This window comes from Panthera pardus, unplaced genomic scaffold (genome assembly GCF_024362965.1).
Source record: "Panthera pardus isolate Hobbes unplaced genomic scaffold, ASM2436296v1 HiC_scaffold_12, whole genome shotgun sequence".
Lineage (NCBI taxonomy): Eukaryota > Metazoa > Chordata > Mammalia > Carnivora > Felidae > Panthera > Panthera pardus.
Window position 1 is genome coordinate 48,448,169 of NW_026526677.1, and position 483,264 is coordinate 48,931,432.

General features: G+C 36.4%; 2 protein-coding genes and 1 pseudogene across 6 annotated transcripts; 1 reads left to right on the forward strand and 2 right to left on the reverse strand.

The window, feature by feature from the left end:
• Positions 1 to 1,171: 1,171 nt before the first annotated feature.
• SBF2 (SET binding factor 2) lies at positions 1,172 to 480,453 on the forward strand. Of its 5 annotated transcripts, XM_019456278.2 has the most exons (42): positions 1,173 to 1,404; positions 99,681 to 99,766; positions 211,907 to 212,044; positions 228,657 to 228,779; positions 230,524 to 230,634; positions 232,906 to 233,011; positions 265,699 to 265,831; positions 267,098 to 267,206; positions 269,339 to 269,452; positions 272,281 to 272,358; positions 273,479 to 273,592; positions 274,052 to 274,180; positions 277,525 to 277,623; positions 289,332 to 289,536; positions 296,727 to 296,836; positions 298,520 to 298,669; positions 352,388 to 352,456; positions 394,704 to 394,874; positions 402,812 to 403,074; positions 405,500 to 405,672; positions 406,499 to 406,572; positions 408,029 to 408,224; positions 417,903 to 418,030; positions 419,710 to 419,885; positions 421,851 to 421,996; positions 424,528 to 424,726; positions 432,312 to 432,508; positions 434,831 to 434,971; positions 435,855 to 435,950; positions 442,927 to 443,001; positions 444,343 to 444,527; positions 448,097 to 448,273; positions 450,314 to 450,415; positions 451,113 to 451,298; positions 465,925 to 466,051; positions 469,003 to 469,130; positions 470,366 to 470,599; positions 471,668 to 471,772; positions 473,946 to 474,139; positions 474,834 to 474,921; positions 477,574 to 477,705; positions 478,709 to 480,453. In XM_019456278.2, the coding sequence occupies exons 1-42, from the start codon at positions 1,350 to 1,352 to the stop codon at positions 478,805 to 478,807; spliced, it is 5,721 nt and encodes a 1,906-aa protein (XP_019311823.2). In that variant the 5' UTR covers positions 1,173 to 1,349; the 3' UTR covers positions 478,808 to 480,453. The 5 variants fall into 5 exon arrangements, with proteins under 5 accessions (XP_053755970.1, XP_019311823.2, XP_019311826.2 ...); XM_053899995.1 differs by lacking the exon at positions 211,907 to 212,044 and having other exon boundaries at positions 1,172 to 1,404; XM_019456281.2 differs by lacking the exon at positions 451,113 to 451,298.
• LOC109271125 (10 kDa heat shock protein, mitochondrial-like) lies at positions 42,877 to 43,349 on the reverse strand. Its single transcript, XM_019456282.2, is given in 2 exon segments — positions 42,877 to 43,123; positions 43,126 to 43,349. Coding segments are annotated over 2 exon segments (306 nt in total). The 5' UTR covers positions 43,301 to 43,349; the 3' UTR covers positions 42,877 to 42,992.
• On the reverse strand, positions 145,654 to 145,803 carry LOC128776368 (U2 spliceosomal RNA; annotated as a pseudogene).
• Positions 480,454 to 483,264: the final 2,811 nt, after the last annotated feature.

Sequence of the window (483,264 nt, forward strand, 5' to 3'; positions counted from 1 at the left end):
AATGATCAATTATACTTTCAGAAATTGAAACTCCAACTCTCTGGACTCTGAGTTCAGAGTTCAAGCTATAGCAACTTCCTGTTGGTAGTTGAGGGGAAATTGTACATTCACTCTTTAAATATATTTGTTAAGCACCAACTGTATACCAAACAGATGTAAATGGTATGGGTCAAGTCCTCAATTAGTAAAGAGTAGCGATAAGCAACCACGAAGATGATCACATTTGCAAACCATGGAGATTCCCAAAACTTCAGCCTACCCCCTGTAACTTATCCGACTACTAAAACTTCCTCAGATACTAACAAATGACAACACAAACTCATCTGGGTGTTTCACCAGCCAAATTTGAAATGATCAATACTAGCAGCCAAAAAGAAAGCGTCCTAGAGAATCTCTAGTGACACCCACTAATTCTTTGTATTGCGTGCTTGAGTTGGTTATGTTGGAAGCCACCACCTGCTCCTGCTACAAGAGCCCTGGGACCGCGGCAAGGGCAGAAAACCTAGGCGGGAGGGGCTCCCTTGGGAGAGACAAAGCCTCCTCCCTCACACTCTATTGGACCCGGCCAGTTCAGGAGGATCCCGGGGATGCCGCGTTCTTTGGTGGAATCCAGCCACCCCCACCGGGCACTCCGGGGGAAGCCCAAGCCAACCGCCCCCAGCCCACCCAGCACTGAAGCACGAGGCGCCTCAAGATTGCGCAAAAGCCTCTCCCTCCCCCGCCTGCTCGGTGGCATGTTCCTAAAATTCCCATCTGCACAACATAAACAGGAAACGTGCAGCAAAAGCCCTGGCAGTGCAAATTCCGTGCTGCAGTCGAGGGCGGGAGAATCTCGTCTTTGGTAGGGGAGTAGTGGGGGGAGGGGAAGAGCCAAACTTTTCAGGAGACCCCTCAACGATCCTTGTCTCTTCTTCCCAGATCCAGAAAGAAAGAATAGAGAAGGCGGAAGGAAAGGACTCCCCGCTTAGGAAAAAAGGGGAGGGGGCGGGGGGTGGTGGGCCACGAAAGGGCAACCAGGCTTCCAAGCGAACCACCAGGAGCGGCTGCGGTGGCGGGAATACGTCCAGCAGCCCACTCTACTAAGCCAGCAGTCCGAGCGACCCGGGGAGCTGCGGGGTGGGCTCACCCTTGGCCACGGGTCCTGGAGTCTGCGCGGGTGGGGGCGGGGGAGGAGCAGGCGCTCGGCTTAGCGCAGGCGCACAGCGCGCCTTGGTTGTCAAACATGGCTGAAGTGCCGCCGCTGCCGCTACTGCTGCTGCAGGGAAAATGCTGAGCCCTCCCGGGCCCGGTGGGCGGCGGCGGCAAGGGCGGCGACGGGCACCTGCTTCCCGGGCGCTGCGGCGGCGGCCATGGCCCGGCTGGCCGACTACTTCATCGTAGTAGGCTACGACCACGAGAAGCCAGGTAAGGGTGTGGGGCGGGCGCCGCCCCCGGGCCTCCCCGCCCCCGTCCCCCCCCCCCCCCCCGCCCCCACTCCCCGGCTGCTGTCCAGTGGGCTCTGCGGGGCTGGGCGTCGCAGCAGGGAGGCGGGGAGGGCCGGGCCGGCCGCGGCGGAGCGGGAGGTCGGTGTCCGGCCTTCGTGGCTGGGCTGAGCCTCGCGGTGGGCGTGAGGGACCGGCACGAGGGGAGGGGGAGGGGAGAAGAAGGGGAAGAGGCCGCGTCCGCGGGGGCCCAGGGAGGCCCAGCTGGGCCAGCTGGGGGCGAGTCCGGGTGTTGCGACCCTCGCTCCGGAGGAGGCCGGGTACCAGGGGCAGCGCCCTGGTGCCCGCGGGATTGGGCCAGGATCTTAGGGCTAGGAGGGCAGGAGCCAACTGTGTTAAGTTCCTCGGGGATAAACTTCTGCCCTGCATCCTGAGTGAGTAACGAGTGACGCAGGGGGCTGTCCTCTCCAAAAGGAAATGCTGAGAGAGTCCAGTGCTACCTCACCCCTTCCTTGTCGGAGGCCTGTCTAGTCACCGCCCCAGTGAACCCATGGTACTGGGGAAGGGGGTCCTTGCAGTTTTAAACGTTTCTAGGAAATGCTCCCTGTTCTTTCAGGACAAGATATGGTAGTCATTTCAGAGTGTCTGAGCACTATCTTTTAAGTAAGGACAGTCATCCAGCCGCTGAAGGTCTTAATGTTAATGTGTGACTAAAAAACCTTTTTTTGGATTAAAAAAGTTTTTTTGAGTATAATTGACACACAGTGTTTAATGCATGTTCTAATCTTCTAATTCATCGCAAAATTTTCTTCATAAGGAACAGTTTGGCAAATGCATTGTATTTTAATTTCATCATTGGACTTCTGCAACTTAAGAAAATTCAGGGTTCATGCACGTTTATTTTTGTATTTGCATTTCTTTGTATTCTGTAGCTAAGCATAATGTAATAAATTGAACTAGAGCTTTCTAGTTCATGTATTTCAGGTTAATTCCACTTGCACATTTGCAAGGAATTTTATACAGCAGCTGGTAGTCCCTACATCTTTCAGAGGAGATGCTGAGATTGTGTTTTGCTGATGGTTACAGTCATCTGTAGCGTCAGAATGTCATTGTGCTACCCATTCTCTGTCAACTCCTCCTTTCACTATTACTCTTCTAATTTCCTTCAGTGGGAAATTTTTATTTAAAAACATTTTTTTTTTTTTAATGTTTACTCGTATTTGAGAGAGAGAAAGAGCGTGAGCAGGGGCGGGGCAGAGAGAGAGGGAGACACAGAATCCAAAGCAGGCTCCAGGCTCTGAGCTTTCAACACAGACCCCAATGCAGGGTTCAAACTCACAAGCCTCAAGAGCATGACCTGAGCAGAAGTTGTCGCTTAACCGACTGAGCCACCCAGGTGCCCTAGTGGGAAACTTACATTTTTTAATCTGTCACTACTCATGACCTAATGGAGGTCAATTGTTAAGAGAAGGGGTTGGGCTGTATTTAAAGTATCTTCTGGCTCCAACATTTTCTTATTTCCTAGTAATTTTGCATTCTGCAGTCTCTTACCAACAATATGGAGAATCACAGTTTATTTATTTTTTTTAATATTTATTTTTGAGAGAGAGCACGCAAGTCGGTAGGGACAAAGAGAGGGGGACAGAGGATCCGAAGCAAGCTCCACACTAACAGTAGAGAGTCCGATGTGGGACTCAAAGTTACAAACCCTGAGATCATGACCTGAGCCAAAGTGGGTGGCTTCTCGGCTGAGCCACCCAGGTGCCCCAAAATCAGTTTATTTTTAACATTATTTCATTTTTAGCAACATTGTTTTTTCTCACTTAAGAAAATTGAAACAATCACAAACTTGCAGAAACTTGCAAATAAGGTAGGAAGAACTTTTTTCCCTGAACCATTTGAGAGGAAGCTGCTGACCTGATGCCCTGTCATTCCAGAATGCTTTAGTGTGCATGTTTTTACAAAAAAGGATATTCTCCTTTAATCACAATACAATTATCAAAATCAGGAAATTTATGTTGATATAGTACTCCATCTAGTTTTAAGCGTTGTTGATAGTGCTATTAATCTTTCTACTGGCAAAAGGATCCCATTCAGAATTATTTGTTGCTTTTATTAGTCATGTCTCTTTATTCTTCAGTCTGGAACAATTCCTTCATCTTCTCTTGCTTTTCATAACCTTGACACTTAGGAAGATTACAGGGCAGTTATTTTGTAGAATGCCCCTCAGTTTGGGGTTATCTGTTCTCCAGTGATTAGATACATACAGATTATGTACTTTGTGTAGAAATATCACAAAAAGTGATGCTCATTGCAGCCTATCAGGTGGTACACAATTTCAGTTTATCCCATTATTGATGATTTTCACTTTGATTACTTGATATAAGCAATCCCTGCCAGGCTTCTTCGATATAAAGTTAATATGTAATTGTTAATAAATCATTTTGTGAGGAGTACTTTGAAGCTCTGTAAATATCTTGTTCCTCATCAAGCTTTTCTTTTTAAATGTTTATTTATTTTTGAGAGACAGAGAGAGAGAGCTGGGGAGGGGCAGAGAGAGGGGGAGATACAGAATCCAAAGCAGGCTGCAGGCTCTGAGCTGTTAGCACAGAGCCCCACATGGGGCTTAAACTGCAAGATCATGACCTGAGCTGAAGTCAGATGTCAGACTCTTAAACTGACTGAGCCACCCAGGAACCCCTGTATGATTTTTTTTTTTTTTTTTTTTTTAGTGGATTATATTCTGTTACTATTTATTTTGATGTTTAGATTGTTTCTTATTTGGCCAATGAGAGCCCATTCAATCTGGCTTCTGTGTCTTTATGACATATCCCCCTCATTCTTTGAGCATGTCTTTACTTTTTGGCATGAGAAAGTTTATCCTATACTATATCTGCCTTAGTCCTGCAATTGGCCATTTCTCTAGGGTCCCTGAATCCTTTTAGTGGAGAATGATTTTTTTTTTTAAGTTTGTTTATTTTTGAGGGAGAGAGAGAGTGGGGGAGGGGCAGAGAGAGAGAGAGGAAAAGAAAGAATCCCAAGCAAGCTCCACACTGTCAGTGCAGAGCTGGATGCCAGGCTCGATCTTATGACTATGCGACCATGACCTGAGCCTAAGAGTCAGACACTCAACCGACTGAGCAACCCAGGAGCCCTAAGAATGATGTTTTGAATTGTTTTCAATGTTTATTTATTTTTGAGAGAGAGAGAGAAAGAAACAGACAGACAGACAAAGCATGAGTTGGGAAGGGTCAGAGAGAGAGGGAGACACAGAATCTGAAGCAGGCTCCAGGCTCCAGGCTCTGAGCTGTCAGTGCAGAGCCTGACGTGGGGCTTGAACTCACAAACTGTGAGATCATGACCTGAGCTGAAGTTGGATGCTTAACTGACTGAGCCACCCAAGGGCCCCTGAGAATGACATTTTGAAGCTAAGATCTCAGTGCTAGTATTTTTATTGCTGTTCGGTTGTTAGTGCTCTCAGACCCTCTTAATGGATGAAGTTGGGGAATACATAGATGTATGTACGCAAACACATTTACATATATTTTTATTTATCTGTATATAGTGAAAATGATGAGTTTACACTAATCCCTCCAATTTCAGTATGACACTCCAGGGTCCATTCTAGTTTTTTTTTTTTTTTTTTTTTTTTTCTTTTTCATATTTGTAATACTCTTCTTTGATAGTGAGAAATCTGGTTTCCATTATCCTTAATATATTTATTCAATCCTCCTGTATTTGACCAATCTTTCATATTTGCTACCTCCTCCTCCTCTCCTGGATGCCTTTCTTTCTCTGCTGATCCTTCCTTCTATCCCTCCCACTCCACTACCCTTCTCAGGATCTAACAGCCTATACCAGGATATTCTGATAAAGGGACACTTTCCTCAACCTACTCTGACTCCCCATATCAGCTTCCCCATTGTTTGTGGATAGATTTCTCACTCCACTTAGGCTCTGATACCCCACACTGGGCTACTTTCATGTGAATACATCCTCTTCACTCTGTACACCCTAGTGCCCCATGCCAGGTTGCCCTTCTGCATTGACACCCTTCTTCCAATACTTGAGCTGAGAACATTTTTGAACGACCCTTCCCACATGGACTCCTTCCTTGGTTCACTTGGGCTCTGACAACCCGCACCCCACCCAGGGCTGTCATGACTACTCACCATCCCACAGCAGAGAGAAGGAAGATTATTTTTTATTTTTTGTTTTTTTTTTAAGTAAACTCTCTGCCACATGTGGGGCTGGAACTCACAACCTCGAGGTCAAGAGTCTCATGCTTTATAGGCTGAACCAGCCAGGCACCCTAGGGAAGATTATTTTTTTAATTAACAGAATCCAGAAGCTTTTATAAACTATAGAATTTGGATAGTAAAATGTATGACTTTATTATAATTTCTTTACTTGGGATAATTTTTCTTTAGTCATGTTTATCAAAGTGTAATTTACATATAATAAAATCACTTTTTTAACTGAACAGTTTAAAGAGTTTTGACAGGTGTATACATAAATGTAGCCACTACCACAATCACGGTACAGATATCGAACATTTCTGTCCCTACAGAAAATTCTCTCTGCCCCTGTGCTGTCAGTTCCCTCCCTAGCCTCTGGCAATCATTGGGTTTGTTTTCTGTCCTTTTTTGTCTTTTCTTAGAATAACATCTAAATGGAATTATATAGTGTTTAAAAAAAATTTTTTTAAGGTTTATTTTTGAGAGAGAGAGAGAGCGCTATCATGAGTGGGGAAGGGGCAGAGAGAGAGGGAGACACAGAATCTGAAGCAGGCTCCAGGCTCTGAGCCCATTGTGGGACTTGTTGAACCCTGAGATCATGACCTGAGCCGAAGTTGGGTGTTTAACTTACTGAGCCACCCAGGAGCCCCTGGAATTATATAGTGTTTTTAATGTCTGACTTTTTTTCACTTAAAAAAAACATGTTTGAGATTTATCCATTTTGTATGTATTGTCAGTTGCTCCTTTTTATTGCTGAATATGATAGAATTTATTCATTCACCATTTGGCGGACATTTGAGTTTCCAGTTTTTGGCTATTATGAACAAAGTTATTCTGAATGTTTGCATACAGATCTTTGAGTGTTCATATGGTTTCATTTCTTTTGGATAAATACATGGGAGAAGAATTGCTGGGTCATATAGTAAGTGTCTGTTTAACTTTGTGTGAAACTGCCAAACTATTTTCCAAATTGGCTGTGCCATTTTGCATTCTTTCCAGAAATGTATAGAAGTTCCAGCTGATATTTTATTTATTTTTACTTTCTAAAATTGAAACTTTTTTTAGCGATTCTAGTGGATATGTAATCATATTTCATTGTGGTTTCAATTTGCATTTTCCTGGTGACTAATGATGTTAATCACCTTTTCATGTGCTTACTGTATTTGAATATTTTTTTGTAAAGTTTCAGATCAAATTTTTGTTCTTTTCTATTGAATTGTTTGGCTTATTTTAAAGGTTTTTTGTCTGTTTGTTTTTCACTTTCCAATACAAGTCCTTATCAGGTGTTTTGTAAATAGTTTCTTTCAATCTGTGGTTTGCCTTTTCATTTTTTTACAGTGTCTTTTGAAGAGCAGATGTTTTAGTTTGGGATCACTTTGAAGACATTTGAACACTCTTATGTCTTGAGTGGTATCCTTTGAATAGTCCTTTTTATGTGAAGCCCTCTGTTGAAACTTATTGGAAGAAAATCCACTAAATCTGTGTACTTGTTTGAATTGTAAGTGAAAAACAAACCTAGTTCATTCTGTAAATCTTTATTATGAAGTTTTCTTTGGGAATTACTATGATTTTATTACCTGTCTCTAAAAGCTAATCAAATTATGATAATATGATACTGAAATATTGTATACTTAATACCACAGTTTTCCTGCATTTAATCCGTGCCCTCTATATATGTTCCTAAAGTTACTTTTCATTTAGTAACACTTTTTTTTAGTAATACTTCTTAGTTAAATTTTTTCATATATCTGCATTAAAATTGGGTTGGAAGACAACCTTGTCTTTTGAAAAATTGCTTTTACAAACTGTTAAAAATAATTAATGCAATTTGAATTGTATCCAAAACAATGGTAGCAGACACATAGTAGATGTTTGGTAATGATGTACTGAATGAACACACAATTGCTGAAAATATGGAAAATACAAAAAGCTATAAAGAAAGAGTGTGGTTATAAAAGAGTAACAGGAAGGGAGTGCTTGGGTGGCGCAGTTGGGTAAGTATCTGATTCTTGACTTTGGCTCAGGGCATGATCTCACAGTTGTGACATTCCAGACCTGCATCAGGTTCCGAGTTGAGCATGGAGTCTGCTTAAGATTCTATCTCTCTGCCCCCCTGCCCCTCTCTCTCCCCACCCACATGCTCTCTCTCAAAATAATAAAAAATAAATGAATTTTTAAAAGGGTAACAAGAGGAATTTTTATGTTGGTAGAACTATTTTGTTTCTTGGGGTTTTTTTCTTTCCTTTTTTTTTTTTTTAAATTTAAATTATAGTTAGCATACAGTGCAATATTAGTTTTAGGAGTAGAATTCCATGGTTTTTATCACTTATATATAGTACCCAATGCTCATCACAAGTGCCCTCCTTAGTACCCATCATTCATCTAGCCCATCTCCTACCCACCTCCCTCTGTCAACCTATGGTTTGTTCTCTATCATTGAGAGTCTCTTATGGTTTGTTTCCCTTTCTTTTCCCTACCCCATATGTTCATCTGTTTTGTTTCTTATATTCCATATATGAGTGAAGTCATACAGTATTTGTCTTTCTCTGAATGACTTATATCACTTAACATAATACATTCTAGCTCCATCCACGTCATTGTAAGTGGCAAGATTTCATTCTTCTTGGTTGCTGAGTAATGTTCCATTATATATATGTATATGTATATATATGTACATATACATCACATCTTTATCCATTCATCAATTGATGGACATTTGGGCTCTCTCCATAGTTTGGCTATTGTCCATGCAATAGAACTATTTTGTATCTTGACTAGGTGGTGGATACATGAACCTACATATATGATAAATCATATGGAAGTGAAACACACACACACACCAATGTGAATAAATATAGTAAAACTGGGGACTCTGAATAAGAAATTGGATTGTATTAGTGTCAGTTTGCTGGTGTTGATATTGTTCTATGATTTTATAGGGTGTTACCATTGGGAGAAACTGGGTAAGGAGAAATGGGGTTTCTGTGTTATTTATTATTACAACTATCTCAAAATTAAAAAAAAAATAATTCAAAAAAGTTATAAAATAAAGCTATTTTATTTAATAAAATAAAGTTATAAAATAAAGTAGATACAAATATACTCATAGTATTCTTACTTTTTCCTTAATGTTGATGACATAAGGAAAGATTATTCTATAAAATTCCAGGAAAACATCTTCAGTAGATGTTGTTATTATATCTTATGGGTATATCAATTTGACTTCATCATTTCACTTTATTATTGGATATTTAATATGTTTCCAGTTTTGTGCTCTTATAATATACTGTCACGCTAAGGAGAATATAACTTGAAAACCACTGATTTTTATGACAGATTGATTTTGATAATTTGAAATTAAGACTTTATTTTCCTGACTTTGCATATGACTCTGGCACAATATTTAGGAAATTAGGAAATACCATGTTTCTAACAGGTGAGCTTATTTAACCAAGACTGTTTATTTTTCTTATTGTTTCTTCTACTTTACTGAAATTTGTGCAAGAAAAATTGATAATGACCACATGGGTTAAATCCCTTAATGACTTTTTTTGTTGTTTACTTTTCTTTTTAAGTTAATTTTTTTTTTTTTTTTTAAGTAGGCTTCATACCCAACATGGAACTTGAACTCATGACCCTGAGATTAAGAGTTGCTTGCTATACTGACTGAACCAGCTGGGCACTCCTCTTTTTGTTTGCTTTTGCTGTCCATTAATACATTTAGAATTTAACCGATTTATCTAGATATATTTAACCTGGAGTCAAGTATCATAATTATTTGAGGTTCTTGTATTCTTTCATATCAACTCACCTAAGTATATTAGCAAAAGATTTGAAATACTTCTTAGGTGTTTCATCAGTTTTATTTAGGCAGTATAAGTGAGATAAGCTAAGAGGTAAACTTATGCACAATACCTGTCCATATAGGTTGAGACACTTTAAAAACTGATTATTGGTTATTATGGAACCATTGTAATTCATAGTCAGCCTGGGTTCCTTCCCCCATTCCCCATTCTTTCTTTCATCCTTTCTTTCTTTTCTTTCACAAGCTGGGGAGAGGGGAAAGAGAGAATTCCATGCTCAGTGCAGGGCCTGATCCCACGACCCTGGGATCATGACCTGAGCCAAAATCAAGAGACAAGTTATGTAAGATGAATAAGCATTGCCATGGGGATAAGAGGGTAAAGGAGATTATAGCCAGGGAGAAAAAAATGTAAATATGTGACTGTCTTGTTCCAGGAGTGGAGAAAAGTATAGTGTAGATGGGAATTGACGTGAGCTTTGCTGGAGTGGGTTCAGATAAAATTATGAAAAGTTCTGTATAGGCTATGGAATTTAGCCTTGACTCTGTAGACAGTGGGGTCTGTTGAAAAATGGGGGTCTTGAAAAACAAGAAACAACATAGAAATATGACTCAAATGGCAATGGACTAGAGGAAGAAAGACCAGTGTGAGAAAACTCAGGAACTTTTACAGGGAACGGAAAGGAAGGTATGGAGTCCAGAGAAATTTGAAAGCTCAAATTAGCAAAATTTAGTAGTGAAATGGATGTGAGGGGTAAAGGAGAAAGAGTAGTTGATGGTAACAAAGTCTCTAGCTAGTTAATTGGGCAGGTAATGATGCTATGAATGCAAATAGGGAATTCAGGAGAAGAAATAAATTTGGATGCAGGAAAGAAATACTGAGCTTAGTTTTGGATATGTTAAATTAAAGGTGCTTGCCTATAATCAAGGTAGAGATGTCATTTAGGTGTTGTTAGATATATGGATCAGGATGTAAGAAGATAAGTGAAAATTAATTTGGCAATTACCAATAACCAACTGATTGTCAGATATAACAAAAAAAAAATGAGATTGTTGAGGAAATGTGTATAGGGTGAAAAAATAAGTAGCCTAAGAAATGAACCCAGAGAAAATTCAATATTTAAGAAGTAGATGGAGCAGTAATAATTAGGAGTGGTCAGAGGTATTGCAAGAGAACCAAGATTGTGTGATATCATGGAAACCTTGGGTGTAGAGAATTTTGAGGAGGAGGAAATGATGAATAAATATCAAAAGCTCTGAAGATGTAATGTATAATGAGGACTATCAGTAGTGTCTTAGTCCATTTGAGCTGCTGTTACAACTGTAACACTCATTGCTGTCTCATTGACTGAGTGGCTTAAACAACAAACATTTATTTCTCACAGTTCTGGAGGCTGTGAATTCCAAAATCAAAGCCCAAGCTGATTCAGGGTCTTGTGAGGCCTGGCTTCCTGGTTCATGGGTAGTGGTCCTCTCATCATGTCTTTGCATGGTGGAAGGGACAAGAGAAGTCTCTGGAGCCTCTTTTATAAGGGCACTCATCTCATTCATGAGGACAGAGCCCTCATGGCCTAGTCACCTCCAAATATCATCACTTTGGCACCACCTTCAAATGCTATCACATTGGGAGTTAGGTCTCAACATATGAGTTTTGGGGTGACACAAATAGTCTTACTATAGGCTCATGGACTTGATAATAAGGACAAATAGGCTCATGGACTTGGTAATATGGATAGTGACTTTAGAACATTACAGTAGAGTTGTGGGGGGCCAAAGCCAATTTGATAAATGCACGTCCTAAGTCGTGTGCTGTATAAGCCTCACCGAATCCAACTTATTTTCTCTTTAGAGCTCATGATGGTGTGAACTTCCCATAGCTGTGGGAAGTGAAAGAGGAGTTAGAAGTGATGTAAAATTCCAAACATGAAACTCTGGGATACTTGTGATGTCATGACTTAAATAGGTGGTTGAAAATATTTTTCTGTTAAAATTTGTCTTTGTGGACTTGGAAGATGGTGGGTTTTACTTCATAGCCATCCAAATCGAGACTTCAGAAAAGGGGACAAGTAGAGGCTGGACACAGAGACTTGACAGTCATTAGGATAGAGCTATGGCCATGTAGATAAGGACTTAAACCCTAGAAAGAACCTGGGTCCTAATGATTTATAGTGAGATTGTCATAACTGCCCTCTGAATTTTTATTTTTTACATGAAAGATTATAACCTCATATGGTTAAACCATTATAAATTAGAGTTTTCTGTGTAGGAAATCAAGAGTCATGAAAAGTGAGTCATAGAAAGTGAGGGAATATTTCTCAGTGTCAGGTATGGCAGAACGATCAGTGACACGTGGAGTTAATCAAGATCTTTCCATTTCATAAAATGTTAGAGTTATAAGTTAACTGTACAGATTGTTTAATTCAGTCCACTTTGTGGATATGAAACCAATGCACTGGGGTGCCTGGGTGGCTCAGTCTGTTAAGCATCCAACTCTTGATCTCAGTTCAGGTCTAGATATTGGGGTTGTAAGTTTAAGCCCCGTGTTGGGTTCCATGTTGGGTTTCATGCTGGATGTGGAGTCTACTTTCTTCTTTTCAGAAAGAAACTGATGCACCTGGTTGCACCACCCACCCACCTCCTCTTGTGAATGGTTACACCACTGTTGGGTGGCAAATACTGGGCTAGAAGTTACCTAAGCCTGTACTCCTGTATACCATGCTCTGATTTGAGAATTTATTCAAGGATAGTCTTACCCCAGAATTGTTACAGCTGGAATCTTGTGTTGTAAACCAAATTGCAAAACTTAAAGCAGGAGAAAGGATAGTAAGTTGAAACAGCAGATTAAGACCATTTGTTGGAGTCATCTGATTTTGAGAGGTAAGAATATCTGGTTGGAGGGCTGCCTGGATGGTTCAGTCAGAGGAGCATATTAATATCTCTTGATATTGGTGTTGTGAGTTTGAGCCCCACATTGGGTGTAGAGATTACTTAAAAAAAAAAAAAAAGAGTATCTGGTTGGAAAACTTTGAACACTTTATCTTAAGGATAAAGGCTTTATTATTGTTACTGTTTTTAAGGATGTCATTTTTTTTATCTGAGTTGTCTGGTTGATTAGTACTTAGTTAGATATGTTTGAATTAAATTGCAGAAATAGGTCCAGTGAGAGTTTAAAAAAATGTATAGGACAGATTTGAATGTAAATGAAGGCAGAACAATGAGTAGAAATGGATGGAGTTAGAGCAATTGATGCTGGAGAGGGTGGGTGGATAAGTATGGGAAGAAAGTTCCTTAGGACTTGGGGTCTCAAACACATTCTGTGTACAGAATACAAGTGTATCAGTGGGCTCTGACTCCTCCCTTCTAAAGAGTGTGTATTTTGGAAAATAAAATTGCCATTTGATTAGTCTTGGAGATATTTTATAATGGTGTACATAAAAACATGTCACTGATCACCTGTGGGGATTTTGTGGGAGGTGACAAGTACCATAGGCATTTGATAGAACCAGAAATATACAGGTAAACTTAGCATTAGTGGATAGGGAAATACAGTTTTGGGTATTGGGAAAAGATAGTGGTACAGTGTGTTGAGAAAGGTTTCAGGGTAAGCTTTTAAATTTTAGATACAACTATCAAAATAATGAATTCCTAAGAAACCTAACCTCTCAAAATAATTTTTTGAGCAGCAATTTTATTTTCCAGTTGTAGGTTAATTTATGTTATATATTATGTGCCTGACATGATGATCATCTTCATTAAAAACTGTTATAAAAATGAAGACACTGACTAAGTCACTGTGTTGGTAGTAGACTAGTGTTTATTTATTTTAAATATTTATTTATTTTGAGAGAAAGAGAGTGGGAACTGGGGAGGGCAGAGAGACAAGGAGAGAGAGAATCCCAAGTAGGCTCCTTGCTGTCAGCGCAGAGCCCAGTGTGGAGCTCGATGCCATGAACTGTGAGATCATGACCTGAACTGAAATCAAGAATCGGATGCTTAACTGACTGAACCACCCAGGCGCCCCTAGTATTTCTTAATTTTAAAACATTGGTATTGTCAAAACTGAGATCATTAGGTATTACAAGATTTAATGCCCAGTTACTTAATTATTGCTGAACTTGAGTAATGACTTGGGTTATGAAATTATTTACAAAGTAAAGGCTGTTCATTTAAAATTCTCATTTCTGTAATCTACCTTTTAAAGGAAAGGATAACTTATAGTTTCATAATTATTTAACTTTTTCTTATACTTATGTCTTCATTTTAGAATTTTTCATTAGAGCTTTTATTTATTTTTATTTTTTAGTTATATCTGTGTTTCATTGTTTACTGAAAAAATGAATGAAAGTTTTGCCTATGGAAATATTTCATACAACTGCTGCTTAAGTTTAAATGAATTTGAGACAGGCTAGGTTTAAAACAAAATTTATGTACAGTTTTACAGATATCGATTATTCTAGAGTATAGGAACAAAAAGAAAAAAAAAAAAAGCTTGTATTTTAAGGGGACCTTCACATTATTATAGGAAAATGCCAGAGAAATAATCTTTACTTTTCAGGATGTTTTAACAATACTACAGTGTATTGTATGATAGCTGCAGTTTAGCTCTCTAGCACTTATGAGCTCTCCAGCACTGCCATAACACATCTTGCAAATTTGGTGGCTTATAAAAACACTTATTTTCTCACAGTTCTGGAGACTGTAAGTCTGAAATCAAGGTGCTGGGAGGGCACTGCTCCCTCTGAATACTCTAAGGAAGGATCCTTCCTTCTTTTAGTTTCTGGTGGTTCTAGGCTTCCTTGGTTTGTGACAGCAATCACTCTGATCTCTGCCTCATTTTTACATGGCTTTCTTTTGTGTCTGTGTCCAAATCTCCTCCTTTCTCTTATGAAGACAATAATCATTGGATTTAGGGGACACCCTAAATCTAGGATGATTTCATCTTGAGATCCTTAGCTAATTACGTCAACAAAGACCCTATTTCCAAATAAGGTCACATTCTGGAGTTCTGGTGGAATTTTGGGGGTGACACTATTCAACTTACTATAAACATAGTGGCTCATGAAGTTTTTATAATGCTTGCTGTTTGTACGTATTAGGAAATTTATCTGGACAGGATAGTACAAAATACAAGACTTAATTAAAAAATAATTTTGTAATAATTTTGTAATAGGTTGTACTTTCAAAAAGCAAATATATTTAAAAAAAAACCATTCTCATAACATTACAAGTTAAAACAACACTCAGTGTAAATATTTGGGTGAATAATATACTATGGAAAAGTCAGAATTCCTTGGAATACACACACACACACACAGAGTTTTGCACATAGTTTTTAAAAAGGTTTAGATCTATGTGTGTTCTTTTTTAAAAGTTTTTTAAAAGTTTATTTATTTTGAGAGAGACAGCGTGAGTGGGGGAGGGGGAGAGAGAGAGAATCCCAAGCAGGCTCCACACTGCCAGCGCAAATCCCAATGCAGGGCTTGAAATGATGAAGCTGTGAGATCATGACCTGAGCTGAAACCAAGAGTCAGATGCTTCACTGACTGAGCCACCCAGGTGCTCCTAGATCTATGTATGTTCTTTGTTGTAAATTTTACTTGTGCTGGGGTGTCTGGCGGGCTCAGTTGGTAGAGCATGTGACTCTTGATCTCAGGGTACTTAGTTCAAGCCTCACGGTGGGCATGGAGGCTACTTTAAATTTTTTTTTTTTTTTTTTTACTTGTGCCACCGGTTCTCTCCATATTGTTGTGTTGGGAAAGCCAATCGATATTTTCTTTAGATGTGTCACACAGCTTACATTTATTTAGGCATTTTCTTTATAGGAGAGACTATCAGATTGGATCTTCAGTTCATTTAAAAATACTGAGCATTTTCATGTATATTATCTCACGGACTCTTGATAGAAATACAGTGAGTTACCCTGTGGGGTCTATCAAAGTTAAATAATTTGCCCACTTTCATACTGATTTTAAATTGAATTAAGTGGGATTAAATGGTACTCAGATGATTTTCTAACTTTAAATCAAAACTTTTCTTAATAAATACATTGTAGGGACTGGGGAGTGGAGAAGATTGAGGGAGAGGAATAGGGAGGGTTTTTTAGGTTAGGGGACAGTTGTAGTAGCAGATGTACTGAAGTGATAAACAATGAGTAGATTCTCAATTTGGCTGAAATATTAGGACTGGAAGAGAACTGATAAGTTATAATATTGGGACTTGAACAGAGAACTTGTAAGTAATAAATGAAGATTATATTAGAGTAGTAGGACTTTTTCCCCCCAACTGTTTTCATAGGCCAGTTACTTTTCATTGCATTTTTTTCTCATTCTTCTGCACTTTATCTCTTGAGTTGAAATTCTTGATACTTTGGAAAACAAAATTTAAAAACCTGTTACATAAGAATGTTCAAAAGTATTTCTATAGGAGAACTTGCTTTCATAAGAAGCAGAGTAATTGCCTTTGATTTTAAACTGGTGGTCTGCTCTCCTTTCTTTACAATCTGTGCATCTTGTTTTACTCTTCTTGACTTTTCCTACTTGGGAGATCTAGTTTCTGACTGATCTTTTTCTGCTTGGCTCTTAAATTCTTTTTTTGTCCAGATGATTAGAAATTCTGCTCATCTATTTTTCTACCCAGTTTTGACTTATACTGTCATGGTTCTAGTATATCAGCACCTTCCTTCTTTCACTTACCTGTCTATTGCTAAAATTGTTTTATATTTTATTTATTGTAGTAATACATTCTCGTTATAAACATTTCAAACATTACAGAGGTTGCTGAATCTTGGCTGTAGTACCCATCTCATCAGATCTTGTCACAGTTAGATTCTAGGTACTTTTACAGAAATTTTCTAGTTCTTTTTTATTTACTATTATTTTTTTTAATTGAAGTATAGTTAAAATACAGTGTTATGTTAGTTTCAGTTGTACAATATAATGATTCAACAATTCTCTACATTAGTGCTCATCACGATAAGTATACTCTTAATCCTTTTTGTCTAGTTCACCAGTCTGGCCCCCTCACCTCCCCTCTGGCAACCACCACTTTGTTAACCTGCATTTAAGAGTCCATTCTTTGTCTCTTTTTTTCCTTTGTTCATTTGTTTTATTTCTTAAATTATATATATGAGTGAAATCATATGGTATTCATCTTTCTCTGAGTAACTTGCTTATCATTATACTCTCTAATTCCATCTATATTTTTGTAAATGACAGATCTCATTCTTTTTTATGGCTAAGTAATATTCCATTATATATACACACACACACACACACACACACACACATATATACATATTTTTTTTTTTTAATAGAACCCCAGTCTTCCAATGTTGGCAATGGAAGGAAAGCCACCACATGGGACAGGTTGACTTGACCTCAGAGCTCCCCACCTCTTCTGTTTCTCTAGTGTTTTTATAGAATGCTGCTGCTTTTTTCTTAACATTCTGGCCTAAATAACTCTCTCCCCGCCCAGTCATTTCCCTTTTATTTGTTGAGATACAGCTGAAATAAGACTTTTTTTTTTTTTTTAAGATTTTTTTTTTTTTGAGGAGGTGTGACTGGCTGGCTCAGTTGGTAAAATGTGCCACTCTAGTGGCACTCTTATGGCCACTCTGGTGGCACACTCTACCGAGTGAGTCAACCAGACAACCCTGAAATAAGACTTTTCTAAAGGCTGAAAACAAAACAAGGATAATGAAGCTAGAGAGTAACTTTCAAGTCAGTCATCTGGTTTGCAAGGTATAGTTTAGGCCTGTTTGATCTGTGGTCTCTGAAAGAGATACTGTCCTAGCTAGCTTATGGCCTCCTGTCATATGATGGAGGTCATTTTTCCTGTCAACATGTTTCCTTAAGTCTAGGCCTTCGATGGGGGTCAAACAGTCCATTCCTGTTAGATCTATCTAAGGTACACTTTCCTGGTTCTAGTTTCCTGTCCAGGGATCTGTCTCTTCTGGATGATTATACCAAGACTGTGCTTCAGGAGATATTTCATTCCTTAACCATGGTCCTTAAACTATGGGATAAGCTGGACTGCTATATTAGAATTCAGATAGGAAAAGAAGAATGTACCACATACAGAAATGTGGGAAGAGGACATCTTTTTGTACCTGTTTTCCACCCATGGTCTCAGCATTGACAAAACTTTGATGTTACCTGGAAACACGGTCATAATATTCATGTACAAATCAAAGTGCAGCTAAACAAGCATCACATTCTCAGTTACTTTTAAAAGAAAAATAAATTCTGTAGAACTATGTGTTCATATTTGTTTTTAATTAATGCTTTGTAATCTTTCCTGTTTGATTTTAATCTGAACAAATAATGATACCATTTTCATTACTCAGTAAGCATGAATGTTAGTTGAAGCAGTTTTTAAAAAACAATAGTTTGAGTCTCCAAACATCTAAATCCTGGGCTGATTTAATTTGTACATTCAAATTGAAATAATGTTTTCTGAAAGCTGTCCTACCACTTTTGTTTTTGACCAAAAAAAATTTTTTTTGTACATTTACCTACCACTGGATTTGACTTAGATCCTATGGAGAGTGCTATCTACCTTCTTGATTTATTTTCAGCCCTTCAAGGCATCATGTAGATTAACGCGAAGGCCCTCAGGAAGGTGACATATTCCTGGGAATTGACCACATAGTCCTCATCCTGGTCCAGGTCCTCCATCACCTTTGCAGTGTTGGCATCCTACAGCTTTGGGCCAGTGGTGAGCTCTTTCTGGATTGGCTCCTTTGGCTCTTTCTTGGTCAGGGTGTTCTTGTCACCTTCCCTCCCTGAGTACTTATGGAAGATGGCCACGAGGAGACCAAAGCCCTGATCAGGTGACATGCCATGGCTGGGCGCTGGGCTCAGAACAGGTGGTTAGGAGAGCATTGAGGGACTGTTGAGGGACCTCTTACCACTTTTTTTTTACTCTTTTGTAGAATGAGTCTAGTTTTTCTACTAATGATTAAACAATAACTAGTTACCAAAGCATCCGATTAAAATATCAAACTAAAACAGCATAACTGGTGTTTTATGCACATGTTATGGCTCACTAGAGATTATGTATTTTTAATGGACAATTTTGGAGAAATGGTATGGTGAAATCACCATTTTGCCAAGATGCCATCCTACTGGGTGTGAAGTGATGTACTGCTGACATTTTAACATGTTTTTCTGGAAGTTTTTGTGTGCATTTATAGGTATCATTTTTTTTTCCAGTATGATTTCTTTTGTTTTTTTTTAATGTTTGTTTATTTATTTTGAGAAAGAGAGAGAGGGAGAGGTAGAATTCCAAGCAGGCTCCATGCTGTCATCATAGAGCCTGACATAGGGCTCGATGTCATGAACTGTGAGATCATGACCTGAGCTGAAATCAAGAGTTGGATGTTTAACCAACTGAGCCACCCAGGTACTCCATCTTTTTTTCCTTTAATTGAAGTATAATTGACATACAGTATCTTACTAGTTTCAGATATAGTGATTTGATATTTTTATACATTATGAAATGATCCCCACTGTAAGTCTAGATATAGACACTGCTCACTCTCTCTGTCAAAATAAATGAACAAACATTACAGTATTATTGACTATGTTCCCTATGGTATATGTTATCATTTTTATTTTACTTGTTACAAAAGAAGTTTGTAGCATCTATTTTCTTATGCAATCCGTATTTTTAAAACTTAACTGCTTATTACTGGCAGCTTTCCATATTCTAAATATGTATTATATGATAGCACTAATTTTTATTAGCTAAAAATTCTGTTTATTATTTTAACATGTAATTTATTGTCCATATAGTCATTTTACCAATTAATCTCTTATGATTAGACATTTTGGTTATTTGTAAATTTTTGCTGTTAAAAATAGTTGCCTGTGAAGAATCCTCCTAGCTAAATCTTTGCATTCATCTTTAATTTCTTGGGATAAAAAAGAGGCCAGTAAAGTTTAGTAGTTAAAAGCAAGGGATTGAGCCAGATGATCTGAGTTTGATTCCTGGTTGATTCCTCTTAGTAGTTCTGGCCTTAGACAAGCTATGTAATTTTTCTGTGTGTGAGTTTCTGTATCTATAAAATGGTATAATAATAAATAGTATCACCTCATAGAGTTGTTTTGAAGATTAAATGAGTCAGGTGCCTGGGTGGCTCAGTCAGCTAAGCATCTGACTTCGGCTCAGGTCATGATCTAACAGTTCATGAGTTTGAGCCCCATGTTGGTCTCTGTGCTGACAGCTCAGAGCCTGGAGTCTGCTTCAGATTCTGTCTGTGTCTCCCTCTCTCTCTGCCCTTCCCCTGCTCATGCTCTGTCTCTCTCAAAAATAAATAAAAATTAAAAAAAAAGATTTTATGAGTTAATTTCTACAAATTATTTAAACAGTGTCTGGCACACAGTGTTAAGTTTTAATTTCTAACAGTAGAATTGCTAGGTCAAAGGATAGGTATATTTATGTTTATACTTATAAGTATATTTATGTGTTAATTTTCTCCTCAGCATCCTTTCCTGTGGGAAGCTGTTGTCTGTTTCCTGTAGTCCCAGAGAAAATGCTAGTCCTAGTTACTCCCACCCCCTATCTTAAACTAGGCTAAATAGAGCCATCTCTGGGTCTTTTCTTCTGGAAGAAACAAGGAAATCTCTTTCTACAAGGATAACTAAGGTTGGAGACCATGACCAAGTTGGGGGTGCCAATGTGTTTTTTCCCTCCTGTGTTTAGAGAGTCTGGCTGAATACTGAACAGAGTCAAAGATAGCCAAAACATGAGGGAGAGAGTGCGAGCTTTGAAAAGATCATTTAAACTTCTGGTTCCAGCCATTCTTGAAAGCCAAAAGAACATTAAAAAAATAGTTTTGAGGTGTATTGTTCAATTCTCTTCCAGAAGGATTGTGTTAATTTTTACTCTCATTTCCTTCAGGTGGATTTTAATTAGAAAAAAATCACTTAATAAGATTCATTGCTTAAGCAACAACAGAGGAAACTGCAAAGTCTCATGAAGGTGAGAAAGCTAAGGAACTGGAGCAGGGATATGAGACCTTATACCTAATTCAAATTATGTCTCTGCAGTGTTACAAGTTGTTACTTGTCTTTGGCCTTTATCATGTCCTAAACATATTTAAAACCAGTGATCTGAGTTCTGAAAATTACAAGGTCTTCCCTTGAGGGCAATATCCTATGAACAGAAAAATCTTTAAAACTGGAAAAAAGTCCTTTCAGCAGAGATACTTCTATTATTTTAGCAGACTGCTATCTAATGGATGGTGAATAATTATTTACTTAGTATTTATCAAGTAGACAGAGTTGTAGAACTTTCTTTTTTGGTGATTTCCCTAATAGACTGAGTTTGGAGAAAGAATTTTTATCTTCCTTGGAAAGGCTCATTTTCCATTGGTGAGACCCTTCTGTAGATAACTTCTTTTCCCTTGAGCCTTTGTTTGTAGCTCTTTTATATATTTTATTAATTTATAAGGTCAGTACCATGATTTGAAGAAAACAGCTTGTTTGGGAACTTGACATCTCAAGGTATTTTCTCCTTTAAGCAAATATTCTGTCATTATATTTTATGTAAAATATAAGACATGAAAACTTGAAATTGAAGATTTTTTTTATGTTTTGAGAGACTGAGTGTGCACATTCTTACAGCAGGGGTATGTACCCAACAAGTGGCTCAATCTCACCGTGAGATCATGACCTGAGCTGAAATCAGGAGTGGGATGTTTAACAGACTGAATCACCCAGGCGCCTCAAAGATTCTTGTTTAAAGAAAATGACTAGTTTTGGGACAAGTTTTTAAGTGAAAAATATCTGTTTATAGTTAAGGACATCTGCTTGTAGGTAAAAATACGTGCTTTGTTTTTTCCAGATTAAGCTAAGTCTAGTTACATTTAGAGAAAGAAATCAAGTATCAGAACAAGCTTGGCAAATAATAGTATGAAAATTAATTTGCAATGGAAAGTGGCAGTTGGGACTGGAGTGAATTTTACAAATGCTTTATATAATTGTCCCACGCGGTTGTATGGAATTTGAAAAGAATGTTACTTGTTTTTCTTTTGAGACAGATGTTTTACCAAATAATTTTAGCCTGAGTAAACCAAGATCCACACAGGATTAGATTAATAATATCATTTTTTTAAAATTTTTTTTTTTTAACGTTTATTTATTTTTGAGACAGAGAGAGACAGAGCATGAATGGGGGAGGGGCAGCGAGAGAGGGAGATACAGAATCGGAAGCAGGCTCCAGGCTCTGAGCCATCAGCCCAGAGCCCGACGCGGGGCTCGAACTCACGGACCGCGAGATCGTGACCTGAGCCGAAGTCGGACACTTAACCGACTGCGCCACCCAGGCGCCCCAATATCATTTTTTTTAAAGGAGGAAAGAAATGAGAGGGAACAACAATAAAGATTGATTTAGGATGGTGAAAAACTGAAGGTTTTTGAAAATACAAGTTAACTATATTACCCTTCTACCTCTCCCAAATTTTCTTTTACTGCTGTTGTTAAGATTGTGTGTTTGAAGAATGTGATTGTAGAAGAATGAAGGATATTTGAAAACACTATAGCATTTGATGAAGTCACCACAATGTGTTTCAGGAGATTATAGGATAATATTCTCTGGCCTTTTTAAATTTTTTGAAAGATGGGATGTGCAGTTTCTATTAATATGACTGCCACTTATCAAATACCATATGTCAAACTTTATCTGGTTTCGTTAATTTCTCTTAAATATATAAGGTAGATGAAGTTACCGAGATTTGGAGACATTAAGTAATTTGCTCAGGGTTACATAGCTGGAACTTGAGGCATCAGTATCTGAATCCTGGTGTGTGTGTTTGTTTGAGTTCAAGGCTCTTGTTCATACACAGTGAACAAATCCTCTGTTGAAATTGGGGTATCCCCAGGTAAATACATTATTTAGTTATTTGTTTATTTGAAAAGTCTTTATTGGCTATTATGTGCCAGGCATCACGCTGCAACAAAAAACAAGCCAGATACTGAAGGTTCCCTTTTACAGGTTCTATTAATAGGAGTAGAGAATTTAGGAAAAAGCTAGACTCTTCTTTAGAAAAAGATTAGCAGCCTTTCATAAGTGAAGTGCCAAATGGATTTAAGCCATTCAGTCAAGTGTCAATAATTGAGTGATTGGTTGGTATTCGGGGAGGGGGATATTGACTTTGTTCTTAAGGAATTTATAATTTTGTTAAGCTTGATCAGTCTCATTAGCAAAGAAATGGAAAATTCTTCCTTTAAAAGACTTATATCCTTATCAGTATGAAAACTAAATTTGTAATCATTGGGTAGTTTTAGACAGCCACAAGGCATCAAGAGGATACTAGCAAGGGTATATAGATGGGGACTAGGAGGTGGAACTGCCTACAGAAAAAAAAATCCACCTAAATGTCTTCTAGGACTTGGAAATTCAGTATTGTCAAATGAACATACCTGGCTCTTCCAAACTTTTTCACCTTGGTCATTCACCCAAGTCAGAAACTTGCTACACTTTTTCTTTTCTCCCTCATTTTCACTTGAAAGTGTTTAATTTTTCTTCTTAAATTTTTCTTACATTCTTCTTTCTGTCTGTTCCTATAGTCAATGCCTTTCTTTTCCTGGAAGGGAAAATGGAAGGGTCTTTTTCCATTAGTATAAAGAGCACTCTGTTTGGACATAGGTTTGGCTGCCTATAGTAGAGACCTAACATAAATGTCTTCAACAATATAGAAATTTATTTCTCTTTCACATAAAGGTCTGGGTCTAGACAGTTTTGGGTTTGTATAGGCTGCTTCCAGCTTTATTTATTTATTTTTTTTACTTTTTATGCTGATTATTTTGCTGACTTGTCTATCTCTCTATGAGCTCTTTTAAGATAGGAATTGTATCCTACTCATTTTTTAAAAATTCCTAGTCCCTAGTAAAGTACCTGGCACCTAAAAGATCCCTAGTAAATATGTGTGAAATGAATTTTGAATGAACAATTTACTTATGTGGGATGGCAACCTAAATGCTATCCTTTTCTGCTCCCTCCATGTCTTTAAATAGGTACTTTACCTAAAAAGAGAATTTTTAGTATAAATAGATCAGGTCTTTATACAACCGCTAAATCATTTATGCTCAGCTTTTTTTTCTGATAGGCTAAGTTTAATTTTTCTGAAGTACTTTGATTATTAGAGTTAGAGATAAGGGAGACTGAGTCACTGTACAAATTATCGATGGGGGGAAGGGTAAATTATGGCTGCTGGCCATCCCTTCCTCATTATAAGGACTACTCTGGAGCCACGAAGAGAGGAGTGTGGCAACAGAACTGTTTTGGAATCTATTGACTGTTATGATCTTCAAGCTGTCTGCTATTTACAAACGTCCCTTAGTAGGCTTTACCTAAGATGGAAGCACAGTTATATAAGCACCTTGAATTATCTTGTAGTTATTATTTTTTATATTAATTTCATAAATTAATATAAAGACTTATTTGGGCATCTTTTCTCACATAGTGCTTGAGTTATATTTTTATTTATTTTTTAATGTTTATTTGTGTTAGAGAGAGGGAGATAGAGTGTGAGTGCGGGAGGGGCAGAGGGAGAGGAAGACACGGAATCTGAAGCAGGCTCCAGACTCTGAGCTGTCTGCACAGAGTCTGATGTAGGCTCAAGCTTACGAACCACGAGATCATGACCTGAGCCGAAGTCTGACACTTAACCGACTGAGCCACCCAGGTGCCTCAGAGTTATATTATTTTTTAATGTTAACTACGTTTTTGCTTTTTAGGGATAACAGAGTGTTCAAGTATTCCCTTACATATCCTATAAGAATTTTTGAATATGTTGAATGTGTTCCAGATACTTTAATTTCAGCCAGGATAAGTTTTCCATTTGATATGGCATATTCCTCTTTTTTACGTAGTTAAGGTAGTTTAACAAAATGAAAGAGAAAAATAGTATCAACTCAATAGGTGCAGAAAAAAAGATTTGACAAAACTCAACATCCATTTATGATAAAAACTCTCAACAAAGTGTGTATAGAGAAGTGTACCTCAACATACTAAAGCCCACGTATGACAAACTCAGAGCTAACATCATACTCAGTGGTGACAAACTGAAGGCTTGGGGTGCCTGACTGGCTCAGTTGGTAAAGCATGTGACTGTTGATCTTGGGTTGGGAGTGTAAGCCCCATTTTGGGAACAGAGCTTATATTTTGAAAGGAACCCTGAGGAGAGCTTGGCTGTCTCAGTCAGTAGAACATGCAACTCTTGATCTTGAGATTGCAAGTTTGAGCCCCACATTGGGTGTAGAGATTACTTAAAAATAAAATCTTAAAAAACAAACAAACCCTGAAAGCTTTTTCTCTAAGATCAGGAACAAGACGGGAATGCCAGTTTTATTCAGCACATTATTGGAAGTCCTAGCCATAGCAATAAAGCAAGAAAAAGAAATAAAAGGCATTGACATTAGAAAGTAAGAATTAAACCTGTCAGTATTTGCAGATGACATGATACCCATTTATAAAAAATCCTAAACTCTCCACCAAAAAAAGTGTTAGAATAAACGAATTCAGTAAAGTTGCAAGATACAAAATCAGTATACAGAAGTCTATTGCTTTTCTCTATACTAATAACAAACTATCAAAAAGAAATAAGAAAGCAATCCCATTTACAATTGCATCAAAAAGAATAAAATACCTAGGAGTAAATTTAACCAAGGAGGTAAAACATCTGTATACTGAAAACTATGACACTGATGAAAGAAAATGGAAAAGACACAAATAAATGGAAAGACATTTTGTGCCCATGGTTTGGAAGAGTTAGTATTGTTAAAACTGTCCATACTATCCAAAGCAATCTATAGATTCAATGCAATCTTTATCAAAATTTCCTTGGCATTTTTCACAGAACTAGAACAAATAATTCTAAAATTTGTTCAGAACCATAAAAGATCCCAAATAGCCAAAGCTGTCTTGAGAAGGAAGAACAAAGCTGGAGGTATCACACTTCTTGATTTCAAACTCTACTACAAAGCTATAGTAATCAAACAGTATGATATTGGCTTTATAATAATGTCACACAGGGGCGCCTGGGTGGCTCAGTCGGTTAAGTGTCCAACTTTGGCTCAGGTTATGATCTTGTGGTTCATGAGTTCAAACCCTGCATTGGGCTCTGTGCTGACAGCTCAGAGCGTGGAGCCTACTTCAGATTCTGTGTCTCCCTCTGTGTCTGCACCCCCACCTTCAAAAATAAATAAAAATTGAAAAAATTTTTAAAAATAGACACAGATCAGTGGAACAGAATTGAGAACCCAGAAATAAGCCCACACATATATGGACAATTAATTATGACAAGGGAGAGATGCTTGGGTACCTCAGTCAGTTGAGCATCTGACTCCTGATCTTGGCTCAGGTTGTGATCTCATGGTTTGTGAGTTTGAGCCCCATGTGACGTTCCGCTTTGGGCTCTGCACTGACAGTGTGGGATTCTCTCTCTCGCCCTCTTTCTCTCTGCCCTTCCCCTGCTCTCGCACATGCACTCTCAAAATAAACAAACTTAAAAAAAATTTATGACAAGGGAGCCAAAAACATACAATGGAAGGAGGACAGTTTCTTCAATAAAATGTGTTGGAAAACTAGTCAACTGAATGCAAAAGAATGAAACTAAACCATTATCTTACACCATACATAAAAATTAACTCAGAATGGATTAAAGACTTGAATGTAAGACCTGAAATCATAAAATTCCTTGAAGAAAACATAGGCGGCAGTCTCGACATAAGTTTTAGTGATATGTTGTGGATCTGATGCCAAAGGCAAGGGTAAGGAAAGCAAAAATAAACAAATGGTACTACATCAAACCAAAAAGCTTCTGCGTATTAAAGGAAACCATCAAAATGAGAGGACATCCCAATGAATGGGAGAAGTTATTTGCAAATCATATATCTGCAAAGAGCTTAGTATCCAAAATATGTAAAGAACTCCTACAAGTCCCTGGTTGGCTCAGTCAGTGGAGCATATGACTCTTGATCTCAGGGTCATAAATTTTAGCTCCACATTGGGTGCAGAGATTGCTTTAAAAAAAAAAAAGAACTCATACAACTCAACAATAAAAAACAAATCTGATTAGAGAAGGTCAGTGGAAGAATGCCTGGGTGGCTCAGTTGGTTAAGTGTCCGACTCTTGATCTTGGCTCAGGTCTTGGTCTTGGAGTCATGGGTTCAGGCCTCGTGTTGGGCTCTGTGCTGGGCATGAAGCCTATTTAAAAAAAAAAAAAAATGGGGGCAGAGGATCTGAATTGATGTGTTTCCAAAGAAGACATATAGATAGCCAGTAGGCACATGAAAAGATGTTTAATGTCACTAATTACTAGGGAAATGCAAATCAAAGCCACAATGAGATATCACCTCTCACCTGTTAGAATGGCTATTGTGAAAAAGCTAAGAGATAAGTGATAGAGAGGATATGGAAAAAGAGAGCCTGTGTACACTGTTGGGAAACAGTGTGGAAGTTCCTCAAAAAGTTAATTATAAATACATCAGGGGCACCTGGGTGGCTTAGTTGGTTGAGCATCCAACTCTTGATTTTGGTTCAGGTCATGATCCTGGGGTCATGGTATCGAGCCCTGTGTCATGCTCTGTGCTAAGCATGAAGCCTGCTTGAGATTCTCTCTCTTTCTTCCTCTGCCCTCTCCCTCACTCATGTGCTTTATCTCTAAAAAAATAATAAAAAATAAAATTTATAAAAATAACCAACTTGTTTGAGTACTAGCTTCATATCTTTTGGGGATAAAAATGTGGAATCATTAAAATTACTATAAAATATGAATGATATATGTGCTTATTACCTTTTGTCCATACCTAAATGTTGATTTCTTATGGTGGTATTTTTTGTTTACAGGAGGATTACAGAAGAGTCTTATATGTTTTATTATTGGCCTTTAACAGATGTAGACAGAAGGTATCTATAAAGTGATAGGAGATTTTAAGATCCTAAATGTTTATTGTGTATAATTTTTGCAGCAGGAAAGTAGTAACCCTTCTTTAGGATTAATTAAATGTTGTATTGAACAATGAGAAGATGTTGATCAGTTTTAAAGAATGTCATCACTTTTTATGTGATTTTTCTGACTTACGTGGTCATAAAATTAGTTTACACATAACTTCCCAGGGAAACCTTTGTCCTAAGATAAAGATCTGAGACCTCTGGTGTCAGAGGTCTTCACAGAATATTTTGAGAAAGCATCAACAGTTCATTTTGCACTGGTGAATTCAGTAGCCAAGAACTCAGAACAAAACAACAAAACCAAGGGCAACTTGGTTAAAAGTTATCATGGTTTTTACTTTAGTTTTCAGTATGTGTGTGTGTTGTGTATGCTGATAAATATATGTATTTATATTTTAGTTGAGTGACAGGTTAGCTGTCTTTTGGAAATTATGTCTCATAAAAGAATTTATACTTACATAGAAAGTATGATCAACATCACTACTGTCTTTTCTGTTCTATCAAGAGGCAGCTCCCAAGAGGCTTACACTCTGTTTTATAAATACAAGGCAGTATGTGAAAAGATAACTAACATAAAATTGCCAGGTGAGTGCTACAGCAGGAAGACTGAGGGTTCAGAAGGCTGAGGGTGACAAGAAAGGGTAGTGGAAATAATTGATTTTAAATTGAACATTGAGGGTGGGGCGCCTGGCTGGCTCAGGTGTTGGAGCATGCAACTCTTGATCTTGGGGTGGTATGTTTGAGCCCCACGTTAGGTGCAGAGATTACTTAAATAAAGAAACTTAATTTTAAGTAATTTCTGCACCCAATGTGGGGCTTGAACTCATGACCCCCTGAGATCAAGAGTCTCATGCTCTTCTGACTGAGCCAGCCAGGGGCCCCCAAAATAAAATCTTAAATAAAAACTTGAAACTTGAGGGATTAGATATATATTTTTTCTCTACATATGATTATGAAAAATTTCAAAGCTGTGAAGTTGAAGGAAGTTTACAGTGAACACTGCATGCATACTATCTATTTTGTACAATTTACATTTTACTATATTTTATTACATATTAATCCATCTGTTTAATTCCTCTGTCATCCATTTATTCATCTGCTTTTGGATGCATTTCAAAGTAAATTGTTGATATCATTATGCTTAATTATTAAACTTAGCATGCATATTATCAACATTCTAAAATGAAATATTCTTTTTTTTTTCTTTTGATGTAAAATTTACATATAATGAGATACACAAATCTTAAGTTTACGTTTCTGGGAATTTTATGCACTGCATAACCCAGCCTCTTATCAAGATATAGTAGGGGCACAGTCAGTAAGCGTCTGACTTCAGCTCAGGTCATGATCTCATGATTCAAGGGTTTGAGCCCTGTGTTGGGCTCTGCACTGACAGCTTGGAGCCTGGAGCCTTGTTCAGATTCTGTGTCTCCCTCTCTCTCTGCCTCTCCCCAACTCACGTTCTCTTTCTCTCTCTCTCTCAAAAATAAATAAACATTAAGAAAAAGATACAGTATAGTACCATTACCTCAAAATGTTCCTTTATGCCTGTTCCCAGTCCATTTTTGCCCCTAACCTCCTAGAGGCAATCACTGTCACTGTTCTTTTTTTTCACCATAGATTAATTTTTCCATGCTAGAACTTTATGTAAATGGAATCATACAGCATGTATACTCTTTTATGTAAGTCTTCTTTCACTCAGCATGGTTTTTAAAATTTATTTTTATTTTTAAAGTTTATTTTTGAAAGAAAGAGAGAGAGCGTGAGACCATAAGCGGGGGAGGGGCATAGAGAGAGGGAGACACAGAATCCGAAGCAGGCTCCAGGCTCTGAGCTGTCAGCACAGAGCCCAGTGCAGGGCTTTGACTCTTGGACTGTGAGATCATGATCTGAGCCAGTCAGAGGCTTAACTGACTGAGCCACCCAGGCGCCCCTCACTCAGCATGTTTTTGAGATGCATCCACATTGTTATATCTATCAAAAGTTTCTTCCTTTTTTTTTTTTTTAAGTTTATTTATTTTTGAGAAAGAGCACATGCTTGTGAGCACGCAAGCAGGGGAGGGGCAGAGAAAGAAGCAGGTGCCCCTCTTCTGTTTTTTTTTTTTTTTAATTTTTTTTTTTTTTTAACGTTTATTTATTTTTGAGACAGAGAGACAGAGCATGAACGGGGGAGGGGCAGAGAGAGAGGGAGACACAGAACTGGAGCAGGCTCCAGGCTCTGAGCCATCAGCCCAGAGCCTGACGCGGGGCTCGAACTCACGGTCCGTGAGATCGTGACCTGAGCTGAAGTCGGACGCTCAACCGACTGAGCCACCCAGGTGCCCCCTTTTTTTTTTTTTTTTTAATTTTTTTTTTTTTTAACATTTATTTATTTTTGAGACAGAGAGACAGAGCATGAATGGGGGAGGGGCAGAGAGAGAGGGTGTTTTTTTTTTTAACTGTTAGTAATACATAGCAGTATATCCCTTCTTTTGATGGATACCTGGACTATTTAGTTTTTGGCCATAATGAATAAAACTGCTATGAATACTCTTATGAGTCTTTTCGTGAAAATATATGTTCATTTCTCTTGGGTAAATATTTAGCAGTTGAATTTTTGGGTCATAGGTGGGCATGTGTTTCATTTTATAAGAAAGTGCCCCAACCTGGTTGGCTCAGTTGATTAAGCGTCTGACTCTTGATTTTGGCTCAGGTTATGATCTCACATTTCATGAGATTGAGCCCCATGCAGGGCTCTGCACTGACTATGCAAAGCCTGCTTGGGATTTTCTCTCTCCCTCTCTTTCTGCCCCTCCCCTGCTTGCTCTCTCCCTTTCTCTCTCAAAAAATAAAAAATAAACTAAACTAAAAAATAAAATAAAATTTTGATATAATTTTTAAGGTTGATCTAACCAATTTCCTTGCTATCAAACAGAACCCAACTATCCAAATCAGAGGAGAATGATAAATACTTATTAAAATAACTATGAGTTATTCCTAGAAAGTATATAACTATTTTAATATATGAAGTTTATCTAATATGATCCAGGCATTAGTATGGTTAAAAACACAGTAAATGGTAATGAGATCACTTGTCTTTGGATTTGGCATTTTTTGTTATTAAAAGTCCTGAATAGGAGCTACTGTGTATTTGTTCTCTTTGTGTTTCTTGTTATTTTAGTAAGTCTGCAAATTGATTCCAGATATGATAACCTTAGAATAAAAGAAATAATTTATCATTTTATAAAATGGGTTTCTTTTGTTGTCAACTTTAAAAGTTGTTACGTTTTGGAATATTTTTTAAAATGTTGATCCTTTAGATAAGGCATATTTCATATTGATGTAACATTTTTACCCTGTTATGGAAAAATCATTTCATTAAGATCAAAGGTATTTTCAGAGTATTTGGTATTATATGCAAATTGTACGAAGGGTGAGAGATTCCCTAGAGTTAAGGCATTTTGTGGCTACAGTGGTCTAGTAAATTTAAAAAAACACTGTTTACCAGATTTTTACATCCAGTAATAAGATTTATTTCTTCCTTCTTAGTTATGGTCTAAGGACAAGATTTTTATGTTGAGTGAAAGAAAAGAAGTGCATGCAGATTAATAGTATTAGCTAACATTTATTTAGCGCTTGCTATATACACAAAACACGTTACAAACATCTCATTTAATCCTCATAGCCTTACTCTATTTCCATTTTACAGATGGGAATTGGAGGCTGTAGGTAACCAGTCTAGAGTTATGCATCTTAGAGTAGAGGACCTGGGATTCAGTCCCAAGCATTCTTTCTATAGTCCATTCTCTTTTAACACCTGAACTGTACAGTTTCATTTCAGTAAAATAAATTAAAATTTCCTCATTTGAATTTAAATAAGATTGGTTGCAAGGAAAAGAGTTACTCAAGCTAGTTTAGTCAAAAGAGAGGTTATTATAAAGGGTACAGAAACGATCTAGAAATCCAAAGGCTCAGTTCATAAGAGCTAGCAATAACTCTCAAATGCAGGCATGTAGCTTGTCTGTTGCTCATCTCTACAGGACTTCTCTGTTCAACTCCCCTTTTTTTTCCCTGTTGGTCAGTTCCTTTGCTCCCTAGGGTTTCCTGTTCCTTTTCTAATTTCCTCTAGCTGTCCTACTGCCCCTCTATGACTCTGCCGGCCTGTCTGCTTTGTTTATCCCATTTCTTGGGATAAATCATATTGGCCTTTCTCACCTTTTTGAGGCAGACCACATAAGTGAATGGGCTGTCCTCTGGGTACCTATTCTATCCAGTCATTTCTGAATAGAGGTAAAGTCACATGATCCCAAACCTGGTCATTGACCCTCAACATGGCCATGACATTTTCACTAAGAAGTGGAGTATGAGTCAGCAGGTATCTTAAGATTTACCGATTAGACCTAGTTTAGGTGATTTATCAAAGAAAAGGATGGTCATGTGAAATTTTTTACTCGAAAATTTTCTTTTTTCATTTTAGTTTTATTAAGTATTTATTTTTGTAATAGAGAGAGAGAGAGAGAGAGAGAGAGAGAGAGAGAGAGAAAGAAAAAACGTGAATGGGGGAGGGACAGAGAGACAGGGAGACACAGAATCCGAAGCAGGCTCCAGGCTCTGAGCTGTGTGGGGGCTTGAACCAACAGACTACGAGGTCAGAACCTGAGCCGAAGTCGGATGCCCAATCAACTGAGCCACCCAGGTGTCCCTAAATAAATATTTTCTAAGGTGCATTCCACAAAACAGTTCTAGGCAATGGCCTATGAAGAGTGGTAACTTTGGCTAAATATATATGGAAAATTCTGCTTAATGTATTTACTTCTTGGAGATTCACAGTGTGGATTAGCATATTAAAAATTCTTAGAATACCTGCAATATGGAAATTTGATGATGTCTTTTTAATATAACATTTCCCACACATATTTGGTCACAGAGCTGTTAATGTATGATAGTTACCTCACTGAGCAGTGCTTTGGGAAGCTCTGCATTAGAGTAACGTAAGAGTTTTTGTTTATTTTGTTTTGTGTGTGTGTGTGTGTTTAAGGATTAGTGTTATAGAATACTATTGGTAATTCTACTTGGCAGTCATTGACAGTAGAGGATGGTTGCTAAAAACATGGGCTTTGGCTTACATAGACAGGATTTTAATTTCAGCACTATCATTATATGTGATTTTGTATAAGAACTTAATCTTTTTGGGCCTCAGTTTGTTAATCTGTGGTATTTCCTGTTGGGTGCTTAGTGCAGTGTCTGACATGGTAAATACTTTATAAGTTGTGACATGTAAAACTACCTGTGTTTCTACTAGAAAATGTTTGGGTGCACCAGTTAGGGCAATCATTCTTCTATAGTAGGAAATTATCTTATATCCGAATAGTTTTATCTAGCGTAATTCATGTGTTAGACTTCATTTTAGATAAATATGGAATATATGTGGGTTCAAAAGAGAATCTCAATTCAGAGAAAAGATATTGTTGGGAGAGAGGCTATTAAATCTTCCACACCTGGGAGTAGAAAATATTGGGGTGGGTTAAGGGGGGAGGGTTACTGTTTAATATCAGCTCTATAGAAGTGTGAAGGTGTAGGGGGTGACAGTATGGTAGGAGATCATGGCCTACATATATACCACTGATACCAATCTGTTGTCCAATTAATTGTGGCAAAATGGAGGGGACTCATGACACAAAGTTTCATGGCTTCACACAAAGATCATGGCTTATAAACTAGCCTGATCCAAGAGCTGTACAGTAGTTCTTTCTTACAAAGTGGTGAATTAACTCAATGTAATCCTCTTCCTTACAGAATTTGACTATGAGGTAGCAAAGAAAGCAGTAAGCAGAAGCTTAGGACATTAGAAACACTGTAGTAGAGAAAGTAGTTATAGTGGAGAGTAAAACATAACCACTGTCATAGTAGAGGCAGAATCAGAATGACAACGTTTAGAGTTCTTATTGGATACTAGTCTTACTTTATGCTGACTAGTGTTTCAGTTTTCAGTGAAGCCTAATTGTGGAGACTTTTCTTGTGCTTCCGTACTACGTCACATATTCTTGCACTAAACTTGCATTTGTGAAGTAACTTAAGTGAACTTGCATATAGTTTTGGCAATTGGAAAGAGCCCATCTTGCTTACTACTACCAGCTACATCCTTTAAAGCACAATAATTCACTTAGTTGATGTAAATGGGATTAATTGATTAGCTGGGTGGGAGTAATAGGGACTTTGCCTGTGGCATTACTGACCAGGGAAGGTAATAGAGGTTGTGCTTCCCTTTTTTGACATAGTTGCCCCAGTATTAGAGTGAAGAAACCTGGGTTAATGGCTCTGCCACCTATTAGCTGTGTATGATCTTTTTTTTTTTTTAATGTTTATTTATTTTTGAGAGAGAGTGAGTGAGAGCACACAAGCTGGAGAGGGGCAGAGAGAGAGGGAGACTGAGGATCTGAAGCAGGCTCCATGCTGTCAGCACCTGATGTGGCCCATCACAGCCTGATGTGGGGCTTGAGCTCACAAACCGCAAGATCATGACCTGAGCCGAAATGGGATGCTTAACTGACTAAGCCATCCAGGGGCCCCTAACTATGTATGATCTTACATAACACTCTTAATTTCATGGGCCAGAGTTTTCTTTCTACAATTTGAATTAGTCAAATTGTTTTTCCCCCCAGAAAAGAAGCTTTTTAGCAAAAAGCATTGTTCACAGCATTTAGAAATGGTTAGAGATAGCAATAGATATGAAAAATGAGAGGAAATAGTATCCATCTGAACATTAAAATATTGGTGCAGCTTAACTAGTAAAGTCTAATAGTACTCAACATTATTCTATTTTATTTGTGAAAAAGGAATGATGGGGGGGTAATATATCTTCATAAGTGCGACATTAACTTGTCTACTTTTGTTACAGTGTGTTTGTTTTTGCTTTTTATTATATTTCAAATATTTATAACCATTTCCTCTAAGAATTTGACAAACAGATTTGCTTTTAATGCAGTGCTTTCCTAAGCTTTTTATCCAGAATCAACCTGATAAGTGGGGCAAAAGACCAAATGCTTTTTTTTTGTTTGAGAATCTTGATTTTAAAGTTTGCCAAACTAAATTATACTATGATTCACCATTAGTAATATTAGGTCAGGAGTCTTTCTTACCTCTTATGAGAAAAAGTGCCCTTTAGCAAAAACAATTGAAGACTACCCCCAAAGTAGTCATTGTACTCTTAATATTGATAGATTAATATTTAAGTATTGGTAGATGCTGTAATTTAGAGATTCTTTGTTATAATTTTCTGTTTCTCCATAGAATTGGGAACATAGCCAGGAACAAAAAGAAGCTTTGTAAAAAGAAGTATATATTTTTTGACAGTTTGCCTTCTTTATGCTTCTATGTATAATTTATAGAATCAGAAAACATTTGTTGCAAAGGTGTATAATCCAGTCTCTTATGGCAGGCCTCTATTCCTAAACATAGAGGTGTAGTCTGGATTTGTGTTAAGAAATGGGAAATTCTAGGGATGCCTGGGTGGCTCAGTAAGTTAAGCGTCCCAGTCTTTTGTGTGGTGTTCAATTTTGCCTCCCACAGAACTTTTGGGATCTTATATATATATATTCCTATTTTTTGAAGCTTCACTTCTTTAAATTGTTTTAATGATCATTTATTTTTGAAAGAGCATGAGTGAGGAAGAGAGGTAGAGAGAAAGGGAGACACAGAATCCGAAGTAGGGTCCAGACTCTGAGCTGTTAGCACAGAGTCCAACACGGGGCTCGAACTCATAAGCCATGAGATCATGACCTGAGCTGAGGTTGGACGCTTAACTGACTGAGCCACCCACATGCCCAAAAACTTCATGTCTTGTAGTGGGTCTTTTTGTATTCATTATTATAGATGTTCAGTAGCTCTTCCAAATTGGTAACTTGTGAATTTAAGTCCTTCCATTCTCCACTGTTTCTGTTCTCTTTTTGGAGCCCCAATTTTCATCTCTTTGGTTTTTGTTTTCTTTTTTGCTGTTCTGTTTCTTCCCTTTTTCTTCCATCTCCTTTTCATTTATACTGTCATTAAAAATATTTCAACAGCTTTTTTTGTTGCTGAATACTCCTTTTCATAACATTTTCTTCTTGGTTTTTTTTAATGGTTGCAATATCTTCTCTTATGTCTCTAAAGGTATTACTGACTTTATTTATTTATTTATTTAAATGTTTATTTTATTTTTGAGAGAGAGAGAGAGCATGAGCAGGGTAGGGGCAGAGAGAGAGGGAGACAGAGACTCTATCAGTGCAGAGCCTGATGTGGGGGCTCCATGCCATGATCTGTGATAGCATGATCTGAACTGAAATCAAGAGGCAGATTCTTAACTGACTGAGCCGCCCAGGCACCCCAAGATAGTACTGATTTGAAAAAATGTTTTTGTTTTCTTGAATATGTCTTTTTCTTCTAAGCCTCTGTGCCCTCCCTCCCCCTCCCCTTGCTTTGATCTTCCATGTTAGAGGCTTTCCTTAGCTTTCTCCTAATCTTGTACTCATTGTGAGGTTTTGGACTATTGGCTTCACTATTGGGTGATCATGCTGGGATTGGGTTTGATAACCTCCCCAGTTTTTTTTTTTAATTTTTAAAAAATATTTTATTTATTTTTGATAGAGAGAGACAGAGCACAAGTTGGGGAGGGGCAGAGGGAGAAGGAGACACAGAATCCAAAGCAGCCTCCAGGCTCCGAGCTGTCAGCACAGAGCCTGACGCGGGGCTCGAACTCACAAATTGCGAGCGAGATCATGACCTGAACCGAAGTTGGATGTTCAACGGACTGAGCTACCCAGCGCCCTGTGTTTTTTTTTTTTTTTTAAACCTTTTATTTGTCAGATTTTCCAGAGTAGGATCTTTCCATTTCCTGCCTGGGAAGTATAGATTTGGTTGCCAGAATTCGGTGAGGCAGGTAGGGGAATATTTGAGATTGCAGAATTCACTATGTAAACTTTTATAAAATAAATATTCCCATAGGTGAGTTTCTGTCTTTTAAATCTTTTCCTGATGGTAAATCTCCACTCTTCTGCTGGGATGGAACAAGGACAGTCACCCATGTACATAGAGACTATTTGGGGATCTACCAGTTTCTTAACTATGCTTTTAAATAGTTCTACTCACATTTCACTTCTAGAAGTATTTGGTACTGCCAACTACAGAGCTTGTTGGGGGTTTTGAAGTATAAATCAGGTAGCTTCTTGTCATCCCTTGTGATGGCATAAGATTTAATGTTCTGAGGTGAGCTAATTCAGCTAAATTTATCTGGCTGCTTTTTAACTTTTATTTATTTTTTAGTAGGCTCCATCCCCAAGATGCTTGAACTCAGGCCCCTGAGATTGAGAGTTGCATGCTCTACAGATAAGCCAGCGAGGTGCCCCCTGCTTTTCAACTTTTCAGCTTGCATTTTATCCTCTCTTGTTTTTTCCTTTTTCTTTGTGGTTGCATTGCTAATTATTGTTTCTTTGCTAGCACTCTCCTTTATTTTAAAACCTCTGAAACACCAGAAAAAAACTTCTAGTAATTTTATTTGCTTATTGACTAATACCCAGTCAGGTTTCTGCAAAATCATTTTAAATTTTCAGAATTTCCTGGATGTTAATTATTTTGCAAGATTTTGTTTGTGTTTTTACAATGAGATGTCAACTCTTAAAAAAGTGTTTTCAGATTAAGATAACATTTCTGACAAAAAGAATACAACTGAAAAATATGTACATGTGTCTGCTTTATTGGCTAGGGCTTATTCTGTTTTTCTTCCTTTTCCATTATAGTCATAAAAAATGATATGCTGTGAATCTTTCCTCTGTAAGCTCTCAGCTCTACTTGTTGGCTAAGACAGATATTAAACCAGAAGAGAAGGGGGTTCTGGTAAAAATAGTAAGAGAAAATGTAGCAATAATCATAAATGTGAGACTTTTTTTTTTTCATGTGGCAAATATTTATTGAATACCTATTATGTGCCAGTAATGCATAAAATGAATGTGGTCCCTGCTCTTACGGAGTTGATAGTCAGTTGGAGAGACATTAAAAAACAGTCTTAAATGACTGTTATCCACAATGTCAAACTATGTTAATGTTTACAAATACTCCAAAACAGTGTGCATCTCAATTTTAATGTGCATATGAATTTACTGGAGATTTGTTACAAATGTAGATTGTGATTCAGTAAGTCTGAGTTGAGGCCTGAGATACTGCATTTCTTTCTTAAAAAAATATCCTTTTTAAGGTTTGAGTTACATGTGATAAAATTCACACATTTTAGGTATATATGTTAACAACTTTTGACATATCTATCTCTATCTCTATCTCTATCTCTATCTCTATCTCTGTCTCTGTCTCTGTCTCTATCTATCCTATTGTTACAACCACCCTAAAGACAGCAGTTTTAACAAGTTCCAGGTAATGCAAATACTGCTGGTTTGAGGGACCACACTTTTGAGTGTCAAGGTTATAATCATCAATTCAGACTTTAATCACTGAAACTGAGATAGCTCAATATCAACAAGAAGTTTTGGGTTGATTTTTATTTTAAAACTGGTCATGACTATATATGTACATTTTTAAATTGTTTTGAATTGAAAACGAAGTGTCATGAATTAAAAAGATACCAAAAACTGACCTGTTCTTGCCTCCTGGCTACAGTTTCCCTTTGGACAACCATTTCTTGCATATCCCTCCTTAGATATTCTGTACATATAGAAGTAATTATATATTTAAATTCTCCACTTACCTCCTCCTTTTTTACACACATGGCTGCTGTTCTAAAGACCTGTTTCTCTGATGCTTTTATTTCATTTCATTTCATTTCATTTCATTTCATTTCATTTCATTTGGGGGTGGGTGGGTGGAGAAAGAGTGAAAGAGAGGATTCCAAACAGGCTCTGTACTGTTAGCATGGAGCCCGATGCGGTGCTCTATCTCACTACTGTGAGATCATGACATGAGCCCAAATCAAAAGTTGGATGCTTAACTGTCTGAGCCACCAAAGTGCCCCTGATGCTTTTTATTTTTAAAATTAGATTTTATCTTTTATTTTGTAATTTAAAAAAAATTGAAGTGAAATTTATATAGCATAAAATGCATAGATCATCAGCATGCAATTTGAGCTTTAACAAATGAATACACTCTTGTAATGTAAATCCTAATCAAGACCTGATGCTTAACTTGGACAGGCTTCTGTCATGCTTATTTTGATGTTTCTAATTCTGTGATCATGATAGGATTTAATAAAGCATTAATGAACCACTGCTTTATTGGATATAGGACTCATAGGTGCTTTGAGATATCAACTACTTTAAAAGAAACTTTATTTTTTAGAGACGTTTTAGGTTCATAGCAAAATTAAAGGGAAAGTACAGAGTTCCCATACACCCTCTACTCCCACATGCATAGCCTCCCTCACTATCAACATCTTGCACCAGAGCAGGACATTTGTTACAGTTGATGAACCTAAATTCACACATCATAATCACTCAAAGTCCATACAAAATATAGAATAGTTTCACTGTCCTAAAAATCCTCTGTGTTCTATGTATTCATCTCTCCCTTTTTTCCTAACCCCTGGCAAACAATGATCTTTTTACGGTCTCCATAGTTCTACCTTTTCCAGAATGTCATATAGTTGATATCATGCCATATGTGGCCTTTTTCAGATCGGTGTCTTTCACTTAGTAATATGTATTTAGGGTCCCTGTATGTCTCTCCATGGCTTGATAGCTCATTTCTTTTTAGCTATGAATAATATTTCATTGTCTGCATGTTTATTAATCAAGTCACCTACAAGGACATCTTGGTTGCTTCCAAATTTTGGCAATTATGAATCAAGCCACTCTAAACATCCATGTGCAGGTTTTTGTGTGGACATACGTTTTCAACTCCTTTGAGTAAATTCCATGGAGCACAGTTGCTGGATTGTATAGGAAGATTGTGTTTAGTTTTGTGAGAAACTACCGAAGTGTTTTCCAAAGTGGCTGTACCATTTTGCATTCCCTCCATCAATGAGTGAGAGTTCTTGTTTCATATTCTTAGCTACATTTGATGTTGTCAGTGTTTTGGATTTTGGCCATTCTAATAGATGTATAGTAGTATCTTATTGCTTTAATTTGCACTTTTCTAATGAAATATGGTGTTGAACATGCTTATTGCTGCATCTGCATATCATCTTTGGTGAGGTATCTCTTCAAGTCTTTTGCCCATTTAAAAATTATTGGGTTGTCCATTTTCTTATTGTTGAGTTTTAAGAGTTCTTTGTGTATCTATCTATATCTATATATATGTATACACACACACACATATATATATATATATTTAAGTTTATTTATTTTGGAGGGGGAGAGCACAAGCAGGGGAGGGGCAGGAAGAGAGGGAGAGAGAGGATCCCAAGCAGGCTCCACGCTGTCAGCTCAGAGCCTGATGCTGGGGCTCGATTCCATGAACTGAGCTCAATTCCAGAGCCTGAGGCTGGGGCTCCATCTTCCATGTGAGATCATGACCTGAGCTGAAACCAAGAATTGGACACTTAGCCAACTCAGCCATCCAGGCTGCCTTTGCATATTTTGGGTAACAGTCATTTATCAGATATATTGCTTATGGATATTTATTTCCCAGTCTGTGGCTTGTCTTCTCATTCTCTTGAATTAACTCACTTTTTAGAAGGGGATTCTGAAAAAGATTGAAGGGTAACGAAAGTTCTGATACAGAGAATGGTTTATAATTTTGTGATTAAAATTTTTTTAAATGTTTATTTTTTGAGAGAGAGAGAGAGAGACAGAGCACGAGCAGGGGAAGGGCAGAGAGAGTGAGGGAGACCCAGAATCCAAAGCAGGCTCCAGGCTCTGAGCTGTCAGCACAGAGCCTGACACAGTGCTCCAACCCACAAACTGTGAGATCATGTCCTGAGCCAAAATCAGATGCTTAGCCAACTGAGCCACCCAGGCAGCCCTATAATTTTATGATTTAAGATAGATCTCTAGGGACACCTGGCTGATTCAGTTGGTTTAGCATCTGACTCAATTTCCCCGTAGGTCATGATCCCAGGTCTTGGGATTGAGCCCCATGTTGGGCTCCACACTGGGCTTGGAGCCTGCTTGGAATTCTCTCTTTCTCCTTTTGTTCCTCTCCTCCACTCTCTCTCTCTCTCTCGCTCTCTCTCTCTCTCTCTCGCTCTCTCTCTCTCTCTCTAAAACAAAACCAAAAACAAAAACAAAAGAGAGTCTTCAGATAAAAAATTTGGAAGTACTACTTACACATTCAGAATCACTTAAGATTTTTATTAATTTTGTGAAATACATATCAGTTGCATTAACCTGTATATTATTTTAAAAAGAAAAACACTTTAGTTACTCTCCATTGTCAACTTTTTTTTTTTTTTTTTTTTTAAGATTTTAATCTCTATATTCAACATGGGGCTCAAACTCACAACCTTAAGATCAAGAGTAGCATGCTTTATTGGCTGAGCCAGCCAGGCATCCCCCACTCTGTTGTCTACTTAATAAAATTCTTTCATTATCTTTCTTGAACACATTTCCAATTTTTATTGTTATTGTTTTCCTTTATAGATGATATATAATACATCAGCCAAACTGAACCATTCTGTATTTCCCACAGGGCCTTTGTTCTGTCTTTCTCCTCTCTATTCAAAAATCTTCTATCCTTTAATTCAAGTACTACCTTTTCATGATACCTTAAGGAAGACTTTGAATCTAACCTAAGAGTATGGTACAAAATATGCAAAACTTAGTATCTAATGATGTTTGTTGTAGCATTATTTATAGTAGCCAAGTAGTGGAGACCACCATGATGTTTAGCAACAGTGGAACAATTATAATGAAAAATGATGTATAGTAGGGCCATATAGAAACATGGAGAGATGATTATGGTATAGTTGGGGGTAAAAAGCCAAATACCAAAATCATGCATGCAAAGTAATTACAGTTCTGAAACAAAAAACAAATGAAAATAGATGAAATGAGGAAGTACACCAAAATAAGTTTTATTAGAGTGGTAGAATGACATGTGCATTTTTTTCTCATTTTATAAATTTTATGTAATACATGTAAAATTAAATAATAATGAATTTTTATGGTAAATATTTGTGCATTTTATTTTACTGTTTAAACGTTTGGTCAAAGCACTGTTAGGAAAACCCCAAAATGAAGCACATAAAGTGTTGAATATTGGGTAACTGCATTGTAAGAGTTTGCAGTGTTTTATAGTTAGCTATAAAAGTTATATCTTTTAGTGATCAGGAGAGCTAGGAGACATCTGAATGTGATGTTTGGATATGGCAGAATTGGTGAAATTTTAATCTTCTAGTTTCTGGCTCTTTGAAGAAAAAAACATTCTTAAAAAATCATGGGGTATTGCCTGTGAGAAGAAAAGAAGGTAAAATAAGATGAGAGTGCATCTTTTTTTTTTTTCCTTTTTCTTTTTTTAAGTAGGCTCCATGTCCAATGTGGGGCCCAAAGTCACGACCCTGAGATCAAGAGTTGCAGGCTACCAAATGAGCCAGTCAGGTGCCCCAAGATGCGAGGGCTGATGAATGAAGATATTGAAAGGACATAGGAAAGGGAAGGGCAGCCATATAAATAGAGATGGCTATAAAAGAGAGACACCAGAGTGTAAAAATAGTGTGGAGAAGGCCAAAGCTTGGAATGAAGCTTGTGACAAATGCTTAAGTCCATAAAAAGCTTTTAAAATTATTTTAATAGCAATAACAACAAAGACAGAAAGAATAGTCCTGCTGTTTGGACTGTAGTGTTATGTTAGTAAATTGTCAGAGAAAGCAGAGCATTTCTGTTCCCATTTGGCTTTGATCTTTTATTTAAAGGAGAATTATCTCTATTTTTATTTTTATTTGAATATAGTTGACATACAATGTTACATTAGTTTCAGATGTACAATGTAGTGATTCAACACGTTTATAGTTATGCTGTGCCCACCACAAGTGTAGCTACCATCTGTCACCATACAATGCTATTACAGTCCAAGTGAGTATATTCCCTAAACCGTACCTTTTATTTTCATGACCTGTTAATTCCATTACTGGAAGCCTCTACCTCTTTCTCCTCTTCACTCATTTTGCCCATAACCCCACCTGCTTTTCCTCTGGCAATCATCGGTTTGAAGGAGAATTATTTTTATTTTATTTTTTTGTAATTTTTAAAATGTATTTATTTTGAGAGCGGGAGTGAGAGCAGAGAGGGGCAGAGAGAGAGGGAGAGAGAGAGAATTCCAAGCAGACTCTGTACTGTCAGCACAAAGCCCAATTCAGGGCTTGAACCTACAAACCACAAGATCATGACCTGAGCTGAAATCAAGAGTCAGACGCTTAACTGACTGAGCCACCCTGGCACCCTGAAGGAGAATTATTTTTATAATAAAGAGGATAAAAGGGCTATTGTTCTTTTATAGTTACTTATCAAATATATTTATTATGTAAGATTTCCATGTTTATTGTAAATTTATTAAAATTTTTTGGGGATACCATTAGTTTATTATAAAAGAGAGACATGAGAATTATTTACATGATGAAAGATTTCACAACTTCACTGGAATGGTCAGCTTCACTTCATGCCATTTCAATAATGATTTATTTCAGTCTACATACCTTCCAAGAATGTCACCATCTCTAAATAAGAAATAATCCTTGTCATCTAGAACTACTTTGGTGCCTCCGTATTCTGGGAGAAGAACTTTATCTCCAGCTTTCACACTGACTGGTTGATCTCTCCACCCTTTCCTCTAGAGCCTGATCCAACAGCTACTACTGTTGCTTGCAAAACTTTTCCTTGAGATTTTTCTGGAAGCATAATGCCTCCTTTGGTTACAGTTTCAGCTGCACTCCTTTCAACTAAAACTCTGTCAAAGAGGGGAAGAAACTTCATAAACGCTTGTCCTGCCATGACTCTGGCCGCTGCAGTTCCTACTCTGCTCTGGAGTTGCCGCGGCTGCAGTGAGACCCACAGTCCGACCCCCGGGCCACGTGAACGTGGGAAAAGCTCCATGTTTATTGTAAATTTAAAAGACAGACTTGTATGGGAAGAAACACACCACCCATATTTATGCCACTCAGGTATAACTATTACTGATATTTTCTTGTGCACCCTCCCAGAATTCTTTTGAGCATAATGTATATATGTATGCAGCATATTTTTTATAAAAAAGGGATGAAACTGCTATTCAGTAGTTTCTTCTTTTTCTCAGAAGTTAATTTCCTCAGAATATGTTCCAAAGTTTTCCATGTTGGTAAATGGAGACTGCACCATCTTTTAAAAAGCATTTATTAAATTACAGCATGTATGCACGAGAGTATGCAAACTGCACAGCTCAGTAAATAATCTTCAAAATAAATATACTCATATAAACACCACTCAATTTAAGAATTAGACCATTATTAGTACCCTAGAAGCCCTAATTATGCTCTTTTCCAATCATTAACCCTTCCTCCTCTCCAGAGATACACTGTTCTGATTTCTAATTCCATAGATTACTCTAGCCTGTGTTTGTACTTCATATGAATATGAATATAGTAAATATGAATATGGTAAATATTCTTTTGTTTCTTCTGTCACTCAACATTATATTTTGAGGTTCATCTATGTTGTATGCAGTTGTGGTTTTTTATTGTTGTGTAGTATTCCAGTTTATGAACAAACCACAATGCATTTATCCATTCTACTATTGATAGACTTTGAGTTATTTGTAGTTTATTCTGTTTACCACTATACATACATAGTACACATAGTTTTGTGCCTGGGAGATAACAGGCATTCAATAAGTGTTTATTGAATTTAAGAATGAAATGTCTCACATTTCTTTATGATTACTACTGAATGTTCTCCAAGTTATAAAATGTTAGTAATATACTTTTATCTTCTTCCTGCTAGTGCAAAGACCTTGGAATACTTTAACACCATTTATCCCTCCTGACTTGTATGCTGCTACTATAGTTTAGTTTTGTTTAAAATTTAAATCCTGTAGGGGTGCCTGGGTGGCTCAGTCGGTTGAGTATCTGACTCTTGATTTTGGCTCAGGTCACAGTCCCAGGGTTGTGGGATTGAGCCCTGCATCAGGCTCTGCTCTGAGCTTGGGGAATGCTTTAGATTCTTTCTCTCTCTCCCTCTACCCCCTTCCCTCCCCACTCCAAAATAAAATAAAATTTTAAAAGATTAAAAAAAGATTTAAGCCATATAGAACAGTCAGTATTCATTTAGGTTTACTTACAATTTATTCTTTCTGTTACTCCTTTTTTTCCCCCCCTTCCTGCTTCTCGAAAGACTTCATCTGGCATAAATTTTCTTCTGCTTGAAGCAAACTTTACTTGTAATAGTGCCAAAGTAGGAGCAAGCCAAATGTCTTTAATCAGATGAATGTATAAACAAATTGAGGTATATCCATGTATACAGTCGAATACTACTCAGCAATAAAAAGGAACAAACTATTTTTATTATTTTTATTAAAAATTTTTTTCAAAACTTTACTTTCGGGGGGGGAGGGGGTGAGAACGAGTGGGGGAGGAGCAGAGAGAGAGAGAGAGCGAGAGAGAGAATCCCAAACAGGCTCTGCACTGTCAGCACAGAGCCCAGTGTCGGGCTTGATCTCATGAAACATGAGATCATGACCTAGTGATGAGCCGAAATTAAAAGTCAGACACTTAACCAACTGAGCCACCCAGGTGCCCCACAAACATTTTATTTTATTTTATTTTATTTTATTTTATTTTATTTTATTTTATTTTATTTTATTTTATTTTATTTTTTAACTTCTATTTGTTTTTAATGTTTATTATTTTTTTTTAAATTTTTTTTTTAACGTTTATTTATTTTTGAGATAGAGAGCATGAACGGGGGAGGGTCAGAGAGAGAGAGAGGGAGACACAGAATCCGAAACAGGCTCCAGGCTCTGAGCTGTCAGCACAGAGCCCGACGCGGGGCTTGAACTCACGAACCGCGAGATCATGACCTGAGCCGAAGTCGGACGCTTAACCGACTGAGCCACCCAGGTGCCCCTTAATGTTTATTATTGAGAGAGAGAGAGAGAGAATGCATGCATGCATGAGTAGGGGAGGGGGAGAAAGAGAGGGAGACTGAGGATCTGAAGTGGGCTCTGTGCTGACAGTAGAGAGCCCGAAGCAGCGCTCAAACCCAAGAACCATGAGATCATGACCTGAGCTGAAGTTGGATGCTTAAGCAACTGAGCCTCTTAGTTGCCCCCAAAAGGAACAAACTATTGTTATACACAATCACATAAAAGAGTCTCAAAATAATTATACTGAGTTTTCTTTGTGGGAATTTTTTTTTTTTTTTTTATGTTTTTATTTATTTTTGAGACAGAGACAGAGCATGAGCAGCGGAGGGGCAGAGAGAGAGGGAGACACAGAATCTGAAGCAGGCTCCAGGCTCCTAGCGGTCTGCACAGAGCCCGACACGGGGCTCGAACTCACGGAGTGTGAGATCATGACCTGAACTGAAGTTGGATGCTTAACCAACTGAGCCACCCAGGCGCCCCTCTTTGTGGGAATTCTAAGAATGCTCTGTTCTTGTTTGAAAGTGTTTATTTCACACTATGCTTGAAAGATATTTTTTCAGGGAATAGAATTCTATTAGTTATTATCATTCAGCAGTTTGAGGATGTGTTTCTGTTGTGTTTTGGTTTCTATTATTTTTATTGAAGGTAGCAGACAGTCTAATGTTTTTTCCATGAAGGTAATCTGTTTCCTTCCTCTAGTTGCTTTAAGCATTTTTTCCCTTTGTTTTTGTCTTTGAACGTAGTATGATTTTCTTTGTACTTATTTGCTTGAATTTCATTGGGCTTCTTGTATCTCTATCATGATGATTAAAATCATTTTTTAAGAATTTTAAGCCATTATCACTTTGCATGTTCTTCTGTCCCATTTTCTTCCTCCTTTTGGAATTTTTGATTTTCCCACTATACCCTCCTCTGTCTCTTGCACCCTTCCTTTTGTTTTTGTTATATTTTATCCTTTTGTCTCTTTGTGTTTTATTCTGCATATTTTCTTTTGATCTATATTCTGAGCTGCTGTTAATCCCACCCATGGAATTCTTAATTTTGGTTAATTGTATGCTCCAATATTAGATTATTTATTTGGTTCTTTGATGATTTTGTCACTTATGCCTTTTATTTCCTTGAACACATTTAGCATGTTTTTTTTCAGGTTTATTGAGATACAATTGATGTAAAATAAACTGCACATCTTTAAAATGTGCAGTGTGATGAGTTTTGATATGTATGATCATCACCACAATCAACATAATCATAATCATTACTCCTGTAAGTTTCTTCATGTGTCTTTATAATTCTTGCCTCCTATTGCTTTCACCCCTGCTATTCCCTGTCCCTAAGTAACCACTGATCTGCTTTCTGTTGCTACAAATTACTTGTATTTTTGGAAATGTACAGTATGTACTTTTTGGGGAACTTCTTTCACTTTGAATAATTATTTTGAGATTCATCCATGTGGCTGTGTGTATTAAATAGTTTCTTTTTATTGCTGAGTAGTATCCTGTTGTATGTATATATCTAAGTTTGTTGATCCATTTATCTATTGAAGGACATTTCGGTTGTTTCTGGTTTTTGGCTATTACAATAAATAAAGGTGCTAAGGAACATTCTTATATAGGTCTATGCATGGACATAAGGCATGGATATTTTTTAGTCTGTTTCTGATAACTGTATTTTCTGGATCCCTGTCAGGGAATCTATTGTTGCTTTAAAAAAAGATCTTTCTGGATCTTTCTCAGATCTTTCTGAGCCTGGGTGGCTCAATTGGTTAAGCATCTGACTTCGGCTTAGGTCATAATCTCACGGTTTGTGAGTCTGAGCCCCACATCGGTCTCTGTTTTGACAGTTCAGAGCCTAGAGTCTGCTTCGGATTCTGTCTCCTTGTCTCTTTGCCCTTTCCCCGCTCCCTGCTCGCACTGTCTCTCTCTCTCTCTCAAAAATAAAAAATAAACATCAAAAAAACAACTAAAAACTCTTTCCTTTTATGCCTAGTCATATTTGATTTATATTGGATGTTATGAATAGAAGAGTTATAGAGATAACTTGAGGTTTAAGTGTAAACATTTATGGTTGCTTCTAGCAGGCGACTAGAGACACTAGTGATTCTGTATCACCTTAATTCAATTTTAAGTACTGAGATGATTACAGGATGATACAAGAGAAACTGCATAAGTCTGCCAGTTGATTTTTCAGCAGAAACTTTTCAGGCCAGAAGGGAGTGGCATGATATATTCAGAGTGCTGAAAGGGAAAAAACCTACAAGCAAGAACACTCTGCTCAGCAAGATTATCCTTCAGAATAGAAGGAGAGATAAAGAATTTCCCAAACAAAAGTTAAAGAAATTTATCATCACTAAATCAGCCTTTCAGGAAATGTTAAAGGGAATTCTTTAAGTGTAAAGAAAAGGCCATAAGAAGGAAGAAAATTACAAAAGGAAAAAATGTCACAGGTAAAAGCAATTGTATTAAAGGTAGTAAATTAATTACTTATAAAGCCAGTATGATGGTTAAAACACAAAAGTAGTAAAATCAGTTATGTCCACAAAAATTACCCAAGGGATACACAAAATAAAAAGATGTAAAATATGACATCATCTACATAAAACATTGGAGAAGAGAGTAATAATTTAGTGCTTTTAGGATGTGTTCAAATGTAAGTGACAGTCAACTAAATAGAGACCACTGTGCACTTAAGATGTTATATACTAATCAAGTGGTAACCAAAATCAAAAACTTGTAATGCATACACAAAAAATAAAGAGAATGGAAGGGCGCTTGGCTGGCTTAGTTAGTGGAGCATGACTCTTGATCTCAGGGTTGTGAGTTTGGAGTCACAAGTTCAAGCCCTACTTTGGGGAGAGTTTAATTAAAAAAAAAGAGAGAGAGAGAGAGAGAAAATGGAATCCAAGCATAACACTAGAGAAAGCCATAAAACCACAAGGTGAGAGAGCAAGAGAAGAAGAAAGGAATACGGAAGAACTACAAAAACAACCAAAGAACAACTAATAAAATGGTAGTAAGTACATACCTATAAATAATTACTTTAAATGTAAATGGATTAGTGTTACACTCAAAAGACATAGGGTGACAAAATGGATAAAAAAACAAGACCCATCTAGATGTTGCCTACAAGAGACTAATTTCAGACTGAAAGATACATACAGAATGAAAGTAAAGGGATGGAAAAACATATACCATGCAAATGGAAGTGGGGGGGGGGAAAAGGCCAGGGTAGCAGTGCTTATCAGACAAAATAGGCTTCCTGCCTTCCTGCCTTCCTGCCTTCCTGCCTTCCTGCCTTCCTGCCTTCCTGCCTTCCTGCCTTCCTGCCTTCCTGCCTTCCTGCCTTCCTGCCTTCCTGCCTTCCTGCCTTCCTGCCTTCCTGCCTTCCTGCCTTCCTTTTAAATGTTTGTTTTTGAGAGGGGAGAGCTTGAGTGGGAGAGGTGCAGAGAGAGGGACAGAGGATCTGAAGCAGACTCCATGCTGACAGCAGATAGCCTGATGCAGAGCTTGAACTCATGAACTGTCAGATGCTGAACCCACTGAACCCCCTTATTTATTTGGTTTTAATTTAAATCCCAGTTAATGTATAGTGTAGTAATTGTTTCAGGAGTGGAATTTAGTGATTTATCACTTACATAAAACACCCAGTGCTCATCCCAACTTAATTCCTGTCACTCACTTAGCCCATCCCCCCCCCCCAACTCCCCTCCAGCAACTTTCAGTTTGTTCTGATTTAAGAGCCTCTTATGGTTTGCCTCCCTCTCTGTTTTTATCTTATTTTTCCTTCCCTCCCTCTATGCTCATCTGTTTTGTTTCTTAAATTCCACATATGAGTGAAACCATATTATTTGTGTTTCTTTCACTGACTTTGTTTAGTATAATACACTCTAGTTTCATCTACATTGTTGCAAATGGCAAGATTTCTTTTTTTGATTGCCAGGTAATATTCAGTGTGTGTGTGTGTGTGTGTGTGTGTGTATACACACCCCACATCTTCTTTATCCATTCATCAGTCAGTGGACATTTGGGCTCTTTCCATACTTTGGCTGTTGTCAATAGTGCTGCTATAAACATTGGGGTGCACGTTCCCCTTCGAATCAGCATTTTTGTATCATTTGGATAAATACCTAAAAGTGCAATGGCTGGGTCGTAGGGCCATTCTGCTTTTAATTTTTTGAGGAACCTTCATATTTTCCAGAGTGGCGGCACCAGTTTGCATTCCTACCAACAGTGCAAAAGTGTTCCCTTTTCTCTGTATCCTCACCAACATCTGTTGTTTCCTGAGTTGTTAATTTTAGTCATTCTGACAGGTGTGAGGTGATATCTCATTGTGGTTTTGATTTATATTTCCCTGATGATGGGTAGTCAGACAAAATAGACTTTAAAACAAAGACTGTAGCAAGAGACAAAGACACTACATAATGATAAAAGGACCAATCAAACAAGAGGATATAGTAATTGTAAATATCTATGCACTCAACATAGGAGCACCTGAATTCATAAAGCAGTATTAAATAGGCATAAGGGAAGAAATTGACAGTAATACAGTGATAGAAGGGGAGCTTAACACCTCACTTACATCAATGGATAGATCATCCAGACAGAAAATTAATGAAAACAGTGGCTTTGAATGACACATTTGACCAATAGACCTAACATATCTATATATACAGAACATTCTATGTCCAAACAGCAAAATACACATTCTTTTCAAGTGCATGTGCAACATTCTTCAGGATAGATCACATGTTAGGCCACAAAACAAATCTCAGTAAATTTAAGAAGATTGAAATTATGTCAGGCATCTTTTTGACAACAATAGCATGAAATTAGAAATCAATTAAAAGAAAATCGTAAAAAAACATGTATAGGTCAAATAATATGCTGCTAAACAGCAAATGGGTCAACAAAGAAGTCAAAGAGGAAATTAAAAATACATGGAGACAAATGAAAATGAAAACAAATGGTTCAAAATCTTTGGGATGCAGCAAAAGCAGTTCTAAAATGTGTTTATAGTGATATAGGCCTACCTCAAGAAAAAGAAAAAATCTCTAACAACCTAAAGGAGCTAGAAAAAAGAACAAACAGAGCTCAAAAATAGTAGAGGGAAGGAAATAATAAAGATTAGAGTGGAAATAAATAAATAAATAGATAGATAAATAAATAAAAAGAAAAGCTCAATGACACCAATCTTGTCTTTGAGACAAGTTGGTAAACCTTTGGTCAGACTCATGAAGAAAAAAAGATAAATAAAATCAGAATTGAAGGTGGAGAAATGACAATTGACACCACAGAAATACAAAGAATTATGAGAGTATTATGAAAAGTTATGTGTCAACAAATTGGACAACCTAGAATAAATGGATAAATTCCTAGCATACAATCTTCTAAAACGGAATCAGGAAGAGGGAGAAAATCTGAACAGATTGATTACTAGTAATGAAATTGAATCAGTAATAAAAGAACTTCCAACAGAGGAAAGTCCAGGATCAGATTGCTTTACAGGCAAACTCTACCAAACATTTAAAGATGACTTAATACCTGTTCTCCTCAACGTGTTCCAAAAAATAGAAGAGAAAGGAAAACTTCCCAATTCATTCTATGAGGCCAGCATTACCCTAATAGCAAAACTGGTCAAAGAAACTACAAAAAAAGAGAGGCCAATATTTCTGATGAACACAGATGCAAAAATCCTCAAAAAATTATTAACAAACCAAATTCATGGATACATTTAAAAATTCATTCATGGGGCGCCTGGGTGGCTTGGTCGGTTAATCGTCCGACTTCGGCTCAGGTCACGATCTCATGGTCCGTGAGTTCGAGCCCCGTGTCGGGCTCTGTGCTGACAGCTCAGAGCCTGGAGCCTGTTTCAGATTCTGTGTCTCCCTCTCTCTCTGCTCCTCCCCTGTTCATCCTCTGTCTCTCTCTGTCTCAAAAATAAATAAACGTTAAAAAAATATTAAAAAAAAAATAAATAAATAAAAAAAATAAAAATTCATTCATGATCAAGTGGAATTTATTCCAGAGGTACAGTGGGTGGTTCAGTATTCACAAATTAATCCAATATTTCACATTAACAAGAGGAAAAACCATACGCTTATTTCAATAGATGCAGAAAAAGCATTTGACAAAATACAGTATTTGTTCATGATAACAGCTTACAACAAAGTGGGTTTTAGAGGGAACATCTCAAGGGTGAAAAACTGAAAGCTTCTAGTCTAAGATCAGGGACAAGACAAGGATGACCTCTCACCACTTTTATTCAGCCTAGTACTGGAAGTCGTAACTGCAGCAATTAGACAAGAAAAAGAAAGAAAACACATCCAGACTGGTAAGGAAGAAGTAAAACTCATTATTTGCAGATGACATGATACTTAATGTAGAAAACCCTAAAGACTTCATGAAAAAACTATTAGAACTGATAAATGAATTAAGTAAAGTTGTGGATACAAGATTAATACAAGATATTTGTTGCATCTCTATACACTAATAAATAATGAAAGAGAAATTAAAACACTCCCACTTACAGTTGCACCATAAATAGTAAAATACATAAGAATATATTTAATTAAGGAGGTGAAAGACCTATACTCTGAAACCTGTAAGACATTGATGAACAAAATTGAAGATAACACAAAGTAATAGAAAGATATACCATCTTCTTGGGTTCAGATAATATTCTTAAAATACTTATACTACCCAAAGCAACCTACAGATTCAGTGCAATCCCTATCAAAATGCCAATAGCATTTTTCACATAATGAGAACAAATAATACTAAAATTTGCATGGAACTATGAAAGACATCAAATATACAAAACAGTCTTGAGAATGAAGAACAAAACTGGAGGTATCATTCCAGATTTCAAGTTATACTACAAAGCTGTAGTAATTAAAACAGTATGGTACTGGTGCAAAAATAGAAACATAGATCATTGGAACAGGATAGAGAGCTCAGAAGTAAACCCATACATGTATGGTAAATTAATCTATGATAAATGAGGTAAGACTATACAATGGGGAAAAGATAGTCTCTTCGATAAATGGCATTGGGAAAACTGGGCAGCTACACGCAAAAGAATCAAACTGGACCACTTTCTTACACCTTACATAAAAATAAACTCAAAATGGATTAAAGACCTAAATGTGAGACCTGAAACTATAAAACTCCAAAAAGAAAACATAAGCAATATTCTTTTGGACATTGGCCTTAGCAACATATTTATGGATCTGTCTCCTCAGGCAAGACAAACAAAAGTGACAATACACTATTGGATTACACCAAAATAAAAAGCTTTTGTATAGCAAAGGAAACTATCAACAAAACAAAAAGGCAAGGTAGTGAATGGAGGGAGATATTTGCAAATAATATATCCAATAAAGTTTAGTATCAAAAAAATACACAAAAATTTATACAACTCAACACCAAAAAAACAAAAAATCCAATTAAAAAATGGGCAGAGGACCTCAATAGACATTTTTTTAAAAAGAAGACATACAGATTATCAACAGACACATGAAAAGATGCTCAATATCATTAATCATCAGGGAAATGCAAATCAAAACCACAATGAAATATCACCTCATACCAGTCAGAATGGCTGGTATCAAAAGGACAAGAAATAACAGATGTTGAAGATATGGAGAAAAGGGAATCGTTGTGCACTGTTGGTGGGTGCTAACATTTGAGAAAAAGTATGGAGGTCTTTCAAAAAGTTAGAAATACCACACAACAAGGATGTCCACTGTCACCACTGTTAATTCATCATAGCACTGGAAGTCCTAGCCTCAGCAGTCAGACAACACAAAGAAATAAAAAGCATCCACATTGGCCGGGAGGAAGTCAAACTTTCACTCTTCACAGATGACATGATACTCTGTGTGGAAACCCCAAAAGATTCTACCAGAAAACTGCTAGAACTGATCCATGAATTCAGCAAAGTTGCAGTATAAAATCAATGCACAGAAATCGGTTGCATTTTTATACACCAATAATGAAGCAGCAAAAAGAGAAATCAAGGAGTTGATCCTATTTACAATTGCATCAAAACCAATAAAATACCTAGGAATAAACCTAACCAAAGAGGTGTAAAATCTGTACACTGAAAACTATAGAAAGTTTATGAAAGAAATTGAAGATACAAAAAAATAGAAATATAATCCAGGCTCATGGATTGGAAGAACAAATATCGTTAAAATGTTGATACTACCCAAAGCAATCATACATATTCAATGCAATTCCAATCAAAATAACAACAGCATTCTTCACAGAGGTAGAACAAACAATCCTAAAATTTGTATGGAACCACAAAAGACCTCAAATAGTCAAAGCAATCCTGAAAAAGAAAACCAAAGCTGGAGGCATCAAAATTCCAGACTTCAAAATGTGTTATAAAGCTATAATCATCAAGACAGTATGGTATTGGCACAAAAACAGACACTCAGATCAGTGGAACAGAATAGAGAACCCCGAAATGGACCCACAAACATATGGCCAACTAGTCTTTGACAAAGCAGGAAAGAATATCCAATGGAATAAAGACAGTCTCTTCAGCAAATGGTGTTAGGAAAACTGGACAGCAACATGCAGAAGAATGAACCTGGGCCAGTTTCTTACACCATACACAAAAATAAACTCAAAATGGATGAAATATTTAAGCATAAGACAGGAAGCCATCAAAATCGTCAAGGAGAAAGCAGGCAAAAACCTCTTTGACCTTGGTCGCAGCAACTTCCTACTCAACATGTCTCTGGAGTCAAGGGAAACAAAGGCAAAAATGAACTCTTGGGACCTCATCAAGATAAAAAACTTCTGCATGGTGAAGGAAACAATCAGCAAAACTAAAAAGCAACCAATGGAATGGGAGAAGATCATAATCCAGTGAAGAAATGGGCAAAAGACATGAATAGGCACTTTTCTAAAGAAGACATCCAGATAGCCAACAGACACATGAAAAAATTCTCAACATCACTCATCATCAGGGAAATACAAGTCAAAACCACAATGAGATGGCACCTCACAGCAGTCAAATGGCTAAAATTAACAACTCAGGTAATGACAGATGTTGGCGAGGATGTGGAGAAAGAGGAACCCTCTTGCACTGCTGGTGGGAATGCAAACTGGTACAGCCACTCTGGAAAACAGTATGGAGGTTCCTCAAAAACTTAAAAATGGAACTACTCTACAACCCAGCAATTGTACTACTAAGTATTTATCCAGGGGAAACAGGTATGCTGTTTTGAAGGGGCACATGCACCCCAATGTTTATAGCAATGCTGTCAACAATAGCCAAAGTACAGAAAGATCCCAAATGTCCATCGATGGATGAATGGATAAAGAAGATGTGATATATATAGAATGGAGTATTACTTGACAATGAAAAATAATGAAACCATACCATTTACAACAATGTGGATGGAACTAGAGTATATAATGCTAAGTGAAATTAGTCTGTCAGAGAAAGACAAATATGATATGACTTAACTCATGTGGAATTTAAGATACAAAACAGGTGAACATAAGGGAGGGGAAGCAAAAATAATATAAAAACAGGGAGGAGGTCAAAACACAAGAGACTCTTAAATACAGAGAACAAACTAAGGGTTGCTGGAGGGATTGTGGGTGGGGAGATGGGCTAAATGGGTAAGGGGCATTAAGGAAGATACTTGTGGGATGAGTGCTGGGGGTTAATATGTAGGATGAATCACTGGATTTTACTCCTGACATCATTACTGCACTATGTGCTAACTAACTTGGATGTAAATTTAAAAAAAAAATAATAATAAAAAAATAGAAATACCATAGAGGGGTGCCTAGCTGGCCCAGTAGGTGGAGAGTGTGACTCTTGATCTTGGGGTTTTGATTTCGAGCTCTGCATTGGGTATAGAGGTTACTTTAAAATAAAATCTTAAAAAATATACCATATGGGGGCGTCTGGGTGGCTTAGTTAAGCATCCAACTTCAAGTCAGGTCATGATCTCACAGTTTGTGGGTTTGAACCCTGTGGTGAGCTCTGTGCTGACAGCTTAGAGCCTGGAGCCTGCTTTGGATTCTGTGTCTCCCTCTCTCTCTCCCCGTCCCCCATGCTCTGTCTGTCTGTCTGTCTCTCTCTCAAAAATAAACATTAAAAAAAATTTTTTTAAATAACAGATCTTCTTGGGGGGGGCCTGGGTGACTCAGTCCATTGAGCATCTGACTCTTGATTTTGGGTCAGGCCATGATCTCACCATTTCTGAGTTTGAGCCCCACATTGGGCTCTGCACTAACAGTGCAGATCCTGCTTAGAATTCTCTCTCTCCTTTCTCTCTGTGCCTCCCCTCCTCGAGAAAGTCAAGATAGAAGGAACATACTTAAATATGCCAACAAACATATGCCAACAAAGAGGACAACCTGGAAGAAGTGGACAAATTCCTAAGCACCCACACACTTCCAAAACTTGAACAGGAAGAAATAGAAAACTTGAACAGACCCATAACCAGCGAAGAAATTGAATCAGTTATCAAAAATCTCCCAACAAATAAGAGTCCAGGACCAGATACCTTCCCAGGGGAATTCTACCAGACGTTTAAAGCAGAGATAATACCTATCCTTCTTAGGCTGTTCCAAAAAATAGAAAGGGAAGGAAAACTTCCAGACTCATTCTATGAAGCCAGCATTACTTTGATTCCCAAACCAGACAGAGACCCAGCAAAAAAACAGAACTACAGGCCAATATCCCTGATGAATATGGATGCAGAAATTCTCAGTAAGATACTAGCAAATCAAATTCAACAGCATATAAAAAGAATTATTCACCATGATCAAGTGGGATTCATTCCTGGGCTGCAGGGCTGGTTCAACATTTGCAAATCAATCGATGTGATACATCACATTAATGAAAGAAAAGATAAGAACCATATGATCCTGCCAATCGATGCAGAAAAAGCATTTGACAAAATTCAGCATTCTTTCTTAATAAAAACCCTCGAGAAAGTTGGGATAGAAGGAACATACTTAAACATCATAAAGGCCATTTATGAGAAGCCCACAGCTAATATCATCCTCAATGGGGAAAAATTGAGAGCTTTCTCCCTGAGATCAGGAAGACGACAGGGATGTCCACTCACAGCTGTTGTTTAACATAGTGTTGGAAGTACTGGCACCAGCAATCAAACAACAAAAGGAAATCAAAGGCATCACAATTGGCAAAGATGAAGTCAAGCTTTCACTTTTTCCAGATGACATGATATTATACATGGAAAATCCGATAGACTCCACCAAAAGTCTGCTAGAACTGATACATGAATTCAGCAAAGTTGCAGGATACAAAATTAATGTACAGAAATCAGTTGCATTCTAATACACTAATAATGAAGCAACAGAAAGACAAATAAAGAAACTGATCCCATTCACAATTGCACCAAGAAGCATAAAATACCTAGGAATACACGTAACCAAAGATGTAAAAGATCTGTATGCTGATTACTATAGAAAGCTTATGAAGGAAATTGAAGAAGATATAAAGAAATGGAAAAACATTCCGTGCTCATGGATTGTAAGAATAAATATTGTTAAAATATCAATACTACCCAAAGCAATCTACACGTTCAATGCATTCCCAATGAAAATTGCACCAGCATTCTTCTTGAAGCTAGAACAAGCAATCCTAAAATTTGTATGGAACCACAAAAGACCCTGAATAGCCAAAGTAATTTTGAAGAAGAAGACCAAAGCCAGAGGCATCACAATCCCAGACTTTAGCCTCTACTTCAAAGTTGTAATCATCAAGACAGCATGGTATTGGCACAAAAACAGACACATAGACCAATGGAATAGAATAGAAACCCCAGAATTAGATCCACAAAAGTATGGCCAACTAATCTTTGACAAAGCAGGAAAGAATATCCAATGGAAAAAAGTGTCTTTAACAAATGGTACTGGGAGGACTGGACAGCAACATGCAGAAGAATGAAACTAGACCACTTTCTTACATCATTCACAAATATAAACTCAAAATGGATAAAGGACCTGAATGTGAGACAGGAAACCATCAAAACCCTAGAGGAGAAAGCAGGAAAAAACCACTCTGACCTCAGCCGCAGCAATTTCTTACTCAACACATCCCCAAAGGCACGGGAATTAAAAGCAAAAATGAATTATTGGGACCTCATGAAGATAAAAAGTTTCTGCACTGCCAAGGAAACAATCAACAAAACTAAAAGGCAACCAACGGAATGGGAAAAGATATTTGCAAATGACATACCAGACAAAGGGCTAGTATCCAGAATCTATAAAGAACTCACCAAACTCCACACCCGAAAAACAAATAATCCAGTGAAGAAATGGGCAGAAAACACGAATAGACACTTCTCTAAAGAAGACATCCAGATGGCCAACAGGCACATGAAAAGATGCTGAACGTCACTCCTCATCAGGGAAATACAAATCAAAACCACACTCAGATACCACCTCACATTAATTAGAGTGGCCAAAATGAACGAATCAGGAGACTATAGCTGCTGGTGAGGATGTGAAGAAACGGAACCCTCTTGCACTGTTGGTGGGAATGCAAACTGGTGCAGCCGCTCTGGAAAACAGTGTGGAGATTCCTCAAAAAATTAAAAATAGATCTACCCTACGACCCAGCAATAGCACTGCTAGGAATTTACCCAAGGGATACAGGAGTGCTGATACATAGGGGCACTTGTACCCCAATGTTTATAGCAGCACTTTCAACAATAGCCAAAGTATGGAAAGAGCCTAAGTGTCCATCAACTGACGAATGGATAAAGAAACTGTGGTTTATATACACAATGGAATACTACTTGGCAATGAGAAAGAATGAAATATGGCCTTTTGTAGCAATGTGGATGGAACTGGAGAGTGTTATGCTAAGTGAAATAAGTTATACAGAGAAAGACAGATGCCATATGTTTTCATTCCTATGTGGATCCTGAGAAACTTAACAGAAGACCATGGTGGGGAAGGGAAGGGGAAGGGGGAAAAAAAAAGGTTAGAGAGAGAGGGAGCCAAAACATAAGAGACTTTTAAAAACTGAGAACAAACTGAGGGTTGATGGGGGGGATGGGAGGGAAGGGAGGGTGGGTGAGTGGTATTGAGGAGGGCACCTGTTGGGATGAGCACTGGGTGTTGTATGGAAACCAATTTGACAATAAATTTCATATTAAAAAAAAACAGACAAAATAAAAAGTTGTAATTTTGTTAATAGTTTGGTTTATGTACTGCTTAAAAATGCGTGTGAACTGTACACACAAAATATGTTTCGTTTCTTAAATATTGGCTCATACTATCATGCTGTTTTGTAAGTTTTACCCCCATTTACTATGTTCTGGTATCTTTCTGTACTAATAAATAAAGGTATATGTTATTTTGAATAGTTATATACTGTTACTTGAAAAAATGGATTGTGCTTATTATGACTGGACTGTGATATGTGACTGTATTATAATTCACTTAACCCATTACCCATTTCAGATATCCAAACGATACAGAAGTCATTTAAATTTTTTCAGTATTACCCAGCAGTGTTGTAGTAAATAGGCTTATGTATCTCACCTGACTACTTATTTCTGTTGAATAAAATTTTTGGAATGAAAATCTTGTTTTAAAAACATGCACATTTAAAAAATTTCTGAAACATATTACTAATTGACCTCTAAATTTGATCAATTTACTCTTCTACCAGTAAGGTATATGAGTGCTGTTTTTTGTTTTTGTTTTAAATCCCATTATCAGCTCTTGGTATTATCAGTTTAACTTTTGCCTATCTGATAGATAATAAATGGCATCATATTTTAATTTACTACAACTGCTACAAATGTTTGAGACTAGAATGATGCAATGTTCCTGGGTACTACTAAAAATAGTTTCCCTTGGGATAGTTTGAAGAAAACTGCACAGAATGTTATTTTAAGAACTTCCATGCCAGAATGGATGAATTGAAGATTGCTGTTAATAGAATTAAAGAAATGAAAGCAAACAAAAAGAAAAGCAAAAAACAGCTCCCTCTCACTTTTTAAAAAAACTGATGTCATCATTATCATCTTGTTCTCCTGTAGAGATAATAAAGGAAATAAATATAGAACAATTATTAGGAAATAAACTTCTATTTTTAATAGCACAAATACAGCCTCCACAACTAGTTTTTAGAGACAGAGAGTACTCTTTGTCTAGGATTTAGATGTTTACTATTTTTTAAAGAACATTCTTATACCACTTAGACAACTGCTTTCTTGATAGGAAATTGAGTTTTCAAAATGCTGTGTCTGTTTAAAAGATCCTTTTCATGTTTCTGGTAGAATTTAATGTTCCATTCAAGTCTTTTTTTAATGAAAGTAGGAATGTTTTTATTTCTGTTAATTGAAATAGTTAAATATTTTCGATAATATTTTCAAGTTGTATTTTAAGACATACTTCTGATGTGGGTCAGATTAGAAGATTGCCAGTGATTTGTTTTTGTTTTTGTTTTTTATTTATATAACTTAAGTAATTCTGAGTAACACAGATTCTCAGGGACAGTAAAAGAAATATTTTATGTTCTCTTTATTTTTAATAAAATTTTTGCATGAACATTTATTTGTCAAGTCAGTCTCCTCACACCTTCCTACTCCCGGTATGGTAAACTGAGATGTCAAATAAACCATTAAAAACGAAACAGTATTTGAGGTGTGTGACTATTTAAGACTATTTTTGGTTTTTACTTAATAAGATTAATAAAAATTATTAAGCACTCTCAGTATTTTTGTTGCATTGGCTACTGGGCATCCTGGTAAATCGTGCAGACATAGTCTTTATTTTCATAGATTTATAGTCTTATAGGGGTCTCAGAGAATAAAAAAGCAAAAGAAAACAAAAACACCATACTTAGAATTCATGACAGGTGTTATAAAGGGGAAAATAGTGGAACATTAGAGAATAATGAGGAGACCAACTTTTGACAAGATGGTCAGGATAAGCACTCTGAAGCAGTGACATAGAAACAAACATGTAAAGGATTAGAAGGAGTCAGCTGTGAGAATAGCTAGGTGTCTTAGTTCAGGCCACTTTAATAAAGTTCCACAGGCTGGATGGCTTATAAACAACAGAAATTTATGTCTCACTGTTTTGGGGGCAGTAAGTCTGAGATTAGGAAGTCAGCATTGTTGGGTTCTGGTGTGAGGCCTTCTTCTAAGTTGCAGATTGCCATCTTCTTGTTGTATCCTTACATGGTGCAAATAGGGCAAGAGAGCTTTCTGGCAACTTCTTTATAAGGACATTAATCCCATTTGTGAGTACTCTACCTTCATGACCTTCTGAAAACCCTGGCTCCTATCTATCCCTACCTCCAATGCTATCACATTGTGGGTTAGGATTTCAACGTATGAATTTGTGGGGGAATCATTCAGTCCACTGTACTAGGGGATGGACAGGGTAGGAGAATTAAGGCAGTTTGAGGAAACAGTCTATAAAAAGAACTTTAGGTATAAAACATCTTGGCATGTTCAAGGAATTGAAAAGAGGGACTCTATAGTTGAAATATAATGGGTGAAGTTGAGACTAGACTGGGTTTTATGAGGTTGTGGAAGTAGGGGCCTGATCACACACATCTTGTAAGCTTAGTAAGTAATTTATTTTTTATTCATAGTGCAAGGGATTTTTATTCAAAGTGCAATGAGTAGGCAGTTAGGAACAGTGACATGATCCAATTTTTTAAAATGTTTATTCATTTATTTTGAGAGAGAGCATGTGCACATGCGTTAGTGGGGGAGGGACAGGGAGAGAGTGGGAGAGAGAATCCCAAGCAGCCTCTGCACTGTCAGCGCAGAGCCCGATGTGGAGCTGGATCCCATGAACTGTGAGATCATGACCTGAGCATAAACCAAGAGTCAGACTGTTAACCCACTGGGCCACCCAGGCACCCTGAGATGATCCAATTTTTGTCTGTTGTGTGAATAATGTATGGGGAGAGAGGAAATAGTAATCTAGGTAAGAAATGATGATGTCTTGAGTAGAGGCAATAAAGATTGGATGGATTCAAGATATATTTAGGAGACAGAGATGACAGGACATATTGAGGAACTGAACATGGGACAGAGAGGAAACATAATTGATGTCCATATTTCTAACTTGTTAGGTTTTACAGTCAGCAAGTAAAGCAGTGTGTGCCTACCATGTTACTTTTTATTTGTATTCTTGGTTTCATAAAATGAATAAGACTTTCAAATACACAATTTAGGAGAGGTGTTTTAGTCCATTTGGTTTCCTATAACAAAAATACCATAGACTGGGAAGCTTATAAATGGCAGTCATTTGTTTCTTATCATTATGAAGGCTAGAAAGTTCAAAATCAAGGTGCTGGCAGATTCAATGTCTGATGAGGACTTGTTTCCTTGTTTATAGACAGCCATCTTCTTGCTGTGTGCTCACAAGTCAGAAGGGCCAAAGGAGCTCTCTGTGGTCTCTTTTATAAGGGCAGTAACTCTTCATGAGTACTCCATCCCCATGACCTAATCACCTCTCAAAGGTTCACCTCCTAATACCAATCACATTGGGGGTTAGGATTTGAACCTATACATTTTGTGAAGTACGAACATTCAGTCTGTAGGAAAATGTATAGAGACTTATGGCTGGAATGTAGAGAACTGATAAAACATCCCTGAAAATATGGCATAAATTAATAAAAATGCTTTATTCTAAAGTTTATTTTGAGAGAGCACATGCACACACGCAAGTTGGGGAGGGTCAGAGAGAGAGGGGGACAGAAGATCCAAAGTGGGCTCCACACTGACAGTAGAGAGCCCAGTGTGGGGTTTGAACTCACGAACCCATGAAATCATGACCTGAGCCAAAGTCAGATGCTTAACTGACAGAGCCATCCAGGCACCCTCAAAATGATCTACTTACAAGGTTAATGAAACACATTTGTTGCTTAAAAGACATTGTTTATCCTAGGTACTTATTAAGTATTTGTTGAATTAATGAATATATTTCCAGACATTCCCAATGCTCTTTATTCTTTCTGAAAATCTGAGTTTCCCTTTAGTATCATTTTTCGTCAGCCCAAAGAAATTCTTTTAGCATTTTGTGTGCAGGTCTGCTGGCCCTAAGGCTTTGTTCCTTTTGTTGTTTTTGTTGTTACCCTTCCCCCCCCCCCGAATCTTTTTTTTTTTTTTCCTTTCGTCCAGATTCCATAATTTTATTGGTCTATTTTCAAGGGCACTGAATTTTTTTACTCATTCATCTTCATTTGCTGTTAAGCCCATCCATTGAATTTTAAATTTTAGATATTTTATTTTTCAGGCTAAGATTTCTATTTGGTTATTTTTAAAGTTTCCATTGCTCTATTAAGGTTTCTTTTTATTTGTTATGTTTTTATATTTTTCTGTATCATTGAGCAGAGTCCTAATACTTGCTTGAAAGTCTTTATCTACTAATTTTAACATATGAGCAATATGTACTTAGTCCTCCTTTCTGGATTTTTTTTTTGTCTGTTAAAGAATTTTGGATTGCATCCTGGACATTGTGAATATGAAGTTGTGGGGTCTCTGAATTCTGTTATATTCCTTCAAAAAGTATTGATACATGTGTTTAGCAGGCAATTAATTAACCTGATTGAACTCAAATTCTAAGCTCTGTCTCTTGGGTGGTAGTCTTAATTCAGTTCTTTTATCCTTAGTTAGGCTTCTTACAGTTTACTCCTTGCGTATGTGCTTCAGAAGTGAGCCAGAAAATTGTAGAGTTTGTACCTGGATTTTATGTTTTTCCTTCTCTAGCTGTCTTCTTTCTGAGATTCCTCTTTTCAACATCTGTGGTCTCCCTGAACTCTGTGTTCTAGTTCTTGAAGACAATGAGGTTGTGAGGTTTTTATATGAAGTTTTAGGTACCCCCTATGGTGCTAACTGGACCTGCCCTTAGGAAAAAGCTCTAAATGAGAAATTCACCCAATACTACTCTCTTCCAGCTATTGACTTGCCTCCAGTATTTGCCTTCTTTTGGTCACTCTTCAGTGTCTTTAGGTAGTTGACTTTTGTATTTTGTTTACAATTTATGGTTATTTGTGTGAGGATTGATCTGGTAGGTGCTTACCTAGCTGTACCAGAAGCTGAACTTTGCCTTGTTCCTTTTTGTATTGGGAAAGTCCTTTCAGTATTAAGTTCCCTACTGTAGATATCAGGTTTTGGACATATCATGTGCTAATTAATTAGTTAAGTCATTGCCATTTTGAATATTGTTTTTATAAATTTCCTGATTCAAAGAGAAAAGTCACACTTCCTGATCTTAAAATGGAAATCTTAAAATTCTAATGGAGAAGATAATCAGGTAAACAGAAAATAAGTGAAAGGAGACATGATAGAGGCATAAACAAGATACTAGGAAGAGCACAGAGAAAGGGAACCCTAACCTGATCCGGTAGTGAGGAGAGGAGACACAGAAGACTTTTTAGAGGATAGGATTTCTGTGTTGTATCTATAAGAAATCAGGGTGTTCTAGTTGAAAAATGGAATAAGTGACTTCCTAGGAAGAAGAAAGAGCATAGGTAAATATGTGGGGGCCTAAAATGAATAACTTTTAGAAGAATTGCAGGTGGTTTTGGTATGGCCTCAGTTATGGAGTAATATAAGGATGTGGGAAAATACAAAGCCAGTGAGATTGGGCTGGAGCCAGATCTTGAAGGGCCTTGAATGTCATGCCAAGGACTTTGGACTTTATAGGTAGTGGGAGGCCATTGACATGTTTTAAATGTGGATGTGACATCATCAAATTTACATGTTTTATAATGATTATTTTGGCATTTGTGCACAGAAGGGGGAAAATTGGGGGTACGGATACAACTTAAGGCAAGAAATTATGAAAGCTAAGAGAGTGGTAGTAAAGAGGAGGGAATGAATTCAAGTGAGAACTTAGGAGAAGAAACAGTGGGTTTTGGTAACAGATGTGTTGTGTGTGTTGTGTTAAAGGATAAGGAGAAGTCTGGAATGATTACCAGTTATCTTTACTCTTAGAGAATATTATAAAATATGGTAACATCTCTCTTGGCTCAGTTTTTTCCCCTTATAAATATTATCAGGAAGCAGTGATATATGTTGGCCTCTGGTAGAGGCATCACTGTTTCTGACTTGTAGCAGTGAGCATTTTGTTGTTTTACAGTGATGTTACTTTCAGAGTTATAAATAGAAGAAACCATATAAACTTGTCAGTAGTTGTTTCATTTGCTTGTTATTTTAAGTATATAATCACGAATTTTACTAATTTTTTCTCATATGTATTAATAACTTATTGTTAGTTGTTTTTTTAATTAAAAGGTTTTTAAAATATTTATTTTGAGAGAGAAAGTGCTGAGCAGGGTAAAGGCAGAGAGAGAGAGAGTGAGAAAGAGAGAGAGTGAGAAAGAGAGAATCCCAAGCAGGCTCCGTGCTGTCAGCACAGAGCCTGATGTGGGGCTCGATCTTACGAACTGTGAGATCATGACTTGAGCTGATATCAAGAGTCTGACGCTCAACCGATTGAGCCATGTAGTGCCCCTTGTTTTTTTTTTTGTAAAGAAAACATTTAGGAAATAGAAGAATATAAAGCGAAAAGTCTCTTTTACCATGCCCACTCTCATTCCTGTTTTCTTAAACTGAAATGTCTTTTAGTTTTGTTTTGTTTTTGTTTTGTTGGTGGACACATAATGGAGGAATGAATATATTGAATAAATTTAGATAGCATCGATTGGTTCTCCAATATGGAAAATGGGCAATTTAGTAAACTTAATAACTAACTTCTTCCTTTACTTCCTGATATGTTTGCTATGTTAATATTCTTAATCTAATTTATTTACATAATGTTATTAAACTTCAGTTTTTTGAATTATCAAAAGTATAGTGTCTGCTGATTACTTACTATGGAAGAATCTAAGAAATTAGAGTAAGTTGTACCTATCTTTAACTCCTGAACTATCTGTTGTGACTTTTAGACTACTCATTTAGACATTAGTTTGCTTACAAATTTAAATGTTAGCTTTTTCCTAAGATAAATTTTATTTCTTATCTCTTAGCTTTCTACTTTTTAATCCTTTAAAAAGTTCTTATTTTGGGGTGCCTGGGTGGTTCAGTCAGTTAAGTGGCCAACTTTGGCTCAGGTCATGATCTCATGGTTCATGGGTTCAAGTCCTGCTGTCGGGCTCTGTGTTGACAGCTCAGAGCTTGGAGCCTGCTTTGGATTCTGTGTCTCCCTCTCTCTCTGCTCCTCCCCCACTTGCTTTCTGTTTCTGTCTCTCAAAAATAAATAAACATTAAAAAAATTTTTTTAAGTTCTTATTTTGAGCCTATTTTTCCACATTCCTTAAGTTGTATAACTCTAATCAGACACTATGTAATAAGGATTAGAACAATCTATAATGGGAAGATTTCTCAGTTCCATTAGAAGAAATAGGAGGGGAGGATGGGAGAATCATGATTATGGTCTTCATACAGCTTTTTATATATTAAGGAAGGAATAGACTTATTCTTTGTAATTAGAGGTGACATCAACTGGTGAGAATACTTGGAGAAGATTTTGACTCATTGTAATGAAAAACAAAGTTTTAAGATAATTTGGATATTTTCAACAATAGAATGAAATCTCTCAACCCCTTTTAACATCTTTTTTCCCTTTTCTAGTTAGAATTCCATAGCTATTTATTGTAACTTTTGTTCTTATCTACCCTCAGGTGCCTTATTCTCCTTATTGTCTCAATCGAATACTCCCAGCATTGAATGAACCTAACAATTCTTTGGTTCTCTTATGTTTTAAAACAGCCAAATACTGCTGGAGATTACACCAACTGTTGGACTTTTCTCCCTTAAAAATTTGGAATAAGATATTATGGAAGTACAGAAAAGGAACACTTAGTCTTGGGACACAAGTGTCAGGAAACATTTCTAAAGAGATGACACTTGAAGTTAATCTTGTAAAATATGTAAGAACTAGGGGCACCTGGGTGGCTCAGTTGGTTGAGTGTCCAACTTCGGCGCAGGTCATGATCTCGCAGTTTGTGAGTTCAAGTCCTGCATTGGGCTCTGTGCTGACAGCTCGGAGCCTGGAGCCTGCTTTGGATTCTGTGTCTCCCTCTCTCTGCCCCTCCCCTGCTCATGCTCTGTCTCTCCCTGTCTCTCAAAGATGAATAAATGTTAAAAAATAAAAATAAAAAAAAGAATTAACTTGATGATGTGAGAAAAGGAGATAGAATTGAAGAGGCATTTCTGGCAGAAGGGATAATATATTCAAAGGCAGATAGATGAATTTGAATGGACCTACTCATTTGGGGTGCTATACATAGGTTGTTGAAACTAGAGTGCTCGTAAGGAAGGGTATGGATGAGAGTTAAGTGAGATTCAGATCATTAGGAATTTGATCGTTATCCTGACTGTGATGAGAAGTCAGTTAACTGGACAAATTCTGGCAGGATTGAGGAAAATAATTTGGAATGAAGTCAGGGAGAACAGCTAAGAAGTTATTACAGTAGTCCATGCAAGAAACAAGGAGGACCCAAAACAAAACCATTGTAGTAGGCATGGGAGAATATTGAATTTCAAAATCCTAAGAGGTACATGGTTTTGTTACTGATGCAGTTAACAATGATGCCTTCTTTTTTATTGCAGGCCAGATGATACATAAAGAGATTCCTACAAGACGGTATTTACCTTAGTTTGGAATCTACTTTTCAGTAAGGCAGGTGCAGGAAACTGCATTATTAATAGGTCAAAACTCAGTATGTCTCTTGGAAAATATATTTTTAAAATGATAGTGAGAAATGTGACTTTCAGAGTGAGAGTATTTAATAGTCTTCCTGACCAGTATAGTCTTTGTCTATTGGCTACTTTGTTTCTAGACATGATTTAGGTTCTACCCTTCAGATACATTTTGATTTGGAACTGAACCAAGCTGAGATAGAGGTAGGAGTGGGTTTGAATTTTGTTGGCATGGATTGTGAGATAGAATGGTTCCGAGCTAACAGTTTGTGTAGTAGCTTTATAATTAAGTGGGTGGCTTTCTATTTCTGCAGCAGCTTCCTTGTTTGCCAGCTTCCTCCTCCAGTGATGGTGACAGCTTTCCTGATTGTGGCTGAGGTAGAATAGTTCTGTAGGCTAGGAGTTGTTTCTGGGAGCTCATTCATTCTAGATAGAACCTGCCTTTCCATTTTTCCAGTGATTTTGTTCTCCATATGATTCATGTATTAAATCCCTTTTTGCTTAAACTACTTAGAATGGGATTCTGATCCTTGACCAATACAGTAATTGGTACCAAAAATGTTACAGGCAACAGATCCTCAAGAAATATGGGGTGACGGGGGAGGATCATTTGTAATTACTCCTTGGTGCGTAGTGGTAAAAATTACTTGTTTTCACCAGCAGTCACCTGAATGAAGGCAGAGCTTTGGTGGACTGAGTGGTGATGTATTCTAGGAGACAAAGAAATATAAAGATTTTGGGAGGATTGGCTATTTTTAACTCCTCTACAGACTTTAAAGCAGTGGTTCTCAACCTATGGTGATTTTGCCCTCCAGGGACTATTTAGCAATGTGTGGAGACATTTTGGATTATTACAACTGGGGGAGGAGGGTGCTGTTGGTATTTAGTGGGTGGAGACTAGGGATGCTGCTGTCCAGGACTTCCTCCTCTCCACCAAAGCAACAAAGTTATCTGGCCCACAATGTCAATAGTGCTGAGCTCAAGAAACTCTGATTTAAGGCAAATGGCATGGGTGGCAGAGTTTTAAAGTCTTGGCTGAAGTTATGGTTAGAGAACAAAAGAGTTTTGTGATTGGCTTAAAAGAACCTTTTACATCTTATGACTCCAGGGCTGTCAGAGCCAAAATCAGGTGGAGGGTCTGATCCAACAGGCTGTTGAACTTACAGTATAGGTTGAATCCACAGCTTAATCAGGCTTCTTAGGTGTAAATTGGGGGCATTGTTTGGGATAGAGTGAGATTCCAAGAATTGGAATGGTGACACTTTGAGTATTTGGATTGACTTCAGGTTTTTTGTTTTGTTTTGTTTAGGTATTCTTAATCTGTAATATTTACTGAGCCTCCCTTGCCAGCAGAAGCAACCTCTCTTTCCTTGACTATACCTTGTAGAGCCAAGGCTGTTCTCATTCCTATCCCAACCATCTCACAGTCTCTGGACCTATTGCTAGAGTCAGATCCCAGAAAGTCCAAGGGGCCAATTTCAAACTTAAAGACAAATTTTATGCATCAAAAGAATTGCCAATATTTTACTCATTTATATTAGCAAAAACCTAGGAAATAGATGTAAATTTGGATTTTGAGGGTGCTAGACGAGGAAAGGAGGAATGTAATTTTAGTTTGAGTTGAATTTATTAATGTAGGTTCACTTAATGAGAGATTTCAGATTTGGTGATTGCTCAGGCAGCGAGGACTGATTCTAATTGCTTGTTTGGCTGACTAAAACCTTGATTCAGTAGCAACCTACACTGAATAGAGTTGAGATGCCAGAGTTGGGGAATCAGGAATGTGGGGTGAATTTATTATGTTTAGCTGTCTTCCTTAATCTCTAATTTTGTCCCCCAAGGTGGATATTGTCTACTATCTTTAAGAAATTAAAGTGATGAAGGGAATGTCACATCCTTAGAAAGTGCTATAGTGGCTATTTTGTCTAGCCTTGGTATGAACATGAGAGATGCTGTTATAAGATGGGCCCTCTGAATTCAGTGGGATCCTGGAATGGCAGAGGCAAGTGACAACTTAACCATCATAGGCAAGGTGGGCATGGTTATCATTGTAGACAAATTGATCAAGGAGTCCCTAAGACTGCCATGTAGAGGTGGCTCACTGAAGTACCTTCCATTGAGGCAGAACTTTTCTTTTTTTGGGGTGGGGGGAGTGATATCACAAGTAGGTATAGTTAATTTTCTTCATAGCTTTCCCTAAAAAAAGAGACTTTTGGCCATTTATAACTGTGGACCAGGAAGGGGAAAATACTCAAACCTTTCAGGGGTTATTGGAACCTGAGCTAAAGCTAATTCCTAGTGATTCAGGATACCACCCTGTCTCACCAGGCAGAGTGGGAGCTTTATGGAAATCAGAAATGGAATGAAGCTTTGGTGTGAAACTATTTCATAGTAGGCCTGGTGAGTCTTATGAATTCATCCTGTGGTTATATCTTGTTTCTTAGTACATATCTGGAATAAATGTGTTTGACAGCTGGGAGGATTCCCAAATTGGCTTCCATGTCTACGGGTTAAGAGCCTACCCATTGTAGGAAGAGCCAACTTTAACCCCCTGGAGCTCTCTCTTTCTACCAAGATAATAAGCCAAAAGCAGTCTCACATCCCGAATTACAGAGATTGTGCCACATTAAAGACTTGAAAGATTCAGGAGTGGAAAGGTTCAGGCTGCATTTAATACTTGTTTTGCCTGTGTGGAAGACAGATCCTGGAGAATGATGGTGTGTGATCATAAGCTGCTTCCACCACTCTAGTGGTATTTGGTTCTCCATATGTGATCTGTTTATTAGAAACAGACCCTGACACCTGGTGATTAAGTATTGCTCTGTCAAAGGCCTTTCATCATATACACACGCACACACACACTGTCTTTTTCTCTCTCATAACAGAAAATATTAGAAATAGCCAACAATGTAGTACAGTGTCACCATATTACCTCCATGGTTACATCAGCTTTTTAGTTCTGTGCCATAGTTTAGTGTATAGGGATTTTGTTCATCTCACAATCTCAGAGTACGCTCCACTGGTACTATACAGTGATAATATCATGCTATTTGACAATACTCTGTGATAGAAAACCAGCAGACACCCTAGATCCTTTGTAAAGGACCCAGATGATGGGTATATGAAATACATAGAAATTTTTAGGATCTGACACCTTCATGAAGTTTCTGAGATTATAGTGTTTTGGGATATGTTGAGATGTCCCTTCTGAAATAGAAGAAAAGCTACTACATCTTATATTCCCTGATACCAAAAGGATTGCAGTAACTGGTGGGTCTCTTTGGATTTGGAGTCAGAATGTACTACATATAAGTATACTGTTATAACCCCTTTATTGAGTAATTTGTAAAGCTGTCGTTTGGTTTCTGTATGGAGCTTGTTGTAAGCTCTGAAAGGAGAATCACAGTAAGGGCCCTTTGATTTTGGAGCTAAGCTACATCTCCTTTGGCAAGCAAATATTCTACTTTGGAAAAAAACTTGCTGTTATTTCTGACAGGGAATGAATATCCAAATACTGGTTATCAGTGACATGAACTACATATACGCAGGGCATGTCTAGCAAGCAGCATTCCATCATCAAAAGAAGTGGTATATCTAGGATTGGGCAAGATGCGGGTATTGAAAGCACATGTATGTCACACAAGCAAAAGGCTCTTTATGTACTGCAACCTCTCATAACCCTACACCCATAGTTTCATCCCTGGGGAGTTCCCCATATGCCTGGTTGACAGATGGTTCTGTATAATGTGTTGGCACTTTGTCTGACTGACTCATGGGCAGACTGGTAGAAACTACCAGTTGCTTCCTATTTTTTTCTCTTTCTTCAGAAACAAAACTGTGTTTTTTCATTTTCATTTTTATTTTTTTTAGCAGTATAATTACTTAACTAAGTATAATAACTAAGACTCCCTTTTGGTTGGGCATGACTATGCGGCTAGGGTTTAGCCAGTGATAATATAAGTGATATTATTCTTCTAGGAATTCTCCTTAATCTGTGCCTTTCTTTCTTCTCAATTTCTACTTGAAGCATGGATGTGTTATTTGGAGCTCTAACAGACATACTAAACTATGGCAGTGAAGGGCAAACCCTGTAGACGGTAGAGTGGTGAACCAAAAGAAGCTGGATTCCTGAGATCATAGATCTGTCAGTCCTGGATTCCTACTTCTAGAGTTTTTTTTTTTTTTTTTTAATGTTTATTTATTTATTTTGAGGGAGAGAGTGCGAGTAGAGGAGGGGCAGAGAGAGAGGGAGAGAGAGAATCTGAAGCAGGCTCTGAGCTGTCAGCACAGAGCCCAATGCAGGGCTTGATCTCACAACCACAAGATCGTGACCTGAGCTGAAATCAAGTGTCGGATGCTTAACTGACTGAGCCACCCAGTTGCCCCTTTTAGAGTTCTTTTATATGAAATGAAGGAGGCCTCTATCTTATTTAAATCGCTGATATTGTATTTTTTCTGTCATGTGCTAGTGAACCTAATTGTAACTGAGACACTGAATGCCTGGATGGATAAGGTGCCGCTCTTTGAGACAGGGAATGGAGGAGAAGATACAGGTTTTACAGAAAAGATAGAAAATCCCATTTGGGTCTTAATTAATTCACTCTGCCTGTAGAAGTGCTCAGTAAGGAGTATAGATGGATGACACTGGGAGCTTGAGAAAGGTGCTCTTTTATTGTAGGAGAAGGCAGTGTTTGTTTTCAGGAGAGTCTCAAGCAAAACAACCTGCAGTAAAGTATATTGTATCCAGTCTTAGAATTTGGTTTTTGTTTTGCAGGATGGGAAGTCTGATTTTTAAGAAGAGTTGAGCAGAAAATATAAGGCTTGAATTATCTATGCTGTAGTTCTGCTCAAAGGTGAGCTTTGAGTTGGAAGTTAAGAGATGCAAAAGAATATGGATTTGTGAAGGGGAGACCATTGTAGGTGAGGGACATGTTTAATATATTTGGGAAGAAGATATCTGGTATCTGTATTTGTTGAAAGGCCTGGTTGATTTGTAAGGCACAGGTGGCTAGAGATAATTTAAAACATGGAGATTTTTCTGCCTTCTCTTTTGTTGACTTAGGGTCAGGGAAGCCATTGATAGGGACATGTTGAAAGAGTTGTAATCAGAAAGGTGTATCATGCTTGGTTGCATTGTGCAACAAATAGGAATATCTATTTTGAGAATGATGAACACGGTGACCTTTGCTGTTGTTCGATCAGTAACTTTTCTCCCTAGTTTAAAAATGTTCTATTTAAAAATTCTTATACTAAAACTAAGTACCTGTCATATAGTAATCTTGTTTTCAATAGGAGGGAAATTTAAAAAGCACAAAGTGGTACAGCAAGTCATAGTAGAGAAGAATTGTGTTAAATTTGCTATTCTCTTTTCATTCTAAAAGGGTTAATATGTTTTAGATTCTGCTAACTAATATGTGTTGTTAAGCTGTTTCTAAGAAATTTGGAATTCTCATGTGGGAGTATTTTTTTCTGCTGTACTATGAACAGAGGCTAAATATTCTGTATATAATGGTAATACATTTCTAAAATACTTTGAAAGGCACAGATATACAATTATACTGCAGAATTTTTTTTAAAAGTTGCTTCTTTTTCTCTTCCCCCTATTTCCCTCTACAGAAGAAAGAAGTTCTTTCTTCTTCTACCTCTCTTTCATTTGCCAGGTTGCTATTTTTTCAGTATTACGAAATAAGCATGTCTTTGTAATCTTGAGTTTGGTTTAAGATAACTTTAACCAGTGCAGAAAGGTCTTTTATTCTATATCATACAAAATAACAATAGGCAGTAGCCTGGAGTTCTTTGCCAGAAGACAAATTATTGAGGTTTAGTTTAAATTCATATAGTTGAAATGAGTATAGTTTTCCTAGGAAGGTAATCTATCTGGAAGAGACTTTTTTGTCTACAAGCATGGTTTTATGCCCTCTAGTGGTAACATGTGTATATTTCACATTTTCTGATATTTGTTCATCATGTATAGAATTTTAGAGCCAGAAGAGACCTAAGATCATTTTTTGGTGGTAGACCAAGGTTCAGAGAAATTAGAGAGTTTGCTTAAGGTTGCTAGTTAGAGATAAAGCTAAGACAGGCCTGAGATCTCTTGATAATCTTTTTTTTTTTTTTTTTTTTTTTTTGTAACAAAACTTAATGGTGTAATCTGTGAGGACTTTCTAAGATTATTTATTGGAAGATATTTATATTTTGGGTTTTTTCCTGTTTATTCATATTACTGTTGATATCTTTAATGTACTAGTGTTTTGAGATAAGAGTGTTTTGGACTTAAAAGAGTGACACAGAAAGGAAATGGAAAACATATTTACCTTTGAGAAGACACAGTAGTTGAAGGATTACTTGTGGGAGATGGTTGAACTTATATTTATCTTGTTACATTTAGTACAGAAAATATTAATGATTGTGTCTCTGGGCTAACCCTGGGATAGGCTAGTTCTTTCAGTAGGGAACAGGAGAGAGCCAGTGCCCTAGAACTGCATAGATTTACTAGGGTCATATACTAGGCTCAACATCTATGTTCTATGTTGAAAGAAGAGTTGGTTCTGGCAGTTCCCATTCATCCACCCTGTCAGGCAAGCAGTAAGCTTCAAGGACAGAGAAATTTTAAGTGATCCCAACGTTTGTTAGAAGAAGGCTACAGAGTGGATGATAGTGCCCTGAGAAGAGGTTTGGAGCCAGTTGATATCAGGACACCAGCCATTGATTGAGAAGCATTTGAGTATTAGATTTAGGATGACTGGGATTCACATTTGTAGTCTGCCACTCATTTATACAGTGTGACTTTGGAAATACTACCTGAAATGTAAGTTTATTTCATTATGTGTAAAGTGGAGATTAGTATTTTGATTTCATAGGTAGTTAGGATTAAACGCCTCATGTGTAGTAACTGCACTTAAATGTTAGTTGGATCTGGATCTGAGGGTGACTGACCTGAGCAAAAACAAAACCACTGTTCTAGGGAGACTGGGATTTTGAACAACTATTTCCACATAAGAAAGAACTTTCTAATAATGTGGGAAGTAGTGATTTTGTTTTCACTTAGAGATGTTTAAGGCAGAGGATTAACAACTATTCGGGATTATTATAGAAAGTATTCAAACATTGAATTGTTATAATTTAATTTAATCATATGATTTATGAAACTCATAAGGAGAATGACAGTTTACTAGGGGCACTTGGGTGGCTCAGTCGGTTAAGGGTCCAACTTCGGCTCAGGTCACAATCTCATGGTTCATGGGTTCGAGCCCTGCATGGGGCTCTGTGCTGACAGCTCAGAGCCTGGAGCCTACTTCAGATTCTGTGTCTCCCTCTCTCTCTGCCCCTCCCCTGCTCTCTGTCTCTCAAAAATGAATAAAATGTTAAAAAAATTTAAAAAAAAGAAAATGACAGTTTACTGCAGGTACTTATATTTTTACTCTATTATTCTTTCAGCCTGATGCCTCAGTATTGCTTCTTTTAGCCCTTCCTTTCTCTTTGAATAACTTCCTTTTGCTGGTATTTAAGGTTAAGTCTGCTAGTGCCAAACTGTTTTAGTTTTTTTTTATGTGAAAACATCAGGATTTTCCCTTCATTCCTGAAGGATAGTTTTGCTGGAAATTGAATTCATAGTTGACAGTTTTTTCTTTCAGCTCTTGAAAAGTATTATGCCACTTCCTTCTGACCTCCATGATTTCTGGTGAAAAATTTGCTGTCATTCTTTTATTGTTATTGGTGTTATTCTAGTGGCAATGTAGTCTTTCTCTCCTGGCTTCTTTTAAGAACTTTTTCTTTTTAGTTTCCAGAAGTTTAATTATGAGGTGTCTTGGTGCAAATTTCTTTTGAGTTTATCCTGTTTGAGGTTCACTCATCTCCTTGAATTTTTTGTTGGCTTTGCCAGATTTGGGCATGTTTCAGCCATTATTATCTCTGAATACACTTTGTTCCACCCTCTCTTCTCCTTCCAACACTCCAGTGTTGTGAACACTAAATATTTTGTTATGGTCCCATGGGTCCTCTGAGACTCTGTTCTTTATGTTTTAGTTTATTTTCTCTAGTTCAGATTGGGTAAAGTCTACTGATTTATCCTAAATTTCAATAATTCTAACCTGTACAGTATCTAGTGTACTATTGACCCCATCCCCATCCATTGAGATTTTTATTTTGGTTATTTAGGTTTTTTTTTTTTTTGAAGATTATTTATTTATTTTGGTGGGGTATTTTATTTTTTGGTTTTAGAATTTCCTTTTGATTTATGACTTCTCTTTCTTTGCTGATATTTTCTAATTTTTCATATTCCAAGAGAATTTGTGATTGATTGTTGATGAATTTTTTGACAGTGCTTTAAAATCCTTAGATATTCTAGTGTCTGATTCATGTCTGTGTTGACATCAGTTGATTGTCTTTTGTCATTCAGGTTTTGATTTTCCTGGTTCCTTATATGATGGGTGATTTTTTAAAATTATATCCTGGACATTTTGGCCGTTTAATTAGTCATTCTATTTGGATTTAGCACATGGAACATAGTCTAATTTTGTCAGTTGTTATTCTAGTGGCAGTTTAATTTTCAGAGCTTTTGCAGTGTTATTTTGGGCTTTTTGGTTTATGTGGTTCTCCATACTGGTTCATACTGGTGCTGCCTGCCATGGCAAAAGTGTTTCACAGGCTAGGATGTTTGATGTTTCTTGGTTGGGGAGATTAATCTCCCCACAGGGCCTAAAATGTTGAGTTGATTTTTTTTTCTTCTTTCAGTATCTTAAAGATGTGATTCTACTGTCTTCTGGCTTGCATTGTTTATAAGAAGTCTGCTGTCATTCTTATTTTTGTTACTCTGTATAGAATGTGTCTTTTTTATTTGGTTTTTAAGATTTTTGCTTTATATCTTTTTAAAGTAATTTAACTTTAAAGTAATTTGACATGCCTTGGTATAATTTTATTTATTATTATTATTATTATTATTATTATTGTATTTGGAGTTTGTTAAGCTTTGGTCACTGGATTTATAGTTTTCATCAAATTTAGAAAAATAAAATTTCATCAAATTAGGCTGTTATTACCTCAAATCTTTTTCATTTCCTTTCCCCTTTGGGGACTCCTGTTACATGCATATTAGGCCAATGAAAATTATTCCACAGCTCATTGATGCTCTGTTCATATTTTTTTTTCAGTCTGTCTCTGTGTTTCATTTTGGAGAGTTTCTATTGCTGTAACTTGTTCACTGATCTTTTTTTTCTGTAGTGTCTAATTTATTAATTTTATCCAGGGTATTCTTCATATCTATTCCTAAAAATATGCATCATAGTCATAATAACTTTGAATGTCCTTTTCTACTAATTTCATCTGTGTTGATTTGAAGTTTGTTTTGGTTGATTTTTCTTTTCATTATGGCTCATATTTTTCTGCTTCTTTTCATGCCTGGTGGTCTTTGGCTAGATGTTAGACATTGTGAATTTTACTCTGTTGAGTGGTGAATATTTTTATGTTCTTGTACATAATCTTGAATTTTTCTGAGATGTAATTAAATTACTTGGAAATGGCTGATCGTTTTAAGTCTTGTTTTTCATTTTTTTTAAATTTTTTTTTTTAACGTTTATTTATTTTTGAGACAGAGAGAGACAGAGCATGAACGGGGGAGGGGCAGAGAGAGAGGGGGACACAGAATCGGAAGCAGGCTCCAGGCTCTGAGCCATCAGCCCAGAGCCCGACGCAGGGCTCAAACTCACGGACCGACTCCCTCCCCCCCCCCCCCCCCCAACCCTTGGCTGTTGAGAACACACATTGTTCCTGCCTTTTGTGAGCTCTGGAGAATCACTCTCTCTGTTCCTTTTATGTGGGTTGTTCCCTGGCCTCAGGTGGTACTAATCAAGTATTTAGGGGAAGACTCAGGGAGGTCCTCTGTGGATCTCTGGACTTCTCTCTTCCTAGTAGTCTCTCTTCTCCTTGGTACTGTGCCCTGTGAACTCCAACCTTCTTGTCTTTTCTTGGCTTTCAACTCTCTATTGCTTCAGCTCAGGGAGACCACTGGACTCTGCTTGGATTCCTCCTTCCTGCAGTCTGGAAATGCTCACTAAGGAATAAGGTATAGCAATTGTCGGGTCCACTTAATTTGTTTACTTTCTCTCAGGGTTCAGTGTCCTTTACTGCCTAATGTCAGTGTCTAAAAACCATTGTTTCACATATTTTTGTCTGGTTTTTAGTTGTTGCAGGTTGGTGGGTTAATTCAGTCTTTGTTATTCACATTTTGGATGATGTGGAAATCCCTAAATCAGTGATTTAGACAATTTTATTATGTAGCCAGTGGGAGAATCATTTAATGATTTTGATCAAGAGGGTTAGCATGATGACCTTTGACTTTGCAGAGCCTATTTCCATACTGCCAGATGCTTGAACATGTTGGAGTGAAGAGAAACAGGAATCAGGGAGGTGATGAGGCTGCTGCTGTCATCCAGATGAAAGATGGTGAGAGTGTGAACTCCTAGGGTGATTGTGAGTGATGCTGGTGAGAGGGCACATTTGGTAGGTATTTGGAGATACAGACTTGAGAAGACTTTCTTTTAAAAATAGTGCTTTGCACCCATATAGTTTGTACAGTATTTCAGACTGCCTGTAGTTCTTTATTCATTGCTATTAGAGAAGACATTTTATTCAGTAAGAAGATGCAATCTCAAGAGCTTTACAAAATGCAAATCATATGTTTAGTTTTGATTTCAGTTTGTACTCTTCTATCTTTGATTTTTATTTTTTAAAAATTTACACCCAAGTTAGTTGGCATATAGTGCAATAATGATTTCAGGAATAGAATCCAGTGATTCATCTCCTACATATAACACCCAATGCTCATCCCAACAAGTGTCCTCCCTAATGCCCCTTGCCCATTTAGCCCACCGCCACTCACAACCCCTCCAGCAGTCCTCAGTTTGTTCTCTGTATTTAAGAATCTCTTATGTTTTGTCCCCCCTCCCTGTTTTTATTTATTTTAAAAAAATTTTTTTAATGTTTATTTCTGAGACAGAGAGAGACAGAGCATGAGTGGGGAGGAGCAGAGAGAGAGAGGGAGACACAGAATGCGAAGCAGGCTCCAGGCTCTGAGCTGTCAGCACAGCGCCCGATGCGGGGCTCGAACTCACAAACTGTGAGATCATGACCTGAGCCAAAGTCGGTTGCTCAACTGACTGAGCCACCCGGGCGCCCTGCCCTCCCTGTTTTTATATTATTTTTGCTTCCCTTCCCTTATGTTCATTTGTTTTGTGTCTTAAATTCCACATATGAGTGAAATCATATGATATTTGTCTTTCTCTGACTAAATCTATTTTTCTTAATCTTGACATTTATTCTCTAAATCATTGAATTTATACATTATCAATGAATTTTGAGTTTAATGGAGACTGAGGTTGTGTGGCTATTGTCGATTTATTATTTTTAATGGTATACTTTGTTCTCTATGTATTCTGTTCAGTTTTAAATGCATTCTTTTTCACTTCTGTAAAAGCCCCAGGGCTCTTGGCTAAGTTTAACTCTGGAAAAAAAATAGTTTGTGTGTTCTAAATAAACCTATTGAATAATAGGAGATTATTCTGGAAAAATCAGAAAATCACATTACATTCCTACCTAAATTTTTGAATAACCACAAAAGGCTTGTTTCAGTTGAAATAAACAGACTTCTTTGATTAAATACTAAATGGATCAAATATGAAAGCTTTTTGTGGAATGATTTCCTGCATGCTTTCATTTCAGTTAATGAACAGTATTCCTTTTCCTTATCCTTTGAAAATTGGTCTTTACTGACACAACTAGATCTACTTATTTTGATGAGTTTCAATTTTCTAGTTGATTATTTTAGCATTATAACACAAGTCTTCTGGGGAATAAGTAAATAATATTTAACAATTTTCATTTGCTAAAAAGCATATTTTGTAATTCAGGGATGGGAAGTTTGAGACCTACAAGTTGAATATGACCCTCATATTAATTTTACCTATTAACAGGTAAATTAAGTTTCTGTTGGTTAGCTTCTACCCTATTAAAGATGAATAAGTCAATTATATATACTTGGAAGGTCAGAATTTCTGATTTTCTGGCATTGTGCTTATGCTTTTGTCATTTACCCTGAGATGATATTCTCAGTGAAGGAGAGAATAGGTGGTGGCACAGTGCTGAAGTTCCAGGCAGATTGTTTTGGGATAGAATGCATTACAACTGTTACCAATGTCAGTAATGTGTATATAGTATGTTTTGACTGAGATGTTTTCCAAGTAGAAATTTTGACTCCAGTTGGTAGATTAAAACCTACTCCATAGGTAGATTAATCAGACCTATGCCAATATTAATGAAGTTTTTTGGAAAATATTTTCTGAAGAAACTTCTTGAACAATTTTTTAGTATAACACAAATAATTTCCATTTTTCAATTTTTGGTGTTTTTTTACTGAGATTGTTTTTATTGAGAATTTGTTAATACCCATTAAATTAAGTTAAGATAGTCACATTTTATGATATGTATATATATGATTTGATAGTTATATTTTATGATATGACATAATATATCCTAACTAAAATACAAAAACAAAAAAAGTGATATACAGTGGGTAATAGAGGTAGGATGTAGAAAGTGAATGTGCTGTGCTGACTAAAGAAATTTCACAGAGATGAAGCTTGAGTCTGAAATACCTTTGTACAGATACGTGCTAGTATCAAACATTGTTTTAAAAAAAGATTTATGTATTTTGGGGCACCTGGATGGCTCAGTATCTGACTTTTGATTTTGGCTCAGGTCATGATCTCGTGGTTTGTGAGTCTGAGCCCCACATCGGGCTCTGCACTGATGGTGCAGAACCTGCTTGGGATTCTCTTTCCCTCTCTTTCTCACCCTCCCCCCTCTCCCACAAATAAATAAATAAGCTTAAAAAATTAAAAAAAAAGATTTACATGTTTTATTCAAAAGTAACTTCAATAAATCAAGAGTCCTGCGGTCACCAGAAGACCAATACGAAGCTTCACTGTTAGTGGTCCAGTTATCAAGAGCAGCCATTCTCTACAATGTATCAGTTAGATAAGCCCAATCTCAAATATTATATTCAGCTTGGAGTACTACTCAGACAAACTGGCACATACTCATTTTGTTATAATCATCATGGTTATCATCATCATCAACAACATTTACATATAGCGTTTACCATCTGCCAAACACTTGTTGACATACATTACATATTTATTAATTTCTTTTTTTTTTTTTTCCACAAGAACTCTAAGACATAGGTAATAGTATCACTTTTTAATGATGGGGAAAAAATGAAGCACGGAGAGGTAATGTGATTTTCCCAGGGCCACATAGCAAGTAAATATGGAACTAGATTAGGATGCAGGTAGTGTAGATCCTGAGTCCGTGTTCTTTTCTTTTTTTTTTTTTAAAGTTTATTTATTTTGAGAGGGAGAGAGAGAGAGAGAATATGAGCATGTGTGAGACAGGGAGGGGCAGAGGGAGAGGGAGATAGAGAATCTTAAGCAGGCTCCATGTCCAGCATGGAACCCAACGTTGGGTTTGATCGCATGACCCTGGGATCATGACCTGAGCTGAAATCAAGAGTTAGATGCTTAACTGACTAAGCCATCCAGGTGCCCCCTGAATCCATGTTCTTAACCATGTAAAATAATATCAAATTGGGATCCATGGGATAAATTGGAAATATTTAGAGTTGATAAGATTGGGCCAATGGAGAGAGGCATAGAGAAGGAGGCAGGGGACAAGATTTTTGTTAGCTCTATTCAAAGATTTGAAAGACTGTCAAGTAGAAATGGGACTGAATTTATCCTGTATCCCAAGAATGTTGACTGTGACCAACAGGTAGCTATTCTAGCAAAACAGATTTTTTCTCAAGTTTTCTTTCATGTCAGCAAATCAAATACCTGTTAATATAATGAAGTATTTATTACCAAATGTTTCAGTTTTCTAGGGGTGCTATAACAAAGTATTACAAATTAGAGGTACCTTAAAACAACAGAAATTTATTCTTTTACTGTTCTTGAGACGAGAAGACTGAAATGAAGGTGTAGGCAAGGTTGGTGGTTGCCTGCAATCCTTGGCATTCTTTGACTAACACCTGCAACTCTATAGTCTCTGCTTGTGTCTTCACATGGTGTTTTCCCTGTGTGTTTATCTATGTCTCTGTTTATTATTACCAGGACACTTGTCATTGGATTAGGGCCTACCCTAATCCAGTATGACCTCATCTTAACTAATTATATCGTCTAAGACTGTATTTCCAAATAAGGTTTCATCCTCAGGTTTCAGGTAGACATGAATCTTTGGGATACAGTATTTAACCTAGTAAACCTAAAAACTCAATACATTTCCTGTCTTCTGGGGGTTTAGAAGAGTTTTATTTTATTTTATTTTATTTATTTATTTTTTTTGGCATTTCAAAATATTATTTATTTATTTATTTATTTAATTTTTTTTAATATGTGAAATTTATTGTCAAATTGGTTTCCATATAACACCCAGTGCTCATCCCAAAAGATGCCCTCTTTAATGCCCATCACCTACCCTCCCTTCTCTCCCACCCCCCATCAACCCTCAGTTTGTTCTCAGTTTTTAAGAGTCTCTTATGCTTTGGCTCTCTCCCACTCTAACCTCTTTTTTTTTTTTTTTCCTTCCCCTCCCCCATGGGTTTCTGTTAAGTTTCTCAGGATCCACATAAGAGTGAAAACATATGGTATCTGTCTTTCTCTGTATGGCTTATTTCACTTAGCATCACACTCTCCAGTTCCATCCACATTGCTACAAAGGACCATATTTCATTCTTAGAAAGAGTTTTAAATTATTCAAATTCATCTAAAGATATATATTTTGTGTTGAAAACCAAAAAGTTACATATAGAGAGAACCAGAAAAGAGAGAGAAAAATAACTATTCTTAGATTTAAACAGACACAATTATCTTCTCAGTTTTAATTCACGTATTATATTTAGTGTCATTTTTGAAATAAAAGAATGTGATAGATTGATTATGATAATATAAATAGCATAATTAAATATTTTATATCTCAGTTTCTCAGAAAGATCTTCTGCTATGATAATCATCCAAAGATAAGATAGGCTGCCTTGAGATATTGCATATTTGTGTCACAATACCTATACAAACACAGACTAGAAGGGCAAATAGAGAAATATAGTGGAAATATAGAGAAAACTATTACAGGAGAAATGTATACACTATAGAAGAGTTATGCTAGGACTCTTTCATCCTTCCATAGATTATGATAGATTCCATTCAGTATAAGCAAAAAAATTTTTTTTAATTGTCAAGTTAGCTAACATACAGTGTAGTCTTGGCTTCAGGAGTAGATTCTGGTGATTCATCACTTACATACAACATCCAGTGCTCATCCCAACAAGTGCCCTCCTCAGTGCTCATTACCCATTTTCCCCATTCCCTAAACTCCCACCACCATCACTGCTCAACTGAATCTCTTATGATTTACCTCCCTCTCTGATTGTATCTTATTTTTCCTTCCCTTCTCCTATGGTCTTCCATTAAGTTTCTCAAATTCCACATATGAGTGGAATCATATGATATCTGTCTTTCTCTGACTTATTTCACTTAGTGTAATACCCTCCAATTCCATCATCCACGTTGCTGGAAATGGCAAGATTTCATTCTTTTTCATTGCAGAGTAGTATTCCATTGTGTGTGTTTGTGTGTGTGTGTGTGTGTGTGTGTGTGTGTTTGTGTACATATATATGTACATGTCTGCCTTTGGAGACAGGTCAAGAAGAAGTTGCTGTGGCTGAGGTCGAAGAGGTTGCTGCCTGTTTCTCCTTTAGGATTTTGATGGTTTCCTGTCTCACATTTAGGTCTTTTATCCCTTTTGAATTTATTTTTATGTATGGTATAAGACAGTGGTCCAGTTTCATTCTCCTGCATGTTGCTGTCCAGTTCTCCCAGCACCATTTGCTAAAGAGACCCTTTTTTTCTGTTGGATACTCTTTCTTGCTTTGTTGAAGATTATTTGGCAGTATTTTTGTGGGTCCATTTTTGGGTTCTCTATTCAATTCCATTGGTCTATGTGTCTGTTTTTGTGCCAATACCATACTGTCTTCGTGATTACAGCCTTGTAATACAGGCTTAAGTCTGGGATGGTATGCCTCCAGCTTTGGTTTTCTTTTTCAAGATAACTTTGGCTATTTGGAGTCTTTTGTGGTTCCATACAAATTTTAGGATTGTCCTAGCCCTATGAAGAATGTTGGTGCTAGTTTGATTGGGATTTCATTGAATGTGTAGACTGCTTTGGGTGTATTGACATTTTAACAATATTTGTTCTTCCAGTCCATGAATATGGGATGTGTTTCCATTTCTTTGTGTCTTCTTCAAATTTCTTTCATAAGCTTTCTATAGTTTTCAGTGTCTAGATTTTTCACCTCTTTGGTTAGATTTATTCCTAGGTATTTTATGGTTCTTGGTACAGTTGTAAATGGGATCGATTCCTTGATATCTCTTTCTGTTGTTTCATTATTGGTGTATAGGAACACAACCGATTTTTGTACATTGATTTTACATCCTGCGACTTTGCTGAATTCATGTGTCAATTCTAGCAGGTTTTTGGTGGAGTCTGTCAGGTTTTCCATGTAGAGTATCATGTCATCTGCATAGAGTAAGGGTTTGACTTCTTTGCCAGTTTGGGTGTCTTTTATTTCATTTTGTTGTCTGATTGCTGAGGCTAGGGCTTCCAACACTATGCCAAACAACAGTGGTGAGAGGGGACGTCTCTGTTGTGTTCCTGATCTCAGGTGGAAAGCTCTCAGTTTTTCCCCATTAAGGATGATATTAACTGTGATCCTTTCACGGGTGGCTTTTATGATGTTAAGGTATGTTCCTTCTATGCAGACTTTCTTGAGGGTTTTTATTAAGAAATATACTGTATTTTGTCAAATGCTTTTTCTGCATCTATTGACAGGAGCATATAGTTCTTCTCCTTTCTTCAATTAATGCAGTGTATCACATTGATTGATTGTGAATATTAAACCAGCTCGGTAGCCCAGGAATGATCATGGTGAATAATTCTTTTAATATACTGTTGAATTCGATTTGCTAGTATCTTGTTGAGAATTTTTGCATCCATGTTCATCAGGGATATTGGCCTGTAATTCTTTTTAGTGGGGCTTTTGTCTGGTTTGGGAATCAAGGTAATGCTGGCTTCATAGAATGATTCTGGAAGCTTTTCTTCTGTTTCTACTTTTTGGAACAGCTTGAGAAGAATAGGTATTAACTTTGCTTTAAATGTCTGGTAGAATTCCCCTAGGAAGCCATCTAGCCCAGGACTCCTATTTGTTGGGAGATTTTTGATAACTGATTCAGTTTCTTCTCTGGTTATGGATTTGTTCAAATTTTCTGTTTCTTCTCTTTCAAATTTTGGTAGTGTGTGATGTCTCTAGGAATTTGTCCATTTCTTCTAGGTTGTCCATTTTGTTGGCATATAATTTTTCATAGTATTCTCTAATAATTGTTTGTATTTCCATGGTATTGGTTGTGATCTCTTCTTTTTTCATTTGTGATTTTATCAATTGGGTCCTCTCTCTTTCCTTTTTGAGAAGTCTGGCTAGGGGTTTATCAATTTGTTTATTCTTTCAAAAAACCAGCTCTTACATTCATTGATCTGTTCTACTGTTTGTTTTGGATTCTATATTGTTTAATTCTGCTGTAATCTTTATTTTTTCTCTTCTTCTACTGGCTTTGGGCTTTCTTTGCTACTGCCTTTATAATTCTTTTAGGTGTGAGGTTAAGTTGTGTATTTGGGACCTTTCTTGCTTCTTGTGATAGGCCTGAATTGCAATGTATTTTCCTCTTAGGACTGCTTTTGCTGTATCCCAAAGGGTTTGGACTGTCGTGGTTTCATTTTCATTTGCTTCCGTATATTTTTTAAATTTTTTTAAATTTCCTGGTTGACCCATTCATTCTTTAGCAGGATGTTCTTTAACCTCCATGTATTTGGGGGCTTTCCAAATGTTTTCTTGTGTTTGATTTCAAGTTTAATAGCGTTGTGATCTGAAAATATGCATGGTATGATCTCAATCCTTTTATATTTGTTGAGGGCTGTTTTGTGACCCAGTATATAATCTGTTTTGGAGAATGTTCCATGTGTACTCCAGAAGAATGTATATTTTGCTTTAGGATGAAAAGTTCTGAATATAGCTGTTAGGTCCATCTGGTCCAAAGTGTCATTCAGAACTGTTGTTTCCTTGTTGATTTTCTGACTGTGCTGGTGAGGAGGAGAGGCCATCTGGTTCACTCAGTGTCAGTCCTCCTCTAATAGATAAGCAGTTGCCAGGCACAGTGGGTGGGGTTTGGTGTAAGTGGGTCCCACCTTCACTGGGGGCCGCTGTCCTGTTCTCTGAAGCCCTACCATGTTGGTGATGGGCAGAAAAAAGGCCACACCCCAATATCTCCTCCCCTGACCAGTGTCTCAAACCATGGTGTTCAAGCAGCCCTCACAGAGTAGCGGGTATGGTAGGCTTGTCCTGCCCCATAGTCTCCCGTGCATCCCAGGCACTTGGCTGGGATTCAAACCCCAATGCCTTAAAGTATCCTGCTCCAGGCGACCCAGTTCAGGGGTAGCTCCACTCTGCCCAGCTGACAACGGGCCTCTGGCTGGCACCTGCAAGGTCTTTTGTCCTTGAGGTGGGGGGCAATAAGCTCTCTTCCCATAGTACTCAGGGAAGGGACTGTTGTCTCTCAGTGTGCCCTGAGATGCCTACCATCTCCCTCCCCCCAAGTAGGCACACATGGCAGTGGCTCCATTCTGGAGAAAGTCACGCACTTTTGAAATCTCTGAGCTTTAGCTCTAAGGCTGTTTGCAAAATAGCAACTGGCACTCTCTGTATTTCTCGTTCCCCAGTTTGTGGTCCAGAGATGTTTTCCTCTTGTGCTAACTCAATAGTGCAATTTCACAGCTCCTCTGTCTTTCTCTCCCTTTTGTCTCTCCCTTCCAAAGGGAAGGTTCCCTCCCTTCCCTGCCTTGCAGTTTTATCTGCCCCACTTCACATACACACACCTTGATCCTGCCAAGCTGTCTCCATCTATCTGTGGAGATTTTTCTGTCACTCTGCAGACTAATTTCCTGGGTGTTCTAAGTCCCCAACTCAATATAGCGATGTTTGAGGGATGAGGGAAATCCCGGTCTCCCTGCTTCTCCACCGTCTTAACTCCTCCCTCTGGGCAGAATTTAAAGAAGATATAGTTCTCCTGATTGTCTTAACTCTGATAACAGAAGGATATAAACACCATGGCGATAAAAATAAAATTTTCATCACTCTAAAAAGGTCTCTAGCATGCTTTTCATTCAAATCAACCCTTGATACCCATTCCTAGCCCTGCACAAGCACTGATCTCCTTTCTATCACTATAGATTAGTCTTCTGCAATTTCATAGGAATGGAATCCTGTGATATATAGTTATTTGTGTTTGCTTATTTTTTAATTTTTCATGGTTATTTATTTATTTTGAGAGTGAGTGTGCAAGCAGGGAGGGACAGAGAGTGACAGGGACAGAGAATCCTAAGCAGGCTCTGCTCTGTCAGCACAGAGCCCAGTGTGGGGCTCCAACTCATGAATTGTGAGTTCATGACCTGAGCTGAAATGAAGAGTCAGATGCTTAACTGACTGAGCCACCCAGGTACTTCTGTGTTTGCTTCTTTTGCTCAAAATAATAGAGATTTGTCCATGCTCTTGCATATATCAGCAATTTTTTTCCCATTTAGTGCTGAATAATATTCCATTGTCTGGATATACTGTAGTTTATTCATTTACCTGTTAATGACCCTAAATATTCACGGTTTTTGATGCTATGGCATATGGTATTTTTATTTTAATTTTTATTCCTAGCATATAGAAATATAATCAATATTTTATACTACTACTTTTTGACATCTTGCTAAACTCATTTATTCTAGTGCCTTTTTAAAAAATTTCTGAGGATTCTTTATGAGTTGTTTACAAATAAAGATAGTATTCTACTTTCATTGCACTACTTAGAACTTCAGTACAATATTGAATAGCAGCCATGGTAATGGACATCCTTTTTTTGAATTTTAGTAGGTAAACATCGAGGCTTTAATCATTAAGTATGATGTTAGCCATAGGCTTTTTATAAATATTATTTATCATAGAAGAAGTTGTATTTGTGCTTCACTGAGTTTTTTTTTAATCATGAATGCATATTCTATCTTATCCAGTCCTTTTCTGCATTTATTGAGACAGTTATAAAGCTTTCCTTTTATTATCTGTTAATATGATTTGTTTATTTATTTTAATAATAGTACCACATTTTCTTGATGTCTATAGCTTTTTTATGTCTTTGAGCCAGGAAGTATAAGTCCTCTTCTGCTCAATTTGATTCCACTCCCTGCAGCTTCTTCAGTGTGGGGCCTAGATTACTCCAGCAATTTTAGTCTTTGTTGCAGAAGTATTGTCCTTGCTCTTCCATCTTCAGCTGCTCTTTTCAAATTGGCCATTCAGCTTGTGAGCTATGTTGGGTTTCTCTTGTTTTCGTGTCTGCTGTTCTTAAACCGTTTATTGTTGCTTCCTTCTGACTTCTGCACAGATGCTGATACTTTGCAGACTTTGCGGATGTCAGTAGTTTTCCTCCAAATGCACTATTTTTGGAGACACCTTTTCACCTAGTTTTGTTATAAATGTTGTCCATGAGATTGGGTTGTGCTATCTTTTTTTTTTTTTTAATTGTGATTAAAAACATAACATAAAATTTACCAACCAAAATATTTTTAAGTGTATGGTACGGTAGTGTTAACTACTATATGTATACTATAGCACATTATTTTGCAACATATCCCTATAACTTTTTCATCTTGCCAAACTGAATCTCTTTACCAACTGAACAACAACTCTCCTTATCACGCCTGCCCCCAGCCCCTGGCCACTACCTTTTACTTTCTGTTTCTAAGAGCTTGACTACTATACATACGGCATTATAAATGGTATCATGCAGTATTTGTGGTTTTGTAACTGACTTATATTACTTAGACTAATGTCCTCAAAGCTCATCCATGTTGTAGCATATGACAAGATTTCCTTCTTTTTTAAGGCTGAATAATATTCCATTGCATGTATATACCACATTTTCTGTATCCATTCATCTATTAATGGTTATTTTGGTTGCTTCCACCTCTTGGCAATTGTGAATAATGCTGCAGTGAACATGGATGTGCAAATATCTCTTTGAGATCCTGTATTCAATTCTTTTGAATGCATACCTGGGTGTAGGATTTCTGAATCATATGGTAGTTCTATTTTGTTTGTTTGTTTGTTTTTGTGGAACTTCCATAAGGGCTGTACAATTTTACGTTCTAGCCAACAATGCCCAAGGGTTCCATTTTCTCTGCATCCTCACTAACGCTTTTTATGTTCTGGAATTTTGATAGTGGCCGTCCTAATTTGTGTGAAGTGATATCTCATTGTGGTTTGGTTTTGCATTTTTCCAATGATTAGTGATGTTGAGCATCTTTTTGTATGGTGTTGGCCATTTGTATCTCTTTTTTGCAGAAATGTCTTTTTTTTATTGGGTTATTTGGTTTTTGTTATTGTTGTTAAGCTGTAAGAATTCTTTATCTATTTCAGACATTAACCCTTTAACGTGTGCAGATATTTTCTCCCATTCTGCAGGATGCATTTCCTTGTGTTGATTGCTTCCCTTGTTGCACAGGAGTTTTTAGTTTTGATGACTGTTTTTGCTTTTGTTGTCTGTGCTTTTGATGTCATATCTGAGATATCATTGCCAAATTCAATGTCATGAAGCTTTTCCTCTATGCTTTCTTCTTAGGAGTTTTATAGTTTCAGGTCGTAAAGTAGGTCTTTAATCCATTTTGAGTTAAGTTTTGTATATAGCATAAAATAAGGGTCCATCTTCATTCTATCACAGGTGGATATTTCAGTTTTCCCAGTAGCATTTGCTGAAGAGCCTATTCTTTCCACCTTAGCAGCTTTGTTAAAGATCTTTAAAAAAAATTTTTTTTAACGTTTATCTTTATTTTTGAGACAGAGACAGAGCATGAGCGGGGAAGAGGCAGAGAGAGAGGGAGACACAGACTCTGAAGCAGGCTACAGGCTCTGAGCTGTCAGCACAGAGCCTGACGCGGGTGTCGAACTCATCAACAGCGAGATCATGGCCTGAGTTGAAGTTGGACGCCCAACCGACTGAGCCAGCCAGGCGCCCCAGAGATCATTTGATTTATACATGAGGGCTCTCTATTCTGTTTCATTGGTCTTTATATCTGTTTTCATGCCAGTTCAGTTGTACTATTTTTATGCTGCCTGTTATAATTAATTAATCATTGAGGAATAATTGATATATAACATTATATTAGTTTTAGATGTACAACATAATGATTCAATATTTATATTCATTATTTTTTGAAGAGAATCTTTTTTTTAAGTTTATTTATTTATTTTGAGAGAGACAGAGACAGTGTGAGTTGGGGAGGGACAGAGAGGGAGGGAAACAGAGAATCCCAATGCACACTGACAGTGCAGAGCCTGACGCAGAGCTCAAACTCACGAAACTGTGAGATTATGACGTGAGCCAAAACCAAGAGTCAGATGCTTAATCGACTGAGCCACCCAGATGCCCCAGTATTTACATTCATTGTGACATGATCACCACAATAAGTCTATTTCTTGTGAGAATTTTTAAGATTAACTGTCTAAGCAACTTTCAAATATTTAATATAGTATTATTAACTGTAGTCACCATGCTGTACATTACATCTTCATGACTTATTTATTTTATAACTGGAAGTTTGTATTTTTTGACCCCCTTTACCCATTCCTCCCTTTCACCCCCCAGCCTCTGGCAAATAATCCAATCTGTGTATCTATGAGCTTGGTTTATTTTTTAAAATTCTAAACATAATTAAGGTCACATGGTACTTGTTTTTCTCTGACTTATTTTACTTATAATACCCTCAAGGTCTATCCATCTTATTGCAAATGGCAAGATTTCTTTATTTTTATGGCTGAGTAATATTCCATCACACACACACACACACACACACACACCATTTTCTTTATCCATTTATCTGCTGGTGGACACTCAGGTTGTTTCCTTATCTTGTCCATTGTAAATAATGTTGCAGTGAACTTGGGGGTGCATATATCTTTTTGAGTTAGTGTTTTTATGTTTTTCAGATAAATGCCCTGAAATGGGATTGCTGGGTCATAGGGTAGTTCTATTTTTAATTTTTTGAGGAAACTCCATACTGTTTTCTATAGTGGCTGCACCAGTTTACATTTCCACCAACAGTACACAACATTTCTCTTTTCTCTGTATCCTTGCCGTTTCTTGTTATTTTTGTCTTTTTGATGATAGCCATTCTGACAAGTGTGATGTGATTCTTGTTATAGTTTTGATTTGCATTTTCCTGATGATTAGTGATGTTGAGCACCTTTTCATGTACCTGTTGGCCATCTGTATGTCTTTGCAAAAATGTCTGTTCCAATCCTCTGCCCATTTTTAAATCAGATTGTTTTTTTTTTTTTTTTTTAATTTTTTTTTTTTCAACGTTTTTAAATTTATTTTTGGGACAGAGAGAGACAGAGCATGAACGGGGGAGGGGCAGAGAGAGAGGGAGACACAGAATCGGAAACAGGCTCCAGGCTCCGAGCCATCAGCCCAGAGCCCGACGCGGGGCTCGAACTCACGGACCGCGAGATCGTGACCTGGCTGAAGTCGGACGCTTAACCGACTGCGCCACCCAGGCGCCCCTAAATCAGATTGTTTTATTTTCTTTTGAGTTGCATGATTTTTTATATATTTTAGATATTAACCCCTCACCAAACGTATGATTTGGAAATATTTTCTCCCTTTTTCATTTTCTTGATGGTTTCCTTTGCTGTGCAGAAGCTTTTTAGCTTGATGTAGTCCCAGTTGTTTATTTTTGTTGCCTTTGATTTTGGTGTCAAATCTAAAACAAGTCATTACCAAGACTGATGTCAAGGAGCTTTCTGTCTGTATTTTCTTCCAGCGGTTTTATGTTTTTTAGGTAATATGTTTAAAGCTTCAATCCATTTTGAGTGGATTTTTACGTATAGTGTAAGATGTGGCCCAGTTTCGTTGTTTTTGCATGTAGCTGTCCAATTTTCCCAGCATGATTTATTGAAGAGAGTGCCCTTTTCCCTTGGTATATTCTTGGCTCCTTTGTTGGAAATTAATTGACCATGTATGCATAGGTTTATTTTGGGGTTCTTTATTCTGTTCTGTTTCATTGATCTATATGTCTGTTTTTATGCCAATACCATTTTGTTTTGATTACTATAGCTTTGTAATATAGTTTGAAATCAGGGAGTGTGATGCCTCCAGCTTTGTTCTTTATAATGATTACTTTGCCTATTTGAGGTCTTTTGTGGTTTCATACAAATTTTAGGATTGTTCTATTTCTGTGGAAAATGCCATTGGAATTTTGATAGGGATTGCATTGAATCTGTGGATTACTTTGGGTAGTATGCACATTACAACAGTATTAATTCTTCCAATTAGTATGGACTGTATTTCTATTTATTTGTGTCTTCTTTAACTTCTTTCATCAATGTCTTGTACTTTTCAGTATACAGGTCTTTTATCCCCCTGATTAAATTTATCCTTAGATGTTTTATTCTTTTTGATGTAATTATAAATGGCATTATTTCCCTCATTTCTCTTTCCAGTGTTTTTTTTTAATTAGTGTATAGAAATGCAGTTTATTTTTATGTATTATTTTTGCATCCTGTAACTTTACTGAATTTGATTAGTTCTTTATTTTGAGAGAAAGAGAGAGCGAGCATGTGTGCAGGAGTGAGTGGGGAAGGGGCAGAGGGAAAGGGAGAGAATCTTAAGCAGGCTTCATGCCCAGCACTGATCCTGGCGCGGGGATCAATCTTACGACAGTGAGTTCATGACCTGAGCCAAAAATCAAGAGTTGGAAGCATAACCTACTGAGCCATTCAAGTGTCCCTGAATTTGTTGATTAGTTCTAACATTTTTTGGTGGACTCTTTAGAATTTTCTATATATAACATCATGTCATTTGCAAATAGTAAGTTTTACTTCTTCTTTACCAATTTTGATGCTCGCTCTTTTTTTTTTTTTTGCCTAATTTCTCTGGCTAGGACTTCCAATACTATGTTGAGTGAAAGTGGCAAGAGTGGGCATCTTTGTCTTGTTTGTGATCTTGGAAGAAAGCTTTCAGCTTTTCACTGTTGAGTATGCTGTTAGCTGTGGGATTGTCATATATGGCCTTTATTATGTTGAGGTACATTCCCTCTATACCCACGTTGTTGATTTTTATCAACATTTTTATCATAAATGGTTGTTGAAAGGACCTTATTCAATGTGTACTATAAAGTTTGTACCCTTTTACCAATATCTCCCTATTTTCCCCTACCCCCCAGTATAATGCTAAGTGAAAAAGCCAGACAGAGAAAGACAAATACCCTTCATTATTAGTAGATATAAAGAAACTTTTGTCTTTGAATGTAAATAATAATAAATTTACTTTGCAATGTATTAGCCAGTCAGAGAGTCCATACTTAAATTACCATAGTTTTTCATGAATATCTTTGCAGTATTAAGTGGACTAATTATAAAGTTTGCTAGGTGTATAAATCATCAAAAAAAAAAGTTATTGTGAGAAGTCTTTATGCATGCATCCTGCACTTTTAGACAATTTTGAATTGCTTTTTAAGTCATGAAGGAATGTCCACTTTTAAGATTGTTCTTTTGGATACTCCCTTACTTATTTTTTAAATTTGGATTCTTGAAAGCTTGTATTTCTCATCTTTGGACTTGAGCTGCTAGTATATCAAAAAAGAAGTAAGAAATATCTCTGTTCCAAAATTTGGAATTTTTCAGGTTGGAACTTTTTAGTCTGTCTCTGATTTCATTAGACTCATGACCTGATTTCTAAACAATACCATTTTCTTTCCTAATCTTTACTCAAATGTCATTATACTGTGCCTATGTCTGCCCTTTTATTTGCATTTCAGAAACCTCAAGTCCTAAATATTCTCACAGCAAGTTTTATCCTTTTCTCCTTAGCACCTAACACAAGGCCTGGCATAGTGTTATTGTTGAATAAATGAATTTCTGTAATAGTCTACTTGCCAGCTTTTCTGGATTTGGCCTCTCACCATTCTGTGTGGCTTTCCAGACCAGAAAAATTGGTAGCTTGTCCACAGGTATTATCACTACTTTCTGTGCAAATTACTCTGTTGTTTTTTTTTTTAAATAGGTGTCATTCTTAGAAGATTCTTCCTTTATGTTGACTCAAAGATAAGTCCTTTGAATTATATCTTTGACTCTATTCTATTCTATTCCATTCTATTCTATTCTATTCTATTTTCTTTCATGTAATAGCTCTTCAGATATTTGGAGCACAATATTCTCATATGTGCACCTACTTTTCTTTTTAAGTTTTCTTACTAACTCCTTTAATGTAATTGTTTCTAGACCTTTTACCAGTTTGAAAGAAGTTGATCTATCATGGTGTTTCTTACAGTGTATTCTAGTTTGGATTCTTTGTGACAAGTAATGCAGGTGTATTCTAGCCTAAGAGGGAAGGAGATTGTAAAAATACCTCAGAAGTTTGGTGACAGTCATTACAGTGCTGCCATAATTTACTACAGGTAGAACTTAGCTGTACAGCCTTTCTCTGTGGCATCTCTGCTTCTTTCTACATTTGTGTATACTCAATTTGTTTCTTCTACTGGCAAGTCTGACTAGAGTTTCTGTTTTTCTGTAACTTTAGTCTTTTTTTAATTTATTTAAAAATTTTTTAAATTTTTCTCTTGAGAAAGAGAGAGAGAGAAAGAGACACACAGTACGAGCGGGGAGAGGGGCAGAGAAAGAGAGGGAGACACAGAATCCAAAGCAGGCTGCAGGCTGTGGAGCTCAAACTCACAAGCTGTGAGATCATGATCTGAGCCGAAGTCGGATGCTTAAGTGACTAAGCCATCCAGGGGCCCCTGTAACTTTAGTTTTACACATGACCCCTGTGGTTTCCTGACCTTTCTCTAGATCATAGTAAGTCTTGGTACTTTTTTTTTTTTGACTGCTTTAGTCTCTCATTTTTTTCTATTCAAAATTCCCTAGCAGAAGAATTTGATGTGTCTGGTATACTTTTTATGGCCAGGTTATTCTGGTCGTAAGTTGCTTGCCAGTTTATAGATGCCCTTGCCCACTTACTAGTCCTATTCATTTATTCAACAAGTATTTTATTAATTCTCTAACAGATACCAGGAATTATCCTAAGTACTTAGGATACATCGGTAAACAGAGCAAGCCAAAAACCATTGTTTTCATTTTAGAGAGATGATACAGACAAGTAACAGTAGGTAAAAACAAATAAAGAATTTAGTAATTTTCTGGCTGGTGAGAGGAGTGGCAGGATTGTATGCTCTTGAATGTGACTGCTGCCCTTCCTTGAACAGTGAGTGATTCCATTTTTTATAGAAAAGGATGTGAGCAGATGGATATCATAAAACAAGTGTAGTGTAGATAATCTCTGATCAGTTTTGATAAACATATCATAGGAAATGATTTAGTGAATTATATATTAGAGTAGCATCTCTCAAAGTTCAAAGCCTGTATTAAACCAAGTAATATATACTTTGTACATCTATAAGCACACACAGAAGGCACTCAACTAATTTTTGTCAATTGTTACAACGAATATCAAACATCCTGTTTTGTCTAGAGCAGTGTATTACATTTTTCCACTTAATTGATCCCTACTGAAACAATAGTTTGGCAGATTTGGTTCTTCCTTATAGCTACTGGCAATGTCACACCTAGAGTATTCTAGTTAGCAATCCCAAAGAATACTGGTGGGCCCCTCTGGAGTCATGGCCAAAGCTAGGAGAGTCGCTTTGTTAGGGGGGTGATGGATGGTTGGATTATCCTGGGTCATTTGCAAATCCTGTGGCTGAGCTGGGTAGCCTGAAAGCTCTACCAGGACCCAGGGGAAAGTGGGTTACCAAATATAAGGAGGAGAAAAGTATTCCTGACCACACCAGTATTTCCTCACACTTCCTAAATTTGTTTTGGGCAGTTTGTGTAGCATATATACTTTTTTCAAAGAAACACATTTCCAAATGTGCTGGTGTCCCCTTTTTAATGTAGTAACTACATTTATCATCATCATCATCATAATAATAATAATAATAATAATTCTTCTTCTTCTTCTTCTTCTTCTTCTTCTTCTTCTTCTTCTTCTTCTTCTTCTTCTTCTTCTTCTTCTTTTGAGAGAGAGAGCAAGAGAGAGAGAGGTTATGCATGTGAGCAGGGGAAGGGCAGAGGGAGAGAGAATCCTAAGCAGGCTCCACACCTAGCGTGAACCTGATGTGGGGCTCGATCTCACGACTGTGGGGTCATGACCTGAGCTGAAATAAAGAATTGGACACTTACCTGGCTGAGCCATCCAGGTGCCCCTAGTCATCATAATTCTTAATTTTATGATAGAGTAGGACAGTAGGGACTGGGAAGAAAACTTGAAGGCACTGATTAATAACTTCCCCCTCCTTTGCCAGTTTAGCAGTGGACAATGCAGTGGACAGTCACAATTTTGTCTGCCATTTAATACGTGGTGCAAATAAGAGCTGCTTCCACAACGACTCTGATTGATACGGCATACTTCACTTCTGGACATAAGGATCAATCCACAGTGGACATCTGCTCTAGAACACTCTTCCCTCACTATGTCTTATTCCTCAGTGTAAAATGCCATCTTCTCAGCATTCTTAAATATAATTAGTATTGCCTAAAAGAATAAGTGTCAGATAAAATACATAAATTAGAAAAGGAGTCTAAATATTCAGACTAAATGCTTAAAAATCAAGAAGCAAGATTCAGAAAATGTTTATTTACTTTTGGTATGGTACTTTCATAAGTTCCTCAAAAGCTGGTCGTTGCAGCAATTTATATATGTGATATTTGGAAACCAAATTATCGTAGCTCTTTCCACATTTTATTTATAGTGAAATCTTATTTTACCATTTTCTTTTAAAATTTTTAAAAATGTTTATTCATTTTTGAGAGAGAGAGCGTGTGCATGCACATGCACGGGGGAGGGGCAGAGAGAAAGAAAGAGCGAGAGAGAGAGAGAGATAGAGGGACACACAGAATCCGAAGCAGGCTCCAAGCTCTGAGCTGTCAGCACAGAGCCCAGTCCACAAACCTTGAGATCATGACCTGAGCCGAAGTCAGACGCTTAACCGACTGAGCCACCCAGGGGCCCCTATTTTACCATTTTTATTGTCATTTTCTAACCTAATTTCCAGTTCAAATAACATTACCATATAACTGAAAGTCATTGCACTCACAAGTCATATTTCTGTGTGCATTTAGAAATGTTATATCAGTATTTCAAACTGAGCTTTCATGTTATATCATGCATATAATTTTAAAATCAGTAAATAGGGGCCCCTGGGTGGCTCAGTTGGTTGCGCATCTGACTTGGGATCAGGTCACGATCTTTCGGCCTGTGAGTTTGAGCCCCCGCATCGGGCTCTGTGCTGACAGCTCAGAGCCTGGAGCCTGCTTCGCATTCTGTGTCTCCCTCTCTCTCTCAGCCCCTCCCCCACTCACTCTCTGTCTCTTTCCCTCAAAAATAAACATTAAAAAAAAATAAAATCAGTAAATAATGTTGCTTTTGGAGAACTTTTGAAAGTTATGCTGCTGCCAAAGAAGAACTTTTTATTTGTTTATTTTTTATTAAAAATTTTTTTTAATGTTTATTTTTGAGAGACAGAGAGATGAAGCATGAGTGGGGGAGGGGCAGAGAGAGAGGGAGACACAGAATCCGAAGCAGGCTCCGGGCTCTAAGCTGTCAGCACAGAGCCTGATGTGGGGCTTGAATTCATAAGCCATGAGATCATGACCTGAGCTGAAGTTGGATGCTTAACTGACTGAGCCACCCAGGTATCCCCAAAGAAGAACTTTTAATCTCTCAAATTGGCAGTAATTAAAACAAATTTTTAAAATAACAATTGTTGCTAAGAATGTAGTGAAAATGCCAGTCTTATTCCTAAAGAATTTACAGAATGGAGGCACCTGAGAGGCTTAGTTGGTTGGGCATCCAACTCTTGATTTCGGCTCAGGTTGTGATCCCAGGGTTGTGGGACTGAGCCCTGTGTTGGGCTCTGTGCTGAGTGTAGAGCCTGCTTAAGATTCTCTCCCTCTCTGCCTGTGCCCCTTTCCCCTATTTGTGCTCTCTCACTCTCTCTTAAATAAAAAAAATAAAATTAAGTTAAAAAAAAAAAAGAATTTACTGAGTGTAAAAAGACTGTTGAATATCTTTCTGGTGGGCCCTATGGCTTTGTGTTAGTTTGAAAATTTTTCATTCTCTTTGACCCAGTAGTTGTATATCTAAGAATTTTTCTGGGGAAAAGGGAGATGAAGGTAAAGTTTTATATAGAAAACTGCTTTTTATAGCATTATTTATAATAACAGGGAAGTAGAAAATATGTTTAACATCAAAGGCTCATTGTAAAATATCAAGTAATAAATGAATAGATAAAGCTAGGTTTTAGTAAGATCCCAATTCTGTAGAAAAATATACACGTGTCTAAAATAATCTGAGATAAAATAGTCTAAAATATTAACAGTAATTGTTTCCACCTGTGGGATTATGGGTACTTTCTCTATATTTTTATGTATTTAAAAATTTTTCTGCAGTTACCATTTTTTATTTCTATAATTAGTAAAAATTAGAATGATAAAATATTTCTTGAGCCTAATGTACATTAGCTATCACTCTCAGAACTGAATAAACAGTGTATGGACACCTTGTTAAATATGATTAGATATATAACATGCATTTATTTCTCTTTGAAAAGACAGGGAGATATGAGCTTAAAACAGTTGTCAATATTGACAAATTTATTAAAATAAACATTTAGCTCAGTATGAACTGAGTGCCAGGCATTCAATGTACTCTGTGCTTGGGGATACAAAGATGGTGCTGAAAGAAAGAAAAAGCTTGCTCTCCTTTCTTCTAGAAAGTTTTCCATAGTGGTCTCTGCTACAGTGAGTTAGGTTCCCTTCTGCCCTCGTACTTACCACACTATACTCATTATCAGTTTATTTGCCTGTTTCTCCTATTAATTATGAGTGTCTTGAGGATAGGGACCATGTCTTTTTCATATGTGTATCTCCAGGACTTAACAATTTGGTGAATTAGGTCTGCTTGCGATGTCAGAAGTGGTCATGTTTGAGGTGGATTTTGAAAAAATGAGTGCTTGTGATAAACCACTTTTAATTTAGTTTACCTTTCATGAAATCCTTCATTCCCCTATAATGATGGATATATGAGGAGTTACTGTACTGCAGCAGTTGTTTATTTAATTGAGAATGTTTTCATTTTGCCTTTTTCAAATGTGACCTCATTTTTAGAACACAGTACTAAGCTGTTCAGTTAAATGAATTTAACTTTTATTTATCTCTTAAAGATAAAAAATTTGGCCATGGAGCTATTGAACTCTCTGGGTGAGGGCCAAGGGGAAACTTGAGTTCACTGGGAGAGGGTGAGAGATGATAGTAGATAATTGTTTTAAAAAATAACAAATTGAATCAGGTATTAAAGGCTCCCTTAAGTTAGGTGTATAAATAATCAGAATGTTGCTTTTACTTCAAAGTGAACTGGGACAACATGTAAAATATGCAAGCACCTGAAGATCTTTAAAAAGTAGAGCAAAAAGCGACTTAGATCTAATGTGTACTTTCTATCCCTAAGTTACAGATTATATCTCCAGTGTTGAATTATAAGTTGATCCATTATTTAGAATCATAGGATAATTGTGTAACAACAATGATCTTATAGGCGGGTGGTTTTCAACATAATTTTGCCTCCTCCCCCCAAGACATTTGGCAATGTCTCGAGATGTTTTTGGTTGTAATGACTTGGTGGTGATGGTGGTGATAGTGATTTGAGACTAAGGATGCTGGTAAACTAAATATCCTACAGTACACAGGACAGGCCTTCCCTGCCCCCAACACACAACAAAGGATTATCTGGCCCAAAATGTCAATAGTGCTGATGTTGAGAAACCTTGCTTAGACATTTGCAAGTTCTCAGCCCACTCAAAAAATCTATATTTTACCTGTAATAGTGCTTATATTTATATATCCCATAACTGAAACTTAGTGCTAACAGTACCATTTCATTTGTTACTTAAGATTACTTGGTCTCCCTAGAGGAGTTTTTTTGTGTTTTTGTTTTTGTTTTTGTTTTAGAGATATTATTAAGATTGCTTTCCTTACTGGGAACAGGGATAGTTCTCCCATAATATAGTAGAGGCTCTACTAGATTCCAATATCTCTGTTTATTTTTCTTAGCTTTTCATATATGTCACTCTTTTGAGAATCTATAGGATAGGGATTGCTTGTTATTTCAGTATTATGTTTAGAAGGTAAATACTTTTATACCCTGTAAAACTTGAGAACATTTAATATATCGATTTATTCAACAAATATTCATTTAGAAATAAGGATTAATATAATGAGTATTAAGATTTTTTGGTACCATATAGCTAATTCACTTTGATTTTATTAATAGGGTCAGGAGCAGGTCTGGGGAAAATAATCCAAAGATTTCCACAGAAGGACTGGGATGATACTCCTTTTCCACAGGGAATTGAATTGGTAAGTTGGTGTTGCTTTATTGTACTTTTATGATACTTTTCTTTTTATGTTACATTTATGGTATATTTATGTTATAGTTACTGTTAAATAATTTGGTGATTTAACTGTAACATATTACTAGAAATAATCCCCTTGCCCTCAAGTCCAGTAACTTTTGAATATATTGATTCTGAAATACCTGTTTTGCTCTTCTTTTCCCATGTAAGCTTCTCTCTAATATTAAAGATGAAATTAATGATCTTTATGTACATGGAAGCTGAGAAATTACTCTGCTTCTTTAGTCAAAATTTTAGCCTAGTAGCTTCAGTGATAGTGTGGCATTAAACAAATACTTATTATATTTTTGTCTGAAAAATTTCAGGTTATTGTTTTGGTGAAAACTAAACAAAAACAGAACTCCCCACACCCCCCCACCCCAAAGATTGGTTTAATGATCACCAGTCATGTTTAGTTTGCTCTTGAAATCACAAATCTGAATTCTTTTTAGCTACACAGTCTGCAGATTGCTTTATAGTAGTGCAATTCAACATCTTTATTTTTGTCAGCTATTTTAAAGGGATTTAATAATTGAGCATAATTTTGATGGCCAGGACATTCTATCTGATGATGTATCTATGGTGGTAAATGAGGGACTAGAAAGATGACCACTAAAGTATTTGGCAATATGGCTATAAAGTTTTGTTGTCAGACATAGTGGAGTGTGGGTGTATGTGCAGGTGTGTGTGTGTATATATCTATATTGTGTGATTGAATACATATACATACACACATATGAGAAGTGTTCTTTTTTTAAAAATGTTTTATTTATTTATTTTTATTTATTTTTGAGAGAGAGAGAGAGAGAGAGAGAGAGAGAGAGAACATGAGCAGGGGAGGAGCAGAAAGCAAGGGAGACACAGAATGTGAAGCAGGCTCCGGGCGCTGATGTTAGCACAGAGCCCGACACAGGGCTCGAACCCACGTGTCATCAGATCATGTCGTGAGCCAAAGTTGGATGCTTAACTGACTGAGCCACCCAGGTGCCCCAAGAAGTATTCTTTAAAGTAGTTCTTGTTGAGAGAACATTTGGTATGATTTGATAGTGAAGAGTGAAGGCTCTGGAGGAGACTACCTAGGTTGAAATCCCCAGGTGTATGGTGTGACTTTAGACGAGTTACTTCATTTCTTTGAGCAGCAGCATCTTCATCTATAAAATGAGGATAATGCAATACTAATCTCCTAGGGTGTTGTAAAGATAAAATGGGAAAAATATACAAAATGCTGAGAACAATGGCTTCCATAAAGTAAGTGGAAGTAGCTTACTTAGTAAATGAAGTAGCTTATTGATAATGACGGTGATGATTGTTGTTGTCGTCATTGTTAATGTTTGTTTGCCATCTTACAGCATCTCCTCTTCCTCCCCCAACTCCCTCAGCAGAATTGTTCATTCTCTTACTATCATAGGTCAGAAATATCCATTAGGAATAAAACTGATGTTGAAAATTGTGCATTTTCTCATTCTAGCTAATGGCTGTCCATTTCTGTTTATAGAGGATAAAAGATACATTGCTGAGTGTTTAATTTTGATTTTTACATCTATACAAAGAGGGCTGTAGGTTCTGTAGACACACAGAAAGGGCAAGTCTTGAAGTTTTGTATTGAAAAAATGGGTAAAGAATGTGAGGATCTAAGGAAAAGTAACTTTTTGGGGAGGCCCTTGTATTCCTTTCTCTTCTCCTCCACATGCCTACAAATACTTGTAACTGGCCTTATGGTGTGAATAACCAGGTATTTGCACTATTAAAACCTTTAAGCTCTGCTTCAGCATTCCTTTTAGTGGTGACTGAAACTGGAAAATTTTAGTGCTAGGGACCATCGAGAACTCTTTTGGGAGTTCTTACCATTCCTCACATCAAAGTGTGGACGGATATAAACTATATCAGTTATATCAGTTTGACAGTGTGAACAGTAAACCACCATCATAAGTTTCAAGAACAACAGACATTATTGGAGCTATTAGCTATGACTGGGACGGGATTGTTTTTGTGTTCTGAAAGCCAGGGAAATGGATACTGTGATGTTTCTGATGTTTTTCCAGTAGTGAGGGAGAGACACATACTGAGTTCATTACCTAGTAAATGGTATTTTTCCTTTGTGTGACAGACACTCCCATGTTCAAGTGCTACCAGTGTATCTCTAATAATAAGTAGAATCATGCGCTGCTGACTGGTGAAGTAGAGGTGCTAAGAGTTAGATCTTTTCCTTACCTAACAGTTTCCCAGATGACGTCTTGGCTGATTCTTAGCAAAGCATTTCAAGATTTTTTTTGATGGGTTAATAGTTAAAGAATATTTGATCTGTTGAATTACACTGGAAATTTTTTTTCCTTTTTAATTTTTTCATCATTGATAGCAATTCCAATACTCTAATGTCTATTGTGCTTTGTCAGGTACAAAATAAATTTGTTTACCTAACATCTATTAAAGCCCATTTTAAAAACAGAATTGTTAACTTAAATTTTTCTTGTCCTTTTATTATTTATTGCTTTTTGCTATGCTTGATGTATTAGAGACATTCTGCATCTAAATAGCAATAACTTGAATAACTGTGAAGTACTGTGTAATCTAATGTAACTCCTGTAGCATCAAGACCACATATAGGCCTGATAAAATTTTTTCCAATTGAAAATGATCTGGCTCAGTCCCTAAGTGGTTAGTTGATTTCAGGGTGATAGTGACCCTTTTCCAAAAATGTTAGCCCTTCCAAAGTAATGGAACAACTTTTAGCATGTAACATTAATGTTAATATCTACAGTTGTATAGGATTGATAGACTATGATTAACTCACATAAATTGGATGATTGATGGTAGTATATCTAATTTAAATATAAGTAAACTGAGGATTAGGAAGTTTAAACAGTTTCCCTAGGCTCTAACAGCTAAAATGCAGCAGAGCTAGGCTTTAAGTCCATTACCACATGAAATACTGACTCAGTCTCGGCCAAAATCTGAGAATATTCTGAGAGTGATGCTTTAGACTGTGGTTAGCATTTGTATTTTAGTGTAAATGCAGGATCTGAAAACAGGGTTCTATAATTTTGAAGAACTGAGCTTCAGAAATGTTAAAAGAATGCTGTGTTGGATAGAAACCAACTTTACATATTTATTTTGCTGGAGGACAAGTCTGGGTTCAGAGCACAACATTATACTGAAATTATTTTCTATCGCTACCTCTCCTCTCCAGACAGCATATATTTGTTGTATATAAATCTAAATGACAAATTATTGTGTTTACCTGAAGACTAAACTTTTTGACTGTGGGAAAGGATTTTAGATATCCATTCACTAATAAGTCAAAACCTAAATTTAATTTAGAGGATGCTGAATTTGTTCTTTCTGTTTTTATGTAAAGAATTTGCCCTTTTTCCCCCCTTTTCTTCTATTGAGAAATGCTGGACTCTAATTTGAATGGATTTTAAAAATAAAAATATGAAAATAAGCTAAACCAAACATAATGACTGCTTTTCCAATTCTGGGATATTTTTATCTTTTTCTTGTGCTTTTTAGGCATACATGGAAACCACAGACAGTCATATAAATAAAATTTCAGTTAATTTTAGTGACAGTATTTCAAAGAAAATTTAAGAATTGTTTTGCAGAGGCATTCTATGGCCAACGATCTATTTCTGATTATGGGAACAAATGTTTTTATTGGCTAGGGTTTGGACATCAGCAAAATAGTATTGTTTTGGCACTACATCTTTTTAAAGATGCCCTGTCTCAGAAGTGAATCCTTTTGTACTATTATTCACAAAATTTGTCATATTCTTTACTAGGGAATGCCTGCACCAAGGCATTTGTAGAGCTATCTAATTAAAAAAAATTTTTTTTAATGTTTATTTATTTTTGAGAGTGAGACAGAGAGACAAAGCCCGAGCTGGGAAGAGGCAGAGAGAGAGGGAGACACAGAATCTGAAGTAGGCTCCAGGCTCCGAGCTGTCAGCACAGAGCCTGACATGGGGCTCAAACCCATGAACTGTGAGATCATGACCCAAGCCGAAGTTGGATGCTTAACCAACTGAGCCACCCAGGCACCTGAGCTATCTAATTTTTTTAGAAGAATAAAGTACTGTGATAGAAAAATGTGGCTTGAGTAAAAGAGTAATAGATATTTAGTTAGAATTTTAAGTTTCATATTGGTAAAAAAAATTAGTTCAGTTATTAAAATATAGACTAGTGATTTGACTACCTTCAATATGAATCTAGTTTTCTGTAATTGTAAGTATAGATTGGAGAGAAGAGGATTGTTGTGTATGCAACAATCTGCAGTTTTAACATAGGAGAATTAACCTTAGTATAGGATGCTATTTGTGGTCAGAGAAGTAGATATAAGTACTATGTAATGCTTTAATTCTTTAAGCTGTTTAGAATGCACTGAACACAACATACAGGATAGTAGTTGTCCATTTGACCTAGATATAAATACTGTATAGTCAGGGAACTGAGTGTAGAAAGGATAGAAGAGAGTATTCTCCCTCCTTTGTAGAGGAGTATGCATGAAAGGAGAATGAGAAAGGTAGTGTACATGTTGGATGATGGAATCAGGGCTCACAAATATTTTATTTTATTTAGTCCTTTTTAAGTAATCTCTGCACCCAACATGGGGTTTGAACTGATGACCCTGAGATCAAGAGTCGCATGCTCCACCGACTGAGCTAGACAGGTACTCCAGGGCTCATGAAGATTTTAAAGCGCTGGAATTATAGGCTATTAGCTAAGAAGATGAAATCTGGGACAATAGGAAAAAAATGTAGGTTTCTGCATGTAAGTATAAAAAGCCAGCTGTATAATTATTTAGAATAAAGAAGGGCAGGATGATTTTCCAGCCAGAGAGATTTGAGAAATACACAAAGGCAGCTAAAAAAAAAAAAAAAAAAAAAAAAAAAAATATATATATATATATATATATATATGATTGTAAACGATACTTATGAAAGATACTGTGGGTAGTGTCCCAAGCCACTGTGCTGACATAGAGCGCTTGGTGATGAATTCAGTTGAAAGGTGGTATCCAGAATATGTGGAAGGATTTTTGATTTTGTGTAGAGTTGATGCTGAAAACATAAAAATACTGCTGTGAAGTATAAAGACATGGCTTTTTAAAAAGTTTTATTTATTTTGAGAGATAGTGTGGGTTCGGCTTTTGGCTTTGTCTAGCAAAACTGAGGACAGCAGAAAGGATTACTCAAGACTTCATGCAAGTCAAGAGAGGTGAGAAGGAGGCTAAGGGAAGTCTCCCAAGCTGCTCTCAAACTTCGGTATTTATTAAGTATACATTCAGGGAAACATTGCACAATACATCAGTGGGCTACATGCCAGTAAGAACATATAGTAAGTGTGCAGAAAAGGCATTGCCAAGACTACAAAAGAGCAGTGCAGAAAGCAGGGTGGAGAACAAGATAAGATATTCCATAGATAACATAACATGGTCTAAGGGATTCATGAGCACAGGCAGGACCCAACCTGTGTATACACATTAACTAGATACTGCCTCGCTGTTTTCAGCAAAGCCAGAAAGGAGAGTTCTGCTTTCAATGCGTTCCATATAACCTTCTAACCCAGGACATAGCTATTTGATTTCCCACAAGAGAGAGCAAGTGCAAGTTGGGGAGGGGCAGAGAGGGAGAGAGAGAATCCCAAGTGGGCTCTGCGCAGCCAGCGCATCTGCTGACGCGGGGCTCGTCCCACCAATTGCAATATCATGACCCAGGCTGAAATCAAGAGGCACATGCTTAACCAACTGAGCCAGCCAGGCACCTCTGAAGATATATATGGCTTTTAAAACATGCTAAGGACTACAAACAGGACTTTTAAAGTTAGTTCATGACAAAGCAAGTAGATATAAATGGAAGTTAAGCTGGTAAGTGGTGGTTTGAACTCACATTTTGTTTCCTATTCCCAGACAGTTGTCTCTTTGAAGTAATAAAACCATATTTCAGGTTGGAACATGATGTAGTGTAGAGCATGCATCTGCTGTTAGATTCTCTCAACATCTCTGAAACAGAGGATATTCAGTCTTAATGTTATTCTCACATTCCTCCATGCTCACTTAAGTGGTTTGTTATCCCATAATAGTACTAGACTTTCATTTACTTATAATTCTCTTTATTTTACTAATGTATTGGTAATCTCAGTTATGGTAAAGAATCTTTCACTGACCCAGTCTGTATGGTCTGCTATTAGAGTACTACTCTCAGAACCACCATAGGACAAGGTTTTCTTGCCATGCTCAGGTTCTCCCATACTTGATGCTTTGAGGCCATAGAGAACTTCCTGAGGAAGATGTGGATCTACACAGGCCTAACCTACTACAAATTCACATTGTTTGCAAATAGCCTGGACCTCATTACTACAGGGAATACTGCTACTCATCTGTCATGTATTGTTGTATCACCCTGTGGGTTACTCTACTCTTCTTAACTTCCAGTTCCTTTTTCTACTCTTCTGTTTCCATTGATCTCAAGTATGGTTAGTACTAACAAAAAAAAACTTTACTTCATCTCTTTTGGCTTTTATCCTGTTTCTTCTTCATCATAAAATGTTTGAAATGATTCTCCTTCATTTGCTGTCTCCATTTTTCTAAGAGACGTGTGGTGCAGTGGAAATAATATAGTATCAAGAATTTTAAAACCTTGAGCAAAGTGAATTTACCCTTTCTGATAATAATATTTTTCCTACAGGGATGTTATCAGGTGGTTGTCTATTAATACTTCAATAAACTATAATATGACATATTATAATTATTATAATATTATGATTTCTTACCATCCACTCTCAACTCATATACCAATCTTACCCACATCTCAAGGATTTATTCTGAAGTATAGTGTATGTCTTCTCCATTCTGAAATCACAATTGAAGTTTTTAACATTTTCTTAATTCACGAATATATTTCTTAATTCATGAATATATTCCTTAATCCATACTAGTTGTTATGATAGATAAACCTTGAGATTTTAGTGGATAGCATGGTAGAATTTTTTTCTCTTCTTACTTGCATAAAGTCTAATTAATGGCAGTGGAATAGATGGGAGTATGGGATATCTTCAGAGTGTGGTTCTCAGGGTCATCTTGGGTATCACCATTCAGTTGACAGAGTAGTAAGAGAAAGCATGGAAGATAGTAAGGCTGGATTTTATGGGATAGGCCTGGGAGGCAGTATATATCGCTTCATTTTACTTAACGGAAGTCAGTTATATGGCCCCAGTTAACTATAATGGGAGTTTGGCAAATAAAGCCTAGATGTATGCCAAGGGGAAAAGTGAAACAGATTTAGTGAACAACTAGCTTTTCTCTGCCATAGCATTCTTGCTGAATTCGAACATCTTTTCCCTTATCTGAATTCTCTGTGACCATTTTATTTTGGACATCACTAATTCAGTGTTTGTGGTTTAATAAAAAGTAAATATTTAGTCTTTGTCTCAGCTCCTGGCACAGAGCTCCTGAAATCCTTGGAATTTATTGCCTTTGTATGCTAATGAGATAGCTGATTGGTTTAGTGGACCCTGGATTGCTTCAGGAAGGGGCTGGTCTATGAGAGGAACCAACCTTGTAATTAGAGGGTTGGAAATTTCAGCCCCACTGGGGAGAGGAGAGAGGCTGGAGACTGAGTTCAATAACCAACAGCCAATGATTTAATTAATCAGTCACGCCTACCTAATGAAAGTTACTATAAAAACACCTAAACCAAAGGGTTCAGAGATCTTCTGAATTGGTGAACACATTGATGTGGTGGGAAGGTAGTGTGTTTAGAGAAGGTATGGAGGCTTTGTTGGTCCCCCTTCTCCATACTTTGCCTTGTATTCTTCTTCTGTTTGGTTGTTCCTGAGTTGTATCCTTTATAATAAACTGGTAAACATAAGTAAAATGATTTTCCTGAGTTCTGTTTTTCTAGCAAATTCTCGAACCTCAGGCGGGTGGTAGTGTAAGCCCCTGCATTCAGAAGTGTGGATAAGATTAGACACCAGTTTACAACTAGTGTCTGAAGTGAGGACAGTCTTCTGAAGCTGAGCCCTGAGCCCTTGACTGACCTGTGGGGTCTGTACTAACTCTGGGTAGTGTCAGAATTGAATTGAATTGTTGGACACCTAGTTGGTGTTGGAAAAATAAAAACATACCTTTGGTGTCAGAGAAGATGCAACATAGTCTTCGTCGTGCTAGTTTGATGAACAAACCTGTAGGTTTGAGATAAATATACCTCACATTTACATATGTATAATATCATGTATATATATCTCATGTATATATATTTATATATCACATTTTCTTTATTCATCCGTTGATCATTGATGGATACTTAGGCTGCTTCCATATTTTGGCTACTGTAAATAATAATGCAGTGAACACAGGGGTACATATAACTTTTTGAATTGGTGTTTTTGTTTTCTTTGGATAAAACCCAGAAGTAGAATTTCTAGATTATATGATAGTTCTAGTTTTAATATTTTGAGGAACCTCCATACTGTTTTCCACAAATGCTACACCAGTTTACGTTCCCACCACAGTGCACAAGGGTTCCCATTTCTCCACACCCTCCCCAAGGTTATTTTTTTTTTTTGTCTTTTTCATAATAGCTAATCTGATAGGTGTGGGGTGATATTTCATTGTGGTTTTGCATTTCCCTGATGATCAGTGATGTTGACCATCTTTTCATGGGTCTGTTGCCAATCTGTATATCTCCTTTGAAAAAATGTTCAAGTACTCTGTCATTTTTTGGTATTAAGTTGTGTAAGTTCTTTAAGTATTTTGGATATTAACTTCTAATCAGATATATGATTTGCAAATATTCTCCCATTCAGTAGGTTCCCTCTTAGTTTTGTTGATGGTTTTCTTCACTGTGCAAAGCTTTTTAGTTTGATGTAATCCTATTTGTTTATTTCAGCATTGTTGCTCTTGCCTGAGAAGACAGGTCCCTCCAAAACATTGCTAGGACTGATGTCAAAGAGTTTACCACCTATGTTTTCTTCAAGGAGTTTTATGGTTTCAGATCCTACGTTCAAATCTAATTCATTTTGTACATAGTACAAGTACATAGTATATGAAAGTGGTCATATTGTACATAGTATAAGTAAAGAAAGTGGTCCAGTTTCATTCTTGTGCTGTCCAGTTTTCCCAACTTCATTTGTTGAAGAGACTGTCTTTTCTCCATTGTGTATTTTTGCCTCCTTTGTCATAGATTAATTGACCATATAAGCATGGGTTTATTTATTTCTGGGCTCTCTATTCTGTTCCATTGGTCTATGAGTCTCTTTTCTTGCTAGTACCATACTGCTTTGATTACTGTTTCCCCTTCCTTCCTTCCTTCCTTCCTTCCTTCCTTCCTTCCTTCCTTCCTTCCTTCCTTCTGTGTTTTATTTTCTCTGGGAAGTGGTGGTATTACTATTCTGTCAGTCTTCTGTACTTGAATCCTAGTCATACCTCACGCCAAACAAAAATATTAACCTGAAATGGATTATAGACTAAATATAAGCTGAAACTGTAAAAGTTTTTTTGTTTGTTTGTTTTTATTTGTTTTTTACTTTGAAAGAGAGAGAGGGCAAGTTGGGGAGGGGCAGAGAGAGAGAAACCCAAACAGGCTCCACACTGCCAGTGTGGGGCCTGATGCAGGGCTTGAACTCACAAACTGTGAGATCATGACCTGAGATCATGACCAGATCTAGAGTTGGATGCTTAACCTACTGAGCCACCCAGGCACCCTGAAACTATAAAGGTTTTAAAAAGAAAATTTAAGAGAACATGTTTGCAACTTTTAGTTTAAGGAAAGACTTTAGATAGAACACCAAAAGCATGACTGGAGTACCTGAAAACCTTTGAAAAAGAATGTATCAGTATGCAAAAAAGGTAAATCTTCAAATAGCAAGAATTCCAATTTTGTTTCATAAATTTTATTTGGAACTACAGAACCTGGTTGCTACTTGAGCCTTCTATTTTTTCTATTTACCTGTAGTGAACAGGAGGACCCTGAAAGAAATAAGGGGACATGCAACAATTCACCTAGAAACTCAGAGTTTTCCCAGGTGTTATCTATGCTTCTAAGCCAGGTTTTCTTCTTCAAGTCAGAATTTTGGGTATATTCAAATATGTGGGGTGACTTTGACAATAGAACTTCTTTATTAAAGTTTTAATTGCTATGGATGGTAGCCAAATTTACATATAAAACTTCAGATATACAAACATTATTATATGTGAAAGATTTTATGGTATGGAAGAAAGAGTACAGAACTCTGGGGATTTATCTATCTGTGTTAGTATTATATACCTATATACATGTATATATATATATATGTGACATATATATATGTGTATATATATATACATACATATATATATGTATATATATATACATACATACATATATGTGACAATAGCTATTTAGAGAGAGCATCCATTTCCTAGGTCATATAATCTATTTTCAAAGGTATTTAAGGAATGGTAATTTGGTATTATCCATCTCCCCAACCCTCAGCTCTGGGTCTAATTAAGTTCTTCTATGATCCAGACATCTTACTTATCATATGAAATATGTTTAGATATTTTTTGCTTGAGTTTCTCTTGTGCTTTAAGTATTCCTGTGGAACTTTCGGTTATGGATATTACTGTGCACGGTCATCTCTTTATAATTATAGTTACAAATGTGCCACTTTTAAAAAGTGAAGTATTTGGTGGCCTCTAGTGGTACTCATGTGTCTATAAAAAATCACTAATACCACCAATATACAAAATTTTAGGGAGAAAGAATTAATAGGGTGACAAAACACATATAAGTAGATTTATCTAGGAAAAGTTTTTGATCTTTGAGAACTAAAATCGTATTAATCACTTATAAATCTATCAGTGATGTGACTGTCTCTACTAATTTATAGCAAATTTTATCATTACTAGACTTGCTTTACTTTTCACATATGCCTTGAAATTATATACATGTATCTTATTTGGAAGTATTTCTATGTAGCTTGTACTTTGGTCAGCAATAACGTACTATTTAGATTGTACTGAGATGTGTCCATGAAGGGGGATGGTAAGAATGATTCTGACATCTTCTTAAATAATAGGATCATTATTTCATAAATTAATCATAAAGATGATCAGTCCTTAAAGTCTATTTCTTTAAATAGCAAATTCTGGCTGACTTAAAAATATTTCAAGTTCAGCCCAGAATTATCCAGATATCCAGAATCTGAAATATATGTAGGAATTTAGACAGATCATTTCAGAATTTGGGAAAATTTATATAAATTCAAGATTTGGAAAGGTAAAGAGAAAACTGACAGTTTTAGGTAGGTTAACTTTTTTAAGTGCTGAAATTAATCTGTATTCATGCTAAAAATAAGATGATGAAATCCAGAGATTTAATAACTTGCCCAAGGTCATAAAGCTCCTAACTGTTGGTTGAGATAATACTAAAATCCTGGTTCTTTGACTCTCTACTAAAACTTTTTGAAAACTGAAATAAAATATTCTTTGTGTTGGTTGGAAGAAACTGATTTTTTTGTTTTTGGTTTTGTTTTTTTAATGAAGAAGTTAACAGGATAAGCCTTATTCTAATTAGGAAGGATTACCTGGCATTAGAAAGACATGAAAAGTGTTTTAACATTGAAATCAGAATAGTCTAATGTTACAACAAATCTGTGTTAAGGAGTTAGCAGTTTTTATTTCCTCCAAAGATAGACTCATATTTTTAAGAAATGCCTATAGTACATGTGAATTTGGAAATAACTTTGATTATGTGAAATCTAATGAAAAAGTTGGATTCCACTACTGGGCACATAACTGACTGAAAGATTTCATTAGGGTATAGTAATATTTTCAGTACTTTCCTCAAATTCAGTGGTATGTACTTTGGAAAGAGAAACAAACGGATATAAAACTTGTATGAGATGTGCTATCAATTTGTGAATTGTAATTTCTTAATGAATTAATTTTTTAATGTTTTTATTTATTTTTGAGACAGAGAGAGACAGAGCATGAGCAGGGGAGGGTCAGAGAGAGAGGGAGACACAGAATCCGAAGCAGGCTCCAGGCTCTGAGCTGGCAGCACAGAGCCCGACACGGGGCTTGAACTCACAGACTGTGAGATCATGACCTGAGCTGATGTCAGACGCCTAACCGACTGAGCCACCCAGGCGCCCCTGAATTAATTGTAATTTCTATTGTTTGAGGCACACTGGGCTCTTTCCTGGGCAGAGACAGCTTTTCCTGAGACTTCTCAGTACTGATACATAAGATAAAGTAGAGTCCTAGATTCTGGTTTTAAATGTTTTACTTCCTTACAGGCCAGAGGAGTAGAGGATGAGACATGTTCTGAATTGAAAAGAGGCACAGGAAGGTCCCTGTTCATAAGTAATATTTTGCACTCATTCCATCAACCAGAGATTCTTTTAGGCTAAATATGGCCTCTTTAAAATTTCTGGAAGATGCTTTTTAATTTTACATTGTATATTTGCTTATATTAATATCATTCTGCCAAGGTAGAATGTGTAATTTTATTTCACAGAACAACTTGTTGCCTAATGGTGACAGTGACTACTTTAAATAGAATGATGTGATGCTGCTAGTCCTAAAAGTGAAGAACCATTTTCTAAACATGAAAAAAGAATAAAAGGTGGAGTCCAGAAACTAATACCTTAAATATAGGTTCTAGGTGATTTTTTCCTCAAGTTTTTACTTACATTCTCGTTGTTAGCATACAGTGTAACATTAGTTTCAAGTGTAGAATCAAGTGATGTATCACTTAAATTTAACACCCAGTGTTCCTCACAACAAATGCCTGCCATAGTACCTGTCACCCATTTAACCCATCCCCCTGCCCAACTCCCCTCCAGCAACCCTCAGTTTGTTCTCTATAGTTAAGAGTCTGGGTTTTGATTTGCCTTTCCACCTCCCATGTTCATTTGTTTTGTTTCTTAAATTCCACATGAGTGAAATCATGTGGTATTTGTTTTTCTCTGACTTATTTTGCTTAGCATAATACTCTTTAGCTCCATCCACATAAGTGTAAATGGCAAGATTTCATTCTTTTTGATGGCTGAGTAATATTCCATTGTCTATATATACCACATCTTCCTTAGCCATTCATCAATCAGTGGACATTTGGGCTCTTTCCATAATTTGGATATTGTTGATAGTGCTGCTATAAACATTGGGATGCATGTATCCAATGTACTGATCCCTTTGAATCAGTATTTTTGTATCCTTTGGGTAAATACCTAGTAGTGCAATTGCTGGATTGTAAAGTAGTTCTATTTTTAACTTTTTGAGGAACCTCCATACTATTTTCCAGAGCGACTGTACTAGTCTGCATTCCCACCAACAGTGTAAGAGTGTTCCCCTTTATCCACATCCTGGCCAACACCTGTTGTTTCCTATATTTGTTTGTTTGTTTGTTTGTTTTTTAAGATTTTATTTTTAAGTAATCTCCACACCCAGCATGAGGCTCGAACTTACAACTCCGAGATCAAGAGTCATGTGTTCCACTGACTGAGCCAGCTCGACAACCCAATCTGTATTGTCAATTTTAATCATTCTGACAGGTTCAAGGTGATATCTCATTGTATTTTTGATTTGTATTTCCTTGATGATGAGTAATGTTGAGCATCTTTTCATGTGTCTGTTGGCCATCTGTATGTCTTCTTTGGAAAAATGTCTATTCATGTCTTCTGCCCATTTTTTAACTGTATTATTTTTGGGGGGAGGTGTTGAATTTTAGAAGTTCTTTATAGACTTTGGATACTAACCCTTTCTTTATCAGATATGTCATTTGCAAACATCTTTTCCCATTCTGAAGGTTGCCTTTTAGTTTTGTTGATTGTTTCCTTTGCTGTGCAGAAGCTTTTTATCTTGATAAAGTCCCAATAATTTATTTTTGCTTTTGGTTCCCTTGCCTCGGGAGACGTGACTAGTAAGAAGTTGCTCTAGATAAGGTTAGAGAGGTTGCTGCCTTTATTCTCCTCTAGAATTTTGATGGTTTCCTGTTTCACACTTAGGTCTTTCATCCATTTTGAATTTATTCTTGTGTATGGTATAAGAAAGTGGTCCAATTTTATTCTTCTGCATGTTGCTGTCCAATTTTCCCAGTACCATTTGTTGAAAAGTCTTTTTTCTATTGGATACTCTTCCTGGCTTGTCGAAGATTAGTGACCTTGTAGTTGTGGGTCCATTTCTGGGATTTCTATTCTGTTCCATTGGTTTATGTGTCCATTGTGCCAGTACCATACTGTCTTGATGACTACAGCTTTGTAGTAAAGCTTGAAGTTCAGAATCATGATGCCTCCAGCTTTGCTTTTCTTTTTCAGGATTGCTTTGGCTATTCAGGGTCTTTTGTGGCTCAGTACAAATTTTAGGAATGTTTGTTAATAGTTCTGTGAATAATGCTGGTGTTATTTTGATAGGGATTGCATTAAGTCTGTAGATTATTTGGGGTAGTATAGACATTTTAACAATGTTTGCTCTTCCAATCCATAAGCATGGAATGTTTTTCCATTTCTTTTTGTCATCTTCACTATCCGTCATAAGTTTTCTATAGTTTTCAGAATATAAATCTTTTACCTCTTTAGTTAAGTTTATTCCTAGGTATCTTATGGTTTTTGGTGCAATTGTAAGTGGGATAGATTCCTTGTTTTTCTTTCTGCTGCTTCATTATTGGTGTATAGAAATGCAACAGACTTCTGTACATTAATTCTGTAACTTCACTGAATTTGTGTATCAGTTCTAGTAACACTGGTGATTTTTTTAAAAAAAAGATCATTAAAGAGCAGTCTTATGAATTCTTAGGAAAAACATTTTTGAGTAGTTTGCACATTTCTCTAGAATTCTGCTTTAAAATGTATAGATATTTTGAAAATTTGGTTACAATTGGATTCCATTTCACTCATTTATTTATTGAGCACTTACTAGGTGTCACGCCTTGAGATGAGTGTTGAAAATACAGCAGTGAACCAGATAAAATCCTTGTCTTTTTATAAATTAAGTCTCTAGTGGAGAGAAACTGGCATTAACCATAATGAATAGGTAAATCATAAAATATGTGAGAGGTGATAAGCACTATTAAAAAATAAAAAGGCAGTGACAGGAAGAGTGATAGCTCCTTAGTTTGTAAATAATCAAGGCAACCTGTTGCTGAAATAGTCTAGCAAAAGCAAACAAGCCAGGTTAAATGCTTTTAGAATTTAGATATTACCAAGGAAATTTTAACTGTATACTTTTAACCTTACCAAATTATTAAAGAAAATATCTTTAATATGAAATAGTGATGGACTTTAGTTTGTTGGCTTTAAGTAGCCAAGAATTATTCAGACATGTGAGTTGTACATGATCATGATTATAATTTTCTGTGATCAAATAGGTTATACACTTAATGTGCAACCTATTTGTTTTGTTTTTAAATTATTTTTTTCAAGTTTATTCATTTATTATTTCTAAGAGAGAGAGAGCACAAGTGGGGTAGGGATAGAGAGAGAGACAGACAGACAGACAGACAGAATCCGAAGCAGGCTTCAGGCTCTGAGCTGCCAGCACAGAGCCCGACATGGGGCTCGAACTCACGAACTGTGAGATCATGACCTGAGCTGAAGTGGGACGCCTAACCAACTGAGCCACCCAGGTGCCCCAATGTACAACCTATTTGTATATGATACAAAATTTTCTAAAATATTTGTATTTACTACAAGTGCAAAGAAAAGGGTAAAGAGATAATCACACATTTACAATTTATTATTAAAGCAAGGTAAGTACAAATATAAAAATTCTGTTTTTCCGAATTAACTGAGCAGTTGTTTAACTGATATGGGACTTTTCATTTTGGGACTTGTAAGGAAGAAAAATGATTCTATGTACTTTTGATACCATACCAGGAAATTTACCGCTACTTATTATTTGTTAATATACATAATACAGCACATAAGTATTTATTCTTTTAATACAATTCATAGACTTGGTCATTTTTTTAGATTAATATAATTATCTAGTATATGTATATATATATATATATATATATATATATATATATATATATTTGTGTGTGTGTGTATGTGTGTATATATATATAGATAGATGGTTAATTTGTCCTTTGATACCACTAATGTTTAGTGATTCCCTTTCCCTTCTTTCTTTTTTTCCTGCTTGGTAAACATTTGCAGAAAGAGACTGACTGGTAGGTTATGAGGCTGCCTCTGGTTATTGGTAGACATTTCTCTACAAGTTCTTCCTATTAGAGTGTGACCTCATTTAAAATCTGGGATAATGATGAAAATATTATAGAATCCTTAAAGTTTTCCTCATCAAATTCCAGTTTTTGTTTTCCTCATCAAATTCCAATTCCAAACTCCATTTTGATGGTTAAATCAGTTTGTATATAGAACTCTTGCCAGGTGGTCATTTGGCTTTAGCTTATATTGAATACTTCCGGTGATTTATTTGTAAGTAATTTCTTAGTGCCTGTTTTGTGCTGAATAATTTGTTAGGTGCTGGGAATACAATGGTAAATAAGACAGATGTGGCCTGTGCCTTCATGTTCAGACTAGTAGCATTTTTATAGTGATGGTGAACTTCCTCTTGTATATATATTCAGCTTAATCATCTTATACGTATCTTCTTAAAGGGTCTTGTTCTTTTCCATAAATTTATAGCATTAACCTGACCTATTCAGGTTAATATTCCAGTTTTTGTCACTGTACTTGGAAATACTGTGTTTTTTCTTTCTCAAAAGTCTGTTCATTAAATTTGTGTTAAATACATATTCACATTTCTTTTTTGAAAATTGGAGGTTCTAAAATGTTTGGATGTGTTATAAAATTACAAATACTGTAGGACTCAGGACACCTGGCTGGCTCAGTTGGTGGAACATGTGACTCTTGATCTTGGGGTTATAGGTTCAAGCTGCAAGTTGGGTGTAGAGATTATTTAAAGACAAACAAGAAAAGAACAAATACTATAGGATTTTTATTCTAATAAATTGGATTTTCTTACACTCATACGGGCAGAATGTTGAATCTTATCATCCTATTCATTACATTATACTGTGAGTGAGACTTCAGACACATAATCTAGTTGACATGACTAAAATGGGAATCTTGTTCCATGTAATCCTGAATGTTATATTGTGTCAGTGTAAGCTTAGGATCTTAAGTTGCCTTCTGCTTTTCAAAAAAAAAAAAAAAATTCCAATTCTGGTATATCTTTGGACAATATTTTTTACTAGCTTTGCAATAGATCATATTGAGATTTCAGAATGGAAATGGAGTGGTATTTAATTGACAGGGTTTAGTTGGATGACCAATTGAATATGGAATGCACTAAGTGCCAAAACTCATCTCACAGATTCAAATTTGGGTGATTGGGCGAACAGAAGTACCTTGACAAGATAGTGCAAAAGAAGAAATAATTTCAGGTCTGTCCAGTTTGACTGCAAATGAATTTAGGTGTTGTAACACCTAGAGACAATGTGATAGAGTGATTAAGAGCATGGACTCTAGAATTTGACTGCTTGAGTTTTAATTCTGGCTTCACATAGTAATTCTGTGACCTTAAGCAAATTACTTAAAGACTGTGCCTTTTTCCCATCATTCTAATTGGAATAAAAATAGTATTTACCTCATAGGATCATTATGAGGTTCAAATGAATTAATATACATAAAGTGCTTAGAACAGTGTGTGGTTCATAGTAATCATTATGTGTTAAGCTGTTACTACTGTTGTCATTATTAGGGTATGTTTTCCAAAATAATACTGTGATTTTGGGATAAAAGTTAGTGATATAAAAAGGATTTATTTCTCTTGGAGCAATCCCAGGAGACTTAATTCTCCTTCCTTTCCTTTTCTCTCACATTTGTAGAACCAAGGTATAGAAAATTAATTGTGCAGTTTTAATTATTAAATCATGTTAGTCTTATTATGTACTTTAGGGAAGTGGGAGTTGGAAAAAGTGTTTGAAAATGTTTTGTCACTGTAATTACAATTCCTTTTGATTCTCTTAAAAGGCCATATTGAAGATGTTTATTTCCTGCTTTTTCACTTTCATCTGGACACTATGTATTAGCTCAGTTAAATCCAAAGCTTGGATATCAGATTTCATTTTTTCTGCTAGACCCTACTCCGTGACATTAGCTTTGTCCTTCAATGAACTTATCTGCTTTTTTAGACTATCCTGCACTGTTTTTGCTAACCTCTGTTTTCATACACTTCCTAGTATTTTCAGGGAACCTACAGGAAGCAATTTGCTCTCTCAGAGGAACTTAAACTAGCCTAAAGACTTATCTGGAAAAGCTGTTTTTCAGAAATTACAGATGAAAGGGACAGTCTAAGGAAAGTTATCAGATTGGAGGAAGACTGGCAAGTAAACAGGACTGTCCCTGGTTATTCTTGGATCTGTGGAATTCATATAGTTTGGATTTCCTTCTCTCTGATTTCCCTCTACCCATCACCTTAAAATTTTTTTTTTAACGTTTATTTATTTTTGAGACAGAGAGAGACAGAGCATGAACGGGGGAGGGTCAGAGAGAGGGAGACACAGAATCTGAAACAGGCTCCAGGCTCTGAGCGGTCAGCACAGAGCCCGACGCTGGGCTCGAACTCACAGACCGCGAGATCGTGACCTGAGCCGAAATCGGATGCTTAACTGACTGAGCCACCCAGGCGCCCCTACCCATCACCTTTAAATAAGCTATGCCTACCCATTTCTGATAAATGTTTAATGAGCCTGTCTGTTTAATTGCATGCCAGATAAATGTGTACAAATATGGAATGTGCCTAGCAATTTGATACTGATAATTCATGTATCAAAACTTGTGACTGATTTATTTATTTAATTCTTAAAGAGTTTATTTAAGGACATTCAAAAAATAATATTGTTCTTAGCTGCATTCTAGTATCCTTGACCAGAAGAGAAAGCAATGCCATTTTAGTTAATGCTCTGTCTAGTTGCAAGGAAGAAATTTGCTCAGATAGCTTAAACCCTAAGTCTTATTTCAGGCAACTATGCTTTGAGTGTTCAGCATTTGGGTGTGTCTTTTCACTCTTGGCTGTATGTGTCTTTGTGAATTATATTCTTCCACTGCTCCCAAGGACAGAAGTTTAATTTAGTTCCATTAGTTATCATCAGCATTTATTAGACTTAGATTCAATCTCAAATAACAGAAAACCCAAACAGTAGTGGCTTAAATGAGGTGGAGATGTATTTTTCTACCCTATAAAATAAAATAAGTTTAGAGGAAGATGGTTTGGTGCTAGTATAGCAATTTTGTGATTTTATTAAAGACCCAGGCTTTAATTTTTTATTTCTCCCTTTATGGGATGTTACCCTTATCTTCATGTTCTTACTCTAGGCAGAAAGAAGGGAAAAGGGGGAAAAGGATTAAAAATGTGGCTGAGTCTTCCTCCTCCTAAGAGGAGCTTTCTCAGAAGTGTGCTCAGTGATTTCTACTTACATCTCCTTGGCCAGAACTAGTATGTAACCATACCTAACTACAAGAGAGGCAGAAAATTTTGGTGGGTTCACTTATTTGTTTGTTTGTTTGTTTTTAAGCTGAGCATATTGCCATTCCCAATAAAATTTCCTAATAGGGGAGAAAGAAAAAATAGATATTGAGTGGGCAGCTAGTCATCTCTGCCGTATCCTCCAATATAGAGTCCTTATAGGGCATCCTTCAGCAGACACCCCTGGACTAATTATTTGTGGCCAGGAAATTAAAATTGGTTTCTCTTGAAGTTCTTGGCTTTGCAAGTCATAAAGAAATGCTTTGGGTTTTGTTTTTTTGTTTTTTAAGTAAATTCTCTCCCCAACGTGGGGCTCAAACTCAGGACCCCAACATCAAGAGTTGTATGCTCTACAATTGAGCCAGCCAGGTGCCCTGGCTTTAGTTTGTTTTTTAAAGAAGGGGTGATATAACTGGCAAGCACTATGAGGCTTCATTAGGAATAGAGTTATTTAGTTTGTTGAAAGAATGCATAACTCTAGATATATCCATGTATGTGGCAGTCAGAAAAAAAGATTTCAAACTGTTGTTTTAAAGTAACCTGATCTCATTTCTAATTAAGAATCTTTGATCTTTCCAAATATGCTGATGTCTTTCATTATATGTTCTATTAGAAATGTATTTCTTAATTTCAAGGCCAGTTCACTAGTGTTTATTTTTAGTAGCTTTGCATATTTAGCCATTATTTGCTCTCTCCTCTCCCCACCTCAAAGTATTTTAAGAGAAGCCCATTGTTTTTGCTCATCCTTATGTCCCCACTGCCAAGTATATATGAGGTGGTAAATAAATATTTGGTGAATAAATAACTGACTGAAGGAACAAGAATGGTGGCATTCTGTTTCACACTTTGAATACTCCCAGACTGGGAATCTGGTATTTTAGGAATTCACCTTTTCAACTTTTATACTGCTCTAGAGAGGCAACATAATAGACTAGAAGTAGTATGACTTTGGAGTAATTAGCACAACAAACTTTTTGATCCACTACTTGTGTGTCAGGTACTGTTTTAAATACTGGAGTAGGAAAACAAATAAGTGTGTTCCCTTATCTCTAGGAAAGAGGGAGACAAGCTTATAAATAGTTTAATTATTGAACTACTGTGATATTTGCTGTATATATACACTAGGTTCTAAAGGTAGATCCTAGTGGGTTAACCTAGGTTGGAACAGTGAGTTTGAAGAGAGCAGGATTTGATCCAAGAAAACTTTGCAGAGAAGATGGTAGCTATGTTGGCAAGAATTAGCCAGAGGAAGGTGAATGGGGATTGTGTTCTGGATAGAGAATAGCTGCTTGTGCAGGGGAACAGATATGAGAGGATACAAGGCACGTAGGGAGTGGCAGGAGGTATAGGAACCAACTAATAGAGAACTTAGATTTTATCCAGAATAACACTAAAGATGTTTTCAAAATGGCTTTTTTTTTCCTCTCTAACAAAAAGGGAAGTATATTCTTATCTTTTAGAAGATCTCAGAAATACAGAAAGGTATACAAAGAATATGATTACTTGTATTCTCTTCAACTAGAGATATAACTACTCTTAAAATTTTGGTGTATATACTGCCATAATTCCTCAGTGTCTCTCCCTTCTGTCTTCCCTCCTTTTCCCTTTTCCTTCTTTTCTGTTTCTTCTTTTCTCTTTTCCCCTTCTCTGGCCAGATCTTATTGGCCCATATGGCAAGTAAGTGAAGGACTCACTGAAAAAATAGGTTAAGGTATAGAAAGAGGCACAGTTTTGTCTTGGAGTCATTTTCTGAAATAAATGTTATAAATGAGGCATAGATTTGGGGATGGAGAGTTTGAATTTGGTTATTAGGTATGTTTTTACAAAAATTTCATACACACCTATAGCACTTAGTATGTGTCCAGTTCTGTTTTAAGAACTTTCAAACATTACGTATTTAAATCTCATGACAACCTTACAAAGTAAGTATTACTATTTCCATTTTATAGATGAGGAAGTTGAGGCATACAGAGGTCACACAATTTGTTCAAGGTTTACATTAGCTGTAACTGTAAATTTAAATTATGGTGGTCTGGCTCCGGCATTCATGCTTTTTCCACTGTACTTTCAGGTTGAGGCTGAAATGTGTATGAAACAGTCAAGTAAGTATATTCAGCAGACATGTGGTTATGCAATTGAAGTCCAGGGATGGGTCAGGACTGGGGATATAATTTGGGGAATGTCACATAGGAGGATATTAAAGTCATGAGAGTTAATTTTTCCAATGTCTTCAGTCATATATTCTGTGATGGTAGTGAGTGTGCCTTGTTTTCTGGTTGCTTTTCTCTGGGCATCTCTATTTTGGCACTATTCCTTTTAAAATTGTGCCTTACATAACTAGATGTTGAGGTTGTAATGCAGAGCTATGACTGTGTTTCCCCCTTTTGGGATACATGCTACTTCTATTAATGCTTTGGTTGCCTTATTGCCTTTTTTTTCCTTTTCCTTATACCAACTATTCTACCTTGCCCCAACATGCATATTGACTTTGTGATCACAATCCCACACCTTCTGCTCCCCTTGGGTTTTATTTACAGAAAAGCTTACCAAGATAACCTTCCCCATAATATACTTAAAAAACTGATTTTTTTTTAAACCAAAATGAGAACCTTATATGGTACCTAAATTTCATAATTCTATTCTACCCAGCCATTTTACTTTTCCTTGTCATTAGGGAAGGAGTCAAAGAGCAAAGGAAATTTCTAGAAAAAGCAAAAATACGTATAATCTTTCCCCAGTGTTCCTACTTCTGAATGTTCTTGGACGGTGGATGTGTATCACAGAATTAACTTATGTATATCTAAGAGTGCCATGTATTAAAAAGGGAAAGTCAAAACAGAGGATGTGAGGTCATTTAAATCAGTTTTGCTTATAAGCAGCAGTTAATTAGATCAGACAAAAAAATTTGGGGGGGCTTTAAAAAAGTTGTTTATATTTAGAATAGGAGTGTAGGAGTTTGCTTATGTATGGTTGGTGGTTTACAGTTACCTCAAGAACCTGCATTTATATGTTAATAAAATTTAGATAGGCTATATCTAAAAATATTTAGATGAATATAAGGAAATACTGTTGTTTTGCAAGAAGGAATTTTTTAACGTTAAAAAAGCCTACTTTCCAATCACCAAAAGGTTTGGCTTTTTTTTTTTTTTTTTTTTTTAAGCTTTGATGATTTGAAAGGTCAACTCAATATAGAAATAGATATTATCTAGCCAACTCTGGTATTCAGTTACTTTCCGTAAAGTAAATGATCTGATAGCATGACAAGTTGGGTCTTATTAAAGATATAAACAGTTTAAAGTGCTTGGCAATTTTCCCTATTTGTAACTGTTGCTGTAATGTGAAAACACTGGCAGGACTAGAAAAATAAAATTATGAAGACATTTAAAAAGTTACTCTATTTTAAGATAAGATGGAGTTGAAAATTGTCAGAAATACAAAGGGTATTTGACCTTTTAAAATCTCTATCACAATTCTAATGAAGTAGAAATAAAATGAAATTTTAACAAAAGGACATACAGAATTTCTAGATTATAGAGATACATATAATTTTTGGCTTTGCCCCAAAGTTTCATTTTATATCTTCCTTTGAAAAATTCAAATGTATGGGGACAATATATCTTTTAGCATGATATTGCAGCTTATGTTGAACCAAGAACACTTTATACACTTTCAAACTCTGTAAGTTTATTTCAACTTTGTTTAATGTATCTGTCATCAGAACATGGCAATGGTGTTACAAAACTTCATGATTCTAGAAATGACTTTTACATTTTCGAACAGTTGAATATTCCATTTTGAGAGAAAATAAATTGTGGATTAAGTGTGACCAATGTATAAAACAATTCTCTTAGTGAATGTGAAACAATTACTGCGTTATAACTATTAGCAAAAATAAAGTTGACTGGCATTTATTTTCCATGTGACCAACATTGTAGCTATCTGTAAGTCTGGAGGGGCACCTGGGTGGTTTAGTCGGTTGAGCATCTGACTTCATCTCAGGTCATGATCTCCCAGTTTGTGAGTTCGAGCCCCGCGTCGGGCTGTGTGCTGACAGCTCAGAGCCTGGAGCCTGCTTCAGATTCTGTGTCTACCTCTCTCTCTGCCCGCCCCCCCTCAAAAATAAACGTTAAAAAAATTTTTTTTTAAAGTAAGTCTGGATAAAGTTTAACACCAAATGTAGCTCTATAGAGAAAGAACATTCAGTTATTCACAGAGCTTTCAATAATAAAATAGAATTTAGAATTTTGTGATTTTGTTGGAGTCAGAACCTGGATAACTTCCATTCTTTTTGACTTAAATCAGCTTCTGGGTTTATTACTAAATGTTATAATAGGCTACATTGTAGACATATGGGTGAATTAGAAATAGATTGTTCAGTTTGGGACTGAAACCAAGCCTTGAATTATTTTAACTGTTGATTAGATTAAGGTTATCTGCTATTTCTAGGGCTGTTAGACTAGCTGCCTGCTAAAAGGAAACATAAATTCACTTTGGAGGAAGATAACACCATGCAGAGTCTCAAATTATTTCAACCTTTTTTTTTAACATACGATATCGAGCATTAAGTTGAAAGTAATCAGACATTCAAGGGGACAAGACAGTGTGACAAAAAACTAAGATACAATAGACAACAGAGACAGACTTACATACAAGGGATTCAAATAATGCTGTCAGTCAAAACTGTGCTTAATGTTTAAAGAAAATAAAAGATTTAGCATTTTGTCAGAGTGTTTGAAACTAATAAAAGAACTAAATCAAATTCAAGAACTGAAAAAATACAATAGCTGAAATAAGCAATGAGAAGATTGACTTAATAGCAAGCTAAGCATTGCTGAAGAGAGAATTAATAAACTGGAAGATAGGTCAGCAACTGTCTTTCAAACTATTGCATGGTCAGGAAAAAAAGATGAAAAGTACAGAAATGAGTAGATAAAATGAACCAATGTATAAAATATCTTAAGGAATCTCCAAACACTAGCACAACTAATAACTGAATTCTGGGAAGTTATAAAATATAAGATCAATATACAAAAATTGTTTTTGTGTTTATTAGCAATGGACTATTGGAATTCAAATTCATATGGAAATGTGAAGGAATAGAATAGGAAAACAACTTTGACAAGTATGAGCAAAGTTGGAAGACAAACTAATTGACTTGAAGGCATGTTATTAAGCTACTGTGATCAAAATGGTTTTTAAAAAATGCTTATTTATTTTGAGGGAGGGCAAGCAGGGAGGGGCAGAGAGAGAAGGAGAGAGAGAATACTAAGCAGGCTCTGTGCTGACACTTGGGGCTCAGTCTCATGAACCATGAGATCATGACCTGAGCTGAAATCAAGAGTTGCCAAAATAGTTTAATATTGGAGTCATGATAGATACTGGAACAATATTAATTCCATCAGTAGAACAGAAGAGAGAATCCAAACATAGATATGCATACACATATACACACATACATATACACAACTGATTTTTTAGCAGAATTAAATAATTCAGTGGAAAAAAGGATAATCTTTTCAACAAATGATGCTGAAACAATTACATAACTGTATTAACAAATTAACTTCTTTTCACATCTCCAGAACTCCAAATGCATCATTTACATAAAATATAAAACTAAAACTTTTATTTTGCTGATCAGTCTGTTAATTTTATTAATTTTATTGGTCTTTTCAATGAGTTTGTTCTTCTGCTTTGATTTCTTATTGATGGAAGCTGAAGTCACTGACTTGAGACTTTTATTCTCTTCTAATAAAAGATGTTTAGTACTACAAATGAATCCCCAAGTATTGCCTTCACTGCATCCCACAAACTTTAATAAATTATGTTTCATTTTTATTTAGTTCAAATTATTTTTTAACTTCCTTTTTAAATTATTCTTTGACCCATGGGTTATTTAGAATGTGTTTCTTACTATTTTGGGACTTAGTTGATAATCTCTCTTTTATTGGTTTTTAATTTAATTCCATTGTGGTCAGAGAATGTGGTTTGTGTGACTCAAATAATTTTCAATTTAGTGAATGCCTTTTTCATGGCCCAGAATATGGTCTGTCTTGGCTTCTACTATTTATGTTTGAGGTTCTTAAATCTTTATTCTCGGTAATTGCAAAAATTTCCCATCCAGTCTTACTTCTATTATCATTGCTTACATTTCACTGTTGTTAGAGTTATTTTTTTTTTAAATGGGAAGCTTTTTTGTTTTAAATGTTTGTTTATTTTTGAGAGAGAGAGATAGAGCATGAGTGGGGGAGGGGCAGAGAGAGGGAGACACAATCTGAAGCAGGCTCCAGGCTCTGAGCTTTTAGCACAGAGCCTGATGTAACATTTGAACTCACAAACCATGAGATCACCACCTGAGGTGAAGTCAGACACATAACCGACTGAGCCACCTAGGCGCCCCTAGAGTTATAATTCTTAAACACCAATCTGTTTGTTTTTCCAAAAGCTCTGGTGATATCCCATTATCTACAGAATGAAATTTGTTCTCTTTATTGGGGGGAGACAAGGTCTTTCATTATCAGACCACAAGTTATTCTAAGAAAGCCTTATCTAGTATTGTCATCCTTTTCTGCCCCTTTTCAAACATTCTGTATTCCAATTCATGTTAAACCGATTTTCTTTTCCAATAATGCTTTATGGAGGGCATTTCCTACATCTATACGTTTAATCAAGCTATTCCTTTCCCCTGTAATTCCCTTACTCTTCCCTTCTTAATTTATATTTAATGTTCATGCTAATTCTGCTCACCTATGGTATTTTCTCTGCTTTTTTCAGCCAGAATCTACTATGTCTTTGGTTCATTGTTTATGTATATCTTAATGGGTGCCATATTTATGTATTTACTCAGTGTTTCTTCGGATCTCAATAGTGAGGAAATTAAGACAGTATTTAAAGGTTTTAAAAAAATTAATAAAATAATATCCTTAATTCTGCACATCTATAAAATGATATGTTCCTATGGTTTAGTAAAGGTGATATGTAGTAGTTAATGTTGATGATTAGTTGGAAAATAAAATTATGAATGATGTAGATATCATACCCATAGTGACAGAAATAGGTGGATCTAAATATGAAGAGGAGGAGGAGTTGAGGTTACCTCCAAAGTTAGAAATTCCTTCTGTGGTAGCCAAAGCTGTTTCAATCTATAATTTCATATTATTTTCAAAACTTAGTTTAAGTTATCATAAAGCAATAGAATGAACATCCTTCAAATAATATTTCTTCTAAACAACCTAAAAATTTCTCCTTGCAATAAAATGATGTACATTTATGTTTCAAGTTAAAATAAAAATGCAGAGGTATTTATCATTTATTATGATTCCTTTCTTTCACTAATTTGTTTGATGAGCTAATTACCTGCTGTATACTTTGTGATCTATAAAGAATTGTGTGAATGGGAGTTGTTCTTATAGCCAAGAAAATAAGCTCTGTGCAGTAATAACATTTGAATAGGCTTTACTCTTTTCAAAGCTCTTTCAGGTGTGCTGTTTCTTGGGAGGAAAGGAATCCTAGTGAAAGGAATCAGTGGGTATATAGAATCTTGTCGTCTTTCTTTCTAGTCAGTGGAAGGATGCAGAGGAGACAGCTAGGTGAGCAAAGGTGTGCCAGGGGTTTTCTTGTCACCATTACAGTACCTCTTTAGAACTGGATTATTTGGACTAGATCGTAGACATTTTAGGAGGTATTAAGTATGTGGTGTGTATGCACAGCTGAATATAGACATTTTCAAATATTGAATCTTTTGAAGGTGAGATCAAGTATAATTTGATGATAATGTATAAATGTGTTCTCCTCCAAGGGAGATAGATGCATGTCAACCTTTAACATAGAAAGTTGGGAGGAACACTTTAGTTATCTAGGAGTCTTACAAGAAATGCTGACTAGTATTTCTATAATGATTTCACTCCAATTCCAGAAGGTATAAGTCATATGTGATTATGAATTTAATACATTAGGTAATTACTCCAGTTCTGTCTTTATCCTTATTTGGTTATTTAACCTCCCAGTCATGCCTGTTCTTGTTTTTACTTAGTAGTTGACCTTTTTACACAAACTTGGGGGCGGGGGAGAAACATCAAGAACGAAATCCCTCCATTTCATACCTGCAATATTTATAAATGTTTTTTTGAAGTGTTTGTTAAGTCTGATCTGTTTTACTCAGGTGCAAAATGTGGGACATTTGTGTTAAAGTAGAATTAAAAGAGATGATCAGTTATTTTTAAGGTGAAGCATTTGCAGTTACACTGCTTAGAAAACAGGTTTTTTAGTCTGGAGAGTTTCATTCAATAAAATATATTTACTATTTAAATTTTTTTCATGTTTATTTATTTTTGAGAGAGAGAGTGTGAGCAGGGGAGGAGCAGAGAGAGGGATACACAGAATCGGAAGCAGGCTCCAGGCTCTGAGCTGAGCTGTCAGCACAGAGCCCAACAGTGGGCTCAAACTCACGGAGTGTGAGATCATGACCTGAGCTGGAGTCAGATGCTTAAACTGACGGAGCCACCCCAATATATTTACTATTTAAACGAAACAAATCACTGTAGCTAAAACTTAAATTTATTTTTTGAAACATTTTAAGCCATGTCAGTCAACTTAAAATAAATGTAAATGTTAAGTTATTAAATTTACATTAAAATATCCCCTCTTCCATCACTAATGTTCTTCTCGAGAAGTAACTAATTTTTGTCTGTTGATCTTAATATTATATGCTGATATTTCTTTAGAGCATGAGAATAGTGTTGTGCCCTGCACTGTCTGAATTCTGTTTCATGGACTCCATGAACATAATAAAATGGTGCTTAATTTAGACAACTATGTTTTGGGATAGTTTATTATACAGCAAGAGTAACTGAAAGATAAGTGGAACTTGAATATGCTAAAGAAAAAGGCACTTGTAGTAATGCCATTGCTGGGTCATGGGGTAGATCTGTTTTTAATTTTTTGAGGAACCTCCATACTGTTTTCCAGAGTGGCTGTACCAGTTTGCATTCCCACCAACAGTGCAAGAGGGTTCCTGTTTCTCCACATCCTCTCCAGCATCTATAGTCCCCTGATTTGTTCATTTTAGCCACTCTGACTGGCGTGAGGTGGTATCTCAGTCTGGTTTTGATTTGTATTTCCCTGATGAAGGGTGACGTTGAGCATCTTTTCATGTGCCTGTTGGCCATCAAGGCATTTGTACTGTGTTTGCAAAAGTCTTGAGATAGGATGTTAAATTGTCTGAAGCTTAGTATTTATTTTGGATTTGGAGGGATGTTCATAACAGAAGAGAAAGCTGCAAAGATAGTAGGAGCCAATTGTTTGTGGCTTTTAACACTTCATTAATGGGTTTAAACTTTTTTGTATGTGCAATGGGAACATAAAGATTTTTTGAGTATAGAAGATCATAGAAAATGACCATGGAACTTTCTTTCTTACGTTGTTCCAAAATCTTGGAATGTGTCTTGAGTTCATTTATGCTTATATGTTTACTCAGCAAACATTTGTCACACTTCTACTTTTGGCCAGGATCATAGTTTCAATTTTTTTAATATTAAGGCTTATTTATTTGTTTTTATGAAATTATATAGAGTCAGAACAAGGATCTAGTAAGAAAGCTAGCCATAATGTTTTTTATATCTATAAGTAGGGCACTAAAAATTTTCATGGCTATGTGTATACAATAAGTAGTTACAGTGATAATTCAGGACATGATTATGGTGGAAAAGACTTGAAGGTTAAATCAAGATCAGAAAATATTTAGTGGGGATACACATTTCTATGGATTTGTTAAAACTCACTTGTTGATATCTAGGAAAAAGCCTGCTGGAATTTGATGGGGATTGCACTGAATCTGTAGATCAATTTAGGAAGAATTGATATATATATATTTTAATTTAATGTTTGTTTATTTTTGAGAGAGAGAGAGACAGATAGAGACAGAGACAGAGCATGAGCAGGAGAGGGGCAGAAAGAAAGGGAGACACAGAATTGAAGCAGGCTCCAGGCTCTGAGCTGTCAGCACAGAGTCTGATGTGGGGCTCGAACTCATGAACCACGAGATCATGACCTCAGCTGAAGTCAGATGCTTAACCGACTGAGCCACCCAGGCACCCCTTAGGGAGAATTGATATCTTAACAATATTGATCAACCAATCTATGAACCCATAATTTCTCTCCATTTATTTAGCTGTTCTGTAGTTTCCTTCATCAGTGATTTGTAGTTATCCTGCAACCTTGCTAAAGTCATCTATGAGTTTATGTTCAGTTTTTGAGTACTTTTATTTTTGATTATATTTATTTAGAAAATATTCTTAAACTTTCACATCATAATAACACATTTGCAGTTGTGCTATCTCAGTCAATATGGCCTTAAAATTTTTTTTTATCAAAATATTTTGTGCACAAACTAAGAAAATGTTTTGCTTCTTCTTTGTTTTTATCTATCTTATATTTGTTTATTACTTATCATATTCTGTAAGTTTGGATTCCAAAAGATTTTGTCAGTATCTTTTATTGCAGATTGTTTCACATGGGATTCCATCATGAGGGTCAGCAAATTTCCAACTGTTATGCCTTTCTTTGATCTCTTTTTACAGGCAAAAATTCATATACAGTTGACCCTTTAACTGGGTGCTCACATATTTCCTTTCCTATGTAGTCAAAAATCTGTGTATGACTTGGTTCCCCAAAAACTTAACTACTAATAGCCTGCTGTTGACTGGAAGCCTTGCCAATAACATAAACAGCCGATTAACACATATTTTCTATGTTATATGTATTAGAAATTATATTCTTACAATAAAGTAAGCTAGAGAAAAAATGTTATTAAGAAACTCACAAGGAAGAGAAAATACACTTAAAGTGCTGTACTGTGTTTCTCAAATACAAAAATCCACATATAAGCAGACTTGTGCAGTTCAAACCCTTGTTGTTCAAGGGTCAGCTGTTAATTTCTTCGTTTTCTCAATACTTAAGCACAGTCCATGGCTCTCTGTTTAATAAATAGCTATTGATTCCTTTGAGAAGAGAGAAATTGCTTGTAGATAACACAAAACCATTTTCTCAAGGCTTATTACCACCAAGGAAATAATAGCAAAGGAGCAAGAAATAGTTGTACATGGGAAACACAACTCTGAGCTTGTGGTCAGCTTGTTTGGATAGTATCTGCATTGGTCCAGGTGGAGGGAAATTCCTGTGTTGATAGCTGAATTAAACTAGATAAGAAAACAATAAAAAATAAACTTATTAATATAAAATAATTAGAAAATATAGTTTGAAAGAAAACACAGCTATTTCCCCTGTTTAAAACTGATGAAAGGTTTACAACTCTATAAATTTACTACCTTTTATTTTGTTGAGCATTTTTTCCTATAAATTGTGTTTAAAACAGACAAAATATATTATTTCTCATTTTCAATCCAAACAACAGTAGGGTTTTTTTTTTTTTTTTAATTTGAAGCTCAGTAACTATACTTTCATCTAATCCCACAGTCCTCAAAGTCTTTAACCAATGATATACCACTATAGATTCTTTATCTGGCTCTCTGTTTTTGGTATTAGAACATGTTGTAAGATGGGTTGGGATTCAGATAGGTTGATATTTTTGTGGTGATCCTTTCCCAAATGTAACTTTTCCTTTTAATTTTCAGGAGGTTTGAATCAATTTTTTGAATGGAAGAGGGGTTGTGGTTAATGATACAAGTATCTGTGTAAACTCTTTGGACTTTATAAAATATTAGTTCTCTCATTAATTTATTCAGGAATTATTTGATTGCCAAATTTGTGTGCAGTATTGCTTCTTCCATATTCTGATAGATGCTTTAATCAAATAGTAAATTAGAGGGGCACCTGGGTGGCTTAACCAGTTGAGCATCTGACTTTTGGTTTCGGCTCAGGTGATGACTTCACAGTTTGTGGGATGGAACCCCGCATTGGCCTATGCACTGTGCACTGACAGCATTGAGCTTGCTTGGAATTCTCCCTCTCTCTCTCTCTCTCTCTTTTTGCCTCTCCCCTGATGCGTGCCCACTCTCTCAAAAATTTGTTAAATTTTTAATGTTTATTTATTTTAAGAAAGAGAGAGATACATAGTGGGGAGGGAGGGAGGGTCAGAGAGAGAGGGAGACACAATTTGAAGCAGGCTTCAGGCTCTGAGCTGTCAGCACACAGCCTGACCGGGGGCTTGAACTCAGGAACTGCGAGATTATGACCCAAGCCAAAGTTGGATGCTTAACCTACTGAGCCACCTAGGCGCCCCCATAAGTAAATAAACATTAAAAAAATTTTTTTAAAGTAAATTAGAAAGTCCATTACAGGTATATTCTCAAAAGTTTAAATAATCCTTTGGTGGGCTTATTAAAACTGTGCTCCAGTATGACAATGAAAAGATGTGCTATATTCTTTTTTCATTTCCAAGTTTTAGATAAAATTTCTTAGCACTGCATACTGTGGTAGACGTTGTAAACCAAATTAAAAGACAAAAATGTTGGTATCCTTAACCAATGAGCACCTAGAAATGAATAATAAAACCCAACAACATAAAAATAGAATACAAACTGTCTTTTTGCTGAAAAAGAAATTTGCTTTGCCAGCAACCATGAGAAGCTACCTCTAATCTCAGTCATTATTTTATTTTATTTTTTTATTTTTTTTATTTTTTATTTTTTTAATTTTTTTTTCAATATATGAAATTTATTGTCAAATTGGTTTCCATACAACACCCAGTGCTCATCCCAAAAGGTGCCCTCCTCAATACCCATCACCCACCCTCCCCTCCCTCCCACCCCCCATCAACCCTCAGTTTGTTCTCAGTTTTTAAGAGTCTCTTATGCTTTGGCTCTCTCCCACTCTAACCTCTTTTTTTTTTTTTCCTTCCCCTCCCCCATGGGTTTCTGTTAAGTTTCTCAGGATCCACGTAAGAGTGAAAACATATGGTATCTGTCTTTCTCTCTATGACTTATTTCACTTAGCATCACACTCTCCAGTTCCATCCACATTGCTACAAAGGGCCATATTTCGTTCTTTCTCATTGCCATGTAGTACTCCATTGTATATATAAACCACAATTTCTTTATCCATTCGTCAGTTGAGGGACATTTAGGCTCTTTCCATAATTTGGCTATTGTTGAGAGTGCTGCTATAAACATTGGGGTACAAGTGCCCCTATGCATCAGTACTCCTGTATCCCTTGGGTAAATTCCTAGCAGTGCTATTGCTAGGTCATAGGGTAGGTCTATTTCTAATTTTTTCAGGAACCTCCACACTGTTTTCCAGAGTGGCTGCACCAATTTGCATTCCCACCAACAGTGCAAGAGGGTTCCCGTTTCTCCACATCCTCTCCAGCATCTATAGTCTCCTGATTTGTTCATTTTGGCCACTCTGACTCTCAGTCATAATTTTAAAAGGCAAATTAAAATAACAGTGAATGAAGAGCACAATACAGAAAACCTTCTCAGTAGGTGTGTGGTTAGGTATATAGACCAAGTTTCAGATTTATGGAAAAGAATTAGGTAGATTTGTCTGGAAAGCTGTTCATGATACCATTAAGTGAGAAAAAGGAGATGTGGATAGATAACAAATTTTTATTTGAAAACTGTTACATGTATATCTTTATAGCTACGTCTGAAGAAATGTAGGAATATTTGTTTATTCTAGTGGCATAAAATATTTTACTTGTTTTTCAAGTAGGAGTAGGTGATTTTGTTTGTATTTTTTAAAGAATGTTCTTCATATAAGTACACAAATTGAAATAATCACATTCTTCGGGAGATACCCTGTTGTGGCATTTTATAAAACTACCCAGTTAATAGGGAAAGCCTTCAGTTTTTCCTATTGATATTAAAGAGGGAGAAAGAGAACAAGTATTAGTAATATGTAATACTCCAAAGTGTCTGTCATAAATGAACTACTAAGAGTGGGGGAATGAATATTTTTATTCAAATAAATTACAACTATTTGTGACCTGGGCCTCATGTCTTCTTCTCTTTTCGTGTGTGTGTGTGTGTGTGTGTGTGTGTGTGTGTGTGTGTGTGTTTTGGTTGGTGTCTATGGTACCCATGACAATAACCTGTCAAGCCCTTTGAGAACTCCTGTGATACATCTCTGACTCCCCAGAGTGACCAGCACAGGTTGCATACGTGGTAGACACACAAGAACAGATGGATCGAAAACAATCCTCTTGCAGACTTTAAAAAAATAAGAAAATCTCAAAAGTCAAACCAGGAAAAAACCCATCATGTCTTACTTCTTATTCCTATTTCTTTTCCTCAGTACTCTTCCTCCCTGCCTTTCTCTTTCAGAGGTGAGCATTCTTGGATTCCATTTTATAGTATTTTGTGACACTCTAATCCCAATGAATTCTTTGCTTTCAGTAGGGAAACTGATGGGGAGGGGAGGGTTTCCTCCAGTTGAGTCAGGTTTTTGGAATGGTGAGACTAGGGAGGGAGGGATAAAGCCAAAGTCATGAGCTGCTTACGTGGTGACTCATGAAGGAATCAAGGTTTGAGGAGCTGCTGGCAAAGGAGAAGAAAGGTGTAGACAAGGTGTGTGTGTGTGTGTGTGTGTGTGTGTGTGTGTGTGTGTGCGTGCGTGCACGTGCACCACAGCTGCAAAGGTATATACCTTACCAGCTATGCACCCAAGGTTACATATTAATGTAATTTAATATGTGACACATAAGGCTACTCAGTTCTCGTAATATGCTGCTCTAAGAGATACTTGCAAGTAGAATGCAGTATGTAGGTGGAAGGGTCAACCTATATGAATGTCCTTGTTCAGATTTCCATGTCTCCATCTTCACTTCCAATGTAAATGTACTTGTTACTGTTTGGAAAATAATATAATTAAATTTGCTAAAATTATGTGTAAACTGATAGTATCCAATAACTCTGTGAGAGTTATGAGGAAAACCAAGTGCCTTCTAACAAAGATTTTTGATCTAATTTCACTCCTTAACTGTTTGGTTGTTTGGCCTATTTTTAGGATCTTGTTTGTATTCTGAATGATTGAGGGTGTTGAACAAATGAGATGTTGGAAAATTCTTATGATTCAGCTTTGAAGCAGATTTTCAGAACCTGCTTTAAGTTCTTGCTGTACACTCTAAAATACATAAGAAATATACAGTTTATTCTACAGTGTTCAAGTAAATGCATGGTGTGTACCAGCGTAAATTCTTATATCGATGTTGGTTGGTTTTGTTTCTAAAAAACATCAGGGTTTTTTGACTGGCTCAGTCAGTAGAGCATGTGACTCTTGATCTCGGGGTCATGAGTTCAAGCCCCACATTGGACATAGAGAATACTTAAAAAAAAGTACTATTGGGGCACCTGGCTGGCTCAGTCAGTGGAGCATGTGACTCTTCATCTTGGAGAGATGTGGGTGATCAACTACTGGATAGTCATCTTTAAAACTGGCTTGTGAGAATACCAGCCCTGAGTATCTCTGCTTTGAAGTTGTGGCTTAAAGCTCCTTTTTACCATGTGAAAAAAATCTTTCCCTATCTAAATAATGTTAAGACTTTATATGTAAATGTCTCGGGGAGAAATTAGGAACATTCCCAAATTCATATTAAATTCTTTCTTAGCAACAGAATTGGATTGAAAGACAGAATATTCTGTTGGAAAAGGAGAGATGGGAGAGGTTCAAGGAAGGAAGCAGGCTAGATGGGATGAATGAAGCAAACCAGTCTTACTTGAAAGTTTTGTCTATTATCTAAGTGTATTTTAACCATTACCTCTCTGTGCATATTTTCTCTTCTGAATGTCAATTCCATTTCTTTGGAGAATAATCTCCAGTTATTGAATGTTGGTGATGTGGAAATGTTGGGATTTGGAGCAAATGGTCAAGAAAGAATTCTTGAGATGTCTTCAGTGCAAAAGGGTGGTTTTATTAAAGCTTGGGGACAGGACTCAAGGGCTGAAAGAGCTGCATTGGGTTGTGAGGGTTGGCCGAATTTATACTTTCAAGTAGAGATGGGGTTAGGGATAGCCTAAGTCTCTAAGGAATTTTGGAGGCAAGGTTTCCAGGACCTTGAGGGGGCTAGCTATTGTTCGGAAAACGTCATTTATTACTGTTTAATGAAATCTTAGTTATGAGATCCTTCAGATGTATATCAGTGGGCCATATACTCAGAGAATGATTGCTAACATATATCTTGGGAGGTAGAGATAATGGAAGTTTCCAGAGAAATTTGTATGTATTAAAAGAAACTGACAGTGTCCTAGAGGTCGGGGTAATGTTAAGCTAAGATTGCCTTCACCCTTAGCAAATTATTAACATCAAGGCAGTTGAGTTCCTAGAGGAAGATCACTCTGCCTATCTCAAGGACTTGTCAGTGGACTCCAAGTTCTAAGGAAATTTAAGTTTTCTCTTTTGCCTTTGTTTTTCACATCAGTTGGCAATCATCACTAATAGGCAAATGAAAATTGAAACCACAGTGAGACCATGTCACACTGACTAGGGTGAGTACTGTTAAAAAAAAACCTGTAAAATAACAAGTGATAGCAAGATGTAGAGAATTTGGAACCCTTGTGCACTGTTGATGGGAATGTAAAATGGTGCAGCTGCTGTATAGTGGTTCCTGAAAAAATTAAAAATAGAAATATCATATGACCGAGCAGATCCACTTCTGGATATGTATTCAGAAGAATTGAAAGCAGAGTCTCAAAGAGATATTTGTACATCTGTGTTCAAAGCAGCATTGTTCATAATAGCTAAAATGTGGAAGCAACCCAAGTGTTCATTCCCTGATGAATGGATAAAGAAAATGTGGCACATGTATACAATGGAATATTGGCCTTAAGAGAGAAGGAAATCCTGTCCCATGATATAACATGGATGAACCTTGAGGTTCACATACATGAAATCTTTGAAGTAGTCAAACTTTTAGAAACAAAAAGTAGAATGGTGTTTGCCAAGAGCTGTAGGGGAGGGTAATGGTGAGAAGTTGTTCAGTGGGTATAGAGTTTCATCCATGCAGGATAATACAGTTCTAGAGAACTGTTGCACATCAATGTGAATGTAGTTAACATTATTGAACTGTACATTTAAAAATAATTACAATAGTAAACTTTATGTGTTTTTACCATGGTCAAAAATAAAAAACTATTGATACTGAGGCCTAACTGCTGAGATACTCCAATGTATATGGTTTACAATGCGTGCCTGGCACAGAAAAGTTTTAGAAGCCTCCTGGATGATTCCACCACTTAGTCAGGTTTAGAACCACTGAAATAAGGATAAAAACATAAGGGATTGTAAGACAAACTACTAGGTAGTTAATATCTACTAGGTAGATAATATCATATGTTATAAATAATTTTATTCTAGGACATTAAATATTCTTTGGTTCACATACTATAAATTCTGATTTACTAAGCAATCATTTATTAATTCAGTCATTGGAGTTGAAATCAGAGAACCCTTTTAATAGTATATTGAAGAGATTTGTGAAAACAAATGAATCAAATTGTCTTATGAATGTTTTTCACCAATGTCTATAAGATACTAGCACATCACTTGGTTAACAATTTTTAAATCTACTTTTATCTTTGCAATGGCATACATACAGTTAAATATTTAACCTAAACTTTTGCTTTATTTGAAGGATTAAGTGCAGTTTAACTAGAATTGTGGTTATTATTTATACCTCCCAACATTGTTTTTCCTGTACATATATACAAATTTTCATTTTCTGGGTTTTGAAAAAGTTAATTTTGTCTTCAGTTTGTTACTGATACTTGTTAGTATGTACACATGAATCATAAATGGTAGATGTATTTGATGCAAAAGGCAAAGAGGAACAGAGAATACTGAGACCATCTTTTTTTCTACAGGGTTTCAGAAAACGGGAGACTCAGACAACGATGGCAGATTTATTTAGTAAAATATAATAATAAGACAACTAACATTTTAATTTTCTAAGTCTAGAATTTCTGCCTTAAGTAAATGAGAATACTTAAAAATAAAATTATTTCTTTGAAAACATTTTCCAGTCCTGAGCATTGCAAAATATCTACTGGCAGGATATTAACTTGGAACAGCAGACTGTTCTTTTTTTAGTAGCCTTTTTCCTGCAGATGTGACTTTAACAGAGGAAGATGTGTTGTTTTTGTTTTCTGTTTTTTTGGGGGGGAGGGGTTTGTGGTGCTCTAGCAGGTAATCAGAAGTAGAAGTGAAGGCAGTAGTCATTTGTTAAATGAACTCTAGTCAATTTAGGTATACTGTGTGTACAACTGTTTAAAGATTGGTGATTTCTGGTGTTCTTATAAAATTGTTTTTTGAAACTCCTTGGGGTAAATTTTAGAAATAAATTTTAACTAATTTGATACTATGATCTCTGATTTTGGAGGTGGGGGAAGGGCAGATATGTTTAGTTTCTGTTCTAAAATGGGAGGTGAAAAATTGGTGACAACATTTCTTATATTCGATTATCACATGACATTAGAAAAATCGGATGTATGGTGCAATCAAATACTTATTACAGAATTTAAAAAATATTTTGTTAATACTTTCCCCTTACCCATTTTAGAATATATATACTTTCTGGTCACATTTTAAATTTTATACTTAGGCATAATTTTCTTTAGGCTAAATTAGGTAATATTTCTTTAAAATATTTTATAAAGATTAATATCCTACTGAACAGGAATTTGACCTAGACTTACCTACATATGTGTATATGCTTCGAACTCTGATCCTGACACTTGACTTTTTGCATTTTTCCTTTGTTGTACTTCAGTCCCTGTCGTAATCTGGAATGCAAAAAGAACTTCCGGGAAGGACATAGTATTACTTAAAAAATGTACAAATAGGAATAGAGTCATTAGTCAGTGACTAAGGATAGCTGAATTCTATTTTGCTGATGTTTAAAGTGTCTAATGTCCTGTCTTTCAGTGAGACCAACATTTGGCATTCAATATCAGGGATTGTGGGTGAGGTAAAAGGAAAGGTGAATTCTAATAATGAATCAAGGCAGGAACTGAAGGAGGCTTTGTTTGTTTCTTTAACTTGTTTTGTAATAAGATCAGTTGTTTCAGTGCATAACCAAGTTTTAGTGACATGAGGAATTGCACGTTGCTTGTGAGATGTAGAATGACATAGGAACTGCCAAAATTCTTTTCATTTATCATGAATTCCAGAAACAGAACTTTTGACCAGAAGTATCACATTCCTTTTTTTTTTCAACTAAACATTTTTCATTCTTTAGGGAATAAAGCATTCCAGCTTTACTCGAAATCCCAAATGGAATCATATTGCATGATTGTAATCAGAAAAAAAAATTTTGTAAATAGCACCCAAGAGAGACTCTCAAAGCTGCTTTACCAACTTTAAGTACAACTTTGTGTCTCTAAACAGTCTATACCTAATCTTTTCTCTTTTCTCTCCTCCCAATAATCACACCTAATTTGTATTGGAACTTTAATGAAAGTTCACAAACTTTCAGTCTAATTGGGAAAGAGAATGTCAGTGGGTTAACATGGAAGAAGCTGAAGTATAGTACGGGCTTTGCTTGTGATTTTATTTTATTTTTTAATATTAAGCTGAAAAGCCAAATAGGACCTGGCTTTAATACATACCTTTTGTTTTGCTACTTACTTCATGTATGTCAATACTGTGTTGAAGAGAAAAATCACTAAACTGGGTTTTTGACAAGGTTGAACTATTTAACTCTGTTCTGGGCACTTTACTTAATTTCTCTGAGATTTAGTTTCCTATCTCTTAATTTCCTTCGTGTCTTCCTTCCTGCCTTCCTCCCTTCCTTCCCTTCTTTTTCCTTTTCTTTCTTGATTCAACAACTCTGTATGTTATGAGCCCTCCTTTTCTTTCTAATAGAATTTCTCTCCTCTAATGGAAAAGAGAAAGGCTGGATGATGTTTTCTATATTCCCAAGCCTCTTAAGATCTAAGTTAGGAAAAAGGAACAGTTAAGAAACAAATAAATAGATAAGTGCCATTGGTAACTTATAATGTCTCTAGCTACAACAGGAGCTCAGATTTAAGTAGATTAAAACTTGAAATGTGATGAAAGGGTGAGTAGTGTTTTATCCGCTAGGAAGAAAAGGATGGGGGGAGGGTGTTAGTGAACGGATCAAGGCAGAGTTTGAAGAAAGGTGGAGACATCCTATAAGAGACTGACCCCCCCTGATGCAAAGACTCAGGTAGGTAGAGGTGGGGGAAAAATGAAAATGAAAATTTCATAGATTTATGAAGCCAAATAATGGATGAAGGCTGCATAGAAATGTGTATTTGAATTAGAAGAGGCACTAAGAAGCCATTGCAGAATCTTGAACAGGAAAGTAACATGATAAAAAGCAGTGTTTTAAAAAATTACTCTATCAGCAGTGCTTCATTGGAATGTTTAGAAGAGAATAGCACAGTTTTCCCTGATGCATAAATTCTGTCCTGGCATTGGAATTTGGCCATCAATTCTTAAACAGTTAACATTTTTCTACTGTATTTAATTATTTTACCTGGTATGTGAAAATCAACTATATATGTATTTTTACTTTCTGTTTCAGAGCAGCATCTCAGTATTATCTTAAAAAACAAACAAACAAACAAACTTAACAGAGGGGCACCGGGCTGGCTCAGTTGGTAGATAATGAGACTCTTGATCTCAGGGTCGTGAGTTTGAGCCCATGTTAGGTATAGCAATTACTACAAACAACAGTAATAACAATAAGAAAAAAAAAAAACCTTAATGGACAAAAAAACCTTAATTCAAATTTGAATTAAAATTCAATGACATTTGGTGCTATAAATCTAAATACCTCAACCAAAGTGATGTTCAGATGAGCAGATAGATATTTTATGTGCACAGTTGTGTCATAACTGGATTTTCTTCATGATCACCAGCAGGTTTCTTTTGACATTTGGAAAATTGGAAGATCCATCCTGACTGTAAAAACATTTAAATGTGAAAGATATATCTTAGAATTGAGACTATATGATGTTTTCATAATATGTCTCTAGGAGATTTGGAGGCTCAATTAGTATTATATACTAATAATTGAAGCAATAAAATAGGTAGGGAGTATTGTAGGATTTAATTATCCAGAATTAGCAGGAGACAAAAAGAATAGTTACCGATAATAGAAAATCAGATACGTGTACTATGAATGAATAGTAAGTTAGAATTTAGTATACTTCTATGTGTATATATGAACGGCTTTGGACCTCAGATTTTAATTTCTAAAGTGGGGGGGTGGGGGTTGGTAAATCTTCCTATCTTGTGGGGTTGGTTGTGAGGAACAAACTGAAAGACACTGTGTTTTAAATTTGCTTAAAGAATTATATAAACTCTTAACATGCTGCCCAAATGTATTTATTATCATTACTACCACTATTATTTCTAAAAATACACAGCAGTATATTACAGTTCTTTATTAAAAAGGTGATTTTATAAAAAGATTAGAACTTGCGGTACTTGGGATAGGAATATTCATTTCTGGTATGATTTGAATGTATTAGTATTTCAGAAAAAAAGAATCTAAAAGAATGTTATATTTATTTGCTCACTGAAGCCAGGAATTTCTGTAACAATGGTGAAGTCATCTATATCATAATTAAAAGAATAATATAAAACACACACAAAGATATGTATATGTAAATAGTTTATACAAACTCAAGTGTGCAGATGAACTTCTTTCCCATCTCTCTAGTCAGGGACCAGTGAAATTCCTTGGGGCCTGGTAAAACAAATGAACAAAATGTACCTGTCCTTTAGGTGTCTTTTTATATATATAGCTCAGGGCAAACACTCGTTCCACAGAATAAAGCAACCTCTGCTGAAGGTTGTAGACATTGTTTCTATAGGAGGAAACAAACTTCCATGTAGAGAACAAGTAGACATAACAAACAAGAGAGTAAATACAACAAGAACTGTAGGTAATAGAAAAACCTCAAAAAGACTATAAAACAAGTTTGTTTAAAATGATTAGAAGTTAAAAGAGGAATAGGAACCATAATGGAAAACTTGTGCATTATGAAAGAGGAACAGGAAGGTTTGAAACAGAACAAATAATGCTTAGAAATGAAAAAAAACAAAACAGCAGTGCTTGATTAAATACTTAGTATTTACCAAGCATGTTCTAAGTACTTTACATGCATTATTTTACTTAATTTTTTCAACAATCCTTTGGGAAAATTGCTATTTTTATTTGTATTTAAAATTTGAAGAAACTGAGCTCAGGGAAGTTAAAAGTCACATAGCTTGTAAATGTGGGTGCCAGAATTTGAACTGGTTGAATTCCCTTGACAACATTGATGAAGAAAGAATAGAAGTAGACACTAATAATGTTAGTAATATAAAGGGTACATGTTGAGATTTAAAAATTATAATAGCAATTTTTAGCAGGTTTATTCTAAAAATATGAAAAATTTTTATAAAATTTATAAATTCTATAAAATTTATAGTTTATAATTTATAATTTCTAGTTTTCTAGAAAAATGTAAATTACCAAAGTTGACTAAAGCAAATAGAAAACCTAAAAAGAAATCTAGCCATTAAAAATTGATTCCATTTTTTAAAAGTGCACATAAGAGAAACACCAGTCTCAGTTATTTCATTTGTGAATTTTACCAGAATTTGTATTAGTAGGCTACCTGTGTCTTATATGAGATGTTCCAGAAATGAAAAGTTGAATAATTTTCCTGAGTAGCACTCATCACATCTCTAACATGTCTCACTGGCCCACTAGAAAGTAACCTTTATGAGGGCAAGGATCATGCCTTGCTTGTGTGTCTACTGCATCTTTAGCATTCAGTAAACTACCTGTCATTTGGTAGGTCTCAGTAAATGCATGCCTGAAAAGTAATATATTAAATATTGTTTTAACAATATTTATAAATCTTTAATTGTATTCTCTTTATTTGAACTATCATAATTCCTATAGAAAAGTTGTATATGAAACAAGTTTATGTTTTTATATTTTATGATTTATTCTTTATAAAATTTATCTTATGAGGTTTTAACAAAAATACATAAGAGTTTTAAAGTATATCATTTTAGATTCATTAAATAACTTAATGGGGGGAATCTTTTCATGATGTATGCATATATCAAATCATCATCTTGTATACTTCAGTATCTTACAATTTTATTAGTCAAATATATCTCAATAAAGCTGGTGAAAATGCCAGCCAAAAATTTTAAAAAAGCATATCGTTAAAATGTGTTTATTATTAGAGAATGATGTTTGTGAGATATAACAATTCTTCAATACTTTAAAAAATGATTTAATGAAAGAAATCCCCTTTTTTGTTCTCCGTCATAAGTATAAAATTTTATTTTTGATATATTTTTCCCTATTTGTCCTTCATCCTGTTTTCAGCATACTTAGTAAGGTTTTGTCTTAACAGGAATATTTTCATATATTCTTTTCTTTCATGCATTTTATTATTTAAAGAGGTATGTCAGATTTAAATGATTTGATTTCCCTCCTCTTACCTCTTCTTTTTATTCCTTTTGCTTGTATATTCTACTTCTTGCACCCTATTTTCTCCAAAGATATGTTTGCCAAATGACTTATTAAAGATGAATAAATCTTTAAAAATTTTCTTAAATATTTATTTATTTTTGAGAGAGACAGAGCGTGAGAAGGGGAGGGGCAGAGAGAGAGGGAGACACAGAATCTGAAGCAGGCTCCAGGCTCTGAGCTGTCAGCACAGAGCCCGACGTGGGGCTTGAATTCACAAACTGTGAGATCATGACCTGAGCTGAAGTCGGATGCTCAACTGACTGAGCCACCCAGGCGCCCCAATAAATCTTATTAAAGATTTATCTGATGATAAATACCAGATTTACTCTCAGGTTTTTTGCTTTTCTTTCATGAGTTTAAATAAAGGAAAAGCCAGATATACTTTAGAAATCAAGGATTCAATCTTGCCATGTATGGAATGTGACATTTTTGTTCATGGCTAGTGTCATTCTTCTTTTGTTCTTTGAAATCAGAGATTTTTCATCTTTCTGCGATTCAGAGTAACCACTGATGTCATTTAAATTCAAATGTGAGAATTAAATAAAACTTATAACTGGTTTCTTAAGCAAATAGGAGTTTTTGCGTTTGATAGATTTTTTTTAATAGTGAAAAGAAAACATCTGTAACAGCACTTAAGTTAAATTTTTGTTCTTAATTTATTTGTATTTAAAATGTAACCACAGTTAGTTACTTCCAAGGGGAAATCTTAGTGAAGTTAAGAGTTACTGGCACAACACCAAAATTGCGTGTTAAATAAATATGTGTGGGTGGTTCGTTTCTGGTACTTTATAGTTTTAGAAAAGAAATACTTTCTCAGATTTGAGTTATTGCACAGTTTTACTGAAGCCCATATCATATATTTTTGTTGTTGTTGTTAAATAGATTTAAAATATTTATTTTCTTTTTATATTCTCCAAAATTCACTGAAAAGTGGTTTATTCTGAAAAAGGTCTGAAAAATATGCTTTCTTTACTCTTATTTTTTTGTTTTGTTTTGAATTAATTTTTTAATTTGAGTATAGTTGGCATACAATGTTACATTAGTTTCAGGTACACAACATAGTAAATCAGTTTTTCTGTACCTTACCACAGCGTGTATTCTTGTCTGTTACTTCACATTTGTTTCTAACACATATAGGAAATCATCTCCACCCTTTAGATTAAAAACTAATTATTAAGTAATGTTTCCTACTTGGAAAAGTATCTTCTTTTATCTTAGAATTTAAGTTCTTGGGATAACCATAAAGTGTTTCCGTGAAATCTTCTGAAATTGTATTATAGTATATTAAAATGAGTTATGAAGTTTAATTCATTTTATGCCAGGATAACATAACTTTAAAACTTTCTTATTAGATCATTGAAAACATAAGGTGATGGGGGCATCTGGGTAGTTCAGTTGGTTAAGTGTCTGACTTTAGCTCAGGTCATGATCTCGAGTTGGTGAGTTCGAGCCCCACATCAGGGTCCGTGCTGACAGTGCAGAGCCTGCTTGGGATTTTCTCTCTCTGTCTCTCTCTCTCTCTCTCCCCCTCCTTTCCCCACTCTCTCTTTCTCTTTCTCTCAAAACAAACAAACAAACAAAAAAAACCTATAAAGTGGACAGTAATTAAGTTGGTTTCATGTGCTTGTGTATGTATTTATACTTATAAAATGTGGATTTCACATGGTTAGCTGCTATTTAGTATTAAGCTGCTATTTAGTGTATTGCTTAATTTGTATTTATATTTATATTTCATATAAAGTAAGTGTTAAAGTTACACCCACTCACAACTATCATAACAAATTATTATGTGTACACATATTTTCCTGGATGGAATTAAACATTTCAACAAGATCATTAATTTTCCCAATTAGACTTTTTTTGTTGTTGTTAAGTACTTAATTAGAAGCTGTTAAGTTTTTAAAGGATCTCTAATGGAGGTCAAAGGAAATGTATGTGTTAGAGGATCCATTTTTGTTTCTAGTTAGTTGAGATCTTAATATGATGGAGGTTGGTTTTTGTGATATTAGATTTTTTGATTTTTGGACTTGTGTCCATTGGTATTATAAAATGGTTTAAAACTTTGAGACCATGCAATTAGATTGTGTGTATTACTAATTTTATTAGTAATTAAATAATTAGTAATTAGATTGGTATATTACTAATTTTATTAAATTTTGCTGTGTTTCATTTTTTTGTGTGTAGAAATTTATCTCAGATGTTGAAGTCATGACATTTTAGTTAAAGCCAAAGGTATATTTTTTTCTCTGTAACTTCCATGTAATGTCAAAACAAGAGTCGCAAAGAACAGTTTATATATTGTAATTAGTATGGCTTCTAAACACAGAAAAATTGGTGGATTGTAAGTGTTAAATTGATTCTGAATTACTAGTTAATACCCCTTGATTAGTATTAACTGTCCCTGTACTTTGGTAATTTATTAATAATGAAAGACTGCTTTAGAGTAGTGGAAAACTCAAGAGTTACAGAATTTTCTTTTTGCTGTCTCTACGTTCATGTATTTTTGTAGCCTCAGAAAAGGCAGTGAGAAGAAATGTTTTATTTTTCCTCAAACATATAAAATACATCTGGAAGAATAAATTCACATCTGGTTCATGGATTTCCTCCATGGAGATGATCCAAATTCAGTGTCAAGATTAGAGTTTGTACTCATGGGTTTGCAGAATCTTGTACGGAATTTGAAATATTTTGTTTGGAAGTATTTGGGAAAACAATTGATTCAGATGTTTGTGTTAAGTTCTAATTTTAGATATATTTCTCCCTTATTAAAAGTACAAATGTTTTGTGATTCGTAATATCAAGGCACTTGTAAACACTTTACATTTAACAAGATTATTTTGTAGGACCATTCTCAAACATTGTTTTGTGAAAGAGAGATCAATTAATTTGTTAAAATTATCAGGTCATGATCACTAGTGACCCTAACTGTTATTAGAAACGTACTTCTTGTACATAGCATAGTGTAGCCTCAATTATACTGTCACACTTCATTGACTCTATTTAAAATAGAAGCAGCAACAACCATTTTTAAATTACTCTACACTTGATCTTAGCCAAAAGGCCGAGAAGCGATTTAAATTACTCTAAATGTCTGCCTAAATGCAATCTATACGTTTGAAATATAATGGTGTATGTACTCAGTTCTTCCTTCAGTCTTCCCTCAATGGCTAACGAATGTATTTGTGTCTGAATGGAGTCCCTGGAGTAGCATAAAGTAGAAGCATTTGTGGGCTCAATCCAAGAAGCATGTGAACTAAAAATAATATTGTCAAACATTTATGAATTATTTGTCTTATGCATTGAGGCTGCCAAACCAGGCTGCTAGTCATGTGAATTGAACTTGATAACACTAGAACAAATGGATGTTACTCATTAAAGAGGATGTTTGATTTTTTCAAGGATTCTTTTTCACCCTTTAACATGTGATATATTTTCCATATAATAACATAATAAAATGTAGATAAATCTATACCTGTTTGCTTTTCTATATGTTTTTTTAACTTCGGACTTTCTGTGGAAGAGAAAAATGTGTTTTGCATATGTGTCTAATTTAGTGATTTCTAAACAATATGGGAAGAATTTTTGTGTTTCAGCACATTTTCCAGTGCATCATCAAATTGTAGGTATTATTAGAGTCTTGTAAGGAGCCGGTCCTTGAGAGCTTCTACTTTCCTCTTTTACTTCTATTTTCAATTTTTCTCCCACTTTAGTCATTGGCACATAAAATTTTGTTCTTGGCAAATGAGAATTAAGATGGAAACATTAATTTTTTTATCATATTTATACAATTTTTACTGTTAGAAAATCTGTTTGCTGTATTGGTACATACAGTCACCTTAAAAAGTGATCTAATACCATTTCCTTTTGCAACCTTCTGTTCTGTAGTCCCTATTTTTTGTTTTGTGGGTCTATGAATATTATCTTACAGTTACCACAGAGAACTCTGAATGAATACTTCTTTGGTACATTGGCTCTTTTTCTATGTGTATGCATGTACGTGTGTGTGTGTGTATACATATATATGTATGCATGTGTATATCTATGTGTGCGTATATATATGTGTGTGTATATATATGTGTGTGTGTGTGTATGTGTATTTGTATATCTGTGTGTGTGTGTATACACACACACATACACATAGTTTTAAAGTATTTTAAAAAGTATTTTAAAAGTTATTTCTTGAGGGTCTATATAGCAGGCAGTGTTCAGGGCACTAATTTTAAGCTGTCTGATTTACCTTTCTTCCCTTTCAGGAAGTGGAACTCCTTCTTAGCCTCTGTCATTTGTAATTTGCAGCTCAGTTTTATTCTATTCTTTCTCAATTCCATATCCTTTCTAATAATCTTCTGGCTTTATTTACTTTGAATTTTATGGTTTTATTTTGTACCATTGATGGTTGTATTTTGAACTCAGACATCAGAAATAATGGTGTTATTGTAAAGGATGTACTTTAATAACTTTTAACATCTGCATACATCCGTGAAGCCATTACCACAGTCAAGATTATGAACATATCTATCACCTTTAAAAGCTTTTTCATGCCCCTTGGTAATTATTCCTTCTCATCTCCAGACAACCACTAATTTGCTTTCTGTCACTGTGCATTTGTAGTGGTTGAATGGTGGCTTCCCACCACCACTTGGAACTTGTGAATATGACCTTATTTGGAAGATGTAATTAAGGGTCTGGAGATGACCTCATCCTGGTTTAGGGTGGGCCCCAAATCCAATGACAAATGTCCTTGTAAGAGAAAGAAGACAGGGAGGAGAAGGTGATTAATGGAAGTTGAAATTGTAGTGATGCACAGGCCAAGGACTGTCAAGTGTTGCTGGCAGCCACCAAAAGCTAGGGAAGAGACATAAAATAGATTCTTCCTCAGAAGCTACTGAAGGAACCAACCCTACCAACACCTTGATTTTGGACTTCTGGCCTTCAGAACCCAGACAGAATAAATTTCTGTTGTCTTAAGCCACCAAGTTTATGATAATTTGTTTTTAATTTCTAGAATTTTATAGAGAGTTTATGGCATGTAGTCTTTCTTATCTGGATTTTTCGACTCTGTATATTTATTTTGAGATCCATCTTTGTTATTGCATGTATTAACAATTTAACTTTTTATTGCTGAGTAATATTCCAATGTATATATCACAGTTTGTTTATCTATTCACTTGTTGATGAACATTTGGTTATTTCCAGTTTCTTGCTATTATAAATAAAGTTGCTATGAACAGTTGTGTCAAGTCTTTGTGTGGACATATGATTTCATTTTTCTTGGATAAATTCCTAGAAGTTGAATGATTGAGTATATTTAACTTTTTAAATAAACTGCCAAGGTTTTTTTGAAAGCATTGTACATTCCTTCAAGTAGCATATAAAGGTTCCAGTTCCCCTATATGTTGGCCAACTCTTGGTAGAGTCAGTCTTTTTAATTTTAGCTATTGGACTATTATACGGTGGCATTTCATTATGGTTTTAATTTTCATTTCCCTAATGAAGTGTAATATTGAGCAGTTTTTCATGTGGTCATTTTCCATCTGCTTATGTTATTTGTGAAGCTATGTGGTCAAATCTTCATCCCATTAAAAAAGATTTTTTTCTTATTGAACTTAAAGATTAAAAAAAGCCATCTGGATAAAAATTCCTTTAAGCAGGTATATGACATGTCTTTTAATTCCTTTATAAGTATCTTTTCAAAGAGCATAAATTTTTAATTTTTTTTTTCAACGTTTTTTTATTTATTTTTGGGACAGAGAGAGACAGAGCATGAACGGGGGAGGGGCAGAGAGAGAGGGAGACACAGAATCGGAAACAGGCTCCAAGCCATCAGCCCAGAGCCTGACGCGGGGCTCGAACTCACGGACTGCGAGATCGTGACCTGGCTGAAGTCGGACGCTTAACCGACTGCACCACCCAGGCGCCCCAAAGAGCATAAATTTTTAAATCTAATTTATCAATTTTTATTAACTATTTTTTTGCATGTTGTATCTCAGAGATTGTTGTCTAATCAATGTAAAAAAAATGTTTTCTTATTTTTTTAATTTCAACAGGTTTACTGAGGTGTTGTTTATGTAGAATAAACTATACATATTAAAAAAAAAACATTTGAAAACCACCATGAAATCACCACAGCGAAGATAACAAATGTATTCATCATCCATGATAATTTCCTATTACTCATTTGTAATCTCTCTGTCGAATTTTTCCCTATCCATCCCCTTCTGCCAGGCGTTCACTTTGCTTTCTGTCACTGTGGATTAGATTGCAATTACTAGAGTTTTATATAAATTAGAATTCTATTATGTACTCTCTTCTGTCTGGCTTATTTCAGTCGGCACAATTATTTTGAAGTTCATCTGTGTTTTATCATGTATCAGTAATCCATTCCCCCTTTTTTTCCTTCTGAATAACATTCCATTGTATAGATATACTACTATATGTTTAGTTAGTTACCTGTTGGTGGATCTTTGGGTTATTTCCAGTTTTGGGCTATTACAAATAAAGCTGCTATGGACATTTATGATATGTATTCTTTGGACATATGCTTTCTTTACTCTTGAATAAAAATTCAGTAATGGAATGGCTGGATTGGATGGTAGGTGTATGTTTAATTTTCTAAACAAATGTCTAAACCTTTTTTCCAAAGTGGTTATATCATTTTACATTTTCACCATCAGTGTATGTGAAATTTAGTTCCTTTGCATTCTCATCAATAGTTAGCATGGTCCATCTTTTTAATTTTAGCCATCCTAACAGATAAGTAGTGGGATCAAATGATTTTAATTGCATTTGTTTAATGACTAATGATGTTGAACATATTTTCATGTTGTTATTTGCCGTCTGGATGTCTTCTTTGGTGAAGTGTATATTCACAAATTTTGAAATACTGTAATTGAGTTGTTTTCCTGTTTTTGAGTTTTAAGTGGTCTTTTATATAATGAATACAAATCCTTTATCATATGATTTGCAAAAAAAATTTAATGCTGTGTGTTTTCATTTTCCTAATGATAGGCATTCTATTTTTGAAGAGTAGAGTTTTTAAGTTTTAATAATTCCATTTCATGAAAACTTTTTCTTTTATGGATTCTTTTTTGTTTTATCTAAGAATCATTGCCTAATCCAAAGTAGTGACCAAGATTTTTCTCTTATTTCTTCCAAGAATTTTTTATAGTTAGATTTTTTTAAATGAAGTCTATGACCCATTTTTAGTTGATGTTTGCATTTAGTGAAAGGTACAGAGTGAAGTTCACTTTTTGCCTATGGAAATCCAGTTGTTCCAGACTGTTGAAAAGACTATTTTTTTTTGCTCCAGTGAATTTGCCTTTGCACTTCTGTTAGAAAAATCAATTGTCTATATATTTGTGGATCTGTGTCTGCACTCTCTATTCTGTTCCATGATCTATTTCTCTGTCTTGATGTCAGTAGTACCCTATTTTGAATATTGTTTTTTATAATGGATCTTGAAATCTGGACTTTGCCCCCCCCCACCCATTTTTTTTCAGAGTCGTTTTGGCTATTCTAAGTCCTTTGCATTTCCACATAAATTTTCTAATCTGCTTTTCAGTTTTTAAAAATAAAACCTGCTGGAATTATTTTTTATGTTATTTTTTTAATTGAAGTATAATTAAAATACAATGTTACATAAGTTTCAGGTGTATAATATAATGATTCAACAGTTCTATACATTCTGTCATTACTGATCACTATAGCTATACTCTTTTTTTTTAATGTTCTAATGTTTACTTATTTTTGAGAGAGAGAGAAAGAAACAAAGTATGAACAGGGGAGGGGCAGAGAGAGAGGGAGACACAGAATCAGAAGCAGGCTCCAGCACAGAGCCTGACATGGGGCCATGAGATCATGACGTTAGCCCAAGTGTGAAGCTTAACTACTGAGCCACTCAGGTGCCCCTTTATAGGTATACCCTTACTCCCTTTATTTCGCTCATCTCCTCACCTACCTCCTCGGGCAGTCACCAGTTTGTTTTTTGTATTTAAGAGTCTGGTTTTTGTTGTAGTTTGTCTTTTTACTTTGTTCACTTGTATTGTTTCTTAAATTTCACATAGGAGTGAAATCATGGTATTTTTAATTTAATTTTTTTATTTTTTAAAATTTATATCCAAATTAGTTAGCATATAGTGCAACAATGATTTCAGGAGTAGATTCCTTAATGCCTCTTACCCATTTAGCCCATCCCCCCTCCCACACCCCCTCCAATAACCCTCAGTTTGTTTTCCATACTTATGAGTCTCTTCTGTTTTGTCCTTCTCCCCGTTTTTATATTATTTTTGTTTTCCTTCCCTTATGTTCATCTCTTTTGTCTCTTAAAGTTCTCATATGAGTGAAGTCATATGATTTTTGTCTTTCTCTGACTAATTTCACTTAGCATAACACCCTCCAATTCCATCCACGTAGTTGCAAATGGCAAGATTTCATTCTTTTTGATTGCTGAGTAATACTCCATTGTATATTGTGAGTAATACTCCATTGTGCATTGCTGAGTAATACTCCATGTGTCCATTGGGTGACACATCTTTATCCATTCATCCATCGATGGACATTTGGGCTCTTTCCATACTTTGGCTATTGTTGAAAGTGCTGCTATAAACATGGGGGTGCATGTATCCCTTCGAAACAGCACACCTGTATCCTGTGGATAAATGCCTAGTAGTGCAGTTGGTGGGTTGTAGGGTAGTTTTATTTTCAGTTTTTTGAGGAACCTCCATACTGTTTTCCAGAGTGGCTGCACCAGCTTGCATTGCCACCAACAATGCAAAAGAGATCCTCTTTCTCCGCATCCTCGCCAACATCTGTTGTTGCCTGAGTTGTTAATGTTAGCCATTCTGACAGGTGTAAGGTGGTATCTCATTGTGGTTTTGATTTGTATTTCCCTGATGATGAGTGATGTTGAGCATTGTTTCATGTGTTGGTTGGCCATCGGGGTGTCTTCCTTGGAGAAGCTCTTCCAACCTTTTTTTTTTTTTTTTTTTTTAATTTTTTTTAACGTTTTATTTATTTTTGAGACAGGGAGAGACAGAGCGTGAACAGGGGAGGGTCAGAGAGAGGGAGACACAGAATCCGAAACAGGCTCCAGGCTCTGAGCTGTCAGCACAGAGCCCGACGCGGGGCTCGAACTCACGGACCGCGAGATCATGACCTGAGCCGAAGTCGGCCGCTTAACCAACTAGGCCACCCAGGCGCCCCTCTTCCAACCTTTTAAAGGTCACTTTCTTTAGGTTAATTTGGTAGATTTCATCATATTTTGTTTTTTATCCTTCTTTGTTCATGTTTTCATCATATTTTCAAGCTAGACTGCTTTTCCTCAAAGCTAGGCCCATGTATCAGGCACTTTTTTTTTTTTTTTGTAAATAAGGTTTTTTCGAAACTCATGCCCATTTGTTATTGTATAGTCTATGGTTGCTTTTAGTATACAAAGGAAAAGTTATGATAGAGATTATATGGCCCACAAATCTAAAATATTTGTCATCTGTTCCTTTAAAGAGAAAATGTGCTGACCTGTGACCTAGATGATCATGTAGTCCACTAGTAAAGATCATTTCCTTTCTAACCTGGCATCTTTTATTTCCTTTTCTTGCCTGATTGCACTGGTTAGATCTTCTAGTATAATAATGAATAGAAGTGGTGACAACAGATGTCCTGTCTTGTTGCTGATTTTAAGGTGACAATATTCAATCTTTCATAATTATGTATGATATTAGTTATAGAATATGCTCCTGAAAACTGGATGTATATGTTGTTTTCCAGTCACCCATTCTTGATTTTTTGTATTACTGGGTGATGACTGGTTAGTAGAGGTTGGGTCATGTGCCTTCCCGTGGCTGCAGTGGAGACTGAGAGAAAATATTTGGCATTTTCAGCTTGTGTTAGTGGTCTGGCCTCATAAGTTGGTTATTCCCTTAAATATAAGAAGGAAGTTCAGATTTTTTGCAGGCTAAAAGAATATCAAATGCCTACTGCTTCCATCATTCAGAAGGTATTTATCATGTAGTGATACCATGTTTGTGTTGTACAAAGACTAGCACAACCCATTTTCTTCAATAAGATTGTAGCAGTGTGATGATTCTTCATGAAGGAACTGAAAGTTGGAGATATAAATTCCTTGTATAAAATGTTTCTTTCTGTCATCATGTTTTAGTGGCTTGTTATCAAGATGCCAAAAGTTGCTGAGTTCTAGTAAAGGGGCTACTTATTCCCTAAGTTTGTTTTGAAATTTTCCAAATTTGTGGCTTTAATTATGCCATTTTTTTCACTTCTCTCTCCTAAGACCATCTTTCATAGGCCAATCTCAAATTCTCCACCCATATCAATCCTGGGACACAGTGTTTTCTTTGTTCTTTTGAATGCCAACAGCATTTACTTATTTCCAATCATCCACAAAATCCTCCAGTAAATAGAGGCAGAGGAAATACTTATCATGAGGCCAGCATTATCCTGATCTTAAAACTAGGCCAAGATGTTACAGGAAAAGAAAACAACAGCCAATATCTATAGAAAAGATAGATAATAAATATCCTTAACAAAATATTAGCAATTTGAATCTAGTAATACATAAAATGGATCATGTACTATGACTAAATGGGCTTTATCCCAGGAATGCAATGATTGTTTAACACTCAACAAAAGAAAAACTGGTCAGAGATGACTTCTGAAATGGTGGCATGAGATGTTCCACAGATCCTCTTCCTAGCAAAACTAGTGTAATTGGTAACAGTTAAAACAAATAAATAAAATTCAGCCAGCCATTTAAAGTCTCTGGAAATGGTCCTAAGGACATATGGCAAATGAAGACACATTTAAGAAAATCTACTAGTTGGGATGAACACGGGTGTTATATGGAAACCAATGTGACAGTAAATTTCATATTAAAAAAATAAAATTAAATTAAAAAGGTGAATAGAAAATGAAAAAAAAAAATAAAGAAAATCTACTAAATCTTAGTTAAGAAACTTGCAAGTCCGTGACATTTGAGTCATGACCTGCCCTTTTCACTTTCCCAACAGCCTTGCCCCAGAGGGTTCAGACAAGCATATGGGGCTCCTTCCCCCAGTATACCCCCTTAGCTCCCAGTCTAGGACAATGTTTTTTTCCCCAGGTGGGGCAAGCTACTAGCATTTCTTGTCCCCTTTCCTTTGTACATCCATGTTGGAGAAGCTCTATTCCAGGCAAGACCAAGTAAGAGGGCTAGGAGTCTCTTCCTCTACCCAGACCCTCTGCTTCCTCCCCCCAACAGGAGGAAGGAAGCACTTTTCCAGGGACAGTTGGGTGAGAATTCTAGGTCTTCAGTCGCCCTTAGCTGAGCTCATTAGTTGAAGGGAGGTTTCCCACTGGGAGGGGCAAGATGAGAGGACTAGGAGTGACTGTACCTAACCAGCACCCTACTCAAAGCAAGGGTGTCACCCTGAGAGAAGCTGGATTCTGTTTAGACCTCTAGCTCTAGAGTAGTGATACAAAGTTTTGCTTGAGGGTGGGGAGGAGGCAGGCCATAAGAGCAGAGAGCTCTGAAGCTCTCCTCAAAGGAACTGCCTTATTGAAACCAAGTGTGGGAGAGTTCAGACCTAAAGGTATGCTTACAGACTGTGATAGGTAGTTAAGAGAAGGCTGATGGTTCCTTGAGCACAACAAGATAAGTTTTAGACCAGCTAGAAGTTTACCAGATAAAACCAGGGAAAGAGACAGTTAAGACTAGCCCTCTTGGGCTTGGAACAAAACTCAAAATACTGGCTTGAAAGACCACCCTCTACAAAGAGGACAGGATTTAACTGAATAAGACTGTAGAGCAATTTATGCCCAGCAGCACTGTTGAAAACCACAGTGCAATGAGCTGGCAGTTAGGGGAAGCTAACAGTTGGGTGTGATACCAACAGAAGCAGACAACACAGAAATGGGGGGAAAAAGACAAGGAAAGAGCCCTGTCCAAACTACTGTCATCCCAGAGTATCTTTGTGCATGCCCCAGGCTGTGCCCTCTAAGGAATATCATCAGAGGCTTCACACTGTGAGGGAGACAGACTTCACTAAAATGGTCCAGCTAAGCCATTAAAGAAATTAAAAAAAGCAAACTACAATAATCCACAGATGGATGAGAGAGCACTATCCAGAGTTAATAAAGATATTATCTAAAATGTACAGTTTTAAACCAAAAACTATGGGACAGGCAAATAAGCAGGAAAGTATGACCTGTACACAGGGAGGAAAAAAGCAGGCAATGGAAACTGCCTGTGTAGGTGTTCAGATGACAGACTTAAGTGACAAATATGTCAAAGCAACTATTATAAATAAGTTCAAAGGGCAAAGGGAAATCATGCTTTAAGAAGTAAATGAAGATAACCATGTCTCATCAAATAGAAATTATCTATAAAGAAACATATTTGGAAAATAAAATAATTGCTGAGAGAAGTTTTAAAGGTCTTAAAAAAATGAAGATGGGCTTTTTTCTTCCAAGTTTTAATTTAAATTCTAGTTAGTTAATAACATACAGTATAGTATTGATTTCAGGAGTAGAATTTAATGATTCATCACTTACATATAATACCCAGTGCTCATTATAACAAGTGCCCTCCTTCATACCCATCACCCATTTAGCCCATCCCCCACCTACTGCCTTCTGTCAACCCTCAGTTCTCTATTAAGAGTCTTCTATGATTTACTTCTGTGTCTCTCTTTTTTTCTTTTTCCCTTCCTATATGTTTATGTTTTTTTGTTTCCTAAATTCCACATATGAGTGAAATCATATGATATTTGTCTTTCTGTGACTTATTTTGCTTAGCATAATACACTGTAGTTCCTTCTATGTCATTGCAAATGGCAAGATTTCATTCTTTTTAATGGCTGAGTAATATTCCATTGTATATATATCCCACATCTTCTGTATCCATTCATCAGTCATTGGACACTTGAGCTCTTTCCATAGTTTGGCTATTGTTAATAATACTGCTATAAACATTGGAGTACATGTACCCCTTCAAATCAGTATTTTTGTATCCTTTGGATAAACCCAGTAGTGCAATTGCTGGGTTGTAGGATAGTTCTATTTTTAACTTTTTGAGGAACCTTTGTACTGTTTTCTAGAGTAGCTGCACCAGTTTGCATTCCCACTGACAGTACAAGAGGGCTCCATTTCTCCACATCCTCACCAACATCTGTTGCTTCCAGTATTGTTGATTTTAGCCATTCTGGCAGGTATGAAGTGGGCTATATATCATGTTTATGCATTTGGTATTTTTAAGGTGAGCATTCTCCCCAAATTGATTTGAATATTCAACCCAGTCTTACTTAAATATTTAAATGATAGCAGGTGGTGTGTGTGTGTTTGTGTGTGTGTGTGCATGTGCGTATGTGTGTTTTGTAAAGGACCTTACAAGCTAAAGGCTAATTCTAAAATTCATTTGGAAATGCAGTGGATACTAGATTAGCCAATCCATTTGTAAAAAAAAGAAGAAGAAGAAGAAGAAGAAGAAGAAGAAGAAGAAGAAGAAGAAGAAGAAGAAGAAAAAGTTGTAGAACCTACCCAACTTAACTTTAATAAAAAGGTACATTAATCAAGAAATGTGATATCAGCACGAAGATTGACATCAATAGAACCAGAAAAGAGAATCAGAAAGTATATCTCCAAAGAGTCCACTGACTTTTGATAAAGCTACTTAGGCAATTCTTTGGGGGGAAAAGATAATCTTTTTGACAAATTGTGCTGGAACAGCCAGAAATTCATAGGACAAAAAGGAATCACAACCAGTATCTCATATGTAAAAATTAAGTTGAAAAGGATCATTTGAGCTAAAGATATAAAACTTCTAGAGGATGGCATAGGATAAATTCTTTGAGATTATGGTTTAGGCAAAGATGTCTTAGAGTACAAGAAGCAGAAACCATAAGAGAAAAAGTTGATAAATAATACTTCATTACAGTTAAACACTTCTCCTCAAGATGCTAATAATACGAAACCACAAGGCACAGTTTAGCAGAAGATATTTGCAAATACATACATGATTAAGGAACTTTTATCCAGAATATAAAGAATTCTTACAACTCAGAAATACCAATCTAACTAGAAAATGGGCAATGACTTGTACCAACACTTCAGGAAATAAGGTGTACGAATGATCAGTGTGTTCAAAGTACTTGGTCATTAGAGATTTACATATTAAGACTATAGTGAGATATCTTTCCACATACAATAGAATGTCTAAAATTGAAAATACACGTAAGTACAAATGTCCCTGGACATGTGGAGTAGCTGAAACTCTCATACATTCTTATTGGTAGTGTAAAATGGTACAATCACTTTGAATAATTGTCAGTATTTTAAGCGTGTATTTTTGTCAACAGGTTATGGGTAAAAAAAATATGGTACATTTATACAACAGAGTTAATACATTTTAGAATAATGATGAATCTCAAAAATCTTATACTCAGTGGAAGAACACAAAGCTACAAGCCAAAGACTGTATGATTCTGTCTACACGAAATTCTTTAAAAGGCAAAGTTGTGGAGACAGAAATCATATCAGTGGTTTCTAGGGCTATGGGCAAGAGAGACATTCAACTGCAAAGAGTACAAAGAAACATCTTACATGACTCTTTACTTAGCAATATTCATATAACTATATACCTGAAATTATTATGTTTTAATGCATGTACATTATACCTAAATAACGCTGTTTTTAAAAGAGAAGTGTAATTGATACCCAAAACAACATGAGTGAATCTCAAGGTCATTATTCAGAATGATAGTAATGAGATGTAAAGGACTATATTCTGTATGGTTTTATATGAAATTCTCAATAAAATGGAAACTATAGTGACACTAAGTAGATTAGTGGTTGTCAGGGGCCAGGGATGGGTAGAAGAACTGACTGCAACAAGGCAGGAGGGAATTTTTTGAAGTGATTGGCATGCCTGATATTAATTGAGGAGATTGCTTCATGGGTATATAAAAATTTCAGAACTCATCAGTATATATGTATACTTCAAATGAGTACATTTTGTTTATGGAATTATATTTCATTAAAACCAACTTTTAAAAAACTTGGGATTCAGTGAAAGCTGTGCTTAGAGGAAAATTTGAGCAAAAATTTTACCTTTAAATAATTATGTAATAAGCTGAAAGACTTAAAATTAAGGATTCAGGTTTTTTACCTGAAAACATAAAATGACAATCAAATTAAATCAAAGGTGTATATATAGAAGGAAGTAATTAATAAAGATAAGAATAGAAGTCAATAAAATAGAAAATTGACAAAGGTAAGAAAAAATAACCACAAAAAATTGAAGTTGTTTCCAAGACTAATAGAACACACACATACACAAAAATTGTTGGTATTAGGAATGAAAGAGCGTATATCACCATATATTTTGATATTCAGGAGAAAACAAAGGAATGTTATGAACAACTTTCTGCCCATAAATTTGACAAGTGACATGTAATAAACAAATTTTAAAAATACAGCTTACAAAAATATAAACTGAAAGAGAAATCTGATTAGTCCAGTATCTATTATAGACATTGAATTCATTATCAAAACCCTTCCCACAGGGAAATCTTCACATCCAGATGATGTCAGTGATGAATTCTTTCATACACATAGAAGAAGTAATACTAATTTTACACAAACTGTTTCAGAAAATGGGGGAGGAGGATGAGGTAAAAATTCCCAACTTACTCTTTTAGGTTAGCATAACTCTCACACCTAAACTAGATGAGGATCGGGGCACCTGGATGGCTCAGTCAGTTAAGCGTCCAATTCTTGATTTCAGCTCAGGTCATGATCTCACAGTTCATGAGTTCATGCGCTGCATTGCTGTGTCAGCTCAAAGCTGTTTGGGATTCTGTCTCCCTCTCTCCGCACCTACCCCACTCATGCTCGCATGCTGTTTCTCTTTCTCTCTCTCAAAATAAATCATAAAAAAAAAAAAACTAGATGAGGATGATAAAAGAAAACTAGGCGTGCCTGGCTGGGTCAGTTGGAGGGACATGTGACCCTTGATCTCAGGGTTGTGAGCCTGAGCCACATGTTGGGTATAGTGATTACTTAAAAAAAAAAATTAAAATTAAAATTAAAAAAAACATGGACCACTATGTTATGAATGCAGATATACAAATCCTTACCCAAATAGTTGCACATGAAATCTGTAGCAATATATGAAAAGTTTAATACATCATGATTCATCATAATCAAGTGGAGATTTAGCTATGAATGCAAGATTCAAATGCACGATTGGTTTAAATTTTATTGTGTTTTATATAAACACAATAAAAGACAAAGCAACTACATACATGGTTGTTTCAATAAAGGCAGGAAAAAAATTGAAATAATTGAACACCCATTTATAATAAAAAATTTTTATTATAAAAAAAAATTGGGTAAACTTTCCCCAATCTGATAAAAATGGTCTTGAAAAAACCTAGAGCTAACATTCCACTTAATGGAATAATACTGAAACAATTTTCCCCTAAGACTGGGAACGTAACAAATATACCCACTCTCACCACTTACGTTCAGCATTGCTGTGTTGTTCAATAAAGTGAGGCAGATAAAGACACAATGGTTAGAAAGGGAGAAGTAAACCATCTTTATTTGCAAATGATGTGTTTATGTAGAAACTTGTAAGTAATCTACAAAACAACTACTAGAACTAGTAGAATTAGTAAGGTCTCAGTATACATGACTAGTATTATAAATTTTCTTTCTGTAGTCTGGTGGCCTTACGTGGAGATGGCATTAAGTAAATCTCAAATTTAATAGTTTGAAAACACACGAAATGCTTTTTGGATTAATTTAAGAAAAAAACACACAAGACCTCTAATTGGAAACTCCAAAACATTGTTGCAATAAATTAAAGAAGATAAAATAAAGGAATAGGTAAGTCATATTCATGGATTGGATTCATAGAATTGTCACTGTTTTTCCTATAATAATCTATTGTTTGAATATGATCCTAAACATAATGCCTACAGAATTTTTTGGTAATAGTTATCAAAATGATTCTATAATTTATATAGAAATTCAAAGGACTTAGAACAACCGAAAAGTCTCGAAGGAGAAAAACGATGACACACTTACATTCTGCAATTTCAGGATTTATTATAAAGCTGTAGTACTCAAGACAGCGTTGCATTAGCATAAAATTTGCAAATACTGTAGGTTAGTGGAACAGAGTAAAACTCCAGAAAAAAAGCCCACACTTGAAAGATCAGTTGATTTTGAGGTGACAAAGCAATGCAGATAGGGAAAGGAATATCTTTTTTAACAAATGAGGCTAGATCGCCAGAAACAATAATTAATTTTAGATGGATTCTAGATTTAAATTTGAAAGTTAGAATTATAAAGGTTTTTGTAAGATGTTTAGAAGGATATCTTCACCACCTTGGAGTAGGCAAATAAGTAGGATAGAGCAAGCAATACTTACAAAAGAGCAAACTGATAAATTAGACTTCTTTAAAGTTAAACGATTTTCCTCATCAACAGCCACTGTTAAGAAAATAAAAAGGCAAATGACAGATTAGGCCAAAATTATTTACAATATATTTACAAAATGTATATCTGACAAAGGATGTGTACCTGAAATGTCAAAACAATGGTCTACATCTCTTTTATAAAAAGAATGTCACTTCTGAGTTTAGGTTTTAAAAAGACTGCAGCTTCCATCTTGGGTGTGCTTTTTCATTCTACCTCTCTTTTACATAACTGGGTCTGGGGGAAGCCAACTGCCATATCATGAGGACCATCAGACAACCTATGGGGAGGCCCTTCTGGGAAGAAACCGAGGCCTGTCATAAGCTATGTGAGTGAACTTGGAAGCAGCTCAACCTGGCTGACAGATTAACTACAGGGTTGGGAGAGACTGAGCCAGAGCTACCCAGCTGCTAAGCCCTTGGATTTCGGACCCAAAGAAACTGTGATATAATAAATGTTTGTTGTTTGAAGCTGGACTTTGGGGTCAAAAGTTACACAAATAATGCATCCGGCAAAAATGAAGCAAATGGAATAGTTGTACCTGCTAATGGGAACAACCCATAAACCGCTTTAAAAACCAGCAGGGGGCCCCTGGGTGGCGCAGTCGGTTAAGCGTCCGACTTCAGCTCAGGTCATGATCTCGCGGTCTGTGAGTTCGAGCCCCACGTCGGGCTCTGGGCTGATGGCTCAGAGCCTGGAGCCTGCTTCCGATTCTGTGTCTCCCTCTCTCTCTGCCCCTCCCCTGTTCATGCTCTGTCTCTCTCTGTCTCAAAAATAAATAAATGTTAAAAAAAAAAAATTCTTTAAAAACCAGCAGGGACTACTAAGGGTAAATGTATGCATACTCTATGACCCAACAATTTTACTCCTTCATATATACGCAACCGAAATGTGTGCACTTTACATCAAAAGACATATACTATAAAAATATTTTGCCAGCAGTTATAGATGCTGAGATGAGTTTAGTCTTTTATTTTACGAAAATAGAACCAATAACACTTGCCTGCTGTAGTTGATGTCACATTTGAGAGAAACAGGACTCTGGTGACTCCTAGGTTTTTGGACCTGGGTACATGGTTGAAGGGAAAAATCAGTCATTTTGTTTGGGCCACACTGAAATTGCCTAGTAGACTTGCAAGTGCAGATGTTAAATAGATAATTGAATTTATGAGTGTGGTAGTAGATATATGTATTTCAGAATCTTCACTGTATATATAAGTATAATCTTCAAGTCTTGGAGCTAGATGATTTCATCTTGGGAGTATTCCTACAGATGATTAGAGGGCTTTGAACTTATCCAGTTCTAGTGAACTTTAACATTTAGAGTTTTGGTAGAAAAGGCCGAGATGGAACTGACAGTGAGATATGCAGAAGCCCAGGTAGTGTGGTATTAAGCAAAACTGGAGAAGTGGTAAATCCTGTTAAATGTTGCTGAGAGAGAAATTAAAGATGGGAGAGTCAGATATATTGGACTTTGCATGCTGTTCATATTTGGGCAAGTTACATTCTGTAATTCTTAATTTCTTTACCAGAAAAATTTGTAAGGATTTCTTTTTTTTTTAAGTTTTTATTTATTTAAGTAATCTTTGCACACCATGTGGTGCTTGAACTTACAACCTTGAGGCCAAGAGTTGCATGTGCTGCTGACTGAGCTAGCCAGGTGCCCCGTGAGGATTTCTTTTTCACTAATTTCTTCTTTCATGGGTTTAGGAGATTTTTTAGTTTCTTTATTTTGTTTTGTGGTCTCAGCCTTAATGAACAGGCACTTGCCTGGAAAGTAATACCATTTCACAGCCTGATGTTTAATCATTTAATGTAGAACAAAATTGGATTAGAATAGTGGTTCCTAGAGGGAGCTAGAGGGACCTAGGGTCCTAGAGGGTGACTGAATGCTGTAAATGTGTTGGTTTATTTCTTTTTTCTTTATTCTATAGTCTTCTTTTATTTACATGTCCCATTTTGCCCCAGTTTCTGTTGCTGCTGCCTATAATATAGTCCAGAAAAAAATAGTCATAAATTCTGCATTTTGGAAAGCAAGTTGCTTTGCACTTTATAAATTAATTTTTTCTCTGAAGCATTGATCCACATTGACAGGTGATGAAGTAGTTTAGCATGACTGTCAGCAATGCACAACTGAGCTGCCTTTCAACTCTAGTGCAAAGGCAACACTTTGAAAGGACTTATGTCCCAGACCACCCACAGTTCCATTATTTGTATTTGGATAATGACTTTCCCTTACGTATCATAAAGCTTGTGAGAAATACTATTTTATTATTATTTTGAAATGCCTTGTGGAGAAGAGGGCAAGTAATTTAGGTATAAATAACTAATTGCTGATGACATTTCCAAGATTACCCTCTTGATAAAGGATATAATTAAGACATTTTGCTAATTCCATTGCTGTTTTTTTTTAATGTTTATATTTTATTTATTTTGAGAGAGCATGTGCAAGCACTTAAACATGGGGGTGGGGCGGAGGGAGAGGAAGAGAGAGAATCCCAAGCAGGCTCCACATTGCAGCACGGAGACCCATCTGGGGCTAGATCCCACCAACCATGAGATCATGACCTGAGCTGAAATCAAGAGCCGGGTGCTTAACCAAATGAGCCCCCCAGGTGCCACTCCATTGTTCTCTTAACAGAACCTTGACTTATAAGGTTATTCAAAATAAATAGTTGAAAATATGTATTTCCAGGGGAAAATATTTATTATATACTAAATCTTACATATTAAAAGGCAAAATTTTACTCACTTGGTATTTTTTATTACTATGTAAGTAATTTTGGTTTTAAACCTTTGGTTACAGACTTATCTTACACAGTGATAAATTAGCTGGCATATTTAGAAGATATAATTTTCTGGTTTTTAAAACCTATGGCGTCTATTTAGCCAAATTCTTAAAAATAGAAACAGATTGGTCTATGAAAGTCCCCCTTGTTGTTCAATCAGTATGACATAGTTTATATGTAATTATTAGATGGTAGGGCATTCTGTGGCTCCTGGTTCAGTTTACTTTTGAAATAGTTCACTATTAATGTAGTTTGGACTTCCAGGTTTTGGTCTGGCATTTAAAGAACTTGGAAGTCACCAATCCATCCTAACAGGTAAAAACCTGAACACATTGAAAAATCAACGACTCTTATTTGGTCCGTAGTTCTTCACAGGGCAAACTGCTGCCCCCAAATTGCAGAGACTGAAAGGTCCATACAGTACAGAAAGTCACAACTTACCAGAGCAGCAACTTCCACAGGAATGGTGTCAGGGAAGGAAATGTGAGCTGTTCATTGGTGAATTGCCAGAGGCTCAATACAGGTAATTCCGAGAGATAAAAAGTCTAGCAGGACATCCTTCACATTTTTGTGAGTTTTACCTCTTGCATCTCTACTAAGTTCTTACAATGAATATTAGAGAAAAATCCTCTGTGATTCTCACAAGGGAAAGGAAAAAGGAACCATTTTGGAATATGCCAGGGCATTCTGTTCTTAACAAGGTCTGCTCTCAGGAGAATCTGTTTAAGAACCTAAATGACTGGGGTTTTATCAGAGCCTAATTGACCTGAGGGAAGGATATTACCCAACCCCAATTGACACTAGCTTTTCACATGGAAGAGGGAAATACCCAACTGTGCAGCCCACTCTAGCCGTCTTGTGCCACAGGGGGTGGGGAGCTGAGAAATACTTGTGAAGTTCACAGTCTGGGGCATGGGCTTAGTAGACTGAGACCTATTCATAGGGCTATACAATGCTTCTCCTCCCTTCCTCCCACCTCACCAACACATTACTAAAGCCTGTCTACAGCAGTTCTTTTTATCTAGTACACTGTGCCTGCCTATAACAAAAAATTACAAGACATACTAAAGTGCGAAAAAACACAGAAGAGATGAAACAAACAACAGAATCAGATTCACATATTGTAGGGATGTTGGAATTATCAGACCTGAAATTTAAAACCATATTCTAGGGGCTCTAGTAGGTAAAGTAGCATGTAAGAACAGATGGGCAATGTAAACAGAGAGAAATTTTAAGAAAGAATAAAAAAGTGCTACAGATAAAAAGTGCTAACAAAAATGAAGAATGCCTTTGGTGAGCTTATTAGCAGACTGGACAAGGCTCAGGAAATCTCTTGAGCTTGAGAATATCCCAGTAGAAAACTCTAAAACTGAAAAGCAAAGAGAAAAAAAAATACTGGAAAACAAAAACAGAACAGAATATCCAAGGACTGTGAGGCAACTACAAAAAGTATAATGTACATGTAAGAAATGCCAGAAGAAGAAATAGAGAAAGGAACAAAAATATTTGAAACAACAGTGACAGAGAATATCTCTAAATTAATGTCAGACACCACAGATCCAGGAAGCTCAGAGAACACAAAAGCAGAATAAATGACAAAAACTCTACCTAGGCATATCATTTTCAAACTGCAAAAACTTAAAAAAAAAATCCTGAAAGAAACCAGAGGGGAAAAAAGCCTTACCTATAGAGGAGCAAAGATAAGAATTAACGTCTGACTTCTCCTCAGAAACCGTGCAAGCAAGAAGAGAGCTCAATGAAATATTCAAAGTATTAAGAGAAAAAAGCCCACAAGCATAGAATCCTGTGAAATTATCCTTCAAAAGTGAAGTAGAAACAGCCTTTCTTAGGCAAAGAAAAATTGAGGGAATTTGTTGCCAGTAGACCTGCCTTGCAAGAAACATTAGAAGAAGTTCTTTAGAGAGAAGGAAAATTATAAAGGTCGGAAACTCAAATCTACATAAAGAAAAGAGCATTGGGGGAGGAATAAGTGAAAGCAAAATAAAAACGTTTATTTTTCTTATTCTTTTTTTTTTTTTAAGTTTATTTTGAGAGAGAGAGTGCGTGCACGAGCAAGGAAGGGGCAGAGAGAGGGAGAAAGAGAATTCCAAGCAGGCTCCATGCCATCAGTGCAGAGTCGGATATGGGGCTAGATCCTACCAACCATGAGATCATGACCTGAGCCGAAATTGAGTCAGATGTTTAACTGATTGAGCCACTCAGCTGCTCCTATTTTTCTTTTTCTCAGTTGATCTAACTAATAACCGTTTATTCAGAGTAATAATAGCAACACTGTATTTAACTATGTATGCTGTGTGTGTGTGCTTATATGTGCTTATGCAGAATCTGAATGCCAGCAATAATACAAGTGATGGAAGGAAGAATTAGGATTATTTTGTAGTCGTAAAATACTTGCAGTACCTGTGATGCAATAGAGTGTTGTTTGAAAGTAAACTGGATTAAGGGTGCCTGTCTGGCTCAGTCAATAGTGCATGCACCTATTGATCTTGGGGTTGTGAGTTTAAGCCCCACATTGGGTGTGGAGATTACATTAAAAAAGTAAAATCTTAAAAACAAAACCAAAAAAGAAAATAGACTGGATTAGTTGTAAGTGCATATTGCAAACTCTAGGGGAACCACTAAAATTTTTATTTTTTTATTTTGAGAGAGAGAGAGAGAGAGAGAGAGAGAGGTGTGCACAAGCAGGGGAGGGGTAGAGAGAGAGGGAGAGAAAGAGAATCCCAAGCAGGCTCTGCGCTGACAATGCAAAATCAAGATTTGGATGGATGCTTAACTGACTGAGCCACCCAGAAGCCCCTAAATTTTTTTTTTTTTTAAGTATAACTGGTAATTTCTTACTAGATATGTCTTCTGAGGCAAGGGAAACAAAGCAAAAGTAAACTATTGGGACTACATCAAAATAAAAAAATCTTTGCACAGTGAAGGAAACAATCAACAAAACTAGAAGGCAACTACAGAATGGGAGAAGATATTTGCAAATGACATATCAGATAAAGGGTTAGTATCCAGAATATATAACAAACTTCCATAACTCAACACCTAAAAACAAATAATCCAATTAAAAAATGGACAGAAAACATAAATAGACATTTTTCCAAAGAAGACATCCAGATGGCCAACAGACACATGAAAAGATGCTCAACATCACTCATAATCAGGGAAATGCAAATCAAAAGTACAATGAGCTATCACCTCATACCAGTCAGAATAGCTAAAATTAACAACACAAAAAAACAAGTATTGGCAAGGATGGAGAGAAAGGGGAACCCTCTTGCACTGATGTTGATAAAGCCAACTGGTGCAGCCACTATGGAAAACAGTATGGGGGTTTCTCGAAAAGTTAAAAATAGAACAACCCTACCATTCAGCAATTGTACTACTAGGTATTTATCCAAAGGATACAAAAATAATCTGATATTTGTATGAGCATTATCAACACTAGCCAGCTATGCAAAGAGGCCAAATGTCCATCAACAGATTAATGGATAAAGATGTATATATATAATGGATTATTATCAGCCATAAAAAAGAATGAAATTTTTCCATTTACACTGATGTCGATGGAGCTAGAGAGTATTATGCTAAGCGAAATAAGTCAGAGAAAGACAAATACCATATGATTTCACTTGTGTAATTTAAGAAACAAAACAAATGAACATATTGGGGAGAAAAGAGAGAAAACCAAGAAACAGACTGTCAACTATAGAGAACAAACTGATGGTTACCAGAGGGGAGGTAGATGGGGGAGATGGGTTAAATAGGTGATGAGTATTAAGGAAGGCATTTGTTGTGATGAGCACCGGGTGTTGTATGTAAGTGTTGAATCACTAAATTCTACACCTGAAACTAATATTACACTACATGTTAACTGGAATTTAAATAAAAACTTGGAAAGAATTTTAAAAAGTGTAACTAATAGGCTAAGAAAGAGAAAATAGAATCATATAACATGCTCAGTTTAAAACCACTAAAAGCAGAAAAAAGAGTGGAAGATAAAAATAGAAACAAAGAAAAAGGGCAACAAATAGAAAACTGTAATATATGGTAGATAGTAATCCAACTATACCAATAATTAAACAGCAGCGGTCTAAATGCACCAATTAGAAGACACATATTGTCAGAGTGGATCAAAAAGCAATACCCAATGATATGTTGTCTACAAGAAGCTCACTTTAAATATAAAGATATAGAGATTAAAAACAAATTGATGGAGAAAGATATACTATGCTAATACTAATCAAGAGAAAGTAGAAATAGTTGTATTAATTTCAGGCAGGTAAGACTTCAGAGTAAGGAAAGTCATACAGGATAAGAAGGGGCATTATGTAGTGATAAAGGTGTCAGTTTTCCAAAAAGGCATAGTGACCCCTAATGTGTATGCATCTAAAGAGATAGTGTTAAAATATGTGAGGCAAAAATGGATAGATCTATAAGGAGAAATAGATGAATCCACTATTATATTTGGAGACTTCAACATCCCTGTATCAGAAATGTTCATTCAGATCCAGTAGGCAGAAAACTAATAAGGACATAGGTTAGTTAACACTGTTAGTCAACTCGGTGTAATGGACATCTATACACTACTTCATCTGGCAACAGCAGAATGCATGTTCTTTTCAAGATATGCTCACCAAGATAGACCACATTCTAGGCCTCATAGCATACCTTAACAAACTTAGAAGTATGGAGATCACACAGTCTGTTCTCAGGCCACAATGGAATTAAGCTAGAAATCAATAATAGTTTGAAAATCCCAATGTACTTGGGAGATTCAACAGCAGTTCTAAATAACACATTATTTAAAAAGAAATCTCAAGAAAATTTTAAAATATTTTGAACTATTTAACTTAAGAAATGACAAGTTAACATGATAACATTTTCTTTTTTTTCAGACATGTACTTCTTACCGTAGCACATACTGTTTTCCCTCTCTCTGAGATTCTACCTGGCTCTGTTCAAAATATCACAAGTTAGCATTTATTGATTACTCACAAGTATTTGGGGTGATTTTTTGTTTAGAAAAAAATACTCAAAAATTGTTTTTCAAATGATTAAACAGTTCTAATTTGTTAAGAGAATAGAAGTTATACATCCATTATTTATTGGTCTTAAAAATAACACTAGAAGAATATAGCATGTTAATTATATGTAGTACGACTACATATGTGAAAGTTAGATTCTAAAGTTAGTATAAAAGACAAAAATCTTGTGTTGCCAAAATGATCTTTTAAAATTTGATAAATATGTACAGTTCAGAGGTAATATAAAACTAAGTCTTGCATCTAAAGCACCTGGTTCTTTCAGTGTGGGAAGAAATTGATTTTTTTCCAGCTGAGCACTGGATGAAGTCCTTAGTGTATTTTTGGTTTGTGTTGATTGACAGTTATGAATTGTGACTTAATTACTTGAATCATACACAATACAAATTTTTTTTCCCCTAAAAGGCCTTCCTGAATTGAATTCAGCTATGTGGAAAACAGGTTTTGTTTCTCATTTTATGCATATTCTAGGGTATAATATCACTGAGTGGAATATTAGGTAGAATTTTCCACACTGCATTCATGCTATATTTTCTCTTTCTCTCTCTGTATCTCTGTCTGTCTCTGTCTCTTTGACACACACACACACACACACACACACACACACACACACACGTTGGCTAAGCTCATTTCGTTTAGCTTTTTTTTTTTAAGCTCCTTTAATTCTTGAATTTAAATGCATGTGTATGTGCCATCCACTTATTCTAATCTTAAATTGTTACTTGCTTCTAACTCATACCCTCTTTCATACCTGTTGCAGAAATTATGACTTTGGTACAGATAGAAAGTTAAATTGACAGAATTAATTTTCTAGTCCTAGTACATTAGAGAAAGCAGATCTGTGATAAATAATAGAGTTATATGATTACATGGTAGCACTGCTGATGAGTTATAATATACCTCTTTCTTATGTTTGTGTGAGAAAGTTAGGTTCTGTTTTAGGGTAGGCCACACTTTTTCACTTATAGTGTACTTCAGCTAATCACAACTGTACATAGGTTACAAAAATGGCAACTTAGGCCCTGTACTCATGAATATCTACTTTTTAGAATAAGACATTTTGGGGCACCTGGGTGGCTTAGTCGGTTAAGCGGCCGACTTCGGCTCAGGTCACGATCTCGCGGTCCGTGAGTTCGAGCCCCGCGTCGGGCTCTGTGCTGACAGCTCAGAGCCTGGAGCCTGTTTCAGATTCTGTGTGTCTCCCTCTCTCTCTGCCCCTCCCCTGTTCATGCTCTGTCTCTCTGTCTCAAAAATAAATAAACGTTAAAAAAAATTTTTTTTAGAATAAGACATTTTAAAACTAAATATAGCAATAAAAATTATCTCTTTTCTAGGAGTAAATAAAATCACTTAGTATACATTATCTCTGAGGGAAAAAGTAGGATATTGGCTATAATTTTGTTATAAAAAATTATGGGTAGTTATAGGCTCCTAGACTCTTATGGTTCTCTTGAGACTTATTATTTTATTTTTTTTGTTTCTTGAAATTACTAACTTTGTTGCTTTACTTTCCTTAGATATTTTCTTCAGATCATGTTTGTTGTAATTTTTCCACTATAGTTGAGTGTGTATTTGGTAGTCTTAAAGTTTTTTATTTTAAATTTCTTTCAAATAGTTAAGGGTGATTACATTTTACAGTACACATAAATTGAATTAAACTTTTTAAAGAGAAGTTTATTTATTTTGAGAGAGGAGAGAGAAAGAGAGAGAGGGAGGGAGGGAGAGAGAGAGGGAGGGCATGTGCATGCATTCATATGAGGAGGGGAGGATCAGAGAGAGAGGGAGAGAAAATCCCAAGCAGGCTCTGCGCTGTCAGTGCAGAGCTTGACACGGGTCTTGATCCCACAAACTATGAGATCATCACCTGAGCTGAAATCATGAGTCGGATGCTTAACCAACTGAGCCACCCAGGTACCCCTAAATTGAATTAAACTTTTACTTTAGCGTTTCAAATTAGGCTAATACCCTCTGGACTTCTTCCAAGAGAAACATGGAAGCAAAACCCAAAAACTCCCTAGAAATCTATTGGGAACTGAAACTTCAACAAAATTGACATTTTTCTTGTTTTTTAGATCATTTCATGCTTCATTAAATGTATCTCCTTCTGCAACAAACCACAAAAATATGCACTGGTTCACCTATAAAGTATAGAATTATCCTGAAATGAAAGCAACTGTTGAAGGTTTTACGTTTCCATAGTGCTAATACTTTCTGGAGGGAGAAATTGTGAGATAAAGGCCCTCTACCTTCCGCATCCCCAAGGTTATCTGTGTTGCAAACATAAAATAATAATTTTTTGCTTTTTTTGTATACTGGGCATTATTCCTATGTGCTTAACTTATTCGGAAACATTCATTTCAGTTCAAGTCTTTATGGAGCATTATCTCTATGTATAGATTATGCTAAGCAATATGGATATTTTCTGTTGACATATAACTGTTGGGGTGACAATCATGCTTATAAGAAATTGAGTACAGAATATGACATGTAGTATAGTAAATGATACAGAGAAGCTAAAATAATTAGGGAAGACTTCATCTATCCACAGGAGGGTAGTAACCAAGTAGAGAACTGGCACTTCTTGAAAGCCCTGGACATGTTTATAGATAAGTGTTATGTCTGATCTGGAAATTTCTTCCTTTCTTAGCTCCTTAAGGATCTATTGTTTGTGCCACTCATTTGGCACCACGTGCATGTTACTTTTCATTGTGTTTACCTTTTAACACTTACCTGTCTAGTTCCACACTAGATTATATTCACTTCCTGGAAAGTGAAGATAGTGCTATACTTCATTATACTTAATTGTAGCATATCTTGCATATAGTAGGTACTCAGTGATATTTCATAGTTATATCATCTCTAGAAGGGATGTTGATGAATTTCCAGGACTTATTTCTCAGATACAACATTCTTGCATTTTCCTGCAGGAGAACAGCGATACCATAAAAGTTAGGTTTCTTCATAGAAGCTCCTTTTTCATAGCTTCCAGAGCTGGAAATTCAAGAAGGGGGGAGAAAAAAAGCAGGTGAATGGTTTAGCATATCTGCCTAATATTTGAGACTTAGGAAACAGGAAGTTGTCTGTGGGTTATAACTATATCAAATTCTGATAGTTTGTTTATTTTTATTTGTGTGTGTGTGTGTGTGTGTGTGTGTGTGTGTGTGTGTGTGTTTATTCTTCATAGAAATTTGTATCTATTAGGTGGACGTGGTCCCTTCTACTTGAATCAGTGTTTGAATGAGACCTGTCACTTCTTCTTTCACCAATTTATATATCTAATTGTGGCAAAATATATATAACATAAAACTTATAATTTTATCCATTTTTAAGTATACTGTTCAGTGGCATTTAAATATATTCACACTGCTGTGCAGTCACTGTTACCATCCATTTCTACAAGTTTGTCATCATCTTTTACAGAAACTCTGTACTCATTAAATAATAACTCCTCATTCCTCTGCTTCCCCCAGCCCTTGGTAACCACTATCCTACTTTTTGTCTCTATGAATTTTATTTTTCTAGATATTGCATGTAAGTGAAATCATATAATATTTGTCCTTTGTGTCTGGCTTATTTCACTTAACATAGTGTCTTCAAACTTCATCCATGTTATAGCATGTATCAGATTTTCATTCTTTTTGAAGGCTAAGCAATATTCCATTATATGTATATACTACATTTTATTTATCTGTTCATGCATTGATAGACATTTTGGTTGGCTTTATTTTTAGATTGTGAATAATACTGCCATGAACATTGGTGTACTAAGTTTTTATTTGAGTGTTCATGTATTTCACATTTCTCCCTACCTCTTTTCTAGTTAATACAATTCTTTTGAGATGATGTCTTTAAATAACTCAAAATGCCATTAGTTGGATCTTGATCTGGCCTGTGGACCTGGATCTCTTTAAAAGGTGACTTTAAAATCAGGAGACTATAGATGCTGGAGAGGATGTGGAGAAACAGGAACCCTCTTGCACTGTTGGTGGGAATGCAAATTGGTGCAGCCGCTCTGGAAAGCAGTGTGGAGGTTCCTCAGAAAATTAAAAATAGACCTACCCTATGACCCAGCAATAGCACTGCTAGGAATTTATCCAAGGGATACAGGAGTACTGATGCATAGGGGCACCTGTACCCCAATGTTTATAGCGGCACTCTCAACAATAGCCAAATTATGGAAAGAGCCTAAATGTCCATCAACTGATGAATGGATAAAGAAATTGTGGTTTATATACACAATGGAATACTACGTGGCAATGAGAAAAAATGAAATATGGCCTTTTGTAGCAACATGGATGGAACTGGAGAGTGTGATGCTAAGTGAAATAAGCCATACAGAGAAAGACAGATACCATATGGTTTCACTCTTATGTGGATCCTGAGAAACATAACAGAAACCCATGGGGGAGGGGAAGGAAAAAAAAAAAAAAAAAAAAAAAAGAGGTTAGAGTGGGAGAGAGCCAAAGCATTAGAGACTGTTAAAAACTGAGAACAAACTGAGGGTTGATGGGGGGTGGGAGGGAGGGCAGGGTGGGAGGGAGGGCAGGGTGGGTGATGGGTATTGAGGAGGGCACCTTTTGGGATGAGCACTGGGTGTTGTATAGAAACCAATTTGACAGTAAATTTCATATATTAAAAAATAAAAAAAAATAAAAAAAAAAATAAAAGGTGACTTTATTCTATTAAAATGTATTGATTCTTTAAATTTTAACTTAGAAAACAGTCTTATTTCTCTTACTTCCAGGTTTTTTGGGTGTCTGACTGCCCTCTGTATACATAATACTTGCTTCCAAGACATAAAGTACTCTGGGCACCCATGGAGACAATAGAATTAATTTAATTAAAGTAAATCAGAAATACATTTATAGAGGACGTGAGATTGAACTAAGGCTCGAAAGATTTGTAGTACCTTGATGAACAGTTGGAGGATGAGACCAGGCATTTAAAGAAGGAACGTTTGAAAGATACAGAATCAGGGAAGTCCCAGATATGTTTGGAAGCAGTGGGAGTTTTATTAGCACACGGGTTGTTTAGAAATAAAGAAGGAATAAGGAGCAATGAAGGAATGAGGAATAAGAAAGTCTGAGTATTGAACAACAGAATTTGGTTTCTTTTATTCAGAAATAAATCTAGGATCTAGGGACCTAGAGATCCCTTTGGGATCTAGGATGAGTAGTTAGGTCTGTGAGATAAAGAGTGACTAAAGACTAGCAGATACTATGAAGTGGCTTTTATAGTTTTGGGGAAAGTAATAGATTGTGAGAAGATGAGAATGTGGGGGCTGGGAAGAGGAAAAGGTCAGAATTTGATATTTTAGCAGTGGAATAATTACATTTTATAATGAGTCTTAGCATTAGACCTTGCCAGTTGAGTAATTGAGAAAGAGAAGGGGCAGAAAGTGATTTGAGCATATTAATTCATTAATTGAATAAGCATTTAATTTACTCTGTCTCAGGTAGTGTTCTAGGCTCTGATGATTAATAGATTAGTAAATTACAATTTTACTTTTAAGGGCCTTAATCTTATAAGTAGAGGTTTTTTTCCTGTAAATTTTCTGTAGCTTAATTTCTTAAAAGATTTGTGGGTAAAATTTTCAGATGAACAGGAAATAGACCAGTTAGTTCATTATTTTTCAAGAGAAGCTATTATAATGATTTTGATGGAGTGTGGATTAAAATTTAACTGGGGGAAAGACATTAAAAATTGGTTAAGTTGGTGTGCCTGGGTAGCTCAGTTGGTTAAGTGTTTGACTCTTGATTTCGGCTTAGGTCATGATCTCATGGTTTGTGAGATTGAGCCCTGCTTTGAGCTCTGTGCTGACAGTGTGGAACCTGCTTGGGATTCTCTCTCTTCCTCTCTCTATGCCATTCTACTACTCATGCTTTCTCTCTCTCTCAAAATAAATAAACATTCAAAAAAATACAAAAATTTGTTAGGTACTTAACATATACAAAATCATGGGGCCATTTAATTTCACTGTTTATTTTATTATAAATATTTTTTAATGTTTATTTTTGAGAGAGAGAGAGACAACATGAGTGGGGGAGGGGCAAAGAGAGAGGTGGACACAGAATCTGAAGCAGGCTTTAGGCTCTGAGCTGTCAAGCACAGAACCCGACACGGGGTTCAAGCTTACAACCTATGAGATCAGGACCTGAGTCGAAGTCAGACACTTAACTGACTGAGCCACCCAGGCACCTCTTTACTTTCACTCTTTAAGAAAATCAAATATTTCAAGTTCTCAGAGTTCTGGAATTATTTATTTACATATGTTTTTTCAATGAAGTATAATAAATCATACATATTTAAGATACAGTTTGAGTGATATATGTGTACTCCCATAAAATCTTTAACACAATCAAGAAAATGAATGTATATGTATCATTTACCAAGTTACCTTTCTCTTTCCCTCTTTTACATTCCTAGACCTTCTGTCACTATAGATCATTTTGCATTTTCCAGAATATTTAATATAAATAGAATCATGTAACATTTTTGATTTAGCTTCTTTCACTCAACATTATTGAGTGAAATTCATATTCGTTGTTGCATATATCAATAAATTGTGTCTTTTTATTGCTGAGTAATAGTATTTCATTGTATGTGTGTACCACAGTTTTATCCATTCGCCTGTTAATGGACATTTGGTTGTTTCCAGTTGTTGGCTGTTATGAATAAAGCTGTGAAAGAGAATTCATGTAAAGTCTTTATGTTTACACATGATTTCATTTCTCTTGGGTAAATTCTTAAAAGCTAAATGACTGAATCATATGTTAGGTATATGTTTACGTTTTTAAGAAAACTGCTAAACTGTTTTCCAAACACATTTTATCAATTTGCATTCTTACAAGCAGTGCATAAGACTTCCTAGTTCTTCTTGGTAGATTTCAATCTTTTTAATTTTAGCCATTCTGTAAGTGTGTATTGGTATTTATTGTGGTTATTTGTCATCTGAAATTTGTTCTTTGGTAAAATGTCTATTCAAATGTTTACCTGTGTTTAAAATTGAGTTGTTTCCTTATTGAATTATAAGAGAAGTTTTTTATATGCTCTCTATACGTGTATATGTTTTGCAAATGTTTTCCCAATCTGTAGTTTATGTTTTCATTTTTAGGACAATGTCTTTTGAAGTGCAGAAGTTTTTTGTTTTGGTGAAATCCGCTTTATAAATTTTCTCTCTTTTTTTGGCATCGTATCTAAGCTTTGCCTAACCTGAGATCGACGAAGATTTTCTTTTATGTTTTCTTCTAGTAGTTATTATATTGTATTGTATTGTATTGTATTGTATTGTATTGTATTGTATTGTATTGTATTTTAGAGAGAGAGCATGAGCTGGGAAGAGGGGCAGAGGTAGGGAAAAGATCTTAAGCAGTCTCTATGCTCAGTGCAGAGCCTGATAGAGGACTTAATCCCATGATGCTGGGATCATGACCTGAGCTGAAATCAAGAGTCTGATGCTAAACCCACTGAGTCACCCAGGCACCCCTCTTCTAGTAGTTTTATATAGTATCCTTTCCATTTAGTTCTACAACTCATTTTAAGTTAATTTTTATATTTTGTACAAGTTATGGTTCAAAGATTATTTTTGTGGGCAGGGATGTCTAATTGTTCCAGTGCCATTTTGGAGAAAATACTCTTTTTTCTGTAGAATTGCCTTTGTAAAAATCAAGTTTTTATATATGTATGCACCTATTTTTGGACATTGTCCATTCTGTTCCATTGATATTTATCATCCTTTCTTAATTACTGTAGCTTCCTTTATATTAGGTCATGAAACCTAGTACTATGAGGTTTTTAGCTTTTTTCTTCTTTTCAGAATTATTTTGGCTATTCTACTTCCTTTGCATTTCCACATAAACTTTAGAGTCAGGTTGTAGATTTGTATAAAAACCAATCCTACACTTGATCTTAGCCAAAAGGCCGAGAAACAATTGTATAAAAAAACAATCCTACTACAATTGACTGGGCTTGTGTTCAATTTATATATCAATTTGGAGAGAAGTAACATATTAACTAAATTAAATTTCCCGATCTGTTAGCATGGTAGCTCTTAATTTTTTTTTATTTTATTAAAAAAAATTTTTTTAATCTTTATTTTTGAGAGAGCGAGAGAGAGAAACAGAGCATGAACAGGGGAGGAACAGAGAGAGAAGGAGACACAGAATCCGAAGCAGGCTCCAGGCTCTGAGCTGCCAGCACAGAGCCCAACGCGGGGCCCAAACCCATGAACTGTGAGATCATGACCTGAGCTGAAGTCGGACGCTTAACTGACTCAGCCCCCCAGGCACCCCGTTGTTTTTTTTTTTTTTTAATTTTAATTCCAATGTAGTTGTATTAATTTCAGATGTACAATATAGTGATGGAACAATTCCAATGTGTTACTCTGTGCTCATCAGGATAAGTATACTTTTAGGGGCATATGGGTGGCTCAGTTGGTTTAGCATCTGACTTTGTCTCAGGTCATGATCTCATGGTTTGTGGATTCAAGCCCTGCATCTGGCTCTCTGCTGTCAGCACAGAACTCACTTCAGATCCTCTGTCCCCCTCTCTTTCTGCCCCTCCCCCTCTCATGCACATGCTCTCTCTCTCTCTCTTTTAAAAATCAAGATTAAAAAAAAAGATAAGTGTACTTTTAATCCCTTTCAACTGTTTTACTCATGCCCCCCCCCCCCACCTCCCCTCTGGTAACCATCTGTTTTCTATAGTAAGTGTTTGTTTTCTTGTTTGTTTCTTTTTTTCCCCTTTGTTCATTTGTTTTGTTTCTTAAATCATACAAGTTGTGTGAAGTCATGTGGTATTTTTCTTTCTCTGACTAGCTTATTTCTTTCTCTGACTGGTTTAGCATTATACTCTCTAGATCCATCCATGTTGTTGCAAATGGCAAGATTTCATTTTTGGGGGCTGGATAATACTCTGTTGTGTACATATGTGTGTGTGTGTGTGTGTACATAGATATATGTGTGTGTGTGTGTGTGTGTGTGTGTGTGTGTACACGTCCTCTTTGTCTTATTCATTCATTATCGAAAAACACTTGGGCTGCTTCCATAATTTGGCTCTGGTAAATAATACTGCAGTAAACATAGGAGTACATATATCTCTTGGAATTAGAGTTTGTCGAGAGATTTTTTTATTTCTTTCATTATTGTTTTGTAGTTTTTTACATATAGATCCTGTATATATTTTGTTGAATTTATTTCTAAGTAGTTCATGTTTTCTGATGCACTTGTAAATGGTACTTAAAAATAGTCGCTCTTGTGTTTTATTCCCTTGCTAAACTCACTTACTAGTTCTAGTAGCTTTTGTAGATTATTTTAGACTTGTTCATAGATAGTTATGTCACAAGCAGAGAAGAAAATTTTGTTTTTTCCCTTCTAATCTGTGTGCCTCTCTCCTTATCTTGTTGCACTTGTTGCACATCCACTACAGTGTTAAGTAGTAGTGGTGATGACAAGTATCCTTATCTGCTCCATATATGAGGGCAAAAACCAGTGTTTCACCATTATATATGATATTAGCTTTAAGTTTGGGCCTGATAACCTTTTTCAGGCTGGGCAATTTTCTTCTATTCCTAGTTTGCTGCAAGTTTTAAATCATAAATGGATGTCACAATTTGTCAAGTGCTTTTTCCTCTATCAAGTCGATCATATGGAGATTTTTTTCAGTCTCTTGATACGGTGAATTGCACCGATCAATTTGCAAATATTGAATTAGCCTTAAATTACCAGGATCAACTTCACTTAGATGTATTCTTTTTGCATATCACTGGATATAATTTGCTAACATTTTGGGGGGATTTTTCATTTGTATTCACGAGGGATATTCGTCCAAGGGATATTTGTAGTTTTCCTGTTATGACTTTCTCTGGTTTTGGTCTCACTGTAGCACTTGTCTCAAAAAGTAGGTTTGGAAATCTTTCTTTTCTATTTTCAAGAAATTTTTATGGAGAATTAATATTGTATCTTATTGAAATGTTTAACTGGATTGCCAGTGAACCAATAAGGCCCAGGCCTTTTTTTGGTTGTTGGAAGATTAGAAGTTCAGAGACATAGGACTATTCAAGAAACCTATTTCTTTTGTGTCTTTTTAAGATTTTACCTTTTTCATGTGAGTTGTTGAGTTTATGAGCATGAAGTTTTTTTGAAGTACTCCTTTATTATAATATTAATGTTGGATCTGTGGTAATTTTTTTTTAATTCCTGTTATAATTTGTGTCTTCTCTTTTTTTCTTTGGTCAGTTTGGCTAGAGTTTTATAAATTTTTTTGAGCTTTTCAGAGAACCAGCTTTCGGTTTCATGGATTTTTCTCCATTGTCTTTCTATATCCTGTTTTAAAAAAATCCCTCTGATCTTTATTATTTGTCTTCTTCTGCTTATGATCTATACTCTTGGATATTTGAGGGCAATTCTCTGCAAATCTCTGGAGTTTTATCTCAGAACATTTCTCTCTTCTGTGATACTCTGCTCTGCAAACTCTAGCTTCTTAGTCTTTCTGGATATCTGCCGTGTCTTTTCAGTTTAGACACTACAGCCTGGAAGCTCAGTGTGGGTAACTGGGGCAAGCATAGGGGTCCGCTCATCTCTCATAGATCATTGTACTTTATTAACTTATGTCTAGTGTTTTGAAAACTGTTAAGTCATATATTTTGTCCAGTTTTTTTTTTAAATTGGTTTTGGCAGGAGATTAAGTCTAGTTCCCTGTTACTGCATCTTGGCCCATCATTTACTTTTCAATTTTTATCTTATCTAAATGGGAAAGTCTTGAAGAGAAGACAGCTTTTGTACCCTACATAGTATGTAGTACAGGACCTTGTACTCCATAAGTGCTTTTTGCAAATTTGACTTATTACTTGAGTTTACTTGAACTGGATGGAAGAGGGAGATAAAGCAGAAGAGTAAAGGCACCATCTGACTGCATTTTCCCTGCTTGTCAAGTGAACTCACTCTGGAGCCCTGATAGTAGAAATTCTATATTCCACTCCCATCTGTTAACTCTAGTGCTTATAGTTGGGTTACTAGAACTACCCCTAAAACCTCGTCAGACATCATCTGATCCAACTGGCCCCCTTAACCTTAGTTTTCACAAGAATTGTAATTTGATAGACTAGTAGGATGTTGAGAAGGGGAGAAATCTATAGGAAAATCATAGACTAAAAAATAATCTCAAGGAGTCTTTTCTGGATGCTGACTCCAAATATTCAGTTTCACTATTAATCTGAAGATTGATTTTTCTCATGTTCTCAATTTTTCAGCAGTTATTGTTTCTTCAACCATTCTTTCAGTCCCTTTGCAGCCTCTCAATCCACCTTATATGTCTTTTAACTCTAGTTTCAGGGGCACCTGGGTGGCTCAGTTGGTTAAACGTCCAACTCTTGATCTCAGCTCAAGTCATGATCTGATGGTTTGGGGGTTTAAGCATCACATCGGGCTCTATGCTGACAGTGTGGAGCCTGCTTGGGATTCTCTCTCTCTCTCTCTCTCTCTCTCTCTCTCTCTCTCTCTCTCTGCCTCTCTGCCTCTACCCCACTTGCTTAAATAAATAAACTTTAAAAATTTTAGCTGTAGTTTCAATTAAAATTTTTTTCTGACTCTGCTGAGTTCTCAGTGAATGCATCAGGACTATCTTCTAATTCAAGACGTCTGCCTTCAGTCTATCTAGAGAAAAGTCTGTTTCATCTATTGATTTTTTATATCAATGACCGAATTTTTTATTTTCACATTTTCTTTTTTCTAATGTTTATTTTTATTTTTGAGGGAGAGAGAGAAAGTGAGAGAGGGAGATTGAGGATCAGAAGCAAGATCATGACCTAAGCTAAAGTTGGACACTTAACCAACTGAGCCATCCAGGCACCCATATTTTTACATTTTCTAATTGGGTTCTTTTCATACCTACATTTTCCCCCTTTATTTTGTTTTCATTATTTCTTGTTCATTTTAACCTGAAGTTTTGCCCTCATGTATCCCTGTGAAAATTCTGTATGAATTTACTTGTAATGTTTTAAATATTTATTTCCTTAAAATTATTTTCATATTGAATAAATTCATGTAGTGATTATTGATTTTTCTGACTGTAATTTTTAGCATTAGATTTCTCCATATGATTCTGAATATTGGTGTGCCGGCTCATTTTGGGTGGGAGTTATTTTTCTGCTGTTGTTTTTCTCTCCCCTTCTTTCCAGTGTGCTCATACCTGTTTCTAGGTATTCAGTTAATTTTCAGTTAAACCCTCCTTGTCCTCAATCTAGAACTAAGTCTTATTCCAGAATTTCATTTATTTTGTTATAAGTTATATTGGAGATAAGATAGAAACATTTGGTACTTTGCTTCAGTTTCTGGTAACATGTTAATAGATTATGCCAGCACCCTCTCCCTTAGACATTTTCCTAAAAGGCCTAGGTGGCTTCGGTTAAGTGTCCAACTTCGGCTCAGATATGATCTTACGGTTCGTGGGTTCGAGCCCTGTGTTGGGCTCTGTGCTGACAGCTCAGAGCCTGGAGCCTGCTTTGGATTCTGTGTCTCCCTTTGTCTCTGCCCTTCCCTATTCGTACTCTGTCTCTCTCTCAAAAATAAATAAACATTGACAAAAAAATTTTTTAATGAAGTAAAATAAAAGCCCTCACTGGAGGTTGGTGTGTGTGTGTGTGTGTGTGTGTGTGTGTGTGTGTGTGTGTGTGTGTGTTGTGTTTCCTAGCCTTCTTTCTTGAACTAGCTCAGTTCTGGAGGGCAAGGGCTGGTATGGTACTGAACACTGCCACTCCTTTTTAAGGTCTGTAATCAAAGGCCTGAGCTTTTAGCCAGCTTTACTTTTTATTAACCATTTCTGTTTTATTACTGGCTGCTAGAATTTTTTTAAAATTATTTTTTAATGTTTATTTACTTTTGAGAGAGAGAGAGAGAGAGGCAGAGGGAGAGGGAGACACAGAATCCAAAGCAGGCTCCTCCAGGCTCTGAGCTGTCAGTACAGAGCCCAAGGTGGGGCTCGAACTCACAAACCGCGAGATCATGACCTGAGCCAAAGTTGGAAGCTTAACTTAACCACCCAGGCACCCCAGGCTGCTAGAAATTTTTTTAAGTTTATGTATTTATTTTGAGAAAGAGAGAGCATACGTGGGAGGGGTGGCGAGAGAGGGAGAGAGAGAAAATCCCAAGGATTCTGCACTGTCAGCATGGAGCCTGACACAGGGCTCGAACTCATGAACCATGAAATCATGATCTGACCCAAAATCAAGAGTCAAACGCTCAACCTACTGAGCCACCCAGGCGCCCTGGCTGCTAGAAATTTTTATCTTGTTTTTGAACCTATGTGTTTTGTGTTATCTTTTCATATATTTTATGTATCCTGGCCATGTTTTTGGTGTGCAATTAGTGATCAAAGTTTACCATTATGCTATTCTGATTTGAAGTCACATTTCCCGGTTAGGAGATTTCAGAATAAATATACCTGGCTTAACTCTTCTAGATTCTCAGTGAATAAGAAAAGACAAGAAAAACTCAGGGTTATAAATCAAATGTTATTCTTCTTTTGGTCCTCTGCAATAGATAATACAGAAGTGGTTTCTTTATAGAGCATTGGTTACTTGTATTACTTAGTTTCATTCTAAATTCTGTGAGTTACTTCTCCACGAATTTCTGCTGCCCAAGTCTTCTAAACACTGTCATACAAAGAGACATCGTTAGCTTAGAAGCTTGAGATCCTGGAACTTATCTGGATTAATTTGGGAACATTATTTAACCTTTCCATATTTGCTTCTTCCCTTATGAAACAAGTATAATTAATATCTTCTTCCCCTATCTCATGGGATAGTTGTGAACATTATAAAAGATGATAGAGTTCAATTCAACAAGGTTTTACTTAGCACCTGTTTGGAGAAAGACATATAGTTAGGTTCTAAGGAAATTGAATAAAACACAGTCCTATGGCTATTTATAATACAGTGGGACATACAGCTTGTTTTATAACCAGTTATAATACAGCATAGTCTGTGATAAATGCTTAAATACAGATATTAAACAACAATTTAAGAGGACCTAAAGAAAGATGCAACTTAGGCTTCAGGAAGTGAGCAAAAACTTTACTGAGGACTGATCTTTGATTTAAAGCCATCGGGCTTTAAAAATGCCAAGGTGCTATGTAAACATGACAATGCTATTATTTTATATGCCAAATATTTTTCCATGAGCTAATCTGATTGGAGACCACTAAGCCATTTCTTCTTTATCTTTTTTGTTCGTTATGTAGGTTTGCCCTTGCTATTAAATCTTCATTCTTATTTGTCATGATGGTTGGGATGAGGCATACTCTTGTGGTATTACAGCCAATCTTTCTCTCTTCTGTGAATACTGATTTAGATGATGATTTTTCAAAAGAACAATTTTCTCTTTATAGGTTTTATTTTTTGATAATGTAATAATTGAAAAGAAAATTTTCCCTCCAGGCTGCTTTTTCAGAGATTGTTACCTCTGAAGTTCCAAGGAAACACTATTTGCTATTATCCAGATACATTTAGACTCAGCTTTTGCAGTAGAACATTTTGTTCTATTTGCTATAATTTTTTAAGGGACAAAGATAAACAGCTTAAATAGATAACCATCTCTGGTTGCTGCTTCTAACAATAATATTTAGCAGCTAGTGAATATTCTGTAAGTGCCTTTCTCAGAAAGGCTGCATTAAGTAAACAAGCAGTAAATATTGTTGGTGACTGATAGATGATAGAATTCAAAGCTAGCCAACCACTCATATCAGGCTAAAACATTGTTTTTCTGTTTTGGTAAATAGTACTCATCTTGTTTAGACAGGTCTTATCAAAAACAGTGTTAGCATTTCATACCAAACATATTTTTATAAAGCTCATGAGAACTAAAACTAACAAATTTTGAATTGCTTCAATCATATTTCATTAGCTTCTTTAGATGTATGTTTTGGTTTATTTCCAAATCACAAGTTATACTGTATCCTGTGTTTTGAAGAATGATAGCTCTTGTGCAGTGTTCCAGTCAGTCACCATTTACAGTAAAGTTTGGCTTGTTTTTGTCATGGAAATCTCAGCCATGGATTGAATTGATACTTGGGAACATACTTTTATTTGGTCCTTGGCTGCCAAAAGATTTCATTACAGGTGTTTTGTGAGGTTTATGTAACTAATATTTGGTGGCTTCTGTATTAGATACCGCTGTAATTTGAAGTGTCATTCCTTTGCAAAGCTTTTAAGAGATGTAACTATTTCTAGCCCTCTTGACTCAGTCCTCTTGACTAAGGAGACAGTTATTATATACATATTTTGGTTTAGGTGTTGTCTTGAATTACTTTATGTTTAAGTAGCAGTGCATCATCAGAATCACCAGAAACACTAGCAAGTAAACTCCCACATGGATTTTATCTTTTTTATTATATTTTCATTGCTTGGCACAAAGTTGTTGTTCAGTAAACTAGTTGAATTAATTACCATCCTTTTCAGAGTCACCATCACTCCTCCTATTGCTTATAGTAATTACTGATATATAGGACTTGAATCCTATCCCCCAACAATGGTTTTTTCTTCCCTCTTTTATCCTACTTTTTAGGTCTCAGGTAAAAGGTTTACTCTCTTCCAGTCATCAGTGACCTTCCCCTTTTACAATGATAGCAATAACAGTAATCATGAAAATGATATTTATTGCTAGTATGTCTGAGTACCAGCTTGTGACGGGCCAGTGGTTCTATAATAGGGTTTATTAATCATTTTCTATCTCCAGGTACTATGCTGAATAATCCACATGCATTATATCACTTAATCTTGTCAGCAAAATAATAAGTTATTTTATGCTCAAGAAAAACTGAGGTTCAGAGAAATTCACCAAAACCATAACCTAAATTAGGGCCAGACTCAGGATTCAGTTCCTTTCTATCTGGTGCCAAAGGCCATGAGATTATCAAGTTCAGCTTTCTTTATGAATCTATTTTTCACTATGTCTGATAAATTGCCATCTAGCTTCTGGTTTAATATGTCTAGTAAGTGTTTCTTATTCTCTAGGAGATAATTAATTTCATTGTTTGACAGCTGTAATTATTAAAATGTTTTTCATAATATTAAAGAAATATGATGTTTGTAATTTAAACTTATTATGTCAGTAAACTTTTCTAGAGACATCTAAGATAGAATGAGTCTATTCTTACTAACATTGGCTATATTTAGCAAATTGTATTTAAAACGTGTAGAAGGGTGCCTGACTGGCGCATTCAGAAAAGCATGTGACTCTTGATCTTGGAGTGGTAAATTCAAGCCCCACATTGGGTATAGAGATTACCTAAATAAATACAAATTTAAATATATATATGTGTGTGTGTGTGTGTATAAATATAGGTAAGCAGGAAATCTCTTTTAGTGTGTGTATGTGATAAAAGATTCTAGAGAGCTTTTAGACATATTTAAAACTTTCTGTGTCCTTCATCTAGTTTATACTTACATCCATATCTAAGAAACAGAGATAGGTAATGGAATTCAGAGCAAATGTTTTTTAATTAGCCTAAATGAAATCATTAAAACACTAATTAAAAGTAGGTAAAAGGGATTGTAATGTAAGGAATGTATAGCTGTCATAACTTTTAAGTGATAGTAAAATGCAGAAAGAAGTGTTGCAAAATAAGTCACATGAGAGTTTGACAAAATTTGAAGAACGTTTTCTTTCTAATTTTTGTTTTTCTATTTGTCTTCCTTGGTTAGTCTAACCAGTTTGTTTCTACTGTTTTTAGTCCCTCTCTAGTTTGTCAGTTACACAGGTAGCTGTGTTTTTGTTAGCCCTTCATTTCTTACACATGGGCCTTTCTAAGAAGACTAGCAATCTAGACATCATTTCAACATCCATGTTTTTTATATTTACTATGTGTCATATAGAGTGCTAATAAGCATTGGGCAAGGCATAGTTTAAGGCGGGGTTTTGTCCTCAGTTTTTTTTTTTCATTCAAAACAGAAAAAATTAAAACATCAAAATAGAGAATAGTGAACTGTTCATTCATTCAGCTACAACCACCATTACCACTAGGCCATTCTTTTTTCTGCTATAAGCCTTATCCACTCACCAGCCTCACACTTTTCCAGCTAGATTATTTTGAAAAAACCACAGATAATTATATTAATTGGACCATATGAAATTGTATATATCCATCCAATTTCAACCTACAAAATGATTGCATATGGTTCAACTTAGTTATCATTTCATTCATAAATATTTCAGTGTGTATTTCTAAAAAATAAGACCTCTTTTTGTTTATTAACACAACTTCAGTATCATTCTCATACCCAAAAAAATAACAATAAATCCTTAATATCACCAAATATCCGGGGCGCCTGGGTGGCTCAGTTGGTTAAGCGTCCGACTTCGGCTCAGGTCATGATCTCGCGGTCCGTGAGTTCAAGCCCCGTGGCAGGCTCTGTGCTGATGGCTCAGAGCCTGAAGCCTGTTTCAGATTCTGTGTCTCCCTCTCTCTCTGACCCTCCCCTGTTCATGCTGTCTCTCCCTGTCTCAAAAATAAATAAACATTAAAAAAAATTTAAAAAAGATATCACCAAATATCCAACAATCTTCATGTTTCTTCGTTTGTTTACGTATGGGTATTGCTCTTTCATTGTCTTTTGGTTTGCTTGAATTTGCATCCAGACAGGGTCCACATGTTGCTTTTAATTGTTGGTTTCTTCTTCCTTGCAAGTCATTTGTTAAAGACAGTGCTGTCTCTTAATTTCAACTTAGTAAGGAATTTAATAATTTTAATTAAAAATTAAAATAATTAAAAATTAAAATAATCTTAATGATCTTGTTTCAGTTTCATTAGGAATATAGGAAACCTATAAATATAACTCAGTGTATGTAAAAGCCTACTTTTTTTTTTATGTAACTTTTATTGGGCAGTACTGAGCATGGTAGACACTGTTCAAACCCACTTTCATATTCACAACAGCCCTATGACAATGGGACTATTGTTGACCTCACTTTACAATACCTGCAATTGCTCAGACCCCAAACCTAAATCTCATTTTAGGTTCTCATCTTTCCCTCACATAAAACATTCATCCTATTAACTGCACCTTTAAAATAATTCATTAATTTTTCACCATCCCCAACACCATGAGCACAATCCTAGCTGCCATCATCTTTCTCTTAAATAATTACAGTAGCCTGGAAAAGGTAATATTTATGTTCATGGTGGAAAATTCAAAAAGGATGAAAAGTGAAATGTCTTTTCTACTCTGACCCTCCAGAGACAGTTTCTTGGGTTTTATTTCAGAGATAATTCTATTAATGTCCAACTATACATGTTTACCCATTGGAGCAAATGCTTTCAGCACCCTGCCCATTTTTCCTCAGCACCTTGCAATTCTTTGTACATTGTCTCAACATCTGATTGCCAGCACCTATGATTTTTAGCTTGAGGGCTTTGTCCCTTGGAGCCGGCTCTGCCCCTGAACATGGGCAGGCTAGAAGTTATGGGATATTCGTGCCTGCTACTTCAGGAGTATCCTTCAACTGATGACTTACAGAAATTGAGAGAAAAGCCTCTGGCTCCCTTACCCTTTGAGTGAGCTAACTCTGATGCATGCACTGCACTGACTGTCTCTCAGAATTCCTAGGCATGGCTGAGCTCCACTTGCCCACAGCTGTAGCCTTCTCATTAATGTACACCATGGCTGCCTTCTCTCCCCTACTCCTCTACCACAGTTTCTTAGGATTATCTCCCAAATAAACTACTTGCACTGAAATTCTTATTCAGGGTCTGCTTTTAGGGAAACTATAACATAAATTATGAAACGCTCAACAACCGCCTTTTTTTAATTCTAAGTAATCAGAGACCTTCAGAAAAAAAAAAATCCTATTTACTTGGCCCTAAACACTCCAATTTGGCCAAGTTTATTTTTTTACTTCTCATAGGAAGCTTCTGGGATTAGTAGAATTTTGTCTGTTATTCTTTGAAAAAATTTTATTGTTTAAGTTATTGTACGATTAAATTGACCTTTTTGTTTGTTTAGTGTAGAGCTTTATATATTTTAACACATGTTTAGATCCGAGTAACCACCACCACCATCAGGATACAGGGCAGTTTTATCACTCCAACAAACTTCCTCATGCTGTCTCTTTGTTGTCACACTCCTACCACTTATAACCCTTGACAACCACTGTTATGTTTTCCATTATTATGGCTTTATCTTTTTGAGAATGACTTATAAATGGAATCATACGGTTTATAACCTTTGGGTCCTCAGTTCTTTCAATTAGCATAAAATATTTGAGACTCATCTAAGTTGTTGCCTTATCAGCAGCTTGTTCCTTTTTATTACTTAGTATTACATTATATGGATATACTGTATTTTGTTTATTCACCTGTAGAAGGGCAGGTTTGGGGCTGTTTCTGGTTTGGGGCTGTTATGAACAATGTGCTATGAACATTCATGTACAGGTTTTTGTGTGGACACGTTTCCATTTCGCTTGCGTATATACTGGTAGTGGAATTCCTGGGTCATATGGTAGCTCTATGTTTCATCTTGTACTGAACTGCCAGACTGTTTTTCAAAAGATAACTGCATCATTTTACATTCCCACCAGCAAATGTATGAGGGTTCCAATTTCTCCATATCCAGATCAACAGTTTTATCAGTCTTTTTGATTATACCCATCCCTAATGGGTATGAAGTGTTATCTTGTGTATTTTATTTGCATTTCCCTAATGACTAATGATGTTGCGCATCTCCTCATGTGTTCTGGCCATTCTTTGAAGAAATATCTACTAAAATGTTTGCCCATTGCTAATGAGATTGTTTTTTACTTTTGTGTTTTCAGAGTTCTTTATATATTCTTGAGACTTGGCTTTTTGGTTTTTTTAAACTGAATTTTCTTAGATTCAAAGTTTTAAAGTTTGATGTAGTCTGATTTACTAATTTTTTAAATGGATTTTGCTTTTGGAACTCTTCATCTAACCTAGGTCATAAAGATTTTCTCTTACATTTTCTTCTATAAGTTTCATGGTTTTGTGTTTCATATTTAGATCTATGATCCGTTTGGAGTTAATCTTTGTGTAAGATAAAGAGTTTAGTTTGAGGTTAATTTTTCTTTTTTGCATGCATATAGATGACCTCTTGTTCCAACATCACTTGTTGAAAAAAGTCTAGTCTTAGTTGAATTGCTTTTGCACCTTAGGCCATATTTGTATGAGTCTAATTTTGGACTGTCTATTCTGTTTCATTGCCTTCACTAGTATTTTTATTTATATTTCTTAGCCGGTATGATACTGTCTTTATTACAGTAGCATTACAGTAAGTCATAAAATTTAGTAGTGTGATTCCTTCAACTTAATTTTCTTTTGTAAAAATTCTTTTAGCTATTCTGGTACTTTTGTCCTACCATATAATGTTTAAGAATGAATTTACCTATATCTCAAAAAAAGAAAAAAAAAAGCCTTGCATGGATTTTGATATTGCATTAAATCTATACATCATTTTAGTGAAAATTGACATCTTTAATATGTTGAATCTTCTGACACTGTGTGTCCCTCTATGTATTTAAGTACTCTTTGGTTTTTTTCATCCTTGCTATGATTTGTTAGATTTATACCTAACTCTTTCCATTTTGTAGGAGCTATTATAAGTGAAACTTAACTTTTTTTATTTCATATTATGTGTTTCTAGTATATAGAAATTTAAGTGATTTTTGTTTGTTGACCTTGTAACCTGAAATTTTATTCATATTAGTTCTATAAGTGTTTTTTTGTAGATTCCCTGGGATTTTCTACATAGACGTTCTTGCATCTGCAAATTGGTACAGTTTTACTCCTTCTTTTCTAGTTTATATATATTTAAAAAAAATTTTTTTTAACATTTATTTATTTTTGAGAGAGCATGAGCGGAGGAGGGGCAGAGAGAGAGGAAGACACAGAACCCAAAGCAGGCTCCAGGCTCTGAGCTGTCAGCACAGAGCCCAACGTAAGGCTCGAACCCACGAACTGTGAGATCATGACCTGAACCAAAGTCAGATGCTTAACTGACTGAGCCACGCAGGCACCTCTCTAGTCTATATATCTTTTCTTGTCAGAACAGTGAATGTAGATATCATTGTGTTGTTCCTATTCATAGGTGGAAAGTATTCCATCTTTCACCATTTACTATGATAGGTACAGGTTAATTACACATACCCTTTATCAGGTTAAAGAAGTACGCTTCTATTACTAGGTTGCTGAGAATTTTCATCCTGATGGGTGTTGAAATTTTGATAAATACTTTTTCTGTTCTATTGATGTTATGTTGTGATTTTTCTTATATGATAGATAATATTGATTTTTTTTGAATATTGAATCAGCCTTAAGTTGCCTAGATAAACTACACTTGTTTACGTTTATTATTCTTACACTTGTTTGCATTTATTATTCTTTTTAATATACTGCAGGATTCCATTTGCTAATATTTTGTTGAGCTTTTTTGTGTGTACTTTATTTTGAAGCCAGTTTTTTAGTATAGTCAGCTTAATATACACTATGCAATTTTATTTTATGAAAGATTTCACCTTGGGCAATTTTTCCCTGTTCAGACCTGCTAATAAGTAAGTCATTTTTCCTTGGAGGCAGGTGATATCTGCTTTTTCCTTTTGTTTTGTTAAACTTTTCCCTTAAAAATAATATGTCTGGCACCTTGCATTTCTTTTTGTTCTTTAGATGAGGTTGTGTTAGAGGCAGGCCCTTGAATTCTGTTTTCTTTAAGTAGAAAACTGGTAATTCTCAAGTTTATCTTCTTCCTTGGACTGTTATGAATCACTTGAAAGGACAAGAATGCAAATGAATATTTCATACATGGTGTAATTTCTGAAGTTTAAATTTCATGTAATATCAACCACATTACGTGTAAGCCTTTTGAAGGAGTCCGTTGAAATCAAGATTCCACCGGGTCTTTGTTTTTGAGATCATGATGATGGAATTATAAGTGGAAAAGCCCCAGATGAGAGCATTACTTCCATTTGTTATCCAGGAAATTAGTAAAATTCCAATGTTTATAAACAATGTTTATAAACTGGAAGGAAGAGGAATTGAAACAGAACTCACCTTATTTCCTCTATTTAAACACTAGATTTTGAATTTTTTCTTTTCTTTTTTTTTAACGTTTTTTTTTAAATTTATTTTTGAGATAGAGACAAAGCATGAGCAGGGGAGGGGCAGAGAGAGAGGGAGACACAGAATCCGAAGCAGGTTCCAGGCCCTGAGCTGTCAGCACAGAGCCTGACATGGGGCTCGAACTCACAAACTGCAAGACCATGACCTGAGCCAAAGTCGGACGCTTAACTGACTGAGCCACCCAGGCACCTCGAGTTTGAATTTTTTCTAAAAAAAACCCAAGGAATTCTTACTTGTTAATTTTCTTTTTCAGTGAAAGGTGTATCTATTACTGTTTTCATGGGGCATTATACCTGAGTGTTTCTGACTCTTAAAGGCAGTGAGTTACCAGAAGTAAGCAGATTTGTTGAGCCTAAAAGGTTTTGAGATATCAACTTTCAGTACTGACAAGAATATTATTTCCCATAAAATATATATGAAACAAAAAATATATATGAATGATCTTTTCTTAGAAGTATTGATAAAATTTCAACTTTAGTAACTATAGTCTTAATAAGTCCTACTTTAGAGGTTAGATAAATGCTTATGTTAAAAAGCAAAAGTAAATATTTGTATGTGGTGAAATATTAGCAGTGAATCTGGGTAAGGATGGATGGGTTTGATTGCACTATTTGAATTAAACCTGAATATTTATATATACACATACATGTGTATATAAATGGTGCAACAATATTAGGAAGGAAGCATATAGAACTATAGTAGTCTCTCCAGCAACGTGCTCCCCCTCCAACCCCCCTGCCCTTCAATGGGATTCTGTCCTGCAATTTCAGTTACCTGTGGTCCTTTGTAGTCTGGAAGCAGATGATCCTCCTTCTGACAGATCATTAGTCAATAGTAGCCTAATTCTACATCACAGTGCCTTCATCATTCACCTCACTTCATTTGATCACATAGGCATTTTATCATATCACATCATCACAAGAAGAGTGACTACAGTATAATAAGATGTTTTGAGAGACACTACATTCATATAACACTTATTACAGTATATTGTTATAATTGTTTTACTGTTAATTATTGTTAATCTCTTACTGTGCCTAATTTATAAATTACACTTTATCATAGGCATGTACTATAGGAAAAAACATAGTATACCTAGGGTTTGGTAATATCTGTGGTTTCAGGCATCACCTGAGTCTTGGAAAATGTGCCCTGTGGATAAGGGGATACTTCTGTATTAATAATGAGTAACGGCTGGAGGTGAAGGGTAGACTGTCCATCTCACTGGGTAGGCAGCAAGAATTTGAACTTTTTTTCTCCAAACATTTGTATTCTTTGGATTTTTAACAGCAAAAACAAATTCATTAAGTATTTATTTTAAAAATTTAAAAGTAGGTGCCTGGGTGGCTCAGTCAGTTAAGCGTCCGACTTTGGCTCAGGTCATGATCTCATGGTTCATGGGTTTGAGCCCTGTGTCAGGCTCTGTGCTGACGTGTCAGAGCCTGAAGCCTGCTTCAGATTCTGTGTCTCCCTCTCTCTTTGCCCCTCCCACATGCGTGCTCTGTCTCTCTCTCAAAAATAAACATTTTAAAAAAAAGATCATATCATTTTTCTTTTTTAGTTTGTTTTATTTTCTTATGTAAAGGTGTTAAAATGATGAAATACATCAGTTGCTTTTCAAATGTAAACAAATCTCGTATTCCTGGGATAAATTCCTCTTGGTCATGATATATTATTAGCCTTTTACTACACTGTTGAATTCAGTTTGCTAAAAAACATTTTAAAAAGAATTTTTGAGGGGCGCCCGGGTGGCTCAGTTGGTTGAACGTCCAACTTCAGCTCAGGTCATGATCTCCTTATTCAGGAATTTGAGATCCGCATCAGGCTCTGTGCTGATGGCTCAGAGCCTGGAGCCTGCTTCAGAGCCTGTGTCTCCTCTCTCTCTGTCCCTCCCCCACTCATTCTCTGTTTCGCTCTCTCAAAAATAAACATGAAAAAAAATTTAAGAAAGAATTTTTGCAACTGTGTTTATGTGTTCAATATCCTTGCCAGGTTTTGGTATTGGTAATACTAGCTTCACAGAATGAAGTTGGGAAGTATTCAGTCCTTTTTAATTTTTGGAAGATTTTGTGTAGAATTCTTATTATTGATTCCTTAAATGTTTAGTAGAATTCAGCAGTAAAATCATTTTGGACTGTAGTTTTCTTCAGGGAAAGATTTTTACCTATAATTTTAATTTCTTTGTTAAATTATAGAGCTATTTATTTGTTTCTTCATGAGTGAGCTCAGGTAGTTTGTATTATTTGGAGGACTTGTCTATTTCATGTCATGGTCAAGTTTATTTGCAAAAAGTTATTCATAATATTTCCTTATAATCCTTTTGATATCTATAATCTCTAGTGACATTATCTCTCTCATTCCCGATATTGGCAATTTGTGCCTTCTCTTTTTTCATGATAAATCTGACTAGAAGTTTATCAAGTTTTTTGATCATTATCTTTTTCTATTATGTTTATTGTCTATTTCATTGATTTTTGTTTTGATCCCTATTATTTCCTTTTTTCTGTTTACTTTGAATTCAGTTTTCTCTTTTTTATCTAGTTAAGTAGATGCTAAGGTCATTGAGACCTCTTTTATTTTCCATTTTAAGTGTTTACTGCTAGAACTTTCCCCTTAAGTCCTGCTTTAGTAGCATCCTACAAATTCTGAAAGGTTGTCTTTTCATTCTCATTTAGTTCCAAATACCTTCTGATTTCCCTTTTGATTCTTCTTCAACCCATGAGTTGTTTAGAAATGTGTCATTTAGTTTCCATGTATTGTAGATTTTCCAGAGGTCTGTTTTTGATTTCTAATTTAATTCCTGTGTGCTATGAGAAGATACTTTTTATGATTTGAATCCTTTTAAATTTATTGCAACTTCTTTTATGGCCCAGGATATGCTCTATTTTGGCAAATGTTCCAAGTATGCTTGAAAAGAATGTGTATTCTGCTGCTGTTGTATGGAGTGTTCTATAAACATCAGTTAGGTCAAGTTGGCTGATGGTATTATTCAATTCTCCTACATTATTAATATTTTTTTGTCAATTATTGAGAGGGATATTTTGAAATCTTTGACTAGAGGAAATTTATCTTATTTATTTGCTTGTTTACTTAGTTTTTGCAGTTCTGCTAGATTTGTTTCATGTATTTTGAAGATTTTTATCAGGGGTACGAACATTTAGGAATTTATGTCCCTATGTAAAAGGCCTTTTTTGTTTGTGTTAATATTCTTTGCAATCTACATTGACATTAATGTAGCTACTCCAGCTTTCTTTTGGTTAATGTTGACGTAAAATATGTTTTCTCAATCCTTTTTCTTTTAACTTCTTTGGAACATTGTAATTAAAGTGTTTTTTTATAGGTAGCTTGCAGTTGAGTATTGCTTTTTTATCCACACTTGATATCTCTGCCATTTAATGTAATTATTAAATATTTTGGCTTGAGTATATTATTACTTGTTTTCTATTTCATTGATCTTCCATCTTTATTTTCAGCTTTGTTTTAGTTTGATTATTTTTATTGGTCATTGCATTTTATTTATTTTGTTGGATTATTAGTTTTAACTCTTTGTTTTGTCATTTTTGGGGGCTTATATATCTTTAGCTTATGGTGTGTTTAACTTAACACACTCTACCTTCAAGTGTCACTATGCCACTTTTCCTGTAATGTGTGAACCATACTGTACTACTGTACTCTTCCATTTTCCTCTCCTGACTTGAGCAATTGTTGACATCCATGTTACTTTTAAAAAAAAAAATATTTCATTTATTTATTTACTTTTTAAAAGTTTATTTATTTTAAGAGAGAGAGTGTGTGCGAGCAGGGGAGGTGCAGAGAGAGAGAGAGAGAGAGAGAGAGAGAGAAAAAGAGACTCCCAAGCAGGCTCCATGTTGTCAGTGCAGAGCCTGACACGGCACTCACAAAGCTGCAAGATCATGACCCAAGCTGAAATCAAGAGTTGGACAACCACCCAACTGAACCACCCAAGCACCCCTCCTTTTTAAAACAATGTTTGTTTATTTATTTATTTTGAGAGAGAGAGAGAGAGAGAGCGCACACAGGAGAGTGCACAAGGAGGGGAAGGGCAGAGAAAGAGGGAGAGAGAGAATCCCAAGCAGGCTGTCTGCAGTCAGCTTAGAGCCCTACATGGGGCTCGATCACATGAACCACAAGATCATGACCTGAGCCCAAATCAAGAGTTGTATGTATAACTGGCTGAGCTATCCAGTGCTCACCACCCGCCCCCCCATTTTACTTTTATGTATGCTTTAAACTCCATGCTGCAGTGTTATTTTGTTATATAGTCAATTATCTTTAAAAGAGATTTAAATAATACAAAAAATCTTTTGTATTTACCCATATACTTACTACTTCTGGTGTTGTTCATTGTTTTGTACAGATCCATATTTTCATCTGGTATTATTTTTGGCCATTTCTTCAGATGATTTTTTTCTGTTCCCCCCTTTCACTTCCTTGATTCTTATTACTCATATGGTAGGCTGCTTCAGGTTGTCCTAGAGCTCACTGTTGCTCATTTCATTTTGGAGGGTTCTTCTCTCTCTCTGTATTTCTTTTCTTTACCTTTTTCTTTCTCTTTTTTCTTAGTAATCTCCATACCCAACATGGGGCTTGAACTCATGACCCTGAGATCATAAGTTGCATGCTCTTACAACTGAGACAGCCAGGCACCCCCTCTATTTCATTTTAGAGAATTTTTATTGGTATGAATTCAAGTTTACTAATCTTTTTTCTGTAACATTTAATATGTTGTAAATCCCATCCAGTGTATTTTTTATCTCATACATTGTAGTTTTCCTTTTAGATGTTTGACTTGAGTGTTTTAGATTTTCCATGCCTCCATTTAATTTTTTCAACATATGAGAATCAGTTATAACAACTCTCTCTGTGTCTTTTCTGCTCATTCTAATATCTCTGTCAGTTCCAGATCAGTATTGTTTGATTATTCTCATTAGGGTTTGTGTTTCCCTATCTCTTTGGTTACCTGTTAATGGTTTTTTTTTCTTAAGTTTATTTATTTATTTTGAGAGAGAGAGAGAGAGCAAGCAGGGGAGGGGCAGAGAGAGAGAGAAAGAAACCCAAGTAGGCTGTGTACTGTCAGCACAGTGCCTGATGCAAGGCTTGAACTCACCAACAGTGAGATCATGACCTAAGCCGAAAATAAGAGTAAGACACTTAACCAACTGAGCCCCCCAGGTGCCTCTTACCTGTTAATGTTTAGTAGGATGCCTGACATCATGAATTTTATCTTGTTGGGTGGTAGATATTTTGTATTCCTATAAATCTTCTTGAGGTTCTGAGATGCAGTTACTTGTAAACAGTTTGATCTTTTTGGGTCTTGCTTTTATGATTTGTTATGTGGGTTCTGAGCAGATCAAGTTTAGGACTAATTACATCCACTGCTGAGGCAAGACCTTTCTGTGTACTGTATCCAAGCTTTGGAGAACTATGAATTTTTCCAGTCTGGATAATGGGAGTGGGTATTTCTCCCAGCCATGCCTAAGCAATGGGCACTGTTTTTTTCTAAACTTTGCAGATGGCTCTTCTGCCAGCCTCAGGTGGTTTCTTCACACACATGCACTGATCACTACCTTGCTGAATTCTTGAGAGGAACCCTCTGCAGATCTCCCACATTGTTTCTCTGTGTAGCTCCGTCCTCTCTGGTTTTCTTCGAGGAGTTTCTGCTCTGCCTCCTCATATGCAGAGTCCTCTCAACTCTGCATTCATTTCCTCCTCCCTACACCATAGCCTATAAACTCTCTCAAGGCAGAGAACAGGGCCAGTAGTGGAGCTCACATTGTTTCCTCCTTTCAGGGATCTTTGTCCTTCATTGCCTTATATCTAGTATCTTGCAAACCATTATTTCATACATTTTGTGCAGCTTTTTATGGTATTTTTAGGGTAAATCTTGGCACAAAGTGAAAGTCATCTCTCTGTATCAGTTTTATATTGAATTACCTTACTGTATTCTCTTATTGTTACAGTAGTTTTTTTAGTTGATCCTCTTCAATTTTCCAGGTTATACAATCATGTCATTGGGAGATAATAATTTTTCCTTCCAATTTTTTTATCTTTAATTTCTGTCTTCGGTGTGAGTGTTTCAGCTAATGTGTCCAGTAAATGATATCAATGATAATGGAACTCAGTAAATAATTTATTTAAAAAAATTTTTGTAACATTTATTTATTTTTGAGAGAAAGAAACAGAGTGGGAGTGGGAGAGGGGCAGAGAGAGAGGGAGACACAGAATTGGAAGCAGGCTTCAGGCTCTGAGCTGTCAGCACAGAGCCCGATGTTGGGCTCGAACTCATGAGCAGTGAGATCATGACCTGACCTGAAGTTGGATGCTTAATTGACTGAACCACCCAGGCGACCCTCAATATATAATTTATTTAAGAATGCGTGTTATGGGGGTTCTTGGGTAGCTCAGTCGGTTAGGCATCAACTCTTGCTTTCGGCTCAGGTCATGGTATGAAGGTTCCTGAGATCGAGCCCCATGTCAGGCTCCATGCTAACAGTGCTGGGCCTGCTTGGGATTCTTTCCTCCTCCCTCTCTCTCTGCCCATCCTCCACCCATGTGCTTATGCACTCCCTCTCTCTCTCTTTCAAAATAAATAAACTTTTTTTAAATTAATTAATTTTTTAATTTTTTATGTTTATTTTTTTATTTTTGAGAGAGAGAGAGAGAGACAGAGCCTGAGCAGGGGAGGAGCAGAGAGGGAGACGCAGAATCCGAAGCAGGCTTCATGTTCTGAGTTATCAGCACAGAGCCCGACATGGGGCTCACCAACTGTGAGGTCATGACCTGAGCTGAAGTCAGGCGCTAAACTGACTGAGCCACCTAGGTGCCCCAAAATAAATAAACTTAAAAAGAATGGATGTTATATTGAATTATGTCTTAGTTTTTATTTGTTTATGTTTTTTAATGACAGCTCAGAGCCTGATATAGGGCTTGATCTCATGAACCATGAGATCATGACCTGAGCTGAAATCAAGAGTCTGACACTTAACTGAATGAACTGTCCAGGTGCCCCTGTCCTATTTTTTAAATTATGCAGTTGATTTTATTACTTTTCTGATTATATCTATTGATGTGATTAATTATATTAATAGATTCTGTTACTATTTTGATTTTTAACCTATTGTACAATAGAATACATAAACCTGGTTTTTTTTAAATCTTTCTCATTGTTTTTCCTTTAGGATCTTTTATCTTTCATTTACTTAAATTTTGTAATCATGTGCTAAAGTTAATGGATTTTAAGAAACATTAACTAATTATGCTAGGCATATGGAAATGTAATTCTCTCCTAAGGTTCTGGGCCTTTTTGTGGGGGAGAGGGCTGTAATGGCTTTTTGGTTTGGGGTTTGTTTTTTTTTTAATGTTTATTTATTTTGAGAGAGAGAGGGAGAGGAAGAATCCCAAGCAGGGTCCATGCTGTCAGCACAGAGTCCAATGAGGGGCTTGATCCCACTAACCAACAGGAGACCATGACCTGAGCTGAAAGCTTAACTGACTGAGCCACCCAGGCTCCCCTTGGGTTTTATTGTAAATTTTTCCTTTGGATGTAATCTTTTTTATTTTCCTATTACCTAAAAATTAGAACTCCTCCAGTGATCTAATTTCCTTTTCTTTCCTTTTCCATTTGTTTGTCCCTTTTGGATACCTCCTGGGACAACGTTCTAGTTTCTTTATTTTAAAATTTTATTATATTCCTCTAGCTTTGTAAATGTTCTCTGATATATAAATTCCTATTCTTAATATTTTTATCTCTTCTTCATTCTCCTCTGTTTGAAATTTTCTGCATCTCTTTGCACTGTCTTTATGGCCACTGAGTTCCCTTTGTTTGTTTTTGTCTTCCATATTTGGTGACATTCATACATACCTGATACCTCCCATTCGTTATCTTTTCCAGGAAATTGTAAACCAGTTTACTAGCTTCCAAATTCTTGTCAACATTTTAAACGTGTTGTCTCCTTTCACCTTACTTTGCTGTTTTTTTTTTTAATTACAATTTTAGAGGATTTTCAGGAAGTGTTAGAAGTAAACACATTTATTTAATCTGCCATGCTTAACCAGAAGTCATTAATAACATTTCTTTTGTGCTCTTCATCTTGGAATTGTTTTAAATTGGTAAATCATACAGTTGTAGTTTTTCAAAACTTGAAAGTTAGAAGCTATTCCAAGTGTTCATTTTCTCTTTGGTGTTTGCTTCTTGAAATTTTTGTATATAAAGACTTATGTGTAGGTATTTTTATGAGACTGACATGACAAAATATTTAAAACTTGAGAGGTTAGGTTAGCTCATCGTGTGGCTTCGACAACACATTAAGACTATAAATAGGATCTTTTTTCTAATTACTTATTGCTGGTATCAAAGAAAACTATTGATTTTTATGTGTTCTTATATCTCCCTATGTAACTAAACTCTTGTTAATTCCAACAATGTGTAGTCAATTTTCTTGGATTCTCCAAGAAGACAATCATATTTTTTTACACATAGTAAGAAATTTTATTATACTGGTGAGGACAGTGTAATGTTGTGTAGTAGTAATAAAATATCTGAATGTAAATTTCTACTAAAAACTATTTAAGTGACCTATTTTAAATTAAGCTTCATTTAAAGCAAAGCAAATTGTTTTGGATTGTCTTTTTTTTTAATTAATTATTTTTTAAATTTACATCCAAGTTAGTTACATATGGTACAATAGTGATTTTAGGAGTAGATTACTTAATGTCCCTTACCCATTTACCCCATCCCCCCTCCCATAACCCCTCCAGCAACCCTCAGTTTGTTCTCTTGTATTTAAGAGTCTCTTATGTTTTGTTCCCCTCCCTGTTTTTATATTATTTTTGCTTCCCTTCCCTTATGTTCATCTGTTTTGTCTCTTGTATGTTGTAAAATTTGTATGAGCATGATCTGTGTGAAATGATGAGGGTCAGGTGTTTATAGTCAAAACATATAGTCAAAAACAAGCTGTTGCAAATACAGTCATATATGTATGAAAATATTATTTGTGAACTTACATAGTGTGTTCATTGTTAGTATCACCCTAAATAGATGTGTTTCCTTAGTGACTTGATAAAGGAGGGCAAAATATAGGCCAGTTGGTTATGACAGTCAATTCTAAACAGTTTAGATTTTGCACCTGTGATAGCATTTTTTTTTTTTTTCTGTTTGCCAATAAAGACACTGGGGAGAGAAAAATCCTGATTTTATCCTGTTTGTTCAATGCTTATCATTTTGCTTACTGTCTTTTAGTGACTGTTCTGTTTCCAGCTGTCTAAACATTTTCTCACATTCCTGTCAGAAATGTGACTTGAGCTCAGGTTCAAGAATTGTAGTGTCCACTCCCTCATTGCTTATTACTTCCTCAGCATACTTTTAGTAAGATTTGAAGTAGGTGAACCAGCTAGTATTATTATATTTTAATTCAAATCCTATGAGGAATACTTCTCATTAAATAACAGGATCATCTCTTATACCCCAAATTCTGTTATTGCTTAATCTTATGATACAGTGGAATTTGGAAAGTAGACATTTTTTTTTAAAGTTTATTCATTTTTGAGAGACAGAGAGAGACAGTGCAAACAGGAGTGGGGCAGAGAGAGAGGGAGACACAGAATCCAAAGCAGGCTGCAGGCTCTGAGCTGTCAGCACAGAGCCCAACACGGGGCTGGATCTCACGAACCGTGAGATCATGACCTGAGCAGAAGTCGTTTAACTAACTGAGCCACCCAGGTGCCCCAGAAAGTAGACATTTTAACTGGAGGTTAAATTTCCTTTGAATTTAAAATCCTTTGAAAATTGAAACCTCCAAAAACCTTTAACATTCTTGAAATTTTAAATCCTTTGAAAAAACATTTCTATAAACTCAGTTGTGTGAGCTCTTGCTTATTTTCTGAATATTTGTATATTCATTTTGTTCAAGAATACAGCATCAAAATTTCCTATCAAGTATTATTCTACTCATATTTTTAAATGCATAACATAAAATAATTCCTTTATTGCTGTAATTATATATGTGAAATAGGAGATCTCAGATATAACCAGTGTCTATCTTGACAGCATCTTTGTGCAAAATTTAGTAAAAAATATCTGACCAGGCCTGCCATGACTTACCATTACTACCTTAATTGTGGTCACATTAAGTTAGTTTTGAAGAAGTACTTATTGAATCTGAAAACTGATCCTTGAAATTGCCCAGAAGTTTTATCATTAATACCTTTTTTCTTATCAGAATTTAACAGAATGCCCTTTATAATGTAAACAATGAGGCCATTTAAGCAACTAAGGAGGTCTTACTACCCAAGCTTTCATATGCTCCTTCTGGATGTTTTATATTTATTACTTCTGTTAGAAGAAGAAATTTTCTTACAGATTTTATGTTTTAAAGGGACACCAGTTAAGTTTTTAAATTAAAGTTTACACAGAAAACTGTGTCTCAGTGAGCTATAAATTTTAGATTTGGATGAAGGTCTTGCGAAATGTTAAGGGTAACTTTTCTCCAAAGAACCTTCTATAATATTTCACCTTCGAGAGATCAGATTAATCAAAATAGTACTATGGACATTTTGGGTTATTCTATAGTATTTTCATTATATTCTGTGTTTATATAAAGTACTTGAGAAAAGTGGGTATGTTAAGAGTTGCTTCTAGTTTTAAGCAGCAAATATTTGTTCATTTAAGTAATAGACCTGCTTGCTTATGAAAGTTATTTGTGAACTGTGCTCTATGACTGGTACCTTTGAATTGAAAAGTCAGTATATTTGATAGAGTTAGAAATAACATAAAGAGATTATGCTTAATCCTCACTGGAAACCTATAATTTCATTTAAGTTTTGTGAAAATATGTAGTCATTCTGTAGTGAATAGCTTTTAATGTCATTTACCAAGCCTAATGAGCAGCTAATGATAATGAATTACAGACCTCTAAGATAATGGTTCTATTTGTTATTAATTCACAGAACATATTCACTTTGTGTCAGAAGAGTTGTTTGTTGAGCAAATGGAATTGATAATTCAGGCAGTATCCTGATATTATTTTATCACCCAGGCTCAGACATTTCTTTCTTGACTGTGAAACTCACTTTAGAAAATGATGTACCTAGGGGCACCTGGGTGGCTCAGCTGATTAAGTGTCCAACTTGGGCTCAGGTCATGATCTCACAGATCATGGGTTCAAGCCCCACATCGGGCTGTCTGCAGTCAGTGCAGAGCCTGCTTTGGATCCTCTGCCTCCCTCTCTCTCTGCCCCTCCCAGCTTGCTCTCTCTCTCTCTCTCAAAAATGAACATTAAAAAAAAAAAGAGAACATGATGTACCTAATTCTGAAAAGAAGTTTGATGAGAAAGAAGAAGATTTTGAAAGACACCTCTGAGTTTTGTTGTAACCTGAGAAAACTCCCTAGTTCCACCAAGGAGTATACTTTTCTGCTATCCAAATAGCTTCAGCCAAGGTTAGTTACATGTTAATACCCATTTCACTATAATAGGAGGTTTCACACTTTTGGGCCTCACACTTTATACTCTTACAGATTATTGAGTATCCCCAAAGAGTTTTATTTATGTAGTTTTTATCTATTCATTTATGTATTAGAAATTATAACTAGAGGAGCGCTGGGGTGGCACAGTTGATTAAGCATCCAACTCTTTGTCTCAGCTTAGGTCATGGTCTCACCATTGTGAGATCTCAAGCCCAGCATCAGGTTCTGTGCTAACATTTTGGAGCCTGCTTGGGATTCTCTCTCTCTGCTCCTCCCCAGGTCTCTCTCTCTCTCTCTCTCTTTCAAAATAAAGAAACATTAGTTTCTGGGCACCTGGGTGTCTCAGTTGGTTAAGCGTCCAACCTTGGCTCAGGTCATGATTTCACAGTTCATGAGTTCAAGCACCACATCAGGCTCTGACAGCTCAGAGCCTGGAACCTGCTTCAGATTCTGTGTCTCCCTCTGTCTCTGCCCCTCCCCTGATCATGCTCTGTCTTTCTCTGTCTCTCAATAATAAATAACACTTAAAAAATTAAAAAAAACATTTTTTTCTCCCTCTCTAAAATAAAAAATAAAATAATTCAAAACAATAAAATAAAATATACAAAGAAATCTTAAAAAGTCAACAATAAGAAAATGAACAACTCAAAAAATAGGCAAAAGATCTGAACAGATACCTCACTAAAGATACACAGGAAAAAAAAAACATATGAAAAGAAATTCAACGTCCTGTGTCACTAAAGAATTGCAAATTAAAAAACAATGAGATATTACTACCAATCTATCATAATGGTTAAAATCCAAAATACTAATAAAGCCAAATGCTAACAAGGATGTAGAGCAACAGAACTCTCATTCATTGCTGGTAGGAATGCCAAATGGACAACCACTCTGGAAGATGGTATGATACTTTCTTACAAAACTAAGCATATTCTTAGCATAAAATCCAGCAATTGTGCTCCTTGGTATTTACCCAAAGGAGTTAAAAGTATATGTTCACACAAAAACTTACACATGAATGTTTATTGCAGCTTTATTCATAACTGCCAAAATTTGAAAGCAACCAAGATGTCCTTCAGTAGGTGAATGGATAAATAAACTGTGGGATATCCAAGACAATAGAATATTCTTTAGTGCTAAAAAGAAATGAACAATTAAACCTTGAAAAGGCATGTGGGAACCTTAAATGTGTATTACTAAGTGAAAGACCACTTTCCAAAAGGGCTACAATATGGTATGATTCCAACTACATGGCATTCCGATAAATGCAAAACTATGGAGGCAGCAAAAAAGATTAATGTTTACCTGAAACTGAAGGCATTGTAGACATGAATAGGCAGAATACAGAGGATTTTAAGGACACTGAACCTGTATAATACTGCATGAAAATGTATGTATAATTCTATAATACTATATAATACTATATACATATGATACTGTATAATACTATATTGGTGGATACACGCTATTATACTTTTGTCAAAACCTACAGAATGTATAACACCAAGAGTGAATGCTAATGTACATTGTGGACTTTGGGTGATAATGATGTGTCAATCAATAAAGGTTCATCAATTTAACAAATGCACCACAGTGGTTGGGGATATTGATAGTGTGAGAGGCTGGTTTTGGGAACAGGGAATATATAGGAATTCTTAGTACCTTCTGCTCAATTTTGCTGTGAATCTAAAACTGCTTTAAAAATTAAAGTCCATTTTCAAAAATCTGAAAAAGTATATACGTTGATTAGCAGTATTATTCAAGAGATGGAACAAAAACAGAAATGAGCTCACCAATATAGCAGCTTTCTGTGCCAGATTACCTTCTGTTATTCTGCTTAATAAGTGTAATCTTGAGCAATTTATTTAACCTCTCAGTGCCTCAGTTTCCTCATCTGTAAAAGGTAGACTATTAGTACCTACCTGCTAGTTTTCTTGAGAAGTCTACATGAGTTAACACATGCAATGTGCTCAGAATAGCCCTTGCCATATAATTCAGTGAAGTAAACATTACTTCTTGTGAATTTAACCCACTTGGATCTAACCTGTTTCTGTCATCATATCTACAACAGTTTCTTTCTCCTCTGTATCAATTTCTTCCAAAACCTGCCCCTCCTTTCTTTTTTTTTTTTTTTTTTTTTTAATGTTTAGGTATTTTTCTGACAGAGAGGAGAGAGAGAGAGAGACAGAGTGTGAGCAGGGAGGGGCAGAAAAAGGGGGAGACACAGAATTGAAGCAGGCTCCAGGCTCCAAGCCCCAAGCTGTCAGCAGAGCCTGATGTGGGGCTCGAACTCAGACTGCAAGATCATGACCTGAGCTGAAGTCAGAGTCTCAACCGAATGAGCCACCCAGGCTCCCCCCACCCCTTTTTTTAATGTTGCCTCTCCTTACATTGCCCCATTGCCTCCCTGACTGAGTCTAAAGAGACATCAAAAAAAGAGATCTGGATAGTTTCTTACATTTGGACAGAGACAGTCATCGTGTTCAGAGCTTCTCTACCAAAGGAAAAATTCTACCAGACTCATTTCCATAAGCAGATGTCATAGGAATAGCATGACAGACTTAAAAACACACTAATAAGCAAATAAGTGAAAACATTTTTCTTTACATTTTTATTTCAAAATAGTAATTAATCCAACAAATATTTACTGAGTACTTGAATAGCATTTATTCTATGAAGACTTCTCTTTAACTTCCCAGGATATCCAGAACCCTCCAGACCCAAGAATCATGAAGTTCCTCTACTGTGTTCCAAAGCCATTTTATACATTTTAAAAATAATAATTAATAAATTAATTATCTCTTCTTATCTATTTCCCTAGAACTTATCATCTACTCTACCAATTTGGTACAGAAAAGTTGGCTTGTAATTTTCTTTATGTGTATATTTCTCTTCATCAATCCATCTATCCAAATTCCATGACCATATGTCTTAAGCTTTCTTGTGGCCATCAAAAGGATTTCATATTCCAGAACAGCAGCCCTCAAAGTGTGTTACACAGAATCATAGAGTTCCAGAGGTCAAAACTGTTTTCATAATAATAATACTAATAATTAGTGGTTTCTTTCACTTTGTTGACATTTACATTGATGGTGCAAAAGTAATGGTGGGTAAAACTGCTGGCACCTTAATAGAAATGAATCCAGCAAGCCCCAAACTATACTTGTAGTCATTGTATTCTTCATAGCTGCACATTTGCAGTTTTTTCTAAAAAAAAAAGCCAGTTTCAGTTTAAAATGCCCTTGATGAACAATAAATATTTTAATTATTTATTATTATTTTTTTAATATATGAAATTTATTGTCAAATTGGTTTCCATACAACACCCAGTGCTCATCCCAAAAGGTGCCCTCCTCAATACCCATCACCCACCCTCCCCTCCCTCCCACCCCCCATCAACCCTCAGTTTGTTCTCAGTTTTTAACAGTCTCTTATGCTTTGGCTCTCTCCCACTCTAACCTCTCTTTCTTTTTTTTTTTTTTCCTTCCCCTCCCCCATGGGTTTCTATTAAGTTTCTCAGGATCCACATACGAGTGAAAACATATGGTATCTGTCTTTCTCTGTATGACTTATTTCCCTTAGCATAACACTCTCCAGTTCCATCCACGTTGCTACAAAGGGCCATATTTCATTCTTTCTCATTGCCATGTAGTACTCCATTGTGTATATAAACCACAATTTTTTTGTCCATTCATCAGTTGAGGGACATTTAGGCTCTTTCCATAATTTGGCTATTGTTGAGAGTGCTGCTGTAAACATTGGGGTACAAGTGCCCCTATGTATCAGCACTCCTGAATCCCTTGGGTAAATTCCTAACAGTGCTATTGCTGGGTCATAGGGTAGGTCTATTTTCAACTTTTTGAGGAACCTGCACACTGTTTTTCAGAGCGGCTGCACCAGTTTGCATTCCCACCAATAGTGCAAGAGGGTTCCCGTTTCTCCACATCCTCTCCAGCATCTATAGTCTCCTGATTTGTTCATTTTGGCCACTCTGACTGGCGTGAGGTGATATCTGAGTGTGGTTCTGATTTGTATTTCCCTGAAGAGGAGCAACGTTGAGCATCTTTTCGTGTGCCTATTGGCCATCCGGATGTCTTCTTTAGAGAAGTGTCTATTCATGTTTTCTGCCCATTTCTTCACTGGATTATTTGTTTTTCCGATGTGGAGTCTGGTGAGCTCTTTATAGATTTTGGATACTAGCCCTTTGTTAGATATGTCATTTGCAAATATCGTTTCCCATTCCGTTGGTTGCCTTTTAGTTTTGTTGATTGTTTCCTTTGCTGTGCAGAAGCTTTTTATCTTCATGAGGTCCCAATAGTTCATTTTTGCTTTTAATTCCCTTGCCTTTGGGGATGTGTCAAGGAAGAAATTGCTGCAGCTGAGGTCAGAGAGGTTTTTTTTTCCTGCTTTCTCCTCTAGGGTTTTGATGGTTTCCTGTCTCACATTCAGGTCCTTTATACATTTTGAGTTTGTTTTTGTAAATGGTGTGAGTAAGTGGTTTAGTTTCAACCTTCTGCATGTTGCTGTCCAGTTCTCCCAGCACCATTTGTTAAAGAGACTGTCTTTTTTCCATTGGATATTCTTTCCTGCTTTGTCAAAGATTAGTTGGCCATATTTTTGTGGGTCTAGTTCTGGGGTTTCTGTTCTATTCCATTGGTCTGTTTGTCTGTTTTTGTGCCAATACCATGCTGTCTTGATGATTACAGCTTTGTAGTAGAGGCTAAAGTGTGGGATTGTGATGCCTCCGGCTTTGGTCTTCTTCTTCAAAATTACTTTGGCTATTCGGGGCCTTTTGTGGTTCCATATGAATTTTAGGACTGCCTGTTCTAGCTTCGAGAAGAATGCTGGTGCAATTTTGATTGGGATTGCATTGAATGTGTAGATAGCTTTGGGTAGTATTGACATTTTGACAATATTTATTCTTCCAACCCATGAGCATGGAATCTTTTTCCATTTCTTTATATCTTCTTCAATTTCCTTCATAAGTTTTCTATAGTTTTCAGCAGACAGATCTTTTACATCTTTGGTTACGTTTATTCCTAGGTATTTTACGCTTCTTGGTGCAATTGTGAATGGGATCAGTTTCTTTATTTGCCTTTCTGTTGCTTCATTATTGGTGTATAAAAATGCAACTGATTTCTGTACATTAATTTTGTATCCTGCAATTTTGCTGAATTCATGTATTAGTTCTAGCAGACTTTTGGTGGAGTCTATCGGATTTTCCATGTATAATATCATGTCATCTGGAAAAAGTGAAAGCTTGACTTCATCTGTGCCAATTTTGATGCCTTTGATTGCCTTTTGTTGTCTGATTGCTGATGCTAGAACTTCCAACACTATGCTAAACAACAGCGGTGAGAGTGGACATCCCTGTTGTCTTCCTGATCTCAGGGAAAAAGCTCTCAGTTTTTCCCCATTGAGGATGATGTTAGCTGTGGGCTTTTCATAAATGGCTTTTATGATGTTTAAGTATATTCCTTTTATCCCGACTTTCTCGAGGGTTTTTATTAAGAAAGGATGCTGAATTTTGTCAAATGCTTTTTCTGCATCGATTGACAGGATCATATGATTCTTATCTTTTCTTTTATTAATGTGATGTATCACATTGATTGATTTGCGAATGTTGAACCAGCCCTGCATCCCAGGAATGAATCCCACTTGATCATGGTGAATAATTCTTTTTATATGCTGTTGAATTCGATTTGCTAGTATCTTATTGAGAATTTCTGCATCCATCTTCATCAGGGGTATTGGCCTGTAGTTCTCTTTTTATACTGGGTCTCTGTCTGGTTTAGGAATCAAAGTAATGCTGGCTTCATAGAATGAGTCTGGAAGTTTTCCTTCCCTTTCTATTTTTTGGAACAGCTTGAGAAGGATAGGTATTATTTCTGCTTTAAATGTCTGGTAGAATTCCCCTGCAAGCCATCTGGCCCTGGACTCTTATTTGTTGGGAGATTTTTGATAACTGATTCAATTTCTTCGCTGGTTATGGGTCTGTTTAAGTTTTCTGTTTCTTCCTGTTTGAGTTTTGGAAGTGTGTGGGTGTTTAGGAATTTGTCCATTTCTTCCAGGTTGTCCAGTTTGTTGGCATATAATGTTTCATAGTATTCCCTGATAATTGCTTGTATTTCTGAGGGATTGGTTGTAATAATTCCATTTTCATTCATGATTTTATCTGTTTGGGTCATCTCCCTTTTCTTTTTGAGAAGCCTGGCTAGAGGTTTATCAATTTTGTTTATTTTTTTCAAAAAACCAACTCTTGGTTTCAGTGATCTGCTCTACACTTTTTTTAGATTCTATATTGTTTATTTCTGCTCTGATCTTTATTATTTCTCATCTTCTGCTGGGTTTGGGCTGTCTTTGCTGTTCTGCTTCTGTTTCCTTTAGGTGTGCTGTTAGATTTTGTATTTGGGATTTTTCTTGTTTCTTGAGATAGGCCTGGATTGCAATGTATTTTCCTCTCAGGACTGCCTTTGCTGCATCCCAAAGCGTTTGGATTGTTGTATTTTCATTTTCGTTTGTTTCCATATATTTTAAAATTTCTTCTCTAATTGCCTGGTTGACCCATTCATTCTTTAGTAGGGTGTTCTTTAACCTCCTTGCTTTTGGAGGTTTTCCAGACTTTTTCCTGTGGTTGATTTCAAGCTTCATAGCATTGTGGTCTGAGTATGCATGGTGTGATCTCAATTCTTGTATACTTATGAAGGGCTGTTTTGTGACCCAGTATGTGATCTGTCTTGAAGAATGTTCCATGTGCACTCGAGAAGAAAGTATATTCTGTTGCTTTGGGATGCAGAGTTCTAAATATATCTGTCAAGTCCATCTGATCCAATGTATCATTCAGGGCCCTTGTTTCTTTATTGACCGTGTGTCTAGATGATCTATCCATTGTTGTAAGTGGAGTATTAAAGTCCCCTGCTTTACCACATTCTTATCAATAAGGTTGCTTATGTTTGTGAGTAATTGTTTTATGTATTTGGGGGCTCCTGTATTTGGTGCATAGACATTTTTATAATTGTTAGCTCTTCCTGATGGAAAGACCCTGTGATTATTATATAATGCCCTTCTTCATCTCTTGTTACAGCCTTTAATTTAAAGTCTAGTTTGTCTGATATAAGTATGGCTACTCCAGCTCTCTTTTGACTTCCAGTAGCATGATAGATAGTTCTCCATCCCCTCACTTTCAATCTAAAGGTGTCCTCAGGTCTAAAATGAGTCTCTTGTAGACATCAAATAGATGGGTCTTGGTTTTTTATCCATTCTGATACCCTATGTCTTTTGGTTGGCGCATTTAGTTCATTTACATTCAGTGTTATTATAGAAAGATATGGGTTTAGAGTCATTGTGATGTCTGTAGGTTTCATGCTTGTAGCGATGTCTCTGGTACTTTGTCTCACAGGATCCCCCTTAGGATCTCTTTTAGGGCTGGTTTAGTGGTGACGAATTCCTTCAGTTTTTGTTTGTTTGGGAAGACCTTTATCTCTCCTTCTATTCTAAATGACAGACTTGCTGGATAAAGGATTCTCGGCTGCATATTTTTTCTGTTCATCACATTGAAGATCTCCTGTCATTCCTTTCTGGCCTGCCAAGTTTCAGTAGAGAGATCCGTCACGAGGGTTATCAGTCTCCCTTTATATGTTAGAGCATGTTTATCCCTAGCTGCTTTCAGAATTTTCTCTTTATCCTTTTATTTTGCCAGTTTTGCTATGATGTGTCATGCAGAAGATCGATTCAAGTTACGTCTGAGGGGAGTTCTCTGTGCCTCTTGGATTTCAATGCCTTTTTCCTTCCCCAGATCAGGGAAGTTCTCAGCTATGATTTCTTTTCGTACACCTTCAACCCCTTTCCCTCTTTCTTCCTCCCCTGGAATTCCAATTATGCATATATTATTGCATTTCATCACATCACTTAGTTTTCTAATTCTCCCCTCATACTCCTGGATTTTTTTATCTCTCTTTTTCTCAGCTTCTTCTTTTTCCATAATTTTATCTTCTAATTCACCTATTCTCTCCTCTGCATCTTCAATCCTAGCAGTGGTCGCCTCCATTTTATTTTGTAGCTCATTTATAGCATTTTTTAGCTCCTCCTGGCTGTTTCTTAGTCCCTTGATCTCTGTAGTAATAGATTCTCTGCTGTCCTCTATACTTTTTTCAAGCCCAGCGATTAATTTTATGACTATTATTTTAAATTCATTTTCTGTTATATTGCTTAAATCATTTTTGATTAGTTGGTTAGCTGTTGCTACTTCCTGGAGTTTCTTTTGAGGAGAATTCTTCCGTTTCGTCATTTTGGATAGTCCCTGGAGTGGCGTGGAACTGCATGGCTCTTCCCCTGTGCTGTATAGAGTAACATGCGTTGGTGGGCGGAGCCACAGTCAGACCTGATGTCTGCCCCCAGCCCACCAATGGGGCCACAGTCATACTGGTGTGTACCTTCTCTTCACCTCTCCCAGGGGCAGGACTCACTGTGGAGTGGTGTGGCCCCTGTCCGGGCTGCTTGCACACTGCCAGGCTTGTGGTGCTGCTTTGATGGGAACCTGCGTATTAGCCGGGGTGGATCAGCAAGGTGCACAGGGGTGGGAGGGGCAGACTCAGGTCGCTTTGCCTTTGGTGGCCTGCTTCGGGAGGGGCCCTGTGGCACCGGGCGGGAGGTCAGAGGGATGGATCCACAGAAGCACAGCATTGGGTGTTTGCCGTGCAAGCACGTTCCATGAGGGGAAGTGGTTCCCTTTGGGATTTTGGCTGCGGGATGGGTGAGGGAGATGACGCTGGCCAGTGCCTTTGTTCCCTGCCAAGCTGAGCTCTGTCCTCCGGGTCTCAACCCCTCTCCCTCCCATTGTCTTCTAGCCCTCCCACTCTCCGAGCAGAGCTGTTGACTTATAACATTCCAGATGTTAAGTCCCTCTGGCTGTCAGAACACACTCCACAGGCTGCTCCACTTTTGCAAACCAGACTCGGGGGCTCTGCCTTGCCGGGTGGGCTGCCCCTTCACTGCCCCAGCTCCCTCCCGCCAGTCCGTGTAGCACGCACGGCCTCTCTGCCCTTCCTGCCCTCTTCCATGGGCTTCTTGTCTACTCTTGGCTCCAGAGAATCCATTCTGCTAGTCTTCTGGTGGTTTTCTAGGTTATTTAGGCAGATATGAGTGGAATCTAAGTGATCAGCAGGACACGGTGAGACCAGCGTCGTCCTACACCGCCATCTTCCCCCAGACCTTTCTTTATTATCTTTTAATGTCCATGGGATCTGTAGTACTGTTGCCTCTTTAATTTCCGATGTTAGTAATTTGTAACTTTTTTTTCTTAGTTAGCTGGCTAGAGGGTTGTTGATTTTAATGATTTTTTTTTTCAAAAAACCAGCTATGTTTTCTTGATTTTCTCTATTGAATTTTGTTTTCAATTTAATTGATTTCTACTCTAATCTATTATTTCTTTTCACCTGCTTACTTTGAATTTAATTTGCTCTTCTTTTTATAGTTTCCTAAGATAGAAGCTTAGATTATTGATTTTAGATCTTTCTTCTTTTGTAATATATACATACAATGCTATAAATTTTCCTCTAAGCACTGCTTTTGCTGAATCTCGAAAAATGTTGATAAGATGTATTTTCATTTTCATTGATTTAAAAATATTTTTTAATTTCTTTTGAGATTTTGTCTTTGACCCGTGTGTTATTTAGAAGTGTGTTGTTTAATCTTCAAATTTTGGGGGAATTTTTCAGCTATCTTTCTGTTACGAGTTCAGTTCTGTTGTGGTCTAAGAGCATACATTGTATGATTTCTATTCTTTTAAATACATGTAAATATATTATATAGCCTATAATGTGGCTTATCTTGATGAATAAGATATCTTTTTCATTGAATTGAATTGAAGACTCTTAGATTGATGAAGGAATTTTGAAATAATTCTGTTTCCTACCAGCAATAGATACTTAGCTCTTTATCTTCAACTCATTTCATGATTTGTTCTGAAGTGGGAAAGTTTTTCATTTATGTGATTTGTTCCTACATATGCTAATCTATGTCTCAGAATGAGGGGCATCTGTGGAAAATCTAGGCTGTCCTCATAAAATGTATATGTACATTAGATAAAGTGTTCTACGTTATAAATCTACTTTTAAAAATATAGTGGCTGAGATAACATATCACATTAGCTGGAAATTTTTTTACAATGGGGTGATATGTAACATTTCAGAAAGATTTATAAATAATAAATTTTCATTATGCTTTTAAAATGTGACAATTTTTTTCTATTCCCTTTAGTTTTGTCAACCTGGTGGGTGGCAGCTGTCCAGAGAGAGGAAGCAGCCAACATTTTTTGTGGTGGTCCTGACAGATATTGACTCAGATCGACATTACTGCTCATGCCTAACCTTCTATGAGGCAGAAATCAATCTACAGGTACAACCACTCTTCTAGGCAAACTACAAAGGAACAACATTTAAGAATCTTTTTTTTAATGCCATATTTGTTTTTGTTAAACTGTAAGTTTAAGTTCTTTGGGCTACTTTAAAAAGACTGAGGCACTAAACTGTTGGAGAAGAGAGAAAGAAAGTATACTTTGTTTTCTTTTATTTTTTTAATCATTTTTTTAAATGTTTATTTTTGAAAGACAGAGACACAGAGTGTGAGCATGGGAGGGGCAAAGAGAGGGAGACACAGGATCTGAAGCAGGCTCTAGGCTCTAAGCTGTCAGCACAGAGCCCTATGCAGGGCTTGAACTCACGAACTGTGAGATCATGACCTGAGCTGACGTCAGATGCTTAACTGACTGAGCCACCCAGGCTCCCCTTAATTGTTTTCTTTTAAAATATTGATCAGGGGCGCCTGGGTGGCGCAGTCGGTTAAGCGTCCGACTTCAGCCAGGTCACGATCTTGCGGTCCGTGAGTTCGAGCCCCGCGTCAGGCTCTGGGCTGATGGCTCGGAGCCTGGAGCCTGTTTCCGATTCTGTGTCTCCCTCTCTCTCTCTGCCCCTCCCCCGTTCATGCTCTGTCTCTCTCTGTCCCAAAAATAAATAAAAAAAAAAAAAAAATATTGATCAGAATCTGAATATTTCTAATAATAGCATATTCATGAATTGGTATATTAAGAAGATTTATATCCCCTCATGTAGAAGGTGTGATTTTTTTCTCTCCTTTTCTTGAGCAATCTTTCACAGAATGTAAAGCATTTAATCATAATGTTCATAGATCACCTATCACAATGCTTGATATTATTTTTTAAACACCCAAGTAAGTGTCAACTCATTATTGTTAATGGCGGGAGTATCAACATGACTGAAATTCATAGGCTAGACCATTGAAACAAGAAATACTAGGTTTCTCAAAGAGTATTTGTTGGGGTTCTTAGTTTCAGACAACTGGACCTACTTTCTCTATGCATAAAAGGATTTATGACAATGAATTGCAGAGGTTATGTAATTTCATGGGCGAGGAATAAACAGGGAACCAACTTTGGATACTAGGAATTGCCTGGTTTGAGTCTATTTTAGTAGATACTTTTTCTCCCATTGACCACTTGTCACTTACAATGTTGGGTACTAGACAATATAACCTTTATATGTTACCCTAAAAATCTAATGTCATGTACAGCTTGTTTCACGATCTTACACCGGTGACTTCTGCTTTAATTCTCATATGTGTTGTTTCCTTGTGGACGTCAAGTTGCATACAGATCCCACCCCCCTGCAAAGGAATCAGAAAAACTCTTTGTTGTTGTTATGTGTTTGTTTATTTTGATTTCAAAGCTCTATAGTACAAGAAGGAAACTATAAAAGGGTTCAGAGGATATTGACTGAGCCAGTCAGCATTATCTGCAGTACTTTCTGCTACATGCAGGTGAATGAGTATCACTGCCATGGAAAAGGACTGGCTTTTCTAAAATGGCCTCACAAAAGAGCATTTGTCGTTTGGGTTACTTTAATTAAACCCTAATATCTGACTTTTCTAGATGCAGAAATCTGATTTTGCAGTACAAGAGGAGATAAATCACCTTTCCTGACACAGAGTCACATTATCCACATTCATTAGACTGATGTATTAAAACCAGCTTGCAAGTTTATTAAGTTACAGTGATAAATTAAAAGATTACATAGAACAAAATATGCACCACATATTATCAATACATTCTTTCTTTGTTGTCAGATCATTGTGGGAAGCCATATCAAAATCTGAAGCATTTTGGCGTGGAATCAAACTAAGGAATACTTTATGCTAAATATTTTTAAAAAATTTTTTTTAATGTTTATTTATTTTTGAGAGAGAGACAGAGTGTGAGCAGGGAAGGAGCAGAAAAAGAGGGAGACACAGAATCTGAAGCAGGCTCCAGACTCTGAGCTGTCAGCACAGAGCCCGATGCGGGGCTCGAACTCACAAACCGTGAGATCATATCCTGAGCTGAAGTAGGACGCTTATCGACTGAGCCACCTGGGCACCCCATGTCAAATATTTAATGCTTGCTAGACTAACATAACCCATTGTTTCTATTTGAAATTAGCCCATTGTTTCTATGTTGTCAATGGGGACAGAAATCTTAGAAGTTGATGACAATAGCCATTTCTGTTTTGGATAGTGTTTGAGTGGATGTTGCCGACAGATAACTAATCAAATTCCCATTTTTGATCATTTCAGTTTAAAAGTATTCTCCAGCCAAGAGCCTACCTATGTCTTTTAGGTGACCTTTCATTTTTATGTTTATCTTCGGAATTTAAGTTGGTTCTGGGAATGCAGTAGCAGTATTTTCTTTTATTTCCGTATTCTTGACAGTACCTCTTTACAACTCCCTAGAATTGTCCAATGAAACTGATTATTTAAGTCTTCCTCCTTGCTCCTTCATTACGAACCCTTCTTGCCCCAAAATAACTGACAGAAAAGTAATACATTAAGACAGTGTAGGGGGGTCCTGCACTGTCTATGGTGACATAGCAAGCTCCTGAAATCAGTTCCTCCCGCAGACACACCAAATCTACAGCTACATGGAGTGATTCCCTCTGAAAGAAATCTAGAAATGAGTTTAGCAACTCACATTTTACAAACAAGAAAATACCCACACTGAAATAAGTAGGAAAATCTGAGACAAACTCTCACCATAAACCCTACCCCTGGCATAGCAACATGAGATTGGGAAGGAATTTACAACTACTAGCATTTTCCTGAGTCATAAAGGATTTGGACCCAATATCTAGCCTCAACTTTAAAGACTTGCACTGAAGGATGGACACCCAAAACACCTAACTTTGAAAAATAATGGGTCTTATGTCCCTGAGACCCATCAACTATAGCAAACAAAGAAAGAGTTCTTAACAGGTTCATAAGAATTCACTGTGTCTGTGCCCCTATGACTCAGCATGGAAAGAACAGGGAGAAATGCCCACCTCTCGGTCTTTCCTTGAAAGAGTCCTGTTTGCATACTTTAAAAGCTGCCTTAGGGTCAGGTCTCTAATTTAGCATATTTCTGGGGGCCGTACTGGAGACCAAGGAAGCTAGCAGGTACCATCTCTGTGTTGTCTCTCTGGCCCACTTTACTTTACCAGTTTCTCTCTGGAAAGAACTTATGCACATATCTGGCACTTCAGATTTGCAGTTGCTGCCCAAGGAATGCACCCTTTTAATCTCCTGGCTCTGGTGGTCAGCAGAGCTTAAAGCTGTCAACTCCTACAGGACTGTAGCAAAGAAAGAAAGTTCTTAACTGGCCATCTCCACCCAGGAGTCAGTGAGAAGGAGCAGAGAGAAACACCCATCTCCAAGTCTTTCAGTGAAAGAGGTATATTTGCATACATTAAGGTTGCTTCCTGAGAGTCTGGCCTTCAGTCAGTCTGAATCTAGTTGCTGAGGTCCTTCTCTTTGGGACAATGAAAGGTCTTGGCACACCCTCAACTACAGGAAGCACTAAGAATAAGGTAGGCTGTTTGTGGACAATTACAAAGATTTGAGAGACAGCCAAGAACTACAGCAAGATTAAATGATAAGATTCATCCTCCTACAAGAGGCCACTTCTTCAAGACTAGGAGAGGTGGCTGTTTAATTGAATACCTAGAAACTAACAAAGAGAGTCAAGAAAGTGGAGAGACAGAAGAATATGTTCCAAACTAAAGAACAAGATAAAACTCAGAAAAAGGAGAAATGGAGATAAGAGATTTATCTGATCAAGAGTTCAAAATAATGATCATAAAAGATGCTCACTTAGCTCAGGAGAAGAATGAATGAACAAGGGTAGAATTTTAAACAAAACTTAAGAAAGAACCAATAAAAGTCAGAGCTGAAGCATATAATAACTGCATTGAAATGTACCATAATAGGATTTAACAGCAGACTAGATGAAGGAGAAAAAGGGATCAGTGAACTTGAGGACAGGGCAGTGGAAATCACCCAATCAAAAAAGCAAAAATGAAAAAAGAATGAAAAAGAGTAAACATAGCTTTAAGGATTTAAATGACACATTAAGTAGGCCGATGTTCGTGATTTAGGTATTCCAGAAGGAGAAGAGAGAGAGAAAGAGGAAGAAAACTTATTTGAAGAAGTAATGGCTAAAACCTTTCCTAACATGGGGAAGGAAACAGACACACAGATCCTTAAAGCCCATAGAGTTCTAATAAAGATGAACTCAAAGAGACTAGCACCAAGATACATTATAATTGAAGTGTCAAGAGGTGAGGACAAGAGAAAAGCAACTTGTTCATAAAAGGGAACCCCCATACTTATGAGCAGATTTCTCAGCAGAAACTTTGTGGGATACTAGGGAGTGTCAAGATACAGTCAATCTAACATATTCCACCTGACAAAAATGTCCTTCAGAATTGAAAGAGAAATAAACAGTTTTCCATACAAGCAAAAGCTAAAGGAGTTCATCACCACTAGACTGGCTTTATAAGAAATGTTAAAAAGAGTTCTTTAAGCCTAAATGAAAGGGTACTAATTAGTAACAGGAAAACATATTAAAGTATAAATCTTACTTGTAAAAAATATCTAATGTTGTAAAAGATGGTGGGTTAATCACTTATAAAGCTTAGTATGAAGGGACCAAAAGACAAAAGTAGTAAAAATAACTGTAACTACAAAAATTTGTTAATGGATACACACGATCAAAAAGATATAAATTATGACATCAAAAACCTAGATTAGGTGAGGGAGATGTAAAATGTAGAGCATAGAATATATTCTAATGTAAACTGTTATCAACTTAAAATAGACTGTTATAAATTGTTTTATGTAAACCTCATGGTAACCACAAGCAAAAACCTATAGTAGATACACTAAAAATGAAGATAAAGGAATCTAAGCATACCACTACAGAAAACATCAAATCACAAAGGAAGAGAGTAAGAGAGGAAGGAGGAAACAGATTACAAAATATCCATAAAACAAGGAACAAAATGGCATTAGTAAATATAAACTGATCACTAATTACTTTAAATGTAGACAGATTAAATTCTCCAATCCAGAGACTTAGAGTGGCTAAAAGGATTTAAAAAATAAGACCCAACTAAATGCTACCCACCAGAGACTTTAGCTTTAAGGATAGACACAGACTGAAAGTGAAGGGGTAGAAGAAAATATCTCCTGCAAATGGAAACCAAAGGAAAGCTACAGTAGCTATACTTGTCAGACAAAATAGACTTTAATCTAAAAACTCTCATAATAAACAAAGAAGGTCATTATATAATGATAAAGTAGTCAACTCATCAAGAGGATATAACAATTGTAAATATTTATATACCCAACATCAGAGCAGCTAAGTAAATATAATATTTGCTTATGTTCTTTACGGATCTACCTTTTTTGCCCTCCAGTATAGGATGCAGTTCACAATCACATACAGCTTTTAATTATCATTTCTCTTTGTTTCTTTTTATCTGGAATAGTTGATCACCCTTTCTTTGCCTTATGACATTGACATTTTTGAATAATGCAGGTCCCATGGCCTCTTTTAATAGGCTGTCCATTATTGTGTGTTTTTTCTGATGTCTCTCATCTTTAGATTCAGGTTATACATCAGCAGTTAGATTACTGCCAACAATTGAAATACTGTGTGTTCCTTATATTGGTTTCTATTGGTGTCCATGTTAATTTTGGTAACTTGGTCAGGTGATTGTCAGATATTTCCATTGTCTAGTTGTTGTCTTTTGTCTTGCAACTAAAATGCCATCTGTGGGAAGATACTTTGAGACTATGCAAATATTCTATTACTCATTAATCATGCCCACCCCTAGATTTAGCATTAGTGATAATTCTTGCCTGTTCCAATTTTTATTTTGATGGCTGCAAAATGATTATTTCTCACCCCACACACCCTCTACCTTTACCAGTTGGTAGTTGACATTTTGCACTAAGCAAGAGCTTTTCTGTCTTGTCTATCTGAGCTAGAGACTCACTTACTCCACTTTCTTTTTCCTTCAATACTATTTAATTAATGGTTTTCATTGTCTTATTGCACAAATTGTCATAGATTTGTACCCTTCAGGTTGGTTCCTGTGTTCTTTTGATAAGGCCCCAGCATTTTTTAAGGCATTTTTTTTTAACTTTTTATCATAACAAGCTGATCCAGGCTCATCATATTCTTCCCTGCCCTTGGCCTTGAAATCAGCCATTTTCCCAAGGATCCCTGGCTAATTTGAGTAGAGAATAACATTAGAAATCAAGATGTAGGTTCTTATGTATTTGGAATCAGTGTTTAAAAAGTTTTTTTTCTTTTTAAGTTCAGATATTTTTTCATTTTCCATTTTAAGTGAACGAAATATTATAATTTATTTAGTTTTATAATCAACTTACAGAAGGTTAGATTCTGCTTCTTACGAGTTTTCCCAAGATTCTGAAAATGAAAATAAGTTGTAAGAGTTCTGGCTCCTATAGAATTATACTTAGGTAGTTAGGTATTAGCCAGAATTGTATGACAGCTTTTCTGTGCTCACCAAAGAAAGTTAATGTTTTTTGGAATTGGTCTAAAAAAACGGCATGGACAATGAGGTAGGATTTTTTAAAATAATATTAAAACTCAGATGATGTTCCTTTTAGGTCATCATTAATGTTTTTCCCATTTTTGGTGTGAAGTTAACTATGTTCTTTTTTAAAAATGTGTTTTTCTTCTGTTACTGGATCATATCATCAGTTCAAAAATAGATCTTTTTAATTCTCATTTGGTCTGAATTACTTCAGACCAAATATACTATGACACATTATTTGGAAACCTGAAGAGGAGGAACTTAGGGACACATCATCCAAAGTATAATTGTGCAACTTTAAAAATGTTGGCTCTTATCTTTCCAAGATACAGTAATACTATCAGTAATCACAAGCAAAACCTTTTCATTAAACTTTTGAAAATGGGTTCCCAAAATTATTTGACTAAATATAATTGTAGATTTTTTTCAGGGATTAGTAAAATACAACAGATGTAAGGTTGCTTTATATTACTTCTCTAAAAAATGATAGACCTGTCTAAATTTTTTATTTAGTTGTATCATTTTAAAGTATTTTTAGTGTGTTGAAAAATGTGTTTATGAACCAATAATAATGATGCAGTTTACAGTAAAGACATTTGGTATGTCAGCAAATAAATTGTCATCAAAGAAAGGGAGGGGGAATGATTGAGGGTACACTGGAGAAGTAAGATGAGGAATAAAGAAGGAGTACATAGAAGGAATAGGATTTGTTTCTTCATCTCAATTGGCTTAACAATCTAGTGTGAGGCAAAACCAAAATTTAAATATAAAGATACTCCAAAGTACCTATGTTAAGCACTGATTCAATGATAGACTTAATAATTAAAGACAGGGCAGTGGAAATAAGTCTTACCGAGTTTCAAGGATTCAGTGGCCTTTCAGAAAACAAGAGCTAAGGAAGGCTTAGAGTAAAGGAAATGGAGCAGTCCAGGCAAAAAGCTTGGATATGAAAATGGATAGGAAAAAAGATTATAGTGTTTATGATACATTGAAGGGCTTATCATGTTCCAGGAACTATGCTAAAAGTTTTATAGCACTTTTATTCCATTTTATTTAATTCACATGTAGTTTATTTTATTCTTACAAGAACAGCACTTGGTAAGTTTTAACGTTCCAATTTTATGGATGAGGCTAAAAGACTTACCCAGGGACATTAAAGTACTAAGTCAAAAAGCTTGAATCTGTCTGTCTCCAAAGACCAAATACCAATATCAAATACTAAAGCATCTATTACAAGGCTGCAAAAATTATATCAGTGTGTTATTGGTTCAAGAAGAATTGTCAAGAATAAGACCAGAACTGGTCTTATTATTTATTATCAATATATGACTATGGAAACATTCATTACAAATGAATGGAGTTTGTACATTTTAACAAGTGTTATTTAAATAGTTATTGAACTTTGTGAGAAAAAAATAAATTGAAATGCTCGTAGTAAAATACAATTCCAAATGATTGAGTAATTTATTTGGAAAAATGAAGTAATAAAAATGGATTTCTAAACTGATCTCTTGTTGGCAAAACTTGGAGCAGTGGGGGAAATCACATAAAACGTTCAATAGATTTATCTGAAGAATAGACTAGTCATTTTTTTCTTTTTTTCTCTTTTCCCTTTCCTGGTTATCAAGCTACTAAATTGTGCTTATTGTAGAAAATTTAGAACATATTGGGAGAAAAGTAAGACAACAGAAAAAAAATTATAGTTTGATATATTTTGTTTCAATATTAAGGGTTTTTTAAAACTAAAACTCTATGTAGATCTAATTAATGTCTACACATTAATTGACCATATGGATGTAGTATACTTGATCCATCTCCTAATAGGCATTTAGTTCCCCTTTTGTCAATATCATGAATAACACTGTGATGAATATCTCTTTGGAATAATCTTGATTCCGCCAAGGAGGGTTTTGTCCGTGATTATCCATCTCACTGAATTAGAAATTACAAATAGAGAAAAGTGAGAAGTGGGTTTGCTAGTAATACAGTCAACATTATATTTGATAGTATTCTAGAGACTAATCCTCAGACCTCATTCAACAAAGAGAGTCTAGTGAAAAGTAGCATAAGTAACAATTCAGACAATGATCAAAATTGAGGGACATACATCCTGAGTTTCTAATGTTTGTTTGATAATTTGCAACATATGCAATTATCCACATAGGATTCTTGATATAGTAGGAATGGTGGAGATTATGCCTTTTGTGAAAGGGTCCTATCTCCATCCTCTCCCCCTTTTAAAATGAGAACTGCTTAATGGACAGAATGCTGAATCTTAACAGTCTCCTTGACATCCATCACAGATACATTCTGTAGGGAAAACATTTCACTTAATTAGGTATGATTGATTGGTATTATATGCTTAAAATAGTATGAGACATTAAAACAACAGGAGAAGCTTTTGAGTACAGGCTCCTAAAGTCCTTCAACATTAAATCCCTTTTCTTAAATTTTGACAGTTTTACACTAGGAAAGGCTGCAGCAAGAACTGTTATTGCTATTTCAGTTTAACATAAGGATTATTACATGCAAATATACTTAATGGAAAATAGTGTGAACGTCTTTCCAGATTTACAGTTTAACTTTTTGTATGTCATCTGTTCTAAACAGTTTCTTTAAACTAGCACCTATTTCTTTTAAAAGTTGTATATGAGTACAAGACATTGGAAAGAGAAAACTAGCCCAAGAATTATAAGACTTGACTTATTAATTCTCATTATACCTTTAATGAGCTGTATGATCCTGGCAAGTAATTTCATGTCTCTGGGCATGAGATTGCTTGTTTGTAAAATAAAGTAGATACCTTCTAGTACTATAGTGTTTTTATTATTCTATCATATTAATAACTACATCTGATTTTATTTTATTTTTTATATTAAATTTTTTTTAATGTTTATTTATTTTTGAGAGACAGAGTGCAAGTGGGGGAGAGGCAGAAAGAGAGGGAGACACAGAATCTGAAGCAGGCTTCAGGCTATGAGCTGTCAGCACAGAGCCTGATGCAGGGCTTGAACCAATGAACTGTAAGATCATGACCTGAGCCGAAGTCAGATGCTTAACTGACTAAGCCACCCAAGCACTCCAGGCACATCTGATTTTAAAGATACATTTTAATTTTTCTCATAGTAGATACAAAGTTTCTACCCAAATTATGATCCACAGGATACTATTCTTAGTCATCTGAATAAGGCATACTTTTTAGACCACTATGTTGAATATAACCATATGTCCTATATCTTTATGGAATGTTTCAGTATGCCATGTTACATGATCATTAAGGTTTCAACATGTGTTCTTTGAGAAAATAAAGCTGAAATCTTGAGTCTTTGTGCTCAGCATATAAACTTCTAAATTAGGGATTCCAGGGAAGTACATTTTATTTAACCTATGAAATTGTAAGCTTAATTTCTATGATCATATAACTCACCAAATAATATTAATATAATTTTTCATTTAAAAATGATATTTTATCATTTCTAATCTTTTTCGTCCATTTTCACATAGTGGGAAAGGACTTTGAAAGGAACCATTGACTTTGGTGGTTCACAAAATAATTTTCTTGAGTTTATGAGAACGTAATTTTGAGTTGGTTAACCTATTAGAAAGGAAACAAACAAGAAGCTTATCTGTAGTTTCCCCACTTCATACAGAAGTTTGTACTCATTATTTCATTTTCTTCAGAGATAAGGTTTACCGTAATAGTATTTCTCATAATGTTGATATTTTAAGTCAGTCCTAGATGTTCTTAGTCATTTTATAAGATACACCAGAGAATTCTTGAGTACTCTGTAACAGTTGATTTGAGTTAATTATGTCTTGGGGATAAAAGATGAACATATTTCAGTGCCAGTGACCATATTCTTCAGTTTATGATGATTAATTTATTAACTGTGATTTATTCACTGTATATTAACTGGAGGGTAAAAGGTGTTTTAAAGAAGATATGCAATAAGAATTACTGAAATAAAAGATGCCAAAAAGTAAAACTTCAATAAATTATCATTCTCATGTTTCTTATATTAAAAAGTATATTATAAATTATGTTACCAACTAATAGTGTGAACATAGGAAATGAATTTTAGTTAAGTATGCCTAGCTTAAAAATTTAGTGGTTAGCTCATATTTTTAAAGGTTATATAAGAACTAAAATTAGGAAAATGAAATAGGCAGGATAGATAAATACTACAATTCAAGCTGGTATGTACATAGTATACTGCCTTTTTTTTTTTTAACATTTATTTATTATTGAGAGAGAGAAAGCATGAGCATGGGAGGGGCAGACACAGAATCTGAAGCAAGCTCCAGGCTCTGAGCTGTCAGCACAGAGCCCGGCACGGAGCTTGAACTCACAAACTAAGAGATCATGACCTGAGCCGAAGTCAGACGCTTAATCGACTGAGCTGCCCAGGCACCCCAGTATACTGCCTTTTTCTAAGGCGTTTTCTTTGGATGCTTTGACTTGTCTCTTTGTTGGATTTCTTCTTTTCCCTTTCCCTTTCCCTCTGACTGTCCTATTTATTAAGTTCCGGCTCACTATTGTGGACCTCACTGATTTCCCTTCTCAGAGTTTCTCAACACTGTAAATATGAACTTCAAAATGTTACAATATTGTTTTGCACTTATTACTGTTATTTCACCTGTGTTGGTTTTAGCACTTAAGCTAGATTATAAATTTCCTGACACAAAGAACTGCACCTTATCCTTCTGTGACACATGCTATGTGTCCAGCCACTTAGTAAGTGTTTAATAAATAAACACATACAGATACATTACTATTTACTTTTTAAAACTTTAAACTTTTTGTTATAAAGATAATGCAAGAGTAAACATTTTAGCAAATTATTTTTCTCTGGATATGCACATATTTTTATATGGAATGTGAAAACCGTAATCCCATGACCCAGAGACAAATGCTAAGACAAATGCTAGTCTTTTGGTATATAACCTTCCAGGCCTTTTCTCCTCCCTATTAAAAATATAAACGTATTTAACACAAAATACGCACACACACACACAAACACACTGTATACTACTTTTTTAAAGTTTATTTATTTTGAGAGAGAGAGGGTGAGAGTGAGCAGGGGAGAGAAAGAGAGAGAGGGAGGGAGAGAGCGAGAGTGAGAGAGAGAGAGAGAGAATGAGTGAGAGAATCCCAAGTAGGCTCTGCACTGTCATTGCAGAACCAGTTGTTGGTCTTGATCTAATGAACTGTAAGATCATGACCAGCGCCAAAATCAAGAGTTGGATGCTTAACTGACTGAGCCACTTGGTGCTCCTCCTTTTATCCTTTTTTAAACAGAATATTTAAAGAAATACTGTAGGAAGAGTTTTAGTGTGAAATACTATTGTTGAAAATGAGCTTTGCACATTTTGGATATTGGATACAAGTCTTTTCAAGGTAGAAGAGACGGGAATCAAGCATCAAGAGTGCACAAAGATGAGGCTGACATATTCAACCTGAGTGAAAAGATGAACTTCCTAAATATTTTGCGTATGGAGTCATCCCATAAAATCAGTAATCTAATAATTTTTAGCATTTTTGTCTCAGGATACATTTAAAAAGCAATAGTGCTTTTGGGGAAGATTGATATGGTAAGTACTAATTTATCCCATGTTATTGAAGCACAGAGACTGTGACCTACATAGAATGTAAATTACATAGAAGCTGGGAATCCGACTGGTACATGTAGTCCATGGTAAAAATAAGTAGGAAAAAAATCTATAAGTGGGCAAGTTGTAGCATGTGCTTATGGTGTGTATAAGAGATAAGGTGACCCTGCAAGTCATTGTGAGACAATTCAGTAAACTTAGTGTTTAAGATAAATTTGTATCTTTAATGGCATCTGCTAGAATTAGGAATAATCTTAGGTTAGAAAAAGGCTTGCAAGTACTGTTCAGTGAGATAAAATATGTGAAAATGTTTTCTACTATAAAATATAAAATTTCAAAGCATTATTATAACATCTGTTACATTCATAGCCTATGTTTTAAATTTCCTGCTTATTTTTAGGTTTCTCACATCTTTTCAGCATGTGAAATACGTAATTGTTACACAAAAGATATTCTAGCTGCCGTAATGAATAAACAGTATTCCCTTAAATGATAAATTATTTATAGAAAAATTTTACCAAAACCACCACATTACTGTCTCTTGGAACAAACCTTATTTTAACCAGCAGTGTTGGGGTTTAAATTTTTTTAGTACTACATTTTTAGTACTACATTTTGCTTTGAAAAGAGGAGTATGAATTTTGTCTAAACTTGTGACATTATATTCTCTTTTTTTGTAGAAACATTGTTTATTAATTATAATGAAGTATTTTAATAAGAATTTTGATATTTAATTCATAATTTGACTTAATAAAACAATTAAGCAATAAATATTAAAAATAATTCCAGTCTTCCAACAGAGATTTGGAGAATTCAGTATTTTAAAAGGATGATGAAAGCTAAATTTAAGGAACACACACACACACACACACACACACACACACACACAAAACAGTCTTTGAAATTAAGCATGAAAACCTGGTGTATTATTATAGTATAAAATCACTAAGAGGGATAGTATATCAGTGTATTATAGTAAACTCAAAGTTATGATCATAAGTAGTAGAGCTTCATCATATTTTATTTCCTTGGGATTCATCTTTTATTAAAAAATATTATAAGGAGTAAAGTTTGTATATAATTTCACTTTTGGGTTTTGGGTTTTTGTTGTTTTTATTCTAAAGTATATCTTAATGATGACATAAGATATACTAGATATATATTCTCAGGTAAATATTGCCAGGTAATCTATAAGCAAAAAGTATAACCAAACTAAAATTAGAATTTGGTGCTTATTTACTTCAACCAGAAATCTGAAAGTCTTAATATATTGCAAAATCTCTGATTAAAAAGATAAAATTATTACATAATATGGATGTTAATTGCCCTTAGTATTTTGCATTACTTTTTTTTTGACATTTCTTTTTTTTTATTTTATTTTTCAATATATGAAGTTTATTGTCAAATTGATTTCCATACAACACCCAGTGCTCATCCCAAAAGGTGCCCTCCTCAATACCCTGCATTACTTTTTGAGTTGAGATCTAATTACCATGCCATAAAATCCATCCTTTTAAAGTGTGCAATTTAGTCTTTTCAGTATATTAAAAAAAATTTTTTTTTAACCATAGTACTGCATTTTGCTTTGAAAAGTGGAATATGAATTTTTTCTAAACTTGTGACATTGTATGCTTATAGGAGAGCTGTTAGAATTAAGAATAACAACATCTTATGATTTATAATACAGTTATGAAGTAAAAGCCAACCTCTGTAATAAAAAGTGATATAAATAAAAATGGAATTGTTTTTACTTAATACAGATTTACACTATACTGGCGCTTTTTTTCTTTTTTGTTAATAACTATTCCATTTAGTGAATGTTTAAAGAATAGCTTTAAGAAAAGACCAATGCATTCTATTTTGTGTTATGGTCAAAGTAGGTTAATGGTTATTTATTTGAAATGGTTATCTACTTAGTCAAGCTGACTTCTAATGGTACTCTAGGGCATTTATCACAATCTCATAAAATGGATAGCTTTATCTTTTTGAGGAATTTTAGTCGTTCTTTTGTCATTTCAAATTTGTTAGTAATCCATGAAGAATATGATTCATTATGTGTGGAAATATTTGGTAAATTCATATTCATCACATTTTTATTATTTCTAAGGATTTTAGAAACCAGCCAACCTTTTAGCTTTTGCTTTATAACAGATGAAAATCTTTCAAGAGCATAGGGACCTTATGACACATATAAAAAGTAAACAGATAGTTCCCTTTGGATACGTGCATTCCATAGACATCTAATACTTGATTATATTTCACTGTACTAGAAAATATACGAGCTCCAATGGAGATAGAAAATATAGTTTTTGGCCTCTGTAAGTGAGGGGGGCGGGGGAGAGACTTTCCTTGGTGAACTAGCCAGAAAGTTATTCCAAGAAAATTCATTCCTGCATGTATGCAGTGAACAAAAATTAATAAAGTATCAACCATGTGCCCAGCTCTTGTTTTAGGAACTGGAAAATTACTAGTGAACAAGACAGAAATCCTGGGCTTCATTAAGCATATTTTAGTGGAGGAGACAGACAAACAAAAAACAAGATAAGCGTGGGGCACCTGAGTGGCTCAGTCGGTTAAACATCCAACTTTGGCTCAGGTCATGATCTCACAGTTTGTGAGTTCAAGCCCCACTTCGGGCTCAGAGCCTGGAGCCTACTTCGGATTCTGTGTCTCCCTCTCTCTCTGCCCGTTCCCCACTCGCACTCGCACTCACTCTCAAAAGTAAACATTAAAAAAATTTAAAAAAAAAAAAAACAAGATAAGTGAAAGAGGTTAATATGTTGGATGGTAACAAGTGCCAAGGAGAAAAATAAAGCAAGGAAAGAAAATAGAGAATGTTAGTGAATTGGGATTTTAATTAGGGTGCCAACAAAGGCTTAACAGATGAGAAGTCACTTGAACGAAGACCTAATGAAGATGAGGGAATTCATCATTAGAGTATCTGTGGGAAGAGTATTTCAGGAAAAGGAATAACAGACAGTGCTTAAGAGCCTTAGTTGGGAGCATGCCCAGCATGTTTGAAGAGCAACAAGGAAGCATACTGGGGCTAAGGAGGAATAGGAGAGACTGAAGGAGATTATTAAAATAATCCAGACAAGCAATGATGGTGGCTCATAATACTGTGGTAGGAGTGGAGGTGGTGAGCATTCAGGATTTGCTGACAGTTTGGATATGGGGCATGAAGGGAGAGGAATCCAGAGTTTTGATCTGCCAAATGGACAGGTAGGATTTCCATTAACTGAGACTCAATACTGTAGGAGGAATGGAGTTTGAGGAGAAAGATTGGAGCTATGGTTTGGACATGTTTAAGATACCTGTTAGTCATCTAAGTGGACAGGTCAAGCAGGCAATTGGATTTGGCATTTTGGGGAGAGGTTGGTGGGAGAAATGAGTTGGAGGATGTGTGATATATTGGTGAACTGTGCTGAGAATTAAAAGAAAAATAAGTAAAGGAAAGGCTTCAGGAAGGAAGACAGATTTTTGAGCTGCAAATTTGATTAATGGAAAAGAAAGAACATTCTAGTTAGGGAAAATGTCCTGGCATCTTAGAATATCATCTAGAAATCAATCTGAATGCTTTACTACCTTGTCTTTTTTTTTAATTTTATTTATAAGTTTTATAGTGCATCATATAGTATAATGGAACAGTAGGTGCACAGGAAATACTTGTTGACACATAATGGGAACAAAAGTTTTCAAAGTTTATTTCATTAACCAGTATTTTTAGTCATTGTAATGTAGGGTATTTTTTTATTATAGATGTTTTTATTGTGCTAAAATGTACATGACATAGATTTGCCATTTTAACCATTATTAAGTGTACATTTCCATGGCAGTAAGTACATTCTGAAACTTAGTTTTGTGTAGAAAGATATTTTCTCTTCTCAAAAAAATCAACATTGTTGCTTATGAGCAGAAGGAATTTAGAGCTGATCGGGTTTCACTTCTAAGAGCACTGAGCATTCTGTAAGCCTTAGAATCCTAAATGAGCATCACTTTTGTTTGAAAGATTGGTACAAGTAGAAAAACAAGAATGAAAATTAGTGCCTTCTAAAATAGATCTTTTCTTAAAAACTGATTCTCCATTTAAGTGAGTATCATTTTTAGTTGTTTGGGTCACTATCTAAAATAATGTTAATGTGTCTTCTTTACCTTTGATTCCCGATCTCACATAGAAACCAAATGCTCACATAAAGTTGTGGTATATATCTGGAGCATAAGGAGCTTTTCAAAATTGAAATAAGCATGGCTTTCTTTATAATTTCTTTGTCTACTTACTTGCTTCTTAGATTCCTGTCAAAGTATGTATCTTTATTTTTAGTTTGAGTTTTGTAAATTATATTATAAATTATATTTTATAAATAATTTTTATTTTGTAAATTACATGAAAATGTGTGATATGTCTATCTTTTGTGAATTATAAATCTAGAAATTCTGTCTGTTCATTTCAGTGCATCTTTTTCTAGGGAACAAAGAAGGAAGAGATTGAAGGTGAAGTGGAAGGGTCTGGTTTAATTCAGCCTGCAGAAGTATTTGCTCCCAAAAGCCTGGTGTTGGTATCCAGATTAGATTATCCAGAAATTTTTAGGGTAAAGAACTCATAGTTGTCATTATTGATTTATATTATTGTGTGAATCTGCTTTGAGTGAATCATGGTAACAAGATTTTGTATTTAAAATATCTTTGAATTGATTTAGAGGTTCATCAATAAAATAAATGTAGTGTTAATAGAAAAAAATGTATTCATGTTGGATGAAATACATACCTAGATTAATGTAACTATTTAAATTTATAAGGATGTAGTGTTTGTTTTTAAATAGATCCCATGGCTACTGACTCCAAAATTTATGAATCTAAAAGAAATCATTTGATTGCCTGTAGCAAATTTAAAATGTACTAGCAGTATAACAACTTTGTGTTTTTATTTACCTTCTTTTGAGGAGACCAGGCTCAGTAGATTGAATATCTAAATCTCAAATAGTTTTGGTCTCCAACATAGCTTTAAAATATTGTTTACTTCCAGATATTGTCTCTTTGACACACTCAGAATTTTTAAATGCAAAAAAATTTTTTTATACATTTAAGCTTTGAAAGAAGAGGGCTTACTTTTCTTATTTCAGTTGCTACCTTTAGTAATAGTAATGTTGATTATTGTCCGAAATCACAGATGTCTTTGGAAAATATAAAAAATATACCTTAAAATTTCTGCAGCGTCTGGGTGGCTCAGTTAAGTGTCCGACTTTGGCTCAGGTATGATTTCACGGTTCGTGAGTTCGAGCCCCACGCCGGGTACTGTGCTGACAGCTCAGGGCCTCAAGCCTGCTTTGGATTCTGTGTGTGTCTCTCTCTGTTTCTCCCCTACTCGCACGGTCTCTCTCAGAAATAAATAAAGGTTTTTAAAAATTTTAAAATATACCTTAAAATTTCTGAAGGACTTGGGAAATTAATACATAATTTCTGGAAAACTTTTCCATATTCTTGAGATTATATATATTCTAGAAGAATTAACTTAGTGTCAAGATTCCAATGGCAATGGGTAACTTCTAACAAATACTAATTTTTCTTTTTTTTTTTAAATGTTTATTTTTGGGAAAGAGAGAGACAAATACAGAGTACAAGTAGGGGAGGGGCAGAGAGAGAGTCACAGATTCTGAAGCAGGCTCCAGGCTCTGAGCTGTCAGCACAGAGTTCGATGCGGGGCTCAAACTCATGGACCACAATAATGACCTGAGCTGAAGTTGGACGCTTAACCGACCAAACCACCCAGGCATCCCTACTAATTTTTCATAGTCACAAATTTTAATAAACTGAAAGATTCATAAAGATTGCATTTTATCTTCCATTTTACCACCTACCTTCTTCTGAGCTTACGGTGTTAATTATATCTTGTCTCTATTTTGCTAACCTCTGATAATTTACAAAATTTTTTTCTGTAGAACAAATATTCTGAATTTATAAGAATCACAAAGCAATAACATTTTGAAATTTTTATCTTGAAGTTTGACTTTTTGCAAAGTAGGCTGAGACCACAACAGTTTTAAGCCCTACAAATTTGCTAGAGTGTTTATCTCAGCACAAACACCTGTTTTACAAATTATGGTTCTGCTTTTTATAAACTCATCGCAAAAGCTCATTTAGAGCTTCTGGTCAAGGAGGAAAATTTAATAAACTTAATAACATTTGCTGCTTAAAACTTATTCCATGGTCACTGTGGAATATACTTTACTGGCTTCAAAAAGAAATTTCCTTAAGAGCAGATGTCACAGCAATTTATTTTTTAATGCTTATTTTTTCCATGAAAAAGTAATCTCTTCTTTCATCTTCTCTTTGTAGGCTTGCCTAGGTTTGATCTACACTGTATATGTGGATAGTTTGAATGTCTCTTTGGAAAGTCTCATTGCAAACCTGTGTGCGTGCCTTGTCCCAGCGGCTGGAGGGTCTCAGGTAAATAGAATAAAAAGGGAGAGGAAGAGGGCCTGTTCCTCTTCTCCTCTGCTCCAGTTAATTTAATTTTTGAAGAAAAGAAAAAAATGGAATTCCTTAAATATTTTCATTTTAAAGAAGATCTTAGTTAAGCATTGTCCCTATGGTCTGCCTTCTAGAGACCCAAGATTCCATTCTCTTCTTAGGTCATAAGGTTAGTTTTAACACAGGGCTCACCTTTCACATAGCATAATTAGAAGTCATATTTTGTGTAACTTGAACTCTAGTTTACGTTTTCTTGGAAATATTCGTTTTTAAGCTGAACATTTAAAATGTCTTCTTTCTACCTTTATTACTCCTCTATACAGCTATGGCTCATTTCATTAACTTATATCAAAATGTTTTTTAGTGATAAAAATTAGAAAAACTCTAAACTACCTTTAGAAATATTAATGTTGATGACCATCCAAAATCACAGATCTTTTCCAGAAAGTATAAGCTATCCCTTAACATTTCCCAAGGTTTTTGTCATATTTGAGCCTCTCATATGAGGACATTAAATTCTTTTACTGACATAAAACTTTCTCAGAGTAGTCATCTTGTTTGTCTTAAGATTTTAATTTTCATCTCTGCAGTCGAAAAATAAGAACCTGAGCTTTTATGTCTCAATGTTTCCAGGGCACCATAGTTAAAAAAAAAAAAAAAAAAAAAAAGACTTCCTTCACTTATTTTGCTTATTCTTGTGTAATGTTGTGGAAGGGGACAGCCCTCTAAAAATTACATTGTTTATCCTCCTCAGTCTGACAGAGATGATACTTGCTATGAAACTGACATTTTTTTTCCTTGCCCTTTGTCTTTTTTCTAATACGAAATTTATTATCAAATTTGTTTCCATACAACACCCAGTGCTCATCCCAACAGGTGCCCTCCTCGATGCTCATCACCCACTTTCCTCTCTCTCCCACCCCCCCCATCAACCCTCAGTTCTTTCTCTTTTAACTCTTTTGTCTTACCTGGTGTCCTGTTACTCTTAAGTTTTTATCCTCTTGTCTTCCTCCTATTCCCTCCTCCCTCATTCTTCTTCCCTTACTACAAAGGCAGAATACAAGATGTAAGTTTGGTTACAAATGAACCTAAACTTTAAAGCTGTGGAATTATTTTATGGAACTTTCTCATGTGGGATTTATTTTGACTTTATTATGTTAATTTATTTTTTAACTTAAAAAACTTTTTATTGTGGCTGCTAGAAGTTTTAAAATATTACGTATGTGGTTCATGTTACATATTTTTTGTTTTCCAAGTTTTATTGACATATAATTGGCATAAAAATGTTGACTTTAATATTTTCTTATTTTTTAGTTAAGTATGATTGTCACTAATTTTTGTTTCTCCATTGTTATTAAATTTTCAGCTTTCTAATTATTGAATTTTCTCATACCATATTCATTTGGGCACAATGTAATTTGAATATTTTTGGTTTCATCATTACTCTTGCATCTATTAATTGGATCTTATAGGCTCATCATTACTCTAAATTTGGACTTCAAAAAAAGTTGTTTTTTTTACATTATTTATTTATTTTATTAAAAATTTTTTTTAATGTTTATTCATTTTTGAGAGACAGAGAGAGACAGAGCACAAGTCGGGGAGGGGCAGAGTGTCAGCACAGAGCTCGATGAGGGGCTCGAACTCAGGAACTGTGAGATCATGACCTGAGCCGAAGTCAGGCACTCAACCAACTGAGCCACCCAGGTGCTCCATATTTTTTTATTTTTGAGAGAGATAGAGACAGACAGAGCACAAGTGGGGGAGGGGCAGAGAGAGAGTGAGACACAGAATCCGAAGCAGGCTCCAGGCCCTGAGCTGTCAGCACAGAGCCCGATGCGTGGCCTGAACCCATGGCCCCATGAGATCATGACCTGAGCCAAAGTTGGATGCTTAACCGACCGAGCCACCCAGGCACCCCCCCAAAAAGTTTTTTTTTTAATTTTATTTTGAGAGAGAGATAGAGAGCAAGTGGAGAAGGGACAGAGAGAGAGGGAGATAGAATCCCAAGCAGGCTCTGCACTGCTAGCACAGAGCCCCATATGGGCCTCAAACTCACAAACCTCGAGATCATGACCTGAGCCAAAGTTGAGAGTCAGATGCTTAACAAAACTGAGCCACCCAGGCTTCCCCCCAAAAAACATTTTTTTAAACAAATTTGAACTTTCAAAGGATTTTTTTTTTGTTTTAAGAAAATGAGAGAAATCACTTATGTTTGTGTATGTGTGTTTTTCACCCATTCTGCAGAAGCTGTTCTCCTTGGGTGCAGGAGACAGACAGCTGATCCAGACTCCTTTGCATGACAGTCTTCCTGTCACAGGCACTAGTGTGGCTCTCCTGTTCCAGCAGTTGGGTATGTCTTTTCTTCCATTGTCAGTGTCCTCTTGTAGAAGCCTATGAAAAAAAGATTTATCTGAAACTCATGTCACCTGACATAAATCAAGAGAATAAAAGCTAATGATTAAATACCTGATGTATAAAATATATAATTATATGGGTCCTAATCTTAAATGGTATTCATTCTTTACTTTCTTTTTTTTTTTTTTTTTTTTTTTAAGTTTTAACCCTGGCCTCTTTTGCTCTGGAGTCAATTCGACTTTTAGAAAATAGGCAGATTTTCTTTATGCTTTCAAAAATGAATAGATAGTATAGTTTGCTTTTCCTTAGATGAATTAGTTTCGTAGAATCCTTGTCAGATGGAACTAAAAGTCCCATTATTCTAATCTATCACCTGGATCAGGACTTTATCTTCAATTTTCTAGCAATGGCAAGGCTGAAGAATTGTGGGGAGGACATCAGAAAAAGTACCCTCTATCCATTGGATACCTTTTACTTCATTTAGGGAGTAGTATAAAAATTTTTTTCAAAATTTTTTTCTTTTTTTTTTTTTAATGTTCATTATTTATTTTTGAGAGAGAGAGAGAGAGAGACAGACTGACAGACAGACAGAGCATGAGCAGGGGAGGGGCAGAAAGAGAGGGAGTCACAGAATCCGAAGCAGGCTCCAGGCTCCAAGCTGTCAGCATAGAGCCTGATGGGGGCTTGAACTCATGAACTGCAAGATCATGACCTGAGCAGAAGTCAGACATTTAGCCAACTGAGCCACTCAAATGTCCTAATTTTTTTTTCCAAAAATTCATTTAAATTCTAGTTAGTTGACATATAGTGTAGTATTGTTTTCAGGAGTAGAATTTAGTGATTCATCACTTACATACAACGCCCAGTGCTCAACACAAGTGCCTACCTTAATGCCTATCACTCATCTAGCCCATCCCCCACCCCCCTCCCTCCATCAACCCTCAGTTTGTTCTCTATCATTAAGTCTCTTAATGATAGAGTCTCTTATGATTTGGGATGCCTGGGTGGCTCAGTTGATTGGGCGTCCAACTCAGGTCATGATCTCAGCTCGTGAGTTTGAGCCCTGCGTTTGGCTCTGTGCGGACAGCTTGGAGCCTGGAGCCTGCTTCAGATTCTTTCTCCCTCTCTCTCTGCCCCTTACCTGCTTATGCTCTGTCTCTTTCTCAAAAATAAATAAACATTAAATTTTTTTTTTTAAATAGAGTCTCTTATGGTTTGTTTCCCTCTCTTTTTCCCCCCTTTCCATATATTCGTTTCTTAAATTGCACACATGAGAGAAATCTCATGGCATTTGTCTTTCTCTGACTTATTTTGCTTAGCATAATACTCTCTAGCTCTAGCCATGTCATTGCAAAAGGCAAGATTTCATTCCTTTAGATGACTGAGTAGTAGTCCATTGTGTATATATATCACCTCTTCTTTATCCATTCATTAGTCATTGGATACTTGGGCTCTTTCCATAGTTTGGATATTATTAATAATGCTGCTATAAACATTGGGATACATGTACCCCTTCATATCTGTATTTTTGTGTCCTTTGGGTAAATACCTAGTAATGCAATTACTGGATTGTAGGGTAGTTCTATTTTTCACTTTTGAGGAATCTGCATACTATTTTCCAGAGTGGCTGCACCAGTTTGCATTCCCACCAACAGTGCAAGAGGGTTCCCCTTTCTCTGCATTCTTGCTAACACTATTTATATTGTTAATTTTAGCCATTCTGACAGGTGTGAGATGGTATCTCATTGTGATTTTGATTTGTATTTCCCTGATGATGAGTGATGTTGAGTATCTTCTCATATGTCTGTTAGTCATCTGGATGTCTTCTTTGGAAAAATGTGCCTTCATGTCTTCTGCCCATTTTTTAAGTGCATTATTTGGGGTTTTTTTGGATGTTGAGTTTGATAAGTTCCTTATAGATTTTGGATACTAACACTTTATCAGATATGCCATTTGCAAGTATCTTATCCTGTTCCATAGGCTGCATTTTGGTTTTGTTGATTGGTTCCCTCCCTGTGCAGAAGCTTTTTGTCTTGATGAAGTCCCAATAGTTCATTTTTGCTTTTGTTTCCCTTACCTCCGGCGACATATCTAGCAACAAGTTGCTCTGGACCAGGCCAAAGAGGTTGTTACCTGTTTTCTTCTCTAGGATTTTGATAGTTTCCTGTCTCACATTTAGGTCTTTGATCCATTTTGAATTTATTTTTGTGTATGGTGTAAGAAAGTGGTCCAGTTTCATTTTTCTCTTGCTGTCCAGTTTTCCCAGCATGATTTGTTGAAGAGACTGTCTTTTTCCTACTGGATATTCTTTTTTTATTATTATTCTCAAGTTAGTTAACATACAGTTCAGTCTTGTCTTCAGGATTAGAACCCAGTGATTCATCTCTTACACATGACACCCAGTGCTCATCCCAAAAAGTGCCCCCTTTAGTGTCTGTCACCCATTTAACCCCCGCCCCCACCATCAACCCTCAGTTTGTTCTCCGTATTTAAGAGTCTCTTCTTTCCTGCTTCACTGAAGATTAGTTGACCATATAGTTGTAGATAGAAATAGTATAACTTTAAAGTGAGTATGTTTCTGATCACGGCTGCCTGAGATTCCTGTTTACCTCTTACTTGTCCTTTATATGTGCCTACATATGAGTGTCCCATTCTCCTTGATTCAGTCTTTGTCAGTGTTCTCCATCTGTCTTTGGGTCTTTTTTTAGTTACACTGGAACCTTCCCTTCCTTAGGGCTCATATTCTGCATCCCCATGGAATTATTCCTTATACAAAACTCCTGCCCTCTTGTTTCCTTTCTATATCATGCTGAATTTTGCTGCTTGCTCAGCTCTATAATTTATCCCTTCTTTTTCATTAATGGCCCCATCCTTATTCTTCTGTTGTGACTTCAATTGTCAAATTTAGAAAGCCTCAGAAGAAATTAATGTAAATATATGCGGAGTTTTATAGTATCCTAATAAAGATGAATGGTGATACCAATCCCCAAGTAGTAGTTTTTACCCCTTTACACCTATTTCCTTTCAGAAGTTCAAACACTAAAAAATCACCTATCCCTTTTTCTCTCCCCTCTGAAAGATTCTACTCAGTCATTTCAGTGAAGTCCTAATTTAATTAAACTTTTTTTTTTTTTTTTAAGTGTATGAAATAGATAATCTCTCACTGGTGGCACTTACTTCTCTAAAGAATATCTTATTTATTAAATCCTCCTGCCATATACTTTTAGAAAATATTTTAGGGGCTTCATGGACTACCTGCAGCCTGTCCATGGTCCCTCCTAACCATTGACTTAGTTGATTTTAGCCAAACACTATTCCTGTGACTTTTTTACTTTTAGAAGAGGCTGTATACCTCTAACGGGTCAATCAAAGCAAAGATTTACCATGAAAAGGAATAGAAAAATAATGACACAAATATAATAATATCACATTCCCAAATGCTGCCTTTTATCTTAATGAGTGCCTTACAAGCCTCGCATGTTTTTGAGTTTTTACAATGATTTGATGAGGGGAGGAGAAGGATGTTACTGACATTCAGTGCCCATGACCAGGGATATTAAACATCCCTCATGCATGATGTATGTGCACCAGAAGAGTTTTTACTTCAAAAACACTGGTAGCACTCCCACTGAGAAAAACTACAATAAAGTATAAATTTATAAAACCTGTATCTCTCTTCAGGTAACGGTGGTCTGTGTAACTTAGACTAACCCTCTTAGCAATAACTACTAGAAAAGCTATGTAAATATAAGCATCATCTTCTTGAAAGTATCAGAAGCAGTAAAGGTGACTAAACCATGGTCCGAGAAAAGAAGGAAACCTAGAGAAGTGAGCCAGACATTTGGGACCAGTTTTTCCCAGAGCATCAGTTGATTTTGGAAGAAGTAACTGAAAAGCTGTCCACACACTATCGATACCCGTAGGGATGGGGGAAATTGAGTTCAGGTTTACCAAGGGACATTTCTTTAAAAGCTGTCATCCTTTGAGTTGAGACTACAAAGGACCACAGCTGAGGAATGAGTCAAGGTCTACATAAGGTCCCTTGAGGAACTGAAGTGGAACTTGAGATCATTTTAGTTCCTTAAAATGGATTCTAGTGATCCTTGATGCTACTGTAGTATATAGCTATATACTACCAGTAAAAGAAAATCCTCTCTGGAACAAGATAACTGCATTCTAGGCCTTAAGTATACCTGTAAAATTTTATATATAAATATTCCCAACACTCAACCAAAACTAGCCAGAAACACAGAGGACTAATCCTATATGAAAGAAATACAGAAGAAACCATAGACAGGGGCACCTAGAAAATAGTTACCAGATTCACATATTAAAATAACTATGCTTAAATATTGAAGGAGATAAAAAGTCCAGAGTGAGAATTTGGGGAGTGGCATCAGCAAGATGTTAGAACAAGAAGTCCTAGTCCTTCTTCCACAGAAACATTGCTTTAACAATGATGTACCGTTCAAAATGCAATCCAGCTAAGAATTTGCAGTGAGCACACAGCTGAGTACAAACAGACACGTTAAAATGGGTAAGGAGAGCAACTTCACTTTTTCTTGTCAGCCTCTCCCCCAAGCTTGCACAGCTCAGCACAGGGAGAGGACGCCCCAGCTTGCAGCTCCTTGGGGGAGAGGGAAGGAGAAGAGTAGAGTATGTATTCAATTTTCCAGCTTTTTGGAGGGCTGCCTGAGGGTGAGACTGGTTCCTGTCTCACCTCTTTTGGAGCACTGACAGGATTGGCATGGTTTCGATGCCACTGAGAACAAAGAAGAGTAAAGGGTAGCTTCCTGTACCATCATTGCTTGTCACAGGTGGAGAAGATGCACAACTTGGGGTATATCCCATGGGAAGGAGGAAGAGGAAAAACAGCAGTCTAACTTTTCAGAGAGCTGCCTGAATATTGACAAAGTTGTAGAGGAACTTTAATTCACTGCTGATGAGAATGTGAATTGGAGCACAGTTTGATTTACTAAAAAGTTAAATAAACCAAATAATCTAGCCATTCTACTCTTAAACCTTCTACTCCATTTACCTAAGGAAAATGGTAACATTGTCCATAAAATATTTGTACATGAATGTTCATTTCCATATTTTTATGGATATTTTAAAAACTAGGAACAAGCTCAGTCTGGATCAGTGGCAGTGGTTAATGGTGATAATACATAAATAATCTGGTATATCCATACAATGCAGTACTACTAAGCTATATAATGAATTATTGAGACATGGTATAGCATAGATTAATCTGAAAATAATTATGCTGAATTTAAAAAGTCATACAAAAAAGAATTTATACTGTATGATTTGGTTTCTATAAAGTTCTAGAAAATGCAGTCTCTGTGGTAATAGAATAGTTGCTTTGGGGGTGAGAAAAGAAGGATTACAAAGAGATATAAGGAAACTTTTTTTTTAATGTTTATTTATTTTTGAGAGAGAGATAGAGACAGAGCGCAAGCAGGGGAAGAGCAGAGAGAGAGGGAAACACAGAATCTGAAGCACGCTCCAGGCTCTGAGCTGTCAGCACAGAGCCTGATGTGGGGCTTGAACTCACAAACCATGAGATCGTGACCTGAGCCGAAGTTGGATGCTTAACCAACAGAGCCACCAAGGTACCCCAAGTATGAGGAAACTTTGGAATGTTGTGTTCATTATCTTGATTGTGGTGATGGTTTTACAGGTATGCATATATATGTCAAAGTATATCAAATTCTACAAGTGAATTAAAAATATATATTCATACAAGAGCTTATACATGAATTTTCATAGCAGCATTATTCATAATAGCCAAAAAAATGGAAACAACCCAAAGGTCCATCAACTCATAAATGGATAAACAAATTTTGGTATATTTATATAAATGGATTATTATTGAGCCATACTAAGGAATGAATTTTTGATATGTGCTACAAATGGACAAATCTTGAAAACATTATGTGAAGTGAAAGAAGCAAGACTCAAAAGGTCTTATATTGTATGGTCCCATTTATATGAAATGTGTACAACAGGCAAATCCATAGAGACAGGAAGTAGATTAAAGGTTGCCAAGAACTAGTGGGGGAGGGGACAGTGGAGTGACTGGTAAGGAGAATGGGGTTTCTCTTCAGGTCATGAAGTTGAGTTAGAGACTGGTGATGGTTTTACAACCTAAGCCTATACTAAAAACCACTGAATTGTATTCTTTATAAGGGCAAGTTTATGGTATATGAATTATATCTCAATAAAGAAAAAACTTCTTGTCAGAAGCATTCAGAAGCCATCTTGAAGAGGCTTGCAACTGATCTGATGGTATAATTTGAGCTTCATAAATGATGGTAATTGCAATTGATTGAAACCCAGCAAATATTTTTAAATCCATGAATTCATAATAATATTAAATGAAAAATTATTACCTTAGAACATAATGGAACCAATTTGTTATCTTGAAAACTTATCAGTAAAGGAAAAGAGGGGCGCCTGGGTGGCTCAGTCGGTTAAGCATCCGACTTCGGCTCAGGTCATGATCTCACGGCTTGTGAATTCGAGCCCTGTGTCCAGCTCTGCGCTGACAGCTCAGATCCTGGAGCCTCTTCGGATTCTGTGTCTTTCTCTCTCTCTGCCCCTCCCCCGCTCACGCTCTGTCTCTCAAAAATAAACATTAAAAAAAATAGTTTTTTAAATAAAGGAAAAGAATCTAGCATTTATTCTGCCTTGTTTATATGACTATATAATACAGGACAACCCATTATTAGATGAGGAGAATTGTCTTTTTAAAAGTATTCTATCAAGGTGCACCTGGGGGCTCAGTCGGTTAAGCATCCTGCTCTTGGTTTCGGCTCACATCATGATCTCATGGTTTGTGAGTTTGAGCCCTGCATCGGGCTCTGTGCTGACATTGCAGAGCCTGCTTGGGATTCTCTCTCTCTCTGCCCCTCCCCTGCTCTCTCTCTGTCTCTCTCTCTCTCTTTCAAAATTATAAGTAAACTTTAAAAAATAAAAATAATAAAAGTATTCTATCAATAAATGAAAAAATTATAGTAACAGAACATCATCATTTTACAGTCTTTAGTAAATGAAGATCTGATAATCAACAAGTGTTATTATAAGAAGGAAAAAAGCAGGTATTATATATCTAGCCTTGCCACACACACTACCTGTAGTTTGGTCAGAGGGATTAATCTGAGTCTGATTTCAGGAAATACAGAAGACAGGGGAACACATTGAAATGCACCAAAAGATGGCAGTTGTCAAAATCTAGGCTCTCAGAAGATGTGGTGTGTGTATATATATGTATGTATGTATATAATGTGTGTGTGTGTGTGTGTGTGTGTGTGTACACACATATAATGGAATATTATTCAGCCATAAAAAAGAATGGAATCTTACCATTTATAATAACATGGATGGAGCTAGAGAGTGTAATGCTAAGCAAAATAAGTCAGATAAAGACAAATACCATACTATTTCCCTTATATGTGAAATTTAAGAAATGAAACAAATGAGCACAAGAAAAAAAGAGAGTAACCAAGAAACAGACTCTTAACTGTAGAGCACAAACTAATGGTTACCAGAGGGGTGGTAGGTGGGGGGATGGGTGAAATAGGTGAAGGGAATTAAGAGTACACTTATAATGAGCACTGAGTAATATATAGTATTGTTGAATCACTGTATTGTACAACTGAAACTGATATAACACTGTATGTTAACTATACTGGAGTTAAAGTAAACTTTTAAAAAGTCTGGGTTCACAGAAAATCATTGGTCAAATGTCCCAGGTTCTTTATTGTTTATTTTTAATGTTTATTTATTTTTGAGAGAGACAGAGCACAAACAGGGGAGGAGCAGAGAGAGAGGAAGACACAGAATCCAAAGCAGGCTCCAGGCGCCATGCTGTCAGCACGGAGCCCAACACAGGGATTGAACTTACAGACTGTGAGATCATGACCTGAGCCGAAGTCAGACGCTTAACTGACCAAGCCACCCATGTGCCCCTGTCCCAGGTTCTTTAACAAATAAATTTTAATGAAAGGAAAGGAATGGAGGAATAACTTCAAGATTAAAAGAGATTTATAACATACCCTATTTTTAATAGAGTGAGATTGAACTATAGTGTCTAGGAATGCACATTTTGGCAATGAAACTATAGAAAAAAAGGAAAATGGTTGATAGAATAAAGTCAAGATAATGGTTACTTATGGCAGTAGAGAGAGAATTCTGATTGGAGGCACAGGGAAGGGGCCTTTAGGGTTGCTGGCAAAGTTCTCTTTCTCAGCCTAGGTAGTGTTCATTAATTCTTTAGGATAATTCACTAAGCCACCCATTTTACTTGTATGGTTTTCTATATTTGTGTTTAATCTTTCAATAAAAATATTTTTTAAAAACTTATAAAACTAACTCTTTACATGTATATATTTTATTTAAAAATATATAGTACTTCAACACATTAGAGATTTTATTCTCAGATAACAATGTCTAGAGGTAGGCAGTACAGAGCTGATGTGTTGACTCACGGTTGTCTTCAGGGATGGTATGGAAATTCTACTCCATAGTTTTTCCTTACTGATTAATAAGGGGTTTTTCCCTTACAAGACTGTGAGCTTTAAGAACTTCTTATTCTGTGTGTCCTCTGTATTTGGCATAGTACCTTAGACTCAAAAAACATTAATATTTGTTGAATACATGAATGAATACATTAGCCATGAAGAAAACGGCAATCATTATTTTATTAGATGATGTTCTATGTATGGATGAAGTGTGTCGGAATGTATGACTATTAGTCATTTGAAGATCAGATTTCATTATTTTACTCTCTAGTATTTTCAGCTGAATTATCTTTTGCTTACATATTCAAAATTTAATTTTTCAGGGAAAAAATAAGGAAAAGATAAGAAAGGGAAGGAGAGAGAAGGATGCTTCTAAGCGCTGTGTGCAGAGTTGTAGTTTCCAGAGCATGCGGCACTGATAATTCTGTCTAAAGGCATGTTCTTATCACCAGTCATTTTGGTTGGACTGTTGTTGAAGGCCATTATCAGAGTTCACTACCTGGGTTGGGGGTGAGATGGTGGTGGTGGATTTTATAAAGCATAGACAGGAAGCAGATAAGACTGTAAGATTCTTTTGTAGCCTTGACCAGTTTTCCTGTGGAAGGTCTAAATGTAATGATAACATTTCCTTGGTTCTTCTCTCCACGGATTGTTATGATAATGAATTTGTTTTTCACAGTTTGAAAGGTCTCTGCCATTGCCTGAAATAATTATGTGGACTTCCACCATCACCCACCTCATTCCCCATAATTTCCTGTTAATCACCTTCGTCTCTTACTTCCTGTATTATTTATTTGTTCCTTGTAGCCTATCTGAACTATTTTTGTTTACCTGAAGAGTTGTGGAAAACTGTAGATGTTTTGTTTTTTTAATGTTAGTAAGATTATATTCACAGGACTGGTTTTTATAGCCCATCTGATTTTTTGTTTGTTTGTTTAATCCATAGCTGTTTAACTCACATGTCCCTCTTTAACCCAAATAATTTTGTGAAATTTTCATGACATGTTTTGCCATATCTGTTTAGTTATAATTTGGATTTTAACTGCAAATATGCTAATTTTAGAATACTTATTCCCCAGTTTTTACAGTATCCTATTTTAAAGTATACTTAAAAATGTATACTACATTTTTTAAGTTGCGTACTAAAATGAACTTGGACCCTCATCTATCGTCAATTTCCATAGTTAAACTACAATAGTCTTATATCATCCGTGCTTATACTTCTATCACAGCTTTACCAATGTATTATTGACGCATAGCTTATGTAAGTTCAAGGTTTACAATGTGATGACTTGATGCAGATATATATTGTGAAATGATTACTACAGTAAGATTAGCTAATACCTCTGTCCCTTCACATAATTCTAAATTTTTATGTGTGTGCTGATAATATTTAAGATCTACTGTCTTAAGAACTTTCAAGTATATAATACAGTATTATTATTATAATCATCACGCTGTACATTAGATCCCCTGAATTTATTCATCTTATACTTAGAATTTGCGCCCTTTGACCAGTGTCTCCCCATTTCTCACATCCGTTAGCCCCTGGCAACCACCATTCTACTCTCTATTTCTATGAATTCAGCTTTTTTTGATTCCACATGTAAGTGAGAACATAGAGTGTCTTTCTCTTTCTAATTTGTTTAACTTAATATAATGCCTTAAAGGTCTATCTATGTTGCTACAAAAGCCAGGATTTCTTTCTTTTTTATGGATGAAAAATATTCCATTGTATTACAATTATTTTCTTTATTCATTCATCTATCGAAGGACACTTAGGTTGTTTCCATGTCTTGGCTGTTGTGAATAATGTTATGAACATAGGAGAGTAGATAACTCTTCAAGATAGGGATTTCATTTCTTTTGGATATATAATCAGAGGTGGAATTGCTGGATCATATGGTAGTTCTATTTTTAATTTTCTGAAATACTTCCACATTGTTTTCCAAAATGGCTGCGCCAATCTACATTTCCACCAAGAGTGCACAATGGATACCATTTCTCCATAACCTTGCCAATACTTGTTATCTCTTATCTTTTAGATAAACATTCTAACAAATGTAAGATGATAACTTACTATGGCTTTGATTTGTATTTCCCTGATGGTTAGTGATGTTAAGCATCTTTTCATATACTCTACATGGCATTTGTATGTTTTTGGAAAAATATCTATTCAAGTCCTTTGTCCAATTTTTAATCAGATAGGTCTTTTTTCTTGGCTATGAAGTTGTATGTGTTCCTTATATATTTTAGATATTAATCCCTTATCAGATAGATGGTTTGCATATATTTTCTCCTCTTTTGTAGGTTGCCTTTTCATTTTGCTGACTTATTTCTTTTGCTAGGCAGAAACTTTTTAGTTTGATATTGTCCCACTTGTTTATTTTTTCTTTTGGTGTCACATTCAAAAAATCATTGCAAAACCAATGTCAAGGAGCTTTCCCCTATGTTTTCCTCTAGTAGTTTTATAGTTTGGGTTCTTATGTTTACATATTTAATCCATTTTGAGTTTGTTTTTTTTTTAAGTGATGTGACTTAGGGGTCCAATTTCATTCTTTTGCATGTGAGTATCCAGTTTTCCTAGCACTGTTTATTGAAGAGATTATCTTTTCCTCATTGAATATTCCTGGCTCCTTTATGAAATATTTGTTGACCTTATGAGTTTATTTCTGTGATCTCAATTATCTTCCCTTGATTTGTGTGTTTTTTATGCTAGTACCACACTATTTTTATTACTATAGCTTTGTAATATAGATTTAAATCAAGAATTATGATGCTTCTAGCTTTGTTTTTTGTCAGGATTGCTTTGACTGTTTGGGATCTTTTATGGTTCCATATAAATTTTAGGATTTTTTTCTGTTTCTGTGAAAAATTTCATTAGAATTTTGATAGAGATAGCATTGAATCCATAGATGGTTTTGGGTAGTAACATTTTAACAATATTAATTCTTCTGATTCATGAACACAGGATATCGTTCCATTTATTTGTGTCTTCTTTAGTTCCTTTCATCAGTCTTGTGGATTTTAACATATAGATCTTTCATGTCTTGGTTAAATTTATCCCTAAGTTTGAAATTATTTTTGAATGCTGTTGTAAGTGGGATTGTTTTCTTTATTTCTTTTTTATTTTTATTTTTTTTAATTTTTTTTAACATTTATTTATTTTTGAGACAGAGAGAGACAGAGCATGAACAGGGGAGGGTCAGAGAGAGAGGGAGACACAGAATCTGAAACAGGCTCCAGGCTCTGAGCGGTCAGCACAGAGCCCGACGCGGGGCTCGAACTCACACACCGCGAGATCATGACCTGAGCCGAAGTCAGACGCTTAACCGACGAGCCACCCAGGCGCCCCCTTTATTTCTTTTTTAGATAGTTTCTTGTTAGTATATAGAAATGCAGCTGATTTTTGATTACTGTTGACTTTGTATCTGCGTCTTTACTGAATTAGTTTATTCTAATAGCTTTGTGGTAGGGTCTTTAGGATTCTCTCTATATAAGATCATATCATCTGCCAAAAGATTCAGTTTTACTTCTTTTCTTATGTGGGTGCCTTTTATGTCTTCTTGCCTAATTGCTCTGACGAGGGTCTCTAGTACTCTGTTGAATAGAGTGGTGAGAATGGGTACCTTTTTCTTATTCCCGATCTTACTAGGAAAGTTTTCAACCTTTTACCATCGAGTAAGATGTTAGCTGTGGGATTGTCATATGTGGTGTTTATTATGTTGAGGTACATTCCATCTATACCCAATTTGTTGAGAATTTTTATCATGAAATAATATTGAATTTTGTCAAATGCTTTTTTCTGCTTCTATTGAGATGATCATAGGATTTTTATTTATTTTTATTTTTTAAATTTTCATTTATTTTAGAAAGAGAGAGAGACAGAGCATGAGTGGGGGAGAGGGAGAGAGAGAGGGAGACACAGAATCCAAAGCAAGCTCCAGGCTCTGAGCTGTCAGCACAGAGCCCAATGTGGGGCCCAAACCCATGAACCATGAGATCATGACCTGAACCGAAATTGGACGCCCAACTGACCAAGCCACCCAGCTGCCCCAGTCATGATTTTTAAATCTTTCATTCTATTAATGTGGTGTATCACATTGATTTGTGTATGTTGAACCATCCTTACATGCAGGATTAAATCCCACTTGATGATTGTGTGTGGTCCTTTTAGTGTGATGCTGAATTCGGTTTGCAGATGTTTTATTGAGAGTTTTTGCATCCATTCATCAGGGATATTGGCCTGTAGTTTTCTTTTCAAATAGTGTCCTTATCTGACTTTGTTATCAGGATAATGCTAGCCTTGTAAAATTAGTTTGGGAGTGTTCCTTCCTCTTTAATTTTTTAGAAATTTGAGAGGAATTAGTATTCTTATTTAAATGTTTGGTAGAATTTACTAGTGAAACCATGTAGTCCTAGACTTTTCTTTGTTGGGAAGTTTTGATTACTGTTTCCATCTCCTTACATATTATTGGTCTGTTTGAAATTTCTATTTCCTCCTGAGTCAGCCTTGGTATAAGCTTTTTTATATGCATAGTTTCTTTTTGCTTACCCAAATTAACCTCAGCCAGTTTTTCATTAACTATTATTAGGTCAGTTTTTTTATGTTGATTGTCTCTAATACTAAATATCGACATTATTAAAAAATTATTAAAATAGCCAGAGTTTTTTCTTCAGTTTATCTTATAAACATTATTTTTACTTTGTATATACACATCCTTAAAATTTTGATTATAGCTGTAACTTTTGGTTCAGAAAGTTACTTCTATTTTTAAATTTTTTTTTTAACATTTATTTATTTTTGAGACAGAGAGAGACAGAGCATGAGCAGGGGAGGGTCAGAGAGAGAGGGAGACACAGAATCTGAAACGGGCTCCAGGCTCCGAGCTGTCAGCACAGAGCCCGACGCGGGGCTTGAACTCACGGACCGTGAGATCATGACCTGAGCCAAAGTCGGACGCTTACCCGACTGAGCCACCCAGGCTCCCCTATTTTTAAATATTTTAATGGGAAAATTTTGGTATTCTCTTTTGTCTTCCCCTGGAAAATCTTCTGTCTATAATGCTATATGATTATTCCTGAAGTGACATTAACTTTTACAAGAATATCAAAAATAATTTATGTTCCTGAAATAGAAAGATGAAATGCCAGAGGAAATAATGAAAGTTTAGGTTGTACAAAATATTATTTTTACATTAATACCTTTAAGAATATGTTGAGGGGCACCTGGGTGGCTCAGTCAGTTAAGCATCCAACTTCAGCTCAGGTCATGATCTCGTGGTTTGTGAGTTCAAGCCCTGCATTGAGCTCTGTGCAGACAGCTCAGAGCCTGGAGCCTGTTCAGATCCTGTGTCTCCCTCTTTCTCTGCCCCTCCCCTGCCTGTACTCTGTTTCTCTCAAAAGTAAATAAACATTTTAAGAATTTTAAATAGAAAGAATATGTTGATTGGTTAATTTACAAACCATATATTTTATGCATCAACTGTGGAATGATTTTTGTCTTTTTACCTTAAGTGATTGAAATCTAGTACCTTGGATTATGTTTCTGTTTTCACTCATTTTTTTCAGTTTATTCATGTAACATTATTACTTGTTTTTTGTCTTCTTAATTATAATGGGAAGAAGTTAAGTAGTCATTTTCTTTCTCAATATATGTAGTTAAAAAGAATAGTTGGAGAATTTGAACACACAAGAGTTTAGACCATTACTGTGAATGGCATATTGTGCTCTATATATGGAAAAGGAGGAAATAGGAAATTTAATGTTTTATTAGATCTATGACTAATCATTTTTTGACAGTTTGAATATCAACTCCTTTCCATGGGGATTTGAAACAAATTAAATCTTCTCACTGATCTGTTCTGGAGCAGTTTTTTGAAGGAACTACTTACCATGTGTACTCTATTCCAGAGGCCTTAGGATCTCTTGGGAAAACCGTTCAAATTTAATTTTTTGAATAAATAGCACAAAGAATAAAGTCCCTATAATGCTTACCTGCAGGAGTATTTGTTTTTAATTTTTTTAATGTTTATTTACTTTTGAGAGAGGGAGACAAAGTGCGAACAGGGGAGGGGCAGAGAGAGAGGGAGAAAGAGAATCTGAAGCAGGTTACAGGCTCTGAGCTGTCAGCACAGAGCCCATCAGGGGGCTTGAACTCACAAACTGCGAGATCATGACCAGAACTGAAGTTGGATGCTTAACTGACTGAGCCACCCAGGTGCCCCAGGAGTATTTTTTTTTAATTAAATATTTACAAAGTCAGTAACATATGCCAGGTTCTGTGCTAGTCACAAGTGATATAAAGATGAAAAAAGCCATAGCCCTTACCTAGATATACTTTTAACCTAATGGAGAAACATACATATTTTAAAAACTGTATTACAGTATAATTAATGCAATAATAGGAATACCAAGAACTAAGAGAGATACCAAGAGAGATACCTTACTAGCTAGACAAGAGGATGAAGGACATTCCAGGTAGAAGGAAGAACATAAGCAATGGTATAGAGCCATAAAATGTCTTCATGAAATAGTAAGAGGTTTGATGAAGTTTGAGTATAGGGTTGTAGGAAATAGACTCTAATCAGGAACTTGATTGCTTTTGTTTTGAAAGTTAAAGATTAAATTTATGCTAGTTTTGTAAAGGAAGCCATTTTTAGATTACCAAAGACTGATAGCCAGTGATCTATGGAGTGCTTGTTGACTAGTGTACTACCCTTGCTGGAATTACACATAAATAAAGCATGTGGTGGCTACATGATATAATTTGAGGACAGTTCAGAAGAATCCTGGTTCAAAACTGTCTTCTCCATTTTCCTTTTATGGTGTTTAAATGCTATATTAAATAGTAATCTCTATCTTTGTATATAGTTACCCTTTAATGAGTGTAAATGTTTTGAGGCAAGATAGCCACTAAGAGTTATCCTTCATTGTCATGAAGTTCTCTTGTCTAAAATTTCATTTTACTCTTTTAGCACTCAGAGATTTAATATTCTTTGGCTACTCCAGCATTTAAGTATGCAACTTACAAATGATGGCAGGATAAATAACCCTCTCTTTTGTGCTCTGTAGCACTTTGTACATATCTATATTCTGTTACTTTTAATTATTTACTTACCATCTTCACTGAACTGTGAACCCCTGTTTCAGCCTGCCTCAAATTTCTTTATCCATCCCTAGAGTTTGCAATTTCTTATATATCTCAGCAGCTTGATAAAGGCTTAATAGTGGAGGAAAGAAGGAAAAAGGAGAAGAAAGGAAGAAGTTTTAATTAAAAGTTATTTCTGCCAAGGCAATTCCTTCCTGCTTGATCCTTGCTTTATTTAGTTAGCAATTACTCAATATATTATCCTTCCCCTTTGTTTGTTATTCTATTCCCAAGACACCTTTTGCTTCCTGCTTCTTAAATTTAGACATTAAAAAGATTTTAAAACTTGGTCTATCAGAACAGGCACAGACTGGGAATCTGGGCCATTTGGGATTGGAGTAATCTGACGTGATTACCCCAGTCTCAGAATCAATTATAGGGTTATAAAGAAAAGAAATGTGCTGTACCTTTTTACAGTTTTGGTTGAAATGGTCATTTATGGATTGTTACTTGGGATATTCACAGTTTTAGAATTGAATTATTTGTGGTCATATGTATTTATTAATTCACTTCTTATATTTAAAGATTACCACATTGCTAAGCTCTATTTATAAGCCTGTAAAGTATATTTAATTCATGTCACACTTAAGAGAGTAATCCTATGTTCATAACCACTAAAAATATACCCATGTCCCATGTATGGTTGCCCAATTCAGTTACATTTTTAAACCATTTTTTACATAGAAGATTTTCATTTCTAACATATTTGGAAATAATGTACTATTTGTAATGTATTAAACATTGCCTCTCAGTGATAGTTATAAACTAACATATATAAACCTATATAAAACTTTAGTTAATTTGTGAAGGTAGCAGTTTTGTTTTTCTTTACTGCTATATTCCCAGTGCCTGGAACATGGTAGATTCTTGACAAATATTGATCAAATAAATGAGAAATATCCTTTTCCTTGACTTTTATTAAGTCAGGATCATTATTATATTGTCTTCTCCATTGTGGATTTATGTAAAAGAACTGTAATAAATTGTTTAAGGTGTCCTGAAATATATTCTGCCTTAAACCACAGCCTTCAGTTCCTCAATATGCCATTTGAAAGCTGAGACATAGTGTTCTACCTACGCAACATATTATTATTCAGAGAAGGGGACAATTTCTGGAGAAAATTTTTTGGTGTTTTCTTCAAAACAGGAAACAAATAGATTTGTTAATGTTTGATGCTATGAATTCTAGAACTTCAACCCCTAAAGAAAAGTTAAGAACAGGAAGTAATTTTTCAGAATGTTTTACTATTTGAATAATCAACAGGATGTATGTGAACCATTGTACTGAAGTCAGTAGTAATTATCACTAGAATATTTGTTTGTCTTCTCTACTGTTATTGTGCAGCTTTAGATGGACATTAACTACTAAAGACGAGGAATCAATTCAAGACTATGTAGCAAACTGGTTATGACTTGTAGTTCAAAGAAATTTGAATTTCTAAATAATTACACAGCTATAAACACAGCAACAAACATTGCTAGTTAGGATTAAAAACAATTTCTTAAAATATTTGAGATTGTTAATTATCTGAATTTAAGAAAGCGTGTGATATTCAAGAATACAAAAAAAAATTTTTTTAATGTTTTATTTCTTGAGAGAGAGAGAATGAGAAGGCGCATGAGCTGGGGAGGGCAGAGAGAGTAATTAATCCGAAGCGGGCTCCATGCTGAGAGGAGTAAGCCCGATGCATGGCTCAAACCCACCAACTGGGAGATCATGACCTAGGTCATAGTTGGCCGCTTGACCAGCTGAGCCACTCAGATGCCACAAGAATACAAAATTTAAGTAATACTTCAGTTAGGGATGGGTAAATTATTTGTACATATACACAATATTATTTTCTGGATAATGGAAAAGTTCCCCTTTAAGTACTAGAATATTGTCCCTATCTCATTTCTAATGTAAATCCTAATATAAATCTTGTGTTAGTAAGTATAGTGTAATATTTCCTCCTTGGTATCATAAACTGGTTGTTTTTACTGATATAAGTGGTTAAAGTCCCTTAAAAACTGAATACCTGCTTTCTCCACGATTTATCTAGTACTAAATGATGCTGACTATGAATTTTATTTTCTGGTGGATGATCAGAACGGATTCTTTTTGTGGGAGATGGGGGGAACATTGCAGAGAGTTCAGATAGGAGTGGAGAGGCAAAAGTTCTTCCCCAGAGTCTTCAGGAAAGAAAGCCGGATTCCTTCTCATGGTATTCAGATTCTTTTTGAACATGCCCTTGACAGAACTACTTATAGGTCTTACTGCCTTTTCCTCCTCAGCCCTGTTTATTTGCACATGGTTTTCTGTCAGCTTTGAAAGCCTTGTTTCTCCTGTCTCCCTAACTAACTTCTGCTTATTCTTCAAAATCCAGCTCAAGGATCGGTTCCTTTGGTGGGCCCAGTATAAATCACAGAGATCTGTGAAAGATGAAAGAGGGAGATAAAAGAGCCAGTGTTAGAGTGGTACATTCTGACATCACATAAATGAGAAACGCTTGTCTGGCTTTTGTCAGCTTTAAAGATGGAAGGGGGCCATGAGCCAAGGAATGTGGGCATTTGCTAGAAACTGAAAAACCCCAAAATAGGACTTCTGAACATTAAGACTTGCTGAACTTCATAGTAATATGTTTGTGTTTTTTAAGCAAATGCATACTTTAATCATAATTCTAAATTACTTATTTTTGCATTTATATAAATGTTTCCATAAACCAAGAAAAACTGAGCTAATAAGTATTATACATTTAATGGTTAATATGCTTCAAAGAGTTTTTCTTGAAAAGTGAACAGGAGGGGCGCCTGGGTGGCGCAGTCGGTTAAGCGTCCGACTTCAGCCAGGTCACGATCTCGCGGTCCGTGAGTTCGAGCCCCGCGTCAGGCTCTGGGCCGATGGCTCGGAGCCTGGAGCCTGTTTCCGATTCTGTGTCTCCCTCTCTCTCTGCCCCTCCCCCGTTCATGCTCTGTCTCTCTCTGTCCCAAAAATAAAAAAAAAAAAAAAAAAAAAAAAGTTGAAAAAAAAAAAAAAGAAAAGTGAACAGGAGTTGGTTGAAATTGTTCCCACAGATATAAAGTATCTGTTAGTATTTTTATTCATAACAAATTCAGATCTAAGCTTTCTGAAAAGCTGTAGTACCTAATACCATAAGAAGGATGACTAAGTACTTGACAGCCCCCCTCTTAAGCACTGGCTTAACATAAAGAAATTATTTTAAGAAACAGCCTCTCCTGCACTATCCTCACCCCTGTTTTATTTACAGTACAGAGACTAATATTTTTGCAAAGCATTCATTTAATCATGAAATGTAGACAGATGCAATGGTATCAAGGAAAAGAGCATTTAGTACCTTTTCACTTTATTAAAGGTTTTGACAATGAGAGCCTTATAAAATGTCATGAAATTCAGTTTGCTATACAATAAACATCTGTTAAGTAGGAGACATATGCCATATTATAAAACCATTTTAATGATTAAAATAATTCTGAATTCTTACTATAAAAATATTTGGCTAAAATATGAAACATCTTTGTAATAAAACTGACAATGTGCTTAAGTAAGATTTCAGAAATGTCTCCTGAAAAAAATGGGAATGTTTCCTTTTGCCAGATAAACTCTGAAAAGTTTAGGTGCCATAAACAAGACAAAACTAGTAAGGAATATCCTGTTACTAGAAAAGAACAGCATGTAATGTGGACTTCCTCCATGTCAAAGTGACAACCACTTAATGACAGTGACTTATTATACATAAAAAAATAGAATAGAAAAGATAATATGTGTTGTTCTAAGCCATTAAGTTTGTGGTAATTTGTTACAGCAACCATTGAAAACTGATACGACCACAGAGTTTTTTTAACAAAAATTTTTGTTTGTATTTATGTGTGTTTGTATGTATGTTTATTTTTGAGAGAGAGGAGAGCATGAGCAGGGAAGGTGTAGAGAGAGGGAGACACAGAATCCAAAGCAGGCTCTAGGCTCTGAGATGTCAGCACAGAGCCCATTGCAGGGCTTGAACTCACAAACTGTGAGATCATGACCTGAACCAAATTTGGACACGTGACCAACTGAGCCACCCAGGCACTCCGATTTTTTGTTTTTAAATACTTTGACTCAGAACAGTTGCAGTAAACTGGTGCAGAAAAGCCTCATGTATACATCATTCATATTTCCCCCAAATAATATTTTATGTAATTATAGTACATTATAACAACCAGGAAATTGATTTGGGCACAATACTATTAATTCAGGGAAGGAGTGACACTTCTCTGAGTAGACTTTTTATATAGGTTCCACTTTTGGAAGTATATGTAGGTCTTACATATTCAGAACATAATACTACATCAGTCATGATGGAAGAAACAACAAAAAATATATTAAAATTGAAAGCGTACGGAAACAAACTCCACTGTCTTTCAAATGAAGAACCTAGCCACACTGAAAAGAAAAACTAATTAAAGTAACTTGCATACGCAGTATTTGATTAACTTCAGTTTTGGACAGGTTTGAGGAGAGAATTACATACAAATCATGAGCTCCTTTTTAGTTGGTGTGGTGTTTTGAGTTAGAATGGGTGAGGAAATTTTGCAACTACTTTATATGTAATATAAGATTTAGCAAATGGATAAATATGTGTATGTTATTACTCTCCAGGGTTCTCACTGGTGGAAGGCACACACAAATATGTGTTGGAGTCAGTGGGGAGACCCTGTAGGAATGGATTGGAATTAAAAGTAATGGTGTGGGCCCAGGATTTCTCGTGTATATGTGTCTGTCTATATGCATGTATATATGTTTATATATTTGTGCATATATATGTGTGTACATGGATATATTTCTTATGTTTGTCTACTGAAGTGACTCAGGAACAAAAACTCCCAGTAAAAATGATCTAACATTACCCTAATACTCAGAATCTTGGTCCTTCTTTTTTTTTAATGTTCCTGTTTAAATTCCAGTTAGTTAACATACAGTGTAATATTAATTTCAGATGTACGGTATAGTGATTCAACTCTTCTATACAATACCCAGTGCTTATCACAAGTACACTCCTTAATCCCCATCACATATTTCACCCAGCTCTCTACCCACTTGCCCTCTGGTAACCACCAGTTTGTTCTCTGTAGTTAAGAGTGTTTCTTGGTTTGCTTCCCTCTATCTTTTTTTCCCTTTGTGCATTTGTTCGTAAATTCTACATATGAATGAAATTATATCTTTCTGTCCTTCTCTGACTTATTTCATTTAGCATAATACTCTCTAGCTCCATCCATGTTGTTGCAAACAGCAAGATTTCATTATTTTTTATGACTGAGTAATATTCGTGTGTGTGTGTGTGTGTGTGTGTGTGTGTGTGTGTGTGTGTGTGATATGCACACCACATCTTCTTTATCCATTTATCAGTGTATATTTGGGCTTTCCCCATAATTGGGCTATTATAGATAATGCTACTATCAACATCAGGGTGCATATATCCCTTGAATTAGTATTTTTGTATCCTTTGGGTAAATACCTAGTAATATAATTGCTGATAGTTCTATTTTTAACTTTTTAAGGAACCTCCATACTGTTTTTCCAGAGTTACTGCACCAGTTTGCACCCTAGTGCAAGAGGGTTCCCGTTTCTCCACATCCTTGCCAACACCTGTTGTTTCTTATGTTAATTTTAGCCATTCTGACTGGTGTGGGGTGATACCTCATTGTAGTTTTGATTTGTGTTTTCCTGATGATGAGTGATGTTGAGCATCTTTTCATGTGTCTGTTGGCCATCTGGATGTCTTCTTTCAAAAAATATCTGTGTGTCTTCTTTTTTTTTAACCTTATTTTTTAAAATTTACATCCAAATTAGTTAGCATATAGTGAAACAATGATTTCAGGAGTAGATTCCTTAATGCCCTTTACCCATTGAGCCTATCCCCTCCCCAAAACCCCTCCAGTAACCCTCAGTTTGTTCTCCATATTTATGAGTCTCTTCTGTTTTGTCCCCCTTACTGTTTTTATGTTATTTTTGTTTCCCTTCCCTTATGTTCATCTGTTTTGTCTCTTAAAGTCCTCATATGACTGGGGCGCCTGGGTGGCTCAGTCGGTTGGGCGTCTGACTTCAGCTCAGGTCACAATCTCGCGGTCCGTGAGTTCGAGCCCCGCATCAGGCTCTGGGCTGATGGCTCAGAGCCTGGAGCCTGCTTCCGATTCTGTGTCTCCCTCTCTCTCTGCCCCTCCCCCGTTCATGCTCTGTCTCTCTCTGTCTCAAAAATAAATAAAACGTTAAAAAAAAAAATTAAAAAAAAAAAGTCCTCATATGACTGAAGTCATATGATTTTTGTCTTTCTCTGACTGACTAATTTCACTTATCTATGCGTGTCTTCTGCCCATGTTTTAGGTGAATTATTAATTTTTGAGTGTTGAGTTTTGTAAGTTCTTTATACATTTTAGATACTAACCTTTTATCAAATATATCATTTCCAAATATCATCCCCCATTCTGCAGGTTGCCTATTACTTTTGTTGCTTGTTTACTTTGCTGTGCAGAAGCTTTTTATTTTGATGAAGTCCCTATAGTTTATTTTTGCTTTTTTGTTTCCATTGCTTCAGGAGATATATCTAGTAAGAAGTTGCTCCAGCTGGATGTCAAAGAGTTTACTGCCCCTGTTCTCCTCTAGGATTTTTATGGTTTCAAGTCTCACATTTAGGTCTCTAATCCATTTTGAATTTACTTTTGTGTATGGTGTAATTAAGTGGTCCAATCTCATTCTGTTACATACTATGGTTCAGTTTTCCCAACACCATTTTTTGAAGAGACTGGCTTTCTCTTGGATAATTGGATATTCTTTCCTGCTTTGTCGAAGATTACTTGATCATACAGTTCTGACTTCACTTCTGGGTTTTCTGTTCTGTTCAATTGATCTATGTGTCTATTTTTGTGCCAGTACCATACTCTTTTGATTACTACAGCTTTGTAATATAACCTGAAGTCTGGAATTGTGATGCCTCCAGCTTTGCTTTTCTTCTTCAAGGTTGCTTTGGCTATTCGAGGTCTTTTGTCGTTCCATACATATTTTAGGACTGCTCTGTGGAAAATGGTGTGAAAAATTCCCATTTTGATAGGGATTGCATTAAATGTATAAATTCCTTTGGGCAGTATAAACATTTTGACAATATTTGATCTTCCAACCCATGAGCAGCATGGTATGTTTTTCCATTTCTTTGTGTCACCTGCAGTTTCTTTCATCAGTGTTTTATAGTTTTCAGAATACAGCTCTTTCAATGCTTTGGTTAAGTTTATTCCTAGCTATCCTATTGGTTTTGGTGCAATTGTAAATGAGATTGATTCCTTAATTTCTCTGCTGCTTTACTGGTGTATAGAAATGCAACAGATTTCTGTATGCTGATTTTGTATCCTGGGACTTTACTGAATTTGTGTTTCAGTTCTAGCAGATTTTTTTTTAATGTTTATTTACTTTTGAGAGAAAGAGAGAGACAGAGGTGTGAGCCAGGGAAGGACAGAGAGAGGGAGACACAGACTCTGAAGCTGGCTCCAGGCTCTGAGCTGTCAGCACAGCTGACATCTCTTCATCTCTTGTTACAGCCTTTAATTTAAAGTCTAGTTTTTCTGATTTAAGTATGGCTACTCCAGCTTTCTTTTGACCTACAATAGCATGATAGATAGTTCTCCATCCCCTCACTTTGAATCTGAAGGTGTCCTCAGGTCTCAAATGAGTCTCTGGTAGACAGCAAATAGATGGGTCTTGTTTTTTTATCCATTTTGATACCCTATGTCTTTTGGTTGGTGTATTTAGTCCATTTACATTCAGTGTTATTTTGAAAGATATGGGTAGAGTCATTGTGATATCTGTAGGTTTCATGCTTGTAGTGGTGTCTCTGGTATTTTGTGGTCTTTGCAACATTTCACTCAGAGTCCCCCATTAGGATGTCTTGTAGGGCTGGTTTAGTGGTGATGAATTCCTTCAGTTTTTGTTTGGGAAAACCTTTATCTCTCCTTCTATTCTGAATGACAGACTTGTTGGGTAAAGGATTTTTGGCTGCATATTTTTTTCTGTTCATCACATTGAAGATTTCCTGCCATTCCTTTCTGGCCTGCCAAGTTTCAATAGATAGGTCTGCTACTACCCTTATGTGTCTACCTTTGTGTGTTAAGACCGTTTATCCCTACCTGCTTTCAGAATTCTCTCTTTATCCTTGTATTTTGCCAGTTTGACTATGATAAATCGTGCAGAAGCACAATTCAAGTTACGTCTGAAGGGAGTTCTCTCTGCCTCTTGGATTTCAATGCCTGTTTCCTTCCCCAGATCGGGGAATTTCTCAGCTATGATTTGTTCAAGTATGCCTTCAGCCCCTTTCTCTCTTCCTCTGAATTCCTATGATATGGATATTGTTCTGTTTGATTGCATCACTTAGTTCCCTAATCCTCCCCTTGTACTCATGGATTTTTTAATCTCTCTTTTTCTCAGCTTCCTCTTTTTCCATAATTTTATCTTCTAATTCACCTATTCTCCCCTCTGCCTCTTCAGTCCATGCTGTGTCTGCCTCCATTTTATTTTGCACCTCATTTATAGCATTTTTTAATTCATCATGACTATTTCTTAGTCCCTTGATTTCTGTAGCAATAGATTCTCTGCTGTCCTCTATGCTTTTTTCAAGCCCAGCAATTAATTTTATGACTATTATTCTAAATTCTTGTTCAGTTATATTGCTTAAATCGGTTTTGATCAATTCGTTAGTTGTCGCTACTTCCTGGAATTTCTTTTGAGGAAAATTCTTCCGTTTCATCACTTTGGCAAGTTTTCTGTCCCTTATGCGTTTTAAAAGCTTGTGTGCTCTGCACCTGTGAGCACTGTTATATTCAAGGAGGGTCATACACTGTCTAGAGCCTGGCCCTCAGGAGGTGTTTTTTTGGGGATTGTTACTTGCTCTCTGTTGTGACTTTGGTTATTTTATTACCTTACTCACAATAATATTTTGTACCCTCCACCAGGTGTGCTTTGATTTGTTCCTTGGAGTAGCCCTGTAAAGGAAAACAGACAAACAGGAGACAAAAATATGCAAACACACAAACAAATAACACAAACAAATAAACAAAAACAAAAACCTAAAGACTAAAAACAAAAAAACCCAAATTATTTCCTTGTTTATGTTTTGTTTAGATGATCTATCCATTGATGTAAGTGGGTGTTAAAGTCCCCTACTATTATTGTATTATTATCAGAATTCAGAATAGAAGGAGCAATAAAAAGTTTCCCAAACAAAAACTAACAGTTTGTAACCACTAAACCAGCCCTGCAAAAAAATATGAAAGAGGACTCTTTAAGGGCAAAGTAGAGACCACAAGTGACAAAGGTAAGGAATGATTAGCAAAAATCTCCAGAAAGAATGACAAAATCAGTAAAATAATAATTTAAAAAAGGCTATATATGTGTGTGTGTGTGTGTGTGTGTGTGTGTGTGTGTGTGTATTGCTTTGAATGTAAATGGATTAAATGCTCCAGCCAAAAGACATAGGGTGACAGAATGGGTAAAACAATAAGATTTATCTATATGCTACCTACAAGCGACTCTTTGTAGACCTAAAGACACTTGCAGATTGAAAGTGAGGGGGTGTAGAATCATTTATCACACAAATGGATGTCAAGAAAAAAAAAGCCAAAGTAGCAATACTTATAGCAAACAAAATACTTTAAAACAAAGACTTTTCATAAAAGACAAAGAAGGGTATTATATAATCATAAAGGGGACAATCCAACAAGAAGATATAACAATTGTAAATATTAATGCATCCAGCATGGGGGCACCCAAGTATATAACACAATTAATAGCAAACATGAAGGAACTAATTCAGGATCTTGGTCTTTAATACCATACCTCACAAAACAGTGCCAGGACTTCTTAGAGAAATTGCTGACCTTAGGGCAGGGACAAGGTAGTTCTAATATGAGCCTGGATTGTTTTGTTAAGCCAGAAAGTAAGAAAAAACTAGGAAAAAAAAACGTGGGTTCATGTCACAGGGCACAAGAACTAGGTTAAAGTCATGCCCACTGTCTAAATCTAGGACTTGTTTAGCACAAAAAATAGTTAAGTTAGTAATGACTTTATAGAATATTGGGATTAAAAATAGGAATTCATGAGTTCATACTGATAGGGGATACACAAATAAGCGTGTTAGGGAGGGATAAATGAGGAGTCTACTAATTGCAGAATGTTGAGTGCTAACTGGTGGATGTGGAAGAAGTGCTGGATTTGGAAAATCATTTTATAATCATCATAGCAAAGTCTGATTTTTGCAGTAATTATCAGTAGATGTGAAATCTAGGCAGAAATTTGGGGCATCTGGGTGGCTCAGTTGGATAAGTGTCCCATTTCGGCTCAGGTCGTGATCTCCCAGTTCATGAGTTTCAGCCCTGCATTGGCTTCTCTGCTGTCAGCACAGAGCCCACTTCAGATCCTCTGTCTCCCTCCCTTTCTGCCCCTCCCCTGCTGTGTCTCTCAATCTAAAAACTAAATAAACATTTTAAAAAATAATAAAAAATAAATCCAGGCAGAAATTTTGGTGAGGAGCAAGATACTTGCATGGCCTAAAGTGTCAGACCACAGATTGCTTGTTAGTTGCAAGGAAAAATGTGAAATATCCATTAGAAAAATTGGACAACATTAAGTAAAAATTTAGGTAAGCAAAACTGACATCACCAAGGACCACATGTCTGCTTATAGCAGTATAAAGAGATGAGCAAATCTCTTCCCCAAAGAACCAGTATGAAACTAGACAATAATTGTTGAATACAACTATTTCAGAGCTCTAAAACTTGACTAGAAGCAAACAAATTTAGAAGCAGTTATTCATGCTTGTATTTTGGGTAAGAACAGTAAAAATCTGCAGCATTCTTAGCTGAAGTTGCTACCATCTCCCTCACGTTTCAGCTCTGTCAGTAAGAATGATAGTTTCTTCCAGGGCAGAGCTGGCCATATAACCAGCAGCTTTGCTGCCAAATAGGACGGAAAGCTTAAATCCACATCATTGTCAGTAACAGTAGTATTGAACCCAGTAGGAAATGAAAGGCAAAAAAACCCCTCTAGTTCTGCTTGTCTAAGTTACAATCCTATTTGGGACTAGTGGCACACCTGCCAGAAATTTAACAGAGAAATCCTGAAAATAAGTCATAGAAGGCCTACCTGGAGACTCTGGACCAAGAAGGCAACAGAGGAGGCTCCTAAATTCATTCCTTTCACAGATACATCAAATGCACAGCTACACACAGAGCAATTCTCTCTGAGAGAAATCCAGAAACCGGTTGAGTAACTCCTATACATTGGGCCCTTGACAAATACACACATTGAAATGGGTGGGAAAGATTAAGATACATTTTTGCCATAAACAGCACTCCTTGCAGAATGCTATATATCGGAGAGAGAAATCTCAACTCCCAACTACAACTTGAAGAGTGAGGAGTTTGGATCACACATCTCGTACCCCAACTTTTAAGGCTCCTGCCCAAGGGATGGGTCTTCCAAATTCCTAACTCTGTAAGTCAGCAGAGCTTTTGTTCATGAGTCTCACAGGACTATAGTAAACACACAGGCAGTTTTTAATGGAGTTCTGGGCACTCACAGCAACTATCCCTCCAGAACTCATTGCAGAGGGAGCTGGCAAAAATGCCCATCTCCCACTGTTTCTCCCAGCTACTTTACCGGTACCTGTCTGAAGGTTCAGCTTCTAATTAGCACATTTTCAGGTGCCCGCTGCTGTCTTTACCAGAGCCCAAAACAAAAAGACTCACTTCAGCATTTAGGACACACATTGACTGAAGATGAAAGTATCTAAAAATATATTCCATGCAAATAGAAATAAAAGTAAAGCATGGGTAGCTATACTGATATATTAGACATAATAGACTTTAAGCCAAAAACTGTAATAAGAGATAAAGAGGTCATTGTATAATGACAAAGTGGTCAACTCATCAAGTGGATATAACAATTATGTTTATGTATGCAACATTGGAGTGTCTGAATATATAAAGCAAATGTTAGCAGATTTGAAGGGAAAAATAGACAACAAAACAATAATAGTAAAGGACTTCAGTACTCCACATTCAACAATGGGTTTATAAGCAAACAAAATCAATTAAGAAAAATAAGACCGAGATGACACGTTAGACCAGATGGACCTCATAGGTGTATACAGAACCTTTCATCCAACAACAGAACACACATTCTTCTCAAGTGCACATGGATCATTCTCCAGGATAGATCATGTGTTTGGTCACAAAACAAGTCTTAATAAATTTAAGAAGATCAAAATCATGTAAAGCATACTTTCCAACCAACCATAATGGTATAAAACTTAGAAATTAATAAGAAAATTTGAAAATTCAAAGATATATAGAGATTAAACAATGTGCTCCTTAACAACCAATGGGTCAATGAAGAAGTCAAAAAGGAAATCAAAAACATCATAAGATAAATGAAAGTGGAAATACAACATACTAAAATTTATGGGATGCAGCAAAAACATATCTAAGATGTAAGTTTATAGCAATAAATACCTACATTAAGAAAAAGGAAATATCTCAAATATATGCAGGCTAACTTTACATTCCAAAGAACTAGAAAAAGAGCAAACTAAGCCTAAAGTTAGAAAGAAATAACAAAGATCAGAGCAGAATTAAATGAAATAGAGTTAAAAAGGCAATAAAAAAGGCCAATGATACTAAGATCTGGTTTGTTTGATTTTTTTTGAAAAGAAAAACAAAATGACAAATCTTTAACAAGACTAAGAAAAAAAGAGAGAAGCTGCAAATAAAATCAGGTATGAAAGAAAAGACATTACAGTTGATACCACAGAAATGCTAAGGACCATAAGAGAGTACTATGAATAATTACATGCCAACAGTTAGATAACCTGGAAGAACACATAAATTCCTAAATTAAGGAAACATACAACCTACCAAGACTGAATCATAAAGAAATAGAAAATCTGAACAAATAATTACTAGTAAGAAGAGTGAAGCTGTAATCAAAAACATCCCAGAAAGAAAACTTCAGGACCACCTGGCTTCACTACTGAATTCTACCAAACATTTAAAGAAAAATAAATACCTATTCATTTCAAATTCTTCCAAAAAAAGTAGAAGCAGAGGAAACATTTCCAAGCCCATTTTATGAGGCCACAATCACCCTGATATCAAAGCCAGATGTAGACATGGAAGGAAGGAAGGAAGGAAAGAAGGAAGGGAGGGAGGGAGAGAGGAAGAAAAGGAAAGAGAGAAGGAAAGAGAAAGAAAGAAAGAAAGAGGAAGAAAGAAAGAAAAAGGGAGAGGAGGAGAGAAAGGAAAAGAGAAAGAAGGAAGGAAAGAAGGAAGCAAAGAAAGACAGAGGGAAGGAAGTAAAGAGAAAAAGAGAAATGAAGGAAGGAAGGAAACTACAAGCCAAATCTCAATGAATATAGAGGCAAAAATGCTCAACAAATATTAGTAAATCAAATTTAACAACATGTTGAGAGGATCATATACTGTGGTCAAAGGGGACTTATTCCTGGAATGCAGTAATGTTTCAACATAAGCAAATCAATAAATTGTTCTCTTTAAAATGGTTATTTTATGGTGTGAATTCTACCTCAGTAAAAAAAAAAAAAACAACTTGTTAATATTGTGATAATGTTCCATATTGAATGAGACTAAAGAAACGCAACAACTAATTGGAATATCTGATTCCAGATCAAATTATGAGTGTAGAGAAAACAGTTCTAAAGAACATTATTGGGGGCAAAGCAGTATTGAGAAAGAACAAAACTGGAGGTATCACACTTTCTGATTTCAAACTATACTACAAAGCTATAGCAATCAAAATAGTATGGTATTGACACAGAAACATGTAGATCAATGTAATAGACTCGAGTCCAGAAATAAACGCATGCTTATATGGTCAGTTAATCTACAAAAAAGGAGGCAAGAATATACAATGGGGAAAAGACAGTCTTTTCAATAAATTATATTGGTAAAACTGGACAACTGCATGCCAAAAAAATGAAACTGAACCACTTTCTTATACCACATACAAAGAGAAAGCTCAAATAGTTTAAAGACTTAAACGTAAAACTAGAAACCATAAAATTCCTAGAAGAAAAATTAGGCAGTAAGTTCTTTGAAATTGGTCTTAGCTGTATTTTTGGATTTGTTTCCTCCAGCAAGGGCAACATATTTTTTGGCAACATTTTTTCACATTTATATACTTCCTATGTAATTTTTCTCCATCTGAGACTTGTCCTCATTTTTTGTTATTTTTTGACAGAAATTTTCAATTTAAAATTATTGAATTTATCAATCGTTTAATTTATGACGTGTATTTTACACTTTCCCTATCTGAATTTATAAAGATATTCTCTGATATCTTCTAATGAAAGTTTTAACATCTTTTTATAGTGACTCCTGTCACCATTCAGAGAGCTTGTCAGTTCAGTGAAACATTTTTGAGTGCCTGCTATATAGTCAGTTCTTGGCAGGAGGGGTATAGCAATGTATGAGGCCCAGTATTATCTTTGAGGGACTCGCATTTTTTTTTTTTTTAATATATGAAATTTACTGTCAAATTGGTTTCCATACAACACCCAGTGCTCATCCCAAAAGGTGCCCTCCTCAATACCCATCACCCACCCTGCCCTCCCTCCCACCCCCCATCAACCCTCAGTTTGTTCTCAGTTTTTAACAGTCTCTAATGCTTTGGCTCTCTCCCACTCTAACCTCTTTTTTTTTTTTTTTCCTTCCCCTCCCCCATGGGTTTCTGTTATGTTTCTCAGGATCCACATAAGAGTGAAACCATATGGTATCTGTCTTTCTCTGTATGGCTTATTTCACTTAGCATCACACTCTCCAGTTCCATCCATGTTGCTACAAAAGGCCATATTTCATTTTTTCTCATTGCCACGTAGTATTCCATTGTGTATATAAACCACAATTTCTTTATCCATTCATCAGTTGATGGACATTTAGGCTCTTTCCATAATTTGGCTATTGTTGAGAGTGCCGCTATAAACATTGGGGTACAGGTGCCCCTATGCATCAGTACTCCTGTATCCCTTGGATAAATTCCTAGCAGTGCTATTGCTGGGTCATAGGGTAGGTCTATTTTTAATTTTCTGAGGAACCTCCACACTGCTTTCCAGAGCGGCTGCACCAATGAGGGACTCGCATTTTAATGAAGGGGCAAAAAGAGCGTGAACAGGGGCGCCTGGGTGGCTCAGTGGGTTAAGCGTCCAACGTCAGCTCAGGTTATGATCTCATGGTTTGTGAGCTTGAGCCCTCACAGAGCCTGCTTCAGATCCTCTATCTCCCTTTCTCTATGCCCCTCCCCTTTGTACTCTCTCTCTCTCTCTTTCTCTCAAGAATAAATAAACATAAAAAAAAGAACATGAATATAAGAAGCAGAGATATCAAACTGAAAGAAGTGTTCTGAGAGCTAGGTTAGTTTAATATTGATCACACAAGGGTGGGAGGCAGCAGCTGGGTTGGAAATCTGGAAGTAAGACCATAAAGACAATTTGGCATGGAGCTCAGACCTAGTCTGGTACGTCAGGTGTCTTCAAACAGTTTTAGCATCGGAATCCTAACTTCAAAGGAAATTAATGGTAACAACTATAATAATTACAATAATAATTGCAACAATAATCATAATTTCAGCTAATATATCTATATATATTATTTACCATGGTGCCATGCTGAGAACTCTATGTATTATCTCATTTCTTCTTCATAGCAACCCTATAAGATAGGTTTTGAAATTATCCTCATTTTACCAACTGAGGTTCACAGAGATTAATATATAAAACTGAAGCAAAGCTTCTCTTAATAAATTGCTTCTGTGGAACAGAGTATACTTGAAAATCACTACCCAAAAGGATGGGAAGATACCAAAGAGATTGAGGCATGAAAGTGACATAATCAGATTTGTATTTTATGTCCATCATGCTGGAGAATAGATCTGAAATGAATAAGGACTGGATTAGAGAAACTAGTTATGAAACTTTTACATTAGTCAAAATGAGATATAATTAAAAATGGAACTATAAGTTCAGGTGTATCATATGGGATAAGCTGGGAGTGATAAAAGAGGATAATGGGCAGTTAATAATGGGCTAAGAAGATATATGCATGCCTCATGTGAAGGGACAAGCTGTAGTAAAGGGAGATAGAGGAAGTATTTTACCTTAGAAAACTAATGGTAACTCTTGATTTAGTGGGTCCATGTAATTAAGGTTCAACTGATAATTTAAGGATGATTTGTTAATAAAAAAGAAAATAAGAAATGATGTAGTTTTTTAACTTCAATTTGGTATGTTTGAGGCTGTATTTTCTAGCATTGTCACTAGAAAAAATAGGGCTTATAAATTCTGGGAACTTATAAGGGGATAAAAGAAGGTCCATTTCTATTAATCATTTAGAAATGGTAAAAAAGGTAGAACAAATAAAAAGTATTGAATAAGATATTATATGTATATATAGAAATAATTGCAGTAAATATAAGTCAATTAAATGATCTCTTTAAAAGACACAAGTTGTCAGAATGGATTTTTTTTTAATGCCAACTATATTTACAAGAAGTAGAGAAAGGTTGAAATGAAGAGATGGAAAAAGACATACCAGGAAAATTTCAACAACAAAGCTGGTGTGGTTATATTAACATCAGACAAATTGACTTTAAAGGGGAAAAAAGTTATTTAACATTGCCAGAATCTAAAACAGGGATTTAAGTACAGTCCTTGGAGATGAAGTTGAAAAGAAGGTAATAGTGTATTTCCAAACAACTGATATGTTCACTGAGTGTTACACTGATTTGAAGAATAAAGACAAAATGAAAGTTTGGGAAAACAAATACCCATAGATTGTATGGAGTTTATAGTTTAACCAAATAGTTTTCTTTAGAGCTTTAAAAAATATTGGCTTTTTCATTCCATGTCATTCTTAGTCTGTTTGTTGGCATCACATATAAAATTAAATGCATTTGGTAAGCATTTGCTCTTGTGTTTTCAGGAATTCAAAATGTCCTCAGCCTCTTCTGTGCAGTTCTCACAGAAAATAAGGTTCTCTTCCATTCTGCAAGTTTCCAGAGACTTAGTGATGCTTGCAGAGCCCTGGAATCTTTAATGTTTCCTCTTAAATATAGGTGAGGTTTTCTACTTGGTACTTTAATTTATTCCTGAATTCTGCATTACTTATTGATGATTAGTTGAAATGTCATAGCACAATCAATAGTTTTGAACCACAAGGGCATATTTTACAAAGTTACACTGTACACATGATTCTGATGGAAATCTAACCTAGAATTTGGAAAATTTCCAAGTTGTTCATTACTGAGTGTTGATTAATTTAGTGGAAAAAATAACTTGCATAGTATTGTCAGCAACATTTAATTCTCTCTAAATACAATTGGTGATAAAAGTCTTAAGTTAGTTCTGGTTATTTGATATTAAAGACTTATTAATTTTTAGGAGTTATAATGGTATTATGTATATTTAAAAAGATACCTTACCTTTTTTTAGATATCTACTAAAGTATTTATGTATAAATGATATGATGTCTGGGAGTTGCTTCAAATAATACAGTAGGGGAGAGAATGAAAATGGGTAGAAACATACATGTAACCATGCATTGGTAATTGTCAAATCTGGATTGGATACATGGGGTTTCATTGTCCTTTTTTCCTCTTTATTTTCTGGGGGACATGTTAAAACTTTCCATAGTAAAAAGTAAAAACCAAAACAATCTAAACAGTGATGCTTGATAGTGTTATGAATAAAATATTTTATTCTAATATACTCTTTATCAATTTGATACTCATAACACTTAGGATCTTAAGTCATACAAACTAGAAAAAAATTTAGACTGCCTCCATATTTTATTTAAAAAAATTTTCTTTCTTTCTTTTTTTTTTTTATTATGTGACTTTCTTAACCTCTAGATAAGAGAGCATTCTATGCCTTAATTTTTGCACTTTGCCATTCTGATTGAATTCAAACATCAAATACAAAAAATGGAATTTGAATGATTGTTTTGTTTAGACAAATCATCATCATTATTGAGGGGGAGAGCCCATAAGGGAGTCACTGTTACCTCCTGATGTCAGATTTTTATGTAAGGAAAAATGTTTTCAAGCAAGATGAATAAACCTAAAAAGACTGCTTACCTCAGAGGGATAAGGGATAAGGAAGCTGTCCTGGGTTCTGTTTACTTTATATCTTGTTATACCTGATCATCTCTTTTACATGAAAATTTTTTTAAATCTTTCTTTTTAAAAATTTAATGTTAATAACCATGAGAATATTAATGATAATGTAGGTAATCTAAAACTCATACTGCATAAAGATAAAAGAAAAAACGTTCATATTACAGAAAAACAAATATATCTCACATATTCTTTTATTATTTCCAGTTATCCTTATATTCCCATTCTCCCGGCTCAGCTACTAGAAGTTCTAAGTTCCCCAACACCTTTCATTATTGGAGTACATTCTATCTTTAAAACTGATATCCATGAACTTGTAAGTATTCATCTTTAAATTGCCAGTTAATGAGACTAAAAGCTTATCATATTTATTTGAATCCTATAACATTTCACCTGATTACTATTTTCAGATCTCTTACATTCCCAATAGAAAAGATTGGCTGGAAGAAAAAGCATCACTGAAAAATATAAATATTAGTTTTTTTTCATAGCAAGTATGGAAGATCTACAAAATGAATTTATTCATATTTAAAATGCCCCTTTTTTGGCATACTAATTTTATCTTCTGTATTCTTCATCCTATATATGAGAAAGGGAGATAAAATAATCCATTAATTAGTATTTTACTTATACTTTGTCATGAGTGCTTTAATATATTCATATTTTGAAATGAGGTCTGGGTTAATGCTGAATGGCTAGTAGCTAAAAAGCAAAAAGTATTTGCAAAAGAGTGAAGGCTTTTAGTGGAATACAAGTTGTGTATGAGCTCCACCAAATTATTCTATTCTTAATGCCATATGAAAAGAAATAGCAAAGAAGAAAAGGAATACTGTATATTTAAGCCAGTGCTGGAATATTGTGTTTACTTCTCTGTACTGAACTTATTTAAGAGGGATTATAAGAAAATAATGTGCTTCGGAGAGGAACATCCAGGATTGTCAGAGTATAGAAACCATATCCTATGAGACCCTTAAATTTTCTCAGGTAATATCCTGGTTCTGTTTGATAGCTAAATATAAATATTTAAATGGCTGTTGTAGGAAAGTTCACTTTTTGTAGCTCTAAAAGGCTGAAGTAGAATCAATGGGTATAGTGGATATAAAAAGAAATTTCTCCTTAGTATAAAAGTTTTCAACTATGAGAGCTGACCAATGATGAAAAATGGGGTGCCTTACGTGAGGAATGTATGCTCAAGCACAGTAAGTGGAGTGCAAAGAACAAATTCCATGACACTTCAGGGAGTTTAAGAAAAATATCTTTACTGAAAGGTTGGGCTATATGATATCTATGATCCATAGCTTCTTAAGATTTTGTAATCCTACTTTTTTTTTAGTTTTAAATGCCAACAAAGATGCAAACTCTGTTGGTACTTACATATAGTTACAATTGTAGTCAAAGTATAGGTGTCATTAAAACTGACAAAGTACTAGTCAACACTGTAATTATAAACGGGACCCTCATTCGTATATTAATTACTTTTCCTTTCTTTATATGTTGGTATCTAGTTCCTATTTTGCTGTGATATCAGCATATGAAAATATGTGTAAATCAATAAACATAATCAGTAAAACCTACTTAGTACTAACTAGAAGCATACTGATCTGGTTGAGGTCATTTTTTCCCACTAAATATAAACAGTTTCTGGAGGTAGGACAAGCCAAGTATTTCCAAAAATAAATTTATTAACTTTTAACGTATAAATTAGGATGAATTTTAAGCCTCTTGTCAGCATAAGAACTTCAACAGTATTGGCTGGTTTCTCTATTACATTTTTATGTAAGTTATTTTAAAATAGACTGTTGTAAAATGTAAAAATCAGTTTCTTTCTGAAGCACCCAAATGGTACCATTTTGGTGTATACCAATTGTTTTGTTTGTTAACTCTTGTAATGAGTACTGTATTATTTAGGATATGGCTAAACTACTATACCAAAGCATCCAAAATACAGTGGTTAAAACAAAATGGAATTTTACTTAACACTTATGCAGCAGTCCCTAGTGGTATTCCATTATGCCAGACCAGCTTATTCCATGAACTCATTCACATTCTAAGCTTCTTTCCCTCTTGTTTGTACACCAAAAATCCCCTCAGCATTGTCATAATCTGAATATTCAAGGTTGGGTTGTTAACCAGTTCATAGTTTCAGCCATAGGAAGGAAAAGAAGAGCATAGGAGAGCCTTACACCCCCTCTTTTGAATGCCTGAAGTGTACACATCACTTCTCACATTCCATCATCAGAAACTTAGTCACATGCCACACCTAATTTCAAAGGAAGCTAAGAAATACATGGTAGCTGGGAAGTCATGAACCCAACATTCTGTTCCTATGGACAACGAAGAGTCTCTTCTACACCTGGTTCTTCTTATTTTGAATTAATGAAGGCCAAATTAATTTCCTTAACAACAAATACATTTTATTAATTATTGACTAATTTTTATCTCCTTTAGCTAGATGTAATCATAGCAGATTTGGATGGAGGCACTATTAAAATTCCTGAATGTATTCATCTCTCTTCCCTCCCGGAACCACTTCTACATCAGACTCAAGCAGCTCTTTCTTTGGTATGACATTTTTAACAGTAATTTTCTTTTGATGTAAATGTAAACTCAGATCATTGGAATTAGATATCATTAGCAGTGTAATTACTTTAAAAAGAGTTGTGTGTTCTTAAAACATGAATATATCCTCAGAATATTTAGAATAGAATTCTTTACTGGATATTTTTTGAAGAATATACTTTAAATCCTGACTATTTATTTGTTTTACATTCACTGTTTCACTCGGCATATTTATTTAGTAGTTAGTATATACTGAATACTGTGTTAGGTATTGGAAACACACCAACACACCTGTGAAAATAAGACCAGACTCTGCCTCAGAATCCCTGATTTCCCTAATGCCCCTAATTGGAAGATAGCACTTCTTCTTTTTCCTTCAGCCTCCTTATTGACATCCCATTCCTTTGATAGATGTGCTACTTGCAAAACAATGTGATATTGTCCTGCCAATATTTTCAAGTTACTACAGAAAAATGTAACTTATTGATAGATTAAATATCCAGCATTCTTTGGAATCAAGTTTTAATAAGTCTTGTAGCTTTGGTGTTTCTCACCGACACATTTATGTTTTTGTAATTATTTTACTTTAGTTGATTTTGTTTTCAACTTTTTTAAAGTAAACTCCATGCTGCACAGGGGGCCTGAACCAATGATCCTGAGCTCAAGAGTCGTGTGCTCTACGGACTAAACTAGCCAGGCACCCCTTAGTTGATTTTTTAAAGCATGGCATTTTATTTTACCAACAAAATTTTAGGTGCCAATTTACTCATCATCAGAAAATTGTAACTTAGAAATTCTTCATTACTTTCAAGCCATTACTAGAACTAAGGCCTTCATATTCTTGAATAATATTCCAATCTGAGCTGTTTAAAATAAAATTTCCCTTAAATAGGAACTCAGAAGTCTAGGATTACCAGGAAGTATTTTATTCTTAGAATATTTTCAAATTTGTATTACTCCTTATATTGTTAAGTGGTATGTGTGAGATGTGAACATTTAGAGAAGACTGACATTTCCTAGTGTAATCTAGAATACAAGATGTGATAGAGTAATAAGAGTACTAGTGCAAGACTCTGGAGACTTAGAGTCCAGTCTGCATCTTACCACTTGATACTATTGAGCAAATCACGTTCCGTCTCTAGGCCTGTTTCCTGGTCTGTCTCTGCAGGAGAATGTTGTATGCACAGGATGCCTAAATGACTGTTTACCAAAGTCAAGGATGGATATGATTTGGGATCATATGTGGCAACCTTTGTTATTTTAATAGTTATGTATTTATGATAATGTGTATTAAAAATAGCATATAAAACCTATGTTTTCATAGATGATATCATCCAATAAAATACTAGATTTCAATAGGTGAGTCGATTTAAAGACAATTGAAAGAAAAGTACTAAGTACATTGGTGGTATATGTATATGGATAGAGCAGATGATGAGAAGGTAGTATTTGAGTGATTGAAAAGAAGTTTAATGTTTCTAGAAATCATAATTAAGTTTCTAAATCTTATATATGATTACTTAATAATAATATTAATAGTTATTCAGGGGTGAAGTACCAAAATGAACAAATATTAACATTTTAGTTCTTAAGTCAATGGCTCCTGATAGAAATTCTGCTGCACACTGATATACCTTAACCTGCAACACCTGTGCCACCAAATTTGATCAGTGAGTAAAACTTGTTTTTGATAAAGCTGTGTATACCTGCTTTTGTGGTTGTCAAGCACAGTGGTGGATTGGGTGGTACACTGTAGTACCATAGATAAGACATGAGAACACAGTGTACTGTCAAGCTAGAACCAAAAAAATCACATTTGATTAACTGAGTGGGAGCTTTGACACACAAGAATATGAGCTTCATTTGGTTAGTAAATAACTGTGATCAAAGGGCAACACAGTTGAACTGAGTAATGACCATGGATGATTTTCTAGACATGAATTATACTGTATTATTATACTGCATTAATGATTGGGTTATTGGTTATAAATATTGTCAATATTTCAGCGTCATTTTTAAGTATTTTTATGGGTCTTGCCATCAATTATAAGTATACTACCAAAACCTGAGTATTTGGAAATGATTCTGTAAAGACAAAAATTTGCTGCCTACTAATGCAATTTCATCTTTTTCTCTGTGTTAAGTCCTTCATAGATCTTTCTTACCTACCTGCTCCCCCAACCTGTTTTTCTTTGAAGCCTAACTCAAATATTACCCTTTTTTTTAGCTTTCTCTAGATTGAATTAATTGTACTTTATGTTTCATATATTTTTCTACATATATTTGTAGTACTTGCACATTGCATTATATTTTTACCCCCTCTCAGCTGTGAGGTTCATCAGCTATTCACTTTCCCCTCAGTATTTCAGTTAATTAATTAATTTTAAGTACATTAATAAACCTAAAAACAGATGCTTGCTTAACATTTTCAACTATATAGACAAATCACTCTGCCCTAGTCTGTTCCCTTCCCAGAGGTAACTAATATTTTATAGTTTAGTATATATTCTTTCAGAACTTTACATTTTCATTTTGTATATTTAATCAGTGTGTGTGTATATACAGTTTAAGGTTTGTTTTCTTTTCAAATAAATGAGACCCTACTTGTGTGTGTTTTTTTAGAATATGTTTCTTCATCAAATATTTTATCTTAGAGATCTTTCCACAATAGTACATGCAGAGCTGCCTCAGCTAATTGCATTGTGTTTCATAGAGGGAAATATATTGTAATTCATGTACTGATACTTTTTCATCTTAATGCTCCAAGTAGGTTAATTAATAGCTTTTACTGGTATTAAGATTTTGTATATAATCAAATTTCTTTGCTTTAGATTCTACACCCAGATTTGGAAGTAGCAGATCATGCTTTTCCCCCTCCACGAACAGCTTTATCCCATTCAAAAATGCTGGTAAGAAATTTAATATTTAAATTTGATCCTTTTAAACAGAGCTGTACTTTTATTTGTATGGCTGTTAAAGAAGCTGAATATAGTGAGAGTCAGATGGACAGCCTTGTAAAAAGTGTACTGAATTAGAACTGTCACTGACTGATCTTGTGACTTGCTCTCTGAGGAGCCACAGGGTGGCACATTGACCTGGAAGGAGTAGAGTTGAGACTGTTGCCCTGAGGAGGCAAGAGTAAGTGTGGGATAAAAAATCAGAACATAGGTTATGACTTGGAAAACTATGCCAAGTATCAAATCCAAAGGGTCAGGCAAAGATAAAAGGGGGAAGCTTATATAAAATGGATACACATATTGTTGACAATGAGAGAATCAAGTTTGAAGAGTGAGTGGATGAAAATAGTTTCGATTAGAAGCCATGGAAAAGTTAGTATATAATACAGTGTCCTTTTAAATTTTGCCCATTGCATTTCTTAGAGTTGAGCTTTATGGCCAAGAAGAAGCCTTATAGAACTAGACACCTTTGATAAGTTACTTAAGCATTCTTTAGCATTTCCTCATCCATTAAATAAAGGGTTGACCAAATAAATCTGTAAGTTTCATTATAGTTCTAAAACTATGATTTTATTAAAACCTGAATTATCAAAACATATTTTTAAGTCATACCTTATTAATATAGGAATAGATTTTTATAAATTGGATAGACTTTGGAAGAATTTCATAAGCTTTTAAAATATAGTCTTTTGAGATTATTTTCTTTTATATTTGTGACTGTAATTCTTTTGATGGATGTAAAAATCAAATGACTTGGGAAATATGTCCTTCTCTAACATGGTGAAAGGGTTAGACTTTGTGACTTTTTTCCAAGAGGAAAATTGGATACACTAGGAGGCAAGCTTTGTTTGGTTCACTTGTAAAAAGAACTATTTAATAGCCTACTCTGTTCAACAATGGAATGGGCTAGGTGCCCACCACTCAGGGCTGCCACAAATAAGACTTATGTGTAGGAAGCACAGACAGATTTATTAAATAACCTCTCAGATTCTTTTCAACTTTTTGTCTTTGTGATATTGCATTTTTTTAAAGAAAGTTCAGTTACCTAACTTGTTTCTTCTTATATTTTCAGGATAAAGAAGTACGTGCAGTTTTTCTTAGATTATTTGCACAACTTTTCCAAGGATATAGATCATGCCTACAACTTATAAGAATTCATGCAGAACCGGTAATACATTTTCACAAGGTAAGATGATACAGTACCAAAATGCTGTATCTGTCTGAAATGTAGCCTCTCATTTAATGAAACAACTTGGTTGTCTTTTTCTAGCCTTGTATTTTGACCTTAGTTTGTTAAACAAAGGTCATTCTTCAATCTCTGCTTTGTGTGATTTTATGGTAATTTTTAATAACGCTATGGAACTGACATGTGTGTCTTTAGAGTTTGTTAATTTTAAATTGGTTTTTCTTTTAAAATTGAGTGTTAATTTTTTGTTTCTCCTCCTGCTTTATAGACAGACCCATTTTTATTTTTTCCAATACATGTAGTATTTCTAGTATCAAAAGCCCTTTTTGAGAGAATGTATCTTATAACACATTTATACATAAAGATACTTATTCAGGTGTTGATCTTTCTATTTTTGTTTTGACAATTCATCTATTACTAAGTGATAAGATAGTCATTTCAATTTTTCTTTCTTTACAGACAGCTTTCTTGGGGCAGCGTGGTTTGGTTGAGAATGATTTCCTCACTAAAGTGCTCAATGGAATGGCATTTGCAGGTTTTGTTTCAGAAAGAGGTCCACCCTATAGATCCTGTGATCTCTTTGATGAGGTATAGTTCTTATCAAATGAATGCATATTTACAGACAAAATTGGACCAGTAGTTAAAAGTGGACAAGTGTTTTAATCAAAATCCTAAATATATTATAAATTAAATACCAAATAATCCAAATGTTATTTATTATTATGCTTATTAAATCTTGGTGTTTATAATGTGGACTGGAGAATTAGAAAAATATAGGATGTTACAGAAGTACATAAACATCTTGAACACATGAATGTAAATAGTTCATTAAAGTATTTTTGAAAAAGTAACAGTGGTTATATAAATAGAACTCTTATTTTATAAGTTTGTGTATTTATTTTGAGAGAGAAATTAAAAACACAAGCGGGGGAAGGGCAGATGGCTTGAGCCTGGATCAAGAGTCAGATGCTTAAATGACTGAGCCACCCCGGCACCCCAAAAACTTATTTTTAAAGGCAATAATACAGTGATTCCTTTATCAGTTTCATAGAGATGAAAGTCTAAGTTTAATACATAGATATGTGATTTCAAACTACAGTTACATTTAGTCTATTAGTGTCATAGAACTATAGCTTGGCTTAATGGCATTCTTATTAATCAATAATCAACATTTGTCTGTCTCCTGTAGGAGATCTTAAATGTATGGAAGACAGATTTTGTCTGTGTCTTCAAGGAATTGGCCTTATAAAGGGAAAACTAAGACAAATGTGACTCAAAATAAGGATGCTATTTTGTGTTAGTTTGATTTATTTTAGTACATTTTCCATTTATCATTTAGCTACATTTATAGCAGCTCATTCTGGTGGATAGAACAATGAATATTATTCCCATTTCATTTTCTAAAAGAACACTGTATTGGAACCAATAAATCTAGAGGTTCCTTGAAGTCTATAAAAGGAAAACACTCCTGGCACCCAAGATAGTGGAGAATAGTAATAGTGATTATATTTTGCCACAGGTCATTTTATTGTGTATAGAGAAGATAGGACTCAAGTTGTTAAAGATTCTCAGTTCAGAGAGCGATCTTTTATTTTCTGTAAAGATAGTTAAGTAATCACAGATAAGAATGAAAGAAGAGGCACATGTTATAGTTCTGAGTATGGAGACCTTCACCAAATACTTCAGTTAATAACACAAAGCATATGAAGACTTAGGAGAGATTGCCCTGTGGTGAGCAATTCTTTCTAATCAGTTACTAATCACTGATTCCCTAATACCAACATTTAATATGATGGATCATTGACTATCTAATACTAATGTATAGCAGCTGTCAGATCCTGAATTAAGTAATCTATACATAATGTTTTATGGAGTTAAATTAGATGCTCTCTAAGATCCTTTCTAGTCCCCATATTTTATTAATCTCTGAAGCATTTTGAATAGTTACATCAGTTTATATATTCCCTTTTTTTTTTTCTATCTAATTCTCTTAGTAACTCCTTCTGGCAGCATTATCACAGCTAGTAAGTCAGATTGATTACTTGCAGAAAACTTGCTTGCCACAGCCTCTCACTGTTTTTGTAAATCCTTCCCTTGCCTAGAGTATCCTCCCTCTACTTTTCAATCTAATCATGACCTCCCATTTCTCATACTCTGCTCTTATCTCACCACCTCCTCCAAACTTTCCTAGAATAAGTGACTTTGAGAGCCACTTAGTCTGCATTAAGCTTTATTTTAGGTCTCTAACTTTATATGGCAACTTACCTTTTATTATACACCTTTATATACATTGGAAATAATGGTAAGGCAAGGACTGATTCCTACTGAATCTCCCCTGAGTGGTCATCCAGTTCTGTGTTCTGCCTACAGTTACAATTTTTAGTGTCTAATTGATGTTGTTACTTGAAAACCAGTTGTTCTTATGTATATTTCAGTCAAAGGCCTAGAAGGAATGAGATACCAGATCTAAGTAATTTCTCCTTACCCCTGTTTTGTTGTTGTTTGTTTATTTGTTTGTTTGTTTGTTTGTTTTTAGAGAGAGCTGTGTAAGCAGGGGAAAGAGGCAGGGGGAGAGAGAAAAAGAGAGAGAGAGAGAGAATGAGAGAGAGAGACTCTAAACAGGCTCCATGCTCAGCATGAAGCCCAACGTGGGACTTGAGCCCACAATCCTGGGATCATGACCAGAGCAGAAATCAAGAGTCGGACACTCAACTGACTGAGCCACCCAAGCATCCCCCTCCTTCCACCCTTCTTGGGCCATTTCATTTGCTTGAATGTGCTTTCAAAGGAAAATAGCATTTGCTCCTAGGAAAGGGATCCTTGTTTTCATTGAACCCAGGGTAGCCTACCATACCCAAGACTTAATGAGTCTTTGAGAGACAGCCTGCATTGTGTGTTGTCTGGTCCCCACACTCCAATCAAATAGGCCTGTTAGAAGGAAAGGAATGTTTGCCTTTGTTTGACAATCTTTCTGAATCCCGGCCTAGAACAGAGTTTTATATGTTGTCTGTTCCAGTGAATCTGTTAGTTTCTAGAAGGAAAAATCTTATACCCTTTTTAAAAAAATCATTCATCTATTTATCATTCTTCCAATTTTTTTCCTTTTTGTACTCTTTTCTCCACTCGCAAGTAGATATATTCACACAGTTCTCTTAGGGCACCTGGGTGGCTCAGTCGGTTGAGCTTCTGACTTCGGCTCAGGTCATGATCTCATGGTCTGTGAGTTCGAGGCCTGCGTTGGGCTCTGTGCTGACAGCTTAGAGCCTGGAGCCTGCTTCAGATTCTGTGTCTCCCTCTCTCTCTGACCCTCCCCCATCCATGCTGTGTCTCCCTCTGTCTCAAAAATAAAATAAACATTAAAAAAAATTTTTTTAAAACACAGTTCTCCCAGTAAATTAGTTTCATGGGGAAGTGGATTAGAGTTCTATATTGTAAGAACTAGAAGGAGTCCACAGATCATTTTGTTTTTTCATCTGATTTTAGAGATGAAGAGACTGAAGCTCAGGGAGTTTTAGTGACTTGTTCCAAATCACTGTCAGCCGAGCTAGAACTAAAGTCTGAGTGACCTGACTTGAACATTTGGTTCATGTTTTGTAAGCTAGGGAAATGTTGGAGACTTCCTAACTGTCTGAAATTCTCTGAGAGCATTTTATGAATGAGGCCTGGAGAATGAGTGGGTCTCTCTCAGTTTCTTCCCCAAGAAGAAATAAGGCCCTGCATAATCAGGGAGAGACCACCAGACCATCCAAGGACTCAATCAACTCTGTAACTTTAGAATAGAGGTGAAATGCTGTAAAATGTAAAATATTTTGTTTTAATAGTAGCGTATGTTTTAGATGCTTTTTGGTTTGCAAATTGTATGAAATTATCATACTGTTTTCTAATTTAGCATTTTTGGAGTTGATGTTTTGCCATTTGATTCTTTTTCCAAGTTGGTAGCTTTTGAAGTAGAGCGAATTAAGGTTGAAGAAAATAACCCAGTGAAGATAATAAAGCATGTCAGAGAACTTGCCGAGCAACTGTTCAAAAATGTAAGTAAGTATATTTATTTAGACAGTCATTAATTTTAAAAGTATGTCATTATTTTGTTTAAAGAAACTACATCTTTCTAGTAATAATCTTTTTGCTCTGACTTAAAACCTTTAGGATTATAAGTTATAAGATATGTGCATCAAAACAGACCTCATTTTTCAAAGTGATTTTCCTGTTAATCAACTATATTATGAAAACACCTTAGTCACAGTTTCCCAATTTGCTATGTGCCCTCATTGGATTTTCATTTAGGTCCCTGTCTTCTTAAGAGCATATTGTGCATTCTTAAGACATGAAGATTAAACTCATTGGAGACCAGAACTAGAATTGACCAATGTGCTCTGCTTAGTGTGGTCCAGTGATTGTCATCTGGATCAGGAAAATTGAGTAGTATTGTTTTGAGCAGACAGGGAGTGAAAAGCTGAAAGGAAGAAACCAAATTGTCAAGTGAGCACAGAAACTCAAGGGTGGAAATATTCCCTGTGTATAGAAGAAATGCAGTAAATTCTAAAGAGTGGGATGTGATAAAGTGTGAAGTAATCGCCTGGATACCAAAACAAAAGAGATCCTAAGATGACAGTGTCATTACATGCATGCAGAAAAATGGATTTTGGCTAATGATTGCTAGTCATTCTTCCTACCTGTGAAGCCTTGCAGAGTTGAATCCTTTTACTAAGAAAAGGAAAGTAAACGGGAAGTATGGTCTTCCAGGGGAGAGTTGAGGGAAGATAATATTTTTCAGGAAATACAGTGAAGAAGGATTTGTGATCGGTATCCTAGTATTGTTTAACTTAATTACTTGAATAGATGGGTGTTTTTGGACAGTGGGTCATTAGTCAGTGCTTTGTCACACCCATTTGAAATCTGAGACCCAATTGGATAAAAACAAGAATGCTAAATTGTGTTTCTTTGTTTCATGTTATTCAATTATTTATTAATTTTGTTTCTGAAGTTATTTTAAAATTTATCCCTTTGACTAATACCCTAAACTCCACATATAACTGTGTCCAGTATACTAAATCTATTTCTTGGTTAGTATGCTAAAATTAAAAAAAAAAAAAAAGAATTCTGTCAGAAGAAAAATGTGTGTTCTGTGCTGGTGTTCACCATTTATGATGGCTGTGTAGAACTAATATAGAGCATAACCACATGAGAAATTTCTATTGATTGACTGTAATAATAATAAATATTGAATGCTTAACACAATGTACCAGACATGGGATTAAGCACTTTACATACATCGTCTCTAATCTTCATAACAACAATATTAAGATAGGTGTCATTATCCCCATTTTACTGAGGATCATTGGCTCAGGATCATATGGCTATTAAGTGATTGAATCCAGATTTTAAATTCGGAAACTTTCAATTATCCAATCCCTAAGCCTATTTTCTTTCCTTCCATTAGACTGGCTTATCTCCAACTTGAAAGATAGTAATATTTTCAATGACTGACTTTATACTTTGTCATTTTAAAGCACTTTAACATACTTTCTCATTTGATCTTGGAAATGACCCTGTGAGATAAATAGGGCAGTTGTTGATATGTGGGAAACCAAAGGTAGAAAGTCTTTTTTCTTGGCTACTAGGAGTGATTTATTGATGGATTTCAAAAAATAGCAAAACATCAAATGGAAATCAGTGTTTGAGATTTTGGAACTGATCCCTTGAATAATTGAATGTTTATTTCTTAGATCTTTACAAGACTATTCCAGAACTGCAGAATTTTGTAGCCTGTAAGTGACCAGAGCTGGGGTTCTGACACAGGTTTGTCTCTATTACATGACTGAGTACACAGTGTATATGTAAGGGAGTGTGCCAAGTCACTTTGATGCAAAAACAAAGTAATTTCCCTTCTTGCCATCCTAGAACTTAAATTTTATGATACATAGCTTGTACTAAGCTGACACAAGACTGAAAACTGCAATAAAATAAGTAATAATTATACATTCTTTTTTTTCTCTTAAAATAGACACTTTATTATATCCACAGGCAATAAAATCCCAGAGCTACTATTAGGTAAATCCAGACCCTGCTAAATATTTAATGTTACCAAGCTTCTGCGATGTCCAGCATGGTTTTGAGGCTGGTGACCTCAGTGTCTATCTTCCTGCCTGTCTTGGTGACAGCTCTATCTTGCTGGGCATGCAGTGTCACCATCTCTGTCCTCATTTCCAGCAGCTTCCTTTCATTTCAGCGAACACATTTCTTTCACTCTGCTCTTTTCTGGAACGAAGCCTAATTTGGTTATCTGTTCAGACTTTGATCACTTCATCTGTTACTTGGTTGTTTTAACCAATGTAGTTCAAGGTTTATTTTCTCATATTCTGCTCTGAGGGCTGAAAACTCACTGTTCTCCAAAATAATCATATCTTTTTTCACATTAGAAGTATGGGACATTATTTTGCTGAACAGTGATCTGCTGCATCTAGGTGACCATATCCTTGTAGACAGTATCCATGTTGGCATCCATGTTCTTGACCAATGCAGAGATGGTGATTTCTGCCTGCTGGGTGATGAAACCATCTTTTTTTTTTTTTTTTTTTTTTTTTTTTTTTGAGTAAACACACTGAGGCATGGGTGTCCAGTAGGGCGTCTTATTCCCGCAAGAGAGGAAATCTGTCCTTTTGTGCTCCAAATCTTTCCCAGTGCTCCAGCTGCAGGCTCCTGCCCACTGCCGCCCTGGGGGTAAGGCCCCAGCACCAGTACTCCCCATCCTGGAGCACTCCCAGTCTGCGAGGGACCAGTGCAGGGTGGGCACAAGCAGCTAATTTTTATACATTATTAAAGGTAAATGGAAAACACAGACAACGGCTGATGTGGTTTGGGTGGTGGGGTGCAGAGCCAAGGGCCAAGAAAGAATTCTTGAAACGTCTTTTGTGCAAAAAGGTGTTTTTATTAAAGCACGGGAACAATAGGACCCATGGACAGAAAGAGCTGCACTGAGGTTGTGACAGGTGACTGATTATATACTTTTAGGTTGGGAGGGGGTTAGGGATAGCACAAGCCTCCAAGGAATTTTGAAAACAAGGTTTCCAGGACCCTGTTGGGGGCTAGCTATTGTTAAGAAAATGTCATGTATTACTGTTTAGTAAAAACTCAGTCATGAGACCTTTCAGATGTGTATCAGTAGGCCTTATGCTTCGAGTATGATTCCCAATATACATCTTGGTGGATAGAGATAAAGGAAGCTTCCAAAGGAATTTCTATATGTTTGAGGTAGACTCACAGGATCCTGAGGGGTCAGGCTAAGATTGCCTTTTGCCCTTAGCAAAGCGTCAGCATTAGGCAGCTGAGTTCCTAGAGGAAGGTCACTCTGCCTGTTTCAAGAACTTGTCAATGGGCTGTTAGTAGTAAGGAAATTTAATTGTTTTCTTTTTGCTTTTGTTCCCCCACATCAACACCTATCCTTTAAAAACAGTACTTTTAAAGTGATCATGAGGGACTTGTATGACTAGGTCAGAGATGGAAATCACCCTTCAAATGTACTCTGCATTTCTTGAGCCCTTATTGAGCTTTTCTCCCCCAATCTAATCCTATTCCATTTAATTTGATCCATTCCATTCTTTCAGTATGTATTTATTAAGCATCTGCTAGCACCAGGCATTTTCTAGGTACATGATTCCCATAGTATCCTTCGAAAGAGGATATATCTACGTGATGAGTGAGAATTTCAGAATATCCCCATGGATTGTCCTCAGACTTTCTGAGATTCTGTCTAGTTGTAAGATTCTAAACTCCACATGGTCCCAACATTCCTGAAGTAAATATGTTACAAAGTTAAAAGGCAGAGTATGATGGTAAAGTTACTTTCTTGGGTCATGCAGGAAGTTGAGGGGAGGGAGGAAGGATGGTCTCAATGCAAGGAAAATAATCCAGATGGTTCTATTTTTAACTAGTCAGTTTTTGTTTTTGTTTTTTTTTTTTTTATCACATTCTAAATTCCCTTTTGGTCAGCAAGAACCAACCATATAATTTGACTGTTTCCTTATTATTGGGTTAGAATTGAGACCTGGTGATTCCACTTAGATGTTTGTAAATACTTTGTTGCAGTGAAGTCTGGTATGTGTGCCTACTCTCTCTGCTTCATTTCCCTTTGAAGTACCTCAAAAACGAACCTCAATTTCTGTTTCTTCTCACTACTCCCTTGTATTGCTTTTTGGTGTGTGAGAATATGAGGAGACGTGAGTAGGATGGATTGTAACAGTGTTTGGGTGCTCTTTTAACTTTCTGGAGCTTCTTAATTAAGGAAATAATTTGGTGACTTAGGTAGAGGACAGGAATGGGAAGGAGACATGAAGGAGAAGGAAGGGAATAACTCCATTAGAGACAAATTGTGTAAGCATTGGCAAGGTTTATACCATGAAGATTATGGCCATTCACTATACAGCTTTTCTTTCCATTCCCAATTGATAATACTGGATCTGGGTCTGCTCACTTTGGCTTTCAGAATCTTCCATGTCTATATGACAGCACATTTATCTACTTACTGGCTCTATCTCTGTGATTCTCATATATACTAACAAAGGACCACTGACTGTACACAAAATGAGAATATTAAGATAGGCCAAGACAAGAAATTTAGAAAACCTCCATTCCAAGGCACCAAGGAATCAGTTGGATATGTATTTTACTGTTTTACATAGTGCAGTTTTTCTAATTTGTTTTGCATCTGCAATGGTATATAAATATTTGCTAGACTGTGTAATTTGTTTGATAGTTTTCTTAAAAGTTAAAGGAAAAATGAGAAGACTTGGACCTTCTTATAGAATAATATGAGATTTCTATTTGTGCCTCATGGATGTTTCATTGCCTAGCATTGCAGTGAATAGGTTTTAAAATCCTAATGGGAGAACAAAGTCCAAATACAGGAATATCCATTATAAATCACATAAAGTCTATACCCTTTACATTTCCACATAAAGTTAATTTCACTACCATGCAAATTTAATCTACACTGATGTTATTATCTCTTTGCCAACTGTGAATAAAAGGATTTTGTTGTTGTTATAGGAAGGATGTAAAATACTGTGATCATCTTTAGTCTTAAAAAGTCAAAACATAAACAGCTTACTTAGATTATTGTGATGAAATGAGATCCCCAAAGCATAAAAATCAGACTTCTCCCTTATCTTATCTGATCTATTTGTTCATTTTTAAGTCACGTTTACTGTGAGATAATTTACATGTAGTAATATGTACCTTTTTTAAAATGTACTCTAGGGGCCCCTGGGTGGCTCAGTCGGTTAAGCATCCAACTTCGGCTCAGGCCATGATCTCACAGTCCGTGAGTTCAAGCTCTGCATTGGGCTCTGTGCTGACAGCTCAGAGCCTGGAGCCTGCTTCAGATTCTGTGTCTCCCTCTCTCTCTGCCCCTCCCCTGCTCATGCTCTGTCTCAAAAATAAATATTAAAAAAAAAACATCAAAATGTACTGTAGATATTAACAAATGAATGAAGCTGTATAATCCATCACCACTACAATAAGGACATAGAACATTTTTGACAACCCCCCTAAATTCCTTTCCTTGTTATAATCACTTCCTTGTACCACCTCAAACTCTTAATAACTGATCTGTTTTCTGTCTCTTTAGTTTTTGCCTTTTCTGTAATGTCAGTATGTAGCTTTTTGAATTTGGTTTCTTTCACTTAGCATACTGCATTTCAGATTCCTTTATGCTGCATAGATCAGTTGTTTATTCCTTTTCATTGTTGAGTAGTATTCCATTGCATGGATACCTCACACTTCTGTTTATCTATTAACCAACTGAAGGGCAATTGTGGCAATTATGAACAAAACCACTAGAACATTTGCACAGGTTTTGTGTGAACATAAATTTTCACTTCTCTTGGGTAAATATTTAGAAGTAGGATGCTGGGATATATGGTAACAAAATGTAAACTTTATAATAAACTGCCAGACTATTTTCCCAAAAGTCTATACCATTTTGCATTCCCACCAGATATATATGAGTTACATTTGTTCTGCATCTTTACCAACATTTGTATCCTCAGGTTTATTTGTTTGTTTGGTCTTATTTTGTTTTTAGCCATTCTCATAGGTTTGTGGTGGTATCTTATAGTTTTAATTTGCATGTCAGCAGGTGAGCGAAAGTATGGGTCTCTTACCTAGTTGATGCGTCCTCTCTTGGCACTTGTGAAAAGAGTACTTGTCTTAGAATATGAAACTTCCATCTAGAATTATGAATTAGAGCAGTGGTTCTCAGCAGGGGTAACCCCTCCCTTCCAGAAATTTGGCAACATCTGGAGGCATTTCTGTTTGTCACAGCTGAGGAGGGTGTCCTAGTGGCATCTGGTAGGCAGATGCTAGGGATGCTTCTAAACATCTTACAATTTACAAATTTACAAGACACCCACTACTTCCCCATCCAAACAAAGAAATATCTAGCTCAAAATGTTAAAATTGCCATGGTACAGAAACCCTGGATTAGGGGAATCAGCATATTAGGTATTAAAGTCATACACCAAACTTATTTGTGTTAAGGATGCAGCTTTAATTCATCTGGGTGATCATTGAAAGTCCTGTAAGGATGGAAAGTTGAGAATGTTTCCTTTCATCAATATTGTATGCACAACTAGGCAACCCTAAAAAGTCCAGTTATATTTTGTCAGTGTTTAATGACTTAGTCCAGTGATAGTATTGATTTCAGCTGTGTTTGGAAGGTTTTGTGTAACTTGCTCTCCCACGTGGCTCTATAATAATTGGTGCACATTAAATAATTATTAAATATGGGAAACTTGGTAGCCACCAACAAGGTCACATCGATTTGTCATTCACTGCTGAGACCAACGTGTAGGAAGAAATTGTTTTCCTCAATGTTGCCTACTTTGTATTTCCAGTAGGGTTTGGGCTTTTTGTTTTATTTTGCTTGCTTTGCTTTTATTCGAAGTGCATTCTCAGCCTTGTTTTCCATAAGCCCTAGGCATATTCTCATTTTGCTTGCCAAAAAAAAAAAAAAAGAAAAATCCATGTTTCCAGACCAGATGGTATGTGTGTCATTTTTTCAAGTCTGAGAAAATCATTGTACCTCCCATTACTATCATACATTCTCAAAGCAGGATTACAGAGCCCATTTCTTGAAAACCATTATCTAATTTTAAAATTCCCTCTAAACAATAGTGCATTTTGCTGGCTTTTGTGGGCAGTTCATCTTGGCTGCCTTGAACAAAATTGTTACCATGTTCACCATAGTGTTTAGTGGCCTGAATTCTTGGTTATTAATTTATATTTGCATTTCTCTGCAATCAAAGATGAAAATTTGGCAGCTTCTTTCTTCTATTGAAAATAATGAATTTCCTTGTTTCCACAAGGATATTCAACAACAAAATTAGGCTGCGGTTTTTAATGAGCTCAGTAATCTTCAAGGGAACAGTCCAAATGCAGCTGAAGTTCCAAGTAAGAGCAGATGTTTCTAAGAATATGCAGAGTTCAGTGAGCCTGAAATTTCCTCTCATTTCTTCTGTCTTCTTGAAAGCCATTATGTGACCAAATTGGGTGTAAAGTAGCAAATGTATTTCTTTATATTTACCACAGTGCCCGTTAGAGGGCAGCAGTATACAGACACAACATCCAGAAAAAACAAGCACTTTGATTCACAGGCATGAGCCTTTTTTGCATCTTCTGAACACAATTGAATATGTTATAATTTTGTAACTTTATCCCATAATATGAATTTTAAGTATAATGTCTATACAACTGCAGGATAGCCTCATCTTTGAACTTTGTTTTAAAATGACTAAAAATGCTTTTTAATCTTAATTCTATAGATTTGGTTTATAATATTTCATACTGCTTATGAGAAGAATAACACTACTGATGACTAATAGCAATATCTTTTCTTTAATAAGTTATTTCTGTTTTAACTCTTATTGACTATGATTTTTGTTGTTGTTAAAATGTAAGTAGCTGGTGATATGATGGGATTCGTGGAAGAAAGACATGGTTTGAGTTTTAGAGGTATGGTGTCATGCTATAGAATATGCAGTGAATAAATATTTTTTACATGAATGTACTCTAAATTTTTAGAAAACAGCTTTCATATTTTCTGGGAAAATGTGTATGTGTGTGTACATGTGAGTGCACACAGGCACTAAAAGTTTTCCTATAACAACTCCTTTTGTCCTCTCAAGAACCTTATGAAGTAGGTACTGTACTATTATCTAGATTACAGGTGAGGAAACTAAAACACAAGTGGTGAGTGAATTGACACCGTACCAGGTCACACTACCAATAAGTGGCTAAGCTGGAATTTAACCCAGAAGGTCTGACATCAGAGACCAGGCACTAAAAATACTTTGTTGTACTACCTGTCTCATTGAATTGTCCAACCATTCCCTGTGAATCGTAGTGTCACCTGTCTCTATCACGTTTTTATACATAGTCCTGTTTCTGGGCCTTTATTCCATTAGCCTTTTTAACCCTTCACTAATACCAGTTGCCATACTAGATTTATTATTATAGGTTTAGGTAAGTTTTGAGATCTTGGAACTTTGACTTCTCCACTTAATCTTCTTCAGAATTGCCTTGACTATTTTTGTATCTTTATTCTTCCATATAAGGTTTAGGATGAACTTATACATTGCAGGATTTTAAGTAGAAATAATATGTGTATCTTTATTTTTCTAAATGACCTTAAGTCATTTTTGGAACAAGATAAAAGAATATATAGTAAGAGAGAGATAAAATATAGTTAGGAAAGATAACTAAGAAGATGTATTTTTTAATTCTATTTTTCCATGTTTTAAAATTTGTTACAATGAATATTATTTATATCATGGAAAATATATTTTAAGTTTTTATTTTATTATAAAGAAAATAAGTATAAATAAAAACAGAAGTAATAAAGACTCTACTTAAATGATTCTGATTCTGACCTCAAAATCCATATGAATTACCTTTCCAGCCTGAAAAAAAAAATCTGCCAGTGAGTTTTAGAAAATTGATATTTGTAACTTTGAGAAGATATCTTAGACATTGTGACTAAAGAACAGAAGCATTTAGTCATTGTGACTAAAGAAAAACAAGCATACTACTTTTGAAAAGGACAGTTGCAGAAACAATAGACCAGTGATGTTGGTGTTAATCCAAGCATAATTTTAGAACAATTTTTTCAGCATATAGTTTAGAAAGTGGTGATCATGAAGACTTGGCATAGGAATTTATTTATATATTTTCCTCTGCCTTTGCTAACAATGCAAAGGGAAAACACAAAGTGCATATAAGGGTTACTTTGGCAAGAACAAATTTTATAACTAATTTCACCTTCTCAGGAACCTTGTAAGATGTCCCTCAGGCAAAGTTATTTTCCCAGCGTCACACATGAGTCGAACAAAAACTAGAACTCGGGCTTTTTTACACTTAAAAGAGTATTAATTATTATTGTGTTTCTGAGATATGCTACCTATGTCATCTGCCATGGCTGAACCTTTTCTTTATCTGGGTCTGGACCATATAACCATAAAGAATTGTGGGGAGTAGCTCTAGTAGATGATGACTGATATCCATTTTAACTGTCTGGAGAAAGTATAGGGTAGTATTGAGCTTAATCTACAACACAAATAACAGGTTCAAGAAGAAAAGGGAATTTTCTGGTTGCAAAGGATAATAAATGCTAGAATTGGTCTAAGAATGGCAGTAAAACATCTTTCCCTAGAGAACGTTATTAAAAGATGAATTCCATTCTACCTGTGGTGTTTGAAATATAATCCTCCTAGGGGCGCCTGGGTGGCGCAGTCGGTTAAGCGTCCGACTTCAGCCAGGTCACGATCTCGCGGTCCGTGAGTTCGAGCCCCGCGTCAGGCTCTGGGCTGATGGCTCGGAGCCTGGAGCCTGTTTCCGATTCTGTGTCTCCCTCTCTCTCTGCCCCTCCCCCGTTCATGCTCTGTCTCTCTCTGTCCCAAAAATAAATAAAAAACGTTGAAAAAAAAAAATTAAAAAAAAAAAAATATAATCCTCCTTAACTGGGTGGCTAGATAAAAATTTATGCCAGCCCTAAGGATCTATGAAAATATTAGCTGATGTATTTACTTCAATTATTGCAATCCTAGTATGTGTTCAACATTGTGTCCCACTTATTATGAAATAGTGGGAAGTAGTTTAGGGTGCCCGCTATGTGCCAGGCAGTTTCTAGATGCAACAGGTATACAGCAGAGGGCAAAGAATATTTTCTGATTGGCTGAAATGTTGGCCCTCATGGAGCTTCATTTTAGTAAGAGAAGGGTAGACAATAAGCAAGTTAAATAAAATTTATAATATGTGAGAAGATGGTAAGTGCTAAAGAGGAAACTATAATAAGAGGGATAAGGAGTGTATTGGTATAACTTTAGATAAGGTGGGCAAGAAAGGTAGCATTTGAGCAAAGAAATGCAGGAAGGAATAAAGGATGCTGTTGAAATTGTAGGGGGATAGGCAGAAGTAACAGTTAACTGCAAAGGCCTTGAGGCTGGAACAAGAAGGCCTGGGTAGCTAGAGCAGAATGAAGGAAAACAGTAGCAGGACACAGTCCTATAGGAAAGCCAGATCTTGTGGGGCCTTGTAAATTATTTTAGGAACTTTGGATTTTACTCTGAATAAGATAAAGAGCTACTTGAATGAACAGAGTATTGAGGTGATAGTTTGACATACTTTTAACTAGATCACTCTGTCTGCAGTATTAAGAATAGAGGGAGGGAGGGAATGAGGATGGAAGCAGAGAGACCAGTCAGGAGACTGTTGTTCTGTGGTAATATAGAGATGTTGCCTTGAACCATAGGGTTGTTGAAAAATGGTCAGATTAGGAACATATTTGAAAGGCAAATTCCAAAAAATTTGCAGAGGAATGGATGATTGAGTGTTGGAGAAAGGGATTACAGATAGCTAAGCATTTCACCTGAGAGGAAAAATAAATATGCCATTTACTGAAGTGGAGAAGACTATAGAAAGCAGATTTGGAGGAGGGGAAGAGTAATTGTGCCATTTGGACGTCTATTTAAGAAGTTATTTTTTTTTTAATTTTTTAAGTTTATTCACTCAGAGAGAGAGGGAGAGAGCACAAGTAGGGGAAGGGCAGAGAGAGAGGGAGAGAGAATCCCAAGCAGGCTCTGCACTGTCATTGCAAAGCCCCATGTGGGGCTTGAACTCACGAACCATGAGATCATGACCTGAGCCGAAGGCAGATGCTTAACCGACTGAGCCACCCAGGTGACTCAAGAAGTTATTTTAAATCCAAATGGAAATACTCTGCGCAGGCAGTTGAATATATGTATATGGCGTTCAGGAGAAAGCTCAGTTGGAGGAAAGAATTTATGGATCGTTGGTGTTTTTATGGTTGAAATATTGAGAATGGAAGTTGTCCCCAAGGAAATAAGTGTAGATAGAAAAGAGGCCCGAAGTCTGAGCCCTGGTGTTTTTACATAGTTAAGAGATTAGGCAGATAAAAAAATAGACAAAGATGTAGCAAGAAGACCTAGAAACCACATGGAGAAAGTATTCATAGAAAAGGAGTTTGAGTGATCAGCTATATTATCAGATGCTGCTGATAGATCCCCTAAGAAGATTCTGGTACTCTTTTATGGCATGTATCTGAATGTATATATAATCACTCATCTGTCTGATTTCAGTTTTTGTCCCTTTGAGCTCCCACTCTCTGCCTGGCAATCTGCCATTGGTATTTCAACTTCTGACTAATTTTACCTGTTTGGTATTGCAGGAGAATCCTAACCCTCATATGGCATTCCAGAAAGTTCCACGCCCAACAGAAGGATCCCACTTGCGAGTTCATATTCTGCCTTTCCCAAAAATTAATGAAACTCGGGTACAGGAATTAATACAGGAAAATCTTGCTAAGAACCAGAATGCGCCTCCTGCTTCACGAGTGGAAAAGAAATGTGTTGTGCCAGCAGGTCCACCTGTTGGTATGTATCTGTCTCTTTGTTTGTTTTAAAAGTAAACCTTTGGGCGCCTGGGTGGCTCAGTCAGTTGGGTGTCCGACTTCGGCTCAGGTCACGATCTCGCGGTCTGTGAGTTCGAGCCCAGCGTCGGGCTCTGGGCTGATGGCTCGGAGCCTGGAGCCTGCTTCCGATTCTGTGTCTCCCTCTCTCTCTGCCCCTCCCCCGTTCATGCTCTGTCTCTCTCTGTCTCAAAAATAAATAAAACATTAAAAAAATTTTTTAAAAATAAATAAATAAAAGTAAACCTTTTATCAAGATAGAAGACACAAAAATGAAAGTGATGAATTTTTGTAAAATTTTGTAAAAATTTTGACAAATTTTTACAAAGTGAACAAACTTGTATAACCAGAATTAGAGCATTGTTAACACCCAGAAACACTGTTCCATTCACTGTCTCTCACAAACAGTAACCATTAATGTAACTGCTATACTATAGAATCTTCTTTTTAAAAAACAGCTATATTGAGTTATATTTCACACACCATAAAACTCAATAAGTGCACCATTCAGTGGTTTTTAGCATATCCACAGAGTTGTGCAACCATTTTCACTGCATAATATCAGATTGTTTTCATTATGCCAAATAGAAATACCCATACCCATTAGTAGTCACTCCCCATTTTCCACCAAAACCACTCCTCTCTACCGTTAGGCAATAATCTTTCTATCTTTATGGATTTACCTATTCTGGACATTTTATATAAATGGAATTATACAGTATATGATCTTTTGTAACTGACTTCATTTAGCATAATATTTTCAAGGTTCATCCATGTAGCATGTAACAATACTTCATTGCTTTTTATACCTGAATAATATTCCATCGTATGGAGATACACATATATGTATACATGTATGTGTGTGTATATGTGTGTGTATATGTATATGTATATGTAAGTATATATATTTACGCTTTGTTGTCCACTCACCAACAGGTGGGTGGTTGGGTTGTTTCTACTTTTGCCTACTTTTGACTACTTTTTGACTACTGTTTTCAGAATGCTGCTGTGAGCATTCATGTGTAAGTTTTTGTATGGATATATGTTTTCAGTTCTTTCAGGTATATCACTAGATGTGGAATTTCTGGGTCATATGGTAAGTCTATGTTTAATAGTTTCAGAAACTGCCAGACTGTTTTCCAAAACAGCTGCACCATTTTACATTTCCATTAGCAATGTATGGGGCATTCTGATTTCTTTATATACACTGATGTTATAGAGCATCTTTTCATCTACTTATTTACCATTCTTTATATCTTCTTTGGAGAAATGTGTATTTAGATCCTTTGTCCATTTTTAAATGGGCTACTGGTCTCTTTATTATTGATTCATAAGAGTTCTGTATATATTTTGTATATAAGTCCCTTATCAGATATGTAATTTGCAAATATTTTTTCCCATTCTGTGGGTTGTCTTTCTTTACTGATTTTTATCTCTTCTTCTTCAGCTGTTGAGGGAAATGTGTTATAGTCTCCTGTGATAATAGTAGAATTTACCTATTTCTCATTTTAATTCTATCCATAATTTCCTTCATATATTTTGGAGATGATTTGTTGGATCCACATATATTTGATATATCATAGCAACCTGGTGATTGATCCCTTTATCATTATGAAATGTTCCTCTTTGTGTCTAGTAATACTTCTTTCTTTAAAGTATACTTTGATATTTATATAGCTATGCCAGCTTTCCTTTGCTTAGTGTTTGTATGGTTTATCTTTTTTTATCCTTTTATTTTCAAATTTTCTAGGGCTTTATGTTTAATATATGCCTCTGGTAGGGGCACCTGGGTGGCTCAGTCAGTTGAGTGTCTGACTTCAGCTTGGGTCACTTCAGCTTGTGGGTTTGAGCTCCACGTTGGGTTCTGTGCTGGCAGCTCAGAGCCTGGAGCCTGCTTCGGATTTTGTGTCTCCCTCTCTCTCTCTGCCCCTCCCCTGCTCACCCTCTCTCTCTCTTTCTCAAAACAAATAAACATAAAAAAAATGTATACCTCGGGGCGCCTGGGTGGCTCAGTCGGTTGGGCGTCCGACTTCGGCTCAGGTCGTGATCTTGCGGTCCGTGGGTTCGAGCCCCGCGTCGGGCTCTGTGCTGACTGCTCAGAGCCTGGAGCCTGTTTCAGATTCTGTGTCTCCCTCTCTCTCTCTGACCCTCCCCCATTCATGATCTGTCTCTCTCTGTCTCAAAAAAAAAAAAAAAAAAAAAAGTTAAAAAAAAAATTTAAAAAAAATACTGATTAAAAAAAATGTATACCTCTTGTAAACAGCATGTGGTGGGGTTTTTTTTTTTTAGCCAGTCTATCTTAGTATATTACTTATATTACTTAATATACTATTTATCTTTATGTAAATATAATTACTGATATAGTAATGGCCTTAATGTAGTTTATTGGTTGTTTTTTTTCTGTTTAATCTTCCTGTTTTATGTTTCCCCTGCTTTCTTGCTTTCTTTTGGATTAATAAACTATTTTTCTTATTCCATAATTTATCTCTGTTAACTTTTTATTTATACATTTGCTTACTGATCTTTTAGAGGCTTACCTACAGACCATGGCACACATCTACTTTTGTCAGTTCAGCTTTCACCAGAAACTTTTGGTCAGCCTAGCCATATGCCAGATTCAAGCCTGGATTCTCAGTACTCTTCTATCTGTACCCAAAATTGGTAGATCGCCTAGGGAAAATTTGGATGTGTGTGTTAACTCACCTCTCCAACTTTTTTCTCCTTCTCTGGAATTTTAGGTCCTCTAGTCCTCGTGCTTCTTTAGCAATCTGATACATTTAAATAGATCGTTTTGCATTTTATCTGACTTTTATAATTGTTCCTGTAGGAATTTTAGTTTGCTACAGACTGTTCTATCATACCTGGAAGTAAGTGTGGTTTTATTATCAATGAATAACCGTATAGTCATTGTATATTTGCATAGTAAGCTTAATAATTACACATTGTTAACATTAATGTTATATTACATATGTAGTAATATTAATGCTACTTTTATTATTTATTTATTTAGTAATGTTAATTTGCCATTATTTTCCTAAGAATACCTTTTACTCAAGTATTGATTGAACTTTCACATAGAGAAGAAGAGGGAGAAGGTAGACACATTAGGGTGAATAATTATCTTTTGAAGGGATTAGTCAGGTTATTTTAATAATCATAAGCTAGTTGAGTTCTTTCTTTAATGTTTATTTGTTTTTGAGAGAGAGGGAAAGAAAAAGCACAAGTGGGGTAGGGACAGAGAGAGAGGGAGACAGAGGATTGGAAGTGGGCTCCGAGCTGAGAGCAGAAAGCCTGATGCAGGGCTCTAACTCACACACTGTGAGACCATGTCCTGAGCCAAAGTCAGACACTTTACTGACTGAGCCACCCAGGCACACCAAGTTCTTTCTTTAAATACCCACATGAAGTTTGATAAAGTTTAATTTGCTTTAATTGTAGCCTTAACTGTCTCAATATTATCCTCATTTGATCTCTTTACTTTCTTCATTTTTAATCCACATCAAATTCATTCTTTAGATGCATGTGGAGTATATCACTGTAATCAGTGAGAGAGGTACACATGACTCAGTATTTGGCCCTGCATGTAAAATCTGAATAAACGAACGAATGAATGAATGCAGGGGCCTCTGTCCAACTTTCTGGTTCATTTGGGTTGATAAGAGTCGGGATTTCCCTTGTACTAAAATTAAACAGTATGAAAGTTTCATTTTACATGATACTCACTTCATGAGTGTAAAATTGCTGTCACCTTAGGAGGCATTCACATTGTGAGAGGTTAATTAGTTTCGAGCTATTCCTCAGGGGAGCCAGAACTAGCATTGGTAAGCCAAAGCCTTAGAAAGGAAGCCCTGGGAATCAAGTGCCCACAAACCAGAGTTGTCATCAGACGTTAGAAAGCTAGTATTAGAACGCCACAACTGGGGGTTTGGCCAGTCTGAAGTATCAGTAACTCCAAGTGAAGAGCTTTCTTCTCTGAGTGAACTAACTCATGGTCTCAAAGGAAGACAATAATTCCCACATGGTAACAGACTTATTATCAGAAAATGTGGGATGTTTTAATGGCTTGTCCTAAAGAAAATTTAAAGTGTTGCTGAAGAGATTTTAGAATTAAAAGTTTATAAACACAGCTTAAAGATGTTGCTCAATAAAGTATGTGGTATTATTTGGAGACTCTAAGAAGTTTCCTACTTAACAATTTCTATTTCAGTCTATTCCACTGACCTACATGTGTGGGAAGCACCAGAGCACACAACTAAGAACGAGCATTTCATAGAAGAGTCATGTGTAATAATCTATTTAACCATCATGGTCATGAAGAATATCAGTGTCATATGATTAAAAATGAATTGAAAAAAAAACTAGTAAAATTTGAGTTTTATTGTCTATTATATGGTGCCAATTGATTTCCTGATTCTGATAATACACTCTAGTTAGGCAAGATGTCACCAATGGGAAAAGCTGAGTGAGGAGTGCATGAATCTTCTCCGTACTATTTTGTAACTTTTGGTGAGCTTAAAATTATTGCAAAAAAAAGTTTAAAAAATGATTTGAAAGATAAAAGATTTTGTATTGATGAAATGAAAGGGATGCTAATAAGTAAGATATGATAGTCTTTCTTCTTAAGTATGCGGGGAAGTAAAGGGATTATGCCTTTAGATTCCAAGAGCAACCATAAAATATAAGGGCTCTTAAACAAAAAGCCGTATCAGACCTATAAATGTAGAGAACAAACTGATGGTTGCCAGGGAAGTGGGGAGAGTTGGGAAAAATAGGTGAATGGGAACAGGAGATACAGGCTTCCAGTTGTGGAATGAATAAGTCACAGGAATAAGAGGCACAGCATAAGGAATGCAGTCTTTGGTATTGTAATAGCAGTATAATGGGACAGATGGTAGCTACACTTGGAAACAAAGCATTATGTATAAACTTGTCAAATCACTAAATTGTACACCGGAAACTACACTCAAATAAATAAAAAGAAAAAAATATATAAGGGGTCTTTCTTTTTGGCTTAAGAATGATTGATACTACATCATTTGTACCAATGATACAGTACTTTGTGAAATTAACACTCTTAACTAATACTACTTTGGTTTATATCCTTCTAATATTCTTTTCATAAGGTAAATTTATTTTAAGTAATTTTAGCCTATGTATTAGACTAGATTTTTTTAAAATATAATTTATTGTCAAAATGGTTAACATACAGTGTGTAAAGTGTGCTCTTGGTTTTTGGGGTAGATTCCCATGGTTCATCGCTTATATACAACACCCAGTGCTCATCCCAACAAATGCCCTCCTCAATGTCCATAACCCTTTTCCCCTCTCCCCAACCCCCCAATCCACCCTTAGTTTGTTCTCTGTATTTAAGAGTCTCTTATGGTTTGCCTCCCTCCCTCTCTGTAATTATTTTTCTCCCTTCCCTTCCCCCATGGTCTTCTGTTAAGTTTCTCAAGTTCCACATGAGTGAAAACATGGTATCTGCCCTTCTCTGACTTATTTCACTCAGCATAATACCTTCCAGTTCCATCCACATTGCTGCAAATGGCATGATTTCATTCTTTCTCATTGCCAAGTGGTATTCCATTGTATATATAGACCACATCTTCTTTATCCATTCATCAGTTGATGGACATTTAGGCTCTTTCCATAATTTGGCTATTGTTGATAGTGCTGCTATAAACATTGGGGTACAGGTACCCCTATGCATCAGCACTCCTGTATCCCTCGGATAAATTCCTAGTAGTGCTATTGCTGGGTCATAGGGTAGTTCTATTTTTAACGTTTTGAGGAACCTCCGCACTGTTTTCCACAGTGGCTACACCAGTTTGTGTTCCCACCAACATTACAAGAGAGCTCCCATTTCTCCACATCCTCGCCAGAATCTGTAGTTTCCTGAGTTGTTCATTTTAGCCACTCTGACTGGCGTGAGGTAGTATCTCAGTGTGGTTTTGATTTGTATTTCCCTGATGATGAGTGACATTGAGCATCTTTTCATGTGTCTGTTGGCCATCTGGATGTCTTCTTTGGAAAAGTGTCTATTCATATCTTCTGCCCTTTTCTTCACTGGATTATTTGTTTTTTAGGTGTTGAGTTTGGTAAGTTCTTTATACATTTTGGATACTAACCCTTTATCCAATATGTTATTTGCAAATATCTTTTCCCATTCTGTCAGTTGTCTTTTGGTTTTGTCAGTTGTTCCCTTTGCAGTGCAGAAGATTTTTATCTTGATGAGGTCCCAGTAGTTCATTTTTGCTTTTAATTTCCTTGCATTTGGAGATGTGTCAAGCAAGAAATTGCTGCAGCTGAGATCAAAGAGGTTGTTGTTCCCTGCTTTCTCCTCTGGGGTTTTGATGGTTTCCAGTGTATTAGACTAGAATTATTCAATCTTACGGTAAAGGTGACTGGTACGTAGTTCATAGGAGTAAAAAGTTACTCCCAAGTTCATATAGTAATTCTTGGGCCATAATCATTTCTCTTTTTGTATGGTGTCTTTTCAATTCCCCTCTACTCAGAATTGTAGAATCTGATTTTTTTGTCATATGTGGTTTTCCTTTGGTAATATCTTAGAAATATCAGCTTCTTTTTTTGTTAGTAGTCCTCTCATATATAAATGTTAGCTACTTTTTTCATGATACTGTGCCCCAAACTTTATCAGTTTGTTTACAATTCAAGTTAAAAATTGGGGCATTTGGTGTGGGTTCAGTTGCTGCGTCAGGCTCTGTGCACTGTGCACAGGCATGGAGCCTGCCTAGGATTCTCTTTCTCCCTCCCTCTCTGCCCCTCCCCCATTGGCATGCTCTCAAAATAAATAAAGAAACTTAAAAAAAAATAGATATTTACTTTTGCTTATACAATTGTACTGTGCAGTATCAATTAATTTGCATAATAGTTCAATTTATCTTTGGAAGCTATCCTGTGATATTATCCTGTATAAGCCTTTGACTAGCCTGACACTTCAAAATCTAAATATGTAATCAGAGTAATAAAATGGAATACCTCCAGTGCCATGCAACCAGGGAAAAGAATAAATTCTAAATGTTGGTCATGTAAATAGTTATAGTCATATAAAGTGTAAATACTAATATTCCTCTTGCTTTTGTAGTTGCCAAAGAGGTTTAATTTGTTTGTGTTGTCTTTATATTCCTCTATTAGTCTCCATAATGGATAAGGTGACAACAGTTTTCAACAGTGCACAGAGATTGGAAGTTGTTAGAAATTGCATCTCTTTCATATTTGAAAATAAAACGTTGGAGACTGAAAAGGTAATAAAATTCCATCTTTCCCAAGTAAGCATTCATCATTTCCCTTTCAGATTTACATGTGTAGCTTGCCAAATAACCTCTCCTCTAATTCCATCTCTTGTCTTTATTGAGTGTCCTTTGATCGTTTTGATCATTTTAAGTGAATCAAGTCTAAGATTTAAAATCTTAGCCAAGCCTAGTTATGTGGCTACCAGAGAAATACTAATAGGCATTTTTTTCCTCAAACTTTTAAACATTGTTCACTAAATCCTACTTTACTTAGAAATTTAACATTTTAAGTATAATTTTATTTATTGCAAAGAATCTAGTCAGAATAAGTAATGAATTATAGAAACAGTGGTATTCAATTTAAATGGGTCTTATTAAAGCACATTTTCTTGAAGCTCATGGGTCGCTCAGTCAGTTAAGCATCTGACTTCAGCTCAGGTCATGATATTATGGTTTGTGAGCTCAAGCCCTATGTCATGTTCCATGCTGACAGCTCAGAACCTGGAGCCTGCTTCAGATTCTGTGTCTCCCTGGCTCTCTGCCTCCGTCTCTCTCTCTCTCTCTCTCTCTCTCTCTCTCTCTCTCTCTCTTTCAAAAATAAACTTAAAAAAATCAGAGTGTTTACAGTGTTCCCAGTATAATAATGTTATTGGAATAAACATAAGAGACGCTATTGAAAACAGTGTTTAAAAAAAACACATTTTCTTGACTTTTTAAATAAAACATGCTGAATGTAACGTAATCTTTTCTTAGTGACTCATTATAGCTCTGAGCATCTATTACAGGAGGCTAAAGCATGAAAAGAGTAACATTTTTACCCTTATAGTAAATGACCCCAAGCCTTTCTAGGTTTTGACTTTTTTTGTTTTCCATTTTCTCTTATGCTTGAAGTATCACAGACTTCCTTTTGCTTCTCTTGCTTTAGGTTTCCATCCTATTTCTTGTGCCTGCCTATAGTAATACTGTGCCCTCTTTCTCTCAGACTTCTTCCCTTCCTTCTTAGTTGCTCCTTTGTTCTGTATTTTTTAGGTTTTCAAAGTTAAATAAGCTTATTACTATTTTATATAAAATACATTAACTAGGCTCTCAATGGTAAACTGGAAGAGACATTCTTCTGGGTGATGAAATGAAAGAGTTTTAATACATAAATCTGGACATTTCTATTTGTTGATCTGAGTCCTTTATTATATTGAAATGAGGAAGGGAGATTTAGAATTTTCTAGTCATAAATTAAAACTGACTTGTGATTAAAAAACTGATTAAATAACCAGTTTAAAGGTATAAAATCACCTGTGTTTATTTTCATTTAAATTTTTCCTTCTATTCTTGCCATGAAGATGTGGCCAGTTATTAAAAGAGGTGTCTAAGTGTCATGAGTATTTTGGTAACCAAAGTTTTGTTGAGTTTTTTTTTTTTTAGGTGAAGTTAATGTTTTTTTGTTTTTGTTTTTTAACTTATCACATGAATCAGTTCTATTTCTTTTTCATGCTGGCTTACAAATAAAATTAACTGTTAACCCGTATATTTATGTATAGTTGTTCTTAATAACAAATCAACTCTTCTAGAAGCTAGAAGTTTAATTCTAATAACTTTGTTAAATGGTTTATAGATAAGGTGCACTTGAATTTTTAGTGTGATTGAAAGTACTTTTTTGCATTGATTCCTTTTGTTCACTTCTGCCTCTCTTGTCCTCAGACCCTTCCAGCTGCATTGAGAGCCCTTAAAGGAAAGGCAGCAAGACAGTGTCTCACTGATGAGCTGGGTTTGCATGTCCAGCAAAACAGGGCTATATTAGACCACCAACAGTTTGACTACATAATAAGGATGATGAACTGTACTCTACAGGTAATTTTTAGTTCTTTTAGATTATTCCTAATATTTAAGACTACTTTTTATTTTCCCAGGAGATTCTGTAATTACTGATATGTCCAGTTCTTGAGCCTTCCACAGTGAATAAGATGAAGAACCAATATCCATACCATTTTGGACAGAAACGCTTATTACTTGGCATAAACATTTTTATTTTCTCTTGAAAAATACTAGGTTATATTACTTGTTCTCTAAGGAAGCTTTCTGAAAATGAAAAGTCATCTTTAAAACATTCATTTTTATATTACTTAATGTCAGATTACTTAATAATTACTACTTAATTATTCATGCCATTGTCAGGTTTTGGTTGTGCTATTAAGGTAGAGGGTAATGAATGATGGATAATCCAAATTATAAATGAATTACTCCATAAAGTATTTGCTAAACACTACGCATATAAAGCCAAAACATACTTCCATTTGTTTTCAAAAAATATATATATTATATTACAGAAATAAACTTCCCACAAAATAGTGATACCAATTTAAGAGAAGCAAATAATCTGCTTACCCCATCCTGTCTCACTTGTTAGATAATTTATTACATTGGCATTATATTCTTTACAGGTGATACAAAAATTATTTCTCAAACTTTCTTTTTTCAAACTTTTTGAACAAGGAGAAAAATGTTATTAAATATTAAAAATTCAAAGACTATCTGTGGGAGTCTAGAGAAACTAAACAAAATGCATATTAAATTCTGTTACACTGGAAGATGAGAATTGCCAGATATAATTAATAATAAAATTTATGGATGAAAGAAGGCCTAATTAAATGGAAGATATACCATGTCCATGGATTAGAAGATAAAGATAGCAGTTCTCCCCAAAATAATCAATAGAGGCAATGCAATTTCTATCAGAATCCAAACTAGAAGAGCAAAAACCTAAGAATTACCAACACATCCCTGGGGCACCTGGGTGGCTTAGTCAGTTGAGCATTCTCTTGATTTTGGCTCAGGTCATAATCCCAGAGTCGAGGGATCAAGCCCTGTGTGGGGCTTCCTGCTGAGCATGGAGTCTGCTCTGTATTTTTCTCTCTCTCTCCTCTCTCTTTCTCTTTCTCTTTCTCTTCCTCTCCCTCTCCTCCCTCCCTCTCTCTCTCTCTCTCTTTCTCTCTCTTTCTCTCTCTTTCTCTCTCTTTCTCTCCCTCTGCCCCTCTCTCCTGCTTGTGTGCTTTCTCTCTCTAAAAATTAAATAAATAAACTACAGTTACCAACACATTCCTAAAAACAACAGCAACTTGGGAATTGGTCCTGTCAGATCAAAAATTAGTTTAAAAGAAGACATACCAAAATAAATAAATAATTAAAATAAGACATACAAATGTACAGAAGGCACCTGAAAATGTGTTCAGCATCACTAATCATCAGGGAAATAGGAATCAAAATCACCATGAGATATCACCTCACATTTGTTAGAATGGCTATTATCAAAAAAGGTAAAAGATAACAAGTGTTGAGAGGATGTGGAGAAAAGGGAACCCTTGTGTCCTGTTGGTAAGAATGTAAATTGATACAGCTACTATTAAAAACATAAAATTAAAACTAAAACATATGATCCAACAGTCCCATTTCTGAGTATATCCAAAGGAAAACAGGATATTGAAGAAGTGTCTGTACCCACATGTTCAATGAAGCATTTTTAACAATAGCCAAGATATGAAAACAATCTAAGTGTCTATCAACAGATGAATAGAAAAAGATGTGTTATATATAAGCAATGGAATTATTCACCCATGAGAAAAAAGGAAATCCTGCCATTTGTGATAACATGGATAGACATTGAAGGCATCATGATAAGTGAAATAAGCCAGACAGACAAAAACAAATACTGCATGTTATCTCTGATAGGTAGAATCTTAAAAAAAAAAAAAAAGTCTAACTCTTAGAAACAAAGAGTAGAAAAGTGGTTGCCAGGGCCTGAGGGGTAGGGAAAATAGAAGTTGGTAAGAGGTGCAAACTTTTAGCTATTATAAGGCCAAGGCCTCAGGATCTAATGTAAAATGTGGTGACCGTAATTGATAAAACTGTATTATATACTCAAAATTTGCTGAGAAAGTGGAACTTAAATATTTGCGCCAAACAAAAACAATAAAACAGGTAAATATGGGAGTCCTTTAATGATGTATGTATATATCAAGTCATCATGATGTACACTTTAAATATTTTATGATTTTATTTATCAATTATACTTCAATAAAACTTAAAATAATGTTTGACTAGTTTAAGATTGTAGTAATTAAGACACTATATAGTAGTTAGATTGACCCCTAGAACAGAATGTTCATAACAGATGAGAACAGATAATAAACAGAACTACACATATATGGAAATGTGACTTATGACAAAACTGGTATTTCAAGGGAGCCATTGTGGCTCAGTGGGTTAAGCATCTGACTCTTGATTTCGGCTCAAGTCATGATCTCAGGGTTGTGAGATTGAGCCCCATGTCAGGCTCTGCACTTGGCTTGGAGCCTGCTTAAGATTCTCTCTCCCTCTCCCACTGCTCCACCCCTGCTCACAAATACACTTTTACTCTCTCAAAAAAAAAAAAAAGGGGGGGGCATTTCAGATCAGTGACAAAATGATGAAAAATTCAATAATAGTGCCGGGACAATTAGGTGAAAATGTACACAACTTCACTAATGTATGTGTACCACACTATGCACTAAAAACACTTTCACGTGGATTAAAGACTTAAATATGAAAAGCCAGGCTATCTAATTTTCCAAACAATCCTTAAAAGAGATATCCTTATGACTCTGGGGTAGGGACAGATTTGTTAAACCAGTTACAAATCATCCTGATCTTAAAATAAAAGATTGATGAATTTGACTACATTCAACTTAAGAACTTTTCTTCATCAAAAAATACCATAGAGTGAATGCATACCTCAGGGTGAGAGATGTTTGCAAAGAATATAACTGCCAACAGATTAGTGCTCAGATTATAAAAACTTCTACAAGTGGGGCACCTTGGTGGCTCAGTTGGTTGAGCATCCAACTTGATTTTGGCTCACGTCATGATCCCAAGGTCATGGGATCAAGCTCCATGTTGGGCTCCATGCGGAGCATGGAGCCTGCTTAAGATTCTCTCCCTCTCTCTGCCCCTCTCCCCTGCTCATGCTCACTCTCTCTCTAAAATAAAATAAATAAAATAAAAACTCCTACAAATCAATAAGAAAAAGACAAATTTTTAATGGACAAGAGACTTAAAAAAAGTATCTCAGAAAAAAGGAAACCCACTTGGTCAGTAGGTGTATAGAAAGATTATCTAGAAATAAAGGACATATGTCAATAATTGGAGAGTGTCAATTTAAACCATAATGCTATAGCCTTTTACATTCACGATTTTGGAATAATTAAAAAATCATATTATCAAATATTGGTGAAATTATGGAACAAACGGAAGTTTTAAACTTTGCTGGTTAGAATGTAAAGTAGTATATAACTCCTTTAGAAAATTTAGTAAGATATAAGATACTAAGAAATAAGATAATTTGTCATTTATGTATAAAGCTGAATATGAACATATTCTCTGACCCAGTGATTCCACTCTCAGATGAGCTCTTACCCATATACACCAAGAGGCATGCACAAAAATGTTCATAGAAGCATTGTTTGAAATAGCAGAAAACAAAGGAACTAATATGCCAACCAGCAGTAGAATGAATAAATAAATTATGGGGTTTTAAAAAAAATTTTTTTAACATTTATTTTTGAAAGACAGAGACAGAATGCAAACAGGGGTGGGGCAGGGAGGGAGGAAGACACAGAATCCAAAGCAGGCCCCAGGCTCTAAGCTGTTAGCACAGAGCCTGACACAGGACTTGAACCCATGAGCTGTGAGATCATGAGCTGAGCCAAAGTCGGACACTTAACTGACGCTTGCCAGGCACCCCTTTTTATGTTAGAATATTTTTTAGTAGAGAAAATGAATGGTAGCTACAAGGAACAATGTGGACGAATCTTAAGATAATTTTGCACAAAAATAAAAAGGCAATTCAATTACAATATGATTCCATTAGTATAAAAGTCAAAGCATGTAATGTATTATTTAGAAATATGCAATTTAGGGATACAACATGTATATGGTAAAACTATAAAGAAAAGCAAGGATATATATATATATATATATATATATATATATATATAATCATTACATTGTATACTACAATTTTATTTGTCCATTATACCTCGATAAAACTGGGAAAAAAGGAAATCAAGGGAATAATAAACAAAATATTGAAGAAAGTTACCTCAAAGGTTAGAGAGGAAGGGCAGATGAACATAGAGATCTTTGATGGTAAAGGTAATATTCTATTTCTTAAACCAGTTGTATGAGTGTTCATTGTGTCATTATTCTTTATAACCTTATAACTTATACACATTAATATCTTAGGGTACTGCTATTGGGCTTTTCTACAGGGCATATTTTTCTCTTCAAATCCATTTCAAAGGGTATCTTTCTCAGAAATTCTAATTTAAGGGGTGCCTGGGTGGCTCAGTCAGGTAAGCGTCCAACTTGAGCTCAAGTCATGATCTCACAGCTCGTGAGTTCGAGCCCTGCGTTGGGCTCTGTGCTGACAGCTCAGATCCTGGAGCCTGCTTTGAATTCTGTGTCTCCCTCTCTCTATGTCCCTCCCCCGCTCATGTTCTCGTTCTCTCTCTCTCTCTCTCTCTCTCTCTCTCTCTCTCTCCTTCAAAAATAAAAATTTAAAAAGAGAAATTCTAATTTAAAATTTACCATCAAAGTGTAATCTTATAACAAGCACTTTGTAACTTATTTAAGCAAATTGATGAGATCAGAGAGAATTTATCTTTACTGGAATACATTCTTGCTTTAAAGTATAATAGACTAGCGATAATGGTTTATAATGGCAACAATTAAAAGCAACCTAGGGGTGCCTGGGTGACTCAGTCAGTTAAGCATCCGACTTCAGCTCAGGTCATGATCTCATGGTTCATGAGTTCGAGCCCCACATTAGGCTCTGTGTTAATAGCTCAGAGGCTGGAGCCTGCTTCAGATTCTGTGTCTCCCTTTCTCTGTCCCTCCCCTGCTCAAGCTCTGCCTCTCTCTGTCTCAAAACTAAATAAACATTTTTTAAAAAAGCAACCTAAATGTTTACCATTCAGATATTGATTAATTATGTACAACTATTTAGAATAGTGATCAGCTACTAAATAAAAAGAGGTAGATCTATAACATGTGCTCATATGGAAAACCTTCCATTATATATATGTTGGTAGGTGGGAAATTACATAAAGTTAATATAATTCTATTTTTTACCTAAAAGTATACACACACACACACACACACACACACACACACACACATATATAAAGATATTTGTAGTAAGTCCTAAACAATAGTTATTTCTGGTTTATGGATTAGACACACACAGAGACAGGCACAGTTAAATTATGTAAAACATGGCAAGCATGTATTTTATAATTTTAAAAAAGATTCTCATTTTGGTAGGAAGGAAATCATTGAACACCTTTATGAAAAGAATAAAACACAATAAAGTTGACCTAAAAAAGGCCATATCTTTTGTTACTTTGCTGCAGTTACTTTGATACTATCATTGTAGAGAACAAAGGAATTTGATTAATAGGTGAAGGTCTCTAGAAGCCCTAAAGTTAGGTAATCCTTTGATACCCTATGATTGCTGATAAAAGTACAAAAACTATTTTATAGAGCTTTTTCCCCATTTCTGTGCTGCTTATTAACTGAGGAACTAAGTTTTAAGGCTTTCTTTAACTTAATTTTAGCATATACCAATTAGGCATTTATAGAATAGCCAGGTACCCTCAGGCTATGAATATTTCCCTTTTTCATTTGAATAATCACATTTCTGGGGAGAAAAAGGCATGGGCAATTTTTTTTCCTGTTTTCAAACACACCAGGACTATGGCACTTACTATTTTATAATTCAGTATTTCATGAATACATAAAAATAGATCCTGTCCTTATTCCAGCACATGCTGTTGTTTAACATTATATAGAGGCTCTTCTCAGATATAAATGAGCTCACATGTGACAGTCTTATTTTAATGGGTTATTTATTACTAACTTGGGATTTATTAGTTTTTATATTCTTGTTACAACAATGTTACTTGTGGGGATTTAACATGACATTCTGAACATTTTTGACAAAAGCGTAGAATTTCAAGGCAGAGGGGCCAGACATCTGTGTCGGTATTTTAAGAAAGAATCCTTAACTAAATGAACTAATTTTTAGCTAGCAATGCAAAAACTTTAAATTTTTGCTTTTCGTGATTTTGAAGTTATTCTGTCTTTCCCCTTCCTCAAGGGAAAATTAAGTGGAACATGAGTACAGCAGGGGATTATTTTATTTATTAGGTTCTTTCAATGCCAAGGAAATTTTTTAAAGGAAAAGTTCATAAAGGTTATAGATTATTTCTATTTATCATCTCATTTCAAATAACTAATTGTATTTTGGGTTTTTTTAATAACTAAGATTACTATAAATGTCTCCAAAACTGTCATGACCTTAACTCTTCATTTTAGCAGATACATGATTAAAACTTTATATGTGTCAAGATCATAGCTAAAATTTTTTAACAATAAGTTATAATTTAAAAGCCCAGTAAGGGGAGTACCTAGGTGGCTCAGTTGGTTGAGCGTCCAACTTCAGCTTAGGTCATGATCTCACAGTTCATGAGTTCAAGCCCCATGTCAGGCTCTGTCCTGATGGCTCAGAGCCTGGAGCCTGCTTTGGATTCTGTGTCTCCCTCTCTCACTGCCCCTCCCTCGCTCATATTCTGTCTCTCTCTCTCAAAAATAAATAAGCATTAAAAAAAAATTTTTTTTAAATAAAAGCCCAGTGAGGTCCTCCATTTTCAGTATCAAACAGCTGCATGCTACGAGGAGCCCTCCCACTAATATAGTAGAAATAGATCTTAGAAAATTGTAAAAAAAAAAATTTTAAATACCCATGTGATTTTGGTACATTGTTTTTTCTAAGAAGAAAAGGAAAATTTCAATAGGCCCTTCTTCTGTTTTCAAAAAAAGGACAAATAGGGAAAACTAAATTTGTGAGCACAATTAAGCATTGGCCTCCATAAGGAGGGTTGTTTGAACCTGAGAGTTTTGCATTAGGCTAGGACACTAAAAGAGGAATAATCCCTATTCAGTAACATGCCCCTCACCCTCACCTCTGGAAGAATCCATTGTAAATCCTTTCTGGAATAATGCAGCCCCAATTTAGGCAATCAGGATATCCATAGGTTAAATTCAATAAAATATGAACTCACCATTTAAAAATGACCAAATACCAAGGAAATGAGCCAGTATGAATTAGTGTCAACAAAACAACCAACAGCAGATTTATATGCTCAAATACTATATTTTGAATTAACCAGTTCGAATATATAAGTAAAATATTTAAAGAAAAGACTGAGTACAAATAAGCCAATAATTAGAGAAACAAAAATGGCCAGGTGAATTTATATAATTACCAAAAGTAAAAATTCAGAGGATGTGGAATATTCAATATTGTTAAGATGTCTGTTCTCAGCAAATCCATCTACAGGTTGAATGCCATCCCAATAAAAATTGCAACACTTTTCTCTAGAGAATCACAGTGGACTCTAAAATTTATATGGAAATGCAGAGAACTTAGAATGGCCAAAGCAATCTTGAAAAAGAGCAGCATTGGATGACTTATACTACCTGATCTCAAGACATATTATCAACGCACCATAATCAAGACAGTATGGTACTGACCTAAGCATCAACAAATAGATCAGTGGAAAAGAGTACCCAGGAACAGACTTACATTTATGGGATTTTTAATGAAAACACCAAAGTGATCCAATAGAGGGAAGAAATTTTTTCCCACAAATAGTATTGGAATAACTGCATATTCATATGGAAAAAAACTGAATCTTAACTTCTACCTCACATCAAACACAAGGATAACTTTGAGGTAGAGCATAGACCCAAACATCAACTAAGAAACCATAAAGCTTTTAGGGGGAAAACATGGAACAGTTTCCTAACTTGGGAGTGGGCAACAGTTTCTTATCACAGAAAATGATAACCAAAAAGGAAAAAAAATTATCATTATACTTTATTAAAATTAAAACTTATGCTCATCAAAACACACCATTGTGAAAATGAATAGGAAAAATTGGGAAAAAATATTCCCAAAATATATATGTGGTAAAGAACTGGTATCATGTTTATATAAAGAACTCCTACAACTTAAGAAGAAGCCAAACCAACCAATTTTTAAAAATGAGCAATTTGAACAGATACTTTACAAAATGATATGTGTGTGAATGGTCAATAACCACATGAAGGTCTCAATATCTTTAGTCATTAGAGAAATGCAAATTAAAACCACTATGAGATAGTACTATATAACCCACCTATATGCTAAAATTAGAAAGACTAATGATGCCAAATGTTGACAATGTTGTAAAATAACGAGAATTATACTTTATTGTTGAGAATGTAAACTAGTCTAATCAATTCAGAAAAAAAGTCCAAGAGATTCTTATGAAACTAAACATATACCTATCCTATGACCCAACAATTTCATAATAATTAATATCTGCTGTTTACTTTGAAAAGCACTAAAACTAATATGGATTAATGGATAGTTAGATGGATAAATAATAAAGCAAGCCTAGTAAAATGTTCATGATACAATCTGGGGGGAAATATGTAGGTATTCAGTATAAAATTATTTCAACTTTGATATTTTTTGGTATAGAAGAGTAAAGAAATAAGTACATATGCACAAAAACTCAATGGATAGGTCAAACATCAGACTAGACACAGTGAAAGAGAGAATTATAATGAACTGGAATACACATGTGAAGCAATTGCACATAGTAGAGCAGAGAGAAATAGGAAATGGAAAAAGTGCAGAAGAAAATACAGGCAGGAGATAGTAAGGTCGTCTCATACAATACTGTTCAAAGTGGTAGTCTGTGACAAGATAAGAAACTTGTGCCAAAATGCAAATCAGTGATCTTCATTGACAAAGTCTTACTATGAAAAAAGTAAGCTACTAAACATTGGGCTTAGTGTGACTTCATCGGGCAGTGGTCAGTATCCCCTAAAGTAACCAAGAATCCTGCCTTATTAAAGAGGAGAGGCTTCAAAGTCTAAGTCTCAGATTTTGTTAACGCTGAGAATTCCAGACACCAAGAAAATGTTTTCATAAAATTTCTTTGGTTGCTGAGTAGATTCTTATATTGGGTTTCTTTGACTGAGGACTCAGAATAATAATAGGAAACCACATACAGGTTTTAAAGTATGAGAAACTTTCACATCAGATTGATTTAATCTAGATTTTTTTTTTAAGGTAGTTGACATCTATATTGGTTTGGAGGCAGGGGAGAGGGAGTGGGGCGGGTGCTCAGGAGCTCGTGGAGAAGTGTGCCCGTGTCCTCTTCACCATCACAGGCTTCTGGCTGTGCAGGATGGCACTGGCTCTGCGAATGGCATCCATGCGGAGATCTGGGTAGTACTTGTTCTTGTGGATCATGTGCCTGATGCTGCTTAGGATGGCCAGAGCATTCTTGTTGATGGTAATCCGTACACAGGAGGTGGCGGGTTTTCACTGGCCTGATCTCCACTTTATGACCACCACTATACCTTTGCCTTTGGCCACCAACTCTGTGCCCACGCTCTTGTAGCGAATCAGTCAATTTTAGCAGAAGGAGTTGTAAGCCTTCAGGTTACTGGGCTCTGTGCTGTATGTCTGCTTGTTCCTTTTGATCAGGAAGCTGGAGCAGTTCCCCACCACCATCCATTGTAGGTGGCAGACATGGCAGCAGCTCCTCTCATTACTGCAGCCAGAGGAGGAAAGGGCTATCTAGAAATTTTTAAGGACACTCATATACTGCTCCTATGTATGAATATCAAATTTGGACATTTTGTTAAGTGCTGTAGTCTGAATGTGTTCTCCCAGATTCCTATGGTGGAAACTTAACCTCTGAGGTGATAGTGTTAGGGGATGGGGTTTTGGGGAGGTGGTTAATCTCATGAGTGAGATTAATACCCTTATTAAAAAAGAGCCAACAGGGCTCCCTTAGCCCTTTTCACCAAATAAGGATATAGGAATTCTACAACCCCAAAGAAAGCCCTCAGCTGATCGTGCTGGCACCCTGATCTTGGACTTCCAACCTCCTGAACTGGGAGAACTGAATTTCTGTTGTTTATAACCTCTTAGTCTGTGGTATTTTGTTGCAACACCCAGAACAGACTAACATATGAAGAATTTATTAATCAGTAGAATCCCTCTTCCTTAATCAGGGTGTATTTTTTACTTTTTTCCTCTCCTCTTCCATTTACTGATTTCTACTCTATAGTAGTCTCTGTACTAGATACTGAGGTACACTTCATATGGAGGTGATTAAGATAAAGTCCTGGTTCTTAAGGAGTTCACAATCTAGAAGGAAAACCTCACAGGTAAATATATAATACAATGGGATATGCGCTGATGAAAAAGTGAAAAAGTACTATGAACGCTATTATGAGATTACTGGATTTTGAGTGGGAAGAACGTGGTCACAGAAGGCATTTTTCAGACAAGGATTGAAAGGGAGAATATTCCAGATAGAGGAAGTTGCTAGTAGAAAAAAAACTATAGAAGGACTTATGTTTTTGAAAATTGAAAAATATTTCTACGCTGCCAAATGTAGGGTAGAAAGATGGTAGATGAGAAAAGTAGATAGGGTAACATTTGGTTAAAGTGAACTGATTGAATACGTACATTTAGCCTCAGCTACTACCCAAAACCCCAGTAAAACAAAAGTAAAGGATTTTTTTTTTAATGCAGAAACCCACAGGCAAAACAGGAGAGGAGACAAGAACAACAGCACTTTGGAAATTGGAAAATTGATGGGTTAATGACTTTATTTAGCAGACTCAAGACAGCCTTTTCCTAACTGACAGTTGTAAAAGCCTTGAAGCAGCCGAATTTGCAGAACTGCAAAAGGCTCGGGGATTGGGGACATCTAGTAATCTCTGGACACAGGAAGCTAAGGTGGGACTGAAACATTAAAAAGAGAATTGATTGAAAGTCTTCTTAAGGAGTGCCTGGGTGGCTCAGTTGGTAGAGCATCCTACTCTTGTGATTTTGGCTCAGGTCATTATCTCACAGTCATAGGTTAGAGCCCTGTGGCAGGCCCTGAACTGAGCGTGGAGCTTGCCTGGGATTCTCTCTCTCCCTCTCGCTGCCCCTCCCCTCCTTGTGCACACACACTCTCTCAAAATAAATAAACATTTCAAAAGAAACTCCTTAAGTTACAGTTGGATTGCCACAATCCCTATCAAAATAACACCAGCATTCTTCACAGAGCTAGAACAAACAATCCCAAAATTTGTATGGAACCAGAAAAGACCTCAAATAGCCAAAGCAATCCTGAAAAAGAAGACCAAAGCTGTAGGCATCATAATTCCAGACCTTCAAGCTGCATTACAAAGCTGTCATCATCAAGACAGTATGGTACTGGCACAAAAACAGACACATAGATCAATGGAACAGAATAGAGAACCCAGAAATGGACCCACAAACGTATGGCCAACTAATCTTTGACAAAGCAGGAAAGAATATCCAATGGAAAAAAAGACAGTCTCTTCAGCAAATGGTATTGAGAAAACTGGACAGTGACATGCAGAAGAATGAACCTGGACCACTTTCTTACACCATACACAAAAATAAACTCAAAATGGATGAAAGACCTAAACATAAGACAGGAAGCCATCAGTGGCATCTGGGTGGCTCTGTTGGTTGAGCGTCGGACTTCAGCTCTGGTCATGATCTCACAGTTTGTGACCCGCGTTGGGCTCTGTGCTGACAGCTGAGAGCCTGGAGCCTGCTTCAGATTCTGTGTCTCCCTCTCTCTCTGCTCCTCCCCTGCTCACACTCTCTCTTTCAAAAATAAATAAAGATTAAAATTTTTTTTTAAAAAAAAGAGAGGAAGCCATCAAAATCCTAAAGGAGAAAACAGGCAACAACCTCTTTGACCTCAGCCGCAGCAACTTCTTACTTGACATGTCTCTGGAGGCAAGGGAAACAAAAGCAAAAATTAACTATTGGGACCTCATCAAGGTAAAAAAAAAAAAAAAAACAAAAAAAAAAAACCTTCTCTACAGCAAAGGAAGCAATCAGCAAAACTAAAAGGCAACTGATGGAATAAGAGAGATATTTGCAAATGACATATCAGATAAAGGATTAGTATCCAAAATCTATAAAGAACTTACCAAACTCAACACCCAAAAAACAATCCAGTGAAGAAATGGGCAAAAGACATAAATAGACACTTTTCCAAAGAAGACATCCAGATGGCTAGCAGACACATGAAAACATGCTCAATATCACTCATCATCAGAGAAATACAAATCAAAACCACAATGAGCTACCACCTCATACCTGTCAGAATGGCTAAAATTAACAACTCAGGCAACAACAGATCTTGGCAAGGATGCGGAGAGAGAGGAATCATTTTGCACTGCTGGTGGGAATGCAAACTGGTCCAGCCACTCTGGAAAACTGTATGGAGGTTCCTCAAAAAATTGAAAATAGAACTACCCTATAACCCAGCAATTACACTCGTAGGTATTTATCCAAAGGATACAGGAGTACTGATTCAGAGGGACCCATGTACCCCAATGTTTATAGCAGCACCATCAACAAGAGCCAAAGTATGGAAAGAGCCCAAATGTCCATCGACAGAAGAATGGATAAAGAAGATGTGGTATAGGGGTGCCTGGGTGGCTCAGTCGGTTAAGTGTCTGACTTCAGCTCAGGTCATGATCTCACGGTTTGTGAGTTCGAGCCCCACATCGGGCTCTGTGCTGACAGCTCAAAGCCTGGAGCCTGCTAGGGATTCTGTGTCTCCCTCTCTCTCTGCCCCTACCTCCCTTGTGCTCTGTCTCTGTCTCTCTCTCTCTCAATAATAAATAAACATTAAAGAAATTTTTTTAAAAAGATGTGGTGTATATATATTTGATGGAGTATTAGTTGGCAATTAAAAAGAATGAAATCTTGCCATTTGCAACAATGTAGATGGAACCAGAGTGTATTATGCTAAGTGAAATAAGTCAGTCAGAGAAAGACAAATACCATATGATTTCACTCATCTGTGGAATTTAAGATACAAAACAGATGAACATAAGGGAAGGGAAGCAAAAATAATATAAAAATGGAGAGGGAGACAAACCATAAGAAACTTAAAGACACAAAACAAATGGTTGCTGGAGGGGTGTTGATTTGGGGGGATGGGTTAAATGGGCAAGGGGCATTAAGGAGGACACTTGTTGGGATGAGCACTGGGTGTTATAAGTAAGTGATGAGTCACTGAATTCTATTCCTGAAATCATTATTAAACCGTATGTTAAGTAACTTGGATTAAAAAAAAAGAAGATACAGTTGGATTCCCCTCCCAGATCATGTTTCAGTTCTGTGTAAACAGCCAGCTGCCTCTCCTTTACCCTGGTAGAAGATTACGGGTTTGTTTGTTTGTTTGTGTATTTGTTTTTAAGAGAAAGGACATCACTAGCCTGGGAGACATAGGTCTAGCTGAGGGAAATTCTGTTTTGCTGCAAACAAGGGAGTTAAGTGAATGACAGATATTGAGAATACCAGTTTAGCTCCCAGAACTCTGGCAATCTGCCCTCAAGTCAGGAAATTGGAAAACAGTTCTTTGAGAAATGTGACCAGCCAGAGAGAAAAAGATTTTACTAAAGATACTAAGATTAGAAGTTTCTCAACCAAAGAGCTTAACCGGGTCATGCTATAATGAAGCTTTCGGTCAACAAGCTTCACCATGTACACATTCTTTTTATTTTGTCATTCTTTACTTTGTGTGCAGCATGACCTAAGCAAGAGGGACCATTAAACAAAGTCAGTTCCTACTCCCCACCATTGTTTCCCAACTCTGCTTTCACTGCCCGCTCCTTCTTGTGAGAGAACCATCTAGTCAGCATTCCTAATTGCCCTGTCCTTTTCCTTCTTGGGGATGGGTATCACTGATGGCCTCAGACAACCTCAGCTTTCTTTTGGCTCTGAAACTGAGTTAGCCACAGTCACTACCACTCTCTGGAAATAGGCCCAAAGAAATTAAACAGTTTTCCCAAATCACAGAGCTCATAAATTGAGGAGGTGAGTTCTGAATCTAAATTTTGTTTTTTGTTTTTTATTTTTATTCATGCTGTGCCTTTAACTTACTGATGCTGTGTTCTTCAAAACACATTAAGTGGCAATAGGTGCTCTACAGCTAAATTTAAGTTTAGATCAGAAGCCTGTATTCTGGAAACTTGTGGATCTTTATTTTCATTTTTTTAAGTAACAACTACTATTGAAAAACTTCAACCTCAACTGAATAAAAACAGACCTTGTTTATGTTGTTCATTATTGTACAGCCAATATCCAGAACATCACCTGGTGCATAGAAAGTATTTATATGTGTTTGAATATGTAAATGATTATATAATTGTGTTTTTCCAAGTACAATTTTTTAATAAAGATAATTACAAAAGATGGAAAAATCAGCTCAGAAAGTGCAATTACTTCTTTAATCAGTTTTTTTGACATAACTTACATCAGTTTTAAATACTATCACATAAAGTATGGTGAAGAAAAGAAATTTTGCTTCACAATTAGAAACAATAAAACTTGCCAAGAGAAACAAAAGCCATTTTGAAAATAAATACAGTCCATGCCAAAGTAGCATAAAATGAAGCCAGAAGTCTTCAAAAGGAATAAATTTTTCTTCCCAATATTTTCTCACACTTTTATGGTTTCTGAGATTGGTGAAAGTTCAAGGGTTGAGATTCAAGGGTTGCTGAGCTATTCTGATTTAGCACCTTTGGTATCTGTTCTTTTCACTATTGTCCTTGGATTGAAATAAGATTCCATTTTTCCAAGTTACTAAGGAAGTAACGTGGTTGTTAACAATTTTGAGTTTCAGATTTAGGAGACAATTCATTGAGAATTTATTCTTTTTTTTTTTTTTTTAAGTTTATTTTATCTATTTTGAGAGAGAAGCAGTGAGCATGAGCAGGACAGAGAGAGAGGGAGAGAGACAATCCCAAGCAGGCTCCACACTGTCAGCCTGATATGGGCTCCATCTCACAAACCATGAGATCATGACCTGAGCTGAAATCGGGAGTCAGATGCTTAACTGACTGAGCCACTCATGCACCCAAGAAGTTAATTATTCTAACAGTTGTAAGGTTTAGGCCAAATCTTTGGCTACCACTACTCAACCAAGATCATTGATGAGAACTTATTGATAAATATAGTGGAAACTTTTCAGTTCTTACTTCACACTTGGTAGCATTTCATGATGCTCTTGGTAGCATTTCATGATGCTCTTTACAAAACCTTCCTCCCTTATCTTTGATGACAATATTTCCCCTGGCTTTCTACTTCTTTTGAATTTTTCAGTCATTTTGATACAGCTTTTCTTCCTTCAACCTTGCAAATGATGATGTTTATTTGCATCTTTAGGTTCATTTCTAGGTTTTCTACTAGTCTGAGATTCTCAGAGCCAATCTTACTCCTCCCTGTTACCATCTTTTACTTATGCCATCCAAATTTGTATCTCAAGTCCAAATCTGCCTCTTCAGTTTCAAAGCTGAATATCCTGCTAGTTACTGTCCATCTGTGCTTGAATGTCCCAAAGCTATTTATAGATGTTGTGTTCCAAACTGGAATAATAATCTTTTATCCCCATTTTGAGACCCCAAAAACTCTTCTGTTGAGTTTCCTACCTCAACAAATGACACCAATAAACCAAAAACGTGGAATTAGTCTTTCTCTTAGCCTTATCTTCCTATCTGATCAGCCACTGAGTCCTAGAAATTTACTTCCTAAATCTCTCTCAACTCCATTCACTTTTCTCTCTCCTTAAATTCCAATATTCTGACTTAAGTCACCAACATTTTTTACCTCTGTTACTGCACTGACCTAACTGGTCTCCCTCCCTCCATTCTGATCCACCCCCCTACCATATCTATTTCCTTGCTTTACCAATGTGATATTTCTATAATACAAGTTGGATCTTATCACTTCCTAACTTAAAATCCTTCCCCTTTGCCTTCAGAGTAAAGTCTAATCATATCTTGGCCCCTGCCTGCCTCTGTAGCTGTATCTTTCACTGCTGTCAGTCTTGTGGCCTTTGCACATCTTATTGCCTTAGTTCAGAACACTGTTTCTTTCTAATCACTACTCCCTCATTCATCCCTTTCACCTACTAAACTCCTGCTCATCCTTTAATCTCAGTGTAGATGTCACTTCCTACTGGAAGCCTTCCTCAACCCATTAATTATGGATTGGTAGCTACTTTTGTGTGCTTCCACTATATGTCATACTGACCACATCCTGTCCAACATGACCCTGCAATAGTGCTTATTACAAATAGTGAAACTACCTGTTTTGACTTATCTGTATTTTCTGTTATGTCTGACATGAAGTAGTTTCTCAATAAAAATCTGATAAATGACTAAATGAATAATTAAATGTAATGTAAGTAGCTACTTATGTCAGCTAGTGTGAGTTTGAGTTTTATACAGTTTCCATCCCTACACAGGTTTGTAGCTTTTACCCTTTTTTGGTTATACAGTAGGTTTCCCCTTACCTGCAGTTTCACTTTCCCATTTCAGTTACCAGTGGTCAGCCATCATTAGAAAGAGATGATCCTCCTTTTGACTATTCGTAGATAGGTCAGTAGGTTAACAGTAGCCTAACACTGTGTCACAATACCTGTGTCATTCACCCCAATTTGTCTCCTCACATAGGCATTTTATTATCTTATATCATCACAAGAAGAAGAATGAGTACAATACAATATTTTGAGAAAGGGAGAGACCACATTAACATAATTTTTATTACAGTATATTGTTATAGTTATTTTAAATTATTAGTTATTGTTGTTAATCTCTAACAGTGCCTAACTTATAAATTAAACTATTCATCAATATGTATGTATAAGGAAAAAAACATAGCATATATAAAGTTCGGTATTATCTACAGTTTCAGGCATTCATTGGGGGCCTTGGAACATATTCCCTGTGGATAAGAGGGGGACCACTGGTAATCTAATCCCCAAACGAAACCAGCCTCTGTTCAATTTTATGTCTCATGTACAGGAATATCTTGGTAAGGGAATATAGATGGATAGTTCAATACTTCATGACCTCTGCTTGAAAGTAAAACTTAAAGTTCACATACAGGTGGTCAGTACTGTTCCAGTAGACAGTACTGTGACTGACATATTTATAGCTCACATGTTCATACCTGGTACATTAGAATCAGGATGAAATTTAAAATTTGTATTTTTTAAAGTTCCACAGGTAAATTTGATGGGTAGCTAGAGTTGAAAAATTAATGTCCTATTATTTAGTGTAGTCATTTCTAAAACTTTTTTTAAAGTTGTTTAAATGTACATTTCTGGGTTCCATCATCAGAGATTCTGATCTGGTAAGTCTGAAAAGGGGTAGAGGTATCATTTAAAACTTAACAGTGAAATAGATTGCTTTATAGATATATATTCCCCATTGCTAGAGTATTTCACCAAATACTGTTTAGTCATTTTCAGGAAAGTTGACAGAAGGATTCCTACATTGTCAGAAGGGTTGGACTAGATTCCCCCAAGGTTCCTCTGACCACTGAATTCCATGATCTTAGGATCCTTTGCTTGCTTGCTTGCTTTCTAACTATATTTATTTATTTTGAGAGAGAGAGAGAGACAGAGAGAGAGAGAGACAGAGAGAGAGAGAATCCCAAGCAGGCTTCACACCATCAGGTGGAGCCTGATGAGGGGCTCAAACCCATGAACCATGAGAACGTGATCTGAACCAAAATCAAGAGTTGGTCACTTAACCAGCTGTGCCACCCAGACACCCCTAGTTTATTTATTTTTATCACCATTATGCTCCTAGATTAAAGGAGAAAAATTATGATTAATCAGTGCAGAAAAGACATTTGGTAAATCCAATGTGTGTTTGTTTAAAAGTTCTTAGGAAACCGTTATACACAATGGAGTACTATGTGGCAATGAGAAAGAATGAAATATGGCCTTTCTTAGCAATGTGGATGGAACTGGAGAGTGTTATGCTAAGTGAAACAAGACATACAGAGAAAGACAGATAACCATATGTTTTCACTCTTATGTGGATCCTGAGAAACTTAACAAGTCCATGGGGGAGGGGGAGAAAAAAAAAAGGTTAGAGAGGGAGGGAGTCAAAGCATAAGAGACTCTTAAAAACTGAGAACAAACTGAGGGTTGATGGGGGGGGTGATGGGTATTGAGGAGGGCACCTTTTGGGATGAGCACTGGGTGTTGTGTGGAAACCAATTTGACAATAAATTTCATATTTAAAAAAAAAGAAAAAAAAAGAGAAAAGCTTTCATACTTGGCAAAACTACATAACAAAGACCTACAACAAACCGGATACTTAATGAAGAAACTTCATATGTGTTCCTCTAAGATTGGAGCAAGATAAAGACACTGTCAACAATGTTGTCAAATCATTATGTTGTATACCTTACACTAAGACAATGTTATATGTCACTTACATCTCAATTAAAAAATATAAGCAGGGGAGGACAGAAAATGAGATCATAGAGTTAGAAAAGAAAGAGAAAGCTGTCATTTTCAGATGATATGATCCTCTGCCTAGAAAAGGTGCCACATTGAACAATTATTTTATTTTAACTAATGAAATGATTTAGTGAGGTTGCTGAATGTAAGATCAATCTAAAAAAATCAATAGCATTTCTTTTGACCAGTAAAAACCAACTAAAAAGTTAAAAATGTTTTAAATACTCCCTCCATTTCCCCTTCCTTCCTCCAGTGTCCACCATTAGGCAGTCTCATACAAGGCAGTAATGGCAGCTAGGCAGAAGCTGAGTCCCATACTTACAAACATGGGATCTCAGTGAAATGGTGTTGGTGGCCCAGTGGATTCAGAATACTGTTCACATTTAGAAGACTGAGCAGTAAGTAACTATATTGAAGATAATGGTAGCCAGGTTTTTCACTGGTAGAGAAGGTGCAAATAAAAGAAAGCTAGAATGAATGTTATGGTTTTGAATAAACTAGAGCTAATAATAAGAACTCATGATTTTCAACATACATTTGATACTGAAATAAATATAAGTGGAAATGTATGTATATGTCTGTGTATATATGTGGGGCAGGGGGGAATGGGAGTGGTTCATAGCTTTGTTCATTGAGAGGGCCTGGCATAGAGACACTCCAGTAACAGTGAGTACACCTAATATACAGATCTTGGTTTCTAAATACCAATCTCCACTGAAAGAAAGAAACGACTCCTTGAAGAAATGGCTAGGGCCAGGAATAGGGCAAAGAAAACATAAGAAAGGCTTTGGAGTTATCTTCACATTCCACAAGATACAGAAGTACTCGAAGAATGAATGAACTCTAATTGGATTTTTGTTTGATTGTGGTAAAATATACATAATATAAAATTTACCATTTTGAGCATTCTTAAATGTACAGGTCAATGGCCTTAAATATATTCACATTGTTATGCAGACATTTCCACCATTCATCTGAAGAACTTTTTCCATCTCTCAGACTAAGACTATACCAATTAAATATTAACTCTCATTTCTCCTCTCCAGCTCCAGGCAACCTCCATTCTATTTTTTGTCTTAATGAATTTGACTACTCTAAGTGGAATCATGCTGTATTTGTCCTTCTGAGATGGGCTTATTTCATTTAGTATAATGTTCTCAGTGTTTTATCTGCTGTTGTATCAGCAGAATTTTCTTCCTCTTTAAGGCTTAATAATATTCTATTGTATGTATACACCACGTTTTGCTTATCCATTCATCCATCAGTGAACACCTTAAAAGGTTGTTTCTACCTTTTAGTGTTATTAATAATCCTGCAGTGAACAAAGGTATACAAATATGTCTTCAAGTCTCTGCTTTCAGTTCTTTTGAGTGTGTACCCAGAAGTGGAATTGGTGGGTCATGTGGTAATTCTATTTTTAATTTGGGGGGAACTGCCATACTGTTTTCAACAGCAACTGTACCATTTTACATTCCCACCAGCAATACAAAAGGGTTCCAGTCTCTCCACATCCTCTCCAGTACTTGTTATTTTTTATCCTTTTGGCAATAGCCATCCTAAGGGTGTGAGGTGGTACCTCACTGTGGTTTTGATTTCCATTTACCTAATGATGGTGGTGGTGTTGAGCATCTTTTCATGTGTTTATTGGCCATGTGTATATCTTTTTTGAGGAGATGTCTCTGTAAGTCCTTCGGCCATTTTTAAATCAGTCTAGTTGGAATTTTTGAGGAACTTGACAATACTCTAAAATTTATTTGGAAGAACACGAAGAGCAAAGAAGAGGGAAATTCCCTATCAGATACCAATACAAACTTTGAAATCATGATAATAAAACTAGTGGCATCAAGTAGACTAATAAACCAGTAAAATAGAGTGCATAGAGACATACTAGTCTTAATGGGAACTTAATAGGTGTCACAAATCAGTGGAGAAAGAACTTATTTAGTAAATGCTGTTGGGAGGAGTGGATCACTGTATGAGGAGATATAAAGCATTCCTAGAGAGCAACAATTACAAAGATGTTCTTCAGATGTTTACATCTCTGTGTAATGAAAGAACTCCAAAGTTAGTAGAAAAAATGAAGATGAATATCTTTGTGAACTAAAGAGCAGGGAAGAAATTCTTAAAATGTAAAACATGAATGCAATGATATAAAGTAAACATAAATATAAACAATACAAAACCAGATTGATTTCTTAAGTTATTAAAACTTTTTAATCCATAAAGGACAACATGAGTGAAGTTAATATACAGATGTTAATTAACAGGCCAGAAATCATATTTGTTTCACCATCTAAAATCCACAAGGAAATAATATTTGGAATATAAAAAAGACTTCCTTATATCATTGAGTTAAACAGCACCCCCAATGAAAATTGAAAAAAGATATGAACAAGCTCTTTATAAAAGAACTTGAAACAAAGCTATAATGTTATGTAAATTAAAATAATAACTCTTTATATTCTTAAGACTTAGAAAAATTAGAAGAATAATGCAAAGTGTTGGTAAGGATGTGGCAATACAGGAATCTTCATGCACAGCTGGTGAAGAACACAGGTAGGTAGAGTTATTTTGGAGAGCAATCAGGTGGTACTTAGTTAAAGGGAGACTATGTATATACCCTCCAACCCAGCAATAGTCCTTGATAGATGATTGATGGAGAGGGAGAAGAAGGAAGAGGGATATTAAAGGAATTATTAGTAATCCTATGTGATAAAGTACAATGTTTAGATTTGTCCTTTCCTAATACATGAATTAAAATATAGGTTTTATTATATATCTGTAATTAATTGATGATTATAGATTATTTAGTCCATATATTTACCTGTTTTTGAAAAGGGGAAGAGTAAGGACAAATTGGAGCTCCTATTTATCCCTCACTGCCTTTAAACCTTCAACGTTGATGATGCACTTGACTTGCAGAAAAAGTTAATTCCCTTTACTACAGAGCTGCACATACACTAGCTCAAAATACAAAGAAGCTGAAAGGAAATCCAGCAAGAGCTGTAGGAGCTGCAGACCTGAATGACAAAATAAGTCAGAAGATTAGTGACACAACACTGACCTCTGAACATAAACATGGGTGCTGCTCCACTTCCTCCTTCCAAGTCTCTGGCAACTCTTAGCTCAGAACCATCTGGAGAAGGGAATTCTGGTGAACTTAGTTCCAGCTTATTTAAATTGACATAGTACCGTCATTACCGTCTTCTTCCTAGTCAGTACCCTAATTTAACATGAGACTCTTTGAGGCTGTGAACTCAAATTCAGTTGTTGTAATTCAGTCACCTACAGGATTAGACTTCATTATGAGTTTTAGACATCTCAACCCTGCAGCTACAGGATCTTATTTATTTTTTAGAGCAATCATAGAAACTAGCCCCTTGTCTGAACCTTGTGATAGAAATTCAATGCCCTGAGCTTATTACGATCTTTCTCCAAATTCTCTAGTTCATTTGGAAACAATGGACTAGCTTCATTGTTTCCCTTATTTGAACTAAAATATGTATGGCAACAATTAGTTGGTTATCTATAGGCACTCGATTATAGTTGTTTATTAGTGATAATTTAATTGTTTTCCAGTGAGTGCCATGAACTACCAGTTTTTCATTAACTACTGGCAAAAGACTAATAATGCTTTTCGGTTTTAGTAACTATTTTTATTAATACTTTTGTTTTAGAACAGTTTTAGTTTCACAGCAAAATTGAGGGGAAAGTATAGAGACTTCTCATATATCCCCTGCCTCACACATGCATAGCCTCCCCCATTATCAGCATTCCTCACCTGAGTGGTACATTTGTTACAATTAATGAACATACATTGACACCTCATAATCACCTGGAGCCCATAGTTTACATTATGTTTCACTCCTGGTGTTGTCCATTCATTGGGTTTAGACAAATGTATAATGAGATGTATCCATCACTTTGGTATTATATGGAGTATTTTTACTACGCTGAAAATCCTCTGTGTTCTGCTTATTAATCCCCCCTTCCAATTATTAACGCTTTTGAATATCATCAGATTAAAAACCCAATTCCAGATTTCCATCCTTAAGTTTCTTTTCTTCTGAAACAGCTATTGGTACCGGTCCCGAAAATCCTTAAGTAGCACCCTTCATTTTCTGTAAGTTTGTTGTGTCATACTCATCTCCATTACATCTCTCTAAATGTGTAGAAAAGACCAACAATAATTTCCAAATATTCTGGGCAATAACATAATTGCTTTTACAAATAAAATTTAAATTACTGTCTTACCTAGTTATATCAGATTTCATTGAATGTCTACTGTAATGTCTAAGGGATATTTAATGGAAATTTAACAGACTGCTGACAGTCACGGATTTGACATTCTGTGTATTGACCATTTAAGAACAATTCATGATAAATAGTAATTTGTATTTTTACTAGGCAGAAATTTGAGCTGTGCATGTAATGCTATTATGTGCTAGTCAAACACTTAGCTAGTATGTAAACTTTGCTAATCATGATCCATTCTGCATCTCAACTTGACCTTGTTTTCAAGTAGTCATTGTGTGACTCATGAAATTCTATTTGTAAAATATATAGCATTTATGACATATGTGTTGCTTTAAGAATGGTAATAAAATAGGGGTGCCTGGGTGGCTCAGTGGGTTAAGCATCTGACTCTTGGTTTCAGCTCAGGTCATGATCTTAGTTTATGAGTTCGAGCCCCACATCAGGCTTCGCACTGACAGTGAAGAGCCTGCTTGGGATTCTCTCTCTCCTCTCTCTGCCCCTCTTCTGCTCCTGCTCTCTCTGTCTCTCTCTCTCAAAATAAATAAACTTAGAAAAAAGAATAGTAATAAAATAAATACACATGTACCCAACACCCAGTTCAAGAAATACGACATTAACACTGAAGTCCTTGGGATTTCATGTGTGTACTCTTAAAATATAATTCAGTTTTGTTTTTCCCGTTTGACCTTCATATAATTGGAATCATCCTTTTATATTAGATGCTTTGTCTTTTATATTAGATGTTTTGTTCATTTGTCTGGTAATCTTTGGTTGTCTGCTTGTTTGGGAACCCTCAATATCAAAGTCTTTAATTCGTTGTTTTTTTGGGGGTGGGGGTTGTTTGTTTTTTCTTTTTGGAGGTGAGGGCAAGGAGCTGTTCAGATTTCCCAAAAAATAATCTAGTCACCTACCTGGAATGTAAATACCTGGCTGTCAGAGTTCTAGCCCAGTAGAGTAAGAGGGCTAGGTATCTTTAACATTCATTTTGTAATATTTTACTTAATTTTGCTCATTTTTAGTATGGTACACCAACTTTCAATGGACTCTGGTGTCCTTCAATTCAGGGCTCCTCTGTTGTACTTTCCCCAAGCATCTGAGCAGAAACAAATGAAATAAAGACAAAAAACAAAAAACAAAAAAACATGAACCAATAGAACAGAACAATGAAACCAGGAGCTGGTTCTTTAAAAAGAGCAACAAAATTGATAAACTTTTGGTCAAACTCATCAAAAAAAGAAGACTCAAATAAATAAAATCAGAAATGAATGAGGAGAAATAACAACCAATACCACAGAAATACGAAATATTCTAAAAGAATATTATAAAAAATTATATGCCAACAAATTGGACAACCTAGACAAAATGGCTAAATTCCTAGAAACTTAACAACCTTCAAAAACTGAACCAGGAAGAAATAGAAAATTTGAACAGACCAATAACCAGCAAAGAAATTGAGTCAGTAATAATAATAAAAACTCCCAATGAGCAAAGTCCATGACCAGACAGCTTCACAAGTGAATTCTACCAAACATTTAAAGAAGAGTGAATATCTATTCTTCTCAAACTATTCCAAAAAATAGAAAAGGAAGAAAAACTTCCACATTCATTCTATGAGGCCAGCATTACCCTGAAAACAAAACCAGATAAAGACACTACAAAAAAAGAGAACTACAGGCTAATACCCCTGATAAACACAGATGTGAAAATCCTCAACAAAATATTAGCAAATCAACCCAACAATGTATTTTTAAAAAATCATTCACCATAATCAAGTGGGATTTATTACTGGGTTGCAAGAGTGATTCAGTATTCACTAGTTAATCAAAATGCTACATCACATAAATAACAGAAAAGATAAGAACCATATTATCATTTCAGTAGATGCAGAAAAAGCATTTAACAGAGTACATCATCCATTCATGATAAAAACCCTCAACAAAGTAGGTTTAGAGGGAGCATACCTCAACATAATAAAGGCCATATCTGGAAATCCCATAGCTAACATGCTCAATGTGAAAAACAACTTTTCCTCTACAGTCAGGAATATTTGTCTCTACAGTCAGGATATTTGTCCTCTCTCACCACTTTTATTCAACATAGTACTGGAAATTTTAGCGACAGCAGTCAGACAAGGAAAAGGAGTAAAAGGCATCCAAATTGGCAAGGAAGAAGTAAAAGTTTCACTATTGGCAGATGACATGATATCTATATAGAAAACCTGAAAGACTTCACCAAAAAATTACTAGAAACGTATAAACTAATTCAGTAAAGTCTCAGGATACAAAATCAATGTACATAAATCCATTGCATTTATATACACTAATAATGAGGCAGTGGAAAGAGAAATTAAGAAAGCAATCCCATTTACAATTGTACCATACCAAAGATAATAAAATGCCTCGGAATACCTAACCAAACAGATGAAAGAGCTGTCTTCTGAAAACTGTAAGACACTGATGAAAGAAATTGAAGACAATACAAAGAATTCGAAAGATATTTCATGTTTATAGTTTGGAAGAACAAATATTGTTAAAATGTCTGTACTACCCAGGACACCTGGGTGGCTCAGTCGGTTAAGTGCCCTACTCTTGATTTCTTCTCCAGTCATGATTTCATGGCTCCTGAGACTGATCCCCACATTGAGCTCTCTGCTGACAGTGCAAAGCCTGTTTGTGATTCTCTCTCTCCCTTTCTCTCTCTGCCCCTCCCCTGCTCACACTCTCTCTCAAAATAAACTTCAAAAAAAAAAAAAAATATATATATATATATATATATATATATTATACATACACACTAGCCAAAGCAATCTACACATTTACTGCAATCCCTGTCAAAATATAAACAGCATTTTTCACAGGACTAACAAAAACAAACTTAAAATTTGTATAGAAGCACAAAAGACTTTGAATAACCAAAGTAATCTTCAAAAAGAAAAACAAAGCTGGAAGTATCATAATTCCAGGCTTCAAGTTATACTATAAAACTGTAGTAATCAAAACAATATGGTACCAGCACAAGAGCAGACACATAGATCAATGGAACAGAATATAAAGCCCAGAAGTAAACCCACAATTATATGGTCATTTAATCTATGAAAAAGGGGCAAGAATGTGCAATGGGAAAAAGACATTATCTCCAACAAATGGTATTGGGAAAACTGGACAGCTACATGCAAAAGAATGAAACTGGACCACTTTATTATACCATACACAAAATTAAAAATGGATTAAGGACCTAAATGTGAGACCTAAAACCATAAAAATCCTAGAAGAGAGCACAGGCAGTAATTTCTCTGACATCAGATGTAACAACATTTTTCTGGATATATCTCCTGAGGCAAGGGAAACAAAAGCAAAAATAAAGTACTGGGAGTACACCAAAATGAAAAGCTTCTGCACAGCAAAGGAAACAATCCACAAAACTAAAAGACAACCTACAGAATGGGGGAAGATATTTGCAAATGACATCTGAAAAAGGACTAGTATCCAAAATATGTAAAGAACTTACACAACTCAACACCAAAAACCAAATCAATTAAAAAATGGGCAGAAGACATGAATGGACATTTCTCCAGAGAAGACATACAGATGGCCAATAGACACATGAAACAGTGCTCAACATCATTCATCATCAGGGGAAATGCAAATCAAAACTACTATAAGATATCACCTCACACCTGTCAGAATGGCTAAAATAAAATACAGAGGAAACAAGTGTTGATATAGTGGAAAAGGAACCTTCATGCATTATTGGTTGGAATTCAAACTGCTACAAGCACTGTAGAAAATAGCATGGAAGTTCCTCAAAAAATTAAAAATAGAACTATATGATCCAGTAATCACACTACTGGGTATTTACCCAAACAATATGAAAACCCTAATTCAGAAGGTTATATGCACCCTATGTTTATCACATCATTATTTACAATAGTCAAGTTATGGAAGCAGCCTATGTGTCAATCAATAGTGACTGGATAAAGAAGAGGTAGCATATATATAATAGAATATTATTCAGCCATAAAAAGGAGTGAAATCTTGCCATTTGCAACAACATGGTTGGAGGTAGAGGGTATAATGCTAAGCAAATAAGCCAGTCAGGGAAAGACAAATACCATATGATTTCATTCATACATGGAATGAAAGGAAACAACAAAGGGGAAAAAAAGAAATCAAAAAGCAGACTCTAACTATAGAGAACAAACAGTTGGGTTATCAGAGGAGAGGTGGGTAGGGGGATAGATTAAATAGGTGGAGATTAAGGGTGCACTTATCTTGATGAGCACTGAGCAATACATAGAATTGTTGAATCACTCTATTGTATGCCTGAAACTAATTTAACACTATGTTAACTATACTGGAATTTGAATGTATGTAAATAAATAAATAAATAAATAAATAAATAAATAAATAAATAAATAAAATAAATATTAATACCTGTTCTTCTCAAACTATTCTAAAAAAAATAGAAGAGGAAGGAAAGCTTCCAAATTCATTCTGCAAGCCCAACATTATCCTGATACGAAAACCAAACAAAGATACTGCAAAACAAAAACAGAAGTTTTCCAAGAGCCAGTTTTGGGTTTCATTGATTTCTCTATTGCTTTTGTTTTCTATAATGAATTCTGATCTGATATTTAATACTTCCTTTCTTCTACTGATTTTATGTTTAATTGACTTTTCAGTTTTTTTAAGGTTGAAGCTGAGGTGATTGATTCAATACCTTTCTTCTTTTCTAATGTAGGCATCTGATGCTATAAATTTCCCACTAAGTACTATCTTAGCAGCAGCCAGCAGTTTCAATATATTTTCATTTTCATTCAATTTAAAATACTTTCTCTGGGCTCCTGTCTGGCTCAGTTGGTAGAGCATGTGACTCTTGGTCTTGGGGTTGTGAGTTCGAACCTCTACACATTGGGTGTAGAGATTACTTAAAAAAGAAAAAGAAAAAATCATAGTAAAAATTTTTTAAAAATAGTTTCTTTTTCCCTTTTGATTTCTTTTGAACTCTTGGATTATTTAGAATTGTGTTATGTAGTTACCCTATCTTTGTGGATTTTTCAGAAGTTTTTATGTTAATGCTTTCTCGTTTAATTTCATGATCAAAGGACGTTCATTCTATTATTTGAATCCTTTTAAAATTATTGAGACATGTATTATGGTCTAGTATATTGTCTATATTGGTAAATATTCCTTGTACACTTGAAAAGAATATATATTCTAATATAACAATCTCAGTAGATATAGCACTGTGAAATTTTAAGTTGGGCTATCCTTTTCTTCCCCCCTATGTAAGATCTTTGCAGTAGTAGTTTGCTTTTTTAAAAAATGGGAAAACTTTCCTGATGCTCAAGGCTACACTCTAATTCTGAAAGTTCACCAATGTCAAAGAGGTTTACAGGTTCCTAATAGCTACAAGAGAATCAAACAGAATTTGCCTAAAAATATTTTTCTACTTATTCAGCACAGAAATGATGAAGCTTCACTGTGAACAGAGGGAAAAAAAGAATATTAAATACTTTTTTATAAGTACAACATAAGCCAGAGATAGCAGGATTATAGTTTGCCTCACAATCAGTTCAGTAACAAGGTCAAAGGGAAAAGATCACGTCTCATTCTTTGAATCTGCTTGACTTTCACACCCTTTGAGTTTCAGACTGATCTCTTGACTGTTTTATCTATGACTGATTTTATGAAAAACGGTTCCAAACCCCCTGTTCTTTAGCCTTTAGACACTGACATTTTTTAGTTTCTCTAGAAGGAGTTTAGTGCACTGGCTTAATATTCCCTCTCATAAGTTTTCATAGTTCAAAAATTGCAATCAAAACCTAAGAGTGGAGCAGTTGTGGGAAGAAAATGGAAAAATCAGTTTCCATAACTTTGGGTCTATAAGACCCAGATATTAAAGGTATTATATATAGTCTAATGCAGCATTAAGATGGCACTTAGAACTAGATACCAAGTACATGAAATGTAGCGAGTCCAAATTGAGATGAGCTATACATGTGAAATACACACAGATTTTGAAAAAGGAGTGTAAGATGCCTCATTCATGGTTTCTATAGTGATTATAAGTTGAAATGATTGTACTTTAGAGATATCAGATTAGATAAAATATATTATTTCATTTAGTTTTACCTGTTCCTTTTTACTTTTTAAAATCAGACTACTAGGGGCGCCTGGGTGGCGCAGTCGGTTAAGCGTCCGACTTCAGCCAGGTCACGATCTCGCGGTCCGTGAGTTCGAGCCCCGCGTCAGGCTCTGGGCTGATGGCTCGGAGCCTGGAGCCTGTTTCCGATTCTGTGTCTCCCTCTCTCTCTGCCCCTCCCCCGTTCATGCTCTGTCTCTCTCTGTCCCAAAAATAAATAAAAAACGTTGAAAAAAAAAAAAAATTTAAAAAAAAAAAAAAAATAAAATCAGACTACTAAACAATTTTAAATTACATAGTTCACATTGTATTTCTGTCAGACATTTGCTGTAGAATCTCACACTCAGCCCTTAGCCCAAGACATTGGTCCTGTTTCACTCTACTCACATTCATTTTCCTTTGACCTTGGCAATAGAAGACTGGTTTGTTTTTTTTTTAATTTTTTTTTTACATTTATTTATTTATGAGAGACAGAGAGAGACAGAGCATAAGCAAGGGAGGGGCAGAGAGAGAGGGAGACACAGAATCAGAAGCAGGCTTCAGGCTCCGAGCTGCCAGCACAGAGCCTGACGTGGGGCTCGAACCCACCAACCGTGAGATCATGACCTGAGCCAAAGTTGGATGCCCAACTCACTGAGCCACCCAGGCACCCCAGAAAACTGGTTTTAAAAAAGAATAATTGAGGGGCGCCTGGGTGCCTCAGTCAGTTGGGCATCCAAATTTCGCTCAGGTCATCACCTGAGTTTGTGAGTTCAAGCCCCACATCAGGCTCTGTGCTGACAGCTCAGAGCCTGGAGCCTGCTTCAGAATCTGTGTCTCCCTCTCTCTCTGCCCCACCCCCTGATCATGCTGTGTCTCTCTCTCTCTCCTTCAAAAATAAACATTAGGGGCACGTGGGTGGTTCACTCGGTTAAGTGTCCGACTTCGGCTCGGGTCATGATCTCACAGTTTGTGAGTTCGAGCCCCACATTGGGCTCTGTGCTGACAGCTCAGAGCCTGGAGCCTGCTTCTGATTCTGTGTCTCCCACTCTCTCTGCCCCTCCCCCACTCATGCTCTGTCTCTCTCACTCTCAAAAATGAATTAAGTGTTAAAAAAAATTAAATATAAAAAAAATAAACATTAAAAAAAATTTTAAAGAATAATTGAGAACAAAAGTCTTCCAGAGATTTCTCAGTGATGTTTTTAAATAATGGTACTAGCACAAAACTCATCCCAAGCTACCAGACTTTCTGGTATGTAGCTCTGTATCTGCCTCATACTTCACACTTTAGTAAAATCCACATGGCTTGGATCTTACTGCAATATTTGGCTGAACTTGAGGCAGGCATTTGGGGCCAGGAGTTAGAGATGCAGTCTTGAAAGGGTAAGAAAAAACATTTAGGTACAGACACTTGGCCAGTAAGTAAGGTGGTATATTCTAAAAGGTCACTGCTAAATTCCACCTTCTGCAGTTCACAGCATGACCTCCTTGTGCCAGGAGCCAGACCAAAAAATGGTAAAGATTTACAGCCTATTTTGTAGTCAGGAAGATGTATCCCTTTTTATACTAATTTTTCATTCTTCAAAGTTACTTAGCTTTTGACAGGTTCAAAATTTCACAACCATAGTAAACAGTTGTCATTATAATCCTGTGCATTAAGAATTAGATTTGGACTGAAATATTCTAGCCATGTTTTCAGAGAGTCTCATTTCCCCTTAAAATCTATCTCACAGTTGCAAAACTTCTTCCACTTGATTTAAATTTCCCAGGCTCTCCATTGTGGAATTCAACTCTGGCCTTATCTGTGTTGTTGTTGTTGTTGTTGTTGCTGCTGCTGTTATTTTCAAGTAAGGTATGTTTCAGAGCAAGTTTTGCAGTTTGAGGAATGACGTTTCTGTCAGTAATGCATCAGAAAGATGTTCAGCCAAGGTTTGACCACTGCCATGGCCTCATGAGGCATTTCTTGTTAGAGATGAAGTAATGTAATTTTAAGGATACTCTTTCCTAATGTGGTCTGTCATGAGCACGTTTTGAGCCTAACATTGTGTTCTGTAAACTTCTGGAATCTACCCTTGTAGCCAAAGAATTTGCAGAGGATATTTGTCTAGGTAGCCACAAAAAGAAGCATTCCTTTTCCTGGTGAATATTTTAATAATTGAACCAGTTTAAATCATAAATGGCAAAAAATGAAATAAAAATAAAAGTCATTAGAAATCATTAAGTCCAAACTCTTTTCTAGGTGAAGAAACTGATGTCCACAGTGGTAATATGATTCACTTAAGATCCCGGAAAAGATTGTGACATACTATAGATAAAGATATGGTGGGGCGCCTGGGTGGCTTGGTCGGTTAAGCGTCCGACTTCAGCTCAGGTCATGATCTCACGGTCCGTGAGTTCGAGCCCCGCGTCGGGCTCTGTGCTGACAGCTCGGAGCCTGGAGCCTGTTTCAGATTCTGTGATTCCCTCTCTCTCTGCTCCTCCCCTGTTCATGCTCTGTCTCTCTCTGTCTCAAAAATAAATAAACGTTAAAAAAAATTAAAAAAAAAAAAAAAAAAAAGATATGGTTTTTTTTCCAGTATATTACCCATGATATTTAAACAATAAAATAGTATTTGATCTATAACCATAATAACATGTATTCAAATTTATTTAAGGACATTTTTTAATTCATTTAAATAAACATAAACTAGCTCAATTTGAAAACTTCTCTTGAGGCAAAACATGACGCTTTTGATAAAATCCAATCAGTGGACCTCATTTTCAATGCAGGAAAAAAAAAAAAAAAAAAATATATATATATATATATTGGTTGTCATGTTTAACTTTATATTTAAAACACTGCCACTAATGCCATGTGCAAACTAACAGCCATTAACTAATGCCATAGAGGAGCAAAAAATTAGAGAGAGGTGTAAAAGAAGAGAAATGAATCCAAAGAGTCTGTTCATCATCCAGTTCAGCTTAAATGCCCTTCTCTGATGGCTATGGCAGAATCACTACCTTTTGTATGCTCCCATAACACCTTTTTCTACTTCTAGTATGGCATGTTAAATGCACTGATTTGCATTAGCTTGCGCTGGGCCTGCCTGTTAGTTCCATTAGTTTGTAAGCCTCTTGAAGAAAGGCTAACTCTAATGATAGGTCCCATATGTAAGTTTTCATTTTGTAGGCCATATTTATTGGTTGAAAAAAACGAAGACATAAGTATAAACTAAGTAAGATAAACTTTTTGGGTTTTTTTTGAAACACTTAGAGTTTAGTCTAAAGAATTTTGTGCCAGTTACTTTAAGCAAATGTAGAGCAATTTGAATAACACAGTATATTTCACACAGTCACATGAGTCTAAAATCGAGTCAGATATAGCCCAATTTTCCTAGAGTGATTCAAGGTCATATCAGAAAGGACATTATTGGTACACTATAGGCCAGTGATTCTCAAGGTTTTGCATGCATTAGAATAACTGGAGTGCTTGTTAAAACAGATTGCTGGTCCCCACACCTAGATTTCTTATTCAGTAGATCTGGAGTAGAGGCTGAAAATTTTCATATTTAACAGGTTTTAGGATCATACTGGTGCTGCTGTTCCAGGGACAACATTTTGTGAACTATTGTAGGCAAATAGATTAAAAAAAGAAGAGAGGCAAACTGAAGCAGATAAAGAGGGAAGTCAGAACAATGTACACATCAAGGCAGAAGATTAAGGATAAGAGCAGTTGTGAAACCCCAACCCAACAAAAAAGCATTAGGAAGACATGGTCTCTCTCCATTTCCTACTTCCTGACTAGGATACTACTGTCCTGACAACTGAACATTCTTAAATAAAAGTGCTGAGCACCACAACCAGATTTATTCTTTACCAGCCAATCAGTTTTGTTTCATAAAATTGGCCTCTTTCTGCAACTTGTCTTTTAAAACCAGTACTTTGAGGGACTACTTTTCCACACAGCACTAAAATCTTAAGGAAGAAAAGATAAAATCATAAAGAACTTTTAGATGTCTCTTTTCACATGTAAAAGAAATATAAACTTTATTACTCAAGGAGAGGAGAATATAATTCTTCATTCTGATTACAAAATCCCTTTAGGTTTATGTTGTGAAAGATAGATTAGGGCTTTTTTGTTTGTTTTTATTTTTTATTGAGATATAATTGATACAATGTTATATTAGTTTCAGATGTATAACATAACAATTCAATATTTGTATATATTGCAAAATAATCACCACGAGAAGTCTAATTAACATCCATCACCATACCTTGTTACAAATTCTTTTTAAGGTAAAATATCTAACATCTATTCTTTTGGAAACTTTCAACTTTAACTGTAATCACCATGCTCTATATATAATTAGATCCCATGACTTACTTACTTATTTATTTTAATGTTTTTTATTTTTGAGAAAGAAAGACAGAGATAGCATCAGCAGGGGAGAAGCAGAGAGACAGGGAGGCACAGAACTTGAAGCAGGCTCCAGGCTCTGAGCCATCAGCACATGACTTATTTTATAACAAGAAATCTGTATCTTTTGACTCCTTTCATCCATACTGAACTCTCCCATACCCAACTCTGGCAGCCACCAGTCTGTTCTCTGTATCTGAGTTTGTTTTTTGTTTTTGTTTAATTCTGCATATAAGTGAGATCATACAGCATTTATCTTTCTCTAACTTATTTCACTTAACATAATACTAGAAGTTCCATTCATGTTGTTACAAATGGCAAGACTTTCTTCTTTTTTGTGGCTGAATAATATTCCATTGTGTATATACACCACATTTTCTTTATCCATTCATCCATTGATGGATACTTAGGTTTCTTTCCTATTTTAGCTATTGTAAATAATAATGCAATGGAAATGGGATGCATAGATCTTTTCAAGTTAGTGTTTTCATTTCCTTTGAGTAAGTACCCAGAAGTGAATTGCTGCATCATAGGGTACTTCTATTTTTAATGTTTTGGGGAATCTCCATACTGTTTTCCATAGTGGCTATGCCAATTTACATTCCTAACTAAGGATTCCCTTTTCTCCATATCCTCACCAACACGTGATATTTCTTGTCTTTTTGGTAACAGGCATTCTAACAGGTGTGAGATTATATGTCATTGTGGTTTGGATTTGCATTTCTCTGATGATTAGTGATGTTGAGCATGTTTTCAAGTAGCTCTTGGCCATCTGTCTGTTACTGGCAAAAATGTCTATTCCAGTCCTCTGATTGGAATTTTTTAATTAGATTTTTTGTGGGTTTTTTTGTTTTTGTTTTTGTTTTTGTTTTTGTTTTTTTTTTGCTATTGAGTTGTATGAGTTCTTTTTATGTTTTGGATATTAACCCCTGACTGGATATATGATCTGTAAATACCTTCTCCCATTCAGTGGGTAGCCTTTCATTTTGTTGATAGTTTTCTTCCTTCCCTGTACAAAAGCTTTTTAATATGATGTAGTCTCATTTGTTTACTTTGCTTCTGTCGCCTTTGCCTTTTTGTTTTGTTTTGGTTATTTTTTAATGTTTTTATTTAAATTCCAGTTAGCTGACATACAGTATAATATTAGTTTCAGGTGTACAATATAGTGATTTCAACACTTCCATACATTACTCAATGCTCATCACAGCATGTGCATTCCTTAATCCCCATCACCTATTTTTTTAATATATATTTTTTATTTTTTTAGAGAGAGAGAGAGAGAGAGCATGAGCAGGGGAGAGAGACGGAGAAAGAGAGAATCTTTTTTTTTTAAGTTTATTTATTTTGAGAGAGAGAGAAAGAGACAGCACAAGTTGGGGAGGGGCAGAGAGAGAAGGAGAGAGAGAGAGAGAGAGAGAGAGAGAGAGAATCCCAAGTAGGCTCTGCACTGTCAGCACAGAGCCTGGTGTGGGTCTCAAACCCATGAACCGTGAGATCATGACTTGAGCCAAAATCAAGAGTAAGACACTTAACCAACTGAGTTAGCCAGGTGCCTCTCCCCATCACCTATTTAACCCATCCCCGCCACCCAGCTCCCTTCTGGTGACCATCAGTTCTCTATAATTAAGAGTGTGTTTCTTGGTTTGCCTCCCTCTCTTTTTTTCCCCCCTTGCTCCTTTGTTTTGTTTCTTAAATTCCACATATGAGTATTTGTCTTTATCTGACTTATTTCGGTTAACATGATACTCTCTTCTTCCATCTATGTCATTGCAAATAGCAAGATTTCATTTTTGATGGTTGAGTAATATTCCATTGTGTACATAAACCACATTTTCTTTATTTATTCATCAGTTGATGGACACAGTTGCCCTTATCTTTGGATTCAGGCCCTAAAAGTTATCACTTAGACCAGTGTCAAAGAATATACCACCTATGTTTTCTCCTAGGCATTTTATGGTTTCAGGCCTTACATTAAAGTCTTTTACCCATTTTGAGTTGATCTTGGTATATGATGTAAGGTAGTGGTCCAGTTTCATTCTCCTGCATGAGGATGTCCAGTTTTCCCAGCATCATTTATTGAAGAAACTACCCTTTCCCCATTGTATATTCTTGGCTCCCTTGTCATAAATTAATTGACCATGTATGTGTAGCTTTATTTCTGGGCTTTCTAATCTGTTCCACTGATCTATGTTTCTGTTTTTATGCCAATACCATAGTGTTTTGATTAGTATAGTGTTGTAATATACTTTGAAATCAGGAAGTATAATGAGTCAACATTATTCTTCTTTATCAAGATTACTTTGGCTATTTGGGGTCTCTTTTGGTTCCATACAAATTTTAAGATTGTTCTGTTTCTATTAAAAGCATCAATGGAATTTTGATAGGGATTGCATTGAATCTAGATTATTTTGGGATAATATGGACATATTAACAATACTAATTCTTTCAATCAGTGAGCACAGAATATCTTTCCATTTATTTGTGTCTTCAATTTTTTCATTGATATCTTATAGTTTGTGATGTACAGGTCTTTAACCTCCTTCATTAAGTTTATTTTTAGGTATTCTTTTTCATGCACTTGTAAATGGCATTGTTTTATTTTTTTCCTAGTAGTTTGTTATCAGTGTATAGAAACACAACAAATTTTTGTATATCGATCTTATATCCTTCAATTTTACTGAATTTGTTAATTAGTTTTAACAGTTTTTGGTGGAGTCTTTAGGATTTGCCAAAATGTAATATGTCATCTACAAATAGTCACAGTTTTGCTCCTTCCTCTCTGATTCTGATGTCTTTTACTTCTTTTTCTTGCCTAATTGCTCTGGCTAGGACTTGCAGTACTATGTTAAATAAGCATGGCAAGAGTAGGCATCCTTGTCTTGTTCCTGATCTTAGGGGAAAAGCTTTCAGCTTTTCACCTTTGAGTTTGATGTTAACTGTGGTATTGTCATACGTGGACATTATTATATCGAGGTATGTTCTCTACCCACTTTGTTGAGGGTTTTTATCATGAAACGAATGTTAAATTTTGTCAGATGTATTTTTGCATCAATTGGGATGATAATATGATTTTTATCATTTATTTTGTTACTGTGGAGTATCATACTGATTTGCAAATGTTGAACCATCCTTGCATTTCTGGAATAAATCCGATTTGATCATGGTGTATGATTGTTTTAATGTATTGTCAAATACAGTTTGCTTATACTTTGTTGAGGACTTTTCATCTGTGTTTATCAGGGATAGTAGCCTGTAATTTTCTTTTATTGTTCTGTCCTTGTCCAGTTTTGGTATCAGGATAATGCTGGCCTTATAAAATGACTTTAGAAGTGTTCCTATCCCTTCTATTTTTTTTTGGAAGATTTTGAGAAAGATTAGTATTAATTTTTCTTTAAATGTTTGGTAGAATTCATCAGTGAAACCATCTTGTCTTGAACTTTTGTTTGTTGGGAGATTTTGATTACTCATTCAGTTTCTTAGTAGTCTGTTCAGATTTTCTATTTGTCGTCATTCATTCTTGGTAGAGATTATGTTTCTAGGAACTTATCCATTTCTTCTAGATTGTAAATGACAGACTAGGTTTTATACACTATTTACTAAGGCATATATGTGCTAATTAACCATATGTTTTCTTAAGCTGGTTCTTATAGTGTTCATAGTATGTCTTATAAACACTCAAAACGGATATCTTCTCTCTCTATAGGAGCTGGGCCTGGCTCTTGCCTTTCCGTCCTATACCCTCAACCCCTTACTCCTATCCAAAGCTTAGTCACCTAACTTAGAATAAACTCTTTTTCCTTCCCAATTCTTTTTTTTTTTTTTTTTTTGAGAGAGCTCAAGTTGAGGAGGGGCAGAGAGAGGGGACAGAGGATCCAAAGCAGGCTCTGCACTGACAGCAGCAAGCCTGAGCTCAATGTGAGATTTGAACTCATGAATCGTGAGATTGTGACCTAAGCTGAAATCAGACACTCAACTGACTGAGCCACCCAGGTGCCCCCTTTCCTTCCCAATTCTGCCTGTCTTTTCATGGAAAAAAAATTCCTGATCTCCCTTATCAACAAGGATTCCTCTCTTTTTTCTAGTAACTTTGCTCCTTCTTTTCTCATGTCCAATACCTTTGCAGTCCCTACAGGCCTTTTGCCTTTTCTGGAGCAGTTACAATGTAGCGAAAAACCTTCTATTTTGTGTTTCTGTGTTGTTGTTGTTTTTTTTCCCGGAGCGCAAGGTGTTTATTGTGGGGAAGAGTGGGGGTAGGGGAGGGCCTATGAAAGATGAAGGGGAAGGAAAAAGGACTGGGCTGGGGGAGCCACAGACTACGTGGCAGATCTCCCAAAGTCATGGACGTCTGGGGCAAAGAACGTTCATTAGAGGCTGTCAGCTAACTGCACTCCTTGCGGGTGAACAGTGAGTTCTTTCTTGAGGGAAGAAACCTGGAGCTCAGTGACATACAGAGGACAGTAAGAAGCATGCCCTCTTGCCCTCTAGGTGCTTAGAGCGAAAGACAAACACTCATGAAACTCATTCCAGGAGCCCAGCTTCCGGAGGGCCTTTTAACTTTGGGGCGTTACACAGCTTGTGCGTAGCCTGGCTCGGCACAGGACAGAGGGCTGTGGGCCATTCGGGTTCAGCAGAGGTTAAAGGACAAGGGAAGAAGTGGGGGGTGGGGAGAAATGCATGGTTAGGTTGTGTTTCTGTGTTATTTAGGAAAATTATACCCAGAAAGAAAAGAGTTTGATTTTTTAAAAGAATTCCAGCCAATAGTGTAATTTTTTAAACCTAAGATAGCAGTAAGAATTAAGTATTTTGATGATTGTTAGTTTCAAAGTTAATTCTTACATCCTTTCAAAAATACCATGTCCGTGTGTGTGTGTGTGTGTGTGTGTGTGTGTGTGTGTGTTCATTCCAGAAGTTTTGTGGAAAAAACATACGTAGTTCACTAAAATGTTAATTAAAATTGGAAAGAGAATTTGATAGGTTGTCATGCCAATCATTTGACAAACTTTAGTGTTCCAAAATAAAAAATTAAACATAGTTCCTACCTGAGATTTAAGGCCCAAGGTATGTGTCACTAATATTTACACAATGTTGAGCCTAAAGAGCTATACATGATTGCTACACTCACCTAATACACCTGCCTACTTACTGAATTTTATTTCCTATTTCGTCAGTGACTACAGGACTATATAAGACACTAATTAGTTTTTTAAAAGAAATGAAAGCAAGTTGTTTCGAATCTTGCTAGAAAATCATGTAGCTAGCAAATGTGAAGGAAGGGTATTAAAATATTCAAACAATGATGGCCTACAGGAAATTCCAGAAATTGTAAGCTCTAGAATGTCCCGATTATGAGTCCTAGTCATTTGCCTCCACACATTTACTTCCACTCCCCTCCTAAAATACAACTAAAAATGATGGTGGAGGGATTTTTTTAAAGATTAACAAAAATCCACGCGAACAAATAAAACAAATGTTAGTGAAGGAAGGAAGGAAGGAAGGAAGGAAGGGGAAAGAAAGAAAGAAAGAAAGAAAGAAAGAAAGAAAAGAAAAAGAAATGAAAGAAAGGAAAGAAAGAAAGAAAAGAAAGAAAGAAGAAAGAAAAGAGAAAAGGAAAGAAAGATGAGCAACAAAATTTTGGAAGACAAAGCAAATGGCCAGTGGTTAAGTGACTTAATAAGCATGAGAAAGCTGAAATTAGGAACATGAGGAAAAAGCAGAAAAGCATTCTGGTTTATACAGAACTCCCCCCAAAACTCAGAAATTGGTAGGAGTAAAGAAATTATGGCCATGGTGGAATTCCAAATAAAGGTAGTAAGTATGAAGATGAGGCGACAGATGACAAACGTGATGAGGACAGAATTAACAGTATTTGATGAAGCTTCAAGAGGGCAATGATTATATAACTGTTTAATTGACAACCCCTCAGCACAATGCACCTAGTTCAACTAAAGATATTTGTTGGATGGATAGATGAAAGGAAGTTCGCATTGGAAGCATCAACTTGATATCTGATTGAATGTCAGAGTATGACATGATAGATTTCTGGTTAGGTGACTAAATAGATGGTGGTCCTTTTTACCAAGTCAGTATAGAATGATATCAGGCCTGAAGGTGAGGGTGAGGGGTAGAGATAATTCAGTTTAAGATACATTGAGTTTGAGGTATTTGCATGACATCAAATTGAAGGTGTCTTGTCAGCTAGAGATGAGGAGGGTTATCTAGGCTGAAAATATAAATTTCGGTGGCACCTTACACCACAGAAGTGGCTATGCCAGCCTAAGGAAAGTAGGTACTATACAAGAGGAGATACAAGGATGAAAAAAGAGTTGAGGGGGGTACCTAGGTGGCTCAGTCAATTAAGCGTCCAACTCTGGATTTTGGCTCAGGTCATGATCTCATCGTTCGTAAGTTCAAGCCCCTTATCGAGCCACATGCTGACAGTGCAGAGCCTGCTTGATATTCTCCCCCCCCCCAACCCCTCCCTGACACACACTCACTGTCTCTCAAAATAAATAAATTAATTTAAAAAAAATAAAAAGTGGGGTGCCTGGGTGACTCAGTCAGTTAAGTGTCTGACTTCAGGTCATGATCTCACAGCTGACAGCTCAGAGCCTGGAGCCTGCTTCAGATTCTGTCTCCCTCTCTGTCTCTGCCCCTTCCCTGCTTGTGCTCGCGCTCTCTCTCTCTCTCTCTCTCTCTCTTTAAAAAAAATAAATAAACATTTAAAATAAATAGTTTAAAAATAAAAAGAAAAAAGAATTGAGAAATACATTTAAAGGGTTGGAAGAATAATAAAAATCTATAAATGATATTGAGACAAAAGTATGATGGGTGTCAGAGGACAGAAGTTGTAAAAGGAAAAGTAGAATCATGGAGGCCAAGGAAGGAAATTAGTTTAAGAATAAAGTGACTTTTTAAAAAAAATTTAAATGGTATGAATAAACATATAATTTGTGATTAACAAAAATTTGAAGTATGGACACCAAATGTTACATTGGTTGTTTAAAGGTTGTGGGATTTGTCACAAGATGTTTTTCTTTCTTTTCACTTACCTATATTTTCTGTCTTTTATAATGAAATGGAAGTTTGTGTGTTTTTGTTTTTTCTTAAGGAAAGCAGTTTCAAAAAAAGAAGAAGCATGTGTTTAGTCTTAGCAAATGGTATGGAGGTTAAATTAAATGTCTAAATGTAATCCATTTGGTTAGCAAGTAAGAGATTAGCAGTAAAAGTGGGGGTGGGGCCTTCAGAAAGCCAAAGCCAATGTAAAGGGGGATGATCTTCTGGCAAGGGTCTAGTTTTATTTGTTATTAAGACAAAAGTGCAGAATTTGTACATTGTTTTCTTAAGCTTCCCAGGGCTGCTTTCATGTTACTATCCTAACCTTCTGTAACACTTCACATTTTACTGAGTGTCTTTCTTATCAGTGCTTTAGAAAAAAAAAAAAATTAATCACAGAGTTGATCATTCCTTGCCAAGTTATCTTTAAGAATGGTTAGATGTAGTTAATAGAGTCTCACTTTCATGTATTTCATTCAATGTATGGAATCTGCTTTTGACGTTCAAAAAGATTTTCATAAATAGTGCTGATGAGTAATTATAGTCTTACACATTCCAGAATATTTTTCTTGAAACCAAAAGCTAGGTAAGGTTTTTCTAATCTTATGTTATTATTATTTTTACAATGTAGATCATGTAGAAAATTATCGCTAGTTATTAATGATAATTGGTTGCATAAGTATTTTGTCTTTTGCTAATATTATAAAGGCAGAATAATGGTAACTTTAAAATACTAAAAAGAACTGTTAATTTTTCTTTATAACCTCACTTACATACATGAAGCCTTTTCTAATGTGGAAGGCTTTTCTTAGGTTGTATTTATTTATTAGCCGTTCTAAATGTGGCAGATTTAAAATTTCTTTTTTCCTCACAGGAACTTACTTAAAATATGCTCTTTTGGGGGAGAGGTGGGGCAAAGGAAAGCAAACAAAAAATACAGTCTAAAAGGTACCTTGAAACTATGTAAACTGTATAAATTATTAATGTTATCTCTTCATGATTAAATCCACTAGCTTTGCCTTGCTTTGAAGATAGAGGAAGCATTTTATCAATTAGAATTTCTTTTTGAAGCACTCTTTTGCCTTGGCTTCCATGATTAAATATTTCCTACATGTCCTCCTCCTTCTGTGGCCATTCCTTTTCCATCTTGGAAAGCTTATCCTTCTCCACGTGGCTTTTAATTTGTAAAGCCTCTTATTCCCTTTTTTGTCTCATTCTCTATCCTCTTCAAGGATGATCTCTTCCACAGCCACAACTTAACTCGCAAATTTGTTTCTCTTTTGTCTCATTCTCTATCCTCTTCAAGGATGATCTCTTCTACACCCACAATTTAACTCGCAAATTTGTTTCTCTACTCCAGACCTTTTCTCTGAGCTCTACACCCAAATATCCAGCTGACTACCTGATATCTCATTTTCATGTCTCAAGGACACTTCAACTTCAGTTACAAACTGAACTTATGATATCCATTTTCTCTACCCTTCAACCCTCAAACCTTATCCCTTTTTTATTATTCCCAGTGTTGGCACACGTACCACCACTGATCCAATTACACAAGCCAAAACCTGCATTATCCTTGACACCTTCTCCCTCATCCCCAACATCAAGTTATATTGATAACTCAATCTGCTTCTCTCTCCCAAGACGATGACTCTTTTCTTGTCTGCTGGTCCCTGGGCATTAGGAGTCAAAGTACCTTGGTGACAGCTCCAATTTATAGATTAATGAGATTCTTGTTTTATCCCCTGGTAGAACTGTTCCTCCTTTGGGGACTGGAAGCTCCAACCTTGCAGAGCTCAGAGTTACATCAATGGAAGTAAAAATTCTCCAAGTGGGTCACTATGTGTGATGAGAAGCAGGCAGGGCTTTTGATTCCTGGATCTCCTACAGAGCCTTTTATTGCTCTAGACACCGCTTAAATCTACTGTCACCTGGTATGAACTAGAGCAGTAGTCCCAGATGTGGAATATGCTGCGTCCATAACCCAAAGAGGCCTACCAGAAATTGTGCTTCCTTCCTCATGGTGGGAGATATAAGATGCAACAAATTGTCCTTTACTTTCAGTGAATGTCCCAGCATGCCAGAACCTTCATAGTGCTTATCTCCCATCCTCTGGGTACATATGCCTTACCAAGGTTTCCAGTATGGTAGCCACTTCTTGTTCATCCAGCCTGATTAGCATGATGTCATTAACATAGTGGATCAAATATAATGTTCTATGTGACATTTGAATGGTCCACATTTCTTCACAACTGAATTTGTATGGAAGGGGTTTTAGTTAACACAACCCTGTTTACCATTGTCCATTTCATATAAGTTCAGACTGTTTCAGATTGTCCTCTCTGATAGGGATAGAAAAGAACATGTTTACCAAATCAGATGTTGCATGCAACATACCTGAGGCCATGATAATCTACTGTAGCAAAGGCAACACATCTTTGTTACATAACTACATCTGGTTTCTGCAGACACCAGACTGGAGAATTAAATAGAGATAAGACAGAGACCATTACTCCTGAATCCTTTAGCTCATAAGAAGGGAACTAATTTTCATTATCAACACCAATAAATCCATTTAAAATAGGGACTAAAATTTCATACAAATAGTGGGGACAAGGGTTTGTTTGGTACATTGTATTTTCTAAAAAGTCATAAAATTTTATTTAAAAAATATAGGTTACAATTTTCATCATGTGCTGATTGTTGTAGAACTAAAGTATAAATCTGACTTTTGTCTGGGTGAGGGAAAAGTGTTTAAAATATTTTTTCTAGCAAAGTCACGTGGTGGTTTACTTTGTGTTTGGCTTTTATAGCACTTTCCTAAGGACGATTTTTGTAAAAATTTTTAAAGCCTTCATTATTTTTCCCCAGGGACACCCTTAATCCTTTGACATCAAATTGTTTTCTTTTAAAGCATATATAAAATCATCCTAACTTATTATCTTTTTTTTTTTACTTGATCTGACTTTGTTGGATTTTCCTTTGTTATTATGATTTTTGATTTAAGCACTTCTTTGGCATCACTATGGTAGGTTTCGTAACATCCTATCTTGTATTGGCACATGTTTACCCTGATGTGATTTAATTGGATAAGTAGAGATAGATGCCAGCATTAACCAAGAAGGTATGCTTCAGTAGAGACTAATTTGATGATGGTAATGATGGTGGTGGTGGTGATGTATTCTTTTTGTCTTGATCAAAAGAATGTTTGGTAGAGTCATTGTGATGTTGGATATACCTATAATTCATTCATTTTCACTTTCATGTAGTATTCCTTTGTATATTATACCACATTTTATTCATTTTTCCAAATACCTTTTTTTCCTTATATTTGGCACTCACCAGGCTCTTTACAGATGAAGAATAACTTCATTATTTATTTTACTTTCTCCTAACTACTTTCTCTGTTTTCTATTTATAGCACCCTGTTAGGCATATTTTAGAAACTTTGACATGATTCCCTATATTTCTTAATTGTTTTAAATTCCTGAAGATAGAAATGCAATAAAAGGATACCATGACAAAAAATTATCTTCCATCCCTTCTTTTGTATCTTAATTTTAGCAAGCATATTTTCAATTTTCAGTTGCTTTTTTATAGATGTAATATAGTTTCAAACTCTGAGGATATTATTTATAATTACTAGAAAATTTCTTAGTCTGAATTATATGTTTCCACAGATGCCATTTTTAGATTCCATCTCATACTTTTTTGCCTTTGAGAGGCAAGAGAACGTAAAGGTTTAAAGCACAAATCCTAGAGTGAGACTACCTGGGTTTGAATTCTGGTTCTGCCATTTGTAGCCCTGTAACCTCTTGAGAGGCTCAGTTCCTTCATCAACAAAATGGATAAAATTATAGTATCTACCTTCTAGAGATGTGAAAATTAAGTGAAATAATTTGTATAAATTCAGATTTAAAGCATGTCTGGTACTTTGTAAGCACTCAGTAAACGTTAGCTATTATTACTATATGCCAGGTGCAGTGTTCTAGTTTCCAGGCATATAAAATTAAAGCAGACATGGGCCATTCACTCAAAAACTTATAACAAAGATTGATATTATTTGTCAAGCCTAGCATTCATGTTCCATCCCAGTGGGAGTCATGGTACATATTAAATAACCATAGTGGTTCAAAATTATGATATATTCTTTGTTGTTATGTAAATTAATTTAGCATTAAAATATAACCTGAAACTATAATGGGAGTTCTTGTACTTATTTTGTGCTTAGCACTGTACTTGGAAAGAGTAAGAACATATAGGGGTAGGTATATGGAAGTTCCAAGGGGCAAGAGTGTAAATGACAAAGCAAGGCATGGATGGTATTCCTAGGGATATTACATGCTGTAAGAATTACAATGATGTGGAATAGGTGGTAAATAAAGCAGACTGCCTATAGCTGCAGCTTGTGGTAGGAGGGCCATTTGGTTAGTTGGGTTTGGAAATGGATCCACACCATGGAGGGCTTAACAAGCCTGGCTCATGAGTTTGGTCATTATCCTGTAATGGTCAGAGATTTTTGAACAGGAGAGTAATATGATATAAAAAGGTATTTTGTCTGTGGTAGTTTAATTCTTGTCCCTATGTAGAAGATATAAATAAGTGTTCTCAGTGTTTTGGACAATTCAAAAACCTTCTGAGTTCTATCTAATCTCAACTCTAAAAAAAAGTCAATTCTGTAAGACATTATGCCTCTCAATCTCATTTTTTCCTTTAATATTTAAATATTTTATTTTTGAGAAATTCCCAAGTTTTGTGAAATAGGAATGCTGGGCCATGACAGTTCAAAGGTACACAGATTAAAAGTATGAAATAGTTGAAGGTAATGGGAAATTAAGATTGCAGGGCTCACCCTTCAGTTGTAGCAGGAAAATTAAAGGTAAACTACATAGCAAACTTCAGAATAAAACATATATAAGTATTCAAGTCCTTGCAAGTTTATAAATTGCCTGTTAGGTCTGCAACTACATTGCTATTATGAGGCCAAAGCACATGGGACTTCAGGATGTGTATTTATGGACTGATTGCCCAACAGATAACTGCACTATTCCGGAATGCTATTGCTAGCTATGTCAATAGTTTTAGACTTATTGTTTTAAAATTTTTCCATTTTTCAGCCTAATTAACTTAGAATGTCTCTAACGTGATTTGCAAAGAATTTTATATTTATATTTTGCAATCAGCATTTGACTGGTGCTCAGGTTTGAGACATGCACTACAATGTGTAAACATTTTGTACGATAATAAAGAGTTCCTAAATGTTTTATGATTGCCTGTTCCCTGCTAATTGGTCATGGATTGAAAATCCCTATTGTTTAATTTTTTTTAATTTGTGGGAAATTTTTATAAATGAGTGTGTGGGGCTTCATATCACAGCTGTTGTCATTTAAAGTTTGGACAGCATCATTACAAATGAAGCCCTGCTGTGAAATCAAAGTCAAAAGGCATCTTGGCATCCCAACCATTTCCTTAGGAGAAGATTACAGCTCAAGTCTGTTGAATTTTATTGCTTTGGGCCCCATGACAGTCTTCAGAAACATGCAAGGCATTTCTGTTAAAGAAACTCAGATGTGCTAGGACACAGGGGATGACATTCTTGTGCATAGCAGTGTCTTAAGCAAGGGGGTAAGGAATAAGGAAGAAAAAGATGATTCACACTTTTTGTTGTGTTCTGGGATTATTTTATAAAGTCCATGGAAGTGATAGAGAACATAGTGTGAGTGATACCATATAGGAAAAAGGTGTGATATTTTCCTACATGGCCTGACTGTATATTTTTTTTCAGCTTTATTGAGGTATAGTTGACAAAATTGTAATATATTTAAAACGTACAACACAACAGTTTATATGGTACACGGTGTGAAAGGATTGCCACAATTGAGTTAATTAACATATCTATCACTTCACATATTCATATATTTACCTTTTTGGGGGGCAAGAATACTTAAGTTGTGTTTTCTCAGCAAATTTCATTTATACAACTATACTCACTATCAACTATACTCACCATGTTTTACATTAGATTCTCAGATCTTATCATCTTACAGTTTAAAGTTTCTACCCTTTTAGTAACCTTTGTCCGTTTCCCCCACATCCCAGCCCCCAACAAACAACCCATTCTACTCTGTTACTGAGTTCAACTTTTTTTTTAAGTTCCATCTATAGGTAGTGTCATGCAGTATTTGTCTTTCTTTGTCCGGCTTATTTCACTTACCATAACACCCTCTACATTCATCCACATTGTTGCAAATGGCAGGATTTCCTTCTTTTTTAAGGCTTAGTAATATTCCATTGTATATGTATACCCCATTTTCTTTATCTAGTCATCCATTGATGGACACTTAGGTTGTTTGCATACCATGGTTATTGTGAGTAATGCTGCAGTGAACATGGGAATACAGATAATCTTTTCAAGGTAAGGATTTCATTTCTTTCAAATATATACCCAGAAGTGGGATTGCTGAATCATATGGTACTTATATTTTTAATTTCTTGAGGAACCTCCTTACTGTTTTCCATAGTAGCTGTCCTAATTTATATTCCCACCAATATATTCCACATACTCACCAGCACCCATAATTACTTGTCTTTTTTTTAGCATTATTTTTTAAATGTTTGTTTATTTAGAGAAAGAGTGTGTGAGTGGTGAAGGGGCAGAAAGAGAGGGAAAGAGAGATTCCCAAGCAGACTCCATGCTCACTGCAGAGCCCAACGTGGGCCCCCATCCCACAGCCATGAGGTCATGACCTGAGCCTAAATCAAGAGCTGGACATTTTAACTGACTGAGCCATCTAGGTGTCCAACTTGTCTTTTTGATAATAGCCATTCTAACAGGGATAAAGTGATATTTAATTGTGGTTTTGATATGCATTTCCCTGATGATTAACCATGTTGAATACCTTTTTATGTGCCCATTGGCCATTTGGATGTCTTCTTTAGAAATATGTCTATTCTGTTCCTTTGCAAATTTTTAATTGGGTTGCGGGGCTTTTTTAGTGTTTTTTGGGGTTTTTTGTTTGTTTGTTTTGCTATTGAGTTGTATGAGTTCCTTGTTTTCTCCCTAGCACTTTTATAGTTTCAGGGCTTATGTTCAAGTCTTTAATCCATTTTGAGTTGATTTTTGTGTATAATATAAGGTAGGGGTCCGGTTTCATTCTTCTGCCTGTAGATATTTAGTTTTCCCAACCTGACTATATCTTAAAATAAAAACCTAAATGTGCCTCCAAGGTAATGACTGCCTTCAAAATCATCTCTCAGTTGATTATATGATATTTTTGAAATGAGTTCTGATTGATTGGTATTCCTCATTCTTCCCCTCTTCCCTCCTTCCCTTACTCCTTCCTTATCTCTCTCTCCCTCTCCTCCTTACTCCTCTCTTCTCTTCCTTTTCTTCCTCTCTCCTTTCTAGCACATACTCTTTTCTACTAGTATACCTGAGAGATGTTACTTAAATAGCTCTATTAGTCACTCTTTTTATATCTAAATTTCATGTTCCAGAATTTAAAACCAAAGATCACTTGATCTAAGTTAAGATCTATCCAACCAGTAACCTAACTCCAGCAATCATTTCCAAAGACACATCATGTGTGAATATGGTTGTCCCTCATATTTTAAGGATGTGTTCCATTCAACCATGGATTCATCTCATCCCTATAAAATGTGTTATTTGTCATCTGTTTTCCCTTTTGGAGTAGTTTCCTGAGTTCATTGACTATGAAGTGCCTTCCATATAGTAGATAATATTTGTTGAATGAATGCAAATTGTTATCCCAAGGAATATCCTGCTAACAACTCTAAACACTCATTCTGGAAATCTAAGACTTAGCAAGATAATTTGTTTCTACTGATCTTTCTGCTTTGTGAGTGTCTGAAAAAGATATAAATCATTCATCAGCTTTCCATAGACATTGATATTGCTTCTTATTCACTGCTATAACAATACTGCTATAGAGCTAATAGTTTAGTAAGGAGACAGAAAAGTAAATAGATAATTACAGTATAGTATGCTATGCTAAGTATATCCTAACCTCAGTGATAATAAAAAATGTGTGTGTGTGTGTGTGTGTGTGTGTGTGTGTAATATTTGCTATGTGCCAGGTACAATGTTAAGTATTTTACTTATATTACTGGTTTTTAACTTAAATACATTGTGGTCTGACAACCATATCTATATGTTATTAATCTTTTGAAATTTACTGAGAGTTCTTTTATGGCCAAGTATAAAGTCAAGTTTTCTAAACCCATCTGAACAGGGTTAGAGTATAAACAGATCAAGTAGTGTTCTATAGTGTTCTATCCATTAGCTCTAACTTTTTAAAAATCTTCCATATTGATTTTTCTACCTGCTTGAGGTATTAAATACTGAAGTGGTATATTAAAATCTTTCAATGCAATTGTGAATTTATCTGTAATTTTTATATGTCTGTCAGTTTTTGCTTTAATGTTTTCAGTTGAAGGCTAAGTTAATTAAGTTTAAACACATTTAAAATTGTTATATATTTGTGATAAATTGAGCTATTTTATATAATGCTTCTTTTTATTTCTTGTAATGCATTTTTCCTTAAGATTATTTTATATGATTGTTAATATAGGTATTTCTACTTCTGTTGGTATTTGCTTGGTAAATCCTTTCCCATTCTTTTAACCTTTGTGTATTCTTGAGTTACAGATATATCCTTTTTAAACAAAAAATATATGGAATCTAATTTTTTATTCAGTGATAATCTTTGCCTTTTAGCCAGAATATTTGGTTCATTTCTGCTCTTATACTTTTATTTATTTATACCATCTTATTATTTTCTCATTGTTTCTCCTTGGGGGGGTTCTTTTCCTCTTTCTTGCTTTCCTTTGAGTTATAAATTTTTGTTTGTTTTCCTCTCCATTTTTTTCTCCATTAGATTGGAAGTGGTAACCCATTCTACATTCCTTGGCAATAATATTTTTTCTTTTCAAATTTTTATTTAAATTCCAGTTAGTTCACATATATTAATTCCTCACTTATATATAACACCCAGTATCCATCATAACAAGAGCCCTCCTAATACCCATCAACCACCTAACCCATCCCCCACCCACCTCCCTACATCAACCCTCAGTTTTTTCTCTGTCTATAAGAGTCTCTTATGGTTTGTTTCCCTCTCTCTTTTTTTCTTTTCTTCCCTTTCCTGTATATTCATCTGTTTTGTTTCTTAAATTCCACAAATGAGTGCAAACATATGGCATTATGGTAACATATCGTTTGTGAGTTCGAGCCCCACATCAGGCTTGCTACTGTCAGCACAGAGCCTGCTTCTGATCCTCTGTCCTTCTCTCTCTGCCCCTCCCCAGCTTGTTCTCTCTCTGTCTCTCAAAATAAATAAACTTATAAAAAATAAAAAATAAAAAAGAAGAGTTAATACTTATTCTTCTCAAACTATTCCAAAAAATAGAAGAGGAAGGAAAACTTCTACATTCATTCTATGAGACCAGCATTACTAAAACCAGACAAAGACTTCACTAAAAAAGAGAACTACAGGCCAATATCCCTGATGAATATGGATGCAGAAATTCTCAGTAAAATACTAGCAAACCGAATCTAACAATACATTAAAAAAATAATTCACCACAATCAAGTGGGATTTATTCCTGGGCTGCAAGGGTGAGTCAATATTTGCATATAAATGTGATATTAATATTAATCATAGAAAGGATAAGAACCATTTGATCATTTCAATAGATGAAAAAAACATTTGACAAATTACAACATCCATTCATGATAAAAACTCAAAAAAGTAGGTTTAGAGGGAACATACCTCAACATAATGAAGGGTATATATGAAAAATCCACAGTTAATGTCATCCTCAATGGGGAAAAACTGGGAGCTTTTCCGGTATGGTCAGGAACAAGACAGGGATGTCCACTCTCATCACTTTTATTTAACATAGTACTAGAAGTCCAAGCCATAGCAGTCAGACAACAAAAAGAAATAAAAGGCATCCAAACTGGCAAGGAAGAAGTAAAAAACTTTCACTATTTGCAGACAACATGATACTCTATATAAAATACCTGAAAATTTCCACCAAAAAACTGCTAGAACTGATACACAAATTCAATAAAGTCCCAGGATGCAAAATCAACATAGAAATCTGTTGCATTTCTATACACCAGTAATGAAGCAGCAGAAAAAGAAATCAAGGAATCAATCCCATTTGCAATTGTACCAAAAACAATAAGATACCTCAGAAGAAATCTAACCAAAGAGGTAAGACCTGTACTCTGAAAAGTATTAAACACTGATGAAAGAAGTTGAACATGACACGAAGAAATGGAAAAACATTGCATGTTCATGGATTGGAAGAACAAAGATTGTTAAAATGTCTATACCACTTGGGGTGCTTGGGTGGCTCAGTCAGTTGGGCACCTGACTTGGGCTCAGGTCATGGTCTCACGGTCCGTGAGTTCAAGCCCCGCTTCGGACTCTGTGCTGACAGCTCAGAGCCTGGAGCCTGTTTTCGATTCTGTGTCTCCCTCTCTCTCTGACCCTGCCCCATTCATGCTCTGTCTCAAAAATAAATAAACGTTAAAAAAAAAAAAAAGTCTATACTACTTAAAGCAGTCTACACATTTAATGCAACCCCTATCAAAATACCAACAGCATTTTTCACAGAGCTAGAACAAATAATCCTAAAATTTGTATGGAACCACAAAGCAACCTTAAAGAAGAGCAAAGCTGGAGGCATCAGAATTCTGGACTTCAAGCTATAGTACAAAGTTGTAGTGATTAAAACAATATGGTACTGGAACAAAAATAGACACATAGATAAATAGAACAGAACAGAAAACCCGGAAGTTGACCCACAACTATACAGTCAATTAACATTTGACAAAACGTGAAAGAACATCCAATGGAAAAAAAAGTCTCTTCAACAAATAGTGTTGGGAAAACTGTTCAGTTGGGAAAACGAAACAATAACATGCAAAAGAACGAAATTAGACCACTTTCTCACATCATACACAAAAATATATTCAAAACAGATTAAAAACCTAAATGTCAGATTTGAAACCAAAAACTCCCTAGAGAAGAAGAGAGGCAGTAACCTCTTTGACATCAAGTGTAGCAACTTCTCACTAGATATGTCTCGAGGCAAGGGAAACAAAAAGCAAAAATAAACTATTGGGACTTCATCAAAATAAAATGCTTCTGCACAGCAAAGGAAACAGTCAACAAAACTAAAAGGCAGCTACAGAATGAGAGAAGATATTTGCAAATGACATATCGGATCAAGGGTTAGTATCCAAAATATACCAAAGTCTTATAAAAATCAACACCGAGAAAATGAATAACCCAGCTAAAAAATGGTCAGAAGACATGAACGGACATTTCTCCAAAAGACATACAGATGACCAACAAACATGTGAAAAGATGCTCAATATCACTCATCATCAGGGAAATGTAAATCAAAACTACGATGAGATATCACCTCACATCTATCACAATAGCTAAAATCAAAACCACAAGAAACAACAGGTGCTGGCAAGAATGTGGAGAAAGGGGAGCCCCCTTGCACTGTTGGTGTGAATGCAAACTGGTGCCTCCACTCTGGAAAACAGTATGGAGTTTCCTCAAAAAGTTAAAAATATGACTTACACTAGGATCCAGCAATTGCACTAATAGCTATTTACCCCAAAAATACAAAAATACTAATTCAAAGAGATACATTCACCCTGATGTTTATACCATTATCTACAATAGCCAAACTATGGAAAGATCCCAGAGGTCTAATCTACTGATGAATGGATAAAGAGAAAGTGATGTGTATATATGTACATATATACATTGGAATATTAGCCATCAGAAAGAATGAAATCTTGCCATTTGCAAGGATATGAATGGAACTAAAGAGTATTCTGCTAAGTGAAATAAGTCAGAGAAAGATACCATATCATATCACTTATATGTGGAATTTAAGAAACAAAACAAAGAGAAAAAAAAGAGAGAGGAAGGCAAACCAAGAAACAGACTCTTAGAAAAACAGAAACTACAGAGAACAAACTAATGGTCACCAGAGGGGAGGTGGGGGGGGGGGGGAATGGGTGAAATAGGTGATGGGGATTAAGGACTGCACTTGTGATGAGCACTGGGTGTTGTATATAAGTGATGAATCACTAAATTCTACACCTGAAACTAATATTATGCTGTGTATTAAATAAATGGAATTTAAATAAAAACTTAAAAATTTTTTCCCAAATTTTTTTTGTCTTGTTTCTAAAATAATGTGCTTCGGATACAGGAGTACTGATGCATAGGGGCACTTGTACCCCAATGTTTATAGCAGCACTCTCAACAATAGCCAAATTGTGGAAAGAGCCTAAATGTCCATCAACTGATGAATGGATAAAGAAATTGTGGTTTATATACACAATGGAGTACTACGTGCCAATGAGAAAGAATGAAATATAGCCCTTTGTAGCAACGTGGATGGAACTGGAGAGTGTGATGCTAAGTGAAATAAGCCATACAGAGAAAGACAGATACCATATGTTTTCACTCTTATGTGGATCCTGAGAAACTTAACAGAAACCCATGGGGGAGGAGAAGGAAAAAAAAAAAAAGAGGTTAGAGTGGGAGAGAGCCAAAGCATAAGAGACTCTTAAAAACTGAGAACAGGGGCGCCTGGGTGGCTTGGTCGGTTAAGCCTCTGACTTCGGCTCAGGTCATGATCTCACGGTCCGTGAGTTCGAGCCCCGCGTCGGGCTCTGTGCTGACGGCTCAGAGCCTGGAGCCTGTTTCAGATTCTGTGTCTCCCTCTCTCTCTGCCCCTCCCCTGTTCATGCTCTGTCTCTCTCTGTCTCAAAAATAAATAAACGTTAAAAAAAATTAAAAAAAAAAAAAACAAAACAAAAAAACTGAGAACAAACTGAGGGTTGATGGGGGGGCGGGAGGGAGGGAAGGGTAGGTGATGGGCATTGAAGAAGGCATCTTTTGGGATGAGCACTGGGTGTTGTATGGAAACCAATTTGACAATAAATTTCATATATTAAAAATAAAATAAAATAAAATAAAATAAAATAAAATAAAATAAAATAAAATAAATAATGTGCTTCAAGGACCGTTTTGTTTTGTTTTGTTTTGTTTTTTCAAATTTACCTAAGTAAGACTTAGTGACAATTTGGAACAAAAGTAAAAACCCCTTAAGACAGCAAACAATGTGTCCTAGATTTTTGTTTCCATATATTTGTGATTTCTGGTAAATGTCCTAATAATGCTCATTTCTCTTTGTTTTGTTTAAGGATTGTTCAAGTTTAGAAGAATATAACATTGCTGCAGCATTACTCCCTTTGACCAGTGCTTTCTACAGGGTAAGTTTCATTGGTCTATACGTAAGCTCATTATGATTCACATAAATGTATGTAGTTTGATTTATCATAAAACTACATGAATCTTGTCCCCCGGTATGTCTAACATATATCTGTAGCAATATTTATTATAACATTTATTGCATACAGTTGACCCTTGAACAACACAGATTTGAACTACACGGGTCCACTTATTTGTGGATTCTTTCCAGTACAGTACTGCAAATGTATTTTCTCATCCTTATGATTTTCTAAATAGTATTTTCTCTAGTTTACCGTAAGCATACAGTATATAATACATATAACATACAAAATATGTGTTAATCAACTTTGTGTTGTAATGCTTCCAGTCAACACTAGGCTATTAGTAGCTAAGTTTTGGGGGAGTAACAGTTATGTGTGGATTTTTGACTGCACAGGGGTCAATGCCCCAACCCCCACATTGCTCAAGGACCAACTGTACTATGTGTAGAAAATTTAATATATAATAATAAATCATCTCCTAAGATAGATCCTGCCATTCCAGCCCTGCTTTATTTTTCTTTATAGCTGAATTTGTACCTGAAATACCTGAAATTATATTATGCATTCGTTTGTTTACATATGAGTATTTTCCCCTACTGCAGAAAGTAAATTCCATGAGGCTAGGATATTGTCTTATAAATATTTATTGATAAGGCCAGGTTTTTTTTTTTTTTAATTTCAGTCTGTCCACAGTCTCTGAGTTAAAGGTCTTAACCTTTAAAGGTTCTCCATAATCAGGAACTCTTTCTCTGCTGCTGTGTCACTGCATATACCTCTTTCTTCCTACTTATTGTCCCTTCTTCTTTTAAAACAAAAAGTGGAATTTATGATGTTCACACTTCTGAGAACTGGCAGGTCATACTGAACATGCTCAGGAAACAAAGACAAATCTCAAAAATACCAAACAAATGAATTTTAGGTTTAGAAACTAATGGCTGGAGCTTGAGCATCATCTTTTGGTCTTCCCTCCCCAGCTTAACCCTACCTCCAGGCCCATTCCAGTTTTCCTTCAATGAATACATACCAGCCTTCTCTGAACTCCCTCACCCTTCATCTCATTCCGCTGCTAGCATGGAGAACACTGTTACAAAATTAGGCCAGGCTGTCCTGGATCCTAAGCTACCTAGGAAAGGTGTGTCTATATCTCAGAGCAGCCAGAAAACTCAGTCCTCTGTCTAACTAGCCATCATATAGGGCCTCACATGGCATTTGTTAAAGAAAATGGCATTTTTAGGGGCACCTGGCTGGTTCAGTTGGTTGAGCTTCTGACTTCAGCTCAGATCATGATCTTGCACTTTGTGAGTTCAAGCCCTGCATCAGGTTCTGTGCTGACAGCTCAGAGCCTGGAGCCTCCTTTGGATTCTGTGTCTCCTTCTCTCTCTGCGTCCCACCCCGCCCCCCACTCCCACATTTGCTCACTCTCTCTCTCAGAAAAACAAACATTAAAAAAATTTTTTAAAGAAAATGGCACTTTAAATCTTTCCTACCTTCAACATTTAAGGTATTTTTAAACTTAAATATTAGAGAAAATAAGAATTGACAAATGAAACTCAATTCCTCAAATGACCCATTGCTTATGATTTTTTAAGCAGAATTATTTAACCATTTTGCAGTATTAGGGTTTGATCATGATAGCAGAAGCACCAAGAATGATATAATTAAGGAATTTATAAGGGACCAACCCTTATATTGTTATAGAAACAAAGGGAAAGTTTGTGGAAGACTTTGAATTAGGCTTTGCCCATAGGCCTGAAGTTTCTGTAGGTCACAACACAGGGAAGAACAAGGACAAATTGGAATCTGTGTATACCTCTCACTTCTTCAAACCTCAGCGATACAGATGACCTGCAAAAGAAACAGCACTGTTGGCCATAGAGCTACACATGCACCTGGCCCCAGGCTAGGAGAAGCTGAAGGAGATGTGGCAGGAAACGGAGGAACTGTGAGCTCAGTCCCTTCCCCATATCAACATGAGTCAGCAGATCAGGGACAAAGTATATGAGCTGTAGCAGGATATAGCATCCTATATTGCCTTCAGAGTATAATGACTGCTGCTTCATTTTTGTCCAAATGTTAGAGAAATTTCTCTTGTGGCCAATCCTAACCCTGGAACAGAAAGACATTTCTGAGAAATGTCTTAGCTTAGCTTATTTTACACAGTGCAAAACCATCACACTGATTTTAGTTTTGTGAGAGTTTTTAATTAGCTAATAAGTTGGGCTAAATGTCATACTATTTATCAAGTTTGTGTTATCAAACTTAGTAATTCAAATTTATGTTTTAGGGGTGGGTTTATGGGTTTAATTCTTTGTTGTTGGCTTGGTTTGATTTGCTTTAGTTTGGGCATGGATTAGGAGCCAGTGACCACACCAATAATATGAGCAGGAAAAGTTTATTAAGTTAAGGAAAAGTTATTAAGTTATTAAGTAGTAACAGGGGATTAACTGCCAAGAAGTAAAGAGAATTTTAAACAACACAGGAATATCAGATATAGGGAGCAGCTACTATCTCTTGGGCTCAGGCAGAGTACCCAAAAAAAGAGAAAACTTGGAAGAGGGCTCCTCCCCAACAAGACTTGTGATTCAGACTTTGTTGGAGAGGTGTTGATTTGGCCACTGGATAGCATAGAAATTCACTGAGGTGCCACAGACCAGAGCTGGTAAGCAGGAAACTACCTGCTGGGGTTCTGGCAAGACTTTCTGGGAATCCCTCTTACTACGGTGCCAGTGAAACTTGACAGGAAGTGAAGCCGCCATCTGGAGTACCACTGAAACATCACACACGGTAAGCGCTTCAGGGTGTCCCACACACCATAGCAGGTACATGCCATAGGAACTAAAGGACAAAGCACACCAGAACCAGGAAAAGAAACTACTTTCTACTGCAGTATCCCTTCAGCACAGACAAAACTTAATTTTGTGCCAGATGGTAAAGGAGAAATGTTTACAAGTCCAGCGCCAATGCCCCACAACAGGGCAAAGAAAGGTAGATTTGGAGGAAAGAGATAATGCATTGATAACTGACACAGAGGGTGGATCATACCAGTTCTTAGATACTTTATAAATTTTTGACTTATGGGAAATTATTTCTGGTGCATAATTCAGGAAAATTCTATAGATATAAATTGCATTATCCTGGCCACAGATTGCAAATGAGCCATGCTCAAACTGTTCAACCAATATAAACTCCTGAGCCTTGTTCATCATGCTTCAGAGAATGGACTCAGCTGTTTGTCTTACTTAAACTTACTTTGAAAATATTTTTAATGATATTTATTAGTCTTTTTTTTTCAATGCAACAGAAGTTTATTGAACATGTCAATATACAAAGTTACTATGCCAGGCAACAACATGGGCAGCCACATGAGTGAACCATTGACATGCCACCAGGAGTTTATATTAGTCTTTCTAATACAATAAATAATAAGCAAGAAATCAAACTGGTCCACAGTTCCATCAACTGGATGGACATTTCCTTAAATAAAATATATAGCTGTGGTTAGAAAATTCAGATACTATAGAAACATATAAAATGCAAAACAAAAGCTGCCTTTCCCATCTCTACCCCATATCCTCTAACAGTTGACTTCTTGGTTAAAAAAAGTCATGCATTATTGCCAGCAGATAGAATACAGATAAAATTACCTCTTTGAAGCTAATCAAACTATTCAGTGTTTTCTCACCTTGCCTTTTTCACTTAGTAACATATCTTGGAGATCTTTCCATGTACTTAATTATAATTAGGTATATAACACTACTACCTAATTATTTTGGGATGACTACATATATTTTTTCTTCTTAATGAAAAGATTGTGTTTGTGTGTGTGTGTATTTACCTTAAGCATAAGAGCAGAATATTTCATTGACTCAGATGAAATGTGATGTTTATCTTTTAGAGCTTTACTTTGTGTAAAAATATCCCATGATGTTTTACTTGTAACATTATCTTAGATCCTTGGGAATTTTTTATGCTACAATCACCACAAATTTAGGGGTTTTTCCCCCCTTACAGTTCTCTCACTTTTCTCTACCTTTAATGAGTTGTATGTAACTCATGCTTCTTTAACTTATGAAGCCGTTCTTCAAGGTGGTACTTTAACAGCTAGGTTTAAATTGTTAAGGATCACTTTAATGGTGAAAAATAATGTAATCATTTACATTTGTACTATGTTTGGCATTTATGTGATGCTTTCATTCTCAGTTCAGCAGACAGTAGGTGTGGCAAGCCCTGTGCTTGCATTTATTGCAGAATTGCAGGTGAATAGCACATGGTCCTCACCCTGAAGAAGCATATTGTCTAAAGGCCTTTCATATTCATTAATCAGCTATGAACACAGGAACATTTCACAGTTACTGAATAACATTGGGCTATACTTGGTTTACTTATTTGGTCCTTTTTATTAAAAAAATCATGATTGTTAAAGTAAGAACCAGAAGCAGGGGTTCCTGTCTAAATGTCATTTTTTTTTTTTTTTTGGAATAAAAAGAATTAAAGAGTAAGCTAAAACCCAACAGAGCAGAAGTAGAACTAAAATAGGATACCCTTGTATCACTCTTTCCCAATTGATAGTGAGCAATAGTGAAAGCCTTTTATCATGAGCCACTGTGTAATGCCCTCTCCTCCATGATCCATGTATCTTAGAGTTACCCTATTGTAGTTCTTAATCACCCAGGTAAACTAGAGACTGCCCTAGAATCTATCAAACCATGACAGATCCCTTCTTTTTACTTCTTTGAGGCGTATCGGTTGGTTACTGATGCTCAAAATGACTCCCAGAAGAACTGACGCTTTCTTCCTTCCCTGGTACTCATTGTAGTTTGTGTTTACCCTGGGGAGGAATAGAAATACCCTGTTTATCTTAAATTCAAGCCCCCTGAAGTGATGCCTTATCAAATTCCAGAGATCTCCCATATACAGATGGCACTTTGAGTATGATTTATTGATCAAGATAGGTCTTACTTTATAAGAGCATTATTCGGTCTCTCATTCCCAATAGAAGTAGATTTATGCCCTCTTTAAAATTCTTATTTCATTCAACATGTAAAGAATATCTTCCCTAGCAACCAGCCACATGGAAGGTTCATATTTACTAACAGGTTTGTTGAGGTATAATTTATATACCGTAAAATTCACTCATTTTAAGTGTATATTTTAACAATTTTTAGTATATTTACAGATTTGTACAACTATCACACCATATAATTTTAGAATATTTCCATCATTTCAAAAGAAACCTCCTGCCCATTTGCAGCCACTTCTCATTCCCAGGCAGCCACTAACATACCTTCTGTTCTATAAATTTGTCTTTTTTGGACATTTCATATAAATGTAATCATATATGTTCCTTTATGTCTGGCTTCTCTTACTGAGTATAACGTATTTGAAGTTTGCCCATGTTGTTAGAAGATTTCTTTAGGACTGTTAATTATTAATTAAGAATTCTCCATACCCAGAGTACTTAGGTCACCTTCTGTATCGTTTCAAATTGTATCTAATTCAAAATGTAAGGTATGATTAAATTAATTCTCTTTTAATAAATACATCAGAAAAAAATGTGAGATGTAAAACATAATTTTACAGCTGTTTAGGTTTTTTGTTGCTAGATTGTAACTTTTCCTTATATATTCTAAATGAACATCCACTTAACTTAACTGATTGTATATAAATTTGAGATCTAGGTATTATTTCTACTTCAAAATATAAAAGCTGAAGGCAGGGAGGTAAATTCAGGGTGATGTGATAGGAAAACCTGTTGAGCACTACCTAAAAAAAGTTACTTGTGTAAACCTAGCTTACCTAATCAGTCAGAGAAACTGTGAACGTTGAAGCACAGAGAAGCACAGAATTGCCGGAGCCATCTCCTGAGTGATGACGTTTCTGCCACCAAACTAGAAGTATTTCTTCTCCCAACCTCTGCCCCCAAAATGAGTTAACTAAAATCTGAGTCATTCATGTCAAAATCTGATATTTCATTTTTTTTTAAGTTTCTTTACTCTGAGAGAGAGCAAGAGAAAGAGAGAGAGCACTCATGATGGGAGGGGAGAGGCAGAGAGAGAGAGGGAGAGAGAATCCCAAGCAGGCTCTGCAATGGTCAGCATAGAGCCTGACATGGGGCTCTATCTCAGGAACCATGACCTGAGCCGAAATCAAGAGTTAGGATGCACTGAGCCACCCAGGCATCCAAAACCTAATATTTCTTCTTTTTCTTTTTTTAAATATAATTTATTGTCAAGTTTGCTAACATACAGTGTATATAGTGTGCTCTTGGCTTTGGGAGTAGATTCCCGTGATTCATCGCTTACATACAATGCCCAGTGCTCATCCCAGCAAGTGCCCTCAATGCCCATGACCCATTTCCCCCTTTCCCCTCCCCCAATAAACCCTCAGTTTGTTCTTTGTGTAAGAGTTTCTTATGGTTTTCTCCCTCTCTGTTTGAAACTATTTTTTCCTCTTCCCTTTCCCCATGGTCTTCTGTTAAGTTTCTCGAATTCTACATATGAATGAAAACATATGATATCTGTCTTTCTCTGACTTATTTCATTTAGCATAATACCTGATATTTCTTGTGTAAGCCTATGCATTGAATAGAACATGGCAAAGAACATAAATCCAGAGGAAGGTGACAGCAATAATAATAACAGCTAATTCTGACTACCTAGTATAAGATGCTACATTTGACATGCAGTACCTAATCCAGATCAATGAATACTATTCCCATTTCAAGATGAAGGAATCTATACCACTTAGCTTGTAAGTAGAGGAGCCAGGACTCAAACTCAGTTCTATCTGACTCCAGAGTTCATATTCTTTAACTACAATAAGATTCCCCAAGTGAGTTCCAATTTATAAAGCATAATTCTAGGAACTTTTCATCTTTTTGCTTAGAGGTACTGAATTGACATCACTCCTGTCCCCTCATTTCTCCAATCAGGGTCATCCATATATCCGGCAAGGATACTTCATTAAGCTTGGGCTTAGAGGGGGCAAAGTCAGGAAATGTTGATTAATTGTATGCTATGGTTAGTAAATAACTGTCATGTGTCATTATATGTAAATCTCTAATTTCCACATATTTCTAATAGAAAACATACTAAGTACTCAAAATCATACCAGAATCACTTCTGTACTTCTCTGATGATTTAGAAGTTATTTGAATAACTAATCATTAATAGGGACCCTACTTATCCCACTATAGATATGACAGCTTATACATCATTCTAACTGATAGAATCCAGATGAACCCACATTCATGGTATTAAGATTATTGCTAGAAAAAATCTTATAATAGTATAAAAAATAGATATTTCATCAGTCCTTTTTTTCCCCTCTGTTGGTAAATACTTGACAAGAGAGGTTCTTAAATATCTACAAAACAGGAAAAGAATTTTTTTTTTCTTAAACTTCATGGTCTGGATACATTGAATTTCCTACAACAGGTCTCAAAGGATTACATTTTTGGCAAAAAAATGGGAGAGGGGGTGACAAAGGGTCTTTTTTCATCTTTTTTTTTTTTTTTCTGTAAAATAAAATACTTAGCTTAAAAATAAATTAGCAGAGAGAGTGAAGACAGGCATCAACACTGGGCTGAATCCAGATTTGGCCTGGAAAAGATATGAATGTGCTTATTACAGCAGATGCCTCCAGCACAGCAGAATTTTAGAATGGCCAGAGCGATAGTGTCTTGCTTTTATTTCCTCCCTTCATATTCTTATTCTTTCAGACAATTTAGCATTCCTTCCTCCTCCCCTCTCAGCACATCCTCTTCTTGCTTCTCCCACTGTTTCTTTCCAGTTTTAGATGGCTGCTCCTTTTTTCCTAGTCCTGGAAAACCCCTACTTCTGAGAAACTGTGAATTATTATAATATTTTGGAATTACTATTCTTTGTTAATATTAGTTTGTCTTCACTGTTTAAACTAGTGATATAAGACAACTGTGGAGTTTGGAGATTTGAAGAAACATTGTTACTTATAAATGTAAAGTTACATTAACCACCTGGTAGAAAATTGTATTTCACCTGCTTCCTTTGTGTAAAACCCTGTACTAGGCATTGTATGAGTTGTGGTGATGCATAAGACATGGTTTCTGCTGTCTAGTACTTGATTATCATGTAGGGTAGGCAGGCATGAAAATCGCTAGTAGTAAGCAAATAGGAAACAAAGTGAAATGTTCTACTAAAGAATGCCAACAATGAAGGTACTCTCCCTGAACATAATGACGCTGTGATTCATCATAATTGTTTCCCCTTTTGCCCTTTCTCTCTGGGTTCAGGCCTTGATAAGTGTAAGTTTTGTTCTCTTCCTCATATGGGGGGGCTTCTTGATCAGGTTTTCTAATCAACTTTCCATGATTTCCTGGGCTTATTCCTCATTTTCTCCTCTTTTCCTTCTTTTCAGAAGCCTCTTTCTGTTATTGACTCTGCCAGTCTTAGAGCATCCTTCAACATTAGTGTACATGAAAGCCACACTAATCAAGACTCTTTTATTAATATTATAGAGAAACTTATTCACAAAGGATAATTTAGTACAAATAATTAAACTTCAACCTCAACAACTGTTATGTCTTCTTGTTGGATTGTCCCCTTTATTATGATATAGTGCCCTTCTTTGTCTCTTGTTACAGTCTTTGTTTTAAAGTCTAGTTTGTCCAATATAAGTATTGCTACTCTGGCTTTCATTTGACATCCCTTGGCATGATAAATGTTTCTCCATCCCCTCCCTTTCAATCTGCAGATGTCTTTAGGTTTAAGATTAGTCTCTTGTAGGCAGCATATAGATGGATCTTGTTTTTTTATCCATTCTGTCACCCTTTGTCTTTTGATTGGATCATTTAGTCCATTTATATGCAAAATAATTATTGATAGTTATGTATTGCCATTTTATTTATTGTTTTGTGATTGTTCCTGAAGATTTCTCTGATCCTTTCTTGTCTTTCTCTTTCATGATTTGCTGATTTTCTTTAGTGATATATTTTGATTTCTTTCTCTTTATTCTTTGAATATTTATTAGCGGTTTTTGATTTGTGGTCACCATTACGTTTGTGTATAACTTCTTTTGCATAACAGTCTATATTAAGTTGATGGCCATTTAAGGTTGAACCCACTGTTTACTCCTGTCTTCCCCACATTTTAGGTATACAGAATCATATTTTACATCCTTTTATTTTGTAAGTTCTTTGAATTTTTTATAGAAATACTTATTTTAACTGCTTTTGTGATTCCTACTTTTGTACTGTCACTTTTGGTCTTTCCCACTCACAGAATCCCTTTTAGTATTTCTTTAGAGCTAGTTTAGTGGTCATGAACAACTTTAATTATAGTTTGTCTGTGAATCTCTTTATTTCTCCTTGTATTTTGAATGTTAGCCTTGCTGGATAGAGTATTCTTGGCTGCAGATCTTTCCCACCCAGCACTTTGAATATATCATGCCAGACCCTTCTGGCTTGCCAGGTTTCTGCTGAAAAATATGCTGATAGCCTTATGGGTTTTCCCTTTTAAGTAACTGTTTTCTTTTTTGTTGCTGATTTTAAGATTTTTTTTCCTTCTCATTATATTTTGCCAGTTTAATTACAATATGTCTTGGTGTGGATCCGCTTTTGTTAGGGGTTCTCTGTGCCTTCTGGATCTGGATATCAGTTTCCTTCCCCAGATTAAAGAAGTTTTAAGCCATTATTTCTTCAAATAAATTTTCTGCCCTCTTTTCTCTCTTCTTCTTCTGGGACTCCTATAATACAAATGTTATTATAATTGATGGAGTCACTGAGTTCCCTAAGTCTATTCTTGTTTCTATAATTTTTCTTTCTTTCTTTTGTTCAGCTTCATTGCTTTCCAATAGTTTGTCTTCTAGGTCACTGATTTGTTCCCCTGCTTTTTCCTGCTGTTCATTCCATCAATGGAATTTCATTTCTGTCATTTCATTTATTGAGCCCTTTATCTCTGCTGTGTTATTCCTTATCTCTATCTTAATGGTCTCACTGGCATCTTTCACACTTCTCTGAAGTCCAGTGAGTATCCTTATGATCATTGATTTAAATTCTCCATCAGGCATGTTACTTATATCTGTTTCACTTAGATCTCTGGCCATGGCCTTATCTTATTCTTTCATTGGGGATAAATTCCTCTGTTTTCTCATTTTGTCTAAGTCTCTGCCTGCTTCTGTGTGTTAGAAAAACCAGTTATGTCTCATGCTCCTGAAAGTAAAGGCCTTATGAAGAAGCGGTCATGTAGTGCCCAGGGCCTGATGCTTCAGGGAGTATCTCTGGTGTGTGTTATGTGTGCTCTGCTCTTGTGTTCTGGGCACTCTATCCTTCAGGCCAGTCATCTGCAGAGGCTCTCCTTGCATATTGTGGACAGTGTTTGATCCCTGGCCTGAATGTGGCAAGTTTTAATAAGGTGTGCTCCAGTCTACTTGTGAAATGAGACCTGACACCAATTTCTCCAGAACTGAGTCCCAGCAGAACTCCCTCATTAGGAGACGTGGTGTGGGCTGGGGTTTGTGCTGGTCTTCTGATGAAAGTGCCTGCCACACTGGGACTAAAGTAAGCATGACTGAGAAGGGCAGTCCCACCAGATCACAGACAGTCCCAACCAGGATCTTAGTGTATAAGTGAGTTAGGCAGCCACTATGTGCACTGTACTAGTTCCCATAGGTGGCCCATGCTTATGCTGAGGGGCAGGAATGAAAAATTTGTGCTGGCTGGCTCCTTTGTTGCCATAGTGGTCTCTCTGTGAGTGCTGGATGGAACACACTCCGTGAAGAGCAAATAATCTCCCCACTGTGTGCCCTTCACTCTTCAAATTACTACTTCCGCACCATCTGTCCTGAGGTTCTTTGCCTGCTTTCTCTCCAAGAGCATCCCTGATGCCGCCAGACTTTCCCAGAGCCCAGCCTGCTGACACTAAAAACTTCAGGTGTGAAACCTCTCTGGTTGCAAGAACTCATGAAATTCAGCCCCTCTCACCTTCCAAGCCAGTGGCCATAGGGAAATGTTCTCCTTGTATGTTTCTCTCTCTCTCTGTCTCTCTCACCCTTCTCCATGACCACAGCTTTCTCCCTCCCCTCTGTAGCAGCCAGGATCCATTTCTCCCCTAAACCATGTCCCCACACTTACTACCTTCTTTGATATGGCTTCTTCTCTACCTTACGTTGTGGAGTTTGTGCTACCAGTCTTCATGTCAATTTTTGGGGTACTTAGGATAATTTGATAGTTATCTAGTTGTATCTATAAGATGAGGCAAGTTTAAGATCCTCCTATTCTGACATCATCTTCCCCTAAGAATCTAGGAGGAATTACTTTGCGTCTGACCATCTCGTTGGATTCCATTAATCTGCTTGAGCAGCTGACAGAACTCTGAAACATGTTACTTACTAGATCACCAGTTTACTATGAAAGGATATAACTTAGGAACGGCCAGATGGAAAAGATGGAAAGGGCCAGGTATGGGGAAAGGGTGCATAGCTCCCATGCTCTCTCCAGGTGCACCTCTCTCCCCAAATCTCCATGTGTACACCAACCCAGAAGAAGCTCTCCAAACCCCCAATATTCCATGTTTTAGATATAATTATGCTACTTTTAAATTCTTCCTTAAGACATCGTCTGACTTCCTCTTATCTAAAATCTGGGCTTATCTAAAACTCAGTTATCTGAGTTTTAGAAAACAGAGTGTAAGCTCATGAAATAATTTTTCCCTCATGGATTTTCTTTTTTCTTTTTTTTAATGTTTATATGTGAGAGAGAGAGAGACAGACAGACAGACAGACAGACAGACGGAGCATGAGTGGGAGAGGGGCATAGAGAGAGGGAGACACAGAATCCAAAGCAGGCTCCAGGCTCTGAGCTGTCAGCAGAGAGCCCCACAGAACTTGAACTCACAGACTGTGAGATCCTCACCTGAGCTGAAGAAGGATGCTCAACCAACTGAGCTACCCAGGCTCAGTTCCTCATGGATTTTCTAATACTTGAAGTTCTGATTTGTATACAGAATTCACTATGAAATAAAAAATATATACCCACAAAGATATTATCAGAGTAAAAAAATAAGCCATACTAAAAGCCACTCTAACTTCTTAAACCTTGGGAAAATATTTTTATTATTTTAATAATATATTAACATTATATGATATATGTAATATATATGATATAATATTTAATAATATATTATGAACATGTGCTGAGCTGTTCTTTGTAGGGAATGGTGGGATGATAGATGGTACCCAGCTACCATAAATACCACAAGGACTGAGAGCTGATTTCAGGAGAAGAATTGAGTTAGCTCTGAGCCATCTGTTGTTTTATGCTAGATTCCCTTCATGACTAGTTCAGGTTATAAAATAAAATTTTGCTTTTAGTGGAAAGCCAACTGCTCTTCGTGAGACCAAATTTTTACCCACTTTTCTAGAATTACTTACATTAATCAGCCCAGATTGTGTGTGACTTGCAATTCAAATAACGTATATTTTATGGAAAAAAACTTAATTATCCTCACTTTAAGGTAGAGAACACTTAAATTTTTGTCTGATAATATCTCATTTAAATAGCTAATGAATGGAATAGTTTCGTGGAAAGAGGAAGCCCTGAGCCTCCTCCAGGGAACCTAATGAACAGCTTACCCACTGCCACCAGTCAGCTGCAGCCGTCCTGAAAAAACACTGCCTGGAAGGAAAAAAGACCTAGCATCTCAGTGGGACCCACAAGTTACAGAGGAGAGAGAGATCCTACATTCTTTCCCTCTGTTTGCATAAACTGACTATTCTTGGAGGCATGAGATTGTTAGGTCTGATGTTTGGCTTGTTACCTCCCCTTCCACTTCTGGTCCTGGAGTAGTGGGAGGTGGCAATAAACACAGCATGGGTATTTTACTGAAGACATTTAATGAATCACAGCTGTATGAGTACAACCCCTATCCATTTTCTTAAAGGAGTAGGTGGCAAGAGTTCTTGTAACATTTTTATGTAGTTGGCTGTGGTCATGATATACATTTAGAGACAAACCAGTGGGAAAGGCGAACCTCTTTCCCACTAAGCACACTGCAGTTTGTAACTCATTTTCAATAGATCACTTCAGCAGTTGTTTATTGAGTACCTGCTATGCATGAGATGCTGCAAGGGTGGTGATGAGGAGGATTATAGGAAAGTAAAAATGTGTTTAGTATTTCCTGTGTGCCATGCATTGTGGCTAAGTACGTTATGTTAATTGTGTCATAATCTTCATAATAACCCCCATGGTCTAACTGTTATTGTCTCAATTTCATATCTGAGGAAACTGGGTCTAGATAAATTTAAAAACCTTGCAATGGTCGTACAACTAATAAATAGGAAAAGGTGGAATTCTAAGGACTTTTCAGTCTGGCAATATAGCATACCAGATATTCTGAAACACCCCTCCCCCCACACCAGCAGCAGCAGCAGCAGCAGCAGCAGCAATAGAACACTAAAAATCTAGGATAAATACAAATATCTTATTAAGTGCATAACTAAGCACAAGAAAGTAAGAGAAATATTACAGAGTGAAAGATGGAAAAGAAGCAGGAATTTGATGTGATCTGCTGCCATGGCTTAAGCTGCAACTAACTTGAAGACATTTAGCAATACCTGGAACCTAGAGCCTTCAGTATTGGGTGGAGAGACTGAAATTTGTAGACATATTTATAATTTAAGGAAACAGTTTCTAAGCCATGGTCATCTCTTCCCTGAATTATTATCCTCTTACTGATTTCCCTGCTTTCACCTTTGCCCCTTACATTCCATTGTCAACATAGCTGGCAGAGTTACCTTTTTAAAATGTAAGTCAAATCAGGTCATTCTTCTGCTCAAAACCCTCCAGTGGCCTCTTATCCTACTCAGAACTACTTCCCCAAATTAACTTCATGATTTTGTCCCTTAGTTTTCTCATGTCTGTGCCTAAATATCACTTTCAGTAAGACCTGTCCTGATAGCCCTATTTAAAATTCTACCCATCCCTCTCCAGCACTGCTACTCTCCTTTCCCTGTGTGTGTGCATCACATATGTTTATTACATTTATTTTCTGTGTCTTGCCACTTGAATGTAGACTCCAGCAAAGCAAAAAGCTTCATTTGTTCACTGGTATATCCTCATCTCCTAGATTGTATCTGGCACATAATTCGTCCTTAATAATGGCTGAAGGAAATTAATAAAATGTGAAAACAAATATGGTACAAAAGATCAACAAAGGCCAAAGTTGTTTTTTGAAGATTAAAACTAGACTTCATACTCCATTTTGGCTAACTCCAGAGTCTATCACTTTAACCACTACAGAGTACACAACTTCCAAAATACAGTTCCCTTCCAACTTCACAAATTTTGCCATCTAGTAATTGGACATCAGAGTCACACTGACAGGACTTTAATGGCTCCTGGACATGTTACTTTACTTCTCTGTGCCCCAATGTCATTAATTACAAATAAGGATGATAATAGTATCTACCTTGCTGGATTATTATGAGCATTAAATGCAATAGCACGTGTAAAATGCTTACTGCACTTGAAGGTAAACCTTCAATAAATGTTAATGACTGCTACTGATTTTTTTTGTTATTGTACCTTTTGCTCCTCTTTCTCCTCTTCCCTTCCTCTTGTCAAGTTAACTCAGTTCTCCCAGGAAGTGTTACGAATGTGATGAAAGCCAATCAAAAATGCTATAGGTGGGGTACCTGGATGGCTCAGTCAGTTAAGTGTCTGACAGTGTTAGTTAAGTGTCAGGTCATGATCTCACAGTTAGTGAGTTTGAGCCCCGCATTGGGTTCGCTGCTGTCAGCACAAAGCCTGCCTTGGATCTTCTGTCTCCATCTCTTTCTGCTTCTCCCTGTCCTGTGCGGTCTCATGCATGCACTCTCTATCTCTCTCTTTCAAAAATAAATAAACATTTTTAAAAAGTCCTATGTGGGGCACCTGGGTGGCTCAGTTGGTTGAGCATCTGACTGCAGCTCAGGTCATGATCTCACGGTTCATGAGTTCAAGCTCCGCGTCAGGCTCTATGCTGACAGCTCAGAGCCTGGAGCCTGCGTCAGATTCTGTCTCCTCTCTCTGACCCTCCCCCATGCTTACTCTGTCTCTCCCTCTCTCTCTTTCAAAAATAAATAAAACATTAAAAAAAAGTCCTACAGGTGTACACACTAATTGTCTAATACAAGAATCAACCCTCAAACCAACTGTGCAATTAATTCTTATTGGCTCTGTGTTGAGTTTTGATGGCTAGAACAGATCAGTAATGTGGGGAAGGGGTGGGGTTGAAGAATGAAGGATGTGGTTTATGTATTGCTCTTAGATCAAGAGAACTTTGGGACAACCGTCCAAGGGCTCCATAACAACAGCCTTCTCTCCATACACACACACACACACATACCCCACTCTACCTATCAGCCTATACACTCCCTATTAAAAGGTCATATGCTGATTACTTGAATGGAAAACAAACAAGATATTTGACTAATTCCCCAATGGTATCATATCACGTATTTAGAAGCATGTTTAGTGTTTAGTGTTTAGAAACAGTCTGTCACTAAACATTTGACACTTGAGTAGAAGGATTCTAAAAGTTCTATTCAAGCCTGCTATCTATTCTTCCTATCCTCTTTTATAAGATTGCAAATTCAAATGCTTAAAGAAACCAGGCGAGTAATATAAATGATTGAAGGGAAAATTGTACAGAACTGGAGAATGCTTGTTTCATGTATTTAGTTCCAGTCATTTCTTGTCAGGCAAAAATGAGGGCATAGTGTTACCAGGTCCCACACTTTTCAAAGAAGACATCTGCTTTTAAATTTTTTTTCCACAGGGTGCCTGGGTGGCTCGGTTGGTTAAGCATCCGACTTTGGCTCAGGTCTGATCTCACCATTTGTGAGTTCAAGCCCTGCATTGGGCTCTGTGCTAATAGCTCAGAGCCTGGAGCCTGCTTCAGATTCTGCGTCTCCCTCTCTCTCTCTCTCTGACCCTCTCCCACTCACATTCTGTCTGTCTCTCTCTCTCTCTCAAAAATAAGTAAGTAATAAAAAAATTTTTTAATTTTTTTCCTAATTATTAATAATAAAATTCAAAACAAAAGAAATTCAAACTGCCAGTCTGTAGCCGCTGCTATAAAACTGTGTTGAGCTGTGCAGGAAACAATGAGAATTGCAGAGTTTTAACCTGAAAGATAGGTCTAGCTAAAGATATGAATTTGAGAGTCTTGTAAAGAGAGAGGAGTACCAAGCCCAGTTGGGAGGAGAAAGAAAAGAAAATAATAAAGGTCAGAAACTTGGAAAAAATCTGAGGAATGAGAAAAGGAAGAAAAGCCAAAGAATGAGACAGCTTAAGAGACTCACATGTAGGAGATTAGGAGAAAATACTAAATCCCTACTTTTGGAATAGAAGTTAAAAGAAAGTTGCTAATTTGAGCAGTCTTTTAGTAGGTTATGTAGTGCCATTAACTAATGGCACTTATAAATGATTAAACTAATCATTTATTTCACAGGAAAGCAATGAGAAAGGAAATATAATTATGACTAAAGCTAGGCTCTAATTTATTCCACAGTAGCATGGAATTTGATGTATTCTGTTGGCTCCTCCAAGTACATATTCTTTAGAGAAAATATACTGAAAATGCACTGAAGGGAGGCAGCATCCATCTGCTGAAAAGTCAGACAGGGCTGCAGAGTTGGGTCCTCTGTAAGTATGTTTCTGATTCTTCCTCAGACTTAGTGTACTTAATATCCTGGATCCTGTGGCAGGATTCCAGGGCAGTCAAATAATTCCTGACATACTAATTTAAAAATAAAATTTTACAACAGAATAACTTAATCAAAACATGAAAATTTGTTTGAATATTTTCAACTTCTAGAGAAAATGGACTTCTCTCAAAAGTGTACTTCTTCTGAGGCACCTGGGTGGCTCGGTCGGTTAAGTGTCTGACTTCAGCTCAGGTCATAATCTTGAGGTCTGTGAGTTTGAGCCCCACGTCAGGCTCTGTGCTGACAGCTCAGAGCCTGGAGCCTGCTTCAGATTCTGTGTCTCCCTCTCTCTCTTTCCCCCACCTCCACTCATGGTCTGTCTCTGTCTTCCAAAAATAAATAAATGTAAAAAAAAACCAAAATTTAAAAAAGTATATCTCTTCTTACTTTGCTGTCATCATATATAGAATACAGTATAAACTGTCCCCCAGTTTGAGAAAGGAACTAGCCAGCCTTAATGTCCACTCTGATTTTGCTTAGAACCAGTAAGATCTCTGCTATTCCCACCCACTGTCCCACCTATTATAAAACTTGGGGGAGAGGGTGGAGGGGAGATGATTATGAATTATACAGGCCTAGACTAGACAGGATTTTATTTATAGGCAACATGAGGGTTGGAAGAAAATATTAGACTATAGATTTTTAAATTATTTAGAGAATATTTCAAATTTTTTTAAATAATGCAATTAAAAGTACATGAGCCACTTGGGAGCATTGACATGATGTGTAGTAATGGGAAAATGTTATACTGTTTGAATATCTAGGTCCCAAAAAGCTTTGGCTTTTATATTTACTGCCTTAAAGTATTTCCATGAAAAGTTGAGAATGTGTTTATATGATTGAATACATAATGTATTTGTTAGGTTTTCTTTTAATATTACTGAGAACAACTGGAGAAAAGTAGCTATTCCTAATTTGGCTCAGAACATCCATGTGACCATCTTAGGTGAGAAGTCAGAAACTGGGCATATAGTATAGTGCCTCCGACAGGGCTTAAGCAGATAGAGACCCTCCTGGGCCAGGATTCTTGTGCAACCCACAGCTCTGTGACAATTGCTTGTCCTCATTTCAGTTGTGCCCCAAGAAAAGTAAAATCTGCAACATGATGTAAGAAACAAGTGTGTTACCAAAACTATAGGAGGAAAATGCAGGGTTAGAGAGTCAGCTTCCTACATAGAAGAACACTGGGAAGTTTAATGTCATATAGACAAAATCCTAACTCCAACTCACTTCCTTTGTGTGTCTCTTATATACATTGAATTTACAAATAAAATTTCATTTGAAGAAAAGCTTAAACTCCACTTTCAAAAAAGGTCATAAACCCACTCCCATCTTTAAATGGCCCAGAACATGTCACCAAAAACTTTGTTGAATTGAATTGAATTGAATTGAATTGATTATCCAATGTTCAGTACAAGAACCCAAGTCCTCTGATTCCAGATTAACTCATTGCTCTATATGAGCTTTAATCCTTTGGCCTGGATCCGTGATTGCACATTACTCATCCTTGCTGCGCATTATTCACCTGGAGTGATTTTATTTTATTTATTTATTTATTTATTTATTTATTTATTTATTTATATTTTTTTAATATATGAGATTATTGTCAAATTGGTTTCCATACAACACCCAGTGCTCATCCCAAAAGATGCCTTCTTCAATGCCCATCACCTACCCTCCCCTCCCTCCCACCCCCCATCAACCCTCAGTTTGTTCTGTTTTTAAGAGTCTTTTATGCTCTGGCTCTCTCCCACTCTAACCTCTTTTTTTTTTTTTCCCTTCCCCTCCCCCATGGGTTTCTGTTAAGTTTCTCAGGATCCACATAAGAGTGAAAACATATGGTATCTGTCTTTCTCTGTATGGCTTATTTCACTTAGCATCACACTCTCCAGTTCCATCCATGTTGCTACAAAGGGCCATATTTCATTCTTTCTCATTGCCATGTAGTACTCCATTGTGTATATAAACCACAATTTCTTTATCCATTCATCAGTTGATGGACATTTAGGCTTTTTCCACAATTTGGCTATTGTTGAGAGTGCTGCTATAAACATTGGGGTACAAGTGCCCCTATGCATCAGTACTCCTGTATCCCTTGGGTAAATTCCTAGCAGTGCTACTGCTGGGTCATAGGGTAGGTCTATTTTTAATTTTTTGAGGAACCTCCACACTGTTTTCCAGAGTGGCTGCACCAGTTTGCATTCCCACCAACAGTGCAAGACACCTGGAGTGATTTTAAAGACAACTGATACAAAACTCCCATCAAAAACCAATTAAAACCAAGATCTTTGGGACCGAGGCCTGGACATCAGTGTCTTAAAAGTTGTGCAGTTGGAATCTTTAAGGGTCCTAAACCCAGAGAGTCTGCCATTACCTTTGTGAAAATGCTGAAGGTATCTCATATAGCTTAATAACATACTTTACCAGTAGACATTATTATAAAGATAGTACTCTCTAGACTTTGTGAAGAAGGGGAATGGTGCTTTTAGGGACCAAAAAATAACTTTGTGCCTTTCTTCAGGTCTTTAAATTTAAAATTCTGCAAGATAGATTAATGAAAAATGAAGGCTACCTGTTTGAATTCATTGCACCTATTGATTTAAATCAAAAAGTATATATTCAAGTCTTTATGTTCAGAACCCTTTGGTAAGCTAAGTGAGGAGCCTTACCATAGAAGATGTAGCTTCTATCTTTGAGGAACTTGTGATTTATTATAATTGATTTGGGGAAAAAGAACTTACAAAATGCAATAATAATAATAATAATAATACCTAGCATTGATTGAACACTTCCTGGGTACCAGACACTGTATGAAGCAACTTATATGTACCATGCCATTTAATCCTCACAATCATAACCTTGAGAAGTATGGGATTAAAAACCCTTTTATCTTTATTTAACAGATGAGGAAAATAAAGCACAAAAAATTAAGTAACTTACCCAAAGTTATGTAAACACAAGTAGTCTGAGTCCAGAACCCATTCTCCTTAACCATCAGTCAACCTATAAAGTAGTAAGAGATAATGAAATTTTTTTTATGTTTATTTATTTTTGAGAGAGAGAGAGAGAGAGACAGAGTAGGGGAGGGGCAGAAAGAGAGGGAGGCACAGAATCTGAAGCAGGCTCCAGGCTCTGAGCTGTCAGAGCCTGACACGAGGCTTGAACTCATGAACTGTGAGATCATGATCTGAACTGAAGTCAGAGGTTTAACCAACTGAGCCACTGAATCACACAGGTGCCCCTGAAATGGTTGTTTTTAAGCCACTAACTTTTGTGCTGTTGTTTTTACACAGCAATAGATAAGAGAAATTCTGGTTCATAGCAAGTGCTATGTAACTATTAGCTAATATCAATGTTATTATTTTTTTTAAGTTTATTTATTTAGGGAGAGAGAGAGCATGCATGAGCCAGGAAGGGTCAGAGAGGGAAAGAGAATCTCAAGCAGGCTCTGCACTGTCAGTGCAGAGCCCTGCACAAGACTTGATCTCACCAACCATGAGGTCATGACCTGAGCCGAAACCCAAGAGTCAAACATTTAACCAACTTGAGCCACAGAGGTACCCCCTTGATGTTATTATTATGTAGATCTTTGATACCAAGTTTTGACATCCAGATATGATCAGTGAAGGGCTGTTATACGTGCTTGGATGAGGGGAACAACATTAATTAAACAATATTTTATTAACTTTGCAGTAGAATATGGCTTAAAAGAAATATTGATTAGTGCAAGAGAAGTTTTTTTTCAATATTAATTTATTATCAAATTGGCTAACACACGTTGTGTAAAGTGTGCTCTTGGTTTGGGGGGTAGATTCCTGTGGTTCATCGCTTACATACAACACTCAGTGCTCATCCCAACTAGTGCCCTCCTCAATGCCCATCACCCATTGTCCCCTCTCCCTCATCCCCTCATCAACCTTCAGTTTGTTCTCTGTATTTAAGAGTCTCTTATGGCTTGCCTCCCTCTCTCTCTGTAACTATATTTTTACCCTTCCCTTCCCCCATGGCCTTCTGTTAAGAGAAGATATTTTTAAGAACTGTTTTGGAAGTTTCACAAAAATAAAACACAATACACTGACATGCCAATCAGTGGTCTCATCATGCTAAATTACTTTATATTGCAAATACCTGCTGAAGTATGCAATTGTATACTTTCTGTGATTCAGGATATTAGGTCGCCATTAATAACTCTTGGTCTTCCTTGTGGTTAAGTCGAAATTTTACTGGCTTCATCCCAATACCTGTGAAATTTGATAGCAGATTTTCTCTGGAATAACAATGAAAGCACTAATTCGTAATTCTCAAAGTTTAACAAAGAACGAAGAGGTTTGTTTTTGCTCAGACAAGCCCTAGAATGCTGTTTCCGTAGGCTCTCTGTCTGCTGTTTGCATTTTTGCTATCTCTCTCAAGTTAAGAAGGCATTTGTATTAGACCAGAATTTTTATCTATTTACTAAATAACTGATTTCACAATTGCATGTTTGATGGCTTGACTCATTATGTTATAAAGATCTGTGGTTTTATAAGGAAATCAGTAGAAAGACAACACATTTTGCTTTACTGTTTTTCTTACAAAATAAATTCATTTATTTAATTGGGGTTGGGGGGGATTGCAGGGACTATACTTGGCCAACACTAAAGTCTGTTATCATCTCCATCCAAGAAAGTTAACTGAAGCTGACTTGACTTCTGGGAAGTGCGTTGTAGCTGACATCTGGGTGTGCCCCATACCAAAGTGTTATCATGAGAGATTGATTGGTCCATCAGGAATGGAATTTGAATCCCCTCAAAGGACTGAATAAAACAAAATTATCTGGACTATATTACCTTTTTTGGAGTTAATAAACTTTACTTTTTTACAACATAACTCTCTCTGTTAGTGGGATGCTGTGTCACAATTGTCAGTTACTTATTCTTCCTACCGTAACTATATACTATTCCAGTAACTTCATCCCAATGTTTTAAACCTTGTACATGACAGTACATTATAGAATTACCATCATAGCCCCCCACCCCAGCAGCATGCTAAACACATCTTTGATGCTCTGAAAAATGTTCTTAGTTATAGCATAATATATCCTTAGGTACCTATGCTGTGCAAACCCTTCTATCCAAATGCAAATCTAATTTTTTTTTAATCATTGCTTACTTCTTTTATCTGTCACCCTGCTTTTCTTTTGGGTCTTGAGAAAAATGAGATTCTAATCCAAAAATGCTTTAAGAATGCTTACTGTGCTATAAAAGGCAAAGAAGCACTAGTATCTTTATATTTATGATTGACATGTATATAATCTTAAAACACCATTGACTCCAGATCTTTTTATTTTTCATGGTGAACACTTGCCAAAGGTAGGAAAAAGATTAAGGCATGCATCTCATAGAATGAATGTAAATAATTGCAAATATTTCCTATTCCTTCTCCTACTTAAATTTGAAAATCAAAGTTCTTGTAATCTAGTCATTGATAAAAATGTTGAAAAGGGCAGAACTTCATAGCAGGCTACTTGACACTTCCTTTTAGGATAGTGTCACTGTATTTAGTCATTAGATGTTGAAGATGTAACGGTAAGATAATTTGGAATCAAATGCCTGGAATTGTTGTATAGGAGCCAAAATATAACATGTGCTCTGGAGTCGAAGTATAACATGAAGACAGAGTTTAGAGATAAAGAGGAATGATAGTTTTATTATTTTGCCAGGCAGAGGAAGTTGCAGCAGGCTAATGCCTTCAAAACTGTAGACTTGCTCTGGGTAAAAGACTTGAGGGGTTTTGTAGGAAAATACAGGATCTGGGAGGTTTGGATAGGAATCAGGTTCGTGCTGCCAACCCTGTTCGTTATGTCTTCAAGGTGGTCCCATGACTAGAGCCATCTGAATCTCGTTATTAAGTATGCATTGAAATCAGTGAGAAGTCAATATGGAAATGGAGTTCATGGAGCAAAGGATTCTAGAGAAAAACAAGTGAAAGGGAGGGAGAGGTTTCAAGAATGAGGAAGAGAAAATTTTGTTCAGTTTGGTTCGGGCAAGACTTGCTAAAGCATTAATGTGTCCATTTTAATTTCCATCCATCTTTACATTTCTATAGCAGTTTCAGAATGTCATATTAAGGAGTTTAGACTAATATTATTTTCTAGTCACAAAGAAGTATACAATAGCATACTCTTGAATAAGGCAGTGATGTGATTGTGTTTCAGAAACTTACAATGGTGTGGAAGAGGTTCAGGAGGATTTAGAGGTTGGAGGAACAGAGGCCACATAGTAGGCTAGTATGACAGACAAATGTTGATTACAGTACTTAGGGAGAGATCCACATGGAAAGTTATCTATAGCATGTTTCGCTTAAGCAGGGGTTACAAACTAATTGCCTACAGAGGCCAACAAATAATGCAAATAGTTAAACTGGTCAAAGGAAGAACAAGTCTAATGAGGGCAGCCCCCACTCTGCCCCATCAGTTGTCACCTGGCAGGAATGCAGGAACATTGTTACCACATCTTTCAGTTTTTCAAGAGAAGCTGGAAGTTTAGCCTTTAAATAGAATCTCTTCATTTGTAAATGTTGGCTTAATTTAAAAAAAAATTCTAGATGGCTAAAAAAAAAAGCAAACAAAAACATCTACAGCCAGAAGCAGCTAGTAGTAGGATGCCAGCTTTTACAGCCTGTAGCTTTTAGTTTCTTCTGGCTGTGATTCTTGTTGTGTAGTATGGTAAGGAAAAGACCTAAGGATAGGAATTAGAAAATTTCTGGTGAAGTACAGTCTGATAACATAACTGAGAAAAGAATGGCAAATGCAAAACTCATGACTCTCTTTGTGGGTAGCAAAAGCCAAGATTTTATTAACAACTTGTCCCTAAAGAGCACTTTATAAATAGATTGCTCTGTTTAGGTTAATTTTGCTTAGGTAGCATTGTTTCCTTCCTATTAGTCAGCATTGTTAGCATTTTTGAGAAATCATGGATTTGATGGAGACTTGTGGAGGAGCTGCTGAATTACAGAAGTTATTACAGCAAAATAAATTATGTGGTGCTATAAATACTTGACTCAGTGACTCAGCAAATTCCCTTTATGTCCAAAAGGAAACATGTTGTACCTAACTCATGAGGTCTGTTTTTAATTTCTTCAGCTTCGCAGTTGTTCCTGTTTGTCACTGATAGATTTTTACATGATGTGAGACACATAAAGATAAAGACATACCACTTTCTGAGGGAGACTTAAGTATTGGGGAAATGAAAGCAGTGGTGGGGGGGACCTTTAGTCATTGGAGTGCTTTTGTATTGATGGCAGGGGATTACCAGGAAGAAGTCAGAGAACCATCTGGGATGGCTGTGAGAAACTAGATAGTTTTATTATACTCTTGGTAACATTTCCAACTAATAAAATTAGAATAAAAATTTTAATGTTAGAAGCAAAACCCTAGAAAATATGTAATTAACTTCTTTAGAATTCAACAATCATTCTATTTAACTCTAACACTCACATTTAAAATACTTCAACCAGACATTTGAGTTGATGCCAAGATGTGCCAGAGATGGTTTCTGCCTTCAAAGACTATTAGGAGAGAGACTATATGTACACAAAATTTGTAAATTATTTATGTTTAATTAAATAATTGTTCGATACTTTGTTTATAAAACCTAGTAAATTGTTGGTCTTTTAGTAAATATTTATTATCATCTGTTAATGAGCAGGCAAAAATAGTACTGTGTAGGAACTGATTTCATACATTTTCTTATAAAACAGTAGAGAATTATTTTTAAAACTCTTTGCATCTTGATTATTTTTTGTAATAAAAATACTAACACTCCTTATTGCTATTAAATAAAGCACAGTGGCAACTAAAATCTGTCAAAAACTCTTCCATCCTATATAATTCTGAAAGGTTCTAACCTTTCATTTCAGCATATTCTTGAACAAAAATAGCTAAATGTAAAAATAGAATGAAATAATTATTAAAGAAGTATAAACAAAATTCCATGTAAGACAGTAGCTTAGTCTGCTTGGACTGCCATAACAAAATACTATAGACCGTGGTTGAAACACAGACATTTATTTTCTCATGGTTCTGGAGGCTAGATATCCAAGATCAAGGTTCCGGCCAATTCAGTTTCTAATTAAGGACTTTCTTTCTGGCTTGCAGCTGCCTTCGTGCTGTCTTTACATGATGTTTCCTCAGTGCATGGATACAGTGAAAAAGAACAGGAGGGAGGGAAAGGGGAAGAGAGAGCACTTTCTGGTATCTGTTCTTAGAATGACTCTAATCCTATCATGTCAGGACACCCACCCCCACTTAGGACCCCGTTTAATTTTAATTACTTCTTTCAAATACACCGCACGGGAAGCTAGGGCTGCAACATACGAATTTTAGGGGGACACAAACAGTCCATTCATAACAGATAAGAAATAGAGAGGAAGCAACCAGGAAGGCATTTTTGAAAAGGTAGCATTTGAATAGGTCCTTGAAGAATGGGTAGGCTTTTAACCATTAGCAATTGGAAGGAGAGATTCCAAGTGGAAGAAATAGTTTAACCAGTATCATGGCAATGAGGAAGCAAAGAGTATATTCAGCACACAGGAGTCAGCTCTTTCACTTGCAGGATGACATCTACACAAGTGAACAGTACTCAGGAAGTAAAGAGGATGTGGCCAAATTATTTTGTACCTTATAAAACATCATTTTCTGGTTTCAGCACAGCTCTAACTAGTTGTGTGACTTTGGCTATTCCCCTCTACTTATGTGTGTCTCAGCATGCCATTTGTCAATGGAAAAATTATCTCTGGGCTTTCTTTTAATTTAATAAATCTGTACTTCAGAACAAGTACGCGTTTTTTTTTTTAAGGTAACCATTGAGACTTTATTATAGGCTGTGAGATCTAACTTCGAAATGTTATAGCTGCCTTATGACATTAATATGCAAACATGCTAGGATACACAGAAGTGTGTTAAATTATTTCATCATTGAGCAATGGAACACACAGAGTGGAAATTTCAAATTTTGCTTAATACAAAGACAAATGAAATTTTGGTGTGAAATAAAGGATTAGATTTTCTCATTTGAGGGAGGTGTTCTGTGATCTTATGAAATTACTGAGCCTCAATTGTGTACAATTAAGATAAAATCCTCTGGATTTTAAGTAAGCAGTTTAACAAGTATTGTGTGTTTGCGTGTGCCCATATGCTTTCATATTTGTGCTCTTACACCAGCAGATGTGCACACTTCTGCAAGTGTTTTGATGAGAGGCAGAAAAATCTGCAGCCACTTACCAATGTTGAATTGGACTCCTCCCACCTCTGCATGAATTGGGAACCTTTTTCTGCATATTCCAGGGAGAGAATATGGACCTCCCAGGGAGAGTTGACCAGGCAAATTAAGCAAATACTTGGTTTCTCCAACCTTGTTCCATGCCCTTTTTCAATTTCATTGGCTCTTTTATTTTCCCCTGCCTTGGACAGTCTGATTCTTTCATGACTGCCTTTTCTGCCTTCTTTCAATTCATTTGTAGGCACCTGGGTAAGGAAGCCATAGACTCATAGGGTTATTTCCTTTTGAGTAGGAACTAGACCTTAAGCTATAGGAATGAAACATGAACAGTAAAATTCTATACAATAAATGGACATAGAGCCTGGGGATAGGGATAGGGAGATGATTTTGTGGTGTTCCTTAAAGCCTTAGGAATGGAAAATGATCCCTTGGGGCTTAAAGAACATCTTCAGTCCTAGAACAGTTTAATCTAGCTTTACAACTATTTATTCTTAACCCTGGACCTGTCTTGGTTATTTTTAGCCAAATAATTACTACTATTTACTTATTTTCTAGAATTCTAGGTTAGTTGTGAGCAAACTTGGATAACTTTGACCCAATCTGTATGATTCAGTAGATAATTCTTCTTTCTGTGAAACAGCTCCTAGGTCAACAGCTTGTTCCTCATTGCAGAGGCTTAGTTTTAATGAGTCTTTACAACCTAAATAAGAAGCAGGAGAACTAAAGTTGAAGAAGAATTGTTTTCCTCAACAACAGCATATTTCTTTTCAAGAAATACATTTTCTTTCCCCACTATATATAGTCAGCTTATAATACTAAGTTTTGCTTCTCAAAAATAGGTTGGTCTACCTTTTTCACATACACATCCAAGTCAAGAAGGTGTTATCTTCATAATGAACTTAAGCTAGAGCTTAGGTGACTCACCTGAGAATATTCTATCAGTCAGAAACTATTCAAGGTCCAACCCCGGTATTTACTGCTCTGTGGCCTCCACTTTGCGGAGGCACCACCTTAATGAATCACACTGGCTGTCTGTCACTCATTCTCTCACAACCACAGTTTCAAAATAAAACCTTGGAAAATGGAGGCACTGAAGTAACAGTTGCAGTTACTTCACCCACTGTTGACTGTTCTATGGATGCAACCTACAATTTGAGTCTTTATTTGGTCGTTGACAAAGGCCTTAAATTTTTGAGTCAAAACTTCAGTAAAATTAAGAAATTTAGGCCCTAAGATGTTGATTCTGTTGTTTATAGGAAATGCTTTCAAGACTTACTTTGCTTTTCATAGTTCTAACAAAATAATTTAATGTGTGTGTGTTTTTGGGGGGTGGGGTTTTTTGGGTGGTTTTTTGTTTGAGGTTTTTGTTTTGTTTTTTTCTTTTTTTTTTTTTTTTCCTCTCTGGAAAAGTTGAGTAGATGGAAACTATGAAAGGAAAAGATGTACTACAAAATTGTAAGTCAATAGTTCTGTGGTTTCTGCTTTCATCTAGTAAAAAGAAGAAAATAGTATAAGGAAGAAGTTCATTTTTCTTAGATTATTGGTAGTAAAATTCAAGTTAAAAATCAGAGTTTGCTAATTGTGTTTTTCCTCTAGATTCTCTTTCTCATCAGAATAATCTCTCAAATAAAGATAATATCTAAATTTAATCAGAAGTTTTAACTGTTAAGTTTAATCATGCAAGGAAAGAAATGTGCACTTTCAGGGGATTCACCTTTGTAGTTTTATCCTGATACAGTAGTGACCTGTTACATGTATGTTAGAGCTGGATGGCCATAGTCAGCTTTTTAGGTGCCTAGCCTGCCTTGCTGCCTCTGCAGGCCACTAAAACTGCTTACTGTTTTACCCAAGCAGGTGCTTAATTTTTCCAGCATATCCATGACTTCCCACATAGGCTTTTAGCTAGTGTACTATTACCTTGTACAACTATGCTACTGCCTGCACTATGTCTTTGAACCCCTGGCTGCTGCTTTTTATTAAATAGATATTAAGTGTCAGGTTGCTCTGCTAAGTGTTTTACATATTGAATCTTGCCACCCCCATGGGGCAGAGCTACCCTTAAATGAAGTTAGCACAGTATACCATAATCTTAGCTTTGCTTCCGTAATGTATCTTCTGAATTATCAGACAGTGGTAATGACTACAGCTACCATTCATAACTAAGCTTATTTTTTTTTCTTTTTTACTGTGGTAAAACATACATAACATAAAATTTACCATCCTGACCATTTTTAAGTGTACAGTCCAGTGGTATTAAAGACATCCACATTGATGTGCAACCACTGTCACCATACATCCCCATAACTCTTCTCAAGTCGTAAAACTGAATTTCTGTACCTATTAAACAATAATTCCCCATTCTTCTTCCCCCAGCCCCTGGCAACTACCATTATACTTTTTGTCTTTACGATTTTGACTACTCTAAGTACCTCATGTCAGTGGAATCATACAGTATTTGTCTTTCTGTAACTGGCTTATTTCACTAATCATAGTGTCCTTAAGGTTTATACATGTTACAGCATATTGCAGAATTTCCTTCCATTTTAAGGCTGAGTAATATTCCATTAGTATGTGTATATCACATTTTGCTTATCCATGTATCCAGTCGATGGACACTTATGTTTCTTCCACAGTTTAGCTATTGTGAATAATGCCACTATGAACATGGGTATACAAATATCTTTTTGAGACTCTGCTTTCAATTCTTTCGAAGTAGAAGTGTTAGATCGTATGGTAATTCTTTTTCTAAGTTTTTGAGAAACCACAATATTGTTTTCCACAGTAGCTATACCATTTTACATTCCCACCAGCGATACACAAGACTTCCTCTTCTTTATTTCCTCACCAGCACTTGTTATTTTCTGGTGTTTTTTTCTAGTTTTATTGAGAAATAATTGACATATTTCACTGTACCAGTTTAAGATATATAACATGATTTTTTATTTATGCATTTTTAAAATTTTTGTAATGGAAGGATGGTTGAATAAATGTTACATTAGTGTCAGATGTACACACAGTGATTCAGCATGTCTGCACATTATGCTGTGCACACCACAAGCATAGCCACCATCTGTCAGCATATAACACTATTACAATACCATTGACTATATTCCTTATGCTGTGTCTATTATCCCCATGACTTTCATTCCATAACTGGAATTCTCTATCTCCCATTCCCCTTCACCCATTTTACCCATCCCTCCCACCCTATTTTCTGGCTTTTTTTTTTTAATAGTACCTATCCTAATGGGTGTGAGGTGGTATTTCATTGTAGTTTTGATTTGCATTTGCCTTATGATTAGTGATGTTCAGCATCTTTTCATATGCTTATTGGCCATTTGTTTATCTTCTGTGAAGAAATGTCCACTCAAGTCCTTTGTCTATTTTTGAATCAGGGTGGGGTTTGTTATTTTTAGTCTTAGAAGTTCTCTGTATATTCTGAATATTAATCAGAACGTGATTTATAATATTTATCAGAATATGGTTATCATGTATATGATTTGCAAATACTTTCTCCCATTCTGTGGGTTGCCTTTTTACTCTGCAAGTAGTGTGTTTGGGTGCACAAAATCTTTATTATTTCTTTTTTTCTTTTTAAGTGTACTTAGAGAGAGAGCACAAGGAGGGGAGAGGCAGAGAGAGAGCACAAGCAGGGAGAGGCAGAGAGAGAGGGAGAGAGAGAGAATCTCAAGCAAGCTCTGCATTGTCAGCGTGGAGCCCAACACGGGGCTCAAACACATGAACCATGAGATCATGACCTGAGCCAAAACCAGGAGTCAGACACTTAACTGACGGAGCCACCAGGCGCCCCTTTGGATGCCAAAAATTTTTAATTTTCATGAAGTACTATTTGTCTGTTTTTCCTTTTGTTGTTATGCCTTTAGTGTCCTATCCAAGAAATCATTGCCAAATACTATGTCCTAATATTTTTATACTGTACTAATCCCCCCACTTTAGACCTTAGTGGCACACTATAAAAATTGCTTTATAGTGATTGCTTCAGATCACTGAAAATACACCCCAAGTCCTAGAAAGGTAGTTTTCCCTTAATCTCTGATAAAGTGGAATCCAAGAAGTATGAGCTATTTTCAGAGTGGCTACCCTATTATTTTTATCTAGGAACAATATTCATTTTCATCAATGGATAAATAAAGGTTACTTTAGAACATGTGCTATTTGGAGGCGCCTGGGTGGCTCAGTCAGTTAAGCAGCTGACTTCGGCTCAGGTCATGATCTCATGGTCCGTGAGTTCGAGCCCTGCGTCGGGCTCTGTGCTGACAGCTCAGAGCCTGGAGCCTGTTTCAGATTCTGTGTCTCCCTCTCTCTGACCCTCCGCCGTTCATGCTCTGTCTCTCTCTGTCTCAAAAATAAATAAACGTTAAAAAAATTAAAAAAAAAAAAAAAGAACATGTGCTATTTGGAGTAAATATATAGCCTCTGTATTTGTCACTTCATCTCTGGAATCTGCCAAGCCAAAAGGGCCTGGGCATTGGAACCATTAATTCATGCCTCTTCCACCCTCACTCATTACACCATTGCCTTGTTTTGAATTTGCAACTGTCCCACTTGCTGGTTATAATGTATTATCCTTTTAATATATGCTAGATTTGATTTGCTAAAATTGTGTTTAGAATTTTTGCATCTATATTCATGCAGCATATTGATATAATTTTGTAATGTCTTCTGGTTTTTTAATCAGAGATAACACACTCATAGAATGAGTTGAAAGGTATACAGTCTTCTTTAATTATTTGGAAGAGTTTGTGTTGAATTGGTGCAAGTTCCTTCTTAAATGTTTGAGAGAGTTTTTAGTGGAGCCATTTGTGTTGGGGGCTTTCTTTGTGAGAAGACTTTTTACTACAATTTCAATGTCTCTAATAGATAGGAGCCTATTCAAGTTATGTTTCCTCTTGAGTGAGGTTTGGTAGTTTATTTCTTAAGGAGTTTGTCCATTTCATCTAAGTAGTCAATATTGTTGACATAAAGTTGTTCATATTTCTTTATGATTTGTTTTAAATATCTGTAGAATCTTTAGTAATGTTACTTGTGACATTGGTAATTTTGTCTTTATTTCTAATCAGTCTGGCTAAAGGTTTATTAATTTTATGAATCTCAAAGAACCAGCTTTTGGTTTTATTGGTATTTTTTACTTTTCTATTTTCTGTTTCACTGATGATTGCTGTAACCTTAATTCCCTTCTTTTGCTTGCTTTGACTTTAATTTGCTTTTTTTTTTCTTCTAATTTTTCTAAGTATAAGCTGAGGCCATTGATTTGAGACAATTCTTCTTTTCTCTCACAGGCATTTAGTGCTGTAAATCTTCCCCAAAGAAATGGTTAGTGCCATCCCACAAATTCTGATATGTTTCACTTTCATTTAGTGCAAAGTATTTCCTAATTTCCCCTTTTATTTCTTCTTTGATCCATGAATTATTTAGTTTCTATATTTGGAGATTTTTCTAGCTAACTTTCTATTATTGATTTCTTTTTTTTTTTTAATTTAAATTCAAGTTAGTTAACATACAGTGTAGTATTGGTTTTGGGAGTAGAATCCAGTGATTCATCACGTACATATGACACCCAGTGCTCATCCCAACAGGTGCCCTCCTTAATGCCCATCACCCAGTTAGCCCATCTCCCTATTCACCTCCCCTCTAGCAACACCCAGTTTGTTCTCTGTATTTAAGAGTTTCTTATGATTTGCCTCCCTCTGATTTTATCTTATTTTTCCTTCCCTTCCCCTATGTTCATCTATTATGTTTCTTAAATTCCACATATGAGTGAAATCATATGATATTTGTCTTTCTCTGCCTGGTTTATTTCGTTTAGTATAATACACTTCTAATTTAATTCCATTTTGGTCAGAGAATATATTTTGTGTGATTTGAATCCCTTTAAAAAATACATATGTATATTTTAATTTTTTAATTTTATTTAAATCCAAATTAGTTAACATGTACTGTAATAATTATTTCAGGAGTAGAATTTAGTGATTCATCACTTGCATATAGTACCCAGTGCTCATCCCAACAAGTGCCCTCCTTAAGATTTATTTTATCACCCACAATGCAGGTTTTCTTAGTAAATGTTTTGTATGCATTTGAAAAGCATGGATATTTTGCTATTGTGCTATTAAAAAATCAAATCAGATTAAGTTAGTTGATAGTATATCCTTCCTGATTATTTTTTTCTTACATTTCTAGTATTTAGAGAGATTAAAATCTCCAACTATAGTTGTGTATTTATTTCTCCTTGCCTTTCTATCAGATTTCATTCATGTATTCTAAAGATTTCTTACTTAATACATAAGTACTTTGGGTTTTATGTCTTCTTGATTAATTCTTTACCATTAGAAAATTATCTTTATTTGCACTAATATTCTTTACTTTGAAATCTAAATCTTCTATTAACATAGCCACTCCAGTTTTCTTTTGAATAGTGTCAGCATACTATATCATTTTTGTCTTTTTTTTAAGTAAACTTGTATTTTAGAGTATTTAAGTAAACTTGTATTTTAGAGTATTTGCACATTTACCAAAAGTTGCAAAGGTAACAGGTAGTTTCCACACATCCTCACCCAGCTCTTCTTGTCAGCAACCTTTTTCTAATGTTTTATTAAGATGTAATTCACATGCCATATACAATTCATCCATTTAAACTATACAATTCAGTGGTTTTTAGATACTTTTCTTCCATCACAATCAATTAAAAAATTTTTTTATTTGAGTATAGTTGACACACAGTGTTATTAGTTTCAGGTGTACACCAGAATCAATTTTTTTTTTTATTTTTTAATATATGAAATTTACTGTCAAATTGGTTTCCATACAACACCCAGTGCTCATCCCAAAAGGTGCCCTCCTCAATACCCATCACCCACCCTGCCCTCCCTCCCACCCCCCATCAACCCTCAGTTTGTTCTCAGTTTTTAACAGTCTCTTATGCTTTGGCTCTCTCCCACTCTAACCTCTTTTTTTTTTTTTTTCCCTCCCCCTCCCCCATGGGTTTCTTATGTGGATCCTGAGAAACATACCAGAATCAATTTTAAAGCATTTTCATTACCACAAAAAGAAACACCATAGCCATTAGTTGTCACTATCCATTCCACCATTTCCCGAGCCTTGTGCTATCACTAATCTACTTTCTGCCTCTGTGGATTTGCCTGTTCTGGACATTTCATTTGTATGAATGAAATTTTACAACATGTGATCTTTCATGACCAGCTTCTTTCACTTAGCATAATGTTATCAAGTTTCCTCCATGGTATATAGCATGTATCAGTATCTCATATGTTTTATCGCCACATAATATTACATTGCAAGTCTGTACCATATTTATTCATCAACTGATGAATATTTGAGTTGTTTCCATTTTTTAATTAAGATATCATTCATGTACCATAAAATTCACTTTTTTAAAGTGTGAAGGGGGCTTTTCCTTCTCTAAGTAGTGTGGCGTTTCAGCTTATCGGTTCTTCAGAATTTGCTACTGCTTATAAATCCACTTCATGACTTCTAAAATTTTATTAATCTCCCTGATCTCTTGTCTTTTTTCTCATTCTCTTTGCTCTTGTATGTTTTGCCATTTTTTTCTTTTGTGGTCATTTCAGTGGGGTTTGAGGAACAAAAGACTATTCAGTCTGCCACACTTACTATTTTTTTTAATTTTTGAGAGAGAGACAGAGACAGAGAGACAGGGCATGAGTCCGGGGGTGAGCGACAGGGAAGAGAGGGAGACACAGAATACAAAGCAGGTTCCAGGTGCCGAGCTGTCAAAACAGAGGCCAACGTCGGGCTCAAACCCATGAACCGTGAGATCATGACCTGAGCTGAAGTCGGACATTTAACTGACTGAGCCACCCAGGCGCCCCTAATCTGCCATATTTAATAAAAAGAGCCCTTAAAATTATTTTTGAAGAAGGAAAATAAATTGTCAAAATTCTACTACTTTTACTTCATTTTCATTTTGCCTTTTTCCTCCCACTCTTTGTATACTTATGGATACAATCATAGCATATTTGGCTGATTTTCTTAAATGTAGCATAAGTACTTCTTTCATATAAGCATCACCATATAACTACTTTAATGGCAGAATAATATTCTTTGGTGTTAATAATGTTCTGTCATTTACCTAACCTTCCTTCTCCATTGTTAGGCATTAAAACTGCTAACTTTGGAGGGGGTATAGCTATTAAAGATAATGCCATAATAAACATTTTTGTTGAGCTTTTAGGGCATTTGCAAGTACACATAGTGAGATCTGTGACTCACCAAATTTCTCAATTTCCTGTGCTGGGACCCACAGATGCTTTTCTTCTTCCATTCCTTTTGTAGTCACACCTCAGAAAAAACACCTTGATGTGTATCTACTCACTTCTTTGCTGACTGTGTTCTCCCAATCAGGCCCTTAATCTTCCTGATTTACGGTGCTGTTATAAACAACATTATGAGGTGCATCAGTCTTCACATGTGGAGTTCTTATCTCTCTATATAGATTATAAGCACTTTGTAGACAGAGGTCCCATAGTGCTTGGTATTGAGTTAATGAAAAGCACGAGTTTACAGTAAACACTTATGGATAGATTATTTTGCTTTGTTCCTAAACAGGTTTAAGAATAGTTAAATGTGTTTTAAAATCCATGAGTTCAGGGGTGTCTGGATGGCTCAGTCGGTTAAGTGTCTGACTCTTGATTTTAGCTCAGGTCATGACCTCACAGTACATTGGTTCAAACCTGACATCAGGCTCCGTGCTGACAGTGTGGAACCTGCGTGAGATTCTCTCTCTCCGTCTCTCTCTCTGTCCTTCCCATGTTCTCTCTCTCTCTCTCAAAATAAATAAACTTTAAAAATCCATGAGTTCAGAAAAATATGAATAAAAAAAGAAAAACTGGTCAACTGTGATGGATGCTAGAAAATAATGCATTGTTTTTAAAACTGATAAATGAAGGGATAAAATCTTGTATTTATCCGGTACAAATTACATGTTCAGGTCACCAAACAGTTGATGAATAGGAAATTTCTCTTTACAGAAATACTCTAATAAATGAGGAAATGATGCTAGAATGAGAATATCACTATTTGATTATTCCTAATGAGTAATGAATCTAAGCATTGACCATAAACAACCTTTAACATCACAAAAAAGAGACAACCATATATAGAAATACAATCCATGAAGTATTCTTGCCAAACAATCAAGCCTGAATCCCATCAAGCCTCTAGATCCAACTGCCACTTTTCAGGAAATACAGAGGACAAAAGAATATGTCATATGACACCACTGGGATGTAGTCAACAACCACCAGACTAATGGAAACTATTGGATAAATGATCCAGTTTCTTCAACAAATAGATTGCAAGTGAGAGGGAAAATAAGAGAGAGAGGGGCACCTGGGTGGCTCATCAGTAAACCATCCAACTTTTGATTTCACCTCAAGTGAGGATCTCACAGTCATGGGATCGAGCCCTGCATCAGGCTCTGCACTGAGCATGGAGCCTGCTTAATATTTTCTTCTCTCCCCCTCAGTCCCTCTCCCCTGTTTTCATTCTCTCTCTCTGTCTCTCTCTCTCTCTCTCTCTCTCTCTCTCAAAAAAAAAAAAAAGAGAGAGAGAGAAAGAGATAGGTGGTAAAGGAACCTATAGATTAAAACTTAACTCAGAGATATAACTAATAGTAATATATGGACCATATTTGGGTCCTTCCTGAATCAAACTAATTGTGAAAAAAAAAAACAACTTTTAACATTTATAAGGTAGTAAAAAATTCAAAACCTGACTAGCTATCTGATGTTAAAGAATTATTTTTTTAGTAGTGTATTTGTAAAAGACTTGCATGAAATAATTTCTCACTGGAAGAATAGCCAATGTATCAATAACCCCAAAATTTATTTGTACAGAAAACAGTGGGAATTAATTATCATATTTCTTAGGCCCCTCTCAAGTATTTCCAGGCACTATTAAATGGTACTGAAACCAATAATCAAAGTTGACAGTTGACATGTGTGATAATGTTTATACACTATTATTTAACATAGCAAAAAGTTGAAAACAATACAAATGTCCATTAACAGGAGCAAGGAAATGCTACATATTCGTGTAATGGAATTCCATACCGTAGTTAAATTGTGCAGTAATTACGAAAACAGATTCTGGGTTTGAAACTGTTAAGAAACTGTCTAGGTTTGAATCCAACTCTAGTTCCACCACTTCCTGGCAGTTTTCTTTTGGGTAAGATACTTGGCTCTCTGTGCCTCAGTTCTTTCACCTCTAAAACAGGGGTAAAAATCTCAGTGAATCATAAGGTTGCATAAAGACTAAGTAAGTTGATAAGTGTACATAGTGAAAGATCAGTGTAGATTAGTTTTAATAATAATTATTATATACTATTATTACCTGAATAAGTCTAGCATCATAATATGTGAAAAAACAAACTGCAGAAGAAAACATAATATGGTAATATTTATATATATGTATAAAAACCTGTGTGTGCCTGGGTGGCTCAGTTGGTTAAGCATCTGACTTTGGCTCAGGTCATGATCTCACGGCTTGTGAGTTTGAGCCCCACTTTGGGCTCTGTGCTGACAGACAGCTTAGAGCCTGGAGCCTACTACAGATTCAGTGTTTCTCTCTCTCTCTCTCTCTCTCTGCCCCTCCCCCACTTGTGCTCGCTCTTACTCTCTCAAAAATAAATAAACTTTAAAATAAAAATAGAAATAAAGTTTTAAAACCTGTAAAAAAAAGGGGGGGGGGGTAGGAGATTTGGATCCTATCTTGTATTTTTAAGAATACCAAACCCAGGCAAAGGACTTGACAACAAGCTTGTATTTTGTTCCTACAAATGTCAAAGTCAAAATTGATTTGACATCTGATCTCTTAATATTTTCTCTTAGTATTTACTAAGCAACCTAATACAGAGAATCTTTGGAAGGATAAGTGGTTAGGGGCACCTGGGTAGCCCCTTGATTTTGACTCAGGTCATGATCTCGCGATTCGTGGGTTGAGCTCTACACTGGGCTCTGCACTGATACCACAGAGCCTGCTTGGTATTCTCTCTCTGCTCCTCCCCCGTTTGTGTGTACATGCTCACACGAACACTCTCTCTCTTTCGAAATAGATAAATAGGGACACCTGGGCTCAATCAGTTAAGCGTCCAACTTCAGCTCAGGTCATGATCTCATGGCTCGTGAGTTTGAGCCCCACATATCAGCTCGGAGCCTGGAGCCTGCTTGGGATTCTCTCTCTCTGCCCTTCCCCAGCTTGTGTGTGCGTGCTCACACGCATACTCCCTGTCTTTCAAAATAAATGAATAGGGACGCCTGGGTGACTCAGTCGGTTAAACGTCTGACTTCGGCTCAGGTCATGATCTCACAGCTCGTGAGTTCAAGCCCCACATGTCAGGTCGGAGCCTGGAGCCTGCTTCAGATTCTGTCTCCCTCTCTTTTTTTCCCCTTCCCCACTCATACTCACTCTCTCTCTCAAAAATAAACATTAAAAAGTAAGTAAGTAAATAAATAAATAAATAAATAAACTAAAAAAAAAAGAAAGATAAACGGTTAAGGACTTCAACCCTGTTGTTCCAACTACTGAAATTGGCACATCAGATGAATGTACTGGTGAATGAATGTACTTCTTGTGCAGAAATTGTGCCTGAATCTTCTAAGTAATCTGGGAGAGGTTTAGACCATTATGGAATTGAGGTTACTTGCACTAGTCAATCTTAGAGTATAAGGTAGCAGAACAGAAAAAATTATAGTAGATTCTCACAATCACCCTTTTTTTAACTATTTGGATTTACCATTCTGTAAATTGCAATGACTAATGCACACAGTATCCTATATACTATAAGCCACTCTGTTTCTGCCCCTTCTGAGTTATATGTTTACAAAGAGTTTGTTGTGTTTCTTCTCAATTATGTAGTTTAATTAAATATTGCATAAGTCAATGAAATATAAATTGTATACTTTGAGAAGCATCAATAAGGGGTAAAATGAAACCTACAATATAATCCTTGTCAGGCCAGTGTAAAATCATAAAAGTAGTGGTTGGCACCATCCCCAAACTGTGCAATGAAGTATACTTGTATTCCAGCATCAGAGGTAGATTCGAAATACCCAGCAACTTAAACAATAAATATTTGTATTCTGCATTATTCTTTAAGACCATTACATATTTGTGGAATCAATCCTACCAGCTAGCTTTTTTCCTGAAATCTGGTTTCCCTCTACGCCCCCTAACTGGGTCCTTGGGCCTGGAGAACAAGCATGTCTAGCCAGACAGACCTTAGACCGACCCCTCATACTGACATCTTAACCTTCCCCTTGACCAACTCGTCTCTGAAATGATTTGTGTCCATTTATTTAGATTTGAATCTGGCCTGCTGGTTGGTAAGCCTGGTGATTTTATTCTCCATACCCTATCCCATGCTGAATTTCCTTTGAATGCTTTGTGGAAAACGAATGGCATTGTTTATTTAATCTAGTACCTTCAGGGCTATTGTTTTTTTCTAGATAAGGAAGTCAACATATTCTTAAACATCTCATAAAATTGCATGGCAAAATATCACTTGTTTTTTTAGGGCAGAACCATAAAAAAATATTAGGAAATATAAAATAAATATTGTTGCCAAAATTGAAGGGAAAGAGAGCTGTCATTTGACAACAGCATTCCCTACCATGACCACCACCACCACCATTGCACTCTCAGTGTGGATTAGGTCTCATGTTTGTACAAAACAAAAGGTCATGAAGTTGGTATATGGGCCAATTTGAGAAACTATCATAGGAAAGTTTTCTCTTCAAAGAAGTTATTAGCGGGAGATAGTTTCATAGATAGGTGCTTATTTTCTTTGTTTACAAATACTACTGTTACAGAAATAGTGAATTGGAGACTCTAAACAATCTCATTGTATCCTTCTCCAGATAATTATAATACAGTTTTGTGGAATATCTCAATTTTTATATCTTACAGAAATGATACTGAACAGCAGAAAACCTTATTTCTCATCCCTTCTACTCAGCTTGCTGTATGACCTCGGGGAAATCCATTTTTTTTTCGTAGGGTCTCGCAAATACACAGTGAAGACATGCAGCATTCACCTTACCACCCAAGACCAGCTAGACTACAAAGCTCCATTTTTGCAGTTCCTATCTAAAGCCCTGATAGAATGTGAGCAGAATAAGGTGCTACTGCCCTCTGCTGGTCCTAAGAACACACCTGCCCATCAGTGTGTGGGCTCTCCCATCCTAACAGTGAGGGACACAGTGGCCCTTGCCTGTGGTTGGAAAGACATTGCAGGAAACCACAAGGAAGGAGGAAGGTTTCCTATTTGGAAAAATAATAATAGTTGAAGTATTGGGGAATTAATGATTTATTATGCATATATCAGATGCCATAGCCATGTGTGACTGCCTTGCCACCAAAAAGTATCCTATAATCACTTCCCCCCCACTACAGTGTCTCACCTGGAAACAGTTGTGGGTGCTGATACTTGGAGCCACTGTCACTCTATCTTGGAATATATACAGGCCACTTTTTTTTTGGAAGATTTAGGAGAGTTTTTGCATATTCATTTTTAGTTTATGAATAAATAGGAAGATAGTAATTCATATGTGCCAAGGAAAGTGAATATGCAGCATCAGTAAGAAAAATGCTGAAAAGGAAAGGCAGGGCTTCATTATGCTCTCAGATCCCTAAGGAACTCTGTCAAGTTGTAATAAGAGATCTAAAGTTAATAATAGCTTTTTTGGTGTGTTGATGATCCTAAAAGTACTTTATGTGAGAAACTGATAAGGATTTGCTAAGAGCTCTGTTTTTCTGAGCTCATCTATATTAATTTTGGAACTCTAAAATTTAAAAATTTTAAGAGCTGCTGTTTATTATCTTGCATTTGTAAGAAATGGTGCTGCTTCTGACTATACTTACAGGAAAGGGAACTGAGAATTATGCTTTTATCTTGTTTGAATTTCATGCCTTTAAAATCTTTCTTTTTTTTTTAATGTTTATTTATTTTTGAGAGAGAGGCAGAGCGTGAGCGGGGGAGGGGCAGAGAGAGAGGGAGACACAGAATCCGAAGCAGGCTCCAGGTTCTGAGCTGTCAGCACAGAGCCTGACAAGGGGCTTGAACTCACAAACCATGAGATCATAACCTGAGCTGAAGTCAGACCCTTAACTGACTGAGCCACCCAGGCACCCCTAAAATCCCTTTCAAAATAGGTCTGTGCACTGCTACTGAGATCATTATTAGTCCTTAGAGTGCTGCAGAGCAAAAAAAAAAAAAAAAAGTGCAACCTACATCCCAAGTATCTACAAGCAGAGTATAGGAGGAACGTGGGATTCACATTGTCTGTGACTTCTGCTTACGTACTCCCAGAACCACACACATTTTGCCCAAGATTCCCCAATGGTAGATGGTAACTATGTTTTAAAGGAGTATATAGGCATTATGAAGATCAACAGTGATCCTCTTGCAGCTTCCCTTTGGAGAACTCTTGATTTTTGTTTTACAGCCAATCTCAACTTATAGTCACCTGATTGGGAGTTATAGTCAATCATCTCAGCAGCAGTACATAGTCCTAGCTTGAAAGGGACTTACACATGTGATACAGAAATACATAGACTCTCATAGGCAAAATCACAGCCATCCCGCTTCCAACTAAATAGGTGCTACATTTTGTGGTATGCATGATGCCTATTCCAGTTCTAGGTTTAGTCTGCTCTAGACCAAGAAGGAAATTAGCATGTATTAGAATATCATTTTTACCAGGTATCTTATTCATCTGTTATACATCCCTAAGAAATGAACCAACTTTTGCTACATAACTCTTATATATATATAACCTTAATAGTAATCTTCAGTGTCCAACATTCCAAAAGAAGAGAAGTAATCTTATTAAATTGCTTTAAAAACCTTATCAGAAACCTTAGTCCTAATCATTGAAAACAGATGAACTCAATTCCAAAAAATAAAATGAACAAAAATTGTCTATTGAGAACATTACCTGCTGTTTGCTGAGAAATTATCAATTAAAAAATTTTTGAAATATCTTTAACCTTTAGAGATGAAAGCCAGTAGCTATGGAAAGATTATTTAAATCATTAACTGGAACTGACAATATGAATCACATGTGAAAGTAAAAATACAATGTTAATTAAAATCATACCAGATCCTTCAAGGCAGAATATTACTTTGGGAAACAAAACCCTGAAGTGCAGGAAAAAAACAGCAGTGCTAATTAGTACTTAACTTCTTTTATGATGTTTTTTGCAAGACAGTTTGGTATACAAAAAAGAGCAGGGGCTTTGGAACCAAACAAACTTTGGGCTTGAAAATCGTTTTTACTACTTATGTAATTTGTTATTTGGCTTTAGGCAATCACTTAAACCTCCCTGAACTTCTGTTTCCTCTTCCTTAAATTGGCAATAATAAGGTGCATCTTATATTTAGTATTAAGTGAGATATGTAAATATTTATGAAGTGCCTCAAGTGCCTGCAGAGTTAGTTTTCCTTCCTTCTATTGTAAATCACAGAGTAAGGTTTACTCTTACTTTGAAGCCCAGCAGGAAGTCCTGGAAAGGAAGGTTTGGTTTGAGATTACCTTCCCTTGACCAGTCTTGGTTACCAGAAAATGCCATTGAAGTGCAGGACATTCTGCTAGGGAGTATGTGAGGCAGGCAGCAGTCTTGGTGGGGAGGTAATGGGCTAGAGTGACCAGTAGGGAGGGTGTAATTCTTCTTGAGTCCCAAATGCATGACACGCCCTCATTCTGTGTGTAAGGCCACACTGCAGGTTCACTCACATTTTAATTAGTGCCTCCCCCCCAGCAAAATGTACTCTAAAACCAAGTAGAAAAAAATTTAAATTATCTGAAGCTTTATGTTTAGGTTACGATGGATTTCATTTACATATCCTAATTGTAATAAGAGCTACCAACTCCAAAGTGCCAGGTACTTTTCATACATTCTCTAATTCATATAATAACTTCGATTTCTAGCTGATGCTAAAATGTCTGTGAAGTGACTGAGACCCTAAAGGATTTCATAGGAAGCCCAAAGTTGCCAGCTATAAAATTAATATGTTTAAAAAAAGAAAGGAGAAAAATGAATAGGTTGCTGATTGCTAAGCTTGTACTGCCATAAGGTATTGTTTAGGTAAACCCTTTGATAACATCTATGATCAACCATGACCCCTGTAATTTTCTGAACCTTCATGACTTGGTCAGCCCTGTGATGATATGTATTGTGTGTTCTCACAGAAACTGGCCCCTGGAGTCAGCCAGTTTGCTTACACCTGTGTGCAGGACCACCCCATTTGGACGAATCAGCAATTTTGGGAGACAACCTTCTACAGTGCAGTGCAGGAACAGGTTCGCTCTCTGTATCTCTCAGCCAAGGAAGACAATCATGCCCCATATCTGAAGCAAAAGGTAAGAGAAGAAAGGTGCTGGTGTGGGACTGGGATCTGGCTTCAAGGAAAGCTTATTCAGATATTCCCAGGGCAAAAAGAAACCCAAGCACTTTCTACCAGTGCATTTAAGTTTCATTTTAGGGAATCCTGTCGTGACCGTCTTTACTGTGTTGATTTCTGATATTACATTTTTCCATAATAACTTCTTAATATAGTTCTTTAGCATTAGAATTGTTTTATTATATTTTAATAAATAAGAATCCTTTTGAAACAATTATAGGAAGTTGAACAGAAAAAAGAAAATGAAAATACCTGGGCAGATGTCTTTGTGCAATTAACTTTTTGAAGAAACGTCAAATTAAAGTTAAATGACTCTAAAATAAATGTAAAATTCAATAGTTCTTCTCAAAAGTATGTCAGCAATAAGTCTAGTTCTCCTTTTAGGAATATTCTATATGTTTCTACATATTTTATCAGCATCAATTATACTTCAGAAAAATATCAGAATATTTTAAAACAAGAAAATTGTTTTTAATTTGAAAAAGGAGTTTAAATTTTCTGAAATTTTAAAGTGTCATTCACTAAGTGTCTGGTCTTAGGCAATCACTTTACTTCTCTGTGCCTTATTTCCACATTGGTAAAATGAGTAGATAGAATTTTTGTAAGACTTTGATGTATAATACAAGTAAAGGGCACTCAAAAGTGCCTGACACATAGTAAATAATAAATGTTAGAAATTACCAACCTTATTAATTGAACTTAAACCAGGATTAAAGGCTGATTGTCAATGTTGATTCACTTTAAGAGTAATTTTTTAATTTTTTTTTTATTAAGAGTAATTTTTAATTCTACATGCTGGGCTAATACATTACTGATGATCCTTCCCATCACCCTCCATTTTACTTCATTTTTTTAAATTTCAGTGTAATTAACATACATTGTTATATTATTTTCAGGTGTATAATATAGTGATTCAGTAATTCTATATATTCATTACTCAGTGTTCATCACATTAAGTGTACTCTTAATCTCCTTCACCTATTTCACCCATTCCCCCACTCACCTTTCCTCTGGAACCACCACATTGTTCTCTATAGTTAAAGCCTATTTTTTTTGTCTCTTTTTTTCTTTGTTCATTTGTTTTGTTTCTTAAATTACACATATAAGTGAAATCATATGGTGTTTGTCTTTCTCTGACTGACTCATTTCACTTAGCATTTATACCCTCTAGATACATCCATGTTGTTGCAAATGGCAAGATTTCATTCTTTTTTATGGTTGAATAATATATATATATATACACATATACATACATATATATATGTATGTATGTGTGTGTATACACACACACACACACACACACACACACACACCATATCTTTATTCATCTGTCAGTGGACACTTGGGTTGCTTCCTAATTTGGCATTATAAATAATGCCAACATATCAATGCATGTATCTTTTCAAATTAGTGTTTTCCTATTCTTTAGGTGAATACCCAGTAGTGGAATTACTGGATCATTACCACCTGTATACCTGTGTCCTAATAATATTTGACTCCCACATTTACAAGGAAATTATCTCTATTTTAAATTTTTTGAAGAACCTTCATTCTGTTTTCCACAGTGGCTGCACTAGTTTCCATTCCCACCAATAGTGCACAAGGGTTGCTTTTTCCCTGCATCCTTGCCAACACTTGTTGTTTCTTACATCACCCCATATTTTAAACTGACCTTGTATTATGTGAGATAAATGAATTTAGATACCTAACAGGAATTACGTAGTAGTATTCAAGTATTTCTATATCTCATGTAATTTTAAACATTATTTGTCTATTCTTGAGTATGATAAGAACAGAATCATTAATAAAAAATAGCTGACATCTCATATTCCAAACTATTATTCTACACTGCTAGTGTGAATTGTTTACTTAATTTAATGTAAAACTCAGATTTTTCTTTCAAAACACCAAATGTACTTGGGTAAGGGGTAACTATAGCAGATGCAAATTAGTTTGAGGTCATGGTCCAGAAATATTTGGGCTGGCATGGTGCTTTTGATAGTTTTTAAAAGCAGATGTAGTGTAACATTGGTATATCTCAAAAGTATTTGTGGAGCAAACACATGTCACTACTTCTCTGTCCTCTTTTCTAAAGAAGTCTCTCTATGATACACAGATTATATACAAGTGAGACTAGGGACACCTGAGTGGCTCAGTCGTTAAAGCATCCGACTTCGGCTCCAGTCACGGTTTCACGGTTTGTGGGTTTGAGCCCCACATCAGGCTCTGTGCTGATAGCTTGGAGCCTGGAGCCTGCTTTGGATTCTCTCTCTCTCTCTCTCTCTCTCTCTCTCTCTCTCTCTCCCTCTCCCTCTCCCTCTCCCTCTCCCTCTCTCCCCCTCCCCTGCTCACTCTCTGTCTTTCAAAAATAAATAAATGTTAAAAAAAATTTTTTAAAAACAAGTGAGACTAGATATACTAGCTCTACTTAACTTTTCAGCCTACTAGGAAACTCCTCTTTAAAATCCCATTGTCAGACATACCAAAAAGAAAAAAGAAAGAGGATTTTAAGAAGATGGTGGGAGAGAACCATAGACTCACATTGTCCCACAAATACAACTAGATAACTATCAAATCATCTAAAAACCTCAGAAATCAATCTGAAAATGGCAAAACAAACTCCACAACTAAAGATAGAGAAGAAGGCACATTGAAGAAGGTAGGAAGTGCAAGATGTGGCTTGGAAGAGAAACAGATCATGGCCAGTGAGGTAGAGGGAGCTACAGTTGCACAGAAGAGTAAGAGACAAACTTGCGTACCAGGCGTGCATGGGGAAAACAAATCCCCATAGAACTGGCTTAGAAAGTGAGAGGGACCAAATTTCTTGAATTCTTGCAACCAGAAGAGCTTTAAAACATGAAGTTTTAAGGCCAGTGGACTTGGCTCAGTGAGAGCGCAGAGGACACTGGGGCTGCTCTTGGAGAAAAAGCAGGCCAAACAGCCCAAGGACATACTGCATAGAAACAGTAATCTGAAGAAAACCTGGGACACACAGTGGGGAGGTTAGTTGTTCATCTTTGAGTATGTCACAGAGGCAGCATTCACAGAGACCCCTCCAGGAACAAAGGAGCTGGCAGGTGCCATTTCCCTTCCCTGGCCCTCAGCATAAACACAGAGCCACCTGTGGGAACCAGTGCAGCTACCTAATTTTCTTACTCCAAGCCCCACCCCCTGTACTCAGTGGAACCGCCTTCTTAGCCCCAACCTGGTAGGTCTCCTCCCCTAGAGGACCAGCTCAAACCCCTGCCATTACCATCCCCATCTGTAAGTTTTGTGAGGACTCGGTTGCGGTGGCAGCAGCAAGAGGCGTCATTTCACAAGCAGACCAGAGCATACCTAGTTACAATGCACTGCAGCCAGGACACAACAGCAGACCACACACAGCACACACTGGAGGTATCTGGAAGCACCGGGGCTGGGAAAATAGGGGACACTACATTGCAGGATACTACAGAACTTCATAAAGCCATTATCCTAAAAAAACAGGAGACAACTAACTTTTCTAACACCCAGAAACAGGCACAGAGACTTAGACAAAATGAAAAGACAGAGGAATTTGTCCCAAATGAAAAACCAGGACAAGGCCACAGCTGGAGATCTAAGTGACACAGATTTAAGTAACATACCTAGTGGAGAATTTAAAGCACTGATCATAAGGATATTCACTAGATTTGAGAAAAGAGTGGAGGACATCAGTGAGATGATTAACACAGAGATAGGGAATAATATAGCAAAGATAAAAGTCTCAGTAAAGGAAATGAGAAATATGCTTGATGGAATGAACAGCAAGATGGAGGAAACAAAGGAATGAATTAATGACCTAGAAGACAGAGTAATGGAAAGTAATCAAGAACAACAAAAGAGAGAAAAAGAATCATGAAAATTAGAATAGAATAAGGAACTCAGTGACTCCATCAAACATAATAAAATCCATATTATAGGAGTCCCAAAAGAAGAAGAGAGAGAAAAGGGTCACAGAGTTTACCTGAAGAAATGATACCTGAAAACTTCCTAATCTGGGGAAGGAAACATCCAGATCCAGGAGGAATAGAGAACCCTGAAAAAAAATTAACAGAAGCATATCCACACCAAGACATCTTGTAATTAAAATGGAAAATATAGATATAAAGCAAAAATATTAAAAGACACAAGACAAAAGAGGACAGTTACATACAAAGGAAACTTCATAAAGCCATCACCAGGTTTTTTTAGCAGAAACTTCCCAAGCCAGAAAGGAGTGGCATAACATATTCAAAGTGCTGAGTGGGAAAAATTTGCATCCACAAATACTCTATCCAGCAAAGCTAACATTCAAAGTAGGAGGAGAAATAAAGAGATTGATAGACAAACAGTAATTAAAGGAGTTCATCACTACTAAACCAGCCCTGCAAGAAATACTAAATTCCTCTCCATGAGAGGAAAAGAAGGACCAAAAGTGATAGTAGGAAAGTAGGAATCACAAAAGCAGTTAAAATGAATATTTCTATAAAAAACCACTCAAGGAAATCACAAAATAAAAGGATGTAAAATATGACACCATATACCTAAAACATGGGGAGGCCAGGAGTAAAGAATAAGTTCAACCTTAAATGACCATCAACTTAATATAGACTGTTGTATGCAGAAGAGGTTATATGCAAAGCTAATGGTAACCACAAATCAAAACCGCTAATAAATATTCAAAGAATACAGAGAAACAAATCCAAATATATCAGTAAAGAAAACCAGCAAACCACAAAAGAGAGAAAGACAAGAAAGGATCAGAATCTTCAGAAACAACCAAACAAGTAAGTAATAAAATGACAGTAAACACATATTTATCAATAATTACTTTGATTGTAAATAGACTAAATGCTATGCATTTTTCACAGAACCAGAATAAACAATCCTATAATTTAAATGGAACCACAAAACACCCCAAATAGCCAAAGCAATCTTGAAAAAGAAAAGCAAAGCTGGAGGCATCACAGTTCCAGACTTCAAGTCATATTACAAAGCCATAGTAATCAAAACAGTATGGCCCTGGCACAAAAATAGATACATAGGTCAATAGAACAGATCAAAAACCCACAAAGAAACCAACAGTTATATGGTCAATTAATCTTCAACAGAAGAAAAAAGAATATCCAATAGGAAAAAATAGTCTCTTCAACAAATGGTGCTGAGAAAACTGGACAGCAACGCAAAAGAGTGAAACTGGACCCGCTATCTTTCACCATACACAAAAGTAAACTCAAAATTGAGTAAAACCCTAAATGTGAGACCTGAAACTATAAAAATCCTAGAAGAAAGCACAGGCAGTAATTTCTCAGACATCAGCCATAGCAATTTTTTTCTAGAAAGGTTCCCGGAGGCAAGGGAAACAAAAGCAAAAATAAACTATCAAGACTACATCAAAATAAAAAGCTTTTGCACAGTGAAGAAAACAGTCAACAAAACTAAGAAGCAATCTACAGAATGAGAGAAGACATTTTCAAAAGACAGGTCTATAAAAGGTTACTATCCAAAACATATAATGAACTTCTAAACCTCAATACCCCAAAAGCAAATTATTAGTAAATGAGCAGAAGATATGAACAGACATTTCTCCAAAGAAGACATACAAATGCCAAAAGACACATGAAAAGATGTTCATCATCACTTACCATCAGGGAGATATAAATCAAAACTGCAATGAGATATTACCTCATACCTGCCAAAATGGCTAAAATCAAAAACATAAGAAACAGCAAGTGTTGGCAAGGATGTGGGGAAACACTCGTGCGCTGTTGGTTAGAATGCACACTGGTGCAAAACAGTATGGAAGTTCCTCAAAAAATTAAAAATAGAACTACCCTACGATCCAGCAATCACACTGTCACAATACTGGGTACTTACCCAAAGAATACAAAAACACTAATTCAAAGGGATACATGCACCCTGATGTTTATAGCGGATTATCAACAATAGCCAAATTATGAAAGCAGCCCAAGTGTCCATTGATTGAAGAATAGGTAAAGGAGATGTGGTTTATGTATACAGTGAAATATTATTCAGTCATAGAGGAATAAAATCTTACCATTTGCAACTACATGGATAAAGCTAAAGAATGTAATGCTAGGGGTGACTCAGTCAAGTGTCCAACTTTGGCTCAGGTCACGATCTCGTGGTTTGTGGGTTCGAGCCCCACATCGGGCTCTGTGCTGACAGCTCAAAGCCTGGGGCCTGCTTCAGATTCTGTGTTTCCCTCTGTCTCTCTGCCCCTCACCTGCTTGTGCTCCCTCTCGCTCTTTCTTGCTCTCTCTCTCAAAAATAAATAAACATTAAAAAAGAGTGTAATGCTAAAAAAAAATAAGTCAGCCAGTTAAAGACAAATACCATAAGATTTCACTAATATGTGGAATTTAAGAAACAAATGATCATGGGGAAAAGAAGAGAGAAACTGAGAAACAGACTCTTTATGAAGAACAACCTGGTGGTTACCAGAGGGGAGGTGTGTGGGGGAATGGGTGAAATAGGTGATGGGGTTAAAGAGCATACTTATCATGATGAGTACTGAGTGCTTGTTGTATTATGTACTTGTTGAATCACCACATTGTACACCTGAAACTACTATAACACTGTATGTTAATCAAACTGAAATTAAAATTAAAAACTTAATAAAAAATAAAATGTCTCATTACCACCTGTATACCTGTGTCCTAATAATATTTGACTCCCACATTTACAAGGAAATTAGCTCTATTTTTTGTGATTTTGGCCATTCTGTCTCCTCCCAAACAACAGAAGAGAAGAAACACATCAGAGTACAGTAAAACCTTGGTTTGAGAGCATAATTCATTCTGGAAGCATGCTTATACTCCAAAGCACTTGTATATCAAAGCAAATTTCCCCCAAAGAAATAATGGAAAAACAGATGATTTGTTCTACAACCCAAAAATATTCATATAAAAGTTATTATAATACTGTAATATAATATAAAATAATAAAATACAAAATATAAAGAAAAATAAATTAACCTGCACTTACCTTTGAAAACCTTTGTGGCTGGTGTGAGAGAGATAAGAAGGGAAGGGTTATTGTGCGGGATGACTTTCACTATCACTAACAGAATCACTGCTATCTATTGGCTCCATGGAATTTTTTCTTTTCATGCAACTTTAACAAGGAATCTATCCAATGACCTAGAATGAAGCAAAGCATTCCTAAGCTTGTATGGAAAAGCAGAGGACTGTCCATAGGTGCTTTGAAGTGACAAAAAGTACACTAGTGCTAGTTGTAGGCACTTCCAACATTCTGAAAAATCACTGATTTCTTCCAAGCATCTGAGCTTGGGACCTGAGACCAAGCATCTGAGCTTGGGAGACGATCACCCACAATCCCGTAGCAAGAGAGAGACAGAAGAACCATTGGCTCAGTTGTGATCATGTGACATTCAGCATCATGTACTACTCATATTGCAAGACATTGCTTTTATCAAGTTAAAATTTATTAGAAATGTTTGCTTGCCTTGTGGAACACTTGCAGAACAAGTTACGGGCAATCCAAGGTTTTACTGTATTAGTAAGTGCTGCTGGAGTGCATTCATTCATTTATAGGTATTTTGCATTAGCAATTTGTTATAATTAGCAGCTTGGAAGAGGTGGAGCCATAAAGATAAATAAATGCAATGAAATGTTAGCAGTGCAAAATGTATCCATCCATGCTTTGCTGCTGCTTCCCTGAATTCATCACATGGTTCCACTCAAGATTGGCTGGAACTGGAAGAAAAAGGCTAGAATTTGTTTTGTTGTTACATTTTGTTTATATGTTTTATTTTTTTGGACACATAGATATTTATTTAATAGATGGATTATTGAAACATGTTCAATGCTTTCTGAGCTTGTGTGATGTCACAGATTTGCATTGTTTTTTTAGGATAAGCTTCCAGATGACCAGTATCAGGAAAAGACAGCAATGGACCTGGCAGCCGAGCAGCTACGCCTTTGGCCTTCTCTGAGCAAATCAACTCAGCAGGAGCTGGTGCAACGTGAGGAAAGCACTGTCTTCAGTCAGGCCATTCATTTTGCAAACCTCATGGTGAACCTGCTGGTTCCATTGGATACAAGTAAGAATAAGCTCCTAAGAACATCAGCACCAGGCGACTGGGAGAGTGGAAGCAACAGCATTGTCACAAACAGGTACCAAAATGTGCACACACGAGACCTTTCTATTCTTGTCTTAGCAGACAATATAAACCATTTTGAGCAAATACTGCTGTACATATTTCAAAAATTTAAGCATTTTCCTTACCTTCAGACTTGCTCAACTCTTTTTTTTTCAACCCTTCTATATTAAAAGATCTTCACTTCATCTAATTCTTCTTTTTTTTTTTTTTAATTTGAGAGAGAGAGCAGGGGAAAGGGGGTGGGAATGAGAGAGAGAGAGAGAGAGAGAGAGAGAGAGAAAGAGAGAGAGAATCTTAAGCAGGTTCCACATGGAGTGCAGAGCCCCACGTGGGGCTAGATTCTATGACCTAAGCTGAAATCAAGAGTCAGACGTTCAACCAAGCCACCCAGACACCCCTTATCTGACTGTTCTTAACCATCTCCCACATTCTCTTCTCTTTTGTGACCTGGTATTTCAAATGTCTCACCCACTACAGATCAAGCCCTTCAGTTACTTTCTGCCATAGCAATTTACAGAAAGCAGCCCGGAAAATTACTAATCAACTTCTTGCCAAAGTGATTATTTGTTTCTCGGCCCTCCTTTTTTCAGTGTATGCATTGCATTTGTTTATAATCGTGTCCTCAACCATGCCTTGCTCCCAGCCTTGCTACAATGACTGGAGAATCACGGAGAATAAATCCATGGGCTACAAGGCCTAACCGGATTTGGCCCCTGACAACTTCTCTGACTTTATTTCCTATCACTCTTCTGCCAGTAAAACTGTCTCCCTGCTAATGCTAATCCTCAGACACTCTAAGTATAATACTGCCTAAGGATCTTTGTACTTGTTCCTACAGTCTGAAATACTCTCCCTGAAATAGTCACAACAATCACTCCCTCACTTCATTTAATTCTCTGGTCATATGTCATCTACTTAGAGAGGCCTTCCTGACTTCCTTATCTTAGTAGCATATCCATCACTCTTTCTCCTACCTTGCATTTTTTTCTTTCATGACACTTTCTACAACCTGATTTATTTTCATATATTTGCTTATTGTATGATTCATTCATTGCTGTACCCCCAGCTCTTTGCATATAGTAGACACTCACTAAATATTTGGTTGAACATGTGATTAAATGAATGAATAAATGAACTGCATACCGAACAGTAGTGAAACTCTAACCTTTTAGGTCTTCAGTGATGCTCTAACATCCTGGTAGTTCTTCTCTCATAAATCCTTCTCAGACTCTTTCAGGCAGCTTCTCTTCTCTTTCCATTTTCAATCCCTCTTCCAGGCTCTTCATACTCTCTTAGAAACTCATCCACAAGCTCACATCTGTGACCCCAATTTCTCAATCCCCCTATCCCAGATACTTAATTTTTGTCAAGAATACTTGAGAGCTTCTGGTCTTCCAGGCTAGTCTACTTTTTGTTGTTTTGAAGTCAGTCTTTTGCACCATGCAGTCAGCTGCACAGATCTCTTATTTCTTCCCGCAGAGAGTTATTTTATGTGAACAATGTAACCTGGGCCTTCATCACTTCAAACTATAGATAACCATGCTCCTTGAAAGTCTGCCTAGTGAGTGGCTAAGGCACTCAGGTTCTTTAATGTTTTGGTATGATGTGAGGCCATATTCCCTGTTTAGCTTTTCTTTAAAGCTGATTCAGCTAATGTGGTTGAATTTGGAGGAAAAAGAACTGAGTAGGTTAGAACAGGCAAATGAGTCTTTCCCATGGTTAGCAGTCTAAAAGAAGGCATGGAGGCAGGAGTAACTATTGAATAGTGGGAACCGAATAAGCAGCCAGGACAGGGATGGAGCTTTTACATCTACTCCATTTCAAATTTATTCCCTTCTGTTGCATGATTTTATCACCTGCAGAAGATCGATGGCTTCACAGTGACTAAAAGGGTTGTGGTTCACTCAAAGAGATAAATATTGTCAAGAGAATGGTTCATAGGTCAGTTTGGTTCTTCCATTTGGAAAAATATGCTATATTCTGGGAAAAATTCCTTTACTTTGTCCACCAGAGAACATGTCCCCTAGTTATCAGAGGCCAAAGATAGCCATATTACTTTGTCTGGCTCCATGTAGTAATTAAGAGAGAACAGGGTTTTTGTTTTGTTTTGTTTTGTTTTGTTTTTCTGTTTTTTTGTTGTTGTTTTTATGGGTTTTCTTTTAGAAGGTTCAAGTATCAGAAGGTTCAATAAATGAAAGAGTCTATTTTTGTTTTAGTTTCTGTGGTTCCTGAGTTCCCTTTTAGGAGAATGACAGAAGGTATTTGTTATAAAAACAAATCTGGGTCCAAAAGACAATGCCTGACAGTAGCTTTCAAATGCAGGCAAGTAGAATATCATAATGAAAGCAAATTTAAATTGCTATGGAAATTGACTGTGATAGATTAGTCATTTGTTACATTTGAGTACTGACCATGATTTCTTTCCTTGACTTTCTCAGTATTGCAGGAAGTGTAGCTGAGAGCTATGATACAGAAAGTGGGTTTGAAGATTCAGAGAATAATGACATCGCCAATTCTGTTGTGCGATTCATTACCCGATTTATTGACAAGGTTTGCACAGAAAGTGGAGTTACTCAGGATCACATCAAGAGCCTTCATTGCATGATACCAGGTAATCAGTTTGCAGATTAAATTAGAGAACCAGAATATTGGAGATAATTGGGTGAGAATTGTTTTTAGGGGTTTACTTTTTTTTAGCATAATACCTACAATATTTGTCTTCAATGTAGTTTAGCAATAATATTTATTTATGTTCTAATTAAATTTTTTAACATTTCTAAATTGTGGTAAAATATGTGTAGCATAAAATATGGCACTTTAAACTATTTTAAGTATAAAATTCAGTGATATTAATTACTTTCACAGTGTTGTGCAGTCATCATCACTGTTACCAAAACTTTTTAACCACCCAAATCATATCACACTCTGTGCCCATTAGTCAGTAACTCCCTATTCTCCATCCCCATAGCCCCTGGTAACCTCTATATCTCTGTGAATTTGCCTTTTCTAAATATTGCATATAAGTTAAACCATATAATATTAGTCCTTTTTTGTCTGACTTCTTTCACTTAGCATAATATTTTCAAGGTTCATGCATGTTGTAGCAGGTATCACAATGTCATTCCTTTTTATGGCTGAGTAATACTCCACCATGTGGATATACCACATTTTGTTTATCCATTCATCTGTTGACGGACATTTGGGTTTTTTTGCCTTCTGGCTACTATGAATATTCACATACAAGTATCTGTTTGAGTCCTTATTTTTTATCTTTTCGGTATATACCTAGGAGTGGAATTGCTGCATCATATGGTAAATCTGTGTTTAACTTTTTGAGGAACCACCAAACTGTGATTAGTTTTTAATTGTAAAATATTCAGGATTTGTATTCTGCTTATTTTGTGCTCTTTCATTTTGAATACTCTGACTTATTCTAGGAATTGTAGCTATGCACATTGAGACCCTAGAAGCAGTACATCGAGAGAGTAGAAGACTCCCACCAATACAGAAGGTAATTATTTTAGACTACATGTTTTCAGGGTATAACATCTCTTCTTAAAAACAGCAACAATAGGCTGGTGTGCCCCAGAAAATACTTTCCCCTAACCTTTTACAAGATTAACTCCAGTTTTATCATGTAGATCCTCATAAAACAGATACTGAAGTAGAATAGGAGATTCAGCAAAGAAGCAATAATAGCCTCTTGTTGAGTCAGTTTTTATAGGCAGGGCATAAATTATGAACATTTGAACTTCTAAGCCCAAGCCAAGATTTTATGCCCTGCCTACTTCCAGAAAAAAGGACTTAAGGGAGTTACCATAAAAATACCAGGTTCCTGAATCTGTATACATTACAAGCATACGTCACAAGCATCTGGGAAGTCTATTAAAAATTGAGAGCCCAGAATCCCACCTCAGCCTCCTAAACTGGAGTTCTCTGAGACTTGGCCTGGGAATATATACTTTAATAAGCCTCCCAGATGATTATTTTGCAGCTAGTCTGGCACCAGTCTGTAAACCAGTCAGGACCCTCTTACCTATCTAACAGAACTATTAAAAATAAATTCAAAGGAAAAGTCAGAAGCCGGATGGACAAGAAAGGTAATTCTATCAGAAATCTGAGACACAGTGATCATTATAACTTTGGCTTTACATTTAGCTCAGAGTTTCCTAGAGCCAACAAAAAGAATAGTACTGATTTATATAGTTTTTATTGCTTAGTAAAAAATAAGCATATTAGATCTTCAGGAGAGATGAATTTTTTTTCTAGCACTGGTATCTTCAGAGGAGTGTATCATGTGATTGTGTATTTCCCAAGATGTGTAAATGTTCATTATTTGGCCATTTATTGTGTTAATCTTCAGTAAAGGTCTAGAAGGGCAGTTCCTTTTTAAGATGCATCTATTTTTCTAAGTATTTGTTTTTTAAATTTACGGAAGTAACAATGTTCTTTGTATAAAATTGAAGCATTAGAGAAATACACATTCTACAAAGTGAAAGTCCTTCATGGTTTTTCCAACTCCACCTCACCTCCGCCCTTAACCATGATAGTACCACCTTTAACAGTTTGGTTCATTTTCTCACAACTTTTTCTTTTTCCAGAAAAGGGAATTAAAATATACATACTGGTTTGCAACTTGCTTTAATTTAATAATGTATCCTTGATATCTTTCCATGCCAGTATGTATAGATCTATGTTATTTTTTTTAATGCTTGCAAAACTTTCCATTGAATAGATATTTTAAACATTTTAGTGATTTCCAATTATTTTAGTGTTAATTAGCAAAAAATCTTTTCACATTTGGATGCAAAAACATCAATTCTGCCTCTTCCCAAATCTATTTTCTCTTTTTGGCTACCTAAGCAGTCTGTCTCAGGTTTTTTAGATCTGTGACTGAAAAGATAACTTTGGTCTAAGTGTTGGAAACCCCCCAAGATTTGTGTTTAAAATACCTTCTCTGTTGTTAGCCCAAGATTCTTAGACCTGCTCTACTGCCAGGAGAAGAAATTGTCTGTGAAGGTCTTCGAGTCCTGCTAGACCCTGACGGAAGAGAAGAAGCCACTGGAGGCCTTCTTGGAGGCCCTCAGCTACTGCCAGCAGAAGGAGCCTTATTCCTCACCACATACAGAATTCTGTTCAGAGGGACTCCCCATGATCAGCTGGGTATGATTCATATTAATGCCATCAGTACATGGATATACATGTGCTACTTGAGTTTTGATTCCATTTGTGTGCAGTAATTTGCAGATCATTTCAGATTCAAAGTAAGCCTTTTGTCACCAAGTATTTTTAGAATACTTTTGTCTGTCAAAGCTAATGATAATTTGGATTATAGAGTCTAATTTAAAGAACCAAGGGTATCTTCTAAACAGTACATCAATGGTTCAGTGACTGAAACAATCATAATTTCATGGGGAAGCATATTGTGACTTAAGGAGAGTCATAGTATGTAGCTGCTCACAATGTCTCCTGCTGATTTGTGCCACTTTTCTGAGTCCTACAGTTAACTGTGTCTTCCAGACACATGATCCCTTTTGTGGAAGGATATGGTAAGCATCACAGGGATGTATAACAAACGAACAAACTACATTTCCCTCTTGGCAAACAACTTCTGTCACTAAACTCCCTCAACCTCTACTTCTCTTTTCCACTACTGTGTGCAGTCTTTCTTATTAGAAAGGAATAGCATGCCCTATCAAGTCAGAATTATCTTTTTTAAATCACTGTAATCTCTATGTAAACTACTGTGGTTGATGGGAAAGCATGTAAGATTTGGGGTAAAACTGTTGGTCTCCAAATAAGAAGCTCAGATTTAGATTGCTGTTGACCAATCTTGATATCTTAAGTCTTAAGTTATAAAGTTATAAAAGTCCCCTTTTATAAAAGTAGGGAACTGGGCTTGATTGGTGATAGTTCGGTGGTTCTCCCTCCACCTTGACCACATATTTGAATTATCTGGGAAGTTCTAAAAAAAAACTATCAAATTGTGCCCAACCCTTACACAGTTGAATTAATACCCAAAATAGGATTTTAGGAATGGGGAGACCCAGGCATCTGTGCATTTTTAAACCCCAGAAGTGATTATGATGCATAGTAAGGATTGAGAACCAGGGATAAATGGTCACTTACAGTTCCTTCTTCATCTGAAATTATTCATTCAGTAATATTTAATGAATATGTACTATATGTGCTGTGCATTTTGTTAGTGGAATTTGGATGTATAAAATGCGGTTTCTTTGAAATCTCACAATTGTGTAATTCCTTGCTTAGATAGAATCACGATGGTTTATTATCTTGTTCATAAAAGAGTGTTTATCATATAATAAGCAAAAAACTCATAAAATCCAATAAACAAAATGGACCCTTAGGTATAGTTATATTCATTTTGAAAAAGCGAAAATGAGCAACTTTTTTCAGCCCTCTCCTGTCATATTACTATACATAAATTATATTTGTATTTGAAAGCAAATGTAATTTTAAAAGACACTAAATATCCAGTACTTATGCATTTTTTTGTACTACAAGTTGTGAGCTCAATGGTCACAAACATACATTTGGAACATATAAATATGAGATACTTGGTCACTTAAGTTATTCTAATTTATTTCTTTTAAAGAAAGAAAATATGAAAACATATTTAGTGTGAAAGTTTGTATTGTTCTCTTGTTTTTTCCTGTCAATTTTTGGGTTAATGTTGTAATTTAGGGAAATTATTTTTATCAGAGAAACCTTCTTATTTGCCTCTTTTGTTTCTCTTTTTAGACTTCTAATTTAAAATATCTCCTTTAATGACACACAGAAATCTGATAATTTTAAATATGTTATATAAGCATAGGTAAACAACCTATGTATTAAACAACTTACATATTAAACAACTACATTCTAGAACTTAAATTCTTTTTCTTTACACACTTATAGAGTTTATTATGAATAATCTTACATTTTAGGAAAAGCTCCAAAGTTATCAGAAATGAAATTATCCCTTAATGGAAATACATCACTTTGTGATCCTACTGACCTAGAATTTTTTTTTTTTAATAATTTATTGTCAAGTTAGCTAACATACAGAGTAGTCTTCGCTTCAGGAGTAGATTCCCATGATTCATCACTAACATACCACACCCAATGCTATCACAACAAATGCCCTCCTCAATGCCCATCACCCATTTTCCCTGTCCCCCTAACCCCCACTAACCCTCAGTTCTCTGTATTTGAGAGTCTTGTTATGGTTTGCCTCCCTCTCTGTTTGTAGTTTACCTTTCCTTCCTTTCCCCTATGGTCTTCTGTTAAGTTTCTCAGATTCCACATATGAGTGAAAACATGGTATCTGTCTTTCTCTGACTGACTTACTTCACTCGTAATACTCTCCAGTTCCATCCACGTTGTTACAAATGGCAAGATTTCATTCTTTTTCATTTATGCTAAATATTATTCCATTGTATGTATATACCACATCTTATTTATCCATTCATCAGTCAATGGACATTTGGGCTCTTTTTTTTTTTTTTTTTTTTTTTTAATTTTTTTAACGTTTATTTATTTTTGAGACAGAGCATGAACGGGGGAGGGTCAGAGAGAGGGAGACACAGAATCTGAAACAGGCTCCAGGCTCTGAGCTGTCAGCACAGAGCCCGACGCGGGGCTTGAACTCACGGACCGCGAGATCATGACCTGAGCCGAACTCTCAGTCACAGCCGCTTAACCGACTGAGCCACCCAGGCGCCCCTGGGCTCTTTCCATACTTTGTCTATTGTTGATAGCACTGCTATAAACATTGGAGTGATGTGCCCCTTAGAATCAGCACTCCTGTATCCTTTGGGTAAATTCTTAGTATTGCTATTGCTGGGTTGCAGAGTAATTCTATTTTTAATTTTCTGAGGAACCTCCACACTGTTTTCCAGAGCAGCTGTGCCAGTTTGCATTCCCACCAACAGTGCAAGAAGGTTCCCATTTCTCCACATCTTCACCAATATCTGTTGTTTCCTGGGTTATTAATTTTAGCCATTCTAATCATGTGAAGTAGTATCTCGATGTGGTTTTGATTTGTATTTCCTGATGATGACCGATGTTGAGCATCTTTTCATCTGTCTGTTGGCCATCTGGATGCCTTCTTTGGAAAAGTGTCTATTCATGTCTTCTGCCCATTTCTTCACTGGATTATTTGTTTTTGGGTGTTGAGTTTGGTAAGTTATTTATAGATTTTTGATACTAACCCTTTATCAGATATGTCATTTGCAAATATCTTCTCCCATTCTGTTGGCTGCCTTTTAGTTTTGTTGATTCTTTCCTTTGCTGTGCAGAAGCTTTTTATCTTGATGAAGTCCCAATAGTTAATTTTTGCTTTTGTTTCCCTTGCCTCAAGTAAGAAGTTGCTGCAGCCAAGGTGAAAGAGGTTGTTCCCTGTTTTCTCCTCTAGGATTTTGATGGTTTCCTGTCTTACATTTAGGTCTTTCATCAATTTTGAATTTATTTTTGTGTATAGTGTAAGAAAGTGGTCCAGTTTCATTCTTCTGCATGTTGCTGTCCAGTTCTCCCAGCACCATTTGCTAAAGAGACTGTCTTTTTTCCATGGGATACTCTTTCCTGCTTTGTCGAAGATTAGTTGGCCATACATTTGTGGGTCCACTTCTGGGTTCTCTATTCTATTCCATTGGTCTATGTATCTGTTTTTGTACCAATACCATACTGTCTTGATGATTACAGCTTTGTAGTACAGGCTAAAGTCCAGGATTGTGAGCCTCCAGCTTTGGTTTTCCTTTTCGGGATTGCTTTGGCTATTCAGGGTCTTTTCTGGTTCCATGCCAATTTTAGAGTTGTTTGTTCTAGCTCTGTGAAGAATGTTGGTGTTACTTTGATTGGGATTGCATTGAATGTGTAGATTGCTTTGAGTAGTATTGACATTTTCACAATATTTGTTCTTCCAGTCCATGAGGATGTAATGTTTTTCCGTTTCCTTGTGTCCTTTTCAATTTCTTTCCTAAGATTTCTATAGTTCTTAGCATACAGATCTTTTACCTCTTTGGTTAGGCTTATTCCTAGGTATTTTATGATTCTTGGTGCAATTGTAAATGGGACCAATTCCTTGATATCTCTTTCTGTTGCTTCATTATTGGTGTATAAAAATGCGACCAATTTCTGTACACTGATTTTATATCCTGTGACTTTGCTGGATTCATGTATCAGTTCTAGCAGGGTTTTGGTGGAGTCTTTCAGGTTTTCCATGTAGAGCATCCTGTCATCTGCAAAGAGTGAGAGGTTGACTTCTTCTTTGCCAGTTTGGATGTATTTTATTTCATTTTGTTGTCTGATTGCTGAGGCTAGGGCTTCCAACACTATGTTAAACAACAGTGGTGAGAATGAACATCCCTGTCATGTTCCTGATCTCAGGTAGAAAGCTCTCAGTTTTTCCCCATTGAGAATATTAGCCTTTCTTTCTTCTTGAGATAGGCCTGGATGGCAATGTATTTTCCTGTTAGGACTGCCTTTGCTGTATCCCAAAGGATTTGGACTGTTGTGTTTTCATTTTCATTTGCTTCCATATATTTTTTAATATATTCTTTACTTTCCTGGTTAATATCCTATTCATTATTTAGTGGGATATTCTTTAACCTCCATGTATTTGGGGGCTTTGTAAATTTTTTCGTGTGGTTGGTTTAAAATTTCATTGCATTGTGGTCTGAAAACATGCATGGTTTGATTTCAATCCTTTTATATTTGTTGAGGGCTGTTTTGTAACCCAGTATGTGATCTATTTTGGAGAATGTTCCATGTGCACTTGAGAAGAATGTGTATTCTGCTGCTTTTAGATGAAAAGTTCTGAATATCTCTGTTAAGTTCACCTGGTCCAATGTGTCATTCAGAGCCATTGTTTCCTTATTGCTTTTTGCCTAGATGATATGTCCATTGTTGTGAATGGAGTATTAAAGTCCCCTACAATCACAGTATTTTTATCTGTACATTTATTTATGTTTGTGATTAATTGATTTATATATTTGGGTGCTTTCATGTTGGGGGAATAAACATTTATAATTTTTAGCTCTTCTTGATGGATAGGCCCCCAATTATGATATAATACCCTTCTTCATCTCTGATTACAGTCTTTGTTTTAAAGTCTAGTTTGTCTGATATAAGTATGGCTACTTCAGCTCTCTTTTGACATCCAGTAGCATGATAGATGGTTCTCCATCCTTCACTTTCAGTCTGAAGGTGTCTAAAATGAGTCTCTTCTAGGCAGCATATAGATGGATTTTGTTTTTTTATACATTCTGATACCCTTTGTCTTTTGATTGGGGCATTTAGTCCATTTACATTCAGAGTGATTATTGAAAGATACAGATTTAGTGTCATTGTGTTATCTGTAGATTTCATGCTTGTGGTGATGTCTCTGGTCCTTTGTAGTCTTTACTGCTTTCTACTCACAGAGTCCCCCTTAGGATCTCCTGCAGGACTGGTTTAGTGGTCATGAACTTTAGTTTTTGTCTGGGAAAGCCTTTATCTCTCCTTCTATTCTGAATGACAGTGTTGCTGGATAAAGGATTCTTGGCTGAATATTTTTCCTATTCAGCACATTGAATATTTCCTGCCACTCCTTTCTGGCCTGCCAAGTTTCAATGGACAGGTCTGCTACTACCCTTATGTATCTACCCTTTTGGTTAAGGCCCGTTTGTCCCTAGTTGCTTTCAGAATTCTCTCTTTATCTTTGTATTTTGCCAGTTTCACTATATGTTGTGGTGTTTACCTGTTTTTGTTGATTTCGAAGGGACTTGGATGTCTGTTTCCTTCCCAAGATTAGGGAAGTTCTCAGCTATAATTTGTTCAAATAAACCTTCTGCCTCTTTCTCTCTTCTTCTTCTGGAACTCCTATGGTACAGATATTATTTTGTTTCGTTGAATCACTTAGGTCTCTAATTCTCCCCTCGAGATCTAGTAATTTCCTTTCCCTCTTTTTCTCAGCTTCATCATTTTCCATAATTTTATCTTCTATTTCACTTATTCTCTCCTCTGTTTCTTCCATCCTTGCTGTCACTGCATCTCGTTTATTTTGCATCTCATTTACAGCATCGTGACTATTTCTTAGGTCCTTGATCTCTGTAGCAATAGATTCTCTGCTGTCTTCCATGCTTTTTTCAAGCCCAGCCACTAGTCTTATGACTATTATTCTAAATTATTGTTCAGATATATTGTTTATATCTGTTTTGGGCAATTCTCTGGCTGTCATTTCTTCCTGGAATTTCTTTTGAGGAGAATTCTTCCATTTTGTCATTTTGGCTGAGTTTCTGTCTTTTATGTGTTTTAAAAGCTTGTTATATGTTATATGTTATATATAACATATGTTATATGTCCTGTTATATGTCCTGTACCGGTGAGTACTACTGTATTAGATAGGGATCATACACTATGCAGGGCCTGGCACTTTAGGAAGTGTTTATGGAGTGTGTTGCATGCACTCTGTTGCGCTTTGGCTGCTCTATCCCACTGCTCATAGTGGTGGATTGTTTGGACCTTCCACCAGATTTGCTTTGATTTGTTTGTTGAAGTAACTCTGGAGAAAAGGGGTGGGGGGAGCTCTTATCCCACACAAAGAAAGAAGTGAAAGGGGCAAAAAAAGAAAAAAAAATATCAGGCAGAGAATCAAAGAAACTACAAGGCTTAATCCAGAGAGAGAGGAAAATAAAGAAGAAGGAGATACAGAAAAGGTGTAAAAAGAATAGAGTAAAAATGCCTGATTAAACAAACAACCAGAACAGAGAAATAAAGAAAAAGGATATATTTATATATAATAGGAATTGACCAAAAATCAAATCAGAAACTATGAGACTGATTCCACAAGAAAGAGAAAAGGAAAAGAAAAGAGAAAGAGAGAGGAGGAGGAGGATAAAAAGAAAAAGAAAGGAAAAATGAAAAGAAGGAAAGAAAAGTGGAGGGGGTGGGAGAAGAGTAACATACAAGACCACAGGACTGTTGTCTGTTGGCACCTGGGACTGGTGGCTGGTCTGGAGGAGAGGCCGTCTGGTTCACTCAGTGACAGTTCCACTTCAGTAGATAAGCAGTTACCTAGCACTGAGGAGCCAGGTTTGGTATAAGTGGATCCCGCCTCCACTGGGGGCTGCTATTCTGTTCCCTGAAACCCCACCATGTTAGTGATGGGCAAAAAAATGGCAATACTCCAGTCTCTCCTCCCCAGACAGGGTGTCTCAAGCCATGCTATTCAGGCAGCCCTCACAGAATAGTGTGGGCAGTCAGCTTGCCCTGCTTCATGGTCTCTCACGCCTCCTAGGCACTCAGCTGGGATTCAAAACCTGATGTCTCACAGGATCCCACCCCAGGTGAACCTGGTTCTGGAGTAGTGCCAGTCCACCCAGCCAACAAAGGACCTCTGGCTGGTGCCCGCAGGGTCTTTTATCCTTGGGGGGAGCAATAAACCCTCTTCCCACAGTACTCAAGGGAAGGGACTCTTATCTCCCAGTGCACCCCTGAGATCCCTACTGTGCTCTGGGGCTGGCTCCCTCCCACCAGGCACATGCACACAGGAGCAGCTCAGGTCTGGAGAAAGTTGCACACCCCTGAAAACTCTGATCTTTGACTTGTAAGCCTGTTTGCAAAGTAGAAACTGGCTCTCTCCATATTTTTTTTCCCCAATCTGGCCCAGAGAGGTTTTTCTCTTATCTAAATACAATCCCACACTTCCACTCTTTCTCTTTCTCTTCCTTTTGTCCCTCCACAGAAGGACATCCCCCTCTCCGTGCCTACGCCACCCATTTTATCTCTCCCAATTGCATACACGCACCTCTGTCCCGCCAAGCTGTCTCTTTCCACCTGTGGAGATTTTTCTGTCACTCTGCAGCATGTATTCCTGGGTGTTCCAAGTGTTCCAACCTCAATACAGCTGTGTTTGAAGGACAAGGGAAATTCCAGTCCTCCTACTTCTCTGCCATCTTAACTCCTCCCTAGAACTTAAATTCTGTATACATCCTAATTTTGTTTAGCCTCTGGATATGAGCTTAACATTAAAGAATAATCAGAATTTTCCAGGTTAAGAGTTGACAGATCCAGGGGATGAGAAATTCTGATGATGAATCAGGGAAATACAAATTAAAACCACAATGAGATACCACCTCACACCAGTCAGAATGGCTAAAAGTAACAACTCAGGCAGCAACAGATGTTGGCAAGGATGTGGAGGAAGAGGATCTCTTGCACAGCTGGTGGGAATGCAAACTGGTGCAGCCCCTCTGGAAAACAGTATGGAGGTTTCAAAAGATTAAAAATAGAACTACCTTATGACCCAGCAATTGCGCTACTAGGTATTTATACAAGAGATACAGGTATGCTGTTTCGAAGGGGCACATGCACCCCAATGTTTATCGTAGTGCTATCGACAATAGCCAAAGCATGGAAAGAGCCCAAATGTCCATTGACAGATGAATGGATAAAGAAGATGTGGTGTACACACACACACACACACACACACACACACAATTGAGTATTACTTGGCAACACCAAAAAGAATGAAGTCTTGCCATTTGCAACTACGTGGATGGAACTAGAGGGTATTATGCTAAGTGAAATTAGTCAGAGAGAGACAAATATCATATGACTTCACTCATGTGTGGAATTTAAGATATAAAACAGATGGACATAAGGGAAGGGAAGCAAAAATAATATAAAAACAAGGAAGGGGACAAAACATAAGAGACTTTTAAATACAGAGAACAAACTAAGGGTTGCTGGAGGGACTGTGGGTAGGGGGTAGGCTAAATGGGTAAGGGACATTAAGGAAGACACTTATTTGGATAAACAATGGATGTTATACATAGGGGATGAATCACTGGAATCTACTCCTGAAATCATTATTGAATTATATGCTAACAAACTTGGATGTAAATTAAAAAATAAATAAGTAAATAAAAAAAATTCTGATGATGATAAGTGGATGTATGTATGAACTCAGATAAACCCAGTTCACTTCTCACCTCCTCTGGCTTACTAGACAAGGTGCTTTGCCCATCGCTGCTCCTGTTCTGTTACTTGTACCACTGCCTGACATCCCCTCCTCTTTCCCTCTGCCAGTCCAAACCTATACTCTCTTCAAAGCTCACCTTCCCTCTCACTTCTTCCAGGAATCATTTTCTAGTCATCTAGCATTCAGAAATCTTCTCCCTTTCTGAAATACTTAAAGCCTTGTATCCTCAAATCTGGGAGCTAATTACATGTTGTTGTATTCTGCATGTGAATCTCCTCTCCCATGGGGAACTTTGGACTCTCCAAGAGAGACTTCGTGTGTCCTACTTATTTTCTAGACTCACATCTTTGCAACCTTGGGTAGTTGATAAATAATTATTTATATTTTCCCTTCCTTGCTTTAATATTTAAATTCCTAAAACTCTTCAGCCTAAGCTTAGTCCTGTATCTTCTGAAGGTACAAATACATGGTAAAACACTTTTTACCACATATGGAAACACATCTTAAAAACCTTTTCTTTTTTGCTTTATACTTACATTAAATATCATGGATGTCTTTAAGATTAAGAATCTTGAAAATTGCCTTAAGCTGGGTGATCTTGTGTAGTACACGGCAGGTTGGGGAAATAGAAAGAATGAAGACAGACAGACTGTGACAGTTACTTCACTCCAGGAAAGAATCATGTTTCAAGAGTGAATTGCCATGCAATAAAATTAATGAATATGATTCTAGAATCATTGCATTTTGTCTCACTGCATTCCTAGGTATTGTCCTTTCCAAATACATTTCTTTAGCAGAGGCTGATAAAATGAGGAGCAGAGACTGTGTAAATAAGCTGTAAAGTGCTATTGCTGAGCCTGTGTCTTCCTTTCCTGTAGTTGGGGAGCAGACAGTTGTGCGGAGTTTTCCCATTGCCTCCATCACCAAGGAGAAGAAGATTACGATGCAGAACCAGCTCCAGCAGAACATGCAAGAGGGACTACAAATTACATCAGCATCCTTTCAGGTATTAAGAAAGGGAACCATTCTTCTGTTCAAAAGTTCTCTGGCACCTGGGTGACTCAGTCAGTTAAACATCTGGCTTCAGCTCAGGTCATGGTCTCATGGCTCGTGAGTTTGAGCCCTATATTCAGCCCTATATTTGTGCTGATAGCTCAGAGCCTGGAGCCTACTTCAGATTCTGTGTCTCCCTGTCTGTCTGCCCCTCCCCAACTCACACTCGCTCACGCTATCTCCCTCTCTGTCTCTCCAAAAATAAATAAATGTTAAAAATATAAAATAAAGATAGAAGTTTTCTACAAATGATGTGGCCACTTTCTGTGATCATGGAGTCCAAAGTTAGAAGATAAGGAGGATTAGAGGGTCTGAGAGGGTAATCTTCAACTGAGTAAACCCATGAATCATCTTGTACTTAATCCCTCACTTCCTGAATCCTTTGGCCAACTGAGTACCAAAAGATTATCTGTCAATATTTAGATCTCAGAAATTCTGACACACACAATTGACTGTTGTTCTCTGCAAACTCATACATTTGTGTTTGATAAAAGCTTTAGATAGAAAGCAATTCTCTTGGCATCTCTTTCAGAAGGAAGTGCCCTATGGCCCTTCTGTGGAAGAGATAAAACTCTAAGAATTACACTCAGGGGTAAAGTACTATTGGTACTAACTAAATAACCTCTAATTAAGCAGAGAATTTTCTAGGGGTTTTTGAACATATCATAACTTACGGAATTATTGATGGAAAACAGACACTGGGGGCACCTGGGTGGCTCAGTCGGCTAACTGTCCAACTCTTGATTTCGGCTCAAATTATGATCTCACAGTTTATGAGATCCAGCCCCACGTCGGGATCTGCACTGCTTGGGATTCTCTCTCTTCCTCTCTCTCTGCCCTTCCCCTGCTCACTTGCTCACTCTCTCTCTCTCTCAAAATAAGAATAAGAATAAATTTTTAAACTCTGACACTGGAAGAGTGATCTTTTCTTAGTTTTTCCTTTTTGCAATTCTGAGTCTGTGATATTTTGCTCTTCCTATTTTTATGCCTTGTCTCTGACTTGTCAGATTTTTAAGTGCTCCAATTCTTGCATCATTCCCTCTAGCCAGGAAGCCACTCCTTGAACCTCCATGTGCTTATTGTGTGAAATGTGAGGCTGCTGACCTCTAAACTCCAGACCTTCTCCCATCACCTGGGGAGAGAAGCCTCCCAGGGATTTCTTCACTGTTCCAACTGCCAAAGGACTTTAAACTAGAATATTGCTTGACTATACTGGTTAGGATTCTAATCAAACAGACTTTTTTCTTACTAGACTTATGGTATCTTGGGGTAAGAGGAGACTTCCTGTGGCCAAATTCCCTGTCTAGAACCAACAGTTGAGGAAAAAAAGAAGGACATGTTACCTGCTTCATCCACTATAAGTTAATTTCCCTATCCCATCATAGAAAAGATGGTCTTAAAGAAACCCAACTTTAAGATACATGATTTTCCTTACCAACAAACCATCTATGACAAGTAAACCTTTCTGAGCTATTTTTAAAAAATAAAACATTATATTCGATGATATCCAAGGTCCCCTCAACCTCTGGACTTCTGCCATTTAGTATTATTTTCTTTTATTTCAGTAACTTGAGGAGAAGTTATCTGGAAATCCTTAATGCCTGTAATGTATTTTATCTCTTTTGTCTCTAGTTGATTAAAGTAGCGTTTGATGAAGAAGTGAGTCCAGAAGTAGTAGAGATCTTTAAGAAACAGCTGACGAAGTTCCGTTATCCTCAGTCCATTTTCACCACCTTTGCTTTTGCTGCTGGACAAACTACCCCACAAATAATTTTACCCAAACAGAAGGAAAAGAACACCTCCTTCCGGTAAGAAGACAGTCAAGTTTCTTCATTTCAGCGTTTTCATAGCTGACTGTCAGGGGAAGTGACCTATCCTGTGGGTCAGTGTATGCATAATTGCTCGTTTTGTTTGCCATTCTGTCAAGCCCATTGGACCAAGCTCAGAAAGTTATAGAACAGCAGCACTGATGTATGTAACAAGTTTCAGAAACTAAAAGCTACAAGAAGTTTTGACCAATATGTCCATTGCTTATGATATATTTTTAGAGAGTGAAATTCTGTTTTCCCTTTTCCCCATATTAATCACTTTCTAACTGCCTTTGAGCAATCCCTTCAGTTTTCTTTGATATCCAGGCCTACTAGACAGTTTTTCTTTGACCTAGAGATGGGAGCCTTTATTTTTTCTTTTTTTATAACTTTTTCTTTTGATACAATTTCAAATTTACAGAAAAGTTACAACATAATACAAAGAATTCCTGTATACCATTTACCAAGATTCACCAATTGTTTGTTTTGTTCCATTTTCTGTATCATTCTCTCTCATATATATTGTTTTCTAAACCACTTGAGTTATACATATAATACCTTTTTAGCCTTAAATATATCAATATATATTTTCTAAGAACAGACCACAGTATATAACCAGGAAACTTAGTTGGTATAAAACTTTCATCTAACCCAGAGTCCTTATTCAAATTTTGCTGATGATCCTTTATAGCTACATTTTTTTTTTCTGCCTAGTACAGAATCAGGCATTGCATTTACTTGTCATATTTCTTTAAAGGAACCCTTATTTTCTGATGAAATTTTTAGTAATTTATGTTGAAACTTTTACATTTCAGTTATTACAGAATAACAATTGCATAAAAATTATCTTCAATTAGTGATAAAATATAGGAGCCAAAAGTTGAGTTCATTCACCATTAATCACCTAGAATTTGGGCATCTGCCAGTACAAATTACATATTAGGGAGGAGCATGAAGACTTTGGAGAAAAGCCCTTCCCTTTGCCTGAAAGTAAGATAAGCTAGAGATTATAGAAGAGTTGAGGTCCCAGAGAGTGTGTCATTACTAAATGGCATAGCTGACTACCTGTGCCACTGTTACCTGCTAAGTGAAGGAGACCATGCAGATCCAGAAATGATACATTGAAACATGAACAGCTTCCTAGGTATTTACAGTGGTGAGGCCAGCAACTTGTCTTAGCACTGTGGAATCACAGAGGAGCCTGTGATATCTATTATCCCAGCCCTCTATGGAAGAAACAAAAGTTTGTGTGGCATTTTATGTTTAGAACCTATGGACTAGGAGAGGAAATATATGCACACACACACACACACACACACACACACACACACACACACACGTATACCCACATACAAAATCAACCTTACTGTATCAAGCTTATGCTATTCACCTGCAACAGAGACATAGCAATTTTAAAATTTAAAACATCTTAGAATTGTCTTGAGTATGTAAGCATTTACAGGGTCAGAAGGCAGGACACTATGCATACACACTTAAACATGGTGCTAACTATAATTATCATATGATCTCAAAGAGAAGCCTATGAGTTAGTAGAAAGAGTTTGAATCAGTAGAGAAGGGGGCAAACTGGCTTCCACGCAGGAGGACTGCTACCGGCATAGTTTGTAGGAGCTCGTGGGAGCAGTGGCATGGATAACCAGAGTGCATTGAGGGGCATGTTTGACCAAAAAGCCAAACTGAGTTTAGATTTGGGAAAGTAGCTTATGTCCCACTCTAGGTTCTTGCACTTGTTGCCTACAGCCCTCCTGATGACAACAGTGTTTTATAGGAAATTAGTCTGCTGCCATATAAAAAATGATTTAAGAAGAACAGACTTGCTGAAGGTCTGGACAATACTAGTAGCTGTGGGAATGGAGAAGAAATAAGTTGAGCTGTGTAGGTATCAAAAAGTGTAAATGGTGTCTTCCTATTAAATTGATGTTGTCTTTGGTTTTATGACTTACAGTATCTTCTCAAAAACAATTGTGAAAGGTGCCAAAAGGGCAGGAAAAATGACAATTGGGCGGCAGTATTTATTGAAGAGGAGGACAGGGACAATTGTGGAAGAGAGAGTGAATCGTCCTGGATGGAATGAAGAAGATGACGTATCAGGTATGTGAGAAGTCCTTTTTCCTTCATGACTCAGTTTTATTCTTTCTTCTTATATGAGTAAGAATAAGAGACTCATGTCGTTTCCCTTAAACCTTGACTCACAAGAACCTAGATCTCATAAGAAGATTGGAGGCACTTACTAGCTTCTCAGAATTGGAAAAAAATATTTTATTTTCCCAATAGTCCATTGTTCAGCTAAGATTCTGTTAAATTATGTTTCTCTGTTACTAACTCCACAGAGGTGGTTGGCCATTGTTACATGGGTCTCATCAAAGGGAGAAAGAAAGAAACCCCAGTGCATAGAGAATTTAGGTATAAAGTAATCCCCAGTACCTTGTCATTATGCAATAAGAATAAGGAAACAAGGACATTGGGTATTCAAAATTAAAGATTTGTGTTTGGAATGAGAACATTGTGGATACTCTTAATCAAAATGAGGGACCAAAGATGAAGGGATCCTTAGATGGTAAGAAAAAAAATGCCTACTACATATTCAAAAGAACAGAATCTGAGAAGCTAAGATTCTTCTCGGTTGGGAAAATAGAGGCAGAAAAACAGTCACAAAATGTTTGTTTTCTATTTCTTAACCCACTACAGAGTATGCTTATGGAATTAACACTAGGGATAATCTGATCTAGTAGGAGGCAGGATGCCTTTGCACCCTTTTTCTTTACAAGATCTTAGAATCAATCACCAGTAACTATACCACTACTACTAATAATAATAGCAAAGAACCTTTTGAAGAAAGAAACCTCATGTTTTAAGAGATCACTGGCTAAAGGTCTCCATTTCAGTATGGGTAGCTACATACTCTGAGAGCAATGAACAGACCCACTATGTATTACTGAAACAACCATTTTTTGGAATTCTGGCCTCTTTACAGTCACATGGAAAGCCATAAAAAATTATCCATCACTACTGACTCTTCTAATTTGAAGTTTTAATGATTACACAAAAGAAAAACTATTATTCTATGATAATAATGCCACCAAAACACCAAATTATATAATGTTCTGTGCTTCTCTGAAAATAAGAGGCCAACACAAAGCTGATACCTGATGATATGTTTGCATTGTGAAGTTTACGAACTAAAATACAAAGTCTTATATTTGTAGGGATAAGCTGTTAGGGTTTTTTTTCTTTTTAAATGGAAGAGAGCCTTATTATTTCCCTTGAGGTTACATATCTTTGAGTACATATCCAAAAATTCTGAAACTTTAATTTGGCTTCTCTCACTGTAGAAATAAATAAGAAAGTAAATTAGGACAGTTCTTAACATGGACTTTTTTTTTCAGTTAGAACATAATGGTACCAATTAGGAATGTTGGGTTTTTTTTAAATCCTCCCTAAAATGCTTGATTATTGGGTAAATCCTTCCACATCTAAAATCTTAAGAGATTCTGTAACCTGTGATTGCAACATTGTGAGGGAGTTTCCATGTGTACCACATCCTCTGACAAAATACTTTCCACAAAAAAAGTATAGTGTCTTGATACCCCTCTAAGAAAGGTCTTTTCCCACCAGTGAATTTCTGCTTAATCTAGAAATTTCTAATAAAAGTTTATGTTCTTAAAAGTTAACTGAAATGTGGATGATGAAGTTTGTGTAGAGATTATATTAAAGATAAATTTTACTGATGAGTTAGCTTCTGACAGAGTTTGAGTTTTTATTTTATAGAGTCCTAAATAGAAATCACTATACTTTGGCATTAGTAAACAAGCTAGATTGAAACAGAAAAATACGGCTAATGAATTCAAAATTATATTGTTTTTAGAAACTTTGAGTTAATTTCCCTGGCATTTTTTTTTTAAGTTTATTTATTTATTTATTTAAGTCAATTCTACACCTGGGGCACCTGCATGGCTCAGTCAGTTGAGCATCCGACTTTGGCTCAGGTCATAATCTTGCAGTTTGTGAATTCAAGCCCCACATCGGGCTCTCTGCTGTCAGTGCAGAGCCTGCTTCAGATCCTTTGTCTCACTCTCTCTCTGCCCCTCCACTGCTCATGCTCACCATCTCTCTCTAAACTAAATAAAACATTTAAAAAAAAAGAACCATGGGAATCTATCCCTGAAACCAAGAACACGCTGTACACACTGTATGTTAGCCGATTTGACAATAAATTATTGTCATAATTAAAATTGTTTTAATTAAAAGTTTTTTAATTAAAAACAAAAAGAAAGAAAGAAGGCTCTGCACCCAACGCAGGGCTTAAGCTCACAACCCCAACACCGAGAGTTGCATGCCCTTCCAACTGGGCCAGCTAGGCGGCCCTTCCCTGGCATTTTGAGTTAATTTCCCTCACATTTTGAGCTTCTGATATTTTATTTCCTGACTATCCATTACTGTTTTAATTTATGTTTGGACATAATGATTCTTCAAAGAATTAATATGATTTTAACTGTGACATACATAGTGCCTGTAGCCCTAACATAAAACTCTCTTGGTTTAAGAATCCTCTTCAAAGGGAAGCTTTTAATCCTCTACTTTGAGCTATATCATTTTTTCAAAATCTGTTTCTGCATTCACAGTTTCAGATGATAGTGAACTCCCCACAAATACCACTCTGAAGGCCTCAGAGAAGTCTACAATGGAACAGTTAGTGGAAAAAGCTTGTTTCAGAGACTATCAGCGTTTAGGTTTGGGAACCATAAGTGGCAGCTCTTCTCGCTCAAAACCAGAGTATTTTCGAATCACTGCCTCCAACAGGATGTATTCACTCTGCCGGAGGTAAGTCTGTTAGTGGCCTCTAAAAAGACACCTTTCCTTTCTTCCATTTGAGTCTTGAATGGGCTATTTGTCTCCATAGCCCAGAGGGAGAAAAATGCCAGAAAACTAGGAGCAAGCTCTCCAGGGAAATGTGTGTTTAAGGGGTACTTTTTATGCAGCATGAGTAAGCATCTCCTTGGCATTCTCAGAAGTATAATTATATTACTGAACAGTGCCTAGATTAGATCAAAGAGTGAAAGGTAAAAGTTTTTGTCTCCTATATGATTTTTTCTTGTCTTTCTCTTCCCATTTGCATCTTTTCTAACATCTATGTCTGAAGATAAGTTGAAATAAAAATAGAATTTGCCCAGGCAGATAGGAGAGATGAAGGTCTGCTGTAGGCTGGGGGTCCACAAACTTTTTCTTTAAAGGGCCAGATACTATATATTTTCAGTTTTGCAGGCCATATGGTCTCATTGCAGCTACTCAACTCTGCCAAAAAGCAGCCATAGATGGTAAGTAAATGAATGGGCAGGGCGTGTTTTGGCCCACGGGCTGTAATTTGTTGACCCAAGTGTAGGCAGGGTTTTCTTGTGCTGTCTAATTAGAATATTTCCAAGGGAAAGTACTTAAAGAATGTAAATGAACATGTTTTCTTGTTTCTATTCTTGTCATCTCTCACTATTTCCTATATCAGTAAGGCCCTATTTCATGCTTTATATTTTTTAAAACTACATTCTGCCATGTACAAGTTTAATCATTTTCATCTCTGGGTAAGCTGTTTCCTTTGCATTCGTAAATTCTTGCTTTGATTAAACAGAATAATGCTGTGAAAGCACTTTGTACATATTTTAGAAAGTTGTCTTAATGTTACTATTAGTTTCAACCCCACTGTTCTTAAAGAACTATAGATATCTCATTTTAAATGACAGTTTAAATTTATAAATACTTGGCCAACAGATGAAAAGGTACTCAACATCCCTCATCATCAGAGAAATGCAAATCAAAACCACAATACAAACTGGTGCAGCCACTCTGGAAGACAGTATAGAGGTTTCTCAAAAAGTTAAAAATAGAACTACCATATGATCTAGTAATCGCACTATTGGATACTTAACCAAAGAATATGAAAACACTAATTCAAAAGGATATATGCACCCCTATGTTTATAACAGCACTATTTACAATAACCAAATTATGAAAGCAGCCCAACTGACGAATGGATCAAGAAGTACACACATACACACACACACATATGCACACAATGGAATATTAGCCACAAAATGGAATATCAGCCACAAAAAGGAATGAAATCTTGCCATTTGCAGCATAGATCTAGACAGTATAACATGTATGGATATAGAGAGTATAATGCTAAGTAAAATAAGTCAGTCAGAGAAAGACAAATACCATATGATTTCACTTATGTGTAGAATATGTATTTTACTTATATGTAGAATTTAATAAACAAAACAAATGAACATAGGGAAAATAAAAGAGAGAGAGAGACAAACTAACAGACTCTTAACTATAAAGGGCAGATGGTTACCAGAGAGAAGGTGGGTGGGGGGAACGGGTGAAATAGGTGAAAGAGATCAAGAGTACTGTGTGGTGTATACAATTGTTGAATCACTATATTGTAACCTGAAACTAATTGAACATTATTTCAACTATACTGGAATTAAAATTAAGAAAAAGAAAAAGACCAAAGACATGCAGGATTGAGTGAGAGGTTTAATGTGATTGGTGCTTCTGTTGGAGATAATAGAGGAAATGCCAATATTAAAGAACTACCTGCAGGGAATTTTTCAGAATTGCTGAGAGAAACCAGTCCTCAGGTCCAGGAAGCCAAAATGAATCCAAAGCAAATAAGTCCTCATCTAGAGGTATTGAACTGAACCCGCAGAACATCTAAGAAGAGGACACCAAGCAGTCAGAGAAAAGAGAAAGTTCACCAAAACAGGAATAGCAATGATGAATGACATTTCAGTATCAACAAAGTAAGAAGGCAATGGAATCAAATCTTCAGTAAGCTAAAGAAAATAATCATCAACCTAGCTTGTACACACAACAAAAGTATTTTTCAAAAATAAGGCAATTAAAAGTATTTTCAGAAAAACAAAAACATATATAATAAAAAATACCATTATGAAACTTGAGAAACAAGTGGGAAATACAGTTTGAGATTTGGGCCAAATAAAAATTTTTCATTAAGTACTGAAAGATTGTGATTCTGTTGAGTATGCAATAATTTTCCTGGATACTCTATCCTTCTAATTAAATTCTTTTTGTAGATAGTGTAAGTCGTGGTATCAAGGTGTAATGTCCTGCTGTTTGGGAAGCATGCGATCAAAATCCTGCCTGCCAGTGAGAAAACAGACCTCATTGCTCATTTTGATCTGTCAGAAACAAAATAAAATAACAGACCACTTATTAGAGCCCTTGTAATAAAATGTTTATAGTGATATAAAATAATATATATCCCTCAAATAGTATATTAGGAAGAAAGGAATGGAATAATAAAAAATAATCCAAAAGAAGGCAGAAAGGAGAAAAAAGGGAACACAGAACAGATGGAACAAATAGAAAGCAAATGGTAAGATGGTAAATTTAAATTCAAATATATCAGTAATTACATTACTTATCAATTGACTAAATGTTCCAATTAAAAGAAAAATATTACCAGAATTTTGTTAAAGCTTTATGCTGCTTTAAAGGGAGATATCTAATATACAAGAATTCAGAAAAGTCGAAAGTAAGAGTACAGAACGAATACACCGTGCAAAACTGCCTTTTACAAAATCACACATGACAATTCATTATGACCAAGTGGAGTTTATTGTAAGAATACAAAACTGGCTTGAAAATTGAAAAACAATCAGTATAATTCACCATCTTAAAAGAATTAAAAAGAAAAAATATGTTGCATTCCAGGAGGGGAATCAAAGCAGAAATGGCTACTGTGAGCCTGGTCCAAAGCATGCAGTGATGGAAGGTCCTGGAGACAGTACGTGGTGGGACAGCCAGACAGAAGATTCCTCTAGGCCAGAGAGGCAAGGGAAACTGTAGGGGCGTGTGATCCTCAAGCCCACCCCTCCCTCCTCCTATGGAAATTCGTGCACAAAGCTTGAATATTTGCCTCTGGGGGATCTCAAACTCAAGTGCAGAACTTGCAGAACAAGTGAACTGTGAAAATGGGGCAAAAACATTTCCAAATTGATAATTTTTTTTATTCCAAGAAAAAAAAGAAAAAAGAAAAATATAAATTCACTATATACAGAAAAGCACTTTATAAAATATAATGTACATTTATGATTTTTAAAAGAAGAATTTTTATCAATTTAGAAATATAAGGGAAGCTCCTTATCTAGTGTCTAAAAAATCCTACAGCAAAAATTACTTTTTGAAAGTAATTGTAATTGAAAACTTTTACTCTGAGATCAGGACAAGGTAAGGATGCCCACTATCACGACTTCTACTCAGTGTCATACTAGAGGTCCTAAAAGGTGCCAAAAGACTAGAAAAAGAAACAATAAAAGGCATAAAGATTGAAAAGAAGGAAAACTATCATTACTCACAGATGACTTGCTTGTATACTTAGAAAATCTGAAGGAATCTACAAATAAACCTTTAAAATTAATACATGAATTTAGTTAGGTCCCTGGTACAAAATTATTATACAAGAATTAGTATATACATAGCAAAGGTAAATAATAAAAAAATGTAATTTTAAATGATGTTATTTTGGTACTGACACTACTTAGAGTAGCTCTAAAAAGCATTACTTAGGAATAACTCTAATGAAAGATATACAAGACCTCTATGTGGAACAGTCAGAACAATATTGAGGACCATTAAGGATATAAATAAATAGATATTTCATGTCCTTGGGTTTGAATACTCAGTACTTTGAAACTGTAATTTTTCAGGGCACCTGGGGTGGCTCAGTCAGCAAAGCATCCAACTTGGGCTCAGGTCATGATCTCACAGTTCGTGAGTTTGAGGCCCACATTGGGCTCCCTGCTGGCAGCATGGAGCCTACTTTGGTTCCTGTTTCCCTCTCTTTCTGCCTGTCCCCAACTCATGCTTTCTCCCTGTTTCAAAAAATAAATAAAAACATTAAAAAAAAAAACCTTTAAAACTATAATTTTTCCAGAAATTGGTCTATAGATTCAGTGCAGTCCCAATCAAAATTCCAGCAAAATGTTTATGGAAATTAAAAAGATGATTCTTTTAATATATAAAGAGTATATAAACTTTAATATATAAAGTTAATATAAAACTTCAGAAGGTCAGGAATAGTCAAGATAGTCTTATAGAATAATACTGTAGGATACCTAGACTTTTCATAAAGCTACAGTAATTAAAATAGTATGGGATTGACACAAGGATAGTCAAACAGACCATTGGGGCAAAATAGGGAATATAAAACAGCTCAACATATATGGACACTTGATTTAAGGTAAAGATAGCACTTAACAGCAGTCAATAAAAGATGTTTTTTCAATATGCTGGATATCCATATGAAAAAAAATTAATCTTGACTCCTGCCTTATATCATACACAAAAATCAATTCCCACTGGTCTATGGGTCTACATGTAAAAGGTGAAAATAATAAAGCTTCTAGAAGATAGAAGAATATCTTCATAACCTTGAAGTAGGAAAAGATTGCTTAGGACAGGAAAAGCACTATCCATAAAATAAAAGACTGATAAATTAAGACCTTCTGTAGATATCAGAAGAACATCAGGAAACATTAAAAGAGTAAAAAGGCAATAAAAAAATGGCAGGGGGCTTAAACAGGAACTTCACAAAAGAAGACATCCTGGTGGCCAATAAATATCTGAAAAGATGTTCAACCTATTAGTCTTTAGACAAATATAAATTAAAGTCCCGATGAGACTACTTTATACGTGCAAAAATGGCTAAAACTTAAAAGATTAACAATACAAAGTACTAGTAAAAATGTCAAGCAAGTGGAACTCTCATTTATTGCTTGTGGGACTGTAAATTGGTTAAACAACTTTGGAAAGCTGTCTCGCAGTATCTGCTAAACATCTATGGACCATATGCGTAACCTGTTATTTGCCCAGAATTTCCAATAGAAATGTATATGTGCTCCCAAAAGACATCTACAGGAATGTTCATGGCAACATTTTTCTCACATAGTCAAAAACAATAAACTACTCAAAATCAACAATAGAAGAAGAGATAGTGTAATCACATAGTGGGATACTATACACAATGAAAATAAACTACAGCTATATGCAGTAGCATGGATGGATCTCACAAACATAATGTTGACTAAAAGAACCCAGATACAAAAGAATAAATTTTATTTGTTCCTTTTATCTAAAATTCAGAAACAGAGAAAACTCATCCAGTTTTTTAGCAGTCAAGGAGAGTGGTAAATTTTGAGGAGGAGAGAGAAATAGTGATTGGAAAGAGATACAGGGGATCTTCTTGGATTCTGGTAATGGTCAATTTATTGACCCAGGTAGTAATGATATGGATTTTTTTGTGTTAATTCATTTGTGTTTCAAGCTCCATATTTAAAATACATGTCTTGGGGCACCTGAGTGGCTCAGTCAGTTAAGCATCCAACTCTTGATTTTGGCTCAGGTCACGATGTCATGGTCTCATGAGTTTGAGCCCCACATGGACTCTGTACTGACAGTGTGGCGTCTGCTTGAGATTCTCCCTCTGTCTCTGCCCCTCCCCCACTTGCCTCTCCCTGTCTCTCTCAAAATAAACTTTAAAAATAAATAAATAATTTTTGTAATTTAAAAAAAATAAAAGAAAATAAATGTCTTACCCCTCAACAAGTATGTTTCTGAGTCTTAGAAAATATCACAGTAATAACCTCCTCTTGGGAGGTTATTAATATGAAATCTCTTTAGTGTAATATTTCTAAATAAACTAAAGGAAATGACTCTGAAACCTGCCTATCTTCTTGTGCTTCCTATTCTAAAAAACAAAGTACTTTGTTTTGTATTTTCCCAGTGTCATATCCTGTAACTTTATGAGCTAATCTTTTCTTAAAAATTATCAACATGTAGTGTCAATAAAATATTTAAACTTATTTTGACCTTTGAACATACTGTTCTCATAACCAAAAATCATTTGGTTTTGATTTTTAGTTCTTTCACCATCTCAGGCAGACTAATGTTAGTGTGCTCTATTCTCAGCTGTTACTGCAGCAGACTAATGAGTTGACAATTTGACTTGTCATCCTCATAAAGTTGCTATTAATCCACTAATCTTACAATCTATATTTCAAGTTGACAAAAAGTAGTGTGTAAGACAAAGGAAATCATCAGTTTAACAGAGGCCTTTTTAGTAATTCTATATAGCATTTTTTTTTTACTTTAATTTTCTTTAAGTTTATGTATTGTGAGAGGGAGAGAGAGAGCAGAGAAGGAGCAGAGAGAGAAGGAGACAGAAAATCCAAAGCAGGCTCTGTGCTGTCAGTGCAGAGCCTGACTCAGGCCTTGATCTCACCAACCATGAGATAATGACCTGAGCAGAAATCAAGAGTCAGATGCTTAACTGACTGAGCCACCCAGGCGCCCAACACAAGATTTTTATTTTTATTTTTTAATTTATTTTGTTTTTGAGAGAGAGAACACATGAACGGGGTAGGGGTAGAGAGAAAAGGAGACAAAGGATCCGAAGCAGGCTTTGTGTGCTGAGAGCAGAGAGCCGGACGCAGGGCTCCAACTCATGAACCGTGACATCACGACCTGAGCCAAAGTCAACACTTACCCGACTGAGCCAACCAGGAGCCCCAGAATTCTTATTTTCTAGGCTTAGGTTATTCCACCTGCAGTATCATTGAAGGGGGCTTATTTCAAAAAAGACTACAGATTAGTGGATAAATTAGCTATTTTCACTATCTAGGGCTTTTTTTCTCAAACCCTGAAGAACTGAGTTAAAACTAAATTCCATGTTTAAAATACATGTCTTGGGGCACCTGAGTGGCTCAGTCAGTTAAGCATCCAACTCTTGATTTTGGCTCAGGTCACGATGTCATGGTCTCGTGAGTTTGAGCCCCACATGGACTCTGTACTGACAGTGTGGAGTCTGCTTGAGATTCTCCCTCTGTCTCTGCCCCTCCCCCACTTGCACTCTCCCTGTCTCTCTCAAAATAAATAAACTTTAAAAACAGTAGGGGCACCTGGGTGGCTCAATTGGTTAAGTGTCGACTTCGGCGCAGGTCATGATCTCGCAGAGCCCCACATCGGGCTCTGTGCTGACAGCTCAGAGCCTGGAGCCTGCTTCAGATTCTGTGTCCCCCTCCCTCTCTGCCCCACCCCTGCTTGTGCTGTGTCTCTCTCTGTCTTTCAAAAATGAATAAACATTAAATAAATAAATAAATAAATAAATAAATAAATAAATAAATAATTTTTAAAAAATAAATAAAAGAAAATAAACGTCTTACCCCTCAACCAGTATGTTTCTGAGTCTTAGAAAATTACTGTGCTACTATGATACTCATGTTCTTATATTCTCTCTCTCCCTCTCTCCCCATTTCTTTCCCTTTCTCTCTCCCATTCCCACTCTCTCACCCCATTCATTCTTTTTCTCCTTTCCATGTCCCTGAAGCTATCCTGGCCTTTTGGTTGTACCTCAAGCTGTACAAGACAGTAGTTTACCAAGAGTCGCCCGCTGCTATCGACACAATCGCCTGCCTGTTGTATGTTGGAAGAATTCAAAAAGCAGTACCCTGCTTCTCCGATCTGGAGGATTCCATGGGAAGGGAGTGGTTGGTCTTTTCAAATCTCAGAACTCCCCTCAGGCAGGTAAGCATCTCTGTACAGCACAGTTGTGATCCTTTCACTTTAGAGAATTCCTAAAAATAAAGGAAGTGATATCTGGGAGTGTCAATTGTGCCCTTATATCAGGCCTTCTCTCGCACACAGACTTCTCCACGGTGCAATATGAAACATTTACTATTTGACAATGTGGGTTTCCACCTTGAATTTGGCATCTTGCTAAATATGTCTGTCTATATTTGTATTTTAATATAAATTATCATAATAGCCTTTTGTTCTAGGCTATTTTTATTTCAGCAAACCAAACTATCCACAGATGGAAACTAGAGTATACTAATATTTCTCTTTCCTTCTGGGGAGTATCCAAATATATTTAACAGCTTCAGAGGCAAGTAGGGATTCTCTGGCCCATGTAATATGAGATATTTTATCTCATTCCTACAAGTAACATGCACACACACAAACAAGTCCACAAACCAATGACCAAAATGCTGCCTTAAAAGAGACTCTCAAGAAAAGAATATTTTAGGAAGCTAGAAGAAGGCCAACTTAAGAAAGCAGATAGTACTACTGTCTCTTTTTCTGAGGATTTTTAAGTACTATGTCTGAGGTCTTGAAGTCAGTCAGAAGCTATATTCTGCAGACCTTTCCCATAATTTCTAACTTATAGTAAATGTTCAGTAAAATTAAACAATAGACCACCAACATATCAGATCCAATTTAGGGATGGCTGTGTTCTTAACTCTTTGGAAATGAGGTAAGTCAAGTTCTGTGGTTCAGCGGGTAGAACCATGTACTTTTGATATCTCTTCTTTATTCTCGTCCATTTCCCTCCTGAAAGTTAAAGGTTGGCTAGCGTATCTTTGATCATTCAGCTGAGGGCAGCACACACACAACATCATCATCATCATCATCATCATCATTATCCTGCCTGTCTTGGAGTCTCAACACTAGTATAATTAAAGGCAATTTGTTTTTAACTATTTCGACACTGAGGAATCCTCCCAAGCCACATAGTGGATATAACAGAACACAGCATATGTAAGTTACATAAAGTGAGGGAATCATTTTGGGAGCATTGATGGATATATCACTGATCATTGATGACTATGTTAATTTTTCATTGGAAAAAGTTGAAACTATTTTATTCACTGGTTTCTGATTTTTTAATCTAATATAAATTTGCTGTATTTCATATTTTTGAGCTCACACATATGCTCACATTTTAATGTCTTTGAAATTGGGATACATCTTAAAATTGATGTGATCAGAGAGTTGTCATAGTTTAAATGGAAGATTTGTTTTTGTTTTTAAGTTTATTTATTTTTGAGAGACAGAGAGCACAAGCAGGGGAGGGGGAGAGAGAGAGAGAGAGAGAGAGGGAGACACAGAATCTAAAGCAGACTCCAGGCTCTCTAGTTGTCAGCACAGAGCCCAATGCAGGGCTCAAACTCATGAACTGTGAGATCATGACCTGAGCTGAAGTCAGACACTTCACCAACAGAGCCACCCAGGCACCCTTAAATGGAAGAGTTTTTAATTCTTAGTACATAAAATAATGGTGCATCTTATAATTTATGACATCTTAGAGTTCATAAAATATAATAATGGCACCTTAAAGTTTATAAAATATAATTATGCTAATTTTTTGTTCAGGATGTAAAAAAAAGTTGTTTATATCTGTTGTCTTTCTAATGAGTCCCCCATGATGCCTCTTTAAAGTGCCTGGGCCAGTTTTAGTGATTCTTTGTTCCACACAAACCAGCTCAGACTCCCTCCAACCCAGAATTGTTCTCACATTTGTTTCCCTCCGTGCATACACAGAGGCATTCCCTCTCTGCCCTTCTCTTAGAAGGACTAGGGAATCTGGCAGTGGCTGTTGCTACCTTCTCCCCATCTTCCTTCACTCTTCCTGCAACAGACTCCTACAAGTTCATGTGCCCTGTTAGGCCTTTGTGGCAGAATTAGAAGAAAACTACTGGTATGGGTGCCATTCTGGGATACCTAGGGAACCCATTCCATCCTCTGCTCTCAAACAGTGGTATGGACAGGATAACTACACCAATTCTTGGAAGGACAGCCCTGTGCTGGTTTTCCAGACCTAGGCTCTTTCTGGGAGGATGGCAGAGCCATCTCTGATGATGATGCAAGCAAGAAGTAGGTGTAGTGAAACCAGTATCATAGGAGGATAGCCATTTAATAGTTTACAGCTGTAAATGGGACTGGTTTCTATATTTGGGTGTGGTAATTTGAAGATACACAGAAAGAATAAGATAGGTAGGTAGGTAGGTAGGTAGATGTCTTAATATAGAGACAGTTTGTTTTATTCACTATCTTTTTCTTTTATAGCTCCTACCTCCTCTTTAGAATCTTCCAGTAGCATAGAACAAGAAAAATACTTGCAAGCCTTACTGAATGCAGTTTCTGTCCAACAGAAACTCAGTGGCAATAACACCCTTACTGTCAGACCAGCACTTGCTCTGTCTCCAGGTAAGATTTGATAATACTTTTCTTCTTGACAACTATGAAAGCTTCATTCCTTGGGTTAGTCTCTTCAGTTATTTATACTGTTCCTTCAGTATGACCCCTTGAAGTTTTACCCTATGGGACTATAACTTTAGCTCCTTTTACCTAAAAATCAGCATACCACTGTTAATGTCTAGTAACAGTAACCAAATGTGGAGATTCAATTATTTTCTTTTTAAAAGAATAATAGGAGCTGGGAACATAAATAAAGTTATCTCTTTTTTCTTAGAATCTATTTTACATAGACTTTAAAATATTATTACAAAGTGGAATGTATAAGTTGAACACCTGATTATTAAATGCTTATGTAGTAAATCATCATGTATAAGTTTGAAATTCCTGAAATTTCTGCAACCTTTTATGATTTGTAGTACAGTTTGTTTTCATTAGATGTGGATGAAGCCATTAAGACTTGTACTAATATTCTGTTTCAGTTATCATGTGATGGAACCCCAAAGGGTTCATGTAGAGGTAACCCTAATGTGTTAGACACAGGAGCATGTGACTTGAAAAGTTGGTCTCCTTGGCTTAATCAGCTATTTGAATTAGCTCAACATAAGCAGAAAGTGGCTTTTCTTGTAAAGTAACACCATGCATGCCTTGCTTCATTTATCATTAAATTCTCTGATTGCACTTGCCAAACCTAACTCTCTATAATCTTGCAAACGTGTGTATCTCTGAGGAAATAGTAACAGTGCCTTGTTATCTCTATTAAAGCTTTGGGTACTTAAAAAGTACAATGTTTGGCAGCAATTAGACATGCTACACATGAAGATAACTTTTTGTCATTTGAGTAATGTTAACCTGAACGACATGGTTTTTGTTCTTCTTTTTGGCTGACTTTCAGGGACTGAAAGGAGGACTTCAAGAATGTCCACTGTGCTTAAGCAGGTAGTGCCAGGACATTTGGATGTAAACCCATCCAATAGCTTTGCTCGAGGAGGTTAGTAAGATTGATTTTATAACTGAGCACTGATACAACATTAAAATCAGAAAACTTTACTCTAGATAGTGATACTCTAAATCAACTAATTATGGTTCAAATTGTTCTTAATTACCCTTTTCGAAATAAATGGTCTAATTTGTTACTGGTGTTGTGGCAGATGAGTTTAGCTGCATGGGACAAAATGTATAATAATTGCTGAAATCTTAGCTATTGATGATTTTGGAAGCAGTGGGAGGTGAGGGGAGCGTGTCTAAGTGGTCAGCCCCATGAATACTCCACAATGCTTCAGGTTTGCAGGGTAGAAAGGCTGATCACCGAAGCATAAGCAGCTAGAGAGAAGTAATCCCAGACTCCAAGAGTTGTGCTTCCCCAATGCCTGTAATTTTTACTCCTGTTCTCTGAAATGCTAGTTTAGGGAACAGAAGAGAATGATATCCAGGTTACTCTTTTTTTCCCTCTGGGCTTTTTAGCTTTTGGCATAAGGAAATAGAGAAAGGCCTGTATTTGCTCTTCTAGCCCCAAAGGAGGTCCACTTTGGTATCTGGAGATTATGTGAGATTCTTTTACTTTTCAGAGGTAATTACAGAGCAAGTATCTTGATTGTAAAACTTCCTATTTTACAATGGATTTATATAATCTTGGGTTTTTTCTCTCACGTCTGTGTGATGCTGAATCCCCTTGAAAATTTACCAAGTGAATGATCCAAGTTCTGCTTGATCATCATCAGTAATGGGAAACTCATTTCTTCCTAAAAGTAGTCCCTTGCATTTGTAAGCAACTCTATATTTGTTAGAAAATTCTTTCTCATATTGATCTAAAAATCTGCCCCTATGTAACTTTGCATAATCTGCCCTCTACAGTCAGAAAATTCTAAATCTTAATCTCCCACATGCCAGCCCTTCGGATTTAAAAACTGATCTGATCTTTTCTCTCTGAGAGCTTCCATTAACTCCAAATATCCCTAATTGGAACAGTTGCATTCCACTCACCATCTTTGTCACTCAGTGAACTCTCCACGGATTTGAACTCATGCAGCCTAAGATTACATCAGATATGAGGATGGCCCCATCATTAGGTTGACCCACACTATGATTAAGATCACTTGAAATCTCTTCCCATGTGCTATTGTTCTTAACAATATACAGTACTAGCCTTGAGGGTTGGTTTTTGAACCTAAATTTACTATGTACTATACCTACAAAATTCCATCTTGTTTTACACGGACTATTGTTTTAGACTTTGGATCCTAATTCTGTCTGCCTCTGTATTAGACATTTTCCCAAGCCTCTTCTCATGCATCAGTTTGATCTCTGCTGTCATGTAATTTGTTGTTTAAAAATATTAAACAGCCAGAGCTAAGGGCAAAAGTCTTCATCAAACTAATATAGAAGCTTCCCTGAAGAAAGAGATTGATCTATTAATACATACCAGTTCAACCTCACCTGACCCATATTTCTAAATCTCTGCCAATCTCTTTAATTTGGTATTTTCCAGTCTTTCCAAGTATTAATTATATCACAAAAGATTATATGGTTAGTTTACCATGACTCATTATAAGAATTAGTGCTTTTTCCTAAATAATCACAAATTATCCACTAGCATCCATTCTAGAATTTAGTTCAGAATCAACATACAGGAAGGCTTTATTTTACAAAATTCACTTTTTTCCCTTTTGAAAAACCAGATTACTATGCACATCTCCTAGCAGTCATATTGGTTCTTTAGATACTTTTTTCCCACCTCATTAGAATGTTCTATAATTACAGGATTTCCTAATATCTTTCAGCCTTTTTCACTCATCTTGTGAATTAGTGAAATAAAGGTCACTGTATTAGTTTTCTAGGGCTACCTTAACAAAGTGCCACAAACTGGTTGTCTTCAACGACATTTGTCTCATCATTTTCTGGAAGCTAGAAGTTCAAAATCAAGATGTTGTCAGGGTTGGTTCCTTCTAAGGACAATGAGGCAGAATCTGTCCCATGCCTCCCCTCTAGTTTTTGGTAGCTCACTAGCCATCTGTGGCTTTCCTTAGTTTGTAGAAGCATCACCCAGGTATCAGCCTTCATCTTTTCATGATGTTCTCCCTCTGTGTCTGTCTCCAAATTTTCCCTTCATATAAGGACACTGATCATATAGAATTAGGGTTCCATCGCCCTCCAGTATGACTTCATCTTAATGAATTACATCTGCAATAACCCTATTTCTAAATGAGGCAACATTCTTAGGTGCTGGGCGTTAAGACTTCAACATATGAATTGGGGTGGAGGCACACAGTCATATATAGCTTTATAGCTATATAACCCATTATAGTCCTATATAGCTTTCTTTGGAATTTTTTAAATACCATTGTTTTAAAGTTTAAGATATAGGCCTCGTTCTTCTCATTTCTTTCTTGGTGAATTTGAACTAAAAGATAGTACAGTGACTTTCTCCTAAGATTCCTGCCTAGTATTTCTGTTGCCCAGAGCTCCTATCCAAATTTGGCCCAATATTGCAGTTCCCCTTATTGCTTTGTTTAGCATCTGCAAGTTTGTATGGTCAGCAAGGCATGTCAGCAGTTTTCCATGCTCTGCTCTTGAGTTTTGCCTTTGTCAACTTCATCAAGGACACATTATTTATTCCTCAATTTGGCCAGATGACTTGTAATATAAATTTCAGATGCAAAATGGTCTCATCTTCTATGTTAGCACCTAAGGCTCATGGACATTCACCAATGTGTTTCACCTACATTATCTTCTCTTTTTTAATACTGGCCTCAGACTCAGCCTTTTTTATACAAGGGGATCCCCACTTGTGGTTACATTCTAATCATGAGTTTATTCTTTGCTATTCTCAAAAGTACCTAAAAAGCTGTATTTACCTCTTAGGGTCAAAATCTCCCATTTAATTTCTGATCCATTCTGGGCATAATGAGGTCATAATTATTATTTCTGACACCCTTCCCAAATATTTTCTTCTGAAAATTATTGTGAACTTACTGTGTTTCCTCATGATAGTTTTTTGCTCCTAACCAGATACTCATCATTCTGGTATCTTAAACTAGGATCCAGAAACATATATCTTACTCTTTTATTCCATCTCCTAATTCCTCAATGCCAAAGCCTCCCAGATCTTCCAAGGTCCCAGTGGTTAACTGGAAGATGAGATACTGCTGTTTCCTGGTGTCTTCAACTTCTCTGATCCCTAGAGCTGCTTCCTTTGTCTCTTCCAACAGGGTCATTCCTCCTCACATTGAATACCAAGAATGGACTGGGCAAGCAATTTGGGAAGTCTTAGAAGATTCCCTGTTAACATGACCATGACAGGCAGACACACACTCACATAGGCCAGGGCCAGACTAGGTGTGGATGTTTCCACACCCTGCAAATAGTTCATTTCCTCTTTCCTACCCTCAAGGAGAGTCTCTTCATTTTTCCAGATAGTGAGGCACCACTTCTCCAGAAATTCCTCATCCTTCCTGTATGGAAAGATCCTCCTAGTTCTAAATTTTCCTCCTAACCTTCTCCTTTTTCTCTTCTATGTATCTTTACTACCTTTTCATTCCTTTCATCATGATAGAGTCTTAGGTACTGGTTTTTTCCTTAGGTTATTTTCACTGTGTGCCTTTCTCACTCTGCTGATAAGCCAGAGTTCAGACTGACTTCCACCTTCTCCTTTACCCTTTTCTCAGTCAGGGTGACCACTTTGCATTCTGTGTGCATGTTGATGAGTTCCTAAGTCAGGGGAAGCAACCTTTTTTACACAAGAACCAGTGAAGGAAAAGTGAGGATGTGAATAGAACACATTGCTTTTCATTTAGAATTAAAATCATTTTTGAGGCCCATGGGGAAAAATACATATACTTACAACTTGGATAAATTATTTTGTTGACTACAAAAATGTCATGAGGAAATCAATACTACTACCTCTTAAAAACAAAAGTATAGCAGCTCAGTATATTTGATAAGTAGCCACATGGAGGCAGCCTTTTAATTTTCCATCCTTTACATTTCTGTGGCTTTTCAGTTTCTCTACATGTAATATTTTATCCTTGTAATAATCTCTAGGATATGTGTTTTAAGAGGCTCTGAGAAATGAAGTGACTTGGCCAAGATCACATAGCAAATAACAGCATAACTGGTACTGGGATTGGTTCAGTCCATTTCAATACAGCATTCACTGAATATAGCTTGTACCTCATACACATGGATAAATTCAGTACCCATCCCCACATCCCACCCAAGCATCTTTCCTCCCCTCCTTGGCCTGAACAGAGTAGAAGGAACAATACCAGTGCTCAGGAAACACTCGTGCTTTGAACACCAGTGCATTCCCATCAGTGGAGTGAACTGCACCACTTCTTCCCTGAAGCAATCCCCTCAGCCAGCCCCTGCTGGACAGCCCCAGAGCCACTTGGTTCCTTACATGACAAAACACTTACATTCAAATTCAAACTATAGCACTACCACTTAATGTGTGGTATTAAGCAATTTAGGAAACCTCTTAATGCTCAGGGTCCTCATCTGTAAAGTGCAGATAATAAATAGTATTAGCTTTAGAGTATGAGGAATAAGTGAAATATCTGTAAAGCACTTAGCTTTTGTAACTGGTTCATAATAGGAACTCAGTAAACGTTAGTTCCATGATTATTGTTGTTGTTATTAGTTATACTTGCCTAATACTCTACTGAAGTAGGAGAAAAGTCTACATTTGCATTTAAATTGCCTTAAGCCAGGTTGCTCTACATAGGCCTAGGGCAAGAAGATAGAAGGTAAATATGCTCTAGGTCTAGGCCAATAACTAACAAACTTTTTTGATCATGATCATAGTTAAAAATACATTTTATATTATATTACAGTATATAAGTATTATATCAGGTAATACTGTCACGGGGCAAAATGTATATATACTAAAACAAAAGTTTCATGAAACAGTATCAATACCACATGCAGTGCACATAGTATTTTCAAATTCTAATCTCACTTTTTTGAAAATACCAACTTGATCTAGTAAAGTGATTACTAAAACCATTAAGGGGGACCCTACAGCTTGGGAAAAAACCTGACTCCAAGTCAGTAGTACATGGTCAGAACAAGTATTTGACACCTGGGAAACACTCAAGAAGCTAAGTAGACCTTACCACCAAAGCACTAGCGTAATGCCCCATTGGATTACAGTTCTCAAAGCCCTCTGCTGGCCCCATGTCCATACAGCCCATTTTCTTATTGCTGATTTTCTGCTATGTGATAAATACTTGGCAGTTTTTCATTAATGAGCCTCTATAATAATAATTATATTATTAATCAGAGCAAATAATCAGGGCAGATAATCAGAGTTGAAGATATACTAGCAGGACCACAACAGCTCATAATGTATCAATTTTCAAAAAGAAAATAATCAACAAATGTGTTTAATACCTATAAATTAGGCTTTCAGCATGGATACAAGAATAAATATGATTAGGGCCCTACCCTTTGGATCGCAAAATCTAGTAGAATAAAATGTGCTAATAATCACAATGCAATGTGATCACAGTTCAAGTAGAGCTCTCTACAAGTCGGGACAGTGAAGAATGCACTTCCTAGGAATTCACATTGTTCCTGGATCTTAAGGGATAAGGAATTTGTCAGGTAAAGAAATGTGAAAAGTAGTTCCAGGTAGAGAGACTAACATGCAAAAGTGGTATATGTTCAGGGAACAGTATCTCAGAATCAGGAACCAACCACTAAAACTTCACTATAAGTATTTAGTGTCCCATATTCCAATCGGGAAGCTCAAAACCTTAGCAGAAAGGAGAGCAGGTGGGCAGCACACAGGAAGCCTTGTGCTTTTACCATGTTGTCCCATGGTCTTTGTTCTGTTTTGCAATAGAATTCCCTGTGTGCAGTCAGCCAGCACCTTCACAACCCTTAGCTTTCTGAATTCCTTTGGCCACTAAAGCCATTATTGCCCTTCATTTTCTGCTTCCAGAGAAGTGAGACAGAAATGAAATAATGCTGCTAATGATTTTTCTATTATCAAATTATGTCATATGCAGCTTTGCAATATATAGCTTAATAATACTGTTGTTAAAGTTTTCAATCCTGAATAAATACAGAGTCATTTTCCTTAATTGACTTGAGCAGTTCCTTTGCTCAGGAAATAATGTCATTAACTGTAACCCACTGTTCATCGCTTTTGTTACTACCAGGCTAAGTTTGCTGTACTCACGAAGCACTTTTTTTCTGTCGGGAAAAAACAATATTACTCAAATTACAAAAGTGTTATCTCTAATACTGCCTATCATTTTGGTGCAAGTAGGGATTTTAGGAGGAGTCGTGACTTCAATCATCACGAGCTGTATTTTTTAGTGGCATTGGGTATTGTCACAGGATCATGAATTTTTGTTTCTCATAACTGTATTAAAAATAAATGTAATTTCAAAATGACAAGAAAAAAAGAAGATAGTGTGGCAATGCTTGATGCTTTACTGCAAAAATATGCCCTTAGTTATTCCAAATGGTTACTGGAGCTTCATTCCTGATGTGATAACCTTGCTCAAAGAACAAACGTGTTGTACAACACATAGCATTTGCCAATAAATCAGCCTCCTTAAATACTAGGGCCAATGCATTCCTAACATTTACCCCCTTCTAAATTCCTTAATTTTATTATATAAATTTGTTTCTTGCCAAATGACAATCTTCAAAAGCGTGTTCCATTTGGTATAATTTGTTAGTGGCGCTCTGCTGTGCTGTCCATTTCATTGTGCTTATAATACTTATAATCAGGTGCTGAAATTTCATTTAACAGGCGCTCAGTTCATCTATTTTGTGTGACTGTGCAGCTTTTTATTTGTTAATTGCAGTTTCTACTTTTATTATATTTACATTTTCCCCCTATGTTAACTCAAGTTCAAAAATTAAATAACCTATTCTTCTCTTACTCAATTTGCTCTGATGTTTGCTGCTATCTACATTTCATTCCTCCTTCTGTCTTTAATCTTACTTACCAGTGCATGGGTACAGAGATAAATGTTTTATTCAGTCAAACCCCAAATCTTCAACTAAGGGAAGAATCCATAATCAAGGTACTGTATTATCTGTCCTAATGTGTCACTCCTTTGAACCATCTTCATCTGGAAGCATATTTGTTACAAGTAACCTTTTTCACATTTGTTTGTCAAATTATGTCCTTTATTTTTATCCACATTCTGAATTTGCTCTGTGATTCCATTTATAAACACTTGCCATAATATCTAAGACAAGCTTGTAAGTTATATAGAAAGATTCATTCATGTTAAGCAAAAATCTGAAAAACAAATCCATTAAACAAAACCTTTTCTTGGGAACTGGTCTCCTGCCCCTATAAATGCGTATAAAGAAAGAAGCAGATGAGACAGGCATTATTATGGTGACTTTCAGTCTCCTAGAAACATGACTTGATTTGGCAAATATTAAAGCTTCTCAAAGAGTCTTTCTAGGTCTAGAGAAGGAACCCCACTATAGACAAGCAGTGATAGTGTCCTATACGCCAATGACCCTATCACCAGCATGAGCGCCGTAGTCTATGGGCATTTATAAGGGGCTCTGTTATTTTGAAGGTACTACAGTGCTGGTCAAGTTTGAGGCTTAATATTTGCCTTTGTGTTTGAATATTGGATATTTAGTAGAAATGCAATTTTTCTAATTAATATAATGAAGGTCCATTTATAACATGAGATTCTTCTAGTAACTTAGCTTTGGCCTTTCCCTTAGAAGACATCTGCTTTTGACTGTAAATTTTAAATAAAGCCTCCTACATATCAGTGAAATGTGCATTACTAAATTTATAACTTCTATTTTTCACGGATACTGGGACAAAAAGACTAGAATCTATCTTTACTAATTTAAAATTATGTCATTTGGGCATGACACACAAATATTCTAGATCCAGCCTCAGATTTTAGTAGGTATAGTAAAGTTCTAATTTATTACTTAATCTAGATTCCTTATTGCATTGACTGACTAAAGCAGAAGAGTGTTCCCTACTTCTTTCATGAAACCCTGAGAAACTGAGTCACTCCATGTTTTCACATTGTTGCCTTCTGCCCGCATTTTTTGTTTCCCAGTGTCCGTGCACTCTTTCTATTTGTGATCTCAGCGTTTACTTATAAATACTGACTTTACATCAAAATACAAAAAATGGGATTGACTTGGGTGACTTGTTAGCTCCCTCCAACCCTAAGATTGTGTGATTTGGAAGTGCTGTATTGAATAATGCTTATATTTGCAAAAGTAAACAACAAATGACCGATATGATCCATGATTACTTAGGTGAATTAACTTGCTATTACCTCTAAAATTGTCCCTACAGAGCATACATCTTTTTCCCTATTCAGTGGCATTCCCACATCAGGTTATCTCACTCCATTATTTTGGCTTTTGTGAAGGTGTTTGGGCAAGTCTTCGCTCTAGCGCTCGCCTCATCAGCTCTCCAACATCTTTCATTGATGTTGGCGCCCGGCTGGCAGGCAGGGACCACTCGGCCTCCTTTAGTAACAGCACCTACCTGCAAAACCAGCTCTTGAAACGCCAAACGGCCCTTTATATATTTGGTGAAAAGTCGCAACTAAGGGTAAGATTTCTTTTTCTCACTTAGAAACTTTATGGATACACAAAGGCAGTCTATAAAACTTACCTCAAACAGCTTTCCTAGAAATTTCATTTTACAGCATAGATTCTTAATCTGGAGTTAATAATCAATCTCAAAAAAAATTTTAGCTCATACATATGTATGTATATCTGCATATACTTATATCGAGATACATATGCATATCTGCATATTTATTAGCAACGAAAATATACTTAACACATAATCATGAAAAAATCAGCATAAACATCAGGAATCTTAGGAAGTGTACATACAAAAAAGAAATAAGGCTTATTCGGGCTGTGTTTTTCCATTGTCTTGTTCAGCTTCCATAGAAATCTGTGCCCCTGGCAAAATAGATCCCTATTGATAAAGAAAGCTACAGGAAGGTAGAAAAGTGAACAAAAGAAAGCTGTGGCCCTGCATATGGAGACAAGGGAAGGCCAAGATTGTTTTCTAAGTTAATTTTTTTTTAACTTTGCAAGGTTAGACACACATGTCCTAAGGCATATCAGAAATTTCAAAATATTAGAAGCCCTAATCAACTTTATTCTTACTTTGGTTTTTTAAATGTTTATTTATTTTGAGAGAGAGAGAGAGAGAGAGAGAGCAGGGGAGGGGCAGAGAGAGAGAGAGAGAGAGAGAGAGAGAGAGAATCCCAAGCAGGCTCTGCACTGTCAGCCTAGAGTCCAACCTCACGAACCATGAAATAATGACCTGAGCCAAAATGAAGACTCAGACACTTAACTGACTGAGCCGCCCAGGCGCCCCTTTTCTTACTTTTTTTTTTTTTAATTTTTTTTTTTTAACGTTTATTTATTTTTGAGACAGAGAGAGACAGAGCATGAACGGGGGAGGGGCAGAGAGAGAGGGAGACACAGAATCGGAAGCAGGCTCCAGGCTCTGAGCCATCAGCCCAGAGCCCGATGCAGGGCTCGAACTCCCGGATCGTGAGATCGTGACCTGAGCTGAAGTCGGACGCTCAACCGACTGAGCCACCCAGGCGCCCCTATCTTACTTTTACGTGATTGTGCTACAGAGCTTCACTATGCTCAGGTCCTATAAATTGTAAAGATAATCTCTGCCTCTAAAAGCAGCACTTCCTTGGGTTTGTTTTTGCAATTCACACATTACAAAATAGATTTCATTACTACTGATAGGTTTGTGGGAAATAAAAGTATTTGTTAATTCAGAAATCCCCTCAAAGTTTAGCCCAGTGCTTCAGTCAGCACTGGGCAATAGAGACAGACCTTCAGTTGAACTGTGGAGCAGAGGCTGTGAGCAGGATCCCACATGCTCGGTTTTCAAGATGCCAATGACTGCGTCATCTCTTCTATGGCAAGCTGGCTTTGCTAGCTCCCCTCCCACTGCCAGGACTGCTGCAATCACTTAGTCACAACCTTTAGGGGAGAGGGCATGAAACTGCTGGGTATAGTGCTCAATTGTTAAGTATGCACATGTGTCTTCTGATACAGCAGATAACTTTATATCCAGAAAATAGTTGGAACACTTTTCAACAGTAATCCAGGGTTGCCTGTACAGCCTCTTTGGCACCAGTGTCTTTCCCAGAGCACAGACTTTCCACACTTCAGCACAGCACTTATTCATGACCTGAATCACTTTCCAAGGTTTGTCTCCTCAGTTCTCACCTCTGCCATTGCCTTTGCACATCAGTCCTCAGTTTAACTGGATGATCATGTATGTATGAGTAAGAAAGACTGAGTCCTTGGGACTCATGTTCCTTTTTCTCCCTTCCTCCCTTCCCTCCCCCTACACGCCACCCATCTTCCTCCTTCCTTCTTTCTTTTTCTTTCTTTCTGCCTTCATGCCTTTATTTACTTTCTTTCTCTCTTTCTTTCTTGCTATCATTCTATTTGTCTCTCTCCTTTTCTCTCTTATCAGTAAAGTATTATATTTTAAAAACGATTCCACTGGGGCACCTGGGTGGCTTAGTTGGTTAAGCATCATGATCTTATAGTTTGTGAGTTCGAGCCCCACTTCAGGCTCTCTGCTGTCAGCATGGAGCCTGATTCAGATCCTCTATTTCCCTCTGTCCCTCCTCCACTTGCTCACTCTCTCTCTCTCTCTCTCTCTCAAAATAAATAAGCTTTAATATATATATGCATACATACATATATACATAATTCCACCATCCTGGCACAGTAGTAATTAGGATTTTTGTATATTCCATTCAAGTTTTTCTTTTTATTTATTGAATTGTATCTATAGAGTGTAGTCCTTACCTGTCTGACATGTGTCACATTCTGGATAGCCTAGTGCCGTCTAGTTGCAACCTGATACTTTCTTCTCCCCACAAAGGAGACATATAGAAACGCAAGGAAGTAGAGAGTGGCTTATTCTAAATAAACTTGAATTGCCCTTATTTACCTTTTTCAGTTTATATACTTTAATACCTTATACTTAGTAACAAGTTCATTATGACCTAATGTGTGTCAACACTATGGTTGATAGTTTCTGGTTTATAAGATAAGCATACCTACCTCATGTATAGTTGAGAAATTGAAAGGAACCTGGTTCTCCTGGAAAGTAAACTATCTATTATAAGTTTTTAAAAAAACTAATAGAAAAACACACTCTCTCTCTAAGATAAATAAACATTAAAAAATAAGAAAAATAATATAATAGAGTTATTTGGGCAGAATGTGAAGAAAGTGCAAAGAGTCTGAGAAAACTAACTCATTTTTTGGCATGAGAAGGTTGAGAGTTTTTAAATCCTCAGAACTAAGCAACAAGATTACCAAAACAAAATAGATCAAAGGGCCATCAATTTAGCATTTATAAATTACAAATGCAACCACACATGGAATAAATTCCATATGGATTAAAGATATAAATGATTAAAGTATTCAAATAAACATATATTGATAAATGTGTCATATTGTGTGAAAAAAAATATTGTCCCAAAGCTAAAAGTCAGAAAGCCTTTCAGATTTTACTACATATAAAATTTTGTATATTCACTTTAAAAGAGTACTACAATGTTAATAGTGTTAGGGCAGTGAGATGATGATTTTTATTGCCTTCTCAATGTTTATCTCTACTTTTTTTCACTTTTACAATGACTATGTTTTACTTACATAATAAGAAACAAATATGTGTATGTCCACAAACTTCAATTTGTAGAGTTCTGAAACCAACAGTATATTACCTTTTCATTACAGTGTATATCTTGGAAGACTTAGTTTTGGATTAATCATGCTGTCCACGTGTCATTGGTTCTTCTTTAGACTCCAGGTTCATGGCCTTATAATTGGCTTATATTTGGTGTTATAAGTTCCAGCAGGTTCCAGCCTACCAGTAGTCTCTCCAAATTCTCAGAATGACAGCAAGCCAAGTCAAACCACAAGACCTTACTGAATGGCTCTTTCCAGTAACACTGACACATTAGCCACAGGATTGACTTTCTTGACCTCTGCAACCTCTATAGCAACTTGGCCTCAACTAACTGTACATCATCAAGTATTGACATTAAAAACAGTGCTCTTTTACCTATAGCACTTCATATGCCTAATTCTATGCATCTTCACCCACAGAACTTCAAGTTAGAATTTGCTTTAAATTGTGAGTTTGTTCCTGTTGAATTTCATGACATCCGACAAGTAAAAGCCAGTTTTAAAAAATTGATGAGGGCTTGTGTTCCAAGCACCATCCCTACCGACTCAGAAGTGACCTTCCTGAAAGCCCTGGGAGATTCTGAGTGGTTCCCGCAGGTAATGTCTAGAGCAGTGTGTCTTATAACTCAAGGAAAGAGGTTCAAGTGGATATACAGAATTGATATTTGAGAAAAAAGTATTGTGTTTCCCTATTACCTGACATTCTCTCCTTATTGTACACGCTCCATAAAGGTTTTTCAGTTCCAGGAAACATGTGATATAGAAGATGAGGGGATAGAATTCTTCATCCCTGGGTTTTCAATCTCTTCTAATTGAAAACTTAATCTTCACAGGATGCTAAGGAGGAGATCTTTATTGTTAGATGGAAACTTTTTGATATGCAGCAAATTTAATCAACAAATATTTATAGGACTTCTGCTCTTTTGTCAGCAGAGTAAGGATCCAGGGACACAATTTGATTTCTAGATGATTCCAAGAGCCTTTCCCTCTTACTTTCTCACCTTCCATGTGTCTCTGCCTTTTCCTTGTCTGTAGATTTTAGATTCACCCTCAAACCATCCACCAGAGTCATATTGGATGCCCCAAAGCCTACCTAAAGTTTAGGAAAAAAACACATATCCCTTCTTCAGCTAAGTCAAACTTGGGATGTTTTTAATTAAACTCTTATTGAGAAATTAAGGAGAAATAGGTATCCCAGCACACATAACCCACATTTCTTCCAAACCACATAAGAAAGGTATTTATGACATGCATGTTTTAGACACTGACGCAGACATTTGGCCAAAGCATCTCTGCAATATACCCTTCAGCCTTGTTTTTAAACCATTGATGCTATACCCATTATTCCTTTGCCCCCTGTAGGAGTTCCCAGCCCCTCTGATCTCTGTTCCCATCTGCCTCCAAGCCTCTTGCCTCTCTTAGGGAGGAAAAAGAGTTGTTTTCCATAAGCCAAGAAATGATGGGAGTACCCAGGGCAGTGACTATTCTCAAGATACTTAAACTATTAAAAAAAAAAAAAAGCCATATATACAATTAGCTATAAATCTAGATACTTTGAGTACTCATGGAAGGAGCTGATCAAAACTCCCTTCTGTCCCTAAGCTATGAGCACCAGCCCCAAACTTCCCACCACTCAACCTATCTATCTGTGCTTCTGGTACATTCTTTGTTCTGCTTCTTACTCCAAAGTAGATTCATACCAGAAGTTCATGACTAAAAACAGTGGAAAATACTGCCCCACTTGGGATATTGGCATTTTAAAAGTTAACTTAGAGCAAATGCTAAGCCCAAGAGAATTCAGGCTATGTTAAAGGAACAGTGAGGAGCTTCCCATTGCTGGAGAGGACATGTGCCTTGTTCCTGGGTTTAAAATAGCCTAGCTCTGTTTAAAATATGGGGGAGTTAATTTTGTTTTGTGTTAGTTGAAAGTTGGATTCATCTACAAATTACATCAAGTGATACTTAAAATATAGTTTTAAACTACAATATACATTTGGTTTTGAATCTCTATGTTCTATTCACAGCTTAATTGTTCATTAGGGACTTTGAGTCAGTTGGCTTGGCTTAAAAAGCTGAGCACAAATCTGAGTCTTCTTCCCATTTAATACACAGTACAAACAAGAGTGTCTTTCTTAAAATACAAAATTCGTTTATCATAAAAATTCAACCCTGTAAAGTGTACAGTTCAGTGCTTTTTAGTATATTCACAGAGTTGTGCAACCATCCTCACTATCTAATTACAGAAAAACTAAGAGTATCTGAAATAGAACTGACTACATCATAGAAAAGCAAATTTTACATCCAGTAACTGTTTTGGTAAGGCCACTTATAGAATCTCTCTTTTCCACTCTATGGAATTATATAACTCTTCTACTTTGAGGAGATCATGTAAGGTCAGTTTATTTCATGATATATCATTTGAACACATTATTTTTAAATGTGACTGCTTTTAAATTATGTCATTGTTTCATCTTGATTTTGACAAAGAACTTAAAGCATTTAAAACTTACATGGTTCTTTTGTCCAAATACTTTATCCCTAACTTGTTTTTGTTATCTAAGGTTGATAATGAGTCTGTGTGTTCTTGGTGCTCAGAAAGTGCCTGGTCTAATTGTGGCCTCCTTTCTTATCTCTTAGCTTCACAGGATAATGCAGCTGGCTGTAGTTATATCAGAAGTACTTGAGAATGGTTCCTCAGTTTTGGTCTGTTTGGAGGAAGGCTGGGACATCACTGCACAAGTAAACTCTTAAAACATATTTTCAGATACTTAGTTTTATATTTGTATTCAAATTCAGTTGTTTTTAAGTTCTGCAGATGAATCTTTTGTATAATGACTAATGTAATTATGGACAGAGAAAGTCCTGTGTTAAAAACACCTAGTATCCATGAGAAAGCTCTGAGTCCTGAGCTTCCCAGCACAATATAGCCTGGAGCTTCAGCTCAGGGCATCAGGCTCCCACATGAGAGATACACCATGTGAGCATACAAATGGAGCACTTGATCAGAGGGTAGAACATGGATCATCCTTCCTGGGTTTTATCAGCCCTTTCCCTGGCTTTCAGTAAGCTCCTCCTTTACCCACTCCACATGAAAAGGGAAAGTATAAATATAAACTACAGTAAGACATTAATCTATACCTGTCAAAAAGTAGATGTCGGTTTGAACTGATACTCTGGCCTTATTAATTAACCTAAGAGAGGGCTGCAGTCAGCAAACTGGCCAGCTAAAGATTAAAATCATAATTTCTGAAAGAAAACATGTAGCCAAAATGAATCTGAGTTTTAGTTTTTGCTGGAAAGTTTGCAGAATTAATTTGATTGGCTGTCGTGGAGCAGTTAGTGAACAAATTTGCTGTTGAGGTGACTTTGCTTGTCTTACTAACAAAATTTTTTCAGGACTGAAAGTAATGAAGTATCCATCCTGCTTGTGCCCTAGGTGACATCCTTGGTTCAGTTACTCAGTGATCCCTTTTATAGGACACTTGAAGGCTTCCGGATGTTGGTCGAAAAAGAGTGGCTCTCTTTTGGTCATAAATTTAGTCAGCGGAGCAGCTTGACTCTCAACTGTCAGGGTAGTGGTTTTACTCCCATATTCCTGCAGTTCTTAGACTGTGTACACCAGGTAAGTAGAGCAAGCTTAAATTGACTTGATATGAAGGAAAGAAAAGAACTAGCATTTATCGAGCCATTGCAGTGCTGTGCCAGGTATCCTCATGTCATGACTCTGATGGACCTGCTGAAATCTTAGCAGTGGATTGCTGGTAATAGAAAAGAAGAGAACTAGTTGGTTTCTGAAATTAGGATAACTGAGTTGGCTATTAGGCTGGCCCCCATGTGAAGTGGCCAGCACTCTAAATTATCATCTCCCAAGAAGAGGAGCAAACTTGGGTTTGTTGTCCAGAAAGGTTTGACCTATGGTAAACAGCAAAAATCTCTAGGTAATGGCAGAGCCTGAAATGCAACAGATGGTCTTCCCAGTTTGAGAGGACTTTAGCTTGTGCCTAGGAATATAGAAGGTAGAGCCAGCCCCTAGAGAAAGAATCCGGGCCCAATCAGGCAAGCCTATGAGGTTGAGAACCCTGGCTCGGTTCTACTCAGTGACCTACTCAGGGCTAATCAAAGGACCAGACAGAAACACAGGTATATAATCCAGTCCAACCCAGCAGGAGCAGGGGAGTGGGGGAGGTGTGAATGCTTTAGGCTCCCTCCTGCCTTCATCTCATGCACATAAGATATAAACTCCCTAATGGGGGCCTTAATCAGGATTGGGCTTGAGAATTGCCTGGCACTGGCTTTGCTAAATTGGCCTAGGAAAAGCAGGACTGACATTTCCAGCTTTGTTTCATCTGCACCACAAAATGAATGGGTTCTGGCATATCAAACATATGTGTCAGAACAGTGAGCTTCCTTGGAATGATTGGCCTCAGGTACCTATTGGAAGGAAAGGTGGAAATGTTTTTAGGAACCAAAACTGGAACTAAGTCTTCTTTTTTTTTTTTTTTTTTTTTTTAGTTTGTATTCATTTATTATTTTTTCTTAATTTGAAATTTATTGTCAAATTGGTTTCCATACAACACCCAGTGCTCATCCCAACAGGTGCCCTCCTCAATGCCCATCACCCACCCTCCCCTTCCTCCCACCCCCACCCCATCAACTGTCAGTTTATTCTCAGTTTTTAAGAGGCCAAGTTGGTATATGGGTTTTGTTTTGGTTTGGTTTTTTAGTCTATTAATAATTTGATCAGCTCTTTTAATTCACTACATAATTTTTCATTTATTTAAAATGTATAGTTCAATAGTTTTTAGTATATTCACAGATTTGTGTAATTGCCACAATCAATTCTAGAACATTTTATCACTCCAAAAAAAACTCCATACCCATTAGCTGCAACTTTCCATCCCCCTGATCCTACCCCCCACATACACACTCTGGTGGTTGTTTTTGATTGCTCTAATCGGCTTCTTAAAGAAAAGATCTATTGAATAATTTCAATTAATTCTGTCCAAGCAGCATCTGGAAAAGCTGGTGACCAGGTTGAGCTTACATTTTAAATCTTTGCAGCAAATGATATATTTGTTTACTATTTTACTATTAGTCTTTTTATTTCATACTCCTTTTGGCAGATAGATGAGGAAGACATTTGGAGCCCCATTGTCTCTGAAACAGAAAGCTTAACTGAGACCAAGGGAGGGAGCAAGCATCTTTTTTCTCACATCTAGATAGGTGAAAGCATATGAGTTCTTCATGACAGCACTTCTTATTATCTTGCTCATTGCCCTCTTATATCACTTAGCAAATGCACTAGGCTGTATACCTTCAGCTTATGCAGTGATGTATGTCAGTTATTTCTCAGTATAACTGACAGAGGTATGGGGAGGCAGGTAAGAGCAACTACACATTATATGATTTAATTTATAGAAAATTCTACAAAAGGCAAAACTGCAGTGACAGAAAACAGATCAATGGTTTCTTGGGACCAGTGGTCAAGAACGATGGAAGGGCATAAGCAAACTTTTTAGGATGAGGGAACTATTCTGTCTTAATTGTGGTGGTGACTACACAGATGTGTACAGTGACCAAAATTAATCGATCAGCCTATATGCTGAAAATATGGAAATTTTGTTATATGTAAATTATACTTCAGTGAACCTAAGAAACAAAATTATAATTAGGAAGTCCAACATCTCAGTTAACTGGAGTTCCAGAAAAAGAAAACAGCAGCTATGTGGTTTCTCCAGAGAAAAATTTGTCTGTCTGGTACCCAGAGAATACTTATAAGCCTGACTGCCTGATTCTTAGAAATAGGCAAGAAATGGGTCCAGGGAGATCCCTTTTGAGTGTGCGGATTTTTTCTTTTTCCATGTTATTTTCAACTTCAAGCCTTGTCACCAACCCAGTCGTGCCTGCTGTTCCCAAGCCCAGAGCTCATCAAGTTTGGTTTTTCCAGAGGACAAACCTCTAATCTCTTGCTTTCAAGGAGACAATCACATGACTGCCTGGGGTTGGAAAGGACCCTGGAGATCTCACCACGTCCTCTATAAACTTACATCTAGTCCTCATTTTGGGCTCTCATCTCACCCCTATATATGTTACTCAGCACTTGGGGGCCTCTGAGCCCTGGCCTTTCTGGATTTACAGGGCAAGCTGTTGCCTTCTCAAATCATTGTCATCCTACAGGCATCCCAGTGTAGCTTCTCATCTTCTGTCATTTACTGCTGTCCTTCCTTCTGTTTTCATCATTCACAAATGTGCTGAATTTTCTTGACCTGCTACTGTCTCCCCTCTCATTCTCCCTACCTCCTTTTAGTTTTTTACCTTTTAAAACTTCCTTTCCTTTAATTAAGGGAGAGTTGCAGGGGGCTGAGTTTGTATGGCTGTATTTGCTTAAGTTAAATGCACTATTACATATGTTAAATATCCATGTTCAACTTGCAGAACTCTGCATACCTAAACATTAGAGTCAGCTAAAGAATCCACTCACAATCAGTAAGAAATGAGAGGTTCTCATGGAAGACATACTGTCCTTGAAAATGAAAACATTATTGTATCCCAAGTATAGTAATAATTACTTGAAATGTAATGCTTATATTTTATTGTTGGTGGTGTGTAGGAGTGTGAATAGTCTAGAATGTTTGAAAGTAACCTGTATTTTGTGAGTACCTCTTAAGTGATGTAAACAAAGTAACTTAACATAAACTAAAATGAAGTAGGAATTATATTCCCGTTGTCTTCAGAATACATTATAATAGATGCTAAAACTGTGTAATGTTAAGTTATATAAAACAACTTGAGGTGTATTTCTAGCAACTTTTCATTTTAAATAATGAGTCAAAATTCAAATGTTCTATATAAATTGAACTTTGATGAAAGTTCACTTATTTGTAGGTGAATGCTTCACAAACTGTAGAAAATAATATTGCTCAGGGTCTAAAGACCTCTTTAGTAGTCATTCAAATCTGGTTGTATCACGTTAAGATGTTTTTAATTAAAATATGAATTTTTAAAAATTTTCCTGAACTCTCATTTGCCTTAGTACCCTCACACATAATATCCTGAGTGCAGGCAAGTCATGGCAAAGCGAGCATATGACCTTAATTGCAGTATTTAAAGGATGCTTGACTATGATAGGTATCAGCTTTGGTGAAGCAAATTACTTTGTGCTGAAAAGGGATTGTTTATTCATTCAAAAACAGAAGACTAAGAAGACTATAGTTAACAAATAGTGCTCTGACTCTTGCTGACTTAATTATAAGGTAGTGTTTCATCATCTCCTACATACTAGTTTTAGGCATTAGAAAACGCCTTCTTTGAATACCTTTCAAGTGAACACTAGTGCTTTACATGACTCTGGCTTTTGCCAGACAATTCGAATTACTGCTGTCCTCAGTCTCTCGGGGACACAAAACAGAGCCAGGCCCAACAACATTTAAAAGAAAAAAAAAGTGCAAAATTGCGCAGCAGCAAGCGAAACTCCCAGGTGGAATGTGTTCACTGCTTATTAACCATTTCTAACATGCTGAATGCCAAAAGGCAGTCTATGGAAATTTGCCTAGACTTGTCCATTAGTACTAATAGAGTTACAAAGAAAACAGATGAAGCACTGATCTTAAATTAGAACTGCCTCATCATATAAAAAGCCATTGTTTATGCCAGTATATCCAGGTGTCAGATGAATTAAAATGCTAGATCACTGTTTCATAATAGCAACATCTGGCAAATTTTTTGTTGCTTCTAAAAGAAATTGGCTTAGTTCAAATGATATCATTACAGGATGCTTCCTTTTCTTAAAATAGTTGAACCAAATTCAAAAAGAAATACATCCAAAATATAAAAATGAAATTTTTACCTAAAATTTATTTTTAAAATACAATACCAAAGGAACAAACCTGTATGATATAAACGAAAACATGGAGTATAGGAAAGCATCTTCTCTACTTCAACATTAGAGTAAATCTTTGAGAACTTAGAACTTATTGTTTGAGGACCTGTTGTTTGAGAAAAACAAATACTAGTTACACCTTTGCTTTTGAAGTTTATTCAGATCGTAAATTGACTCACTCTGGTCTGGCTGTAAGAGATGGTTGTCTTCACAGTTAAAATGCCAGCACTATGCCAAGTCCTGTTCCAAAGAGAAAAACTATTTGCCTTTTGAAGATATGAACTTTCCTTGTGAGCACATGTGTAAGGAGCTAGGCTGCCCCCAAACAGTTTCATGACTATAAAATTTATCCATTAATATTGACAAATGACTGCAGTTAGTGGATTAATGGCATATTCAAAGTTTCTGGTGTCTGCCTGCTCCTCATTCATCTGAAAACTGGCAGAAACTGACACAATCCAAGCTGTTTTATAACAAGCCAATTTTGTATTAAAGTTGTTAATATTTTGAGCCCATAAACTGAGTTTATGTATCAGTCTTACTAATTTTTGATCTTTAACAAATTTTTCAACCTCTCTGTGCTTTGGTTTCTAGATAGATACATGGATAGGCATAGCTATCAGATGGATTACAAATCATTTTTTTTTTAATGTTTATTTATTTTTGAGAGAGAGAGACAGAGAGAGACAGAGCATAAGTGGGGGAGGGGCAGAGAGAGAGGGAGACAAAGAATCTGAAGCAGGCTCCAGTCTCTGAATTATCAACACAGAGCCCAATGCAGGACTTGAACCCACAAACTGTGAGATCATGACCTGAGCCGGTCAGACGTTTAACTGACTGAGCCACCAGGCACCCCAGAAGGATTATAAATCTTACATAAAATCATTTGTACAGTAGAAACTGCACAGTTAATGTTTGTTAAATCTTAATCTTGAAATAACAAAAACTAACATTAGTTGCTTGTTTTTCTAGGGTGTATCTACCATACCCACAGTTTTTCCAATGTTGACACCATCCTATATAGGGTCTCTTGTAGCTTAACATTTCTAAATCTTGAAAGTAAAATCCAGTGTTGACCTACTATATTTTATTACCAAAATGTTGATCTTTCCTGGGATTTGAGTCATAGCTTATTTTATGGGCCTTTAAATTTTATAAAGTACTTAATGGCACATGGGCAAAATATAAGACCCTATAAATTCATGTTTCTCCAAATTCCACTTCATATTCTCTTCTTATAAATAAGTGAAATTGGCAAGTTTCACTCCGTAATGGAAAACAAAACTAAAATACCTCACATAGCTTTGTCTTTTAAATCTGTATATTTTTGTCTTTCATCAAGATAAATACAAAATTATTTTGGACAACAGAATCCAGATGATGCCTGACAAAGGCCTAAACTCTACTCATCAGCATATTTGGGGAAATGCTCATATAGAATTAATTTATAGACTGAGATGCTTATCATTTCCAATTCTGCATATTATAATAAGGCTAAATTCATTTGAAGCAGATTTGCCTTTAGGCTCCAAAAATCTTGTGGCCAACAGGAAAGAATAAAATACTGAATCCAAATGCTGTTCTTTGAAAAGATCAATAGAATTGATAAACTTCTAGCGAGACTGATCAAAGAAAGACACAAAATATCAATATTAGAAATGAGAGGGGCACCTGGGTGGCTCAGTTGGTTGAGCGTCCAACTTTGGCTCAGGTCATAATCCCACAGTCCATGATTTCAAGCCCTGTGTTGGGCTCTGTGCTGACAGCTCAGAGCCTGGAGCCTGCTTTGGATTCTGTGTACCCTGCCCCTGCTCCTCCCCCCACTCATGCTCTCACTCTCTAAAAAATAAATAAATGTTAAAAAAAATTTTTAAAAAGAAAAGAGAAAGATGACATCACTACAGAGTCTACAGATATGAAAAGCACGGTAAAGGAATATTATGAACATTTTTACACCAATAAAATAAACAGTTTAGATTAAATGGACAGATTCCTTGAAAGACACAAACTCCCACACTCACTCAAGGAGGAATACATAATTTGAATAAGTCTATGTCTGTTAAGAAAATTGAAATTGTAGTTAAAAATCTTTCCACACTGCAAACTTCAGACCCAGGTGGATTCCTTGGTCAATTCTACCAAGCATTTAAGGAAGAAATAATAGAAATTCTACAAAAACTCTTCCAGAAAATTGAAACAAAGGTAATACTTCTCAACTCAGTCTATGAAACCAGCATTACCCTGGCCTGACAAAGCCAACAAAAGAAAAACAAAAAAGACCAGTATCTGTGATGATCACACATTTGATGATCACACATGCAAATTTTCTAAACAAAATTTTAGCACATCTAATCCAACAAAATATTTAAACATAATAGGGGCAACTGGGTGGCTCAGTTGGTTAAGTGTCAGACTTCGGCTTAGGTCACGATCTCACTGCAAGTTTCCAGCCTCACATCAGGCTCTGTGCTGACAGCTTGGAGCATGGAGCCTGCTTCAGATTCTGTCTCCATCTCTCTGACCCTCCCCTGCTCGTTCTCTGTCTCTGTCTCTCTTTCTCAAATATAAAAAAATAAAACATAAAAAAAAATTTTAATAAATAAAAGATAATATACCATGGCCAGGTGGCACTTACCCCAGGAATGCACAGTTGGTTTCACATTTGAAATCAATCACTATAATTCACCATATTAAGAAACTAAAAAAGAAAAACCATATGGTCAAAACCAATAGACTCAAACAACCGTTTGACAAAATATAACCCATTTCTGTAAAAATGTTCAGGAAACCAGGAATAGAAGAGAACTTTCTCAAACTATAAATAGTATTTTTTTGAAACCTACAGCTAACATCATATTTACTAGTGAAAGACTAAATGTTTTTCCCCTAAGATCAGTAATAAGATGTGGATGTCTGCTTTACCACTTCTATTCAACATTGTACTAAATAAAGATCCTAGCCATGCAATAAGGCAAGAAAATAATAATAATAATAATAATAATAATAATAATAAAGACATCCACATTAGAAAAGTGAAATTATCTTTTTTCACAAACAACAGTTGTCTATGGAATCTACAAAAAAAAAAAGAAAAAGCTAGTAGAATAAGTGAATCTGGCAAGGCTACAGAACACATGATCAATATACAAAACTCACTACTATTTCCACAGACTAACAATGAATCATTGGAAAATTGAAATGTAAAAATTATTACCTTTACAATAGTATCAAAGAACGCAAAAGAAATCTAACAAAATAAGTTAAAGACCTAGACACTGAAAACTACAAAACCTTACTGAGAGAAATTAAAGGCCTAACCAAAGCAAGAGATACCTCTTGCTCAGAAGACTCAATATTGTTGAAATGTCAATCTCCACAAATTGATCTAAAGATTCAGTGCAATCACAATCAAACTCCCAGAAGGCTATTTTGTAGAAATTGGCAAGCTCATTCTAAAATCCATATGGAAATGCAAAGAATCTAGAATAGCCAAAACAAATTTGAAAAAGAACAAAATTGGAAGACTTGCACTATCTGATTTTATTATAAAGCTACTGTAGTCAAGACTGTGTGATAATTGATGTAAAGATAGATAGGTCAATGGAAAGGAAGAGAGTCCAGAAATAGTCCCACACATATATGATATGCAGACAACTGATTTTCAACGAAGGTGCAAAACAATCGGTAGAGAAAGGATAGTTTTTTTCAGCCAACAGTGCCAGACAATTGGATTCCCATATGCAAAAAAAAAAAAAAAAAATTTAACTTTGATCCAAACCTAGTAACAGTATAAAAATTAATTCAAAAGGGGTCATAGACCTAAATGTAAGACCTAATATTATACAATTTCTAAAAGAAAATATAGGAAGAATTTTTGTGACCTTGGGTTAAGGCAAGGTATCTTAACATTCAACACCAAAAGCATGATTTATAAAAGAACAAATTGAAAGGTTAGACCTAGTTAAAATTTAAAATTTTGTTCTTCAAAAATTACTGTTAATAAAATGAAAAGACAAATCAGAGAGAGAGAAAATATTTGCACATTATGTACCTGCTTAAAGGACTTATGTCCAGAATAATTCAAAAATTCTTCAAACTCAGTAATAAGAAAACAACCAACCTATTTTTTTGTGGGCAAAATATTTGTAATGACTTTACCAAGAGGTACAGATGGCAGATAAGCACATGAGAATATACCTGACATCATTTGTCATTAGGAAATGCAAATTAAAATCACAGCGAAATACCACTACATACCTATTTTAATGGATAAAAAATTTTAAACTGACTACCTCAGGCGTAGATGAAGATGTGAAGGAACCAGAACTCTCTAACACTGCTGGAGGGAATACAGAATTGTACCACCATTTGGGAAAATAGTTTGGACATTTTTTAAAAAGTTAAACATACCTGTACCTACCATGTGATTCGGCATTCCATCCCTAGGCAGTTATGCAAGAGAATGAGAGTTTTTGCCCATACAAAGGCTTATACATAACTATTCATAGCAGCTTTATAGATAACAACCAGAAATCCAGAAGCAACTTAATGCCCATCCACAGCTATGAATGAACAAATGGTGGTATATCCATACAATGGAATACTATTTAACTATAGAAAGAAATTAACTACTGATAACCCAACATGTCTGCATCTCAAAGAATTATGCTTAGTGAAAGAAGGCAGACAAAAAAAGAGTTCATACTTATGATTCCATTTATATAAAGCTCTAGTAAATGTAGATTAATCTATAGTGACAAAAAGCAAATCAATGTTTGCTTGAAGAAAGTGTCCAGGAAGAGGCAAAGGGAGCCCAAGGCACTTTTAGGAGTTACGAATGATATATTCATTATCTTAATTGTGCCAATGATTTCAGGGTGTATAGATACGTCAAAACTTATCAAATTGTACACTTTAAATATGTGCAGCTTATTGTACATCAATTATGCCTCATTAAAGCTGTTAAAAAAAGTCTCCTGGCTAACAAACCTCTAATCTCTCACTTATTCCCCATATCTTAAGTCCTTAGATGAGATCTCTTTGGCCTAACCCTATTTCTTCTACTAAAACAATACTTAACAGAGAGAAGGAAGCACATGGATTGTGCTTTTTGGAGACTACTGTAGAATTTTACAGTGGAAGAGTCTAGATGTCACACTGACAAGGAGGGGAAAAAAAGCCAGTGAACTGGGCAAGCTGAGTCTCTGGAAGATAGGACTAAATAGAGAAAGTATAATTTTTCTTTTTTACTGGAAATCTAAGCACCAGATTTTGCCATGTGAATATAATCAAGTCTTCATTTCTTATTATGGTAAAAAGACATTTTAGAAGAGAGAATTGAGAGCCCAGAAATAAACCCACACATATATGGACAATTAATTTACAACAAAGCAGCCAAGAACATAAAGTGGAGAGAGGACAGTTTTCAACAAATGGAAAAACTGAACAACTACACGCAAAAGAATGACACCAGACCACTGTCTTACACCATACACAAAAATTAACTCAAAATAGATTAAAGACTTGAATGTAAGGACTGAAACTATAAAATTCCTAGAAGAAAACATGGGCAGTACGCTCCTTGACATCAGTCTTAGCGATGTATTTATGGATCTGACTCCAAAGGGAAGGGAAGCAAAAGCAAAAATAAACACATGGGACTACGCTGAACCAAAAAGCTTCCACACAATGAAGCAAACCATCAAAATGAAACGACAGACTACTGAATGGGAGATGATATTTGCAAATTATATATCTGATAAGGGGTTAATACCCACAATATATAAAGAACTCCTATAACTCAATGATTAAAAAACAAAACAAAAACAAAACATGGACAGAGGATCTAAATAGACATTTTTCCTGTGTTTCTTAATGTCAGATTCCAGATGTGGTTATCTAAGTATTAATCAATCCAGCATTCAGGTCAATCTGAATCTTTTTTTCCATTGAAGAAATCCTCACATGCTTATTTCTTAAACTGTTGCTAAAGAGGAAAAGAAAAAGAGAAAGAAAAAAAGTTGTTCTACCTCTTCTTTTCTACTTCCAGTAAACCTGATAATTAACCTCAGTTTGGGGGCAGATTGTTTTTCAACCCCAAGCAGTTAGCAACTGCAGGTGCCCTTGTGGCACATACAGGCACAAGCATAGTGCCCCAAGCACCATCACGATGATGCTATCTAAGCACCAATTCCAGTTCAAGCAGGGTGAGTGCCAGGGTCCTTGAGAAGTGTCTAACCTTTCTAACATAATTGTAGGGCCTGGGATTTGTGGTGAGGCCAGTCACTCAGTACAGTGGGCTGTGAAAGTATTTTTCCACTTGTAGAGTTTTGCTTCTTAGTCCTAGCATATGATCTCCCTGAAATGCCTGTAAGTTCAACGTAAGGTCATATTCATTATCATTTCCATCCTACTTTACCTCATAAGTGGGTCTTCAAAATTACATACTTAAGCATATTAAGTATCAGAATAATCAAGGAAAGATACAGACATGTATGAGGCAAGTGGTTTCTATGGAAAATAGTTATTGAGAGAAATGTTTTGTTATTTGGCGCTTTGTTTAATAAAAAGATTTTTTAAAGTTTTTAGAATCTATTATGGACTGGGTCTGTAGAAATAGCCCTGAACTCTTCTTCCCCTGTGAGTAACAAAGTGTATTCCAATGTCTGTTGGGGCAAAGTTGTTCTTGGAGCTCACTCTCCCTGAGCACGTTGAATATTTCTCCTCCCTGAGACTCAAATGGAAGGGAACCAAGTTCTATCTCGGGCTTGTCCCCTGCTTCTGTCCTACCATCCACAACCTGAGTCACCCCCTCTCTGTCATGTGCACAATGGCTATTGGGGTGGTGCTATTGGTTCTGAACCAGAAGCTCAGACTAAAGAGCTTGCAGTTCTAAAACCTTAGAATAGGGCACATTACCTAGCTATTCAGAGCCATGTTCCATGGAAAGCTCTCCTGTCTTATGGAGACCTGATGCAACAGGAAGTGGCTCAGATAAGGGAAGCAACTCCACAGTATATAAGCCCATTGTATGAGAGTCACACTCCCTTTTAAAACATTTTCTTAAAATCCATTTTACTTCATATTATGAGGTAAATTTTTAGTTCATTTAAAAAACCAATAAGAGGGGCACCTGGGTGGCCCAGTCGGTTAAGCGTCCGACTTCAGCCAGGTCACGATCTCGCGGTCCGTGAGTTCGAGCCCCGAGTCAGGCTCTGGGCTGATGGCTCGGAGCCTGGAGCCTGTTTCCGATTCTGTGTCTCCCTCTCTCTCTGCCCCTCCCCCGTTCATGCTCTGTCTCTCTCTGTCCCAAAAATAAATAAAAAACGTTGAAAAAAAAATTAAAAAAATAAAAAAAATAAAAAACCAATAAGAAAATGTCAAGGGAAAAAACACCTTTAATCACAGAAAACTAGGTTTCTAACCAAATGATAAACTTTAATAAATCAGTGATATCCAGATCGTGACTTTAAATTTTCACTGATCTGGGGTAGCTACCTGGGTAGCTCAGCCAGTTAAGTGTCTGACTTTGGCTTGGGTCATGATCTCACAGTTTGTGGGCTCAAGCCCCGCCTTGGGCCCTGTGCTGACAGCTCAGAGCCTGGAGCCTGCTTCGGATTCTGTCTCCCTTTCTCTCTGCCCCTCCCCCTCCTTGCTCTCTCTCTCTCTCTCTCTCTCTCTCTCTCTCAAAAATAAATAAACATAAAAATTTTTTTAAAAACAGATTCTCAGGGGCGCCTGGGTGGCTCAGTCGGTTAAGCATCCGACTTCAGCTCAGGTCATGATCTCACACTCCATGAGTTCAAGCCCCACGTCTGGCTCTGTGCTGACAGCTCAGAGCTTGGAGCCTGCTTCGGATTCTGTGTCTCCCTCTCTCTCTGCCGCTCCCCTCTCTGTGTCTCTCTGTCAGACTCTGTGTCTGTCTCTCTGTGTCTCAAAAATAAATAAAAACATTAAAAAAAAATAGATTCTCACTGATCTTTTAGTCTGTAATATCAACATACATGCCTGCTCACTTTGGCTGACCAAGTGTGGGTCTACATTGCCAAATTAAACATGGAGAGAAAAGCTGGCTTCTAGACAGCCTGCCTAAAGTGTTCATTTGAAACAGCTTTTAAGCAAGTATAATTATGATTGGAACTTCTCTCAACCAAACAAAATTCTCTAACGGGCCATGAGAGATTGAGTCATAGAGAGGTGAAACTGCTAGGTTGATTGGAGTATCACGAGGTCATCAGCCTACCTTCTGCCACCATAAGATGGCTCCACAGAGTCTGCATGCAGCTTGTCTAAAGTACACTATAGCTCAGTGACCGTTCCAAGTTCTGCCTTGCTCCCTCCCTCCCATATCATGCTTTCATCCTTATTCCTATGTCCAAGGACCTCACAGTCTAATTTCATGATGACCAATCAGGTTAAATGGCATAAGCCCTTCCCCCTTCCCTTGGCACTTGAACGTATCTTTCTTCTACTCATCTGTCCGTCCTCATTTCCAAAGCTGTTCCCTATATCTGGGCCTGTAGTCTCATTCATTCTTGCTTTCCTGGAGCCTTACTCTCTTAGTTTCCAGCTCTTTTGCCACAACTTGTTCTCTCTCTACTGGCTTCTCTTGCATTGTCCTCAGACAGGCACGTCGTATTTCTTTTGTCCAGAAAAGATCTCTTGCTGTCCCCTAAACCACCACCTCCTCTCTCATTCCTTTCACTGCCAAATTGCTTGTTTTATTACTCACTATTACACCACAAACACTTGAAGGGAAAATTATGACTTGTGATAATTTATGTCTATCAAGTATTAGCACAGTATAAAGCAGTGAATAAGGCACAGACTATTGGAGTCTAACAAGCCGGATTCAAATTTGGTCTCACTGGTTACTGTCTAATGACCTTGGGAAGTTATTTAATCTTACTCATCCTCAGCGTCTTTGTTTCTAAATGGGGGAAGAGGTGGTGGGAATGATAATGCTTATCTTCAGAGGATAAGATAGAATAGATATTTTTCCAAAGAAGACATGCAAGTGGCCAATAGGCATATGAAAAGGTGGTCAGCATCACTAATATCAGGAAAATGCAAATCCAAACCACAATGAGATATCACCTCACACCTATTAAGATGTAGAGAAAAGGGAGCCCTTGTGCATAGTTGGTGGGAATGTAGATTGGTGCAACCACTGTGAAAAAGTGGTTCCTCAAAAAACTAAAAATAGAATGACCTTATGATCTGGCAGTCCCACTTCTGGGTATTTTTCCAAGGGAGTGAAATCAGTATCTCAAAGAGATAGCTCTAATCCTGTATTCACTGAAGCATTATTCACTAAATAGCCAACATATGGAAATAGCCTAAGTGTCCATCTACAGATGAATGGATAAAGAAAATGTTATATATATAAACAATGGAATATTATTCAGCCATGAGAAAAAAATAAAAAAGGAAATCTTGCCATTTGCAACAACGTGGCTGGACCTTGAGGACATTATGCTAAGTGAAATAAGTCAGAGAAAAATTAATTCAGTATAATCTCATTTATATGTGGAATCTAAAAAAGCCAAACTCATAGAAACAGTAGAATGCTGGTTGCCAGAGGCTGGGGTTTGGGGAAAATGGGGAAATACCAGTTAAAGGGTACAAACTTCCAGTTATAAGAGAAATAAGTTCTGGAAATCCAATGTACAGCATGATGACTATAGTTAACAATGCTGTATTATATACTTGAAAGTTGCGAAGAGACTAGATCTTAAATGTTCTCACCAAGGAAGAAGGTAATTTTGTGAGGTGATAAAGGTATAACTAATCGTATTGTGGTAATCATTTCATAATAAATATGTGTATCAAATCATCACATTTTATACCTTAAATTTAAACATTATGGGGCGCTTGGGTGGCTCAGCCGGTTAGGCGTCCAACTTCAGCTCAGGTCATGATCTCACAGTTTATGAGTTCGAGCCCCGCGTCAGGCTCAGAGCCTGGAGCCTGCCTTGGATTCTGTGTCTCCCCTCTCTCTGCCTCTCCCATGCTTATGCTCTGTCTCTCTCTGTCTCTCAATAATAAATAAATGTTAAAAATTTTTTTTTTAATTTACACATTATATGTCAATCATATCTCAATAAAACCAGATAAGAATGATGCCTATCATATAGTGTTGTTATGGAGAGTAAATGAAATTATGATTCTGAAAACCCCTTGCATGGTGTCTGGCACATAGTAGTTGCTCAGAAAGGCTGGTTCCCTTCCCACCTCCACTTACGGTAGGGATTCAGTTGATTGAGTGACCACATGGTCTCCTGCATATATCAGGACATCATTCAGTGGCGTGGCATCCAGTTTTTGTTAAGTTTGGGTCTTACTCTTTTCTTTGCCTTGTGTGTTTCAGGTTCACAACCAGTATCCAACTGAGTTTGAATTCAATCTCTATTACTTGAAGTTCTTGGCTTTCCACTATGTGTCTAATCGCTTTAAAACATTTCTCCTGGATTCAGACTATGAAAGATTAGAGCATGGTATGTATTTGCATGCCCTTGTTTCATCTTTTTTGATAGTTTTTGTGTGTTTTTTAAAACAAATTTAATGTTTATTTTTGAAGGAGAGAGAGAGAGAGAGAATGAGCAGGGGAGAGGTAGAGAGAGAGGGAGACACAGAATCTGAAGCAGGCTCCAGCTCTGAGCTGTCAGCACAGAGCCTGACATGGGGCTTGAACTCATGAGCCATGCAATCATGACCTGAGCCGAAGTCAGAAGCTTAACCAACGGAGCCACCCAGATGCCCCATTTTTTTGTGTTTTTAATTGAAAACTCCAATAACATAACTACCCCCAAGTGTGGCAAGGCCATTTTAGGATTTATAAAAGTAGAATAGGTAGGAACGAGTGCCCAGATTCTGAGATTATGTGCTGTACTAGCTCTTAGGGACTGCAAGTGGTCTTCCCTGTAGCACCTTTGAAAGGTGAAATCTGCTTACTATTTTAATATCTCAAAGTGGTATCACCGTTTGAAGAGAAACATTTGACCTAGTTTTTCCATCCCAGGTACACTCTGGTAGGAAAGGTGCCTGCCTTTGGAGGCACTTTGCATAGCAGTAAAGGCTCTGGAGGAAATAGAACAGGATTAAATTCTAGTATTCCCAGTACCAACTGAGTACTTTGGACATGTTAGGTGCCTCTCTGGGTTTCTTCAGTTTCCTCATCTTTAAAATGAGTGCAATAATAGCACCTACGCCTTTGGGTCATGATGATCACATTACGAAATATTTGTAAACTTCTTAGCACAGTTTATAGTGTATAATAATAACTCATTAAATTTTAGACATCTCCATCAATATTATAATTTTTAAGAGCAGTAATACTTGTAAAGAGTAGATTTTAAAAGTCAGGTGCCCCCTGTGAAAACATTCCCACAGGGATTTTACATTCTGTTGTTATAGGGAGAAGAGAAGGGAGGATGTACAGGATCTTGTTAAGAAGACAACAAAGAAAAACATCAGCTATTTTCAGTATATGTACCTGGATATTCATAAAAAAGACTCTTCTAGTAGCTGAAAATATTTACTGATGTTCTCAGTTTACAGTTTACAGTATGTCTTGGGACATACTGCTTTCCAGTGCATGCTGTTAAAATTGTCTAGTGTGATATTTTATACTGTTGGGAAGGGAGACAGCACTGGTTCTTATTTATACTTCTAGACCTTTGTTGACTCAGAATTGTCGTTCCACACGTCATAATCAGAAACTTTATAATTTCTTTTTTTTTTTAATTTTTTTTTTTTCAACGTTTTTTATTTATTTTTGGGACAGAGAGAGACAGAGCATGAACGGGGGAGGGGCAGAGAGAGAGGGAGACACAGAATCAGAAACAGGCTCCAGGCTCCGAGCCATCAGCCCAGAGCCTGACGCGGGGCTCGAACTCACGGACCGCGAGATCGTGACCTGGCTGAAGTCGGACGCTTAACCGACTGCGCCAACCAGGCGCCCCAGAAACTTTATAATTTCTTAAGCACCCATGTTTTGGGAAGATATGAAGGAAAGCTGGTTACAAGAGACATTGGAGTCATTTGGAGAACTTTTAAAATATCTGCTTGGACTCATCCTCAGAGATTCTGATTTAATTGGTCTGAGGCAAGACCTAAGCATTGGGGGTTTTTAAAGCCCTTGATTTTTCCAATGTGTGGCCAGGGTTGAAAACTACCACACTGGACTCTGCAGTTAAAAGGTAGACTAGAAACACTAATTAGTCTTGGGGGCCTCTTACAGGATTTTGTGCAGAGTTGGGCTTGAGACCATCTTTTCTGATAAACTGATAAGTTGCTTCTTGACTTTTGACTGAGTCATTTCATTCAAAGCAAGACAGCACTGCTAAGGAAGCACCCTTCCTGGCCTTTTAAAGAAATAACCTCCTGGGGCTACTGGGTGGCTCAGTCAGTTGAGCATCTGAATCTTGATCTCAGGGTCATGAGTTTAAGCCCAGCATTAGGCTCTGCACTGGATGTGAAGCCTACTTAAAAAAAAAAGAAGAAGAAGGAGAGGGGGGGGGGGGGGGAGGAGGAGGAGGAGAAGGAGAAGAAGGAGAAGAAGAAGGAGTGTCTGGGTGGCTCAGTCTGTTAAACATCTGACTCTTGATTTTGGCTTGGGTTATGATCTCACAGTTTGTGAGATCGAGCCCTGCATTGGGTGTTGCATTGACAGCACGGAGCCTGCTTGGGATTCTTCTCTCTCTCTCTCTCTCTCTCTCCCTCTCTATCTGCCCCTCCCATGCTCACACAGTCTCTCTCTCAAAATAAATAATAAAACTTTTGTTTTTAAAGCTTATTTAAAAAAAAAGTGAGCTCATGTGAGTGACACATTGACTGTTTGATGGGTGCAAAGATAGGATCAGAAACTCCCTGAAGCACCTCCCCCACCCACTACATTTGGCTTTTGTTAAGTCACTCAAGGATACAGACCACACCCTTCTATCATCCAAAGTCTTCATGACCATGATTTGCAGTATATAAATTACTAAATAAGAAAACACTTTAAATGGCTTCATAATGAACAGCCAACGACTGAAAAAAGAAACATAAAATTATGTTTTTAACTGAACTTCATCACATAACTCTAAGTCCTTCCCATTTCTCCTGAAAAATATGTAGAATGACTCCTGGCATGGAGCTCTGTGAATCTAGATATAGATGTAGGATATAGATTAGAAGAGAGTCTCTATGTGCTGCTAAATACTTGGGAAAACCTTACCAGATGTTTTCCTTCCATTTGGGTTTGTTTCCATATAGCTGTGAAGTTCATTCCTATCCTTAGCTTTGCGGTCACCACCTAAGGTTTCTGCACATACATTGCTGTTCTGAGAGCTGTAAGATATATTTTGCTTTTCATCTGGTACATGCATCATAGTTTTAGGCAAACTGTTGATTTATTTGACTTTTGTTGATTTTTTTTTTGCGGGGGGGGGGGATTGATTTACAGGAACGTTGTTTGACGATAAAGGAGACAAGCATGCCAAAAAAGGAATTTGTATTTGGGAATGTATTGATAGAATGCACAAGAGGAGTCCCATTTTCTTTAATTATTTATATTCACCAATGGAAATAGAGGTACAGTAAGAAAGCATTTATGTTTCACTTTCTGAGTATCTAGTGTTAAAGTTTTCCTTACTTTTAAGTATATATAAGCTATTTAAGCTTTTTATAAACATTGGATTAGGAAGCTATTTAAAATACCAGAAGCTATTTAAAAATTTGATATACACTATGGGTTTGGGTTATGATGGAATAGAGACTGTTCATCATATTCTTGACCACAAAAATTAGGAGCTGGCCCCCAAAATCTAGGAGGGATAACTTCAAGAAAGTCAAAGTGAGGCAACTTTCTCCAGGAAGAAAGACCAAACAAAACTTGAAACCTCAACTGGTTATCTAAGCTGAAAAAATCTAAAATACTTTAGAAAAGATTTCCCTAAGTCCATTTACACCAAAGCTGTGGAAGAACCCCTATGGAACGCTGGATGTTTGAAGCCCAGGTCAAAAGAATGACGTCTCAGGGGCAACCATGCTCTGTGATGCACATCTATGTGAAGTAAGCTCTGAGATGGAACAGACTGGTTTGATGACAAGTGAGAAGTATCACCTTACTCAGGGGCAGGAATGCCCCTGCCCTGGGTCCCATGCATTAGGACCCCATTCTGGCCTTTCTCCAACTATCCCCTCCTCATAAAATGAAGACCACAAGAAACAAGGGTATGTGCTTAGATACCCTTTCTTCATCTAAACCATGTACCCAAAATTTCTTGCCTAAATCCAAGTTGCTCACAAAGCTACTTCTTCCGGTCTGTCTCCCAAGCCAGTGCATGTTCCCTTCAGCCTCAAGGGTGCCTAAGAAGTAGCTGTTTGGCAGGTAGTAGACCAAGTTTAGTTTTGTGGACTAGGGTGTGTGTATATATATATATACATACATTCATAAAAGACCTCAGAAGATAGGACAGAGCCAAGGTGAGAGGAGCAGGGGATTAGGCCAAGGACTGGGAGCTGGGACCAGCTTTCCCAGTGCCACCTTGGGCCTTGGTATAGAATTCCAAGGAGTCCAAGAATTCTCAGTTTGAGCCTGGTCTTCCAGATCATTAGGAAGTTATATCTACCAAGGTAGGAGGAGAGATATATTTTATTTAATAGTTTATCTTGATGTATAATATCTAAATATTTACATATATGGTATTTGAATCTCCATTCATGCTCTTGCCCTGGACCCTGCAAATGTTAAGGGCTGACCTGCCAGTAAGCTGGGGTACTTTGAGGTCAAGATGAAACTATATTTCAGAATTTTCTTTGAACAGGCCCTGAAGCCCAGTGTAAATGTCTCCAGCCTCAAGAAGTGGGATTACTACACAGAGGAGACCCTTTCCACAGGCCCTTCATATGACTGGATGATGCTAACCCCCAAGCACTTCCCCTCCGAGGACTCTGAAGTGGCTGGAGGAGCTGGCCCCCAGAGCCGGAGGAGAACAGTGTGGCCCTGCTATGATGATATCAGCTGTGCTCAGCCCGATGCTCTCACCAGCCTTTTCAGTGTAAGTCAGGCCTGTGTAGACATGCACAGAGGGCAACAGGGGCCCTGGTAGTACCCGAGGCCTCAGAAACCAGGCTAAATTAAAAGTGGTTCGCACACTTCCGGACATGGCTGTCCTCACTCTGAGCCAGTGTGATACGTAGCATTCCAGGAGAATGAGGAAAACCAAATTTGCTCCCCAACAACAGTAGGGGACCAGGCTCAACTACTGGAAAAGGGTCTCAAAAAAGTAAGTTTTCTGGCATTATGAGGAAGCAATCAAGCAAATGGAGCAATTTGCAGCTTCCCAGCTGTTTTAGCTGCCCAACAGCCTGAGTCAGGCCTGGGTTATGGCTTTTGTGGGTGCTCTACTTCCTCTGGTCAGAAGTGTGGGTAGTTGATGGCCTGATGGGAATACTGCCAGCGTCTCTACAGAGAATATTCTGAACTGAAACAATCCCAGCAGTAGCCACCCTGCTGAGAGCAGCAGCCCTGAGGAAAGGGTTTGAGCCCTGATATGGGCCAAGCAGTTCCTGAAGAGTCTTCGTGCAGTCTTGTGACTGGGAGGAGTGTGCTGCAGTGAAGGCGTCACAGAGGCAGCTGCTCTGATCCCCAGCTTCCTTGTCCCAAGGAAATTCCATTCTTTGTGCATTTCTTGGTTCATTCTTTCCACATCTGGTTTTAAATCAGCAGAGTTAGGGGTTCCTCTGTCAAGGACAGACTCCTACCTCAGCTACTAGGGTTTGGATGCCAGCCCAGTGCTTGGCCTTTTGCAGTGGCCATCAGATTCCCTCTGGGCTAGCCAAAGGTGAAGGTGTTTGGGATACATATTTTATGTCTTTATTTAAGCTATTCTGTACAAAAAGGCCTGATTACAGATCCTAATAAATCATCTTTGCCATAGTGCATCATACCAGCTAGAGTTCACACCACTGCTCCTGGCTTGGGAGACCTCTGAGGCCATTGACTTCAGCTGCCCTTTGACCATGATGTCCACTGGGGCCCAGTACAGAGGAGATGTGGCTCTGGGACACGTCCTGATTTCTATGAAATACTTACTATCAGAAAACTCCTTTTTATTACTTTGCAGGAAATTGAAAGATTGGAGCATAAATTGAACCAAACCTCTGAGAAGTGGCAGCAGCTGTGGGAAAGAATAACTGTGGACCTTAAAGAAGAGCCCAGAACAGACCGTGTGAGTTGGTAAAATCCTTTGAGGAGCTACTTCTGAGCTTTTTGAGGGTGCTAGGTCAGGTAGGGCCCGCTGCCACAGGTAACCCAGGTGAGTTTATGGCCAAAGAGAAGGGTAGAAAGGGAGGGGTCATGCCCTGGAGGTCCAGGGCAGAAAGTTCCCAATGACTGAATAGTTCCTGAGTGTCTCACTTCACCGCAGTGACATAATACTTGTGTTTCAGGGCCCCGCATCCACGGAAAATTACTGGGTTCTTTTCTATCTGTGCCTCTGTGGTTTCAGCTGATTTTCTACCATGAGTGGGGAGGGGAACACCCGGACCATATTTGCTTCAGAGAAATAACCAGAGAAAAGAAAATATTTTTAAAAGACAAATTATGCTACTTTCTGTTGCTCACACCCCCTTTTCTGTTTCTGAATTGAGAAACATTTATCATAAAAATATTTTAAAAACAGAGGCACCTGGGTTGCTCAGTTAGTTAAGCGTCCCACTCTTGGTTTCAGCTCAGGTCATGATCTTACAGTTCTCGAGTTCGAGCCCAGTGTCGGGCTTTGTGCTGACAGTGCGGAGCCTACTTGGGATTCTCTCTCTCTCCCTCTCTCTCTGGCCCTCCCCTGCTTGTACTCTCTCTCTCAAAATAAATAAATCAACATTAAAATTTTTTAATATTTTAAAAACACTCTGTTTTCTGTTTTTCACACCCCCCCTCTCTGTTCAGATTTAAACTTTTATCAGGCATGTAATATGTGCAAAAGACTGTGCTGAGCACCCTGTACACTTCAGCCTCCCACTTACCCCACAGTGAGGGAGTGGTGTCCCTTCTGATGTGTGAGGGGACAGGCACCATCAAATCCACATCACACTAGCTCCAGATGCAACAGAAGGACAGATGTGAATGTTCAAAAGAGCATTTCAGAAAGAAGGAGAGGTCAGCAGGGTCCGATGTCACAGCGGGGCAGGGAGAATCGGGTATAGAAGAAAGCCTCTGGCATGGTAAGAAGGGATCCTCTGGGCACTAGCTGTTGCCTTCCAATGGCAGTTCTGGAGGTGCTATCAGGCCACAGGTGGGTGCTGTATTACTGCTTTAATTCTCAGAAAAATAAAATACTTTCTTGATATTTTTTCTGATTATGAAAGTGAGATATACTTATTCTTTTAAATAAGACAATACACAAATAGTTATAAGCAGAGGACAAAAATCACCCACAATTTAAAACCTAGAAATAAACCACTAAGCTTATTGTATCATTCAAAACATACATATAAAAGGGATTTGCCATACATACTATTTATTTATTTATTTATTTATTTATTTATTTATTTATTTTATTTATTTATTTTGAGAGAGAGAGAGAGAGCAAGCAGGGGAAGGGCAGGGAGAGAGGGGAGAGTGAATCCCAAGCAGGCCCTTCACTGTCAGCGCAGAGCCTGACTCAGGGCTGGATCCCACAAACTGTGAGATCATGACCTGAGCTGAAACCAGGAATCAGACACTTAACCTACTGAGCCACCCAGGTCCCCCCTGTACATACTATTTTTTTTTTAATTTTTTTTTAACGTTTTATTTATTTTTGAGACAGGGAGAGACAGAGCATGAACAGGGAGGGTCAGAGAGAGGGAGACACAGAATCTGAAACAGGCTCCAGGCTCTGAGCTGTCAGCACAGAGCCCGACGCGGGGCTCAAACTCACGGACCGCGAGATCATGACCTGAGCTGAGGTCGGCCGCTTAACCGACTGAGCCACCCACGCGCCCCTATACATACTATTTTAAAACCTGCTTTCTTTTTTACTTACTATGAGGCATACATGGCCTCCCATTGGTCACTGTATATAAACCAGCATGGTAGTTTCAATGGCTTCTAGAATTCCATTGATGGAAATATCATTTTTTTAGCCAGTCCCCTAATGATAGACATGTAGGTTGTTTCTGAATTTTTACTTTTATAAACAACTGCAGGATAAACCTCTTTGTACATATACTTTGTGTATTTTGCTCCAGTTTTCTCTTTGACATAAATTTTCAGAAATGAAATTATTGGATTAGTTGCTCAATAAAATCTTTGTAAAACTTTCCTAGCTCTTTTTTTTTTTTTCACTTAAAATGAAAATGTATTACCTTCTATTTTGGGGGGTGGAGGGATGTGTTTTTTCCTGAAGTATAGTTCTTTTTCAGCCCCAGAGACACCCTTCAGGCTCCCCAGGAATTGTGTCTACCAACCTACCTTCCTATCAGAAGAGGTCTCTGCTGCACCTGCCAGACAGCAGCACGGGAGAGGAGCAGAGTGCCAGCATCTCCCCATCCAATGGAGTGGACCGGAGAGCGGCCACGCTGTACAGCCAGTACACAACCAAGAATGACGAGAACAGGTGGGCGCGCTGAGCCCTGCCTGCGGCTGCACCACAGGCCCTTCAATCAGCCAGGCCTGTGCGGTACTGCCTCCTATAAACTTAAATGGGTTTGCCACGTAAATGGGTTTGCCTCGATTCTTTCTTTGTTCCTATTTTAAATGTGTCAAAGGGGTCTTTAAAGAGGAAAAATCAAAATTACAACTAAAGTAATGCCAAGAGGTTATAGCTATTTGTGGTTGAGTCCTGATTATCGTTATCTCATGTCTGTCAGATCTCTTGAGGGAACGTATGTTAGTCAGCACTTTTGTAGTGGCACACGTCAGAAGGCCAGCTCGTGCTAGCTAGCTCAAGCAAAAAGGAATTTACTCACATAGACTGGGAGGGCCAAGGATGTGCCAGTTTCTCACATAGTATCTTCAAGCTTCTGTTCATTTGCTGGCTCTGCTTTCCTCTGTGGGTTGCATCATTCCCAACATGGCACAAAAGATGGCTACCATGAGCTCCAAACCTTACAAATTTGGTAATTCCAGCAGAAAGAGGCAGTCTTTCCCCCATAAGTCTAGTAGAAAAATTCTGGAGAGAATTCTGATTGCCTTTTTGGGGGACTATCTGAGAGAAAGAGAGACTTGACAGACAAAAACAACAGACATCCTCTTCACAGTACTTTTTAAATGAAAACCAAAGTTAACTGACCTGTCATCATTTCTTCTAGGTCCTTCGAAGGAACACTTTACAAAAGAGGGGCTCTGCTGAAAGGTTGGAAGCCCCGTTGGTTCGTGTTGGATGTAACAAAACATCAGGTAATACTGTCAAAACCTACAGAAATCACTTTTCTCTAAGCTAGGCTCAGTCCCTGGCTGTTGTATAACTCTAAACAGACAGACACATCCCTCATGTTCAGACAAGGCCTCACATATGCTCCCTGTGGGCTTCTTCAAGGACCCAGCATGTCCCTGAGTTAGGGCAATAACCTTCTGAGGGAAGTTCCAAAGTAGCTCTGCCTGATGTATACAGGCAGAGGCAGTGACACTGGGGCCCAGAGCATTAAGAGCACTAGAACTCGGCTTTTCATGCTCAAATATCTTCTGCTGCCTGCTCTTAAAACCCAGGCCAGGAGAGGACCTGAGCTTTTCAGTGGGTTGCATTCCACATGCATATATAGAGCCTGTGCTTGGGAGCAGTCCTCAGAATACAGATTACCTTCATTTTTGCAGCATAAAGCATCCATTCAAAACTGAGGGCATTAATTTATTTGACAAACATTTATTGCTCATCATGTACTGGTTACTAAAGAAAGCATCATTTTCCCTCAAAATGAGAGTAACAGTGGAGAGAGGGGGCCCTGAAATAGGCAGAAGGGGCTATACCCACTCAAAGAGGGAATTCTCACTGAGCAAGTACTAGCCTGGACCTCACTGGCCATGTTGGGAAGTCCTTTGTCCATTGTTAGGTTCTTAGCTATTGCTACAGCAACCCCTGCAATTCTTAGTATCATGATCTTTGCTCCAGTAATCTCAGGGGTGAGGGATCCCTACCCAAACCTCCAGCCTCTCCACACCCTTCCATGGTGAGATTCTCATGGCCTCCAAATATTCTGACTGTGGGCCTCACTCTACCTTGGAACTGACTGCTCAGCCTGAGGCAGAGGGGTACACATCTTGATTCTCAGTGCATTCATCTCTAAAATGGACTCTGCTGAGAAAGATACAAACTGGCACCCCTATACAGTGCTCTGGTCATACGTGCACCTAGGAAACTCTTTCCAGATACAGATTTGAAATGGGGATCACATTTCCCTCTGCTCAGGGAATTTCATAAAAGTTACACAGTCTCTGTGGAAGAATATAGAGAATTTATTTACAAATATGCAATGGAAGCCCTTGGTTGGGGGGTGGGGGTTGTACTTTAAAATAACAATGTGTCTGAAATCATAGAGCCTACACTGTGGAGAAAAGTTCCATTAAACCACTAAATATAACATAGGACAATGTCATAATTTTTCTGTAATTTACAGTTACACCAAATTATACTTGCATTCTTACCGATCTTTTGGATTTAACACGAAAGGTATATAGTTTTTCCATTTAGACCTACTTATACCATGCCTGACTGGAGAGACAGAAAAGTCTGAGGCCAGAACCACAGTGACAGAGGCATCAGACCCTTTCCTACTGTGTAAGTTAGAGAGTGAAATCCAGACTCATTTAGTTAGAGAGTGATATCCAGTCCTGACACATGATAACCACTCAGTCAAATGTTGAGCTATTTATTGTTTTTCAAAAATCAATTTAAATGTTTGTTTATTTATTTATTTATTTTGAGAGAAAGATTGAGAGAGTGTGTGTGTGTGTGAGTGCAAGCAGGGAAGACGGACAGAGAGAGAGAGAGACAATCTCAAGCAGGCTCCATACAGTCAGCACAGAGCCCGATGTGTGGCTTGACCCCATGACACCATGAGATCATGACCTGAGCTGAAATCAAGAGTCAGACATGTAACTGAGTGAGCCACCCAGGTGGTGCCCCTCAAAAATCACTTTAGATTTACATGTGGTTTGGCAACTTGTATTTTTTATATGGTATATCTTGAACATATTTTCCAACCAGTTCATATAGATCTTCCTTATAATTTTTGAAAAGCTATATATAGTAGTCTGTATCATTGATATAATTAACCAACCATCATTTAATTAACCAACACCCCAATGAAAGACAGATACATCTTTTCAGCTTTTACCTGATCAAAACAGTGCTGAAGGAAACCTCTTTATGTGTATCTCTGCATGCTTGTGGGATTGTTTCTGTAGGATACATTTCTAGAGGTGAGAAGGTATATCAATAGGCATAAACGTTTTAAATTTTAGATGATATTGCCAAATTGTCCAAAAAGTTTCTAACAAATTATATTTCCACTAGCAATGTTTGAGAATACCTTAGTGCCTTGCCCGCACCGTGAATATTTCTTAATCTAAGTGAAAAGTGAAATCTTACTGATTACATCCCTTTTCTTTCATCAGTGAAGTTGCCCATCTTTTTAAATGTTTATAGGTCTTTTGCATTTCCTCTGTGACTTACCTGTTGAGATTTTTTTGACCATTTTTCTACTAAATTGTTTATCTTTTTCTTATCAATTTCTAGGAATCCTGCATATTTTTCTAAACAACCTCTTTTATATGTTACATATATTTTTTACAATTGTTAGCTGACATTTAGTTTTAGTTTTTAACATGTAATACTTTTATTCATTCGAATTTCAGAAAAATATGTCTTTTTCCTCCTTTCTGTCAGCCACCTAGTCCTCCTTCCGAAAAGCAACAGTGTTTTTATTTTCTTGCTTATTATTTCAGACACAGTTTAGCAAGGTACAGAGGCAAGTATTCAAATACATTTTGAAAAGTCATACCATTTTCCTTTTCTGTGTCTCTTATTTCCCATCTGTATCCTTTTGGTTCCAGCTGCGATACTATGACTCAGGTGAGGACACAAGCTGTAAAGGCCACATTGATCTGGCTGAAGTAGAAATGGTCATCCCTGCTGGCCCTAGCATGGGAGCCCCAAAGCACACGAGTGACAAGGCTTTCTTTGATGTAAGTTGATCTCACTACATCTCACTAGAAAACCTGGCTCTGTCTGTACATGATTCCTTACAATCCATCCACCTCCAAGAATTATGGGGGCTCAGAGCAATTGGTGGTGACAGATGATAACCCCTTGGCTATGGAAATTGCTCCAGAACTTGAACTTAGCACTCGATCCCCAAACCTGACATCTCCAAGCTGTCCATCTCCAAGCTGTCCATCTCCAAGCTGTGGTGTGCTGCTTTGCACAAAGGACTCCTTTACTGGGTGTCCAGACATGGAAGCAGATGAATTCCTTGATAAAAACATTGTTAGTTATTTTATTCACCACCTATTCAAGAACAGACACTACTTCCCTTTGGATCCAGTGGTCTTCATGTTTGACCATCCATAAAAATTGTCCTTAGTCATATATGATGACTGTTGGTCCTAACATCTTCAACAGCCCTTAGGTGAGCCTCAGGGAGTTTGATGGGCCACATGATAGGGTTCTCATCCAGTTCCCATAGCCAAGCAGGGTTTCATAAAGAGCACAGCCACACTCAAGGGCTCTGCTCTGGCTATGAGGCCATTTACCTGATTCCAGGCTTCCAGTATGTCCCCAACTTAAGCCTTTAGAGAAGGGGATGGAAAGAGGACAAGAAAGACAACTTCTTGGTGGGGGTGAATCTCCGGCTTCCCTGAGGAGCCCAGGGAGCTGCACTGCACTGCTCCCGGTGCAGTGCATGGGAGAGGCCAGAGGCTCCTGACCCTCCTCCTTAGGAGTAAGGCTCTCCTAGTATGTCTCCTTTTTCTGCCAGTGTCATTCTATTAACATCTACTGTGACTCTGGGGACCAAAGAAACAAAGTGACTATAATGGCAGTGACAGTATGGTAGTGGAGGGAAGAGAAAACACAGAGATTTTGAAGCAGTACGGAGAGGGAAGTTCACTGAGATTGATTCACACACTTGCCCAAAGCCATAAAACAGGCCTGCCCTTCATCTCTGCTTCTGTTCATTTGGTTTTGTAGCTCAAGACCAGCAAACGTGTGTATAACTTCTGTGCCCAGGATGGACAGAGTGCCCAGCAGTGGATGGACAGGATCCAGAGCTGTATCTCTGACGCCTGATGCCCATGGTCAACCCAAGCAAAAAAGAGGGAGGAAAGCCTCGTGCTGTCAGATAGAATAAAGTGCATGAATCCTTGAGGAGCTGACAGCTTCCTCTTTGGTTCTGAGGAGTCATCCCAGGCCTGAGGTTCTTCTGCCCAGTCTTACCCAGTGCCCTCTTTGAACAATTGCTATGTCTGCTTAGCCTGAATGAATATGTCACAGAGGTCTGGTCAAGAACCCCAGGCACTCCCTGTATCTTGCACTAGGTTGTTCTAACAGGGTCTTAGTGGTTAGGGATCAGAAGAATGCTTCCTGAGCCAACTGTCACCCATCCCCTAGATAAATGGTTTCTATTTACTTGAGTCCTTCTTGATGAAACTAGATCCTTTTTGTTCCCCAAGGTCATAATTTCCTTGGAGAGCTTTCTGACAAGCAAAAATCAAAACCCCGCCAACACTATCTCATGTTCTGCACAGAACAGATTTCCCATCAGAATAGCTCTTCCTCCTACTGCCTGACCTTAGAGATGCTCAGCTATCTGGTGCTGCCAAAAGGTGCTTCCATAACCCCTGCTCGGCCATGGGGGATCACAGCAAGAACATGAGTGCTCAGTGGCAGACGGGGAACACGCAGGATTCTCCTGAAGGAGAAAGACGGTCCAGGGAATGATGCAACAATGACAAGGCCAATGCAGGAAAATACTACTTTCAAAACACTGAATTTTCTAGGCCACAGGTGCCCTGAGGATCCAGGACTTTGTGTTCCTGTGTATTCTTCTGTTCCCTGACAGCTCCTTACACAGAATAACATGCAAAAAGCTGAATGCACTAACTCACAAAATAAACACTTGCACTGAACTCCTAATGAAGTGAAGGTGTTGGAAAGACAGAAGCCAGCTGTCTACAAGCACATTACACCTGTGCCAGGGGCTGTGTCTGTGGCACAATCAGATACCCAAACAGCACTTGTGCACGTGAACAGTAAGAACTGTTTGTAGATTTTCTCTACTTTTGATAACCTTGTGTTTGTTCAGCTAAAGATCCGAGGAATGCTGTTTGTTCCCTGTGTGGAGCAGCAGCATCTCTGCTACAGGCATTGAAGCCCAACTGGAGTCAGAGGTAGCTAGATCGCCGTTTTGAAATGTTAATATGTTAAATACCAAACTAATATTTCAAAAATATGTACATACGATTTCTATATCCTTGTTTTTCAGATAGCCTACTTATAATTTAATATAAAAGTAACTGATTCATGCATAAAATTTCAGTAATGAAAATAGTTCCCTTTTTAAAAAATAAAAAAAAAACCACTTTGTCTTTGTAGATGAAAAATAAATCAGATTTTCAAATTTAAAATTACCTACACTCTAGGAAATAGACCTGTGTTAATATATAAGAAATTGGGGATAATAAGAATGAAGGATTTTTCTACCATTTTCATTTTATAAATTGCCACCTGTGAAAATGATTTTTGCACATTATTTGTATTTTTTCTTTGTATATGAAATAATTTTTTGTACTTTGTAAAATACGGAGCCCATTGTACCTTCAGCGATTTGAGACTGTATACAGTGCTTCTTTTATAACTGGATTCTTTTAACTTTCATAAAGGTTACATGCCTTACATGCACTAACCACCCCGAATTAAATTTATTTCTTAAGAAAGAGCATCCCTCATTTACTGTGAAATAAAACTCATCGTGTAGTGCGTAGCACTAAGCAGGCAACATTCAGGATTTATATATGAGACTAAAAGCTCAAGAGTAAAACAGCCCATGTGGTGCCCTGGTTCTATTAATGCCATCACTGCCCTTTGCATAGAAGGTTACCAGAGACATTGGACAAACTGGCATGAGCTTCTGGGTTCTGGACGTGCTGCTGCAGAGTTTAGGTAAGAGACCTGAAGCCACTGTTTGTGCTCTAGTGAGCTGTGTGAAATTGGTGAGGTCCTTTACATCATCTGGGTCACAGTTTTACCACCTATGGTATGTGACAATTTGTGAGAATTTTAAGCAGGATGAAGTGAACTCTGGTTGGGTGGCTGGTTTTTCTGCTTGAGGAAATTGTTAAATATCACATGGGGATCAGTGATTTCAGTTCTGGACAACACTTCTTCTACCTAAACCCTTGGAGTTTACCTTGGGGACCTTAGCTACATCTCAACATGTAGCCAACAGAATGCACATTCTCATCTCGGGGCTGAACCTCTAAGTCTCTTGATATCCAGGAGCCCTCTATGAGCCAGGCAAAAAGGGCCCATTGAGCCTTCAGATCTTCTCAGTCTAGAGGGCTCATGTGATCCAGGCAAGGGTTGGTCCCAGGCCTCTCTTCTTAATGGCTGGTCCTGGGACCTGCCATTCTGCCCCTGCTGTGTCCCTGAGTTTCAGTCACAGGGGAAACAACTGAGATTAGGGGTTGAGCACAAGAATATCCAGATGCCCTTCATGCCTCAGATCTTAGCTGTGAAGGGGAGAAAAGCACTGGACTCCAAGGAAGAAGGACTAGGGCCTGGCACTGTGTCAGAGGCTTGACCGCCACCAGCCCCCCACCTTGGCACCTGTGACAGAGCCTGTCCGTGGCTGGGCTCTTGAAAGATGCAGATCTCAAAAGGAGCACATTCATACAGGTCTCACTCCCCAAACCCTTTAGCCCGAGTTCTTTATTCTCACTTCCCAGTGGCTCTCCTCCAGAGCTAGAGCTTATACTGTGAATGGTATGGCAGGTTTGCTTCTCAACAGAAATGGACATTTCTAGATATTTCATTGGAAGTTCTTTTAAGAGTTGTTAAGTAACCCCATCATCCTATAAAGAATTTCTGAACAGTCTCAAGCTGATAGCCGGGAAATGCCTTCAGCAGCAGCAACAGACGCTATGAATTAAGCAAAAAATAAGACAGTATTGCTGAAGAGATAGAGCTTAGAGCAGCACTGTAAAATAGGTACATATTGGGAGCCATATAATGTATGTTTCTTAATATTATTTCATTTTTGAGAGAGGAGGGGCAGAGAAAGGGGGAGACGGAGGATCTGAAGCAGGCTCTGCACCAACAGCACAGAGCATCACTCAGGGCTCAAACCCTTGAGCCAAGGGATCCTGACCTGAGCTGAAGTTGGATGTTTAACCAGCCAAGCCACCCAGACACCCCTATAATGTATCTTTTTTAAAGTAAAAAGAAATAGATGGAATTAATTTTAATAACATTTCATCTTATTTTCAAGATATTTTATTTAACCCAGTGTATCAAAAATATTTCAACATGTAATCAGTACAAAAAATTATCAACACTCTGTCTTCATGCAGTTTACCCATTGGGCTTGGCCTCACTCAGGCTCAGTCCCAGAAGTGGTATTTCCATCTTATAGATGCTGTCAGGCCCATCCGTTTTTATGACCTGATGTATCCAACAGAACCCAAGTCATCATGGGCAGTTTCAGATGTCCCTCTTGGTGTAACTTGGTCGAATGTTCTGTCTCTACCAGAGCCTAGTAACATGCCATAAACTGCTTCTCAAAATGTACGTAATCCACAGTCACTGATAACGTGGCCCTGCTGTGGCATCCCAGAGGCCTATTTTGGGATTCTCCCACTGGGCTTGCCATAAGCTCCATGCTATTACATCTTTCCTCTTCCCACTGCTGACATTTCCAACACCTCCAGCTTCCAGGCTACCATGCCCGGACCTTTTTCAGAGCATTTTCCTGTCATGGGACCCCACTCCCCATAGCTGGCAGCTTTTCACCTCACCCAGAATAATATGTTGTCTCTAACCCAAAGATGGTTGCCAGGCACTGTGCTCTCTTCACCATGTCAAGAGATACAATGTGCAACAATTTATCTTATTCTTTACTTTTGCTTCCTTTTACTGACCACTGAACCACTTAAAAAGTTCACTAAAGTGGCAGGTCCTTAGGTCTTCATAGGTTTTATATGCTGTACTTGGAAGTGCATGTGACTTAACCATGGCCTCCAGCTTAGGGACACCTCTTACTCATCCTGCCTAATCAGCACCGGGTCAGGATCGGTGTGACATTCTATGGGATGTCCACATGGTCCTGACCTCTTAGGATTAAGACAGAGGGAAAGGCAGTTTACACAACCCTGAGGCAAAACTGTAAATGAATATTGTTGCCCATCCCATGTGAATAGGAACTGTTTCTGATCTTTTCTAATTGGAATGGAAAAGAACACATTGACCAAGTGACTGCAAACCACATACCTATGGCTTTATTAATCTGCTCTAGCTATCATTCCATGTCTGACACACAGCAGGGCTCCTACTTGGTTATACCTGAGGCAGTCTGTCTAGTCTTGCTCCAAGATCCAGCTGATTCATGCAGAGGTCAGATGGGCAAATTAAATGGAGAAATGGTAAGGGACCACGACCCCTTCATCCTTTAAATTGTTAATGGTGGCATTAACTTCTGTCACATCCCCTGGTATAAGGTGAGTTTTTTTATTTTCTATCTTGGGCAAGGC

Coding starts and splice junctions, on each gene's coding strand:
- SBF2 (XM_019456278.2), top strand. CDS start 1,350: ATGGCCCGGCTGGCCGACTACTTCATCGTAGTAGGCTACGACCACGAG. Junction 212,045..228,656: donor AGGCAGAAATCAATCTACAG/GTACAACCACTC, acceptor ATCTTTTTCTAG/GGAACAAAGAAGGAAGAGAT. Junction 394,875..402,811: donor CCCCATATCTGAAGCAAAAG/GTAAGAGAAGAA, acceptor TTGTTTTTTTAG/GATAAGCTTCCAGATGACCA.